The sequence below is a fragment of the Rhizophagus irregularis genome, chromosome 11 (genome assembly GCF_026210795.1).
Source record: "Rhizophagus irregularis chromosome 11, complete sequence".
NCBI classification, from domain to species: Eukaryota; Fungi; Glomeromycota; class Glomeromycetes; order Glomerales; family Glomeraceae; genus Rhizophagus; species Rhizophagus irregularis.
Genome location: NC_089439.1, coordinates 3,179,534 through 3,751,827, shown reverse-complemented (window position 1 = coordinate 3,751,827; position 572,294 = coordinate 3,179,534). Strand labels below are relative to the sequence as shown.

General features: G+C 28.1%; 110 protein-coding genes across 111 annotated transcripts; 47 read left to right on the top strand and 63 right to left on the bottom strand.

The window, feature by feature from the left end:
* Positions 1-40,540: 40,540 nt before the first annotated feature.
* Positions 40,541-42,448, bottom strand: OCT59_003283 (uncharacterized protein). The gene has a single exon (XM_066145520.1). The coding sequence runs from the start codon at positions 42,310-42,312 to the stop codon at positions 40,852-40,854; it is 1,461 nt and encodes a 486-aa protein (XP_065996237.1). The 5' UTR covers positions 42,313-42,448; the 3' UTR covers positions 40,541-40,851.
* An 8,213-nt stretch (positions 42,449-50,661) lies between these two features.
* Positions 50,662-51,879, bottom strand: OCT59_003282 (uncharacterized protein; the record flags this gene model as incomplete). Its single annotated transcript, XM_066145519.1, has 1 exon — positions 50,662-51,879. The coding sequence occupies one exon, from the start codon at positions 51,877-51,879 to the stop codon at positions 50,662-50,664; it is 1,218 nt and encodes a 405-aa protein (XP_065996236.1).
* A 1,493-nt stretch (positions 51,880-53,372) lies between these two features.
* OCT59_003281 (uncharacterized protein) lies at positions 53,373-53,597 on the bottom strand (the record flags this gene model as incomplete). The annotated part of the gene is made up of 1 exon (XM_066145518.1): positions 53,373-53,597. One exon carries the CDS (start codon positions 53,595-53,597, stop codon positions 53,373-53,375), a length of 225 nt encoding a protein of 74 aa, XP_065996235.1.
* A 2,516-nt stretch (positions 53,598-56,113) lies between these two features.
* OCT59_003280 (uncharacterized protein) lies at positions 56,114-56,837 on the bottom strand (the record flags this gene model as incomplete). The annotated part of the gene is made up of 3 exons (XM_066145517.1): positions 56,114-56,369; positions 56,450-56,642; positions 56,711-56,837. 3 exons carry the CDS (start codon positions 56,835-56,837, stop codon positions 56,114-56,116), a joined length of 576 nt encoding a protein of 191 aa, XP_065996234.1.
* A 1,460-nt stretch (positions 56,838-58,297) lies between these two features.
* Positions 58,298-58,641, bottom strand: OCT59_003279 (uncharacterized protein; the record flags this gene model as incomplete). Its single annotated transcript, XM_066145516.1, has 2 exons — positions 58,298-58,384; positions 58,474-58,641. The coding sequence occupies 2 exons, from the start codon at positions 58,639-58,641 to the stop codon at positions 58,298-58,300; spliced, it is 255 nt and encodes an 84-aa protein (XP_065996233.1).
* An 830-nt stretch (positions 58,642-59,471) lies between these two features.
* On the bottom strand, positions 59,472-60,991 carry OCT59_003278 (uncharacterized protein; the record flags this gene model as incomplete). The annotated part of the gene is made up of 2 exons (XM_025331676.2): positions 59,472-60,660; positions 60,741-60,991. 2 exons carry the CDS (start codon positions 60,989-60,991, stop codon positions 59,472-59,474), a joined length of 1,440 nt encoding a protein of 479 aa, XP_025176096.1.
* A 738-nt stretch (positions 60,992-61,729) lies between these two features.
* On the bottom strand, positions 61,730-65,866 carry OCT59_003277 (uncharacterized protein; the record flags this gene model as incomplete). The annotated part of the gene is made up of 3 exons (XM_025331153.2): positions 61,730-64,636; positions 64,728-65,000; positions 65,546-65,866. 3 exons carry the CDS (start codon positions 65,864-65,866, stop codon positions 61,730-61,732), a joined length of 3,501 nt encoding a protein of 1,166 aa, XP_025176095.2.
* Positions 65,867-69,347: 3,481 nt separating this feature from the next.
* OCT59_003276 (uncharacterized protein) lies at positions 69,348-70,878 on the bottom strand (the record flags this gene model as incomplete). The annotated part of the gene is made up of 2 exons (XM_025332168.2): positions 69,348-70,539; positions 70,625-70,878. The coding sequence occupies 2 exons, from the start codon at positions 70,876-70,878 to the stop codon at positions 69,348-69,350; spliced, it is 1,446 nt and encodes a 481-aa protein (XP_025176094.2).
* Positions 70,879-74,182: 3,304 nt separating this feature from the next.
* On the top strand, positions 74,183-75,576 carry OCT59_003275 (uncharacterized protein; the record flags this gene model as incomplete). Its single annotated transcript, XM_066145515.1, has 8 exons — positions 74,183-74,250; positions 74,594-74,611; positions 74,689-74,701; positions 74,892-74,900; positions 74,974-74,998; positions 75,053-75,207; positions 75,389-75,417; positions 75,498-75,576. The coding sequence occupies 8 exons, from the start codon at positions 74,183-74,185 to the stop codon at positions 75,574-75,576; spliced, it is 396 nt and encodes a 131-aa protein (XP_065996232.1).
* Positions 75,577-75,825: 249 nt separating this feature from the next.
* On the top strand, positions 75,826-76,206 carry OCT59_003274 (uncharacterized protein; the record flags this gene model as incomplete). Its single annotated transcript, XM_066145514.1, has 2 exons — positions 75,826-75,848; positions 76,017-76,206. The coding sequence occupies 2 exons, from the start codon at positions 75,826-75,828 to the stop codon at positions 76,204-76,206; spliced, it is 213 nt and encodes a 70-aa protein (XP_065996231.1).
* Positions 76,207-80,435: 4,229 nt separating this feature from the next.
* Positions 80,436-80,856, top strand: OCT59_003273 (uncharacterized protein; the record flags this gene model as incomplete). Its single annotated transcript, XM_066145513.1, has 2 exons — positions 80,436-80,560; positions 80,760-80,856. The coding sequence occupies 2 exons, from the start codon at positions 80,436-80,438 to the stop codon at positions 80,854-80,856; spliced, it is 222 nt and encodes a 73-aa protein (XP_065996230.1).
* A 248-nt stretch (positions 80,857-81,104) lies between these two features.
* Positions 81,105-81,602, bottom strand: OCT59_003272 (uncharacterized protein; the record flags this gene model as incomplete). The annotated part of the gene is made up of 1 exon (XM_025326434.1): positions 81,105-81,602. One exon carries the CDS (start codon positions 81,600-81,602, stop codon positions 81,105-81,107), a length of 498 nt encoding a protein of 165 aa, XP_025176092.1.
* Positions 81,603-83,675: 2,073 nt separating this feature from the next.
* Positions 83,676-84,401, top strand: OCT59_003271 (uncharacterized protein; the record flags this gene model as incomplete). Its single annotated transcript, XM_025318447.2, has 3 exons — positions 83,676-83,708; positions 83,782-84,127; positions 84,361-84,401. The coding sequence occupies 3 exons, from the start codon at positions 83,676-83,678 to the stop codon at positions 84,399-84,401; spliced, it is 420 nt and encodes a 139-aa protein (XP_025176091.2).
* A 6,262-nt stretch (positions 84,402-90,663) lies between these two features.
* On the bottom strand, positions 90,664-91,485 carry OCT59_003270 (uncharacterized protein; the record flags this gene model as incomplete). The annotated part of the gene is made up of 1 exon (XM_025323292.1): positions 90,664-91,485. The coding sequence occupies one exon, from the start codon at positions 91,483-91,485 to the stop codon at positions 90,664-90,666; it is 822 nt and encodes a 273-aa protein (XP_025176089.1).
* A 7,138-nt stretch (positions 91,486-98,623) lies between these two features.
* OCT59_003269 (uncharacterized protein) lies at positions 98,624-99,357 on the top strand (the record flags this gene model as incomplete). The annotated part of the gene is made up of 5 exons (XM_066145512.1): positions 98,624-98,638; positions 98,870-98,900; positions 98,988-98,993; positions 99,055-99,080; positions 99,178-99,357. 5 exons carry the CDS (start codon positions 98,624-98,626, stop codon positions 99,355-99,357), a joined length of 258 nt encoding a protein of 85 aa, XP_065996229.1.
* Positions 99,358-109,926: 10,569 nt separating this feature from the next.
* Positions 109,927-111,089, top strand: OCT59_003268 (Histone H3-like centromeric protein hH3v). The gene is made up of 6 exons (XM_066145511.1): positions 109,927-110,042; positions 110,149-110,251; positions 110,326-110,450; positions 110,519-110,606; positions 110,714-110,717; positions 110,803-111,089. Exons 2-6 carry the CDS (start codon positions 110,182-110,184, stop codon positions 110,888-110,890), a joined length of 375 nt encoding a protein of 124 aa, XP_065996228.1. The 5' UTR covers positions 109,927-110,042; positions 110,149-110,181; the 3' UTR covers positions 110,891-111,089.
* Positions 111,090-111,420: 331 nt separating this feature from the next.
* OCT59_003267 (uncharacterized protein) lies at positions 111,421-113,808 on the bottom strand (the record flags this gene model as incomplete). The annotated part of the gene is made up of 11 exons (XM_025318444.2): positions 111,421-111,439; positions 111,534-111,676; positions 111,741-111,816; positions 111,892-112,094; positions 112,165-112,307; positions 112,377-112,422; positions 112,529-112,615; positions 112,678-112,920; positions 113,005-113,061; positions 113,135-113,255; positions 113,405-113,808. 11 exons carry the CDS (start codon positions 113,806-113,808, stop codon positions 111,421-111,423), a joined length of 1,542 nt encoding a protein of 513 aa, XP_025176087.2.
* A 1,561-nt stretch (positions 113,809-115,369) lies between these two features.
* On the bottom strand, positions 115,370-116,200 carry OCT59_003266 (uncharacterized protein; the record flags this gene model as incomplete). Of its 2 annotated transcripts, none has more annotated exons than XM_025311001.1 (1): positions 115,370-116,200. In XM_025311001.1, the coding sequence occupies one exon, from the start codon at positions 116,198-116,200 to the stop codon at positions 115,370-115,372; it is 831 nt and encodes a 276-aa protein (XP_025176086.1). The 2 variants fall into 2 exon arrangements, with proteins under 2 accessions (XP_025176086.1, XP_065996227.1); XM_066145510.1 differs by having other exon boundaries at positions 115,370-115,840.
* Positions 116,201-119,354: 3,154 nt separating this feature from the next.
* OCT59_003265 (uncharacterized protein) lies at positions 119,355-121,018 on the top strand (the record flags this gene model as incomplete). The annotated part of the gene is made up of 4 exons (XM_066145509.1): positions 119,355-119,910; positions 120,375-120,418; positions 120,491-120,562; positions 120,650-121,018. The coding sequence occupies 4 exons, from the start codon at positions 119,355-119,357 to the stop codon at positions 121,016-121,018; spliced, it is 1,041 nt and encodes a 346-aa protein (XP_065996226.1).
* Positions 121,019-124,382: 3,364 nt separating this feature from the next.
* OCT59_003264 (uncharacterized protein) lies at positions 124,383-125,180 on the bottom strand (the record flags this gene model as incomplete). The annotated part of the gene is made up of 2 exons (XM_025309368.2): positions 124,383-124,911; positions 124,975-125,180. 2 exons carry the CDS (start codon positions 125,178-125,180, stop codon positions 124,383-124,385), a joined length of 735 nt encoding a protein of 244 aa, XP_025176085.2.
* Positions 125,181-125,201: 21 nt separating this feature from the next.
* On the bottom strand, positions 125,202-126,584 carry OCT59_003263 (uncharacterized protein; the record flags this gene model as incomplete). Its single annotated transcript, XM_066145508.1, has 5 exons — positions 125,202-125,375; positions 125,460-125,589; positions 125,804-125,904; positions 125,977-126,435; positions 126,501-126,584. The coding sequence occupies 5 exons, from the start codon at positions 126,582-126,584 to the stop codon at positions 125,202-125,204; spliced, it is 948 nt and encodes a 315-aa protein (XP_065996225.1).
* A 5,370-nt stretch (positions 126,585-131,954) lies between these two features.
* OCT59_003262 (uncharacterized protein) lies at positions 131,955-133,029 on the bottom strand (the record flags this gene model as incomplete). Its single annotated transcript, XM_066145507.1, has 5 exons — positions 131,955-132,013; positions 132,081-132,359; positions 132,414-132,664; positions 132,739-132,790; positions 133,008-133,029. The coding sequence occupies 5 exons, from the start codon at positions 133,027-133,029 to the stop codon at positions 131,955-131,957; spliced, it is 663 nt and encodes a 220-aa protein (XP_065996224.1).
* A 6,087-nt stretch (positions 133,030-139,116) lies between these two features.
* Positions 139,117-140,245, bottom strand: OCT59_003261 (uncharacterized protein; the record flags this gene model as incomplete). The annotated part of the gene is made up of 2 exons (XM_066145505.1): positions 139,117-139,896; positions 139,988-140,245. The coding sequence occupies 2 exons, from the start codon at positions 140,243-140,245 to the stop codon at positions 139,117-139,119; spliced, it is 1,038 nt and encodes a 345-aa protein (XP_065996223.1).
* Positions 140,246-142,446: 2,201 nt separating this feature from the next.
* Positions 142,447-143,233, top strand: OCT59_003260 (uncharacterized protein; the record flags this gene model as incomplete). The annotated part of the gene is made up of 8 exons (XM_066145504.1): positions 142,447-142,449; positions 142,534-142,548; positions 142,668-142,699; positions 142,776-142,798; positions 142,877-142,909; positions 142,993-143,032; positions 143,105-143,147; positions 143,216-143,233. The coding sequence occupies 8 exons, from the start codon at positions 142,447-142,449 to the stop codon at positions 143,231-143,233; spliced, it is 207 nt and encodes a 68-aa protein (XP_065996222.1).
* Positions 143,234-143,906: 673 nt separating this feature from the next.
* On the bottom strand, positions 143,907-144,113 carry OCT59_003259 (uncharacterized protein; the record flags this gene model as incomplete). The annotated part of the gene is made up of 1 exon (XM_066145503.1): positions 143,907-144,113. One exon carries the CDS (start codon positions 144,111-144,113, stop codon positions 143,907-143,909), a length of 207 nt encoding a protein of 68 aa, XP_065996221.1.
* Positions 144,114-151,179: 7,066 nt separating this feature from the next.
* OCT59_003258 (uncharacterized protein) lies at positions 151,180-153,326 on the top strand (the record flags this gene model as incomplete). The annotated part of the gene is made up of 10 exons (XM_066145502.1): positions 151,180-151,225; positions 151,347-151,547; positions 151,614-151,696; positions 151,813-151,934; positions 152,036-152,180; positions 152,276-152,301; positions 152,468-152,514; positions 152,734-152,942; positions 153,018-153,161; positions 153,237-153,326. 10 exons carry the CDS (start codon positions 151,180-151,182, stop codon positions 153,324-153,326), a joined length of 1,113 nt encoding a protein of 370 aa, XP_065996220.1.
* Positions 153,327-160,677: 7,351 nt separating this feature from the next.
* OCT59_003257 (uncharacterized protein) lies at positions 160,678-162,694 on the top strand (the record flags this gene model as incomplete). The annotated part of the gene is made up of 10 exons (XM_066145501.1): positions 160,678-160,723; positions 160,998-161,028; positions 161,239-161,269; positions 161,361-161,393; positions 161,475-161,504; positions 161,580-161,610; positions 161,690-161,707; positions 161,884-161,914; positions 162,005-162,034; positions 162,658-162,694. The coding sequence occupies 10 exons, from the start codon at positions 160,678-160,680 to the stop codon at positions 162,692-162,694; spliced, it is 318 nt and encodes a 105-aa protein (XP_065996219.1).
* Positions 162,695-162,781: 87 nt separating this feature from the next.
* Positions 162,782-163,234, bottom strand: OCT59_003256 (uncharacterized protein; the record flags this gene model as incomplete). Its single annotated transcript, XM_066145500.1, has 1 exon — positions 162,782-163,234. The coding sequence occupies one exon, from the start codon at positions 163,232-163,234 to the stop codon at positions 162,782-162,784; it is 453 nt and encodes a 150-aa protein (XP_065996218.1).
* A 166-nt stretch (positions 163,235-163,400) lies between these two features.
* On the bottom strand, positions 163,401-164,656 carry OCT59_003255 (uncharacterized protein; the record flags this gene model as incomplete). The annotated part of the gene is made up of 5 exons (XM_066145499.1): positions 163,401-163,508; positions 163,589-163,660; positions 163,733-163,883; positions 163,953-164,265; positions 164,341-164,656. 5 exons carry the CDS (start codon positions 164,654-164,656, stop codon positions 163,401-163,403), a joined length of 960 nt encoding a protein of 319 aa, XP_065996217.1.
* Positions 164,657-164,706: 50 nt separating this feature from the next.
* Positions 164,707-165,108, bottom strand: OCT59_003254 (uncharacterized protein; the record flags this gene model as incomplete). The annotated part of the gene is made up of 1 exon (XM_066145498.1): positions 164,707-165,108. The coding sequence occupies one exon, from the start codon at positions 165,106-165,108 to the stop codon at positions 164,707-164,709; it is 402 nt and encodes a 133-aa protein (XP_065996216.1).
* A 487-nt stretch (positions 165,109-165,595) lies between these two features.
* Positions 165,596-167,345, bottom strand: OCT59_003253 (uncharacterized protein; the record flags this gene model as incomplete). The annotated part of the gene is made up of 6 exons (XM_066145497.1): positions 165,596-165,610; positions 165,677-165,819; positions 166,023-166,055; positions 166,258-166,288; positions 166,369-166,399; positions 167,257-167,345. 6 exons carry the CDS (start codon positions 167,343-167,345, stop codon positions 165,596-165,598), a joined length of 342 nt encoding a protein of 113 aa, XP_065996215.1.
* Positions 167,346-169,983: 2,638 nt separating this feature from the next.
* OCT59_003252 (uncharacterized protein) lies at positions 169,984-170,763 on the bottom strand (the record flags this gene model as incomplete). Its single annotated transcript, XM_066145496.1, has 4 exons — positions 169,984-170,123; positions 170,214-170,388; positions 170,497-170,636; positions 170,694-170,763. The coding sequence occupies 4 exons, from the start codon at positions 170,761-170,763 to the stop codon at positions 169,984-169,986; spliced, it is 525 nt and encodes a 174-aa protein (XP_065996214.1).
* A 4,745-nt stretch (positions 170,764-175,508) lies between these two features.
* Positions 175,509-176,303, top strand: OCT59_003251 (uncharacterized protein; the record flags this gene model as incomplete). Its single annotated transcript, XM_066145494.1, has 6 exons — positions 175,509-175,527; positions 175,624-175,654; positions 175,774-175,924; positions 175,976-176,029; positions 176,111-176,175; positions 176,243-176,303. The coding sequence occupies 6 exons, from the start codon at positions 175,509-175,511 to the stop codon at positions 176,301-176,303; spliced, it is 381 nt and encodes a 126-aa protein (XP_065996213.1).
* Positions 176,304-207,135: 30,832 nt separating this feature from the next.
* OCT59_003250 (uncharacterized protein) lies at positions 207,136-209,260 on the top strand (the record flags this gene model as incomplete). The annotated part of the gene is made up of 8 exons (XM_066145493.1): positions 207,136-207,140; positions 207,255-207,616; positions 207,698-207,721; positions 207,798-207,845; positions 207,931-208,064; positions 208,213-208,482; positions 208,581-208,852; positions 208,915-209,260. 8 exons carry the CDS (start codon positions 207,136-207,138, stop codon positions 209,258-209,260), a joined length of 1,461 nt encoding a protein of 486 aa, XP_065996212.1.
* Positions 209,261-211,832: 2,572 nt separating this feature from the next.
* OCT59_003249 (uncharacterized protein) lies at positions 211,833-212,264 on the bottom strand (the record flags this gene model as incomplete). The annotated part of the gene is made up of 1 exon (XM_066145492.1): positions 211,833-212,264. The coding sequence occupies one exon, from the start codon at positions 212,262-212,264 to the stop codon at positions 211,833-211,835; it is 432 nt and encodes a 143-aa protein (XP_065996211.1).
* A 2,503-nt stretch (positions 212,265-214,767) lies between these two features.
* Positions 214,768-216,890, top strand: OCT59_003248 (uncharacterized protein; the record flags this gene model as incomplete). Its single annotated transcript, XM_066145491.1, has 8 exons — positions 214,768-215,026; positions 215,163-215,243; positions 215,311-215,382; positions 215,470-215,649; positions 215,838-216,018; positions 216,088-216,239; positions 216,423-216,456; positions 216,566-216,890. The coding sequence occupies 8 exons, from the start codon at positions 214,768-214,770 to the stop codon at positions 216,888-216,890; spliced, it is 1,284 nt and encodes a 427-aa protein (XP_065996210.1).
* A 7,526-nt stretch (positions 216,891-224,416) lies between these two features.
* Positions 224,417-224,914, top strand: OCT59_003247 (uncharacterized protein; the record flags this gene model as incomplete). Its single annotated transcript, XM_025328961.1, has 2 exons — positions 224,417-224,446; positions 224,519-224,914. 2 exons carry the CDS (start codon positions 224,417-224,419, stop codon positions 224,912-224,914), a joined length of 426 nt encoding a protein of 141 aa, XP_025164529.1.
* Positions 224,915-232,002: 7,088 nt separating this feature from the next.
* Positions 232,003-232,843, bottom strand: OCT59_003246 (uncharacterized protein; the record flags this gene model as incomplete). Its single annotated transcript, XM_066145490.1, has 7 exons — positions 232,003-232,074; positions 232,156-232,185; positions 232,271-232,297; positions 232,486-232,515; positions 232,596-232,625; positions 232,706-232,745; positions 232,824-232,843. The coding sequence occupies 7 exons, from the start codon at positions 232,841-232,843 to the stop codon at positions 232,003-232,005; spliced, it is 249 nt and encodes an 82-aa protein (XP_065996209.1).
* Positions 232,844-233,647: 804 nt separating this feature from the next.
* OCT59_003245 (uncharacterized protein) lies at positions 233,648-234,831 on the top strand (the record flags this gene model as incomplete). The annotated part of the gene is made up of 2 exons (XM_066145489.1): positions 233,648-234,486; positions 234,567-234,831. 2 exons carry the CDS (start codon positions 233,648-233,650, stop codon positions 234,829-234,831), a joined length of 1,104 nt encoding a protein of 367 aa, XP_065996208.1.
* Positions 234,832-247,191: 12,360 nt separating this feature from the next.
* Positions 247,192-247,578, bottom strand: OCT59_003244 (uncharacterized protein; the record flags this gene model as incomplete). The annotated part of the gene is made up of 1 exon (XM_025329258.2): positions 247,192-247,578. One exon carries the CDS (start codon positions 247,576-247,578, stop codon positions 247,192-247,194), a length of 387 nt encoding a protein of 128 aa, XP_025174496.2.
* Positions 247,579-247,617: 39 nt separating this feature from the next.
* OCT59_003243 (uncharacterized protein) lies at positions 247,618-248,617 on the bottom strand (the record flags this gene model as incomplete). The annotated part of the gene is made up of 3 exons (XM_066145486.1): positions 247,618-247,751; positions 248,093-248,327; positions 248,393-248,617. 3 exons carry the CDS (start codon positions 248,615-248,617, stop codon positions 247,618-247,620), a joined length of 594 nt encoding a protein of 197 aa, XP_065996207.1.
* Positions 248,618-249,537: 920 nt separating this feature from the next.
* On the bottom strand, positions 249,538-250,341 carry OCT59_003242 (uncharacterized protein; the record flags this gene model as incomplete). The annotated part of the gene is made up of 2 exons (XM_066145485.1): positions 249,538-249,970; positions 250,049-250,341. The coding sequence occupies 2 exons, from the start codon at positions 250,339-250,341 to the stop codon at positions 249,538-249,540; spliced, it is 726 nt and encodes a 241-aa protein (XP_065996206.1).
* Positions 250,342-266,863: 16,522 nt separating this feature from the next.
* OCT59_003241 (uncharacterized protein) lies at positions 266,864-269,180 on the bottom strand (the record flags this gene model as incomplete). The annotated part of the gene is made up of 3 exons (XM_066145484.1): positions 266,864-266,912; positions 268,506-269,097; positions 269,168-269,180. 3 exons carry the CDS (start codon positions 269,178-269,180, stop codon positions 266,864-266,866), a joined length of 654 nt encoding a protein of 217 aa, XP_065996205.1.
* Positions 269,181-270,726: 1,546 nt separating this feature from the next.
* Positions 270,727-274,478, bottom strand: OCT59_003240 (uncharacterized protein; the record flags this gene model as incomplete). The annotated part of the gene is made up of 8 exons (XM_066145483.1): positions 270,727-271,103; positions 271,182-271,238; positions 271,304-271,667; positions 271,759-272,502; positions 272,652-273,038; positions 273,112-273,378; positions 273,485-273,918; positions 274,028-274,478. The coding sequence occupies 8 exons, from the start codon at positions 274,476-274,478 to the stop codon at positions 270,727-270,729; spliced, it is 3,081 nt and encodes a 1,026-aa protein (XP_065996204.1).
* Positions 274,479-280,128: 5,650 nt separating this feature from the next.
* Positions 280,129-280,884, bottom strand: OCT59_003239 (uncharacterized protein; the record flags this gene model as incomplete). The annotated part of the gene is made up of 1 exon (XM_025326779.1): positions 280,129-280,884. The coding sequence occupies one exon, from the start codon at positions 280,882-280,884 to the stop codon at positions 280,129-280,131; it is 756 nt and encodes a 251-aa protein (XP_025174492.1).
* Positions 280,885-285,095: 4,211 nt separating this feature from the next.
* Positions 285,096-287,335, bottom strand: OCT59_003238 (uncharacterized protein; the record flags this gene model as incomplete). The annotated part of the gene is made up of 4 exons (XM_025326778.2): positions 285,734-287,335; positions 285,593-285,660; positions 285,282-285,500; positions 285,096-285,188 (listed from the first exon to the last, which is right to left on the bottom strand). Exons 1-4 carry the CDS (start codon positions 287,325-287,327, stop codon positions 285,096-285,098), a joined length of 1,974 nt encoding a protein of 657 aa, XP_025174491.1. The 5' UTR covers positions 287,328-287,335.
* A 1,615-nt stretch (positions 287,336-288,950) lies between these two features.
* On the top strand, positions 288,951-291,374 carry OCT59_003237 (uncharacterized protein). Its single transcript, XM_025326777.2, has one exon. It carries the CDS (start codon positions 288,991-288,993, stop codon positions 291,223-291,225), a length of 2,235 nt encoding a protein of 744 aa, XP_025174490.1. The 5' UTR covers positions 288,951-288,990; the 3' UTR covers positions 291,226-291,374.
* Positions 291,375-293,171: 1,797 nt separating this feature from the next.
* On the top strand, positions 293,172-295,711 carry OCT59_003236 (uncharacterized protein). The gene is made up of 2 exons (XM_025323562.2): positions 293,172-293,925; positions 294,012-295,711. The coding sequence occupies exons 1-2, from the start codon at positions 293,196-293,198 to the stop codon at positions 295,316-295,318; spliced, it is 2,037 nt and encodes a 678-aa protein (XP_025174489.2). The 5' UTR covers positions 293,172-293,195; the 3' UTR covers positions 295,319-295,711.
* A 1,332-nt stretch (positions 295,712-297,043) lies between these two features.
* Positions 297,044-298,763, top strand: OCT59_003235 (uncharacterized protein; the record flags this gene model as incomplete). Its single annotated transcript, XM_066145482.1, has 1 exon — positions 297,044-298,763. One exon carries the CDS (start codon positions 297,044-297,046, stop codon positions 298,565-298,567), a length of 1,524 nt encoding a protein of 507 aa, XP_065996203.1. The 3' UTR covers positions 298,568-298,763.
* A 3,216-nt stretch (positions 298,764-301,979) lies between these two features.
* On the top strand, positions 301,980-303,410 carry OCT59_003234 (uncharacterized protein; the record flags this gene model as incomplete). The annotated part of the gene is made up of 1 exon (XM_066145481.1): positions 301,980-303,410. The coding sequence occupies one exon, from the start codon at positions 301,980-301,982 to the stop codon at positions 303,408-303,410; it is 1,431 nt and encodes a 476-aa protein (XP_065996202.1).
* Positions 303,411-304,782: 1,372 nt separating this feature from the next.
* OCT59_003233 (uncharacterized protein) lies at positions 304,783-306,668 on the top strand. Its single transcript, XM_025326776.2, has 2 exons — positions 304,783-305,045; positions 305,147-306,668. The coding sequence occupies exons 1-2, from the start codon at positions 304,792-304,794 to the stop codon at positions 306,354-306,356; spliced, it is 1,464 nt and encodes a 487-aa protein (XP_025174487.1). The 5' UTR covers positions 304,783-304,791; the 3' UTR covers positions 306,357-306,668.
* Positions 306,669-307,671: 1,003 nt separating this feature from the next.
* Positions 307,672-308,179, bottom strand: OCT59_003232 (uncharacterized protein; the record flags this gene model as incomplete). The annotated part of the gene is made up of 3 exons (XM_066145478.1): positions 307,672-307,859; positions 307,924-307,989; positions 308,050-308,179. The coding sequence occupies 3 exons, from the start codon at positions 308,177-308,179 to the stop codon at positions 307,672-307,674; spliced, it is 384 nt and encodes a 127-aa protein (XP_065996201.1).
* A 1,994-nt stretch (positions 308,180-310,173) lies between these two features.
* On the top strand, positions 310,174-310,380 carry OCT59_003231 (uncharacterized protein; the record flags this gene model as incomplete). The annotated part of the gene is made up of 1 exon (XM_025326775.2): positions 310,174-310,380. The coding sequence occupies one exon, from the start codon at positions 310,174-310,176 to the stop codon at positions 310,378-310,380; it is 207 nt and encodes a 68-aa protein (XP_025174486.2).
* A 9,971-nt stretch (positions 310,381-320,351) lies between these two features.
* Positions 320,352-320,576, top strand: OCT59_003230 (uncharacterized protein; the record flags this gene model as incomplete). Its single annotated transcript, XM_066145477.1, has 1 exon — positions 320,352-320,576. The coding sequence occupies one exon, from the start codon at positions 320,352-320,354 to the stop codon at positions 320,574-320,576; it is 225 nt and encodes a 74-aa protein (XP_065996200.1).
* Positions 320,577-323,481: 2,905 nt separating this feature from the next.
* On the top strand, positions 323,482-324,111 carry OCT59_003229 (uncharacterized protein; the record flags this gene model as incomplete). Its single annotated transcript, XM_025330529.2, has 2 exons — positions 323,482-323,544; positions 323,611-324,111. The coding sequence occupies 2 exons, from the start codon at positions 323,482-323,484 to the stop codon at positions 324,109-324,111; spliced, it is 564 nt and encodes a 187-aa protein (XP_025174485.1).
* A 2,059-nt stretch (positions 324,112-326,170) lies between these two features.
* On the bottom strand, positions 326,171-327,485 carry OCT59_003228 (uncharacterized protein; the record flags this gene model as incomplete). Its single annotated transcript, XM_066145476.1, has 1 exon — positions 326,171-327,485. Exon 1 carries the CDS (start codon positions 327,464-327,466, stop codon positions 326,171-326,173), a length of 1,296 nt encoding a protein of 431 aa, XP_065996199.1. The 5' UTR covers positions 327,467-327,485.
* A 1,220-nt stretch (positions 327,486-328,705) lies between these two features.
* Positions 328,706-329,977, bottom strand: OCT59_003227 (uncharacterized protein; the record flags this gene model as incomplete). Its single annotated transcript, XM_025323561.2, has 1 exon — positions 328,706-329,977. The coding sequence occupies one exon, from the start codon at positions 329,975-329,977 to the stop codon at positions 328,706-328,708; it is 1,272 nt and encodes a 423-aa protein (XP_025174484.2).
* A 644-nt stretch (positions 329,978-330,621) lies between these two features.
* Positions 330,622-330,910, bottom strand: OCT59_003226 (uncharacterized protein; the record flags this gene model as incomplete). Its single annotated transcript, XM_066145475.1, has 2 exons — positions 330,622-330,694; positions 330,780-330,910. 2 exons carry the CDS (start codon positions 330,908-330,910, stop codon positions 330,622-330,624), a joined length of 204 nt encoding a protein of 67 aa, XP_065996198.1.
* A 2,905-nt stretch (positions 330,911-333,815) lies between these two features.
* OCT59_003225 (uncharacterized protein) lies at positions 333,816-335,380 on the top strand. Its single transcript, XM_066145474.1, has one exon. It carries the CDS (start codon positions 333,845-333,847, stop codon positions 335,171-335,173), a length of 1,329 nt encoding a protein of 442 aa, XP_065996197.1. The 5' UTR covers positions 333,816-333,844; the 3' UTR covers positions 335,174-335,380.
* A 1,160-nt stretch (positions 335,381-336,540) lies between these two features.
* On the bottom strand, positions 336,541-338,418 carry OCT59_003224 (uncharacterized protein). Its single transcript, XM_025333205.2, has 2 exons — positions 338,143-338,418; positions 336,541-338,049 (listed from the first exon to the last, which is right to left on the bottom strand). Exons 1-2 carry the CDS (start codon positions 338,394-338,396, stop codon positions 336,912-336,914), a joined length of 1,392 nt encoding a protein of 463 aa, XP_025174482.2. The 5' UTR covers positions 338,397-338,418; the 3' UTR covers positions 336,541-336,911.
* A 4,493-nt stretch (positions 338,419-342,911) lies between these two features.
* OCT59_003223 (uncharacterized protein) lies at positions 342,912-343,410 on the top strand (the record flags this gene model as incomplete). The annotated part of the gene is made up of 2 exons (XM_066145473.1): positions 342,912-343,106; positions 343,294-343,410. 2 exons carry the CDS (start codon positions 342,912-342,914, stop codon positions 343,408-343,410), a joined length of 312 nt encoding a protein of 103 aa, XP_065996196.1.
* A 348-nt stretch (positions 343,411-343,758) lies between these two features.
* OCT59_003222 (uncharacterized protein) lies at positions 343,759-344,563 on the top strand (the record flags this gene model as incomplete). The annotated part of the gene is made up of 2 exons (XM_025326774.2): positions 343,759-343,923; positions 344,150-344,563. 2 exons carry the CDS (start codon positions 343,759-343,761, stop codon positions 344,561-344,563), a joined length of 579 nt encoding a protein of 192 aa, XP_025174481.2.
* A 681-nt stretch (positions 344,564-345,244) lies between these two features.
* OCT59_003221 (uncharacterized protein) lies at positions 345,245-346,083 on the top strand (the record flags this gene model as incomplete). Its single annotated transcript, XM_066145472.1, has 5 exons — positions 345,245-345,247; positions 345,324-345,378; positions 345,518-345,524; positions 345,604-345,669; positions 345,756-346,083. The coding sequence occupies 5 exons, from the start codon at positions 345,245-345,247 to the stop codon at positions 346,081-346,083; spliced, it is 459 nt and encodes a 152-aa protein (XP_065996195.1).
* Positions 346,084-349,787: 3,704 nt separating this feature from the next.
* OCT59_003220 (uncharacterized protein) lies at positions 349,788-350,012 on the top strand (the record flags this gene model as incomplete). The annotated part of the gene is made up of 1 exon (XM_066145471.1): positions 349,788-350,012. One exon carries the CDS (start codon positions 349,788-349,790, stop codon positions 350,010-350,012), a length of 225 nt encoding a protein of 74 aa, XP_065996194.1.
* A 637-nt stretch (positions 350,013-350,649) lies between these two features.
* On the bottom strand, positions 350,650-351,186 carry OCT59_003219 (uncharacterized protein; the record flags this gene model as incomplete). The annotated part of the gene is made up of 1 exon (XM_025319139.2): positions 350,650-351,186. The coding sequence occupies one exon, from the start codon at positions 351,184-351,186 to the stop codon at positions 350,650-350,652; it is 537 nt and encodes a 178-aa protein (XP_025174480.1).
* A 7,354-nt stretch (positions 351,187-358,540) lies between these two features.
* Positions 358,541-358,777, bottom strand: OCT59_003218 (uncharacterized protein; the record flags this gene model as incomplete). Its single annotated transcript, XM_066145470.1, has 1 exon — positions 358,541-358,777. The coding sequence occupies one exon, from the start codon at positions 358,775-358,777 to the stop codon at positions 358,541-358,543; it is 237 nt and encodes a 78-aa protein (XP_065996193.1).
* A 5,874-nt stretch (positions 358,778-364,651) lies between these two features.
* On the top strand, positions 364,652-365,977 carry OCT59_003217 (uncharacterized protein). Its single transcript, XM_066145469.1, has one exon. The coding sequence runs from the start codon at positions 364,669-364,671 to the stop codon at positions 365,860-365,862; it is 1,194 nt and encodes a 397-aa protein (XP_065996192.1). The 5' UTR covers positions 364,652-364,668; the 3' UTR covers positions 365,863-365,977.
* A 312-nt stretch (positions 365,978-366,289) lies between these two features.
* OCT59_003216 (uncharacterized protein) lies at positions 366,290-367,693 on the top strand (the record flags this gene model as incomplete). Its single annotated transcript, XM_025309415.2, has 1 exon — positions 366,290-367,693. The coding sequence occupies one exon, from the start codon at positions 366,290-366,292 to the stop codon at positions 367,691-367,693; it is 1,404 nt and encodes a 467-aa protein (XP_025174477.2).
* Positions 367,694-370,183: 2,490 nt separating this feature from the next.
* On the bottom strand, positions 370,184-371,425 carry OCT59_003215 (uncharacterized protein; the record flags this gene model as incomplete). The annotated part of the gene is made up of 1 exon (XM_066145468.1): positions 370,184-371,425. The coding sequence occupies one exon, from the start codon at positions 371,423-371,425 to the stop codon at positions 370,184-370,186; it is 1,242 nt and encodes a 413-aa protein (XP_065996191.1).
* Positions 371,426-372,719: 1,294 nt separating this feature from the next.
* OCT59_003214 (uncharacterized protein) lies at positions 372,720-375,137 on the bottom strand (the record flags this gene model as incomplete). Its single annotated transcript, XM_066145467.1, has 5 exons — positions 372,720-372,873; positions 372,947-373,198; positions 373,651-373,853; positions 373,933-374,597; positions 374,753-375,137. 5 exons carry the CDS (start codon positions 375,135-375,137, stop codon positions 372,720-372,722), a joined length of 1,659 nt encoding a protein of 552 aa, XP_065996190.1.
* A 2,918-nt stretch (positions 375,138-378,055) lies between these two features.
* On the bottom strand, positions 378,056-378,292 carry OCT59_003213 (uncharacterized protein; the record flags this gene model as incomplete). Its single annotated transcript, XM_066145466.1, has 1 exon — positions 378,056-378,292. The coding sequence occupies one exon, from the start codon at positions 378,290-378,292 to the stop codon at positions 378,056-378,058; it is 237 nt and encodes a 78-aa protein (XP_065996189.1).
* A 2,754-nt stretch (positions 378,293-381,046) lies between these two features.
* Positions 381,047-383,518, bottom strand: OCT59_003212 (uncharacterized protein; the record flags this gene model as incomplete). Its single annotated transcript, XM_066145465.1, has 7 exons — positions 381,047-381,084; positions 381,162-381,241; positions 381,345-381,390; positions 381,496-381,687; positions 381,847-382,085; positions 382,175-382,377; positions 382,451-383,518. The coding sequence occupies 7 exons, from the start codon at positions 383,516-383,518 to the stop codon at positions 381,047-381,049; spliced, it is 1,866 nt and encodes a 621-aa protein (XP_065996188.1).
* A 787-nt stretch (positions 383,519-384,305) lies between these two features.
* OCT59_003211 (uncharacterized protein) lies at positions 384,306-385,784 on the bottom strand (the record flags this gene model as incomplete). Its single annotated transcript, XM_025326772.1, has 2 exons — positions 384,306-385,449; positions 385,531-385,784. 2 exons carry the CDS (start codon positions 385,782-385,784, stop codon positions 384,306-384,308), a joined length of 1,398 nt encoding a protein of 465 aa, XP_025174474.1.
* A 710-nt stretch (positions 385,785-386,494) lies between these two features.
* On the top strand, positions 386,495-388,054 carry OCT59_003210 (uncharacterized protein; the record flags this gene model as incomplete). The annotated part of the gene is made up of 1 exon (XM_066145464.1): positions 386,495-388,054. One exon carries the CDS (start codon positions 386,495-386,497, stop codon positions 388,052-388,054), a length of 1,560 nt encoding a protein of 519 aa, XP_065996187.1.
* Positions 388,055-388,486: 432 nt separating this feature from the next.
* Positions 388,487-390,592, bottom strand: OCT59_003209 (uncharacterized protein). The gene is made up of 2 exons (XM_025319138.2): positions 390,351-390,592; positions 388,487-390,261 (listed from the first exon to the last, which is right to left on the bottom strand). Exons 1-2 carry the CDS (start codon positions 390,581-390,583, stop codon positions 388,902-388,904), a joined length of 1,593 nt encoding a protein of 530 aa, XP_025174472.1. The 5' UTR covers positions 390,584-390,592; the 3' UTR covers positions 388,487-388,901.
* A 2,739-nt stretch (positions 390,593-393,331) lies between these two features.
* On the top strand, positions 393,332-394,832 carry OCT59_003208 (uncharacterized protein; the record flags this gene model as incomplete). The annotated part of the gene is made up of 3 exons (XM_066145463.1): positions 393,332-393,585; positions 393,665-394,077; positions 394,621-394,832. 3 exons carry the CDS (start codon positions 393,332-393,334, stop codon positions 394,830-394,832), a joined length of 879 nt encoding a protein of 292 aa, XP_065996186.1.
* Positions 394,833-407,259: 12,427 nt separating this feature from the next.
* Positions 407,260-410,363, top strand: OCT59_003207 (uncharacterized protein). Its single transcript, XM_066145462.1, has 10 exons — positions 407,260-407,737; positions 407,828-407,941; positions 408,045-408,416; positions 408,498-408,581; positions 408,656-408,882; positions 408,949-409,044; positions 409,116-409,235; positions 409,309-409,797; positions 409,866-410,079; positions 410,167-410,363. The coding sequence occupies exons 1-10, from the start codon at positions 407,324-407,326 to the stop codon at positions 410,341-410,343; spliced, it is 2,307 nt and encodes a 768-aa protein (XP_065996185.1). The 5' UTR covers positions 407,260-407,323; the 3' UTR covers positions 410,344-410,363.
* Positions 410,364-415,411: 5,048 nt separating this feature from the next.
* Positions 415,412-417,759, top strand: OCT59_003206 (uncharacterized protein; the record flags this gene model as incomplete). Its single annotated transcript, XM_066145461.1, has 3 exons — positions 415,412-417,251; positions 417,462-417,610; positions 417,673-417,759. 3 exons carry the CDS (start codon positions 415,412-415,414, stop codon positions 417,757-417,759), a joined length of 2,076 nt encoding a protein of 691 aa, XP_065996184.1.
* A 1,957-nt stretch (positions 417,760-419,716) lies between these two features.
* Positions 419,717-421,509, top strand: OCT59_003205 (uncharacterized protein). The gene is made up of 2 exons (XM_066145460.1): positions 419,717-420,010; positions 420,094-421,509. Exons 1-2 carry the CDS (start codon positions 419,757-419,759, stop codon positions 421,274-421,276), a joined length of 1,437 nt encoding a protein of 478 aa, XP_065996183.1. The 5' UTR covers positions 419,717-419,756; the 3' UTR covers positions 421,277-421,509.
* Positions 421,510-424,099: 2,590 nt separating this feature from the next.
* Positions 424,100-424,300, bottom strand: OCT59_003204 (uncharacterized protein; the record flags this gene model as incomplete). The annotated part of the gene is made up of 1 exon (XM_066145459.1): positions 424,100-424,300. The coding sequence occupies one exon, from the start codon at positions 424,298-424,300 to the stop codon at positions 424,100-424,102; it is 201 nt and encodes a 66-aa protein (XP_065996182.1).
* Positions 424,301-425,203: 903 nt separating this feature from the next.
* On the top strand, positions 425,204-426,401 carry OCT59_003203 (uncharacterized protein). The gene is made up of 2 exons (XM_025332272.2): positions 425,204-425,497; positions 425,573-426,401. Exons 1-2 carry the CDS (start codon positions 425,244-425,246, stop codon positions 426,189-426,191), a joined length of 873 nt encoding a protein of 290 aa, XP_025174469.1. The 5' UTR covers positions 425,204-425,243; the 3' UTR covers positions 426,192-426,401.
* Positions 426,402-426,578: 177 nt separating this feature from the next.
* On the top strand, positions 426,579-428,523 carry OCT59_003202 (uncharacterized protein). The gene is made up of 2 exons (XM_025319136.2): positions 426,579-426,894; positions 427,010-428,523. The coding sequence occupies exons 1-2, from the start codon at positions 426,641-426,643 to the stop codon at positions 428,433-428,435; spliced, it is 1,680 nt and encodes a 559-aa protein (XP_025174468.1). The 5' UTR covers positions 426,579-426,640; the 3' UTR covers positions 428,436-428,523.
* A 469-nt stretch (positions 428,524-428,992) lies between these two features.
* Positions 428,993-430,918, bottom strand: OCT59_003201 (uncharacterized protein). The gene is made up of 3 exons (XM_025326771.2): positions 430,017-430,918; positions 429,385-429,880; positions 428,993-429,232 (listed from the first exon to the last, which is right to left on the bottom strand). The coding sequence occupies exons 1-3, from the start codon at positions 430,854-430,856 to the stop codon at positions 429,150-429,152; spliced, it is 1,419 nt and encodes a 472-aa protein (XP_025174467.1). The 5' UTR covers positions 430,857-430,918; the 3' UTR covers positions 428,993-429,149.
* Positions 430,919-431,735: 817 nt separating this feature from the next.
* Positions 431,736-433,625, top strand: OCT59_003200 (uncharacterized protein; the record flags this gene model as incomplete). Its single annotated transcript, XM_066145458.1, has 3 exons — positions 431,736-431,832; positions 431,977-431,998; positions 432,080-433,625. 3 exons carry the CDS (start codon positions 431,736-431,738, stop codon positions 433,623-433,625), a joined length of 1,665 nt encoding a protein of 554 aa, XP_065996181.1.
* Positions 433,626-434,610: 985 nt separating this feature from the next.
* On the bottom strand, positions 434,611-436,204 carry OCT59_003199 (uncharacterized protein). Its single transcript, XM_025319134.2, has 7 exons — positions 436,113-436,204; positions 435,819-436,036; positions 435,654-435,748; positions 435,319-435,574; positions 435,116-435,227; positions 434,946-435,034; positions 434,611-434,871 (listed from the first exon to the last, which is right to left on the bottom strand). The coding sequence occupies exons 1-7, from the start codon at positions 436,150-436,152 to the stop codon at positions 434,740-434,742; spliced, it is 942 nt and encodes a 313-aa protein (XP_025174465.1). The 5' UTR covers positions 436,153-436,204; the 3' UTR covers positions 434,611-434,739.
* Positions 436,205-436,671: 467 nt separating this feature from the next.
* On the bottom strand, positions 436,672-438,408 carry OCT59_003198 (uncharacterized protein; the record flags this gene model as incomplete). The annotated part of the gene is made up of 7 exons (XM_025311160.2): positions 436,672-437,169; positions 437,239-437,330; positions 437,405-437,516; positions 437,599-437,857; positions 437,925-438,019; positions 438,089-438,300; positions 438,369-438,408. The coding sequence occupies 7 exons, from the start codon at positions 438,406-438,408 to the stop codon at positions 437,035-437,037; spliced, it is 945 nt and encodes a 314-aa protein (XP_025174463.1). The 3' UTR covers positions 436,672-437,034.
* A 1,015-nt stretch (positions 438,409-439,423) lies between these two features.
* On the bottom strand, positions 439,424-440,941 carry OCT59_003197 (uncharacterized protein; the record flags this gene model as incomplete). Its single annotated transcript, XM_025319132.2, has 7 exons — positions 439,424-439,708; positions 439,778-439,869; positions 439,938-440,049; positions 440,132-440,393; positions 440,457-440,551; positions 440,628-440,839; positions 440,902-440,941. The coding sequence occupies 7 exons, from the start codon at positions 440,939-440,941 to the stop codon at positions 439,577-439,579; spliced, it is 945 nt and encodes a 314-aa protein (XP_025174462.1). The 3' UTR covers positions 439,424-439,576.
* A 5,339-nt stretch (positions 440,942-446,280) lies between these two features.
* Positions 446,281-447,844, bottom strand: OCT59_003196 (uncharacterized protein; the record flags this gene model as incomplete). The annotated part of the gene is made up of 7 exons (XM_025326770.2): positions 446,281-446,585; positions 446,662-446,753; positions 446,825-446,936; positions 447,013-447,268; positions 447,341-447,435; positions 447,520-447,731; positions 447,805-447,844. 7 exons carry the CDS (start codon positions 447,842-447,844, stop codon positions 446,454-446,456), a joined length of 939 nt encoding a protein of 312 aa, XP_025174461.1. The 3' UTR covers positions 446,281-446,453.
* Positions 447,845-449,008: 1,164 nt separating this feature from the next.
* On the bottom strand, positions 449,009-450,352 carry OCT59_003195 (uncharacterized protein; the record flags this gene model as incomplete). Its single annotated transcript, XM_025311159.1, has 7 exons — positions 449,009-449,143; positions 449,220-449,311; positions 449,379-449,490; positions 449,554-449,743; positions 449,873-449,967; positions 450,043-450,254; positions 450,313-450,352. The coding sequence occupies 7 exons, from the start codon at positions 450,350-450,352 to the stop codon at positions 449,009-449,011; spliced, it is 876 nt and encodes a 291-aa protein (XP_025174460.1).
* A 2,463-nt stretch (positions 450,353-452,815) lies between these two features.
* On the top strand, positions 452,816-453,805 carry OCT59_003194 (uncharacterized protein; the record flags this gene model as incomplete). Its single annotated transcript, XM_066145457.1, has 3 exons — positions 452,816-452,893; positions 453,214-453,412; positions 453,564-453,805. The coding sequence occupies 3 exons, from the start codon at positions 452,816-452,818 to the stop codon at positions 453,803-453,805; spliced, it is 519 nt and encodes a 172-aa protein (XP_065996180.1).
* A 1,587-nt stretch (positions 453,806-455,392) lies between these two features.
* On the bottom strand, positions 455,393-457,166 carry OCT59_003193 (uncharacterized protein; the record flags this gene model as incomplete). The annotated part of the gene is made up of 2 exons (XM_066145456.1): positions 455,393-457,014; positions 457,106-457,166. The coding sequence occupies 2 exons, from the start codon at positions 457,164-457,166 to the stop codon at positions 455,393-455,395; spliced, it is 1,683 nt and encodes a 560-aa protein (XP_065996179.1).
* Positions 457,167-457,223: 57 nt separating this feature from the next.
* Positions 457,224-458,223, top strand: OCT59_003192 (uncharacterized protein; the record flags this gene model as incomplete). The annotated part of the gene is made up of 7 exons (XM_066145455.1): positions 457,224-457,288; positions 457,361-457,446; positions 457,510-457,564; positions 457,655-457,662; positions 457,810-457,826; positions 457,909-458,004; positions 458,170-458,223. 7 exons carry the CDS (start codon positions 457,224-457,226, stop codon positions 458,221-458,223), a joined length of 381 nt encoding a protein of 126 aa, XP_065996178.1.
* A 1,192-nt stretch (positions 458,224-459,415) lies between these two features.
* On the bottom strand, positions 459,416-460,355 carry OCT59_003191 (uncharacterized protein; the record flags this gene model as incomplete). Its single annotated transcript, XM_025319131.2, has 4 exons — positions 459,416-459,721; positions 459,857-460,128; positions 460,200-460,213; positions 460,297-460,355. 4 exons carry the CDS (start codon positions 460,353-460,355, stop codon positions 459,416-459,418), a joined length of 651 nt encoding a protein of 216 aa, XP_025174457.2.
* Positions 460,356-461,801: 1,446 nt separating this feature from the next.
* Positions 461,802-462,768, bottom strand: OCT59_003190 (uncharacterized protein; the record flags this gene model as incomplete). The annotated part of the gene is made up of 3 exons (XM_066145454.1): positions 461,802-461,813; positions 461,909-462,464; positions 462,545-462,768. The coding sequence occupies 3 exons, from the start codon at positions 462,766-462,768 to the stop codon at positions 461,802-461,804; spliced, it is 792 nt and encodes a 263-aa protein (XP_065996177.1).
* A 5,619-nt stretch (positions 462,769-468,387) lies between these two features.
* Positions 468,388-470,878, top strand: OCT59_003189 (uncharacterized protein). The gene is made up of 5 exons (XM_025332271.2): positions 468,388-468,678; positions 468,757-468,829; positions 468,914-469,086; positions 469,174-469,525; positions 469,595-470,878. Exons 1-5 carry the CDS (start codon positions 468,448-468,450, stop codon positions 470,719-470,721), a joined length of 1,956 nt encoding a protein of 651 aa, XP_025174454.1. The 5' UTR covers positions 468,388-468,447; the 3' UTR covers positions 470,722-470,878.
* A 1,031-nt stretch (positions 470,879-471,909) lies between these two features.
* Positions 471,910-475,517, bottom strand: OCT59_003188 (uncharacterized protein; the record flags this gene model as incomplete). Its single annotated transcript, XM_025323560.2, has 5 exons — positions 471,910-474,178; positions 474,277-474,619; positions 474,703-474,884; positions 475,119-475,191; positions 475,269-475,517. 5 exons carry the CDS (start codon positions 475,515-475,517, stop codon positions 472,032-472,034), a joined length of 2,994 nt encoding a protein of 997 aa, XP_025174453.2. The 3' UTR covers positions 471,910-472,031.
* A 5,285-nt stretch (positions 475,518-480,802) lies between these two features.
* Positions 480,803-483,442, top strand: OCT59_003187 (uncharacterized protein; the record flags this gene model as incomplete). Its single annotated transcript, XM_066145453.1, has 10 exons — positions 480,803-480,833; positions 481,610-481,770; positions 482,633-482,664; positions 482,746-482,765; positions 482,844-482,877; positions 482,957-482,988; positions 483,068-483,100; positions 483,180-483,212; positions 483,292-483,324; positions 483,402-483,442. The coding sequence occupies 10 exons, from the start codon at positions 480,803-480,805 to the stop codon at positions 483,440-483,442; spliced, it is 450 nt and encodes a 149-aa protein (XP_065996176.1).
* A 12,357-nt stretch (positions 483,443-495,799) lies between these two features.
* OCT59_003186 (uncharacterized protein) lies at positions 495,800-497,056 on the bottom strand (the record flags this gene model as incomplete). The annotated part of the gene is made up of 4 exons (XM_066145452.1): positions 495,800-495,832; positions 495,906-496,472; positions 496,536-496,958; positions 497,024-497,056. 4 exons carry the CDS (start codon positions 497,054-497,056, stop codon positions 495,800-495,802), a joined length of 1,056 nt encoding a protein of 351 aa, XP_065996175.1.
* A 4,910-nt stretch (positions 497,057-501,966) lies between these two features.
* OCT59_003185 (uncharacterized protein) lies at positions 501,967-502,362 on the bottom strand (the record flags this gene model as incomplete). The annotated part of the gene is made up of 1 exon (XM_066145451.1): positions 501,967-502,362. One exon carries the CDS (start codon positions 502,360-502,362, stop codon positions 501,967-501,969), a length of 396 nt encoding a protein of 131 aa, XP_065996174.1.
* An 8,036-nt stretch (positions 502,363-510,398) lies between these two features.
* On the bottom strand, positions 510,399-510,638 carry OCT59_003184 (uncharacterized protein; the record flags this gene model as incomplete). The annotated part of the gene is made up of 1 exon (XM_066145450.1): positions 510,399-510,638. One exon carries the CDS (start codon positions 510,636-510,638, stop codon positions 510,399-510,401), a length of 240 nt encoding a protein of 79 aa, XP_065996173.1.
* Positions 510,639-519,114: 8,476 nt separating this feature from the next.
* Positions 519,115-522,987, top strand: OCT59_003183 (uncharacterized protein; the record flags this gene model as incomplete). The annotated part of the gene is made up of 9 exons (XM_066145449.1): positions 519,115-519,481; positions 519,572-519,601; positions 519,676-520,035; positions 520,126-520,155; positions 520,230-520,589; positions 520,678-520,707; positions 520,783-520,865; positions 520,936-522,733; positions 522,803-522,987. The coding sequence occupies 9 exons, from the start codon at positions 519,115-519,117 to the stop codon at positions 522,985-522,987; spliced, it is 3,243 nt and encodes a 1,080-aa protein (XP_065996172.1).
* A 1,391-nt stretch (positions 522,988-524,378) lies between these two features.
* Positions 524,379-526,810, bottom strand: OCT59_003182 (uncharacterized protein; the record flags this gene model as incomplete). Its single annotated transcript, XM_025325785.1, has 5 exons — positions 524,379-525,592; positions 525,684-526,032; positions 526,113-526,297; positions 526,410-526,482; positions 526,565-526,810. The coding sequence occupies 5 exons, from the start codon at positions 526,808-526,810 to the stop codon at positions 524,379-524,381; spliced, it is 2,067 nt and encodes a 688-aa protein (XP_025179461.1).
* A 655-nt stretch (positions 526,811-527,465) lies between these two features.
* OCT59_003181 (uncharacterized protein) lies at positions 527,466-528,822 on the top strand. The gene is made up of 2 exons (XM_025330327.2): positions 527,466-527,840; positions 527,904-528,822. The coding sequence occupies exons 1-2, from the start codon at positions 527,485-527,487 to the stop codon at positions 528,697-528,699; spliced, it is 1,152 nt and encodes a 383-aa protein (XP_025179462.1). The 5' UTR covers positions 527,466-527,484; the 3' UTR covers positions 528,700-528,822.
* Positions 528,823-529,828: 1,006 nt separating this feature from the next.
* On the top strand, positions 529,829-530,230 carry OCT59_003180 (uncharacterized protein; the record flags this gene model as incomplete). The annotated part of the gene is made up of 1 exon (XM_066145448.1): positions 529,829-530,230. One exon carries the CDS (start codon positions 529,829-529,831, stop codon positions 530,228-530,230), a length of 402 nt encoding a protein of 133 aa, XP_065996171.1.
* Positions 530,231-540,325: 10,095 nt separating this feature from the next.
* OCT59_003179 (uncharacterized protein) lies at positions 540,326-542,349 on the top strand (the record flags this gene model as incomplete). Its single annotated transcript, XM_025316867.2, has 8 exons — positions 540,326-540,918; positions 540,988-541,072; positions 541,140-541,153; positions 541,231-541,407; positions 541,490-541,646; positions 541,737-541,838; positions 541,907-541,970; positions 542,055-542,349. 8 exons carry the CDS (start codon positions 540,326-540,328, stop codon positions 542,246-542,248), a joined length of 1,386 nt encoding a protein of 461 aa, XP_025179463.1. The 3' UTR covers positions 542,249-542,349.
* A 2,048-nt stretch (positions 542,350-544,397) lies between these two features.
* OCT59_003178 (uncharacterized protein) lies at positions 544,398-545,999 on the bottom strand (the record flags this gene model as incomplete). The annotated part of the gene is made up of 3 exons (XM_025325786.2): positions 544,398-544,868; positions 544,946-545,622; positions 545,707-545,999. 3 exons carry the CDS (start codon positions 545,997-545,999, stop codon positions 544,714-544,716), a joined length of 1,125 nt encoding a protein of 374 aa, XP_025179464.1. The 3' UTR covers positions 544,398-544,713.
* An 876-nt stretch (positions 546,000-546,875) lies between these two features.
* OCT59_003177 (uncharacterized protein) lies at positions 546,876-548,590 on the bottom strand (the record flags this gene model as incomplete). The annotated part of the gene is made up of 3 exons (XM_066145447.1): positions 546,876-547,462; positions 547,545-548,236; positions 548,316-548,590. 3 exons carry the CDS (start codon positions 548,588-548,590, stop codon positions 546,876-546,878), a joined length of 1,554 nt encoding a protein of 517 aa, XP_065996170.1.
* Positions 548,591-549,397: 807 nt separating this feature from the next.
* Positions 549,398-551,022, bottom strand: OCT59_003176 (uncharacterized protein). The gene is made up of 2 exons (XM_025325787.2): positions 550,695-551,022; positions 549,398-550,607 (listed from the first exon to the last, which is right to left on the bottom strand). Exons 1-2 carry the CDS (start codon positions 550,961-550,963, stop codon positions 549,473-549,475), a joined length of 1,404 nt encoding a protein of 467 aa, XP_025179467.1. The 5' UTR covers positions 550,964-551,022; the 3' UTR covers positions 549,398-549,472.
* Positions 551,023-552,148: 1,126 nt separating this feature from the next.
* OCT59_003175 (uncharacterized protein) lies at positions 552,149-554,007 on the bottom strand (the record flags this gene model as incomplete). Its single annotated transcript, XM_066145446.1, has 2 exons — positions 553,677-554,007; positions 552,149-553,025 (listed from the first exon to the last, which is right to left on the bottom strand). Exons 1-2 carry the CDS (start codon positions 553,955-553,957, stop codon positions 552,149-552,151), a joined length of 1,158 nt encoding a protein of 385 aa, XP_065996169.1. The 5' UTR covers positions 553,958-554,007.
* A 15,786-nt stretch (positions 554,008-569,793) lies between these two features.
* Positions 569,794-571,305, top strand: OCT59_003174 (uncharacterized protein; the record flags this gene model as incomplete). The annotated part of the gene is made up of 1 exon (XM_025316869.2): positions 569,794-571,305. The coding sequence occupies one exon, from the start codon at positions 569,794-569,796 to the stop codon at positions 571,303-571,305; it is 1,512 nt and encodes a 503-aa protein (XP_025179469.2).
* Between the last annotated feature and the right edge of the window lie 989 nt (positions 571,306-572,294).

Here is a 572,294-nt window from a genome sequence, read left to right as displayed (position 1 = left end):
ACGGCAACGACGTCACATGGCCCATAGGGAGAGACTTGCAGAAATTAACATTGCATTGTGCCAAGAATGTCTCATGCCCAAGAATCCAAATGAGTTGTAATTATTTTATAAAAAAAGTTTAAATTTGGAATTTCTTATTATTTAGGTATAAAGAAACATTTTTGTTACACAAAATTCAATAGCAAACTTGCCCAAATTATGTTTTTACAAAATAATTTGGAATAATCACAAGTAATCACGAGTTTTAAAAAATGAGTTGAAAAGCGCAATAATATAATATTTCTTTAAATTGAAGATAATTTGTTAGAAAATAAATTTTCATTTCGTGAATTTGCTATGCACTTTGGATTCAATTTACTAATAAAAAGTAATACCGTAAGAATTGTGGAAAAAAAACACCCTTTTTACAATCACGTGATTAATAAAATGTGCTAGTAAATTGCCCCTAATAGTAATCTTAAATAACTTTTAATTGATGAATGTTTATGAAAATGGACACTTTATCGACAAATGTTTTATCGAAAGCCATTTTACCGACAATTCATTTTGCCGATATTTAAAGAAATAAAATAATAAATATGATACGCGATAATAAAAAAATTTGAGGTTACGTACTGCCCTGTAAAAAAAGTCAATTCGTAAATATGCTATAAATTGAAGAGGAACGTAAATAAATAAGTAGCTCTTGAGTAAAGAATGAAACGAACGTTGGAAATTTGACAAATTTTGTTATCCTAATAAAATATTGCGCATAGTAATAAATTTTACTTGGCATTTAAAAATTTAGTTATCAAATATTTAATAATTCTGCCCCGGACCAAGTTCATTCATTCGTTTAATGGTTCCCCACTTCTATTTTATATTATTTCGTCGACTTGGTCTTCTTTGTATGGTCAATTAATATGACATAGTTAAATCAAATAATCGAAACTTTCTTAGAAATATAGTAAATAAAGAATTTACGAATCTATCGCAATTAGCTCAGCAATTCTACCAATCATATTGCTTATTGCAAATACTTGTGCCGAGTAAGTATTGTAAACTATGTAAATGAAAAGCAAAATAAATAATACTAAATTTTAGATATCAACACTGACTGATCATATACAAATCCAGATTTCGATATTTTTTATGGCAAAAATTTGCTAAGATAATTACTCTACCTTTAATAATAGTTAATATCATACTATATTTATTAATAAGAATATGATCAGTGAAATTCGCTGAGTGTGAAAGTCAAAAGCAAGTAAAACAAGCGGTAAATTTCGATCACAATTTTATGATTACGATATGCATATTATTTTATCGTCCGGAGCGAACTCAGCGAAGGACAATTTACTGTGTCTAAAGCAGGCAAATCGCGTGATTATTTATAGTAAAAATTTTTTCGCTATGCGAAATCCTATTTATCACAGCCCTAATTATCACATGGTTGATTGACAAGCGATTGGAAAATGCTAAGGACCTTTTAGCTTCTTAATGTCGTAATTCCGGAAAAAAATCTCGTAATTCTTTTAATTTGCCCGCTTTGGATGATCCCTGCCTGTTATTTTACTTTCCTTTTTGAATTAAAATACCCCTGCTTATTTCTTTCTACATTTGTACAGTACATAGCACAATAATTTTACTCTGCCACAAGATAGAACGGACTTAAACATTTCCGTCTACCTAGTTAATACTGACGCGCAAAGAAATGAATCATGTTGAATATCATAATTTTTTCTCTAGGTGTGCATTCGATTCTAATTTCAATGTAAATTTAAAATTATTACTATATTGTGTGAATCTTAAATACATTCATTATTATATTATATGTAATCTTCATTTTGACATAATAAAAACATTATTTGATTCGTCATCGTTGAACGCAATAATTTCAATGAACTAATATAATATTCATTACGACAGTCCGTTCATTTTAAAATTATGTTAATGTACAGTACATTCACATAAGTAAGAAATTTTTATTAATTGTATTTTTGAAAATTTTCACTACTTTTCATTATCATAGTATTAATGAGAACATATTCCGGTCCTTCCAGCAGTACGGTAAATAAAAAGACGTTTCTCTATGGAAGTCGAGTTCACATACTAATATCATTGTATATGTCTTAACCTTTAAGAAATTTACAAATATTTACTTTAAATAAAAATATAAGAGCGCGGGTCTGTGTTAGATTATTATTATGTCTCCGTGATTTCCATAAAGATTAGATACGAATATAATACAGTCAAAGCTCGTTATAGTGAATCTCGTTATAGTGAACATTAAGTAAAATCGCGTTATAGTGACCTATTGATTTTTTTCTTTATAATTAATTTCTCTCGATATAGTGAATTTTCTTAATAAATCTCGTTATAGTGAAAAAAAGGGAAAAAATTACATAGTGGAACGGAAAGTTCACTATAATGAGCTTTGACTGTAATGAGTTATTAAATAATCGGATCTCACTAATTATTATCTATTCAAAATTTTTTTTCGTGACGCTTCTTTTAATGTATTTGAGTTTCAAAAAAAAGGAATATATGCTGTGATAGAGTCGCATGTTGATAATTACATATAGTTAAGAAAATAATAGCGCCGATTAAAACCTGAATATCTCAACAACTATAATCGCTAAGCAGCTGAAATTTTACTTTATAAAAAGTTCATAACATACTTTATTAAATATTAAATTTAATATTTGAGTTGGATTCATGCAGTCATTTGTTTTAAATTTCCGCGCATGTGATTACAAGTATTATTATATCTTTCGTATAAAAAAAAAGAAAAAGAAAAATTTTTAATTTTGTACATGATTAATATCCAACGCCAAAAAATGAATTCTGATGAAAGAGTACAATATTTTAACGATACAGGCATAAATTTCCAAATATAACAGACAAAACGGATAAATTCAAGTAACTTTATATTTAAATTTAATATACTATGAATGACAGTTTAAGATGAATGATAAAGTTGCTAATCGTACAAATTAATACGGCACCTCCTACGCAGTCGTGACTTTCAAAGCAGAATGTGCTTATAAAGAGAAGCTATTATTAATTGTGACTATAGAGAGATTTTCCTTCTAATTTTTACCATCCTAAAATTGGTGTTTTTAAATCTCAATTTATTTAATTATATAAATCGGTAAATTGCAGAAAAATAATAACCTGATTTAATAAGTAGTTTCGATTCCTTTTTATTTACTTTCGATATAATGATATCAAAAAATTATGGACAAAAAATTTGTGGAACGCCGCCATATGTTCAAAATATCTGTTTCGAAAATAATGCTTGCAATTTAAAAGAAAGAAACCCTCCAAAGATTTTGCTCTGATTGTGAAGAAACAAGCGATTCTGTCAAACTTTTATTTAGTAAAGTGAATAAAACAGAAGAATTAATTGACAATTTCCATAAAAAAAAAAATAAGATTAATCAATTTTCTATCTTCAATACAAAATTTACTTTAAACAATGTCCCTTGTGAATTAGAATACGATTTATCACAAATTTTCTTTAGAAAAATTACATAAATTGGTAATTTTTACAACTCAACATTGCAATAACAATAATAAATATCCGTCTTCTAATTTATCACAAACAAATTTTATGTATTAAGATTTATTAAGAAATTACTAAGATACTATGATCTAAAGTTTCGCAAGAATTAATTTATCCTTTATTGTAAAATTTATATCTTTATTAATATGTAAAGATCTTTAAAAATAATTCACAAAAGTTAACGTTTTTATATATTTAATAATTTGAATAATACTTCGCAAAATTTATAATGAATTATTATTAGTTAGAAAAATAAGGTTCAGCTTAAATAAAATATAATTTTTTATTCTGATTATAATTCAATAAATTATTTTTTTTAAAATATTTATGATATCGGGATAATGAGTGTCGGAATTTTGAATTTTACATCAGATTTATTCAGAATATCGTAATAAATCCATAATTTACAAAAAAAAGAAGCAATATTCGGCAGAAGACGAGTAACTGAACACGATACTTGTGAGTTTCTAGCATCACAAAAAAAGTAATAAAAGATTAAAAATCTAATTTTTTGACAAATTTCACCAGCCTTTTAAAAATTTCGAATAATGTTTGATTCTTAACATATACTCTTTGGAGAATTGTTCATTTAACGTGTAATTAGCTTTGCTGATAATTTTGTTCTTTATTCACATATTTATTAATGAATGGTAACACAAATAGGAATGCATATATTCTTCAGATTCAAAACTTGGTTGTGATAAATATAAATATATTTCACCAATAATAGCGTCGAAATTTTTTTTATTAAAGAAAAAAATCTACATTATAATAACCGGGTTTTAACTTCACTATAACTTTCTTGGATGACCACTTATCGTGAAGAAAAAAAATTACTTATTTTTTTCCTAGTTGATATAGTAGTTATTTAAATTATTGGTTCTTTTATAAATATTAGTGACTATATGGCGTTAATACTATCAAAGAGTAAAATAATAAGCAATAGAATCACGTGATACTCGCGAGTATGTAACACATATATATATATATGATTATATTCTAGAATATTACATATATTATATGCCAAATTGAATATTATTGGAAGATCAAATTTTAAAGATCAAATACGATATAAGATTATCGAAAAAAAAAGAATTTTTTTTTTCTCTGTTCCTTATTTTGCCATTTGCTCGAACAATATTTTTTTTTTGTTTTAAAAAAAACTTATTTTATTGACAATACAGAACATCATCATCGAACACAAATAAATCACATGATATGAGGTAAGAGTTTTTTCTCTTCCAAAATTATTTTTTTAATGGTTTATCCAAAAAGGAGTATGTAAGTCTTTTTTTCGCTTGCAAATATAATTTATTTTCATACAATTATTTATTTTAGCTGCACAAAATAGCAAAAGAGCGTAATGAATTACTTCGTAGTGCTTTTATGGTACATATAGGTACAATATCAACTAATTTTCTTAGATGAATCAGCCAAAGATGAACAAACAATTTCATGTGGCTCAGAAATTAACACAAGAGCTATAGTTTGTTCGTGGCAAACGTTACACACTTTTACCGGCCCTTTCTTTAGATGGTATTATTGCTGTGGATATTATCGAAGATGGTTGCGCAGAAGAAAAATTTAATCTCTCAGGTAGTGTTACGATTCGGATGGATTCGTCATTCGTTTAATCCGGTCCGTAAATAAATGGATGATTCGGATGACCATCCGGATGGATAAAATAGTACTAATCAAACGGATGGATCCGGATTTATATACAGAAATAGCAAATGACGAATCATTCGTATCTTCATCCGGATCCAATTCGAATGATTTCAAATCGGATAAATCCTTGGATTGACGAATTAATGGATCAACGGATCGCAACACTTTTATTTGCTAGCTTGTTATTAACAATAAAATAATTAAATTAATGCAAGATATTCTTCAGTTGTAGAAATAATAATATATGGTTTTGGTTTATAAATTATATAAAAAAAAGTCAAAAGTATAAAAAGTATAAAAAAAAGTTTAAGTCTGATTAATACATACACAATGAAAATTCACCCAATCACACCTTTTTGAAAAAAAGCTGTAAATATATTATTTCAAAGGAAGGATGTTTTTTATAAAACATATATCTTGAATATGTATGATAACATTTTTAAATAAAAGGATATTTCATATTATATTATGTTTTTTTAAAAAAAACATCTGGTTTGTTTCACCGACAATTACTTTACCAACAAACGTTTCAACGACAGGGGTCATTCCACTGACATCCACTTTGTCTATTTTTAAATAAAATATATTTTTTTTTTTGCTTTTTGTTCATGTATGATAGCTAAAAATAATAAAAATGCTAGCGATACATAAAGATTCGATATGATAATAATGAGTTATTAAATATATTTTTTGTGGTGCTTCTTTGGGTTTCAAAAAAAGGAATATATATATCCCGTGATAGAGCCACATATTGATAATCACATACAGCATTGGAAGATTGGAAGCTATTGGAATCTTCCAATTCTTGCATTTATTAAAACCTGAATAACTCAACACTAAATGACTGAAATTTTATTTTATGAAAAGTCATAACATACTTTATTAAATATTAAACTTTAATATTTGATTTATAGGCAGTTGAATTCACGCAGTTGGCGCAGCGCACATCATTTAAGCTTAAATTACATCATAATTCTGGCCAAAATTCGATTGTAATATCATGTGATACTTAATTTGTAATTCTGGCCGGTTTTATAAATTTGGCCTGAGCATTAAAATTCAAATGACAATGACTAAGTCATTCGAAGGTTATTCAGGTTATTTCAAAATAGCCAATGACCTGGTCGTTGGCCATCATCGAATGAAATGTCAAAGTAAAAATTTATGTAATATATGCGCAATATTTTAATAGGTTCTTATTTTGAGATTAGTAAGAGGTTGAAAGTTGAAATCCAATTTAGATTAACAATTTTTTTCTTTAAAAAAAGAAAATATGGAATAAATTCTCAAGTGCTATTTTACTTTTATAACCTTTAAGCTTATCCTTTTTTTTTAAAAAAAAAACTCTTCTTTCTTTTCTTCTTTTCTCTTTTTAAATAAAGGGCGCAGGCCTGTGTTAGGTTATTATGTCTCCGTAATTTTCATAAAGATTCGTAAGAGTAATCTCATTAATTATTACTTATTCAAATTTTTTTCGTGGCACTTCCTTTAATGTATTTGAGTTTCAAAAAAAGGAATATATACTGTGATATATAGAGTCACACCATACAATGTGTTAAGAAAATAATTACGCTGATTAAAGCTTGAATATCTCAACAACTATAATCGCAATTTTATTTTATAAAAAGTTCATGACATATTATATAATATTTGATTTATAGGCAATTGGATTCACGCAGTTGGCGTAGTGTACAACTAGCGTACTGTACATGCATCGTTAAATTTCCGTGCATTTGATTAAAAGTATTATTATATCTTTCTATAAAAAAAAAGAAAAAAATTATTTTATTTAAACACATTAAATCATAAGCAAATAGTAAATAAAAATGTGTTATAATATTTATTTATTCTATTATTCCATTTTTTATTTAAAATATTTTATGTTACAAGGCGTAACTATTTTCTTAAAACATTTTTGTATTATTATTTCCACTTTCCTCTAAATTTTGTTTCTCGAATTTTGCACTTTTCTCGCCCTATAAAAACGAAATGTTTTATATTCGTGCTCACGTGTAATAAATGCCTAAAAAGCACATGTAAAAACGAATTTAACACATTTCATTTTTATAGGATCGTTTTTAATTACCTAGAGGTATAAATGTATAATTATGTGTCTCAAAATTATTAATCATTATTTATAAATTATACGTTTTAACTACGCAAGTCAAATAATAATTTTTAGTAAATAGTAAGAAGAACAATAACTTTATTAAGTAAGAAAGGATAAAATTAAGGAAAACTGTGATAGGATTAAAAATTTTCCAATAAATTTTTATAAAAAAAAGAATTTCTAACGAGATTCTTTATTAAAAAAAAAAAAATTTCAAGACAAAATTCTCAATATTCTTATTTAAAAAAATTATTTTCAATAAAATAGAAGAAATAATGACATTAATAAATAGGAAGAAGAAATAACTTTAATAAATAGTAAGAAGAAATAATGATTTTAATAAATAGGAATAAGAAATAATCATGAAATTAATAAATATGAAGAAGAAATAATAATGATGACAATAATATTTTTATGGTATGATTTTTTAAGAAGAATAATATAAATTAATCAAAATTCACATTTTTCGAGACAAGCGCAATTGTTATAAGGTCCCCCACAACAACATTGTTTTGGGGACAGACAGTTTAATGCGTTACAAATCCCATTAGCAGGGAGAGCTAAAGCTCGAGTTGTTTTAAAATGCATAATGCAAAACATGAGAAGAGTGAGATAAATAAATGAAATTAAATGTCTCGGATTCATAGTTAGTAAATTTGCAATTATTATGGAGATGAATTGTTATTAAATTGATTGTACGGAAAGAATTAATAGTCTTGGAAAAATCATCGAGACCCCGTTTTATAATTAAATTTTGCCAAGCTTTAATTTTTCAAAATTGATTTTTTTTCTTTTTATTACGAAATTTTCATGCTGAATTTCTGCTTATCCGAAATTAAATGAAGCGAATTTGAATCTTTATTGGGTAAAATATCTGAGCATCTACCTTTTTGAATTTATAAATCATCATGAAAAAATGACTTTTTAAATTCGTGATTACTTGATGCTAGTAATGAATTCACACGGCAATGAAGTCAAATGGCCCATAGGGAGAGACTTGCAGAAATTAACATTGCATTGTGCCAAGAATGTCTCATGCCCAAGAATCCAAATAAATTGTAATTATTTTATAAAAAAAGAAATTTGGAATTTCTTATTATTTAGGTAAATTTGATTTATGAAGAAACATTTTTGTTACACAAAATTCAATAGCAAACTTAACCTAAATAATGGGAAATTCAAATTCAAACTGTTTTTTACAAAATAATTTAGAATAATCACAAGTAATCACGAGCTTTAAAAAATGATTTGAAAAGCGCAATAATATAATATTTCTTTAAATTGAAGATAATTTGTTAGGAGATAAAATTTCATTTCGTGAAATTTATTAATAAAAAGTAATACCGTAAAATTGTGCCCCTTTTTACAATCACGTGATTAATAAAATGTGCTTATTTTTAGTAAATTTCCCCTAGCATTTCATAATAATCTTTAAGTATTGAAAATGGATACAGTGAAGGGGTAAGGTCAATAGGTCTGATTATTTCACCAATAATTACTTTACCGACAAACGTTTCATCGACAGATATTTCATTGACAGTTCATTTTACCGATTTTAAATAAAATGACATTAAAATTACTAAAACAAACTATTTTTTTTTATACGAAAGATATAATTATATATATATATATACATATATTTTTTTTAAAAAAAAAATATTTAATAAAACAAGTTTGACAAACTTTATCAAGCAGGATTAAACATGATAATCGAACTTTTTACTAATATATATATATTCAATAATTTTTAAGACTGGCGTCAATCATTTGTCAGTCTCCCACCTTATAAAAACAAAATGGGGTAAATTTGTTATATTTGTACTCACGTGTAACAAATGTTTAAAAAAGCACCATTTTGTTTGATTTTTGCACCTTTTCCTATGTTTTCACCTGTTTCATCGTCATTTAGCGGCAATAATGGAGAAGATAACTACTTTAATGTGTGGAATTTCGGATTATAATTGTGGTATTTGTGGTATAGTGAAATTATTTTTTTGTAATAAGACATAAATCGGACAAAATGGTGCTTTTTAAACACAAATACAAATATAAAACGAATTTAACGCATTTCATTTTTATAGAGTTACCATTTTAATTTTTTTTGTGTCCCGATAAAGACTCTTTACACACCTATATACACTGTATATTTACTGCTTAACTTTGAGATCACTTCGATCACACTTTCTTTGGATTATTGAATAACGCTAAAATGATACTGTAAGTAAATCAATTTCAAAAATCAATAGCATTGCCCGGAGATTTATCCGATAAGGTAACTTTAAATCATTTAAAAAAAAAATTTAGAATATTGAAGATCAATGGCAAATGGGTCTGGTTAGCTCACCAACAATTACTTTACCAACAAACGTTTTACCGACAAACGTCTCGCTGACAGGCCTCACTGACAGGTCATCTCACATACACTTTTCTATTTAGTATTAATTTTTTTTTTCGAATATTTTTAATACCCTGTAAAAAATCTGATCCGTGTTTTATCTTTCCATGTTTTTTCCGTAAACGTATCATTCTCATGGAATTTATAGCCTTAAATCATGGAAATTTTCATCTCGATATCCGCCCTATAAAAACGAAATGTGTTAAATTTGTTGTTCATGTGTAATAAATGTCTAAAAAAGCACCATTTTGTTTAATTTTCGTTTTTTTGTAATAAGACATAAATCGGACAAAATGGTGCTTGTTTAGACATTTATTACACATGAACAACAAATTTAATACATTTCGTTATTATAAGGCCGTGAATGTATCATTTTCACGGAATCTTTACGGAAGACACGGAGAAATAATGGAAATATTCGGATAAAAATTTTTTATAGGGATAGTAATCTGCATAATTATACCTCTAGGTAATTAAAAACGAAAAGTGAAAAATTGAGGGACAAAATGTACTAGAGGAAGGTCGAAATAGTAATACAAAAGTGTTTTAATAAATATTAAAATGGAATAATGGATTTATTTATATATTTTGTCAATTTTCTTTAAAGAGTTTAATTAATATTAATTAAATGCTTTTAAAAAATTTGAATTAATTGATAACACTAAGTAAAAGAAATAGCATATAATAATAGAAAGTCCAACAATTGAACCAAATTTTATATACAAAATATATTGGTTTCATTAAGAAAACTATATTAAAATCACAAAAAATAAATTGATTGCATCGAAATTAAATATATTTCAAAGGAAGGATTTTTTTTATATAACATATATTTTGAATGTGTTATGTGTATGATAAGTTCATGGATTCAAAAACAAACATTTTTAAATATCTTAAAGAATATTTGATATTATATTATGTTTTTTTAAAAAAAACAATGGCGGTGAAATTCCAGCAGAGCGCCCATTATTCATATCATAAAGAGTCTGGTTGTTCACCGACAATTACTTACCAACAAACATTTCAACGACAGGGATATAATTCCATCGATGCCTATTTTTAAATAAATTTTCAAAAATAATAAAAATGGTTAAATGATATGCGATAATAAAAAAATTTGGGGCTATGTACTGTACATATTAAAATTACTAAAATTAGGACATTAAAAAAAGAGAAACAAATTTTTTAATTTTTTTTATACGAAAGAAACAATTATATATACTGTACATGTTTTTTTTTTAAAAAAAAGGAATAATTAAAAATAACCATACTATGTAGTGAGATGAAACGTTTGCGAAGTGAATGCGTCCCCTTTTTATTTACCGTGCTGGAAAGACCGGAGTATTTTTTCATTATGAAGGTTTCAAAATGTAATTAATAAAAATTATAAGTCAATTGTCTTATGTTTTTATTCAAGAAACTTTATTAAGAATATATAGTATTACATAATTTTAAAATTGAACCGGTTTGTAATGAATGTTATTTCTATGAGTAAAGATATTAATTATCAAATTAGTGCGACCCCTGTCTCTAAGGAAATCAGTATTCACAAATCTGGAAAATCCGGAATTTTCTTGGTTAACTATGTAGAGAATGGTCGATTATTAGCGATTTCCGAAGGAATTCATGCAGAAATTTCAATTATTTAAGTAGTTTTCCTATGAACAAGGATTAAAACTTTGCGTAACACTACCATATTTTCAAGAGAAACTACTTAAATAACTGAAAATTTCTTATGATTTCCTCTGGCAATCTCAATAATCGACCCTTCTTCACATAGTTATACAGGAAAAATCCGGATTTTCCAGATTTGTGAATACCGATTTCCTTAGAGGGGTGACTTACAGGGGGTCGCACTAATTTGAAAACGGCGATAATTAATGAAAAAGAGAAATTTATGGAATGCCTAAATAACATTAAAATTAGCTATTAATTAGTTAAAAAGTACTTTAATCAAATAAGTTTTAAAGTGTAAATAACTTATACAAGTATGATATTGAGAAAAGTTCCTTATTATATATTCCGATCTAAAATTAAAATTAACAATAAAAATTATAAGAACTCGATTACCTTGCCCATATTGTGATCAACATATTTTCACGATCGAATATACGATTGATTCCCGAGCGATCTTGAATTAAAATAACCTACATACCTATATCGGGTAAAATCTTCGGGCAATGCTAATTATAGTCCTATTTGTTCAGCCTAAGGTACATCTGTTAATGTTCCCGACGATTGATTTTGAAATTGATTTACTTACGCGATAGATACAAAAAGGTTCTCCCTTTTTGCACCTTATGATTTTTTCATAACTATAGTTCTTCCCGAAAATCAATTTCAAAAAACAACTCATTACTTTATATTAATTGCATTTAACTATGAATCCAAGACATTTAATTTCATTTATTTATTATTTGATCAAATTACATTATTCTTCTTAAAAATCATGTCATGTATTGATACATATATATTATAGTTATTATTATTTCCTCTTATTATTTAGCAAAAAAAAGTTCGATTTCTTTATAATTCATGTTAATTCGTATGTGTATAGCTTGGCTTGTGTAGCGTAAACGGTTAGCTATAGCATCCGGGTGTCATAAATTAAAGCTTCTGGAGGGGGATATAAATTTGCTTTATGATCGAAAGATCATTTTCCAATTTAGAAAGATCAATTTAAATTATAAATTTTATACTTTTCCCATTTATATAACTTAAACACGTCTTAAAGAATAAAGAAAATCTTAGCTTTTTTTGTTTTACATATTTTATTTTCTTAGCTTTTTTTAGTAGACTTTGATACAAATGAAATATGATTATGAAAATGAATTTAATTGAATATTAATATTAACAATTTTAATAAGGTGTATAATAATGATAATGTTTGTTTTCGTAATAAATTTTAAGTGTAATAGTATCCCCATATTAGGCGACGCAAAGTTATAAATTCGGTTTTCATATCCCGGCCGGGTTGGTATAATAATTATGATATAATTTAACCTAAAACTTTTAACATATGAAAATTATTATAGATCGGATAGCTAAATTTTATTGGTTAAAAATTTTTGAATTTAAAATAAAAATCCAGGCGGCCGGGTCAAAAATGACAAATTGTGATATGAAAACCGAATTTATAACTTTGCATCGCGTAAATATAAAGTATAACAATACAAATTAAGCGAAAATATTTTTACAGTCTTCATGCATAGTACCCGGTCTTACTTATACTTTAGGGTACTTTAGCCCCCAGTATAATTTGTACAAGCAAGCATCTTTCCCAGAAATAATCATGATTAATAATTTTGAGACATAATGAAGTTTGTCAAACTTGTAATTATTATTAATATAAAATAAATTTATAATCCTTTTGCATATACTCATTCCCATTTTAAATTAGCTAATTTTTGAAGTATGAAATTTTTTTTTTTTTCGAAAATTTTAATAGTATTATAATAAGCTGCGTAATTACATCTCTAGGTAACAAAATGATGTAGAGGAAGGTCGAAATAGTAGTAATACTAAAGTGTTTAAGAAATATTTGCGTATTGTAACATAAGATTTTTTAAATAAAAAATGGAATAATTGGATTTATTCGTTATTTATTTATTGTTTAATATATTTTAAAAAAAAAAATTTTTTATTGTATATTTTGTATATTTTGTTCAAAACTATAATTGATATTAATTAAAAGAATTAATTTGTACACAGTAAAAAAAAATTGGCATATAATAGAAAGTCCAAAATTGAACCAAATTCTTATATATAAAATATATTTTGATTTCATATTATTTTGGTTATTAGTCATTGAGAAAATCACAAAAAATAAATTCAATTTACATTATAATTTATGATGAAATTAAATATATTTCAAGGGAAGGATGTTTTTTATAATACATAAATTTTGAATCAATTTAGAACATGTATGATAAGTTTATGGATGAATTTATTTTATTTCTTCTCTACTAATGAGATAGTATGGTTTATACGAAGTTTATACTATTAAAATTTGGCAGAAACCTGTCCAATTTTCCATTGTGTATGCCAGATTTCAATGAAGTTTCCAGTTTTTGTGGAAATGTTATGTTATGCAAATTGGACAAGTTTCAATCACGTACACCAAGGTTTCCATAATGAAAACTATACCACTTCGACCAGTGAATCGTTTTTCTTTGGAACACGTGTGTTCGAATTTCGGAATTACATAGAAACCCATGATTTGTTATCATGCAGTTAAGTGATCGCCAATAAATCCCAACGATCTAGTATCAGATCGTGGTGTCGGACTATCTCGTGGAACTTTCGATGACAGGCTTTTTCGTAGTCTTTTCGAAGTCGTGACGTGCGTCATCGAAAATTAGCCGAAACAATTAATCTAATATATTTTTTTCGATTTACCGATTTCTTTATTTATTTTTTTTTTGTCACATTTATTTATTAAATAAAATTATGTAATAAATTCATTTTAATAAAAGCCGATTATATATTAGTAACAATTTTTACTTTTCTAATCCTAATAATTATAAAATATACTAATACAACGTATTGTATTTTAATATAGCGATTATGTAAAAAAGCGAAATTATTTCTCTTTAAATAATAAATTTGATTGTATCGATCTGGCGAAACTGATTAATAAATCAATTTAATCTGATTTAATATTAGACTTACATATATGATATAGACTTAAACTTTAATATACTTCTATAGCCAATCATATTTGGTTATAAATAACTATATAGATATTGTGTGGGAATGGAATGAGAAAAAAGAGTCCCCTATAAAAGCTATTATTTAGCTATTTAATATTAAATTATCAATATTAATACAATATTAATACGGCGTTATGCAAGAATAATTGCATATTAGCTTACTAAGAATGGTCAACAATATCCTCTTAGTTCTGTAACCTCATCTCTCTATATAAAGCGAAAACAGGAACGACCAGTTGAACTTCGAAGCATTCCTCCTGTAGTTAATCATGTAAACGTCATTAAAATTTAGCGTCAGAAAAATTTTTTACATAATTAAACGTGACTTCGACAAAAATGATGTCAAACTAATGATGCCATCTCCAAAAAATCTAATTGATTCCTCAGAAAATCATTTTGGTCGAGTTCAAATTTTTGCTGCGCCACGAAAGGACGACGGAAGTCAAAATATTCCCAAGAAACTGAGTCCAAAGAGCTAAGAACTAAAGTAAAGAAGAAGTACTGTCTTGCCACGCTTGTCTAATGTTTTCAGAATCTTGTTCGAACTACTAGCTAACAAAGGTAGTGAAGCTCTGGAACTTTTTGAGCAAGTACCTATTTTTTTTAGAAGCGAAACTTTGCGAGCCAAAAAATTTTTTTGTGACATAATAACTTCCCCTCAAGCTAGTATCAAAAAGAACCTAAAGGAATACATAAACAGTTGGTAATGTTTGTCCGGTGCTAAAAAATTTTTTCTTTTAACTTTTGGAACCTTCCATTATTTTTATCGTCCTGAAAATTTTTGGACTGAATGACCAGCGGAAAGAGTTCCTCGAATGATCGAATGACCATGAAACATTAACTAACAATTTTGTAGACACTTGCTCCGAGAACAGGAAGTATCAAGTATGTTTTTGAAACACCTTCAAAAACTTTCTTTTAAAAACGTTTTAATAACTTTAATTAATTTATTTATTTAGTAGGGAAATGGCTTCTACAGGAATCCCAAGTTTCGAACAATTTCAACTTCTTTAAAAAAATGAATATTATTCATAGAGTTAATAAGACATTTTACATTTATAGATTAATTTATATTAATAGAATATAACTTTATTTATAGATTAGAATAATAATAGATTTAACATAACTTTATACTTATTTTTGTACGACCCAGTTAAATCAGATGTCGATCTATACGCGTCAACTTTATACATACGATTGACCTGAACTTATTGTAAAGATGTGAGACCATATCATGACCAAACCTTGGTTATAAGGTTTATGATATAATTTCGACTTGGTCACGATGCGGTTTCGATTTTAAAAGTTTCTGCAAAAGTAAATAAACAGGAATTTCCTAAATAACGTGCGAAGGTTTTCAAATAAATTATAGAATAGCGATAGCGGTATGTAAGTTAGTTAGTAAATTATTTTCGTCAATATAATTATTTTTTTAACTACATGAAAATTATTGACAAAAAGTAGACTGAAACTGAAGTGATGAATAATTTAATTGCAGATTTATACTATAAAATTTATAAATTCATATAATTTAAAAAAAATATATTGGAAAAATTGTACGAATCTAATAAATAATAGCTACAAATTTAAATATTTGAAAAATTGCACAATTTCTGTTTATTAAATGTAATAAATCTTACAATAATTGTACATTTGATTTTTTATAAAAAATACTGAATGAAAATTGGACAATAATTACAATTTAAAGTTTTCGAAAATAAAGAACAATTCATATTTCAAAAAAAAAACTCAGTATATTTAAGGGATTAATTTTTTGATATAACTTCATCAATTTAAGCCTCAAAAAGATGCTTGCTTGTATAATTTATACGTTTTAACTACACAAGCAAGCCAAGAAAGCAAGCCAAGAATAGTAAGAAGAAATAATAACATTAATAAATATGAAGAAGAAATATTCATCATGGTATGATTTTTTAAGAAGAATACTAATCAAAATCAAATCGATATGATATCTGGAAAATTAATTTTCGCATATACTAGTAGTACAAAAGCAAGTTGTGGAGCCTCCCATACAACAACATCTTTCGGGTAGCTTACATTTTCCATCACAATCATCAGCGAGAGTTGTTTTAATATTAATAGTACAAACTATGAGAAGAGTGAGATAAATAAATAAAATTAAATGTCTCGGATTCATGGTGAAATTGAGTTAAATGTGTAATTATTATGAAGAGATGTGAGAGATGTGTTGTTATTAAAATTGATTGTACGGGGAGAACTAATAGTTATGAAAAATCAAAAGGTGCAAAAGAGAGACCATTTTATATCTATCGCGTAGGTAAATCAATTTCACAATCAACCATTGGAACAACCATAATAAGACTGTCCGATGTTTACACAAATTAGCAATAGAAATTAAGTCGGTATCTGACCTTGCCCCTTACTGATACTTTTTTTTTATTATTATTACGAAGTTTCACGCCGATCTTAAATGGGTAAAAATATCCAATCCGGTAACCCTTCAAATTGAAGATAATTTATTAGAAGATAAAATTTTCATTTCGTGCACTTAATGATTAATCATATGAATCACGAAGATCGAAATAATATAATAAGTTGATCCCGTATTTCACATTCCGTAAAATTCACGGAATTAATAATCTTTATCCCTATAAAAATGAAATGTGCTTATATCACGGAAATTATCGAATTATTTACATTTTCCGTGAATGGATCCGAGTTTTTACAGAAATAACGGATAAAATTTTTTGTAGAGCGGGTTAAACTAAATTTTGCTAGTTCTGTACAGTAAATAGTCCTTCGCTAACGCTTCGGACACCCAAAGATTTTGCCGATAAGGTTACATTAATTCAGGAAACAACCATATAGTACATAAACAAAAATTTTTCGATCGTGAAAATATGTCGGACACAATAATGGGCAAGGTCAGGGTCTGGTTAATTTCACCGACAACTACTTCACCGACAATCTTTTCCATCGACAAACTCAGCCCTAATAAAAATGAAATGTGTTAAATTTGTGTTTATGTATAAAAAACGTCCAAAAAAGCACCATTTTGTCCGATTTATGTCTTATTACAAAAAAACAAAATTAAACAAAATGGTGCTTTTTAGATATTTTATTACACATGAGCACAAATATTAAACTAATTTAACTCATTTCGTTTTTATAGGGGCAGGTTTTTTTTTAAATAAATAAATAAATAAATATAATTGCACCTTTCTTATAATAAATTTATTTCTCTTTTTTAACGTTATCTAATTTAATATATGCAGTACATAGCCTCAAATTTTTTTGATTGTTTATATTTGTGCTCACGTGTAATAAATGCACCATTTTGTTTTTTTATAATAATAAGACATAAATCGGACACAATGGTGTTTTTTTAGACGTTTTTACACATGAACACAAATATAATTTATTTCTTTAAGAATCGGCAGTAATTGTTGGTGAAATTAACCAGACAAATTGGCCTGTGTCCACTTTCATAAAAATTCGATACGATCAGGGGTAACCCTATAAAAACGAAATGAGTTAAATTTGTTTAATATTTGTGCTCATGTGTAATAAAATATCTAAAAAAGCACCATTTGTTTAATTTTTGTTTTTTTTTGTAATAAGACATAAATCGGACAAAATGGTGCTTTTTTGGACACATTTCATTTTATAGGGTAAAGACTATTAATTCCGTGAATTTTACGGAATGTGAAATACGGGATCAACTTATTATATTTCGATCTTTCACATATGATTATTAATAAATGGAATCTAAAGTGCATAGCAAGTTCACGAAATGAAAATTTTATCATCTAATGAATTATCTTCAATTTAAAGGGTTACCGAATTGGATATTTTACCCATTTAAGATCGGCGTGAAACTTCGTAATAATAATAAAAAAAAAGTATCAGTAAGGGGTAAGGTCAGATACCGACTTAATTTCTATTGCTAATTTGTGTAACATCGGATAGTCTTATTATGGTTGTTCCAATGGTTGATTGTGAAATTGATTTACCTACGCGATAGATATAAAATGGTCTCTCTTTTGCACCTTTTGATTTTTCATAACTATTAGTTCTCCCCGTACAATCAATTTTAATAACAACACATCTCTCACATCTCTTCATAATAATTACACATTTAACTCAATTTCACCATGAATCCGAGACATTTAATTTTATTTATTTATCTCACTCTTCTCATATTTTGTACTATTAATATTAAAACAACTCTCGCTGATGATGGTTGTGAAGGAAAATGTAAGCTACCCGAAAAATGTTGTTGTTTAATAAAACCCAAAACTTGCTTTTGTACTACTGGTATATGCGAAGGTTAATTTTCCAGATATCATATCGATTTTGATTTTGATTAGTATTATTCTTAAAAAATCATACCATGATGAATATTTCTTCTTCATATTTATTAATGTTATTATTTCTTCTTACTATTCTTGGCTTGCTTTCTTGGCTGTTAAAACTGAACGTATAAATTATTACAAGCAAGCATCTTTTTGAGGCTTAAATTGATGAAGTTATATCAAAAAATTAATCTCTTAAATATACTGAGTTTTTTTTTTTTGAAATATGAATTGTTCTTTATTTTCGAAAACTTTAAATTGTAATCATTGTCCAATTTTCATTCAGTATTCGTGTAGTTGAATCAAATTTTATTTTTTTATAAAAAATCAAATGTACAATTATTGTAAGATTTGTTACATTTAATAAACAGAAATTGTACAATATAAATTTGCTGCTATTATTTATTAAATTCGTACAATTTTTTCAATATTTTTTAAAATTCATATGAAATTATAAATTTTGTAGTATAAATCTGTAATTAAATTATTCATCACTTTCAGTCTATTTGTCAATAATTTTCACGTAGTTAAAAAATAATTATATTGACGAAAATAATTTACTAACTTACATACCGCTATCGCTATTCTATAATTTATTTGAAACCTTCGCACGTTATTTAGGAAATTCCTGTTTAATTTAATTCCGAAATTCGAACATATGTATTCCACTGGTCGAAGTGGTATAGTTTCCACTATGGAAACCTTGGTGTACGTGACTGGTTCACATTACCGCCGACAATATATTATTTTGTAGAATTTTTCTAACTACCACCGGGGGTGATGATCACCGGTGACTGAAATTATGATGATCGACCAGCATTAAAAAAATATAGTGCCGGTAAAAATTGATAATTCTGGCCAACGGTGATGATCACCCCCAGTAAAGATCTATTTTAAAATAAAGTAATATTGAAATAATTATTTATTTAGGAAATAAAATTTGTGCGCACCCGCGCATGTGCGCACCCTCCATTTTTGGTAATTTTTATATAGTAAATTTGTCGATCATTAATTGTCACGTGATTTTAGTAAAATCCCGATTTTTTTAAATATTCATGCCGCAACTCTCACGTACATATTATAGAGCCTTAAAAATTTATTTACTATGCGTAATTTTGCCTATTCTACAACTTTACTTAATGAGCCATAAAGGGTTTAGAATGTCATTTTTGACTTTTATATATAATATATCCATGGGGGTGCGCACAAATTTTAAACCCTATTATTTATATATTCAATTAGCATTTTGAAATACTCTAGAATGCTTACAAAAAAAGCAAATTAAGAAAATTATTAAGAACAATTTTAAGTAAAAGTAAATTTTTTAAAAAATATTTTATTATATTAAACATAATTTATATATAATGATGTAATACCTGAAATTTTAAACATTTCTGCTTATCAAATATGTATAAAAATAAGAGTAAATAGTTTTTGATTTACATATTAATGACGTAATTTTTTGTAATTTAGTTATTGAAATTTTTTTTTGTAAATTCTTTTATATAAATATGTATTTTGATTTTCATAACTGAAGTGGCCGGGGTAGTGAAATAGTAATAAATACTGTAAGTGTTGATGGTAAAATGAGTGTTGGTAAAATGTGTCGGTAAAATGTACCTGTCGGTAAAGTGTACTTGTCGATAAAATGATTGTCGGTAATGTGAACGGGTCCCATATTTTATAAATAAATCCATTATTCCATTTTTTATTTAAAAAATCTTATGTTACAATACGCAAATATTTCTTAAAACACTTTTGTATTGCTACTATTTCGACCTTCCTCTACATCATTTTGTTTTTCGAGGTGTAATTACGCAGCTTACTATAATACTATTAAAATTTTCGAAAATTCATACTTCAAATTTAAAATGGGAATGAGTATATGCAAAAGGATTATATTAATAATAATTACAAGTTTGACAAACTTCATTATGTCTCAAAATTATTATCATCCCTATAAAAAATGTTTGTCTGATAGATATTCGGAATGGGGTCAATTTTCCGAACACTCGCACATTATTATACAATAATTGTTAACTGAAGATGCAGAAATTGAGAATTTTCAACCACATAAAAAATGTACAATATCATGATAATTGTCCAATAAATGTCAAGTAAATGTTCGGAACGGGGTCAATTTTCCGAACAAAAAACCGAACAGTGTTTGACCAATTTTTTTTATAGGGCATTATTTCTGAAAAGATGCTTGCTTGTACAAATTATAGTACCCCAAAGTATAAGTAAGACTGGCACTATGCATGAAGACCGTAAAAATATTTTCGCTTAATTTGTATTATTATACTTTGTATTTATGGGGATAAAATTTATTACGAAAACAAACATTATCATTATTAAACTCTAGTACTTGTTAAAATTGTTAGTATTAATATTCAATTAAATTCATTTTCATAATCATATTTCATTTGTATCAAAGTCTACTAAAAAAGCTAAGAAAATAAAATATGTAAAACAAAAAAAGCTAAGGTTTCTTTATTCTTTAAGACGTGTTTAGGTTATACAAATGGGAAAAGTATAAAATTTATAATTAAATTGTCTTTCTAAATTGGAAAATAACATTTCGATCATAAAGCAAATTTAGTCTTGTACCCAATACAAAGTATCCACCTCCAGAAGCTTTAATTTACAGTATATGACACCCGGATACTATAGCCAACCGTTTACGGTACACAAGCCAAACTATACACATGCGAATTAACATGAATTATAAAGAAATCAAATTTTTTTTTTCTAAATATGAGCCCTATAAAATGAAATGTGTTAAATTTGTGTTCATGTATAAAAAACGTCCATTTTGTCCGATTTATGTCTTATTACAAAAAAAAAACAAAAATTAAACAAAATGGTGCTTTTTTAGATATTTTATTACACATGAGCACAAATATTAAACAAATTTAACTCATTTCGTTTTTATAGGAAAGGTACTAGTCACAATTTTGAAAGCACAATAATATAAATTGAAATTTTCATTTCGTGAATTTGCTATGCACTTTGGATTCCATTTATTAATAATCATATGTGAAAGATCGAAATATAATAAGTTGATCCCGTATTTCACATTCCGTAAAATTCATGGAATTAATAATCTTTACCCACGGAAATAACTTTTTATTGATGATCGTATCGAATTTTTATGAATTCACCAACAATTATTGCAGATTTTTAAATTATTTTGCTCATCACACCCTTTAAAAATGAAATGTGTTAAATTTGTAAAAACATCTAAAAAAGCACCACACTAAAAATGGTAAATGATGTGCGATATTGATGCATATTTAACCATTTTACGGTATCGGGACATTTCGCCGAAAGTCATTTCGCCGAAAAATAATCTCTGGCCTGTTATTTATAATTCTGCATAATGTTGGCCCTATTTTTCGGCAAAACGTCCTTTTGGCGAAATGGCTTTCGGCGAAATGTACCGTAACCATATTTTACGCCATTATAATGTTATAATTAACATTTTAGAAAATAATTTTGTTGATCAATTAATTGATTTTGGAATGATCTAGCAAATAAGGTTATCTTGTCATTATCAAAATATGGGCATGATCTTCAATTTTTTTTCGAAAGTATTATAGAACAGTACAGTTTAGTACAGTACAAATGTCTAGGGGGCAAAATTGCACTTTCATGTTACGTTAAATTTAGCCATCAAATTATAGAGTTTTGTAGTGAAATTTAATTTCGTTGATCATTAATTTTTGTGATCAACATGACAACGGACTTTATTAATAAACTAGGGATTGATTTTTATTGTGAGTGACTTCATCGTCCAAATGTTTTCTTTATTTATAAGAATGTATAAATCAAATGGGTAGTTGATCATAAATTTGTGCTTAAAATATTAATTTTGTGAAAATTTTGTAAAATCATTTGATTCGTTAAATTGAATAACAAATTCATGATTTTCAAAATTTTAACATCTAGTTAAGCTTTTTACATAACAAATTAAATTTTAATGTTTATACATTATACGAAAAAATGGTTATTTATATAGTATTTATTTTTAAAGACTTTATTTTTTTAAATATGAATTATATATAATTAATTAAGAATTAAAGAATGTTATTTATAATTCAAGTTTGAAGTATTATTAATCAAGTGAAAAATGAATTTTATCTTACTAATTATTAATGTTATTTTAAATTTAATAATAAAAAAATCTAAATAAAATAAAAAAGGAGATTTGTTAATACCCTACAAAAATGAAATGTGCTAAATTTGTGTTCATGTATAAAAAACATCCAAAAAAACACCATTTTTGTCCAATTTATGTCTTATTACAAAAAAACAAAATTTAAACAAAATTTTTAGATATTTTATTACACATAAGCACAAATATTAAACAAATTTAACTCATTTTGTTTTTATAAGATACTTAAATTAAAAAAATACACAATAAACAATTATTATTTTATCTTTAAAGCTTATTTACTTGAAATTATTTACAATTTACACCATTTAGTTGTATTATAGATGAACTTATCATAAAGCAAGTATACACAGTTGAATTCAATTAATCGGTAATTTTTTTATCTTTGGAGTTAAATATAACAAAATTAATAAATAAGGGACCATTTTCCTCGGGTTTATTACAAGCAACTATTCCTTTTGTTATATAGTATCAGAAGGAATCCACAAATGTAATTGTACTTGCTTCAGTAATATATCCGATAGTTGAAATAAGAGATGGCATTTTTTTATTAAAATTTATTTGTTTTTTTTTTAAAAATAATTTTATTAGTTCTAAAAAAATATTATTATAAGGCTTATTTCCAAAAAAAAAAATTATAATTAATGTTATTATACCCATAGTCAAATCATAATAATTTTATTTATATTGTTACTGTAGTTACAAAAACTATTTTCATTTCAATCATTTACATAATCAGTTTTTTTTGTTATCATTATTTTTTACGTGAATTTTAATTAAGTTTTTTTTTTGTTAATTATTAGTAAAATCTTATAAAATGCTTTTATTATTATATTATTACTTATTGTTTATATAATTAACAATTATTTATAATCATTTTTATTTATATTTTTTTGTAGGGGTTTCGATCACGTGACAGATCTAATATTTTTGATTGTGCCAGATTGGCCACATAATTGCGTTATCGTTTTCAGTATAGGTTCATTTCCTCAGTTCTTTCGGTCTCAAGGTATTTTTCCTTCCGGTTCTGCAATTAAGGTTCACTTTACGTTTCGTTTCTTACTCATTTTTTTATTCTTTTTATTTTGTTTCTATTTCATATTTCGTTTTTCACTAATTTTATTAATTTTATTTCATTTTTTTTTAGATATTTAATTCTTTCAGTTCTACAATTAATAAAGGTATGTTTTTTTGTTTTTTCTATTTCGTTTCTATCTTATATTTCATTTCTTACTAACTTCATTTTTTTTTACTTTATGTTTTTATTTTTTACTTTGTTTCCTATCATTACCCAACCTCCTATCATCATTTTTTTATTTTTGTATTACTTCTCATTATTCCGTCTTTTTGTCTCCCATTATTTTTCTATTACATCTTTTCATTTTCCATTATCTCTTTCCTCTCTTGTTTACTTGCCATCATTTCTTTTTGTCTCTCATCACTCCTTTTCATCTCCCATCACTCCTCTTCATCTTCCCATCACTTCTTTTCATCTCTCGTCATGTCCTATTTCTCCTTTTTGTTTACTATCACTTCTCATTACTCTTTTTTACTCCCTTTCATCTTCCATTACTTTCCATTACTCCATTGTTATTTCATTTTTTATTAGCATCTTTCTCCTTGATCTTGTAATTTACTTATCTTTTTTATTTATTGTTATTGTTTTTTTTATTTGTATCACTTCATTAAAAATAAATACGGTAATTTTTTTCTTTAAAATCGTAAATGTGTGACTTAAATTTAATATTTGCAAATAAAATTTCATTAAATAAGATTATTTTGAATAAATATGTTTGCAAAAAAATATTTTTTAAAAATATCTTCGCAATAAAATTAACCGATCAAAAATTAGCTAAGTTAAAAAAAATCAGCCATCATAAATTTACTAATTTACTCTATATTATACATCATGTGACATATTTGAAAAAAAAACCCCAGGCGATGATTGCCCAGGCATCCCCTATTATTAATATATACTAATAATAAAATCAGTAATATTATTATATCATAGTCAAATTATAATAATTTATTACGTGGCACAATAACGGCCAATCATTTAACATCGACGGTCATAAATCTTCATATTGAATACTTCTTACCCAATAACTATATAATATCATTATTATGGGAGAATTAGAATTATTTTTTATTTGAGTTTCTATAGTTATTTTCATTGTAAAATCATTACGTAATCAGTTCTTCATTTGACTACTGCGGATCATTATTTTTTTTTTTGAATTATCAGATTTATCGTAAATTTTAATCATAATAATTATTTTATTTTTAAAAATCCTTTACTATCTATCATTCATAATTAACAATCATTTGACTATTTTTATTTTATTTTTTATTTTAGTAAAAAAAAAATGAAAATAAGATGCTTTTTTTCGTTAGGTCACTTTATTTTTTTTAAAAAATATATATTTAAATACAACCATAATTCTGATAAGACATAACTCTGACATAACTATTAAAGTACTAATTAAACAGTATAACAGAATAACTATTATAAACAGCATAATAAATAATAATAAATAATAATAATAACAGTTAAACAGTATAACAGTATAACTGTTAAACTATATAACTATTTTATAAAAATGGTTCAAATTTTTTAAAAAATCTTTCCTTTTTCAGAATTACGTCAATGATTTACAATACTTTTATTTCCTAATAAGTCAACTTATTTATATTAAATTAAATAATTTTTTTTCAATCAAAATGTATATATCGTTAAATAGTTAAAAAATATTACAAAAAAACTATATCTCTAGGTAAATTGAAGAACAAAATAATGTAGAGGAATGTCGAAATAGTAGCAATACAAAAGTGATTTAAGAAATATTTGCATATTGTAACATAAGATTTTTTAAATAAAAAATGGAAAACAGTTGGCTCTCGATATAATGAAATTGGTGGTTGACCAATCAGACCTTCGTTATAAAAAAATTCTTTAATAAAATATAGCAAATTTTGATATAATAATGGGAAAATCTATGAAACTTTGGCATATTATGATTTCTTATGTATGTACAGTCGCGTCGGAAAGTATCGCCCGATTCAAATTTTATAGTAAAACACATAAAAAATTGAAAATTTCAGGCTATATACATATTCAACTTTCTTTTAATAACCATTTCTAAATTTTATATCATTTTAAAGCCAATACCATATTCTTTGAAATATTGATGTTTGAATTTTGGGAAAGTTAAAATGCAAGAGCTATTTTATTTATAAGGTAAAAAAGTTTTTTTTTATATGTTTTAGATCCGAAAAATAAAATTTATATATAAAAATGAGCTGCATATATATTTATATTTCTTTTATTAATTATTTCTAAATTTTATATCACTATAAAGCCAATATAATATTCTTTAAAATAACAATATTTGAACCTTGGGAAGGTTAAAATGCAAGAGCTGTTTTAATCTTAAAACTCAGTATTCATTTTTATATGTAATTTACTATGTAATAGTGAATCGGGCGATACTTTCCGACGCGACTGTACAACATATATTACACAAAATATCATCATTGTATAGTATTTAAAAAAGTTCATTATAAAATGAAATTCGGTATAAAAAGAGTCATTTTATTATGTACAGTTTATAGACTTACTTTGTTAAACGGTATACAGTATTTAATTAGTAATATTCGTTATAGCAAATTTTTTTTTATGTTAAAATTGGTACAACACTAAAGATTCGTTATACCAAATAATTCGTTATATCAAAATTCGTTATAACGAGAGCCGACTGTAATGGATTTATTTATAAAATATATATTATAACACACATTATCTATTTATTGTTTAATATGTTTAAAAAAAAAATTTTTTATTGTATATTTTGTTAATTTTTTTTCAAAACTATAATTGAAATGCTTAAAATCTGAATTAATTGGTAACACAGTAAAAAAAAAAATTGGCATATAATAGAAAGTCCAAATTGAACCAAATTTTTATATATAAAATATATTTTGATTCATATTATTTTGGTTATTAGTCATTGAGAAAATCACAAAAAATAAATTCAATTTACATTATAATTTGATTGCACCGAAATTATCACCATTTTCAAATTAGTGCGAGTCACTCCCTAGGGAAATCGATTTCCAAAAATTTGCGAAAACCCAGAATTTTCTTGAATAACTATGTAGGAAAGGGTCAATCAATTATAAGCGATTTCCAGAGGAAATCTTGCGAAATTCTCAGTTATAAAGGTAATTTGCTTATAAAAAAGTGTTTACATTACACAAAGTTTTATCACTCACTTATAAGCAAACTATTTGAATAGTTAGCAATCAGACCTTTTCTACAAAGTTATTCAGAAAAATTCCGGGTTTTCCACATTTGCGAAAACTGATTTCCTTAGGGGTGACATGCAGGGGGTCGCACTAATTTGAAAACAGCGATAAATATATTTCAAGAGAAGGATGTTTTTTATAATACATAAAATTTTGAGTCAATTTAGAATATGTATGATAAGTTTATGGATGAATTTATTTATTAGTTCTTTTATTTCTTCTCTACTAATCACAGGTCGAAGAGATAGTATGGTTTACATGAAGTTTATACTATTAAAATTTGGCAAAAACCTGTCGTCCAATTTTCCATGGTGTATGCCAGATTTCAATGAAGTTTCCAGTTTTTGTGGAAATGTTATGGAAATGTTATGCAAATTGGACATGTTTCAATCACGTACACCAAGGTTTTCATAGTGGAATTCGACCAGTGAATTGTTTTTCTTTGGAACACATATGTTCGAATTTCGTAATTAAATAAACAGGAATTTCCTAAATAACGTGCAAAGGTTTTTCAAATAAATTATAGAAAAGCGATAGCGGTATGTAAGTTAGCTAGTAAATTATTTTCGTCAATATAATTATTTTTTAACTACGTGAAAATTATTGACAAAAAGTAGACTGAAGTGATGAATAATTTAATTACAGATTTATACTACAAAATTTATAAATTTCATATGAATTTTAAAAAATATTGAAAAAATTGTACGAATTTAAATTCTAATAAATGGTTTTTGGGGGGTGATCATCACCGTTGGCCAGTATTATCAATTTTTACCGGCACTATATTTTTTTAACGCTGGTCGATTGTCATAATTTCAGTCACCGGTGATCATTACCCCGGTGATAGTTAGAAAAATTCTTAATAAATAATACTGTAGCAACAAATTTAAATATTTGAAAAATTGTAATTTCTGTTTATTAAATGTAATAAATCTTACAATAATTGTACATTTGACTTTTTATAAAAAAATAAAATTTGATTCAACTACACGAATACTGAATGAAAATTGGACAATGATTACAATTTAAAGTTTCGAAAATATAGAACAATTCATATTTCAAAAAAAGAAAAAAAAATCAGTATATTTAAGAGATTAATTTTTTGATATAACTTCATCAATTTAAGCCTAAAAAGATGCTTGCTTGTATAATTTATACGTTTTAACTATACAAGCTTAGAATTATAAAAAAAAATCGAACTTTTTAATAAATAGTAAGAAGAAATAATAACATTATTAATAAATATGAAGAAGAAATATTCATCATTGCATGATTTTTTTTTTAAGAAGAATAAAGAATAATCAAAATCAAAATCGATATTGATATCTGGAAAATTAATCTTCGCATATAGAAGAACAAAAGCATCTTCTGGGGCCTCCCATACAACAACATGTTTCGGGTAGCTTACATTTTCCATCACAACCATCATCAGCGAGAGTTGTTTTAATATTAATAGTACAAACTATGAGAAGAGTGAGATAAATAAATAAAATTAAATGTCTCGGATTCATGGTGAAATTGAGTTAAATGTGTAATTATTATGAAGAGATGTGAGAGATGTGTTGTTATTAAAATTGATTGTACGAGAAGAACTAATAGTTATGAAAAAAAAGGTGCAAAAGAGAGACCATTTTATATCTATCGCGTAGGTAAATCAATTTCACAATCAACCATTGGAACAACCATAATAAGACTATCCGATGTTTACACAAATTAGCAATAGAAATTACCAGGACTCGGTCGGTATCTGACCTTGCCCCTTACTGATACTTTTTTTTCTTTTTTATTACGATTGTCATGTAAAATATCCAATTTTGTATTAATCCGGTAACCCTTCAAATTTTAAACTTTTTTTATAAAATAACTTAGATTACATGATTACAGAAGGGTACTAGTCACAATTTTGAAAAGCACAATAATATAAATTGAAGATAATTTATTAGAAGATAAAATTTTCATTTCGTGAATTTGCTATGTACTTTGGATTCCATTTATTAATAATCATCTCATGTGAATCACGAATTAAGAATTTGAAGATCGAAATATAATAACAGTTGATCCCGTATTTCACATTCCGTAAAATTCACGGAATTAATAATCTTTACCCACGAAAATAACTTTTTATTGATGATCGTATCGAATTTTTATGAAAATGGACACAGTAGTAAGGGGCAAGGTCAATTTGTCTGGTTAATTTCACCAGATTTTTAAAGAAATAAATTATTTTGCTCATCACACCCTTTAAAAATGAAATGTGTTAAATTTGGTTTATATTTGTGTTCATGTGTAAAAACGTCTAAAAAAAGCACCATTTTGTTTTTATAGGGCACACTAAAATTGTAAATGATGTGCGATAATAAAAAAAATTTGAGGCTATGTACTACATATATTAAATTAGACAACGTAAAAAGAGAAACAAATTATTATAAGAAAGGTGCAATTATATATATTTCTTCCCTATAAAAACGAAATGTGTTAAATTTGTTGTTCATGTGTAATAAATGTCTAAAAAAGCACCATTTTGTTTAATTTTCATTTTTTTGTAATAATACATAAATCGGACAAAATGGTGCTTGTTTAGACATTTATTACACATGAACAACAAATTTAATACATTTCGTTTTTATAGGGGCTGGTTAATTTCACCGACAATTACTTCACTTTCATCGACAGTTCATTTTGCCGATTTTTAAGGAAAATAAATTATTTTGCTCATCACACCCTATAAAAATGAAATATTTGTGTTCATGTGTAAAAAACGTCTAAAAAACACCATTTTTGTCCGAAACAAAATTTAAATAAAATGGTACTTTTTTAGACATTTATTACACGCGAGTACAAATATTAACCCATTTCGTTTTTATAGGGCACAGCTAAAAATGATAGTAAATGATATGCGATAATAAAAAAATTTGGGCTATGTACTGCATATATTTAATTAGATAACGTTAAAATATCAGTGAGATGACCTGAAGAAAAAAAGGTTGTCGGTGAAGTAATTGTGATTGTTGGTGAAATGATCGTAGGAATAATGATTGTCGGAAAGTGAAATTAACCAGGACCCTGACATATTTAAAATTTTTTTTTTTATGCATATGATTGATTCCTGAACTAACGTAACCTTATTGGACAAAATCTTTGGGTAGTGCTAATTTTATTCCTATTTGTTCAGATCAAGGTGAAATCTGCTACCCCATTAATGTAACCTTAATGGGTTACACCACGATTTCCCGACAACCCTTTTCCCGACATACCCTTTGCCCGACAACGATTACCCGACAAGACATATTCCCGAATGTATGTTTTACCGACATGACACATTCCCTAATGGACATTATACCGACAACACATATCCCGACAGAAATTTTCCCGACATATTGAAATGATTTACAAAAAGTAATTTATTAATAATGTATCATGTTGACACTATATACTATATAGTTAATGATATCAGGTGATCTTCATTTTAATAGTGATCAGTATTTCTTGTGATTGGTTGCTATGCTAATTGGCTATCCCGGAAAGGAAGGAGAAATTCATTAATTTGATTAGCTCTTATGCGCTAAGTATGGGGAGCATTTTTATATATATTGATATTGATATTGATATTGATATTGAATTAATAATGATATTGAATTGATATTGAATTGATATTGAGTTGAGTTGATATTGATATCAATATTACGAACAATAAAAAAAAAAATTTTTTTTGATCAGATCATGATCTGCGATATGATCCGAATTGGTTGATCAAACATCTGAGAGCTAACCATATATTAATATCAAGGAAATATTTATTATTCATATACATTGTTCAGGAGGCTAATTTTTGTGATTAATTATAATGGGAATAAAGCGGCTGAAATAATTTAAACGTTCTTAAATGAACCCGATCAAAAAATATATAAAAAAATATATATTATATATCCGAATTTTATTAAAATATATATATATATATATATATATGATATACCCGAATTTTATTAAATTTATTTATTAAAAAAATATTTATTAGTAAAAAAAAATTATAATTAAAAAACATAATACAAACTTAATTATTAAAAAACATTATATGAATTTAATTATTAAAAAAAAAATTATGTGAATTGATTTATTAAAATACAGTATATAATATATTACATAAATTAATTTATTAAAAAAAAATTATATATTAATCGTGTGAAATAAATTTTATTGAATAATTTTATTTTGGTTAGAAACGAAAAAAAAATTTTTAAAAAAATTATTTTAAGGCCAATTACTAGATTATTAAATCAAAACGTAAAAAACAATAAATTAAATTATTTTAGATGAAAAAAAAATAAATAAATTATTTATTTATTTTAAACGAAATTAAATTATATCTTACCAATACTTTTATTTCTGCCAATAAGTGTTAAAATTTATGCGTATATATCATACTCTTAGTAAGGGCCGGTCACCGGCCCTAGGGTATGACTCTAGTTAGTCATTGAGAAAATCACTCAATTTACATTATAATTGATTGCATCGAAATTAAATATATTTCAAGGGAAGGATGTTTTTTATAATACATAAAATTTTGAATCAATTTAGAATATGTATGATAAGTTTATGGATGAATTTATTTATTAGTTCTTTTATTCCTTCTCTACTAATCACAGGTCGAAGATATAGTATGATTTACATGAAGTTTATACTATCAGAAACCTGTCCAATTTTCCATGGTGTATGCCAGATTTCAATGAAGTTTCCATTTTTTGTGGAAGTGTTATGGAAATGTTATGCAAATTGGACAAGTTTCAATCACGTACACCAAGGTTTCCATAGTGGAAACTATACCACTTCGACCAGTGAATTGTTTTTCTTTGGAACACATGTGTTCGAATTTCGGAATCAAATAAACAGGAATTTCCTAAATAACGTGCGAAATTATAGAATAGCGATAGCGGTATATATGTAAGTTAGTTAGTAAATTATTTTCGTCAATATAATTATTTTTTAACTACGTGAAAATTATTTATTGACAAAAGTAGACTAAAAGTGATGAATAATTTAATTACAGATTTATATTACAAAATTCATAAATTTCATATGAAATTTAAAAAAAATATTGAAAAAATTGTACGAATTTAATAAATAATAGCTACAAATTGTAATTTCTGTTTATTAAATGTAATAAATCTTACAATAATTGTACATTTGATTTCAGTTTTTACAAAAAAATAAAATTTGATTCAACTACACGAATACTGAATGAAAATTGGACAATGATTACAATTTAAAGTTTTCGAAAATAAAGAACAATTCATATTTTTTTTTAAAAAAAAAAATCAGTATATTTAAGAGATTAATTTTTGATATAACTTCATCAATTTAAGCCTCAAAAAGACGCTTGCTTGTATAATTTATACGTCTTAACTACACAGGCAAGCCAAAAATAGTAAGAAGAAATAATAACATTAATAAATATGAAGAAGGAATATTCATTATGGAATGATTTTTTAAGAAGAATAATCAAAATCAAAATCGATATGATATCTAGAAACATCCACCAGTAGTACAAAAGCAAGTTTCGGGTTCTTTTATACAACAACATTTTAGGGGTAGCTTACATTTTCCATCACAACCATCATCAGCGAGAGTTGTTTTAATATTAATAGTACAAAATATGAGAAGAGTGAGATAAATAAATGAAATTAAATATCTCGGATTCATGATGAAATTGAGTTAAATGTGTAATTATTATGAGTGATGTGTTGTTATTAAAATTGATTGTACTGAGAGAACTAATAGTTATGAAAAAATCAAAAGGTGTAAAAGAGAGACCATTTTATATCTATCGCGTAGGTAAATCAATTTCACAATCAACCATTGGAATAATCATAATAAGACTGTCCGATGTTTACACAAATTAGCAATAGAAATTACCAGGACTCGGTCAGTATCTGACATTGCCCCTTACTGATACTTTTTTTTCTTTTTTATACAAAAGTTTCACGCTGAACTTCTGGTCTTCTGCCGATCCGAAAATTAAATGAGACGATTGTCGGGTAAAATATCCAATTTTGTATTAATACGGCTTCAAATTTAAAACTTTTTTATAAAATAATTTAGAATAATCACTTTTTCATGGGTTACTAGTCACAATTTTGAAAAGCACAATAATATAAATTGAAGATAATTTAACTTCGTGAATTTGCTATGCACTTTGAATTCCATTTACTAATAATCATCTTGTGAATCACAGAATTAAAGAATTTGAAGATCGAAATATAATAAGGAATTATCATTCCGTAAAATCCCGGAATTATTTACTTGCGGAAATAACTTTTTATTGATGCTCGTATCGAATTTTTATGAAAATGGACACAGCAATGGGTAAGGCCAATTGGTTTTGTTAATTTCACCAACAATTACTTCACCTTCATCGACAGTTCATTTTGCTGATTTTTAAGGAAAATAAATTATTTTGCTCATCATACCCTATAAAAATGAAATATTTGTGTTCATGTGTAAAAAACGTCTAAAAAGCACCATTTTTGTCCGAAACAAATTTAAATAAAATGGTGCTTTTTTAGACATTTATTACACGCGAGTACAAATATAAACACATTTCGTTTTTATAGGACACAGCTAAAAATGATAGTAAATGATATGCGATAATAAAAAAAAATTTGAAGCTATGTATAATGTACTGCATATATTTGCATATATTAAATTAGATAACGTTAAAATGTCAGTGAGATGACCTGAAGAAAAAAGATTGTCGGTTGAAATGATCGTCGGAGTAATGATCGTCGGAGTAATGATTGTCAGTGAAATGATCGTAGGAATAATGATTGTCAGAAAGTGAAATTAACCAGACCCTGACCTTGCCCATTACTGTGTCTGATATATTTTCACGAACAAAAAAATTTTTTTTTATGCATATGATTGATTCCTGAATTAACGTAACCTTATTGGACAAAATCTTTGGGTAGTGCTAATTTTATTCCTATTTGTTCAGCTCTAGGTGAATCTGTTACCCCGTTAATGGTTGTTTCTGACGATTGATTTTCAAACTTACGCGAAAGATATAAAAAGGTTCTCCCTTTGCACCTTATGATTTTATCATAACTATAGTTCTTCCCGACAATCAATTTCAAAAAACAACTCATTACTTTATAATGATTGCATATTTAACCCAATTTCACTATGATGAATCCGAGACATTTTAATTTCATGCATTTAGTTACTCTTTTCATGTTTGTACTATTATACATATTAAAACAGCTCTCGCTGGTTGTGAAAATTGCACACCATATCAAATGTGTTGTTGTATTGAACACAATATTTGCTATGATTGTGCTAATAAAAAATGCGAGTTAGGTGCCAAAAATGTAAAATTTTGATTACTTTATATATTTAATCCAGGTTCGATTTGATTAATTTACAATCAATACATGACATGATTTTTTAAGAAAAATAATATAGTTATTACTACCTATTACTATTTAGTAAAAAAAAGTTCGATTTCTTTATAATTCATGTTAACCCTGTATAGCTTGGCTAATGATTAATAATTTTAAAACTTAATAAACTTGTAATTATTGTTAATATCAAATAAATAATATTTTTCACATACACATCTCTATTTTAAATAAGCTAGTAGTTTTTTGAAGTATGAATTTTTTTTTTTCGAAAACTAGATTAAAATCACAAAAAAATCAAATCAATTTTACATTACAATTTATGTTGATTTTCTCAATATAAATGAAAGATTGCATCGAAATTAAATATATTTATTTAAAAGAAAAATGTTTTTTTTTTATAATAATACATATAATTTTGAATCAACTGAATCAACTTAGAATGTGTATGATAGTTAACGGATTCAAAAATAAAATTTTTAAATATTTTAAAGATACAGTATAACCACGTGAAATCACGTGACAGTCGTATATTTTCATATTACAATGGCTATAAAGAGTGTTGGAAATCCAGCAGATGATTATATTTATACGCACAGAGCGCACATTTATTCACCGATAATTCACCGACAAACATTTCGCCGAAAGTGACAGTTCATTTTACCTATTTTTAAAGAAAGTTAAATTATTTATTATATTTTTTTTTTGTTTTGTTCATGACAGCTAAAAATAATAAAAATGGTAAATGATATAAAAAAATTTTTTCTTTTTTTTTTATACGAAAGATATAATGATTACATGCGCGGAAATTTAAAACGATGTACGCTGCACCAAATATTAAATAATAAAGTACATGAATATCAACATGGGACTCTATCACGCCTTATTTGAAACTTAAATACATTACACGAAAAAATTTAAATAAATAATAATTAGTGAGGGATCTGATTATTTAATAACTCATTATTATACTCGTTATGAAAATTACGGAGACTTACTACTAACCCACGTACTTCTTATACTTTTATTTAAATAGTATTAAAAAAAAAGAAAGAATATTATGTGAACACGACTTCCACAGAATTTGAGAAACGTCGTACTACTGGAGGGTCGAAGTATTTTGTCATTAATATAATAATGAAAAGTAGTGAAAATTTTCAAAAATACAATTAATAAAATTTATTAGTATACTTGCCGTCGCCCGTCGGAATTAATTACGGCATATGAAGCTTATACCATAATATATTATCGCTGTAATACCGTAATTACTTAATATAAAATTACACAAAGTAAGTAAATATTTTTTTTTTGTTATACCGTAGATAAATTTGTAATCCGTAAATCTATAATGCTGGTCTCGATGATTTGTATGCCCTATAAAAACGAAATGTGTTAAATTTGTTGTTCATGTGTAATAAATGTCTAAAAAAGCACCATTTTGTTTAATTTTCGTTTTTTTGTAATAAGACATAAATCGGACAAAATGGTGCTTGTTTAGACATTTATTACACATGAACAACAAATTTAATACATTTCGTTTTTATAGGGATGGTACAATCCATATTTTGTGATGCCGTAATTTCAATTCGGCAAATTAAGAATGTATATTCGGACTGTCGTGAAATCGTAATGAATATTGTATTATTTAATTGAAATAAATGTTTAGATCATGGTTCAACTTCGATGATGAAAAATTAAATACCGTTTTTATTTTTTTTAGTATTTGATATTTGTAGCACGTTTTTTGTAACAAAATTTTTTTTTGTAACTGTATTATTATCTTATTTGTAATACGTAATTTACTTCGCCACAAAGATACTAGCTAGCATATTAAGCGACGGACTTAAATGTTTCCGTTTATCTGGCGTGACGCGTAAAAATTATATTGTGTGTGTAGAAGGAAATAGACGGGGGCAGTGATGAGTTTTGGACACAATTTTTAACTTTAAAAAAGGTTTTGGACATACAAGGTTTTGGACATAAGAGAATTGTCCAAATCCAAAACTTGTCCAAAACTTGTCCAAAACTGTCCAAAATTGTCCAATTGCCCCAATACTGGTCACAAGGGTATTGTAATATTGTAATTCAAAAGGGATTATAATGACTGAAAGGAAAATTGCATGGTGGGTTACCACAAATTGTCAGTAAATTGTCCGGATGATAAAATAATCTGCTTATTATAATCAGAAAATGGATTTGGACAGGGCCAGAATTGGCCAGAGTTTAATAACTAAATTTTAAATGCCAAAGTATAATTTACGCAATATTTTAGTTTTGGTAACAAAATTGCAAATTTCCAACGTTCGTTTCATTCTTTACTAATGAAACTTTTATTTATTTAAGTTCTTCAATTTTATGATATCTTATTTGAGATTAATAAGAGGTTGAAAGTTGAAACCCAATACAGATTAACGAATTTTTTCTTTAAAAAAAAAAAAATCATGGAATAAATTTTATAGTTTGTATGTCGATTCGAAAATTAATCTAATGTTATACAGTAACGCAACGTGTGTAACAAAATAATAACTTGTAAAGTTCATAGTATGATTTACCGTCTAAAAAGCAATTGTAGAATAAGGATAGTGAATATGTAAATTATACTAAGAAACGGAAACCGTTGTAAGTTCGGAGCGAAAAAAAAGATAAAACTCCGATTTGCGATTTCATTGGACGACGTCACGTGAGGGACAGAGAGAGAGAAACTCACGTGATCGATCATTTTTCATAATGCGTAGACATATATAGTCCTTCGCTTCGCTCCGGACAATTATAATGTACCTTTTCGTTCAATATTTTAATATATTTCATCTGGATGCATATAATGCAGGAGGTTCCTTAACGTACGCACGGTGGTGTCGTACCCTACCAGAGTTTAGGAGTTATGCACTTGCACGTGATATCGTTAAACTTTAACTCTGGCCAGTGCGTACGTTAATATCGTACACATGATGCAGATAAATTATGCGCTTATTTTTTTGTTGTAATTTAATAATCATAAAAACAAGTTTTAATGATGGTATATTTTTACAATTATTATTAATAGAATATGATTGATTATATTATTAAACTTTACATTCCTTTATGAACAATAATAATAATAATAATAATAAAGTTATAATTTAATAATCATAAAAAATCAATTTATTATCAAAAAAACATGATAATTGTTATAGTAGAATATTATATTATTTTATTATGAACGATAACAACAATAATAAGGTTTCAATTATAAAAAAATAATTTATTAATACGATTATTATTACAATCGTTATTGAAGTATGATTATATTAATATAAAATTCCTTTTTGAACAACAATAATAAATCAATTTATTAAAGTACTTTATTTTTTAAATATGAATTAATATATAAACTCCGTAAAAATTATATACCATATATAGAAAGTGTAATCCAAAAAAAAAAGGTTCATATTTTCAATGATTTTTTTTTTTTATAATACAACCAAAATTAGATCACAAGGATTCCCCCACATTTTTACATATTTGGGATTCTAAATTAATGTTTTTTTAAAAAAAAAGGTTATTCAATATACCCATTATTGAATATATTTTATTTATCTATGTATATACAAATATGGTCAAATTCAAAAAAAAAAAAAATTAATTATTATTGTTGAGCGAATTGTATACTGTATAATATAAACATATATATATATCATAAAGAATGAAGTTTCCTTTCCTGGGATTAGAAGTTTTAGTACAACCAATTTTTTATCTTATCTACTTGATTTGTAATTCATTGTTGTAAGACAAATGAACGATTTAATTGGCAAGAAAAAAAAGACGAATGATATCGTACGATTCAAATGTATATTATAATATAAACATTTGTGACTTATGAATTATACATGTATAACCGTCAACAATATCTTTTATGTATTATTGTCGAATTGAATTACTTTATTCGGTCCTTATTTTTTTTCTCTTTCTATGTTTTCGTTTTACAACATATTGTAAATTATTTTATTAAATTCTATAGTTGAAACTTTATCATCTTTTAAATTTTTGTGACAGAGTTAATTCAGTCGTAATTGGAGATTATTACTTATATTGGAATAGGTTTAGATTAAATAATATTGCCTATAACAAATTAGCGTAATATTTTTTAACTTTAATTATTAATATGTTGTATTATATAATTATTTTAAAAAGCTGAGAAATGAGAACAGTTTATAGTTGTACATAGTTGTACTTGAATAAATAATTTATTTGGTAAAGTTTTTTTTTTGTATGACGAATTTTTTAACCGGCATAAAAAGAAAAAATTTAAAGAAAATTTAAATTCACATGAATTGAGCAACAAATTTATCATTATCATAATAAGAAATCACAATAAGGTTTCTTTAATATATTCTCACATTAATTTTAAAATGGGGTACCTACTGTACGATAGTCTTAATTGGCAAGTAATATCTCTGAATAACTTGACAATTTTCCTGAATGACCTGACAATGACATTTTCGTTGGAGGCTTAATGATCATATAATAATTATGCATGTTGAGCCGGAATACTATATATATTATACTACATATTCTAGAATATAATATGCGTAAATATTCTAGTAGTATATGTAATATTCTAGAATATAATATATGTAGTATACTGGCATATAATATTCTAGAATATAATATATTATACTGGCATATAATATATGCCAAAATATTGCATGGTTGAATATCCATTCATTATTGGAAGATCAAATTTTAAAGATCGAAGATTCTAAAATACGATACAAGATTATCGAAAAATAAAAAAAAAATTTTTTTTTTCCTCAATAACCCTCAATAACATAATAATTGTAAAAAAAAAATTTTTTTTTTTCCTCAATAACATAATTGTATCAAAATAACGTCGAAAGAAAAAAAAGAAAAAAAGAAAATAAAAAAAAATTTTTTTTTTCTTTGTTCTCTTATTTTGCCATTTTCTTTCTTTTTTTGCTCGAAATAAATGATTTTTTTTTTTAAAAAAAAAAATTTATTTTATTGACAATACAGTTACATACAGTAAGTGTACGATACAGCCCACACACAAATAAATCATCACATGATATGAGGTGAGAGTTTTTTCTTTTCCTAAATTATTTTTTTAATGATTTATTCAAAAAAGGAGTATGTACGTTTTTTTTTTAGCCCATTTTTTTTTGAAAACGAGTATTGTTATGTTGCACAAAGAAAAAAAAAGAAGTAAACCGTTTTGCAATTAATTACGTATTTAAACATTATTGAAAATCTTTTTTTAAAAAAAAATATTTAAAATATTTACACTTTTATTAATTGATTGGATTATTTAATTTTGCATGTTTTTCGCGTGCTTATATTCCAAGAGAGAAATTTCTCATTAATGAAACATTGACGCCAACAAGCATCATTTTATTATTTATGAATATCATAATAAGATAGGTTGGAAAAAAAAAAAAGCCACTCCCAACTCACAGTTTATGCGGATCTGATTCGCAGAATTTCCCAAAAAAAAACAGAAAAGCTTTTTTATTTGGTCGTTACACGGTGTTTTAAAGAACAAGAAATTACCTTCCTAAATTAGTTAAATTAATTTAATTTACTTTTATTAGACTAACTGACTTTCAATTACTTTTTCACATGAACTTTATTTTCATTTTTATTAAAAAAAGTTGAACAAAAGTTACAAAAATCATCAAGTTTACCAAAAAATTAGAAAAAAACTTCCTAAAATATTTTTAAATAAACCTAAAAATGCCGTTTTGTTGGTTACACGCAACTTTATTATTATTATGACAATATGCTTACCCAACGTTACAACGTACCGAGTTTTTTTATGGAAAAAAAAAAAATAATTTTTTTGACCCATTCTATGTTAGGTGAGTAAAGGTTTTTTTTTTATTTTCTTTTAAAAAAAAAGTTCAAAAAAATAAAATAAAATATTAAATTATTAAGTTTAAAAAAGTTTTTATTAACAAAAATTATAATATATATATTATTATTTATTTAAAAGTTTATACGCTAAAATTATTAAGTACATTTTGTTTGAAAAATTATATACATTGCTAACTAATTATTAATTATATATATTATTATTATTAATTACGGTATTTAAAATGATTTTTTTAGAAAAAAAAATTCTAAAAGGTTTCTACAAAGTTTTTTATATTAAAATATTTTTTTATATATTAAAATGTTTCGTTCTTTTTTTTTTGTATCACAAAAAAAAAATATCACACATCAAAACTGTAATATTGGAAGATCTTGCTCATTCTTTCTGGCCCGGATTCAGCCACGTCTAACTTTCTTGGGTGAAATCTATCTGGTTTTGTTTCAAGTGTTTCCTTAAAGTAATACCATCTTCTATTATAAGTTTCATTGATCTTCCATCCGTTGATGGGTCCAAGTTTCTTTAGTAAAGATTCACTCATTTCAATAACTTGAAGTGAATGATCATTTTGTAGATCATTGAAAAGATTATTTGTCTCCAATACTGTTAGACATGACACCCCTGTAAGATCAATATATTGAATACTTGGCATCGCTTTTAAGAATTCATTAAGGTGAGAAATTGATGAAATATTTGCATGTGCAATTCCAAGATATTGTAAAGATGAGGTACAATTTTCTTGTATAGCGTATAAAACACGTGGTGTTATGTAAGATGATCCAATATCTAAATTTTTGAATATTTTTGCTGAAGGGGAATTTAATATAGTGATAAGATCATATTCACTAATGATCGTATCATAAACATTAAGAACTTCTAGTTGTTCACATTCAGCCACAAAATTTGCAATAGCTTCTGAAGAAATGTTTTTACATCTTGCAAGTAATAAATGTTTTAATGTTTTCTTAACATTAGTTTCAGTTGCAAGAAAATCAAGAGTTGAATCACTGATAGAACAACCACCTAGATCAAGGTGAGTAAGATTTGGTGAATGTGCAAGTAAAGTGAGGATGGTTGAATACTCGGGAATGATTGGACATTTATGAAGAGAAAGACGTTGAAGGTGTGGTAATACTGGAGTTTTAATTTTTTGAAATGAAATTCTTGTTTCATCATCATCATCATTCTCTTCATCATTAAAACGTCGAACAAGTTTAACCTGTCCCATAGCCTCTGCTAAGGATGCAAGAGCTGAACAGAATTGTTTGGATGATAATCCACAAAAATCCAAAGCTTTAATATTCTTACATTCAAATACGAGAACTTTTAAAACATCAAAAGTGACCGAGGATTCCAAAGTTTCAGATACGGAGAAAGCTTCCAACATTGTGCAAGATCTTAAGATGTTTATGAGAATTTGAGGAGTGACCACCTTTTGAATTGCAGAATCGCTTTTTTGTAATCCCATTGTAGAGAAACCTGAGAGATCTAAATGTTGAATCATTCGAGAACGTTGAGATTCACTAATAGTAGCTTTAGCGAATAAAGTAAAAGTATAAGGGAAAGAGAAAGAGACGGTATGGTATAATATGGGAGTGACATGTAGATTAAAAGTTTGATTGACTAAAGCGCAAGCAGCGAGGGTTTTCTTGTCATTTCTTAAATAAAAAAGGATAATACGAATAACTTCAGGAGGAATATAAGGAATAATTTTTACGATTGGTTTTTTGATGACAAGTTGTTTTTGAACAAGAGGTTGATAACTGAAAACTTGTTGAGGGGTAGGTAAGACTACACCAGACATTTCTTTTTTTTTAAAAAAAAAATTTATTTACTGTAGAGAATTATAGAGATTTTATTTAAAAAAAGGTTTTATGAATTTATTTTTTTTTTAATAAAAAAAATATATTTTTTTTTGTTCTGTACGAGAAAAGTGAGGTAGAGGGAAAGAAGGAGGAGGGCATTTATTTATATATAAAAAAAATTTTTTTTTTTTTTTTTTATTAGTAATTCAAAATTTACATTATACTAAATATACAATACATTTTACTGACTATTATTTTAATTACTGCGGATTCATTAATGTACATATATTACACATATATATTTAAGTTTAAAATATAAAATAACTATTCCATATAATTAATATTCCATATAATTAATACAAATACCCAAATTAAAAATTATCAGATTTTTTTTCACGAGATTTTAATTACATTAAGGAGGATTATTTTGAAGTAAAATACGGCCATTTACGTAAAAAGGCGATTGACGTGAGGGGTAAGGGAAATCATCAAACATTTTGAGTAATATTTATTTATGGGGTAACAAAGAAAATTTAGAATATATAAAAATATACATGATATATATGTACGTTATAATAAATATATATGTACGTATAATAAATATATATTTGTATATATATATACATATATATATATATATCAAATATGTTCTATATTATTTATTTATTTATTTATTTATTATTATTATTACTTATTAAATAATTATGAACCGGGTAAAGTAAGACAACAGTTAATTAAATACTAAAAAAGTGAGGCTTTATTCAAAATGACTATTTTTTATTTATGCCGAAAAAGAATTTTTTTTAGTATTGTTTAAAAAAAAAAATCAAAAAGAAAAATAATAAACAAACGAAAATTATATCCAAGAAATTCGGTAAAAATAAAATAAATGACATATTTTTGATTTTTTTATTACCTCCCTTTTGTTTATAATGATGACATTTTTTTGTAAGAAATCAATAAAATCTCAAATTTTCTCACACCCTAAATTTTTTTTCTCACTTCACTATTTTGGTTCTTTTACCTCAAAATAGGAAAAAAAGAAAATGATTTTTTTTTTATAACAATTATAATTATTTTGCGGCTTAGATTTTTATGAATGCTCGTTGATTTACAATAATTAACCAATTTTATTTTTCTCACGCCATGGTTACAAAAATGTTACAAAAATGTTACAAAAATATTTAAAAATATTTCAGATTTTAAATGTAAACATTGTTCTTTTTCCCACAATCAAATACTTCAAATTTTACTTTTATATTATCTTATCTGATTCTTTTATCCAATCAGGTACTGTATAAAGATCACTACACTCTAGATAACTCATTCATTCGATCAAGCTAAATCATTTTTATTTATCGTTGTACAAAAAAAAATTTTTTTTTTCTTTTTTGGTGCCAAAAAAAAAATAAATAAATAAATAAATAAAAAAGAATTTGATGAATACTGGTTTAGATTCCATGTAAATAAAAATATTTTTTTTTTATAAAAAAAAATTTTTTTTTCGGTTAAAAATATTTTTTTTTTTAAACTTAAATTAATAATAATTACGAATCAAGTTTGGTGGTGTGAGAAAATTTTGAATAAAAAAAAAATTTTTCCGATTTTTTCCACTCACCCCACTAAGTATACTTTCCTTTTAAATTCATTTTCATTCATGTATAGATCGAAAATTCTAAGATTCGCAAAAAAAAAAAAAAAAAAAAAAAATCTCGTATGACTTTAAATCTTTATTATTTACGATGACAGAAGTGTGAGCTTAATCCTATGTTTGGTAAAGTTTAGTAAAGTTTAGTAAAGTTTAATAAAGTTTAGTAAAGTTTACGTTAAAAAAAGATCCTTCTCTTTTTTAAGTTAGAACTACTCTTTTGATACTTTTTGATACTTTCTCATACTTTCTCAGCCTTTCTTGAATTTTTGTATTTGACTCGCTCAACATATTTTTGAAATTTATTTTATTAAAATATTTATCATGTTATATACTGTTAAAAATAGTGAATACATTACACTTAAAGTACAAAATATGAACACATAATAATAAATTAATAATTATATTGGCGGCAAATTCCGCATCAAATAATAATGCATTGTTAAAACAATACGTTGTAAAGATGGAATTGATAATTTTTTTTATGCAAGAAAATCAGCCATAATCAAGATCATCTGATTACATGTTTATTTATCACACAATTTTGGGAATATTTTATTTTATAAATAAATATTGTTTTACTTTTACATAAAATAAAATAAAATAAAATAAAATAAGAATTCAAGACCTCTGTAAGAAGAACGCCATACTAAATTTTGACCCCTTACAGAAAAGTAATCTAAAGTTGTCTTGATCATCTTGATCAGATCTAATGTGAAAATTATGGTACTATATCCATTTTTGGTGAATTTGAAATGCGGGGTAATAATTACTAATAAAGAAATTAGGATGTTTAATAATAACAAATTAATAGTATGATCACATTTTTTTTTTTGGGAGACACAATATTTTTTTTTTTTAATATATAACATGCTCTACTTCCGAAAAATTTCGATTTTCGGAAATGAATTTCCAAATTTTGTTACTCATACTATTTTAATCTGCTGGTTGTCATAAGAGAAGGACAAAAAAAAAAAAATATTTTTTTTATGAAAAAAAAAAATTAAAGAACGTTAACTTTTAGTTCGTAGTATATTATTATACGGTACATAAATAATACAATAGTTACCTTCGTTAAAAATTTCTAAAATATTCTAATTATTTCGCATTATTATATCATGCTAATGTAATACATGTAATAAATGATGAATCGTAAACAAAATAAAAGCCATAAAAAAAAAAATCTTTGAGCCAATTATTAACAAGGAAAAAAAAAATTTTCTTTTGGGGTGAGAACTTTTTTTTTTTTAACTATGAAATGATTCAATATTGAATAAAGTTAAATAAACGTAAATAACGTAAATTACTTGCATAATAATTTTAAAGTTATCATTTATTTATTGATTATTATACAGGATCATTTTTCATTGAATCCTTTCTTTCAATTATTAAAAAAAATAGTCACCTGAGTCACCTGAGTAACACTAATTAAGTCATTTCATAACAAAATATGGTAAATAGTTTCAATTTGTTTACTTTAAAAACCGAAATGTGCCACCGAAATGTTGTACAAAATACGCAAATCCAATCACTGATATGTACTATTTGTTTTGGTCCAAACAACTTCGCCTCAAATTAATAATATAAAAAGGTTAAGCCGATTGTCTTTGTTTATTCTACTCTAAAATTGGGATAATTAAAAAAAAATTTTTTTATTATTACGTTAATTATTTCGTAATTTACAGTAAAAATATTATTAGAGGATTCTGATTCTTTTTTTTTTTTTACGTTGTTGTTTATGTGTCTGGTGACTATATTCGCGGTAAAGTACTTATATGCAATAATAAAAAAGTAAATTAAAAAAAAATACATACAGGTATACTGTACTTCACTGTTGTTATTTTATCGGAGTTTCCTGTTTGTTACTTCTTTTTAAGAAGCATTGGCAATTAAATAATAGCATTTATGTTACTACATTAGCACTTTAGAAACATATGATCAATTATGATATGCTTATATAAAATTATTACGTTCTTCTTTCTCTAATAAAATTATATTACAATAAATGAAAAAGAAAATGCTTTCAAGTAAAAATCCACTAAATAAATTATTTTAATATATTATATTAAATTAAATACGTCATGTATTACATGGCAAAAAAATTTTGTGTCAGCCTAGATTAATCAAATCTTCGAAATTTTAAAAAAGGATAATTCTTTGAAAAAGTGAACGTGATAATGTAACAAAGAGATTTATCGTGCGTGACAAAGAACAAAGAGATTGATTTTAATGATGAATTCCCGAAATAAAAAAAAAATAAATGTTCGTAACGAATAATAATTAAAATAGAATGTAATCAAATATTTTATATAATAAATATATTTAATAATTATTGGATAGATCTTTTTTTTTTCGACTGATATCTCTATTCCCCTCATGAGTTATAGTAGTTCATATACTGCGGTGACCAATAGTATTAATGCTACTAATAATAATTTCAATATTGGATGTTATTTAAAAGTATCGGTCGTTTACCTTAACGTAATTGTCGCTTGTGGGAATGTAATTTTGGTTTATTAGGAAAGAAATAATTATTTAAAAATCAAAATATATTTCAAATTATTACTTTATTAAAATCTCGCATATTATCTAATTGACTGAAAAATAACTATTGTTAAGACTTAGTGAGAACTATGCGAATTTTATATATTAATCCCTTTTCACCTTTATTGACGTTAAAACTGATTGGTATCTTCGTTAAAAATATGAAATTTCGGTGTAAATAGTAAGTTGAAAATATTGAAATTTTGGTATAAATAATAAGTTGGAAATATGAAATTTGGTGTAAATAATAAATAATAAGTATTGAACTAATTATTATTGTTATATTCACTTCAATTTAGTTTTTTGAATGTTCGATATGTGCGTTCGTGAGTATGATATGTCTTCCCATTTGTATGTATTAAATGGTACTAAATACAGTATCCGTTAAGTCATAGTTCGGATGTAACCGTATTAATTATCGGATTAACCCGTTAAAAATCGGTTAATTTAACAACCGACCGTTTAATTAACGGCTAAATCGGTTAATTTAATTAACCGGTTTCTCTCCAATTCGAATAACATGTGCACAGTAGAAAATATGCAGCATACTCGACATCACCACTTAAGATTAAAAAAAAAAATACTTTCTTCTCTTCTCTCGTGATTTTTTCTATTATTGTAAATATTCTTTCTTACTTTACATTTTAAATCTTCTTTTTAGATTTTTTACCTTATAACTTCTGTTTAAAATATATTATTGTGTCAAATATATCAAATTATAATATTTCCTACAAGTCTAGTTAAAATCTCAAAAAGTATTTTCTCAAGGTGAGTATTTTGCAAGTTATATGACTCATAATATTCTTCCTTTACATAATTATTCTAATTTTTCATATTGTCTACAATGATCTCATTCTGAAGATCATGGAATATTGTAATTGAGTTGTGACAGTCGTGAACAGTTATTTATTAGTTTTATATCTATTTTTTTCTCAGTCTCATTGTTAAGTGGAGTACCTCTAACTTATGTTTATACTACCATTTTTCAGACCGGGAAAATATTGACCGTAATAATGAAATCACAACCGCTGAACATAAAACAAATCAATGTTCTATTGTATTAGTCACTTCTAATTATTAGATAAGCGTTGGGAATAGAAGCGCTTCGTGGCCACAGTATGTGAAAATCTGCTGTAGACGTTCTTCCATCAATATTATTTGCCGACGCTTGTACGATCTTTGGTGCATAGTTAAAGCTTCATCTACATTAACGGAGACTCAAATTTCCTTAAATCTGGTGGTAACTCTTCTGCTGCGTTACTAGAAATTGGTTTTCGTTCCTTGGATGTATTTCTGAACACAACGTAGAGTATATCATGACTAGTATTTGACGACCGTGTGATCCCAGTAACTCGTAGTAGGAATACTGAATACCTTTCATGGGTTCCGCAGCATGCTGGGCCGATAAAGTTTGTCCACTTCCTTAGAATTTTATTTCTAATATATTTTTTTATATTTTTTTTTTTATTTAGATGTTAAAGTAATTTAACCATAGATAAACGAGATTTAAAGATTGTCCTGTCCCGGTTATGCATTACGGTGTCCTGTCCAGAGTTATAAATAAAGTACTAAACGCGAGAGTTAATTGTAAATTTCATTATTCGTGGATCTATATCAATGAACTAAAATTTTTTTTCGAGGTTATACATTTTAGAATGGTAAAAATAATTTATGTTTAAAATTTAGATTATTTTAATCAGTTGCTACAGTTTATCATCAATTAATAAATTAATAAACTTACCCAGATATAAGACCATAATTTTTATATTAATTATTTTAAAGGGAAACCGCTGGATAAATAAATAAATTCAGGTGGCCAATATTTCTCTACAGTTTTGATTTCTGATCAACTCAAATTATGAACATGGACGATATTTTAAATCCAACTTTGCATTAATACATGACGTTTTAAACAGTAGATACTTAATTAAGTTGCCACAATATTTAGCAGTGTTGATGAATTTTACCAACACGTGCCATTTAACCATATCCCGTAGTGAGTTCGTAAACTCGGCTGTTAACTGTACTCATGTGCATTGGAAGATTGGAAGCTATTGGAAGGCTTGGAATTGGAAGAATTGGAAGATTCCAACGACATTAAATTTTTATTGGAAGCTTCCAATACACAAACATATATGTATTACTTATCTCCTGTCTAATTAGGAATAAGTAAAATTTTACTATTCCAATTAGCCAGGAGATAATTGATTTATCCCCTGCCATTTACACAATAGTAAGTGTTTTATAGTATATCGTGAGTAAAATATAGTATATTTTATTGTTGAATCTTATTTTTCTTTCGCTTGGTTTTTTTTTTTCATTTTAAAAGATTTAAAAAAATAAAAAGCTTCGGAACTATTACTATTAATAATATTGAGATTACAAATAAATTAAAAGAAAGTTGTTCTCAAATTACTCAAATTTTCAAATCAGTCCATTATAGTATAATCAATAGTTAATTTTTACCGCAAATTTCCTAGAAACGGATAAATAAATACATATAAAATTTGCTACCCAGTAGGTATAACTACATTTGCATAATCATGTAAATGGTGCCGATCAGGGGACAAATATACGTACTGTATACAGTCGGACCGATACTGTTTGTTTTGGGGAAAATCGGTATATCAAATTATCGTTACATAATACATATACCGTCATCAGTGAATCATAATGCGGGCCAAAATACAATTCTTGCCAGCATTATGCAACTTTAATATTATTAAAATATCATGTGATTTTGATGGAACCTTATGTTAACTCCGGCCATATTTATAGTGGTGGCCCGAATTAATACCAGTGTAACCTAAAGTATCGGTACATCTTACTATGTATTAATTATGAAGGGGCAAAGAAAAGTATCGGTACATGTTACATCGTGAAAAATATATATAATATCGGTCGGTACATAGGATATCGGTACATAGAGGTCTGACTTATATACTAAAACTAATATGCGTTGAAAATTACTGGAATATTGGAATCTTCCAATTCTTCCAATTCCAAGCCTTCCAATGCCAATAAAAAGTTATTGGAAGCTTCCAATGCACATCAATGCTCTTGTTAATTTATTTTCATTATATTTGAAATAATCGAAATAATCGTAAATTTTGCAATAATTTTAATATTCAAATTTTTGAATATCATACATATTAATTATTTGTCTTTCCAATGAATCAAAAAAAAAAGTTCTTGTATTAAAATTATTAAAATAAAATTTTCATTTTAACATATACTTCAGATCTATCAATGTTTTATATTATGTAGCATTTTGTAAAGCTCTTTTAATTTTTGAGTTTGATAATTTATTTTATAATTTCTTATGAAAAGATTCATCTAATAATTCATTTTAAAAAGTTTGATTTATTCTTGGAAAAAAATTGATATATCACTATGATGATAAATATGATCATATCGATATTTCTTTCACTTATTTTTCTTGGGGCAAGAATCTTTCAGAATTAATATAAAGATAATACACTATAATGTTTATACTATCTTAACATAAAATTTTTTTTTTATTTAACTTACTCGATCGTGCCTACTTCGATCAGATGATCACAATTTACTGAGTCTTTGCCAGATAATCGGTGAAATACGTATTTGATAAACAAGGTACTATTCTGAAAGAGAACATTTAAGACTCATATGCTGAAACAAGAATGTGTCGTGGTATCAGGAATAATGTTGTCGAAAAAAAAACCAAAAAAATCGAAACTCCGAAAATAGTTATGCCACAATCATAAAATCCGAAACCTCCGAAATTTCCGTAACTTCCGTAAAACCTCCGTAATCGAAAAAGGAATTGATTGGCTGTTTGTAATGTGCAAAAAAAATTTGACATTCATTATTTATTCTGTAAAAGAGTTTCAGATAGTCATTATATTATTTAAAATTGTGATTAGTAAATTAACAATGATAAATTATTTGTTTCAAGTCATAAAGCCAAATCTTATGAATATTTTAGTGCAAGCCAGCATTACATAAATAGTGGCGTCATGTGACTAAACTTGCAAGAAATCACGACATTACTAAAATATAAAGTACAAGTTATGTAAAATATGTAAATTTTATTTTTTGGTATGTAAAAATTTTTGATCGTACAAACATAACACCTAAATTTTATGTAATACAAGTTTTTATATGATTTTTTTTTTTATTTAACGTAATGTTTCGTTAACATAATGTTTGCACGTACTATTCCATTATCCGAAGATTTTTTATACCAATAAATTGCTATTTTAGTATCTATGCTAGTTCCTATACCATAATGATAACAGTAACCTAAATGAAATTGACCTAAAGCACATCCACTCTTGGCAGATTTAGAATACCATTTAAATGCTTTCTTATGATCTTTATCTACTCCAATTCCTGTTTCATAACAATGTCCCAAACTTTTCTGAGCCAAAGAATATCTATTATTAGCAGATTTGTAATACCATTCAAATGCTTTATTATGATCATACGTTACTCCTCTTCCATAACAGTAACAATTACCTAAATGATATTGACCTAAAGCACATCCACTATTAGCAGATTTAGAATACCATTCAAATGCTTCATTATAATCTTGTGTTATTCCTTTTCCATGATAATAGCAATCCCCTAAATTAGTTTGTCCCAAAATACATCCATTATTAGCCGATTTAAAATACCATTCGAATGCTTTATTATAATCTTTACCAGTCCCAATTCCTTTCTCATAAAAAACACCCAACCTATTTTGTCCTAAAGCATTCCCATTATTAGCAGATTTAAAATAATATTCAAATGCTTTATTATAATTTTTTGTTACCCCTCGACCATGTTCATAACAGTAACCTATATTATATTGAGCCATTGAATCACCTTTTATAGCAGATTTTAAATATTTATTTAAGTTACGTGTATTTATTTTATTTAATATAACATCTTTATAATAAAACCATGTTAAAAGATATTTCCCAATATTAATGTTAATGTTTTGTAATATGATAAATTCATTATCATTTTCTTCCAATAAATTTAAATTTTTAGATTTTATATTATTAATAGCTAATGAATATAAATCAAATGCCATATTTTTATCAATATCACAACTGATACCATTTTGATAAAAATATCCAATAATACTTGAAAACCATAATTCATTTTCTTTATGATTTTTCATTAATTCTAAAATTGTTTCAGTATCTTTATCAATATTTTTCATCCATTCATTTAAAGTTTCTTCAAAAGTATTAAGATCATTCATATTAATAATATTTTGATAAAAATCTTTTGAAAATTCTTTTAAAAAATTTTCTTCATCATTAATATTATCATTGGAAATATCCGATGTAATATTGATGATTTTTTTATTCAAATTTAATTTTGACCAAGAATTTGACATTTATGAATGATTAATGATTTTTAAGATAAAATTATTTTTTTTTTTCTTTTCTTTTTTTTTTAAAATTTTTTTTTTTAAAAAAAGAAAAAATTGGTTTAAATTGGTTTTAAATATTCGAAGAAAAATCAAATTAGAAAAATTTTATTTATATTTATATAAATAATAATAATAATAATAATAAATAGTAATAATATTTAATAAATTAAATGAATTATTATTGTTAATAAAGTCCGAAACTAGTTTTTTTTTTTTTGATTTTAAAAAGTTTTCTGAAACTGGTTATTTTTGAAACTAGTTTCGAAACTTTATATAACAAAGAGGTTGTCACTAATCTAATTAAGGTAAAAGGAGACGCCGTATCATGTGCGCAGTTCCGCAGATGTTGATCTTCTTTCATATAATATACATATTAATACATACATGTGATCATCTTTAAAAAAACATTTTATATGAAAGCAAATTGAAATTACTCTTTTTAGAATTCATATAATTAAATATTAATACTGTCATACTGTATATATATTTTTTACATCATTATATAGGTTGATAGAATTTTAATTGTAATCATGGAAAACGATTACCTAAAAAAGAATTGATTACTTTGTAAAAAATAGAATATTGTGCGGTGTAATAAACATATTGTATTTATTTCGGACCATCAATTTTTGACGAACAGATAATCTTAATAGCCTAACTAACGATTCCTTTTATCGGATGGCGGGAAGGGAGATACTATCGATCAAAGACCGATATTCTACCCAATTGAATAATTCCAATTTATTGTTACGCTCTCAAGTTCTAAACCCAAATTCTGATTCGGGACAACTTAACCATTGTTCTGGTTTACAATAATTTGTAAAGTTGGGACACTTGGAACTATAATACCCGCAGTCAGAAAATTGGGACAATAGTTAATTTATGCCAAATGTCTTGACCAAAAATTGTTTCACGGGAACTGTGGATTTCACGACTGCACCGTGAAAATCATGTCTCGTCTTGCAATGATAACTATTATCTTAATCCGTTTTTTTTCTTTAAAGACGGCTCCTGTGACTTTGACTTTAGCCAGGCGCCAATACTATGTTGTTAGCAGTTTTGGCAGATTCGCCACTACTAGAAAATTTAGCGCTGGGCAAAGCTCATAGGGAAGTTGCTATAATATCTAATTATAGTTTATCTGTTAATGAAATAGTTGAAAAGGAAAAATCTTTTAAAAAAAAATGTATTAAAAAAAACAAATTTATATATACTAGTAATTTATTGTAAATTTGCATTCAATACATTATTTTTTAATTTACATATACAGTAATTTATTATTAAAAAATCATATTGTTAAAGGTAACTAATCAAATATTAAAAAATATTGATATTCTAATATTTTATTAGATCACTCCAGAGTCCAGACTTCAGATGTGATAATTGCTTCTTTCGCTAATCGTTACCTAATCCTAGTTCATCCTAGTTTAAAAAAATGATAATTACTACAGTTAAATTCATATTATTAATGATAGTTTGTGCTGAATCTCTTGCATCAATATCAGTGTTGACATCAGTTGCAGTAGCAGCACTGTCTTTGTCGCCAGCGCTGATGTCTTTGTTTGCGCTACTGCTGATCTTCTACTATATTCGTCGTATGCACCAGAACCATTTTGTGATTTTGAATAAGAGTAATCCAAATCTTCGCTCGGATCTCCGCTCAAAAGTTGTGGAATCGACATTACAGGTGGCGGGTGCAATAATGTCTAAAAATCAAGATATATAATATAATGCAAGTTAGACTATTTGCTTTCATATACCTCTTGTGAAACTTATACTAGTTCCTTCGCGAATACAGTGTTGACTTACGCCCGAGTTGAAATATGGCAAGGATTATGGTCCTTGATGTGTGAAAATTTTGAAAGTTAAATATCTTTATCTAAACTATTACACAAAGATCAAGTATAGCTTTTAATTGTGATCGATTTTATAAGGAAGATTTTTGTAACTATCAATAATAAAAAGAACCGAAAAATTACGTTGTTTAAATAAGATTAAAAAAAATTTTTACATATATACGAGCTGCGCAAAGAAAAGCTTTAAAAACTTATTTGGCGGGTCGGAGTCTCTGTAAATCCCCAGTTGCCAGTACTACAAGGTGGAATAGGCTGATGTTGTATAGGCACAGAGTGTGGCAATGATGAAAAATAATCAGAACTACTTGAAGGCTGAGAATGATATGAAAAAGGAATTGTTGTGTATAGTGTTGTGTATTGTGTTATGCTGGTTGTTCTTCGGAGGAATTCAGTAAAGTGTTTAAATTGAACGAAGAAGAACGTGTAGAAGTAGGCGGTAATAAAGGTGGCTGACCTTGAGGTTGTTGACCTGAAGAGTGTGAACGATTTCTTAGGTAATTATATGAACTCATAATTATTTTGAGAAAAGTCAACGTTTTCTTGAATTTATCGTTGAAATTCTCAGATACGGTAAAGAATTTCGGCTAAAATGTTAAGTTGATAGTATGTTTTTATAATAAAAGATTATAAACACAACATTGAATATTATTTGTATCACAAATAAATAATGAATGTAAAAGAGATTCCGATTTGCTAAAGACTACCACTTACTAATAGATAGACGTATTAACGAGCGAGCAGTTTATATCACGTGAGCAGGAAATCGCGTTTTATCTTTTATGAAGTTATTTTATTCGAATCATAAGGAAATGATAAGTAAAACTTTAGCTTTTAATCAAATATAATAATTTAATTATTTCTACACGTTGAATTTTCTTTGCGGTACTAGATAAGTAATCTTAAATTAGTGTGCATTAGAACAATTCCATGTTCATCGGCTGCTTTAATAACGGATACGTGTTTAAATGATGGGGCAGCAGGAAATTTAAGGACGGTTTTCTGTTCTTTTGCTATTGATAAATCAATAAATAGATAGTTTTATATTGGTTTTGGAATGATTTCAAAAGAACCACATTTGCTTTTAGAAAGAGCCACATTTGTTTCAGAAAGATTTCTATTGGTTTGGAAAGAGCTGAAAGACATTATATTCATCTTTTCTGGAAGTTTGCTTGAATTTTCCACCATTAATTGCGGTTCAACTATTAAAATGTTCTAAATTTATTATGATTTTTAAAAGATAGTTTAATCCCAAGAGTCAAACAATTTCTTAAGATTTTCAAGAACTATAGCTACTATATTTGTCTAACCTACATCATTAAAGTTAAAGTGTATCAGAATGTCAATTTTGTAGTATATGCAGTTGAATGAAATTGAATTAAATCCTAAATGTTTTCTCTTCTAATAAATTCTGCCAAAACAATTTGTTTTGATCAATGTTGTCTTATCAAGGTATTAAATTGAAATTATTTTTTTTATAAATTATTAGGATATGGAGTCATTGGTAAGCCACAAATAGGTCCATGCAGAATAATATGTAATATTTTTCTTCCATAATAAATAATGTAAAGGTACAATAGTTTTTGTAGTACCTTTACAGATAACACCTAAGCTAAGAATAATTTACCATATGGTGGTCGGATTAAAGTTTGGCTAAAGAATCTAAACCTTAACTTTGTAAATTTTTTAATAAGAGTTTAAGACATATGCCATTTCGTTACTTGGTTGTGCGTGGGTTTGAATTTCGGTTTTAAAGACTTCCTAAGTTCCGGCATCAATTTTCTTCGAACTTCTACATTGGTCGGACTCACGAAGGTTTCATCGTAATTCAGGTCTAATTCATGAGGGATAGTCTATGGTTTTGACAAGTTTTACCCTTTAGTCTTGCCAAGCCTTCAGGTTTCATACAGAAAACTTATGAATTAATAGTTCTATATTTGATATTTTCTCATTTTTTTCGCTTGCCCAACATTACTCACAGTCCAAGTTCTCTAAAATGGCATTTTTTACTGCCGTGGCACCAATACCCCTCACATCCGTCCTTCATTTTATGTAGAATTCAAATAAAATGAACCTGCAAAGAGAATTTATGAACTTTACAGTTCTTTCCATCTTTGCACTGAATTTATATATATATAATAATAAATTGTCAATAGTATGAGTATATTCTATTTCAAAGGGCGCAATTTTTTTCATTTTCATAGGGTACAATTAACTGGATATTGGTAATAAATGTTCTTGCAATCTTGGTGGCAATGTCTAGATTTTCTTGAATACATACTATCAAACCACAAAACTTACACTTCTATAGCTTGATATAAAACCCTTTTACATGTAAAAAAAAATCATAAAAAAGTTGGATCAGAATCAGTTATCATTTTATAAGCTTCAATATATCTCTCCATAGTTTTTGTAACTATATCATTAGGTAGTTCGATGCTAGTTTTTTTATCAAAATCAATACTTAATAAATAATTTCTTAAATATTGTTTATCAAAACTTTCTTGACTTTTGCCAACTTCATAATTCAAGGAAAGCCAAAATCTTGAGGAATCTGGAGTTAATACTTCATCAACAATATAAAGAATTCCTGTATCATCCCTTCCAAATTCAAATTCTGTGTCTGCGATAATTATTCCTTTACTCAATGCATATTTTTTTGCCTTTGTGTATAGTTTTACCGAAATTTCTGAAATTTGATCTGCATCTCAGGAACATGCTGACCAATTTCAGCTTTGGTACTAGGAGTATATAAAGCCTTCTCAAAACTTTGACCTTCTTTTAATCCTTCGGGTAAAGTAGTATCACAAACTGTCCCCTTCTTTTTATATTCAGACCATGCAGATCCGGTAATATATCCACGAACGATAGCTTCTACAGAAAAACTTTTAATTTTTAACAAGTAAATATCGATATTCAAGTTGATCCCGATATTTTTGTACTTTTTTCTGACATTTGATCAAATTCTGTAGTTATAATGTGGTTCGGCAATATATCCTTCAGATAATTAAACCAAAATACACTTATTTGTGTTAATAATTTTTCTTTTCCTGGAACTCCATTTTTCATAATAACGTCAAATGCGCTTATTCTATCTGTTGCTACAAATAACAAAGTATTATCGTCTATTCGGTACAAATCTCGAACCTTTCCACAAGTTATAAGTTCCAAGTCGGGACAAGAGCTTTTAGGTTAAGACATATTATAAAGAAGGTCGTTTGGTTCAAAGTGTGTCTTGCATTCTTGCATGGTATCAGTTGTTATGGTTATTGTTTATTTTCTATTAAAATCTGTGAGCAACTTATAAATATTGCTTGTATAGCTTTGTAATTTATTTTTAACTTTTTTTGGATCTTCTAGTTGTGTTATCATGTTGGCTATAACGACATCAAAAAGTGAAAAAAGTGAAAAAAAAAATGATAGCAAAAAAGAAAAAGAATCAAGATATATTTATATATTATTGATTTAATGAAGTCAAGATCGTAAGTGATCATACTATAGTCATATGGGCTGATTTTATAATTGTTTATATTTATAGTTCCTTAGTTCCTTAAAAAGGTATTATTGCTTTATATATTTTACTATTGTATTATATTTATATTTTACTATTTTACTATTTCAGATTTTATTTTATTTTTATTTTGTTTTTCTTTAGTACTTCCTGTTTCTGTTTCTTCTTCCGTGGAGAAGGATATTCTGCATATTACTGTATTTTTGAAACTTTTAACGTACTGTACACGAATGAGGATAGTACAATACATCAGACTACGATATCATAAGTAATAAATACTAATTTAGAAAATAACAAAAATATGATATGAAAGATGAGATTGGAAAAATTAATTAAAAAAATTATGATGTGAAAAACAATGAGTTCAAAAGTAATGAGTTACAATTTGATATAAAATGTTGCGAAGGGATACAACGTTCTACAGAAAGTTGATGCCACAGTTTTACATATATATATGATAATGAACGCGTAAATAAAAAAGTTTTTCGCTATTTAAAATGTACACTCTTTCTAATGTATTATTTGTACTATAATTGCTTATTAAAAATTATATTATTTCTTAACGTTAAACAATAAAAATAGTCTTATGGCGCAATATTCATTTTATGACGATATGTATTAATCGGGAATAATTCAATATCATACTTCCTATAAATCATAGATATTAACCATTTTAATTCTGTCATTGACAATTTTCTTCCCGGTCACATTCTATTCCACCTCCCACATAATAAAAAAATCTTTAGAATGTTTTTTTCAAATAAATATTTATCGCTTTGTAAAATATATCAGAATCAAATTTTTCGGGATCAGTCCAACAATCATCACGCATCATTAATGCGGATGTAAGTATTTGAAATTGAGTTCCTTTTGGCCAATGATATCTTCCAACTTTATCATCTTCAATATTTAAACGACCTACTATAAAAACTACAGGTATATAACGAAGTACTGTACCTCTTTGATAACTATATCGTAGTATTTTAATTCTTAGATATTTTAAATACCATAAGTTTAGTTAAATAACTGAATCCAATTCTTGTCGTAATTTTGTTTCAAGATTTTGTTCGAGATAATATATGACAAAACAGAGCATATTCGTCGTCTATAATTTTAATAAGATATTTAAATTAGAGATAAAATTTTCGAAAAATTGAATAATTTTGAAAAAAGTAAGATTTTTTTTTTACTTACAATACCAAACATCGAGTAAATTTCCGCAAATCTCATTGGTCTTATCGGTACTCGTCGTAGATCCACAAAATCCGTGTAGGATATATGGAATTCCACATATTTCTGAATTAATTCATGTGGAATTACATGGACCGATCTACCTAAAATTTCATGATGAAATTTATTCATGTTTACAACGTGATCCACTCATATTTATTTCGTCATATTTTTTATATACGGATAATAAACAATCATTTTGATGTCCATTACCAAATAATTGAATTGGGAATGAACTAGGTAAAGGATTTGGTCGAGTGAAATATTTATAATAATATCGGGTTATATAGATAAAATAGAAAATATATCGGAACTTTGAAATGATGAGTGGATAGCATTGTTAGAAAATAAAGTAAGGATGTTCGCCACCTAATCTGAACTACTAGGAAGTGCGTATATATGCAGTATATACTAAATTTGAAACAACCCTTGTCCCTTGATCGTTTTAAAAATAGCGTGATTGCCATAATACAATGAATTAGGGATGACGATCGTAAGTTAGTAAGTTAAGGGGATGAAACTAGATCATCTAATAAAATTTAGTTCCGTTTTTATGAGCATCTCATTAGAATGTAAAGCGAAAAATAAAGTTTGATAATAGCAAAGTTTAAGGTACGGATTTGTAAAATTGACCTGTACGGAAATTGCCTCTCTCCGCGGAAGGTTCACTAATAGAAATATTACGTATTCGGGATCCTTGCGTAATTCATGAGAAAGTTTATTTTAAAAAAATAATTTACTTCTTGTCTAATAAACCAAAATTATTTTTTAATTTATTTTTCAATCCGAAAATATAGTCTAGCTTCTTTTGTTAAATAAATCTTTATGAATTATTTCATTACATTCATCACAGAATGATTTATTAATATGATTGAATCAACTACTAATATTGCTGTTGCAAAAATATTTAAAATATTACAAAAATGAAAAAGAAATATTTTTGTCTCAGCTAAATATAGTTATTACCTTTTTATGATTTGAAATATTTCATAATCTTCTATGGAAAATCTTGTATCATCACAATCTCTTATCTTTTTTTCATAATGAATTTTTTGACAGGAAATCACATCATAATCTTTAGATTCATCTTTAGAATTACAAATTACAAGATCATTACCAAAAATTGGACCAAATCTTTTGTTATGTTGTAATGCACTTGCTGTATTTTGCACATAACTAATACCTACATCTTTAAAATTATCCCGGTTTTTAAAAGAAAATATAAAACAATCTCTCATCTTAGTATAAATAATATCAGAAGTAGTAAACCATGTTGTAGGATTATAACCACCAAGGATCTCTTCTGTTTCTTTTACTTTAATAAACGCAATAGTAGCGGGTCTACCATCGCATAATTTATGAAACATTTTAGGGGTAAACCCATCTCGGCTTCCTCTTAATAATAATGGAAATTTATACGGTAAATATAATTCCCTTAAGTGAGCAAACTTATTATTATCTGCCTTATCAATCCATCTTGAAATAACTGAGATAATATTTAAATTAACAATTTTTGAATCAATAATCTCATCGTCTTTAACAGTTCTAGGAAGTGAAATGTTATCAGATGGTTCACTGTCAGGATTTAAATGAGAATTTAATAAATCTTCATAGAGTTGTTTTTTTAGTAGTTTCTTATAAGGACGAACTTTTTGTAAGAATTCTTTAGATGATAAACTAAAAAATCTAATTAAAGGTAAATAATGTTGCAAAGTATTTTCCATTGTTTTAAAATCATCATCTGACCAATTATTAGGGTCTGAAATAAGAGTTGGATTTTGCGAAAGACCCCATTTTAATAGATGTTCCCAAACTTTGACTTCTCTCATTTGTAAATAATCTTTTTTAATAAGTTGAACTAAAGATTTTTCGGGAAGTGAAGTAAAATCAAGTGACTTAAATATTTTCTCTGGAGATTTGGCCATTAAATCTGTACAAAATTGTTGGAGTCCTAATAAATAATTTGACTGAAAACTTGTTCGATGAATAAATTCAAAATGTTGTTCTATCCAATCAGATTTATTTTTAATCAAATAATTTTGTAAATAATCAACTATTTCTTGAAGAAGTAATTCATCTGCTGCTACCATTACTTTAACAATATTTGAAGTATCTTGCTCGTTTAACAAAAGAATGCCGCCATAAATATACCTATATTATAAAAGATTTTTTAAAACATTATTGAATAAAAGATGATGGTTTATTTAATTTATTATTTAAATTTAACTTACTTTAAAATAATTTGAAAGATTTCTGGCAGTATATTTGATAATTTAATATGAGCCAAAACATCATTATTCTTTTTGTTAGGTACCAAAGTTCGTCGTAAATATGTAGAACGGCAACACAAAATGTTCCTATGTGCACGAAAGATTTTTACATTGGGATCTTCTCCAACTTCAATTGTGGTATCATAATATACATCATCTTCTAATAATTCAATATAGTTTTGGCTTAATTTTGGAAGAAATTGGGTTGTCATATTAATAATTTTAAAAAAGGGGAAGTAACACTTTTGTAAAATATATAGTTAAAATATTGATGTAGATCTTTCCAAATATTAGGAGAAATAATCAAAAATAATCACACGTGATTATTATGAAATAGCGTACGTAGAATATAGCGTCAAAAATAAACTTAATAAAATAAAATTGTTCTTTTCCCAGATTGGCTCACAACCAACGGGCGTGCAACAGCTCAAATTATAATTTTAAGCTTATAATAAATGGTTTTGGTACGAAATCTCGAAAATCATTTGAATGATATAATGAGAGTTTGGATTATCGAGAGATTTTGGATTGTCGCAAGTGGCTGTCGAGATTTTGATCGGATACCATAATAAATACAACGAAAAAATAATGCCGGATTTACCCTATTATGAAGGATAACCATTTTGGCCAATTTATTTACATTTCTTCCTGTTGATCACGCGCAATGATCTTTCTCAATGTAAGGAGTAACGATAATAAAATAACATTATTTTTTTTTTATTTTTTATTTTTATTAAGCGATCCATGGAATAGAACAAATAAACAAATATATAAGTTTTACAATATTAGCAATAGGTATTTGACGAATACTAGTTTCTATATAAGCCTTACCAAAGTTTGAGACCTATTACAATAACAATGAATAAAAATCAAACTTTTAAATTGCCTTATCAACTTCGCTCAAAACCTGTCTAATATGTCAAAAGGGTAATCTCCTTTTTTATATAATCTTAGACTTTTCTTTCGATAGAATGTACAGTAGGATGCATCTGTAATCCTATTATTTCTGGATTCAAATTTACTGGATTCATCCGTCTAAAAATAAGTATTCTAATGCTAGCATGAATCAATATATATACACCGAATGCAAAAGGAATTAGCCAAAATAAGGGACTAAGCGTATAACTTGTATTAAATGCAACATTAAATGGTTCAATATACACAATGCACATGCCTAATCCTGCACCAAAAAATATTCCAATAAAATTACGAGGATTTGAGAACATAAATTTACCAAATGGAAACCGGTGTCGAGCTTTACAAGCAAATAAATTGAAGATTTGTTGAATCATGATAGATAAATATACAATAGATTGTGCTTCGTAATAAGCTCGAAGTTGCTGATCCTTAGTAATTTCTTGATTATGAATACTTATATAAGTTTCTGCATTATCTGTAAAATAATGTTTTTGGGGTACTTCTTGTTGCATTATTCGTGTATCATATGGGGTAATGCCATGATGATTCAAAACTACAAAATATGCGACCAATGCGCCAATAGCTTCTATAACACCAATTTCTAAATATGACCAGGAGAGAAGATTTCCATCAACTAATAATTCTTCATCAGTACTTTCAAATAATTCAGCCCAAAAACTTGCTGTAAAAGGTTTTTTAATATTGTGCAAGAAAATTGAAAGCTTTGAAGGAGGTATGAGTCGACCCTCTGAATCCCTAACGGTTGGAGTACGATTAAGAGCAATACGACGTACACGTTCTATTGAACTAGCAGTAACAGGCTTTCTAGGAGGTACCTTCATAAGACCTTTCTTGCTTTCAGGTTTATCCCAAGCGAATGTAAGAGCTATAAATAATTCAAATCCTAAATCAGTTACTAAGATAAGGATTGGTGTTAACGGTAATGGAATGGGTACTACAACGAATAATAATGAAACAACAACTTCTGGAGTTGAATGAGAAATAGTGTATTGAATAGACTTTCTAAGATTTGAAAATATGAGGCGACCTTCTTCAATACCCTTTACTGTAGAAGCAAAATTATCATCCATTAAGATCATGGCAGCCGCTTCCTTAGAAACATCAGATCCAGATTGATTCATAGCAATACCTAAATCGGCTTTTTTCAAAGCGGGAGAATCATTTACACCATCACCAGTCACGCCAACGATATGACCTAAGGATTGTGCACGTTTAACAATTTCAAGTTTATGTGAAGGAGAAGTACGTGCAAAAATAATTTCATCTTTAGAAAAGACGGTATCCCAATCATTTTCACTTAAAGAATCTATTTGTTCACCATGAACTACAATAGCATTATATTCACTTTCATGAATTGACTCAATAGGTCGACCAGTTTTTTTAGCAATAAGCGGTTTGGTATCTGATATCATTAAATTAATTTTTCGACCAATTGACTCGGCGGTCAAAGGGTGATCACCAGTCACCATCATTACTCTAATACCAGCACGACGACAACTTCCAATAGCTTCACGAACACCATGTTTTGGAGGATCTTCTAGTGAACATAATCCAACAAAACAATAATCTCCAGTCGGGTAATTTTTATCTTCTTTTTTAAATTCATAATTTTCAGGATATTTATCACTTGGTAACAATAATCTTGCAAAAGCCAAAACTCGATGTCCTTTTGAAGCCATAAACTCATATACTTCATCATAATTTTTTTGATGTTCGTCAGTTAAAGGAATTGCATCGTTATCTGATAATATCGTAGAACAAAGTCTAAGAACTCGTTCTGGTGCTCCTTTAATATATAAAGTTAAATCTCCCTTTTCATGTCTCTTTTTATGAATTGTTAATGCCCATTTTGTTTCAGAATTGAAAGGAATTTCAAAAACTTTTGGATATGAATTAATAAGTCCATCATAATCATCCACATTTTGATGGGCAAATCTTATTAACCCAGTTTCAGTAGCATCACCAAGAATTGCACGTTCATTAAATGGAACATCAGTACGATCAAATTTAGCACGGGAACATAAAAAAGATATATGAATAATTTCCTGAATACCGGGCACACTTGGATCAAAAGGAGTATTTTCGGATTGTACACTTTGAAATGCGGAATAAATATTTAAGGAAGTCCAAATATAAGTTACAGTCATTTGATTTCGAGTTAAAGTTCCAGTTTTATCTGTAGCCAAAAGGGTAATTGCTCCAAGTGTTTCGACACCCTGAAGATCCTTGACAAGAACATTTTGTGCCGCCATCCTTTTTGCTGCTATTGTTAAAAGTATAGTAACAGTAGCTGGCAATCCTTCGGGCACCCATGCAACAAGTACAGAAATGGCGAAAGCCACGTTGGCAGTAAGATTATTTGGCATAATCTTCATACCAATTCCGAAAAAAATAATACCACATAAAATGGCAATAGTAGCTATAATTTTTACGAATTTATCAATTTCTACTGCTAAAGGTGACTTATTCTTTTCTTCCCCTGCAGTAAGACCAGCAATTTGACCCAATACAGTATTATCTCCAGTTCTGATAACGATACCAAAGCCTTCGCCTGATACTACTAATGTACCATTAAAGCAAATATTAGTAGCTTCTAATGGGTTGCTATAAGTATTAGTTTTCAATCTTTCTTGTGGTTCTGATTCGCCAGTAAGAGAAGAATTATCTACTTTCATATCAGTTGCGGAGAATACAAATAAATCTGCGGGAACTTTATCTCCCATCTTTATAAAAACTATATCACCAAGAACTAAAGTAGATGCTTGGATTTGTAAGAGTTTACCTTCTCTAATAACATAACATTGTTGTGGGATCATATTTAAAAATGACTCTAAAATTGCAGCCGACTTTTGTAATTGATAAAATTCAATAAATGCGTTCAAAAAAGCCACTCCAAGGAAAATAGCACCAAGGTAAGTCTGAAAATAAAGAAAAGAGAAGATTGTTACTATTTATACAAATCCTTTTGATAATTAAAATTTTTTTTAAAAATATAAATAAATAACTAACATTGGGTTGATTATTAGCTGGATCAATAGCAAATAAAATATACATCAGAATACCAGCAAGAATTAATAATATGTTGAATAAAGTCATTAAACATTCCAAATATTTTAATATGGGATGTTTCCTTTTAGGAGGTGTGAGTATATTTGGACCATTTTCTTCCAATAACTTTTCAGCTTGATTCACATTCAACCCTTTAGATTCTGATGGTTTAGAAGGATTAATATCAACATGATATCGTTCGGCGACTTCTTCGGGGTTAAGTAAATGTTCATCCTATATTATTGAAAAATAAATGAAACGATTAAATGATAAGAATTAAACGAAAAGAATTAAATGATACGAATTAGAATTAAATGGTAAGAATTAAATGATAAGAATTATATGATAAGAATTATAAGAATTATATGATAAGAATTATAAGAATTATATGATAAGAATTATAAGAATTATATGATAAGAATTATAAGAATTATAAGAATTATATGATAAGAATTATAAGAATTATATGATAAGAATTATAAGAATTATAAGAATTATATGATAAGAATTATAAGAATTATATTATAAGATTATACTGTATGATAAGAAATTATATGATAAGAATTAAATGATTATCGCAATAGTGTAGTAGGACATATGTTGACAATCATCTGGTAATCACCTGATAACCATGGTAATCATGTAATCTTTTTATATCACTAATTATTTTGAAAAACGGCGATGATAAGAATTATATGATAATAATTAAATGATATGAATGATAAGGAATAATTGATAAGATGATAAGAACGAATCAAAACAAAAAGATGAATATTTACAATGTCTACACTTTTCTTGTTAGGATCGCTTCCTTTGGTTTCTTTCGTAGCAGGTGGAGTTCTTGTAGCAGATTCTACACCAGATGAATTTGCCTCGGATTTAAAATGGTCTGGTTTTGGTTGTTCATTGAATTGAATCATTGATTGCGATGAAATTTCACTAATCTCATTATTAGATTTTTCTAAAATTTCAGAATTATCTTTTTTAGAATTATCTGAAAATTGAGAATTATCATTTGTATGAGTTGTTAAAGTTATCTTAGTTATCACTTCCTGATGAACGGTAGGTTCTGAAGTTGAGTTTCCTGATTCGCCTGACATGATATAGTTGATGTTATTATTATAAGAGAAAACCAAAAAGGTTACTTAAGAAAAAAAATTTTCATATATTTCTTTTTATTAAAACGCGAGGGAGAACTGAAGGCGTTTGGACTCCCAAAAAGTAGGAAGGAAGAATGATTTATATAAAATTTGACATATAGGTGTAATAATTAATATAATGACGAATTGAATCGTATCAATTATGTACCTTATCTATACTTAACGCGATATGGATAAAAATGTACAATATTCGATGTAAGCTAATCGATCGATTGCATTTGAAATTTCAGATAAATTTCTTGATTGAGCGTAAAGATTGGCAAAAAAAAACTTGGCCCAACATATTGATCATAGCCCGACATATTGATCTTAGTCCGGCATATTAATGAATGGGAAAACTTTTGGCTATCAAGTTAGGTAAAAAAAAAAAAATCGATAAAAATTATTTTTCGTACAAAAAAAAAATCGTAATTTTTTATTTATTCCTCCTCTTAATTATTAAGTAAAAAAAAAGTATATATATATATATATAATTCGATTAGTCGATTTAAATGTATATAAAAAATTTAATTTTATAGGAGAGAAAAAGTTCAAAAGGGTGTTTATGTAATGAATATATACAATAGAGCTGGATTATCCTATTATCCTAAACTGTATCCGGTTAATTTTAAAAACGGATATCCGGATTTAAATTATAATCCTATGGATAATCCGGTTTATCTAGATTTAGAATGATCACAAGTGAACGACAGTGCTGTGCAAAATTCAAACATTAAGTACGTCATATTTATTCGGATATCCCGAATTCAAAATTTCTCTAACGAATTATCCTAAATTATTCATAGTGAAAAGCTCTAATATACAAAGGTTTAATTGTTTTTTTTTTAATCATAAAGAATTTAAACTATTACTCATAAGTTTGTTAAACCAAAATTTCTTAATTTTTTTTTCATAAACATGCGGTAATTTTTTTTCGTTATTTTGTTTAAAAAAAAAAGAAAATTACAAAGAAAAAAATAATATAATATAAAGTTCGAGAGGTGAATGAAATTTAATAACGAATTAAAAGAGTAAAATAAAAATTAAAAATGGTCTTTTTAAAAAACGAAGATCGGATCAAAAATTAAAAATCGAATGAAAATCCAAATGAAACGAATAATAAAAGGAATATTTTTTTTAAAAATATTAAAAGAAATGAAAAAAAGAAGAAAAATAAAGAGACTTTAAAATTTTCATTATAATGAAATAAGTTAGCCCAAAAAAAAGTTGAATCACCTGTTTTAAATACTATACCATCATTACGACTAAATAAATAGGTTTCCACTATTCACACCAACAATTCTTCCATGAAAAAGAAGGTGTAAGTGACGACCTGAAGATTAGCATTAACAATGTCTCGGTTGATGATGATCCATTTCATACATCAATTCTTCCAGGTAACAAGCATACAAGGCAGTCTTTAGATCTAAATTCCACCCTTGGGTTTAGTAAATCTCCAAACCATACCACAGAGATCATGAGTAAAATTTTTTCTATATATAATTATGGTATTGGGAGTCTTCGAATTTTGAATTTGTGATGATATACCATTTGAAGGTGAGGATGTAGCTGTTATTATATTTGATATTATAGGATGGTAACGGTGAAATGGAGAAAAAATGTGTATGAAGCACAATTTGCGTAATAAAAATAAATAAATAATATAATATAATATAAATAAAATAAACAAATAAAAGTCATCTTATAAAGTAATTGTAATTTACCAGTTCCAACAATCATATAATCTTCAGTCCATAAAGCTCCAGCATTATCATGACCACTACGCTAATTGCATTTCTTGTTGTGCAGCATACTTAGCTAGATCAATTTTACTAGCGACACCGCTCAAACTATCCTATTCTTAACCAAGATAATGAAGTAGTAGGTCTGATAACTACTGACGATGAAACTCTTCGTTTCCTAATAACTTTCCGCCTTCAGTAAATACAACTGAAAAAATTTGTTGCTAACGCAGCGACTTTCCATAATGTTGGAGAAACAAAAACATTGATCGTTCGGATTTGATGATGTGCTTCTTACATTATCATACCAAGAAACTGAACGAATTTGATTAAATAATTAAATAATAGGTTCATGGTGTATACACATTATAAAGAAATAAATAATACACAAATTATTAAATAAAAATTGAAAATGTGCATTTTATATTGTATTTTTAAATTGTACTTACACTAACGCTTTGTCTTTTATTGCTTGGTTTACTAATAACTTTTGATAGATTTACTAGCAAAAGTGCCATTGGACTGTGAATATTAAAATAGAAGGGAGGTAAACGACCTTCAAGAAGATAGAGTTAAATTATACTGTAGATGTACGTGATGAGCTTACTGTTGCGGACATTTTCAGGTTAGCATTACTGTCTTCAATTCGATTTAATTATTTCGTTGTTTTGTTTAAATTTATTGAATATATGTGCCCAAATTATTGAAGATTAAAAATTAAATTTAAATTTTCTGATAATAAAATGTTATATTAATTTTATAAATATTAGGAAGAATGAATTTTCGGTTAAAAAGAGAACATAATTCATTGAATGAAGTGATTTTTTGCCAGTTTAAATTCAAATTATTCTTCTCGTCCCTTCTTACCGATTCAAAATCTTTTTTTTTTAAACTTGTTGATAATAATATAATTATTTTGTTCGTGCCATTTGTACTAAGTCTCTTTGTATTCAATATGATCATTTTATGATTGTCTTGTTTTTTATCTCAATAAAAAAGATAAGTGTCCCTTTAGTAATGACCAATTTAGAATAAAAATTATCACTATAATTAGAATAATTCTTGGACACATTCTTAAGAACGTAGTGATCATACGAAATTTCTTAGTAGTTCAATTCTGATCGTTCGGGGGTTTTGAATTGATAATTATTGGCTGATGAAATTGTGTATCATTTTGATCACTTTTTTTTAACGTGTCTGGTGTCTAATGAAGTTTTAATACGCGCTCTCAAAAAGTTTAATATACCTTTATGGTATTGCTTATTTGCTATTTTTTAAAAAGAAAAATACGAAAAATAAGGTGACAAGGTTAACCGTTCAATAAGCCGATCAAGTACTCAATTTTGATTTTGATCACATGATAGGATTGGTTAATAGATTTTCGATCAAAAAACCCGAACTAGTATCAACCTGAAATAACATTCTTTATAAAAATCAAAAATATCTTTATTTCATGTCAAAAAAACTTTAATCAGGTACCGTATATTGCGGGTCACAGTAACCCATGCATAGTACCCTCCCCTCTTTTATCTGAAAAAAAATTCTGTTTTATATTGATTTTATTATTTAAAGAATATAATTTTTACGAAGATATTATACATAAATATTTTTCAGCATTCCTATTCATAATATACCCGTGGACCGTGGTACTATATACGGTATATATTGTCTATTTTTTAGAATATCCATATCATCAATTTCTATACTCGTCTCTTTATGATTTGATATACTTCATAATCTTCTATAGAAAATCTAGTCTCAGCATCTCTTATCTTTTTTTCATAATGACATTCATTACAGTAATCCGTATCATAATCCATATCCTCATTGGAATTATATGTAATTAAATCAGAAGAACCAAAACATGGTCCATATTTAACGTGATAATTTAATGCGTAATCTATATTTTTTACGTTACTAATAATTGGATCTTTAAAATTATTCTTATTTTTAAAAGAAAATATAAAACTATCTTTAGTTTTACCATAAGTAAGATCAGAAGATGATAACCATATTATAGGATTATAACCACCAAGAATTTCTTCCGTTTCTTTTACTTTAATAAATGTTACAGTAATAGATTTACCATCACATAGTGTATGAAATTTTTTGGGAGTAAAACCATCTCGGCTTCCTCTTAATAATAATTGAAATTTATAAGGTAAATATAATTCTCTTATATGAGCAAATTTATTATTATCTACTTTATCAATCCACCTCGAAATAATTGAGACAATATTTAAATTAACAATTTCCGAATCAATAATTTCATCATTCTTAACAATTCTAGGAAGTGAAATACTGTCAGATGGTTCATTATCAGGATCTAAATGAGAATTTAATAAATCTTCATAGAGTTGTTGATTTAATAATTTCTTATAAGGACGAACTTTTTGTAAGAATTCTTTGGATGATAAATTAAAAAATCTAATTAAAGGTAAACAATGTTGTAAGGTATTTTCCATTGTTTTGAAATCATTATCTGACCAAGTATTAGGATCTAAAATGAGAGATTTATTTTGTGCAAGACCCCATTTTAATACATATTCCCAAACTTCAATTTCTTTCATCTGTAAATCATCTCTTTTAATAAGTTGAGTTAAAGATTTTTCGGATAATGAAGTGAAATTGAGTGATGTAAAATATCTATCTGGACATTTAGCCATTAAATCTGTACAAAATTGTTGAAGTTCTAATAAATAATTTGATTGAAAACTTGTTTGATGAATAAGCTCAAAATTTTGTTCCATCCACTCGAATTTATTTTCAATCAAATATCTTTGTAAATAATCAACTATTTCTTGAAGCAATAGATCATCAGCCGCTTTCATTATTTTAATAATGTTTGAAGTGTCCTGTTCTTCTAATGAAAGAATCCCACCATAAATATACCTGACAATATAAAAGATTTTTTTTTTAAATAAAGATATTGAAATAAAAGGTTATGAATTATTATTATTTTATTAAATTAACTTACTTTAAAATAATTTGAAATATTTCCGCCGATATATTCGGTAATTTAATATTAGATAATACATTGTCACTATCTTTTTTATTGGAGGTCAAAATTCGCCGTAAATATGGGGAACGACAACACATAATATTCATATGTACCCGAAAGATTTTTACATTGGGGTCTTCACCAACTTCAATTGTAACATCACTGTATATATCACCATCCAATAATTTAACATAATTTTGACTTAATTTTGAGAGAAATTGGGTTGACATACTTTATAACTTTTAAAAAGAAGAGTTCTATATGCCAGCAATATATATACAGTATAATGATGCACTGTAGATCTTTCCAAATAAAAAAATTAAAGTTTTTACTACGGCGTTCATTTTAGAAAGCAAACGGATACAGTAAAATAAGAAGTTTGAAAATTACATTGTTCTACAGTAACAAATATCTTAGCTGCCACAGCTTTAAAAATGTAAAGTACTCGGGCAATGCAATAAAAATTTTAATCTACTTATAAAAAAATTTTTGTAATTCTCGTTAATTCTCTATACGAAGTATTTATAAAAAATTGAATTTTATAAAAAAATGAATTATTATTATATTAATTCGTGTCAAAATGAATTTATAAATGTTGACTGTTAAGGAATATTTCAGTTTAGGCCATACAGATTTAAATGGGTAAAATCAAACGACAATAATCAAATAATCACGTTGAATGATTATAATCTTTGGTTTATTAAAATGAATGATTTATTCCTACTTAAATAATAATAATACGAGTGCGAGTCTAAGCTCTAAATTTTCATCTATTAACTACTATTTTTAACTCGAGATTTTATTTACTTTTCTCAATTCGTTCTGATATAATAATGACTTCCAACTTACAAAGCTTCTATATTTGTTTTTTTTTTCACTAGAGAAACCTAAAAGATTATTGTAAGAATGGAGCGCGTCTCAGATTAGTCAGATATTATTCAGATTAATTTACTAAATCAAGAAATCTATATTCGTTCATTATTGAATCGTGGAGAAAAAATTTATAAATCACATTGTTGAAGTGATATGAAGAAAATTAATTTTATAAAGTGGAATTCTTTGATTTTGTTTTTATACAAATGCCCAAAATATATAATAAAAATAAATTCGCCATCTGTATTTCTATACTTGTCTCTTTATGATTTGATATACTTCATAATCTTCTATAGAAAATCTGGTCTCAGTATCTCTTATCTTTTTTTCATAATGACATTCATTACAGTAATTCGTATCATAATCTCTATCTTCGTTGGAATTATATGTAATTAAATCTGAAGAACCAAAACATGGTCCATAATTGGCGTGATAATTTAATGCGTAATCTATATTTTTTACGTTACTAATAATTGGATCTTTAAAATTATTCTTATTTTTAAAAGAAAATATAAAACTATCTTTAGTTTTACCATAAGTAAGATCAGATGATGATACCCATTTTATGGGATTATAACCACCAAGAATTTCTTCGGTTTCTTTTACTTTAATAAATGCTACAGTAATAGATTTACCATCACAGAGTGTATGGAATGTTTTGGGAGAAAATCCATCACTGCTTCCTCTTAATAATAATTGAAATTTATAAGGTAAATATAATTCTCTTAAATGAGCGAAATTATTATTATCTATTTTATCAATCCACCTCGAAATAGTTGAGACAATATTTAAATTAACAATTTCCGAATCAATAATTTCATCATTTTTAACAGTTCTAGGAAGTAAAATGTTGTCAGATGGTTTACCATCAGGATTTAAATGAGAATTTAATAAATCTTCGTAGAGTTGTTTTTCTAGTAGTTTCTTATAAGGACGAACTTTTTGTAAAAATTCTTTAGATGATAAACTAAAAAATCTAATAAAAGGTAAACAATTTTGTAAAATATTTTTCAATGTTTGAAAATCATCATCTGACCATTTATTAGGAGTATTAGGATCTGGATCAAGTGTTTGATTTTGTGCGAGTCCCCAATTTAATAAATGTTCCCAAATTTCAATTTCTTTCATTTGTAAATCATCTCTTTTAATGAGTTGAACTAAAGGTTTTTCAGGAAGTGAAGTGAAATCGAATGACTTAAATATTTTTTCCGGAGATTTCTCCATAAAATCTAGACAAAATTGTTGAAGTTCTAATAAATGATTTGATTGAAAGCTTGTTCGATAAATAAGTTCAAAATGTTGTTCCATCCATTCAGACTCATTTTCGATAAAATGTTTTTGTAAATAATCAACTAATTCTTGAAGAAGCAGCTTTTCTGCAGTTATCAAGACTTCAAAATTTTCAAAAGTATCTTGATTATCTAACGAAAGTATGCCTCCATAAATATACCTGCATTGTGGAAGGAAATTTGAAACTAAGTTAATTAAAATTTTTTTAAAAAAAATCAAAAAAAACTCATTAAATTATAAACAACTTTACTTTAAAATAATTTGAAATATTTCCGGTGATGTATTTGGTAATTTAACATGAGTCAAACCGTTATCATTATTCTTTTTACTGGGTGTCAAAATTTGTCGTAAATATGGTGAACGGTAATATAAAATATTCATATGCGCACGAAAGAATTTTACATCAGGATCTTCACCAATTTCAATTGTAATATCATAATATTCATCGTCAATCAATAATTCAAGATAGTTTTGACTTAGTTTTGAAAGAAATATTGACATATTTTAAGTTAGAGTACAATTTGAATGGGAGGAAAAAAAAAAGTATTTATTTGTTTATTATGTAACAATAATTATTACATAAATAGTTAGATCAATATATAGATACGTTGCGTAGACAGTATAATGCAATATTATAAATTGAATATTTAAGATTAATACTTTGATAATAAAAAATAAATTATTATTAATATGCACGTTATGCTTTTTCAATAATTTCACGATATATTACAATAATAAAAAAGAATTTAAGATAATAATTTCAGATTTTACTTAATTATGAGAGATAACTCTTACGCAGAGGTAGAAAAAGAGAATGGAAATCATGTGCAACAAAAACTATTGCAGAAAACGTGACAGGAAGAATACAAATCAATGGATTTGCAATTGTCCATTAATATTCAAACATTTGGTGGAAATGATTGATGGTGGAGAAAATGTTTCTGATAGTAATAATGATGTGAAGAAGATCAGAGTCTCAAATTCGAAAGCTTCAACATTTTATGAAACATCTTGAAGAGGAGTATGAAGCATGTAATTATCGACATGTCAAAGTACTTTTTGGATAGATCAGAAAAATGATGGATGATATTTGATAATGCACAAAAGAAAAATATGCTGACTGTTACCTACGGCTACGGCCTCTATCTTTTTTCTGACGTTTATCATCAACCGATAGATACATACTGCGTAATAGCCAAACATGTACACCATACGAGGATGATATTACTCAAGTTTAAATACCGAGGAGGCGAAATAGAACCTGGTGCTGTGTGACGTAAATGACATGCAAGCACGTGAAAAGTCACACGGTCAGGTCCGTGCGACGGAAAAAAAATCGAAAGAAAAAAAATACGCGTTTTCTTATCTATTATGCACATTCCTGTTTTCTTCGCATCAGAAGGTGATTCAGCTACAATGACTACAATGACGAATATTTTGTAATTTGCGTAATGATAATTAAAAATATTAGCAATCATAGCATGAAACTACTGAAACGTCCTGCTATTAGGTTTTGCGTAATTAGTAAAATATATTTTGTGTATATATATTGAGATTTTTCTCCTCCATATTTTTAAAATCCCACCATGTCTTTAAAAGTTTTCTCTTCACCATATTTTTAAACTCTCGATCTTTAAACTCCATCTTTAAATCTCGTCATGGTAAAAATAATTATTGTATAAAAGTGTCTATTCCAACATGATGCCGTCATCGAAAACCTTCGAAATTTTTCTTTTATCTTTTACTTTATTTAAAATGTTGTAATAACGTTCTATTTTTTAGATCTCGGGCTCTTCGAAGGTAACAACTTCAAAATAAATTTTTTTTTTTATTTTTACCGAACGTTATACTAACGTTCATTTTTTCTTTTATTTTAGGTCCTGGATTAACGTAAAAAAAAACAATTTTCTTTTTAGAAATTTTTTTGAGATCAATCTTAATTGAAAACCAGTCGGTAGAAGAGTTGCAGGAAATCGTCATGCTTTGTTGACAAAATTACACTCGGAAAGTCCTGAATTCCCGTCCAAAGTATAGGACTATCACATGAGTTTCTTGGTAATCCCTTCGATAACCATATTAGTATCATTGGGTAAGAACTAAGAACATGAATAATTTACGCTTTTTTATTTCTTATTACTTATTATATATATTATTGTAACTAGTTGAAGCCGTGGAACTTATGCATGAGTTATATGAATTAGATAATAAACACGCGAATTTTTTAGAATATTGATTGAATAGAAGAAAAAGGCAAGAATAATAAATTGGATTTACGGCCTTCTGGTATCCTTCCCTATTCGGTTTTCTCCGAAGGAAGTTCCAGCTCGAGTATTGTAAGTGGTAATTCCAATATTACAGCAGGAAAATCGCTTGCCTTATACTCTTTACAAAAATATGTATCCTCATTTCCACATGGATCATAAAATCCCTCACGCACATCCGCACATCTCTGTTTTTTACCACAAATATCCCGAGAAAAAATTTCATTATCTATTGGAATTACGCCTTTACGGATAACATAGAAGTTCTTTAGATATCTTCCAGCCTAATTAAGTTTCCAAGTGTTGAATCTAAAAGGTCCTTAATATTTTCTTTAATATCAAGAGGTAATGACTCCTGTGGTAAACTTATTGGCAATTATTGACAATTTTAAATTTTGCATTATTGATTTTACTCCTAAACTCAGGAATTCTCTTCCTCTAAACACCCGTTTGGTATGCAGCAAAAAGCGTACCCCTAAAGTCTATGTAGAACAAAGGGAATGAGGGTTAGTCGCTGAAATATAAAAGAAATACTTGTTGTCGGATGAAACCGGATAGGGAAGGATACCAGATTATCGTTTCCATTTCCTTCGAAGAAACCGAATAGACTTTAGGAGCTTTTGTAAAATGCAAAAATGATTTAGCAACGATCACGTCCTTCCCTAAAAGATGATAGCGTGAATAAAAGTAGTGTAATTCAACCAACTTATAATGACTATGAAGGGAAACTAAACACAAAATAAGAGAAGAACAATGGGAACAATGTCTGTTAGAAGGTACACTCAAAAATAGAAGATCCAACCAAACAAAAGAACTGAAAAATAAGTCGGAGGAGCGAACAAAAGAGTAAACAGAACTTGCAAGGGTGACCGTGGTAATTACAATATTAATGGAAAATTTTATGGAGTTGATTCCGCTATAGTCTTAATTAATAACTCTAATAGGAAACACTACATACGTCCAAAAGATTTCGCTATAACTGGAAGTGTGTTTAAAGATAATGGCCTTGAGCTTATTATCAAAGACATCAATCTATTTCATACTTCAAAGTATGTAATTAAAGTTAGACGCCCAACTGGATTACCAAAGGAAGCATTGATAATTTACAAACATCCATTTTTGATGGAAATTTAAATATCTATGAATAACAATCATCAATATTGGTAAAGTTTTTATAAAAGAGATTGAAATAGAAGGAAGGATTTATTTCCATCTGTACGGTTGGGGCAAATATTATTATTGGGAGGAACGTATGGTTTGATCAAAAGAAAAGATCAGCCATGGCACACTCATTGTAAACACTTTTAATTATTTTTATGGTGTAGCATCTCTAATAAATGCCGTGTTGGATGTTCTCGAGGCACCTATTTATAGTGACAAAAAGAGGGTGTTTTCAGTAATAAGAGAATTATGATATAATGCAAAAATATTAATGTTATAATTATATGATCCCCTTATCCTTATCTTTACCTAACCATATCGCAATTTTTCTACTGATAATAAATTTGGTAATCAAAAATCATAGTCTCAGTTGATGCGTTATTGAAATATTTTCAAAAAAATTTTCAGATAATTTTTTTTTTTTGTTTCTCCACTCTCTAATAGCATCACGGATAAATGATAGGGCAAAAAGCGTATCTGATAATTTATTCTATGAATTATTTATTATATGAATGAAGATAAAAAAATTGTTGATAAAGCCCCTTGAAGAAAAAATGGATATAAAATATATCTATGATGGATAATGAAACACTTATGTAACAGGTAATACGATATTAGGCATTTACAGTATACAAACATATACAAATAATTAATCATGTAATTAATTATGTTGATCGTACAGTATTGCACTATTCAAATCAGAATCATCTTTATATATCTTTTTTATGTTAATAAACCATTTCTTATATCAATTATAAATTTCGTAATAAGATTCAGTTATGTTTACATTATAAATTATAATGAATCCTAAATTACTTGAAAATTTTTAAAATCGGACTAATCAAACTAAGGCTGCTCCAAGCCAATTCTTTGTTTAACATAACATAGGAGCTCCAATCTGGGGGGGGGGGGAGGGCACAAAAATAATACATAAAATACAATACATGACCAGAATTACCATTAATATTGGCCAAAATTTTGACCAAAAGAGTAAGCAAAAATTTTGGATGATAATTCTGGCCAAGACTTAAAGATTTGTATAATTCCGGCCTAAATTACATGTATTTTTTTTACATAAAAAATCCAAAAACAGGGGGGAAGGGGTTATGTTAAACGAAAAATTGAATTGGTGTGGCCTAAGGCAGATAGCTACTAACAAATAATATTTTCTGGCATAAAAATTACAAAATTTAGCCAATGTCATGATTCTGGCCAGTATTATGAAGTTACCGCTGATCATAACAGTCTGCTATGTTCATTGTTAACAAATAAATCTTTTATTATAACGTTGTGCTCTTTTTCAAAATTATTATGATTATGGCTAATGCATTTTGTATTTTTTTTAATGTATAATTCTTTGAATTGCATATTTGAAGACGCCATCAATATTTGGGTCTCCAATATTACTAGATTTTTTTTTACTCAATATGATACCAGTTTTGTGTTTGCTTAAAAGTATTTGCAGCAGCAGCAGCAGCAAAAACATTAGCAACTGCAGATTTCAAGCAATATTAACCGAAAATTTATATGATATACAATAATTTATTAATGGAATTATTGGATTATCAAATATGTTCATACTCCTAATCCTATGGGCTCTAATCATTCTTATTACCTTACTATCTATATATCAGAATTTTTACACAAAAATACAATTTTAACCAATTGGTCTGAGTATACATTTATTACGATAAGTGCAATTGCGTACAACATCCCTGTACACCAAGATAATATGGCATATGGCATAAACCCTATATACTAAAGCCAATATTAATATAATTTCTTTTATTTTAAGTGACTGATCATTTTTACTAAACCTATTTTTTCTTCTGCACTGACACCTTCTTGCATTTTTTCTTCTGAATGAAAGTATCAACTGTGCTTTGCGCTTGGTCATTATCTATAGCCTTTTCGTTCTCCATATACACAAATGGTTGCCATAAAATGCAAGCTGAATGATTTGAATTTATATATATTTTGGGCTTTGGGTATCTCTCCATTGAATTGATATTTTAATTAATTTTACATGATGATGTTTTATAACTTCTTGTAGTTAAAATCATATCAAAATTAATATGGCATGTCAGTACCTGCAATATCAGTAGTTTTGGCAAGCAGTAACTTCCTTTTCCTTTGTCAGCTCAAAAAAATAGATAATCCTTACTAGATTACAGTATACTAACGCCAAATTTTAAACATGGTAGAGTGTGATATTTCATCTATGGTATGAAGTCTAGTAGGTAAAAGTAACGGCTACATTATGTGATTATAATTTCACCCTCTTGGATACATTAACTGAATGACCTAAGTCCATAAGTGCATCATTACGATCATATTTCAAGCAGGTTCTTGGTTTTGACTATCATCAACTATTTCAACATAATTTGGTACTTAAAGATTAGGTGCTCTTCTTGATAACCCCAAAACCATCATTCTTACTTCATCTTCTAGTTCTTGTTGACTTCTAATATCTTGCTTGTTATCATTTAAAATGGTCCATTTGATTTCTGACCGTTTTAAAATAAAAATTGGTTTATGCTTAAGGACTTTTCTTAAAAATTTTAATTTCTAATACACATCTTACATATTGCTGTAACATCTAACATTCACAATTTTCTCCAAATCATCTAAATCTTGATTCACAGCAACTTCACACATCATCCGTACATGTTACACTCAACGTATGACCATCTGGTTTCACCTATATGAATATATCTACCTTTTGTTCTAATCTGCTGATTAATATCTCACTTTCCAAAAAAAGTGACACCATTGCCTTTTTGCCTTTTTTTTTAAAAAAAATGATGGAAAAATATTGATTGTCTTGTGTTCTTTTCTATTTAAACAGTTCATCAGATTCTTTCTCGTATCTTCCAGGTTTTTTGTTTTCATTATTTTTTGCCGCTTTGACAGCTGCTCAATATTCGTTTGCCTATGAATTGTCTTTGGCAGACAGATTCTCGAATATCTGTCGAGACTTTCACGTAATTCATCGTTCTCATTTGCGAACAATTAAAAAACGTTAATAAAAAATGTTTTCGCAACATTTTCTATTAAAATAAATTAAAAAATGTTGCAAAATATCTTTTTTATTAAATTACTTAATAAAAAATATTTTCACACCATTTTTTGTTAAAATAATTAAAAACGTTTGCGAAAACCATTTTTTTTAATAAAAAAACGGTTTTGCAATGTTTTCTATCATTTAATGATTGTTTTCTACTTTTCAAACCCTAGAGGAATTAGTAAAGAATAAAAAGGGTAAACCTCAAAGGTAAGAAAACTTCAAATATGTTTTGAAAAAGAAATCAAACAAAATCGAAGAAAAGGAATTTGAAATTTTTAAATTGTTATAATTGATGATAAGGAGCAATTATTTTCATTTAGTAAATATTTAAATGTCGTATTGGAGATCTATTTATATTATTCATGTGAAAAAAAACTTATTTATGAGTAATTTCTCCGTATATATAAAATTTATCAACTAAAAAATTTATGTGAAAAATGATATTGTAAATGGGTAAGAATTCCACCAGTTGCTTGTAATCCAAAATTAGTCATCTATTCGAAAATCTATTTTAGTCTTTAGAGTTTAGATTTAACACATACATAATACTCAACAATAATACATGTAACAAGGGATTCATTGATCAAATTATTATACAAACAAATCAATTATTAAGAAAAATGGATTTAGTTTAAGGATTAGAGATTAGAATTAGGATAATGATTAGAACTGATTAGGATTATTGATTAGAATTGGAATTTAGGATTATAAGATGGTGACGAATTGTGACCCACTTTATGGTCATACCCGGAAAATAAATTTTTTTTATTTTATTTTTTTAAAAATTTTTATTATAATTTGTCGAAATTAGGGAATTGAGTCGACTAATTCAAAATCGATCATGGTCGATCAAGTCAAGTGACTCGACTAATGATTTTGTGTATCGAGTACTCGAAAAATTAAAATCGATCAACATATAATCGAATAAATTTGAAACACGTAAAATCGATTATATAATACTTGAATAAAATCAATCGATTAAAATATTAATCATGCTTTAATGATAAATTGGTTAAATAAACATGATAAAATCTTAAAATAGCAACTTTGCTAATTTTTCTTTGTAACAAGTAAGAAAGTTTCTTTCTTTTACACTCTCTGCTTATAGTATTAATAAACTCTTTTAACGTAAATAATGCCTCCAAAACGTGCAAGTAGTTCCACTGAATCTTTACACACATCAAAACGTTTGGCAAGTGATATTACAGATGAACAAGAACCACAAATTATACCAAAAACTGCAAATAAAACCAGTTGGGTGTGGGTTTACTTTGTAGAGAAAACAGACGGGCGTGTATTATTAATATATATTATAAATATATAATGCGAAAGTATAAAACTGCATAAATTTATATAATCTATTATATTTATTTTTATTAATTTTTAATTTATTAATAAATACTAATTATTTATGACATTTAATCGATTAATTGTTCGATTAATTGTTCGATTTTATTAGATCAAGTGTACTTAATCGAACTTTAATCAATTACAGCTTGTTAGTCGATTTTGGTCGATCTTGCCTAAAAAATTTTAACCAATTAATCGAACAATGATTTTGGGTGTTGACTCAATTCCCTAGTCGAAATACATTTCAATATAACTATACTAATTTACTAAAACCTATTTCTATATCTATATGCTTTATTTTCTTATCTAATCTATCTAGTACGGTTGTTTCGCACATTTTGTTTTCCTTTTTCTTCGTTGCTGAATAGCTTGCATTTACCGATCTTGCGTCGATTTCTTGTTATTTAGCTTCGCATTCGTCTTCTTCACCTACTCTCCTATCGTCCCGGTTCCTTCAACAATTTCCTCCTCTTTTACTTTCTCTCAACTCATTAATCACCTCCAATTTATAAAAAACTTTAGAATTTTTTGGAATAAAAACTAGAAAATCGGAGTTTTCCAGAAAATTTTTTATGGGCAGGATCGTATAATCATCAATCTTTGTTGATTGGATTGACGGTGTTTCTTCGTACGAGAGACCTTGTCTAAATTTATTATCCGCATCCACAACTACTTCCTTGTTAGGTAGCATGACTTGTAAACTTTGATCTTTGTTCACTGAAGATTCAGCCGGTTCATATTTTTGATATAGCATGAAATTTATTAAAATCCTTTTTTCGTGGTGAACGATCCAAACACCTTTACTGCCGTTATCTTTTATTGATTCCGTTATCTTAAATTTTTCACTTTTAAAATAATCATAAAAATATCTAATTTTTATTGCCAAAGAAGATATCGTACCGATCTTTACAATTTTCCCTTCTGATAGATCTTTTAAATCAATGCAGCCCATTTGAATTTTTCTCGAATTACTGATAATTTTATATCAGTAGGGAACCATCGAAATTATAAATTTGATCATTAATCTTTATCGGCATTATGATCACGGACTCTCTTCTTTCACCACGTGATTTTCTGCTTTGATACCCGGAAAATAAGTCCGCTAATCCGTTACCAAATTTTTTTTTTTGTTTATTGTTTATTACATGATGATGCAATAATCAGAAATAAATTTTTATATTTAGCAAGAAGAACTAAGCCTCTTGATATCATTGATATGGACTTGAAGGAGAAAACATCAAGATTACGAAATAAATAAACTAAGCCCGTTGTTACCCTTTGAGCCACGCAATTAAAATATTTCATGTACTCAAACTTGTAGATTTAACGTTAAATGTTTATGTTTAGTCGTCATAAATTCAAAATAAAACTATTGCTTTAACTCTTGAAAGAATAATTTTAAAACAAATTTTCTAGGAGACTTGACTCATGTCTGATCAACACTGTGGCACCATTCATTCCACGACTCCAAAAACTTTAAAATTCAATGTTTAAAAAATGATTAAAATAATTAAGAACTTGATATTTGTAATACTGTACGTCAATTATTGTACTAATATAAAGTGAATCTTCATGTGATATCACGATGATATTTTTTTTCTGTACATAAGATTTGTCGTCGCAAAAAAAGTAAATTAAATATTAATTATTATGGTTATTCTTTTCTTAATGATGTTTAACTCTTAAACCTATAATGACGAATAAAATAAGTTATATATCCGATAAAATTGTTGATAAATCCCAAATTTATAAAAAGTCTCGGCTGATTTCCTTTTATAAAAACTTGATTAATAAATTTAGCCAATTTTCGAAAATCATGCAATTATAAAGTTAAAATGATTTTCGGAAAAGTTTAACCCCTTACTGGATAAAATTTAAACGGTAAATTTAAACGTATAAATATTTAACCGATAAAGCAATTTTTAATATAAATATCAATCCCAATAAGAAAATATAATAATAATAATAAAAAAGAAACATAGCTGATAATATGTCTTTTCATAAAATTTTTAGTGGTCTTGGAATTAATGACTTCCTTTCATTTATAGGTGTCTTATTAATTATCTATATAACTCAATATTATTACAAATATTTTACTCGTGTTAATCCTTTACCTGGTCCATTGCCATTCCCATTCGTTGGAAATCTGCCTCAATTTATGTTGTATAAAGTAAGCACCAGAGAATTCTTCGGTGCTTATCAAAAGAAGTATGGTGACTTATATGAAGTTTATTTGGGAGCACGACGTATAATTCTAAGTCGAGCAGAAGATACTGATAAACTTTTAATGCCTTCAACAAAAAGTCATTATATGACGAGACTTCCCTATATGCAAGGATTAGAGGAAATTGGAATGATGGGAAAGGGACTTATTTTAAATCATAACTTAAAATCATGGAGATTTAATCGTCAATTTTTTACACAAGCAATCTTATCACCAAAATTCTCTCAGGAAGCTATTGTTATGACAAATAAAATGTTCCTTGAAATGGAAGATTATTGGGATAGATTGTATCTTAAAGAAGAAGTTATTAAGAAAAACAAAAATGTGCTCGATGTCGCTTCGTGGTTAAGTCGATTTACCAATGATGTGATTGTCGCGTTGACAACGGGTGAAAGATCTTATACAATGGCAGGTTATTTTAATGACCAGGGTGAAGAAAAGACTGATCATCCACCAGCAATAGTAGAAGACTCGGAAAGATTTGTTAAATCATTACGTAGTCATTTTGATAGTCTTATAATGTTTATGTTCGTAAATCCTTTCATTCGACATTACATTCCATTTTTTAAAGGTAAATCAGATGAATCGCTTCGAAACGCCAAATTTCTTTATGATAAAGTAGATTCAATTATTAAGAGACGCAGAGAAAAAATTGAAAATACACCATTAGATAAACCTTTACCGCATGATATGTTGACCTCGGTGATAACCGCGAATACACCACGTGATATTAATTATACTAAAACCGTTGGTGGTGAATCTATGGATAGACCTATGACTGATCTTGAAATTCGTCACATCATGTTCGACACATTTATTGGTGGAACTGATACGGTAAGTTATAAATTTTTAAATATTATTTTATTTTATTTTAATTTTGGAAATTAATATGTTTATATAAATATAGACCGCAAATTTGATTTCATTCATTGTCTATTATCTTGCACATTATCCGGATGTAAAAAGAAAAGTGGTAGAGGAAATTGATAGAGTATTCCAAGATGATAAAACTCGTCCAATTACTGAAAAAGATCTCAATCAATTCAAATACATTGATGCTGTTATAAAAGAAGTTGATCGCGTTTTTCCAGTTTCAAATATGTTGCAAAGATATGGTACAGCACCCGATGAAATAGCAGGGTATAAATGGCCAAGTGGTACAATGTTTCAAGTGAATGCTATTTCTATTCATAAAAGTAAAGATTATTGGGAAGATCCTGAAACGTTTAATCCTGATAGATGGATGGTTGAAGGTTTTGAGCCAAAGAAAAATTCTTTTATCATGTTTGGTGGAGGATTAAGAGTCTGCCCAGGAAGAAAGTTAGCAATGATTGAATTGGTTGCTTTAATGGCTTTAATATATAGAAAATATGATTTTGACCTTGTAAACATGGAAGCTCCTTTACAAGTTAAATCAGGCATTATATCTGCTTGTACTCAGTTATTAGTTAAAGTTAAATCAAGAAATTAAGATTGCTTGATACAGTCCCTGGCGAAAGTAATGGTGGTGAGAATACCACTTCTTAATTTGGTCATAATGCTATTACTATCCCGATTAGATCATTACTTGTTATACCAAATTGAACAGTGGAGTGATCATTTAAAAAAGTAATAAAAAAAAAGTATTTCAAATAATGACATTATTTTTGTTTTGTTACCCAAAATGGTTTCCATTACCACTAAATTTATTTATAAAGCTGCTAACTTTTACTTGAAACAAAGTTTTAGGTAATTTCTAATTAAACTGAAAATTTTTTGCATTTCCGTAAGCAATTCACCCTCCTCTTTAAAACATGGCAAAATTCTATATATTTGTTATTCTAAATGTTGCACTAAAGCTATTTCTTAAAAAAATACAAAGTGATGATCATTTTATGTATTTTAATTTTCATTGGGAATACATGCATTCTTGACTAACCAAATAATTTTCTAGATTATTGATGAGTTTTTTATTATAATAAATATATAAAATGACAATTCCCATAATGTTTGACATAGTTTATCTATATAAGGGTCAGGTGGCGAAAATTTTTTTTACTATGAGCTGTGCGCAGAGACTTTTATATGAGTAGCACGCATAATTGACACCTGATATTGAAAATCCTGCAAAAATACGCAAATAAAATTTCAGACATAAGTTATATTCACTGTACAGTACGTTAACCGCATTGTAATATTTAGTATTAATTGAAAGAAATTTCCAAGGGTTAAAAGTGAAATTTTAGAAAAATATTATTGAAAAAATGGTAAATTAGAATAAATTCTATTTTTTCACATTAGTATTTGGTTTTATAAATAATATAGAAGTCATGATAAAATAATAATAAGATAGCCAAATTTAGGGCAAAAATACACAAACTAATTTTTTACATATAAAAATTTCGATAAAAAAATACGCAATCTTGATGACCTAACTATAGATGAAAAATTCTTAGATTGTACGCAAATCAAAACTTTTACGCATCTGTGTACCCTACCCCTGTATATATATTTATCTTCCAATTAGAGCGCCGAACGAATCAAGTCAAATCAGGTTAAAAGGCAACTCGTACTCGACTTGGAAAATTGAGCCGATATAAAATTTTACGATCTGACCCGACTCAAATTTACCATAAAAATATCTAGTTATTTTTATGGGATCTCCCAAAAATCCCGACAACCATAATATCGACAATCTATAACCCGACACCAAAATCCCGATAAATGCAAATCTCGGTTGAATTAAAATCCTGACAGTCACACAGCAAAAATCCTGACTGAATTTTTAATGCAATTGTTTCTAATTTTAAAAGATTAATGATTTAGTAATATACTGTACTTAGTCCTTTTAGTTAAAATAAAAAAATTTTTCCTTTTAATTTCATTAATAATATAGTAACGTTAGTTAATTTGCATTAATATTAAAAAAATTCGCAACAATTGCATTGGTATTGATAAAATTTACAAATATTTAATCAAATAATTCAAATTATATTTTTAATTATATTGGATAAATTAAGACTCGGTACTGCGCCGCTGTATTTTTAAAATTATTTGTTTATTTAGAAATTTATAAAATTTATATAATTATTTTTTTTTTTGAAAAAAAAAACTTTGAGTTCTGTGACTATCGGGATTTTGTTTCAACCGGGATTTGGGTTTATCGGGATTTCGGTGTCGGAATTGTAGACTGTCGATATTATGGTTGTCGGGAATTTGCGGTAAACTCATTTTTATTTGAATCACTTTGCCAAAGAAGATATCGTACCGATCTTTCATTTTCATTACATTTTCCCTTCTGATAGATTTTTTAAATCAATGCAGCCCATTTGAATTTTTCTCGAATTTCTGATAATTTTATATATCGGCATTATGGCCACGGACCCTCTTTCTTCTTTCTCCACGTGAATTTCTGCTTTGATACCCGGAAAATAAGTCCGCTACCAAATTTTTTTTTTTTTTGAGGTTTATTGTTTATTACATGATGATACAATAATCAGAAATAAATTTTTATATTTAGCAAAATAAATCAAAGGTAAGAAACATCGAAGTTATGAAATAACTAAGCCTATTGATATCGGGCTTGATGAGATTATATGGACTTACATCGAGCTAAGCCCGTTGTACCCTTTGAGCCACCGCAACTAAAATATTTCAGGTATTCAAACTTAACGTTAAATGTTTATGTTTAGTCGTCATAAATCAAAATTTCGTCATAAATTCATAATAAAATTATTGTTTTAACTCTTGAAAGAATAATTTAAAAAAAATTGTCTAGGATACATACATTATATCTTTTTTGTTCTTTAACAAAAGAATTGCCTCATGTCTGATCAACACTGTGGTACCATTCATTCCAAAACATAATGATAATCGGATTATATTACTTTGATGATTTCGAATATCGAGAATTAATATAGTTTATGATTTTAAAATTCAATGTTTAAAAAATGTTTAAAATAATTAAGAACTTGATATTTGTAATACTGTACGTCAATTCTTGTACTATATATAAAATGCTGGCTCGCATGTAAATCTAATCATCATGTGATATCACGATGTTATTTTTTTTCTGTACATAAGATTAATTATTATAATAATTATTTTCAAAGTGCCATTTCAGGCGTTAAAAATACAGTATATTACGTAGCAAGAATAAAAATATTAGTCATATTACAACTTTTGTTCTACAATTGGGATCGTTTAATATTAATAAGAGAATTTCGAAATTCTTCGTTTTTTCATTCACATGATTGCCAATCAGTTTGTGATTATTAATTCGGGTAATTTATTAAAATTGTTCTTTAATTAATCCATATACTATTCTGAATAATCAAACTTTAATAATATGGTAATTCTTTTCTTAATGACGTCTAACTCTTAAAAAAAACCTATATAAGCATCTGATGACGAATAAAATAAATTATATACCCGATAAAATTGATGATAAATCAAATTTTTTTCATTTGTAATGCCCAAATTTATATAAAAAAGTCTTGGCTGATTTCCTTTTATAAAAGCTTGATTAGCCAATTTTCGAAAATCATGCATTATCAAGTTTAATGATTTTCGGAAAAGTTTTAACCCCTTACCGGTAATAAACGGATAAATTTAAACGGTAAATTTAACGGATAAATTTAAACCGAATATTTAACCGATAAATCAATTTTTAATATAAATATCATACAATCCCCCATCAAAAAAAATATCATAAAAACAATATAAAGAAAAACAAATAAATAAGAAATATAATAATAAAAAAAAAAAAGAAACATAGCTGATAACATGTCTTTACATAAAATTTTTAGTGGTCTTGGAATTAATGACTACCTTTCATTTATAGGTGTCTTATTAATTATCTATGTAACTCATTATTATTACAAATATTTTACTCGTGTTAATCCTTTACCTGGTCCATTGCCATTCCCATTCGTTGGAAATCTGCCTCAATTTATATTGTATAAAGCAAACGCCAGAGAATTCTTCGATGCTTATCAAAAGAAATATGGTGACTTATATGAAGTTCATTTGGGAGCACGACGTATAATTCTAAGTCGAGCAGAAGATATTGATAAACTTTTAATGCCTTCAACAAAAAGTCATTATATGACGAGACTTCCCTATATGCAAGGATTAGAAGAAATTGGAATGATGGGAAAGGGACTTATTTTAAATCATAACTTAAAATCATGGAGATTTAATCGTCAATTTTTTACACAAGCAATCTTATCACCAAAATTCTCTCAGGAAGCTATTGTTATGACAAATAAATTGTTCCTTGAAATGGAAGATTATTGGGATAGATTGTATCTCAAAGAAGAAGTTATTAAGAAAAACAAAAATGTGCTCGATTTCGCTTCGTGGTTAAGTCGATTTACCAATGATGTGATTGTCGCGTTGACAACGGGTGAAAGATCTTATACAATGGCAGGTTATTTTAATGACCAGGGTGAAGAAAAGACTGATCATCCACCAGCAATAGTAGAAGACTCGGAAAGATTTGTTCAATCATTCCGTAGTCATATTAATAATATTGTAATGTTTATATTCGTAAATCCTTTCATTCGACATTACATTCCATTTTTTAAAGGTAGATCAGATGAATCGCTTCGAAACGTCAAATTTCTTTATGATAAAGTAGATTCAATTATTAAGAGACGCAGAGAAGAAATTGAAAATACACCATTAGATAAACCTTTACCGCATGATATGTTGACCTCGGTGATAACCGCGAATACACCACGTGATATTAATTATACTAAAACTGTTGGTGGTGAATCTATGGATAGACCTATGACTGATCTTGAAATTCGTCATATCATGTTCGACGCATTTATTGGTGGAACTGATACGGTAAGTTATAAATTTTTAAATATTATTTTATTTTATTTTATTTTTTTTAATTTTGGAAATTAATATGTTTATATAAATATAGACCGCAAATATGATTTCATTCATTGTCTATTATCTTGCACATTATCCGGATGTAAAAAGAAAAGTGGTAGAGGAAATTGATAGAGTATTCCAAGATGATAAAACTCGTCCAATTACTGAAAAAGATCTCCATCAATTCAAATACATTGACGCTGTTATAAAAGAAGTTGATCGCGTTTTTCCAGTTTCAAATATGTTGCAAAGATATGGTGCAGAACCCGATGAAATAGCAGGGTATAAATGGCCAAGGGGTACAATGTTTCAAGTAAATGCTGTTTCTATTCATAAAAATAAAAATTATTGGGAAGATCCTGAAACGTTTAATCCTGATAGATGGATGGTTGAAGGTTTTGAGCCAAAGAAATATTCTTTTATCATGTTTGGTGGAGGATTAAGAGTCTGTCCAGGAAGAAAGCTAGCAATGATTGAATTGGTTGCTTTAACGGCTTTAATATATAGAAAATATGATTTTGACCTTGTAGACATGGAAGCTCCTTTACAAGTTAGATCAGGCATTATATCTGCTTGTACTCAGTTATTAGTTAAAGTTAAATCAAGAAATTAAGATTTCTTGATATGTTATATTAATTCTTATATACAAACATGATTTATTTATTTTTTTTTTTATGTAATTTTCTTACTCGAATTTAATTAAATAAAGTATATTTTCTTATTGAAAATTCAAAAAGCGTGTGTAAATAAAAATTAAAATGACCAGTTGAGATGACGGAAAATATGTGTCATTGGGGAGAATCATGAGGGAGTTCAGTGAGAAAAATCCCTTAGTTGGGATATTGGGATAGATAGTATATTGGAAGTTTAGGTTTATAATTAAGTTGAAATATTTATGCTTTACCAGCAACTAATAGTGAATAGATAAGTTTTTTTATTAATTTTCTTAAGGTCTTCATTTTAAAACAATAGCTCTGTTCAATTCCGGTCGGTTGCATTTTTCGAACGGTTTGTCTGATTTTTGTGTAACACGAGATATCCAATCCTTTGAACCCATAAAACTTATTGAATATACTTAAGGTATTTATTTTTTATGTATTAAAAAAATAAATTCCATTTTCCTTTATTACGATTACTACTGGGATTTTTGCATTTTTGAAATAAAATCATATTACAATAATAAAAATAATAAAACAAAAAAAAATTAATTGAAAATGGTCTATCGAAATAAATGCACATAAAGGTTAAAAAAATAAATATAGATAATTAATTAATATAATATCGATACTATTAACTCCATTTTCGTTCTTTAATTGTACAAATACCATGTACATTATCAGTGCTTATATAAAATTTCCTAAATAGTAACACAATCCTTTTCTTGCATGCCCAAATAATAAAAAAAAAGTAAGTATCTATAATAATAACGATGATAACAACGATGATTGGATGATTAGTGTAGTTATTTTGAATGAAGAATTAGGAATTGTGTATACAAATAAAAGTACCATGAATATCGAAATTAAGTTACTTGCAAATTTTAAATAGGAAATAAATATTGTTATTAAATAATAGGGGCATAATATTATGCTTCGAACAATAGAAACAGGTGAACTACATAAATTCTAAGATTGATATTATTTCTTTTATAAAATGACTTTATTTCCCATTAATATATGTTGATCACGATCATTTTCGGACTCGAGCCGTTTTGGTTAAAACCGGTGCAACCGGTTTGGTTACCTGATTCCTTAGTCATGTATATTATAACGATTATACAATGTTAATAAAAATTTAAAAAAAAACAATAAAGAAATACTTTTTTTTATTTATATTTCATTGTGTATAATTCATTATTTGTATAGAATAAATCATTATAATAGATTAGGCGTTAAAAAAGAAACTATTGAGAAAATAGATACTCCTAACTAATCAAAAATTTAGTAAAAGGAGTTGCGGTGGTATCATTCCTTCCCAAATCATGCAAATCCCAATTTTCCTCAATGGTCTTTGCTATCGAAAAATGTGTGTAATAGGTATCATCATTGTGATTTACATTCGGTTGGACTGGAGTGCCCAGAAGACTGCTAAAAATTTGATTCGGTTCTCCTTTTGACTCGGATTCATCAAAAGTAATAAAGAACAATGTGTTGGTAGTAAAAGCCGGATCTTGAAGTTTTGGTTCAAACCAACCTTTAAACCATGTCATTGCAAACGTGAGGTTGGTATCATGAGCATCATTGTCCTGATTTGGTGTGTAATAAGCAAATTGTGGTACACTATTCGTACTTATATCCATATCAAGCTGGCTAGCATTGACTATTTTCGCACAACGTACAGGGTCATCGTGTATGTTCACCATTGAAATAAATGGATTATGCTTACGTGCGTAAGAGTCATTGCTTGGACCAAATGAATACTGATAACAGTTGCCAGGGTAGTTTTCCATGTAAGCTTTCCAAGAAATTCCTTTATCTTCAAGAAGGTCGACTAAATTCTTGCCGGTCACATTGTAATCGGCATCATCTAATATTCCAAGTGTCGAACCATATATTTGAGCTATGTAATTAGGTTCAGATGGATGTTCAACGGCGAAAAAATTAGAAAGAAGAATGCCATCCTGACGATTTGTCAAGTCCGATAGGTAAGGATCATTCACTGCCGTTACGTAATCGGTGTTTTCAAAAATTATTAGAAAGAAACGATCAAAATATTTTCCTTTTACAATTTTGCCAGCCGTTCTCATACAAAAAATAATAAAAGTAACTGCTAATAGGGTGATAATATTAAAATATTTCATTTTCATTAATTTATTTTCTTTTAATGCTAAAAAGCGTGTGCAATAAATAGTGAGAAAGAAAGAGTGTTTTAAATATACACGACAAACCAAGCAGACTATCGAATTAGGTTTGAGTGACACGTAAATTTTATTCTAATTTTTAATTATTTTATTGAGGTTTGCCTTATGAACAATTATTATTAATTCCGAACTAAATTCAGTTGGATTCTAGATTACAGAAAATTAATCGACTAGATAAAAAAGGTTTTACTTCTTGGCATTCTATTAATAGAATATACAGGGTTTCACCTGATTTTGATGATCTGAATTTCAAAGTCGTAGCATAAACCAATAATATTATATAAGCTGCAGCACGTTTTTAAATATTAAAACCAATTTAACCTAATTTAGTGTAATAATAGAATGACATGACCGGACTTTATTCTATTTAATAACAACAAGAAGAATCAATCAGCAAAGGATTTATAAATAAAAAAAAAAAAAAATTACCGACGTTGGCACCTAGAAATGACAAATATACCTGTAAGTCACTACGAAATTTTTTATAACAAGTGTTCAATTTCGAACCCGAAGAGCATAAAAATGCTACGAAATATGATAAATTGTTACACATGATTTTATGCGCATAAATTTTACGGAAAAACATCAATTTGATTTCAGCGATTACCCATATAGATCATCCTATTCGTCAAGCAATAGGTGAGGAAAAGGTCAAGAAAAATATGAAGGTTCCTCTGTAATAAGAAGCTCCGAGGTTACTTAACGGATAAGCTTCTTAAGGCTAATATTATTAACGTGAATTTTGCCTCAAAGAAATAGTTTTGAAGAAATTTTTTCAAGTTCATCGACATTGTCGTCACTTCTGTTCAAATTATTATTTTATAAGAAAATTGTATTTTTAATAAAATAGAAAAAATTACATGGAAATCGAGATATTACCCTATATATAGGACGCTTTATTCCATCAAGAAAATAACAGATAGTGTACAAATAAATATCAATAATGGTTAATTTTCGTTTCGGAATGAATTAATTGATCGATTATTACATGTATCTGAATATTAAAAATTAATTTTAAAATCCCATAATCCTATATCATGATTCTTGTTTACAACTCGATTATCTTTTTTGTAACGTTCATCTTTGTTATTATTCCAGTTTAGAAACTGACTTCTAGATGAAATAAAGTATTTCTATCATAATGTACATGTTACGTTCGTCTGTTCGTCTGGATTAAAAAAAAATACTAAATTTATTAATTAAAAAATCAAACTTGCTTTACAACCAAGTTATTTATCGATTCATGAATATTTTTAAAACAAATTTATTCGGAATTTCATCTTCGAAAAAAAATACTATTTTTCGAATGTCATACATATGGACCATTTATAATTTTGATTTTAGGCCATAGATGAACTAATTAGTCTATGGTTATTTGAGGAGGTCCGAAAGTAGTAGCTTTATTGCACTTTGAGGTAAGTACACGGGCCATGAATATCTTGTGAAATGATCACGTGTGGAAAATGTATTGTCATTCTCAAACCAATCAATTTAAAAACAATTAAAAAATCATTGTTTAATAACAATAATATTAAGATGAATTTACTGTAAAATCGAATATAAGCACCCGATATATAGGGCGTTTTCTAGGAAAATGAGTGTCTAAGACCAATTAGACAATGGAATTTCATTGTTTATTTGGTAATTTTCCTAGCATACGCCCTATATATTTTACTCGAAAATATATATTTTACCCGAAAATGTATAATTTACCCGAAAATATATAATTTATCCGAAAATGTATAATTTACCCGAATGTATTTTACCCGTAAATAGCGCCCTTCCGAAAGAATTTGTAAAAAAATAAATTTTAATATGATATTATCATATTACAGAATTACAAAATGAAATATAAAATTCATCTAGTATCATCATCAATACGCGCTTCAATGACACGAAAAAACTACGCTAAAATCGGTATTCCGGTTAATGTCAAACTCGCTTACCGGCGTACGTAAGTCAAATCATTGCAAATTCTTCTACAAGACCTTGTCGGCAATAGCCCCATTTCCGCTCCTCATGCTGAGCAACTATGTTGTGTTTTTAACATACCTGTTTTCTATAACTAATACAGAAAGTTTAGTTTTAATTTTTGCACCATTTTTCTAATTCGTGTTCTACAATATAAGAATCTGATGAAAAATTTTTATAATTTGAATTTATTTTGTCCCAATAGTAATATAATATTTTGGGATAAAGGACTTCCTTTAGTTTTTGTAGTTTTTCCTGATCAACCAAGGCAAATTTTCAGTATAAGTTGCATTTCAATTTGATGCATAAATGATAAATTGACGACAACTGATGCACAATAAATATAAATTAGGCTATTGCGATAATAATGTCATAAGCGTGACAGAAATCTTGTTAATGAAATTCGATTTTTATTATTTTTTATTTCAAATTCAGATTAAATGTAACCTAGGATAAATATGATAAATCAAATGAATTTCGATTTATATTCTAAGATAGCTTAGTTATACAATAATCTAATTTCTTTTTATTAGCGATAAAATGAATTCTCATTTACAGTATATTTATCTTTATTTCGACCTAAAATAAAAATTTCAAAAAAAAGGCCTAAAATGCTGAGTTATAAAGAATTGACTTCTGATTCACCTTAGACTAGATTCGAACTAGCCAATTAGAAATATGCTTCCTAGTAGGATAAAAACTTGTTTGCTCGTAATCTTGATAATAAATTACATTATTTTACGTTGTGGCTTCAAAGATCCAGTAACAAAATGTGCTCGAAACCACATTGGAATGCTTGCAGACGGATACGATCCTGACAGATAATACAAATAATGAGGATTGAGGATATTCGCTTCTTTGAAATATTTTAGTTAAAAACAAAATCTGTACTAAAATCATCATATTTGAGAAATAACAACCAAATAGCGCTGAATATAGTTGTTACTCGTCCTCAATTTGCAATAGAAAAGTGGCATTTTACGGTACTTAAAATGGAATCTTACATTACAATAAGACACCTACCACTTCTCCCCTTATTATTATCACAATCACCTTTAGTTATTTACAGTAGTGGACCTCTAGGTCTATTAAAATTATAAATAAACGTGTATCATTTTATTATTTACTAGAAAATAAAACCCGTTATAATGTATTTCCGAAGAGAGCAAGAGAGCTAAATTTTCTGATAAAACAAGTGGTAATGCTACTACACATTTTATATCCAAATGAATAGATTCGCAAATCTTCATTAATCGGTGTAAAATAGCAAAATTTTTGATTAAAGAAAACGTTCATATAATTTCATATTTTCATTAGAATTGAAATTTAAGCTAACAAACAAATAATTATATCAATAAATTAATAATATGTCATAAACTTTTATAAGTAATGTGTTAGTTTGCGAATTTTATTACCTTTAGCTGGCATTTATTTAGCGAACGTCAAGTCGTCAAGTCCTTTTAAGTAACGTGATGATCACCTTATTAACGCACGTGATACAAAACTCCAACAACATGATTGGTCAATTACGCGTAAGGGCAATTATTAATTTTAAGCGTTCCAGCGAGGCAAAGTCCTTTACAGGCAGAAGATCTGATAGAGGTTAAAATATGTAGTCTAAAATCAAACCGAGATCTCGGTAGGTCATAAATATAAATCATTTCCCAATTTACATTCTTTTCTCTATAAAATATTACCCAGTTACAATTAACGGATTTTAAATGCAATAATTCAAATTTTACCTGTATAATGTTTTAATTGAATAATATTAAATACAGGACACTACAACTTGAATATCATTTAACGAAATTAGCGCCAAAAAATTATGAAACACTTGCGGATCAAAATTAAATTACTATCTGCTTTTGTGTGTATCATTACTATATAAAGTGTAATCATCTGTGTAAGGAAAATTACTTGTTTTTGTAGTTAATTTGAGTTAACTTCTGATATATCGAATTGATATATAATTATTATAATTTGCAAAAATGAATAAATCAAAGAAAATAGCAATATTATTTTTAAAAATTCCAGGTCAGCTCGAATTAGGATCGAAATTAGGTTTACGTAAATATTTTTATCAGTCGATTTGTATACTTCAGGTCGGATTCGAATTCGAGCACTATTAGTGGATTAAATTAAGTGCTTTTTGGTAGGACAGCTTCCAATATAGAATCTTATATCCAAAAAAGTTGGTGCGACTAATTTTTGAGCATCATTTCCTATAATGCTCGATGTTCTATTTGGCTCCGTAGTGACCCAAACTCAACCATATCCTAAATACGATTCTATGCCCAAACCTATGTTTCAAATCTAACAAACAAAGTTAGAGCATTTGCCTATTTAAGTTGAACATTGAGTTTCAGATTGAATTTGTTCCAAATTGGGATTTGGGAACATGATCGAGTTGGTTACTCAAACTTGGGTTCATTACGTAATTGCTAACAAACTTTATAAATAACGAACATTTTTATCTTTAATTTCACGTGAAATGCTAACATGCCCCAATATTTGAATAATACACTCCTTAAAAACATTATTTATCTTACTTAATTCGTTAAATGATCAACAAAGTATACCTGAAAATGTTGGCGTAAAAGTGTTATTGTTGCCGATTTTTAGAAAAAATCAGGTGATTGCCTTGATTCTTTTATTTAACCTTCTCAATATCATTCGTATTTTTCTCGTTTTTTTTTCTTTCTTTTTTTTTTTTAAAAAAAAAAAGAAAGAAAGAGAAAATATCAAAAAATCATTCATATTATTTAGATGTAAAGAAGTTCGCGCGCGTGCAACCTCCTTAAAATATATAACCTTAGAGGGATATTAATGAAAACCATATTTTATTTACTTTATTAATAAATTGGTGTATCATTATATCTTCCTAAAAATAAAGACATTATTCAAATGAAGCGGATTTAATCAAATAATCTTTATATTTGTATTGGTTATAAGGATTGGGCTTATTCGAAGATTAGATATTCATACGAGTATGAGAATGAAATATCAAAGTCTCTTGAGAAGGCCCGGAAGATTTTATCGCGCTTTTTGGTATTTGCTAAATATTTATCGAACTGAAATTTGATTCCTTCACTACGTGTCATGATGAAACACCTCTAGACAACTGGAAAGAAATGAAACTTGAATTTTTGTTAGACCGGAAGGTTTAGACTTATGGTGTTTACCGACAAACACTTGACAATTAACAATTCTGGCGCAGCTGATTATAACTCGAAACCAACCTTCAAATTTCGATTACAAACAAATTATCTGGATTCACCAAAATGTTTTCTACTTCTCCGTACAGCCTTTAAGATTGCTTCTATTTCGCCTCCCCAACATTACCTATATTATTTATAGTATCTATTGTTCCATTCAATCGAGGATATTTATTCAAAATTGCTTCAAAAAAGTTCGAACTTAAGCTCTTCTTCAAGTTGCCATCTGAAACATGGCGATGAATTATAAAGAGAAAGTGTATTGATCTATCGCGTACTGGATTACAAGAACATTTGTATTTTTGTGTACATTCTCCATCACTTGATAAGGATGTATTCCACGGGTTTGCTTAAATGATATTAATTAAAATGTTATTTGAAATTATGATTAGAATGTCACCAATTTCGAAATTTTAGTTTTCATCTTACTCATTCGATACAATACTGAAAGTAACTATTGTATAGAATATCATGTAATCACTGAAATAAAACTTGTAGGTTGAAAGTCATGGTGGGTTTGTTTATATGATGTGTAATAGAAAATAAAAAAAAAAGATAATCTCGTAATTTAATTCTCAATATTGTGTTACAATAAATATATATTTTCTTTACAATTAATAACTATATAATATATATATATTGATCTTTTTACTTTTCATTAACAAATAATAATATATATACTCAGGAAAAAATACGTTGTGCTAATGTTTTTATTATGAATCTACGTTCAAGTTCATCAATGTTTCACATTCAAGGCACAGGATTTATTCTTCTACACTTTCTGGGACCGATGGTTCCTAGGAAATTCAAAACATTAGAAAATTTGTATCATAGAAAGTAAAAACAATAACAGTAGCTTACTCGTGAGTTTGCATCAGCAGAGCTTCAGCTTGAAGCCCCATCACAACCTTTCGCAAATCATTGTTAGTTATCCATATGATTTTACTACGTACATTAATTAGTACGGTGACATTTTTATTTTCCTTGATTATACGTAATATTATTAGCTAAACAAAGCAATCGGTTCAATGAGTTGTGACCTTCACTGCCAGTGGTTTCTAATTGTTCTAATTGTTCTTTAAAAGTCATAGTTAAAGCTCTTATTTCAATATCCTCATTTATTCTCATTATCAAATCGTTGATTTATATATCTCGAGTGATCATATATTCTTGATGGTGTGTCAATTAGACTCTAAATCCAAACAAACGAGAAATAACAAATCGTTGGTCATATAATAATAATTCTTATCAGGTTGATTGGCCCTTCAGATCTCTTTGTTATTTCCCATTTATTCTGTCATTTAATAACCAATCTTATATTTGCTAATAAATATTAAAGTTCCACCCGAATCGCGATTCCTTTACTTTAAATTTTAAGCACAATTTCACTTTCATATAATAGAAATTTGGCTCGTTCATTCTAAGACAACATCTCCATAACATCAAAATGTGATTAGTTTCAGCGAATTCCAGCAGAACTTTTTCCTTCTTATGTTTACCCTTCACTTTTACTATCTCTTGTATTTCCAGTGAGTGTTGACGAATCCGTGTCGGACGTGACGTATTTTCTACAAATCAGGTATTATCATCTATCTGACCTAAGAATTATGCAATTTATTTGTTTTTTTATAATATTAAGAAAAGGAGTAGTGAAAGAATTTCCTTTGGTTTTCGGAAAATACGAAATTGAACGCAAATGAACTAACAAATCCGTCAGCAGGGATGAGTCTAAGAAAAGAATCAGAATAGATTGGTTTGGAAAGATGATTTATATAATTAAAATACATGGGATTTACAGTATATTTCCAAATAAGCTGTAAATGGTTCTAGATTAAATCATGAGTATGGCTCACGTAATATAGTATTAGTTTAGTATGATTTTCTGTTTTAATTTCTAAATTTTATTTGAATTTATTCGCTGAGTAGGAAATATCTTTGACTATTTGTTAACTTTTTTCGTTAATTTCAGAATCTTCTACCTTTGTAACGGACATTTCATATTTTTTATATAATAAACCTTCAATAACAGATTCCAATGAGAACAATATAGAGAAGGTTAACTACAGCGGTTTTTTTACAATAAGATCACGTGGATAAACTCAAATAATTTTTTTGGTAACACGCATTTCATTACAATCTTTATACTTTCTTTCTAGGATTACATTTTTAATTTCCACTAAGCAGCTATACATAAATTACTAGTTGTATGTAGGCTTGTAGCACAGATCCAATCTTTGAACGATAATATCCTCCAGATAATTTCGAACAGATAATCCCAGGATTGGCGCATATACAGTAAGTACATAATTTTTTTTTTTCACTTCAAAAATAATTCAAATAATTCAAATAATCGCTTGTTTTATTCTTGGATTTCTTTTATTTACAATTAAAGTTCCAGACCATTCTATCAAAAGCAGATCTGATTATCTGCCAAAAATCCGGTTTTGGAAATCTGATGGAACCTTATTTATGGATGTGCTTTTCCATTTGCGCTATGAAGACATTTTTTCTTTTTTTTTTTGTATGTATAAAGAGTGAGACGCTCACGTTAGCGGACGAAGTTAAAAAGTAAAATACGACCGAATTTGTGAAAAAGTCAAAATATTTTGCTACTCTAGTTTTTTTAATTTATAATTGGATGATTCATTATTATATTTTTATTTCGAAATTAACAAAATTTCACGATATTTGATACTATAGTCTTAATGGATAAATAATTAATTAGCAAAAACAATTGTACCTAGATAATCTCTAGATCTATAAAAATGTTTTAGTGATTAAAGTCAAATAAAAAATTATTCGCAATGAAAAGATTAATGACTGGAATTTCTCAAGATGACCAAACAAGTTATAGGAGATTAAAGGAAAATATTGAGGTCATTCTCTTCTTAAAGATTAAGAAAGACTTGAGTGAAATGTTGCGCATATACGAAGTAGACAATGGTATGGATAAAATCCGTTATTTAAACTTCAAGCCACAAAAATTCTAGAAACAACATTATAAGCATTGCTTGGATCAGACTAAAAAACTATGGAATATTACAACCTGACGGTTTATAGGCTACGCGTACAATCAATATCGGATTTCAGCATGAGACCAATGCGAAATATTTGGCGATGAGAACTCAGTCTGAATTAATTATGTGATCAAGGTACGTGAATTATTCTTGACAAAAAACTGTTCCCTCAGGAAACTATCAAGATCATGACATTGTACTAACACTATACTACTTATTTCATGAAATCGAGAATTTTATTTGCATCACAAAGTTAAGATAGAGAGGAAATAATCTGGGATTCGCTCAGAATATAATTTAACTTGAGAACTTGTACGAACGAATAAGAAGAGGCGAAAATAAGGCAATGAAGATTAGTGTATCTATAGTATATCGTTCCACAGGACGTGACTGGAATTTTTTGTTTTACCTGCCTGGTGATATGTACAGTGCTGACAAAAAGTAATCGGAATTGCAAAAAATGCAACAAATGAGAAACCAGTGATTGAAATTGCTTCAAATTTTACAGATTTGTTGCCGAATGGGTTAATATTAAGTGTATAAAATTTCAGCTTTTTATCTTATTTCCTTGTCTCACAATCGATTTTTGTTTTCAAAAAAAAACCATAAAAAAATTGAAAATTTCAATAAAGATTTAATATTGCTCTTAACCATTAACAATCAAAATTATAATAAAAAATAATAAACATAAAAATATATCTTTAATTGATTTATTAAAAAATTCAGCTGTTGCTTAATTAGTTTTTCTATAAATTGACATTAATGTTGACTCAAAAATCTAAAATAAATAAATTTTAGGTTTAATTGATATTTTTCATATTATTAAACTAAAACTAAAAAGACTTTATTATAATCCTTTATAATTATTATAATTTAAACTTAATTTTGAATTTTATTTTTTTTACTAAAATTAAGATTAGGGCTATAATATAGTAAAGAAATTTTGATCTTCAATTTTCTTAACAAATAAAAAAGTATCAAATTTTTTTTAATAAAATTAACTACAATTTAAATACTGTATCAGAATTTCAGATTTTTTTATAGTTAAATATTTACAATTTTATTTTTTTTGACAAAAAAATAGGATAAAAGACTGATAATTTATATATATAATAGTAATCATTAGTTTTTTTGAAATTCTGATTACTTTTTACCAGTAGAAGTAATTAACTTTTACCATTAATTTCATAGATGGAAGAATCCAAAGTTTGTATAAAAATATGAAATAAATTTGGAATCATTGGAACCAATCAATAATTAAGTATAATTGGTTCAATTAAATTTATTATTTTACTTCAAAAACAATTTTTTCTTATATTTTTTTGTATTATTTAAAGATTATTTTAAAATATACTAACAGTCAATGGAAATGTCACACTTGTTATAATTACTAATAAATTATGATTTTTAATTTTTTTAATTGCAGATCCGCCTAAAATCGGCACTGCGTTACTAATAAAATTCGGGGTTAAATTTGCCGATTTTGTGCTAGAACACAAACTTCAAAAAAGGATATCTCATAAATGACATATTGACTATAAAAAAAAATCATATGATATACTGAAAAAATACTTGAAAAAAACGAATTTGCAAAAAAAAGTTATACATTTGTATGCAAAATAATGAGTTTACTATGTGCGCGCATCAGATTTACACCTTAAAATATACGAAATTTCAATATTTCATTTTACTATATTGCATTATTTACATTAAAACCCTATAATTTTTAGCTTCTAAAGTTGTTTTTAAAAGCTTTTTTGAAATATTTTTATTATTAAAAACAAGTGAAAGTTAAAGAAAACCAGTTACAGAAATATAATTATAAAATTTTTTGGCAAATATGACTTGTCATAAAATGAAAGAAAATATTGTATTTATGATATTTCTGTTTGTAAAATGGTTGAAACTTATTTTGCGCGTGAGATGCAAAAAATGCTTTTTTTTATTATCACTATTATCCCCGAATTTTATTAGTAACGTAGTGCCGATTTTAGGCAGATTGGCAATTAAATAAAATAATTTTTCTTTAATTACATATTATAAAATTTAATATATTTTTGTTCTTTGAGTTTTATTTTATTTATTTAAATATTTTTTTTTTTTAATACAATACTTATATAAAAAATTTATATTAAACTAACTTTTATAACTTCAACTTCCTGATTGAACTTATTAGTAATAGATAAGTATTACTTTTAAATGCATAAATATATGTAATTTTTTATGAAACTTATTGAATAAAAAGCAAGTTTCTTAATAAAATTTATGATTTTTGCAAAATTAACTAATATTAAACTTATAAAATTTATATAAACAATTGCTATTTTTTTGTATAAATAAAATTTTAACTGTAAATTACATGTTATAATAAAGTAAAATTTTATATATTTGTAATATTTATTAAATTTTATAATTTGACTAATTTTGAAAGTTGTTAATAGTAAAAGTATTTCAATAATCATTCAATATTAATACAATTTAATATATAATTATTTAAAAAGGTTATAAATAGTATAAAAATTTTTAGTAAATATTATTTTGTAAAATATTTCAAAATTTCAATTAGTATTTATATATTAACTAAATGATCTGCATTTTATGTAATAATAATTTATTTAATATTTCTATATAATTAATATATTCATACTATTTTATAACCTTTTTAAATGATTATATATTAAATTATATTAATATTGAATGATTATTGAAATACTTTTACTATTAACAACAACTTTTCAAAATTAATTAAATTAGTTAAATTATAATTTTACTTTATTATAATATGTAATTTATTTGCAGTTAAAATTTTGTTTATACAAAAAAATTAGTAATTATTTATATAAATTTTTATAAGTTTAATATTAGCTAATTTTTGCAAAAATCATAAATTTTAGATTACCATAAATTTTATTAAGAAACTTGCTTTTTACTCAATAATTAATCTGATTTTTCATAAAAAACTATATATATATTTATGCATTTAAAAGTAATTTATTACTAATAAGTTTAATTAAAAAGCTGAAGTTATAAAAGTTAGTTTAATATAAATTTTTATATAAGCATTATATTAATAAAATAAAGTTCAAAAACCATTATTGCAAAGAGTTTCATTGCATTAGTATGCAAATTAACTATTTGTGAACTTTTATAGTAAAACTATTTCATAAAATTCTTTTTTTAAGATCTATTTTAATATTAAGAAAGCCAAAGCTTTATAAGGAAATGAAATGTGTTATGAACTGTAATAAGAAGGAAAATTGTAATTACTTATTTAAATACCAGGTCTATAAATTGACTTGCCAAAAAATTTTGGAGATTACAACTGAAGAATCTATAATTATATATTTAAAACAAAAGTAAACTAAATGTCAAGGTAAAGATTTTATTAGAAATGTATTACAAGATATATTAGGAGTTACAGCAAAATCAGAAAAATTCCAAAAGTTCTAACACTTGGCATTGGAAGTAAAAGTTGAAACTTTCTTAATAACAAATTACAAAAAGATTTTAAAAGATCTTTTACTGAGGTACAGATGCTTATGACCAATATCTTAATTCAGTTCATTTTAGCATTTAAATAATTAGTATGGAAACCAAGATGTAATAAACAAGTTATTTTATGGAAAAAGAGAAAGGTATTACTCAAACAGATAAAATTACTTCAGAATCCAAAATAAAGGACAATTTAAATCAACTTTCAGATAAAGCAAAAAATATACAAACAAGAAAAGTAAATTGAATACAAAAGTCAATTTCTTTGGTAAAGAAATCAATAAATAGTGCTCCAAACAAGTTGAGTCAAGTTAATTATTAAACAAAATTATACTCAACTCAGAAAAATCAGTCAAAATTATAATATTTTTAGACTTAACTTGACTTGATTCATAAAAAACATCAACTCAAATCAATTTGATTTGACTCAATTATACACAAGTGAAAAAACATTGAAAAAATGTTTTTTATAATAATTTTTTAATTATTTTAAAAATTTTTAATTTTACAGATAAAAAACGGTTTTGTAACATTTTTTAACAGTATTAATAAAAATATTGCGAAATGTTTTTACTTATATATAAAAATGTTCTTTGCAACGTTTTTTAACTCCATTAACAAAAAATGTTGTGAAATATTTTATTTACTCATAAAATATGTTTTTTATAATATTTTTTTATCTTCATTAACAAAAATGTTGCAAAACATTTTTTATTTAATGAATTAACAAAAAAACATTTTTTATTTAATGAATTAACAAAAAAACATTTTTTCGCTTGTAAATTAACAAAAAAATATTTTTCACAATATTTTTTTAACTGTAATAAAAAATATTACAAAATGTTTTTATTTAATAAATTAACAAAAAAAATATTTTTTCACGTTTTTTAACTCTATTAATAAAAAATATTGCAAAATGTTTTTTACTTGTAAATTAACAAAAAAAATAAATGTTTTTTGCAATGTTTTTTAATTGTATAATAAAAAACCATTGTAAAAAACATTTTTATTTACATTTTTATTGTAAAAATATTAAAATCTGAAATAATATTGTGGATTTTATTCAAACCAGATTAATCTGAGTCAAGTTGAATATTAATTTAAATTTGGAATTAACTCAAATCGGAATTGACTTATAACTCAAATCATCATTACGTGATAGAAAGATTTTTAAATTGAACTTAACTTGATTTAACTTGACTTGCAAATTAATTTAAGTTGACTTGATTCGTTCAGAACACTATCAATGAATACCTTTATAAAAAAATACATATGTAAGAATTGGATTCTAATAAAAAAGAAGTTTAATAAGATTATATTATATATAAGCAAAAAATTATTGGATTAATAGTTTAAAAAAAAAATAATTTTAATTTTTTATTCTCATTTAATTTTATTCTTATTTATAATATTATTTATAATTTTATTTTACTTTTATTTTTCTTTTTAGTTTAGTTTTAGTTTATAGTATGTTATTTTGATTTAATGTTTAGTTTATAATATTTTATTTTAGTTTAATTTTTAGTTTATAGTATTTTATTTTGATTTACTTTTACTGTTTAATTTTATTCTTAATTTATTTGTGATATAATATTTAATATTTAATCAGACTAGCCAGAAGCTAGAAGTATTATTTATAGAATAGTTGTGATTATTATGTAGTCCAAATATATTTTAATAAAATGGTATATGATTCAACATTTAAAAAAATAAAATAAAATAAAATAAAAATCAAAGAACAAAATATATTAAATTTTATAATACATAATTAAAGAAAAATTATTTTATATAAAAAATTAAAAATCATAATTTATTAGTAATTATGATAAGTGTGATATTTCTACTAACTGCTAATTATTATAATGTATTGCTAAATATTATTGCTGGTAATTATTATTTTATTAAAATTAGAGTAAAATTTTAGATAAAATTTAAAATATTACATTAATATTTGCTAATGCTGTTGCAATAAAAATCACTTGCAGTAAGATTTAACAATATCTATTATTATATTATAAATTATTATAGGTTTTATTTTAAAGTTAAAAAAAATATATAAAATTGTTTTTTTAATAAAAATAAGTAAAAACAGAAAATAGGACTTTTTTAAATAATTTATTATTAAAAAAATAAATTTTAAAATTTGTTAAATAAAAATAACTGATAAAATTTTATTTATTTTAATATTATTATATTATAAACTTTTAAAATTAAAATGATCAATAAAAAATATGAAAATAATAGTATAATTCTAAGTATATCTTATGAGTAAAACTCTAATTGGTCTGGTTTTAATTTGGTAATTCAGACCAAAGATTAGGATTGGTCTAGTTTAGGTTGATGCTTTAACTTGAACTAAAATATTTAGTCTAATTTAATCTGGTCCTGAATTATAAATCTAATTTAAACTGAATTAAACAGATTGAGACTAGACTGAACTGAATAATAGTTTTTACAATAGCTTTGTATTGAAACCATTGTAATTGTTTAATTATTAAATAAAAAAATGTTGCAAAATGTTTTTTTTTAAAAAAAAAATGTTTTTACAATATTTCTATAAAAGTAATTTTAATGCTCACCCCAGGTAAAAATTACCTGATCATATGATTTTTAAAATTTATACATGTAAAGTAAAACTGATTTTTTTAATAAATTATATTAACTAAAATTACCAATAAATTAAAAATTTTCCTCTTTACTTTATTAAAGCATTATAAAATTTGATAGCTAAAATGTTGACCAAAATGGTGAAATTATATTTTTAGCAAGAAAAATTCAAAAATTAGTACCATTATGAAAAATATGGATATCTTTGCAAACATAATATTTACACTCATGAAAATTAAAATTTAAGTATTTCCATCTTGCTGAACAATTTACTTAATAAAGAAAGTCAATTTCATTTGAGCAAAGTAGTGAAATTATGCTCTGAATTTAATAAACAAAAAATAAAAAATTCAAAAATTATTGCCATTATGTAAACACGAATATCTCTACAAGTATTATACTTATGCTCATAAAATTTAAGATATAAGTAGTTTTGATATCAGTAAACAACTTTCACTTAATTAAGAAAGTCGATTTTATTTGACTAAAGTAGTAAAATTATGCTCTGAAATTAACAAACCAAAAAACAAAAAATTCAAAAATTATTATTATTATAAAAAATATGAATATTTTCACAAATATTATACTTATGCTTATTATATTTAAGATATAAGTAGTTTTGATATCGCTAAACAACTTTCACTTAATAAAGAAAGTTGATTTCATTTAACTAAAATGACGAAATTACGCTCTGAAGTTAGAAAATATAACACAAAAAAAAATTAGAAATAAATATACTACAAATTGTATAAAATACCTATAGCTTCACAAGATATAAGTAACAAAACTGAGTTAAAGTGTTTAATATGTGTTAATAACAAAGCTTTTAGAATTTTTTTTAAAAAAGAAATTTTTTTTTTTATAATCATAACGTGATAAATAAATAAATAAAAAATTGTGAAATGTAACACAAATCAAATGGAATGAATTTTACCTGAAGTGATTAAAATTAAAAAATAACCTAGGGTGAATTTTAAATTAATTCTTTCTATAATTAATTTAATGAAAAAATATTGCAAAATATTTTTTTAAAGTAATTTAATTAAAAAATATTTTTGCAATATTTTTTATTATAGAATTGGACTAAACTGAATTAAATAACTGGTTTGGTCTAATCTAATTCTAGATTATCTTTTAATATAATCCAGATCAGACTGAAATAAAGTAATTTTTTTGATCTGGTCTTAGATTACTCTTCAACCTGGACCAATCCAGACCACTTAAAACTTTACATATAAGTAACTAAGTTTAGTTTATCGTAATTATAAATGGTTTTATATAGTAAAATATTTTTTATTTAATATTAAATTTATTAGTATATATAGGATTTTATATCAGGTGAATTTACAAATTAATAAAAAAATTTTTTGATTTACTTTTATATTAAAACAAAAAAAACTTAATATAAAAATCCATTTTAACTCATTTAATATAGTCAACAATTCATTTAACTTATAGTAGATCATTTTATAAGTTGTATAAATAGTTATAACAAAAAGTTTTTTTTATTTTTAAGCTTGTTTTTCTATTTTTATTATTATTTTTTTTAATAAAATCTTATTCTAACTTCTTTTTTCTTCTGTAGTTTTTTATTTATAAAGATATTTTTAAAAATAAATATTAAAAGAAACTAAAATTGACTTTTTAATACTTTTTTTACTTTTCTATAGTAAAGGATTGTTTAAATAATTTTTAATTAGGATAGCTTAGCATTAGCATATGATATTATAAATGAATAAAATCTACTAATATAAAAACTCTGCTTACTTATAAAATAAGTTACCAGAAACCTAAAGTAAAATTTATAATTGAGAATTTTTAAAGATTCTACTATATATAGATAGTAAATTACACTTAAAAGGGAAATATTATACTAAGTTGTTATAATTTTTTTTCTTTTTAAATCAATTAATAACTAATAGGATCGCTGGTAAAATTACTAGTAAATTTGAAATTTTTCCCAGAGACCTCTATTAGAAGTAAACAAGATCTTCTCATATGTAATAAAGTAAAATATAAAACTTAATAAATAATATTGATAATATTATAAAGTAATTATTAGACTATAAGGTCTAATACATTTTTTTAGATATAACTGAATGATTTGCTAATAAATAAATTTTAAACCTTAATTCTGTAAATTTAAATCCTTAAATCATTTCTATTATAAGATCTTATATATTTTCTTGTGCATTTCAGAAATGATGACATTATATCCTTGTTTTCATGAAAAATAGATATACAGCTCACATAAGTAACAACACCTTTTAGATACTGCTATAAACACCCTTTTTTATTTTTCTGGTCTATTATCCTGGCCAATATATGTTCATTTCTGCATTTAAAGATATATGTCGCTTAATGCCATTGTCATCTAGTTGAAGCTATTGTGTGGTTGGATCAGTATATATGTCTCTTATTCTTTTATCTGTGAAAGGTTTTCCAAACATTTATTCATGAAATGTTTATACTCATCATCATTGATAAATCTTTTGATAATATTTTTCCACAAAAATGTGGGTTAATTCTACAATTCAAAATTTAACATAGTAATAATGTTTTTTTTTACCATAATTATATCTATTGTAAGTTTATCAAATCTATACTTAATTTTAGTATAACAGTATTCCTTTATTCGTTGGCTAGAGCCTTCTTAAAAACATCATCTTTCGAGAGAGTTGAAGAATAAGAAAAAGAATGTAAAGTAAAGTGTGTATTGATGAAAGTATCAACTTTTGCTATTGATAAAGCAAGTAATGAAAACATTAGCATGAGAAAGAGAGACAGATTTTCCAACTTGCGCCAAGAGATGAAGTAGTTGCAGTAAGTTGGATGCTTCACCTGATGGCTTTAAAATTTACCTTTCTAAAAACTCTCTTTAGCGTACAGATGATATTGCATATATTGGCAAGATCGAGAAATACCTAAAAATATATATCTAAAATGCTCCTAACTTCAGATAACAACTTCAAGATCGAATCTCTGGAATATTTACTAGAAAATCTCGACCAAACAAGATAAAACAATATACAGATTCTGACAGCTCTGCGAATAGTATGGATTTTGATAATTCTCTGTTGATTATAATCAAGAAGCCGTCGCTCTTGAATATTTTTAATGAGATTGACATATAACAAGTCTATTTGAGAATTTAACATGTAAAGAAGAAAAAAAAAATGCTTAACGTTGTAATTACAGGAACAAGGAAATAAGTATGCATAGAAGTTCAAAGCGATTATCTTATAAATGAATTTTATTTATCAATGTAAAGAACTGGCTAAATTAAATGAAAAATATTGGAGCAGCAGACGTTTAAAGGGTCGAGCCCTAACTCAGATTCTTTCCAGCTTCTGTTATTTAATGGCTTCTTGTTTTATATTTGAAGCTAAGCCTAACCGAATATATAAAAATGAACAGTCTTTTTTTTATTGTCCATAAAGCTTGCGAAAGAGCACTACAATTCAGAGGATGATCTCATGGACATCTACTTTTAATACCTAATCTTTAATTTTTTAGTACTTTCAACAACAGATGATACTTTTTTTTTTATTAGAAATATTTTCATAACAACTTGTTTGTCGTTAGAAATTCAAACGAAAATTAAATGGTAATTTGTTGATAATCTTTTTATATATTATTGTCAGTAAACGAAAACTGCGGAAATACTGCGAGATTATCTGATTATTCTGATTTCCAAAAAAGTCAAATCACATTTTTTTCAAATTCATAAAATTTCGTGTCTTAAAGTTCATATTACTCTTTTTAATTACTAACGTATGGATATCAAACATACATGATATTTGTACCTTTTCTGAATTACTGAATTGTGAAGTAAATAAAATAATTATATAGGGATATTATGCATTTTTACATAAACACTTTTGTCTATAGAAATTTTTAAATATAAATTTGAATTTAATGAGGACTATGTTTCTCCACAATAGTAATTTTAATTAAGAATTGTTCCTCAAATCTCCAGTAGAAATATTAATTAATCAATAACAATCACATCACTAAAAAAAAATGTAACACATACCTTCTAAATTTCTTAAATTCACCCTCTCTTTACCAAGAATTACTTTTGAGTTTTAACTTTCAACAGAAGTAACGGTGTAAACTTCGATTCGGGTATTCATTCCAAGTATGTTGTATTTTCTTGAAATTTTTTTCCTATATACATAAAAAAGATTAAGCTAAGCTTATATAACATGAAGACATGAACTCACAAAGACCTTCTACTTCTTCAGGATCAGGATCAGGATCCGCTGCTGTTGTAAGTAATGAATCTTAAAAGAATAGTCAAACGCAAATTAGCCACTTCAAAGAAAGTACTTGCCAATCGAACAAGACGTAAGACCCTCTTATGTTTTTATGAAATTAAATTTATTTAAACTCTAACATATTGAGTTCTTCCGAATATGTAGCTGGTGATCCGATAAGGCCTATTAAACCGAGAAGATATAGACCAGGAACAATTGCTTTACGTGAGATTAAACGTTATCAAAAGACTACTAACCTATTGATCCGTAAATTGCCCTTTTCTCGTGTGGTAATTATTAAATTTGACTTATTTATAATTGGGAATTTGAATGAGATTTACCAATATTGTTTATACAGGTACGGGAAATAGCTTTAGAAATTTTAGGACCGAGAACTGATATCGGGTTTAGATGGCAATCCGCTGCGATATTGGCTCTTCAAGAAGGTATACATAAACTATAATTGCATATTTATTTCTTATTTTGATTTGATCTTTCATTATTTCCTATTAATCAAAAGCTACTGAAGCTTATCTGGTCCATTTATTTGAAGACGCGTATGTGTATTTACATTTAGTAAAAAAAATTGTTGTTTTTCAATCTAAATCTTTAGATAATTTTTCTTTTTTTTCACCCATGTAGTAATTTATGTGCAATTCACGCGAAAAGAGTTACAATAATGCAAAAAGATATTCAATTGGCGAGGAGAATTCGTGGGGTTTTTGGATAAAAAGGCTTAATGATTGCCTATTGTTTTCTGGTAATACATGCGGATGCAATTTGTTTCTCTTTTAATTTTTCTTCCAATATAAGGTCCGTTTAATTTGGCTATTTGGCGTAGCTAAATGAATATATTATAGTTAGAAGTGTTACAGTATGTAGAAATAAATTTCAGCATTATATAATTAGAAATAAACGGAACACTTGTTAAAAAGAAAATAATCTTGGATCAAAATAAATTTCAAATCCATTAAACACATTTTATTTTTTCTTATTTTTAATTTTTTGTTTTTTTTTTTAAAAAAAAAGGAACTATAAGATTTCATATAGATTAGATTTCATATCCTTAAATTAAAGACTAAATAATGTCTATTCTAGACAATGTCAATGTTTCTATATAAATACCTTTTTTTTGTTCGTTTAATAAGGATAGGGTAATGAAAAAAAAAAAATCAGATCAAAATATATAATAATAATAATTATTATTTTTATTAATCTAATGATTCTTAAAAAAGATTTCCATGAAATTATCCTGTATCTTTAATTATTTTTCGTGTATCTATAAAATTTAATCAAGTTGATATCATTCATCACATAAATTATCCAAAAAAAAAAAAAAATTTTTAAAATAACCTTTCCTTCCTTGTACTTACCTACAATACTGTGATCCACAATAACAATCAAACTCATCACTTTCTATTTTATAATCTAACGTAAGTTCAGAAAATGCTTTAATGTCTCTTTGTGCAAAGAAAGCTATTCTTTGCCATCTCTTATCCTTATTCTCTACAAAAAACTATAAAGTGTAAAATTAATAAGTAAAATACATTAAGGTAATAATTTAATTTTAAATAACTTACGGGGATAGTTATCAAATTAGCATTACATGAATGATTAAGGAATCGGCTTATTCCACACCAATAATTAGAATCCAAACTAAAACGATCAAAAAAAAAAAAAAATTATGTTATTCAGAGTATAGATATCAAATAGTTAAAAGATGACCCTTACGAAAGTACTTTTCTCCTTTCTTTTTTATCGAAATCATAATCCAAATCAAAATAACTCATTGTATCCAATTTATCGTAACAAACAGCTCTTAATGATGCTATTCTTGCATCAATAACTTCTCCAACATGTTCCATAACGAATTCACCTTCCTTAATAAATTGTAATGATCGAACTCCCCATCCTTTTTCTTTAGTTTTAAAGATCTGGCACACAAAAATTAAAGCAACGCTAAATAAAATTACATAAAGATATAATGGTAATTATTAATCTTACCTGAAATTTCTTCGGTAACTTTTTACTCCTTTGTATAACACGATTTGGACAAGTCATATCACAGTTACATCGAGAATTACATTCGTAAATTGCTCCTATATCTGACCGCGACAGCCTATCGTTATCAAATGGAAATCCTTCATCTAAAGAAGTAATTTAGCTAAAAGTTGAAAAAAATTCTGTACAACATGGAGATTAGATTTTTGTAATACCTTGTGAGTCATCATCAATTAACATGCATTGACACACCGACGTTTTCTAAAGAATTTAATTTTTTTAAAAAAAATTGTAAAAATTTTTTTTATAATTAAAATTTGAAGGTATCTTGAAATTTAAATCGAAAATTCAACCTGTAATTATGTACCTGGCAATTGTCAGCACAAGCACATGCGAAATTTTCCAAGAGGTTTGGTGGTTTCACATTCGGGTGAACTATATTTTCTTTGATAAACTTAAATATAAAGAATAAATTAGACAAAAAAAAATTTTTTTTTAAATCAAAAACATATTAACCTCAAGTTGTGGGATCATATCATCATCCATAATATTCATAATATCATAAGGACATTTTAGTTTTGGTGGTTGAATGCTTGGATCCCATAATTCAGCAAATCTTTCATCAACTGCTCTGAATGACTTTAATTCGTCCAATTTATTCTTTACTATCATTGTTGAATTAAGGATAGGTTTGTTAATTATTACTTCAACACAATTTTTTTTTTCATCCTCTGGATCCAAGTTCATTACAATTTTACTCTATTTATAAATTAATAGGGAGAAAGAAAAGGTTAAAAGGATAAAACCAATCAAAATAAAATATACATTACAATTTTAATTTACCTTAATTTCTTCCCAAAGAGGATAAACTTGATTAGGGTGTCTAAATATAATTGCACTCTATTATTAAGAATCAATTTAAGGTTAATAATATATTTAAAACAGATATTTATTTAATTAAAATAGTTCTTACAATAGCTTGAATTAATTCCCAAGAAAAGCTAATTTCTTTAAAAGAAGCACTGTGAATTTCTGAAATGTATGATTGTATTAATAATTTTTCATCTTCATTAATATTTGTTATTAAACCTTTCCTAAAAATATTATTACATTATTAAAATAAAAAGGAAAAAGGAAATGATAAAAGAAAGGAATAGAATGAAAAAATAAATAAAAATCTTAAAGAGATAAAAAAAATTGAACTATTTAAATTAATTTTTTAAAGGTTAGAAACACTCTAAACCTTATTTTATTCCGGTGATTAATCCATTTATTTGATATAAAATCATTATTTAATTTTTCATTTAAGTCTTTAGATAAGTGAACAATAAGTTCCAAAACTTTTACCCAAAGATAAATTTGGCGTGGTGTAAAATAATCTTTAGAACATTTTTTAAACTGGTTCGTATTATTATTTTGATCTAATAAGCTTGTGTTACGTTGTTCATTTTTGGTATAGTCTATTAAAGCAGCTGTAACCTTATCATTTCCATCATTATTATTGGCTATATTAGATGATGATGATGCAATAGAATTATTATTATAAATCCCAAAATGAGTTTGAGTTTGAATTTTATTAATAATAATATGTTTTGGATATGGTTCTAATCTATAATCTTTTTTGGATTTATTACTTCTTTCATTCATTTTTATATAAAAAAAGTTGCCAATCCTTCTGTTAAAAAAAAATTGGAAAAGTTTTTGTTTTATTGAGGGGCTGGGTAATTTTATATGTGTTTACTTGTGTAACGTTGAGCCGGTTTAGGAAATCAAGTAATGACGCGTCTGGTTACACAAAATCGATCTGTAATTACGTTTTTATTACACTAATAGTGATATCACATGATTCGTGTAACAGCGTTTTTCACACTCAGACAACACTTTAACTAAAAGATTTAGAAATGCTTGAATTTTACTATATCACAATGTTTAAAACAATATATATTACATTTTTTAATATTTGAATCATTGTAGTTTATTATAATGATTTAATTTGATTGTTTACTTAAATTTTAATTTTTGAAATATTAAAAACAAACTATTTAACCAATTTTTAATATATATATATATATATTGAAAAAATATTATTATCAATTTAATTTAAAAAAAAATATGGTTTTATTTTAAAATAATTATATATTTAAAAATAATTATATAAAAATAATTATATATTTAAAAACAATAATTGTATATCTTATTTATTCATATAATTATTAAATGTTTTTTTTGTACAATTTTAAAAAAAATTTTCATAGTTCAAGATTTGTAATTACAAGTTATACATAAAATATTATAATTCATGACTAATTATTATACTAAAATGACCTTATATTGTGTAACTATTACATAAGCAATTAAACATCTACAAAAAATAAAATTTAATTTTTTTTGCAAGCACAAGTTTATGATCATATTTATTAAAATTAATGTTAAGAAGAAAACCTCAGGACAATAAGGTAATACAAAGTATTGCAATATTATCAAATCTTTTTTTTTTCAAAATTACAAATTTAATTATAAGCGTATAATATCACGTGATATATAGTCACGTGAATCTAATTGATATAATTCTAAAAAAAAAATTTGTTATTGAATACGACCTTATTTTTCTACAGCAAAAATAAATATAAATAGCTATATATCATTTAATACAATGTATGGAAGATCTTATGTTTAATGGTTCATAATTATTAATACTAAAATTCCATATTAGTTAAGGGTTTCGATAATTTTAAAAAACTCGGAAAATAATGAAAGAATTATTCCTTGTATCCTTAACTTTTAGAAGAATAGAAGAATACCTCCACGTATAAATAATGATCTATGGATTTTCTTATCCGGATCATCCTTTCAGATTAACTCCGGATCACGGGATTGAACCTTGGTAATTCAATCAACATATCACAAATTTTAACGCACCAATAACAATTTTTTTTCAAATAAGAAATTGATAATATGCATAGTTCGTATGGTCATCAAGCATAAACAAGTTTTATTTTTTTCGGTTATTATATTTATTAATAAAGAAATATATGTTACTAATTAAAATTATAAAAGCAAGTTTGTACGGATTGTCAGTTTCAAGAAGACATTTTACGCTGTAAAAATTAAGAGGATAAATATAAATCACTTAATCTTTTATTAATTTAAAAATATAAAAACAAAGAAATGACATACAAAAAATATATAAACTATTTATACATAACTATTAATTATCTAATTCAATAAAAATGTACATTTTATCGTCATTCTGAAATAATGGTTCATAAGTTAAAATTCGTTCAGGATAATTTTCTTTAATATTTAGATAATTATAATAATTTTCAAATGATAATTGTTGTTTACACATATCCATCAATAATGAAGGTTTTAAAAGTGTTGTCGCTGGAAATTTCTTACTAATATATTCCCTTAAACTAATAGTTCTACCGTTGTGATGAACTCCTATTTTATGAAACTTACAAATAAATTCTTGTAATTTACTATGATAATCGAACCAACATTCATATAATTTTAATCGTGTCTCTTTAGATAGAAGTTTAAATTGTGGATCAGAAGAATATTTTTGATAATCATCTAAAATTAATTTAGATGATTCTTTATAAATATCTGGAAATGAATATTTTTCCGCTAATTTAATCGCTAAAAGAGTGTTAGATTGAAATTCTTTTGATAACATGTCTTTACAACATTGTTTAATTTTTTCTATTTCAAATTTGTCCGAAATTCGTAAGAAATCCGAAATATTATCCCAGGTTATCATAAAATGTTCTACTGGATAGAGAAATGATAACATTCCTTCGATCAATTCAGGAGTTTCTCCATCTACATATATTTCAAGCGATGGGGAAATTAAGTAATGTTTAATGATTTTCACATTTTCGTTAGTTGAAGGTTTTGATGTTTCAGATGATTCAATTAAATCTTTAAATAATTTGGAAGATAGCGAAAGAATTAATTTATGAACACGAAATGTTTTATCTTTAGATCTTAGGAGAATATCTCCTTCATTTACATAATCTTGTTGCTTTACAATCATAACGGATTATAAGATATGGGGGGAAAAATGCATGTATATCAAAATCTTCAAATTTTACGCTCTTAAATAAATATCCTCTAGGCCTGCTAATGTTTTTCATATTTAGTAAGAAACAATAGCATTTGATGTACATGTTTTTAGTAAACAATTACCTTTGGCCAGATAACGGACATAAAATTTTCCAGTGTATACAGCACCTATCCATATAAGTAGGTATCTTATCGAATCTAGCCAAATTTTTAATTAACCAGAAAACAAAGACATCACGTGACAACGAGACAAATCCCCACTAAATGGGAATCACGGTTTTCTAAAAATAAATAAATAAATAAACTAAAAAATGATTAATAAAATATATGTAATATTAAGATTATCATCCTCTGGAAATGATTTGCACATATTAAATATGTTAAATTGTAAATTTAGTAATTAGTTTGTGATAAAATTTATATTATTTGCCAAATACCAAAAAAATCATTAAGTTGAATGTAATTTAACTTATATATAATATATAACCTATATGAAAAATAACTTATATGATATGATCTTAAAAACTATTTTATATATAATATTACTTCATACTCAATACTTTACTTATGTTTATTGTTATTCTTCTAAGATGATGATAATAGTGATAAAGAAAATGATAGTAAGGATGGGTCCGCAAATGATTTTCAAATTCCGCAATATTGCAGATTTTGGAGTTGAATTGCGGTTAGTAGCCCACAATTCCGCAATTCTAATTGCTGCCCATAACTGTCAGTTTCGTACATTTATAAAAATGCCAGAACTATGGGTTCCGGTGTTTTCTTTTAATTTTTTTTTACATAAAAATGCCGGAACTATGGGTTCCGGCATTTTCTTTTGATTTTTTTCACATAAAAACGCCAGAACTATGGTTCCGGCATTTTCTTTTGATTTTTTTCATATAAAAACGCCGGTACTATGGTTCCAGCATTTTCTTTTGATTTTTTTCACATAAAAACGCCGGTACTATAGTTCCAGCGTTTTCTTTTGATTTTTTACATAAAAACGCCAGAACTATGGTTCCAGCGTTTTCTTTTAATTTTTTTCACATAAAAACGCTGGTAATATGGTTCTGGCGTTTTCTTTTAATTTTTTTCACATAAAAACGCTGGTACTATAGTTCTGGCGTTTTCTTTTGATTTTTTTTACATAAAAACGCCGGAACCATTTCCGGTGTTTTCTTTAATTTTTTTTACATAAAAACGCCAGAACTATAGTTCCGGCATTTTCTTTTGATTTTTTTTTACATAAAAACACCAGAACTATGGTTCTGGCATTTTTTTTTGATTTTTTTTATGTAAAAATGCTAGAACTATAGGTTCTGGCATTTTTTTAAATTATTTTTTATATAAAAATGCTGGGACAATAGGTTCTGGCATTTTTAAAAATTTTTTTTTATATAAAAATGCCAGAACTATGAATCTCGACATTTTTATAAATTTTTTATATAAAAATGCTGGAACTATAGGTTCTGGCATTTTTTTTGACTTTTTTTTATTAAAAATGCCAGAACTATTGGTTCTGGCATTTCAATTTTTATTTTTTTTTATATAAAAATGCTGGAACTATTGATTTTGGCATTTTTTTTTTAATTTTTATAAAAATGCCAGAACTATTATTTCTGGCATTTTTTTTTATTTTTTTATTAAAATTGCCGGAACTATTAGTTCCAGCATTTTTTTTTGCAGTTATAATAAGAGAAAATGCCGTTTCTGGCAGTTTTTCCAAATTACTGATCCATTTTTTTCTAAAAAATAAAATCATTTTTTTTAAATTTTGTTAATGAAAAATAATTGTTTTTTTTATGATTAATAATAAGAGGAAATATATTTTTTAGTAGTTAAATTAAAAAATTATATTTTATTAAAAAAAAATTAGTTTTTTTTGCGGACATTCTGCAAATCTGCAACTATTTCGCAATCCTGCAAATATTTTGCAATTGAATTGCGGTACTTTGAATATTTGCAGATTTGTGGAATATTTGCGAAATTACGGATAATTGCAGATTTGCGGATCTGCAGATTTTAGATTTAAAAATTCGCAATGTTTCACAATACCGTAAATCACAATTATTCCGCAATTACATATTTGCAGCACCATCCTTAAATAATAGTGATTGTGAATCGGAAGATAGTGAATTAGAATATTATGAAAGAAATGAAGATCAAAATATAATTTAAGATTGGGAATAAACTAGTATAATAATTTTGCGCAGATTTTATAAATAGATTTTTGAATTTAGAATAATTAGAAATAAATTTTTTACCATGCAAAGATTAAATTTCAATATAATAAAATAAATACTAAATATGATAAATTTTTATATGTACTCAGGTCTTATATAAATTACACGTGATTAAAATTGAATAGTACCCGAATATTAACATAGGCCAAAATTTTTATATCTAATAAAGTACCCGGGTCTTTTAAAGTAGGGATATGCTCAAAGGGAAATACTTTGGGCAGTGCTATACAGTAAAGTTAAAGATTTACAAATAGGAAAAGTAGATCAATTACAAAAATCAGTCTCTTTGGTAAAGAAATCTATGGACACCTTTGTAAGGAAATACATATGTGAGGATTGGATTCCAATAAAAAGAAAGTTGATAAGATTATGTTATACATGAGCAAAAAATTATTGGATTAATAGGATACAAAAATAATATTTTTATTCTTTTCTCAATTATATTTATTTTTATTTATAATTTTAGACATATAATTTATTAATTATTGTTAATTTTAATTTTAATTTTATTTTTGTTTTTGTTTTTGTTTTTCTTTTAATATTTTATTTTTGTTTATACTTTTAGATTATAGTACAGTCTGACCTTGATATAACGAACCCATGATATAACGAACTCTTGACTTACCGAACATTTTTTCAAGAACCAGGTTCATAATATTTAAAAAAATTTCGATATACCGAATATCATATAAAATTTTATATAATGTATACCGAATTTTTATTGAGTAACCGTTTATAATAAAACATAATAAAAAAAATTTCGATTTATCGAACTGATCACGTGATTAGTAAAATCGGTGTTACAAAATCACAAAATCGGCACGTCAGTAGATTATAATTAAACAATTTGATCAATTGTTCGGATTTTTTTTTTACCGCGCTATGAAGCAAAAAAGAAAAAATGTAAATAATGAAGCAACGTTAAAAAAAAGAAAAGTTCTAACCTTTGGAGAAAAGAAAGAATTATGTTTGCTTCATCAAGAAAATCCATCATTATCACAGGAAGAAATAGGGAAAAAATTCGGTGTAAAAAAAAATACAGTTTGTGACATTTTAAAAAATAAAGACAAATGGTTAAATATGGAACTTAATAGTTTTAACACAGCTAAACAAAAAGAAAAATCACCAAAATTTCCTGAACTAGAAGAAGCTTTGGCAATTTGGATCTCAAATGCTATATCAGCTAATAAAACTATAACGGGAGAAATTATTACAACCAAAGCTGCTGATTTTGCGAAATTAATGAATATTGAAGGTTTTATTGGGTCAGCAGGATGGTTGAATAATTTTAAAAAAAGGCACAATATTAAGCAATATAATAAACATGGTGAGGCTCAAAGTGGACCAAGTGAAGAAGAATTATCCAAAGAAAGAGAAAAGTTACAGGAATTAATTAGTAACTTTGATCTTGAAGACGTGTTTAACTGTGATGAAACTGGTAAAATTTTTATATAACTTAAATTTTAAAGAATAATTATGATAAATATAATTTTAAATTATAAAAATATTTTATTTAATTAGGATTGTATTGGGAGTTAGAACCTTCTAAAACGTTATCTACTGGTCCTCTTTCCGGAACAAAAAAATCGAAAAACAGAGTTACACTTTTATTAACATTTAATGCAACTGGTTCTATTAAACTTCCAGCACTTTTCATTCATAAGCATCAAACGCCAAGAGATTTAAAAGGAATTGATAAATCAAAGCTCCCTGTGGATTATTATTGGAATAAAAGTGCCTGGATGCAAACGTCTATTTGGAATAAATATTTAGAACTTTTAAATCAAAGAATGAAAAGGCGAAATAGAAAGATCCTTCTCTACAATGCACCAGTTCATTCTGTTAGTAATCCGGAGTTATTGACAAATATTACAATCCATTATTTGCCTCCCAATACTACAGCGCATCTGCAACCTGCTGACGCTGGCATTATTAATTCATTCAAGGTTTGTATATTATTTATTATAAATTAGATTATAAAATTAATAGCACATATTCTAATAATTTATTAATCTTAGGCACAATATCGTAAAAGACTCATAAAAGATAGAATTGAGGCTTATGATAATGAAATGGAGTTAAATATACCAGTTCCTAAATTGAAGATAAGTGACTCTATTTCACTTTGTGCAAAAGCTTGGGAAGCTGTAACAAGTGAAACTATTCGTAATTGTTAGTCAAAAACTGGAATTTTGCCGATTTCGCCTTCACCTTCACCTTCACCTTCACCTTCACCTTCACCTTCACCTTTACCTTCACCTTCCGATGAAGAACAAAATGATGATGGCCTGAATGAAATAGAAGAGATCCAAAAATTATTGGATCAATATAGTAATTTTATTTCTGGTGGATTAATGAGTGCCAGGGAATTTATCTTAATTGATGATGATAATAATTATGGGGGAGAAGAAATTACAGATGAAGAAATTGTAAATATGGTAAAACCAAATGAAACAGATCTTGAAGAAGAAGAATTAATTCTACAACCCAAAATATCCACTTCAGAAGCATTAGCATCATTGGACAAAGTATTATCTTTTCGATAATCCACCTGATACTTTTATTATGGAGCTTCAATAACAGAAATATATTATATAATCTTAAAAAACAAATTATTCGTTTCAATAAAAATAGTAGAGTTCAATCGGTATTAGACAGTTGGTTAAACATATGATGGATCGTGCGTGACTTAATATTATAATTAATTGATAATATAATTTTTTTTTTGAACATTTATTAGTAATATAATATGAACATTTTACATTTTATTAGTAATATAATATGAAACATTTACATTTTATTAGTAATATAATATGAAACATTTACATTTTATTAGTAATATAATTTTTTGGACATTTTATATCAATGTATTTTTTTTACATAATAAAGTTCAACAATCTTTATACCGTGAATATTATATGAAAAATCACATGATTTTCGATATACCGAACTTTTTATTGTTTACCTATAGAGTTCAGTATATAAAAAAAATTTGATTTACCGAACACCTTCCATATACCGAACTTTTATCCCTGAACCGGAAGTTCAGTATATCGAGGTTTAACTGTATATTATTTTGCTATACTTTTTGGTTACTTTTATTCTTAATTTTAATTTTATTGGTAATATAATATCTAATGTTTGATCAGACTGACCTGGAGTTGGAAGTATCATTCATAAAATATTTGTGATTATTATGTAGTCCAAATATATTCTAATAAGAAAAAATGTATTTGTAACAGCCTGTTACATATCTTATTTGTAACATCCTTTTTTTATTTTTTTTTAATAATAAATTTAATATGTGTTTCACAAATAAAATTTTTATATGCAAAATTTAATTTGGAAAACTTTTACTTAATGTATTTAAGACAGTTTCATAGACAAAATTTTAAGTTATAAGCAGTTTCTTGAAATTTTTTAAAAAATTCTTTTGTCTTAGTTACACGACTGATCTTTTGTTTTTGTTTACATTACGCCTGATCTTAAATTTTAATTGGATAAAATTGGGGTTGTTACAAATAAGATGCGTAACAGGCTGTTACAATTAGATTTATCCTTCTAATAAAATAGTACATGATTCAACATTTAAAAAAAAAAAAAAAAAATTATATAAATAAATTAGTAATTAATGCAATAAATTATTAATTTGTATTATTGTGAAAATTTTGCATAAATTTTTGTGTAGATTTTTATTGAAAAAATTGCTAATATATTTGAAAAGTTTATTTTTTTATTAAAATTAAAAAAATTTGTTATATAATTATTACCTTTAAAATACCTATATAAATAAATATATTATAATTGTATTATATAATCATATTATATTACAATCAGTTCTTGATATAATAAAATAAATGTTTAGGTTAATCAGGTCTTTATTATGAGAAAATTTATTAATACTATAATAAATTTATTCAGTATAGCAGAAAATTTTGGTATAATGCAGTAAAATAGAGAAAAATTAAAATATTTATAAAACATCATTGCTTATAAAGGTAAAGAAAACTTTGAAACATCAATTATCCATCTTTTGATAAAATGAATTAAAGTAGTAAATTGATTATCTGAAAAAAATTCCATAAAACCAGCATCAAATTGCCCTTTATATTAAAATTTATTTCGCAAAAATCTTTGTTATATTTAAAAAAAAAATTTATTATAAAGAAATTCATAATAAAAGAGATCACTTACATTTATGAATTTATAAGTGGAATAATATTTTTTATATGATTAAATGTATATTACATTAAAGATTTATTATATTGTGAGATTCGTTATATTAAAATTTGCTATAAAAAAGAATGATTGTATTATTTGTATATACATAAAGTTTTTACTTGAAATCCTAGAATCTTTCTTTTTCTTATTTTGTCTAAACTGAAACTTGTAATTTTAGTTGAAATGTTCACTTAATTTATCTTTTTTGTTTTCTCAATTACACAGTTATTTAATATATTCTTTATATAACTGTGATTATAAACGGTTCTTTTTAATATAAGGTTTTTGAGGATAGGTGTGATAGTGACTATAGATAGATTGTGACTATATAAGATAGTTTTTAATAATAAAGTGTTTTGAACATTTAACTGGTGTGACTATATAGTAGAATGTGACTATAGCAGAAGTGACTATAGAGAGAGTTGACTGTAGTTATAGGATAAGTAACATAGCATCATGTTGGACCAGTTACTAGTAGAAATAGTTGAACGCATTGTTGCAAAAATCCCAGATACTGTCCTTATTGCAGCGAGAAGTAGATAAGTTAAAAGGCATAAGGGGAGTGCCCTTTCCGTCGAAAAGCATATAAGAGATGGAAAAATTATGCCACTACAATTGGGAATATATACTGGGAAATCCAAGCTATTGGAAAGCAGTTTGAAAAAAGGGATATTGACTGGATAGGACTCTGAACATCACATATATAACTCATAACTGATCTGCATGAATTTAGCACTTTTTGCTCCTGCTAAAATAGACCTAATTTTCTAAAAATCAAATTATCACATTTTAAATTTATACTAATTTGCTAAAACTCAAAATATGAGTGTAACTTTTTAGCAAATTGGCCTAAATTTCAAAAAAAAATCACATTTTTTGCAATTATCTTGGCATTCAGTGATCTAATTTATGCAAACTTTTTTGTTTTGTAGCTCTCATCGAGCTCTACAAATTAAAAAAAATCTGCATAAATCGAATCACTGGATGCCAAGATAATCACAAAAAACTGAAAATAAAAAAATGTTGCAAAACTAATCGGACGGGTTTTGGCCTGCATTATGCTTAAATTTGGCCGGAATTATACTTAATTTTGGCCAAAATATAACCTGGACCCCAAAACTAATATTTTTAAAAATATTATCAATAAAAGTTAAAAAAAAGGATAAGTTAACTTCAAAAAAAAGTACCAATTTGCTCAAATATAAAATATGACTTTGTAAAATCAACACAATTTGCTAAAACTCATAATTATGACTATTAATTAATTTTCAATCAATTTGCTCTATCTAAAATTATGAGTTTAATCTAATTTTGATTGAATTTGCTAAAACTCAAATGTAAGTTATATATATGATGTCTGGGGTTCTGTTAAAAGGATCATTTGCTGGAACTCCTACACTTAAGGGTAGGGTCTTTTTGTTGATATTTAGTTGACTCAGTGATCGACAAACTGATGATCATGTAACCCATTTAAAAATAGAACTAATTAGAGTTACCAATAGAAAATAATTATTTTTTTTATAAAAAATTTAACGTTTCGATAAAAAATAATTATTAATTTAAATAAAATATTTATAATTTTGCTTTACGAAAATTTTGTTCTTTATTATTTTATATACAAATTCCAATTTTTTGCTAAAATCAAATCTTCGGCATTTTCATTAACTCCTTCTATTCTACATATATAAGTCAATATTGAGGAATCTGAACATAACCGTCGTAGTTCAATAAATTGGTATATAATTTCTCGGTAATTAACCAATCAAGCAGGTACATACCAACTTTTTGTGGCCGTAACCTAGTTTGAATTCGAGCTTCTGAATATAAAGATAATTTATTCAAATTTTTTTGGTTGACATTGTTATTTTTGTTATTATAGAAAACATTGATTATGTCTTCTCGTGTAATATAATGCATGTTATTTTGGGGGTCTCTTATATGCTGTAATAAAAGCATAACTATTTGTATCATTCGCACAGCTTCAGACTGTGCATCATATATTGAAGGTGTATCCTTTTCTTGGCGCAAACAATTATCACAAATCATACATTGTAAAATTGGAGGATCATATAACCATTGGAACGATTGGTATGTAAGTTGCTGACGGCATTCATAAATGGAATCTGCATACAATGCCATTAACATAATTTTTCTCTTTTTTATATTTAGGGTCACGTTGGTATCTGATAAATGATGCATTTCCTCATGATTTGACAAACTAATATTTTTTTAGTATTATGATACACAATTATTAATTTATCTATTATCTGGATTTACTTACTTTTCCTGTCCTCCACCAATAATTGCTAATAAAGTACGGATGTCTTCACGTGAATAGAACATTATGGCTTTTGATCCTTGACCTAAACAACCAGCACGTCCAATTTCTTGTACATATTGTTCATTTGATAAAGGTAAAGTGGTATGTATTATTAAAGTAATATCGGATACATTTATTCCCATTCCAAATGCAGATGTTGCTGACATTATTTTAATTATTCCATTTTTTCATGCATTAGAGGTAGCAGTTTGTTCTGAACTAGACATCTTTCCATGATACATAGCTACAATAGAAGGGTCAAATGCTTTTCGCAATTCATCAGTAATATCAATACAATGTTGAATGGTAGCAGAAAATATAATTACTCGTCCTTCATGATTATCTAAAAGATTAAACACTGCCTGGTAAAGTTTTTTTTTCCCTATTGGTTTTGGTTGAACTTCCAATGCAATATCCTAACGATGAATTATAGGACTTCTAATAACTTTCATGTTTGGTCTTTTTAAGACTGTCTCAATTTTAGCTGCATCTTCAGGTGAACATGTAGCTGTTAATGCAAGTAAAGGAACAGAGGGAAAATCTTGTTTGATACATTTTAGCTGATGCCATGAATCTCTATTATAAAATAATGGTGATTATATATTTATGATTTAAAATAATAAATGTAACATTTTTTAACATTTTTTACTTACTGAAATCCTTCATAACCAATAATGCAATGGGTTTCATCAATTACGAACTGTAGACCTCAGATATATTTTGTAGCATATTCTGAAACTTTAGATTTTTGACGTATTTTTCTGGGGTTATGAATAAAATCCAAATCAACCCTGAAGCAATTTCAGAAACAATTTTTTCTTGTACTTGTGGTGATTGTTCTGATGATACATATAGCATAGCAGCTGGTATGCCAAATTTAACCATTTCACGCTAATATATTATTAAAAAATAATTTAGTAATATCTATTTGTTGTAAAGTATATAGTATTATATTGTTATTACTACTTGATTATCCATCAGCGACTTTTGAGGTGTAAAAACTACTGTTAATGCTTGAGAAAGTATACTTGCTGCTGCATAGATTAAACTTTTTCCTCTGCCAGTTCTTAGTATAGTCAAAGTATTTTGTTCAGATAAAAATGATTCTATACTTTCGCATTGAAGTTCTCTATATCTTTCAAATCCAAAAAATTGAACAATAGACGATATAGCTAATTCTCTACATGAAGATGAACTTGATGCTTGTTGATTTCGTAATTTTGGTAAAGAACTTGGCAAATTATTTTTCAGCAAAAACCCACATAAGTTACATAAACCACTTGAATATTTTTTGGCGAAAGATTGATACCCAATACATTTCAAACATGAAGTTTTAAACGACGGAACTAAATTGGCAAATGATGGTATAAATTTGCTTTTGTTTATTTCTTTATAAACTTGTCGTCCGTATGGAACTAAATCCTAGAAAAATTGAAAGTATATATCAAATAATTTTAAATTATAAATAATTGATAATAATATTTTACCTGTGTAAAATCAAAAGTTTCTAAATTTTTTTTTTGATTAATAATTTTTTCTGCTTTTGTTTGGTTTCTTTTTTCAATTGCCATTATATTACTTTTTCTTTTTTGATCTCAGTGTTTCCATATTTTCAATAAATTGTTTTCATCTTGCAGAGAAAATTGTGGCAAATCTTCTGCTTTACGAAGTTGGCGTTAAAGATCTACAAAACCATTGTTGTTATGAATAACAGAAAGTGCATGACGTGCTTTGAATGACTTGGGATAATCAGTTTTTTTTTCTGTATAATTTAATTTTAAACGATTAAAAGCTTCATTATAACTAGTACGTATAGTAGTTATTAAACTTTGATCATCTTTCAATTTGGTAATCCTTTTGAGAAACTCCACTAAACGTAAACATTGGTCTTTATTTACATCAACTAAATTGGGGGTTGGTAGTATAAGATCTGGATTTTCAACAATCCAACACACTTCAGGCCAGCATTTTTCATGGTCACCTCGCAAATGTTATACTATTCCAACAGTATGCATTCATGCTAATTCAGCGTCTGTTGGAGTTGATATATCTGGATTGTTAGCTCTACTAGCTGTAGCATAAACACATCGTGTATAGTATTTCATTATTTGCTGTTCAAGATGCTTCCAATTTCGATCAGATGCTATAAAAAAAATAGTAAATACTTGTTTCATATTATTAAAGTTTAACAAATGAAGTTTTCAACTAATTACCTATTTTTGATCGTACTAACTTGGCTTTATGTTTTAAGTCAGCAAAGATTTGATTTACAATATTTAATAAACCCAAAGTTTTATTCGTAGTGAGATCTCCATCAACTCCAACATTTAGTTTTATATTATATTTTTCGATTACACAGGTTGAAGGGGCACAATTGTCCAAAATTCAAAAAATGCAAATTTCCCATTTTCCTGGAAAATGGTGGAAAATTGTGGAAAATGCTACATTACGCTGAGCAATTTTTTGGAATAGCATTATTACAACATTGTCTGATTTAGCAAATCTTATGAAATTTTGGGAAAATGCTACATTACACCTCAAATGTAACATTTCGTAATATTGTTATGACATTGTTATAACATTGTCATTAAAATCAAATTTTGCTTTTTTTCTGTCAAATGTTCCAATTTTCTTGCAAATGGTGCATTTTTATGAAAATGCTGCATTTTATCTCCAATGTGACATCATTGTAACAACATTTCATAAAATTGTTGTAACATTGTCAATTAAAATCAAATTTTGTCAAATATTCCAATTTTCTGGCAAATGGTGTATTTTTTATGAAAATTCTATATTTTCTGTCAAATGTTGCATATTTTTAGCAAATTTTATATTTTTTTGGTCAAATGTTTCACTTTTGTCAGAATATTAAAATGTTACATTTTTTTTTTGAAAATGCTCAATAATATGGCATTACACTGGAAAATGTAGCATTTCACCAAATTACACTAAAAAGTATTTCAATTATCACATTTTTTGGAAAATTCCACATTACATTAAATTATACTAAAAAATGTAGCATTATACTAAATTATGCGGCATTGCACTAAAAAATACCACAATTACACTAGACAATGTAGCATTACACTAAAAAGTACTACAATTATTATATTTTTTAGAAAATTTCGCGTTATACTGGAAAATGTAACATTATGCTAGAAAATGTGGAATTGCACTAAAAAATACCACAATTACACTGGATAATGTAGCATTACACTAAAAAGTACTACAATTATCATATTTTTTAAAAACATTTCACGTTATACTGGAAAATGTAACATTATGCTAGAAAATGCGGAATTGCACTAAAAAATGCAGAATTGCACTAAAAAACGTGGAATTGCACTAAAAAACACAAAAAAATACTACAATTACACAGGATAACGTAGCATTACACTTAATTACATTAAAATTGTTAAGATAATTTTTATTTATTTGTAAATTACAGACATTATTAAATTTATAATAATCAACACGATGTGTTGTGATGTAATTTAATACTAAACCTTACTACTGAAGACTCCCTCTTTTTGTCACTATAAACAGGCGGAGGGAGCAGCAATGGCTCTCCCCCTATAGGTACTTTATGGCCTCTACCTGTTTACAGAGGAGGGGCTTTTCGTAAAGTATTAGTTAATAAATATATATATATGTATATATAAGCATATATATACATCTATTTAAAATTATTAAAATAAAAAAAGAAAAATTTCGGGGCAGGGAAAGCCCCTATTTATATAAAATTATATATCACGTGCATCACGTGATATTACTTAATAATTACCACAGCTTCAGCTGCGGTATAACCAAAATAAAAATTAAGCTTTTTTTAGCAAAAGCTTAATTTTTTTTTTCTCACGGCCTTTACCTCTTCTTTCTTTCACCCTTCCCCTTCTCTCTTTTTCTCACCTTCCCCTTCCCTCTTTCTTTTACCTTCCCTTTTCTTCTTTCTCTCACCTTCCCCTTCCCTCTTTCTTTTATCCTTCCCCTTCCCTCTTTTTTTCTCTCGCCTTCCCCTTCCCTCTTTCTTTTACCTTCACCTTCCCTCTTTCTCTCCTCTTCTCCCCTTCCTCTTCCTCCGCCCTTCCCCCTTCCCTTTTTTCTCCCACTCCTTCCCCATTCCCTTTCTCCTTCCCAGAACCGTCTTTCAGAAAAACAATGGTAAGTTTTGAAGCGAAATGCTTCGAAACTTTTTAAATTTAAATTTTTTTTTAATTCTTTGTTGTAAGGAAACATTTCTAACGTTTCCTTTCTTTCTTTTTTGTAGGATTTTCGATGTTTTGACTTTGGGAAACAAACTGAAATTATGGTAAGTTTCGAAGCGTTTCGCTTTGAAACTTTAAAATAAATTTTTTTTTTTACTTTTTATAAGGATCGTTTTTTTAACGATCCTTTATTTTTTTTTAGGTCTTTCGGTATTTTTGACTTAGGAAACAAGGAAACGAAAATGGTAAGTTTCGAAGCATTCGTTTCGAAACTTTTTTTTTAAAAAATTTTTTTTTAATTCTTTTTTGTAAGGAAACGTTTCTAACGTTTCCTATTTTTCTTTTGTGTAGGTCTTCAACTTCGGAAAGTGAAATGGTAAGTTTCGTGTTCGAAACTTACTTTTTTTTTAATTCCTTTTAGGAAACGTTTCTAACGTTTCCTTTCTTCTTTTTGTAGGAATGCCAGACGAAATTATGACCCGGACTTTGGGAGGAAGGTAATATTTTCTTTTTTTAAAATTTTTTTTTTTATTAAAAGAAACGTTAACTAACATTTCTTTCCTTCTTTTTGTAAGTTCTGGACGTTTGGATGAAACAAACTGGTGAGTTTCGCAATGAATCGTTGCAAAACTTAATTTATTAATTTTTTTTATTAAAAGAAACGTTAACTAACGTTTCTTTCTTTTTTTTGTAGGTTCTGAACATTTGAAACTCGAAATGAACTGGTAAGTTTTGCAACAATTGTTGCGAAACTTAATTTTAATTATGTTTTTTTTTAAAGAAAAGATACTAACGTACGTTTCTTTTACTTTTTGTAGGTTCCGGACATTTGGATGATAGAAATCAAAACGAACCGGTGAGTTTCGCAATATTGTATTGCGAAACTTATTTTTTTAATTATTTTTTTTTAAAGAAACGATACTAAATGTTTCTTTCTTTTAATATTTGTAGGTTCCATACGTTAGAATGATGGAAATGACCGGTAAGTTTCGCAATGTTACATTGCGAAACTTATTTTTTATTCTTTTTTTTTAAAAGAAACATTACCCAACGTTTCTTTTTACTTTTTGTAGGTTCCGGACGTTAGAATGATGGAAACGACTGGTAAGTTTCACAATGTTACATTGCGAAACTTAATTTTTATTCTTTTTTTTAAAAAGAAACATTACCTAACGTTTCTTTTTTACTTTTTGTAGGTTCCAGACGTTAAAATGATGGAAACGACTGGTAAGTTTCGCAATGTTATATTGCGAAACTTAATTTTTATTCTTTTTTTTTAAAAGAAACATTACCTAACGTTTTTTTTTTACTTTTTGTAGGTTCCGGACGTTAGAATGATGGAAACGACTGGTAAGTTTCGCAATGTTACATTGCGAAACTTAATTTTTATTCTTTTTTTTTTAAAAGAAACATTATTTAACGTTTCTTTTTTACTTTTTATAGATTCTGAACGTTAGAATGATGGAAACGACCGGTAAGTTTCACAATGTTACATTGTGAAACTTAATTTTTTATTTTTTTTATTAAAAGAAACGTTAACTAACATTTCTTTTTTACTTTCTTTTTTGTAGGTTTTCACCAGCTTCTACTTTGGCATCGGACATTAGATACATAAATGAATTAGAGGTGCAGATTACCCATGGATCATTGGATACCTGATGAATATAGATTAATATAGATTCTCATCATTAAATAATAATTGTGCATTTGTTAATAAATAATATTGTAATAAATTATGTAAAATTATTAAATCAATGTTTTAAATTGTCATAACGTTTACACTAAATTGTTTAAAATTATTACTAAATTTCACTCAATTGTCCGAAATTATTGCAAAATTTCACTCAATTGTCCAAAATTATTGCAAAATTTCACTAAATTGTCTCCGAAAATGTTGCATTTATACCATTTACACTCAATTGTCCAAAATCGGTAAAATATTTTCACTCAATTGTCCGAAATTATCCTAAATTTCATTAAATTTAGCTAACATTTACCAAAAAAATGCTACAATTTTCCACACGTTTGCACAATATTGCTGAAAAATTCACCTAAATTTTCAACAATTTACATAACATTACTAAAAATTTAACAAAATTCACCACAATTTGCACTTCGTTTACACAACATTTCTAAAAATTTAACTAAATTCACCACAATTTGCACTTCATTTACATAACATTACTAAAAATTTAACTAAATTCACCACAATTTGCATTACGTTTACATAAAATTACTAAAAATTTAACAAAATTCACCACAATTTGCACTTCGTTTGCATAGCATTACTAAAAATTTGCCTAAAATTCACCACAATTTACATTACGTTTGCATAAAATTACTAAAAATTTAACTAAATTCACCACAATTTGCACTTCATTTGCATATCATTACTAAAGATTTGCCTAAAATTTCCCCCAATTTAATGATAATTTACTGAAAAATTTCTCAACATTTGAATTAGGAATTCTGTAGGAATTCCGTCATTTTGACAAAATTTGCCAAATTGTAAGTCCTCCATTATCCCAAAATTGTAACACAATTTACCCCAATTTACTGGGATAATTCTCAATTTGCCAGAAAAATTCCAGGCAAATTTTACGACAATGGCATCTGTTTGACCTGTTTTATAGTAGTAATTTTCTCAACAATGGCAATTAATATTGCATGTTCCATTTGTTGTGAACTTTTATCATAATTGCCTTTTTGGATTATTACTGCATTCCCTTTCTGATTCTAATATTCTCGTTTTTTTTCTACAACATGAAAAGCTAATATAGGCCGATGTTCATATTCTGTAAAGTATCTAATTCCATTATATGTGATATATAAATAAATAATTCAAAAAAAATTAACACGAACCTTCTAATTCACCATTAAAAATAAATTCACCACTAGCTTGAACATGACTCCATGTACAATCAAATGATACTTCTAAAAGATCTTGACCTTTATTTTGCAAATAATCACATACCTCTCTCAAAGTATTATTTGCACTAAGATCAGCTGCTTGATACAAATTTTCAAAGTATTCCTCTTGCTTATTATAATATTGTTGATGGCCATTTTGTTTTGTAATTCCTAGAAAAGCTAATATTGAACATAATTCTTCTCTATTTACTCCACCAATTAGACCAGCACCTGTTATACACTTGGAAAAATCTTGACCATTTTACTCATTATAATATTCCATACTATTGGAACATGATCGGCACTTTACATCAACTTGAACTCCTAATCCATTTGTCTTGATTTTAAATTTTTGATTACTACTATTTGTATCATAACATATAATGCATGGTTGATTAGAAATTAATTGTAAAAATACGTCAGTGCTAATGAGGATTGTAGAACCTAATTTTGATTTTTGAATAAGATTTTGTATTATACTATTGGTATCAGATTCATTAGTGTCAGAAGTTATGTTATCTTCTTCTAGTTTGTCTCTAAAAAAAATTTAAACCATAAAAATAATTAATAATTTATTAAAACAATAAATAATAAGATTTTTATACTATACTCTGATGATTCAGAATCTGATTTCAATTGGTTATTCAATTTATGAATTGTATCTAATGATTTACGTAATCATTTTTTAGTTACTTTTAATTCATTTCATATTTCATTAATTTGGTTTTGTGATTCTACCAATTTTACACCCATAGCTTGTATTATTTGTGATCTTTGCCATCCATTTGCTGATATAGGTAATCCATCTTTAATTATTCTCCCGTTATTTAGGTCATCAAAGTATAAATCCTGTTGTATTTCTTGGGACTTTCTTTTTACCTGTTTTAGAAGTTTGTCTCATTTTTTCTCTGCATGATAGAACTCCCCATCCATTTGAAATAATGTTAGATTATTGTGTGAAATAAACCCTCGTAATGATTGAACATTTGATTTACAAGTGAAACCTAATAAGAAAGTAATAGAAATTGTACCAGTATATTTAATATCTGGAGTATTAGTAATATATTTTCGTAAATTATTAAGATCATATGCAATTTGTGTTTGTCGAATATATATTAGTAAAACTTGAATCAGAAGCATAATCAGTCCATCTGTATAATATTTTATTTTGTTCAGTAGACCATTCCAAATTAAATTTGAAGAACGTTTCTCCCAATTTAGTGTAAATACAATAACCTGGGATAAATGGAATGAAAACTTTTTGTTCAAGATCACCATCCATTTCAGCTACTTTTGTCATCAAATATACGTTATTCTTATTTTTTATCTGGCAATAAAGTATGTTGTGGTAAATATTGCCAGTTTCTATCATTTTCACGAATAAAAATAGTGCGTCCTGGTCTAGAATATCTTTGACGTTGGTTATTATCATTTAAAAGATATTCCATCCAACTTTCTCTAACCTAAAGAACATAAGTAAGATAAGTCTAAAAATAGAATGTGTACTAAAAATAGAACATATATATTTTTCAAGTTATGTTAAAACAGCTCCTAATAAACATTAAATTTTTTAGTCTTACCATCCTTAGTTGAATAAGTCAAAGTTATAGAGTATTGATCTAAGTAAAATATTGTAAAGTATGGCGACTTGATAGTTTGAACCACTTGAGTTATAACGAGTAATGAGCAATCTTTTAAAGTAATGAGCAAGTCACAAGTTAAAGTTATTCTTTTTAAAAATATTTATATTTAATATGAAAAGTGAAAAAAGAAGTTTAAAGTATATAAAAGTGTCCTTTTACAATATTGTGAAAGATTTTTTTTCAAAATACGATCATTTATTTTTTTTTTTACTTGTCACATTTCTTCTGATTATCGCAAACCTAAGACAAAAAAATTTTGGCTATGATCGACACTATGTTACATATGTGTAACCATATGATCAAAAGACCCTACCCTTAATCATTCAAAAAACCAGAGAGCTGTTCTCTTGTAAGACCAGTTGTGATAAGATAAGTCGATCCCTAAACCAAACCTCTTTGTAGCCTGTAGGAAAGTATTCCGCTTTTCATAGATCCTTTGATATATTTCCTCAAGTGTTTCATATATTCCAGTTTTACGATTCTTCTCGATAGGGATGAAGGAGTAACTATCAGAGTTCTTACCTTTCTGAAACTGTCCAACTGTATTAAAGAGACTTAACTGTCTTACCATTGTATATTGTTACTATATTATTAACCCCATCTTCACGATAAACAAAGGGAGACTTTTGTTATCTATCTAATTTACTAGGGTGGAGTCTTCCGGGATTCAGTGTAAGAGAGTAGTGGCCTTCAGACAAGATGAGAGTTGCGCATCTGTCAGATTTGCTCTTGGAAATTTGAGTGGAATCCCCTACAATATTAAGTGCAAGGCTTCCTGCAAGTTGTTCAACCTTATTCATATATGAGACTGAAACTGAAGCATCACGATTGAGACCTAATGCCTTTTTGATATACTCGGGCTTCTTTATAGTCTCAGGTATTTTAGAGAATGTACCATAGATATGCTTCAGGCATTCATACAGGCAATCATTTAGCTCCCCATTGCATCCTCCTGCAGTCGGTAGAGCATCTCTCACATAAATTATGAATTATTCAAAGTAATCAGGGTCTGCGTCGTCTGGTAGTTGTGCTTCATCATAATGGTCTAACAGTGAGAAGAGACTTACCAGTTCATTTCCTGATGTCTACCCACCAGGTTTTCAGTTTTTATAGGAAAGCAGAATCTGAAATTTATGAGTTAGATACTGGGATTGAAGTCGCTGTTCAAGTCTAGCAATAGCTCCTCTAGAAAATCTTGCGCCTGAATACTGTAGTTCTTTGATATCTGATCTTGTAGGTAAAGCACGAACAATCTCTGAATAAACCATTTAATGTATTTATGAATTGTGTTCAGTTGTAATATAGGTTTTTTATATAAAAAATATAAGATAACTAAGAGGTATTAAAAGGAGTCAATTTTGCTACATATATGATCAAGATCTTCTTCATTCCAGTCTACATATTTATTGGCAGCTTCCCACTGATGTTCCATATCAGTCTTTGGATGCTCCTCTGGGATCTCTTGTGCTTTACCCTTATCCTTTTGGTCTATCTTCATAGTTTCATAACCAGAAGGGGTAGGGATAATCTTGGCATCATGATCCTCTTTGTATGCTCTTATTATATCTGCAAGTTCTTTACGACTGGGTAGGACCCCGGAAAATACTTATATAGGTAAGGTCCCAAAAATATTTTTTATTAGTAGCTCTAAGCACAGGTTTTACTATGATCGCTAAGCATTGTTGATATCTAACCTTAAAAATTATATAAAAATAAGCAAATCAATCTTCTAACCTAATTAAATTTTTATTATAACACATATAATTTATAAAATATATTTATTAATTAATATATTTTATTAAATCCAATTTTAAATATGTTGTGAAGCTAAACTAAATATAATATACAAGTAGATTAACAATATTCAATTAATAAAGTTAATAAACAGTAAGAGAAAAATTTGAAATTAATACTATTACAAAAAATGTAAATATCTCCATAAGTATTATACTTACACCCATAAAAATTAATATGTAGATAGTTTCGACCTTGCTGAACAATTTTCAATTAATTTAGAAAGTTGATTTCATTTGACCAAAGGGGTGTAATTACGCTCTGAAGTTGTAAACGGAGAAATGAAAAATTCGGAAGTTAGTACCGTTATGAAAAATGCACTTTTCTCCATAAGTATTATACCCACACTCATGAAAATTAATATATAAGTAGTTTCGACCTTGCTAAACAACTTTCAATTAATTTAGAAAGTCGATTTCATTTGACCGAAGTGGTGTAATTACACTCTGAAGTTGTAAACGAAAAAGTGAAAAATTTAAAAGTTATTACCGTTATAAAAAATATGCTTTTCTATATAAATATCATACTTAGCCTTATGAAAATTAAAATACAAGTAGATTTAACTTGCTGAATAAGCATAAAAGATAATTTGATATAACCAAAGTGGTGAGTAGTGAAATTATATTTTAAAGTAAAACATATTTACAGTAATTTTATATAACAAAATAAACATGTATAATATAGTAATTTTATATTAAAAATAATACACTGAGTTTAATAAAAATTAAAAAGATACTATTGAAAGATAATTAATAAAACATTGAAAAAAAAAAACTGAAATTCCATCAAAAAAAAATTTTTGTTTATGTATTTATATAAAATCGTGAAATGTAGTACAAAATTAATACTTACCGTTAGTGAAAATAAATAAAAATTAATTATACAGTGGCGGCCAAATGTTATGCATCACCTGAAAAAAAAATTAAAAATTTAGATATCTCATGATCTAAAAGTGATTGATGGCCAAAACTTAGGATTCTAGAATTAGAAAATTTAGGCTACCTATATGCAAAATTTAGTGTTAATTGATTGGCTAATTTATTAGTTATATGGCATTTAATCAAAAAGCTCTGATGCATTTCTTTTGATCGTTATGAAATTCTTGAAAAAACTAAAATTTTACAAGAGTTATTGATATTTTTTATGGTAAATTAAATGACAAATTAGGTAATAAACAGCTTAAATTACTAAATAGGGTAAAAAAAAGTCAATAATTTTTAATTAATTTATTTAGATAATGTATTTGATAATTACTACAGGACCCCAGATATCTCCAAAACAGGTCATAAGTCACACTTTCGGCAGATTGGCCCATTTTTCAGGGGCTCAAAAAATCGTTTTTTGTAAATATCTTGGCATCCAGTGGTACAATTTTGATGAATATTTTTTAAATTGTAGAGCTAAATGAGGGCTACAAAATAAAAAAAAGTTCATTAAAATTGAATTACTGGATGCTGAGATATTTACAAAAAACGATTTTTTGAGTTTCAGCAAAAAGGGGTGTTTTTGGCCAAAAGTCCATTATGACCTTTATATTAGATATCCGGGGTCCTATTACTACTATATTAATAAATATACAATTATAAAATTAATAGCAATATTATTATAAATATCCTAAAAAAAAAGTTTTTATTAATTTTCTTAATAGAAGGGATTATTTCAAAAAAAAAAATTTCGTGCGATCATATTCATAAATATGAAATGTGATTTGGTAATGATCATCATTTTACATAAATTCTATATATAGAAATAATATTTCATCATTATCTCAGCATCTAGCGATTACAGAAGGATCATATATGACTCATCAGAATCGTCTCATCAAGGCGAATCTAATGGTAGTAGGTACATATTTCTAGGTACGATAGGTGTGGAGTTATTCACTAAACTGTCAAAAAATTGGCATTTCTTTATTTGATGTTTACTGTATTGCAGGAAGTTTTGGCATATAAATTCGCATCAAGTAATCACAGAAAGATGAAACACAGCTCATCAGGATCATCTCATAAAAGCGAATCCAATGGCGGTAATTTCATATCTTTAAGTGCGATGAGTGAGAAATTAGACATCAAAACGTACTGCAGCACAGTAAACACCAAATAAAGAAATGCCAATTTTTTGACAGTTTAGTGAATAACTCCACACCTATCGTACCTAGAAATATGTGGCTACCACCCTTGATGAGATGATTCTGATGAGCCATATTTTATCCTTCTGTGATCGCTAGATGCTGAGATAATAGGCCAGTTCATAATTGTTCGATCGGCTTTTTTGGTCATGTTACACTAATCTCATGATCAAAGTTCAATTTTGAGTTGGTTTGATTGATAAACATAAGGCAACCAATAGTTATGGCTTTGTTTATTTTTGTCAGTATTTTTGTCTACTCGACCAAAACGACCTACGTTTTTGGTGGTTCACGTTGAGCGGTCAGTTGATCATTTTACAGTTAAATTTATTGGTCTGAATTTTTAGTGCAACTGACCAAATATCCCGTTCAATCAATTATGAACTGGCTTAATGATGAAATATTATTTCTATATATAGAATTTATGTAAAATGATGATCATTACCAAATCACATTTCATATTTACGAATAAGATCGCACAAAATTTTTTTTTTTTGAAATAATTTCTTCCATTAAGAAAATGAATAAAAACTTTTTTTTTAGGATATTTATAATAATATTGCTATTAATTTTATAATATATTTATTAACATAGTAGTAATTATCAAATATATTATCTAAATAAATTAATTAAGAATTATTGACTTTTTTTTAACCTATTTAGTAATTTAAGCTGTTTATTACCTAATTTGTCATTTAATTTACCATAAAAAATATCAATAACTCGTAAAATTTTAGATTTTTCAAGAATTTCATAACGATCAAAAGAAATGCATCAGAGCTTTTTGATTAAATGCCATATTGCCATGTAACTAATAAATTAGCCAATCAATTAACACTAAATTTTGCATATAGGTAGCCTGAATTTTTTAATTTTAGAATTCTAAGTTTTAGCCATCAATCACTTTTAGATCATGAGATATCTAAATTTTTAATTTTTTTTTCAGGTGATGCATAACATTTGGCTGCCACTGTAAATTCAATATATAATAATTTAAAAAGTTCTATAAATATGAAAAATAAGCAACTAGAAACTCTTAGTATTTTAAAATAATACCAAAAATATGCAATTTAATTATCTTACATAGTATAAAATTTTCTCAAAATTAAGCATTATAAAATTCTTACATCATAAAATTTTTCTATGCCGGTAACGGACTCAGTACTTACATATATAAGCATTTTCCAGGCCCTGACTGGGTGCTTTAGGTAAGTCCCCATTATTCGGTCCAGTCCTTGAAACGATTTACTACTTCCCTAAGGTAGTACTGGTACTCATTCTCAACATGTGCTGTGGGACATTCCTCTATCTCAAACACAAGTATATCCCAATCATACTCGTCTGATGTGTTTTGGTACTTAGCCCATAATTCCTTACTTGTATTGTAAAAATCATTGAAGACCTGGTCCTTTGAATTCTTAACCTATGACTTATGATCCCATCGGCGTCTTTCTTGCCAAACCCAGTGTACTTGAGTACCTTCCTTTAGTTCAGGATTCAAGTCAATTTCTGGTTCTGTGTCAGGTTCTGGGATAGATTGCTCTTTAGGAATTAGTTCTGGATCAGATTTAGTGACAGATGTAGGAGATTTGGGTTGTTGTTCATGAGCTGGGTTCGTGATTATAGGATCTGAGTCAGATAGCAAGTCATCTAAGATGTCATAGTCATCAACAGCTTCAAGTGCAGGTTCCTCAGCAGGCAGCCCATCTTCTTGTTCAGGTTCCTTGTCAGATAAATAACAGTCTGAGAAACTGTCTATAATTTCATCAGTGTCTGACTCTATGGGAGCTGGAGATTCCTCAGAAATATGGTTTTTATCAATGATAGGTGCGGGTTTTACCTTCAAATAATCAGGTTTAGATGGTACTGGTGGAGGAGTCTTTTTAGCAACTGATTGCTCTTCGATAACAGGTGCGGATTTTTCCTCAGCAGATTTCTCCTGTACTTGTGACTTATTAGCTGGATTATATATATTTACCAAGAAATTCTCCAAGGCTTTAAGGTCAGATGCGAATTTCTTAGGAGTCTCTATATCAATTCCCTCTATATTGATTTCATCTGTTTCATGTATCCAGTTTTTGCTGAGGTATTTCTTGTAAAGATCCTCTCTGGATATACTATATACTCGAGTTAACTTTTTATTTACATAAGTCTGATTACTATTTATACTCAACTTATTTAATAGGATTCTAGAAGCGTTTATCTTTAATAAGAGTGAAATGCAATGAATTTCACAGTATAAAGCATATACCCTATAAAAATCTTGTACAGGTAAGTTGATTATATGATTTTACTATGAGGTATGTGTCCTTTATGAATTGAAATAGAGGTGGGAGAGTCGATATGATGTGATCCTGCTTAGATGTTATCATAGATAGTGGATTCCCATTGAAGTCTGGATAAGCATCTGCAATGGCTCTTAAGTATGCATAGAACGCCTCACTAACACCCGGATATTTCATTGTATTACCAAGTTTTTTGAAATATTCCAGGTCTTTCTTGCGGGATGGTGATACATCCAAGAAAACTGTGCGTCTATCATCATTTTCCATTCTGAGAGCATTTTCATTGGTGAGGACAATGGTGAATATAAAGTTTTTGTAATATGTTGGCGTCTTATATTTTTCATGGATTTCCATTATATCGCCTGTTACCTTATCCTTCAACGATCGATACAGATTATTCCACTAGCTTTCACTGGTCAAATGATGAAATATCGGGTAATAACGTATTGGTCAAATATCAGGAAATAATCAGAAACCCGATATGGCATGATAGGCAATATTAAACATTTACAAGTATCGGTAATCCGAAATGTTTAATAATATTTTATGAAAAAAATCTGATTTTTTAAAGACATATCATTAAAATATCAGAAAATTTTATTATACCTATCAGTAGTCTGATAGGTCATTGGAATAATTTACGGCATGTAATTATTTCTATTCCCACAAAAATCTTCGATCTTTTTTTTAATTGATAAACTTTTTTTTTTACACTTTAAAGTTAATTTTTTTTTAACTTTTTTCTTACAATACTTTAAATAAATAAATTTTTATCACACCTTTTGAAGAACCAAATATTTAACTCGAAATCAAATTTCTAACTTCTGGCAAGCTCGTCCAACGTTCGGAATATAATCTGCAACATGCAGAAACGGATTAAAAAGTTTCACTTTAGTAGTCTCCGGACTTCTTTTCTTTTGAAGGAAACGCCGGACTCTTGGAGACTTTAAGGAAGCCGAAGACATATACCGGTATCTAAATTAGTTCCAGTCTTCCGGAGTAAGCAAAAAATTTTTTTTATTTGTTTTAATGAACGTTAGCACTAATATTCTTTTTTATTTTTTAGGTCCAGAACGCCGAAGGTATAGGTTCGGAATTCGACATTTCGAAGGTATACTTCTTCGAAATAATTTATTTTTTTATTTTTTCGACTAGCGAAACGTTTATTAACGCTTCGTTTTTTTTGCTTTTTTAGGTTCGGCTGGGCAGCTCCTTGGAGACGGAACTTGATATTTCGAAGGTATACTTCGAGTATACTTCGAAATAATTATTTTTTTGTTTTTTCGACTAACGAAACGTTTATTAACGTTTCGTTTCTTTTTTCTTTTAGGTTCGGCTTCTTTGGGCGGCTTCTTGGCTTCTTGGACGGACGGAAATCAATAAGACATTTTGAAGGTATATATACTTCAAAATGTCTTTCTTTTTGGGTTTTTTTTTTCAACGAAACGTTTATTAACGCTTCGTTTTTTTTGCTTTTTTAGGTTCGACTTCTTTGGGCGGCTCCTTACTCGACATTTCGAAGGTATACTTGAAGTATACTTCGAAATATATTTTTTTTTTGTTTTTTTTCAACGAAACGTTTATTAACGTTTCGTTTTTTTTTCTTTTTAAGTTCGGTTTCTTTTGGGCGGCTCCTTAGACGGACGAAATTAAATTCGACATTTCGAAGATATACTTCAAGTATACTTCGAAATATCTTTTTTCATTTTTCAACGAAACGAACGGTAAGTTTCGCAACGCGTTGCGAAACTTACAATTTTTTTTTCTTTGAGAGTTTGAGAAACGTTATTCTGACGTTTCTCTCTTTTTTTTTGTAGGTTCAAGTGGGGAGCTTCGAAATGGCAAACCTCGAATGGTAAGTTTCACAACGCGAAACTTATTTTTTATTTATTTTTTTTGTAAGAAACGTTATATTAACGTTTCTCTCTTTTTTTTGTAGGTTCAAGTATTTCGGCCTTGTGAAATTCGAAATGACGGTGAGTTTCGTGACGTTTAGTTACGTTACGAAACTTAAAAAAATTTTTTCTTTGAGAAACGTTATATTAACGTTTCTCTCTTTTTTGTAGGTTCAAGTGTTCGGCTCGGTGTTTCGAAACGGTAAGTTTAAACGTTGCGAAACAATCTTTTTTTTTTATTCTTTTTTTTGTAAGAAACGTTATATTAACGTTTCTTCTTTTTTTTGTAGATACTCTCTGGATATTGGATTTCGGTTAGGTTTCGAAGTTTCGTTTTGAAACTTCGATTCTTTTTTTTTATTTTTTTTTTTAAAGAAACGTTACTAATGTTTCTTTATTTATTTTTGTAGGTCCCTTCGACTTTTATACCGGACTGGGATGCTAAGGCCTAAGAGAGGGTAAGTTTCAAACTTTCAATATTTTTTTTATTTTTCAAAGAACGTTTCTAACGTTCTTATTATTTTTTTTTTGTAGAATCTGTAGGCTCCGCCGCTCTGGTACTCTAAGGTCGAAATGGTAAGTTTCGTAACGAAAATCGTTACGAAACTTTATTTTTTTATTAAGAAACGTTTTAACGTTTCTTTTTCTTTTTTTTTGTAGGATTTGTTGAGCTCGGTATTTAAATTCGGTAAGTTTTTTTGTCGAAACTAAATATTTTTTTTCAATAAATCGGATTTAGATATATGGGGGCTGTTAAAGAAACGTATCAACATTCTTTTTTTCAATTTTTTTAGGTTACCGGACTCCTAGGAACTTGGAAGTCTCGGTATAATATATGGGTGGCGTATGACGTTTGATTGTGTTAAAGAAACGTACTAACGTTTCTTTTTTCATTTTCTTAGGTTACCGGACTTGGAAGAATCCGGTAAAATATATGGGAGGAGTGTATGGCATTAATTGTATTAAAGAAACGTATTAACGTTTCTTTTTTTCATTTTTTTAGGTTACCGGACTCCTAGGAATTTGGAAGAACCCGGTAAAGTATATGGGGAAGTGTATAGCGTTGGTGTTTAATTATGTTAAAGAAACGTATTAACGTTTCTTTTTTTGTTTTTTTAGATTACCGGACTCCTAGGAATTTGGGAGAACCTGGACTTAGGTATATGGGATAATGCGGTGTATGGTGTTTAATTGTTTTAAAGAAACGTACTAACGTTTCTTTCTTTTTTAGTAGGAACGCCAGACAAGATTACGAACTGGACTTTGGACGAAAGGTAAATAGAAGGGTTTTTCTATTTTTTTTTGTAACATTTTTAACGTTACTTTTTTCGTTTTCTTGTAGGTAATTCGCTCAAGATGAAATTGACACAAGGTACCAGAACTTATTTTTTTTAATATTTTTTCGTTAAGAACGTTTACTAAACGTTCTTTTTTTTTTATAGAGAACGAAATAATATTTCACTCACAATTTTACCAAGTCAAAATCAACCTAATCCACCACAATCTAATATCCATCTTCTGCTTAATTCGTTTGGTATTAGTAGGCAATAGTTCGGAAGAGTTGGCATAAAAACTTTGGGAAAAATAGTTGTTTGTTGGAATCGAACCAACTGGAATAATATTCCAAACCATTAACAACATAATGTAGATAGATAGAATAGGATAAATTAACGAATATAATTTTTAAAAATATAATAATAAAATAAATATATATATATGTTATTATGTTAAATAAATAAATAAATGAATAATATATAGTATATATAAATGAATAAATAATAAGTTTCGGGTTTCGATGTAGCAAATATACATCTAATATTATAAATAGTTCGGAGAAATATCGGATTGCTGAAATTCTCCCGATATTCATATAGCACTTTACCGTTATGTTCTAACCTGAAAGTCACATGACTTATACCTGATCTGCGCCGAGAACCGGTCACAAATCGGGTGGATCGATCAGCTGCCATTCAGGTTAAAATCGAAAACATATAATAGGGCTATCGGGTATATGAAATTTACCCGGTAGCCCTTCATTCGACCAGTGTTTTTTCTGTGGACATTTCCTCGAGAAGAAGAAGAACCTTAACCTGTAACTGCCTATTAAAACTTCCAAGAATTGTCTGAGAATCGCTAATCTTATAAACGAGTTGAGTACCTAAGACGCTACGTTGAATGAAATCTGTTGTAATACTCTTACCCCAACCCTGTCCGGATTTCAAGTAGAAAATCGAGTACATTTTCCTTCTAGCAGATACACCGGCTAACCACTTGATGATATACTCAGTGAGATTCCAATCACCCGAACACCAGATATCCTGAACATGAGAGAAGATATTTAACCACCTGATGGATTATAGACTCAAAGGTGAAAATTGGACGCAGGATATGGAGAAATCCTGGGAAGATATTGAGATAAAGTTGGCCATCTAGCTTAAAGATATAGGATTTTTGAGAGTCACAGGTAACTACACATACAGTACTACACTGGTCAAAATCTATGCTATCGGGTATATATCGGGCACCTATATATCGGTAATAAATCGGATATATATCGGGCAGTTACATATATCGGGTACACATCGGGTACCAAATATATCACCGATACATACTGGTCAAAATCTATGCTATCAATTATATATCAGGCATCTATATATCGGTGAAAAGTGAAATGTTTCGGCATAGTATGTCATATATATGACCTACAGTACGGTATAGGTATGCCCCGAAATTCATCAGAAAATTGGGATTGAATCTGTTCAATCCGATAATTTTTTTATTATTATACCGAATTTTTTTTTTCGGATTTTAATTCAAGCCATAATATATTCATTAGTTTATAGTTTATTATATAGTAATATGAAATTATTTATTAATTTGAACCAAAATAAAATTATTATGTTTGTTTAAAGTAAACCCACCCCACACACTACCCATATCCCAATAAAAAAGAAACATTAGTATGTTTCTTCAAAGTAAATTCTGAAACTCCCTACACATTTACCCAATATCCCAAATAATCCAGGAAGCCAAAATCTACAAAAAAGAATAAAAAAAGAAACGTTAGTACATTTCTTCAAAGTAAATTCCAAAAGAACCCACCCTCACACACTTATCCAATATCCCAAATAATCCAAGAATCCGAAATCTACAATTGTAAAGAATAAAAAAAGAAACGTTAGTACGTTTCTTCAAAGTAAATTCCAAAAAAACCCACCGTCACACACTTACAAAGAACCCGGGAAGACAAAATCTACAAAAAAGAATAAAAAAAGAAATGTTAGTACGTTTCTTCAAAATAAATTCTGAAAAAACCCACCCCCACACACTTACAAAGAACCTGGAAAGACGAAATCTACAAAAAAAGAATAAAAGAAACGTTAGTACGTTTCTTCAAAGTAAATTCCGAAAGAATTCCCACACATTTACCCAATATCCCAAATAATCCAAGAAGCCGAAATCTACAATAAAGAATAAAAAAAAAAACGTTAGTACGTTTCTTCAAAGTAAATTTCGAAAACACCCACCCCACACACTTACAAAAAACCTGAGAAGACAAAATCTACAAAAAAGAATAAAAAAAGAAACGTTAGTACGTTTCTTCAAAGTAAATTCCAAAAAAACCCACCCCATACACTTACCCAATATCCCAAATAATCCAAGAAGCCAAAGTCTACAAAAAAGAATAAAGAGAAACGTTAGAAAAATAAATAAATAAATAAAAACAAAAAAGAAACGAAATCCCCTCCTCCTAACTTACCTTCAAGCCGAAATCCAGTTCCAGGAAGGTGTTCCCTTAGAAAAACGAACGTCCTAAGCCATTTAAGCCGAATTCTGAAGGGGAAGACCGAAGGAGAATAAAAAATATTTTTTTTTAAAAAAAAATAAAAAAAAATAGGATTTGACCAGATTATCTGATCAATCCGGTCAATCTAGTCATCTGTGTAATATCCGATCTAGGATTGCTTGCCGAAACTAGGGTTTTGCAAAATCACGTGAAGTTTTGGTTAGAATCCAATCATTTATTGATCATTGATAATCTAATAAAAATCAATACTTAAAAAAAAAATATTTCATTTTTTATTTTTTTTTTGTAGGTCGGACACAGGTCGAAAAGTGAAAAATCAGGCATCAATCAGGCACCAATCGGTCACCAATCAGGTACCTGATTGGTGACCGATTGGTACCTGATAGGCATTTTTGCCAAATACCGTCACCAATCAGGCAGTTTGCTAACTTTTAATCCAGTGATCAGAAAAAGATCAAATATAGCTCATTGGAATCGTCTCAACAAGACGAATCTAATGGTAGTAAAATCGCATCTCTAGGATTAATAGTTAATAAAAAATTAAATAAAATATAAATGATACATTTTCATTTTTATATTTTACTTAATTTCTCATCAAGTATTAATCCTAGAAATGCGATTTTACTACCATTAGATTTGTCTTGTTGAGACAATTCCAATGAGCTATATTTCATCTTTTTCTGATCACTGGATCAAAGGTTAGCAAACTGCCTGATTGGTGACGGTATTTGGCAAAAATGCCAATCAGGCACCAATCAGTCACCAATCAGTCACCAATTAGCTACCTGATTGGTGACCGATTGGTGCCTGATTTTTCACTTTTCAACCTGTGGGACTCCTATTTTTTGTAGAACGCCGGACCTTGAAGACCAGGACGAACCGTCGAACCAATAAAGGTAATGTGGGAGAAGGAGACTGGGGTTATGTGTTTTACTGTAATTAAGAAACGTTTTTAACGTTTCTTTCTTTTTTTTTGTAGAACTAGGACACCAGACTCTTGGAAATGAACCCGGACTTGGATAATGTAAGGAATGGGAAGAGGGGAAAATGTTTTTTTAATATTATGTAAAGAAACATACTTACGTTTCTTTCTTTATTTTTTTGTAGGGCTAGGACGCCGGACTCTTGAAAACGAATCTGGACTTGGATAATGTTAGGAATAGGGGAGGGGAATTGGTTTTTGAATATTAAAGAAACGTACTAACGTTTCTTTCTTTGTTTTTTTGTAGGACTAGGACACCAGACTCTTAGAAGGCGGACTTACACTTGATGTAAGTTGGGTGGGTGTAGTGTGTCATGTATGTTAAATAAGAAACGTTTCTAATGTTTCTTTCTTTTTTTTGTAGGAAAGCTGGACGAAATTACGAACCAGACTTTTGAGTGAAGGTATTAATGGGAGAGAAATTTACTTCTTTTAGTAACATTACTAACGTTACATTTTTTTCTTTTATTGTAGGAACGCCAGACGAATTATACAAACCGGACTTTAGTGAAAGGTAAATGGGGAAGGAGGAGTTTCACGTTTATTTTTTTTCCTTAGTAACATTACTTTTTTTTTTCTTTTGTAGGTTCTTGGAGTTTCTAAATAAATATTTATTATTTGATATTACGAAAAATCAGTGATTTACCATGTTGACTGGTATGCATGATAGGTAGTACTCCGAAAAACAGGGCGGATATGCATTATATCACAATGTCGATCACTTGCCGATCATGATATAAGTGATATCACGTTAAATTTGAAGCTTTATTCCAAGCAATAAATGTTCTGACAATTTATGTTAAATTATTTTATTTAATAGTTTCATTTATCAATAAATTAATATAAAAGTATTGTGGCAAAATAAGGTGTGTTTCCAAAGTTAGATTTTACGTCAAATTTTCAATAATTAATATATATGCTATATATATGCCGATCATCTGCTAACGTGACTTTGAAGCTTCGGGCGAAGCCACAGATCTTCGGGCGAAACTTGAAACTTTTACAGTATATTATTTAGGTATTCAAGAATCAATGGCTAAAATAAACCTGGATAATTTTTGATAACCCAAAAGTTATCATTAAATAAATGTTTACAATTATTGTAAAATTAATATATGTCTGATATTTGACAAAATCTTTATGAATTATTTTAAGAACTAATTTATTAACAATAAATAAAATAAAGTAAATAAAATCGAAATTTTATACATTATTATGTAGAATTTGTGAAAAAACTAATTCAACGGTATTTTTTAATGTGATAATATTGGACAAGTGATCGGCAAAATGATCGGCAATATCGTGATAATATGGGGATGTCCGCCCTGTTGCTCCGAAACGAGTCAAGTTGACTCGCGAGTCGAGTCGAGTTGAAAATTACAATCAAATCAAATCGATTCGAGTCGAGTCAAGTCAAGTTAAGCCGAATTAAACATAATTCCGGCCAAATTTATGGAATTTCCTTTTTTGGAAATTATGTTACACAAAATCCGAGACGAAAAATTTTTGAAAATTACAAAAATGGAATTTTGTGGAATGGCTATCGCCAAAAAAAGGAAATGATCAGCATAGCCGAATTAAAATCACGTGATTTAATTCGACTCGACTCAATTCGGTTTGACGGGCCAACTTGACTCGAATCGAGTCGAGTTTATATTTTTATAATTTTAACTTGACTCGACTCGACTCGATTTAACTCAGCCGAATCGAGTTTACATATAACTCGACTCGACTCGACGGTGCTCTTTAATTGATAGGTGACAAATAGGCTACCGATAAGTACCCGATTTGTGACTAATTGGTATATTTAAGTAGGGTTTTGTATTATTTAAAGCGATAAAGAGTTTAACTTGCAGTGTAATTCTAGTATAAATAGTATAAATGCATTTTTTTTATTAATTATAATAATCCGGTTAAAATCTATGGCCCAATCAGAATTTGTTATTGTAATTAGGCGATTGATCACATGATTTCGGTATTTATATTTCGCACTTTGTTTATTTTTTTTTCTTTCGTAAAAGCCCTTTCTCTTAAACTTTTTATTTAAAACAAACTTTTTACTTAGTTATTATGAAATAATATTAATATATTTTTTTTTTATTTTTATATTTAGAAATAAACATAAAGGTATATTTTCATTATGCTTGTTTTTTTCTTTTTATATATACATTTTCTATTGACGTTCTAATACTTTTTTTCTTTTCTCTCACTAATGTTTTCTACCACTTAACATTTTCTATTAATATTAAATACTACTAACATGTTTTTATTAACATTCTCCTATTAACATTTTCTATTTTACTAACTTTTCTTTCTTTTTACTAACATTTTTACTAATATTTTCTATATTTACCACTAACGTTTTTATTAACATTTCTATTTTATTTTCTCCTATTAATTAATATACTTACTAATATTTTCACTGATATTTCTTTTAAATAATAAACAGATATAACAAAACAAGCAAAGAGGTAATTTTATTATCATTGCTACTTTCAGTAAAACTTAACATATTACATAGTATAATTATGTTCAACTTTATTTGATTTTACGTAGCAGATAGTGTAAGATTTGTATTATTGCTTTTATGTAAATAAATTTATAAATTTTAATAAAATTGAATTTCATTTAGCCCAAATTAAAATAAAAAAAAAGAGATATAAATCTATTAGTTTTAATATGAAATTGTCAAACGTATACAATAAAAATATATATTACCAATATTTTACATATTTTACTACCCGATATATGTGTGTTAAATGTATGATATCTATAATATATATTACTGATATTTTACTACCCGATATGTGTGTGTTAAATGTATGATATCTATAAGATATGTCACTGATATTTTACTACCCGATATGTGTGTGTTAAATGTATGATATCTATAAGATATGTCACTGATATTTGACTACCCGATATATGTAAGATGTGTATATGATATTTACATGATGTGTCACCGATTTTCTACATTTATACTACACATATCAGGTACCCGATATGTGTAGTATTGTTAAATATCATACATATATATTACATATATTATACACATATCAGGTATCTGATATGTACCCAATAGCACCAATTTTGACTAGTGCTATATTCAATCATAAACCATTTGTTGATATTGAATTTGACCTTTTGTGAGGAACCTTGTTCAGATTGTTTGTAAAAAACTTTGGTAATTGGACGGATAAGTTTACTAATATTTTTATCAGGGATATGTTCGAGATTCTTGATTTCTGACTGCTACATAAAGACTTCATGTGGGTTAGAGCAGAGGATAAAGTAACTGCAAAGATAACGTTTAGCTTGATCAAGGACACTCATACTTTTAGCAGCGTTAATGAGCCATTTAAGCTTATCGATACTGAAGGCCTTCTTTTGTTCACCAAATTTGGGAATAACTTGAGCTTGAGTGCTAGTTTGGGCAGTCATTTTTTTGTTTTATCAAATCGAGTACTAATTTATAGTTACCTAATCTTTAATTGCCGAATATTTTTTCCAAAAATCTGCACTCCTACCTGGTTACCCTCCTGTAGTCCTGTAGTCCTGCGGTCCTGCGGTCATGTGGTCCTCTGATCTTACCCAGTTATCTTCTAGGAGTAAAAAAAAACTATAAACCACAAACCTTTACGACTGCTCTAAATCTTCCCTTCCCCTTTTTCAATCCACATATATCTGAAATCCAAACCGCTCAAGAGCTTGTTTTACTATAATTTGCTCTTTTCTAGCTTCCGTTATCTCTTTACAAGCCTTATCATATGCCTTCCATTCAAGTTCACAAAGTTCACGATTTCCAATACCCTCCTCCTCATATGATCGACCAAGAGCATCTCCCGCTTTTTATTTCTTTTCTACTGCCCTGTCGTATACCTTCTCTACTTCTTTATACCACTTTCAGAGTACTTGTTCAGCTTTAGCTCTTCAGATTGGATTGACTTCTAAAAGATGTGGTCTGAAATTGTTACTTGGAATGTGTTCCAGAATGTGGCCTACAAATTCAGAGATTTTTAACAGGTTTTGCTTTCTGCATTGCTCAAGAAGTATCCCCCTATTGATAGTTAGTATAAGATCAGAGACTGTGCAGCCGAAGATTGTTGCAAGCTTTTCTGCTGTATACATGTTGCCTATCCTTATATATTACTTATGGTTTACTTATTGTTCAATTACTATTTTTTCTGACGGGCAGGACAGAGTTAGTCTTACTGGTTTTACAGACCTTCTAGGAGCTACCTGCTAACCTACCTGTTAATCTACCTGGTTTGTTATCTCACTACTTCTGACAGATGATTAGACTGAATCCTAATCATATGACAGATTTATAACAGTATGATAGATCTAGGGGGTAAAATCAAAAATATTTCTGGAGATTATCCTCTTCCAATATTTCTGAAACATCTGTCATATCTGTTATATCTGTCATACCCCTCTGATTCTCTCTTATTTTCCTCTCTTTTCCCTTATTTTATCCTTTTTTAGTATATTATTATATAACAGATGGAAGTGACAGATGGTGACAGATATGGGGATGCCTGAGCCCTATAGGGGCCAAGTAGGTACTGTGAGGCCGTGAGGCTGAGGTGGGTGGAGCCTGTGACACACACATCTAGCTCAACGACTTACAATATAACATGCTAGACTAAATAATTCACTCTTGACGTGATTTCCCGTACAAAGCAGTTCAGCACATAACTATAGCCACAGTTACAACAGAGCAAATTCAACAATACGCTAGATCAACTACTACTAAGATCTCAGAGAAATTCTTTGATGAAAAAGAAAAATTACCCAATGATGGATCTGAGGATGATGGAATCCATGTTGATAGTAGAGAATTCCCCAATTCTAGCCTATTAGGTAGAAATGATACGAAAGATGGTAATTTATTCAAACTCGTCTATGCATTACATATTTAATTTTTTTCTCTGTGACTCAGAATAATAGTCTTAGAAACAATCATAAATGCTAAGAATCCGCTTTTTATATCTGAACACGATTCTAACGATGCAACTGTTAATCAGGACGAAGTATGATTTTTTTAGTTATCAAGTTCAGACTAAATGTGGTAGCCCTATTATTTATGTCAAACAGTTAAGTAATATTCAATTTTGAAATCAATTACTAATATCTCTCTCCTCTATAGCTAGTACCATTAAAGAATACTCACAAGCGGTTATTTTCTGAGATTGGTGATGACTTGCCTTCATCCCATATAATGTCGGTAATGGAAAAATATCATGCAAAATCAACAATGTCAAAATACGAGTAAGCTTTGTTCTTGATAATAGATCCACTACAGATTACGTTTATTGAATAGTTTTAAATCTTACTATTTTTGTGAAGTCTTATGCACAGCCTTATTTTAGATCTCACTCCTTGTTCACAGATAGAAAAAAAGTTCAAACCCAAGTTTTGGGTGGAGCTTATAGCAGACCGACCACGCACCTGCAGTTAATGCCATATATTACGAAGAAATTAGATCAATTTGTGATCATCTATTTGGGCCTCTTGGTGAGAAATTAAGAAGCAAGGTGACTAAGTAAAGTGCATTTGAAAAATTCAAGCAGTATTGACCACAAATATTGACACATTTATGTTTTTGATAGAAGCTTCATGGATCCATGATAAATGGGTAAAAATAAGGGATTTAAAAGTACCAGAATATAATGAAGGTTTTTCATACAATGAAGAAGACTGAAAGAAGATCCTGTATTGGGTTGAACATGCTATTGGGACATTGTAAATCTCTTTTGCCAAGTTTAGCTTTCATTAAATGCATGATTTACCATCTTTTTTAGTCTAGATGCTTTTGAATCTGAATATAACCTAATTCAACAAAATGATTGTGAGGAAAGAGAGTAGTTTGAAGAATATGTCATTCCTATTTTTCAGGGTGCCCTAAAATTGAACAGTTTTTGTCGTGTTCCTTAGTAAGTTTCAATTTTTCTCATTACTTCCATTTCCTAGACTCAAATATCTAACTTTTAGGGGAGAAATTACAGTAGTCGCCAGTTGCTGAAGACGAAATGAAAACAAAAAGATATTAAAAGAATGTCTTGAACAGGTTATCTAGCGGATTTATTATGCAAAATTGATCAACAAGAAGTGGTTTGTGAACTAGCATGTGGTGGCCCACATAAATATGACCTTACAAAGTGGACGTCTGACAAATATCAGCTACCAAGAATGCTTAAGGATACATTGGATGATATATTAGAGAAATTTAGAGGTGTAAGTAGAGATTCATCAAATCTTTATACTATCGGAATTCAAGTGAGATAAGTCTTAAGTTCCTTTGTCAATATACAATTGGTCTTCATGGGAATACTGAATTTTTGTTTTGATTAGCTATACATGATAGAGATTCGAATATACATGATGGAAAAGCGTGATATATACCGATTTCATCTCCTGAAGTCGTTTAAACTTCTTCTATTATATTCATCTTATGATAAGCTACGTCTTACACTTTCTTGGGCATGGAATATAAGAGTAAGCCTTATTTTTTGCATTGTTTTAACTCTCCTAGTGGATCACTGTCACTTACTAAAAGGCATTTTCGTTCAGGGACTTGTGAAAGAACTGTCACTAAAATTGGATGATAGCACGATTGTTTCCTCTAAAACTTCTGAATGCCCTTTCAAAAAAGAAACTTAATCTTATCTATTGAATAGCCTTTCTCAGTAAAGTACCTAATAGTTAGGGGGAATTTTTTAGGCTTTCCTCCTAGACATTCTACTAATTTATCTAATCCCATTCCCATATGCTGAAAGCTATCAAGAAATCAGAGCTGGCTAACATCTATGGCTTTGTACTTTCCTATATTCTCTGGGATGCAATTTAGCTTATCAGCTGTGAACTTGCTCACAACTTTTATAATTGAATGAAAGTCATATCCCCAGAAATTATGACAGATAAGGGGTACTTTAGTTTTCAAAGAGCCTATCCACAACTTTTTATTACAAGTATCATGGGCTGGACCTCAATAGTTTCCATTTATATAGTCATAATCTTTTACTTTCGATTAAGTGCACTTAAAGCTTCTCGGTATCTTTTCTACGCTTCTTTCTTTTCAGGATGTTCCTTTTCCATACATGATTCCCATTATTTGATTTCTAATAAATTATGCTTTACTTTTTCAAGTTTTTGTACTACCTCTGGTGCTGGTTTTAAGAAAGGTCACTTACAAATCCAGCATTCAGTCACTTCATTATACACCTTCAAGTCTCCTGGTGCCATTATCATTTCAGCCGGTGCAGATAAATCTTCTTAGATAGCTAAGAGTTTCTCTTTGATTTTGAGGACAAATCTTTCTAGCGCATCAGGTCCTCTATATAAATCGTGACTTACAATTTCATAGTTAAGTAAACTATTTATACGAATACAATCAACTCCCTCTATAATCACTCCCGTTATAGTCACATTCTACTATATAGTCACACCAGTTGAATGTTCAAAACACTTTATTATTAAAATCTATCCTATATAGTCACAATCTATCTATAGTCACTATCACACCTATTCTCAAAAATCTTATATTAAAAAGAACCGTTTATAATCACAGTTATATAAAGAATATATTAAATAACTTGGCATCTAATAATCGTACAAAGATGTATCATAGCTTGTTAGAATCGTCTCACTGAGACGAATCGAATGGTGGTAGTTTTATCCTTTTCGGATCACTGGCTGACGAGTTATTCAACAAAATGTTAAACATCGGCATTATAATATTTCTTGATTTACGTTTACTGCGCCATTTAACATTTTGCTAGATTTCTCGGTACCTAGTGATTGTAAAAAGACGATTTATAGCTCGTTGGAATCGCCTCATCGAGATGAATCGAATGGTGGTAAGCTCATCTCTCTGTGATCAATATTGACGGAGTTATTACTTAAAAACCATTTAATATTTTTTAATTTCGGAAATTGATCTAGTGATTGGATTTCAATGTATTTTATACCATTAGATTCGTCTCATCAAGACGAATCGAATGGTAGTATGATCATCTTTCTAGGATCAATATTGGCAGAGTTATTACACAAAAACCATTAATATTTTTTTAATTTCGGAAATTAATCTAGTGATTGGATTTTGACGTATTTTATACCATTAGAACCGTCTCATTAAGACGAATCGAATGGCGGTAAGATCATCTCTTTACGATTAATATTGGTTAAGGTACGATACAATAAAGTTTTAAGTATAATTCTGGCTAAAATTATGTTAATTTTGGGCCGGAATTATGATATACAAATATAAGAAATTTTTTATATAGTCACATCTCTTTATAATCACCAAATATGGACTGTCCCAAATGTGTGACTATAAAGAGAGTTGACTGTAATCACATAGCAATAACCACATGGCTTATGCATTTGTAGCCTTTTTGTATGGATTAACTTTGTTTTCTCTTCTGGAGTCAGCTTTTCGGTTAGCATTTCAAGATCCCAGATTATTCAATATGGATTTGGTTGCATGCATTTATGATTATAGAAAGCTTTGACACTTCTATTCTTCACCAGCATTTGTGGTCGTTGGGGGCATTATTTAGACCCTTGCATTTTGGTAAATGTTTATTATATCTTATCTCTGAAGAGTATACATGAAGACAATATCGGCAGATGTATTTTCATCCTTTATGCTTACTATGATTGTACACTAACTTGTGAAGATCTTTAATAATACAGTAGTGGTTTTTATCTTCTTTCATAATTACTAAAAGATTTACAGGCCTATATTTATCTCCCCTTCTCTCTATCTGAAACATAATGAAAGTCTAGACATTTGTTCTGGTTATGCCACTTATAGACACATAGGCTGGTATCAGGATTACTTTGCTGAAACTTGGAGTTTACAATCGATATTGATTAGATATCGCAATGATATCATTATGATATCATTACGATATTTTGATAAAAAATAAATTCAACATCGTTAAGTTAGTCGTAACTGTATTTATTCGACATTAATTAGTTCGATATCTCTGCGATATCGCTGCGATCATTATGCGATGTAAATATTATCATGTAACCACATTGTAGTGATGTTGTATTAACATTGAATTAATATTACAAAAATATTTGACATTTATTTGATATCGTAACTATGTCATAGTAATATTGTATTAATATTGAATTAATATTACAAAATATTTGACATTTTATTTGATATCGTAACCACATCATATTAATACTATCGAATTAATATTGAACATTGAATTAATATTACAAAATATTTAACATTTTATTTGATATCGTAACCACATCGTAGTAATATCATATTAACATCGAATTAATATTGCAAAAATATTTTACATTTATTTGATATCGTAGCCATATCGTAATAATGTCATATTAACATTGAATTAATATTACAATTTTATTTGATATTGTATATTAAATAATATCATATTAATATCGAATTAATCTTGCAAAAATCGGGGGTTTAACCCTGTACCTCCAGGTACTAAACAAAGCCTAAAAATTCCGTTTTTTGCGAATATCTCACGATCTACCAGTCCAATTTGAATGATCTTTTTTTTATTTTGAAGAACTCAATAAGAGCTATCAAAAACAAAAAAAAGATGGCTCAAATCTGATCACTAGATCACGAGATAATTGTAAAATATCCCCCCGGGTACTATACAATTTTATGAAATTTTTCAAGGGGGTACTATGCATAGGAGTACTATGGCCCGCGATATATGTTAATATCGTAACTACATCATAATGATATTATATTAACCCCGAATTAACATCACAAAAATATTTTTATTGTAATATATGTTTATTATTTATTATACATTAATAATAATAATTTTATTAGTAGATTATTATGGGTGATTAGAGTACGTTTCTTTTCTTCCTTTTTTTTTTATTCTTTTCTTCTCTTTTTTATTCTTTCTTTTCGTATGTGAATGGATGGATACATTATTTTCAATTTTAAAATATATATATATATACTATAAAAAAAACAATCATAATTAATAAAATGTACTCTTTGTAAAATATATTTAAAATTTAATACATAACCTTGGGATAATAGTTAGAGCAGGTAATTCTGGGATTTTGTAAAGAATAATAAAAATGATAATATTTTTAAGTTAGTTCTTTCTTTAAATTTTTTTTGAAAGTATTTTGTTTCTTAAAATCATAATATTGTAAAAAAATGCTGGTTGCTACGATTAACGAACAATGACAAATTGTCAGACTACCCCCCTCTTCCCCCCTCCCCCTCCCCGGACAAAGTAATTGGAAGGCAGAAAATGCCATAAATATCCAGCCCTATTTTACAACATTTTCTTCCAGGTTAAAGCAAATATTATAAAAGAAATTGCAAATATATTTAATAAGCAATAGATACATGGCCGTTGAAAAATATATTCACATTTATACTACAGTCTAACAAAAAAAGACTCAAACCATAACATATTATTGTAAAAAAATATATGAAAAATATGCGTATATCCTATTTTCACACCTTGCTTAACAGCTCCACTATTTATTTAAAAGCAGCTTTTCTCTCTTTTGTATGTAGATAGGTGGGTACATTTTTCCTTTCTTTTATTCTTTTCTTTCGTATGTGAATGGTGGGTACATTTTCTTTTCTTTATTCTTGCTTTTATTCTTGCTTTTCGTATGTGGGTGTCTTACTATATTAAATATATAAACTAAAGTGTTCCAAAGTATTGTTAATATTGTAAAAAGATAATTAAAGTATACTTTAAAAAGAAAAAAGAAGAGACGAACTAAAATACCATAAAGTGTTAATATAAAAGACAAGAGAAAAGCGTATTTTTGAAAATAAACAAAAAAAATCATTAATAAACGCAAATTTTAGCTATTTTTAGATATCACATGCATGTAATTAAAGTGATTTTAATTGGTTAATTTTAATTTATTATTACATTATGCATATGATTTTATTGGTTAATTTTAACCAAAATTTTATATGATACAAATTAAAATAATTATTTTATTATCATATTTATTTGGATTTTATTTCTATTTGCAATAACTTTTTAGCTGATCAGACTTTCGCAATTCTTAATTCTTTATGTGAATCAATGGTTCTTTTAGTTAAAGCACATTGAGACTTTTATCCTTTAATTCCACTATTACTTTGGCTTCATAGTTCTGAGCCAATAGAACATTTTTTTGGTATTGCACGTCAAATTAATTCAGATTTTGACTTTGTAGAATTAATTTAAATAGTTCCAAAAATCTCACAACACACAAAGGCTTTAAGAAATGAAAAGTTGAATTTTAATAAAGAAAAATCTGTAAGAGAAGGTCATTTCAGTTTTTTTAAATAATTTACAATTTTATATTATTTTGTTTATTTACATTATTATTTATTTGATTTATTTACATTATTATTTATTTTGTTTATAGGTTATCAATTCGAATGTAACTCTTAAACTCTGATTCTATTGATGATAATTCTTTAGAAATGCTTCGCTTATGGCCTGATGATAATCAAATTCTACAAATCTTAAATAATTCTTATCAACTTGCTCGTGAATTAGCAGAATTTCTTCAAATGCTTCAACCAGTAGAATTGCCTATTGTAATTAATGAGCCAAAAGTAGTAATTATTTTTGATGATAGATATCATAATTCATAATGAAGAATCACTAAGCATTAATCGTAGATATGAGCATGAAATAAAAAGTGAAACATCTGAAGGTGACGAATCAGATATTCCAGCTGTGTTAAACGAAGTATCTGTAATTATGAAACATGGTTCTGCAGAAATATTTGATAGTGATTATTCCGATCTAATATTTAATGAGGGACAGTTCCAACTTAAAAGAATTAATGAAAAACCAAATAACTTATCAATTATCAATGGTGGAGATAGTGGTAAGTTTTATTTTATTTACTTATTCATATTATATTATATATAATTATTAATTATAATTTTTTGTAGTTAATAATAAATACCAATTTCTTTTGGATGATAATCTGAACTTTGAAAGTTTAATTCTTCAAAGGTCTCATCATGAAGCTTATTGTTCAAAACCTTTAGAATGAAAAATAAAAAAATCAATATCTTTAGGTTTAAATTCATCAAATTCTATTATGCCAAATAAAGCCAGTAATTTAGTCTCTTTTTTTTCAAAAAATGAAGATCCTAATCAATATTTTGTAACTCAAAGAGAAAAATGATGGAAGGAAAATAGAAATAGTATTTCATTAACTCCTACTCAGTTGCATATTGAGGAATTAGAAAAGTTAAGAAACAAATAGAAGTCAAATAAAAAAAGATTCCAGCAATCTTTAATCGAAAGTAAGTTATTAAGTTATATATATTGATTTGTTATTGATTTTAAAAGGATTTAATATTAATAATTCTATAGTTCCAGATATAGAGAATGCTAATGTTTCAAGAGATGTACCATTAATTAAAGGAAACTATGTATTTGTTAAATATAGAAATCAAATGTGTATTGGCCAGATTATAGCTATTTATTATGAAGCTTATTCAAATCATTGTTTTGCCAATGAACCAATAACAACGTTAGATGATATTTCATATATTTCATTACATGTTTACATCCCTATTCATCTTGATCTTTTTAGTGATATAGTTCAAGAGGGTTGTTATATTTTAACGCATCATTTAGCATTTAATATTTTTTATCATATTTTACCGTCTGGCATTTTAATTGAAGGGAATATCTTAAAATTATTGGGTAATAAAAAAAAATATTATTTTGAATATTTCGGAAGAAAAGATATTATTGAGAAAATCTTATAAAATTATTAATGTAATATGTTTTATTTTTGTTTTAAATTTGATTAATAAAATTTATTGATTTTTAAAGATAAAGCTAATTAATTATAAAAATTTGAAAATAAAAAAATGGAAAATTTTATTAGGTTAGAATATTAAATTGCTTATTTTCGTATGATTTTTGAGGTTAGATATCAACAATGCTTAGCAATTATAGTAAAAACCTTTGCTTAGAGCTATTAGTAAAAAATATTTTTGGGACCTTACCTATATAAGGATTTTTCAGGGTCCTAATACAGATCAGATCAGATTTTTTTTGGAACACTAATTTTACCTTATTAGAAATTGATAACTTTTAAACTAATTCATTTTTTAATCAGCAAAAAATAAACAATATATTAGTTTCCTATTATTGATAAATAAAATTCTAATATATCATTAGTTTGTTAAAAGGTATCAGTAAATCATTAAATGGTTTGATAGTATAAAATTTTGTAATATTTATTATTATAATTTATAATTCATTAACGTGTATAATTCATATAAAAAATTAATTAATGGTATTTTACTTATTTAACAATTTACTGCTGAATTTATTTATTATTTATAAATATATATATAATTGAAATTAATTTTAAATATGTATTTTTCTATTAATTAGTATTATTGATACTATATATATTTTTTACCTATCATAAAAGAACCTTTAACAAATCAATCTAATATACTATACAGTCGACTCTGGTTATAACGAACTTGTTTGTACCGAAACCTCGCTATATCAAATCATAATTTCCAGAACCGATTTTTTATAAATAATTTCACTGGATATAATGAACTTTTATAATAAAACACTATATAACGCATCCGAACTAAACTTAACCAGCCCCTATATATCAGCTATATAATAACTTTATACTTTTTATAATGAACGGTCATGTGACTATATAGTAGTCCAGGCCAATTTTATAATGCTGGCCAGAATTACTAGTAATTTTTTCGAAAATTTATGTTAAAAGAAATTATAATTTTGGCCAGCATTACAAATTTGGCCTAAATTACCTATAAAGAAAACTAGTTCGGTATATTATATAACGAATTCACTATATCTGCCAACTTGACCTATGAACGGAAAGTTCGTTATATCCAGAGTTGACTGTATATTGGAATAATACAATCTCTGCTATATTCAAAAAATTCCTTTTTCCATAGTTCAATATTACAAGATTCAACTTTATCATTAATCCTACAGTAGAATCTAGTATTATGGTCATTTGCTGGAGTGAGTCTATAGTTCCGAATAGGTCATCAGGTGGGGCAAGAATGCTAAGGGGAAAAGGGACCAAATCGACATTTTATACATTTTGAGATAAATGCGATTTTGTGATTTCTGACGTAAATTCCAAATATTCGGATCACAAGACAAAAACCAGTTTATTACAAGACGAAATCCAGTTTTTATATCTGATCATTTGATGAGTTATTTATTTATACACAGTTTTAAAATAAATACTGGTAACCGCATCTTTATTTTAAAATCTGAATAAAAAAAATATATTCTAATGCTTTCTTTTCTTTCTTTTTAGGTTCTTCGGCTTTCTTGGTTCTGCGGTCAAGGTATTTTCATTATTTTTCGTTTATTTGTTTCTTTGTTGCTCCATTTCGTTTCTAATGCTTTCTTTTTTTTCTTTTCAGGTTCTCCGGCTCTTTTCGGTTCTGTGGTCATTGGTCAACATATTTTCATTTTTTTTCGGTTGTTTTATTTCTTCGTTTCTCCCTTTCGTTTTAATTTTGTTTCTAATAATGCTTTCTTTTCTTTCTTTTTAGGTTCTTCGGCTCTCTCGGGTTTGCGATCAAAGTATTTTCTTTTTTTTTATTTGTTTGTTTCTTTGTTGCTCTATTTGTTTACTTTTGTTCCTAAACTAATGCTTTCTTTTTTTTCATTTTAGGGTTCTTCGGCTCTTTTCGGTTCTGCAGTTAAGGTATTTTCATTTTTTTTCGTTCTTCATTTCTCTATTTCGTTTTAATTTTATTTCTAATGCTTTCTTTTTTTTTCTTTTAAGGTTCTTCGACTCTTTTTTGGTTCAGTCAAGGTATTTTCATTTTTTCGTTTGTTTCTCTATTTCGTTTTAATTATATCTCTAATGCTTTCTTTTCTTTCTTTTTAGGTTCTTCGGCTCTCTCAGTTCTGCGGTCAAGGTATTTTTATTATTTTTCGTTTGTTTGTTTCTTCGTTGCTCCATTTTGTTTCTAATGCTTTCTTTTTTTTTCTTTTTAGGTTCTTCGGCTCTGATGGGTATTATCAAGTACACACGATGGTTGCAATGAGATATTAATCAAAAATCGATTATATGTTGTTTCCCTACTAATATAATCTCATTTCGACTTTCGGCCACAAAATTTATCGTATGTCTTTTTTTTCATTTTGCTTCTTGCATTTTGTTTCCTACTAACTTTATTTCGTTTTTTTAGGTCCTTTGGCTCTTTCGGTTTTGCAATTAAGGTATGTCCAGCACTACATGGCCGTTTCTTCTTATTTTTTTATTTCATTCTTATATTTCGTTTCTTACATTTTGTATTTCGTTCTTTTTAGGTCTTTCGGTTCTTCTCTGCAACTACTAAGGTATGTTTTTTATTTTTTTTTGTTTTCGTTTATTTATTACATGTAATTTCCGTTCCCTACTAACTTTATTTCTTCTTTTATTTTATGGGTTTGGTTTTCACTTGGTCACCTGTTACTTTCGTATTTTTTTTGTTTCCACTTTGTTTTTTCCGTTCCTTTCTTTTTTTTTCGTTCCCATTTCGTCTTTTTCATTCCTTTACACTACTCTTCGTTCCTTCCATTTTTATTCCATTCCCACTTCATCTTTTTCGTTCCTTTACACTACCTTTCGTTATTTTCATTTTTTTTTCCATTCCCACTTCATCTTTTTCATTTCTTTACACTACCCTTTGTTCCTTTCATTTTTTTATTCCCCCTTTACTACATTTCGTCCCCTTCATTCTTTTCATTTTTTTTTTCATTCCCACTTGTTCTTTTTCGTTCCTTTCATTTCTTTCACTCCCCCTTTGCTCCATTTTGTTCCTCCTTCGCTCCCCCTTCGTTTCTTTCATTCCCTTTCACTCTCCCTATTTTTTTCATTCACCCTCATTCTTTTTTCCTTTTTCATTCACTTATTCTCTTTTATTTATCGTTGCGACTCATTTTTTTTATAATTCCTATCAAAAAATTTAAAAAATTTACAGGGGATTTATATGCAAATTACGAAGTGAGAAATATTGAATTTTATTTAATAAATTAATCATGAGTGAAATCACCCTTAGGTGATTTCACCCTGAATGCAAATTAGCAACAGTCTTAAATATCTATCTAATTTTCAGATTTGTCTTTACTAGGTTTTGGTATAAGTGGTTTTGAACAATATTGATCTTTTTTATCTGGATGAGTAACATGTTCACGGATTTGCTCATATAAGTACCATTGTCGTTCTGCAGATAATTTCTTTGGTAACAATATATTTGGAAAACTAATTAAAGGAGTTATATTTTTTTTAAGAATTGAAATTTCTATTTTTTCTCCATCAACTTTTGTTTGAACATTTACTATTCCATTTTTTTCATTTGAAATTTCAAAATGATGCTGCTGAAGGATTTGTGGTATTTTAGTAAATTCTTTATTTAAAAATTCAGTCCATTTATAAAAAAGAACTTTTTGATTTCCACCTAAACCATAAATTGTTTGTGCTGTATTAAATCCTCCAGTAGTAGAATTATGAACTACTTCTACCATATCAGAAAGATCTTGAACTTCTGAAACTCGCATTTTTAATTTAATTAATCCAAAAAATCCATCTGGAGAAAACTTTGTATGACAGCTACCTAAATGCAGTATTTAATCCGATCATGTAAACCATTCATTACTCTCCATGTTAAATATTGAATCATGGCATTATTTTTGTTTTGACCTGAACAATTATCAGCATGAACGATTAGGTATTTTTCTCAAGACCATGGATTTTAAAATAATGATGGACCAAAGAAATTACAGCATCTGCACCTTTTCCCACATTTTCATTTTCTTGTATTAAATAATTTTTCTATAAAATATATTATTAATTTTATTATTAATTAATTTAATTTTATATATTTTTTTTTAGTTTATATAATTAAACTATACCTGTTGGGGAAAGGCTTCTTCACAAATTCCAAAAATAGAAACTTTCCATGGTGATTTAAAGTAAATTGATCCCTAAAAATATTAATAATATTAATATATAATAAAAATGCTAAGTTTTTAATTATTTAATATTTAAACTTTTACCTCTTGTTGTGAGGAGTAGGGAAGGTGAACACCTTCAGCAAAATCCCATGAAATATGATTTTCAAATTCTAAAGAATTTGAAACTCCAGGACGTATTATTAATTCTTTATCAATTTTTGTTAATTGATCTTTAGAATTTTTTATACAGTTTCTTAAATAAATATAAAATATAAATTAATATACAAAATTGTAAAGAATTTATTATTAATAAGTTACTAACCTATAATAATCTCTTTCTTGATTAGCCCATGTAATATGTTCATGCCATTCTTTTACTTTATCATCCTTTTCATCTTGATTCCAAAATTGTGTATTGAACCTCATATTTTTACAATGAAAACACAAATCACTTCTAGGAGATAAAAATTTAATTTCTGGAATATATTTTTTCCAAACTCTTAAAAAGGTCCAACGACTTATATAATGTTCAGAATCAATTTCTAAACTTGATTCATACAGTCGATATAATCCTATATAACTATCACTAACTGGAAGAAAAATTATAGCCATTGTATCATCACGAAAACTACGTCCTATAAAATTAAATAACTTATTAATATATTTATTAAGTAAAATAAGTTATTTGATTAAAAATCAATAAATTATACCTGGAGAAGGTAATCCATGAATATTGGCATAATTAATAATAAAAGTAAGTATATGTAAAATTGTTTCAAATGTTAAAGCATGACTACTTTTTCTTCTTTTATTTCCATGTAATATAGGTTTAAACCCATTTATTTGATAATGACTTCGAATCATCTTCCATTTTTTTATACTTAGTGAATAAATATGAAGAAAAGCTGTTTCACAAATTTCAATTTCATCAAAAATATATTTAATAGTTAAATATTTTTTTTCAGTTTTACTATGATGGGTTTGATCTGAACGTTTCATAGCGTGGAGTAATCCTAATAAAAACATATTTAACTCAGATTTTGGAAGTAATTTTATTGTTTGAAAAGAAAGAAGAGCTATTCGTGATGATTGATTTTGGTTGTATAACATTTTTTATTACAACAGTCAGAATGAAGAATAAGCTTAAATGCCTTTTCATCCTGTTCATTTAAAAGCTTTTCCATTTTACTTTGCTCTTTTTGTTCATCATCATCATCAACATCCATTATATCATATAATTTTTGAAATTTTTCTTTTTGAGCTGAAGTTAAAATTTCATTTCCTTCATCTTCTGATAATTCATCTACGGAATATGCATCACTTTCATCAGGAATTGGAGTGGATTCCAGTTTGTCATTAATTTCTAATTCACCATTATTTTGATATAATGCTTTAAGTTGTTCAAATTCTTTAGATAATGAATTTATTGAATGGGCTTCTATAATTGTAGGATAAAATATTTCGTGAGTGGACTCCATTAGTAAGAAGGATAAGAAGAATGAAAAAAAAAATTAATGCAAATTCTATTTATTTAAATAAAATACCTCCAAAAAAAAAGATTTATTGTATAAAAACATTAAATATACAGGATTGGTAACATAATACAACACTTAAATTGATGAGATGTCAACGCCATTAGCCATATATAGTCTTATGAAAATGATAAGATAACGATGATAACGATAGATAACGATATATAACAAATAAATTTCCCAAAATTTGCAACATAATACCAAAAAAAGATTTTAGACTAATACAGAAATTTCATTATTTTCGTTGAAAATTCACATTACAAATTTCCCGTAGTGCAAAATACCAAAAAAATTATCATTTTTGTTAAAATAATACACTACACCTGATGATAATAAGGCTAATAATGATAATAAACCGAATTATGAATAATAATAACAAAAACCAATGTTGGCAAAATAAAACGAACTGTAAATGAAATGAAATGAAAAATAATTAGATATGAAGAACCTAAAATATAAAGCAGAGACAAAATAAATAAAATGGAACAAATAAACGAAAAAAAAATGAAAATACCTTGACTGCAGAATCAAAAGAGCCGGAAGAACCTAAAAAGAAAGAAAAGAAAGCATTAGAAACAAAATTAAACCGAAATGGAGAACTAAAACAAAAAAATGAAATAAATACTTTGACTGCAGAATCGAAAAAAGCCGAAGAACCTAAAAAGAAAAAAAAGAAAGCATTAGTTTAGAACAAAAGTAAACAAAATAGAGCGGCTAAACAAACAAATAAAAAAAAGAAAATACTTTGATCGCAAACCCGAGAAAGAGCGAAGAACCTAAAAAGAAAAGAAAGCATTAGAAACAAAATTAAAATGAAATGGAGAAACGAAGAAACAAACAAACGAAAAAAATGAAAATACCTTCGACTGCAGAACCGAAAAGAGCCGAAGAACCTAAAAAGAAAAAAAGAAAGCATTAGTTTAGGAACAAAGTAAAACAAAATAGAAGAACGAAAAAACAAACAAATGAAAAAAAGAAAATACTTTGATCAAAACCAAAGAGAGCCAAGAACTCCTAAAAAGAAAGAAAAGAAAGCATTATTAAAACGAAATGGAGCAACGAAGAAACAAACAAATGAAAAAAAAAGGAAAATACCTTGATCACAAACTCGAGAGAGCCGAAGAACCTAAAAAGAAAGAAAAGAAAGCATTATTAAAACGAAATGGAACAACAAAGAAATAAACAAACGAAAAAAAAGGAAAATACCTTGATCGCAAACCCGGGAGAGCTGAAGAACCTAAAATAAAAGAAAAGAAGCATTAGAATAAATAAAACGAAATGGGAAACAAGCAAATGAATATACCTTGACCCGTTGACCACTTAGTTTAGTTTCCAGTTGGTTTCAATTATCTACTAAGGAGCAATTATCGAAGGAGCATTTATAATTAAAAATCCCAATAAAGTAGTTATGGAAAAACTCTACTATTTGGGCTTGTCAGAGGTCTTTATTGGGAGGGAGTTTTAGTGATGTTTAAAATTATTTATAGGAATTAGTAAAAGACATCGGTGGCGTTAAGCGCACTGGGAGGGGAGCGAAACGGCATTGGCTTTATGCAGGCGCGTTCGTTAGTTTAGTTGGGCTACTTAGTCAAATAGTATCGTGCGATGTAGACATAAATACGTTAATATTTCATATAGCGTGCTCTTTATTTTTTTGCTGTGTTTATTGTTTTATCATGTATTTTAGATAGATACTTTATTTAACGTATATCGAGTCCGGTGCTTGACGTGTAAAGGTTGTATTGCGAGGCGCGAATTCCTTATTAATAAAAAAAATCGTACACTGAGTCCGGTGCTGACAAAAACTTTTAATTGGTTGTAAAATTTGGTCCTTTTCTCAGCATTCATAAATGTTGTAGTACTGTTTTGGAAGTGATCTGCAAAATTGATTGACATTTGCATCTCCTTATTTAAAAACAACTAAACCTGAGATATAGGGTAACAAAGTGTTACAAGGCCGTAGCGCAACATTTTATTATGCTAATGACCCTTCGATATTAAGTAAAAATGTTTCTTAGATAAATCTTTATCCATTTGTAATAAAAAATAAATTTTCACTGAAATGTCAATTTGGTCCCTTTTCCCAGCACTCACCCCATATTATCATCACTTAAAATTTCATCTTCACAATCATTTTCCACATCACTTATTTTGTCAACATTAAACAAATCATCGTCATCCATTTTTTTATCATCGTCACTTTTCCATTCTTCAGCACTGCTAACATTATCATTTTTAATTTTTTTGATTTAGAAACTGGTTTAAAATAATTTAGGATTGACTGAACTCCTTGCTTAGCCAAACATCCTTTACCGTTAACATGAATATTTAAAAAAGTTTCATCATAGCGACAATCCAGTTTGATAACTTTGCCATAACGACAAATAACTTTTTCATTCAAATAATATGAGCACAATATGGATGTTTTACAAGTCTTTTTTTACTATATTTCCAAGGTAGCGGCATTTTTCAAGAAAAATGTATACCAATTTTTTTTTTCTGATCCATTTTTTATTTTTACAGAAAAGCAACAGACTAAACTAAAAAAGTATGTGACCCATTAATTATAAGACAATAATCATAAAATTAGAGTATTGTAGTGAACTTGTATAAACAAACCCTCTTTCATAAACAAAATCCTCTATTTGTAAACAAATCCCCTATTTGATCTATAATTTTTGAAAAGTGTGTGAAATTTTTTTAGATAAATGTTTATTTTGCTTTGCTTTATATATACATATATATTTATTTATTTATATAATATTTTATACAAAATAAAATCTAACTTGCTTTAAAAATCATTATTATTATACAAACAAATTTCTATAATTACCAATTGGCTATACAAATTCAAACACATGACTTATCAGAAAATTACATAGTAAGTCTATATAAAATCGGATCCCAGTATTATATATAATGTTCGGGATCCTGGTATAGTTATGCTCCATAGAAGTAATGTAGATACTGCAAGATCTTGAAATTAAGGTAAAGACATGTAGTAACTATACATTCAGCCTGATAATATGGCTTTGAATTCAGGTTTTTGAAAAATAAAGAGAAGAAAAGGACTGGAATGGATATTTAAAAAAATCTAACATTTCTTTTTTTTGGAATTTCAAAATTTAAATAATCTAATAATGTAATAAAATACTTTAATAAAATGAAAAAAAATAAAAAAATGTGATTTAAGAAAATTCTTATTATGATCATCACTAAATAAAAAAATCAGCCAATTAGCTACATCAGTTCCATTGACCTCTATCGGCTTAGCTTCTTTAAGTTAAATCAAACTGCAACTTAAATTTTTTCAAGTTAAACTAAACTGATCAATTTAAATCTTGAAGTCAAACTAAATTGACCTTATCAGTCCAGTTCAGTTTAATCCAGTCCAACTTGAACTTAACAATACTAGTTTTAACATTAATTATTATATAATTTAGGTATGTACAATAATTTATTAGTATTATTAAAAATTACAAATAAAAATATTTAATAAACTAAATTACAAAAAATTATGTATTATAAGATTATAAAATGTAAATTTTTTAGAGAATTACAGTATATCTAATAAAATTATAAAAAACCAAAATAAAATTACAATAAGTTATATATTATAATGTTATAAAATATAAAATTTATAGAGAATTATGCCTAATAAAATTACAAAAATTTATGCATTATAATGTTACAAAATGTAAAATTTTTAAAGAATTATGCCTTATAATTTTACAAAAAAACTAAAAAATATAAATATTCAAAATATTACATTTAATAAGATTACAAAATATTATAGTTTGCAAAATTACATAATATTACAGTTTGCAAAATTATAAAAAATTATATTTTGCAAATCTATATAAAATTACATTTTATAAAATTATAAAAATATTATAATATATAAATCTTTATAGGCCTTATAAGTTTATATAAATCTACAATATAAAAGAATTTTAGAGATTACACCATATTTAGTGAATTAATTGGATTTCAGTAAAAGTAAAAAAGAGTTGATAATAAACTATTTCTTTTATCAAAATATTTGTAAGTAAGTTTAGATCTTTGTGAATAAATGATATTACAACAATATAATAAGTTTTGCAATAAAGTTGCAAAACTTAATTTTTATTCTTTTTGTAAATTATAGTTTCTTTGCTGTATTAAATACTAATAAATCTTAAAATTGTAACTTTGATATTTTTTTTTTCTCTTTATAAATTTTGAACTTATAGGTAAATTGAAAAATGAAAGTAATAAGTTTTGCAAGTTTTGCAAAATATTTGTTAATTAAAAGTATTACTAATATTTTTTTTATTTATTTTTTAAATTTCAGGTTTAGAATATATTAATGTACTTGAAATATAAATTTTACAATAGAATATTACAGTATAAAACACTTTTTTTATTTCTATTAATTGGAAATGCTAAACTAATATTTCTTACTATTTCTTTTATAAGTTTTAGCTTTAGATTTGACTTTAAATTTTTGTAAAGTTATAATATATTTTAAAATATTTTTTTAAAACAATTATTAATGTTTTTTGTCTTCTTTGTAAATTCTAACCTTGATTATCAGTAAATGAACTTTGAATAGTAAGTTTTAATTTTAAACTTACTTTTTTTTACTTTATTTTTACTATTAAAGACATTTTTAACTTATTTTATCCCATGTTTACTAATGGTTACCTGTGATTTTTCATAGTGATATTTTTATAATCATGAAAATATTAATATTAAATGCAGATCATTTTAATATTTTATTATTACTGCGGAATTAATTATTATTATTTATGTTACAAATAAAAAAGATGATTTTGTATTTCAAAGTTTAAAAGTTACATTATTAAAATGACAATTATTAAAAATAGGAAATTTTTTATCATCATCAAAGGAAAATTCAACAGGTGTGTCAGCAATATTAGTATTTGTTGAATCATCAAGAATTGAAGATCTTGATGGTTCTATAGCATGAATTAAAGTGTTCATAGCAGCAAGATATTGCTTTTCATTTACTTCTTTATATGCACGAATACCTTAAACACTTTTGTGACCTATTACTTCCATTATAGCATCCTTTGGTACATCAGCATCCTGAAGAATCTGCGCAACAGTTTTGCAACCAGAATGATTTGTTAGAATGCCAGGCAGAAGATCTACTTTTACTGATTTTCCAATATCTTTCATAAAATTTCCTACTCTATTAACTCCACAATGAGTTTTCTTGTACTAAATATAAATACCACTTTCACATCAAAGTGTGTTAACTTATAAGTAAAAATTTTTAGGAGCACCACTGGGTCATTTTGAAAGATACTTATTAATATCTGTAATTACTTCTGAATTTGAAGGAAGATGAATATCCTGTACTGAACTCCTTTCAATTCCACGTTGATTATTTTTACTGCGATACTGGCAAAAAATTAAACTACCATCAGGTGGAGAATGAAATTGATCAACATAAAGGCCATGATATTCTTTACCTCAACATGCAAAATTAATTGCAATTCAAAAAAATACATGGTATAAAAGACCCTCAGGAGTGCTTGGATTAAGAAATTCATCAGCAAGAATTTCTTGAACTTGTTGTGCAGATAATGCCATTAATCCTTCTTTTTTATCAAACCTGTTTTTTTGCAGATATTTCATTTTGCCATTTAATACAGTCCATAAATCTGGAAATTCATATTTGTCATGTAAGTTAATTCTATGAATTAGAGAAATTTTTACTAAATGACGATTAATAGCATCAACAGCTTGTTTTATTGATTTTGGTCAGAATTATTCTTTTTTGACATTTGAGCAGACTTGCTTTTCAATTAGTTTGAAATCTGTAATCTGTTCAAGTGATATAATATATTTGTATTCTTTATGAAATTCTTCAAACTGAATAATCCAATTTCAAGTTGACTTTTCAGTATTTGGAACTTAAATTTCTTCTAACGATAAAAATCAAGTTTTTCTTTAAGAGATAAAGTTGGATTTGAAGTATTTTGGGAATAGAATCAACCTGAGCCGGAGTAGAAGCTGTGACTTTTAAATTTTTTGCACTAGTAAATACAGGTCTAAAAATTTGGAGTTCTTGCAGCTTTTTCTTGTGTTTTTGAAGCATTTTAATAATGAATAAATTTTTAAGAGCAAGTTTAGACGTAACTTACTTTTTAAATAAAATAAACTTTTTATAATAAAAATGTAATAAAATAAGCTTTTTATAATTATTTTTATCACAGGACGTTAGTCTCCAGGGGATAAAACAGTTATTTCATGGGAATATCCATGAAATAACTATTACTTATTTTATTTTATTTTGTAGATTTTTTAATAGGATATCAATTAGAAATGTTAAAATCTAGTTAGATACTATTCCTATAAAAAATTTTTGTCAAATACATTCCAATTTTTTTTTGAATTTATTAAAAATACTTTGATTATACTGATAACATTCTGATTATATTTTAAGTTAAAATTTAGAAGTTTTAAAAGTATTAGGAAATACTCAGAAAAAATTTTGAAGATATTCTGATTTTGTATTCAAATTGAAAATATTCTAATTATATTCTGATTATTTAAAATATTTTTATTAACAATATATTTCAATAAGGTGTAACCTTCTCTATTAATGATAAATATTTGGTTTTAAAACAATTTACCCTATATTTGACCTTAATTAGTAATGATAATCATTAGCAATTAGACTTCTAAATTAATTAATTTACACTTTTTTTTTTAACTTTTTAAACTCTTCTTCATTTTTTTTCTCTTCCCTTCATCCTTCCTTTTATCCTTTCTTTTTCTTTGTCTTTTCTCTACCATTCCTTTTTTTTTCTTTTTCCTTTTCCACCTCATATTTTCTGTTGAAAAAAAATCCTAAATAAAACTTTTTAGGCCATTTTTTCGGTCTCCTTAAATGCGAAATTTTGATAAGTTTTTCAAAATTTTTTTTATTTTATTTCAACAAATTTTACTAGCAGTTTATCTTTTTTCTTTTTAATTATTAATTTAATAAATGTTTTATTAATATTTCATCTTTTCTTTTTTTTTAATGGACTAGCCTTAAACATATGAAAATTTGGCATGAAATCATTAATCTTTAAATAGCAGGAAGAGTTTTTAAATGTGTAAGAATCTGGCAAGCCATTTTGGACATTAGTAAAGTATTTTAACAAAGAATATTTCATTTTTTTTCTTTTGTTCTTTGAAGTATCTAAACATGTAGGATTGTAAAAAAATTCAGTAAGTGGATATTTTTCCTTTGAATTAATTCTATTTTAAAATGAAATAATTGCTTTATTTTTAGATAACTACTGATTTCAAAACGCTGGAATCATAGTAAATTTTTGGAATTTTTCAAAAACTAATTTAAAAAAATGTTTATTATTGCAATACTTTATTATTTCTATTTTGTAAAGATCTGGTCAAACTTTGATTCTGAATCTTAAGTAAGTTTTTAAAAAAAGTCTGAAACTTTAATAAAAAACATTAGTATGACATATTTATTTCTTTTTTATAGATCTTGGCATTTTATTTTTAATCTATAAGCAAAACCTAATAAGTTTTCTAAGCTGAAACCCTTTAAAAAAAATTAAGAAGCTTTTATCCAAGATATCAATCCATCTCTTAAATGCGAAAAATCACACCACCTAATAAAAACTCAAGAAAGTGGTATCACTACCTATTCTAATTTCTAAGAACATCACCTGATATACCAATATCTCCAAAAATGGATGAAAATACTTTGCTAATATTCAATTTCTGAATCACTTTCACATACTGATATTGCTATTTCATCCACATTTATTTCTGAATGATCATCAAGTATAATTCTTACTAAAATAAAAACTAATGATACCTAATTATCTTTGTGAGAAAGAAAAAGAAGGTCAACTAAAATGAATAATGTGCAAATTCAGAAAAAGTAACCAAAACAACTAAGGTTATACAACACTTGTAAGAAAGCTAGGAAAAATGATGGAGAACCTTATTAATAAAGAGGGTTCTATTAATGTATCAATTTATTTACGTATTATTGAAAACTACATAGTTCACATTTTATAGATAATATCCTGCAAATATAATTGAAGTGTATTTTGATTGCATTCAATAAAATTTACTGAATACTTTCAGATAATATCTGTGCAAATCATCTGATAATATTCCATTTAAATTCATAAATTTACTGAGTATAATTTGAGTGTTTTTGGGTAATAACATAAAGTATTGTTCTGAAAAATGATCACTTTTTGGAATGGAATCATAATAGTAAAAATCAGAACATTTTCAGAATACAAAAACCAGATAAAATTCAGAATATTTTTGTAAAAAATTTTTTATAGGCATAATAGATTTATATAATTTTAGTATAGAATTTAGTATAGATTTAGCAAAAATTTCAAATGTATTTTATTGATATAATAAAACTGAATAACATTTAACAATAAAGTAATTTAATATTATTTAACAATAATAATATAATGTTATTTAATACAATAAATAATCTTATGTTATTTTATTATAAGATAATAGTCATTAGTGATGATAGTTGTAATTTAATTATATCATTAATAATCAATGTTCAATTATTATTGATGTATATCACATTTTATAAATAATGTGATATATATCGATAAAATGATATATATTGCTATATATCACCTGTAAAAATTTTCTGATGTAGTTATCATTAGATTCATAAAATCATTTTGATGGGAAAAAATATTTCCTTTTTTAGAAATTTGCATGTAATAAATCCGAGGTTGTTACAGATGAAACGTGTAATAGGATGTTACAGATACATTTTTCCTAAAAATAAATAATAATTTGTGTAAATCAATAAAAATATTTATTATTTTATTTCTCTGATTTAAATTTGAGAAGTATATAAGAAATAAAATCTTTGCTGTAAAGAATCTCATTAAAACAGATTTCACGCTCAAATTTCCATTCCTAACATTTCGCGAGCTTTAGTTAACATCATGATAGCATCTGTCCCTTTATATACATCATAAATTGTTTCCCAAAAAAGTTTTTCCTCTTCTTCCTCGGTTAAATGATCTTTTGGTGCTGCAGGCAAATTATCAGTGTTATTAGGATCATAATTGGCAAGGTTTTCCTCTATCCTTTTCTCCGCCATGTTTGAAATAGCAATTAACCCTTCATGTAATAATTTCAAACCTTCTTCTCTCTGGTCATAACTTATATAAAAAGGGTACTTTGTATCCGGGCTACTTTTCTTAGAAGTATTGGTGACATCATTATTAACGCTTTCTTTGATGAGAACATCACGATAGGATAATTTTGCAGTATGGCTTGTTGGGGAGACTTTGACTTTTCCATCAATAAGAAAGTTAGCTTCATCTCTATCAACTTTTTCTTTCACAAGGACATCGACTTCATCTTTGGAAAGAAAATATGTTAAGGTAACTATGCTAAATTTTAAATAAAGGAAAGAATTATGATAACAATACCTGAATTCAATTCTTCTATTTCATCATCACTTGTAAAGTCCGTAAAACTATCTTTATGGTTGTTGATCAAGTGTTGGCCTAGTGCAACAGGAGTATCAAATCGGGTATTACAAACTGAACACTAAATATTAAAGAAAAAAGTTAATATGGTCGTTCTAGTACCTACAAAGCAAGCAATGTAACGGATAAAATAGTTTTTTGAATCAACCTTAAATGGTCTTTGTTGAATGTGCTTACGTAAATGTTCTGTAAGATACAAGATACAATATAATTTCTACAGTATCGGCGCCAAAAAATACTTGCAAATTTTTTATACCTTCTAACATGATAATACTATTATGAGATTTCTTGCAATCTTTCCACGGACATATGTAAATATGATTTCCCGGAAGAGATTTGTTGCAAGAATTAATGTCGTGTTTAGCGACGTGTTTTCTGAGTTCCTTCACGGTTTTAAAGTACTGTGGTTTGGACGAGAATCTAACCATTTGCAGAAAAATGGCATTGAATGTGTACTTTCAGACATGGTAGCGTGGTTGGTGTTGCCAGTTTGCATAATTAAGTGCATAATTAACTTCACGTAATTATATCCAAGGATCTCTATAAAATCACCCTTATAAAAAGAGGTTGATTATAAGTAGTTGTACAACGTCTTAAACAATAAAAATTCGGTAACCACCTTGGTGTTTAATATATTCTCCGGTTCATCAATTTTTTTTATCATATTGTTAAACTTATCCGTCTTTAAATTATATAAATTATCATTTGATCGGTTTTTAATTTGAACATTATATGTTATTCGTCAACAAATAATAGAAATCAATTAGTTTAAAAATAATTGAAGATATAGACTCCGAAGTGAAGAAGAGCTTTAAATGAAGAACGATGCTTATGATGAGATTAGGTTTAAAAAAATTTTAAGAATGCTTCTAAGAAATTTTAAATTGTTGGTTAATTTAATTAAAACCATTCAATTTTTCAAAACAACAATCACCTGTAGAACTTCAACTCGCAGTATTAATAAGATTAAGGTCAAGAAATGATATATTTTCAATTTGTTCTAATTTTAGAATAGCAGTAATTCTGTTTTGCAAATGAGTTATAAAAGCTATTATTTCTCATAAAATAAATGGCCAAGTGGTCAAGTTAGGGAATTTGTTCATGAAGGATTTAAAGCAATTGGAGGTATTGAAGATATTATTGGGTCAATAGATGGGACTCATTTCATTTTACGAAATGCTCCAACAAAGGACAAGAAGTTTATTCTACCAGGAAGAAAGGATATGCTTTGCATTGTTAGAGTATAGTCGATAATAGAGGCATTTCTTAGATTATGATGTTGGTTGGCCTAGTTTGAAATAAGTGTTGGCGAAAAAATTATTGAAGTCTGGACGAGACAAATTAAGGTATGAATGAGATATATTTTTTTTGGCTGTAGCTGTGCATCAACCCAGAGCTTGCAAACTAATGACTATTTTTTCGTATAGATTTCTGAAGACCTTACTAACATCACGGAATGCAAACAACATAATTTTCGATCAACTTTATTAAGGTTATGCTATTCACATTTTGTGACACTTCATATCTTGTATAACTGACTACCATTTTATTCTATCCAGAATATCGGCTATTAGGACTAAGGAGATTAATTCATTTTTTTTCAATATCAAAAACGAGTAGAAAGATTAGAGCAGATAAAAAAAAACTTGGCTATGTAAATATTATGTGCTGTATTTAAGATATATCTACATGTTGGAATTTAACGTATTATGCTTGGGATCTTTTCTTTTTAAAGATGCTATTATCCAACTTAAAGCAGATTTATGTATATCAACTGATCAGAAAAGTAAGAAAAATGGCAATAGATTGAAAAAAATCTTACTTTCTGATGAAAAATGGAGTCTGTTAGATCAACTTATTGATATATTAATGCCATTTGAGAAAGCAACTTGTGAATTTTCTGGCAATATATATGTAACTTTAAGCCAAACCATTCCAACTATTATTAAGGCAAGAATTTTTGATTTAACTTCTGAAGTACCATAAAATATTGATGAGTTTTTGGATGAAGATACTGTATTTAACTCTGAAATTGTAGAAACATGACCTATTGATTTTGATCATAATTAAGTTATAAGTAATATTGCAAAGAAAGTATTTCAATTAAGAATTTATTAAATACAACAGGTGTTTTGGAGAAAGTAAAGCAAAATATATATAATGCACTAATTTACTACTGGAATATTCCAAACAATCTTAATTTAATGGCAGCTTTATTTAGGAATAGATGGTTAGATCAGACCTGATCTGGTCTTGATTCTAAGACCTATAAGTCTTATTGAATGGATTTGTGGATTAGGTTCTGTTAGGACCAGTTCTGAACCTAATCCCAGGACCTAATTCTGAATTAAGTTATTTATATGGGGAAACCTGCTGCACAAGTATTACACAAATTTCCAAAAAAGGAAATTTTTAGAGTGTGTCATTAATTCTGGCTGAAATTATTCTTTTTGTATTAAATCTTACAATTAATCTAAAATTAGTGTTAATTTCAATCAAAATGATATCAAATCTGTGACATTACATAGTAATTGTAACACTTCACAAGTCGCTGTAATGACACGTTATTGTAAAACTTATTTGTTACCTTTATTTGTCACTTGTTACATGTGTATTATCTTTAATTAATTTTCATACTATTCTCACAGTATAATACTTTGCTTACTTTATTTACTTCGTTTTTTCTTTACAAGTTTTTTTTTTTATCTTTTACAAATTGAAGTATTATTATTATTGAGATGGATGTATTTGAATTGAATATTTAAGAATCCATTATTACATTTATGACACCTCATGAAAGTATGTAAGTTCTTTATTTATGTACTTTGAGTAGGTATAATATCATTTTTTATTCTGGAACATATAAACTCAGAAGAGAAATCAGAAAAAGTACACCAGGATGATGCTAATATAAGTATATTGTGTTTCTTATGATATACCTAATTTATTTTGCAATATTCATACATTTATTTTTTTATATAGAACAGGTTGAGCTGAATGATACAGTATCTTAAAACCTAGAAAGTGAAGGTATAATTATTAATTTTTTTCATGTAAAGATATAACAATCGGCTAAAAGCAATAACAAACAATATCACTTTACCTTAAAAATTCAACTACAACAAATCTTTCTATAGGTGATACCTTTAAGTCGTAGGAAGATGTAAACAGAATTATGGAAGCCTATGGCAAAAGATATGGATTTATGATTATAAAGAAACGATTAGCTCAGTGTGAGAATAGGAATATTAAACATCATAACTTTAGATGTGAATTTGGCAGCCGTTATCATTCATAAAAACAAGTTGATATTAATAGACATCGAGATTGTAAATCAAAACGCCAGCAATGTCCATGGAATGCAAATTTCAATTGCCCTCAAAACTTTCAAGTCGTATCTTTTACTACTTTCAATAATTTGCACAACTATGCGTTATTTCCTACTGATCCTGAATATTATTCATCAAAATACTGTTGCATTTCTAATGATGTTCTTAAAGAAGTCCAATTTCTTACTGAACATGGAAATTTACTGATTACCACTCAACAAAAGTTATTGAAGGCAAAATTTCTGACTATATCTATTCTCAACTGTGATCTCTCTAATGCGATATAAAAATATAAAGTTAAACCAGATGTAATCCATGATACATCTCATTTACTAAAAATACTAATTGAGCAAAACCCTGCCTACTATTAAAATAGGTCACTCTATGGCCTAAGGTAAGGTTTATATATAAAACACTTTAAAGATCCTACTATAAAAAGAAATTTTATATTATATTGTTATGATTTTTTTCCTTTTTAGTTAATTAACCAATAGAATTTAAGCAAATCCTAAGGTAAGGTTTCATATGAAAGTAAAATTTCTACTGGTAGCATATCTTAGTAGTAGATGGAATCCTAATTAAGCATAAGTCAAACGATCTCAGATAGTTCATTGATTTTCAGCTTAATCAAAATAAGAGACTTACTCAGGACCCCGAAGAATACATATAATACTGGGATCCAATTTTGTATAAACTTACTATGTAATTTCTTAATAAGTCATATGTTTGAAATTGTATAACCAAATAGCAGTTACGCAAAAAGTCAGATTTTTATTTGTATAACAATAATGATTTTTACAATAAGTAAGATTTTCATTTTGTATAACGGATATTAGAATTTTTTTTATATACGTTTAAAATTTTTTAGTTTTTTTTTATTTTTTGTTTAAGAAATTTTTAAGATATTTTTTAAAAAAGAGTTTTTTTATTTGTTTTAAAAAACACTTGAAATATTTTTTAATAGAAATTGTTTTTTGTTTAAGAAGTTTTTAAAGGTTCGTTTTAAGACATTTTTTTAATAAAAATGAAGAAATTTTTTTAAAATTCATTTACAAAATTAAAAAAAAATACATTTTATTACATATCTCGGCATCTAGTGATCATAGAGAAATGAAACACAGCTTATTGGATTCGCCTCAATACAACGAGTCGAATGGTGGTAGTTTCATATTTCTAGGCGCGATAGATGCCGAGTTATGTGATAAAATGTAAAAATGCACAGTAGACGAAAATACAAAGTGCCGATGTGTGGTATAGCTCAACATCTATCACACCTAGAAACACGAAACTACTACCATTCGATTCGTCTTGTCAAGACGAATCCAACGAGCTGTGTTTCATCTTTTTACGATCACTGGGTGGTGAGATATATAACAAAATGTATTTTCTTTTATTTTGTAATATACACCCAAATTTTTGCATAAAACTTACTATATTATACATATTGGGCATCAATATCTATAAGGTATTTAAAATTTTAACATGCAATTTTGTTTAAAAATTTTATTTAAGTTATTTTTTAATAATTTTTTTTAAAAAAAATTTTTAAGTATTTGTTAGAATTTTTAATAATATTTATTAAAATTTTCAATAAAATTTATTTGAAATTTTTCTTTAAAAATTTTTTTTTATATAAACTCAGATTTATAATTGTATAATTTATAATAAAATTTGAACTTATGTGATGATTTTGTATAAAGCTTCTAATAAAATTAGGTGTATAAAGTTATATTAAAATTTTGGATCTGGATCTGAGTTGTATATGTATTCTTCGGGGTCCTACTTACTCAGCCTTTTTAAATGTCTCCAGCCTAAATTACTATTTGGTTAGAGTATTATGATGTTATTTTAAATGATAATACCATTAAGACCAACTGTTATCAAATGTCATTATTACTTTTCCTTATTATTGATAACAATACTAAATCATGATTTGTAATTTAGGCTAGAGAATGGAATTGATTTTAGCAAAATTGAATTAATCGAAAATTGAATCTAAATCAATTAATCAAAAATCAAATTAAAAAATCGAATCTTTTATTATGGCGCAGTAATTCAATTTTTTTTAGCTTTTAATATTTTTTTAAATTAATTAATTTTTTTTTTATTATTTTTACATAAATTAATTTATTTTTCTTTAGTTATTGCATAATAAATTACATATTAATTGAATATAAAATTAAATATGACATTACTAAATCTCACCACAGGTGATTCTCATCGCTTAATTTCAGCCAGAATTATAATTTGGCCAGAGTTAACTGTATAACCTAATAAAGTTTTAACTTTTTTAGTTAATGATTAAAAGTGGTCTAAATGACCTAAAAGTGGTCAAATATTATCATCAACTATTTTAGTTGATGGTTAAAAGTGATCTAAATGACCCTAAAAGTAGTCAAATATCCATCAATTAAATATACCATATGGGCCGATCCTTAGAATCTAATTTTTTTACACAAAAATAATTTTATTAAAGCAAATATAAATTATCATTTATATAAGAATAATAAATTTATACTAGATAATGCAAAAAAAACTAATTAATTATATAATTTTTAATTTTTTTTTAATATAAGATATCATTAAAATTTAAAAGATCAAATATAACTCTCATGACAAAATCATTGATAATTCTTCATAGAAATAAGCTATACAAATAAATTTACATTCATTTGAAAGAGAAAATCGAGATCTATCTAATGAATCTAAAATCAAGTGAATTGAATCACTAGTTGTTCAGTAATCACATTCAGTATATTTATTGAATTTTATCTAAATTTGATCATTAATTACTTCACATGTAGTGATTCAATTTGAATGATCTTTGCTCCCTAAGGTGATGCCAACTTTTATCTTTAAAATAAATTTAAAATAATTCGTTTAATATATGTAGATGTTTAGAAATCATCAATTATATTATTAATATAAAATTTTATAAGTTTGATAAAATCTGATATAAAAAAATTTATTAAATACCTGTAGATGCAAGCTACACGAATGAAATTATATTCATTTGAAAGAGAAAATTGAGGTCTATCTAATAAGCCTAAAATCGAATGAATTGAATCACTGGATTGTGAATAATTACGTCTAATATATTTATTTTTAATTTTTAAATTTGATTTGACTTTGATCGTTAATTACGCCTCATCCGGTGATCCAATTTTCCTGATCTTTGATTCTTACGATAGAGCAAATTCTCAGCTTTCAAATGAATGTAAAATGATGACGTTAGCATATCTCCAGGAATAATAATGCACGATTTTGTCACCTGCATAAAGTCCGATCTGAAAATTTTATTTCTTACCAAAAAATGCTTTCATAAGAGAATCCCAAATTCTTTTACTTTATTTAAAAGATTTTATTTGCCATTTAAGGATTTTAATAGAATAAATCTAATAAAATAATTTTAAAATATAAAAAACAAATATATAATTAGTTATTTTGAAAAAAAAGAATATCTTATTATTCATTTTACAACTATTTTACATCATAATTATTTTTTATTTGCATGTATTTTTTACAAAGAAAAAACAATAAATTAAAGCTAAAAATTATGAAAAAATATATCTTATCTATGTATATAAAATATTAAGTTTTTTCTTTTACTTACCACTTAAAAATAACTGCTATATTTGCTTATAAACTTTTTTGTCATATTTAATAAAAGTGAATAGAAAAATAATGGAAAAGTGATGGGCAGTGATGGGGAAAAAGAAGTGGTTATTACCGTTATTTTTGAATATTGATTAAAAAAATTTTTTTTATTTTTTATTAAATCTGAGTTACGTAAATATGTAACACATATTTAATTTAGATTTGTGTAATGTTAATCTTACTAAAATATTAAATTTTTATAAAAATCTTAATTTAGACTAATTCCAAAAATCGGCACATATGCTAAACTTACAATTTTTAAGGTTATTTAGATCACTTTTAACAGTAGTAACTCTCTCCTGAATTTTTCAAAAACGAAATTTTCGACGAAAAATATTTTTTATTATTTTTAAAAAATAATACAAACTACTAATAAAATTTTATATTTTATATATTCCCAACTCGAAGCCCTCTACTATGTCTGGTAACTATGCCAAGAGAGGCCGTGGAAGTCATAACCCTAACAGTAGGAAAGCTTCCCGTCAAGAACGAAAAAATAATAACTCCGATAACTCAAGCTCCGATGGTGAAAACACTGTCCAGCAGAAACGTAATCGTACGATTACCGAAAATTCTATGGAAGAAGACTACGTTGCCGATGACCAGACGGCTGACGTTGGAGTAGATGGATTTTCCTCTTCTCCTCAACAAAATATCTCTGGCGAAAATACTTTGACCTCCTCCCCGAAAAAATCTGCTGCGCCAACTGCGCCCAGTCACGTCGCGTCTTCTGGAAATGTGGACGCGTCCATGCATGCACCTTTAAACAAAGACTTGCAACAACCCCTAAGCAGCGTCGCCCAATTTGGATACCAATGGTGCTCCAGATGACGATCATACTTCAGATCCAGTGGTGACCCTCGCCATAACCAGAGAAGATTTTCAGGCTGCGGCTGCACCGAATGCTGCCCCTGAATGCTCCCTAAGAAATTCCCTACCAACAAGCCCTTATTGAGGCTGTTAATAATCTTTTTTTAGAAACTTACGAGTCGTTTACTGGAAAAGCACGTATGACTGGTTCTGGTGAAGCCAAACGCCTCGTTATCCACTTCCATACAGCTGAAGCACGCGATCTGTGCGTTGGTTCCACCCATCCCGAGTTCTCCCCCGACTTAATCTTTCATGCATACGACCCCTCGCCAACTCCGATCCAACGAAGATCTCCGGGCTATCCAAGTTACCGATATCCCTTTCTTCATTAAAAAAGACAACCTCATGGCTTATTTTAAGAAATTTGGTAATATCACCTCTTGCCGCCTTTTCTCCAGGCCTAATGCCAAAGTTCAGCAAGCCCCGCATTGTTTATGATCACGCCGATTCTATTGCTCGTTTTACCGACCAATGGGCTGTGTACTGTTTCTCCACCTGCCTCAGAATTACTCCATGTTCTTATTCTGTGGATGCAAGGCTGCGCGCCGTCAATACGTTGCACCACCCTCACCCAACTTCCCCCCAATGTTAAGGATATCAATTTGGCTCCCTTACTTTTTTTTTTTTTTTTTTTTTTTTTTTTTTTTTCGTAAGCTTGGCGCTAAAGCTGTCAATGTGCCGCTTTCTCTAAACTCTTACAAGCCCAAAAGATGGGCTTATGTCACAGTCAATTCCCAAGAAACCATGGATGCTGCTATGGAACAGACTGTCGGCTTCCAAGGCAAAAGTGCTTTTCTGGTCCTCCCCAGATAATACTGGCTTTGTCTTAGATGGCGGCAAATTAGGTTGTCTTCCGAGAATTTTCTTACATACAAGCGAGCAATTAGAAGTCGCCTTCCTTGTACCTTGTGCAAAAAGCTTAAAGAACGATTTAATGTTAATCAACCTCATCGCTCCAATTCTAATGCTGCCAATGCACGTTCTCGCTCTCGATCTCGCTCCAAATCTAAAGATCGATCCGCTTCCAATTCTGGACGAGCCAACAACGTTTCCCACGACCGCACTAATAATGATAATAATCATAACAAACCCCCTCCCAGTACCTCTCATCGTGCCCGCCATAATAGCAAAGAACGATCGGTCTCCTTTTCTTCCTCCTCTCGTTCTAAAGCACGTCCCTTACCTCGACAAACTCCTAACTCTGCATTATCTCCCTGATGACGCTAATAACATTTTAAACCTTTTGCGAGAATTACAATGTGAAGTTGCCAACTTTCACAAACGCATCTCCGCTCTTGAACTTGCTGACCAACGGATGGACTCGTATTGAATCGCACCTTGGCCTCCGATCCACTTCCCCTCTGCCCATGAACCTGAACCGGACCTCCATGCAAGAAGATGCCCGTAACTGCATGTTCCGCTTAATATTCAGTCTTCCGCTAAATCTTCACTGCCCCCCAAAAGCATTTTAACGCGACCTTCGCCTACATTCACTATTATTCCCGACACATCACTTCCTTCTTCTCACCTTTCTCCAAATGCTCCTCCTTTTACCCCTATCTCCTCCACGCAAGAAGAAATTAATGATCTCAAAAATAGTAGAGTCGTTATTGAAAGTAAATTGGACCAACTTACTGGTCATATCAAACAATTCATTAGCTCCATTGGTGGTGCTCCCCTAGAACAAGCTGATTCAGCTTCTTCTATTTAATTTTCTTCTTCAAATCTTATCTTCCCGACTGTTTTTATCATTGTGTTTTAATGTCGAACAATAATTTTAATTATGACACCTTTGTACGAAACCCTCCCAACCCCAATAATGTTACTGAACTTTTTTCACATGAATCATTATTTTCTTCTCCCAAGTAACACTTCTCCTATCCCCAATTCATTTAATATCTCCTCTTTTAATGTCAATGGCCTTAAAATGCATGGTCAGACTAAATTAGAAGAGATTTCTACCTTCTTTTCTCTAAAACATATTTCCTTTGGTGGTATTGTTGATACTCATATCCACCCTAAACAAATGAAGTTTTTATCCAAACGACTTTCTAATTATACTGTGTTTTCTTCGAATTTGGATACTTCTAAACAAATTCTCTCTTCTGGTGGTGTTTCCCTATTTATAGAAAATTCTCTTGCATCACATGTACAAGACTTTAAATCCCATTCTTCACGACTGCTTTCTGTTGATTTATATTTCAAAGGCAATGTTAAATTGCGTATATTTGTTATTTATATCCCTCCCCCACCTGCTGAAAGTGTTCTGCGCACTGACACTATTGATTTGCTTATTCAACAACTTATCCTTACTAAACAAGCTGGTTTTTATCATGCTGTTTGTGGCGATTTTAATATGCATTTAGATAAATATTATCCTATTTATTTTAATCAACCTCAAATTGCTTCAAAACATATACACCGATTACTTTTTCATCTCCTTTCCCATGGATATGAAGATTTTACACCCATTAATCTTTCCGATTCTTTAGGTACCTTTCAACGCAATGACCACATTACTCGTGTTGATTATGTATGGTCCTGCCCTCTTCTCAAAGGATTTGCTCTTACTGCTTGTATTTTTAATGCTCAAGACATCTGCACATCTGATCACAACCCTGTCATCACATATTATGATATGTCTTTACTTTTTGCCTCTACCAAATTGGCTCGCGCTCGTCAACTTAAGCGCCAAACCCGTCGCATTTTCAAATTTGATTCTGTAACTGATACTCAATGGACGGAATTTGCTGACAAAGCTGATGCCTTATGTGATGTTTCACCATCAACCTTTTCCTCCTGGCATATCAATCAGATGTGCGAATACCTTCAATCGCGAATCCTTAAATCCGCCAACGCTACTTTACCTTCTTCTACTGTTGGCAATAATTATACTCCTAAGGTTCCTAAAGATCTGGAAATTTTAACTCAAAATTATCGGTTTTTAAATCGCCTAATGCATTCGATACGTCTATTGCGCAAATATCCTTTAACTTATTCTGCTGCTCATGAACATAAGTGGTCTATACATTTGCATCGACTTCAGAACATTCTTCAATTATATAAGAAAATTTTTACTTTCATTCCTACTCTGCCCTTTTCTCTTTCATCATGTCGACAAGATAATTTCAAGTCACTTCTTGATGATTTATCCAATATTTCAAAATCCTTACGGGGATTTCATTTACTACAAGAAAAAGAATTCCAAGACTCCTCCATCCGTGTTCACTTGGACGATAGGAATAATAATTTTGAAACTGACCTTTCCTCCTTTATTGATTCAGCGCTTTCGCACCCGTCGCCGTATCACTTTGGACCGCGTCTTCATCGACCATCCTTCTCAACCTCAGTTGTTGACTGCTCCTAAGGACATAGATGATGCTGTTGTTAACCATTTCCAAAACTTTGTACCTATAAAGTCCACTCCTCCTGTATCTATCGATACACTACCTGATAGATGGTCTTCTGCCTATCAACCTATGGATGATGTGTCCTCCTCCATCTATGATTCTTTAATGAATCCCCTACCCTGATGAATGGTTATCCACCGTTTCTTCCACTCCTAACGGTAAAGCCTCTGGTCCTTCCATGATTACTTATGAAATGCTCAAACATCTCGGATCTCGTACCTCGGCTTTACTTCTCATTTTGATTCAAGCATGTCTTTCCAAAGCTGATATTCCTGATTTATGGCGACAAGCAATGGTTTTTCCTATCCCCAAACCTCACGAATGGAAGTGTCAATTAAAAAATACTCGCCCTATTACCCTACTTGAAGTGATTAGGAAATCTCTTGTCAAACTTTTTTATAATCGCCTTTCTACCATTATGGCTTCGCATGATGTTCTTAAAGGTGGTAACTTCGCTGGTCTTCCTGGAGGTTCTTGCCGCGACCCTATTATTACTTTAGAATCTATTATCCATGATGCTGATATCAACAAAAACCCACTTTGGATTCTTTCCCAAGATATTTCTAAAGCTTTTGATTCTGTTGATTTAACGATGTTACGTTTCGCTTTAGAACGTATACGTCTTCCAGCCTCCGCTGTTATGTTTATTCTTTCACTTTTTATGAAACGCACTAATCGCGTTTTCACTGCTCATGGATCTACGCCTGCCTATAGGGTTCGCATTGGTATTGACCAAGGCGAAGTTATTTCTCCTCTTTTATGGGTCATTTATATTGATCCCTTACTTACTATTCTGAAGAATGAGATGATGGACCCTTATGTTCTTTCTACACCGTCTTTAATTGATTCTTCAAGTCCTTCTCTTGATTTGAAGATTAATAATTTAGTATTTATGGATGACTCTACTCTTATTTCCTCGTCAAAAGCTGGCATGGAATTTATGTTATCCATTACTGAAGAATTTTATCAGATCAATAACACTTCTGCCAATCATAACAAATATGTGTTAATCACTAATTCGTTGCCTTTGACTCCGAATTCCACTTTATCCCCTATCACTTTTAATTTGGATTTATCCTTTTTAAATAGTGTTCCTTCCATTACTATTACCCCAATTTCCATGACAACTTCTTTTCGTTTTTTAGGTGTTTGGTTTAACATTAAGAGCTCCCGTGATTTTGTCAAGAAGCAACTCAAACGCGAATGCTGCTCCTTTGCTGCGACCATCCGACCTGCAAAGCTCTCTTCCAAACAAGTTGCGTATTTACATAATGCCGTCCTTATACCGAAACTTGAATATCGGATGCAAGTTACTCACTTATCTGAATCTGATTGTCACCTAATAACGAGAAGTATACGATCTGTCGTAAAGCATAAAGCAAACTTTTCTCGTTCTTTACCTAATTCCATTTTATTTTTGTCTCATGCCTTGGGCTTGATTAATTTGTTTGCTCATCAACGACAATGTCATATTACTAATTTATTTTTAATGGCTAACTCTTCTTCTGTTTTTATTCAATCTCTTTTTATTTATAGATTGAGTTTAATTCAATATAATTTTTTGATTCCTATTTCTCCCCTTTTAATTAAAGATTGGTCTATATGGTCTTCTCTATTTTCTTTCAAAAAAGATTATATCGCATGCACTATTGCTCTCTTGTCTTCTACTCCTTTTCGGTTGCTTCACACTCAATTATCGAAGCTTCCAAATTTATCCTTGATAGATGGATGCGTTCCTTTATTTGAATGCATGACGCCTATAGCCTTTAAAGCTTATTTTCCCATCCTGCGTAAACGACAACTGTTTTATTTATCTCAGCTTGTTACTCCTCAAGGAACTCATTTAATTTCCTGGAAGGCTTACTATGATAATTTGGTTGGACGACGTGGCCCTGGCCGTATCCCTTATTGGTATAAAGATATCCAACAAGCTACCACTGTTCCTGACTCCAATAATCGTTTGCTGGATCAGTTTATTACTCTGCATACGAATGCTTCTTCATTTTATGAATTGGAACCTTGTCTATCCTCTCCTCCCACTACAAAAAATTGGATTGTCACGTTAGACGATCTTGGTTCTCCCATCTTCGGCAAACAACTTTTGGTCCAAACAAGTCGTGGTACTTGTTCCATTGTCCATTGGGTCTCTCCTGATTGTGAATCTTCGCCTGGAGATCTTATTCGACTTTCTCCTTGCCCTGGCTGCGCTGCCCATATTCCCCTACCTCCTTCCAAAAAACGGAATGCTGATTTAACCCTATGTACAACTACGGTCTCTCTACGCCATTCGCTTATTTTGCCCACTACCAATGAACGAATTAGACGTACTACCTCTGAAGTGACTTCACCTTTTACCTCTGGCGATATAGAAGATGGTCCGTCTTTATTATAGTAGATTGGATTTTGATTCCGATTCTTATTCTGCAGATACCGCTATAGCCCCTAATACTCCTGTCACTATTGAATCCTCGGCTGCTGCTGTCTTTGCAAATTCCCCGCTGGTCGTTTCCTCGGATTCGCGTTATACCTTTTTCACTGATGGGTCTCTTATTAATTTAGGCACTCCCGATGTCTCTATGGGCTGGTCTTGGATGCAAATAGTCCCTGATGCAGGTTTTCCTAACTCTATCGCCACTTATGCTCACGGCCTCATACGTGATAATCCCTCTTCTTCTCGTGCTGAGGCTGCTGCTATTTATGCAGTTTTAACTATTTCTCCACGTGACTCAGAAGTTACTATTTATACTGACTCGCAAACTGCCATTGATGGTCTCCGAAGTTGTTTTTCCTCTATTTATTCAAATAGTCGTTTGTACTATAAAACTACAAATTTTGAACTTTGGGTTATTATCGAGCGAACCATCCTCTCAAAAAATTTGACTGTCCTTCCCGTCAAAGTTAAAGCTCATTCTGGCAATTACTTAAACGATTTTGCTGACTCCTTGGCCAATACTGCTCATACCGCGTCAACCAGTATTTTGATCTCTGGAATGGACCTGGCCTCTGCCCATGATTTTGTCTTAATTTATGACAATGATGTTGTTTGTGAATTTAATCCACGACACCTCCTAAAACAATATTATCAAACGCAGTTAATGCGCGATTTGTTAAATTTAACGCGATTTCACTTTATTACTTTATTATCAATTAATATAGATTATATTGTTGACTGGGAACTTACTTGGTTCACCTTAAATTTTAAGCCCTCTCATGATGCATCTTTTACTCCTGAGCACGCTTCAAGACACCTAACCTTTAAATTCAAACTTTTCTTGGATGATTTGCCTACACTGGAAAAGCTTAAACGGACCCGACCAGACTTATACATGGACGAATTAACTTGCCGTTCTTGTATCGACCGCATGGAAGACCTGATGCACCTTTTTATGTGCAAAAGACGACGTCTGCCTATGCAGCAAATTCTCCAATCTTATCAAAATCATTTGATTTCCAAACTTCTGGAAGCGAGTAATTTGGTTGATACTGATCCTACTCCATTTATAGCTAAACTTACTTCTCTTTCGTGCTGGTCCTTTTCTTCTACAAATTGGTCCTCCTTCGCCCTTATCCGTGGTTGCTTACCCAAACTTTTCATCGACTTATTTGTTGATTTATCCATTCCGAGAACTTCTGCGATTAAAGTTATCGCTGCTATTCATAACAATTTTGTCCAGAAATTCAGAAGACGAATCTGGAATCCGCGTTCTTATGAGAAAAGTAGATGGGAAAATGCGATGAACATTACCTATAAGTTGAAAACTACTCCGAAGCCATCCAATCTGCCTTTGTCGATGTACATACCTTACTCATCTTTACCACCTCCGACCCTACACGATTCACGTGACTCCGGAACCGATTGGTTGAAGAACTCGATGAAATATGGTTTGCCTTGGTTTAATCACTTTTCGGGTTTTATGGGTCGTCTAACGGTGCTACTTAATAACAGCTTTTGCAGGATGGAGTGTCGATTTTTATAGTGGGCGCGCTATTCGTTATTTTGTTAGCATAGTTGCTTCTACTTTGGTTGGAATATATCAAGGGGGAAGATCTGGGGAAATTTAGTGTAATGCGATTTTTCTTTTTTTAGATTAATTTTTTACTTTATTTTTTCTTAGGAGACTATATAGCTTTGTTTTTAGTTAGTTTTATTTTTATATCTTTCTTTTTATTTTTGTAAATTGTTAAAGTTCGAATAAATTTAATAAAGATAAAGGCTACTATGCCACGTTTGCCTAGATCACTTTTAACCATTATGAAATAGATTTTAGTAATTTATATAACTTTATATATATATATATAATTAACTTCAATTAAATTATAATTCTGGCTGAAATTAAGCACCAGCGGTTAGATTTAGCAACGTTGTCACCCCCGTCTGCCACCCGGCGGTAAACAAAGTTCCCTGCTTTAATGTATATTCGTTCTCCACGAAACATTAATATTCTTGCTTGGTTTAGTTTTATTGCTACTTAACTTTCAAATTGCGATAGCTCTCGCCACGATATTTCATCCATTATCTTCCTTCAAAATACGATAGTTCTCTTTACAAAAGTTTATATTTTATTCATTTCATAATTCTTGTTATGACATTAAATTCACCATGAATTTGTCCAATTAAAATTAATTAAGCGAACATTACAATAAAGTTTAGGGCGAACCTATTACCTTTAAAATAACATTACGCTCTACTAACAATTAATTAAACAAAATTACTTTTTCATCATAAGAAAATAGTAACAAAAACAATCGAAACAATTTATTTTCATATCAAAGGGTATTTTATTTATTCTTCATAAAATTCACAATTAACTAATTTACTTAAAGTTTTACATCGTATCTAACGACTGTGGAATTCACTTCCCATTCCGCTCCTATTTAAACCAACTTTCTTATTCTTTCTTTTCCTACTTCTTATTTCTTTCTAATATTTTATATGTTATCTTTTATGCGCTATCTTATATGCTATTTTATATGTTATCTTTTCTAATATGTTATACTATTTTAATATGCTATCTTTTCTTTAAAATAATCTTTCGCATATTATGTTGTAAAGACATAATCCATCTTTTGTGGCCGTGCTATCTTTTCTTTAAAATAAAATAATCTTTCAAATATTATATTGTAAAGATCCATCTTTTGTGGCTGTGCTATCTTTTCTTTAAAATAAAGTAATCTTTCAAATATTATATTGTAAAGATCCATCTTTTGTGGCTGTGCTATCTTTTCTTTAAAATAAAATAATCTTTCAAATATTATATCGTAAAGATCCATCTTTTGTGGCTGTGCTATCTTTTCTACTGCGTCTCGTCAGCTATTCTTCTACTGCGGCTGCAGTTCATCAATATTTTACATGTTCCTATTTTTTTTGTTCCTTTAATTCGCTATCCTTCCTTTTTATATGATTTACCATTTGTGGCTTATGATTACTCCTCCTAATTGTTCCTATTGTTGAACTTGATAAACTGGTTGCTAAGCCACATCGATCAACTCCCCACTTGATCTATTGGTTCTCCGTTAATCATTTAATAAACATTACATCATGTAGATCATTCCTTCTCCTAAAAGTTTATCCTTTCCGGTTAATTTTATCCCATCATGTGACTTTCTATCGTTTGATCTTTTATTCCATATTATTCCTCCATATTATACAATTACTCCAGTATCTATGGCTACAGTTTGCCCCCCACCTAAAATTTGAGTCCCATCAAATTCGAACTATTACTTCAAAATTTGTCCTATCAATATATTCTTTCAGTAATTCACCATTTACTGGTGTTTTCAATATCTTCCCTTCCATAGTTTTAATTCTGTATGATCCTTTAGAAATTATCTCATGTACATAATAAGGTCCTTTCCATTTTTCTTCTAACTTTCCAGACCATTGTTTCTCTTTTGCTGCATCATAATATAGTACTTTATCTCCGATTTGTAATTTCTGCTTTATTCTATTCTTTTTATCATGGTACGATTTTTGTTTTTCCTGAGATTTCCTGACATTTTCTTTAGCTTGATTCCTAATGTTTGGTAATCCTTCGATCAACCCATTAACTCTCTCTGCCATGGTAATTTTCTTATCTTCTAAATCTAATAACGTCTTCATTTGTCTCCCATATATTAAATATCCTGGTTCCATTTTCGTTGAATCATTCCTTTTAGTTCGATACGCGAACAATACTCCTGGTACTTTCAAATCCCAATCTTCGATATTACTTAGCTTTGCTAATGATTCACATAATGTCTTGTTAAATCTTTCAATTAACCCATTAGTTTTTGGATGATAAGGCGTCGAAAAGTTATGTTTTATCTGAAATTCCTCCATTAATGATTTCACTAATTTATTATTGAAATGACTTCCTCTATCACTCAATATCTTCTTTGGACATCCATGCCTACATATTATATCTTCATAAATAAATCTTGCAATTTCCTTAGCATCTGCTGTTTCCAATGCCTTTGCTTCAGGCCATTTTGTAAAATAATCCATCGCTGTAACTATATATCTATTATTTCTCTTTGTTGCTGGTAATGGTCCCACTACATCAATCCCAATTTGATAAAATGGTTCTATAACTTTGATTACATTCAGTTCATGTTTTCCTATTGGTTTTCCTCTTCTCTGACAATTATTACATGATTTGACATAAGCTTCCACATCTTTTCTCATCCCTTTCCAATAATACCCATCCTTGATCCTATTATACGTTGCATCTATTCCAAAGTGTCCTGATAATTCATGATCATGAGCTATGTACATTAATCCTTCAAATTCGTATTTTCTTATCACTCTTAGTCTTTTCTCATCTTTTATTTTGTAAATTAATCCTCCTATAATTTCATATTCCCGTTCGTCATTGATATTCCTCGCTATCCTATTATATTCTTCCTCTTCCATGTCTATGTTGTAATTCTAAAAGCTAAAGTGTTGTAAAAGGTTGAAATGTTATAAAGGGTTGAAGTGTTGTAAAAATTAAGGTGTTGTAAAAATTAAGGTGTTGTAAAAATTAAGGTGTTGTAAAAAATAAAGCGTCGTGATAACTGTTCCATATATTTTTAATTTTTATCTCTTGATTTACTTTTGATCCTTGGTATTTCTATCCTCCTTATATATTTTTCATTCCCTATAATCAATTTAGATCGTACCCATCCTAATCCTTTTTCTATTGGTCTTCCTTCTATTATCATATTGTTTCCATCTTCCATAATTAATTTCACCTTTTTCTCTTTTAGTCTTATTATAATGTGTACATCTACTAGTATGAAGTCTTCTTCTTCTTCAATCCTTAAATGGATAATTGTTTCGTTCTCTTCTTCTTTTATAGTCACTTTCCATATCTTATCGACCTTTACTCGATAGGTAAGAAACCAATTCATATAACAATCTCCTAATACCATTTTGGAAATATAATTTTAAGCTCTTTGGTGTTTTTCTATCTCCTTATATACTTTTCTCCAACTACTATCGTCATTCCTAACTTCAATTTGACTGTATCTTTTGGTATCTTCGTATACATCCTGGTTTTCTTTAAACATTTTAACCATGTCCAAATATTCATTTTTCTTTAATGTTGGGTATGACGATTTCTCCAATTTCTTCGTTTCTCTTCCAATATAATTTTCCCAACATACATCACCATCTTTTTCCAAAAATATCACTATTGATTCATCTATTGTTCCTTTTAATCTGAATATTTCTTTTTCCATCTCATGGTTCCCATGTGGAGTAATTAATCCTCTGTTGAAACTTTTCGTCTTCTGATAATAATATTCGCAATATGGCGATTTGTCTAGAATTATTATATCTGTATCTTCATCATATTCTAACATTCTTCTGTTTATTTGTTCTACTACTTCCTTTCTAAATTTCCATTCTGTTTCTAATTTTGATTCGTGAAATTCACCTTTGTCTTTTCTTCTCCTTTTGAATGTATTAAATCTTACTTTTAATCCTTGCTTTTCCCACTCTTTAATCAAATTTTGTACTATACTTGTTTTTCCTAATCCATCCACTCCGTCGATTATAATAATTTGTGGCTTATTTTCTCTTCCCAATTTCTTTAATAATTCTTTTTCTGTCCTTTCCTCCAAATTCAAAAGTATTGCTTCTTTATCGGTAAAATATTTTTCATCATCCCATCTCCCTTTAAATCTTTTAGCATTATACCACTTATTCCTAAATTTGATATATCTCAATTTCCCCTTATTACTTTCTATTTTTGTTATTTCTTGATTCTCGTTCCTTTCTGTTTCTTTTTCTTTAAATCTCAGTCTTGATAATCCATCTGCATTTTTGATTTTCTTTCCACTTCTATGTACTATTTTAAAATCAAATTGTTGTAATTTCATTACCCATCTTGCTCTCCTTCCTGTTTGTTCCTTTCCATCTGTTAATCCTTTTAATGCTGCGTGATCTGTTATCACTATAAATTTCCTTCCTACTAAATATTTCTGAAAATGTTGTATTCCCCAAAATACCGCTAAGCATTCCAATTCTGTTGGTGGATAATTCTTCTCTGCTCCAACTGTACTCCTACTTGCGTAAGCTATTACAACCTCTCTATTTTCTTCATTCATTTGAGCTAACACTGCTCCTAATCCTATCTTAGATCCATCAGTTATCAATATAAATTCTCTGCTGAAATCCGGATATACTAAAATTGGATTTTCTGTCAATTTTGTCCTTAATACGTCAAATGCTTCTTGTTGTTCTTCTTTCCATTCAAACTTTTCATTCTTTCTTGTTAAGTTAAGCAAAGGTTTTGCTATCTTCGAAAAACCTTTTATAAATCTCCTATAATATGAACATAATCCTAAAAATGATCTTACTTCTGTGACAGTTTTCGGCCTCCTCATATTTTCTATCTTCTCAACTTTCTCTTTATCCGGTCGCAATCCATCTCTTCCTACTATATGCCCTAAGAAATTTATATTTCTCAATCCAAACTGACATTTCTTCAATTTCACAATCATATTATTCTCTCTCAATTTACTCAATACTTTATCTACATGCTCTATATGTTTCTCAAAATCTTCTGAATAAATCATTATATCATCTAAATACACTGTAACAAATTCTCCTATATATTCTTTTAATATTTTATCCATTAATCTCTGAAATGTTCCTGGTGCATTCTTCAATCCAAATGGCATAACATTGTATTCATATAATCCTTGTGAACAAATGAACGCTGTTTTCTCTTTATCTTCTTCTGCCATTTCTACTTGATGATATCCTGCTGCTAAGTCCAAACTTGTGAACCAACTTCCCTTTCTAAATTTTTCTAACAATTCGTCTATCCGGGGTAAAGGATATTCATCTGACTTTGTCACATTATTCAGCTTTCTATAATCTATACAAAATCTATAATTTCCAGTTTTCTTTCCTGCTAACGTTACTGGAGATGCCCAATTACTCCATGATTCTCTTATCTTCCCCATCTTCAACAATTGTTCAATTTCTTTCTTTATAAACTTTCCTTTTTCATCAGTTTCTTTATATCTCTTTTGTGCTATTGGTCCTTGATTTTCTTCAATTATTATTTCATGTTTAACTGTATTTATCCTTCCCAGTTTCTCTTCGTCATATTCGAATATATCTTCATATTCCCTTATCAATTTTTTAAATGCTATTCTCTCCTCATCGCTCATTTCTCCCAGATGTGTTTTCTTTTCAAATTTTTCTTCTTTGCTCTCATTTAGCATCTTTACCGTCTCTCCTTCATTCAGAAAGCCAAGACCATTCATTTTTCCTCATCCCTCTTTTCTCTATCAGTTTTTACAATCGATAACAACTCTTCTTTTTCCATCTCCTCATATTCATCTTCACTCTCTGACTCTTCACTAGAATTGCCATCTATATCATCTATATTCTTTGGATCTCCATTAAATTCACCCCTATTCCCTGACTCCTCAAATTCAACATTTTTCTTTCCTCTAAAATCAATTGGTATTTCATATATTCCATTATCCCATTCTATTGTTAACAGACCTTCTTTCATATTTATTATCCCATATCTTAATAAATCAGTTCCTAATATTAAATCTTTTCTTCTCGAGTCGATTACTTCGAACTCCAAAGGTATTTCTAAATTTTCGTCAATTTCTATTCTAATTTCCACTCTTCCTAATGAAGCTATGTTATTTCCATCTGCTATTGTTAATACGACATTACTTTCCTTCGTTATTGGTATATTTAATTCTTTTCTCAGTTCATTCGTTATTACTGAAGGTCCTGCTCCTGTATCAACTAATGCTCTAATCATTTTTCCTTCAATTATTATATTACATCTTGTTGCTTGTGATTTTTCTTCTTTCTGATTAATATTCTTCAATTCCCCCGAGTGTAGTCAATATCTCAAACCATTTAATAATTTCTTCCTTACTTCTGGTCTTTCATTCATCATTTGTCCCCAATTAATTGGTACGCTTGAATTTACAAATTGCTCAAATGGATCAAAATCTCCAACATTTGGTATATTTCGATTTAACTTCACTTTCTCGTTTGTACATTCTCTAGCAAAATGTCCTTGTTGTCCACAATTGTGACACCTATTATTATTCTTTCTAGTTTCATATCCTTTCTGTAATTGTTCTTTTGTAAAACCCCTCTTATTATTCTCCTGTGCTTTTTGCTGTTGTCCTTGCCATTGTACATTTCTTCTTCTATCTCTTTCATCGTTCATAACCTTGTCTTTATTTCTTTCACTCTTTCTAGGTGGTACTGGGAACATATCATATCTCTCCTCATCTTCATAGTTATTCGCTTCGTATCCATCGAATCCATTATTATAGTTATCATATCCACCACCCTCATTATATCCATCATATTCATTATTATATTCCATATTATACACATTATATCCTTCACCATAATATTCTTCATCAAGGTAATTAACTTGATTATTTTGGCTATATGACCCTTTATTATTTCCTCCATATGATCTTCTTTGACCTTCCCTACAAACTCTAGAAGTATGTCCTTTTCTTCCACATGTATAGCAAGTCATTCTATCCCAGTTCATATTATTTCTTTGGACATTATTATTTCCAATCGGTCTCCTATCATTCCTATTCCTTTGCATTACATACGCTTCATTTCTTTGCATTACATGTGCTTCCAACCTTTTTATTCCATCAATTAACTCATCCCATTCCTCACTTTTAACTTCTTTTTTTTGTAATTCTTTCGCAATTGGATTCATTCCTTTGTATTCATTTGTCTCTTCTTTCAAAATTTCTTCCATGTTTTTCTCTTGTCCTACTCGTTTCATATCTAACCCCGTTGTTTTTATTAACAACTCATCCTTCGCTTCCTCTTCTCTTTTTGCTTCGTTAACTGCATCATTCAGATTCGTCGGATTGCTTCTCCTAACATGATAACCTAGCATAGCATCTAACCCTTGAATAAAATAATTCACTTGATATAAATCATCTAACGCATGACCTCTAGTTGCAACTCTTAATATTGACCTAAATCTTCTAGTATATTCCTCAACACTTTCATTTGTTCCCTGTCTAATTCTTGTTAATTCTAACATCTTTCTTCTTTGAACATCATTCCTAGTAAATCTGTCGATTAATCTTCTTTTTAAATTCCTGTCCTCATTATGGTCACACCAATTCACTAAATTAGCTGCTACCCTTTCTTTTTCCTCATTATACCATTGTAATGCAATTCCTCTTAAACAAGTTATAGCTATGTTCGCCTTATTTTGTCTACATACACCTCCTCCAACATTTCCTTCTGGTCGTCCACTTACTGTAAATGCTATCTCAAATTGTCTAATCCAATCATTAATATCTTCATCCTCTTTTCCACTAAAAGTTGGCATACCTACTATTCCCCCCATTCCTGCAGTCTGAATCCTATCCGCCAAAGTCTGTCCTGCTCCTAACGCATTATCTAATGCATTTGGTGCCAATCCCATAGCATTCTCCATTATTCTTCTTATTTGTGCTTCATTTGCCATATTTACTATATTCTCTTGAAATAATTCTTGTAAATTGTAATCAGATATTTCACTTTCTGTGTCAGAATTTTTAAAATTTAATGAACTATTCGAATCTGAATTTTGATTCAGACCAAAACCTCCTGTATTTATAACATTTTCGATTTCATTTTCAGATTCTTCTTCTTCAAAATCTTCATCACTTCCGTCCCATATTTCATCCGGACTTAATATTTCTCCAATCTTTTCTGAATTATCCGTATTGTCTTCTTCTGATTCTTCATTATCACTCTTTTCACCACTTTCTTCACTATCCATTACTCCTGCTTGTTCTTTCAACAACTTATCTAACTTTTTCTTCAATTCTTTTTCCGACTCATTCTTATTTTCTTGAAAGATTTCAATGAATTCTTTATCTAAAATTTCTCCATCTGTATATCCCATACTAGTTAATCTTAACAATTCTTCTTCAGTTATCATTGTTCCAATATCTTCAAAAATCTTTTGCAATCTTTTTACCCGATCATCAATTTCATCAATATCTTCTTCCTCACAATCTTTGCATATAGTTCCTTCTAATCTAAACATATCATTCATCCATCTTATTTCGCATCTTTCGCACCAGGTTGTGTTCTCATTTAACCATTTGTGCACCTCTTTTCTTAACTCTCTATCTTCTAATTCTATTATCCCCATATACCTTTCTATGAATCCTTCTGTTACTATTATTCGATTATTAACTCCAAAATTTTTTATTCTTTGAATTTCCGATACATCTATTTCGTATCCTAATTTTTCTAAGTTGTTTTTTAGTTCTATTAATTCATCTTGTTCATCTTCCCGTATTTCCCGATTACATTCTTCACATCTGCCGTCCTCTTCCGATATCACATAATCTAATTTCTGTTTATTGCATCTACCACATATTTTTGTACTCAAATCTATCCACTCCTTTATGTCTTCAGACTTATCAAATTTCCCCTCCTGAAAAATATAATATCTTATAAAATCATATGTCAACAGTACTCCCGTCTCTATCTTTTCTTTTATTCCAAATTTCATTATTTCTCTGATGAATTCTTCTTTTGGATTTACCATCAGTTGTCTTAATCCTGTCCTTATTTCACTTAACTTCCACGTTTTATCTTCTACTATTATTTCTATTTCTTCTTCAGAATCATACATTTCATTATCTTCTTCTTGCTTTATCTCCACTAACTTGAATTTTTGTGTTCTTTCCATTGTTTCTTTTAAATCTGTTACAACCCATTCTATTACACCATCATCTATTCTCAATATGATAGGATTTCTTGTATATATATCTTCGCTATCTTTAAATGTCATACTATCCATTAGTTTTCTTACAGTATCTTCTTGCAAATTTTCTCCCTCAGATAACATCTTCTCGAACCATTCTGGTGAATCATTTTCATGATATGTATGTATTTGTTTACCTTCATATTTGTCATTCCACCAGTACCTAAATCTTTCAAATCTAAGATATAAACTCGTGTTAAAATTCTTTTTCATTTCGTAACTTTCTAAACTATCTTCGCTTTCTGAATCTTCTGGTTCTTTTATAAAGCCCCTAGTATCTATAAATATTCTTATTATCTTTTGTACCATATTCCTGCGATATTCGTGAACATTTTCTATGTCTATATTCCCATATTCCATATTGGACATTAATTCTTTTACTTTCTCCTCATTCGTAGCTATTCCTTCTTCTTCATAAAGTAATTCCCTGAATGTCTTTATTGCTCCCATCTTTACCCGTAATGGTTTAACTTCTTTCGATGTGATCTTGTACCATTGCCAAAATTTTTCAAACCTTCTTTCAACATCCCAATCTTCCAAAATATATTTGTGTTCTATTAATTCAGGATTCCCAATTAATCTATCAAATACTTCATTCTCTAAATCTCCTTCAATACAATCTCTTACAATTACTAATATAATTGTTCGTAATCCTTTCTCTTTCATTTTTGGTTGTATTCTATATCTTATTGACTCTGTTATTCTATCCATTATGTCTCTACATTTTCCCTTGTGTATTGTATCTTCTCTTTCTGAATTATCCATACTTAATAAATCTATTACTCCCTTGATCGTTACATTATTATATATTATTATTGTATCTTCGAACTTAAATAATGCATCCCAAAATTTCTTGAATACCATTGGTTCATTTTCTATCGGATGACATAATTCACAATTTAAACATTCATCTAATTCTCCCGCTCTTAACTCATGTTCTTCTTTATGTGTCCTATATTCACTTTCCCATTGATGGTACCATTCCATCGTATACTCCAATTAAATTATTATAAATATTCATCCAGAATTCAAATTGAAATTCCGCTCTCTTATATATCATTTTTATCGCTTCTATTTTGATCTTCTAACCATCCTTCACTATATCGTCCTTTTCTATTACATATATTGAATGTATAATCTTTCTTTCATTAAGAATATTCATTTAACAACTTATTCTTCTAAATCTTTTACTTATTCATAATATTCTCATGTTGATCTTTCAATCTTTAAATCCCCTTTTTTGATTTTCACAAGTTTCTTCCGCTATTTTTATCTTTCATAATTTCATGTATATATTTTACTGCGCCATTAATTCAAAAATTATTCTAAGTCCACAATCTCCTCAGACCGCGGAGGTTTTTACTGCGCATTCTAAAAATTTCAAAAATTTTCTAAGTTTTTACTGCGCCTCAAAATTTCCTTTTATCACCGAAATTTATAATTTTCGCATTTCACGAACTTCAAAATTCTCATAACTTCTAAAGTTCGTGAATTTTTTAGTTCTTTTTCATTATATATGTAATCTTTACATCCAAATATTTAATATTACGCAAAATATCTTCTTTGTTTAATCTTGTACTAACTCTTATCATAACCATTATATCGACACACAACATATTATACTTTATGCGACACACGCATCTACACTTATGCGACACACGCATTTATACTTATGCGACACACGCATTTATACTTATTTAACGGTGTTTCTTCTTATTTATTATCTTTTACAATTCAATAACCTATACTCGGCTTGCCTTTACCTTCCCAATGAAGTATAGTAGTTTCGAGGTTTGCTATTCATCTTATCCCATAATACTTATCTTCTTTTCATGAGTTCAGTTGCGCATTTCCCTCAATGCTTCCAGTTTCATCTGAAGAAATTTTACTCACGATGGTTTCTCTTTTTGCCTTGTAAATTCAGTTACGCATTCTCAAAATGCTTTCAGTAGGGAGATGTTCCACTCACGTCTGAGTCCAATTATTTCGATTCCCATCCGAAGAAGTTATATTTACAGCCGGTGTTTTTGTAATAGGTTCCCACGTAACCCTTGTGTTTTAAATAGGTTCCCACGCAACCCTTGTGTTTTGGTAACAGGTTCCCACGCAACCCTTGAGTTTATAGTTTACCCGTCAACTTTTCGTTACAACATTGTATCCCCAGGAACTTCTGGCATCTGCAAAATACAATGGTGCCCCTCCCAGAATACAACATCTTACGAGGGCTTCCTTAATTTCTTGGTTTTACAATTATTAGCGCGAAAACTTTAAAGACGACAACTTTTGTGACTTACTACAATACTTTTCCGGATATTCTTGTAACAAATCTATTACTTTGAAACGAGTTCATTATATTCCATCATATCACCGCATCCTTCTTTTTATAATTCCTAAGGTAGGTGTATAATATCGCTATTTCGCCCGTTCCCATTTTAAAGTTTTTCAGGTACTTACAACCTTTTCCCCAATATTATATTTTAATTCTAATACCTCTTTTTCTGAGTTCAGATTCTTTGGAATACCACGTCGGTACCATGATCGGAACGATCCTTCCCTTCGCGAGTGATCAATTCACTTAGTTGTTAACCGTTTCTTTCTTAATACCGCATAGGTACTTGACTATAAGAAGATAGTCAAAATGTCGACGCAAAGTCAACATTTCCTTTCTCGGAGCATGCACCAAATTGTCACCCCCGTCTGCCACCCGGCGGTAAACAAAGTTCCCTGCTTTAATGTATATTCGTTCTCCACGAAACATTAATATTCTTGCTTGGTTTAGTTTTATTGCTACTTAACTTTCAAATTGCGATAGCTCTCGCCACGATATTTCATCCATTATCTTCCTTCAAAATACGATAGTTCTCTTTACAAAAGTTTATATTTTATTCATTTCATAATTCTTGTTATGACATTAAATTCACCATGAATTTGTCCAATTAAAATTAATTAAGCGAACATTACAATAAAGTTTAGGGCGAACCTATTACCTTTAAAATAACATTACGCTCTACTAACAATTAATTAAACAAAATTACTTTTTCATCATAAGAAAATAGTAACAAAAACAATCGAAACAATTTATTTTCATATCAAAGGGTATTTTATTTATTCTTCATAAAATTCACAATTAACTAATTTACTTAAAGTTTTACATCGTATCTAACGACTGTGGAATTCACTTCCCATTCCGCTCCTATTTAAACCAACTTTCTTATTCTTTCTTTTCCTACTTCTTATTTCTTTCTAATATTTTATATGTTATCTTTTATGCGCTATCTTATATGCTATTTTATATGTTATCTTTTCTAATATGTTATACTATTTTAATATGCTATCTTTTCTTTAAAATAATCTTTCGCATATTATGTTGTAAAGACATAATCCATCTTTTGTGGCCGTGCTATCTTTTCTTTAAAATAAAATAATCTTTCAAATATTATATTGTAAAGATCCATCTTTTGTGGCTGTGCTATCTTTTCTTTAAAATAAAGTAATCTTTCAAATATTATATTGTAAAGATCCATCTTTTGTGGCTGTGCTATCTTTTCTTTAAAATAAAATAATCTTTCAAATATTATATCGTAAAGATCCATCTTTTGTGGCTGTGCTATCTTTTCTACTGCGTCTCGTCAGCTATTCTTCTACTGCGGCTGCAGTTCATCAATATTTTACATGTTCCTATTTTTTTTGTTCCTTTAATTCGCTATCCTTCCTTTTTATATGATTTACCATTTGTGGCTTATGATTACTCCTCCTAATTGTTCCTATTGTTGAACTTGATAAACTGGTTGCTAAGCCACATCGATCAACTCCCCACTTGATCTATTGGTTCTCCGTTAATCATTTAATAAACATTACATCATGTAGATCATTCCTTCTCCTAAAAGTTTATCCTTTCCGGTTAATTTTATCCCATCATGTGACTTTCTATCGTTTGATCTTTTATTCCATATTATTCCTCCATATTATACGATTACTCCAGTATCTATGGCTACAACGTCTAAACAAAATTACTGTAAAAAAAAATAGATTTTTGCCTAGTAAAATTGTTGCAGCACAAATTTAATCACAAATGATGATTATTTTTTTTTGATATATAAAATCAATTAGAATTGATTTAATTAGAATTGAAAATTAAATCTTAGAATCGAATCTCAAGATTTAATTAATTGTAATTAATTGATTCTTAAATCGATTCTTATTTTGACACTGGTAAAAAAATGGTCTATCCTACACATATCCTACACATATCTTACATATATCAGGTACTCAAAATGTAGAAAATCATACACAAATAATACACATATCATATACATATCGTGTACTTATATATATAGTATACCTATCAGGTACCTGATATATGTATGATATATATATTAGTACCCGATATGTGTATGATATGTGTATTATTTGTGTATGATTTTCTACATTTTAAGTACCCAATATGTGTAAGATATGTGTAGGATAAATCATTTTTTTACCAGTGTGAGAATCAATTTCAATCCCTAACTCAAACCCTTATATTTAACGAATCATACAGGTCAAATGTAAGGGTATTGGTATACTATGTATTAGGCAAATATTAGGACAGATCAGAAAATTGATATTTGCTGAATAGGTCTTAAACATATAAAGTAAGAATCAACATACCCATTTTCATATGATATTCTATTATATAATACCGATATGTGTAATAAAAAATCAGGCTTTTTGCAGAAACATATCAGTTAATCGATAAGTTTTATAAAAGTTTTTGATATATATATAACCTATTAAAGACCTATCAAAGTATCTGATAAATCCTCTAATTTCGTTATTAAATATAATTCTGATTTATTACGTACTTAAATAATTGATCATTGTCATATGCATATTTTATAACAATAACATTTTCAGTCATAATAAATTAGTATATTTTGTGAAATAATTAAAGTACAGTCAACTCTCACAGGTCGAATGAAAAAAAATCGGATTTTGACCCTTTTAAAATAGTTTTGCCGATATTAGCATATATATGCCGATTTTTCGCGTATTTATGTATAGATTTGCCCATTTATGCCGATTTTAATAAAATCCGATACATCAGTCAGAAATGCCAATTTTTAATGCAGCCGATTTTTCTTTATTAATATTAAATTCGGATGTTATTATTATTATATAGTATTGTACGCTTTTCACATCGGAGGTTTGATATACAAATCGGAATTTGCTCCTTTAAATATAGCATGCCAATTTAGTATAGCTTTCGATGAAATCCGATAATTCAGTCGGAAATATCAATTTTTAATGACCGATCTTTGTTAAATAAAACTGATATTAAATTCGGATGTTGTTATTATTATATAGTATTGTTCGCTTTTCATATCGCAGGTCTGATGTACAAATCGGAATTCGCTCCTTTAAATATAGCTATGCCAATTTCAGTATAGCTTTCGATGAAATCTGATAATTCAGTCGGAAATACCAATTTTTAATGACCGATCTTTGTTAAATAAAACCGATATTAAATTCGGATGTTGTTATTATTATATAGTATTGTTCGCTTTTCATATCGCAGGTCTGATGTACAAATCGGAATTCGCTCCTTTAAATATAGCCATGCCAATTTCAGTATAGCTTTCGATGAAATCCGATAATTCAGTCGGAAATACCAATTTTTAATGACCGATCTTTGTTAAATAAAACCGATATTAAATTCGGATGTTGTTATTATTATATAGTATTGTTCGCTTTTCATATCGCAGGTCTGATGTACAAATCAGAATTCGCTCCTTTAAATATAGCCATGCCGATTACAGCATATCTTTGCCGATTTAAAGTATAATACTGTCGCGGTAATACTGCAGACTTAATAATTTTAATATATATATATATACACTAATGTACCGACTTCATAACAATGAAAATTCGGATAGAGAAGAAAAAAAGGAAGCATTGGAAAATAAGCGAATTAAACCTTCACGATATACTTAAAGATAATAAACTTATGGACTAGTGGAAAATTAATTAAGCTCTTAACTTAACAAATGGAAATATACTTATACCATATAAGAAAAAGAGAACATAATTATTTAAAAAAAAATTATTTTGATTTTTTTTTTATTATTATTATTATTATCAGGTAAGTTGGAGCGCGAACGTAATAAGTTTCTCGGATTTTTTAGAGCTTCGATTTTCCGCTGAAATTAACAAAAGATATGTTAATGAAATAATATGAAATAATAGGACAAAGATATTTTTAAGTAATAAGGAAGATACTTACATCGTAATTTGCGTATTTGCCGGTGAAGAGTAGAAATTGATTCTACTTCATGGTTCTCCAGCTCCTCAACCCTATCTTCTGTCGTACCCAGTGCATTAATAGTCTTTTGGTGAGCATTTTGGAGCTCTTGTAGTGCATTAGTAGTCCTTCAATGAGCATTTTGGAGCTCTTGTATCTTGGTTTGCGAAGCATCTAATGCTTTTTTCGTTGCTTTTAACTCCGCAAGGCATGTTCCCAGGCCTCTGTTATAACAATCGACATTCACTGAGCAATAAAAAAAAATACATATATATAAAAATAATGGGTGGTTAGCAAAAGCTAAGTGAATAAGTCGATAGTCCTTGGAAGCATTCTTCAGGATTGTTCCATTTAAGAACCGAGACTGCCCTGGAGGTACAAGACCTCGTCTCTTCAGGTGACCCATCTAAGAACCGGACAGCTCTGGGAGTATAAAACTCCATCTACAGGCGACTCCATTAGAGAAATACAACCATGAACCTTGCGTACGATACCCACTTTTCAAAAATTTTACGGTCATCATACGCTTCGCTTTGAGCGTCTTAAAACGCTCCTTAGATTTTTTCTGCGAGGTTGTGGAACGGCGAGAACCCATAATGGCGTTAATAAAATATAATTGATGAAAAGACAAAAATTATTGAGCGAAAGTAAAGGCATGGAATGATGAAAAGTAGACTTTATATAATAAAAATACGCGTCCTGAAAAACGCGAACAAGCTGATGAAAATACACGTGAATTTTAGAATAATTATTTTTAGAATAAGGAGAATAGCAACTTTAAATTAGTAATATATTATTTTGAGATTTGAGCCGATTTTTAATAACGTTATTCAAATTTATAGAAAATTCATTTTATTAAAATGTTATTTTTTTATTTAAAGGAATAACTGCCATATAATTTTTTATTTTTCTCACTTCAACATTAAATTACATGTAATAATACATTATATATTGGTATTATACTATCTCTATCCATAATTCTATATTACATGATTTTATGTCGTTATATACTTGACAATAAAATCTTATCTTGAGAATCATGAATCGGTTTATACCATTTAACTAGTGCAAGTAATTATTTAAATAAGACCTGTCCCTTAAGGTCTATAGGTCCGGAATGTCTAAAAATTTGCAAATCACATGAATTTTCACTCTGGACCCACAATGGTTAGTATTTACGAGTGATAGTTTAGCCGTTTCCAAACTGATACATACGCCCAATTGCAACAATCATGATTAAAAAAAATACTTTTGTCAATTGATTGGTTACTATAAAATCGCCTTATATTGTTCGACATTCCAATTGTCAAAAACGGCAATAATCGTAGTATAATTATTTGTTAATATTTCACGTGAACAAACAAATCAATAATTATTTATATAAAACTTTCTCCATCCCTTTATCGAATTTTAGAACGATGGTTGATTGATTGTTTTGCTAAGTAAATTTCATTTTACGATTTTTAATAGTGATATATACATGATAATTAATTAAGTGATATCGATGGTATCAATTTTTAGTTTAATTTTAATAGTGATATACACATGATAATTAATTTAGTGATATCGATGATATTAATTTAATTAAGTGATATCGATGATATTAATTTTTAATTAAGAGATAACGATTATGATATTATTTTAATGATGTAAGTAATGGTTAAATAGGTGACTTTTCACCTTTCTTTTCGGTTCAATCTTGTTTCTTTACATTATTAAAATGAAAAAAAAAATAAATTGACGCTTATTCCTATTTCACGTAGCGAATCACATCCTCGTTCTCCTTCTCAGGGTCGCTCTCAGCAATATCATCAATCTCCTTCCTCTCACTCCCATCGACGTCGACGTCGACATCATTCTCGTTCTCTCTCCCCCTCTCCTCCTCTCACTCTCGTCGACGTCGACGTTCGACATCATTCTCGTTCTCGACACCATTATGATTCTCTCTCCTCCTCCTCCCTCCTCTCACTCGCCGACGTCGACGTCGACATCATTCTCGTTCTTGACACCATTATCATTCTCTCTCCTCCTCCCTCCCTCTCACTCTCGTCAACGTTGACATCATTATCATTCTCGTTCTTCCAATTCTCATTCTCAACAATCCTCTCTCCCTCTAGGGGAGATCGTTAACAAAAAGTATTATTATTTATATTTTTATTGAAATTATATTTAATATGACCTGTACTAATTACTTGTAAAATAATAGGAAATTTGCCGGATTTATCGGAAGGTGGTTATATATATATATTATTATCAAATCAATTAAAAATATAATAAATTTATAATATTTTATTAACTTCTGATAGGTGGACAACAGCAACATCATCAAGAAGAGCAATCTTCGCAATCTTTAGGTGAGGACCCATTCATATCATCGCTTCATCAACTTCGCGCTTTTTTGCATAACTGTTTTTCCTATTATAAAATTATTAAATCAAGAAATTCAAGAACTAAAAAGCGCAGTATCACAATTGTCTAGTCGACTGGAGGCTTTGACAGGCAGTAACTCCAGCCATTCTAGTGATAAGACGATCGCGAGTATAACAACAAGTGTTAATCGAAGTCTATCACCCGTAATAAGCAGAAATAAAGGAAAAAAACTATCACCAATGACCTCAGTTTTTAAAAAACTTTTTAAAAAACACTTGTAGTAGTTACACCTCTATTATAAAATATTTATCTTTTATAATCTTTAATCATATTCATTATTATTTTAAATAGGATGAAGTTGTTCAAATCATTAATAATTTAGGTTCCAGAATTTCGTTTGATGTTTCACAAACGTTTAGTGACCAGAAGAAATCAATAAACAAAAAACTTTTACCAGCGGTAAAAGCGGCAATGAATCCATCGATTGAAGTATACGATACCGAGATTGTTAATGTAATCAAACAGCTTCATAAGTCTCGCCGAGATATCTGGAAAATAACCCAGGATGGCAAATTAGATACGCACAGTAGACGTCAATATATGACTTCTCGGCGAGACCAAGTACGAAATTTAATAAAATGCAAAATTTGTCAATTATTTCTAATTGTCTATGCAATCAATTAACATTATTAATTAACTATTAATTAACTTTTTAACAGAAAATGACGCGACGTAAACGCGGTTTACAACACATGATTAACACAAAAGACAAGGTTTTAAATGACTGCAAACCTCAAGAAATTACCTGGGACGAGTACATGAAAGATTGTGAAAAAATTGTAGTGATCTCGGAACTTCATTCCGATGAGTCGGTATCAGAAGATGAAAATCTTGCCAACAATGAAAAAAATCTAGAGAAAAGACCAGAACGTTTAGATAAATCGAATTCTGTAATCAAAATACATGAAAAAAAATGGAAATCTACGAGTATGTAAAGTTATTTCTTTATCAATATAACATTTATAAATAATATTTTTTTTTTAATTAGATTAGGAGAATTCTAAGTAGGGCGGATGAAATCGGGGAGAGTATTGGAACTGGTCTAATCCGTATGCGTCATCATTTAGATAATGTCATCGATAATAAAAGTAGACCGACAGAAATAATGCCAGACTGGTGGATTTCTTCCACCTGGGCGCCAGTTAGCGAAGACAGCGAAGACAGCGAAGACAGCAATGAAAGTCATAATGAAGGTAGCGATAATAATGATGACAATAATAATAATGATGACAATAATGATGAGGATGACAATAATAACAATAGTGGCAATAATAATAACAACGAATTCGATGACAACAACAACAACAACAACAATAATAACCCTTTAGTAGTTTTATAAATATAATATATGTAACAATAATATAATAATAATATAATAAAAATATGATATATCCTTTAATAAAAAAAATTAGTTATAATTTAATCAAATACAAATGTTATATAATTCAAATTCGTCATTCCGATTTACATATAAACAATTTTATATAAGATTCATTTGTTTTTTAAAATGAAATTTTTTTATTTAAAGGAATCACGGCCATATATTCTTTTATCTTTCTCGTTCCAATATTAAAATCACATTTTATAAATTTTCCTAATATATGATGTACCGGTATAATACTATCTCGACTCATATCATAAAACCCATTTGTCCATAATTCTATATTACATGATTTTATGTCATCGTCTACTTGACAAAAATATCTTGTCCTATGATCTTGGGCCGGCCTGTACCATTTAACTAGTGCTAGCGAATGAGTTAATGATGATGAATTTTTTAAATAAATAGTATGTTCAAAATAAAATTGAACTTGACCGGGGTATGTGTCTATAGTTCCATCTTCCTGCTCAAAACGAGCTAATATGTATGATGATTTCTCATGACGAGCTGCCTGAATGGAACCAAATATATCTGCCCCAATTCTTATTCTACCGTATTGTATAATTTTGGAAATTACAACAATATCGTTATTTGGACCCGTTATAGAATAAATGGGGACGAAATGTTCTTCATACAAACTATTATAAAACTCAACCAGTAAGTCCAAGACACGGTTTGGGAGAAATGTTTCTTGGCGCAGTTTCATTAGCAACCCGGGAAAACGTTCTGTTCCATAAGCCGATTCATTTTCGATAAGTGAAAGCCTCAGAAAATTTTGATACTCATCACTTGTAAAATCGTCAAGTGCAGCCAAGCTTCCTGCAGATTTTCTAGGCTTTATAATGTCCAAAGTGGTGTTTAATATATTGCTATCGCAATTTGTGAGGTAATAGTTTAAAAAGGAACTTTCAACCATTATTTTTAATAGCTCTGGTTTAATATTACGTTTGCTATTTTTATACGATCCTATGTTCTTAAGAAATAAATTGGTCAATCTGTATAAATTAAAAAAAACAATACGATTTTCAAATCGGCGAAATTAATATATCATACCTAGAATTCCGTTCATTCGTTCGAAGCTAAAACACCAAAATGAGGATAAAGGTCCATAATCTAAAGCGCATTCACATATGTGAAGGCATAAATGAAGATTTGGGCTTATTTTTTTTTGTCCGTATTTTTTTTCAATTAATTTATTCATTTCGAGTAGTTTTGTAAATGCTTCGTTTAGATCACTTTTTTGTAGTTCCCGATTTGTTAAAATTTTACAGGAACGTACGAAATAAGCAAGAATTTTTCGATCGATCTCTCCCAAAAGATTCCATGTGATAGGTATTGCAAAAATTAGAACAAACGTCTTCCACATGTCCGCCGTAAAATTTGAAAAGCCGTCGCCAGTGGCTATTCTAACGGGACGGCGACCGAGGTCACTTGGAAATTTTATCAAGTCGGCTCGCTCTTGCATTATTTTGAGCTTTTCATTATTTAATATACCTTCGTCGATCCAGAGCTTCATTACAATCCACTTTGCTACCCCGAGAAAGAGGCAGTGCATGGGATCAACTACGCAAAAGCGCACAGAATTAAAATAAGGTAATTGGTATACTTCCGACCAACGAACATGATACTGTGAGACATGAGCCTTACGCGATTCTTCGGTTGCACATTTCTTCCATTCACGTGCCTTCTCCCTTATTAAATTAATATCTCTCTCAACAAACCAGTCGTCAATGTCTTCAAACCCACCAAAATTGGGTTGATTATTTACCAAGTTTGCTGATTTATAGCATCGATAACATGCGATTCGAGCTGATATAAAACCACATAATTTTCGAGTCGCAGGAACGTCACTAGCACAACCTATTATCACGCCACGGATAAAACGACCGTTGTTATATTCGTAAGTTTTTATATGATACCCTTCCCATAACCGATTCAGCTGATTTATGATGGGGTATAAGTAATTGTTGATTTCATGTTTCTTTGGCTCTTTAGGACTGGGTATAACTGCTAGTGTGAGAATATTGTAGGGCTTGAAACGTTCGTTCGTTCGGGGTAAGTTACAAATAACGGCATATATTACACCGACAGAATATTGGGAATTTATATAGGGTTGAAACCAATCCATGTTTAGCATTAATCCGATATGAGTTTCGGCGTATTCTTTTTGGAAGAATGGTTCTCCTTTGCCATCTTCAAAACTCATCCAAATCCTCCCATCATAAATGTCAAATAAGGCTTCAGTTTCGTTTTCCCTTTCTGCCCACTTTCGACATGTCACCTCAAAATCTTTGCGACCGAAAAATAGGGTTAGTTGGCGCCTAATGTTAACTAATGGAAATGTCATTATCGGACGGATAATTGGATTATTTCCACCATCTTTATTACTGTCTATTTTTTTGACTAGAGGGTTATTACATTTTTGTCGAAATCTTTCTATGCGTTATGATTCGGGTAGTTTATAAAACTACATGTTGGTACTTCGGTTGTGTTTGATATTTCATTTATGTCATACAATTTGCGACATTTATTACATGCGGCATATTTGATAATATTCGTTGATATTCCCAATATTTTTTTGGCTACGTACAGGGAGGGAAGGAAAAGATGAAAATTTATTTTCATCTACCGTTAAAAGAAAAAACCTTAGAAATTTAAATAAAGAATCTATTGAAACATTAGGAAGCTTATATCTTTGTTGATATTGTAATATCCATAAGATAATCCAGGTATAATTATCATTGTTGATATTAGGAAGTTTTGGTTCACCATCGTCAAAATCTTTTGACGCAAAATTGACTTCTTCCTCATCATCATCTTCAAAATCTTCAGAGTCTCTATATTCTTCATCGCTTTCAAAATCTCCAAAATTACCGTCTTCGTCATCATCTTCAAAATCGCTAGAAACACCATCTTCGTCATCATCTTCAAAACTTTCAGAATCTCTATTTTCGTTCGTCATAGTCTTCAAAATCTCTATCTTGATCATCATTCATATCTCTTCCATTATCCGGTAATAAATTTTCAAGAACGTGATCAGATATTTTCCCTTTCTTTGTGAATTTATGTTTTGCCGATTCACGTATGCAGGTATCATCTCGAGTAAAGGTTCGCATTCCATTGCATTATTATCGTCAGTATATTGTCCAACATCAGAAGGCCCAGCCTCGATAATCATCACCAAAATTATTAGATGGATTAGCATTAGAAGGCTCAGCTTCGATAATTGTTACTAAAATTATTATTCGCATAAGATATATTATATTTTAACCCTACGTTTAGTTTTCGTTCTTAGGTCCACTAACTTGCCATTACATTCTTTACAAAAGCAGTATACTTTAGTTCTTATTCTTGTTCTATTAGATTTGGCAACAGCTCGAGGGTTAGACATTTTTTTATCTAGAAAATTTTTTTGAAAATTTTTTTTTATATAGGAAATTTTTTTGAAAAATTTTTTTATCTAGGAAATTTTTTGAGATCCTGAATTAATATTAAAAGTTAATTTCTGATTCACAAAAAGCCGCTAGATACTTATTAAAGCGAAACAATCAGCCACATTTTTTTAATTTGTATTAATTATAATATTACAAATATTTACTCAAAATCTTTCGGGATTTTAACCAATTTATATATATATGATTGGAAAATACCACCCTGACAGGCACTTTTGCGCCTCTCCCACCCCCTAAAATATAGCATAATGAATGTTATTAGCCATTTTTAGCAATAATACATGCTTTATTCATCGAATTATAAATTCCGAGATTAGCCAGAAAGATTATTTTCGCAAAAATGGGCAAACCATCGTTGAATTCTCGCAAATCCTCGCGAAATCGCAAAAAAAAATAGAAGAGAGCGAATGCTAAAGGAATTAAAGGGGTAGGATAAGGAAGTTGCCGATTTGCAAGTCCAGTTGCTGGACTTTAAAAAAGTTGTGTACGATTCGGGAGAGAAATTACTTAATAAGTTGGAGAAAAGTTCCCGTGAAAACAATAATTTGGTGGAGTGGTTAAAAATATACGACGAAAAAATAAAAGACTATGAAAAAGAAATTTATGATTTAAATTTACGATTATATTTTTCGCAACAACATCAACAAACGCAGCCGCAACAACAATCGCAACAACAATCGCAACAACAATCGCAATCACCTACATTTAGCAGCTTATCAGAATACTTCAAATTTCACAAGTCACGATTAATCAATTATATTTCATTTTTTCATTTTTTAATTTGAAAATTCCTTTATATTTTGTAAATATGATGTTTTTTTTTGGCTATTAAACCAGCTTCTTTTTTCATAATATAAGATAAGATAATATTAATACCTTTAAAATCGATTTAAAATGTCATAAATTTTGTATAAATCTAATAGTAATTAATCATCATACTGCATGTAACAAGTATCTCAACGAACGATTTGTCCATCAGCGCCGAATGATCGCGATAAACTTGCATCTATCATTTTAGTAGTAATACATATGAACTATAATTTAAACAAAAAGTCAGTCTAGTATGGGGATCATCCTCCCTATCGACATGGGGTTTAACATCTCCCCGTAGATGTTATTCATGTACGCAGGCAGAATGGAACTCAGAACTTTATTACATCAACGATGTTATTAGCTGGTTAAATTTATGCGCCTGTTTTTTTAATCAAGTTTCATAAAGAATGAAAAAAAAATTTTGGCGATTTTGTATGTTATCTAGTTGAAAGATTTTATATTATTTTTTATTAAAAATTAATTGATTGAGTTATTTTTAATCAAAATATCAAAATCACGTATAAAAGTATAAAAAGTTATTCTTTTATTGCCCAATAAGTACTAATTTTCTGCCTTGGGCGCAGTTTGTTACTACACGTGACTGGATGACGCATAAGTGTCACGCGCCAGATGCATAAATCCTACAAAATCGGAGGTGCCGATCATGATATATTTGTGTATGTTTACCACGCTTTCTTCGACGATATTTATATCGCTTTTTTTCGTTCACATCACAGTTCGAAATATTTCCTCTCTCTTTTCGTTCACATCACAGTTCGAAAATATTTCCTCTCTCTTTTCGTTCACATCACAGTTTCGAAAATATTTTCTATCGCTTTTTGCGTTCACATCACGGTTTCAAAAATATTTCCTATTGCTTTTTCGTCACGTATCGCTATTTCGTCACGTCACAGATTTCCTACCGGAAAAACAAACTTCCGTAAGTAATTAATTTAATTAAGTTTAATGATATTAATTGATTATTAATATATTTAATTGATGGATGGCGATGTAGTATAAATTTATTGATATGTGATAACGAAGTTAATAATTTATTTTATGTTTATTTTGATTAGGCAATTACGCGTTAAATGATAGGATGATTCAAAATATGTATATAAAGTGCCTTTTTATCTCTTGTCCGATCTTTAATAATAAATACCATAATGAAAAGATTTAAATTTTTACAAATTTCTCGGGATGCATAGGAACCTCAATACTAGATCTCAACAAAAAGAATCAGATTCCCGTTCTCACTCACATCGTTCTCATCAACGATCCCACTCACGTCGTTCTCACTCACGTCGTTCACATCGTCGTTCTCATTCACGTCGTTCCCATTATCGTTCCCAACCTCGTAGTCATAGTCATTCCCAATCTCGTAGTCGTAGTTATTCCCAATCTCGTAGTCGTAGTCGTTCCCAATCTCGTAGTCGTAGTCGTAATCATTCCCAATCTCGTAAGTCACCGATTACGACAACAACATATCTCTCCATCCCATTCTAGTTCCCCTATCCGTTCACGTCGACATCATCGATCACATAAATCACAATCTAGATCCCACAGTTCTAACCATCATCGATCCTATTATGAAGTATCTGATTCTAATGATCAATTTACCACTCTCTCATCCAAAGATTCATCACCACAAAATAGAGGGAGATCATTAACAAAAAGTAATATTATTTAAATTAGTCTTAATTACATTTCAAAACATATACCGATTTAACATAATTATTATAGGAACACTTACAAATCAATCTTCGATATTGCAAAATCAACCTTCCTCTTCAATTACTCCGGCTCTAAATAGCGGTATTATTTCCCTCACGCTCCTATTCTGACTTACATGTAAAAAAAAAATTTTCAAAATGAATTATATTAAATACTGACTTATAATAGGTGGCGTTGAAAACCAAGAAATTCAAGAATTAAGAAATGTAATCTTAAATCTCACACAACGCTTAAATAACCAAACCGAAAAAAATGCTAGTCATGAAGAACCTTTAGTTAATCGTCCCAATAGAAGCTTATCGCCTATTCTTATTAGAGAACAGAAACGTGAGCTGCCACTCATGTCAAGTAATTATAAGTAAGACATTTCACGTAAATATACATTTTTATTAAAATTTATCTTTATTAAATTAAATATTTGATCATTTAATGACTGTTTTATTAAATAGGATGAAGTAGTCCATATTCTCAATAATCTTAATCAGTCGCTTCAATTCGACCTATCAAAGACGTACAGTGAACAAAAAAAACAATAGAAAGAAAACTTTTGCCAGCAGTAAAATCGGCCATGAATCCTTCTATTGTAGCATATGATATAGAGATAGTAAGAATCATAAAACAATTGCATAAATCTCGCCGAGAGATTTGGAAACTGCAAAAAGAGGTAAAATGCCGGAACATACCAAAAGACAACACACGATATCCAGAAGGGATCAGGTATAAAATTCATTATTTAATAATAAAAACATATACAATTAATTAATTTTTTAATTTACTCTTCAATAGAAGATGTCCCCGGCACAGAAGAGGATTGCAGCACATGATATCGACACGAGACAAACTTTTGACTGAATGCCAACCTCGTAACTTAAAATGGGAAGAATTTATCAAAGATTGTATAAAGGCGACTAATACTTCGACATACACTCGGACGAATGGTCCACAGAAGACGAGGAATTAGCAAACAAAGAACGCAGTAAAAATACAAGATCAGGTCGATTAATTAACAATAATTCAGTAATAAAGATTTACGACAAGCGGCGGTCGTCGGGAGTATGCGAAGTCGTGATGTTATTAATGAATATAACATTTATGCTTAATAAATTATAAATTTTTATTAGATTCAAAAAATTCTACATCGATCGGAAGAAATTGGTATTAGCATCGGATCTGGTTTAAGTCGTCCACGTTACCGCTCAGATGAAAATTTTGATAAAAAAAGCAAACCAAAGGAGAACATTCCCAGTTAGTGGATTTCGTCAAGCTGGGTTGCACAAGAATCCGACGAAGATGGTGATGAAGAGGATAATAGTGACGACGATAACAATGACGATAACAATGACGACAATAACGACAAAGATAAAAACAATGCTAGTAACGATAAAAACGACAATAACGTTAACAATGATAATAACGATAAGAATGATGACGATAAGAATGATGACGATAAGAAAACTGATAATAATGATTATATTTTTATCGATGACAGCGATGAAAAGGATGATCCATTTCAACTAGTGGTTCCAAAAGAAATTATTAGGAGATCAACTACTAAAAAATGTTCTCTTTTAAAAAGTGAAAGAAAATAGTAAGATGATTATAGCACATAGTAATAATAAATATAGCAAGAATATAATAATAAATATATCATAAACTGCAAAATAAAAAAACGTATATTACAATGTGTTCATATAAATTAAAATCGGTCAATAATAGAAAAAAACGGGTAATGATGAATTACGAAAAAATCAAAAAAATAGAAAGATTCTGGCTTACTCGAAATAAAAACAGGCATAGATTATTTTAAGTATTGCTCTTACTGATCTATGAATCGGCATTTCTATTCAAATCTATTTGTGATCGAAATAAAAACAGGCATATGTTATTTTAAGTATTGTTCTTACTGATCTATGAATCGGCATTCCTTTTCAAAACTATTTGAGATCGAAATAAAAACAGGCAGCTATTTTGTTATTTTGATTGTTACTGATCTATTGAATCGGCATTCCTTTTCAAATCTATTTGTGATCGAAATAAAAACAGGCATATGTTATTTTAAGTATTGCTCTTACCGATCTATGAATCGGCATTCCTTTTCAAATCTATTTGTGATCGAAATAAAAACAGGCATATGTTATTTTAAGTATTGTTCTTACTGATCTATATATCGGCATTTCTATTTGTGAGAATGGCATGATTATCGCAGTCCGATTTTGGATGATTACTGCATGAATCTGCATGGTAGTGTTAGTCTGTTGTGCCAATTTATAAATCGGCACTTATTTTTTGAAAAATTATTATACGAATCGGTACAATAGGCAGTCCGATTTGGGAGATTATTGAAGAATCGGCAGGTAATATAAAATGTTTGTTGTTCTGATTTAAAAATCGGCACTTCTATATGTTATGAATCAGCATGTTTATTTTCATGCCGGCAGTCTGATTGTGATGATATTTTGTAAATTTATTTACAAGTCGGCAGTCCGATTATTATTTGAATCGGCATGATGGTTTAAAATGCGGCATTCCTATTTTTTGTCATTAAAAAGAGGAATTTCTATTTTTAGCAATTCGCGCCATAAAATCGGCTGAATAAAGCCACGAATCGGACAAATACAGCCAAAAATCGGCAGTCCGATATTTGACCGATTTTTACTTATTTGACGTGTGTCTCCATAATTGCACTCTCCATAATTGTACACCCTTCGTAATTGCACCCTTTGATTCGTTCACAACTTTGGGACTTAATGCTAATTGCACACCCTCCGTACTCTACACGTGCAATGATTTTTTAGTACGATTATATTGTCCTATTCTCCATAAATGCACGCACATGACTTTCTGAACCTTCCAAACTTATATAATAACGCGCAGTGCGCGCAGTACGTGCAGTACGCGCAGTTTGATTAACATTTCGCATTCTCACTATGCCTAAAAAAAACATTTCTTTATCAGATATTCAGAAATATGAGCTTTGTCTTTATGCTCGTGATAACAAGAAAACTCGAACTCAGTATGTGGACTGGGTTGAACAAAAGTGGAATCAGAGTTAATGAATCTACAATTACAAGAACCTTGCAAAGTAAAGAGAAACGACTTACCACAGAACTTGCAAATCCAGAAGTAAAACGTCATAAACCTGTTGCTGTCCCGGAACTTGAACTTGCCCTAAAAGAATTTGTTTTATGTTATCAGCATAAAACAATTTTAAGTGATGCTATATTAATTGAGAAGGCTAAATTACTAGCCAATGAACTAGAAGTTCCTCAAGAAACATTACAAGTTAAACATTTTTTTTTAATAATTTATATTTAATAATTTATTATAATGTTTGTTTGATCACTATTTTATTATTTATTTATAGTTTTCCAACGGATGGCTCCAAAAATTTAAGGAGCGTAACAGTATTCGTCAAGTAAAGCTTCATGGAGAGGCAAATTCTGCTGATGAAAATGCTATTGCTGAAGCTCTACCTTTATTACAAAATAAATGTGCAGAATATCCTCCTGATCGTATTTACAATATGGATGAGACAGGGCTTTTTTATCGGTAGGTATTTAATATTTATATGTTATATTTGTAATCTCTTCTCATTATTAATAACTAATACATATTCTTTTAGGTTAGAACCAGACTGAACATTAGCTACAAAGCGGCTTTCTGGACGTAAAAAAAGTAAGGAACGGCTATCAGTTGCTTTATGTGCAAATGCTGATGGATCACATAAGCTGCCTCCTTTAATAATTGGTAAATATGCAAATCCGTGATGCTTTAAAAATGTTAATATTGGCAATTTGCCAATGTCCTATCGGAATAATGCTAAAGCTTGGATGTTAGCAACCATTTTTCAAAAGTGGCTTCAGGAATTTGATTATCAAGTTGGCATAAAACATGATAAATAGCGTGTTTTGCTGCTTCTTGATAATTGTACAAGCCATAAAATAAATAATTTAGTTCTTGAAAATATTGAAATTTATTTTTTGCCACCTAATACGACTTCAAAACTTCAACAAGCATTATCGGCATCACCTAAGGTTGCTTGCCGAAACCTAGGAGTTTAGGCAAGATGGCGTTTCGCCAAAAAGCGAAATTCTGCCGAAACTATATTAAAGTTATATTAAAAAACTGGCGAAACTTTGGAGAAAGGTGAAACTGCCGAAACTTATTATAAATGCCGAAACTGCCGAAACTCTGCCGAAACTATAATAAATCTATAGTAAAATTTTGATGAAACTAATCGTAGGATTTTGAAGAGATTTAGACAAGCAACCTTAGCATCACCACATACATCCGGTAAGTTGGGTTTTTTCAAATCTACTATATTGCAAATTTAATATACATATTTTATTTTAGATAGATATTAGAACAAGTTGAAGCAGGCCAGCTTATACAGGATTTAAAAATGAATGTTTTGCAAGCAATTCAATATATTATTCAAGATTGGAATGAAGTTACGGCTGATACTATCAAAAATTGTTGGAATCATGTCAAAATCCTTTCAGATGCTATTCCTAGAGATAATGACGAAAATGATGATTCAAATATTGACAGTGAACTTAATAGAGCAATTGAAGCTCTTCATTTATCCGACATGATGCAAGTGAAAGAATTTCTAACTATTCCTGAAGAAGATGTAATATATGAATTTCTTAATATTTCAGAATTCGAAGATATGTTTAAAAGTGGGACTACAGATCATCCAGATGAAGTAGATGATAGTTCTGAAATGGAAATCATTCATATCAATGAAGCATTACGAAGCTTGAAAACTGTAAATTTGTTTTTACTTCAACAAGAAAATGCAGGTGAACAGATAAAATTAGCGGGTAAAATTGAGAAATTTATTAGAAAAAGGAAATTCAATTCAATGCAGCAGACTACTATAGATCAATATTTCGTATAAATGTTTTAATTTTATAATGATAATAGTTTTAATTTTGTAGTTTTTAGTAATAATTCATAATAAATAAATGTGACGTTACAACTTTATATAAAAATCACGTGATATATGTAATTCTATAATTGCACACCCTCTCTAATTGCACGCTTACGCTCAGTCCCGAGGGTGTGCAATTATGGAGGTTTGACTGTATTTTTTTTTGCAAAATACATAGAATACTAAAGTAAGCAGTACATATTATAATAAAAGTATTTTTGCAAAACAATAAATATTTAAATGTAAAATTTTCTATTTATTGAAATAATTGACATATATTTTTTTCAATTTTTTTTTGGTCCTACTTTAAGACTTTCTGAAACAAATTGACATAAAATATTATGTATAAAAATTATACAATCTCTTCCCATTTTAAAAAATTCTGATTTCCACAACTCAATATTACAAGATTTATCATCATCATTTATTTTACAATGAAATCTTATCTTTTGGTTTTCTGTTAGCTTATACCATCTTATAAAAGCTAAATAATATGTCTTAAAATCTCCTGGTAATCAAATGGTATGTTCAAAGAAAAATTGGATCTGCCCAGAATATACGTCAGTAGTATTATCACTTAAAATAAAATGAGCTAAAATCTTAGTTAATCTTGCATACCGAAAAGAAAATGTTAAACCAAATATCTCAGTTCCAATTTTTAATCGACTAAATTAATTAACTTTTGGAAGAACAGGAATAGATTCATCTGAAGTATTGTGAAGTTGCAATAGTATCACAAAATCTTTATTGTATATATTATGATAAAAATCTGCTAATAAAAGCAAAATATCTTGCTGTAAATATGCATCTTTATTTAACGGACCTAATAAAGAATCTGTGAATGGTTCATTGCTGAAAGCTGCACCTTCTTTTAGTATATTTGCTGATAATAAGCGAAATGTTTAATAATCTTCATTAGAATAATCATCATATATAGAAAAACTTCTAACTGAATCTTTAAACTTTAATATTTCAAGACTCTTCTGAAAGTAAGAATGACGCCGCAAATAGACAATTGCGGAATAATTGCAATTTGCGGTATTGCGAAACATTGCGGATTTTGAAGTCTAAATATCTGCAAATCCGCAATTTGCAATTGTTTGCAATTTTGCAAATATTCCGCAATTCCGCAAATAATCTAAAGTATCGCAATTCAATTGCGGTACAATTGCAGTACTTTACAAAATTGCAGAACATTTGCAGATTTGCGGATTTGCCAATAATAGTCCACCAGTCTGACACAGATTATCAGATGAATTGCATAGTACAAATCATCTGATGATTTCTTTTTCTTTTTTATTGAAGTTTCCAGACAAAAATTATGACTGAACTTTTTAAAATGGAGTCATGTAGATAAGGAGAAACCGAACAGCAAGTTGTTTTTTTTAATAAATTTATTTTTTTTTTGATTTTGTAGAGTTGCCGGACGAAAAGTATGGCTGGACTTTTAAAATTGAGGTAAGAGAAGGACCGGGAAGGATTTTTGTTATTTTTTTTTTAATTTATTTTTTTTTCATTTTTTCAAGATAAGGGAAGACCGGGAAGGGTTTTTGTTATTTTTTTTAATAACTAATTTATTTTTTTTTGTTTTTGTTGAGTTGCCGGAAGAAAAGTATGACTGGACTTTTGAAATTAAGGTAAGGAAGGACCGGGAAGGGTTTTTGTTGCTTTTTTTTTTTAATATTTTCAAACTAATTTATTTTTTTTTCATTTTTGTAGAGTTGCCAAACGAAAAGCATGACCAAACTTCTGGAATTGAGGTAAGGGAGGACTGGGAAGGAATTTTGTTACTTTTTTTTAATAATTTTCACTAATTTATTTTTTTTTTCATTTTTGTAAAGTTGCCAGACGAAAAGTATGACCAGAATTCTGGATTGAGATAAGGGAGGACCAGAAAATTTTCATTATTTTTTTTTGATAAATTTAATTAATTTATTTTTTTTTCTTTTCGTAAGGTTTTAATAATTAGACATGACCAGAATTTTGAAATTGAGGTAAGGGAGAACCGAAGGAAAAGATGTTTATTGCTAATTTTCTTTAAAAAGAAATGTCACTAACATTTCTTTTCTTTTTATAGGGTTGCTGGATGAAAATATATATAGCGAGGAGACTTATTTTAAAAATGGACAAAATTGTCCAGAATTTTTTCTGAGAAACGGCACAGTTATGCAATTTAGAAAAATATCAGTCTATATTTAAGACGAATGATAAACAAATAAATAAATAAATAAATAAATTTATTATATTGATTTAAAAAACATTTTTATTTATTTATCGTTATAAACATTTAAAAAATAATTTATTATTTAAAAATATTAGCCAATCAGAATTGTGGAATTGCGGATTACTAACTGCAATTTGACTCCAAAATCTGCAATATTGCGGATTTGAAAAATCATTTGAGGGCCCATCCTTATCTGAAGGTATTGATTTTAATCAGTATGAGACGTCAATTTATCGAGAATGGTATTATTTTGTACAATTTTTATAAGTTCTTGTTCAATATTTCGCTGACTATTATGAAATGATCCTAAAATTATATTTAAAATATTATTAGTAAATTCTAGTAGATTCATCAATCAGCATTATCAAGTTACCTAACAAGCCATTTATTCGTTCTATTGGGTAATACCAATATGCATATAAGGGTCTATAATCTAATGAACACTTACATAAATGCATGCATAAATACAAATTGGAAGTTATTTTTTTAGGTCTGTAAGTTTTTTCAATTTTCTTAACCATTGCTATTAAATGCTAGTGAGCTTCTATAAGATTGTTTTTTGATACTATTCTGCATACCAAAATATGACAAGCGTGGATAAAGTTTGCCAGAATTTTTCGGTCAGACTCTTTCAAAAGGTTCCAAGTAATAGATGTTGTATATATTAATATGAATGTTTTCTATTGGCCAGCAAAAAACCCAGAAAAGCTTTTTCTTGTCGATATTTTGTTTAGAAATCTACTAATATCTGCTGATACCTGAATTTGATTAACTCTCTTTTGCATTAACAAAAGATTCTGTAATGTTAATTTTCCTTCTTCAATTCATAGTCTCATCACGATCTATTTAGCAATGTCTAAAAAAAAACAATGCATAGGATCTATAACTAAAAAATGTACTGGATTGAAGTAAGGTAAACGATGAATTTCAGACTATTGTACTAAAGTTTTAGATACATGTTTCTGGCATTGATCATTTGTTTTGCAATCTTTCTATGCTAAAACATTATTTTAATTTCTTCAGCATTTTTTTCTACAAACCAGTCATCTATATTATCCATTTCTTTAAAATTTGGTTGATTTCTTTTATCAAAACTGGCATATTTAAGGCATCGGCGGCATGCAATTCTTACAGATATATATTCACAAAACTTTCTTACGGCAGGTATGTCACAAGAATAGCATATAATCGCACTTCTAATTTTTTTTCCATTAGAGGATTCAAAAGTTTTCAATAAATCTATAATACGCTATAGTTCAATTAATTGTTCAGCCAGATAATGATTCAAATAATATAATATCAGTTCTTTTAAACCTGGAATCAGTGCTAATGTTATTATATTAGAAGGTTTAAACCTTTCATTTCAGGGCAAATTGCAAATAGTAGCATAAATTGCACCAGTACTATATTGAAAATTTTTAAAGGGTTAAAACCAGTCTATACTGAGCATCAATCCAAGCACTGGTCAAAATTGATGTTATCGGACACATATCATCTACCTGATATGTGCCTGATATGTATGAGATATATGTGTAATATTTAACAATACTACACATATCAGGTACCCGATATGTGTAGTACAAATGTAAAAATTCGGACACATATATTATACATATCAGATACATACACTGGTCAAAATTGATGCTATCAGATACTTAATAGTTATTCGGCATGAAGTGCCGAATAACTGTTATATTGGGTAAATCAAATTTGATTGGTTGATCTGGGCTCCGCAGGAGCTCGAGATCAACTGAACAAATTTGATTCCCAATATAATAAGCTACCTTTAGGTAGCGTTAGTTATTCGACTCAAAGTGCCGAATAAGTGATTTATCCGGTATCACGTGATTTATACGTAACATTTAAGCTTTTTTTTTGCCATTTTTAGACTTTTTCTTCTTGATAAACTTTTTTTTTTATTAAATAAACATTTTAATCGTCTCTTGACTCTTCTAATGGAAAATATTAATTTTAATAACGACAATGTGAGTTTTATATTTAAATTATTATTGTTATTAATATTTTCAAAATTAATAATATCTGATATAATATTTTAGTCATATTTCAAACCAACGGCTGAAGAGCTTGCAAAAGTTCAACAAAGCTGCGTACCATTAAATACAACTAGGTGTACTGAAAAATGGGTCAATATTTTGAATTCTTGGCAAAATCATCAAAATGTTGGTTATATGTATACACTTGAATCACTTTCTTCTAATGAACAAATTGAAAAGGAAATGTGTGAATTTTTATATGGTGTTAGAACAAAGAAAGGTGATAAATATTCAAGAGCATCACTTAAAAATGCAGTTGCTTCAATAAGTCGTCACCTTAAAAATTCAATACTATATTGGAACTATAATCTTTTAGACAAGAACAGTTTTCCAAAACTTTATGCTACACTCGATGGCAGAAATGAAGAGACTAGGAATAGGCGCTGCAAAACTACATGAAGGTTTGACGAATGAGGAAGTAAAGCATATCTTATAACATGATTCCATGTCTTCCAATAAACCTGAAGGATTGCTTAGAAGGGTTTTCTTGTGGATCTGTCTGCTGGGATGTCCACGAGGTGGTGAACATTACAAACTACTAATTGATCAATTTGAAGACACAGAAAAGGGATTCATTTTTAAAAAATTCCAACAAAAAAATGATCAAGGAGGATTAGAAGGAAATCAGCATACTTTTGAAATACTATTTCCATCAGATATTGCCGATAAAGTTGAACCTAATGCAGATATTCGTAAGTATATTTCAATGAGGCCTCCAAATTGTACTACCAAGGAATTTTACTTAGGAATTTCGAATGCATCAGGTAAATTGAGATTTATTGATATTTGTAATTAATTTTTAAATGAATTTTAATTTATCTTTTAATTTTTATTTGTTTTTAAAATTTCTATAAAGGACAATGGTATCTTAATCGGGCACTTGGTGAAAAACGGATTAGAGGAATGTTTCGGAAAATTTGTTTAGTATGTGATATTGATATATCTGGAAGAAATATCTCTAATTATTTAGGTCGAAATACGGCAATTCAATCAATATTTGATGCTGGTAATGAAGAAATTGAAGCTATGGCTATTTCAGGACATAATTCATCAGCTGGTGTACGAAATTACCTTAAAGTGACAAAGGAGAAAAAAAGAAATATCCTTAACTCAGTCGTACAAAGGTTGACAGAATCTAATACTTTGTAACAAAGATGAAGTATTAGAAGATAAAGAGGTATTTTACATTTTTGTTATTTAAAATTTTACATATTAACAAAAATATTACATATTAACATTTGATCTAAATTACAGTTGCCCAAATCTAATACTATTAATAAAAATGAAGCATCAAAAGATAAAGAGGTTTTTTACATTTTTAATACATATGGGCTGATCCTTGGAATCTAATTTTTTTACACAAAAATAATTTTATTAAAGCAAATATAAATTATCATTTATATAAGAATAATAAATTTATACTAGATAATGCAAAAAAAACTAATTAATTATATAATTTTTAATTTTTTTTTAATATAAGATATCATTAAAATTTAAAAGATCAAATATAACTCTCATGACAAAATCATTGATAATTCTTCGTAGAAATAAGCTATACAAATAAATTTACATTCATTTGAAAGAGAAAATCGAGATCTATCTAATGAATCTAAAATCAAGTGAATTGAATTACTAGTTGTTCAGTAATCACGTTCAGTATATTTATTGAATTTTATCTAAATTTGATCATTAATTACTTCACATGTAGTGATTCAATTTGAATGATCTTTGCTCCCTAAGGTGATGCCAACTTTTATCTTGAAAATAAATTTAAAATAATTCGTTTAATATATGTAGATGTTTAGGAATCATCAATTATATTATTAATATAAAATTTTATAAGTTTGATAAAATCTGATATAAAAAAATTTATTAAATACCTGTAGATGCAAGCTACACGAATGAAATTATATTCATTTGAAAGAGAAAATTGAGGTCTATCTAATAAGCCTAAAATCAAATAAATTGAATCACTGGATTGTGAATAATTACGTCTAATATATTTATTTTTAATTTTTAAATTTGATTTGACTTTGATCGTTAATTACGCCTCATCCAGTGATCCAATTTTCCTGATCTTTGATTCTTACGATAGGGCAAATTCTCAGCTTTCAAATGAATGTAAAATGATGACGTTAGCATATCTCCAGGAATAATAATGCACGATTTTGTCACCTGCATAAAGTCCGATCTGAAAATTTTATTTCTTACCAAAAAATGCTTTCATAAGAGAATCCCAAATTCTTTTACTTTATTTAAAAGATTTTATTTGCCATTTAAGGATTTTAGTAGAATAAATCTAATAAAATAATTTTAAAAGATAAAAAACAAATATATAATTAGTTATTTTGAAAAAAAAGAATATCTTATTATTCATTTTACAACTATTTTACATCATAATTATTTTTTATTTGCATGTATTTTTTACAAAGAAAAAACAATAAATTAAAGCTAAAAATTATGAAAAAATATGTCTTATCTATGTATATAAAATATTAAGTTTTTTCTTTTACTTACCACTTAAAAATAACTGCTATATTTGCTTATAAACTTTTTTGTCATATTTAATAAAAGTGAATAGAAAAATGATGGAAAAGTGATGGGCAGTGATGGGGAAAAAGAAGTGGTTATTACCATTATTTTTGAATATTGATTAAAAAAATTTTTATTAAATCTGAGTTACGTAAATATGTAACACATATTTAATTTAGATTTGTGTAATGTTAATCTTACTAAAATATTAAATTTTTATAAAAATCTTAATTTAGACTAATTCCAAAAATCGGCACATATGATATAGAATTTTATATAATAACAAAAGTTTTATATGTTAACACCTAATCTGATTTATAGTCACCTAATAGTGGTTTTAGCAAGGCCTCACAATTATTGAACAAGAAAATAAAAGGCCATTGCAAGAATTTTCTCTTTCCGAATCAAATACGTCAAGCAAAAAGAAGAAGAGAAAAACAATTATCATAAATAAAAATTATTATAAAAACTGTTCTATTTATAATTAATTATTTGTAATGGTTTTAATTGCAATTTCTCAATAATATAAATAATGCCTGATACAAATGGCTGATACACGATTTTAATGCCTGATACACGTTTTATTATATTCATCGTTAATTATAAAAAAACCAGAAAAAATCACGGAATACCGGATAAATATCAGGTACCTATATATCAGTGACTAATCAGATACATATCGGACATTTATTACATATCAGGTACCCAATATGTAACATATCAAATATGCCTAAAAATTGGATTCCCGATATCTAAACGATTAGGGCAGTGACATTTATTACGTAATATCTATTTACTATAAGCCCATACTCCCCCACCCCCATGTAATATGAAAAATCTTACGTTACACTTATATGTTATATGACCTTTAAATACCCTCCCACCCCCTAAAATATTACGTAATAAATGTCACTGCCCTTAGTCACTGATATGTAACACTGAATCAATCTTACACATACACTGGTCGAAATCAAAACTTTCGGTCATGTGACAAATCGGCTGATCTGTCACACATTTCGGCCAAATTTCGTAAATTATTAAAAATCGGCCAAATTTCGACATATATGATTTATGGTCGATTTATTAATTTTGTTAATCAAACGTTACGCATTACGCATTACGCGTATTAAAAGTTTAAAAAAGGATCATCTTATACATCCTTTTTTAAACTTTTAATAATTTTTTTCTTCCCTCCCTTTCCTTTCCTTCGTTCCCCTTCCCTCCCCGTTTCCCCTTCTTTCCCTTTTCCTTCCTTCCCCTTCCCCTTCCCCCTTTCACTTTTTTTACTTTTTTTTTATAGGTTCAGCTTTCGGGTGGGCTTCCAAAGTATAGAAACTCCAAAGATTCGTAAGTATGAATTCTTTGGAGTTTATTTTATTTTTTTTTAATATGAACGGTTACTAACCGTTCTTTTTTTACTTTTTTTTTAGGTTCGGCCGTTCGGGTAGGCTTCCGAAGTATGGAAAAACCAAGTTTTGTAAATACAAAACTTGGTTTATTTTTTTTTTATTTTTTTAATTTAATTTAATATGAACGGTTACTAACCGTTCTTTTTTTTACTTTTTTTTTAGGTTCAGCCGTTCGGGTGGGCTTCCGAAGTATGGAAAAACCAAGTTTCATAAGTACGAAACTTGGTTATTTTTTTTTTTGTTTATTTTTAATATTATGAACGGTTATTAATAACCGTTCTTTACTTTTTTTTAAGATCGGATGTTCTGAAGAACGGGAAAATTCCAAGATTCGTAAGAATCTTAGATTTTTTTTATTTCTTTTAAAAAAAAATATTACAAACGGTTACTAATAACCGTTCTTTTATTTTTTATAGGTTCGGGTGTGCTTCCATGTTCCGAAGAACGGGATAATTCCAAGATTCGTAAAAATCTTGGATTTTTTTTTTATTTTTTTTAAAAAAAAATATTACGAACGGTTACTAATAACCGTTTTTTTATTTTTTATAGGTTCGGATGTGCTTCCGTGTTCTAAAGAACGGGAAAATTCCAAGATTCATAAGAATCTTGGATTTTTTTTTATTTTTTTTAAAAAAAATGTTACGAACGGTTACTAATAACCGTTCTTTTATTTTTTATAGGTTCAGGTGGGCTTCCGTGTTCCGAAGAATGGGAAAATTCCAAAGATTCGTAAGAATCTTGGATTTTTTTTTTTATTTTTTTAAAAAAATATTACGAACGGTTACTAATAACCGTTCTTTTCTATTTTTTAGGATCTGGTAGGCTTCCGAAGAACGGAAAACTAAGAAACTAAGATTCGTAAGTAAGTACGAATCTTGGTTTAATTTTTTTTGTTTTTTTTTTTAATATATGAACGGTTTACTAATAACCGTTCTTTTCTTTTTTTAGAATTGGGTGGGCTTCCGAAGAACGAAAACCCAAAGATTCGTAAGAATCTTTAATTTATTTATTTATTTATTATTATTACGAATAGTTTACTAACCATTTTTTCTTTTTTTTTATAGGATCAGGTGGGCTTCCGAAAAATGAAAACCCAAAGATAAAGATTCGTAAGTACGAATCTTTACTTTATAATTTTTTTTTGTTTTTTCTTTATTACGAACGGTTACTAATAACCGTTTTTTTCTTTATTTTTTAGGTGCGGTGGGCTCCGGGAACGAACGAAAACCCAAAGATAAAGATTCGTAAGTAATATACTTACGAATCTTTTTTTTTTAATGTTATGGAACGGTTACTAACCGTTCTTTTGATTTTTTTTTTATAGGTTCAGGTGGATTCCGTCTTTCCAAGGAACGGAAAAAACTAAAGATTCGGTATGAATCTTTATTTTTTTATTTTTGTTTATTATTACGAACGGTTTCTAACCGTTCTTTTTCTTTTTTTTTAGGTCGGTGTCTTTCGAAGAATGGAAAAAACCAAGATTAGTACGAATCTTGGTTTTATTTTATTTTTTTTTATAATATTAACGAACGGTTACTGATAAACCGTTCTTATTTTATTTTTTTAGATTCAGTGGGCTTTCGAAGAACAACGGAAAACCAAGATTCGTAAGTAAGTACGAATCTTGGTTCTTTTTTTATTTTTTATTTTTATTTTTTATTACTACGAATGGTTTACTAATAACCGTTCTTTTCTTTTTGTAGGTTTTGGGATCTTTAGAAAAGTGGAACCAAGATTCGTACTTACGAATCTTGGTTTATTTTTTATTTTTTTTTAATATTATTATGAACGGTTATTAATAACCGCTCTTTTTTTCTTTTTTATAGGTTTGGTGTCTCGGGTGGGTTCTGATAAACAGAAAAAAACCAAAGATTCGTAAGTAGAATCTTGGGTTTTTTTGCTTTTTTTTAATATTATGGAACGGTTACTAACCGTTCTTTTCTTTTTTTTTATAGTTTCGGTGGGTTTCCAAAAGATCAAGATTTGTAAGTATATATGAATACATGAATTATGTGATTGTGGAATTGTAGATTAGTAATACTTATTTGTAATATGCATTTATAAATAAAGTTGTGATTTATTGTGAATATTAAATAAAATGAGTTGTGGCTGAATATTAGTAAATAAATTTAGTACAAATTTGCAACATAAATTAAGTAACATTCGGAAAACTATTCACCAAAATTTGCTATCTGAAATTGTTCCGAATGTTAATTGAATTTTGGCCGAAATTTCAAGCCGAACTTTAGGTGAGTGGCAGCGAACTGCAGCCAAAAAATCAGCTAAAGTTCGACCAGCATTAGACCATAAATTAGCCTAAAATTGGCTGGTTGAATTTTGGCCGATTTGGACTATTTTGACCAGTGATATCGGGTACCGATATGTAAAATATTTATTTATTGTATTTGTATTATATAATCCAAAGAGAAGGACCTCAGACATCACATATAAGGTTGCTTGTCTAAACCTCTTCAAAATCCTACGATTAGTTTCGTCAAAATTTTACTATAGATTTATTATAGTTTTAGTGAAGTTTCGGCAGTTTCGGCATTTATAATAAGTTTTGGCAGTTTCGCCTTTCTCCAAAGTTTCACCAGTTTTTTAATATAACTTTAATATAATTTCGGCAGAATTTCACTTTTCGGCAAAATGCCATCTTGCATAAACCCCTAGGTTTCGGCAAGCAACCTTAATCACATATATAATTCATAACTGATCTGTATGAATTTAAGTACTTTTTGCTCCTGCTAAAATAGACCTAATTTGCTAAAAATCAAATTATCACATTTCAAATCTATACTAATTTGCTAAAACTCAAAATATGAGTTAATAATCTTTTTTTTTATCTATATAATTAAAAAAATTTGTAACGTTAAGATTACCTGTATAAATAATTATACAGTTGTGTCACCCCCTTTGTTTACGCCATTTTCTTTGTTTCATCATCGCTATTTTGTTCACGTTTTTTACTACTTTCACGTTTTTTTTTTAATAAACCTGATTAGTTGAGTTTTGTTTGTATACAGTCACCCCTCTCTACAGCGAACCTCGATATAGCGAATAACATGATATAACGGATCATACAGTGTGGTACCGATTTTAAATATGAAAAAAACCTTGATATAACGAAGTTTACTATTTATTTACCATATAACGTAGTACGAAGTAAAGTGTGTGAATTTCTTATATAAAAATGCCTTTCGATATAACGGATTTTTTTTATAATGAATTTTTTTCAGTTATAACGAAGAATTTCTTTATAATTAAATGTAATTATTAATAAATATTGATGCATTATGACATTAAATATCACCCCTGTGTTTTATATTTAAATTATGGATCAGGATTGTATCGGGATCGTATCGGGATTAATAATTCTGGCTATTTTATTTAATATTTAGGCAGAATTACATTAATTTACATTAATTCAGTTGTATTAGGATTCGATGTGAATTGTTATTAATTTATATTTATCACAGGGGTAAGGACACTCCTAGTTAAATTAATATATCATTAATAATTTATTTATTATATAGTCAGTTATTGTTAAACAGCATTCCTACAAAAAAAAGGAATTATAATAAACATTTTTATATAGAACACTTCAGGAAGCATTCCCTATAATAAAAAAATAAAAAAAGAACATTAGTAAATGTTCTTAAACGAAATTAAAAGAAAAAATTGAGTTGTCCCACTTACTTCTTGTCTCAAGCGTTCATTTCGAAGTCCCTACAATAAAAAAAAATAAAAAAGAATATTAGTAAATGTTCTTAAACGAAATTAAAAGAAAAAATTGAGTTGTCCCCTTACTTACTTGTCTCAAGCGTCCATTTCGAAGTCCCTACAATAAAAAAAATAAAAGAACATTAGTAAATGTTCTTAAACGAAATTAAAAGAAAAAATTGAGTTGTCCCACACTTCGTAACATCAAGCGTCCATTTCGAAGTCCCTACAATAAAAAAAATAAAAAAGAACATTAGTAAATGTTCTTAAACGAAATTAATAAAAAAAATCGAGTTCCCCACTTACTTCTTGTCTCAAGCGTCTATTTCGAAGTCCCTACAATAAAAAAAATAAAAAAGAACATTAGTAAATGTTTTTAAACGAAATTAATAAAAAAAATCGAGTTCCCCACTTACTTCTTGTCTCAAGCGTCCATTTCGAAGTCCCTACAATAAAAAAAATAAAAAAGAACATTAGTAAATGTTCTTAAATGAAATTAATAAAAAAAATCGAGTTCCCCACTTACTTCTTGTTTCAAGCGTCCATTTCGAAGTCCAGGAAGTTCCCTATAATAAAAAAATAAAAAAAGAACATTAGTAAATGTTTTTAAACGAAATTAATATAAAAAACCCCCCAGTTCCCACTTACTTCTCATTCTAGGCATCTATTTTGAAGTTTAGAAAGCACCCCTATAAAAAAAAGATTAAAAAAAATGTTAAATTATCGGTAATCAGATCAACAAGTCACATGATCTGTATAACCGATATTCCTATACCGAAGAATTCATTATACAATACCGAATAATTCGTTATAGTGTTAACGAAGTTGCTTATAACGAAGCCCTGATCAGCTGGAACCTAGGGTTCGTTATATCGAGAGAGGATTGTATATATTAATTTTGTATTAATTCGTGTTGCTTTTGTAAAAAATAAACGTTCCTTTTGTAAAAAATAAACATTTTAAAAGTGATTTTTTATTTTATTTTATTTTTTTTATTTCTAGAAAATTAGTTAACATTATCTGTTCCTTAAACATATTTTAAGTAATAACGTTGGTAAATTAATTATTGCTTATTTATAAGTGTATAACATTGTATAAATTGTTGATTTACCGTTTTTGTAGTTAATGATTATTTTAATGTTTTTCAAATCAAGTTTAATTTTATTATAATAAAGTTGTTTAAAAAAATGAATTTTTTGAATAAATTTTAATTTGATTATAATAAAGTTGTTTGAAAAAAACTACTTTTTTCCAATGTAATCCGAAAAAAAATATTGCTTTAATTATCTTTTTTATTTGTACCATGCTAATCCTTCGTTTTGTTGTATTCTTCCCCATGCCGTTGTGCTGATACCCTGATTTCCTTTTTCTTCACGTGTTCATATGTTAATTTATGCACGTTGCCCAATTTGCACGATGTTATCTTATATTTTGTCCTTGACGCTAATCTTTCTTTGACTGCTCCAATATGTCTTCTACAAGCGAGACTCCTGTATCACATAAAAGAAGACTGCAAAGAGAGAGAGTTGAATGTCACCAACAAAGGAGATTTGATGGAGGGCGTTTTGATCTGGAAATCATCGATCAAACGTGTTTACATTGTGGCACGAGATTTTGGTTGTGTAAGAAGAATCGGAACAGCAGCCTATCTTCTCCTAGGTTTGCTATGTGTTGTGCGGGTGGCAAGGTCCATTTACCTCCTGTGCTTGATCCTCCTCCTTATCTACTTGATTTATATACTTCCTTCCATTCGGAAGCAATAAGTTTTCAAAAAAATATCAGAGCTTACAACGGAATTTTGGCATGCTCTTCTTTTGGTGCTAATATTGACGAAAGCTTTCAAGGTCAAGGTGTATCGAATTTTAAAATCCATGGCCGAATTTATCATCGCATAGGATCTTTGATGCTGGATGAAGGACAGAAACCGGTATTTGCTCAGCTCTATATCTATGACAGCGATCATGAAAATAACAATCGGCTTCGCATTATGCGTGATCTGAATGCCAAAATATTGCAGAATTTGCAGAATATGTTGGATACTTACAACCCATATATCCAGAATTTTCGCCAAGTGAGAGATTTGCTTCAAAATGATGCTGATTCAGCTGATATTTCGATGCGGATTTATTGTGATCGATTGAATGATGCCTGCCGCTATAATGGTCCCGCTGCTTCTGATGTTGCTGCGATTATGGTTGGTGATGGTTATGAAGTTAAACCTTCTAATCGGGATATTATTCTTAACTTCCGTGATGGGACTTTACAAAGAATATCCGATTGCATCCTTTCTATGATCCTCTTCAATACGTGCTGCTGTTCCCAAACGGTGATGATGGATGGCATCTTGATATACCGCTTACAGATAATCCTCAATTAAATACTTAAAGAGATATGGTGACTCCTATGCAATTCTATTCTTACAGGTTACAGATTAGACCCAGTAATTGGTTGCAATGTGCTAGCCATTTGTATCAGCAGTATATTGTAGACCAGTATTCAAAAATAGAACAGCATCGTTTGAATTATCTCAGATTTAATCAATCATCCCTTCGCTTGGATTTGTATAAAGGAGTTGCCGATGCCATACATGCAGATGACAGAGATGCTGATGATAGAGATGCTGGACACGTTGGACAAAATATTGGACGTTGAATAATTCTTTCTTCATCGTTTATTGGTGATCCGCGTCAGATGTACCAACTATATCAAGATGCTATGGCCATCGTGAGTCACTTTGAAAAGCCTGACCTTTTTGTCACCTTCACATGTAATCCCAAGTGGCAAGAGGTTACAAGAAAATTGTTGTTACATCAAACTGCCATGGATAGACCTGACTTGACGGCACGTGTTTTTCATATAAAACTACGAGAATTGTTAAAGGATTTATGTGAAAAACACTGCCTCGGTAAAGTTGCCGCATTTGTTTACGTGATCAAATTTCAGAAACGCGGTTTACCGCATGCTCATATTTTTCTGATTCTTTCGCAAGATTCAAAGCTTCATTCTGCGGATGATTATGATTCAATTGTTTCTGCAGAAATCCCTGATCCTAATGTTCACCCTCTTGCTTACGAGACCGTTATATCATCTATGATGCATGGTCCGTGTGGTATACTTAATCCTTCAGCTCCGTGTATGAAAGATGGGTTCTGCCAGAAGCATTATCCAAAATCTTTTCAATCCTCCACACAGGACAATTGTGATGGATATCCTCTTTACCATAGGCGTGATAATGGTTCTTTTGTTGAAGTTAGGCGTGGCGTCCGTTTAGATAATCGATGGGTGGTTCCTCATAATGTTGAATTGGTAGAAAAATATGACGCCCATATCAATGTTGAAATCTGTAATTCAGTTTTGGCTATTAAATACCTGTATAAATACATATACAAAGGTCACGATCGAGCTACTGTTGCGCTCTCATAACCTGACAGTGCTACCGACTTGCGTCCACCTGATAAAGAGCCCGTTGACAAGATAAAGATGTATCTTGACGTGAGGTACATTTTGTCTTTAGAGGCGATTTGAAGAATTTTTCATTACAGGATGCATGGCCGTTCTCCAAATGTTCAAAGGTTGGCGATTCATCTTCCTGAGAAGCAGTTTATTACTTTCCATAATGATGATAATTTGCATCAAGTTATAGATCGTGCTGACTCTCATGTAACTACCTTAGTTGCTTGGTTTAAAGAAAATGCTGATAATCCCGCTGCTCATAATTACAAATATGTTGACTTTCCACTTTATTATACTTGGAATTTGTCTGATCATAAGTGAAATATACGAAAAACAGCTACGCGTGCGATTGGGAGACTGTATATGGTGCAACCTTCGGAAGGTAAACGTTACTATTTGCGAATGTTGCTTACTCATGTAAGAGGTGCTTCCAGTTTTGATGACTTGAGGACAGTTGAAGGTCATGTATGTGCAAGTTTTAAGGAAGCCTGTATTCGTTTAGGCCTTCTTCAAGATGATACCGAATGGGATGTCTGTTTGAGAGAAGCATGTTTGTTATATAAGAATGGGTTAACAATTACGTCTTTTTTTTGCGACCATTCTTATCTTTTGTCAGCCCGCTGCATCTGAAATTCTGTGGAATAATCATAAACTTGCTCTTTGTGAAGACATTTTATATCAGAATCGTGATCTTTATAGTGATATAAATGATGCAGTTAAACAGGAAGCCTTGAGACAATTGGAATCTTACTTGCAGTTGAATGCAAAATCACTAAACGATTTTCCTGATATACCTCTTTTTTTGGGAGGCTTTGGATTTCTTAATGGTCCTGATGCGTTAAACCAACTGATTCGAGAAGAAATGTCTTATGATATTACACTATTGCAAACTGCATTAAATCAAAATGTTCCTTTGCTGAATAAAGACCAGCGAGCTATTTATTATGCTGTTTTGTCTTCTATTCATGATACGTGTACCTGCTTCTTTGTTGATGGTCCTGGTGGTACCGGTAAGACTTTTTTGTATAATACCTTGCTGGCAACTGTTAGATCCTGTGGAGAAATCGCTTTAGCTGTAGCTTCTTTGGGTATTTCAGCACTTTTAATTGATGGTGGAAGAACTGCCCATTCACGCTTTAGAATTCCTCTGAAATTACATGAACTTTCAACCTGCAACATTTTCCGTAGAAGTAGAGAAGCCCGTTTAATTAATGCAGCTAAGCTTTTCATCTGGGATGAAGCTCCAATGCTATATAAGTTCGCCTTTGAAGCTGTGGATAGGACTTTACGTGATATTACTTGCGTTGATAAGCCTTTTGGTGAAAAGGTTTTTGTATTTGGAGGTGATTTTAGGCAGGTTTTACCAGTTATACCATGTTCCCTTAGAGCTGAAGTTGTCTCATCATGCTTGACTCGCTCTTTTTTATGGAAACACTTGAGAGTAATGAAATTAACTATTAATATGAGACTTCGTCAAGATCTTGATCCACAGGAGACCATAAAGCAAAAGAAATTTGCCGAATTTCTTTTGGATATTGGAGATGGTAATTATTACATTGTTCCTGGTACAGAAGATAGTATAAACTTACCTTTTGATTTGGTGATGGCTAAAGGAGGTTTACCAGCACTTATCAATTTTGTTTATTCACGCTTGATTGAGAATTATGAAAATGTGGATTATATGGTCAGAAAAGCAATCTTGATGCCCAAAAATGTTGATGTTGAAAAGATTTCTGAGCTGGTGTTAGATCAATTACCTAGTGATTTAATAATCTATCCCAGTGCTGACTCTGTAGATTTATCTGATGAAGGCAATACATCCCAACCTCAAGTATATTCACCTGAGTTTTTAAGATCCTTAAAAATTCCTAATGTTCCTCCTGGTGAATTGAAGTTGAAGGTGGGAGCGCCTATTATCTTATTACGAAACTTAGCTCCATCTCAAGGTCTGTGTAATGGAACTAGGCTGATCTGTCGAGCTCTTTAGAACAAAGTAATTGAGGCCGAAATTATCTCTGGCTCTCATGTTGGCAGCCGTGTTTTTATCCCTCGAATGACACTAAGCCCTTCTGACAGCAACTTACCTTTTATTCTGAAACGACGTCAGTTTTCCATTCGTGTGGCTTTTTCTCTAACTATTAACAAAGCTCAGGGTCAAACATTAAGTCGTGTTGGTCTTTATTTGCCACAACCAGTTTTTTCTCATGGCCAACTGTATGTTGCATTGTCGAGAATCACTTCATATCAGAACATTAAGGTTCATATAGATAACAGTAGTGTGAAATCTCAGAAAGGTCAGACTCAGAATGTGGTTTATAAGGAAGTGTTTGCTTAAGAATTGTATGTCTTTTTGTATAATATTAGAATTTTATAATAACAATTTTATTACCTTTTACGAAAATTTTCACTGAGAAAATTTATTGTGTAAAAAGTGACCCTATGTACGAAATTGTACAAGTTAATAAGTTAATAATCGATTTTTTTTTCTCTTTTTTCGGATTTTGATTATCTTTGTCATGTGTATGTATGAAGATTATCATTGTCATGTGTATACATTGAATTCAAATTTTAAGATTTTCATTATCACGTTTTTATTGTTTCAATTTATTGTTGTTGCACCACCGACCTGAAAAACCCGATGCGAAGCAGCGGGCTACAGCTAGTTATCAATAAAAAAATAAATGATTAATATAAATTAAACTGCCAATTTTTATAATTAAAATATGTAGATTATAGATAAAATAATAATTAATAAAAATAATAAATTAAATAAATAATTATTAAAAAATAAAATGTTGCGAAACTAAACGGATGGTTTTTGGCCCACATTATGCTTAATTTTGGCCAAAATATGACCGGACCCTGAAACTAATATTTTTAAAAATATTATTTATAAAGTTAAAAACAAAGGATAAGTTAAATTTAAAAAAAAGTACCAATTTGCTCAAATATAAAATATGACTTTGTAAAATCAATACAATTTGCTAAAACTCATAATTATGACTATTAATTAATTTTCAATCAATTTGCTCTTTCTAAAATTATGAGTTTAACCTAATTTTAATTGAATTTGCTAAAACTCAAATGTGAGTTATATATGTGATGTCCGGGGTCCTCAAAGAGGTATATTAAAATTATTACTAAAAAAAGTATTTTAATATTAAAGATAATCATTTATTCATATAAAACCCCTTATTTTCAATTTTTTTTTATTTTTTCTGATATCACGAATAACTGACGAAAATATTAAAAATATACATATTTTATTTTAAAATTAATTGGATTGAATGTTCAAATTAATCTTACATACAACTTTATTTTAATCAATTCGTATAAATGCCAATTGATAAGAATAACCTAATAAAAGTATTTAATCATAATATTATTATTTTTATGTTTTTTACCTTTTTTTTGCTTTTTTTGTTTTTTTTATTTTTTGTTTTTTTATTTTCATATTCATCGTTATGATATTCGTCACTTTCTTCATCTTGATCAGTATTATAATCATATGTTGGAATTTCATTTGTTGAATGATTAAATCTTTTAAGAGCCTCGTTGGTCAAACACCAATTTGGTGTATCCACTGGAGGCATACTTGTTGTTGTTTTACATCTTTGAACTCTTTTAATTTTTAGAATTCGAGGTTTTTTCGTCAGTTTTTCAACGGTCAGATCAATCCGATCATGTAATAAATGCTGAAGCTTTAATAAATAATTACTATTAATAAATAAAATAAATAAAATAAAAAAAATAATCATAAATATATAGTACATACTGCAGAAGAACACCACCATGTTTCATATATATGAATTGACATTGTCTTTTCTTTAACAGCAGATTCTTCACCAATTATATCATTTTCTTCATCAGAATTGGTTTCCTTCCACTCCTCTAAATGATAATCAGATTCCTTAAGAATTCATACAAGCTCTTTCTCCGGGTATCTATGAATGTATTTATCATTATTTTCTATTAAATAGTTTGCCGCTTGAGCTCTTCTTTTTTTTTTCTAATAATAATAAATAATTATAAAATTAAATAAAATTAACTAAATTTCCACTTCATATTAATAAAATGGTTACTAACGTCTATAGTTCTTGAATTCTTCTTTAATCTCCTCCTATCCATTTTCACTTTGTCGTCTCCTTGCTTCTTTATATTGCTTACATGGCGGCGTGAACGTCAATGTCCATGTAACATCTTTAAGATATCACTGTTTGAAACATTATATTTTTTGTTGACTAACTTATAAAGCGGTGGAAGAGGACCCCGAACAATATATATATAGGTCAGATAAAAAATTCAAAATTTACTAAGGTCAATAAGCAAATATTTTTCATGTCTGCTAAGCAAACTTTTATCTAACCCATAAATTTTTTACACTGCTAAGCAATTTATTTTATGACATATATATATTTATATATAATTTTTTTTATAAAATATGTATATAAAAAAAACTAAAAAAACAAAAATTTTTGAAATAAAGTATGGATAAAGCTATTATTATTTTTTTGTAATATTACAACTTATAAATGTTTCTTATTAATATTTCGTATATCTGTTCTGTGACTTCAGGGCGTAATTTAGGCACTTTAGTCAAAGGAAACATCCAAAACCTTCTTAAGTAAAGTTGTTCAGCAGGTTCGAATCTACTTACATATAAATTTTTATCACGATTGAATAAATATTTATGGATTTATTCATGTTTTTTGTAACGCCACCAATACGCGGAATTTTTATTTTTAAAATTTACTGTAAAATTTGTTAAAAAAAATATTTTTAAAAAATTTTCTAAGTAAAAATGAAATAACTTTTACTGATTATTACAAAAATTATAGTGTAAAATTATAAAAAAACAGAAAAACGCTTATTTTTCTTGCTCTCATTTTTAATATATATTTTTTTACTGTTACACGGACGTGTATATGATTTATAATTTTAATGTTACGCGGACACGTATTTGTTTTATCAAAAACACCTTACACAATCACGTCTAAAAATGATTCCTGTATTACGTATACAATTAACTTATTCTTTGTATTAAAAATAGTAAATTTTTTTTACACAAACATGTTTATAACTTTGTTTACATATTTTATTAAATTTTTTTAATGTGAAAAATGTAAATATATATTATATTATATATATACAGTCGACCCCCTTTATAATCACCTCCTATATAATCACTCCCCTTATTTAAGCACATTTTATTTAGTCCCAAATTTTTTATATAAGAAACACCTCTTTTATAGTCACAGTATTAGTTATAAGCATAATCACATTTATTATCGGTCCCGTACTATAGTAAACATAAGAGAATTTCCCCATTTATAATCACATCATAACACGTGATAAGATAGGTTGTACAATTGCAATAATATATAATATACATGACGCGAATTGCATAATTTGCGCAGTTCGCGCAGTCTTGTTTACTTGTTTAACATTTCACTATTTATTATAATGCCGCCTATTCGTTTGGAAAAAATAACAAGAACCGTACTGCTATTAGTATTGATATAAAAAAGGAGATTTGTGAATATATGGTGGCAAATCCCAACGTAAATCAAGCTACTGTTGCTTCTTTTTTTAATACAAAATATGCTGGCTTAGATATTCAAAGAACAACTATTAATAAAATATGGAAAGATCGGGAAAAGTGGCTAGCAGTTCTTTCTAACTCACAGACTGCGCATACATTTCGGTAACGGCCTGTTCAATATCCAGAACTTGACAAAGCTATGCAAATGTGGGCTTCACAAGCAGTAGCTAGTGGAATTCCTTTAACAGATGGAATATTACAACAAAAAGGAATAGAATTTGCTGAAAATTTAAATATTCATGACCAATTAAAGTGTGCCAATGGTTGGGTGTATAGATTTAAATTGCGTAATGGTCTTCAAAAAGTTAATTTTTCAGGAGAAGCTAATAGTGCTCCAATTGAAAGTCTTCCAGCAGAACGTGTGCGTTTACGTGCACTTTTAGCCAAATATGATGCAGAAGACATTTATAATGCAGATGAAACAGGTCTTTTTTTTCGAATGGAGCCAAATCAAACACTTAGTACTGGTGCAGTTGCAGGACGCAAAAAAGTAAGAAAATTATTTTATAATATGATTGGTTTGTTTTATTTTAGTGTTAATGTGCGCATTGCGCATACAAAAATTTTTTAAATTTCAACACATAATTTAATATTAAATTTATTTTATTTTATAGGATAAAAGCCGAGTTTTCATTCTTTTTTGTGCTAATGCTACAGGTTCGCATAAACTACGTCCTCTTGTAATTGGAAAGTCACTCAATCCCCGATGCTTCAAAAATTTCAACAAATCAGCTCTTCCTGTTATATATCGAGCTAATTCAAAGGCTTGGATGAGATCTGATATTTTTGTTGAATGGTTAAGACATCTTGACAATTATTTTCGCACATTGGATCGAAAGATTTTACTTCTCATTGATAATGCAGGTTCCCATTTTAATACAATAAGACTCGAGGAAAATGATGATGATGAAACAACAAATACTGGCAAAAATAATTCTGATAGTGAGCAAGAATCAAATCAAAATCAAAATAAAAAAAAAATCAAAAAAAAAATGGTAAAAATAAAAAAATGATACCTAATCTCACTAATATTAAACTCATTTATCTACCACCAAATACAACTGCACACCTTCAACCCATGGATGCAGGGATTATTCATAGTTTTAAAGCCAAGTACAAGAAGGAATTTTGTAAACATATCATTCGTCAATTTGATTCTGGAATAGATCATATAGAGTAAGTATAGAAAGTGCTTTGTTTTTAATTAAATAAGATACACTATTTATTACTTTTAATATTAATAATTATACTTAGAAACAAGTTAAATCTTAAAGAAGCAATTGATTACATTGCTGAAGGGTGGAATAACGTTACCCAGAAGACAATTCGGAATTGTTAGATCAAAACAGGTATACTTCCAACTTATGATGACGATAATGATGGTGATATAGATGAGGATGATCTTGAATCAGATTTAGATGGTGATGATATTGAAGATTTTCTTGATAATTTGCCAAATTCTGATGATATTATAGAATACTTTCAGATGCTTGATCACGAAATTCCAACTGAAGAAAATCTTACTGACGAAGAGATTGTTAATTTAGTACAATTCGAAAAAGAAGGAGGAAATTTAAATGATGATGATGATGATGAGGATGATGAAATACCTTTGGTATCGGTAAAAAAGGCAGTCAGTGGGTTAAAATTGTTTATTAATTATTTTGAACAGCAAGATAATTCCGAATTTAATATTGACGATTTGCGTGTTTTCAGAAAATATTTATGAATTGCTAGAACTCAGGAGTTTAATTCGAAAGGGCAAAGTACACTTGATATGTTTTTTAAAAAATAATAATATAATATCTATGGATTTTATTAGTTTTAGTAACATTTATAACATTTATAACATTTATAATATAATTTTGTAGTATTTTATCATAATAATATAGTATTTTATCGTAATAATAAATAGGTTTTTGGATGTAATTAGGAATAATAAAATATATCTATGTAACTAATACAAATAATTTAAGTTCGTGTGTAAAATTTACAAAATTCCGAAGGAAATGGATGGATAGGATGGATGAAAATTTTTTTTGCAATCAATTATCACGTGTTAGTGCTGCAATCAACATTACAGTACGATTTTATATATAATCACACAAAACTAAAAATTTATATATACGTGAATATATAATTTATAAGCACACCCCTCTATAATCACACAATTTAATGGTCCCGAGGGGTGTGATTATAGAGGGGGTTGACTGTATATTAAAAAAATCTATCCTGCTACACAAATATATATTTGACTATTAATAATTTAATACTCTGCTACGCATAATTATATCTGACTATTTAAAAATTATGGTATCAAATAAGCAATAATAAATCTCACATAGGAAAAATTTTTATATGTTGGTTAAGCAAACTCAAAACCTACCTTTATATATATTGTTCGGGGTCCTGGTGGAAGTAATTTTGTAATGATAGTTTCTTTCTGCTCAAGCCACGTACGTTCATTATCGATCTCATATATATTCTTTAATTCAGAATCTACCCAGATAAAGACTTCTTTCTATAAATAATAAATAAACATAAATATTTGGGAAAATTCAATAACAGATAATAAAAACATACTTACTTTAATTGTTCAATACATGTTTTGATTCAAATGAATAGCATTGTCTGACAAAGACGAAGATGAATAGGTAGAAGATGATGAGGAAGATGAGGAGCTAGATTCTTGATCACTATCCATCATTGCCTACTTTGATTGCTTTGATTGAGAAAAGGAATTTGTGAAAAAAGATTTGTGTGCAAATTTATAGATTTCGAAGTTGTTAAAATTTGACTACACAAATGAATAACGCAAGATATGTGAACTTGATTTTGAAGAACTGCACGTGAATCTGATCTAAAAGAATAATTAAATGTTTATTTTATTTTACCAAAAACGTGAAACTGATTTTGAAATAGGAATTAAACGTGAAACTAATCTTAATCTTAAGGAATAATTGAACGTGTATCTGATTCTAAAAGAAAGGTTGAACACAAAATTGAAGAATTGAACGTGAACTTGTTCCTGATCCTAAAAAAGTAATTGAAGAACCTGATTTTGGAAAAATTGAATTGATAATTTTTTTGAAAATTTTTTAATAAGCATACTTCATTTAAGTAATTGTAACCTTAACTTTCTTAGCTATTTCATAAAATACAAAATGAATAATAAAAAAAGTAAAATTGAAACTTTTAACTCTGTGTCTGATTTAGTAAAACACAAAAAAAGTAAAATTGAAACCTCTACCTCTGTTTCTGATTTAGTAAAATCCAGAAAAAGTAAAATTGAAACTTCTGCCTCCGTGTTTGATTTAATAAAATTCAAAAAAACTAAAATTGAAATCTCTACCTTTGTATCTGATTTAATAAAATCTAAAACAGCCAATTCAATAAAATCAAAAAAACCAAAAATGGCTGATTTAATGAAACCCAGAAAAAGGTATTTGTATCCATGCCACTATATTCGTTGTGACGGCGCAGAGATTGATTTTCGCACTCAAGAAAATCATACAAATGATGAAAGTTTGTGGAACTCAAAGGATACTAGGAAAAATCAGGAAGATACTATTAGTCTATTACAGCAAGAAAACAAAAAAGATTAATCATTATTTAAGATGTAAACTTTACAAAAAAGCGAAAAAGGGCATCAAGTTCTAATCTTGATTCTTCCCAATATAATAGTGGCTTTAATCCTTTCAATGAAGATACTCAACCAAATAATAATGAAAACATACATACATTATTTTCATCATCACCATTATTGCCAAATCCTTCTTATTTTCATGTTCTAGCACCTAATGAAAATAAGGATAATGATGAATATATATATTACAATGAAGAAGAAGAAAATGATGATGATGAGGATGACGGTGATGAGGATGACAGTGATGAGAATGACGGTGATGAAAATGACGGTGATAAGGATGATGGCGATGAGAATAATGGTGCTGAAAATAATGGTGGTGAAGATGAAGGCGATTATAATGAAGAAGAAAATGATGATGATGATGATGGAGATGATGAGGAGGAGGAGGAGGATATAGAAGAATTTTTTTCATCTCCTAAAATTGGTAATGATGAAGTATTTGTGATAAAAAGTTTAAATGACTCCATAGAAACTGAAATTATTCTATGGGTATTTAAATTTCAATAAAGATTTAGACTTCCAGATATAGCACTTGAAGTATTAATAAAATTCTTACATATTGTATTTACTCATTTAGATAAATCACAATTTAAAAATTTTCCAGCATCCTTATATCTTGCAAAAAAAATGTTAAATATCTTTCAACTAAAAATGCAGTTAGCTTTATGCAACAATTGTCATAAATTGTATAATATTAGAAATATTATTGAATATAAAGAAGAAGGAAAAGCTGCTATTGCAAATTGCCTACATAAAGAATTCCCAAATAATCCAGTACCTAGTCGTTGTAATAAATGCAACAATCCACTTTCTATTCTTAAAAAAAGAAAGGGTGAAATAATTGCTATACCTCGTATGATTTACCCTAAACCAAATATTCGTCAGCAATTAAGTATGTTATACATATGCTGGAATTATCAGGAATTCAAAGAGGAGGGGTTAATACCTATTCAGATATTTATGATAGTAAGGTATAGAAAACTTTCCCATTTAATGGTGATACCTTCTTTACACCAGAAACTGCGACAATACATCTGGGCCTTTTCTTTAATCTTGATTGATTTCAACCTTTCACCTATACTCAACACAGTGCTGGTGCTATTTATTATGCATCTATTTGTAATCTTTTGAGAACAAAAGGAATAAACCTGAAAATATTATATACATCAGGAAATTTTTTAAGATGCAGAACTGTGAAGATTTGTAAAATTAGCAAATTTCTGCATTTTTTTTGTGAATTTATGCAGAAGTCTGCGATTTTGCAGATTTCTGCTTTTATTTTTTACAAAGTTATGCAATAATCTGCAATTTTGCAAGTTTTCAATTTTTTATGTATGAATTTCTGCAGTAATCTGCGATTTTGCAGATTTCTGCTTTTTTTTATGTGAAGTCTGCAATTTTGCAGATTTTTGCTTTTTTTTCATTAAAATATCAGTTCGATCTGCAATTTCATCATTGATTTAATATTTAAACTTTAATTAACTCTAATTTGATTTAATACCTAAATGATTTTTTCTACAATACTCTTTAAAAAAAAAAACTTTACAAAACTTTAAAAAAATAATTTTTTCTACAACACTTATTACTAAAGAAAAAAATTTTGTGAAATAATTTTTTCTACAACACCTTTTAGGAAATAATCTGTTAAAGATTCCAAAGAAAAAATATTTCTATTATTTTTTAAGCTTCGAAGCTTATCAGAAAAATTTTTTGCAAGGTTCGGAGTCTTTAAGGCAAATTTGTCCAACATTCGGCACATAATCTGCAACATGCAGGAAAATCAGAACTAAAAAAGGAGTCGTATTCCTTTTTTTTCTTCTTTGAAAAAAAAAATTTTTTTTAATGAATGTTAGTTAACGTTCAGTTCATAAGTCAAGAAAAGTTCTTATTGTCACTTTTAATTTGGAGGTATATCACCTCTGAAACTTTAATTTTTTTTAGAGAAAAAAAAATTTTTTTATATATTACAGGTTCCAGATGGAACCTATTGATGGTTTCGAAACTTAATTTTTTTTTTTTTTAAAAAAAAATAATTTTTTCATATTAGGCCAAATAAATAAAATAGTTAGTTTCTTATCCCCGTGCGGGTCATGTGAATGTCGTGTAATGAAAAAAAAATTTATTTTTTTTAGTCATATAACACCGGCTGGATGTAAAATATTGTCTTAGAAAAAAATTTTTATATATATTTATTATTAATATATTAATATGCTAATGGTAATAAAATTTATTATTTACGATATCACTAAATTGCTATTATAATTATATAATATATCTCAGCATTTTTCCCTTTCCGTATATGATATCATCAATCTTTTCTCACTTTTTTCCCTTTTCTTTTGCTCTGAAGTCTCTGAGATTGAGTACTATCTGAAAAATTTAATCCTTTACCTGTTTTAATCGATACGTTTAGATCTGTGGTGTACGCTTCACAGTAAGAATATTGTTTTTCAGGTACAGGCGTAATATATTCAGATGAACCACAGTTAAAACATACAGGTAGAAAATTAGCTGAATAATAAGCCTTTTCCATTTCATCATAACACTCTAGCGAAGCATTTACAAATACTTTTGATAAAATATTTTTTAACTCTTGATTCATATCATTTCGCTTAGTGCATATGTCTCTGTCTTCTACTTGGATAGGGCTTTCATCTCTTTCTGTCTCTTCCTCTTCCTCTTCTGCTGATTCCATATCAGACAAAATGTTATCACAATCTAACTCTTCTCTATGTCATTTTCGAGATGATTCTTCTAAAGAATCATCCTCCAATTCCATTTTAAAACCATTATCATTTTGAGAAAAGGTGGTACCACATGTATAACATACTGTATCAAGGTGTGCCATTAAAATTTTCTTTTCATCTTCTGTAATTTTTTTTGAAGCATATAAACATCTTGATTTATTACAATCTATACATGTTACAGTCATGCCTACATTTTTTGCTCTTTGTATACATGCTGCCCAAATTATTTTGGGATGCCATAATTATAATTTGGGATGCCATAATTCATTCGGTTTATATATAATTTACTATGTAAAGTGCCAAAATAATTTGGGATGCCATAATTGAATTTGGGATTTCACTTATAATTACAGCAATCCAAAATAATTTGGGTGGCATGTATAGCTCTTTGTGCATTTCCTGTCCATGGCATTTGCTTATCACGCCTTTGTTTTTTTTTATATTTGTCTAATTTTGCTTTACGTGCCTGTATGGATGGACAATATGATTCACTGGTATCCATATGATAAACATCACTAAAGTTTTTATAATGTTCATTATTTGCTGGAACTGGATCAGGCAAATGGTCTAATGTATTAAAAATATCTTGTGAACTTCTAATTGGTAAACAAATCTCACAGTCATCTTTGCCACATTTTTTTATTGAAAAAAAATAGGAATGCGAATGACAACAGTGGTTAAAGAAATTACTAATTGGCTGTATATAAAATATAAAAGTAAATAAATTAAATTCGTATATTAATTACAATTTTTATACTTAACATTATTTTTTATATTTGCCCAATTTCTATCATCTTTAGTTAATGTAGGATCTAATTGAAGCATTGAATTCCACAATATATCTATATCCAACTCTGATGCATCTTCAAAGATTTTAAAATTTTCATCCTTTAATTGCAATTGTTCAAATACATCATTTAATAAAGTAATCATAGGATTCAAGTTTTGTTTGAGACCTTCTTTTAGACTGGGAGTTTTTTCTGCCATCTTTCTAATATCATTCATGCTATTACATTTTAACATGATTTCTTCTAACTCCACATCCATTTCTTAACGCATAAGACTAACACATTGTAATCCTAAATTTAAAATAGACATAATTCTTTCCACTGGATTTTTCCAGGAATGGCCAGGTGGTGTGCGTACAGCTACTAAGTAATTTAAATCTAATGCTAAAAATAAACTAATTAATGCTAATTGTGTTTTAATAAACTTTACTTGATGGTCTGGACCACCATCCGTATATAAAAATAACAGATAAGGTTTATTTGTTTTAGCTACTATTTCATAGAGTTCCGTAGCATGTCTAGCTGCATTTGATGGTTCAAATACTGGATCTTTTAAGTCCACATAAACCTTACCACAATAAAATAATTCATCAATCAATTGTGGTATTTTGGCATGCATTATGACACTTGGTATGAGTCCACATTTCGTAAAATCATGGTCAGCAACAGCAAATGTTGCTCCATTAGCTACAATTACTGATTTTCCTGTTCTACAGCAGCTACAGGGTAACCTGGTTCTCCAACTTTGCAACGATGTTTATCATCCATAAAAATTAAATTGGAATATTCTCTATATCTGACTGCCATTTCTCTTTCATATCGGAATAATGCTGATGCATAATGAAAATCAGGATGGTCAACTCGCAACTGGCGTGCTTGAACCATATATTTAATATTTAGCCTTCCCGTATAATACTCAGATACCTTTACAGTTTCATTATTAGGACCAAATTGCATTCGTAACCATTGTTTTGATGGAACTGAAGTATTAGGTGGACAAATTTTTGTAACTTGAGCAATCAAATCTCGTACTGATATTGCATGTGATAAATGTACCACTGTTCCATGCCACCTATCATCAACTGCCACATGTTCTTCAAGATATTTTTCAACATATTTTCAAAACTCAGCATAGCGTTCAGGTCTACCTTTGTTTAAGTTACGCAAATCAACTATTACCTTGTCATCTCCATTAATAAGTAATTGTTTTAGCATTATTTGTTTTTCTGTCATATTAGTAGCTAAGCTGGAATTACCAGTTAAATCTTGATATAAAGCGCGTGCCTGATGATATTTGGTTGGCATATCCAAAATTAAGTCGGCTTTGTGTTGGAATTGTTTACGCATAAATTGTATATGATAAGTTGGCATTTCACTTTTTAAGCAGTTACAAATTGTATAGGATTTGTTCATTATTTCTTCATTATTTAGACTTTCATCAACACGCCACAGGAAACATGCGTTAAATGCATTATTACCAGATGAATAACGAAAAATACCAAATTTTTGACACATATTTTCAGGTAAGTTGTGAATAAACGTGTATTTTTTGCTAAGTAATATATTTTTATTTAGTAATTTAATTTATAGCATAAACAATAATTTTTAAATTCATTTTCACACTATTTACCTTGGTTCTGAAGGTACAAACGGTTCAACATCCATCACTTCCCAGCAAGGTATAGTAGACAACTTATTATTTAAACTTGCATATTTTTGTCTATTATAAGAGTTAGAATTAAATTGAATTCTGTCATAAACTTTCACACTAATTAAATCATCTATTGATCTAACTGGAATTGATAGATTATGATTCTCACTCATTTTGATATCTTGTTCTTTTAAATATGTGGAATATTCATTCAAACATTTCGAAAATCTTTCTATTACAGGATAAATTGAAGTAAATTGGAAATTATCCATCTATGGCGTATTCAAATGTCCAAAAAGTAAATTTGCATGTCGATTTAAACAATCATAATTAAACTTTGGCCTAGCATTTTTATAGTTTGATGGATCTGATCTATTAAAAAATTCTTCAAATTCTTTAGAGGGATATATTGACCTTCCTTTTAATTTTTCAACACCACACATATCTACATACCATATAGAATTCCATAAATAATTTATAAAAGATTTTCCTGTTGATTCTGCAGCAAGTTTTCCTTTCTAACCTCCACCATTATTTTTTATCTATGCAACCAAGTCCTGGCGCAATAAATCCTTTTTGTTTGGCTTTTTTGGTAATTTGAAGGAAGGCAAAGCTAGTTGAGTAGAATTAGAAATAAGCACTTTAAATGCATTGTTTTCTCTTTGTATAGAAGATGGTTGATAGTCTTCTGGAATTTGTAACTCAAATAAAATAAAATTCCCAAAAGTCTGTAAAATTTCATTAAGCTCACATTGAATATTAACATCAACAAACTCCCTTTTTATCGAATTTCCTACTTTTGCTTTTAATAAAAAATCATGATAATCTTTATTTATTGATAAAAACTTCCTGATGAGATTTGTCCAGAAGCCAATGAACGAAAAAAATCATACAATGAAGGATTTTCAATAACAAGATGTATCTGCCATCTAAGTATTTCTTTTCTACTACTTAATGTAACTTTTACACTTACAGAAGGCATTTTTTAAATTTTATTTTAACTTTCAATAGACAAGAAAAAAGGAAAGACTAAACTATTACCATTAGAAATTTAGCAGCTTTAGCTAAAAAAAAGATTATTTCAACATCTAATCGTAATTAAAGGGTGGGAAAAAAGTTTTTTATTTGTAATAACTTTTTTTCTCAGGTCACCGGGTGGAAAAAAATTTCATTTTTTTAATAAATTTTTTATCTGGGTCGCTGGGTGAATAAAAAATTATAAAATTTTGAGCCTGGGTCACCAGGTGGGGGAAAAATTTATTCACAGAGCTAACCAATCATCTTTCAGAAATTGGATAAATTTTTTTTTAAAATAAATTTTTTTTCCAGGCAGCCGTGTCAAATTTTATTATTTATTTTTATAAGAAACTAACTATTTTATTTATTTGGCCTTATAAGGTTCTGGATGGAATCTATCGATGATTTAGTTTGGAATTCAGAGGTATGCTTACCTCCAAATTTTAATTTATTTTTAAAAAAAAAAATTTTTTTTTTATATCATATAGGTTCTGGATGGAACCTATTGATGATTTTAAAATTCGGAGGTATATTAACTTCTGAATCTTTAATTTATTTTAAAAAAAAAATAATAATTTTTATTATATTATATAGGTTCCAGATAGAACCTATCGATGATTTTGAAATTCGGATGTATGCTTTACTTCCAAATCTTTAATTTATTTTTTTTAAAAAAACAATATATATTATAGATTCCAAATGGAACCTATTGATGATTTTAAAATTCGGAGGTATGTTAACTTCTGAATCTTAATAAATAATTTTTTTTATTTAATAAACGCCACTAATGTTCGTTTTTCATATTTTTAAGTCCTGGAAGCTAAAGTACAGCTCTGGACTTCATTTCGAATTTTTTTAATTTATATTTTTAATTTAACGAACAGTAGTAAATGTTCATTTTTTTTATATTTTAACTTCATTTAACGAACGTCGCTAAACGTTCGTTTTTATATTTTATTTAGGTCCTGGACACCAAATAATGGCTCCAGACTCTAATTTCGAAGGTAAACTTTACCTTCAAATTATTTTTTTAATTTTATTTCAACAAACATTACTAAATGTTCATTTTTATATTTTATAGGTCCTGGATGCCAATGAATGGCTCCAGACATTAATTTCGAATGTAAAACCTTTACTTTTGAATTATTTTTTTTATATTATTATTTAACAAACGTTACTTACGTTCATTTTTTTATTTTTTTTTAGGTCCTGGCTGGACGCCAAAGAATGGTTTTGGACGTTAGTTTTGAAGGTAAAACATTACCTTCAAATTTTTTATATTTATATTTAACAAACATTACACAGGTCGAAAAGTGAAAAATCAGGCATCAATCAGTCACCAATCAGGCAGTTTGCTAACTTTTAATCCAGTGATCAGAAAAAAATGAAATATAGCTTATTGGAATCGTCTCAGCAAGACGAATCTAATGGTTGTAAAATCGCATTTCTAGGATTAATACTGGTCAAAAACCAATATATCGGGTAGCAGATATGTATCAGATATGTACCCGATATGTGTAGTATTAATGCTGAAAATCGGGTACCCGATATGTGTAAAATATATGTAAATATATATATCATATACATATCGGGTACCGATATATATATAATATGTATATGATATGTAGACGATATATATATTTACACATATCTTACACATATCGGGTACCTGATTTTCTGCATTAATATTACACATATCGGGTACATATCTGATATATATCTGCTACCCGATATATTGGTTTTTGACTAGTAGTGAACTCTCTCCTGAATTTTTCAAAAACGAAAATTTCCGACGATAATAATTTTTTATTATTTTTAAAAAATAATACAAGCTACTAATAAAATTTTATATTTTATATATTCCCAACTCAAAGCCCTCTACTATGTCTGGTAACTATGCCAAGAGAGGCCGTGGAAGTCATAACCCTAACAGTAGGAAAGCTTCCCGTCAAGAACGAAAAAATAATAATAACTCTGATAACTCAAGCTCCGATGGTGAAAATACTGTCCAGCAGAAACGTAATCGTACGATTACTGAAGATTCTATGGAAGAAGACTACGTTGCCGATGACCAGACAGCTGACGTTGGAGTAGATGGACCTTCCTCTTCTCCTCAACAAAATATCTCTGGCGAAAATACTTTGACCTCCTTCCCGAAAAAATCTGCTGCGCCAACTGCACCAAGTCACGTCGCGTCTTCTGGAAATGTAGACGCGTCCATGCATGCACCTTCAAACAAAGACTTGCAACAACCCCCTAACGCATCACCCAATTTTGATACCAATGGTGTTCCAGATGACGATCATACTTCAGATCCAGTGGTGACCTTCGCCATAACCAGAGATGATTTTCAGGCTGCGGCTGCGCCGAATGCTGCCCCTGAATCTCTTAAGAAGTTCCCTACCAATAAAGCCCTTATTGAGGCTGTTAATAACCTTTTTTTAGAAACTTACGAGTCATTTACTGGAAAAGCGCGTATGACTGGTTCTGGTGAAGCCAAACGCCTCGTTATCCACTTCCATACCGCTGAAGCACGCGATTTGTGCGTTGGTTCCACTCATTCTGAGTTCCCTGACTTAATCTTTCATGCACATGACCCTCGCCAACTCCGATCCAATGAAGATTTCCGGGCCATCCAAGTTACCGATATTCCTTTTTTCATTAAAAAGGACAACTTGTTGGCTTATTTTAAAAAATTTGGTAATATCACCTCTTGCCGCCTCTTCTCCAGGCCCAATGCCAAAGTCCAGCAAGCCCGTATTGTATATGATCACACTGATTCAATTGCTCATTTTACCGATCAATGGGCTGTATACTGTTTTTCCACCTGCCTCAGAATCACCCCATGTTTCTATACTGTAGATCAAAAGGCTGCGCGCTGTCAATACGTCGCACTCTCACTCAGCTTCCCCCTAATGTTTAAGGATATCAACTTGGCTCCTCTTACTCGTAATCTTGGCGCCAAAGCTGTTAATGTGCCACTTTCTCTGAATTCTTACAAACCCAAAAGATGGGCTTATGTCACCTTCAACTCCCAAGAAACCATGGATGCTGCTATGGAACAAACTATTAGCTTCCAAGGCCATGTACTTTTCTGGTCCTCCCCAGATAATACTAATAAACTTTGTCACAGATGTGGCAAATTAGGTTGCGCCCCGAATTTCTGCCCATTTAAACAAACTAGAGGCAGAAGTCGCACTTGCGACCCTGTTGCAAAACTCAAAGAACGTTTTAATGTCAATCAATCTCGCCGCTCCAATTCAAAGACTGCTAATGCACGTTCTCGCTCCCGATCTCGCTCCAAATCTAAAGATCGATCTGCTTCCAATTCTGGACGTGATAACAACATTTCCCATGACCGCACTAATAATGATAAAAATCATAACAAACCCGCTCCCAATATCTCCCAACGTGCCCGCCATAATAGCAAAGAACGATCAGTCTCCTTTTCTTCCTCCTCTCGTTCTACAGCACGTCCCCCGCCCCGACAAACTCCTAACTCTGCATTATCTCCTGATGATGCTAATAACATTCTAAACCTTTTGCGTGAATTACAATGTGAAGTAGCCAACTTTCACAAACGCATCTCCGCTCTTGAACTTGCTGATCAATAGATGTCTCGTATTGAATCACACCTTGGCCTCGATCCACTTCCTTCGCCTAATGAGCTTGAACCGGATCTCATGCAAGAAGATACCCCTGTTACTCATGTTCCGCTTAATATTCAGTCTTCCACTAAATCTTCTTTGCCCCCCAAAAGTATTTTAATGCGACCTTCGCCTATAATCACTATTGTTCCTAACACGTCGCTCCCTCCTTCTCACCTTTCCCCAAATGCTCCTCCTTTTACCCCTCTCTCCTCCACGCAAGAAGAAATTAACGATCTCAAAAATAGTAGAGTCGTTATTGAAAGTAAATTGGACCAACTCACTGGTCATATCAAACAATTCATTGGCTCCCTTGGTGGTGCTCCCCTGGAACAAGCTGATTCAGCTTCTTCTGTTTAATTTTCTTCTTAAAATTTTAACTCCCCGACTGTTTTTATCATTGTGTTTTAATGTCGGACAATAATTTTAATTATGACACCTTTGTACGAAACCCTCCCAACCCCGATAATGTTACGGAAATTTTTTTACATGAATTGTTATTTTCTTCCTCTAGTAACACTTCTCCTATCCCCAATTCATTCAATATTTCCTCCTTTAATGTTAACGGCCTTAAAATGCATGGTCAGACTAAATTAGATGAAATTTCTACTTTCTTTTCCTTGAAACATATTTCTTTTGGTGGTATCGTTGATACTCATCTTCACCCTAAACAAATGAAGTTTTTATCCAAGCGCATTTCTAATTATACTGTGTTCTCTTCTAATTTAGATACTTCTAAACAAATTCTTTCCTCTGGTGGTGTTTCTCTTTTTATAGAAAATTCTCTTGCTTCACATGTACAAGATTTTCAATCCCATTCTTCACGTTTGCTTTCTGTTGACTTATATTTTAAAGGCAATATTAAATTGCGTATATTCGTTATTTATATTCCTCCCCCTGCTGAAAGTGTTTTGCGCACTGACACTATTGATTTGCTTATTCAACAACTTACCCTTACTAAACAAGCTGGTTTTTACCATGCTGTTTGTGGCGATTTTAATATGCATTAGATAAATACTATCCTATTTACTTTAATCAACCTCAAATTGCTTCAAAACATATTCACCGATTATTTTTTCATCTCCTTTCTCATGGATATGAAGACTATACTCCTATTAATCTTTCCAACTCCTTAGGTACCTTTCATCGCAATGACCAAATTACTCGCGTTGATTATGTATGGTCTTGCCCTCTCCTCAAAAGATATGCCCTTACTGCTTGCATTTTTAATGCTCAAGACATTTGCACATCTGATCATAACCCTATCATCACATACTATGATATGTCTTTACTTTTTGCCTCTACCAAATTGGCTCGCACTCGACAACTTAAGCGTCAAACCTGTCGCGTCTTCAAATTTGATTCTGTAACTGATATTCAATGGACGGAATTCGCTAACAAAACTGATGCTTTATGTGATGTTTCACCTTCAACCTTTTCCTTCTTGCATATCAACCAAATGTGCGAATATCTTCAATCATGAATCCTTAAAGCTGGCAACGCTACTTTACCTTCTTCTATAGTTGGCAACAATTATACTCCTAAGGTCCCTAAAGATCTGGAAATTTTAACTCAACATTATCGGTTTTTAAATCGCCTGATGCATTCGCTACGTATATTGCGCAAACATCCTTCAACTTATTCTGTTGCCCATGAACATAAGTGGTCTACTCATTTAATTAGACTTCAAAACATTTTACAATTATATAAGAATGTATTTACTTTCATTCCTATTTTGCCCTCTTCTCTTTCATCATGTCGACAAGATAACTTCAAATTACTTCTTGATGATTTATCTACTATATCAAAATCCTTACGTGGACTTCAGTTGCTTCAAGAAAAAGAATTTCAAGATTCCTCCATCCGTGCCCATTTGGATGATAGAAATAATAATTTTGAAACTGACCTTTCCTCCTTTATTGATTTAGCGCTTTCTCGCACCCGTCGCTGTATTACTTTGGACCGTATCTTTATCGACCATCCCACTCACCCTCAGTTGTTAACTGATTCTAAGAACATAGATGATGCGGTTATTAACCATTTCCAAAACTTTGTACCTATAAAGTCCACTCCGCTGGTGTCTTTTGATACACTACCGGCTAAATGGTCCGCTGCCTACCAGCCTATGGATGATGTGTCCTCCTCCATCTATGATTCTTTAATGAATCCCCCTACCCTTGATGAATGGTTATCCACCGTTTCTTCCACTCCTAACGGTAAAGCCTCTGGTCCTTCCATGATTATCTATGAAATGCTTAAACATCTTGGTACCCGCACCTCGGCTTTGCTACTTATTTTAATTCAAGCATGCCTTTCCAAAGCTGATATTCCCGATTTATGGTGACAAGCAATGGTTTTTCCCATCCCCAAACCTCACGAATGGAAATGTCAATTAAAAAATACTCGTCCTATTACTTTACTCGAAGTGATTAGAAAATCCCTTGTCAAACTTTTTTATAATCGCCTTTCTACTATTATGGCTTCACATGATGTCCTTAAAGGTGGTAACTTCGCTGGTCTTCCCGGTGGTTCTTGCCGTGACCCTATCATTACTCTAGAATCTATTATCCATGATGCTGATATTAATAAAAATCCACTTTGGATTCTTTCCCAAGATATTTCTAAGGCTTTTGACTCGGTCGATCTGACTATGTTACGTTTTGCTCTAGAACGTATCCGCCTTCCAGCTTCCGCTGTTAAGTTTATCCTTTCACTTTCACGAAACGCACCAATCGCGTTTTCACTGCTCATGGATCTACGCCTGCTTATAGGGTTCGCATTGGTATTGACCAAGGCGAAGTTATCTCTCCTCTTTTATGGGTTATTTATATTGATCCCTTACTTACTGTTTTGAAGAATGAAATGATGGACCCTTATGTTCTTTTTACACCGTCTTTAATTAATTCTCCAACTCCTTCTCCTGATTTGAAGATTAATAATTTAGTTTTTATGGATGACTCTACTCTTATTTCCTCGTCAAAAGCTGGCATGGAATTTATGTTATCCATTACTGAAGAATTTTATCAGATCAACAACACTTCTGCCAATCACAACAAATATGTGTTAATTACTAATTCGTTGCCTATGACTTCGAATTCCACTTTATCTCCTATTACTTTTAATTTGGATTTATCCTCTTTAAATAGTGTTCCTTCTATTACTATCACCCCAATTTCCATGACAACTTCTTTTCGTTTTTTAGGTGTCTGGTTTAACATTAAGAGTTTCCGTGATTTTGTCAGAAAGCAACTTAAACGCGAATGCTGCTCCTTTGCTGCGACCATCCGACCGGCAAAGCTCACTCCCAAACAAGTTGTGTATTTACATAATGCTGTTCTTATACCGAAACTCGAATACCGGATGCAAGTTACTCACTTGTCTGAATCTGACTGCCACCTAATAACGAGAAGTATACGATCTGTTGTGAAGCATAAAGCAAATTTTTCTCGTTCTTTACCCAATCCCATTTTATTTTTGTCTCAAGCCTTGGGCTTAATTAATTTGTTTGCTCATCAATGTCAATGTCATATTACCAATTTATTTTTAATGGCTAATTCTTCTTCTTCTTTTATTCAATCTCTTTTTATTTATAGATTGTGTTTAATTCAATATAATTTTTTGATTCCTATTTCTCCTCTTTTAATTAAGGATTGGTCTATATGGTCTTCTTTATTTTCTTTTAAGAAAGATTATATCGCTTGCACTATTGCTCTCTTAACTTCTACTCCTTTTCGTTTGCTTCATACTCAACTTTCGAAGCTTCCGAACCTATCCTTGTTAGATGGACGCGTTCCTTTATTTGAATGCATGACACCTAAGGCCTTTAAAGCCTATTTCCCTATTTTGCGAAAATGACAACTGTTTTATCTATCTCAGCTTGTTACTCCCCAAGGATCTCATTTAATTTCCTGGAAGGCTTACTATGACAATTTAGTTGGACGACGTGGTCCCGGCCGTATCCCTTTTTGGTACAAAGATATTCAACAAGTTACCACTGTTCCTGACTCCAATAATCGTCTGCTGGATCGTTTTGTTATTACACATACGAATGACTCTTCATTTTATGAATTGGCTTCTTGCCTATCCTCTCCTCCCACTACAAAAAATTGGATTGTCATGTTGGACGATCATAATTCTCCCATCTTTGGCAAACAACTTTTGGTCCAAGCAAGTCGTGGTACTTGTTCTATTGTTCACTGGATTTCTCCTGAATGTGAATCTTCGCCTGGTGATCTTATTAGACTTTCTCCTTGCCCTGGTTGCGCTGCTCATACTCCTTTGCCTCCTTCCAAAAAACGGAATGCTGATTTAACCCTTTGTACGTCCACAATCTCTCTACAACATTCGCTTATTCTGCCCACTACCAATCAGCGAATTAGACGTACTACTTCTGAAGTGACTTCCCCTCTTACTTGGGCTGATATAGAAGATGGTGTCTTTATTATAGTAGATTGGATTTTGATTTTGATTCCCCTTCTACAGATACCGTCATAGCCCCTGCCACTCCTGTCACTATTGAATCCTCAGCTGCTGCTGTTTTTGCAAATTCCCCGTTGGTCATGTCTTTGGACTCGCGTTACATCTTTTTCACTGATGGATCTCTTACCAATTTAGGCGCTCCTGATGTTTCTATGGGCTGGTCCTGGATGCAAATTGTTCCTGATGCAGGTTTTCCTAACTCCATTGCCACTTATGCTCACGGCCTTATTCGAGATAATCCTTCTTCTTCACGAGCTGAAGCTGCAGCTATTTACGCAGTTTTAACCATCTCTCCTCGTGACTCAGAAGTTACTATTTATACTGACTCGCAAACTGCCATTGACGGCCTTCGAAGTTGTTCTTCCTATGTGTACTCGAATAGCCGCCTTTACTACAAAACAACAAATTTTGAACTTTGGGCTATCATTGAACGAACTATCCTTTCCAAGAATTTGACAGTTTTTCCTGTCAAAGTCAAAGCTCACTCTGGCAATTATTTAAACGATTTTGCTGATTCCTTGGCCAACACTGCTCATACTGCGTCATCCAGTATTTTGATTTCTGGCATAGACCTTGCTTCTGCCCATGATTTTGTCTTAATTTATGACAATGATGTCGTTTGTGAATCTAATCTGTGACACCTTCTCAAACAATATTATCAAACGCAGTTAATGCGTGATTTGTTAAATCTAACGCGATTTCGTTTTACCTATTTATTATCATCTAATATAGATTATATTGTCGACTGGGAACTTACTTGGTTCACTTTGAATTTCAAGCCTTCTCATGATGCATCTTTTACTCCTGAGCACGCTTCAAGACACCTAACCTTTAAATTCAAACTTTTCTTGGATGATTTGCCTACATTGGAAAAGCTTAAACGGATCCGACCAGACTTATACATAGACAAATTAACTTGCCGTTCTTGTATCGACCGCATGGAAGACCTCATGCACCTTTTTATGTACAAAAGACATCGTCTACCTATGCAACAAATTCTTCAATCTTATCAAAATCACTTAATTTCTAAACTTTTGGAAGCCGGTAAATCGGCTGACATTGATCCTACTCCACTTATTGCTAAACTTACTTCTCTACGCTCGTACCTTAATTCTTTACCAAATTGGTCCTCCTATGCCCTTGTCCGTGGTTGTTTACCCAAACTTTTTATTGACTTATTTGTCAATTTATCTATTCCGAGAACCTCTGCGATTAAGGTTATCGCTGCTATTCATAACAATTTTGTTCAGAAATTCAGAAGACGAATTTGGAATCTGCGTTCTTATGAGAAATGTAGATGGGAAAACGCGATGAACATTACCTATAAGTTGAAAACTACCCTGAAGCCATCTAATTTGCCTCATACCTTACTCATCTTTACCACCTCCGACCCTACATGATTCACGTGACTCTGGAACCGATTGGTTGAAGAACTCGATGAAATATGGTTTGCCTTGATTTAATCACTTTTCAGGTTTTATGGGTCGTCTAACGGTGCTACTTAATAACAGCTTTTGCAGGATGGAGTGTCAATTTTTATAGTGGGCGCGCTATTCGTTATTTTGTTAGCATAGTTGCTTCTACTTTGGTTGGAATATATCAAGGGGGAAGATCTGGGGAAATTTAGTGTAATGCGATTTTTCTTTTTTTTAGATTAATTTTTTACTTTATTTTTTCTTAGGAGACTATATAGCTTTGTTTTTAGTTAGTTTTATTTTTTAATTTTCTTTTTAATTTCTTGTAAACTGTAAAGTTCGAATAAATTTAATAAAGATAAAGGCTACTATGCCATGTTTGCCTGGTTTTTGACTAGTGTAAGTAAAGTTGTTCAACAGGTTTGAATCTACTTATATATAAATTTTATCATGATTGAATAGATATTTATGGATTTATTCATGTTTTTTGTAACGCTACCAATACGCGGAATTTTTATTTTTAAAATTTACTGTAAAATTTGTTAAAAAAAATATTTTTAAAAAATTTTCTAAGTAAAAATGAAATAACTTTTATTGATTATTACAAAAATTATAGTGTAAAATTATAAAAAAACAGAAAAACACTTATTTTTCCCTTCCCACCCACCTGTTGCTCTTATTTTAAATATATATTTTTTAAATGTTACATGGACGCGTATATGATTTATGATTTTAATGTTACGTGGACGCGTATTTGTTTTATTAAAAACACGTTACATGATCACGTCTAAAAATGTTCTCTGTATTACGTATACAATTAACTTATTCTTTGTATTAAAAATAGTAAATTTTTTTTATATAAACATGTTTATAACTTTGTTTACATATTTTATTAGATTTTTTTAATGTGAAAATGTAAATATATATTATATTATATATATATACAGTGTGTTGCAAAAAAAACCGGAATAAAGTAAACGGCCATAACTTCACATTGAGAATATAAAAACATAGTAAATTTTTTTTTATTTAAGAGCTAGAAACCAGCTCTTTCTATTAATATAATTTAATAGGAGATTCGTTCTCCATTATTTTCGATAATTAGCTCGCAACGTCGTTTCATTGAACCGGCGAGATTCTTTATCACGGTATCCGGAATTGCCGACCATTCCTCTGCCATAAAACTCTCCAATTCATTGAGATTTTTTGGCATTCGGCGCTTCACATTCCCCTTAACAATAGCCCATAAATTTTCTATCAGATTTAAGTCAGGACTATTTGAGGGCCAATCCATGACTTCCGGGACATTGTTTTGGAGGAATTCTTTAGCAAGACGGCTAGTATGCTTCGGGTCATTGTCTTGCTGGAGCCGCCAATCATCACCGAGCATTGCATCAATCTCCGGAATATGATTTTCAAGGATCTCAACATAAAATTCGGCATTCATTATTCGACGGAAGCAAAACAAACTTGTTTTGCCCGTTACGCAAAATCCGCCCCATGTAAAAATCTTTGTTCTGTCTTTTGGCATGGGGCGTATTGGCTGAATTTTCTTATGCCAACGCTTCACAGTGTTCCAGAAGAGTTGGAAGGCCATTTCATCCGAAAAAAGTGTTGTGTTCCAATTATCATTAATGTGCTGCTGCGCCCATTCGATACGTTTTTGCTTATGCGCAGCAGTAAGCATTGGGGTCGCCCTTGGAAGTGATTTTTTATAGCCATGGACAGTTAAGTGCCTTGAAACTGTCGAGTGGGATACTTCAAGGCCCATTTGGCCCAATTTTTTGGCCAAAGTCCTCGTTGGAACTGATGTATCTCTTCGGATACTTTGTCCGAGGGACCTGGAAAATTTGCCGGTAATTTTCCTTGGGCGACCACTTCCCTTTTTTCGGTTTACTATGTTATCCTCTTTTAACTTTTTAATATTATCATATATAGTGGAGAGTGGGATGCGTGTAATCTTGTGTATTTCAGTCCCTTTACGCATACCCTCACTCCACAATTGTAAAATTGTTTGTCGCTGCCTTTCTTTCTTTGAAACTGTCATTTTGTGGCGCAGTAGCTCGGAAAAACATAAATATATTATTTACGAATTAGGTCGGGATTTATGGTTATGATCGTCATGTCGATTTTCCATTTTAGATTTTCCAAATCGGATACAAATTGGGTACGTAAGTCTGATTTATGTCATGTGAATAAAATTCCAGTTTTTTTTGCAACACACTGTATTAAAAAATTCTATCCTGCTACTCAAATATATATCTGACTATTAATAATTTAATGCTCTACTACGATAATTATATCTGACTATTTTTTTTTTTTTTAATGATTTATATATGCTTTATTGATATTAAGTTTATATACCATACAAACAAATTATCATGAGCTATATCCACCCAGCAGGATGCAATCATCAAAATATAGATAATAAAAGAAAAATGATAGTTGATACTATACCAATTAATTTGAACTACAAGATTTGAGGTTTTTTTTTTTTTCCTTTCAAAATTAATGAATTTAAGTTCAGAGTAAAATTAATTATGTTGTTATTAGATCTATTATAACATTGTTAATAATATTTTTTGTTTTCTTATATGCCCAGCTATACCACCAGTTATTACTAATTAGTAAACTCATCTGATCTTGAGCTTTTTTTTCCACTCTATAACACTTTGATATAATGTGATTTTCATTTAATGAATTTTCAGACTGCACTGAATCCAACTCAATTGAAATATCATCAAGTACTGCAATTTGATCTTCCTGTAAATCTGAATAATTGTTCTTCTTTAAAGTTTGTTTATCCTGTTTTAAGTGTTTAACCTGTTGGTGAGAGGATTTGAAGTAACGATCCATATTTTCAGATTCATTTAATTTTTCTTTTCTTCCAATATTTCTAGTCTTTTCCCATGCAATAGTAGCATTACATCTTGGTATCCAAATTAGTTCTTTAAAGTGAATAATAAAGGAGTCCAAAAGTGAAGCCAAGAATAAAATGTTTTTTGATTCTGAGAATCCAAATGTTTGTTTTGAAATTTTGGAAATATTGGTGTTAATTTTAGCTTCCAAGGCCAATGAGCTAAAATCAATAAATTTTTTGTTATCATGTTGTAATCCTAGTATCTGGTTTAATTTCTCACTTATGGCTTTAGGTGTGTTTTCTGGTATGTTACTCCATTTTTGAATTATAGGAATCACATCATCTTGCATTCTACTTTTAATTATAGGCCATAGATCCTTATTGGCATCACATTCAATAAAATGATATCTGTATTCTTCTTTATTAGCATTGCACCTGGGACAAACAAAATCTTTGTATATATTTGGTTTTCGCTGTAACAGGATAGTACCTATAGGAAGAAGTTTAGCAAATAGTTTAATAATAAAAATTAAATGCCAGTGTTTTTTAACTGAAATACAATTAAACCCTTTATATCTATGAATTAAATTCCATGTTATATTCCAGGCAATTGGTATTTCATGTCCATTGGTTTTTAACATTGACCATTCTGCTGCCACTCTAGCATTCATTAGAGTTTTGATAAATTTCCTTAAATTGTACTCTATTGGGATCTGTTTGAAAATTGGAAAAAATCTAACTGTCCTACTACTATAGCTAAACCTATTGTTAAAGTAGCAGCTGTTGTTACTTGTATTTTTAGCTAATTCATCTACCATTTCATTCATAACATCTCCACTATGTTTCTTAACTTTCACTAATTCTAGATCCATCTTTTTTTCTTGTAAAAGAATATCTATCTTGAGTAAGATTAAAGAATTAGTCTGTTTTAGTAGTTTCCTGCCTGATTTATTATGTTGATTATTGATCATGTAGATGGCGCTTTGACTGTCTGTATAGATCCTGATTTTTGCATTTATAGGACCTGTGAGTAATGCCAGAAAAATGGCCACTAATTCTGCACGTGTAGATGAGGGCCATAATGATAAATTTGTTTAGGTTGACAAAGCAGGTTCATTATTAACACAAAACGCTGCACCCATATTTGTGTACACTAGATTAGGGTTTTGTTTGCCCACTGATGTAGGGATACTTGGCATGAGCGAACCATCTGTGTAATATTCTACCTCTGTTCTCTCTGCTAGTATATTTCTAATATCTATTAGTTGAGCTTTTAGGTTATCATCATCTATCCATCTGTGAATCCATATGTCTTGAACCAATGGTAAACTAATTATAGGATTTAGGGCCGCTGTTGGTACCATATCATCAGGTATCATGGTGTTAGATCGATGAGTTGATGACAACCATTCACTAGGAAAACTCCAACCGCGCATATTAGAACTTTTTTCTAATATTGCCACCTTGCAATAGTAAGCCGGTATGGATCGTCCCGTGTCCTGCCATCCTATGATTCTGTTATTATTGTATCCCAGTCGATAATTCACTAAAATTTCCTGTTCATGTCAGAGTATTTTGTTAACTTTGGCTATTGACCATACGTCTGAATTAGCCAAAGGTTCCCGAACATAGACAACTTGTTTACGGCGTGCGTCTGGTGTGATATCCATTAAAAAGGCCCAATGGTTAACTTTAGCAAGCTCCAAATCATCATTTACCGTTAAATTATCTATTCTGGATGTGCACAAATGGGTCACATCACGATACCATCTGGCTACTCTTCCTTGTACTGGGAGTAATACTAATTTACGATATTGTTTCCATGTCATAAGATGTGTACCCCTGATAAATAATTGATCAATATAGAATATTGGGTAATGTGGGCTTTGGTTTATCTGATATATGTATTTTGTAAGTTGATATTGTTTAAAGAACTTTAATATCGGCTCTTTCCCCCTAATACACTCCAGATTGATCTATTAATCGGGTCTATCGCCATTGTCATGTCGAGGGTCTTAGCTATTACCAATGCATTAAATAAGACGTTTTTCCAGACTTGAGGCTTTATCCAAGGCATTACTTGAAGATCGCAGTCAAAAATCAGATCTGTGATGAGTGATTTAAGCTGCGCGTCTCTGAGTCTAATCTGTGTTGATGTCGCTGCGTATGAATCACTATTCAATCTAATCGTTAAGTCTGTTATGGTATTGATGCAGTGGAGTTTCCATGGATGATCCATACCGAGACATCCCTCATGAAATAATAATGACGAAGGTGTGTTCTTAGGTAATTTCAATCAATTTTTTACCACCTTCATTACCGGAGCAAATATGTGATTCCAATCACGCTCGATAATGTCCATAATTTGAGCTGTATATATTAGTCTAGGTATTAATACTCTATTGATTAGGTAAATGCATTGACCAGCTGAAACGAATTTCCTACGGACTATAGTACAAAAATCGTTGACTATCATAGATAGGCGTTGCATCCATCATCGTCTGCTCGGTTTATTGGAGAACCAGACTCTGAGATACCTTATTTCCTCATTTGTGGCTTGAATTATAGAACGATCACGACCTAGTTCAATATTTTGTTCGTGCCGTTCCACAGTTGGGTTGATGATTATCAATTCTGACTTCTTAGCGTTGATATCAATATCATTAATTATATAGAATTCATTTGCTATATCTACTATATTTTGCATTCTAAATCTTGATGATTCTAAGAATATCGTATCATCCATATATGCACATACGAGGACCTGAAGCCTGTATTGCGTCCATGTGATAGGGTCATTAATATCATTCGGCCAGGTAACCTTCATTTCATATCCGCTGTCTTTGATTTGCTGTATTCTTATCAACAGCAGATCATAAAAAATTCGCCACAATAGTGGGGAAAGTGCGTCGCCCTGATCAATTCCGTCATTTCCGGTGAACCCATCACGTAGTCCATACGCTGTGGCTACTTTAAGGTGTCTGTGTTTGAAGAGGGCTATAATCCATTCAACCAATGATGCTGGGATGTCAATACGAAGCATGGCTCATTTTAAAACCTCTAATCCCACTGAGTCAAACGTCTTTTTCATATCCTGTGTGAGGACCCATAGTTCTTTACTGTTTTCCCTGGCCATAGGCCAGTGTTGGGCAATTGGACAAATTCACGTTTTGGACATTTGTCCAAAACCCTGTCCAAAACATGTCCAAAACCAAAACCCATTTCTGAATGGACAGGTTTTGGACAATCACGTGATTTTAATTAATTAATTTTATCGAAATATTAATTTTAATCAATATGAAAACTAAAATTGTTTTATTATCTGTTATGTTTATTTTAATTAGAACAAAATTGAGTTACTTTATTATAAAAAATTTCAATTAAACTCTGAAGATAAAGAAATAAACTCAGGTTTTTCCAATTCTCTAATAAAAATATCACGTAAATCCCACTTTGCATTAATATCAACAGCAGGATGTGTATATGAACTCAATAGATCATTATTGATAAGTTCACCATTATTTATACCAGTAAAAGATTGTGTTTCTTCTAAAGCCAATAATTCCTACCATTCTTCCAATCTTTCTTGCCAATCTTCCTCAGTAGTTATATAACCAGTCTCATCCTGAAGATCTTCAAGCATTTCTTGAACATTAGCTTGTGATTCTTCATTTTCATTATTGATTTCTTGATTATTTTGTTTAATAATTAGTAATAATTGTAATTTTTTAGATTCACATTTTCGCTTCTTTTCATTTTCAGTTTGATGGATATCAGCACGAAGTTGAGCCATAGCTACAACTTTTTCATACTAAAATAAGTTAATAAAATTTAAATGTATGTTATAATTAAATTTATAAAATAATGAATACAATATGTTAAAATATATACCTTTAATTTATTTCTTCGTGGAGTATGCAAAAATCCCATTGATGAAAATAATCTTTCAACAGAAGCTGAGTTCACACAAATACTAAAAATTTTTGTAGCAATAAGACCTAATTCCTTATACAATGTAGAACAATAATACCAGTATGCTAAGATATCATTTTCAAATTGTTCAAATGTATCATTATTAAAAGGTGATTTTTTAATTCGATAAGATTCAAATTCAAAAAGTAGTTTTGTTGGCTTTTGAGATGTCCATGCCTGATAATAATAGCAAAGCCAGTCTCCCATCACTACAAAATTAATTGATTCTAAATCAGGATTAAACTTATCAAGCCTATATTTAGGATGAAGAATCAATGCAAGTAGCAACAATGGCTGCTCCCAATCCTTCCAACGTTTTTTAAGATGTGAAATCATGCCCTCAGCCAAAGATCGATCTCCATTTTCTTCCCAAAATTTAATAAAATATCCAAAAGCTAGAGCAACATCAAATAGCCGAGCTTTATCTGCCTGTAATTTGTCAAGTGCTCCACAATAAGGTTTCATCAATGTTGCAAGTTGCGAAATTTGTGACCAAAAAGAATCATTCATAATTATTTGGCAGATATTAGTTGGAAGGTATAATTCAGTAGATCTTGAAGAAGTTGCTTCAAGAGGTTCGTATCGTGTAGCTAAGTTCTTTTTAAAAAAAATACCAATTAATATATTAATTTTCAATATTCAAAAACAATAAAATTTACTTACTCTTAGTGCTTGCTTAGTTCGAATTAAACTTTTATAACATTCATAATAAGAATTCCATCGTGTATCCCCAGGTTTGATTATTGCATAACGTTTATTATAAAGTTCTAGTTGTATTTTTCTTAATTTCCCAATAAAATATGCATTATTCGGTTGAGTAAAGTAAAGAAATAGTTTAACAGCATCAGCTGATGCTTTTGCCAAAGTACTGGATTCTTTAAAAATTTCGCCAACAGCCAGATTACATTGATGTGCAAAACACGGCAAAAAGACATATTCAGGGTATTTAAGACGAAGTTGCCGTCTATATAATAAAATATATAAGAATAAGTATCATATTTATTAATTATTATAAAATTATTAATTAATAATTAAAAAATTCTTACCGTGCCGAAGCATATGCAGCAGCACTATCACTTACGATTGCAGCTATTTTAATTGATTTTTCTTTTAATTCCCCGATAATTTGTTCAATGTGTGGTATAATATCAATTGCACGCTCTCTTTGACCACTTATATCAACTGCTTTCCACACTAATGTCTCACCAGAAGGCAGTACAATCATAACACCAAATAATTCTTGATTTATGATGTTTTTCCACCCATCAAATGAAAGGGTAATACCAGCTTTTTCGTGTATTTGATTTAACTTTTCCTGACGTAAATTTTCAATATTTTCAATAGCCTGATCTAAAATTGGACCAGCTAATTGTTTTCGATCTGGTAATTTCAATTTTGGATTTAACCAATTAAAAAATCCAAGAGTTGAAGGATTATTAACCCAATGAAAAGCCCAACCATTAGCTACTGTCATTCTAATTAAAAAATTGTAAAATGTAGGTATTTCAGATTTAGAAATATTTCGTACAGAATGTTTAGTTAGCGTTGACTGTACTTTTTTACTAGAAAAACTTGATTGACTACTTGATGATGCATGTGTAAAATTTGTGCGAAAACTTGAAATAGATGTAGCGTCATCTATTAAAAATAAATTTATTAGTATTTTTCTTAAGAAGAAAAAGAATTTCTTAAAAAATTTAAGATTTACCATCAAGACGCATTCGTTTACTTGAAAAAAGTTCATCTTCACTATCACTATCTTTCAGTATCTCCTCAGCTTCTTCAATATTTAATTAAAAAATATTCACAGTTTTTCAAATGTTTTTTGATTCTTTCTTTTCTATTTATAATACTTTTAGCATTTTCTTTTAAAACTTCTGCACATGCTGTACATACACATTGCCGGTCTTTGTCACCTGGATTTATTTTATTTAATATCTTCTTACTGTAAATATAAACTTGCTAAATATATATAAAAAAAAGATTATCTTGTATTTAACGATCGGCAAAATCTGTTCAAAACTAGTTTAGGACAGTTTTGGACAGTCCAAAATTAGTTTAGGACAATCCTAAATTAAATTTGGACAGTCCAAAACTCATAGACTTTTGGACAGTTTTGGACAGTTTTGGACATGTCCAAAACTGTCCAAAACTGTCCAATCGAAAAAAGCATTTGGACATGTCCAAAACCCAACACTGCCATAGGCACAAGTCCAGTTTGTAGTGTCAAGTTTCCGAACTTGACCATGAAGAGGATTAATTCCTCAGGCAATTGTAAGATGATTCTGTAATTTATACCAGACAACCCCGCAGCCAACTCTTTATTTAATTCTTTAACGGTATTATTCCATTCTGCCATAGTGATCTTTTCTATTGTAGATTCCATCACTTCTTTGAATTTACCTACGGGTTCATAAATTTGTCGCCAAATTGGTGTCATTGTATCCAGCAGTGTGTTTCTTTTCCTAAACATGTTCGCGAAATCATTGTCCACTGCTTTCTTAACTTCTCTCAGTTCTGTAGCTAGTCTTTTAGTCGAAATTCCTGTTTCCTCATTTACTAACACTTTATCTATAACTATATTAGTAAGAGTGTTTCTATCTAATATGCTGGATAGCCATGTTGTTTGATAATCTCATGTAATTTCTACTCTCTTGTCTATTCTATCTTTAATAGACTTCGTTTCTGCTAATTTGTATTTTTTGTAATCTGCTCTCAGGCGGTAATTCACTTTTGTTTTAAGAGTATCAAACCACTCTTCCGAAAATATGCCATGCGTGGTTATGTTACACTTGTAATTGTCCTCAGTCGATGTAACATAGTCTTGATTATATTTAGCAGTTTTACTTGTCCATCTGGATTTGGCATTTTCGGTTGTGATCATTTGTCAGTTTCCATAGTAATAGTTATGTAATAGCTTAAGTAATTTATTTGTATGTCGTTCTGGTCTCGATTTTTTCTTGTTATAACATTTAATTGCTAATTCGCCGATCAATCGGAGCAGATTTATATGATAAATTTGGGGCGATCATCATATAAATAATCTCTAATGCGCAGTATTCACGTGACATATATTGCACAAAATATTATATAATTGAAAAAAAAAAGGTTTGACGAAACGATAAATTGAATCTGAAAGTTTTAATTTATTCGTTTGTAAGTCTCTTACGTTTTCTATTTAAAAACTTTTATATGGCGGAAACGGAGATTTGAGTATGTTAAAATAAAGTGAAATTCAAAATTTTATTAATTTTTATTACAGAATTATTATCTTTTCTGCCGCTTATGACTACTTTTATTATTACTATCTTCTTTTTCAAGTCTTTTATTAGTTTCACTTATTACTCTTTGCTCTGCTGATTCTTTGCGCAAGCTTGCCGAATATCTTGTTATCCATCCTTCAATTGTTTTTATTTCTGGCACCTCGTCATTTTGAATTTCACCTTCTTCTGCTAATTTTTTTAGCTCTGTAACCATATCTTTTGCAGACATTCGATCTGTTTTATTCACATTCCCTGCCAAAAAAAACCCTTCCAAATAAGCTTTTACGGTTATTGTTATACGCTTTCCACTACCCCGTTGACCATATTTCTGGTTACTCTTGAGCGCCCATCCTTTTTCTAACTGAAATTTATCACTTATATCTACAAAAATGGACGTTCCAGCGATAATTCTAAACTATATTTTGTGTGAAAAAATGTAGCGCAACGTACTGTACCTACCTAGAGAACAGGCTTGATCATTACTTTCAGTTTCCAAAGTATTTCTATTTACTTTATCTGTAAAAAAAAATCATTTATCATTTATAACCTTTGAACTAAAATATTCATCATTTATGACATACCTTTAATTCGAATTATAGGAAAACTCCATGGTAAAACTGGTTTGGTATGAGTAGAAATATCGGGAGTTGGCTTGTGCAAAGGTTCTTTGATTAACTTTGAGACATCAGTTGGAGAATAACGTAACCATTCACCTATTTGCGGTAAGGTCTGAGCTTGAATATAACCGATGAATGAACCTTCATTTGGCCATTCAAAATATGATAATTTGGTAATGCCAGATATAGTTTTAACAGGCACATGATTTCGTTTTGGTTCCAGATGAGCAACGGAAGTTCCGCCCAGATTCTTTATAGCGTCCTCTATTTTCTCACCATTATCTAAGTTATACCCAACTCTTACATATCTCTTGATGGAATGAGCTATCTAAAAAGGGAATAATTACACACAGTTATTATAATAGTTTGTGGTACGAATTCAATATTTTCATCCGTCAACAAATGAAATCATAACTTACCTGTGCGTGATGTGAATCAACACTAGATTTCGCCTCTCCAGGTTCAAAAAAGTGCCATCCACGGACATCGATGTTGTACCATTGATTCCAATTTGCAACAATGGCCATTAATTCCGAATTGTGATAATGGCCACCATTATCAGAGAAAATTTTGATCCACTTAGGTTTTGGATCTAACGTTTCGAAAACAGCATCAAAGGATGATGCCGTAAACCAAGCATCTTGTTTGGTATCGGTAGACCAGTGATCAAATGCTTGTACGTCTAGTTGCAAGGCATCACGTTTTGTAAACACCAAAATTGTATGAAGTGTCCACCCACGTTTTCCAAAGAACTGCTCCTTAGTTTCACGAGCACTTTTTGGTAAGATTCTCATTTTGTAATCACATACTAAGATTGCGCCATCATCGTCAAGCTCTGAAAGCTTTGCTTTAAATTGATTGTTTAAATAAACTTTTCTTGCTTGGTGAGCTAGAAAATAATAAATTTTATTTCGTGATTCTTCAATTGTAGGTTGAAAATCTTCTGGAAGTACCACAGTTAAATGGTCAATAAGCACGAACAGTTGATCACACATGGCACAACGAGACTTATGTTCTTGAATACATTCTCCAAACGCGTATAATAAGCAGTGGTTAATTATATCAGTATGTGATACTGTGCCATCTTCATTTACAATAAGCTCATTTTCGAAGCCTCGTCTTAGATGGTGGCGTAATTCCTCAAGTTTATTTACCAATGTATTCTTGAAATTTTTGTGATTTAAAAAAATTTAATTAGAGTATATGTTTTTTAAAAAATTATTTTTTCAATTTTTTTTATAATAAACTCATTAAACAAAAATTTTTATTCTAGTTGTTATACCCGTGATTCCTTTTTTACATGTAGTCGTACCAAATTAATTAACGTATCAAACACTTCGTAACAGTATTCATTACATATATTACATAATCCACCCAAGTCTTTTCGATAAACATAACGACCACTAGATAAGCGTGCCATAAAAGAAGTCCTCTTTATTCCATCAGGATAAGCTGCTTCGAATTTTTGCCAAAGGGTTTCTTTACTATCTTTTAGATATAGTAACGGCAGGCTGGTTTTTGGATCAACACGATAAGAACTCATTGTGACATTATCTTTATCAGAAAAAAAGCTCTCGAATTCTTTGTCTTTTATTTCAGAAATATAGTTTCGTGTTACAACCGGTTTAATTTTTGCAGGACATCCTGGACCATTTACGCGACTATATTTCTTTGCAGTACTAATTAAATCATTAGAAATCTAAAAGAAATTGCAGTAAGTTTATTTTATTTATGAAAAAAAATGAAATAACAACATTATATTCGAAATTTACCTGCAATTTTTTTTGTATTTCTCTAAATCCAAAAGTTTCTGTAATAATAGAAAGAATCCGTTGCTTTCCATCCAGTCCGCATTTATTAACTCCAATCGCTTCTTTAAAACAATTCCAGAATTTATCGATTATTACTTTCAATTGATTGTTTTTTTCTATAAACTCAGGTTCATTTTTATAAACACCATTTAATAAACCCTTGTCAAACAAGTATAGAAGTGCAGCGTGATCACTACTGGGATCAACAGCACAAGTCCAAAATTCAGGCTATAGTGAAAAGTAAATTTTTATTAGTAAAAATCCACACGATCAACTTGTTTTTAATCAAATTTGAATTTTGTAAAGATACAATTGATTAATTTGAAAAACTTACCTTAGACTCTTCCTTTTTATAGGGCGTTATATTTGTACAGCCTACGCTTTTCATCATCTTTCTCCAAGCGCGTAATTCCCGATCAGTAAATTCATAGTTTGGTGGATATAGTGGTTTAAGATGCGTCATAAATTCTATAATACTTGACTCTTGCTCTTTCCACTCAATAAAAAACTTATGCCAATTAAGATCAGCAATAGTTCTACGTTTTAGATGCTGTTCGAATGCTTGGGTTATTATTTCAATATTATCCCATTCATTCACGCTACATATTGGTAATTTTTCATAATTTTTCAAAACATTGATCGTAATGGGATGCTCGATTCCAAATAAAACATTGCCATTATAATTTTTCAGTATTCCCGTTTTCTTCCAAACTTCAGTTGGTGAAATATCAATGTAATATGCGATTCTTTCTTTCTTTTGAAATACCTCTATACAATAATTTTTACTTTCAATTTTTTGTAAAAAAAGACTTTGCTTTTCCTTGTATTTGTACATAAAACTTGATTGATACCCAACCATATTTTTTTTTTGAATCACCAAATTTTATAACTAAAATAGAAAGTTTGTCGACCATTATTTTGAAAGGAAAAAACAAAACATCGGATAATAGTTCTTGAATAATAGTTTCGTTATCAAACCCTAAAATGGAAGGTCCTGGATATCGTGTTTTGTTATTGAAAAGGTTGTTGTAGGTTTTATTTATAGCTTCTGAAGCAGATAGATAAACTTTTGCAGCTACGTCAGATTCACAGACATAACCTGGTTTAATACCATCTTCTGCACTAACAATACGAACAATAAATTTGGTTTTATTAAGTTCTGACTGGACTCTCATGTTTAGCCTTAGCGGTATACATATTTGTTTCTCTTCATTGGGCATTTTTTTATCAATAAAAGTCCACCAGTTTACCGCATATATGCCATAATGAAGTCTTGAAACTAGACTACCACTAGCAAGAAGTTGTATTGTTAGTTTTGTGGAAGACATAAAAAGTTAATTAGTAAAGAAACGGAGATTTGAAAAAATTTTATTTTTGCTATGTTTTATTAACCCCGCGATTTATTATTAAATTTTGATCACATGCTCCGATCGTTACACGGATCACGAATTAAAGGTTTTATGGTACCTAATGTCTTTTCTAGGGAGCTCTGTATCCGCTGCATATACTATAATACTATTGAGTTTGTCCCAATATCTATCTATATCTTCTTGGGAATACTCCTTGAAGTTGGCTCTATCCTCAAGTAAATCTTGATCAAGAGAGTTTAGTTGATTTTTTATATTAAGCCGAAAGTTATCCCACCTTTCCATTTCGATGTTGTCACAATCATACATAACTCTGGAGTGGGTATTACCTGTAGGTAATTTGTCATATACTGTGTTTTTCCTATTGTTTCGTATAAGGTCAGAGGTGTCCATAGTTAATGTGATTATATTGTGATCACTATGTGTGATAAACGTTGAGGGAGTAATTGAAAAATTCACTAATTTATTGCTATGGGTTTCTGATACCCAAATTTGGTCTATTCTCGTGCTAACACTTTCTTTGTGATAAGTGTTGCCTTGCGCTTCTTCATCAAGTTTCCTATATGAATTTATAAGGCCCAATGTTTCTAGATCATTAAAAAATTTGGGTCTGGAAATGTATTGTGGTGGAGTACGATCGATAAGGCCGTTTGTAATTAAATTAAAGTCTCCCATTAATATATGTATTATATTATTTGATTTTTTATATATAGTTTCATCGCGCATTTCTCTTTTAAGTTGTTCCAGAGTCTTGGGGAGGATTGTTTTGTTTTGTGGTGCCGCGTAAACAATCCAGATACAAAATAGGACATTTCTAAATAAAAAGTATACTGAGAGCAAATATGGTGAATGGATTTTGTGTCATTGATAATATTTATTCCATTTCCTTGAACATATTAACGCCACTCCTGATCCCTTATATTTGTCGCACTGTTTACTAGACCAATAAATATAAAATTGCTCTTTAAAGTTGTCAGGAGTTTTGAAAACACCGTTCTTTTGGTTTAGATTAGTTTCGTTTAAGGCCATAATGTCTACTTGATTTTCTTGCATCCAATTTAGTATTCCGTAAAGTTTTGCATTGTCACCTGCCAGTCCGTTGATGTTGTGGGTTCCAATGTGAAATGTAAGGTATAACGCGTCTAAATCCATTTGTTGTTTCTCAAATCGTATATGTTGACTAAGCAAAAAACTATCAATATTTTCTGAATTTACTTTGTTATTGTTATTGTAGTTGTTATTCTGTACTCTAATGTTCGACATGAGTGTAGAATTGTATGTTTTCATTATATCTGACTATTTAAAAAATTATGTTATCAAATAAGCAATAATAAATCTTACATAGGAAAAATTTTTATATGTTGGTTAAGCAAACTCAAAACCTACCTTTATATATATTGTTTGGGGTCCTTCCTATTCGCAATATTTTTTCAGCTGAGATTGTAGGAGGTCATGTTTTAATTACATATCAATGTTCAAAAAATGTTCTATAATATTTAGATACATAGGATATACAGATATTTGACAATACTCTTCAATTATTAGATAAAGCAAAAACTTGCTACAATTTTTTTAAAAAAGAAGAAATAATTCGTATAATTACACAAAACTAATGTAATTATTAAATATTAAATAAAAATTTGATTTCACATAAACTCAAATCTGAAATTGTATATTTTATAGTAAAATTTAAACTTATATGCCGATTTGTATAAAGCTTTTAATAAAACTACGTGTATAAAGTTATATTAAAAAATCTGAATCTAGATCTGAGTTTTATATATAATGTTCGGGATCCTGCTATACCCTTATATCTGTTACAATTTGGGACAACATCTGAAATATATATATAATCAAAAACAGAAAACAAAGAAAAAGAAAGTAAAAATAAATGTAATCAGAGGTTGTTCTGAATGTAACAGATATGGCAGATATTTCAGAAATATTTGAGAAAACATACCTTCCAGAAAAACTTTTATTTTTACCTTTTAAATCTGCCATATCTGGAATATTTAAAATTTTTTTAGAATTTAATCTAATTATTTGTTTGAGCTGATGAGATAATAAACTGAGTTAGCAGGTAAGTTTTACATTCCTAATTAGTGAGTAGATTACCTTTTTGTATGTACAAGTAAGATCTTTAGGCTGAGTAAAAGTAAGTGAATGAAAAAAGTAAGTGAATGAGCAATCATAAGAAGTACATGAGTAAATGACTGAAGTGAATAAGCAGGAGTAATTAAAGCTCTACATGAGCCAGCTTGAGCCGAGCCAAGGGCTAGCTCAGCTTGGCTTAGCTTGGTTTGTTCCAAAAGCTCACAAACTGGCTCATTTTCAAAATCATATAAAATTTATTATAACTAAAATTTCAAAATGTGATAACTTCGCCAATATTGCTCCAAATTTAATGATTTTACTACCATTAGATTCGTCTCATCAAGAGGAATCGAATGGTAGTAAATTTATTAAATTTGGAGTAATATTGGTGAAGTTATCACGTTTTGAAACTTTAGTTTTAATTTTTAATAAATAGAGTTAGGCTAACATCAAGCCTAAGGTTGCTTGTCTAAACCTCTTCAAAATCTTACGATTAGTTTCGTCAAAATTTTACTATAGATTTATTATAGTTTCGGCAGAATTTTGGCAGTTTCGGCATTTATAATAAGTTTCGGCAGTTTCGCCTTTCTCCAAAGTTTCACCAGTTTTTTAATATAACTTTAATATAGTTTTGGCAGAATTTCGCTTTTTGGCGAAACGCCATCTTGCCTAAACCCCTAGGTTTCGGCAAGCAACCTTAATCAAGCCAAACTATAACTGCAACTTGGTTTGGCTTGGCTTAGCTCAGCTTAAAAGCTCACAAGCTGGCTCGGCTCATGTAGAGCACTAGGAGTAATCCACATTTCTAATATACTCTCAAATATACTAGCTTTAACATACACTAATCAAAATCAAAAATCAGATATATACAGGTCAAAAAGACATCATTGTAACTTAATTACACATTATAATTGAAGAATTAGATAAATTATAAAATATTATAAAATTTAGAATCATAATAAATTGATAAATTTACTAAATTATTATTAAATTGTCATTTGATTATTTAAAAATTGGTCCAATTATCTAAAATTATTAAAACCATTGTCATTAAATTGTTGCTCAATTATTATAAAAATGCTACATTTAGGGGTGTGCCAGAAATCAGCTGATTTTTCAATTAGTAGCCACCCCTACCTGATTGAAATCTGATTGGCTAAAAAAATTATTACTATTAAATATTAAATATTATATATAATAATTAGTATTATATAATTATCTTGGCTTCTAGTGATTCAATTTAAACAAACTTTTTTTGTTTTTTTGTTTTATAAAACTAGATTTATAGAACTAAATGAGTGCTATAAATTAAAAAAAAAGTTTATTAAAATTGGATCACTAGAAGTCAAGATAATTGCATTATAATAATTATTATAATGTAAATACAGCTTCTAGTGATTCAATTTTTTTTTGTTTTGTAAAGCTAGATTTGTAGAGCTAAATAAGAGCTATAAATTAAAAAAAAGTTTATTAAAATTGGATCACTAGAAGTCAAGATAATTGCATTATAATAACTATATAAAAATAATTAAATTATTTACATTTACTGTATATTTAGATATATAAATGTCACATGATATATATAGACCTGATCTGAAGCTGACTCCTCCACCCTTTCAAATTAGCTGATTTCTGGCGCATTCCTTAGTAAAAATTATAAAAAACTAGAAAATGGCATTTTATTTCTTAGATATTTTATTTCTTCAAAATATATTTGCTATTATTTTTTCAAATATTTTAAAGACTAGATTAGAATTAAATGATAAAATTTATTATAGAATAAATTTTTATTTGCAATAATAACTATTATTATTAGAAATGATAAATATTATTTACTTATTAATTATTACTTAATACTATTATTAATTTGCTATTTAATACTATAATAGAATCCTGAACAATACTGATACAACTTACATTTGATAGGCTAACAGTCATATTTTATTTATTATTTATGTGTACTCAAAACATATAGAAGATAACAAACATAAGAAATAACAAAAATGAAATAGTCGCACAAAAAAGTACATATAGAAAAGAAAACTAAACTATGAGTTCCTAATTCGTATACCTCAACTTTAAATCTTCAAGAAGCAAAATTTCAGGTCAACTACCCAGTTCCAAAAAATATCTCAACCCTATTCCTATGACTAAGGTTGCTAGAGAAACTAGGGGGTTTTGGCAAGTTGGTGAAATGCCGAAATAGCGAAATATTGCTGAAACTATATGAAAGTCTTATTAAAAAATTAGCAAAACTCTAGAGAAAAGCGAAACCCGATGAAACTTATTATAAATGCCGAAACTGCCGAAACCTTACCAAAACTATAATAAAACTATAGTAAAATCTTGGATAAAGCTCTAATCAGGTCGGTCCTAATCCGACAACCCAGACCGAAAATTCAGATTGGTACGGTCTGGGTTGATGCTTCAACCCGGACCAAAATATTTGGTCCGGTCCAGTCCGGTTTCAGATTATAAATCTAACCCGGACTGAAAAAACGGGTTGGAACCGGACCGGACTGATAAATATTTTCGCAATGGTTTATATTAAAACCGTTGCGATTATTTAATTATTAAATAAAAAAACATTGCGTAATGTTTTTTTTAACATATTATTATAAAAAAAATGTTTGCGCAATGTTTTTCTAATTAATTTAAAGAAAAAACGTTGCGCAACATTATTCTTAGTATATTTAATTAGAAAAAACGTTTGCGCAACATTTTTCTAATTAATTTAAAGAAAAAATGTTGCGCAACGTTTTTTCTTAGTATATTTAATTAGAAAAAATGTTTCCGCAACGTTTTTCTAATTAATTTAAAGAAAAAATGTTGCGCAATGTTTTTTCTTAGTATATTTAATTAGAAAAAACGTTTGCGCAATGTTTTTCTAATTAATTTAAAGAAAAAACGTTGCGAAACGTTTTTTCTTAGTATATTTAATTAGAAAAAACGTTGCAAAACGTTTTTTCTTAGTATATTTAATTAGAAAAAATGTTTGCGCAACGTTTTTCTAATTAATTAAAAGAAAAAACGTTGTGAAACATTTTTCTAATTAATTAAAAGAAAAAACGTTGCGAAACGTTTTTTCTAAGTATATTTAATTAGAAAAAACGTTTGCGCAACGTTTTTTTATTATAGGACCGGACCGGACTGGACCAAAATAACTGGTCCAGTCCGGTCTGGTCCTGAATTCTCCTTTTAATATAAACCAGACCGGACCGAAATGAACTAATTTTTCGGTCCGGTCCTGGGCTACTCTCCAACCTGGACCAACCCGGACCATTTAGAGCTTTAATCTTGGAGAAACTAATCGTAAAATTTTGGAGAGGTTTAGACAGGCAACCTTACCTAGAACTAAAACCACAATTCAGACGAGAACTGTTCAACTACTTTAATAATTCTAGCGGATAACAAAACTCTGAACTGGCTGGGATTACAAGATTGTAGATAGGAAAGAAGCACATCGGCTAAAGAAGAGTAACGCATTTTAGCTATAAGAAATTGTTGAAAAAGGAAATTATAAATACATAAAAGAAAATAATGCAGAAATTCCAATAATCTGTAAACGAACAGCAAAAATTTCAAATAAACACGCAAAGCGAGTAATTTGATCATAAATGAAAGGTTGAAGACAAAAAACTCTATTGTAGAATTTAAAGTTCGCTGTCAATAAAAGTGGAATAACCAAAAATACTTCAAGACCTGAAAAATGTGCAAAAATCTTCCAAAACATCTGACGTCCATGAACAACCCTTAAGTCAAGGAAGGAGGCAGAGGCAGAAAGAAAGGGATAGACAATGGTACATATATAAACTGGAATAAAGGAAAAATAAACTGTACAGAAGAATAATTCTATCCATTCAGTCTCATGATAAGTAAACGTTTCTTCATCAAAAGAAAGAAAAAGAGATTCATCATCCAAATCAACCAATTCATCATCAGAGTTGGAAAGAAAAGTTAAAGTTGTGTTATACATAACATTCAAAGGACAAGAAGAAATAGGAAAACCTGTAAATCCATCGATATCATAATAATAATCATCCGGTGAAGGAAGAACTTGATTACGAGAAAACATATCCAATGTTAAACGAGTTCCATTATCAGAGCTCAGATCAGAAGAGGAATAGGAAAGATCATCATAATCAGGGAAACTAAGATCGGCAGGAAGGGAACTCTCAAACAGTTCATCAATAGGAGAATCTACAGATAGGCTAATTTGTGAAACTGGATAATCAATTGTCGATCTTTCACAGAGAGCAAACTGAATATCCATTTTTTCAGCATAAACCTCAGAAATAAAATTCTGAGTAGGTAACGATAAAGTATTTCAAAAAGGAGTGTTAATAATAGGCTCATAACGAGCTTTATGAAATAAAAGATATTTTCTGACGTTGTAACCCTAGATATCGAAATAATCACGTGAACAGAGGAATAATTATCCGAAGGCTGAATGAAATACCGAATGGAATATGGATAAACATTTAACTGATGAAAGAATATTTAACTGAAATAATTAGAAATACATTATTATAGTTGTACAATAGTTAGTTATTTATAATAATATTTATTTATAATTCAGTTATTTATAATTATTTATATTATTAGATTAGTTATTAGTAGTCTAGCATAAATAGATTATTATTTCGTTGGGAGGACTTTGATAGTTTAATTGATGGAATGAGAAAATTATGGATCATATAAATTATGATGGAATGGGAAAATTATAAATGATAAATTAAAAGGGAATCAGACAAATCAATTGTTGGGGAAATAATTCATGGATACAGATTTATAATGAAAATGTTAAGTTGGGGAATGTATAATGGAATAACAAGTAAATTGTTGGGGAATGTTAAGTTTTAGATAGATGATCAAGAGATAAGAAAAGATATTCAAGATAAGAAAAGTTATTTAAGATCGAGATTTTGGACTTAAGTGAAAAAAAGGAGTTTCGACTTGAAATTGAAAATAATATTGGGAACTTAGGAAAATATAATGATAATTAATAATGGTATTAGTTGTTAATATAGAGTTACTAATATGGCTTCATATTAGAAAACGTTTAATAATTAATAAATTGACCTTTTAAAATTAAAATTATTAAAAACAAAATAATGAAGTTATGATAACACTAAGGGAAATTATCGAAGTTTGAAATTTTGAATAAATTAAAATGATAATATCTAAAACCAAGCACGGATACATATATATTTATAAATGTTAAGATTTCGTCTATCGGTACGTGGCAGGTGCCGGTGACAACGTAAGAAAAGTCACGAGAATATTGCACTTAAAGAGAAATAAGCCAGAGGATAAGGTAAGGGTCGTTCTCATCATCGTTAGAATTTTCTTCGTGTAAACCTTTGTCGAGACGCATAATCACTCAATATTACCAAACTATAAAGTAATAAACAAAAGTATATAATAAAGGAAAGTTGTCTCAGGTAACCGCCAAGAAACTCTATTTATTTTGAAAATTAGTTATTATTAAACCCCTAAAGGGAGAAACGGAAAAAAAGTTATAAAGATCTTCACAACTTACATTTGAGGATATATTATTATACTCTGGAAAGAATAGTCATCCTAAGAAGGATCCCATCACACATGTCACAACACCCCATCAGTGGTCAGCACCATATAGGATACTGACATCGGCAGGGGCTGTATAGCATGTCCTAAAACCATCTTGGGCCAAGACCCAACCTTATGTGACCTTTCCTACTAACCATTCACCCACTGTAAGGTAGCCTCTAGCCAGTATATTTATTCACGAGTTTCCCAGCTAATGGTATAGTGGTGGCTTTTGTGATATCGAATAACCATGTCAGAAGCTCTTATATATACTCTGCATCTTATCTTAAGATACCATTTCAATTTCTACTAGGCTACTGTGATTACTATCGCTGATGGTACAGTTGTGAACTTCAGTAGTAGTTGTGAAGGTTCTTCAACAACAACTTACATTTGAGTTTGTGTAGAGTTTATATTAAAATTTTTCAAAAGTTGCATATTATAGGGGTATTTTCAAAATTTCATTATCCTATATACCCCTATTTTTAATATAACTAGTGATTCGATTCTAATAAAATTTAAATCATTGGATTTATTTTGATGAGAGAATTCTAATGATAGTAAAATTGCATTTTTAACTTCAATATTGATAGAGCTATATTATAAAATGTATTTTTATTTTGATATTTAAAGTTTACTTGTGAGTTATATTAGTATTATTTTATATAGGCCTATTTGTCTACCTTTAATTAAAATATTAATTTTATTACATTTTTATTATACAAAATACTATATAATATACAGTAAATTGGAAATGAATATTAAAAAATTTTTATTTAATGTTATTATACTATAATTTGGTAAATATTTCTTTTAAATTAATGTAATTCTTAGCACTTACTATATATATTAAAAATTTGTATCTCAACTTAAAATGTAAATATTTCCAGATCCAGTGATCCAATTGGCAAGCTTTTTTTTCGTTCATATAGACCAGATCAAAGGCTTTCCAAAGAGCCTAAATTTATAAAAAATGGATCAGTGAATCCCAAGATATTTGCATTTAAGTATGTTAAAAAGTTTGTACTTCAACTTTAAATGTAAATATCTCCGGATCTAATGATTCAATCAGCAAGCTCTTTTTTTGCCTATAAAGTCCAGAACAAGGGCTTTGCAACGAGCCTAAAATTATAGAAAACGGGATCAGTAAATCTTGATATATTTGCATTTAAAGATGGTAATACAAACTCTGACATAAAATAATTATTTTTATTGTTTGAAAATATCTATTATGATACCATCTTTTATATGATATTTTTATTATACTTTTATAAACATTTATAGCTACTAAGGCTATATAAATTTTTATTTTACTTTATATTTTATTAAAATATACTTACTTTTTAATAATATATGTTAAAAATTCCATATATATGAGAAATGGGTTTTTTATTAGTAAAATGGGTTTTTTTACAGCTCTTTTACATTTAATAATTTAAGTTTCGCAAATGTAAATTTTTGTTCAACTTATTATTTAGTCAAGTGATTATCAATCAGATGATTTTTTGGTATTACAAAACAATTTTGAGTAACAAAAATTGTGAAAATTAATCAAAACTCTTTTTAATGCAGAGTAAACAAATCAGCCCATATGTAGGATTTTACTATAATTATATATAATATTCCTTACTTTTATAAGTTTATAATCTATTATATTACTAATTTACAATTATTATTCTTTATTGATAAATTTCTTTGATATTAAAATCTATTATCTTTCTTCTAATTTCTTTTTTAATTCACCTCTATTAATTTTTTTATCATTACTTATTGTTATTGCTATTTTCATTATTATTATCCAGTTTATTATTCAGATTATATATTATCTATAAATTCATCTAATATACTTAAATTTTGAATGTACTGTATTTTGTGAGTCACAGTTCGTCTATGCACAGTACCTTACAAAAAAGAACTCCCATTTTCTACTGATTTTATTATTTAAAATAATTTAATAAATACTTAGATATTATGCCGGTATGATAAATACCCAATTATTATATAAGTTTAATACATATCTACTAATAATAAAAACTCACACAATGGTGGGGTATAAGGTCAAAACCTTTGAAATCTGTATCATACCTGGGGTACTGTGGTTCCCATTATACAGTAATACATTTAAAGTAGTTTTAATTAATACTATTACTTGATTATTTGAAATAGCACAACTTATCAGTTGTATTTTACTCTTATGATTTTTCAATGATTTCATCATCATCAAATTCTACTAATATATCATTAACAATAGCATTTATTTCATTATTATTTAATTTCACTAATCCCCTTTTCATACTTTTTTATATGATCATTAATAAGATAATTTTATTATTAACTTTTAAATGTTTAACTTCAAGCCAAAGCTGCCTTTATTTATTATACATGAAAAAATTCTTGTTTACAAGTCACTGAATTTGGATAAATAGAAAATAGGCACAATATAAGATTTTGAAGATAAGTTATATTTATTTACCAAGAGATTAGATCATCAAATCCGTTATTATAAGGTTGGTTGAAAGATTTTTGCTTTAAGTTCTATTATTTTCATCAACTGATCAAAAACCAGGATGTAAAAAAATGTTAACAAATAATTATAATCATTGAATTCTTCAATTCTAATAAATCATTCGTACTTGTAAACTTTGCGTTTAAGACTGTAATTATATTAATCTGGAATGTGATCTTTGAAAATGAATTTAATAATTCTAGTTTTAATGATGAAAGAATAAAGAATAAATGAATGTATTGATATCATTATTATTGGGTTTAGCAAACACTATTGAATTTTATTTTTACTATAGAAACTTAAAATTCCTGGAATTATTACTTATATATGATGAATTTATTTAGTAAATAAGAATTATAAAATACAATAATAATAAACGAAATTTAAATAAAAAAAAAATGGATTCTTTAAGAATCATACAATTGCTTAGCGTCTTCATCGGTATAACCTAATAGATATAAAACATACTTTAAGCTCTTTTGATTAATTCTTGCTCGTGCCTAAATGCATTCAGGAGAGAAAGATAAGTAAATTAATACAATTAATACAGCAATTCTTTGAAGATATTTTCTTCGAAATGTTCAAGTAATTACCTTTTCTTGTACTCTTGGTTTAGCATTAAAAGCAATCCCCAAACCAGCTTTAGCCAACATTAATAGATCATTAGCACCATCACCTACAGCAATAACTTGATCCAGTGTAACGTTTTCAGCCTGAGCGATAACCTCAAGTAATTCAGCTTTACGTTCAGCATCAACTATAGGTCCAACAGTTTCACCGGTAAGTGTTAATCCGTCTGATGAAACTTTGAGCTTAATTAAAAATGGTGTTAATACGTGATCGAAAATTTATATTTTTTTTTTTAAAAAAAAAATTTTTACGCGTAATAATAAATTCAACTCACTTGATTTGCGAAAGCGTAATCTAATCCAAGTTCATTTTTAACATACTTTGCTAAAGGAATAAAACCACCTAGAAGAAAAATTTGAAAAATATCCTAAGTTTTGGATTGAAATAACTACGTCAAAGAAAATTTAATGCTTACCTGAGATTACGGCCAGTTTAAAACCAATTTTCTTCAGCGCTTTGCAGAGGAAATGAGCACCATCAGTGAAAGTTAAATTCTCTTTAATAGTTTGTAATACTTCTACAGGAGTTCCTTTAAGAAGAGAAACACGACGTCTAAGAGATTCTTTAAAATCTATTTCACCATTCATAGCCAATTCGGTTATGCTAGCAACTTCTTTAACAACACCAGCATGTCTAGCAATTTCATCAATAACTTCTTGTTGAATAAGAGTAGAATCCATATCAAATACTACTAATCTTTTATGTTCTCTGAAAACATCATAAGGTTGTAAAGCAACATCAGTACCATGAGAAGTACTGAGAGTGAATAATTCTTGTCTTAATCGTTCAAAATCTGTATTGTTTGGTACTGATAATTTATAATCAGCACAAGATAATTTTCCTTCGTTCAATCTTTGCATTTTTTCTACAGAAATTTTTCCTTTTAATAAAAATTTTGTCCAATCATTTAAAAATTGTGGAGATAAGCCCTTTTGATTTAATACAGTAGCGGCATATTTTATACGATTTTCATAAGGAGCATCTTCAATTGGTAAAATTCGATCACCATCATGAACATCAAATGTTAAAGTACCATCCCATTTTCTAGACGCTTCAGCTAAATCTTTAAATAAATCTATATCATCAGATCTTAATGCAATTAATACACCAAAAGTAACATCATGATATAATCTGGATAACATAAAATCTTCAATTACACAATCATGTTTAGCCATACATTCCAAAACACATCCTATAATATCAGTACCATGTGGACCAGTAATTGAAGCGATAACTTTTTGATGAGGTAATAAATCTAATGGTGGAAACAAATTTTTTTTTGTAGTTGTTGGTGAAGTGGTAGATTGAGGAATTTTTGATAAAAGTGCAGGTAAAGTTGTCATCCCTAATGAAGAAGAAGATGATTTTGACGAAGAAATTGTCGTAGAATTATTTTCTAATTTGGTTTCATTATTAATAATCGTTGATGTCGTTGATGCGATTGGAGAAAACTCTTGTACAACTTTTTTCATTAAAGATTTTTTTAAAATTAAGAGTGAGTCTGATTTTGTTAGAGTAAGTGAAGCAATTCTATAAAGGTAAGCTTCACCAATGTTTAATCCTGAATGTTTATCATTCTTTTTTAATATCTTTACTAAACCCGTATAATTTAAAAAAACAAATCTTTCTAATATAATAATAGATTCTAACATTTTACTTGCTTCATTTTCATCAAGAGTATCTACATTCTGTTCTTCACTTTTCTTTATTAGTGAATTGGATTCTTTAACGAAAAAATCCGAAACTTTTTGTATTTCATTATCCAATTTTACTAAAAATTCCGTAACTTTAATTTGTAAAGCTGATAATCTCGAAGAAACCAATTCAATAAAATGTAATTCGTTCGAATTAGTTGGTTTCCATGTCATTTGACTTAAATTTAATTTTAATGAATTTGGTATTATGTTGGTTTTAATATATGATTTTAATGAATCATAATCTATAGAATGTTCCCTCCATTCTACAGGAAATTTTTCTTTGCGTTCTCGCAAATATTTTCCAAATTTCATTTTTGAGTGAAGAAGTGATGATGAAAAAAAGGAAAAATGGATTTAAATTATTTTTGTAGATCGTTTTTCGGTTAAAAAATTTTTCAACAAATCATATGAAACAAGCTTGATTATCATAATTTCATTGGTTAAAAATACGTAATACGTTTCGCAAATTATCAGTTATTTGGAAAATAACCGATATTTGTGTGCCAGTATGGGTTAATCTTTGGCCAACTTTCCTTGATAGACAGGTCATTGTATGATTGATAAAAATCTAATCTATAAAGAGTCATCATTTGTCTTCATCAACGTGTCGGAATGTGTACGCGTGCACATTGTGCATGATATAATTATAGGCTACAAATAAATTTTTAAGTATATGTATAGTAAAAATTGTTATATCTTAACAAATTTTTTTGTTTTTTGTTTCTGTTGACAGGTGCTTTAATATTATACCCTATAAAATTAAGAAATGCATTTATGCTAAATATACAGTGAATTTGTCTTCCGACAAAACTTTATTTTTTTTCATGATTTATAATTTATGTGTGACTTTACGTAGTATAAATTATGTGTATTTTAAATAGATAATCCGCAAAAAGTCTATGCTGCTATGTGTTTCTTAATTAAATTTGAGGCCGAAAGTGTGCGGAATGATGCTTGACGGAACTAGGCGATTTTTTTTGTAAATCCTGCTTTAGATGGTTCGGTTGTTTTAACAGCATTCAATTCCTTTCATATCCTCTCGATGTTTTCTTTTTAATACAAGCTAAAAACAACACAAAAATATTTGATTTAAAAATATTCTATTTTTATTATAAAAAATTGTACAATATTGTACATAAATATATGAATACAATCCGGAGGACTATACTAATCATTAGTCAGTAAGGAAAGAAATTAGGAAAATAAATAAATTTTTTTTTTGCTCCTAATAACCTTACGCCGCAGATTTGTGATCCAATGGTTAACTTTTAAGTATTACGCATTAGACAATCGATAAGGTTGGATTGACATGCAGAATTTATTCACGATCACATGATATTACAAACGCCTTCGAAAACATTATCTGACCCTTGTGGAATAATAAATCCTGTACATTATTACATTATTCGCTCGATATTTTACCCCATCCAATAGTTATATTATAATCATTTTTCCTTTAATATTTTTAAAAACATTTAAAATTTTTAAAAGTGTATAAATAAATGTTATGTATTAAAAAAATAAGGGACAATGAATTAATCATTAATATTATTTTACTAATGTTTTTTAGCTTAAAACAAAAAAAAATATTTCTTATTGTGCTACTACAGTAACACACACACATTAAGGGGTAAGTATACGTTTCATTTCATTAAGATATGGAGTCCTCCTTGTTTTCCTTCTCTGTCATTTGTAAAGTTTATTATTAATAACCGTAATTGTATCCAAATAAAGAAATTTTATCAAAAAATTATATAATAAGTTGTTACTTTTGGCAGATGATTAACAAATTAGCAAAAATAATTCCGAAGGTTTCCATTCAGGCAAGTCACAGCTTTGCCTAATTCTAAATTGGGTAATTATGCAACAAAATAAAAATCACCCCATTTACATGTGGCTCACTTTAGTATTTTTCTTTTTTTTTCAACAATTTTGACCATAATTTTTTCAAATATTAAATTTATAGTTGAATAAAATGGACGAAGCATTTCAAAGAATGTTCCTTCAAATGATGTTTAATCAACAACCTCCTAGAAGAAGCAGGCAAGAGATAATTTCTAAACACAAAAAAGCTTTAAAAGATGTGATTGAAACAAGAAACAATAGTTTTACCTTTCAAACAACTCAAGGTGGACCCGCTATCAGAGGAGGGACTAGACATTCTAAAAATATCCCACTTAAACCAAGGAATCGAATCTCGATTAATGACATGCAAATTGATAATGTACATACTGGTCGTTTCTTATTGTGTCGCGTAATTGAAAAATGTTACAAACTTACAGCCCTTTCAACTATTGTTGAAGATCCTGAAGGTGATGTTGAACGTCTTTCTTTGTATAACTGGGTCCCACAATCTGCAGGACTTATTTCTGTTGATCAAGCTTCCAGATATTTGACGGTTGGAACTATTTTAATTGTGAAGAATCCTTTTTATAAAACCGCTGCGGATATTTTACCCATGATTCGGTCAGACGATCCTTCAGAAATTATAATGGTTAATCATAATAGTGAGTTGCTTAAAGATATCAGATGGACCACTGATCAAATACAAGAATTACTAGTTGAACCAGAAGAACAAAAAATATTTAAATCTGAGGATTTTCAACGTCGTGGAAATGAAAATTTCAAGGAAAGAAATTATAAGCTTGCAATTGATGAGTATTCACGTGGAATCGATTTGGAACCTAATAATGTTATCTTGCTCACAAATAGAGCTCAATCATATTTAAGATTGTGCCTATTTGCAAAGGCTCTCGATGATTCAGTGCTTGCCTTAGAACATAATTCGGATCATCAAAAAGCAAAATTTTGTAAGGGCAAAGCGCTTTGTGGTCTTAAAAGATATCAAGAAGCGATTTTAATTTTCCAAGAATTGTTGAAAACAGACGATGCCCTAAATAAAAATTCATTCGAGGAAGCTATAAAACGTGCTCGAATGTTGGAGTTAGAGAGTAAGGGTATTTATGATTACATCAGCATCATTGAAGAGTTTAAGAAAAATGTCCAAGTACAAAGTGACGGAAAGTGGATTTGCCCAAATGGACCGAGATTAGACCACGCGGATTATATTTCAGACAAAATTGAAGTTCGTCCGATTAAAAATAAAGGCAGAGGATGGGTTGCGAAACAAGATATTCCGTCTCATTCTCTATTAATGGTCAGCAAAGCATTTCACGTCGTGTATGAAAATGAGGTTCCACCAGGACTTAGTTTTAATTGGGTTAATAGAAGTATTAATACACCGGCCCAATCAGAGTTAATCACATTTATAACTCAAAAAATTACGGCAGATCCAAATCTTGGACGAGAACTTTATAAACTTTACGCTGGTTCCAATTATCGATCTGAAAATGAACTTGAAGATCAAGAAGCCCTATCCGTGAATGTAGATAGGATTGAAAATATAGTAAAATATAATGCTTTTAATCCTGATGATTTGTGGAGTTTATCGAAAAAGCCAGAAAGTAGTAAAGGGGCTGGCCTTTGGATTTTACCATCATATTTTAATCACACGTGCCTCGACTTTAATACTGATAGAATTTTTTGGGGAGATTTAATGTTCGTTCGAACTATCTGTCCGATTAAAAAAGGTGAGGAATTAACATTTAGCTACGTTGACCCGATGTTAGCCGGTGAAGAAAGATTGAGGTCACTTAAATCATTCGGCATCACTTGCCAATGCCGCCTTTGTAAGATTGATCGAGCCGAATCACCACAAATCACTCAGAAATGGAAACAACTTGATGAGAAATTCAATCAAACTATAAAACCCAGAGCATCAAAAATGTTGAAAGGTTCCAGAGCTGATCCTTCCCTCATTCATGAATTGGAAAAATTAGTTTCCGATCTTAACGAACTTCGATACAATAACCCATCCCTTAATTTTCATTTTTTCGATCCAAAATCAGTACTTGCTTTTGCCTATGGGAAAAACGGTGACTCACGCAAGTCCCTTAACATTATGCATGAATTGTATGACCTTGTAAGACCATATAATTTGTTGCATTATTCAAATAAATGTGCTTTTCAGATGGCACATCGACACGCTGAATTGGGGCAAACTAAAAAAGCACAAAAGTGGTATAATAGCGCATTGAGACAGTTAGTTGAGCCGGTTAGGGGTAAATATAAGGAGGATGAAACTAATTGGAAAGAAGAGGCATTGCGTATTGCTAAAATATTGGAACCTGAACTTATTATATTAATTTAGTATTTTATCTAAAAGTAATATGTACGTTAAATCATATCAGAATAGTTAGTTTGTATCTTCTCAGCATAGCTTTTCTTTTCTTCAAGCAAACTTAAAATAAAATTTTACATATTTATCAGTGTTATTTACTGTTGATTATGTTCCTAACTAAATAACGAGAAACTGGGAATTTAATAGCGTATATATTTATATCTTCACTCTGATCGGTGTAACTTTTTCGAAGTATTTTACTCAGCCGCTTTATCGTTATGAATAGGTATAGTAGTAATATCCAAGATTATCATTGTCCTTTTTTTTTCAAGAACTATCATATTGATTCATTGATTTAGTCTATTTCAACACATTAAATTCACCAATCCCAATCACTTATGCTGACATACGCCTCGCTTTACAAATATATTCTAATGGTGGTGTATTTGTAAGTTAATATCGATATTACTTATTCAAGCACCAAGATAACTTGAAATATTATTATTTTTTTTTTTTTATAAGTTGGTACAATTGTTATTAGTCAAATCCAGAAAAAATCGAGATGTAAGTTATATTGACGATGCGAAAGCATGGAGCGGTTCGTTCGGTTCGGAAAAAATTAAATAAAGGAAAATAATTAAAGTTTCAAATCTTTGGGCAAAATCAAATTCACATTATGAGAAGGCCTCATATAAATGTTTAGCTAACATACTTAAAATTTAGATTCACATTTTTTTTTCACTCAAAATTTATAATTTTGCACATAATGTATGATATAACGACAATAACCTAAATGACTAAATATATTTTGGCTTAAAGTAACATTTTTTTATTAAATACTTTATTTTTTGTATCACTCGACAGCTCGCCAATAAACTCCTAATATTATCATTTTTTAATATGAATTGATTTTTATCAATTATCTTTTACGTAATTGTTGCGGGTAATTTCATATTAAAAAATTTATTGTCCAATTATCTAGATAACTTTATCTGCACAATATTCGGATATTTAATTTGAGTAATAACGAAATTGAATTCAGCTCAACAAATGTATATTCTGCATCTATAATTTTCGTTAGATAATCCGTTAACACATTAAATACGTAAATTTGATTTTGTTTATCGACTACTTAGTAGAAATATGGGATTATTGGCTCTGTACTATATATATGGAAGGGGTTTTATTTTAAATTTGGATAATTTGGATTTAATAGGAACGTTAAATTAAACAATTAAGTTGATTAAAATTTTGCTTCAATCAATCAATTTTTGGTCTGCTGTTACGCAAAAAAGGGACAAATTATGTCAGATGCTTGGGTAACATTTTAACCTTCTTATACATACTGCGCTGAATTCCATCTCCAATAATATTTTTGAATTTGAAAGAACTATTAGAACTATTATGACAAGAACATGCAATGTAGTATCTATTGCATATAATAAGAAGATAAGTAAACATAAATTCTCGTTTATTAGTATCAATTACTAAGAATTGGTTATGTTGTAACATATTTTAAAGAATAAATATAATATATTATAATTAATTCTTTTTGCATCTAAAAGTTAGTTTATAATTATATTAAATTGATTAGAAGTTCTCTATGAATCACTGTCGCAGCACCTCACACAATTTCGTTTCTTATTTTATACCGATTCGCAAACAAAGAAAAAATTTTTATCATCTGAATTCTGAATTTAAAATTTACTAATTATAAACCGTACAATAAAAATGTGTGACAAAAAATCAATTTCTTGGTTTTAAATCGTCGATTATTACTCGTGAAATGTTTACATGAGTACATGAGGTAACAAACAATTCGGCCGATCAAATATGGGTTTTTACGCCTTCTAAATGTTCGTACATAGAAATAACGAATAAGAAATAAATATAAAATGATCTGCTGGCAGTACTATTGTTACCTAATATTTTTCTTTTTTTCTATTAATAAGACTAAGAAAACTCTTCAAAACTTTATCAAAAAAAAAACTCATTAAAATATGTCAAATTCTAAAACAAAAATTATTAAAAATGATGAAAATTTTTTAAAGGATTTTTCAAAAGATTTTTATCTAAGATTAATTGATATAGAAGATTTAAATACTTATGAAGTTACTTTGATCGAATTTATAAATAATATCGATGAAAATGTAAAAAAAATTTTGGAATTAATGCAAAATCATAAAGAAAATGAATTTTGGTTTTCTAGTATTATTGGATTTTTTTATCAATGTGGTATAGGTTGTATTATTGATAAAAATAAGGCGTTAGAATTTTATTTATTATCTGTTAATAATAAGTTTGAAAAAGAATTTATAAATCAAAATTTTATAAATATATTAAAAGAAAATAATAATGAATTTGATATTTTGAAAGATATTAACGTTAATATTGGAAAATATTTATTATCATTATTCTATTACAAAGATATTATTTTAAATAAAATTGACACAATCAACTTGAGTGAATTTATTGTTGAATATTTAAGATCTGCTAAAAAAGGGGATCTAATAGCTCAATATAATTTAGGAAATTGTTATCAATATGGTCATGGAGTAGCGCAAGATTATAAGAAAGCATTTAAATGGTATTCTTATTCAGCTAATAATGGACATGCTAAAAGTCAAAATAAATTAGGAGAACTCTATTATCATGGAAGAGGAATATACCAAGATTTTAAGAAAGCGTTTGAATGGTATTCTAAATCAGCTAATAACGGATGTGCTGAAGGTCAGTATAACTTTTTTATGTTAATTTGATTCTAAAAATTATGATAAATTATATTTTAAATTAGCTAATAATGGGTATAACTTTAGGTCAAAATAATTTAGGAAAGTGCTATTGTCATGGAACAGGAATAAAGCAAGATTATAAGAAAGCATTTAAATGGTATTCTAAATCAGCTAACAATGGATTTGTTGAAGGTCAAACTAATTTGGGAAAGTGTTATTACCATGGAAGGGGAATAAAAAAAGATTATAAGAAAGCATTCAAATGGTATTCTAAATCAGCTAATAAAGGATGTGCTAAAGGTCAATATAATTTGGGTCTTTGTTATGAGAACGGAATTGGAACTGATAAAGATAAAAAGAAGGCATTTGAGTGGTATTTAAAATCAGCTAATAATGGGTATGCTTTGTGTCAAAATAATTTAGGGAATTGTTACTATTATGGGAAAGGGGTAGCACAAGATTATAAGGAAGCATTTAAATGGTATTTAAAATCAGCTAATAATGAAAGTGCTAGAGGCCAAAATAATTTGGGAGATTGCTATTATCATGGAAGAGGAATAGCACAAGATTATAAAGAAGCATTTGAATGGTATTTAAAATCTGCAACATCAGGAAATATAATAGCTAAAAATAATTTAGGAAATTGTTATCAATACGGTCGAGGAGTAGCTCAAGATTATAATAAAGCATTTAAATGTTATTTTGAATCAGCTAATAATGGAGATGTAGAAGGCCAAAATAATTTAGGGGATTGTTATTATTATGGAAGAGGAGTAATACGCGATTATAATAAAGCATTTGAATGGTATTTAAAATCTGCAACATCAGGAAACATAGTGGCAAAAGGTAATTTAGGAAATTGTTATCAATACGGTCAGGGAACAGCTCAAGATTATAAAAAAGCATTTGAATATTATTTTGAATCAGCTAATAATGGGTATGCCAAAGCTCAATACAATTTAGGTTTTTGTTATGAGAAGGGAATTGGAACAGTTAAAGATAAGAGGAGAGCATTCGAATGGTATAATAAATCAGCTAATAATGGAAGTTCTTTAGGTCAAAATTATTTAGGAAATTGTTACTATTATGGAAGAGGGATAACTCAAGATTATAATAAGGCGTTTGAATGGTACTCTAAATCAGCTAATAATGGATGTGCAGGGGGACAAAACAATTTAGGTAATTGTTATCAGAATGAAATTGGAACATGTAAAGATTATAAGAAAGCTTTTGAATGGTATTCTATATCAGCTAAAAATGGAAGTCCTAAAGGTCAATATAATTTAGGTTTTTGTTACGAGAATGGACTTGGAACATGCAAAGATAAAAAGAAAGCACTTAAATGGTATTTGAAATCTGGAACTAGAAATGGTACAATTGAAAAAAAATAGCATGGGACAATCGAGACATATTACGATAAATCAGACAATAATATTATGCAGTATAAACATTAAATTAAAAGAAGAAATTAAAAATATGTCAATTAGAGAAACGGGTAGCGTATATTCTATTTTAGTAAGAAAAGGACATTTTTGAATATGCCATGCAAGTTTTAGTTAGATTATTCCACTAGAATTTTGATTTGTTAGTTGTTAGTAAATTTTGTATTTATTTAACTTGATAAAAAAAATCGCGCTATTATACATAATATATCATGTAATAGCCAGTATGTTTTATATTTATAAGCTAAAGAAATTACAAAATTGTGGTTTTTTAGATTAATAATAAATTTTTTGGGGTTGATTTATTTGGTTTACTATTATTGTAAGTGACCTTTTTCTTTATTTCAAGATCCGTTTAAAATGTCTTTTTAAGAATTCAATAAATTAAGAATAAATGATCATAAGTTTTCAGTTTTAATAATTAATATAAACATAAATATACGCCGTTAAATTAATTAATAGATAATTTTTTTTTTATTAATGTTTCAACATTAGTTTGATTTAATATAATTTACTCCAAAGGATTTAATTTAAAAGGTGAAATTTGTTTTCATGTTAATTAATTTCTTAAATATAATTGATTAAAATAACGACGGAATGCCAATTCTTATTTACGTTATTACAGTAAATTTTATGATTGGATACCTAAAAATCGTCAAAAGATACTTTAGTTAAGTTTAAATTATGTTAATTAAGATAAAATCGCACAAAAAAATTAACATGCTGCATAGTTAGCTTAGTATAATTAACGGATTTGTTCGTTTCTATAGTAGATATGACTATTAAGATTTATTCCTTGACTAAGGTTTCTAATTTTTGTTAATTAAAAAACATAAGAACATACTACATAAGTTTTAGATCACGAGCGCGGAAATCGCCCATTGATTTTGGCTGTTGAACCGGGTCCGATTGATCAACTCTGGAATCTTTTTGATTTGTAATCATCATTTTGCCCATTTTTCAAATGACATTTGTGTAAAATCGATGTCATTTAATATTATTTGATATCATTTTAGTGTCATTTGACAACACTGATTATTGTCATTATATTTTAATTCTACGTCGGATCCAATGGGAACCTGGGCGAAAATTAGAATAGCCCACGAGCGCTTCGGTTAAGATTCCCTATATAGAAATCAATATAAATTTTCCATAATAGTTTAATTATTTAATATCAATTTTAAATTATTACTCAAGTTGCTTAATCCTGTGTAGATCTTTTAATGCTGTGCTATAAGATCTGCGGTAAAATCACAATAATCAATAATTTTGTTATTATGCATAATATGAGAACTAACCAAAATAATACAATGTTCGGAAAATGATCAGGTCATTTGATCAGATTTTCATTGAAAAAAAAAAAAATTCAAGTATAATGTATACCAGAATTATAGTATTGACATCGAATCATTTGAATCATTTGTCATTTGATAAGATATTATTTGTCATTTGTCGTTTGAATCATTTGTCTAATATCTCTAATATCCGATATGCATATTATGTCGCCGCGCAGTATTGTGTGGATTCACAATTGTAAGATGTACGACAAATGGCGTTTTTTTTTGTTTATCCTATTTTGTTTATCTTATTTTGGCTAGCATCGACTTACCGTAGTAATTTTTATAAGTGAATATTTTTAAAAAATTTTTTATTTTAATTAAAGATACGACAGCTATGACCGTTACGAATAAATCCGAAAATGAAAAATATGATGAAGATTTCTTAAAAAAGTTTTCAAGAGATTTTTGTCGAAAAATTATAGAATTAATTGATACAACTAATTTAAATATATTGGAAAATATTTTAAAAAAATGGATAGATAATATCGATAAGAATACCGAAAACATTTTAGAATCAATGCAAAAACATAAAGAAAATGAATTATTATTTTCTAGTATTATTGGATTTTTTTATCAACATGGTATTGGTTGTATTATTGATAAAAATAAAGCGTTAGAATTATATTTAATAAGTGTTAATAATAATAATATTATTATTAAAATCAATGAAAATTTTAAAGAATCTTTTATAAAATTAAATATTATTAATGAATTTGAAATATCATCACAAAATATTAATGTTATTATTGGAAAATTTTTATTATCATTATTTTATTATAAGGATATTATTTTAGATGAAAGAAATTTTAATAATTATTTATCATCTGCTAGAAAAGGTGATTTAGTTGCTCAATATAATTTAGGAAAATATTATTATAGTGGGAAAGAAATAACACAAGATTACAATAAAGCATTTTTATGGTTTTCTAAATCTGCTAATGATGGATATGTTAAAAGTCAACTTAGTTTAGGAAAATGTTATTATTTTGGAAGAGGAACAGAACAAGATTATAAAAAAGCAATTGAATGGTATTCTAAATCTGCTATTAATGAATATGCTAAAGGTCAATATAATTTAGGACTTTGTTATGATAGTGGAATTGGAACGGATAAAGATAAAGTGAAAGCATTTGAATGGTATTCTAAATCTGCCAGTAATGGATATGCTAAAGGTCAAAATGAGTTAGGGCGTTGTTATGAATTTGGTAAAGGAGTGGAAAAAGATTTTAATAAAGCATTTGAATGGTATTCTAAATCGGCCAATAACGAATGTGCTAAAGCTCAAAATAATTTAGGTGATTGCTATTACTATGGAAAAGGAGTAATGCAAGATTACAAAATGGCATTTGAATGGTTTTCTAAATCAGCTGATAATGGATGTGCTGAAGGTCAAGATTCTTTAGGATATTGCTATAAACATAGTAAAGGGGTGGAAAAAAATTATGAAAAAGCATTTATATGGCATTCTAAATCAGCTAGAAATGGGTATGGCAAGGGTCAAAATAATTTAGGAGACTGTTATTATTATGGGAGAGGAATAGCACAAGATTATGAGAAAGCACTTAAATGGTATTCTAAATCAGCTGATAATGGATATGCTAAAGGTCAAAATAATCTAGGATATTGTTATAAACATGGTAAAGGAGTAACGAAGGATTATAGTAAAGCATTCGAATGGTATTATAAATCAGCTATTAATGAATGTGCTAAAGGTCAATATCATTTAGGTTATTGTTATCATTATGGTATAGGAACTAGCATAAATATTGAAGAAGCAATTATTTGGTATAAAAAAGCTTCAAAGTGTGGAATAGTACGTGCTAGTGAAGAACTAAAAAAGATTCAATTTATAGAATAATATGTGCATATTAATAAAACTAGTATATTTATATAAACATTAGATAAATAGATTGATTTATATTAATTATAAACAATAAACAATATATTATATCATTTTTTTAAGAGATAATCATAATTAAACATTAAAATTATTATTTCATTTCATAATTATAGTATATTAGACTAATAAATTATAACCAAATTTATACCAGTAGGTAACAAAAAGTAATAAGAAAATAATATATTACATATCGAGTATTTATGATATTAATTAATTGATAATTATTTATATTTATACATTTATAATAATAAAATAATTGGTTTATTTCAAAAAATTGAATCTAAATGTAGCAATTTTTATACTTCATTACCGGGTATCTTGCAAATTTTGGGTCGATTGACGCTCGCCTGAGTGGGTTGTTTAAAGGACAAATTTATCCTGAACCGGGGTCCAGGTTCTTTATCCTAGAACCCCCTTATATAAATTAGTTTTTTCTTACAGTAATCGTCACTGGCGTCACGTGATTAATACAGTGGATAAGAACCCTGAATCCCGGTCTATTTAATTATTTTCACGCTAGGTGTTAATTGGTGAACCACATATAAGTAGTCTAACTAGTGTCTAACTACTACTTATAGCAATTTTGTAATACGATTATCTACAATTATTCCTTTTTAGTCCAGCCAGCTGATCAAACAAGCACGTATTTATTAACACGGTTATTTTTGCCAGTTATAGATTTTTGCAATCCACAATAATATAAATTACAGTACTTGGTTAACATACTTCCGGATTTTTTTTTAACCATCTTACTGTGTAAGAGAAGAAAAATAATTAAGATTTTCCAAACCCAAAGCTTCAAATTTATACAAGAGACGGAAGAAAAAGACGAAATTTTTTTTTGTTTTGAATTCCGTCCTTACTTTAAATTATTATCAATTGTTTTTTTTCAGTCAAGACAATGTTTTCCTTCAAGGTAATTTATATTAAAAAATTAATTACCTGTTACTAAAAGAAACGATTATTTAATCCAATTTTTTTCAATAACATTTTTTTTCTCTTATTAGAATATCCAAAGAATCTCAAAGAAAGTCAATGTGCCAAAGATGAACGTGATTAACGCGAAGAAATTGCCGGGAGAAAAAAAGTCCGTGTACCAAAAGAAGTCGCTGGGAGAAAAGAAAAGCGTGTCAAAAAAGAAGTTGCCGGGAGAAAAGAAAGTCCGTGTGTCAAAGATGAACATGATTAATGCGAAAGAAATTGCCGGGAGAAAAAAAAGGCAGTGTGTCAAAATGAACGCGATTAACCGAAATTGCTGGAATCTAAAGAGTAAAGAAAATAGCACAAACAGCACCAGTGTTATTTTATAAGCGCAGAGCACATTATTCATCTACATTCAATCATATGCGCGGAAATTTAAAAAGATGTACGCTGCGCAAATTGCGCGGATCCAATTTCCATCACTGAATTTATTTATTATTTTTATTTATAGCGCTCAACAAAATTTGGCATGAAAGGGTTAAAATCAATACAAAAAATTTGAAACATAGAGTCAATAATGTGTGCTAATGTTGATGATCCCATAGAAACAACAAAGTCGCCGTCAAAAATACAAACCTCTCAAAATGCGCGCGCAGAAGCCTGAGGCTGAAGTAATAATTATCAGTAGTGGCGATGATGCCACTACTGATAAAATGGAGTTTTTTCTCTTTTTTTTTCTTGTTTTTAGAAATATTAAATAAAATTGTTTTTTTTTTTCACGCGAATTGTGTGAAAGTCAATTATGGTTCGAAATTTTATTTATAATGGGAGTGCTAAAACACCGCATCGTCATTTAAGAATTCTATAATTGATTTAAAAAAATACGCTCAGTCTATCGCGATGATTTTGACTATATAGGTTTGCGAATGAACTAAATCAAAAATAACAATCGCATTATTTTTACCATATTACAGAATTTTGCAATCCGCAATAAACTATTAATTACCTATAAAACATTTACAGACTATCATTCAGCCTTTGCTTTCCGGCATTCAGCGTATAAAAATGTATAGAAACAGAATGGGCGACCTTCATCAAGGTTTAATAGGAAGTTAGTATGAATATGAATTATTTCGCAACTAATTAATAGATTCTTGGATAAGTGAGTTAAAAAGAAAGTTTTATTTTATTACAAGAATAAATATTTGACATTCTTTTCTTTAATCAACAGAGAATCCAACAGAAAGGTCATTCTGGCAAAAATTGTGCGACATGATTATACCACGTGTTGACAGTCTCCTTATTGAAAATATATTTTTAACATTCCGCGAAAGAGACAACTAGGGTATTTAACGTACGTTTAATATATTATCGGGTTTGTTGGATTATTGAAATCTGACAGTAATTTTAAAATTCAATTACAAAGGGTTCTTTTCATTTATTGGTGTATCCATAATAAAGACGTTGCATTTAAGACCTCGATATACTGATATTCGATAACGGCAAAATTATAGGATATCTGATATAACGATATTTTTAAAAGATTTTCATATGGAATTCGACATATCGGTATATCGGAGGTTGGTTAATAATACTCTCATTTTTTGTATTTACATCTCAGCCAAATTTTTCTCTTAGGGCGTAATACATCTTGACTAAAATAGTGTAGGGAGAGCCAATTACTCTTCATGGTCGATTTACTAATTTCTTTAGAGTAGGCTGTGGTTTCCAATTAGGTTTTTGTTCAGTTTGTTCGCTTTTCTTTTTTGTAGTTTTTTTTTTTCGGTCGTTTTTCCCCTTACTCCTTTCCATCGGGAAACTTTCTTCGGTTCAGATCTGCGGCGATCTGCGATTTTAGTAGTGTACTGTGCGCATGTACAAAAACGGCCATTCAATTCTTTTTTTAGGTTACGAAGGTTACGAGTTATGAAAATTTCGGAGTTTCGGAGTTTCAATGATCGTAGCGACGGAAATTCCTTTCCATGGTTATTACCTTTAAACATTTATAAATTTTTTTGAATTAAGATAAAAGCTTAAGGTGATTGTTTTTAGAATTAGGAAATTTACTTTAAATTAACTTGGATCATTATTGGCTACCTGCAGGTCTTGCGGCCGAATGTTGTTAGCCACAAATTTACTATGCCTTTAGCTTCTGATTAGAAATTTCGGATTTTCAAATGAAGTTTAATTTGGCAAGATTAATATAATATGATATTATTTTAGTGATATTTTTAAATAATTTATTTTATTCATTGTTTCGGACTATGCTTAAAATAAATAAGGGATCTACATTTTGGCGCTCCTCATTATTTACTTTTATTTGGTTATCATTTTACGCAGAATAATTAGGTAATATTACAATCATTATTTTACTATTTAATAGTATTTATTTCCTGTAATTTTTTATTTTTTTATTTTTTTATTTTTTTTTCAAAAAAATATATCGAATATGATAGCTACAATTATATCAAATTATGATGAAAATTTCTTAAAAGAATTTTTAAAAGATTTTTATCGAAAATTAATTAAAATTATTGATACAAATAATCTTATTACACTTGAAAATACTTTAATTGAATGGATAAAAAATATTGATAATAAGGATACAAAAATAATTTTGGAATCAATGCAAAATCATAAAGATAATGAATTATTATTTTCTAGTATTATTGGATTTTTTTATCAACATGGTATTGGTTGTATTGTTGATAAGAATAAATCATTAGATTTTTACATATTAACCATTAATAATAATAATAAAATTGAAGAGGAATATTTAAATCAAAATTTTACAAAATTATTATTAGAAGAAAAAAATGATATTAATAATATATTTAATATATTAAAATCTATTAATATTATTATTGGAAAATTTTTATTATCATTATTTTATTATAAAGATATTATTTTACATGATAGAAATATAAGTAGTTTTATAACTAATTGTTTAAAATCTGCTAGAAAGGGAAATTCGATAGCTCAATATAATTTAGGATATTATTATCAATACGGAGAAGGTATAACACAAGATTATAAGAAATCATTTGAATGGTATACGAAATCAGCTAATAGTGGACATACTGGAAGTCAAAATAATTTAGGGGATTGTTATTATTATGGAAATGGAATAAAACAAGATTATGATAAGGCATTTGAATGGTATACTAAATCAGCTAACAGTGGACATATTAAAGGACAATATAGTTTAGGAAAATGTTATTATTATGGAAGAGGAATAATACAAGATTATAAGAAAGCATTTGAATGGTATTCTAAATCTGCTAATAATGGATGTGCTAAAAGTCAAAATTATTTGGGAGAGTGTTATTATTTTGGAAGAGGAATAGAACAAAATTATGAGAAAGCATTTAAATGGTATTTTGAATCTGCTGGTAATGGATGCATTGAAAGTCAAAATTATGTAGGAGAGTGTTATTATTATGGAAATGGAATAGAACAAGATTTTAATAAAGCATTTGAATGGTATTCTAAATCGGCTAATAATGGTTATGCTAAAGGTCAAAATAATTTAGGTTATTGTTATAAACATGGTATAGGAGCGACAAAAGATTATAATAAAGCATTTGAATGGTATTATAAATCGGCTAAAAATGGATACGCTAAAGGTCAAGATCGGGTGGGTTATTGTTATAAACAAGGTAAAGGCGTGGAAAAGGATTATAATAAAGCATTTGAATGGTTTTTCAAATCAGCTAATAACGGATATGCTAAAAGTCAATATCATTTAGGTTACTGTTATCATTATGGTATGGGAACTAGCGTAAATATTGAAGAAGCAGTTGTATGGTATAAAAAAGCTTCAGATAATGGAATATTACGTGCGAATAAAATGTTAAATAAAATTTCTTCAATTAATTAAATTAGTAAGTTTATATTATTTATGTATATATTAGATATAATAATAAAATTATGATTAATATAATAAAAATAGCTTTTTTAACGCTGCAAATATTAGGTCGTATATATTGAAGTTTCAGTATTTTAAGGGCAAATTTACTGTTTTGTATCTAAAGATTAATTTTCCATTATAGCAATAATTTAAAACATTATAGCGCTCCTTTTTATTTAAAAAATATGTATTTACGCTATATTGAAATATCTTTGTTAGTTATATTATACGGGCTAGCCAGTATTATATATTTATATACTGACTCGTTACTAAATTTAATATTAATATTATCGTATTTGACCGTTATTAAGCACCCTTTTTATTTAAAGTGTCTGTAGGCTGGTTCCATTTCCTAGTATTAGTGATTCAGGATTATGTTGATTTTAACAATATAAATTTTATTTGATATAAAAAACTGAATACATTTAGAATCTAAATTAAAGCATATGAGAAAAAAAAATCGGGTGCTAGTGCCAGATAATTACTTTGATTAATTTTAATATTTTTTTACATGAACAAATGCTTTCCACCATGGTTTGACATAAAAAAATGATTTTCATGATCCAAATTTAATTTAAATGATATACATGTTACACTGGAATTTACATCTGGAGTTTCATCATTTAAGATAGAGCATATGATAAGTATAAGGGTAATATAGAAAAAAACATCTCTTCTAACTCTTCGCTTCCTTTTTCTTTTATCTGTTATTTTATTCGTTAATTTGTGAAAGGTAAAATACAAACAAATCTATCATGTAAATCACTATTTCAGACGATTACGTGATTCTTTGATTAGATATACGGTAAATGTAATGAAAAGATAGAAAAATAAATTCTTTCTTATTAATGTATTTTTGGTATGTATCAATATTATCATTAATAAACTGATTGTGGTGCGGACGGTTCCAAAGAATTTGTTTTAAAAAAGAAAAAAAGAAAATAAATAAAGGTTATTACGACATCATTTATTACCAAAAAAAATAGGACCAGTTAATTGTTAGGGAGTACAAAATCCTGCATAATGAGGATTATGATTTCTTTATTTCACATTGTTGATGTTCAATAAATAAAGTAATCAATCATTTTCATTCATAATGAATCTCATTGACTATATATGTAAACCTATTTCCAGTATTTTATTGATTATCTGACTTAATTGGTTAAAAGCAGAGATAAAATCCGATAATTCCGATAATTCCTAATTCTTACGTCTTGTTTAAGCAGTAAATATTTTGGTCATTAAATTATATTTGGATGTGGCTGAAAAACCAGTTACACACTCAGATATTCAGATACCAATAAAAATCGATCATTTTTTTTATTTTCAAATTTTAAATTTCAAATTTATTATGGCTCCACTTTTTGCAAATTCTTTATTGCAAGATATTGCTCGATTATTCACCGAACCTGATGATTATGATGTGTTACTTGAAGTTGGTGGAAGAAACGATAAAAAAACTTTTAAAGCTCATTCTTTAATTTTGAAAACTCGTTCTCCTTATTTTAAGGCTGCTTTATCTTCTAATTGGGTGAAAAAAGAAAATGATAAAATTATTTTTGCAAAGCCTAACATTACTCCAATAGTTTTCAAGAAAATTTTAAAGTAAGTTTATGAGTTAATTTAAAAGTTTTTTTTAATAAACAAATATTTTGATGATAAATTAATATTTTATCTTATTTATTTTATTTTCAAAAAAAAAAAAGATTTATTTATACGGGAGAATTTTCTTTGATGGACGATAATAGTCGAGATTTATTCACTGATTTTTTGATTGCTGCCGATGAACTTATTCTACCGGAATTAACAAAATACATAGAAGAATATATAATTACTTACGAAAGAGATTGGATTCAAGAAAATCTTGCTAATATATTTATTTTAACTTCATATAAATATGAAAATTTTACCAGACTTTGGAAACATTTTTGTGAATTATTAGCTCAACAACCAAACAAAATTTTTACTTCCCCAAGTTTTGTTTCGTTAGATAAATCAATATTACTTGAATTTATTAAACGCGAAGATTTAAATATTAATGAAATTGAAATTTGGAAAAATTTAATAAAATGGGCTCATGGTCAATCACCTGAAATTGATCAAAAGGATTTTAATAGATTGGAGGATCGATTAAAAGATTTTATTCCATATATAAGATTTTTTAATATTACAAAGGAAGATTACATTTCGGAAGTTCAACCGTGTGAGAAAATTCTTCCCGATAATTTAAGAAATGAATTAAAGAAATTCTTTAAATCTGTTGATATTTCTCCTCCACAATTTTATTCTCTTTCACCAAGAGTTCCTATTCTTCAATCTGTACCTGATTCTGTTGTAGTCAATAACAAACATTTGGCCCTTTTATCAAGTTGGATCGATTCAATGGATAATGATGAAAGTAATTATAATCTTTTAAATGATAATTATAAATTTAATCTGTTACTTCGCGGAAGTCGTGATGGATTTAAAGTTAAAGAATTTCATGAACTTTGTGTTAATAAGGGACCTACTTTAGTGATTATTAAAGTTAAAGGTACAAATCAAATCATTGGTGGCTATAATCCTAATTCTTGGAAATCAAATAATTCTTGGGATAAATCAGATGCTTCCTTTATCTTTTCTTTGGGTGATGGGAAAAATCTTAAAGATATTATTTTAAGTAGAGTTGAATATGGTGGAATTCCGGTTTACAATTCAAGTAATTCTTTATTAGGATTTCAAGATCTAAATTGGTTTGAGGGAAGATATAAAAACAATTATTTTCAAAAAGAAATTATGAAAGGACGATCGAGCGTTTGTAAGTTTACTGTTGAAGAATATGAAGTTTTCCAAGTTATAAAAAATGAAACAGATCATGAGTCGCGTTTTAATTTCATGGAGAATATGAAGGTTATATGGGAGATAAAAGAAGAATAACAGTGCATTATATTATTAACATATTTTTCAAATTAATTCGTTAAAGTTTCAATTTATTTTGCACCACTATAAAATTAGTTGACCATTGGTTGTAATTTATGGAAGGGCTTGATTGAATTTTTATTAAAAAAGTAAAAAAAATGATCAGCATAAAATATTAATTTCCCCCCAAGAAAAATGGAAACTTTATTTTTTAAAAAAAAATATTAATCTGGATGTTACGCGAAAGCGATTTAATAATTAATATAATTCATTACTTACTAATTATTAATATAAATAAAAGTTTTTATCACATAAATTTAACTACCTAAATTAAGAAAATAAAAATCATTTTTACAATTATTTGGCCGTACATTTTACCGACAATCATTTTAACCGACATATCGGCGGATTGCGTAATCACATGTTAGCCGAACATACTATAATAAACTTATTATAGTCAAATGACATGTGATTACTTAAATCCGACGTTACTTCTATTTTGTAATGGAATAAAAAAAAAAAAAACTATTTTGTAATGGAATTATTTTTTTTTCATGGGAAAATCTTGCCAAGCATATGACAATTGCCATGAAAAATCACAATCCAACAAATTAAAAATTGTAAGTGTCAATCATTTTTATCAAATGTTTCACCAATAAATTTTGATCATTAACTAATTTTTAATATTTCAAATGTATTGTTTCGTACGCGGCCATTTCTTCTCTCTTTTCTCCGTGTTCGGATGATACCTCATTTGTTTATTATTTTTTTTTTCTAATAGATCTCTGTTTGTATTTTTATTCCTTATATATGTTGAAAACTCAACTGCTGGGATTGAATGTAATCCTAATAGCAATAACACAATTAGTTCGTGTATGTTAATTTCAAACTATTCCTATTATCCTATTATTATTGTTCACAACTTTTTGGGTATAATAAAAAAAAATAAAAAATGGATATTTTTTTTTTAATAGCTTGCGCTTCTAATGTTACAAATGTCAAATGGTTACCGGATTCGTAGGAACTAGAAATCACGGTTGTTGGTCCTTCGAGTGATTTGCCTGTAGAAGCCCACTGACAGAAACAGCGGTTATAGATATTTAAAGGATCCTAAATTGTCAATGACCAGCATTGTAAAGATGATGGTCTACTCCATTCACATCTGCACTAAGAGTGCACTAAATATAAATAAGGGGGGATATAGTTAATATTTTGAATTATCGTGCTCCGCTGTATGATGTTGATGATTTGTAATTTAATTATTTTTTATGCGTAAGTTTAATAATTACAATAAACTATATTTAAGCTATAAACAATACATGTGTTATAATTATTAATTATGGCTATTAGGATTATTATTGAAAATAATAACAGAATTGATAAAAACTTTATCAGCTGTTAATTTCGAAACTAATTCTTCCAAATTTTGACTTTTATTTTCTTGAATTTCATTTAAATCTTTTAATGGCCTTCTTGTAACTTTAATATTACTGTTTGCCGAATTAATAACTTCACGATTATCTAGAAAAAGTTCAATTTTGTTAAATTGATTATCAAAAAATAGAATAAAATTTTAGAATATTACCATTAAGCAATGATTTTGCAACAACGAAATTGTCTGTTGATAAAGTTGATTGTTCCATTGATTCTTCTATAGAAGAAAATTAGAATGCAGGTCATTTATTAATGATTAAAAATTTCAAATTTTTACCTGATCGAATATTATTTTTATTAAAACCAAATGCTTCAACAAGGTTAAAAGCATTATTTCGTTGAATTTCAGTTTCTGGACGCTCATATCTAGCAAGCCCTTGCTCAGACTTATGTCGTGTACTTGCCATACATTCAGAATTTGAAAATCCTCATCGCTTTAATATTTGTACTAGCGTTTTCCGACCTGAATGGTTACTAATTTTGCGATCATCCACGTTAATTCCGGTTAAGGTAACAATTTTTTTCATAAAGGATTTAATTTCTTTTTCAGACACATGTTGCTTATGATACCATTGTCCATTAAATTCAACTGTATAATATGAAATAAAAAATAATAAAAATTTTGACATTAGATTTGTCAAAAAAAAAAAAAAATTTTAATATTTACCTTCACTAATATTGCATGGCTTTAAATAAAAATGTGGATCAGCTTGGGTTGGACGTTTGGTAAAATAATTTTCATACATTTCAATGATACTAGGTATTTCGGGAATATATAACTTATCACCTTGAGATTCAATATTATTGGCACCGCGTTGATTAGTTTTTGATTTGTAAATGATAACATCAAATCCACCATATTTGTCTTTTCTTCGTATAAAATTTTGAAGCTGCAAATTGAAATGTTCTCCTCCCCTTAACCCTAAAAAAATAGCATTAAAAAAAAAGATCCTATATAATAAACTGGCAGGATCATTGCCAGACATTGCTGGATGATCAAGAATCTGAAGAAGATCATCTTCAGTAAATCCATCAGCACCGTTACGCTCCCCACGACCTTGACTCACAAGACTCTTAACTTTACCATTCAAAATCTGCCATAATTTGTAATATTGATCTTTATCCATAATGTTGATAGGTTTTGAAAGGACAGACTTATTATTCAAATGTCTATTTATTGCAAACATGCAACTATTAACTGAAGAAACATGATATTCAGAACCATCTTTTTTTCTCATTGCATGAACAAATCTACAAAGCTGATCCTCTAATTCTTCTTTTGTATCAACTTCCTCAATCAATCCTTGATAATTAACATCTGTTCTAAATTTTTCCAAAGCTCGTATCCAATTTGAAGTTGAATAATCAGTATTTTTACATCGGCTACTATCAATAAGATTGCGAAGCTCATCATCAGTAGGCTTTTTATAAGTAAAGTTCACCTTTAATTTCTTACAAGGTCGTTTATCTTTGTTATCTTGCATCTTTAAAATATTAATAGAAAGGTTTTGTGTAAAAAAGAGAGTCAGAAATGGAGAGAAATGAAATTGGATAAAGAAAAAAATGATAAAAGCTTAATTTATGAGTTTAATTCGAGTTTAATAAAAGTTTAAATAAAACATCATAATGTCACACGATAATATCATTATTGTGCTTGCGTTGATAAATATACAATTATTAACCAATGCTGCATTCTGATTGGACAGATTTGGCCACTACGTGGCCAAATCCTTACCAATCATCTGCTAGCATTGGTTAATAATTGTAATATTAATCGCTACAAGCACTATAATTTATAATTATATATTGAGGTTGTACTCCGGGTTCAGCTGCTGCTCCTCCTCATGCAAAGTATTGTCTTTTTATGAATCACGACTAGTTGAGCTTTATAATTACAATTTCTAAAGAAAAAAAATAAAAATATATATTAAATTATTATAACATACCATAATAAGTTTATTAAACGAATTTTTGTATAGTAAAATACTATATATCGGTCGATGTGCATGTCACAAAATTAGAGGGCAAATTTTTTGTACTATGATATCATAATTTAAATTTCATACATAGCATAGTCTTTAGGTATATAGTATATATGTAAAGTTCTAAACTAGCTAAAGTTTTCTTTTTTGTTTAAAATTACCGATCTTTAAATCATAATTTTGGCCCAAATTTTCTTAACTCTGGTCAAATTTATAGTGCCGGCCTAAAATTTAATAAATACGCTAACTTCATTTTAAAATAAATCTTTTGTACTACAAAATCTGAGTACATTTCCCAATAGATGAGATCAAAAACTATCATTTTCAAGTATTTTTAATTTTATACTTTTTGTCAAAGAAAAGAATCACAGGTACTCAAAACCACCTAAATTCTGTAATAAAACTTTTACAATTTCAATATGAATAGCTTTTCAAAGCCTATAGAAGATCATAATATTTTATTTGAGCAATTTTTAGGTGATAACAATTCAGAAGTAGAGCTAGAATATGATGAAACACTTTTAGAACAATTGATAAACCAAAATTCAATATTATTAGATGCTGAAAACATTGAATCAAATAAACAATCTAATATTTTCACATTGAAAATTTTTATGGGTACATGAAACTGTTCAAAATGAAGAAATAAATGAATATAATTCAAGTAGTGATGATGAAATTGATGATGATAATGAGCAAAATTTAAAAAATGAATCTGAATCGCATGAAAATAAAATATACATTATGGATGAAACATCAACTTCACTTTCACTATGTGCTATTGTTGACATAATTGATGGAAAATTACAAACATGCAGTAGTAAAAGATACATTTTTTAATTAATAGGAACTTGGCAAATTAATACAAGTATTGTGGCTAAATTTTTGGATGGAAAGGTTAATTTAGGGGTGTATATGTCACAGTTTAATTATGATCAAAAAAAATTATATGGGTCATATTAAACAAATAAGAAAAATGGAAAAAAGTATAATACATCAAAGAAGGTGTTTTTTTTGTAAGAAAAATTATTACTTTTTTAATCATGAAATGAATTGCTGCCAACATTCTTGGAACATCTTTAACAGAAATATACAAGTAACTTGCAATGGACAATTCAGTTGTAATGCACTTGAAGTATGTCTGAATATATCAAATTTAGTTAAAAAGGAATTTTCAGATCCTTAATATATATATTGCAGCTGTTTTGAAATCAATGGAAGGCATATTTATCAAAAAAATGGATCAGAAAAATCCAAATTCAATTGTGAAAATGATGGATTGCATGATGAAGATTCTGATAAAATACTTGTAGTATTAGCGAATTGGCTACTTCTTGTTGTAAAAAATGAAAGTAAAAATAGAAAAGAAATTATTCTTATATATGATATATTAAATCCTGCATTACACTTTTTTCAAAACTAAATATAATATTATCCAAAAGTACAAAAAAAAATATTGATATAGAATCTATTTGTAATTTTGAAGAAATTTGTAAGCTATTAATATTTTTCACCTCTACAATATCATCTATTAATACAGTATATACAGGATTAACAAATTATATTTAATTACCTACTCTTTTTATACTTTTTTTTAAAAATAAATAAAATTTCAAATACTTTAGAATTGCTTATTTCAGATAAATAATGGCCTGATATAGGAAATAAATTGGCAAAAGGAGTTTGGAAATCAAGAGAAGAATTGAATAAACAAAAAGCTGAAATTCAAAATCTAACATTTCTTGAAAATTACTATTTAGCTTTTCCATCATATTTAACTGAATTTTTGGAAATCTATATGAAGATATTTTAAAAAAAATATTAGAGATATTAAATAAAAAGTCTAAATCTCGAAATAATCCATTAAAACAATTTGATAAATTGCAATTAATAAAAATAGTAACTTTTTTTGTTTCAGTATTAATTGGAATTTTATTTTCATACTTGCAAATTTAATTTACTCAAGTACTTTTAAGTCTTAGTAGAAAACCAAAACTTAATCAATAATTCTGGTATTTTTTTCTACTTTGCAAATAAATAGACATACAGATGGTCAAGAAAAAAAATTAGAATGAAATTCATGATAAATTCATATCAACGGTTTGATAAGAGTGAAAATTTGGAATTAGATGTTATAGATAACATAAATTTTAAGGAAGCAACTTTTAGATATGAAAACATATTTGATACAATATATACAGTATCACACAGGTCAAAAAGTGAAAAATCAGGCACCAATTGGTGACTGATTGATGCCTGATTTTTCACTTTTCGACCTGTGTCAGTACACATGCTATACTCAAAATAGTTTTTTAACACTAAATATTTTTTAATTTATATGAAAATAAGAATAATGAAAACTAAAATAGTTTTCCATTTGAGTTATTTGGTATGAATCAAATGATAAATAATACTTTAAATATTTTTGATTCTGTTTTAGATAACTTACTCAATATTTAAATTAACTCTCAAGGCATTGCAATATATCAGACAAATTTTAATATAACCATTATATATGATGAAATCTTGAATTAGAGATGCTGAGCAAAACTGAAATATTTAATCATTTGACGAAATTGAAATAGTTTAGACATTTAAAATTAAAAGACAAAATGCTAAAATTTAATATTCCATGGTATTTCTATAGATTTTTCATAAATTTCCATGGATTTTTAATTATAATAATTACTTAAAAAAATAAATTTTTATTAAAATATAATATTTTTTAAAAAGAATTTATAAAACTATTATAAATATAATTAATTTTATATATTTTTATAATAAAACTATAATTTTATATAATTTTTTTTTTTTTTTAAATGTTGAATCATATACCATTTTATTAGAATATATTTGGACTACATAATAATCACAAATATTTTATGAATGATACTTCCAGCTCCAGGCCAGTCTGATCAACCATTAGATATTATATTACCAATAAAATTAAAATTACCGTTGGCCACTGCATAAAGTACCCTGGGTCTTAATCAAGAACTCGGTTTTTTAAATTGATTAGTACCCATGGGTACTTTGTGAGGAACCGGGTACTATTTGTGGGGGGATATTATATAAGGGGGATATTATATAAGGGTTATTATATAACGGGCCGCTTACGTTATACTGCGGTATTGTGATCACAAATTTTGTAATATAAATAAATCAATCAAATCAAACGATTAATAAAATTTATTTCATCTATTTCGTTGTTCCGAACATATATTTATTTCTAAAAAATATAAAAATAAAATTTTTTTGAAACAAATATGGCATTTCGTCAAAATCAAAAATTTAGAAATTGGCTATAAGAAACGAGAAAATTTTCCAGAGTAGATGTCAATACTTCTTTTTTGAGTTATCATCCGTGATGTTCATGATACCCTCCTTGATAAAGCAGATCCTATTACCCCCTATTTACCTACTTCGAACCTTGAAAAAAAACGCGAAATTTTTGAAATATCATTTACTTTTAGTCTCTTATATAGTATCCTAAAAATGCCAAAGGGAAATTTTGGTGCACGACGAGCAATAAATACACAAAAAAAGCGTCGACAATGGAATGCTCGCGAAAAGTTGATGGTTGTGTTCTATCATGAAAATGGACATAGTATTCGGGCAACTGCAAATAAGTATGGGATTGAACCAAAACAGGTTCGCGACTGGAAAAATAAAAAAACTAACTTGATGTGTGCGGCTCCATATGTTCAAAAACTTAATATTGGTGCACGACCAAAATATCCACAACTTGAAGAGGAACTTTTGGAGTGGGTTCGTGACCTAAGAAGACAATTAAAAACTGTAACCAGATATATGATCGGTGCAAAAGCTCGAAGTTTGGCTCATAAACAAGAATACCGTTCCCAGTATCCTGATATTCATAAATGTCAATTTTCACATAAGTGGGTGGATGGATTTATGTCCCGTCATTCGTTGGTAAACCGCCGATGCACTACAGTTGCACAAAGATTACCTGAGGAATATAACGAACAACAACAAAATTTTTTATCATACCTTCTTTATCTACGAACTGAGCATAACTATCCTTTAAATTTGATTGGCAACATGGATGAAACCCCTATGGCATTCAATTTGCCAAGTCAAACAACCATTGAAGAACGTGGAAAATGAACAGTCTCAATCCTTACAACAGGCCATGAACGTACCCATTTTACAGTAACCCTTGCTTGCCTTGCAGATGGCACTAAGCTTCCTCCACTAATCATTTTTAAGTTAGTTAAAGTACCACGAGAGCAGTTTCCAGATGGTATATATGTTCATGCAAATCCAACTGGCTGGATGGATGAGAAAGAAATGATTTGGTGGGTGGAAAATGTGTGGCGACGAAGGGCTAATTTAGGTTCAAATCCACGTTCACTTCTCGTTCTTGATTCATTTACTGCTCATAGGACAGATCCTGTAAAACGTCGTTTTAAAGAGAAAAATACAGATATGGCTGTAATTCCGGGTGGTTTAACCTCACGTTTACAACCATTAGATGTGTCCTTGAATAAAGCATTTAAAGCAAAGGTTGTTAGATATTATGAATTTAAAATAAATATTATCTGCGAATATTAATAAATTTTTTTTATTTTATTTTTATAGGTTCGTCATGTTTATAACAAATGGATGGACGAGGCTATAAAAGAATACACACCTTCAGGCAAGATTAAACGTCCATCATACTCATTAGTAGCATCCTGGGTTAAAGAAGCATGGGATAATATTGATCCTATAATGATACGACGGTCCTTCAAGTGCTGTGGAATCTCCACGGAGGTAGATGGTTCTGAAGACAAATATATTTTTGATTTTGAGAGAGTATCAGGTAAAAAAGGTGCACAAGTAATCAACATTGACGAAGAAGAGGGAGAAAATGATGAAAGTGATGAAGAAAGTGGTGGAGAAAGTAGTGAAGAAAGTGGTGAAGAAAGTGGTAAAGAAAGTGGTGAAAAAAGCGGTGAAGAAAGTGGTGAGGAAAGTGGTGAGGAAAGTGAAAATAATTCAGAAAGTGGATATTATGATAATGAAGAGGGAAATTATGTAAACATTTGGGACTAGTTGAAGGAAATATCAGATAAAACAAATAAACTTTAGAAGTACTTGTATTTCAATATACCCGTGTATAAAGTTGTAACAAAAAATTATTTTTGAAATAAAGATAAAAAAATTACAAAACACGATTTTTGCATTTATATAAAGAGATCCGATGTTACCGTACAGAACATGAGTAGCTATTTTTAAGGGATCGTGTAACTAACGTTAACTAAACTAAGGTGTATCACGAGAGCATTTTAACTCCTTATAGTATTAAAGCAAACATTACAACTTTCCTTATTTTACAAATCATCGATATAATCGATATAGCACTGGCCTTAATCAATTTTAACAACATTTGACTTTGAAAAGTACCCGGGTACTATACATGGACAGATCACAAAGGGTGGTGAATAATACCCGGGTCTTAATCACGGGGGGTATTATTTTTGGGGGATACTTTATGCAGTGGCCAACGGTAAGAATAAAAGTAACCAAAAAGCATAGCAAAATAATATACCATAATTTAAAAGTATAAACAAAAATAAAACATTAAAAGAAAAACAAAAACAAAATTAAAAATAAAAATAAAATTAACAATAATTAATAAATTATATGTCTAAAATTATAAATAAAAATAAATATAAATAAGAAAAGAATAAAAATATTATTTTTGTATCTATTAATCCAATAATTTTTTGCTCATGTATAACGTAATCTTATCAACTTTCTTTTTTATTGAAATCCAATCCTCACATATGTATTTCCTTACAAAGGTGTCCATAGATTTCTTTACCAAAGAGACTGATTTTTGTAATCGATCTACTTTTCCCATTTGTAAATAATTTTATATAACTAGGAAAACGGAAACCGTTGAGGGTCCGTCGCTTAATACGTTTACATACATATATAAATAGTTACACAAAATGTGTTGCTAAAAATAAAGCGTTACAAAAAATGTGATACAAACATAAAAGGAAATAAGCAGGGGCTAAATTATAGTGACGTAGATGGAAGGAAGGAAAAATACATGGGTTAAACTGGTACTGCAAATTTATCTAGTTCCGTACAATAAATAGTCCTTCGCTACGCTCCGGACAATTAAAATTAAAATTAAAAATTATTATTATATAGTTTAATCAATAATGAAACTGATACTAGTTGATGATGAAATTGAAATTTTTGGCAAAAAAAGTTTAGGTAGATATTACTATTTTAAATCATATTAAATATGGATGTAAAGTAAAACCTCCAAATGTAGTTATTTTAGAATCTGGTGGAGTTCTAAATTTTGACAAGGGTATATTTGAATCTTTAAAAATATACAAAAAAGATTTTGAATTAACATCAGAATAGTATTTGGATGTAATTGCTGATGAAGCAATATTTTGAAAAATAATTAAATTAACAAATCAATGGCCTTACCTGCATCCTATTCTTGAATAATAATACATATTCAAAGATATGTGCAGTGTTTTGATTGTTCTTTTTTCAAGTTATAGCATTTTTAATCTTGCAAATTCACTTGAAGTTAAATTTTTGGAAAAATTGGAATCTGTTATTAATTATAGATTCACTGTTCGTATTCTTGAATTAATATAAACTGAAGTATCTTAGCAATACGAATCTACATTAAAAAAAATATTAGTAAGCATGAAATTTGAGAAAATGCAAATTTGGCGTTTCAAATCTGGTACCTTTACTATTAATAGGCCAGAATATTCAAAGTTCATCATATTGGCATTTGAGTTGGAAATTATGATTTACAAAAAAATGCTTTAATTGCAATTGATGGTTTATTTGCTTCAGCAGCTAAAACTCAGTATACTAGTTCTATATGTCATTTTCTTAGTATTTTGGAAAAGTTTCCTAAATTAGAAGATAAATTGTGTTATGCAGCTTCTATTAAAATAAATAATAATGAAAAGTGAAAAGAACATTTTTTTGCTTATGACGAAGCTCTGGAGATTTTTGGTGTAAAATTTATAAAACAAAATATAATAGGAAATATAGTCAATATAAAAAATTTAAAAATGCAAATAAAATCAGTACAAATAGAACGTAATAGAATTGAAATCTTATTATCTGAATATTTTAATAATCCAACAGTATCTACCTGAAATTATGCAATAAATCAAAAATATGATGCAATGTGAAATTTAATCAAAATTCTCCTCCAAAAATTTGACTAAACAAATGAATTATTTTTAAATAGTAATATGGAAAAATATTTACCAGCTTTTTCTGAGTCATATAAAGAAAAAGAGCCCATCACTTTTAAAGTCAGACCTGATCCAAAATTAATTATCAAGTCTATCTTAAAGCATTTCATATACTTGAAATTCTGAAATAGTTTCAGAAGAATTAATAATTATAATTTTGCATCACCTCAACTGTGAAGTTCATTATGCCCTATTTGCAATGGAAAATATGGAAATTATGAATTACATGAAAAAATCTTTTAATCAGAGATTTTAAGATATCAATTAGAAATGAAAGAAATATTTTTATGATTTTTTATTTTTTGCAAAAGCTAATTCTTCAGGAATAAAAAATCATGTTGAAGTAAATCTCATCTGTCATGATACTCATATTCTAAATCAAAGGTCTCATCTGCCTTCCGTTTCTTCTTAAATTTATTTGCATATTTTGATTAGTTGTTATTTTGAAACTAATGAAAATTAGATATGCTCCACTTTTGATAGAAAACATCTGGATTTTGATTTAGAATTCAATTCTAACACCTCATTAAGTGAAATTTTAGGTGGTTTGATTTCATCATATTTTTATTTCTTTACTTAATTTACCATTTACTATGTCTTTTTCTGCAAATATTTTATATCTATCCACTTGATGTTTACCTCCCTTATCTATCTTGAACTTTAAATTTAAACATATTAGTTCTAATTAACATGTTTAAACAATTTCTTAAATTAATAATAATAAATTAATACCTTTTGGCATTCATACTTCCCTTTTCATAATTTCTTGTAGTGAGGAAGGAGAAACTTTAGGAAGTTCAAGATATAGGTGGAGTACTTACCTGAAATGTAGATGGTACAATTGCTTAACTGGTATGGTTTGAGAAGCAAATGGTGCATTTTCTTTGAACAAGATCTGTATTGAAATAAAAATACTTAACCAAAACCCACATCATTTTTTGAATAAAGCAAATAATTTAAGCTATTCAAATAAAAATTAAAAATTATACAATCAGTTGCATGTAACAACTAGTGATATTATAAACATTTGTAGTATTAATTAATTAAGCATTTACAATTTGTGTTTAGCTAAAAGTAAAAAAACAAATCTTTAGATCAAATGAGAAATATATAAAATGATGACTTTTGAACACTCTAAACCAATATTAACATATTAACTGTGATTAAAAAGAACTCAACAATGTCCAGAATCACTGCAACTGCAATTTTTACAATTATTGATGTTATAATATAATAACAATATTTTTTATTATAAGTAAATCCATTTAAATTCAATTTTATCACCATTATTATAATCTTGAACACATAATAAAAACAATTCATAGTAAGGCCAAGTAAATAAATTTATTCGTTTCTCATGATCAAGCGGATCATGTAAATAAATGTTACGAAAAGATAAAAAAATTTATTTTATTTGGTCATGTGATTTTGGGTTTAACCAATTATAATCATAAAAAAATAATTTTTTTTTCCACCCAGCCACTTGGGCAAAAAATTTATTAAATTAACCAATCATCTTCTAAGAATCGGTTAAATTTTTTTTGAAAATAAATTTTTTTTTCTGGGTGGCAGGATCAAATTTAGCAATTTTTTTTCATGAAAAATAAATAATTTTATTTCTTTAGCCTAATTGATAAGGCTTTTATAAATACATCCATTGTTAAGTAGTATGCTAGAATAGTGATCGCAAGAGTAATTAATTCATAGATTGATAGCATTACAAATTTCCACTAAACTTCCTATTAAAAAATAGAAATTGATGAAAAAACTTGTCAGTATAAGTTTGAAGTTTAAGTCTATTAATATCAATATATTAATAAAGCAGAAATAGCATACTGATTTTTTCTCTTATCTAAGATTGATTTTAAGAAATCAATTTTTAATGGATTTGTGTGGTAGCACATTCTCTGACTGGTAGTAAGAGGACCCCGAATAATACTAATATAACTCACAAGTAAACTTTAAATACCAAAGTAAAAATACATTTTATGACATAACTCTGTCAATATTGAAGCTAGGAATTCGATTTTACTATCATTAGAATCCTCTCATCGAGACGAATCTAATGATATAAATTTATTAAAATCAAATCACTGGTTATGTTAAAAACAGGGGTCTGTAGGATAACTAAATTTTGAAAATACCCCTGTATTAAATACGTAACTTTGAAAAATTTTAATATAAACTCTACACAACCTTTGTATCAGTATTGTTCGGGATCCTGTAGTAAGACTATCGAGTACTTTTTGGAGTCCAGGTAAAAGTAATGCTAAATAACAGTAAGGGTAGCTATTAATAAATTTGAAAAACTACTGAACATCTCTTATACAACTTAAAGATAACATATAGTAAAATGCATTTTTAGTAATAACTCAGTCAATATTGATACTAAAAATGCGATTTATTATCATTAGATTTGTCTTATCAAGATGAATCCAATAAGCCTAAATTTGTTAAAATCTAATCACCAGATCACTTAAAAATAAAGGTATGTATGATAAGAAAATTTGAAAATACTTAAAATACGCAATTCTAGCTGGAATTAATATATAAACTCTATGCAAATTCTAATGTGAGTTGTGTGAGAGATATTCAGGGTTTTCTTATATTACTGATATTTAGAGCAAGTATAGCAATAGGAGCAGGTATATTAACAGGAGCAACAGAAGTAGACAAATTACCAATATTTATTTTGGTTTTATTAACTTTATTTGAGAGAAATTAAAAATGATGTGTCAGTATTTCATCTTTTTATAAGTATATATTTTATATTACATGTAAAGTTGCTTGCCAAAAATAAATAGGCTATTGTCGAAATGGTAAAAATAATTTTGACATTTTGACATGATGAAATGATGAAATTATTTTATTATTAAAATTGACCAAAATGCAAATGACAAAATAGAAAAATAATTTTGACAATTTTGACATAACGAAATTCATTAATTTTAATAAGCATTATCACAATAATGACATTTATAAATAACTGTTATACAATATAATAAACTCAGTAGATCAATGAATTAATAATATTATAAAAATCATAATAAGGTCAAGAAATTGAATTTTTATTAACAAATTCCTTGATTTTTCGTATTTTTTTTGATCATTTCATATCTTGAGAAGAAAAATTCCATTATCTTGGCAAATGCATTTTTTTTGCCAATCACAATTAACAATATCTTTAATTTTTTAACATCTTCATATGAATGATAATGGCTTCTCATCAAAGAATATACATTTATTTTAAAATTTGCAAATTTTTTCTAAATTCTAACTCTTTTGTAAGATCATCTATAGTCCATTTTGATAAAGCAAGCTGAAACAAAAATAAAAATGCAATGCGAAATGTTATCAATTGGTATTTTGACTTTTGGAAAGCTTTATATTTGCGATATAAGGAGTTAAAATCCAGCTATGGTAAAGATAGAGCAAAAGTTCTCATTAAAAAAGAAGTTAAGAAACAAATTCCTGAAACAAAATTTTCTGATAAAGCTTTGCAAAAGAGAAGGAGAAGGCTGAGAAAGTTTATAAGTTTTTTAATAGTATCAGCAAAATTAAAATAAAACAAATTAGGTTTTTTTTCACGAGATTTATTTTAAATTTATCTAATAATAATGTCAACTATGTTATTGCTGAAATCTTAAGAGCAGAACAAAGAGATCCCAAAAAGACCAGATAAATATTACTGCATCACATTTAAAGTTGCCTGCCAAAACTCTACAGGTGCCAAAATAGTTTCGACATGTCAAAATTGTCAAAACTTAAAAATATTACATTTCACGTAATAACTCAGTATCCAATGATCGTAAAAAGATGCACCATAGCTTGTTGGAATCGTCTCATAACTATGAGTCGAATGGTGGTTAAATGACTTAGATTATCTTTCTACGATCACTGGATGCTGAGATATTGAGCGAAACATCAAAAATCAGCATTTTGTATTTTGCAATATTGCGCTGTTTAACATTTCACTTAATAACTCGGTATCCAACGATTGTAAAAAGATGCACCATAGCTCGTTGGAATCGTCTCGTAACGACGAGTCGGATGGTGGTTAAATCATCTTTTTACGATCAAACAGCGCAGTATTGCAAAATACAAAATGCCAATTTTTGACGTTTCGCTCAATAACTCAGCATCCAATGATCGTAGTAAGATGCACTATAGCTCGTTGGAATCTTCTCATAATGACAAGTTGAATGGTAGTTAGATCGTCTTTCTACAATCACTGGATGCTGAGATATTTGGTGAAATGTCAAAAATTAGCATTTTGTATTTTGCGATACTGCGCTGTTTGACGTTTCACCTATTATCTCGGCATTCAGCGATTGTAGAAAGATTATTTAACTACCATTTGACTCTTTATTACAAGATGATTCCAACGAGCTATGGTGCATCTTTCTACAATCGTTGGATGCTGAGTTATTAAGTGAAATGTTAAACGGCACAGTATTGCAAAATATAAAATGCCGATTTTTGACATTTCACTCAATATCTTGGCATCTAGTGATCATAAAAAGATGATCTAACCACCATTCAACTCGTCGTTATGAGACGATTCCAATGAGCTATGGTGCATCTTTCTACAATTATTGGATGCTGAGTTATTACGTGAAACATAATGTTTTTAGGTTTTAACAATTTCGACATGTCAAAACTATTTCAGCATTTTGACAAATCAGAGAGCCAATGTCAAAATGTCGAAATAGTTTCAACAATTTCAACATGCCAAAACTTCCTAATTTCGGCAGGCAACTTTAATCATATTACTACGAAATTAGTGGACATATGTACCCAGAATTTTCATTTTTATGTAGTTAAGTATAAATAATAATAAAAGTTTTACTTATATTGGATCTTTCTTCTTTTTTTTAATTCATGTATATCTGATGTTATTGTAGATTGTATAAATTTGAAACATGATATTCATTAGTATATATTATTAAATTAGGACCTGAATAATACTAATATAACTTATAAGTAAACTTTAAGTACCAAAGTAAAAATACATTTTATGATATAACTCTGTTAATATTAAAGCTAGAAATTTGATTTTACTACAGTATGGTACTTCTATAATAGGTACCCCTTATATCTTGTAATCTAATGATCAGAATTTTATAAAATTTTAAAATTAGATAGCTTTTAAAAAGATAAATACATTAAGTAAATAAAAAAATTTTCTCAATTTTTTTTACTGACATAATACAAAATCATATGATTTAAAATAAATTTAATTGGCTAATGCAATACTTAATGTTAATTAGAATTATACATAATTTTTTATATATAATTTATTATTCATTATAATTATTTAAAGTAATTTGATTAAATATATCATTAGGAACTTTTCTATAGGATTTATATTTTTTTTAGTAAGTTTTCCTGTAATTCCTTTTTGAGAAATAAACATAATATAATTTGTAATAAATAAAAACTACCAAAATTTTTTTTAAATTTTTTTTCAAAATTTTTTTAACAAAGCATAGGTAAGTTTATAAGCTAAAATAATTTATTTGAATAAGCACTATCAAATGATTGTTTTTTTTATGTTACACAAAAATCATTTATTCTCAAATTTTTCCCATCATAATAAATTACCCAAACTTCAAACTTATGTAACACTAGCAAAATTTATTATTTTTTAATCTAACCTGATAAGTTTAAAAGCTTTTGATATGCTTTATTAAAATTATCAGTTAGAATTTTAAAATATTATTTTTTGCTAATGTGACATCTTTTTGAAAATGGCACATTATGACTATAAAATTGGGTTACTGCACTGTATCATTAGAATCCTCTTACTCATCAGACGAATCTAATGATATAAATTTTATTAAAATTGAGTGTTAAAAATAAGGGTATGTAGGATAACAAAATTTTGAAATACCCCTGTAATACGTAACTTTTGAAAATTTTAACATAAACTCTATGTAAACTCAAATGTGAGTTGTATTAGTATTGTTCAGGGTCTTACTAAATTCTGCTAAAAATACTATAAACTAGTAAATCACTATAAATTGCTATAAATCGTTTAATATGTTAGGATCTCATATTACCAGCTAAAGGTACTCAGGGCAAGAGATTTCTAGTAAAATATTTATCTTGTTTCTGTATGCTAAACAAAATAATTTACTACCATCTATAAACTATCTTAATCAGCCAGTGTTAAAATTAGAAGATGGAATGGAAATCACAATTGTTTAAAAGGAATTTTCTGAGAATATTCTTAGTATTTTCTTGAAATCTAGGCTTCAGCAAATTTTTTGGCTAATTTTAGATGGAAAGTTTTGCTGGAAACAAATGGAATACCTAAATTTTCAGGAAAATATGGAATTTCTGGACTTCCTGGAATATTTTTTTTCTGGAAATTTTCCAAGACTATATACTTACCCTATTCAAATACATGGCTAGCCAACTGCATTTCAATGATCATTATAAGAGTTTGCTTGACCAATTACCCCATTCATGAAAAAAGATGTATTGTTACGCCTTACAAACCACAAAAATAAACCATTATCTGAGGAGCAGGTTAGGGTATCCATAGGAGTTGCTTACTAGGGAGGTTAATAGATACTTTAATAAAAAAATTGCCAGAAGATTAAGATTGAAGCAAATGTGATCCTCCTGGAGGGTTCTGCCACTTTATCCCGGCTGGATGGATTTGAGAAACAGTTAGAAGAACGTGAGCTTCGTATACAGCAATGGGAGAATAATATTAAGAAAACCATTGAGGCTCAGGTTGCTGAGGAACACAAATGTCTAAAAGATGAATATGATGCTCTTATGGCTCGCAAAGAGAGTGAATTTAATAATCGTATGGTAGATATGAAGCAGAAAATATATTCATTTAAGCATCAGCTAGAAGACCAGCATAAATCTCACTCTGCCAACTTGAAGAGGCAATACAAATCTCAGATTACAACTTTAGAAAAATCTATAGTCATAAAAGATAAGGAGATTGGCAAGTTGTCTGCTACTATCTCCCAACTTAAAAATGATAAGAAGGATATAAAAAAGTCAGTTGAGCGCAAGTATAAGTATTTGGAGGATGTTATCTTCGCTTACTATTTATATTGTGTGGTAAATTCCTCATAGAATAACGGTGACTTGTTTTGGAATAATCAAGCTTTTGATTATCATCTGAAAAAGTGCGGGTCATGACTCATGAGTCATGTAGGACGCGTCTGTATTACATCATATCTGGATTCACCCGCCGATCATATCATGAACATTCCAGAAGAAGTGAATACAGGCTCCTTGTGGCCAGACCATAGACCCTCAGAATTTTATTGACTAGCGGTACGAAGTGAAAATTGAAAATTGAATGTTTACATAATTATTTAATTATTTATAAACGTGTCATTTAATCCCGATTAATGATTAATCAGATTAATCAGTCAGCCATAAGCTACACAAGACACGTTTTAGATAATTTTCTTTTAATATTCACAAATTTTTATGTGCAAGATTTATTAACAACTATTTTTGTAATTCATAAATTAATTGGAAAATTTAAAGCTGCAAATAGTAACTGTATAATCTAATAGATGAGAATTTTAAAATATTATTTTATTTTAACTCTTAGTTCTCAAAGCGTTTTTTATTATTACCGTAATAGTAATTTTCACGCATGATTATTTAGACGATTTAACAATTTCTCTAGTTCTCTATGATAAATAAATAATATCGACATGTATTCATTTCTATAATAAATATAATATAATCTTGACCCATAATATCTTCATTCTTTAAAATGATCATTTTTTTCATTCCAATCCTTCGAGAGATCTTTCCTATGATGCTGATGATTATAATGTTATTATTCAAGTCGGGGAGAATAACAATGCAAAAGAATTTCGTGTACATTGATTAATTTTACAAAGGTGCTCTTTCATCTTGTTTATTAAATAAAACATAAATATTTGTTAAAGATTTTAAAAGCGCTATTTATAAAATGATAAGTTTTTAATGAAATATATTATATATACCGCACACTCGGCGCACAGTGCTGCATACAATACCCCCAGCAATAGTATTATATAGTAAGTGAGATAGTGTTAGAGTTTCAACCCGCGGATTGACGGATAGGCGCATTTTCAGCAATTATACACGGATTTAGTAATCAATGAAGGCAAGGATTTATTTTTTTGAGATATCCTTAGACTACTTACTATATCACTATATATATATACAGATACATTATATAGTCAAAATATAGAAAAGAGAGAAATTCGCAGATTGAAAATCCATCCGATGAATGAAAAATTCAACCCGAATCAAAATTTCTCTTTTTATTATAAACAAAATCCCTAAATTTAATATATTGTGTATTTGGATATAGTCTTATTCTATCTCAAAAAATCCTTTTCTTTATTGATTAAATTCTTATATAATTGCCGAAAATGTGTTTATCCGTCAATCTACCTATTGGAACTCTAGATACTGTATCGTCTTTTATAGCAGATTTTTAAAGATACCACATAGGTTACTAAATTCATTTCCATCTATAATAATGTCTTTATAATAAATGAATAATATTTTGTAATAAATTAATTTCATTATCATCTTTTTAATGATTGTAAGTGTTTCATTATTAACGGCATGAAATTTGACCAAATAGTACTACTTAAAATCATAATTCACACCCTTTAATAATTTACATAAATTATAAAATTATTTTGGCAACTACAATATTATTAATTCATTCATTTTTAAAATATTTTCAAACGTAATAAGATAATTATCTACCCGTCTATTGTATAGTACTGACCAATAGACTTCGGCGTACCCATTATAATATACCGGCATACCGTCATATGACATGTGGTTAAAAATCTTAAATTCTGGTAGAATTAGGCTAATTCTGGCCAATTTTGCTATTTTCTATACAAAATACTCGGGTATACTGTAATTCAATTATTAAATAGGCAATAGGTATATTGATTTATACCCGGGCATTTTAGTCAGTGCTAACGATATTTCAATAATTGTTTTATAAAAAATTCTTTTTAAGAAATTGTCATCGTGTTTAATATTTGTATTATCAAAATTGCAACATTGCAATTGTAATTGAAATTTAAATTTTATAATTTAAAATCCCTTTTTTTTACTAGTATATATTATAACGTCAGTATAATTAAATGTTGTTATTTGATCAAAATTTTAGTATTTTATTTAACTCATTAGTTGCATCTTTAATTCCCTTATCTAAGGCCTTATTGTACAAAATAATTGCTTCCTCAATATTTATGCTAGTTCCAATACCATAATGATAGCATTTTCCTAAATTATAATATCCTTTTGGATCTCCGTTATTTGATGCTTTTAAATACCATTCAAATGCTTTATTATAATTTTTATCTGTTCCAAATCCTTTCTCATAACAATAACCCAAAGCATTTTGACCTAAAGAACATCCATCATTAGCTGATCTGGAAAACCATTTAAATGCTTTTTCATAATTTTGAATGAATCCACAACCATAAAGATAACAACATCCTAAATTATTTTTTGCTATTGAATCACCTTTTCCAGCAGATTTTACATACCATTCAATTGCTTTTTTATAATCTTGACTTACTCCGTTACCATAATAATAACAACTTCCTAAACCGCGTTGACCAATAGCACATCCTTTTTCAGCCGATTTAGTATACCATTCAAATGCTTTTTTATAATCTTTATTAGTTCCGAATCCTTTCTCATAACAAAAGCCTAAATTATTTTGACCTTCAGCACATCCATTTTCAGCTGATTTAGAATACCATTCAAATGCTTTTTTATAATCTTTATTAGTTCCAAATCCTCTCTCATAACATAATCCTAAATTATTTTGTCCTGAACAAAATCCATTATTAGCTGATTTATAATACAATATAAATGCTTTATTATAATCCTTAGCTACTCCTTTACCATATTGATAGCAATAACCTAAATTATATTGAGCTATTGGATCACCTTTTCTAGCAAATTCCGAATATTCTAACTTACTCAAATTTATTTTATCTAAAATAATATCTTTATAATAAAACAATGATAATAAATATTTTCCAATATTAACATTAATATTTTGTAATATATTATCAAATTCTTCTTCTAACAAATGTAAGTTTATAATGATGGTTTCTTTATTATTATTATTATTATTATTATTACTAACAGCTAATAAATACAATTCTAATGCCTTATTTTTATCAATTATACAATCAATACCATATTGATAAAAAAATCCAATAATACTGGAAAACCATAATTTACTTTCTTTATGATTTTGCATTAACTCCAAAATTGTTTTGGTATCATCATTTTTATCAATCATATTATTTATCCATTTAATTAAAGTATTTTCAAATGTAATATTATAATCATCTATTTCAGTAATTTTTTGATAAAAATTTCTTAAAAATTTTTTTAAGAAATCATCATCGTCTTTGACATTTGTAATCGACATTTTTAATTTTTTGAAAGAGAATATATGAAACTTTCAAATAATTATGTATTTATATAGAAATCGAAATTGATGTTTAGGTACGTCATTTCATGTACAGTGTAGATCTTTTACAACTTTTACGACTAATATAATGATTCTGTGATGTAGCAAAATATTATTATAACATTGTAAATTAGGTTAAAATCAACTATAATTATTACTATTAAAAGTAAAATGCGTACCAAAAGCTGTTATTAATAACTTTTTATTTTAGGAATGTAAGGTGAATGAATATATATAATCATAAATCATAATCAAAATATAGTTAGAATGATAAAAAATATAAGGAATGAAAAATAATTTACCCATATCCAGTAGTTTATTATTAATATTATTTATATTTATTTTTTTTAAAAAAATATATATATATTATTAATGTTGAAGAATTATTGTAATGAACGTGGATTGCCCATTTTATCTTGGTATCTGGACTTTTCACCGAAGTCCGTTTCACCGAAGCAAATTTCGGTGAAGGGATGTTTCACCGAAGTGCCATTTCACCGAAGGGACATTTCGCCGAAGATATAAAATTTTCAATTTTCCTTTTCTTTTTATGAGACAACGGACAACCGAATTATTTATACATTACAAGTTGCATATTTTAATTACAGTAAAGGAAAATTAATTTTATTTGACAATTTCATCGTACTCAACAATTTCCAAGACATTTTTATTTTCTTTGTATTAATTAAGGAATGTCTTTCGATAAAATAAACGATTCGGGGAAAAGGATTCAGCGAAATGTCTATTCGACAAAACGCCCATTCGTCTGCGAAATGGGTTTCGGCAAAATAGACTTCGGTGAAACGTACCGTAACCTTTTATCTTTAAGTAAAACTTCCTAATACTTGTATTACTTGGTGTTTAAATAATTTTATTAACAGTTAAGAATATTAATTTGTTATATAATTATATGTAAAAATTTCTATTTCTTTTATTAAAAAATAAGAAAATTTTCAATTTAATACAGTAAATACAATTATAGTGCCTTATTTTTATCAATAATATAACCATAATGCCATATTACCATAAGTCACTTTATGATTTTGTATCAACTCTAAAATTATTTTGAATATTCTTTCTTTATCCATTCGAAGATAGTCAATAATTTTTTGATAAAATTTCTCTAAAAAATTGTTTAGGAAAACTTTAAGTTTTCAATACCATATTCACTTATTAGAGACCAGCTGCATATTGATATTAATTTATTTTACTTAACAAAATTTTATTCAACTCTTTATTTGCATTCTCAAATCCATTATCTAAAGCTTTTTTGTACCAAATAATTGCTTCTTTAACATTTATATTAGTTCCTACACCATAATGATAACATTTTCCCAATCTATATTGACTAGGATTAAATCCTTCATTAGCTGATTTAAAATACCATTCAAATGCTTTATTATAATTTACATCTGTTATAATTCCATGATAATAACAATTTCCTAAATTATATTGACCTTCAGCACACCCATCATTAGCTGATTCAGAATATAAATCAAATGCTTTATTAATATCTTTTGTTACTCCTATACCATATCTGTAACAAACACCCAAGTTATTTTTACCCAAAGCGCACCCATTATTAGCAGCTTTAAAAAACCATTCAACTGCTTTATCATAATCTTTTTTTACTCCTATACCATTTTTATAACAAAAACCTAAACTATTTTGACCTAAAGCGCATCCATTATTAGCAGATTTCAAATACAATTCAAATGCTTTATTATAATCTTTTGTTATTCCTCTTCCATAATAATAACAATTTCCTAAATTTTTTTGACCTTCAGCACATTCATAATTAGCAGATTTGGAATACCATTCAAATGCTTTATTATAATCTTTATTACAACCAAATCCTTTCTCATATAATTCTCCTAAATTATTTTGACCCAAAGCATAACCATTATTAGCTGATTTAGAATACCATAATAATGCTTTATTATAATCTTTAATAACTCCATTACCATGTTGATAACAAGAACCTAAATTATATTGAGCTATTGGATCACCTTTTCTAGCAGATTCCGAACATTCTAATTTATTCAAATTAATTTTATCTAAAATAATATCTTTATAATAAAACATTGATAATAAATATTTTCCAATATTAACATTAATATTTTGTAATATATTATCATCAAATTCGTCTTCTAATGAACATAAATTTGTAAAATTTTGATATATGATATTATTCTCTTTATTATTAATAGCTAATAAATAAAATTCTAATGCCTTATTTTTATCAATAATACAACCAATTCCATATTGATAAAAAAATCCAATAATACTAGAAAACCATAATTTACTTTCTTTATGATTTTGCATCAATTTTAAAATTAAGTTAGTATTCTTATCAATATTCTTTATCCATTCGATTAAAATATTTTCAAATGTAAAAGGATAATTATTTGTGTCAATGATTTTTTGATAAAAATCTTTTAAAAAATCTTTTAAAGAAATTATCGTCATTTTTGATATTTGTAGTTGACATTGGAAAAATAAAATATGAAATTTTGTTTCAAATATTTAACAACCGGAATATTTAATATAAAAGTATACCGTACACTTTTTCACGTGCGTATGTTGTACGGTATATTTTACTCATGTGACTTCAGCATTATTCAATTATGTCCAGCATTAAATTATGGTGTAGTTAGCCGAAAAATAATTAGCCGCAACGTGATCCGGACCCGGCTCAAGCGTAGATCGTCGTGGAATTCCAGGGGATTTTCTGTGATTAAACCGGGTCCGGATGATCGGCAATCAGAAATTCGGCTCCGTTTTTCGGCTAGCTACACCATTATCAGCATTAAGACAGTGTTAATATTCCGCAGATCTGCGATTACACAATAATAATCGTTAAGTGAAATCGACAAAATCAATATGTAATAAAAAGATAAAAATTCAAAATTGATTTTTATTTAAATAAATAATAATAAGTTGAATTATAATAATATACGAGATAAATAAAATAAAAAATAAGGTAATTTTTTCTAATTTACTATACAAATATTTTTTTTTTTTAGTTGTGACAGACAATCAAGATGCATGATAGAGGGTCACAGTCATCAATAATTTGAAATTTTTTTTTGAGTATCCTGCTCAATCTTTAATTATTTACGACCACCTCCTGGCTTGTTCGCAGTTCGACCGCCTCCACAACCTCTTCGACAACGTTTGACCAATCTTAATTATATAAAAAAAAAATTATTTTATTAGAAAACTAAAATTCAGAAATTTATTATTAATTAATTTTTAAAATGTGACTTACTTTCTGGATGAATCATTTCGTTTAATAATTTCATTATTTGAATTTAACGAATTAATTTGTGAACTATTTACCATGGAAATTAAACATAAGGATAGGAATAAAGCGATGAAAGTAAAAGTAGATAATTTCATTGTTTATTATTATGAGGATTTAATAAAATAATATTTTATTTTTTTTTCTAATCAAGAGTGAAAGGAATAGAAGGAATATTTATATCAATTGGAAAACCTGTAAAAAAATTTTTGATGATAAGGATCCATTCACATCTTTTATTTATTGTAATACACAAATTCTTTGTTTCGCTGTATTATAAATATGTCATAAAGGTTCACTACATTTTTATTTATTTAAAAAAGGTTTTAGTTCAAATCTAAGAATCATGAGTACTCTTATAAAATAAGGTTTATTCGTTTGATATGGCGAAATCAGGTCGTACCAATAGCGATTAAATAATTTAAAATAATTTATATATCAAATAATATTTCACATATTTCATACCATTGTTTATCATCAAACTCGATTATTTACGCGTTTTTTAAGTATTACCATAAACATTCTATATGACTAGACTATTTCCAAAATGGTATAGTCAAACCTATAAATAAAAAAATTATACTATTAAAAATTTCTAAACTTAGTATTGGTCGCTGTTGATCAACATTTTTCTTCCCGAGATAAATATAAAAAAAGTAAGTGTAAAAATTCTAAATCGACAAATTTGTAATTATCTTTTAAGATAGATAAAATAAACTTAGCTTTTATGCAAAAATTACGAAAATCATGTAGGAAAAAAAAAATGCCGAGCCCGTAACTTCCCGAAGTTTGTCTTTCAAAAATGTGTTTTGTAGATTTTCTATATATTTATTCTTTAATTTTTTTTTTCTTTCCTTATGTTTCAATTCAGCCTTTTACTTGTTTAAATTTGGACTCATTATGATTTATGATTTCCTTTAAAATCATTTATAAAATATTGGGAAATAATTGACGAATACAAGATAATACCCGGATGTATTCCGGGTACTTTCTGTATTTTCTGGACAACACCCGAAAAAAAAAAATTTTTTTTACGGGGCTTCATTTTCTACAAAAAAATCTCCATTAGGCGATTCATAATTACTATCATTCAACAAATGCGGGCACAGTGCAAGCAGTTGTGAAATAAGCGATATACAGTACATAATTCGGACCAACGAACATTTCTATTTATTTAAGCTTTCGGTCGGCAAAAAAATTGCTATATTAAGCAAATTATAATAAAGGTTGGTGAAATGTTGCAAATCAATGAATAATCATGTGGTTAGTTACTCAAGGTTTCAATTAAATATATTTATTATATTCAAAATTACCTCACTTGGTTGTTAGAGGTCCCTGAATTTTTGTGCGGGTGTGCTCTAATGAATTAATTTGACATCATATATCGTAATGAATGATGTCATTGATGTAACAATTTTTTTCTGTAATACTTTATCTTAATCTATAAAACGCACGCGATTGTATACAAGTCAGTTTGTCTTTCAACGTAAAAAATTCTATTAAATTGTGGATGTACCCTCCTACCTAGGAAAATTGGTTAGACAATAATTTTATATACATTTGACGCACCTCTTTACCTGGAAGAATTGGTTAGACTTATTGAAGTTATTCCAAAAATGCGCTCATGTGATTTAATGCGTTTATATGTTCACAAGGATTATTTGAGTATAATGTTATGCCATTTGGATTAATGAATGCACAAAGAACATTTCCAATAAGAAAATTTTACAATTGTGCCACATAGGTTTTTTTTTAGGAATGCTGCTTCCTTTTAGTTGACTTAAGACGAAATCGGAAGATACTGAGGTTGATATACAGTAAATAAATACTCACAAACTTGAAAACGACGAACGTAAAATTAACGAATTGTCCATGAAAAAAATTTCACTATGCAGACGTCAAACTATTAAGAAGATCCCTAGCGACATTATTAAAGACATTAAATGAATTGATTTTATTTCACAGTCAAGTTGATAACTATTATAAAAGACTTCAGCTGTATTAACATATAGAGAGTAAACGAGTGTTCATACTGAAAAAAATCCATATCTACAAGTAATAATATGGCATAGTAACAGAAACAGAAAACGTAAAGTAACTAATTAATAACGCTATCATTATTATACTCATTCATAATTTATATTATCGTTTACCCATTCAGTCTAACCAATTTTTTATTGTGATATATTAGAACCCTGATCCTCAGTTTCATCAAAGGTTTCCCTTTTTTTTGTACATGTTGTGTGTTAATAGAGTTTCAATAAATTTATTCCGAACTTGCTTCTTTGGTACTAACTGAGGGAAATCGATTCCGTTTTGAGTTAGTAATCTTTATTTCACTCAAGAATATGTATGATATATCTTGTTATTTTTTTCTTTACTAACTCACTCCTACACGTTCTTTTACCTTTGAATTCTTGTAATTCACGATCGCGCCGCACTCACAATCATTTAGGTCAATAAATATGCAATATTCTACGTCGAAAGAAAGAATTTTGATGAGAAGAAATACGAAAGAAGACACAGAGAAATTAATTTCTCAAATAAAATTAGGAGATTGATATTAATATGGACACAAAAGATTTATACTGAAGCATCTAATTATTTGATGTATGAATCATTTTTTGGATATATAAAACCTATTTTTATCTTAAAGACTGTTAATATATTCTCATTTGGTTACTTAATTATTACAAATCCTATTAAATTATTGACCTAGATTTCCTTTTTTTTTTTTAAGGAGAGAAGTGTAGAGGTTGAGTTAATATAGAAATTCAAGGAATTTAATTGTTGAAATTCTTAGTAAAAAAATGTCATGGGAATCTATGGGCGGTTTTATTTATAGAAAATACACTAACCAAATTAAGGAAACAATATTATTAATATTATTAATATACAATATAAATTAATATAAATGATATAAATGAAATATAACAACGAGTGTAGATCCTGTAATTATTTTTTTGAACTATAAGTACTCAAGTGGCTTGGAGGGGGGGAGGAGTGGGCTTTGAAACATTTTTTTTGTAAAAATGCAATATTCTCTTTCAAATTTTTTAGAAGAAAAAGTTATTCAAACGATTAATAATAATAATTCCAAAAGTAATGAAATTATCTTAAAAAATTTTTCATTAGATTTTTATCGAAAAATTCTTGACGCAACAACAAATGATCTTAATACATTTGAAAAAACTTTAATCGAATGGATAAAAAATTTTGATAATAACGAAAAGATTTTGAAATTAATGCAAAATCATAAAGAAAATGATTATTTATTTTCTAGTATTATCGGATTTTTTTATCAACATAATATAAGTTGTGATATTAATGATAAAAATAAGGCATTGGAATTATATTTATTGGCTGCTAATAATAAAGTACCTTTAAATCAAGATTTTACAAATTTATTTGAAGATAATAATGAAGATTTTAAAATATTGAAAAATATTAATTCTATTATTGGAAAATATTTATTATCATTATTTTATTATAAGGATATCATTTTATATAAAGAAAAATTAGATAAATACTTAAAATTTGCTAAAAAAGGTGATCCAATGGCTCAATATAATTTAGGTTATTGTTATCAACATGGTAGAGGAGTAATTAAAGATTATAATAAAGCATTTGAATGGTATTCAAAATCAGCAAATAATGGATATGCTTTAGGACAAAATAATTTGGGTCTCTGTTATAGAAATGGATTTGGAACTGATAAAGATTATAAAAAAGCATTTGAATGGTATACAAAATCAGCAAATAATGGATGTGCTGAAGGTCAAAATAATTTAGGTTTTTGTTATGAGAAAGGATTTGGAACTGATAAAAATTATGATAAAGCATTTGAATGGTATACAAAATCTGCTGAAAATGGGTGTGCTATTGGTCAACGTGGTTTAGGAAGTTGTTATTATTATGGTAATGGAGTAAGCCAAGATTATAAAAAAGCCATTGATTGGTATTTAAAATCTGCTGAAAAAGGTGATTCAATAGCAAAAAATAATTTAGGTTGTTGTTATCTTTTTGGTCAAGGTGTTACTCAAAGTTATAAAAAAGCATTTCAATGGTATTCCAAATCAGCTAATGATGGTTGTGCTTTGGGTCAACATGCTTTGGGTTTTTGTCATGAGAAAGGTTTTGGTGTAGATAAAGATTATAATAAAGCATTTGAGTGGTATTTAAAAGCATCAAATAGTGGAAATCCAAAAGGACATTATAATTTAGGAAAATGTTATCATTATGGTATAGGAACTAGTGTAAATAATAAAGAAGCGATCATTTGTTATAGAAAAGCATTAGATAATGGAATAGATCATGCCAGTATCGAGTTAAATAAAATTTCATCAAGCAATTATAATTAGCATATTTAGCATATTTGTGTTTGTAGTAATGTACTCAATAATTATTCATTATTATAAATTATGATTGTCAAAAATTATTATATTAATTTCTATTATTTCTTTTTCAGAGGCCAGTTTATATATTTGTCTGACGCTCCTATTAAAATTTGATTAAAGAATCGGTTAAATACTAGATATTAATAAAATTTTTTAAACACGTCAAATTTCAATGCGTATAATGCATATATATAAATAATTCCAATTAAAATATACTCTATACTATTTTTTTTTTATCTAATTTCCTTAATTAATAAAACTTTAAGATCAAATATAATTGATCCTTAATGCTGCGGCACGAGATTACGCGTCATCAAATAAGTTGTAAGGACGATCATTTTCCATACGTATATAAATGCAAAAAAAATTTTTTTTTTTTTTCATCCGTCTTCGATTTTTATTAAATAATTCAAGAAAAAAAAAGCTATTGGAGTACTATACAAAATGTATTTTATAAGGAATTAAATGGTTTTATTTGAGTATTGAAACTGTGTAATGGCGCAAAAGGTTCGATTTAATTCTTTTTTTTTTCGTTAATTACAATAACTGCTTCTATTATTCTCTTCATTGAAGCTGATTATGCAAATCAAATTTATAGGTAAATTCTTCTTGGAATTTATTATTTTATAAAATGTAAACAATATGATGTTAATTAACAAAAGATGGGAATCTCTCTGAGAAAAATTCGTCATTGAAGAAAATTTTTGTTCCTGATATGTTCAACTTCTATTTATAATCAAACAACTTCATATCAAGGAAATTCACTAAAATGCTCGTTTTTGTTTATTTTTAAATTGGTAGCGGATAATCAGCAAATGTAATGAATTATGATCGAAACGTGAGAGAGAGAAAATCGCTTCAATAATGAAAATGTGGAATATTTTAAAATCATTCATGGTAACCATTTTATTTATTCTGTTTTTGAGTAAAAGAAAAAATAATTTAATGATTAATAATTCTTGTACGTTACATTTAGGATTTTTGACGAGCAGAACCAAATAACAACATATATCGAGAAGCGATTTTTTTATGAAATTTAGCGTAGAAGATTACGTTCTTTCTTACTTGGTAAGGGACAATTATTTTTTATTAATATTCTTTCCTTCTCGATGATGAACAAAATTTTATTCAAGCTCAACAATCAGAAATTATTCATGTTGACTACTACTACTTCTTATACTTCTGATGGTTTTAACTATTTATTTAATTTATTTTATTTTTATTTATTTTTTTTTTTAATTAATTTTGTTTTTTTTTTATACATTTTATACAGTAATTTTATGATTTTGGAGGCTTTAATATGCTATTCTGCTTTAAAGTAAATTTTTTTTATAATCAGCTTTGATTATTTATTTTTTTTTTATTATTAATCTTGTATTTTAAAAAAAAATGGCATATAACATTGAAATTAATAAAAATAATTATATTTTTGAGTTTAATGATGATATTTTTTTTAATAATAACTCCAAATTTTCATTTTCATTTTCATTTTTATAAGGACGTTAGCTTTTCCTTAAAGTAATAGATGGAATAGATGGTTAGGAGATACTACTCAACGAGAGAAGTTGTTCTTGATCTCATTAAATTTCTTAATTTGTTCACACATTTTTATAGAGATAGAATAAAAATTTTAATAAATATATTTATTTATATTATTTTATTTTTTTTTTAATAATGATAATAAATAAATATTTAAAATAAATTATTTATTTTTAACTACTCTGAATACTTCAAAATCCTCCATATTGAAAGTAGTTGTATCAAGAATTCTTTTTTCATAATATGATTTATTACAAGCTCCAACAAAAAATGCTAAATCATCATTACCAAAACTAACGCCATTGTTACTTAAATCTTTAATCGCATATGATGAGTATGCTTGTTGTACTCGACTCAATATATAAGAATTTTTTTTCATATTAAGAGAGAATATAAAAGATTCTGGAGTAGCTTGCCAATGATTTAACAACCTCCATGATAATGGATTATACCCTCCAATAATTTGATCTGATCCTCTTAATTTAATTATAATCAAAGTTGGACCTTTATTACCACATAAATTACGAAACGTTTTCATATCCATTCCATCACGACTACCACAAAGTAAAAGTTGAAATTCATAAGAAACACCTAATTTACGTTCATATGCATCATCATTACGATCTATCCAATTTGCTAAGAGATCTGCTTGTTGAAATTTAATAATAATAGAATTATCCAATTTTTGACTTCTTTTTGATAACGCATCTGTTGGTAAATTACTATCTTTTACAATATGAAATTTAATAAGTTGATTAATAAGATCTTTTGAAAGAATTTTTTTTATTGGCCAAATCTTTTCATGAAAATCATTCCCAGTTATATGAAAAATTCGAATATGTGGTAATATTTCATCCAATCTATTTTTCAATTCATTTAAATCTTTACGAGTTAATTCTAATAAATTTGAATTTATTTGAGGTTCTTGTGAAATACCCCATTTAATTATATTGTTCCAAATTTCAATTTCTTCTAATTCAAGTTCATCCCTTTTAATAATTGAAATTAATGTAGATTTATCCATTGAAATAAAATCTTGAGATTCAAAAAATAATTCAGGTCTTCCACAAATTAATTCTTCACAATATTCCCTAAAAATTTTAAATCCATCATAAGTTGTCGCAGTCTTATAAACTTGTATAAGATTTTGATGAACCCAATTAAACTTATTATTAATAATGTATGATTGAACATTTTCAACTAAATCCGTGAGCGCTAATTCATCAGCTGCGATAAGTAATTCAAGAATTAATTCTTGATTATTTTCTTCTTCAATTGAATACGTTCCAGTATAAAAATATCTATATAATATATATATATATATATATATATAAAATATATTTAATAAAATTATTATACAAAATTAATATTATTGATTAAAAATTATAACTTACTTTAAAAGAATTTTAAAAACTTTTGGTTTAATATTCGGTTTATTGAAAATAATAATATTATCTTTTCTCTTAATCCAATCCTTAAATAATGCAGCACGAAAATAATTTGATCTTGCACGTAAAATAACTGAATGAGCTTTAAAAATTTCTACATCATCACCTTCACCCACGGTAATATTAACATCAAAATCATCCGAATTCTCGTAAAGTTGAGAAATATCTTTTAATAATACATTGATTAAATCACTCATCATTATTTTCCTTTTTTCTTTCAACGAAGAAAAACTTTTTAAAAGAAAAGATATTTATTTATTATTAAATGTATTTTAATAATATATGAAGTACAACGTACCTTAGAATTGAATGGAGAAACAAAGACTTCTTTGTAAGTTCATTGTATACGCCATATGACAAATTAGGTCCTGATAAATTTTTTGCGTCACAAATAGATTATCATCTTTTCTAATGAATTTAATGAGTTTATTTGATTACTAAATATGTTTCTTACTCAAAAAATCAATGATAAAAAAATCCTTGTACACAGAAAAAAATTTTTTTTTACGTTAGATAAGAATGGCAACATTTTTCCTTTTATAAATATATATAAAGAATTGCCATTTTCTTATTTGTATCACATATTATGCGGTGCGGTCACATGAAACTGATGAAAGAAATTAAAAAAAAAAGATATAAGCGTATCCATTCAATAAATAAAATGTCCTCCATATGCCGCAATGCGCCGATGCGCCATATTCTATTTGAAACATTCACTGCCTGCTTTTTCACAAGGGTTAAAAATTAAAAAGATGTATTTTTTATGTAATTTTATTTAACAAGAAATCTAATCCATCCTTATGTTTATTCTAATTGCATTTATTTATTGTGATTTAGATTATCAGATGAATGATATCAGCGGTTCTTGACGGGAAAATTTTATTGCTATTAATTTAGTATGCGTATAATTGTTTACTTTTTACAGTAAATTTATTTCCTATTATGATTGTTATTGAGAAATATAATTACTCATATGATAAAAAATATTTGTGCGAAAAAAAAATATTTCTCGTGCGAAAATAAAATTACTCATGATATATAACACAAAAGTATCCGACCACCCTAAAAAGCATGAAGCATTAAAAACTATTTAGAAGTGATTTTTTACTTTAAATAGTAATACAATTCTGTATAAACATTTAATTTAAAAAATGTGAAAATTTTTATCTTTTTAACTAGAAGTTTTACAAGTAAAATAAACCAAAATTAGATTCTTAGTTGTTGAGAAACATGCCTCTGATTAAAATTCAGTGTATAAAATTTGCGATCTCTCAACTTTTGCTGAATTTTTAACATTTATTCCGTTCTGGTTAAAAAGTCAAAATTTTTTTCATCATAAAAATTAAATATTTTTGCAGTATTTTACTATCAATTAAGTGAAAAATCACTTCTAAATAGTTTTTTACTACTCAAATTTTAGAATTGAAATTTTATCAAAACCTCCATTTTTTTAAAAGTTTTAGGGTGGTCGGATACTTTTGGCCGGGGAGTGTACATGTATATATAATACAAATACATCTCGAAAAAAAAGTCTCCATTTTGTTTGCTATTATTTTCTTTTTTTAAACCTTTTCAGGCATATTTACTTTGCTTTTCCTAAATATATTGCCCACAGAAAATATATTACCCATATATTATTACCCACAGAAAAATCATATTATAGAAAAATATGAGCAAGAAAATTTCTTTCTCTCTCCTTTGGAACCAGTACTTTTTTCTATCACCAGTGATCCTTGAATGTGTATCATTGAATACATTAAAGCTGGGAAAGAAAGGTGAACCTCTGTGGCTTTGACAATGACTATCTTTTTGTCATGACTTAGTCAGTTATCCGATAAGGAAACCAAATGATGTGAATCATATGTAAATATCAGGAAAATATTTCCTGAAAAATTTTTTTCATGAAATTTTCCGCAGTAAAATTTTCTTTATTGAAATAAATTTTTAAGATACAAACTTCATATAAATAAAGCTAATACATCTTCAAAGAAATGAAAGTTCATGCTTTTTTAGAGAGTTTTCATAATATTCTACCTGAAACCATACAACCAACATACTAAAGTAGTTAATGATGGCACAAGTAAATTGGAGGATAATACTCACGCTCGTTCAAATTCTAATGCCCAAGAACGGTCCATGAGCTCAGCACGTCGATGATCCAAATACATTATTAATACGAAAAAAGAATACGATTATTCTTTTACGTAATCGTATGATTCCCAAATACAGTAATTTCTGATATTCCATAAATCAAGAGAACCAATTATTTACAAATATCCCAGAAAAAATACACTTAATAATCAAATGAGATCCCCTGCAGCAAAAAGATCCAAAAAGAAAAAATTGAATACAGGTCTTGCTTGTGTTGGAAAAATCTTGTTGTATGATGTACATGCCTCATGGAAGCTAAAGAAAATTTTCAATTAATGAATGTTAAGATACAGATGAAATATTACGTTATGCATATCAAAATTGAATTATCTCTTTTTGTCTGATTCAATTCCAAGGAATGATTGGACGGATAATAGTATCCCTACACAATGGTTCCTGCAAGTTGGACGATACGAGGAAAAAAAAAAGATCATTTATAAACAGATATTAATATGTTTCCCCTAACCATGCAAAGATTCATCAGAGTCTTCTTTAAGAAAGAGGATATGTAAGGAATCTGCATGATCAGAGTAGGTATCAAGGAATTACCAATAATTACTAGAAGAGTGGAGACTCCTCAAATAGCGGAAAATTGGTCAAGAGTAGAAACAAAAAAGATCATGTTACTTTGTAATTAGTTGTTAGGCCGTCCTTTCCCTTTTTTCATATTTATTCAGTATATTTAATTTCATTTTCTCTTTTCTTTTTCAAAAGGATTTGTATTTTTGCTAATTCTATTTTGTGTAGATGTTTTACAGGTTTAGTTGGTAGAATTTGTGTTTACCAACTTGGTTTAGATTTTTCTCCGTTTGATTCTTTGACAAGAGGGTGAGCCTATAGCTTAATGCTAAAAACAGCAGAGCAATTTTTCTGTTGGTTTTGAACTATGGTGGGATCTCAAATGTATTTTAGGTTAGATACTAAATTTCTTATGTGGTTATATAAAGCTTTGACATCATCTTAAAAATATAAATAAAAAAATAAAATATGAAATCAATATTAGTACAAAAGGTAGTATTCCTTTTGAAATGACTGATTTATTTAATTAACAAATGCGTAAAATTTTCATTAAACAATATTTGGAATAGTTTAATTTTTTGTATCTGTACCGACTATACCTCATCATGGCGGATTTATGAAATACTCAAAATTTGTCCGTCATGTCAAATTAAATAAATATTTGGCAGTATTTATTTAGTCCCAAATTTATTAGTGAACAGTCAAAAATGGGCTCTAAAAAATTTTTTTGTACCCCAAATCTTGCGTTAAACCAATTAATAATATCTTATCTGTTATAGTATTGTTTGTTTAAAAATTTTTACCTAATTAGCCAAGAAAACTCTTTCTAGCTTAAAAGAAGGTGAATTGACGAAAAACCCAAAAGAAATCGTCGGCAAAGTATGTTAGATGAAGTATTGTAATTTCAGTTCAAGTATCACTACATTTGGGTAAAGAATATCTACAGATTATTATACGGAGATACGGCTCACAAAGGGAAAAACACTTCTGTGATAAATGCACACAAACATTTCCTTGCAAGGAAAGACTTGAAACCCATCGGAGTTGGTGTTACAGGATGGACAATACACCGCAAAAAGTTACACTTCCAAAGACTAAAGGCTAATGGAGTACGCCCCTTGTGTAATTAAAGTAGATTTTGAGTCCAAACATAAAAAAACTGATGAGAAGTATGGAGGGTCTATGTGAAAAATTTCAGAACAAAAAGCAATGAGTTATACAATTCATTGGATGGATACGGGAAAAATCTGGGGCCATGGACCTAATGCTACAGAGGAATTCGTAAAAAGAATGGATATAGAAGTAAACGAATTAACAAAATATTTGCAAATTCTGTTATGGCAAATAAAACTAGAAATGATGATCTCAACAAATTCAATAATGCAAAGGATATAAAAGACCGACAAATAAAACCATGGAGAACACCTATACAGTAGTTATACATAATTTCCGAGGCTATGATTCGTACTCAGTCAATCAGCCTTCGCACAGTCATTGCAGAAACTTTTGAACGATACAAGTCAATGAGAGTTGGCCAGTTAAAATACATTGACTCATTTCAGTTTATGAATCATGGCTTAGCCACTTTAGGAGAGAATATAGGTGCATGCAGTAAAAAATTAACGGCAATCACTATTTTTGAATAGATAAAAATCGGTGTATGGGCTATCTAGAAAAATATAAAATAACAATGAAGCACTACATGGATAAAGGAATTCCGATAGAAATGATTGTTTTACTTCTCAGAAAAGGTATTTCCCATATGAGTATATCGATTCACACGAAAAATTCAAAGAAACGTCAATACCACCAATCGAAAAATTTCTTGGAGTTCTTAAAAGAAAGATAACACAGAAAGACTATAAACATGCAGAAAAAGTATTGAATGAATTCAAATGCAAAAATCTGGAGGAGTACCATGATTTGTATTTAAAACCGATGTGCTCTTGCTTGGAATTAGATCCAAGCCATTACGTATCTGCAGCATCCCTAAACTGGGATGCGATGTTAAAATACACAGAAGTGAAAATCGAACTTTTACAGATATGGAGATGCATGACTTTGCAGAAAAAGCGAGACGTGGTGGAATTACAATGGCATGTAGGCGTTACTTTAGGGCCAATAACCCAAAATGCAAAAACTTTTACATGCGCAGTCCAAAAACATGGCTGTCATACGTTGATGCAAATAATCTTTATGGATGGGCAATGAGTCAATATCTGCCAATCGGAGGTAATATAGTAATGAGTTTCTTAAAGATCCAGGGAATAACAAAAAAGTGCTCGATACTATCCTAAAGAAACGGAATGATGCATCACGAGGTTATTATGTGCAACTTGAATGCCATTTCCCCTCACAAACGCATAACTATTTGCAGGATCTACCTCCAACGGTTGAAAATATTAAGGTAAAACGTGAACAATTTAGTCCGAAGCAGGAGATATACTTAGAAAGGATGGGGAAAAAAATTATGTATCTGTAGAAAAGTTAATAACGCATCTTGGACCTAGAGATGAATATGTCCTCCATTATAGCGAACTATAATATTATGTAAAACTTGGAATGGTAGGTAGTAGACGAAGTACGGAAAGTCCTCTCATTCGATTCCCTGGTTAGAACCAGCCGTATCATTCATGGATTATTTATATAGGCAATAAGGTGTATTTATTTTTATTACAAAAAATTTAAATGATAAGTATACAATGCAGGTATTGTATAACGTGATTGAGATAGAAAATAACAGTTTAATTTCAAAAGGTATTATTATATGGAAAGATATTGAGAAAGCGCAAATAAAAATAATAGACAGTGCACTCCGTGCTCGTTAAAAGAATATGTTGGCTATGTGAAGAAATTGCGAAAAGAAACGAATACATAAGAACTATCGCCATAATGTTATTTCCGAATGAGGACTCATACAGAAAACGAATAATCAGATACAGAGAATGGTATGTGAATAAAATAGAACTTCTTGAAAACGTTGAAAACTTATACAATCTCTACTATGAATTGTCTAAAGAAGAGCAGATTACTGAAGAAGATATTGGCAATATTAGAGTATTAGAGATAATCTTCTTAGTGACATGTTGACTGAGATAAAATTTCATATCAAGGTGAAATAAATGTTCCGTCCAATTTACAGTAAAACATTATTTTTTATTCATTTTATCTATAGACCGGTTCGAAAGATTTATACAATGGTATTTGTAAAAACACTAGTAGAGGGGAAATATGTAGTCGCTGCACTTGTTGATACAGCTTCCCACTTTATATTATAAACAAGGAATTGTTTGACAAACTGAAAACAAATCACGGGAGAAGACGTGTATCTATGCTTATTAAAAGATATAACAAAGACGCAATCGGAGAAGAAAAATATTGTAGATTATTATCGTTAAATCATAAATCATCCAAATACCCATTAGTTTTAGGTCAATCGTGGTTGACAGTCCACGAAGCAATCATTAATCTATGTCGTAGCGAAATTTCATTGTATGGAATGAGCATTCCGTTTATAGATGAGGAAGAACTTTATTCTGATAAGGATCTTTATTATGAATTTCGGGAGTTGCTTACTAAAAAGTATTTCAGAGGAGGAAATGATCATAAGCTGCACGATAGTTTATCCGAATCTTCCGAATCTTCTGTTTCTTCCGTTTCTTCTGTTATTTGTGATATTCCAAGAAAAAACAAGTGAATAACGCAAAGAATAAACGGAGAATAAAGAATAAATCTTGAAGGGCACATGACACTCTTAACAATTGTTTGTAGTGTCATACTTGAAGAGTAGCCAATGGCTATGATTTCCGGGGACCGCACGGTCTCGGAAATTTCGATGTTAGTAAATAAATGATCACACGGCAGGGTCTGTGCAACAGCTGAATTTTTCACATATACCCTCACTTGGTATTTTTTATTCTTGTCCTCATGTACGTCAGTTTGCACCAATAAAATTTCACAAAAAATAGTATAAAACTCGAAAATGGCTACGTTTCCCGTCACGACGTCACGTTACTCTGTCTCGTCAAAGGAAATACACTCGTAAACGCTTTCCCTGTTCATATAGATAAAAATAGTCTATTGGTGACCTCAAGGAAGCTGCTATGAAGGCAAAAAAGGCACCAGAGTTCGACAATTTTCCTGCAGACAGTCTCAAGCTATGGAAGGTGGCGATCACGTCGATCCCTTGAGTAATATCTCACTCGAGGAGAATGAAGAGCTGTCGGCAATAAATGATATTTGAGACTACTTGTCTGAGAAACCGCCTAAGAAGAATATTCATGTCATAGTCCATCCTTGTCGACTGCTGCTTCGAGCCGTGAACAGGAATTGCTTGACCAACTCGCTTCGTTGCAGGCATTGCTTAACAAGTCTGTCCATGGTACGTATTTTTTCCTTGCCTGAGGTAAACGAAATTCAGGTTATGGTTTTTCACTGACCCGGTTGTTGCTTTACAGCATTCGACGTTGTCGTTAGCCCGAAACGAACGAGGAGCTTCAAGTGGAGTGGACAGTGAATATCGAACACGCGACCCTCGATGGCCTCAAAAGAACACATACGTGGAGTGCACAAGACACCAGCACTTGAAAACGATGGACCGAAACTTGTCATGTTAAATGACAGTGGAAAATTCTCTCCTCGAAACGATCAGGGCCTTCGTGAGATGCTTCACATATTTGTATCAAAGAACAATCTCAAGTTTACCATGTTATTGAACGCCCTCAAAACCATTTTCAGACTGGTCGTTCCGAAGGTGTGTCAGCTTTATGATCTTGGCGAATCAGACGATCCCTCATTATCAGTGTTCCCGCCTTTCGCTTGCTAGTATAAAGAACTGAAAGAGGATTCTTCCAAGGTAATACTTAACAATCTTTGTAACTGAACTGAAGGCCCGTCTTAAGTCCATTCCAATTAGCGGGAACGAAGCATCGAAATCACAATATGTCTGCTCCTATCGATTTCGCAATAGACTTACTCCAAACCGCAAAAACTGTCGGTGTGACAGAGGTAAAGGACGAAGATCTTTTTAAGGGTATTGCTCAGAATGCCGTTCAACTCGAATCCGCTTTATCAAACCGTAAAAGGTACTTTATGGAATGCTCGCTTGACGACCAAGATAGACTAAAATTCAAACTATCCGAACCGGGGGTCGTTGTATACAAAGACGAGAGTATGGTAAATATGGTTAAGTTCTCGGTCATATTGCATGGTTATTAGAGGAGGTACAAAAACCGGACTCAGATTCTCGAAGTGGAGAGTAATAAAAAAGCATAGGAGTTGTGGCTACAAGCTATGTGAAGATGTATTTTCTGGTACAACAAAACTATGCCAGACTGCTAGGACACGAGGAATTCTCTGGCCAATAAGATAACACATCCCGAGATGCAGTAAGTCCCATGGTACTGTCGTCCACGTGAGTTTAATAGATTTTAAATATGTTTAAGCGCCTCTCACTAAGGTCATCGAGCAGTCTTGCGGAAAAATCAGATACTATAGATAAGTCTTAGCATAGAAATTTCAGCGGGGCGCTCGTTAAAATCATGTATTACGGGCAAAGTCCTGATCCTGTATTTTATTTTTCGCATTTATTACGGTCAGCGTCCGATATGTATTTATTTTTTTATCTCTGTATTAATAAAGCAAGTCTTTACATTCACAATATAATATTAGTAAATAATTCCATCGTGGAAAAAGTATTACTGATTATGTCATCAGAGCTCGAATTATTGAGATAGCGTATCACTGAGCTTGAGGCAGAATGCTCAGAATTTGGAAGAATCATCTAAGAAAAATCGTAAATTCCAGATCTGATGCATCCAGATAGCTGAGAAAATTCTTAATGAGGAATCTATGATCGAATATCGCGCTCTTTTTTTGAATGGATTAGAACTTGATGCCTTCTTCCAAAGATACCGAATTGCATTTGAGGATTCATAGCACTAGCTGGTATAAAGATGTCTAAAAACTCATTAATCGTGATCGGCAAAAAAGGTAAAAAAAAGTTGCATTTGTGGAATTTTCTTATTGAGGTATGGTATGACGAAAAACCGGAAATCGTTGTTCCTAATAGGATACAAAAAATTAAGGAGTTTGTTTGTCTAGCATCCAAAAGTTTCGATCTCCTATAATCAATGATCTTATAATATGTAATTCATATATTTAATTTTTTCGCATATTCTACGTTCAAAATAACGGCCACTATCCTAACGAACCCAGAACAAAATATTTATGTGAAAAACACGAAATCTTACTCAATATACGGGTGGGCATAGTCCGTAGCCAATAATCATGTATATTAGTTCGTTATGTATCACGATCATCAAGGCGAGTCATGTGCATCAATAAAGAATTCGGCCGAAAAGAGTATCGAGAATATCGAGAATATTTTTCGAGGTGTAACTTGATAAATAAATGCGCATTAATGTTAAATATCATGTAGTTCACTTGTGGGGAATATTATTTACATAATCTGTGTAGAAGAGATATAGATAGAAGAAAATTTTGTAGAGAAACAAGTTGGTTGTAAAAATTTATAAGAAACCTGAGAAGGCAAAGAAATAACTTGATGCTGGGAGAATGACAGCATCACATGTTTCGTTTACTCTCTTATTGTATTTATTAATAAAGTTTACCAAAGTTTGCGGTGAGTGAATTATTTTACAAACTGCATTATATGTTTTTTTATTGTAATAATAAAGTTAGCATCATGCTGATCAAAATACACAAAGAAATTTCTCACTTTTTATTTACAGTTTTACAACCAACCCAAATATTACTAAAAACTAATAAGCATTAAAAATTAGATTTTTAGAACTTTTATATGGTATATAAAAAGTTAACTAAGATCGTAATAGTACAGCCTGATCTACAATATACTCAATGGTACCAGCGCTATGCTACCTGTATATCGGGCATTCATTATTACATTAATCATCCACTGAAGTTTATTTCATAATCATCTTCACACATAAAATGAACTATCCAAATATGTTTGCAGATAATTGTTCAGCATACCTAAGAACCCTTTCAAAGTGTTCACTGAGGCCCTCTTTCGTTGCAGTGGCAAGAAGCTCGAGAACAATTTTTTGACGAACCGTTGTAATTACTATATCGCTGTATGAGTGCTTATTTTTTCCGCCATCACGATTTTCTATTATATGCCATTGTCCAGTGACCTCGTGACCATAATTGGAACTTCAGGGAAAGACACATATAAATCAGAAATAACTCGTCGTCGCATCAGCTCATCCATAAAAGCAGATGGCATTCTGTATATATTATCATCTTTGCCAACTACTGTTAGAACTCCTCCGCTGTAAGGAAATCTGCTTTTTTTTTTCTTCGGAATTATTGATTTGCACAGAACCGAGAAATCCTACGAATGAATATCGGAGAAAGTCTATAGAATAATGGACAACGAGAAAGCATATTTAATATTATTAACAAAAATTGTGAGACACTTACCGGTAATGGTAGTTGCGATGGCAGCAACGATGTGGATGTTATCCGTAAGTTTACGATCAATTTCAAAATATCTTTCAAAATGGTGTTCCATGATTTCTTGCTTACTTTTATCGACGTCAACTCCCCAAAGATTCAATACGTCAAAATTATTTAATTTTCTTTCATGTGAGATAAACTTCACGACGTGTCCAACTTTTACATTACCAAATGGAATTCTATTACCACCAATGTCGAAGAATATATCATCGCCTTCTTTGTAATAGTCAACCTGGAACACGACACCATTATCTAGACGTAAAGTCAGCCATTTCTGTTATATTTCTTTAAAGATAAAAAAGATATTTTAGTTTTTAGAGAAAAGATATTTTAGGTTTGAGAGAAAGGATATTCTAGAAAAAGAGGTTTTGAGAAACTAAAGAACCGTTGAGGGTATATATATACCTTTCGTGACTATAGACTTATTAATAAAGCGCAGTAACTCTGTGATGTAAGATTTTTCACGTCACTCCGGTCCCAAGTTGTCGTACTATTTCTACGTTATGAACTCGTTAAAAAGAAACTGACCTATCGCAGTTTGAAAGAAGTGTTATTATTGAGGTCCGGACAAGATACTTCGCAATTAAGGTATGAATGAATTATATTTTTTCGGTTAGATTTTCACGGTCAGTTATTTCTTTTTCTCGTTCAGAAAGAGTCTGTTCGAATAAACTTACCTGTTAAGAGTATCAGTTCCACCTGGGATCGTATGTTTTCAGTCGTTGACGATCCTTTTTCTTTGTATGCATATAATTGAATCAATTCAACAGTTTTTCATCAAAACTTCAAATTAAGATATAATACAACGTTTGTTTCTTTGTATTATTTAGTATGTCTATTTTATAAGAGTAGATAACGATTTTTCTTCTGGAATAATAGGATGACATCATCAAAAAAATTAAGAAATTGCGTTTAATCTTATTTGAAACATATTATAACATATAGTTCATTTGTATTGTACTGTATATAACGCACTTTAGGATGAATACTATTCGCTGTCCTATTGATAGTAGATATATTTCCGAGTTGTGAGACGTCGCCATATATCATTTTAATAGAATGTGGAAGCTAGTTAAGTTGAGCTGCATAGTATGAGTGAAAAGATAGTGATTACGAGTTCTGTATATAACCTATATATCAGAAAAAAAAAAATCTTAGAATTCATAGAATTCTACGTATTCCAAGAATCAGAATTCTTCATATTCGGTAATGTTCTAAAAAATGTGTTTAACAAATAGTTAGATTTTTTACGTTATCGATTAATTATGAGAATACAGAATGTTGGAAATTCGTAAAATTCGTGGAAAAAATATTTAACTATATATACAACAATGGTCACTTTAGAAAAAGACACGCTAACGAAGGTTTTCACTCATGGGCTACACGTGTTCATGAACGGTTAAAATTTTATAACAGAGGAAATGATCAACGTGTGTATCAATATAGAAAAATTAGAGATAGACGTGCGAGGACTTCTAACACCTTTGACATCAAATGGCGAAATCGAAACGTTTAACATTGAGATTGGAGAAATAAAAAAGTCCGATAGTACAGATATGGTGACTAAAGGATATCGCCAGTTATGGTTACGTTTAGCAGTCATTGGTTATGCTCAAAGTATTATTGATCCAAAAACTAAAGTGTAATTTGATAGGTAATTTATATACACCAAAAACTAGTAAGATCTTTAATTCTCAATATGATGATGGGTTTGACTTTATGAAGAAACAAAGATTACAACTATTTTTACCCATCCATTTTATTACGCTGTTGATGTGTAACTGTTATTTAAGCAATAAAAAATTATTATTTGATTCCATAAAGATCACTGAAGCTATTACACATGGCGATGTATTTGATCGATACTCTGTGAGCTGATATTTTTCTCAATCAGTGCCTTAACAGTTATATAATACCATCAATGAATGTACAATCCACTATTAATCTTTTAGAATTTCTCAAACTACCTCATCTTTCCATATAGTATTTATACGCAACATTTTTTAAGATCTTGGATCGGAAGATACTTAAGGTTAAATGGTATTAGTTCAGGCGTAAGCTGATCAAGTAAATTAGCTGTATGCGTTAGAAGAATTTTCAATCGGAAAAGTTAATACATGAATTTAACTGAGTAATCCACTGCTTACAGGCTAGTGGTGCATGTGGCTCAGCAAAATCCTTTCGAGCTTGCTCCGGAACAGATAGCAAATTTATGCGCATCATTTAACATTTAGATGATGAATTCGATAGAATTTAATTTTATTATTTCTCTTTATAATATTTCTATATATTTAGAAATAACAAACGTTTTGCGATAAAGAAAACAATGGCTGATGCTAGTCCAGCTCCTGTAGGAGCAATCCCACTCCAGTTACCGGAAGCCATAGCAAGGATTATATGCGACCCTATGATATGGAAAGTTACCAAAAGGTACATCATCATTGACCAGAGAAGAGTAAACTTATTTCTTTCTTTTCCTTCCAATATAAAAGCTCCATGTTTTTTTCTTATATTTAAGCATATCACGCACGTAATTACAAGTGCTAATAATGCCACTAAATATATTCCCCATATCCATTGAGTAACAGCTTTTTCTGTCTTCATCAATTTAATACTTAATGCTGTAATACCTATCCAACCAAGCAAAGACAGCGGAAGCGTTATGTAAATACCACAATCTCTATAAGCGGGATCTCTTGAATTCGTTTGAATACAACAACAGTTACAAGTTTCAGACTCCGTCCTAATCCTGGTGCTGTAACCATTACTTTCATATGTATTTTTATATTCTACTACACTTATAATACCATCATTCAACATTTTGAAGCTCTATGGAGTTAATTGTCCAAGCGCAATAAGTGTCACCATCCATTCTCCTCGACAACGGACACACGTATAGATAGCTGGTACTATCGTCATAATGGATAACAATATTCCAAAACACATATTTTGTGATTTATATTGTTTATTCCACATCCATGGTGAGAACAATGGATAATTGAAATATGCTAAAGAAATGCACAAATAAGACAGAACCCAGCATATTATCCCAAAGATTCCATACGGCAACCCATAGCAGGAGGCTTGATGTGCTAGTTCGTCAGAGAAATCTAATAAAGGGGTTTCAATATTGTTTCTGAAAATTTAAATATCACAGCTTTAATTGACCAAGCTTACCAGGAATGCTCATTGTTCATAATCAACGAGTAACGAGAAGGAAATATTATAAAGGTTGATTATGATTATATTTATATTGGTTAAGGTTACATTCATGTATTTTGGTTAATGGTTACCCTCTTATGTGATACGTTGTTTTTGCATATATTTTAATACTTTTTTTAGACAAACCCAACTTGGTCATCCGACGGATAATCACATTTTAACAATTACAATAAAAGGTACGGTATTCTTTTTTTTTTTGAGATACATATTTCTATGCATAATTTAATAATTTTAAATCTTCCTTTTAAAGGTGAAAAAAAAAGAGAAATTAGAAACGGATTAAAATATCATCCGACGGATGAAAAATTCAATCCGATCAAGGCTACACTTATTTTTTTACGTCCAATTAATAAAATAATGTATAGTAGAATCACCCCATAATAATTTAAGAAATCTTCCAAAAATTAATGAAAAGAGATTGGTCATCCGTCGGATGACGGACCTTAACTCTAACGCAATTTATTTATATGTTGTATAATGTGTTTATGTACGCCGACCTGCAGAATCTATTTTTGCTAATTATTGTACTAGGCCAGGACGGAATTATTATCTTTTTTGTAGTCACGTGTTAGGAATTACGACAGTAATGTTGTGTAATAAATCATTTTATTTACGGTTCTAAAACAAAATTGTTTATGGTACAACGAAATTTTATCAATGGCTACGAAAAGTCTCATTATTTGTGCAATAAAAAAAAAATGTTACGAAACATACAATAAATCACAACTTTGTAAGAAAGTTGTCACAATGTTACAATATGAAATAAACTAGACAATGTTAAAAGTACCATAATCTCATTTTCGTACTCCGTTGACAACAAATAAAGTATTCAACAATTATGAATAAACTCGTAACAATAATAAACATATTGGTTTACAAACAAGTCTCTAGTGTTGATAATCGGTTTGTTTAATACAAAAAATAATTTGCGCAACAAACATCTGATTGATAATCAACTGTTCCGGCTCAATTATCACTGTTCGATCGAGCTTAATTGTGGATCCAATCGAAAATCTCACAGAATTAAATTCTCATTGGAAGAATTACCTACTGTTGAACACGTGAAACGACGTCGTCCTGACTTATATGATGGATAGAATTGTTCTTCATGCAAAAATGGTCCTGAAACTTTCAATCATATTTGGGTTTGACCTCAACACCAAGCTATTATTGTATTATTGCTACCGTAATTTTCAATCAAAAAAAAGAGATTCAATATTTTGGTGATTTACCTAATTTCTCGTCACGTAATCTTGGTCATCCCACATTATGGATCTGCGATAATCAATTAATTTTTATTGAATTTATTAAAGGAATAGTACCCTTTCATTCTTTAATCATATTAAAAAATAATACAAACTTTGTCCGTTTTTATTAACAACATTTATATGGATATCGACAAAGAAATTTGCGAACGCATGATGGTGGATGAATTACATGCAGAAATTAACAAAAAATCGAAACGACAAAAATATACTTCTACTTCTTGATTACCTACTAATCCTATTTCGAATTTGGAGGGATTAGTTACAAATTATTCTTCAAATTTTCAGTTCGTGATTAACTCTGTCATAGTGTTCCTTTTGAGACCAATTCTGTGGTTTAATACATTCAGTTGGCAGTAGTATGGGTAAATTCCTCATGACAAGGTTGGGTTTGTCTGTCTGGGTAGTTTACTATGGTAGATAGGGGAGACAGTAGTTCTTTTTCTTTTGTATTTGTTTGTATCAATGGTTTTGTACTGTTTACTTTTATACTTTAATAAATTGACTTACAATCTTAGCGCAAAAAAAAAAAAATGTGTGAGCAAATTATCTGTTATTATTGTGGTGAATCAGTAAATCATGAGACCAGAGAAAATAATTCACATTGGCATGAACTAATGTGTTCGTTTACTTCGAATTTCATTCGCAAGGTTGAAACAATCGAAAAAATCCAAAAATACTACTTCCTTGGATTTACAGACCAGGTGGATTATTAATGAACAACATTGGAATTATTGAAAAGCATTTACATTAATAGGTATTAACGGGATGAAAATATTTAACGATCAAATAAATACAATGTTCTGTTAAAGTCCCGTGAAAAGACTATGAACTGAGGTCACCCGGAGGGCACAAACTCCTCACGTAATATTGGTATTTTTTATATAGGCATTCGAATATAAAAAAAATCATGTGCGCGTGATAAATTGACACACCGATCATTTTTTGTAAAGATTATTTTGTCAAATAACCGGATAACTAATAAAAACGAAAGTGGATATAGCTAAATGAGTAGTGGACGTTGCTGAACTTAGTATATATGAATAGTTTAAGAATGAATAAAAGCGTGGTTGATCGGCAAGACGCTCAGGGAAGAGCTATTCCGCACAGCAAAGCATCATATATGTATTAATCCTCTAAAGAATATATTTCTTAGTTGATCTTCGCTGTATTTGACGACCTCATTACATCTCCTTAGCAACGAATAGTAATCTGCCACCGATTCATTGCTCTGCTCCAACAGATATTATATTCTGTATATTGAATTGATTGTCTTGCTCATGGTTTGCGCTACGAATTATTTAAGTGAAATAAAAAATATTTAATTGATAGTTTCACACGTTAGGAGACTGTGAACAACATTGCAATTTGTTTATGTTAATAGGAATTAACAGATGAAAAATTAAGCAGTGATCAACGAGCACATTAAACGTAACACAAAATTTTTTTATTTCGTTATCGCAACACATATAAAACGATAAAACACACAAATGAGTAGTGGACGTTTAAAGGGAGTAATAAAGTATGAAGAGAAATTCAGGCATAGCCTGGGCTCCGCCTATACTACTGCCGGTCTCGCTAAGCGAGAATAGCAGTTCTTCCCATTACTCATTATTGCGAACCCATATACTAATCTTGTCTAATGTATGTTTTTTTTCTGAGAATTATTCTTATGATAAAAATTTTTCCCAGTTTGCTCATAAATCTTCCCTATACCGCACTTATTACAATTGCTATCCTATTGCATACTTAAAATTGAGCGAATTCTTTTTAAAATGATCATACATCATTTTGTCGTGTTTATATATCTTTTTACATAGAACAAGCTAACTGAGTTTAAAAAGATGATATCAAATGTACAGTACGTTGAAGAGAAGACTCAGAAACAATAGATTATTAATAAACTATTCGGTGATTGTTGAGATGACCTCGTAACTTTTGTGGTGTTGCGAATGTTTGTCCACAGCGTTCACATGTCCTGTTTCCTTTTGCCATTGTTTCCTGTCTTTAGCATAGTCTCGTGTATAAATTACCTTATATAATTTTTTCTTTAGATTAATTATATGCCTCATATAAGTAAACATCGTTATAGATGCTTGGAGGATATTCCTGCCCATATATTTTCATTTCTGGTAAGGTATGCGGCAAACCATGTATTCGTTTTGAAGGTTACCACATCCATTTTAATAAGAAGAAACGTTATCCTTGCACTGATTGTTGCAAACTTACTGCTTCTGTTTCTAGCCGTTGTCAGAAACATATTAGAGGCTATTATGTCGCTCAATATTATTCAGAGGTTACGCAATAAAGCAAGATTAGCAGGAACTGACTATTGATTGAATAGTTTATACTATGTTTTTAACTAATTTATACTATACATTGATCTAGTGATTGGAATCGAAAATCGAATCTTTTCAAGATTTTTCTTATAGACGACCAACCTGACTTTGAATCAGTTTCTAATTTCAGCAAAAATAATCAGCACTTGGCCGGCATGAAAAATTACTTTGGAGTCAGGTTAACTTACATGTAAAAAATTGCTGAGAATCGATTCTCGAGAATCGATTTTACTATGTTTTGTCGATTTTCGATTAATCGATTCCAATCCCTACATTGATCGCCTCTTTGAGAGTATGTGGCAACCGGGTATTTTTAGTTAGGCATTTGGTTAGACAGTAGAACGTATCACACATTCTACTGAGAATGGAGTTTCATAAAGTTCAGTTGAAGACTGCTCGAAGAGCACAATTTCCCAGTAGAAGGGGGAGGTATTTTGGTTTGGATTTTGGTTATATTTATGGTTACTTCGTGTGCTCTGCTCACGTTTTATTATCCTGAAAATATCACATTCTTAGAGAATAGCATTTCAATCAAAAAAATCGAGCATCATGTATATTTTTTGGTTAATATTTTTCGGTTAGGTTTTGCGGTTAGGCTTATTGGTTACTTTGTGACCTCTGTTCACGATTTATTAACTCGAAAATAATACTTTCTTAGGGAACAGATTTATATCATAAAAATCTCGCTTTGTGTATAGGGATGGCAACGGTCGGTCATGACCGGTCAAGAACCTTTGACCGACCGACCGACCGTTTGACCGACCGTTTGACCGATCATTTTTTTTATATTTTCGCAGCGTTTTTATTAAGGTAATTGAAAAAACGTTGCGAAAACGTTTTATTTTAATTAAATTATTAATAAAAACGTTTTTGCAACGTTTTTTGTTAAAATAATTAAAAACGTTTGTGAAAAACGTTTTTTTTTAATTAAATTATTAATAAAAAACGTTTTCGCGACGTTTTTTATTAAAAAAATTTGGTCGGTCAAACGGTCGGTCAAACGGTCAGTCAAACGGTCGGTCAGAAGTCTTGATCGACCGATATCGGTCACGGTCATGACCGGTCATAATCCGTGACCGTTGCCATCCCTATTTGTGTATAAGTTTTTTTGGTTAGATTATTGGCCCGAACATAACACATTCTTATTTATTAGAGAACAGTAATTCAATCATAAAAAAATCATGCATCATGTATAATCTTCGGTTTAGGATTTGGGTTATGGATTTCGTTAGATCTTGGTTAGAATCGGTTAGAGGACATTGAAAGATCTAACACAAGGACTAATGTGGATAACATGTAACGTGAACAATATAGTAGACTAATATGCGCAATATGAAGGACCCATACGGAGGACTAACATACCGAAGTTATATAGAAAAAATTTTATCCCTCATGTTAAATTGGGGAGATAAAAATAATCGGACCCCGAAATTAAAATATCGGACCTCCAATGTTGAAGTTGGGGTAAAAGAAAAGATTACTCACCATATTAAATTGGGGTGAAAAAAAAAATGGTCCCCCAAAGTTAAAGAAGTGACTGAAGAATTCAAAGAATTTCTTTCTTTTATTTCATTTTTAAATGTAAAGAAGTAAGTATTAATCTCTATAAATCTTGTAAATATTTTGTATTTGTTTAATTTATATTGGTATAGAAAATTAACAAATGAAACTCTAAATTGGGATGAAATGTATCAAAAAGAGATAACATTTATTAACTTTGTTATATTGAGCATAAAAAAGACCTTTGCCACTTTTGTTAAGCTTTCCTTTTCTCTTAGATTAGATTTTTATTGGGCTTTTATTTTTGTTTAAAGTTGGAGTAGACTAATGACTATATTTACAGTACTTTGCATGAGCTATGGACTTATGTACTACACAAGTTCTGCAAATCCATAATAGAGCTATTTTTTCTTCTCTTCTATCAAGCCATCTCTATAATCTTAGAGATGTGATTTATTTTTTCTTTATTGGAATTTCATCAGGTTAAATTAATTATTTGGCTAATTTGACCAGGTGCCTACCCTATAAAAACGAAATGTATTAAATTTGTTGTTCATATGTAATAAATGTCTAAACAAGCACCATTTTGTCCGATTTATGTCTTATTACAAAAAAACGAAAATTAAACAAAATGGTGCTTTTTTAGACATTTATTACACATGAACAACAAATTTAACACATTTCGTTTTTATAGGGCTAGTAATTATTAATCATTAGTTTCAGCTTGCATATAGCTTTGTATCCTTCATTAAATACAAAATCTATCAGTAGCAATTTTCTGCTGACATCAGTATATTTGAATTTTATGTAAGATGCAACTCTTACCCATTAAATAACAAATATTCTTATATAAATAAATTAGCAATTCATGACTAGATGACTAAATGCTTTTGAAGATACTACTCATCACACTTAAAGTAAATCTTAATTCTTATTACTAACAAGTCATTTGTTTTAAACCCTCATTAGCTGAACTAATTATCTTTTTTTTTATACTCTGTCAGAAAATTACAATCCATTTTGATTTAATTCCATACAATAAATTTGAACACTGAATGATAATTGGATCTGCAAGTTATTTTATAAGTACTATAATATTCTATTTTCATCAATCAAATATTAAAAAGACCACATAAATGATCTTCAATAATGGATTTGAAATCAATCTGCGCCTAAGTCACATGTTTGTGACACATTAATTTTTTATTGAGGCTGCGCAGATTGAGATCATAGATCCGAGATTCTGCAATAAATATTCATTTATTAATTTATTAACTAGCTTTTTTTTCAATTTTGTGGAACACATCACATCAGATTCTACAAAGTTTTTAATTTATTTTTGTGTTATATATGTTATACAAAGACTTGTTTACACTTTGTAAGCAACAATAATAATTTCATTTATATAATTATATTTCAAAATTCTATTCACAGTGTATTTATTAAAATCAAAAAAAGGAAATCACTAAAGGCTTGTTAACCAAGTTTGTATTCATAATAAGATATTATAAATTACGGGGTTTTGAGGGGACCCATTAGAAATTATTTTACTATTTTTGTAATAAACATGGTAAGATGAAGGAATAAAAAATAACCGAGTTTTGACAATAGTAACATTTATAGTTCATGCCTTTAAAGTAGAAGAAAAAAATAAACAAGAAGCTTATAGAAGTCTAGAAAGTACAAACTAATCTATAAAGAAAATATCTCATATTAAAATTTAAATAAACTTAGAAAATTTTAAAAACATATTTTGGTAATAATTAATAATAAATGAGGATAAATACAATATAATTAAATGAAAGCATGCGCGAAATTAGCATTAAAGAAATATATCTAAAATAATTTTTAAGTAAATTGGCTTCCATTAAAAAATTGATCCAATTGTGGATTATTTGTAATAATTTGTTGTGGAAGACGCATCAGTGTTTCTTCAATGCTGATAAGAGAATACCTTCTATATATTCTATTTCTTCGTCTTCTTCTGAGTAGTTGATCGTATCCTCTTTTTCTTAGAGGTTTTTCGAGTATTTCACTATTATCAGTGATATTAATAGGACTGCTGTTTTGACTTGATGAAGCCATTTGTGTAAATATTTTTAAAAATGAAAGTGAGAAATCTATTATACTTATGATACGAAATTTCCTTTTTTTAACCACGTTTATACGTTCTTATATATTTAAAAGAGAATGAAAATTTGTTGTAGTATTATTGCGGCGGACACACCCGCTGTATCATAACACCAACCTTAACTATTACATCCAATCTTTTTTAACAGGATGCCTACGGTGTGAACCGTAATGCATACATCGTAAGACTTAATTCCTATTATAGTGTTAAACATTGTCGATATTTGATACTAATTCAAATGAAGTATAAATCTCTAAGATGAATTCGAGATTATTAGTATCAATGAAGATGCATATAATAAATTTAAAGAATTATAAAAATTTTTCCACTTTCACAAACAGCTTAGTGCAAATTACCTATGATTCTGTTAAAAATGACGAAATAAAAAGGCATTTATATTGGTGCTGATTAATAAACCATGTGTAAAGCCCCTTAATAATCTTAAGTCAGACATAACTAATGAATGATGTAATTTGTTATGATAACATTTGGTCCTATGATATAATATAACTAAAAAAGTTTTAATATAAACCGTTTATGTGATCTTAATTATTTTTTCAATATAAAACACATATTTTCGAAAAGAGTTATCCATATTAAGTGTTATCCGCATGAGCTATCCAAATGAAGTGTTATCCGCGTGAGCTATCCAATTTAAGTGTTATCCAAAAGTAATTTAATCTTAAAAAGATTCACTGAGCATTATCAATGAATTCAATAGATTATTTATAATGTGCAATGTTAATAGTTCTTTATTGAGAAAGGCCTGCGTCATTTATAAAATGACAAATCTTGTAATGCTATTGTAACGTGAAAGTATTTATCGATTCAAACCTTAAATTTATCGCACAAATATAATTAATAGGTTGTAGTTTACATAATTTGATATGATATGGTTGTCGATCATAATAAATTTCGGATTTTTTTTTTCCTCAAGGAAATATTTCAAAAAAAAAACAATAATATTTAATAGATGAAATAACAAATCTTAGAAATGGGTTCTTATTTATTTATAATTAATCCGTTATCATTAATTTTTATTATCTTTCTTTTGATCCTACATGAATTAAAATCTTCATTAGATCTACATTCCAAATTAATTATTCAAATTTCCATAAAGAGTTAGTGTAAATCGGGCATTCCCACTTGCCCAGTTTTGATGAAAATTTCTTTAAGGACTTTATGGGTAAATTTTATACATATGGTAATCTCTATGTACTAAAAAAAATAAGTTTTTTATACTCAAATGAAAGTGGGAGGTATTCTTTTGAATGTATGTAACATAAATTGCATACATTGAGATTTTCTAAAATCTGATAATTATTAAAAATGTATTGATCCGATTCGTGGCGATCATTTCATTAACCGCTTTGTGGACATATTTTTCCACGAATTTATGTTTGATTGCCTTGATTATTTAATTGCTTAATAAAGAAAAATAGAGAAGAAAAAAGGCTTTTTTCTTATCGCAGATCCAAGTCCCACATTAAAATGTGTGATAATTCTCCGGCAATTTTCTATGATAATTTAACCTTCCCTTTAGATATTAGCTACAATATGAGATTATTTGTTTCTTTATGCTAACAAAATAAGTTAACCCACAAAATTCATGTGTTTCAAATATGAATGGCTTTTCTATGTATAATGGAATCTCTGCATTCTTGTGCCACTGTTTCTTTACTATATATTGTGTCAATAAAAAAAGTTAGTATCTCGTTTATCGTTTTTTCTTATTTACCTTTTTGAACAGTTAAAATGGCTTCCAAGTTTCTTTTTTCCAATTTTTCTTCATTTTTTTTCCATTTTGTCTGCTTGCGATTATAATGCCATGCATATACCCTAAAAGCTGAGACAAAACCAATACTGTGGTGACAATTATTTGGTAGGTGGCTCATGCCTCTGCAATCTGCATGCTGTTACGATTTCATTTACATTTTTTTGACTTCTTTCAGGATGTAACAGAAGAGATATTGTTTTTGAATGTGGTCCTTCTTGTAATACCTCGAATTTTGTCCTTGAGGCTCTTTGTAAACAATGTGGTGACTTTATCACCTCAAATCCACAACCCTACTATAAAAGGTATAATTAGTTAATTTACTTAATATTTATTAAACCCAATGTCGTCAGATTTTCTTGTATATTAAAGATTCATATACAGTAAATTAAATCATTTTTGACACATATTACTTTGTCTCCGGAATATGAAATGAGAAAGCGGGATAAATTGAAGTAACTTTATAGCACTCTTATCATGTAAAATATTATATTTTATTATGTCTCTCACATATTTACGAGATAGTATATTTGCATGGGTTATCATTATGGGTATGCTAATAACTTTTTTTTATTTTCGTCCTTAGTATCCTAATAATTACAACAGTACCATGAACATGATCTACCATTCGTAATGCATGCGCACCATGATTTACATTCCACTCGCATTATTTGAGCGTTATATCAGGTCGCATTTTAATCATAATTAATCGAGTTTACCAAGGCAATGACAGTCAGTATCATACTCAAGAAGAACTATAAAGGTTAAATTTCATTTGTTAAATTTTTACTTTTTTTCATTAAATGACGTATTTATTAAGTATTATAAATTTTAAAAATCTGTTATTAATGGGTTAGAACTTGATGTATTTGCCTTTTACAACATAATTAGTAATTATATTAATTATATATGCAAATGAATTTCGCTAATTTTTTCCATATTTAACTAGTGATCAGTGAGATACATATCTTTGCATCTTTGTATTTTACATATAGGTCTGAAATTTATAGTAGGTTTGAAGTTTATACTAGAACTTCACCTCCCGGTATACTCATTTGGGCCCATCACCATCCAGATGATGATGAGGGATTAATGATTTGACACCGGCTGCCCACCACCGATATTGCAATTGGCGTAGAATCAGTGGAGCTACCCTTTATCCATCGCTATAAGTTAGTGAGCTTCGTATATTTTGGTTAATACCCCAGGACGCATTCAACTCACCGACAATTACTTTACTATCGATAATCATCATTTCACCGATGACTGTTCGCCGACAAACGTCTCACCGACATATACAGTAATATTTAAATATTACAAAATAAAATTAAATTAAATTTTTTTTAAAAAAAAGGCAAGTATGTATTATTTATCTTTCGTATAAAAAAATTTTTCTTTTTCTAATATTCTCTAATTTAGTAAAATTAATATGTACTGTACATAGCCTCAAATTTGTTATTTTTAGCTGTCCCATGATGAGCAAAAGGCAAAAAAACAAAATAATTTAATTTTCTTTTAAAATAGGCAAAATGAACGTCGGTGAAATGACTTTCAGTGGAATGTTATTGACCTGTCACTGAAACGTTTGTCGGTGAAGCGATTTTTCGGTGAAGTAATTGTCGGTGAAATAAACCAGATTCAAGAGCCCTGGGTTCCGCCGGTTTATAGCTTAGCCGCCTTAGCGGCCTCAACACTTTGGAAGAAGCTGAATCACATTGGGTACCTAAGTCTGACCGGGTTACTATAGCCGAAGCTGAGTTCCCCCTTCTGTGTCAGTTAGATAGGTAGTGGCATTAACACAGCAATGCCCAGCTACCCCAACACAGCAGTTGGATATCTCCATCAATAATTTGACTCCCGTTTAGCTTAAGGAGTGAGTGACTACCAAGACAGGATCGGAGGGATCAAGGGTATGTGCAGGACCATCCTTTTAGGTGTTTTATATATATGTGAAAGAGTTTTTATTAGAAAAACTAACAATTCTTATGGTTTATACTAACATTTAAGAGTGTGCTCCGCCATTTGTACATTATTCTGTTACAAAACATGTAATATAGCAGAAATGGCTAGGAGATTTCTGTTATAATAATAAGTAATACGTATTTTAAATAATTTGCAAGTGAAATTATAAATCATATATATTAGAAAATGCTTAATAGATACCAATATACCATAAAACAAATAACTAGATAACTAATTTGAAATCTTGTATTTTGTAATAACTCTTAACAGACTCCGCGCAACAAAAAATAATTTAAACGTTCAAGACAGATATTTTTCATTCATATTAATGATATTAATGGGTCACAAGATGGTTGAATAATCACGTGAATCAGAGAACCAATTGCCACAATCTATATGCATCTTTTCGGGGCCGGAATTACGGTAATGCTAGTCAGTAAATTGTGATCGTAATTTTTTTATATTAAAAGTAGGGATGGTAAAAAACATGGTTTAAAACAATTTTGGCGGTTTAAAACATGGTTTAAACGTTTTAAAACATTAAGCACTTTACTAGCATTTACTATGTAATACAAATTTGCAATAAAAATTTAAGCATTTTATTATATATAATATATATTAATTTTAAATCTTTTACATTTCATCAAATGATCTTTTAATAGATCAATTAAATCAATAATTTCATTTCCACAATAATTACACTTTTGATGAGGTGTTTTTCGACCACGTCCATCAACTTCTGTAACTTTTTTAAAGTGCTTACGGACGTCTTCTGATGGTGGTCTTCCACGAGAAATAATTTTAAAAAAGCTATTTTGCAAAGAGATCCTTAAAATACAAAAAAAAGGTTGTTTATTGATTAAAATAAAAACACACGTTTTAAAACATGTTTTAAATCACGTGCCACCTAGTTAAAAGGCAATCCATTTTTCTACACGATCGTTTTGGCCATTTCTACGCAAGACTCCGTTATTTAATATATTGAATGATTGTAACATTAATTCTCCTTTTAATATTTCTTATTTTGATTGAATATAAGAACAATTCTCCTAATTATCTACTCTAATTTCTCAAAATTTCCGGCTATTCTCTTCATAATTCTTACAATTCCAACTTTCATATTTGGATTTTCTTTTTTACAGTCCATTTTAAAATAAATTTTTTGTTCATAACAAAGTAGTTTACATTCATGAAAATACGAAAAATCAAAATTGTCATATTTAGTTATACACTTATTATACACAAAAGGGAAGGATATAGCCCGTATAGGGCCTATCCCTGAATTTTGCTCATATCCGGCATGTTACGTCATTTATTACCGGAAATCATTTTTTTCAAACATAAGCACGTATAAAAGAAGAAAAGAAAACAATATTATGAAATAATTTATGAATAAATTTCCCATTTTACTTTCCGGTTTTATCCCATAGGATCATTATGTACATGTTGAACCAATATTTATATCGTGCTAAGTATAGCGTGTTTATAATATTAAACGGAAACCGTTATCAAGTCCGAAGCGCAGTTATCATTGCACAACATCACGTGCCGGACGGACAACAGGACATTTGTGAAACGAGAATACCTCCATTGTATATAAAGTATGGTGCTAAAAATTGGTATGTATGGTTAGTATGGTACTATTAAAATTTTATACTTTTATATTAATCACAATGATACAACGATAATGAGTATGATATGATCCTCGTTGTATGTACGGTATGGTCGAATATCAGTTATACTGTATAGAGATCTGAAGTGGCACGTGCCACATCATACCATTATAGTGGAATCAGATGACGTATACGAAGTATTTTCTTAAGAGATTAACCCGACCCGATTTGATTTTGATTATGTAGTAATATGCGACTTGTGATCAAAATTCATAAAGGATCTGCCAGATTTAATATATGTAAAATAAAATGCTAAATGAAAAAGTTGAATATAATATATACTAGACTTAATTCAAACGGAGACCCGATTTGTTGTGAAAAAAGATCATCGTTTGTTGTTAGATGCACGACGTCATATTCATGTGATACGGGCATATGGCGTTAAATATCCCGATTGTAACATTGTAAACTTAAACTTCAATATTCTCCCGTTAAGATGTCAGCTACAAGTATTAAAAGTGATGAGAATTTCTTAAAAGAATTTTTAAGAGGTTTTTATCAAAAAATTATTGATATAGATGATTATCATATTACATTTGAAAATACTTTGAGCGAATGGATAAAGAATATTACTAAGGATACCAAAACAATTCTAGAGTTAATGCAAAATCATGAAAAGTGTGAATTGTGGTTTTCCGGTATTCTTGGATTTTTTTATCAATGCGGTATTAGTTGTGATCATGTTGATAAAACTAAGGCATTGGAATTGTATTTACTAGCTGTAAGTAATAAAGAAGCTTTATGTCAAAAATCAACTACAAACTTACATTTGTTGGAAGAAAATAATGATAAATGTGATATGTTACAAAACATTAATATTATGATTGGAAAATATTTATTATCATTATTTTATTATAATGATATTATTTTAGATAAAATAAATTTGAGTAAGTTAGAATATTCAGAATCTGCTAGAAAAGGTAATCCAATAGCTCAATATAATTTAGGGTATTGTTATCAATATGGTAAAAGAGTAGCTAAAGATTATAATAAAGCATTTATATGGTATTCTAAATCAGCTAATAATGATTATGCATTGGGACAAAATAATTTAGGAGAATGTTATGAGAAAGGAATTGGTACTGATAAAGATTTTGAAAAAGCATTTGAATGGTATTCCAAATCAGCTGAAAATGGGAGTGCTGAAGGTCAAAAGAATTTAGGAAATTGTTATTATTACGGAAGAGGAGTAACAAAAGATTATAATAAAGCATTCGAATTGTATTCCAAATCAGCTAATAGTGGATATGCTTTAGGTCAAAATAATTTGGCTCGTTGTTATGAGATTGGAATTGGAATAGATAAAGATCTTAATAAAGCATTTGAATTATATTTTAAATCAGCTAATTGTAAATGTGCTATAGGTCAATATAATTTAGGTGTTTGCTATGAGAATGGAATTGGAACTAATAAAGATAATAGTGAAGCATTTAAATGGTATTTTAAATCAGCAAATGAAGGATATAGTCTTGGTCAATATAGATTAGGTATTTGTTATAATTATGGTATAGGTACTAGCATAAATATTAAAGAAGCAGCTATTTGGTATAAAAAAGCCTCAGACAATGGATGCAAGGATGCAAATAATGAGCTAAATAAAACTAGTAAACTTGTAGCATGGGTTTATTAAGGATTTAATAATTCCAATCAAATTAATAAATTAAATTGTAATTTATATTGTGTAATTTTTCGTCATATTTTACGTCGTAATATAAATATATATATTTATCCCACGGTTCCTAGTTAAAATTTGTGCTTTTTTTTCTTGATATTCTCACGGGTGGTGTTTATTTAAAAAGATGGGTAAAAAGTCTATCAATATTGGAATAAAAAGTCTAACATTATTAGTCAAAATAAGTATATTAAAGGGCTTTATGGTATGGATACCGTGAGTTATTTCACGGAGTCACTGGAATATCATGATTTTCACGGCGCAGCCGTGAAAATCATTGATATCCGTGAAATAACAACAAATTCACGTGATAGTCGTGACACGGTGGCACGGAGTATTTTAGCCGATTGTAAAACTTAAATTTCATGTTCTTTGTTAATTAAAAATGTCAGTTGCAAGTATTAAAAGTGATGAAAATTTCTTAAAAGAATTTTTAAGAGATTTTTATCAAAAAATTATCGTCATATGTGATTATCTTGTTACATTTGAAAATACTTTAAACGAGTGGATAAAGAATATTGGTAAGGATACCAAAACAATCTTAGAGTTAATGCAAAATCATGAAAAATGTGAATTATGGTTTTCCGGTATTCTTGGATTTTTTTACCAATGTGGTATTGGTTGTGATCATGTTGATAAAACTAAGGCATTGGAATTGTATTCACTGGCTGTAAGTAATAAAGAAACTTTATATCAAAAATTTACTACAAATTTACATTTGTTGGAAGAAAATAATGAAGAATGTTGTGATACGCTACAAATCTTCAATTTTATTATTGGAAAATATTTATTATCATTACTTTATTATAAAGATATTATTTTAGACAAAATAAACTTAAGTAAATTAGAATATTCAGAATCTGCTAGAAAAGGTGATCCAATAGCTCAATATAATTTAGGATATTGTTATCAATATGGTAAAAGAGTAGCTAAGGATTATAATAAAGCATTTATATGGTATTCTAAATCAGCTAATAATGATTATGCATTGGGACAAAATAATTTAGGAGAATGTTATGAGAAAGGAATTGGTACTGATAAAGATTATGAGAAAGCATTTGAATGGTATTTCAAATCAGCTGAAAATGGGAGTGCTGAAGGTCAAAAGAATTTAGGAAATTGTTATTATTACGAAAGAGGAGTAACAAAAGATTATGAGGAAGCATTTAAATTATATTCCAAATCAGCTAATGATGGGTGTGCTGAAGGTCAAAAGAATTTAGGAAATTGCTATTATTATGGAAGAGGAATAACACAAGATTACGAGAAGGCATTTGAATTGTATTCTAAATCATCTGAAAATGGAAATGCTTTAGCTCAGCATAATTTAGGTTGTTGCTACATACATGGTAATGGAGTGGTAAAAGATTATAATAAAGCAATTGAGTTGTATTCTAAGTCAGCTAATAATGGATGTAGTGAAGGTCAATGTAGTTTAGCATATTGTTATGAATGTGGCGAAGGGGTTGAGAAAGATTATTACAAAGCGTTTGAATGGTATTCTAAAGCAGCCAACAATGGATGTAGTATAAGTCAATGTAGTTTGGGAAATTTCTATTATGATGGACTTGGAACAGATAAAGATGATAATAAAGCATTTGAATGGTATTTTAAATCAGCAAATGAAGGATACAATATTGGGCAATATAGACTAGGTATTTGTTATCATTATGGTATAGGTACTAGCATAAATATTGAAGAAGCAGTTATTTGGTATAAAAGGGCCTCAGATAATGGATATATGAATGCAAATATTGAGCTAGATAAAATCAATGAATTAGTGGCATAAGTTTATTACATTATTGTTTAAAATTTTTTCACGAATGATACATGCAATTTTTCATTCCTGTAAAATAGTTTATATTTTTGTGCTAACGTGAATTAATAAATGCATCGTTATCTAGTAACTATTGATGTAAAATCATAGATATAACAAATTGTGATTTAACAATATTTTTAGAAAGGACCATAAGGTACAGCTATGAGTTTGCGAACAACAAGCCAAAAAAAAGCTCATGTAAGTCTTTTCTTTTTATAAACGCATGATTAATTATTTATTAAATCATCTTCGGTTTCTTATCCGAGACCTTTTTATACCAACTCAATATATATTTACTGTATATTAGCATGATCATAGTATTCATTCAAATAATTTACTCATTAGCTGATTTGAAAAGCCATTCAAATGCTTTTTTATAATTTTTCGCAATTCTATTATTATATTGACCTTCAGCACACTTATTAGTTAATCATCTAGTATTGTTATTTAGTATATTTGTTCCAATTCCACATTCAATAATAAAAAATTAAATTATAGTTATAAACTTATGATTTTCAGTTAATAGTTTTAGAATGTTATATAAATAAATACTTTGTTAGCGTATTTTATTACTGATATTATATTCTTTGTTCACTTACATAAATTATCTTCAATCAACATTTCGATATACCTAGCCGACATTGAACGTAAAAACAGTAAATACACCATAGATAAGGATGGCCGATCCGTTCATATAAGATTTTAAATACTCAAGTTCGCATCACATGATCGATTTCATATGATAAATTTAAACGTGATCGAATTTTGCTTGATCAAGCTGAGTTTTATTTGATCAAATCATCGATCAATATTTAAATGTACCGTTCTAGTATTTACGCGCGGCATCAGTGTGACGAAAGAAAAATACGGACCTTGTAAATTGATTCTGACATTTGCTTTGTGTGTTGTATTTAGTAGTTTGCGTCTTCCGTCTTCCATGAGAATTGCGTAGACTTCTAATTAATTTTGCGTGAAAAAAATGGTAGTAAATAATAAAATAAAATAAAATAGATCAGCTCACCAGAATAAAACTAAATTAGAATGATATAGATTATATCCACAATATTAAAATAATCTAATTATTGTATTTAAAATATGTGTTATTTAAATATTTCATTATATACAATATTTTTGGTTTGATAGTTCTCTTGTGCATTTGTAATATAAGAATTTTAATATACTGATTTGATACAACTCTTGATAAAGTAACATATAGCTGATTATGTATTCAATAGGGGAATATTTTTATGTAATATACTTGGTAATTGTGTGTTATTGTATATGTTCTATGTAAGCACTGGACATTTTTCACGTATGTTATTGATCACTTTATAATAGTAATACACAAATTTTGGTCACTTTATAATTAGTAATATACAAAATTTTGATCACTTTATTATAAAATAATAAATAAGATACGCGATAAAGATCTCAGTTGCTTACGTCATACATATCCAATAACTTTATTATCAGTCACGTTTATTCGGCCACATGATAGAGTAGCATCCTAGTGTAAATCAGTTGTCATCTACAACATGACCGATAACAATTACATATTATATGATGATTTCTCTTCTTGAAAGTATTTCTTCTTTATATTTAGTTCTTATTTATCAAAAAATTTATTATAGATTTAATTACAAAATTATTAATATTGTTATGTATCTATATAATTAAAACATTCTCACTAAAAAAAAAAAATTCGTTGATATCAAAAAAAAAAATTTTTCACACAAACTATTAGTCGGGAAATAATATTATCTTAATAAACAAAAAAAAGTTCTCACTAAATCGAAAAAAACAATCTCAATAAACAAAAAAAAGTTCTCACTAAAAAAAAATTTCAAATTTTCATGCGAAATAGATCGGACGCAAGAATATCACCCTTTTCAATGTTACACATTTCAAATTATTTATACAGGGTAATCTAAATATGACAAATTTTTTAGTTTAGATAGATTAATGTCATTAAATATTTTGTCACCTGTTCATGCAATTATTGCCTTAGTTAAAATGCACTGTTATAATTTATTTAGCCATAACATTACAAATTAGAAATAATAATGCATTTTGGATAATTAAAACTTATTTATTACACATAAACACCAATATAAAAAATTTATTTTACAGGGAAAGATAAAATACAATTACGTACATTATCAAATTTATTAAATTATTTGGGAAATTTTTAGACCTATATAATTAATATAAAAAAAAATTATGCCAGAATTACCATAAAATTTTTGTATCTATCTAGTGACGCTCAAAGAGGATACTATATATATATGCAGTGCTAGACGATAATTTATTGATATATTTTAGTTCAGTAAATTAATTCCATTATCTGAGACTTTTTTATACTATATAATCACTTCTTCAATATAATTTGCAAAATACCTCATTTAAATGCTCCATTAATGTCTTATTGGTTCCAATTACATTCTCATAGCAATAATTAAATTATATTATTGGCATATTCGCATATAATTCAAGTGCTTTATTAAAATCTTTTTCTGTTCCAATTCCGTACTTATAACAATAAGCTAAATTATTTTGAGCCAAAGCACATCCATTATTGGCTGATTTGGAATATAACTCAAATGCTTTATTAAAATCTTTTTCTGTTCCAATTCCGTTCTCATAACAATAAGCTAAATTATTTTGAGCCAAAGCACATCCATTATTAGCTGATCTAGAATACCATTTAAATGCTTCATAGTAATTTTTTTCTATTCCTTTACCATATTGATAACAATATCCCAAATTACATTGACCTAAACTATACCCATTTTCAGCCGATTTAAAATACAACTCAAATGCTTTTTTATCATTTTTTATTACTAGTACTCCTCTTCCATAATAATAACAATTTCCTAAATTATTTTGAGCCAAAGCACATCCATTATTAGCTGATCTAGAATACCATTTAAATGCTTTATTGTAATTTTTTCTTACTCCTTTACCATATTGATAACAATATCCTAAATTATATTGACCTAAATTGTATCCATTTTTAGCCGATTTGAAATACAACTCAAATGCTTTTTTATAATCTATTGTTATCCCTCTTCCATAAAAATAAAAATTTCCTAAATTATTTTGACCTTCAGCACACCCATTATTGGCTGATTTAGTGTACCATTTAAATGCTTCGTTGTAATCTATCGCTATTCCTTTACCATATTGGTAGCAATATCCTAAATTATACTGAGCAATCGAATCACCTTTTCTAGCAGATTCAAAATACTTTACTCTATCATCTAATATAATATCTTTATAATAAAACAATGATAATAAACATTTTCCGATAATAACATTAATGTATTGTAATGTATCATAAAATTCATCATTATTTCCATTTAATAAATTTGAATTTATACATTTTTGTTTTAAAGAGTTCTCATTATTAACAGCTAATAAATACAATTCTAGTGCTTTATTTCTATCAATAATACAATCAATACCATGTTGATAAAAAAATCCAATGATACTAGTAAAATAAGAATTTTCTTTATGATACTGCATTAATTTTAAAATTGTTTTATTCTTGCTAATGTTTTTTATCCAATCGCATAAATTATTTTCAAATGTATTATGAAAATCTTTTATTTCTAAAATTTTATGATAAAAATCTCTCACAAACTCTTTTAATAAATTTTCATCACTCTTAGAAATATTGATAATTGACGAATAATGTGACATTTTAATAATTTTAATAAATTTGAAATTTGAATTTGAATTTTGCAAAAATTTTCTGTATAAGCTTTACTTATATATATATAGAAAAGAATGAATGAATTTAAATTTGTCTTAGCAATGACAAACGCCGTATCTGTTATTAACTTCATTCAACCAAATGATTTACCCTGTACGTAAGTAAATTATAGTTAAGAGAAACTTCTGCAAGCTACATTTCTATATTGAAAATGATTTATTTTTAAGCATAGAAAAATATATAAGAAATAAATCCAAATTTAGCTTCTTTACAATGAAAAAGAGCCCGGTGTAATAGGAATATTTATAGTCGACGAAGAAATTTATATATCATATTAAGAAGTAAACAATCAATTTGGGCTTTATAAAGAAAACAGCCGTATCCATTATATAAATTATTTCAACCAAATGACTTAATTAGAACGTAAAAATTTGTCCAACGAAATAAGAAATATTTATAGTAAACTTTCTTTATAAACAAACTTTTATTATTATCTTTGTTTTTACTTAGGCATAGAAAATATGTAAGAAAAAATCAGTCTAAAATCGGCTTAACAATGAAAGGGAATACTCAGCATGTAAAAAATTCCATCTTCGCGAGTACAGCGAAATAGGAAATATCTATGGTTGCTTTATTTAAATATATACAGAAAAGGATCAATCCAAATTTGACTTCATAATGAAGCGCCATATCACGTGATTGCCGTACCACATTGAATTACCCATAGGTATTTTGATGAGATACATAGCCAAAATTAACCTAATTCTACCGGAACTGATTAACATTTTTAATCCGTATATTGTATCTATTGTATCCGGGTCTTTTGGCGTGAGAGTAATTTTATTTTAAAACTTTTTCACTATGAAAAATAGGGGAGTACGATTTTACGTCTGATTAGAATCATCAACGCAGCATTATGCTACTTACTAAATACACATAATGACTTACTGTAGATAGTCCGAAATGTACAATGCCTAAAATTACATTATACTGCCTTTTCAAAAATGTTTTATATTCCATATTTTAAGATATAAATATTGTAATGATACTACCAAAAAATTAAAAATAATGAAGTATTTTATTCACAATTATACTTAAATATACAAATACAATAATGATATATAAAATATAATGAATAATCGTTATAGTAAATATAAAATTTATTCGCTTGTTTTGCTTTATTGACTTTTATTAATTTTAATGCACTTTCCTGAATAAATTTAAGTAAACCAAAAGATTAACGTGTATGAATATAAAGTAATGAAACAATATACAATATATTTACAAATACTTACTACCATTATCATGAATTTCAACATTTGATTCTTCAATTTTACGTTTTCTTGAAATAATTAATCTATTAGTATTAATTGCATTTTGGTTATGAGTCGTTGATGGATTTTGGATTGTAAAATTTAAACTTGGACTAGATGAACTGAATAATATAAAATCGGATTAATATATAATTTATTTTAATACTGCTTTGCTTATCAAACTTATTTATGTACCTTGGGGTATTATTAATGTCAAATTCATAAGCTTTTGTAATGTATTCTTGTAATGACCTACTTGTATATATAGCTTCTGAATGGCGTTCTACAGTAAAGTGAGGACCGAGCTTCTTTGAATTTATTAACTCTCTTCTTTTTATTTCAGCCTTATTAAATTGCTCAATATTTTTATTTCTAAAATACCAACTACCAAGAATTTTACGAATTTTTTTCATAGTTGGTCTTTCTTGAGGATCAGAGCTCCAACAACTATTCATTAGATTAGCAAAACACTCTGGTGTATCTTCTGTAATTGCAGGTCGTATACCATCAATAATTTGATAAACAAGTGCGTAATCATGTCCAATATTATCAAAAGGTTTGCAACCTGTTGTAAGTTCCCACATAATCATACCCATACTATATACATCAGATTTTTTAGAAAATGTAGCAGTAGTTTTAAATATTTCCGGTGCAATATATGGTATTACTCCATATATTTCATTATTCAATAAAATATTTTCAGGATGTGATAATCCTAAATCTGCAATTTTCCATTGATATCTTAATTCTGAACTGTTTAAATCAAGTAGTATATTACCACTGTGAATATCTCTATGAATAAAATTTGATTTGTGGATACTTTCGAGACTGAAATAAAAAAGAATTATCAATTTAATATTTATTACAAATATAAATTATTACATTTAAATTATAAATACCCTTCTGAAATTTGCCATAAAATATACAATTTTTCTTTATTCCATGTTAGATCTGTAAAATTATTTTTTAAATAATTATGTAAATCTCCCCCTGATGCATATTTCATCACTAACATATAATCCTCTGAGTCAGGGACTTTTGTAAAGCCATAAGATCTAATGAGGTGATGTTTATATCTATAACAATAATAATTTGATTTCACCTATAAATTTTAAAAAAAGTTTTAATAAAATATTAAGTTAAAAATAATTTAAAAAACAGGATAAATTAATACCTCATACCTCATTTATAAAATGTTTACTGATAACAAATTTCTTAAATCTTTTTACAGCAACAGTTTCATTTTTATTTCTAGAATTGCCTAAATCATTTATTGGACCATTTTCCCAAGTTGCTCGATATATAATACTAAAGCCTCCACTTGTTATTTCTTTTAAATTTTTTATTTGAGAATATGGTATCCACTCCATCATTGGCTCTGGTTGAATATTCTTATATTTTTCACGAACCAATTCATAAATATCCAATGGGTTACCAATCTTTTTTACATGATCAGTAAGTTCAGCTAATTGTAAATTATTATAAAAGTTAGATCTTAGACCATATAGAAAATGGTCTAAATCATCATTTCCACTGCTGGTATATATATTTGAAATGTCAACAGTATTTGATAATATTCTTTTACATTTTTTACATTGAGATTGATCTGTAAAGCCGAAAATAATATTTGTAGTTAAGCAATATCTACATCCAATATAGATTATATAACATTGTACACAATATTTTTGACAAGGTGATTTATATACTAATCTTAATCCACAAGCTATACAACTGGTATTAGCATCCCACCATGGTAAATAAAGAATTGGGATAGATTCAATCCATCCAAAAGAAATTTGATAACAATCTGGACATACTTGTAAAGTATTTTGACTATCATTATAAACTAATTCATATCGGCTGATCAGAAAAGCCTCCCATAATTTTATATGCTAAATGACAATAAGTAACCCATCAGTTATATAATGAACCCATCAACTGAGCTTAAATATTAATTGGCTTGATTTTTCCAATCAGCCGATATGTTTCCACATAATTTACAATATTTTTCACAATCAGAAAGTTCACCGGTATGATAATGACCAAAACATATTTGCTTAAATAATGAAATTCTTGAACAATTTACACACCATTCCTGAATATTTTGTGTAAATAATTCTTTGTTCCTATGTTGATCACACTCAGAATTCATACGTATAGTTGCATCTAAGTATGAATCATTAGTATCATTAATATAGCGTGTTAAACATTTCTTGCAATATCTTTGGTGACCAATAAGAGTATGAGTGTATTTATCGTTACAATTAAAACAATTCTGATTACATCCGATGCAAGTAATAAATAGAATTGGTATAGGACTAGTTTTTAATTTTGGTGTAGGATCAAAAGAATTTGAATTTTCCTCATTTGCATTTATAAGTGCCATTTTATCACGTTAAGCTAAAAAAAAAAATGAAAAGATTATAAACTTTCAATATATTTATAAATTTTGGTTAAATACTTATATATACTGTATATGACATTAAAGTTTACATTGTCATAATTGTCATACGTTTTATTCAGGAGTATTGCAGCGACATCTATTAATCTTTTTTTTTTAAAGAGATTTCGCCATTAATCGTTATTGTCGATACCCTAAATTTATATGTTGTGAAGAGTTTCACCAAATTCCTCCCCTCTTGATAAGAACATTGACGTACAGATGTTGCACGAATAACCATCGAGCAATAGTTAATTAATAGTTCTTCGGCACTGCGGAGCCCGGATCAACCAATCAAATTTGATTTACCTAATATAACAAGCTACCTTTCTTATTCGGCTCGAAGTTCCGAATAAGTGTAACCATCAAACTTTTTTAAACTTTACTTGATACACAATTTAAGAATCTTCGAACATTCTAAAGCAAAAAATATGTTATAAAACAAATATTATTACTTTCAAAAATAAAACACTAATAAAACCCCTTTTCTGATCTGAAACTATGAGGGGTTATGAACGCACTGTATACTAAAAAACACGCCGCGAAAAATACACCTGAATATTTACTCTTATTTACTGTTAGTTTATTAGTAATAAATTATTTTTAAATTCTTTTTTTTTTTGTATTCATGAAGATATTAAGTGTTGGGGTAAAGTGTTGGGGTAAAGTGTCAGGATTTTGAATCTGTGGAAAATCATTATCCCGAAATTTATTATCTCTCGATATAATGCGTGTAATTATGCAATAAAATAATTTTGATATCATATATGTTTCTTTATAATGTGAATTAGTAAATTTAAGTTCGTTACTTTTATATCAGTAGTATATAAAAAAATTTTTACATTTGTTATTGTATTCAATTCCGTCCCGTAATACTTTGATTCAATCCGTAATACACGGCCTGCAATGCTTTAATATTTTGTTAATAAATAAATAATTCAAAAAATTATAATTTACTAAATTCGAGGAGTTATGAGCACGACGTGACAAAATAAATTCTGATTGGCTAATTCCGGATATATTTTTGAAAAATGATGTAGATATTATGATATTATGATATAAATTTAATTCAGTTCGAGAATTTATATGTGATCAATAAATAAATATTCAAAAATTTTTAGATCGATGATAGCGGTAAGAATTTCATGGTGCAAAATTTTGAATTAGTAATGAGCAAATTAATTTGTAATTAATCGACATATGTATAATGACGAATATGCGTTTTTATTTACGTGTTATAAATTGGCAAGATCATCAATCACATGACAATATCAAAATATCAGTATTAAATCAATCAAAATTTAATTAACCGGAAATGGATTAGCCATAAAAATCTTCATGGATTGGCCATCAGAACTGAGATGCGAGCAGCAAAAATATCATTCTTGATAGATATGCAGGAGAATCTTGATATGCATAATATATTTTACAGTAAAGTCTATCAAGAATAATACCTCATGTCTATCAAGAATGATACTTTTGCCTGAGAGCAGTTAATCCCGCACCCGTGGTGTAACCGGACTTTACTATTTTTAGTAACAGAAACCCGTCCCAACCCGTCCAAGGTGTGGCAAATAATGTGTGACAAATAGAGATCAGACTGCAAAAAAATTTCAAGTCGCTGAGATAAATATAAACAACGCGTTCCTCACGGTCACGTGACACGTGACAATAAACATCACCTCGGGTGCGGGATTATAGATCCAGAAAGGAGCCACCACTGGTGCGGCCGTGCGGGATTATAGATCCAGAAGAGCCACCACGGGTTCGGGATTATACATTTATTACGTAATATCCATTTATTATACCCACCCCCTTAAATATTACGTAATAAATGTCACTGCCGCAAATGTATCGTTCTTATACGATCAGGTGCTATGTTCTTATACGACGTATATGTCACATAATATAGGTCGTATAAGATAGTATGTCGTACACGTATAAGAACGATACATTTGCGTCACTGCCCTAACAAATATTAAATATTATTACGCGCGCGATTGCGATTAATTTTTTTGCATTATTAAGATTATTTATATTTAGCTTTCTGACATTATAACCCATATTGGTTCATATTGTTTAAATCTGGGAAAAACTCAAATAAATGATCATTTTTCTGGTTTTTATTCCAAAAACTAACAACCTTGTAAAAAACGTTGATCCGTATTTTATCGTTTCATGTTTTTTTTGTGAATGTATCATTTTCATGGGTATTTATGGCCTTAAATCATGGAAATTTTAATCTTGCTAACACGGATATCTGTGAATGTATCATATTTTCATGAAATTTTTACGGAAACCACGGAGAAATAATGGAAAATATTCTGATAAAAATTTTTTATAGGGCAATACTTTATAGGATTTATATATTCATATCTGAAATATGCTTAAATAATCGAAAATTTAACACTTTAAATTAATTTTTATTGAAAGAAGAGTATAATAATTATCATAATTTACAAATGATTATAATAATAGCAACAATATTTATTCATATACAGTCGACCCCCTCTATAGGCACACCCCTTGGGACCAAAAAAATATGATGTGATTATAAAAATACTAATACTATAAAAGAGGGTGTTTTTTTTAATAAATTTATTAGTAACTTGGGGCTAACGTAAATGTGCTTATAAAGGAGGGTGTGATTATATCTGAGTGTGCCTATAGAGGGGATCGACTGTATATTTGTTCTATGATAAATATCTAATCTAAATTCTATAAATTTATATTTTTAACAGCCATACAAGAGTCGTACAAGTCGGATTACGTAATTCTGAAATATTTATTGATTATAATTATTAAAAATATTATTAAGACAAATATAAAAATAAAAATATGTTTGTTTTATTTAAAACAGTGCATTACCAAAATGAGGAGCCGTTAAAGAATTGATCAACCAGCTGATTGTTTACACCCTGTTGACGTGGAAAATTTACGATTCGGTTCAATGTATCTTCCTGACTAGTATCAGATACATTTAATTGAATATTTCTTCGATGATATACTCCATTTGTGTTCCTTTGTCTGTAGCCATTTCGTCTTATTCTTCGCATCGGACCATAATTATTAATTACTACAGTTGGATTTGAAGAAGACATCGTGTATACTTTTTTTATTTTTATTTTTAAAAAAATGATACTTTGTGATATAAAAACAAAAAAAAAAAATTACAACTCGACGTATTTATATATCGTAAACAAAATTCAATTTTAATTTAAAAAATTGATCTGATTGTCCATGAATGCTGGGGTCTGTGTGAAGATACATAATCTGTGTGGCTGAAAGAACATTATTGTGTAAAGCATTTACTCCGAATATTTAATAATTAAGCAGGATACCTATTTAATAATCTAAACGATATGCCCTTTATATGTGATTTTCCTCCTAAAAGGAGTGCATACTTGACAAGGTTTGAACCAATTATTAAATGTTATCAGTCATCAAAAAAAAATTTTTTAATACATAGAATTAAGATTTTATGATTATCTTTAGGATTTTTTTTATTTACATCTGGGGCAATCAAAAGTGATCATAATTATATGTATATATATGGATAACTATAGAGTGAGCTGATTATAATATGTTCTACAAACTCCCTTACATTTCTATTTACTATTTATTTATTTTAACTCTTTATAATCATGACTTTACCCCTTGCATCATCCTGCTAGAACAGACCATATTTTTTACCTATTAATAGTATTTTAATTTTTTATAGCGCTGAGCACGTGATATGCGTTCATTGTAAGAAATTACATAATAAATGACCTATTGTTCTTGCAGATCGTGCGCGACAACAATATACGATATTATTCTATCCGAAATTGCTCCATTTGACTATAGATCTTTTACACAAAAATTTATAATACGAAAATCAATAAATAATTATAAACGGAATTGAGCATGATAGCAATCCATGTATGGTTTAATATATTAAAGTATAAATCTCCAAATAGAATCAATCAGCGAGACGCGATTCCTTGACACAATGGTATTAATAAAATGAAAGAAATAAAGAAAGAAGATTTCTTTCTGGTAAGTAAATAAAGAAACAGGGGTTTAAATAAACGTAACTTTATTAGATAAACAGTTCGTCATTCTGTTCATTATGTTTCCTTTCCCCTTGAGAAGGCGTACTTTCGTATGCGAAATTTACAGTCAACTCTTTTATATATGCACTCCCTATCATAGACATGCATTTGAAAAATATAATGCATCTACGAAGAGGATTAATTTGAAAATATAGAATATATTTTTAGCGATGCATCATTAGTGGGTGTTAATTGTATAATCAAAAATTAATTTAGCCAGCGAGATATCAAATAATTAATTATAAATGAATTTTTGGACATGATAATTAATCAAGGCTCAAGAATAAAAAAATATATATATATATTTTTTTTTTATATCGGATATAATTCGACAAAAAATTTTTGTGATTACGGCTAAATTTATTTTCATGCAAATTAAAATAATACAATTTGATACCCTTCTAGTGGTTCTCTTTTTTTAGGTACCGTATTCCAAATATGATAATTTATTCATTCTCCTGAACCTTACTAATAATTGCTGGAATAAACACAAAGAAATATCAACTGAAATTATTCCAAATGTGATAATTAATAGTAGTACAATATTTTATAAACATAAATTCATCAATCATATAACACAGAACTATATATTAATTTATTAATGAACAACTTATTTTAAATTATAGTAAAGTTATAACTATTAAAATTAAAGAATTGGCTTGAGTGTATTGATAAAATCATTGATGGAATGGAAGGAATGCTGATAACAATATAGTCATCATAATAAGATTACTAAGAAACTTTAAAAAATTGATTGTGTAAAATTACACGGATATTTTCGGAGCATATTAATTGTTCGAAAATAGAATGAAATTTTGTTCATCAGTACATGTGAACGATAAATAATTTCCGAATATATCATATTCAATTAAATAATCAAACTTAATTTTGGCGAATTGAATGATTATTAGATAATTTTGATTTATCGCCTATCTTGATTTTTTGCCTTATACCTTTTATGGTAGATGAATCAAATAAATCTGCACGTATTCAGGGATTATTTTCATGTTCTGGTTTATATAAGCCTTTTATTGACCTTATTGTACCGATTTTTTTTTTCTTAAGTTATGCCCATTTAAAGTACTTGCACATGAATTTTGGTACGCACAAAGAACTTTCTAATTATCCTTATTTGTGCTAATTTTTATTATAGGACCGTTTAAATACGGTTAAATTTTTTATTTCTTCAAATTTTATACACTGCATTCATTGTTATTAAGGAGAATGTCGATCCTTGTGATTACGAACTAGAACTTTTAGACCCTAATTGTTTTTTTTAAAGTTCGGTCATTCATGTCAGCAGACCGAGTAAAAGAAATAACCCAGATTCTACTCCAAATTCCGTCCAGAATTAAAAAAGAGTAAAAATGTAAATCATACTTGGAGACTCCTTAACTAGACGACATTTTTTGGTAAAAAAGGTGAAGCAAGTTATTCAGAATACCAAATTTTTTTTATAAATTTACAATATTTTGCAGTGTTCATTTTTTTTTATATATAAATAGAATAATAATAAAAAAAAGAAAAGAAAAATTCTAACTAAAAATTTTAAATATATATACAAACTATACAAACTAGAGGTGCAAACTTTACCGACGTAACTGCCGTAACGAAGTTACGTCAATAACGTCACTGTAAATGCTCACATAGAAGCTACGTCACGAGTTACAATCTTTCATTGAAACTTAATGAGTGACGTAGCTAAAAAAAGAAAAAGTCTGCACCCCTAATACAAACGAAAATAATAATAATTTTTTTATTTTATAGACTTGAATTACGATTAATTTTAATGTGTTTTCCTAATTAAGATGAAAAATCAATATATTAATAAAATTAATAAATAATAAACAAACATATACAAAATATAAATACTTACCACTATTATCATGATTTTCAACATCTGCTGATTCTTCAATTTTACGTTTTCTTGAAGTAATTATATTCGAAGTAATCGGCCTGTTAGTATGAATTGTAAACTCGGTGATGAGTAATTGATTGGCTTTGAATTGTAGGGCTTAAACTTGGAGCAAACGAACTGAATATTATAAATCACAAATACCTTGGAATATTATTAATGTCAAGCTCATAAGCTTTTGTAATGTATCCTAATAAAAAATTATATAAATCAATTTATTTATTAATAAATAATAACTCATCTACATAAAAAAAAAAGAAATCAACGTTTATTAATCGTTATTTGCCTATTGTACCTTGTAATGACCTACTTGTATATATAGCTTCTGAATGACGGTTTTCAATAAATTTAGGACCAAGTTTCTTTGATTTTATTAACTCTGTTCTTTTTAATTCAGCCTCATTAAATTGCCCAATATTTCTATTTCTAAAATACCAACTACCAAGAATTTCACGAACTTCTTTAATAGAAGGTCTTTTTTTAGGATCTGCGTCCCAACAACGTTTCATTAGATTAGCATAACACTCTGGTGTATCTTCTGTAATTGCAGGTCTTATACCATCAATAATTTGATAAATAAGTGCGTGATCATGTCCAATATTAGCAAAAGGTTTACAACCTGTTGTAAGTTCCCACATAATCATACCCATACTATAAACGTCGGATTCTTTAGAAAATGCAAAACCTTGAAATATTTCCGGCGCAATGTATGGTATTACTCCGTATATTTCATTATTCAATAAGATAGTATTTGCAGGCTGTGATAATCCTAAATCTCCAATTTTCCATCGATATCTTGCAGCCACTGACATATTTGAGTCAAATAATATGTTATTACTATGAATGTCTCGATGTATAAAGTTTGAATTGTGAATATTTTCAAGGCTAATATATAAATAAGTTAATAAGTTAGTACTCGTTGCAATCATTAATAATAATAATATATATATATATATTTAAAATATAGTAAATACCCTTCCGAAATTTGCCATAAAATATACAGTTTTTCTTTATTCCATGTAATATCTGTAAAATTATTTTTCAAATAAAAATCTAAGTCCCCTCCTGATGCATACTTCATTACCAACATATAAGTTTCGGATATAGGATCTTTTGTAAATCCATAATGCCTAATAAGATGATGTTTAAATTTATAGCAGTAACGGCTTGATTTTATCTATAAATTTAATAAAAAAAAAAAATAAATTTACAAAATCACGTGACTGTGACACAGACTGATAATTATATACCTCATTTAAAAAATGGTCACTGTCTTCAAATCCTTTTATAGCAACAATCTCATTTTCTTTTCTGGAAGAAATTCGATCTCTCATTGGACCATCCTCCCAAATTGCTCGATATACGGTACCAAATCCTCCTCTTGCTATTTCTACTTTATCTTTAATTTGAGAATACGGTATCCATTCCATCATCGGTTCGGGTTGAACAATAACATATTTATCACGTATCAACTTATAAATATCCAATAACTTGCCTTCCTTTTTTATCTGATCAATAATCTTATCTAACTCTAAATTGTTATAAAATTCAAATCTTAGATCATATAAAAAACGGTCTAATTCACTATTTCCGCTGCTAGTGCATGTGAAATCAATGGTGTTAAATAATATCCTATCGCATTTTTTACATGTAGACTGATCTGTAAAACCAAAAATAATGTTGGTAGTTAAACAATATCTACATCCAATGTAATTTACATAGCAATGCCCGCAATACTTTTGACTTTGTGATGACGTGGATTTTAGTTTTAAATCACAAGCTATGCAATTAGGGTGATCATCCCACCATGATAAATAAAGAATTGGAATGGGTCTTTTAATCAGAGTTGATTCTATCCATCCAGAGGAAATTAAATAGCAATTTGAACACATTTCTAATTTATTTTGGTTATTGTTATGAATGTATTTATTACATAAAGTGCACCATTTTTCACATTCGGAAAACTTGCCGGTACAATAATCGCCAAAGCATATTTGTTTGAACAATGAAATCTCCGAACAATATTTGCACCATTCTTGAATATTTGATACAAGTGATTCCTTATTCCCGTTTTCGCTACATTCTGAGTTCATGCGTATAATTACATCCAAGTATGAAGTATTAAATGGCTTATCAGCTATATCGTCGATGTAACGTGATAAACATTTTTTGCAATATTTTTGGGCGCCAACGAGAGTTTGAACGTATTTATCTCCACAATGAAAACAATTTTGATCATTCCAATTATTAGTAATAAACAAAATTGGTATAGGAGTAGGATTTAAATTAGGTGTTGGATCATTACTAATATTCTCCATTATGTTGAGTTAAAAAAAAAAAACTTACGGATTTTTGACGTTATTTATAATTTACGGTTAAAAGCAGTTGTTTATAATTTATGGCGTTATTGTCTTATGCCGTGATAATACCTTATGACGTTATACCACTTTTATGGCGTTAACAATCTTTAAAAGATTTAGATGAGATGGCGTTTTGTTGATAAGACAATACTCACAATAGAATTCTAAAATAACATTCCAACTAGGTTGCTAGAATTTTGCACATGTTCCAGAAATTGCTGCCTGGAAGTACTTTATCGAAAGATAATATCGCCATCTAAATATTGTAATGATAATTTGTATTAACATAATAAAAAGATTCTGGTTTATTTTTTAATCGGTCGTTTATTCTACTTTGTTGGTTGATTTGATAGTTTAGTTGAAAGAAGCTCAAGTTAAAGAATTTGGCTCTTATTAGACAGTAATCATAATTACTAACTCCTACGTTTATACTAAAACAATATCAATTTTATAATTTATAAATTTCGTAAATTAAAAAAAAAAAGAAACAAAGAAAATTCATCAATAATTTTGTAATTAAATATTTGCTTAAAATGGTTTATTAATGAAATCGTGATACATAAAAATCGATTGATTTTCAGGAATGGGGAATGGGGGTACTTTCAGGGATAGACAAATATGGTTAGTACCGCTGCATTAATTCATTCATAGGTACGACAATAACAATCCCATTGATTTATACACAAATTTGGTTAATCAGATTTTAACTAAAAATAAATTTTTATTTTCAAAATGAAATTTACAATTAGGTAGATATTTTCAAAGAGATTTTAAATATTTCATAATCCTCAATGAAAAATAAATTTTTACATTGAATTCTTTTTTCATAATATTTATGATTATAAATTCCATTTGGTAAAAATTGTAAATCTCCAAACCCAATCGCATTAACAAAATTTTTAATCGCAAAATTTTGATATTTAATTCTACTCAATATATAAGAATCAGAATCTAATTTAGAATTATCAAAAGAAAATATAAAAGAATTATTAACAGGTATCCAATCATAATCCGATGAATTCCAAGATTTTGGATTATATCCTCCGACCACAATATCCGACCCTTCTAATTTTATTACAATCAATGTTGAAGTCTTAAAATAACACATGTTACAAAATGTGTGTAAATTCATTCCATCCAAACCACCACGATGTATAAGTTCCAAATTATAATTATTTAGAATATTACGTTCAATTTTATCATCATTATTATATATCCAGTTCAATATAATATTTGTTTGTTTTAAACTAATTATATCGGAATTTAAATTTTTTGACGTCCTTCTTGATAATGAATCAACTATTAACGTATCATCCTTTGTACAAAGATGATATTCGACCAATTTAACTATTAAATCATTCGAAAATAATTTTCTTAATGGCCAAATCACATTATAAAATTCATCGCTGGTAAGTGTAAATAATCTGATATGCTTTAATAATTCATGTAATCTATATTGTAACTCCTCATAATCTTCCTGTGTTAATTCTGATATTTTTGAATTAATTTGAGGCCTTTGCTTCATTCCCCATTTAATCACATAATTAAAAATTTCAATTTCTTTATACGCAAGTTCTTTCTTTATAACGATATTTAATAAAGTTTCGTCTATTAAATGAAAATCATTCGATTCAAACATTAATTCAGGACTTTTGCAAATTAATTCTTCACAATATTCTTGAATGACTCCAAACCCCTCGTATTTGATGGAAGCATTATAAATCTTTACATAGTTTTGTTGTACCAATTTAACTTTGTTACGAATAATATATTTCTTAATAGGCTCAAGTAATTCAACAAGGCATAACTCATCGGCGGCATCGAGGAAGTCAATCATGTAAATTTGATTGTTTGCATCTTCGAGAGAATACTTCCCAGTATAATAATACCTAATGGTAACGATAATGTTCGATTAATGTTCCATATATACAATTATTTATAAAAAATATATATATATATTTTTCACTTACTCTAAAAGTATACTGAAGACTTGTGGCTTAATATTTGGTTTCTTAAAAACAATAACATTATTCTCTTTTTTGGTCCATTCATTGTAAAATGCCGCTTGAAAATATTTCGATCTCGTTCCTAAAACAATTGAATGAGCAGTGAATGTTTCTACGTTATCATCTTCTCCAACAATTATTTTAACGTCATGACTATTTGGATTATTACGAAGTCGAGAAATATCCTCTAAAAATTTGTTTCTTAAATTATTTGACATTACCCTTTTCAAAGAAATAAATTTATAATTTAAAAAAAAAAAAATTAGAATACTTTGAATCACAAGTCGGAGTTACCTTCCTGGACTGTATCATTTATTTGCATATAAATATGCGGGTAAAATTAGTCACACGAGAAGGATCAAGAAGGTAAATTTTTGTTTCTCCGAAACCTCAATTTTTAAACAGGTTCTAATTCTTGTTTTGTGTTCACCTACAACCATATGGATTATTACGCCAAAATAAACAAATACTAGTTTTACTAAAAATATATCTGTTCATGTGATCTCCTTTTTTCTGGGGTGGTCCGTAAGTCCGTTCCTACTTCCTAAAAATTTTATATTGTTTCTTATATGAATATATTTCATGCTAGTTTTTTTTTCAGTGTGCATGAATGATTATTAATTATGTAATTATTTGTATTAAACTAAATTAAGAAACTACTCTTTAACTCTTTATGGTATAAAGAATTTTGATTTCAAGAATCACGTGCAATTACTTGGATTCTAGTCGGTACTCGGTATGCTCTCGAAGCAATTCTTTTCCATATTAAGTTTCAGTTCTCGGGCGGGGATCGGTAAATTTCGTGACTTTGTGCTATTTCAGTTAGCTCTTTTGATTGGCCAATTTAAATTGATGGTATGACAAAAAAAAAAATAATTTATAAGCAAAACTCTCAGATTTTCATCTTTCTACCTTCGTTACCTTAGTTATGACCCCTCAATTAAATTTTGATTGTCTGACTCGAATATTTAAGTTTATAATTGAAGAAGATGATGATTCATCATTATTATATTCTCCTTCTCTGGTGAATAAACTTTGGTGTCAAGCTGCTATTCCATTTTTATGGAGTAATCCATGGAAGTTTAACAGTAATAGGAATAATTTACAATGGAAACGTAACATACTTATTAAAACTTATCTTTCATGTTTATATCAAGAATCAAGAGAAATTTTAATTAATAAAGATTTTTTTAAAGAATTATTCTTAATTTTAAGTGACCATTCATCATCTCAAGAAACGATAAAAACTAACAAGAATGGTAAAACTTTACTTATTAATAATATCCAAAATCGTCCGACGTTTGTTTATCCTGAATTCTTACGTCATTTGAAGTTGAATTCTTTGGTCTATGCCGTCAAATTTTGGTCTAAATCCAATCTTTCAGAATCTAATATTCAAACAGTTTATAAAAATACTCTCATAGAGATGATAAATTATCTTTTCAACAAATCAACCTGTTTATTCACGTTAGATATTAGATATTGTGATGGTGAGAATTTCCAAAGTTTACAAATTCTTGCAAATTTTTTGGAAACTTCTAATGGAAACATTAAAAGTCTTTTGGGACTTAAAACTTTTGAATATAATCCTGGAACAATACCAGAATTAGATCGAATTTTTAAATCACTCTCAATAACAAGTCATAAAATTAAAAGAATACCTATTTATCCTGATATTGTGATTGATAATTTAACGAATCTTATCAAAGTTCAAAAAAATATATCAGAAGTTATAGTAACGAATGGTTCTTACGATCCTTACGATTGGGAAGAAAGTGATGTTATAAGTATAATTATTGAAAGAGCAAATTCAATCACTCATTTAACATTAGAAGATATTTATTTTCCACTTTCTTTTCTTTCATTATTTGTAAATTTGAAAGAATTATTTTTAAAATCAATTCATTTTAATGAACATTGGAATCCATTATCTGAAATTTTTTTACCAAATTTACAAATGTTTCATTTTGAACCAAAAAATTCTGATATGAAATTAATTTCTAAATTTATATATAATAATCCTTATGAATTATTACAAATAAAAATAAAATGTGAAAAGATTGAAAATTCTTTTTTAACAAAAGATTTATTTATAACGATGACAAATTATTGTCAAAATCTTACAATTTATGAAGGTCCAATTATTTCAAATGCAACGAAAGAATTAAAAGAATTTTTAATATCTTGTAAAAATTTATTAATCTTACATTTATATTCAATCAATAATAATTTAAATTATGAAAATTTTGACAATTTATTAAATGAAATTTCACAGATAATTCCAACAAAGTTAAATACTTTAATAATTAGTGGAAGGTGGACAATTACTTCAAATTCTTTAGAAAATTTTTTAAAAAGTAGAGAATCTTTATCTTCAAAAAAGATCAATTTTTATTGGGGTTCTCTGGTAAATTATGAAGGAAAATTTAGAAACATCTGTAGTAAATATCGAAAGAAAGGAATTGTTGATAAGTACGGAGATTTTTAATTATAATCATTACACTTCATCTTCTTAAGCAATAAAAAAAAAAATTCTTATTATAACATTTGATACAACATTTGATATTTGATTACATTCATATAATTATAATTTTTTTCTTCGCTGAAAAAAATTTCTAGCCGAATTGGTTGAATTGGGCGGCACTACAAACTTCTCATACAGGACGAGCATCAGTGGCATTTCAAGAATATCCACGCTTCGCTCATCCTTAAAGCGATATTAAGTGTTACAAATTCTTGAGGAATATCTATAGGAATATTTCGTAGTTACGAAGATTCTTTTCATTAGATTAAAAGAATTTCAAATTAGCTTATAAGAATTTCTCAATAACGTATGATCCTATTGATATGGGTAAGATAGAAAATGAATTAGTATTATTATTATTCAAAACCTCAGATTTAAATACAAAATAATTCTCGTGGATTTAATTCTACTGAATTTATTTCGAGGCAAAAAGCCTAAAAAAAGTCTTATAATCAATAAATATAGGTTACGAAAAAATTGATAATTTATATAAATAAATGATTTTTTTTTTGTTCCTAACATTTTCTGTTACGCCATGTTCTGCTAAAAGTTTCTTTCCATCCGCACCAGTGACTTATTGACCATTTTGCTAATAACTTCTAATCTACCATATAAGATAGTATCGATAGTCTTAGCTTATTAATTATGGACAAAGAAATTCTAAAAATGTTAATACTATAAGAAAGGTAATTCACCTAATATGTGAGAAGGACTATAGATCTGGGGCAAGATTATGATCAGTGGAGAGTCATCAAGAAGTATAATATGAAGATTTCTAAATTTGTATAAAAAGATTCCAAATTCAAAGTTATTAAAATACACTAAATACTTCATAATCCTCTATAATAAATGAATTTGTGTCAATTATCTTTTTTTTGTAATAACGATGATTATAATTTCCGTCAGGGAAAAATTGCAAATCTCCAAATCCAATTTTCCAGTCGAAAACAATTGCACGACTAACGTTTTTAACTCGACTTAAAATGTACGAATCCATTTCAAGTTTATCGAAAGAAAATATGAAGGAATTACTAGTATATAACCAATTTAACCACACATCATCGTCAAAATCATCATCACCATAAACAAAGCCATCATAACCACCATCATCACCATCGTCACCATCATCACCATCATCACCATCATCACCATCGTCACCATCGTCACCATCGTTATCATCGTTATCATCATCGTCATCGTCTTCATTGTCATCATCGTCACCATTATTGTAAACAAAATCAATGTTGGAATCGATATCAGTTAAATCAACGTCGAGATAATAATCATCATCATAATAGCTCCAATGCCTTGGATTATACCCGCCAATTATTTTATCTGATCCTCGTAGTTTGATTACAACAAGGGTATTACTTTGTTCACAACATATGGACTCAAAATGATTCATATCCATTCCATCACGGCTACCACGAAGTAAAAGTTCATAATTGTAAGTAGTACCTAATTTATGTGCAAATTTATTATCGTTCCTATCGATCCAATTTGCGATAATGTTTGCTTGTCTATAATTAATTATATTAGAATCATTTAACATTTTTGGTATTCTTTTTGATAATGAACCTGTTGGTGGAGGTATCCTCGAAGGAAGATTATAATTAACTAATTTATTTAATATATTATCCGGTAAGAGATCTTTTAATGGCCAAATCTTATTCCAAAAATCATCACTAGACATTGTAAAAAATCTAATGTGTTCTAATATTCCATGCAATCTATTTTTTAGTTCCTCATAATCATCTTGTGTTAAATCTGATATTTTTGAATTAATTTGAGGTTTTTGCTCCATTCCCCATTTGATAACGTAATTCCAAATTTCAATTTCTCCAAGCGCAAGCTCATCTTTCTTTATAATCGAAATCAGTAAGGATTTATCAATCAAATTAAAATTATGTGATTCAAAAATTAATTCGACATTTTTACTAATCAATTCGTCACAATATTTTCGAATAAATTCTAACCCTACATTTTTGAAAGCTAAGTTATAAACCTGCATAAAATTATTTTGTATCCAACTAACTTTACTATAGATAATATTCTCTTGAATATGTTCAACTAATTCAAATATTCCTAATTCATCGGCAGCAATAAGGAGATCAATAATATATTTTTCGTTGTTTTCTTCATCAAGTGAATAATCTCCAGTATAAAAATACCTACAAAAAAAAAATATATATATATATATATTATATATATTGAATTTATTATAAATTAAAAAAGAAAATATTTTTTTCGTAAAACTTACTTTAATATAATTTTAAAAGCATGTGGGTTAATATTTGGAATGATAACATTTTTAGTCCATTTCTTTAATATTGTACTAAAATAATTTGACCTCACTCTTAAAATAACCGAATGAGCATTAAATTTCTCAATATTATTACCTTTTCCTACAATTATTTTAACGTCATAATTATTCGAATTATTGAAGAGTTTTGAAATATCTTGTATTAATAGTTTAGAATTGTCTATTGACATAATAATAATGATTTTTTAGGGAAAGACCCCCAGACCATGAAATTTATACCAATGATTGAAGTAACCCCCGAAAAATATAAGATCGGCAAGATTATAAACATCTTTTTCAGGCCGGAATTACGATCATTTCGAAAAAACCGGCACTATTTAATAAAGGAAAGATTTACATAAATATTTTGACGCAAAGCTCAAATGTGACTTTTTTTGTGTGTTTTTTCAGGGTCTTATTGTTAGCCTTTTTTTAGAAGTTCATTTACGTAATCTTAACTTCGCTTCCCCAACATTTATAAAATTAGTCTTTATTGATGCACTTTTTGTGATGGTGCATTCCGCCCAATAAAATTAACAGTAAAATAATTAGTCCGAAGTGTAACGAAGGACTATATAAGGGGATACAAATAATCCGGATGTCCGTCCGGCACGTGTCGTTGTATAACAATAAAACCTTAACCGCTTCTTAGTTTGTATTACAGAGTTATTACGCGACATAATTAAAAATGTATTATGCATTCGTTGACATTAATTTAGACTTGGCTTTCGGTACACTTTTTCCTCTGATTTTGAATCTATAATTGAAGTACTTTTTATTTGAAGATTCGGCCCATAAACAATTCAGTTTACGTATCAATACCAAAAAAAACGTGATACAATTGTAGTGAATGAAATCAATGAATAGATATACTCGGACAAATTATGTAAAATAAGTTGCGTTTTTTATATGATTTAAAAATTATGCATTAACATATAGTTGTGACAGACTTTTGAACCTTATGTAGTTACGTCATTTTTTTCAACGTCCCGTCAGTAGCGTCACATTGTCGTATGACGCCATAAATGACTTTTGCCATATGGATTTTTTTAGACTTTTAGACTTTACATAAACTTTTGACGTAATTACTTTTAAATTTTTTAGGCTTTATATAATAAACTTTTGGTGTAACTACTTTTAAACTTAATATACTTAATATAATAAATATAATAATATAAACTTTTTATTTTTTATTTTTTTTTTATTTGAAAACTGCTTTTAAGTTTCGAAATTCAACATATCGCCATATTCTACTACTACAGTATAATTTACAAATCCAATCTTTCAGGATGGAGAAAATGGATTGCGTGAAGAAACTAAATATACCTAATACTAATAAAGAAATCAATAAAAATATGGAATTTAATCCTATTGACATAGTTGATGATGTTTTGAATACTAGATTAGGATTAGAGTAAATTGTTTATATGCTATCATTATGATTTTATATCCTTCGTTTATATACTAGTAATAGTAAAATTGCATATAGAAAAATGTTAAATAATGCTGTTAATTAAAAGAAGCAGTAATTGTTATTATTTTAATTATATATAAATAATAAAAAATATGTTAATTTATTTAATATTTTTATTTGTTTTAATTATTTAATTATTTTTTTAATTACGTCATACGTCAACTGTATGAAGTTACGTCCATGATGTTACGTCACTTGAGACCATCAAAAGTTTGCACCACTAAATATGCTATCGTATGACTATCGGGATTTTGTTTCAACCGGGATTTGGGTTTATAAGGATCTTGGTTCAGGATTGTAGACTGTCAATATTATGGCAGTGTTGGCACATTGGCCATTTGGCCGGGGTTGGCCGTTGGCCGTTTGGCGGTTTGGCCGTGGCCAAAATGGCCAAAAAAGTTTTGGCCGCGGCCAAATGCCAACAAGGTACTAATACCTATCTAGTTATTTCTTTGGCCGTTTAGCATTTGGCCGGGGTTGGCCGTTTGGCCGTAGCCAAAATGGCCAAAAAAATCTTGGCCGCGGCCAAATGCCAACACTGATTATGGGTTGTCGGTAAACCTACGTGATATATATTTTCAAACACGATGAAAATTTCTTATCAAGGGATTACAGCAGCTGAAATCATTTTAGACGAATGAATAAATTATATTATTAAAAAGTATTAAAGTACCAACTACTGAATAATTAACGTTAAGGAAATTGATACCTGTTTCATATTTTTCATTAATATAATATCGATTGTTACGTTGATAATAAAAAAAATTTACAAATTTGTATTTATTGTAAGAAAATTATAATAAATTTAATGAATTTGATTCGTTACTTAATTATTAAGCATAAATATTATGATTGGGAAATATTACTATTATTATAAAGACATTAATGAAGTCTAAATTTGAATGTTATCCAATCAGCTAAATGAATTTACAACGTTAGTATAATTTTTTGTAATAGAATTCACTCCATAAGACATTTATATAGTATTCTGCTCTAAATACATTAGGGCTTCTATTTAAACGTTGGCAATAGCCAATCATTTCTAATATTTTTATTACAAAATAATAAATATTTCCAATGGCAACCCTTATAAATATTATTGGTTACATGTCCTAAATTTTTCGGAATAAAGCTAGAAAAATTATCATTTATCGGAGACTCGGAGTTTGTCCCAGAAAATTTTTATAGGGTAAATGATCGCATTACATTTATTTCTGCGCCATAAATATGAATATTTATCTGATGTACTGTACTACTATTTTTCTACAGTATCTTGCATGATAGGATGAAGTTGCAAATCAATTAAATTAATTAAATTAAAATAAATTATTGTTTATTGTCTATCATTTGTTATCTTCACAAATCGGAGAATTCTCCGAAAGTCTAAATTTGTGCATATATAAGTTTTAAAAGAATTTTATATTATATTTTGAATTTTATATTATATTTTGATTTTTTTTCAAAAATGGCTACGCAATTTTTACCTCACTTGTCGCAAGACTTTACAAAGCTTTTAGAAAGTAAAAAAAAACATGATGTTATAATTAAAGTTGATAAAAGTAATAATGAGAAAACATTTTGCGCGCATTCAATTATTCTTGAAACGAGATCCGTTTATTTTGAAAACGTCTTTTCTAATAAACAATTTAGAAAAGAAAATAATATTTTTATTTTAGAATTTCCTGATCTTTCCTCTGATATATTCGATATTTTAATCAGGTAATACACGAAATAATTCAATCATACATATTAATTAAATTATTTATACACAATTAGTAATAAATATCTTTTTGATTAGATATATCTACGGCGGTATTATTAATCTTGATAATAAGAAAGCTTCTGATATTTTGAACCTTTTAACAGCTTGTGGAAGATTCAAGCTTAAAGAATTATATGATTACGTTCAACAAGATCTAATTGAACACCATCCCGATTGGCTCTTTCAAAATCTTTTTTTAGTTCAAAAAATCAGTTTTAAAAATTCTGATTTCACCAAATTACAAAATTATTGGACAACAACTATTTGCGAGCAACCTGAAATTCTATTCAATGCTACCGATTTTACATCTGTAGATAAAGAGGCATTATTGTCGATTTGTAAAGAAGAAAATTCGTGCATGGAAGAAAATGAATTGTGGGATCATATCATTCGTTGGGGTAAAGCTCAAAACACTGAATTATCAGAAGAAATTAATAACTGGACACCAAGTGACTTTAATGCTTTAAAGAAATCTTTAGAAGATTTTATACCTTATATTAGATTTTATGATTTCTCATCTGATGATTTTTGTTTCAAAATAACGCCTTATAGCGGAATTTTTCCCAATGATTTGTATCAGGATCTTTTAAAATATAATTTAGTATCGGATTGGCAACCAAAATTCAATAATCTTATATCAAGAAAAGCAATTTTAAATATTCCTAATATAACTATTGATTCTAAATTAATCAATGGTGAACAGGCGGCATTGATTTCCTCATGGATTCAAGGAAATAATGAAAGCGAAATATCAAATAAATTTAGAAAAATCTATTATGAATTTAAATTACTTACACGTGGAAGTCGAGATGGATTTACAGGATCAATATTTCATAAAATGTGCGATAACAAAGGTCCCACAATTACAGTTATAAAATTAAAAGATGAAACGTCAATTCTTGGAGGTTACAATCCAATTAATTGGGATATTAATAAAGGTGAAAAATATGAAAAAATTACAGATAGTTTTATCTTCAATGTTGATAATAAAGAAATAATTTTATCTAGAATTCAAAATTATGACAATGCAATAAATCAATATGGTGGTGGTCCAAATTTTAATGATTTACAATTAACTTGGACTTTTAATGTAGATAATGGTGCTACATATAACAAAAAAGCATATAATAAAAAAATACATAATGAAGGAAGTTTTATCGTTAGTGAGTATGAAGTTTTTGGTATAACAAGAAAACGGCAGTAAATCTCGTTTATATTATCAATAATATTAATATTTATTAAATAATAATTATTTCATGGATTCATAATAATACAGCATATACAAAATAATATTCTTAATAAATAATGAAAATTATTTTCATACTTAACATTTTAGCCAACAAATTATAGCAAGAAATCTTAAATTTTTTTTCGCCAACACTTGTATTTCAATATTATATTACCACTTTCATTAGTAAAATTCATGTTATAAAAATTCATCATCATCATCCAGGTAACACTTTCACTACTTCACAACTATACATGGGGGCGAATTAGGTTCAAGTCATGCCAACTCAGTGTTGGCCAGTGACCCAAATGACCTCAAATGACTCAAATAACTGGTCACGTGTCATTTGGGTCATTTCAACATTAAAATGACAAATGACCTAGTCATTTAAAAATTACATCATAATTCTGGCCAGAACTATTCGTACAATTTCACTATTTCATGGATAAAATTTTCACATGATATTATAAGTTCATAATTCTGGCCGGCATCATTAACTTGGCCTGAATTATAAAGCATTAATTTTAAATGACTCAAATGACAAATGACCCAAATGACTAGGCCATTCGAAGGTCATTCAGGGGGTCATCTCAAAATGGGCAAATGACCTAGTCATTTGCCATCACTGTGCCAACTAGCCCAGTCGCACTGGCAATTTTGCACAGTCACGTGATCGATTTTTAATTTAGGGATATCCATAAATTTTTGCTAGAATTTGGTAAAATATGTTGCTTATTTTTAAAATAAGTAACTAATTTGTTTGTTATATTTTCAATAAATTCATCATTTTAAGTAATCATTGTATATATGTGCTGCATGTACATATTTACAAACATCACATAAAGGTCCATTCCAAATATAATCTAGACATAAAGGGCATTCTCCTGTACATAACTATATTTACAATATAGTAGTTAGGTTGAATTCCACCAGCTTCCTGAATTGCTTTTTCTACCAGTTTATTTATCATTGGAGAAAGCTTATTCATTGTTTCCTCAGTAAATTCCACTATTTGATCATTATAAGGTGAAATAAACACATCAGAATCCTTTGATCATTTAACATAATAATAATTATTATAGTTGGTAGATTCAACTATATTCATTAAAAAACAAAGCCTTCCTTTATTTAATCTTTTTTGTTGATCAGATGTTAAAATAACTGGTAGATTTTGCTAAAATTTTTTTTTAAAAAATATAAATAAGTAAAAATACAATTTAATAAAAAGAAGTATTTAAAATTACCTGTTCAATTGATTGTGCATTAAATAATGTTACAAATCCAGCCTTAAAGTTATTTAGCCCACTATTTTCTGTTAAATTATCTTATGATAATTTAATTCCATACAATCTTTCAAGAAACTTAAAACAGGTTGTTTTTCTGAATAATTAGATTCAATTGTACAATGTATTCTTTCTGTAAAATTGTTTGTTATCTATGGTACTGAATTATTTGAATAGTTGTATAAACTCCTTTTAGCATCAATAAAATTTAGCTTCTATTTATCACATATCCAATTATTTTTACACTATTAATTATTAGATCCTTTTTATTATTTTTGATAGTATATAATCACAAAAAAGCAAAAACATATTATGTGAAATATTATCTGATCAACATTACCCAATAATTTTAAAAGCTATCACAATAGGATATTTAATAAAACAAAATTCTAAATTATTATTAAATTTAAAAAAAAATAAGAAAAATTACCTAAATCATTGAGGACTTTACTATCAAACTCAATTTTTTTGACATTATTTTACAACCATTATACTATACATATAATTAGGATGTGAATATAAACATGTATATTACTATATATGTTAATATGGATTTTATAGGATTAGAATTGCAATATTAATATAATATATATTATAAAAGAATAATTGTCAAGCATTATACAATTACTTTTTTTACTCTTTCATTTAACATATAAATTAATATAAATCAAACATATTGCATAAATATTATGCTAAATATATTGAAATTCATTACATATAAATTTACTATATAAATAAAAATATGCATTACATCAAGTATGTTAAAAAAATAAAACATATCCTTTATCAGCATAATACAATACCTTTTTTTGTACTGTTAATATTAAAAAAAAATGAAATAATTTTTTTATCTACATGATCTATATGTACAACGCTTTCGAATTGCTCTTGACATGTTAATTTGATTAGAAGAGTCAAATTTGGAATTATCAGACCATTAATCAGATAATCTAATTCCTTTACTTGTTGTAAAGTGTAATAATTATCTATATTTGGATTGTTTGAATAGGATATTTCATATTTTAAATGTAGCAAAAATGCTTCTTTTAAAAACTTCTTTTTAAAGGGGTTAATAATCATTAAAATTTCAAATAATTCTTCTTGCTTGATAATGGCTAATTGTGTAAAGAATATATTTTTGAAAAAATCATTTGTAATATATAAGGATATTTCGTCATCACTTGGTACTGAATTAATATTAAAAAAATACATTTTAAATTACTTACTGATCATTCTTGGATATTTATTTACAACTAAAAAAAGCTTACCTATTGATTTTTATTATATACTTCTCAGCATAGAAACTAAGATTACTATTAAAGCGAGATTGGTGTTATGCCATATATTCTAAATCACGTTCTTTTAGAAATTTAATAGTTTCTGTATTTTTTCCTTGTTTAGATAGTAAAATTTTGGCAATGTCAGTAACTACATCTGAACCAGAATTCTGATTTCACATAAACATTACTTCATTTCATCACACATATCAGAGATATGTTCACTGGTAATCTATATTAAATTAAATATCAATATCAAATAATATTTACAAGAAAGAAATTCATCAAATAAAATCTTACCCAATAACTTCTTTATTATTGAATTGATGTTCTCTTGTTAATCCTATTGTTGGAGTTTCAGATGAAAGATGACAATCCTTATTTTTCTGCTATAAAATATCTTCTCATCATTATTATAATGTTTGCCATTTTTATTTAATTATACTTGTTGATCATTAATATTTTCTTGAATGGTTTTAAATTTATTTGTTTGCATTTAATTATTAATAATAATTTTTTGAAATCTAGTTTTTTTATTGATTTTATTTTTGGTAATTAAATCTCTATGCAATATTTTTAGATGTTCATCTTCATGATTACTATTCAAATTATAATAATTCTTAGGAAATTGATTAATAGTTGGTGTTAGCTAGTTTAATATAAGAACTAGGCACATGTGTTAAATGAATGTGTTGAATTATTGGTGAATAATATTCAAATAAGTTGTTAAATGTTTATTATTATACCAATATTCTCTAACTGACATTATCTATTCTGATTTCTGATCAGGAGTTCAGGACTGTAACATGAGTAATACATTTCATTCAGCTATAAAATGTACAGAAAAATTCTACAAAGAAAATAAACAATTCACCACTTCATACAAAAACAACATCATCAAGAAGTTTATAAACCCAGCAAAAGCATTATCATTTTTTTTGATTTCACTGTTAATAACCTCTACATATTGCTACATATTGATCCATTTTTGTAGAACAAGCATAAGAAGATACCATGACCTATTTGATCAATATACCTTTAGGGGTTATGTTACTTAATTCTTATGTTATTAATATAAGAGTTGCACTTAAACACAATCTGATATGATAGATTTTCTAATAATAATTGTTAGTTGAACATTATCAATTAAATAAACATGAATTCTTCTATATTCTTAGAATCCATTTTTCAAAGAATTGAAGATCGATAATTGAGATAAAGTAGTACAGTCAACTCCCTCTATAGTCACTCCCGTTATAGTCACATTCTACTATATAGTCACACCAGTTGAATGTTCAAAACACTTTATTATTAAAATCTATCCTATATAGTCACAATCTATCTATAGTCACTATCACACCTATCCTCAAAAATCTTATATTAAAAATAACCGTTTATAATCACAGTTATATAAAGAATATATTAAATAACTTGGCATCTAATAATCGTACAAAGATGTATCATAGCTTGTTAGAATCGTCTCACTGAGACAAATCGAATGGTGGTAGTTTTATCCTTTTCTGATCACTGGCTGACGAGTTATTCAACAAAATGTTAAACATCGGCATTATAATATTTCTTGATTTACGTTTACTGCGCCATTTAACATTTTGCTAGATTTCTCGGTACCTAGTGATTGTAAAAAGACGATTTATAGCTCGTTGGAATCGCCTCATCGAGACGAATCGAATGGTGGTAAGCTCATCTCTCTGTGATCAATATTGACGGAGTTATTACTTAAAAACCATTTAATATTTTTTAATTTCGGAAATTGATCTAGTGATTGGATTTCGATGTATCTTATACCATTAGATTCGTCTCATCAAGACGAATCGAATGGTAGTAAGATCGTCTTTCTAGGATCAATATTGGCAGAGTTATTACACAAAAACCATTAATATTTTTTTAATTTCGGAAATTAATCTAGTGGTTGGATTTCGACATATTTTATACCATTAGAACCGTCTCATCAAGACGAATCGAATGGCGGTAAGATCATCACTCTACGATTAATATTGGCGAAGTTACGATACAATAAAGTTTTAAGTATAATTCTGGCTAAAATTATGTTAATTTTTGGCCGGAATTATGATATACAAATATAAGAAATTTTTTATATAGTCACATCTCTTTATAATCACCAAATATGGACTGTCCCAAATGTGTGACTATAAAGAGAGTTGACTGTATTCTACCCAAATAAAAGAACACTATTAATCAAAATAAGAAAGATAAAAAAATCTGTTAATTCAGATTCAGTAAAGAAGAGATACTGCCAACTCTTAATTCACTTAGTATTTCTCTGATTTGGAATAATACTTAATTTCTAATCCCTTTAATTTTTCTCTCTGTCTACGTTAAGAGTTGATCAACTATTCCAGTTGTACCGGTAAAATTTTGCATACAGGATTACATTAGGACCTGCAAAACTTCTAATATGGCTATCACAAAATACGTATTCGAGGCTATAATTAATTTTCAAAAATGATACCGCCAAATTAATTAGTAAAAGTCACGTGTTGGTTCGCAACAATAAGAATTTTTTTGTGAAAATCTTTCCTTTCTTGGCCCTATTACTATATTTGAAATGTAAAATATGCGAAGAAACAGCAAAACAACCAATCATATTATGGTTCGCACTCCTATTTTTTTTTGATTTTTTGGCGGTAACCTTTATATATAGTTTTCCAGGTCCTATTACATTATGGCATTATGTACTAATATGTGAAAATAAATAGTGATGAATAAGGTGTGATGAATAAGATTTTGCTTACTCAAAAAAAACTGTCCCTCAGATAAATATAAACAGTGAAACTCAGATGGGGTGTGATAATGTGATGAATAAAAATTAGGGATGGATTTATAATAGAAATACTTGCGAAGCATACCAGAAAATAATCTGATTATATAATTTATAAGGTATGCATTAAAAAATTTAATTGTTAATAATTATTTATATTATTTATACTTATTTTTATAATTTATATGTTTAGAAAATTTAATTTTTAATTATATTGAACATTCTACTTTAAATTATATAAATGATCCTTTTGATCAGATGGCTTAAATATTCATACATCAAGTAATTATGGTACTTTATCAAAACTTTCAACTAAACCAAGGAAAAGAAATCCATTACAAATGCAATTATCAAACATATTATCAAATCTTTCATCTAATTTGCTATTAAATTCATCATCACTACCATTTTCTGCGTAAAAAAGACAAACTAAAAGAATAAGACAAAATTTGCAAAAAAATAATGTAATAAATAAAGAATAATTAATAATTTTAATTGTTATTTAAATTTATTGTATTTATTATCTATTAGAATTTTTATAATAACTGAAAGAAAATATATAAATACCAACTAATAATACTCAATTTATTTTATCAAGTCCAAAAAAACTTAAACTTACTAAATATATTGAATATAATTTTGATGAATTTGATGAATTAGAGTCACTAGAAAATGAATTAAATATTGATCAAAGTAAGTATTATATTTTAAAATATTTAATTTAAATGAAACTTAATATTACTTGTCCTTTTTGTAATGAAATTTTACCTGATCCAATATCTGATCAGATGAAATTAGCATTAGATAGAATAAATAATAAACAAGGTATTTGGAATTATTATGTATTAAAAAATTAACAATTCAATGATAATTATTAATTAAATGTTTTATAGGAAAAATTTCAGAATTAGATTGAATGGATTTTTGCTTTATTCACTTTACAGAATTATCAATCATTCCAAATAATATTGCAAACAAATAATTAATTTTAATGAGTTATTCCATCATATTAATAGATTTAAAGATGATCTTACAGAAATCATTAATGGTAATACTTATAGTTATTATTTTAGTTTTACAAAACAAGTAAATCAAAAAGTTGGACATAAGAAGGCTACAACACTGAATATTTATTACCAGAACTGATTTTCTTTACTAAAAGTATAATAAAAAAACATTTTTTTAGTATAAAAACGGTTTTTTTTAAAGAAAATTTCAAAAAATTCAAAACTTTACCTAGAATATTGGTATTCACACCAGAACTGATTTCCTATAAAAAAAATATAAAAAAAATCATTTTTTAGCTAAAAATGTTTTTTTAAGTAAGTTCAAAAATCTATCAAAACATTACCTGAGGAAACGGTAGAACTGATTCCCTATAAAAGAAAATAAAAAAAAATGTTAATATAACATTTTTTTAAATAGTTTCAAATTTTTTTTTGAAACTAACTAATGGGATTCAATATTCAAGTCAGAATACTATTATTATTATTTGATTCCTTATAATTACTATCATAACCTTCATCATAATTTTCATCAAGTTCATCAACATTGCAAACTTCATCTTAACCACTGTAAACGGCCAAATATCAAGTACGAAAAGAAGATAAAATTCAACCACCAAATGTAATTATCAAGTATTAAGAACGAACGAATTAATCGTGGATTGGCGTGGATGGATAAATAATTAGCCGAAAAGGATAAACATTTAAGAAGAGTAATGATCTACATGATGTAATATTTATTGAATGATTGACAAAGAACCAATAGGATAAATAGAGTCGATCATTTGCGGCTTAGCGATCTTTAACAATGAGAACGACAAGAAAGAATAATTATAAGCCACAAAAGGTAGATTATGAGCGAAACACATAAAGTGGATTAAAAGAATATATAAAATAATGTCGGAAAGATTGGAGAACACAAAATAATATAGAAGATAATATGAAAAGATGGCGTAAAGATGGAATATAAAAGATAACATATTAAAAAGAACATATATAAAAGATAACACAGCCACAAAAGATGAATTATATCTTTACGACATAATATTTGAAAGATTATTTTAAAGAAAAGATAGCACAGCCATAAAAGATGGGTTATAAATTATTTCTTTACGATGTAATATTTGAATAATAGAAAAGATAATATATAAAATAATATATAAGATAGCATATTAAAAGATAGCGTATTTAAAATATAGATAGTATATTAGAAAGATAGTTCAAAGATAATATGTAAAGAACATAAAAGATAGTATATAGATAGAATAGAAAGTAGCATAAAAATTGTATATATAGAGAACGGAATTCAAAGTAATTCCACAGTTCGCATCCACAGAACTCAATAAAATATAAGTTTCATTTAATTATTTGTTAATGAAGTTTAATGTTAATTAAAGGTAATAGGTTCGCCCTAAACTTTAATTAATGTTCGCTTAATTAATTTTAATTAAAAAATGGAAATTTTAAGAAGAATTAAATATATGTTTTGAAAAGTAATGTTCCGTAGCGAAAGCTATCGTAGTTTGAAATTAAAGGTAAAAGTGGATATAATTTGAGGAAAATTTAGAGAAGTTAATTTTTATTTTATATTGTTTGATGTTTTATATTACTAACGCTATTTATTTTGTGAACCAAGAATGTTGTTGTATATTGTTCGCTGATGTTGTTGTTCGTTAATTATGTTTTGATCACGTGTTTGTTCGTTTGATTGCTCGTTCGTTCGTTTGTTTGTTCGCTCATTCGTTCGTTCGACCATGAGAATGCCCGTTCGATGTGGCAACCTTGTAAATTGATGACAGGGGGAATTGGGGGATCTCACCACTTTGTTTATTTTTTTTCATATTAACTATATTATCAATATTAAATTATCTTCACTTCTATCTCTGGCAGTAGAAATTCTGCAATATTTAAAAGACCTTTAAATTATAGAAATATCTACATCTCTCCATGATTTTTCACCTATTAAGTTACAGTAGTATAGGATAACTATTTGATTTTTCCAGTAGGTGTGAATGTATGATTTCAGAATTCATCCATGTATTGTAATACTGATGCAAATTTACTTTAAACTTTTATTAATAGCTACATCCAATGGTTATAATTTACATATAAGATTATCAGGAATAATAGCAAGATTTATTTGTTTTTTTTAAATCTATTTTGAATTAATAAGATGTTCACGAAAAGAATCTAAGACCAATAAGGACCTTAAATTATCAAGCTTATTTTTTTGAGTCCACACATTTTCAATCTACCAGAACATTTCTTCTTCATTACACTATTTTTTTTCATTTACACATATATAAACTCCTTGAGGAAAAGTTCTCATGACATTTTTTTAAGTTTGAAGATACAAATTAATGGTAATTTTATACTATTAGCCATATAGGCTAATATAACAGTAAAATTTATTTTTTCATGATTAGTAGTTTTTATATTAACAATTGAAGTACTTCAATGATCCAAAGTAGTTGAATATAGTAAATCAAATGCAACAGGCATCTCATTCATATTGCCTATGTATTTCAGTGAATAATCAGCTAAATTCATCTGTATAAAATAAAACTTAAGAAATTTTATTATTTTTCTATAAGATTATCAGAAAGATGTTATGCAATATATGTTCTTTTTCTTGTTACAAGATTATATTGTTTATAAATCCTTCTAATCATGCTTCTGAAAATTTAAATTGAGCAATAATTGGATACATATCTACTCATTTTTTTTCTTTAGCAATTAATTTTGTTTTTCTGATTACCATATTTCATGTATTAAACAGCTTTTGTATTTTTACGCAAATCTGATACCCATTTAAAAAGAAACTTTTCAAGTTCTGAAAATGCAGTATCTTTAATACTACATTTTTAAGTTGAGATTTTTAATTCATCTAATAATAGATTTGTTTTAGTTTTATATCAAACCTTCTTGCCACTAAACATTTACTTTCACACTATTTATTATAATCAATTTTTCATGAGCACACCATTGTCTTCTACTTTTTTCTATTACTTGTAGCCTTTTATTTTTACCTCAATGAATAATCATATTATATTAAAAGAACTAAATAAGTAAACAAAAAAAAATTTTTCTTTGTTTAAAAACGTGTACTGGATATAAGTTTACATAATTAATAAACACGTGAATTTAAAAAAATAGATTATCTTAATTTCTAAATCTGCATCAATTCCTAAATTGGAAATATTCATTCATCAAAAAGCCTAATTCAGTTAAATACTATTTATAAAAAATTTTTTATTTGTATCCCTCTCTTAAACTATTATATCCTCTAATAGTTAGATTATCTAAAAATCTTTCTAGTTAAAATCATTACAAAGAAATTAAGGAAAAAAATTAAGATAAGAAATAATCATTTAAGTTGATACTTTTTTCAGATCATTGCAATGCAAATGCTGTAAAAAGTTTGATAATTCAGTTAGATTTACTTAAAAATCTTTCTAACTAAAATCATTATAAAGAAATTAAGAAAAGAAGTTCAGATAAGAAACAATCATCAAGTTAATATCTTTTTCAGATCATTATAATGCAAATGCTATAAAAGGTTTGAGGATTCAGTTAGATTTACTTAAAAATTTTTTTAGTTAAAATCATTACAAAGAAGAGATTAAGATAAGAAATAATCATCAAGTTGATATTTTTCTTAAATTGTTGTAATGTAAATGCTGTAAAAAGCTTGAGGATTCAGTTAAATATATCAAAAAGTTTTCTTAACTACCTTGCAATAAATTGAGTAAAAAGCAACTAATAATACTATTCTATGATTCAGCTAAAAATTTGATACTGGAAGTTTCTTAGTTTCAGTTCACTAACTGTTTATTGAATTAGTTTGAAATTATTTACCTTTTTCATTTTAATTAGGTTTCTAACTGTGCTAATTTCTTCCTCTAATGCATTTTCATTTAATAAAATGGAATTAAGGTATAAATAAAATTTTTTATGAATGCTGTTCATCTAACAGTAATCAAAGATCAACTGTCAAAGTCGACTAATGACCAATTCTTTAGTTCTTACTTTTGAAAGTATTGTTTAGAAATAGTTGTTTACAAAGTTTATAATATTTTTTTTTTTTGTGAATGGAGAAAGAGTGGATATTTATATTAAAAACTTATGTTATTTACTTTGAAACATGAAAATTTGTATCACATATAACCTTTTTAGCATAAACAACTTGAAATTTTGCTAAGCCATTGATTTTACATGTTATTTATTAACTCTATTAACTCAGTTATAAACGTAAAAAATGTATCATATATAACCATCAACTTGGAATTTGAATTTTGCTAAGTTAACTTAGCTATAATGAAAAAATTATTATATGATGTTATCCATTAGCTTACCAACTTAATTATAAGCTTGTGTTCCTGCTTAGCAAGTTACTGCGCTTTATTTGTTGTGAGTAGATCAATCACACAAAGTCACATTATACGCAAAGACACATTAGTCAAATATATCTCAATATAATTATTTTAAACATGTACTTTTTGTTCAAATATCTGCTTTCTTAATTTCTAACTACTAAATTTCTAAAAAAAAATATTACTAGTACTTAGGCCTTCAAAAATTTATATTTACAGTAATTGAAAGTTAATTATATTAATATGTGTATTATTATTTATTTTGTCATTTGACAATACTGTCTACAAATATATCAGTAAAAAAATAAATATCAACAATTCAAGACTTCTGTCTATAATCCCATTATTCTTTATAATTTTAAGAAGTTTTCTGGCTTCATCTTAATGATTATAAAGTTAAGGTGGTTGACTGTTATTTATACTTTATAGTACCTACCATAGAATATTAAATAAGTATTATTAACTTTTTCAAATATTTATTAATCATTTATCTTTTCAAACCATTTTTTTTATTAACACTTTCAAGTATTACTTTTGAGTTTTCCAAAATTTTTTGATTGATTATAAAATCCAATCATTGTCTTTGTTTTTAATAATGATATTTTATTTGAAATTTGTAAATTAACATTATTTTTAGGTAACTAGTTTAATAATTTCTATAATTCTACAATATTCACAGTATATTATAACTAGCTAAACATTAATATTAACAATTTTCAAGAGAACTTTTACAATAAACAAGATTTCAATTAATATATTTACTGCGTAATGATTTTTACTTTCTTGTAAGAGATTCGTTAGCAAGAATAATTTCTTTTTTAAATTTATGTCTTTTTCTAAATTATTTTAAGTGATGACCTTTAATAATACATATACATTTTGAAGTCCAATTTATTTATTCTGAATGGTAGCCGTAATATGATACTTATAATCCGAAACTACGATTTTATTAGTATCAATAACTATTAAGGTTACGTCACTAAATTGAATACATGTGACTCAGATTGTGATCTTGTGATCTTACCAAGTGTGTACAAACAATCTTTAAAATTAAAGATGGCACAACGCTTACCAGAATTAGTTTAAATCTGGCAAAACTTTTTTTATCAAAGAAAAAATTATTTTTTTTTTTAAAAAAAAAATAAAATATGACGATTTTTTATCGTAAATATTTTTTTATAATATACATTATACAATTTTCTATTTATTTTAAATTTAAAAAAATATTTTGATTATCGGCTGATTGCCTTTTTGTTTACATCATGATTTGTAATTTTGGTAAGCTTTATCGTGATCATTTCCATTTTTATTATGATTCTTTGTTCACGATAGACAGAAAAAATATGGTATGATACACAAGATATTCTTAACATAAATCATATTGCCAACAAAACTTTTTTTTTATTTATTTATTTTTTTTTCATAAAACCGAAATAACAAATAGCAGCTTATATTAATAGTTTTAAGCTTTTAATATTGTCAAAATGTTACCTATTTTAAATGTTCCTTATTTATAAAACAAAAACATTTTTTAAAATGGCCGAGATTGACGAATATCATTTGACAATTTCGTTTCACAAAATTTAATCTTAAAAATGTGGAAGAAAATACACTAACAAATCGTGTTAACTGCATGCAAAAGGATTTTCACAAGAACAATAAATTAGATTACATATTTTTTTTTTTATTTTGTTTTTTCTTTCCCTTCTATAACTCGTAATTATTTTTCTATGACAAACCGTAATAAGAAAAAGAACCGTCGTAAAAAAGCGGAAAATCGACAAGTGGAGAGCAATAGTAAAGAAGTGGATGACAGTAATAAAGATTCTGTATCAAACAATAGTAAAGAAGTGGATGTAGATTCTGTATCAAGCAATAGTAAAGAAGTGGATGTAGATTCTGTATCAAACAATAGTAAAGAAGTGGATGTTAATAATAAAGATTCTGTATCAAAAAATAGTAAAGAAGTTGATGACAATTATAAAGATTCTGTACCAAAAAAGGAAGATATCAAAGTATTCTATGAAGAAGATGAAGTCGAATGGAAGCAATTGAATCATAAATCGACTCCATTGAGTTTAATAAAAGAGAAGATTGATGATGATCAATTTGCTCCAGTCAGTATACCCGACATGGTTTGGATGGTAAAAAAAATTTTTTTATTAACCTTCTTTATTTTCTTTTTTTTTGATTATAATTATCAACGTTTTAAAAGACTATAAAAAATTTTGAAGATCCCTCCACATTGTAATATTTCCCCAAGTGAACTTTTCGGTGAAAAAGAAATGTATTTAAAACGCATCGCAATATTGACTGATTCTCAAATTGAATTTAATAAAAGTAAAAATGTAAGTAATGCATGCTTTTTTTTCATAATGTAATATTTATTTTCTTTATTTTCATTATTGATTAATCGGTTTGAATATATTATTTCGTTTAAATCGATTTTAGCGTATCGAAATGTGGGGAGGAGATGAGAATTTTGATAATCTCAAAGAAGCTGCCAGGCAATTTGAAGATATTGCTAACACTGTGTTAGAACGAAAAAAACGTGGAAGAAATAAGACTTGGGATGACTGGGAAAAAGCTGAAAGGGCTCCTCTTACTAAGAAGGAAGAAAAAAAGTTGGAACGTAGAAAAAAAAGAGAAGAGGAAGAAAATAAGTATAAAGAAATGACGAATGATCCTCACCCTTTCTACGGCTTCTTTGTTATTCCTGATAGCGACATTCCTATTGAACAATTTATTGGAAAGAATGGATATATGTTGGATCCTGTGCGAATCAAGTTTAAATGCCATATTTGGCATGAACCTAAACACTCTGTAAGTAGTATTATAGAGATAAATAATTTAAATAACGTAATAATAATTTTTATTACTTCATTTTTTTTAAATTTTTTGTAGTATATAAAAGTTGTTGGAAAAAATGACGAATCTGTTGAAGAAGCTTCACTACGAGTAAGAGGCTTATTTGTAAAAGTTTTTGCGGTATGAAATAGTTTTTAAATGAAATAATAAAAAGATCGAATCTATTTTAATTGTAATCTTTTTTTTTTTCTTAGTATAAATCTATTCCACCAAGGGGTTGGGTATTTCATATGTTAGAACCACCGAATAAGCCACACAAAGTAAGAATAGCGGATCCACCATCTTGGTTTATAAAACCATACGACGTATTAGATTTCAAACTTCTTGAGCCAGTTTTTGAAGGAGATAAGATTCCGATTGTTGGTAAAGAAGATGCTTCAAAGGAATTAGATCAAAGTTTTGATCCTGCTATTTTACAAGGGTAAGTTTTTAATATTACGTTTTAGATTTTTATGATAATAAAATATTAATTTTGTTAAATATTTAGGATTCGTGAGTCTAATTCAAAAAATATCGAGGATGCTTTTGTTAAAGCTCTTCAACATATTCATTTACTTGATGAAGTAATAAAAATAAGAATTAGGTATAGCATTTAAGGAAAAGCTGTTTATTATTTATTTAAATATTAATTCACAAGTTTTACATCATATTCAGGATTGGTCACGTGTGTTTGACACGTTTTCCTCAGCGTAAGGACTCTAACCCATTGTGGGCTATCGATAAATTTGAAAAGGTCCTAAAAAATCCTCGCATATTATCTAAATTTGCTACATGGTGAGAAATAATATGTGAATTATTAATTTGCTTTATATCAAAGTTTAAATTTTTTTCCTTCTCTTTCTTTTAGTCTCGCCACCAAAGATGAACAATTAGATAAATTATTTGATGATCTCATATTCCGTTCCAAAGCTTGGGAAAAATCAAATGAATCTAGGAAAGATGAAAAGGAAACTCGAGAATTGGACTATTCCACATGTTGTCAAGAATTAGATGGTTCCCCATTTCGTGAATTTAAAATTTACGCAATTCGTAAAATCCCTGACAGTGAAAATGAATCATGGCCCTGCTCATTTGACGTCAAAGTTGAGAGATACGAGAATGAAAAAGGGAAAATCGATAGGTCAAGTAATTCTAGCAAAAGAACTGATAGAACACACGATAAAAATGATAAAATTGGATTATGGGATGCTGTTTTAAATGAAAAAGATATTTTGGACATAAGCATGGCATGTTTAGATAGTAGTTATTCATGGAAAATACTTATCCAAACGGCAAGAAGACTTTCAAACGATAAAATCGGGGCACAGGGGAATTTTGTTTATAAATTAAGAATTTGGTAATTATAATAATAAATTAATTAATATTCTTATTAAAAGGAAAGCTAATTAATTTACAAAATAATAGTCCAAAAGGTCGTTTGGTTTATTCGAACACTAAAGAAATAAATGTTCTTTCAGTATGTGAAAAAACGAAATGGAAATATTGGTGGCTTAAAGATTATATTATAGAAATAACCAAGTATGAATATTGGAATTTATCAGAACATCAGGACTCACCCCCAGGAATTGACATTCCACTTAGCAAAGAACCATCACCCATTGTTACTTATGGAATCACTGTAAGCAAATATTATTATTTTTTTTTGAATTATCATTAATTTCATTTTTAATAAATTAACAATTAATAATCATATTACTGTATATAGTTATATAACAAGTCTTGGGATGAAGTTTCTTTTAATAGTAATTTGGAGCCTGGCGAAGTTCCTGAATGGTATCCTCATGAAATCGTAGATGAAGAGAAAACGGGTGGTATAAATTCTTTGATGAAAGATATAAATAATTTTATAGAAATAATTCAAAAAAATGTAAAGATTTATTAAATATACAATAAATTATAATATACCAGCATTTAAGTCAGTTATTAAACTAAATGATGAATGAAGCGAAGGACTAGACATGGTAGGATGAGTCTATAGATTATTGGTTCTGTCAGTAAATAAGAAAGCACCCATGATATATTCTATTTTATTTTATTTCACAGAAAAATACATTATCAGTAAGAACTACAGGAAATCATATATATTCTCATCTTTAAAAACAAAACACATTAAAGTACTATCCAGGATTACTCCGTTAAATTAATTAAAAGATATTCGCTTTTCCTTAAGGCTTACACATAAATTCTCGCACTAACCGGGTCTGGATATCTCTATTCTCATAAGTAATTGAATCGAAAAAAAAAATATTTTGTAATATTTCTAATTTCGTATATTTCGTAAACTTGTAAAATTACGTATATTAATAAATTTTCGATATCTAATAATTCAACGAAAAGAACACTTTAACTGGAATAAGCTTAACTACGAAAATTAATTATTCTGGGCCTTTGTAATTATAAATAAAGCCAATTTTAAAAAAATTATGATTAGCAAAAGAACATATTATAATTAACAGTTAAATTTTTTTTTTGTGGTAAAACGTAATACTTTATTAATTATTTCATACCATCCGATGAAATGGTAACGTTTTTCATGTACTACTAACTATTAAATATTACATAAACCAAAACCCACTTTCTCTTTTTGTCATTAACTAGTTTTTCCGATTTTCTAAATTTTCTTAAACGGGCTCACCATACAAATATACTACACTAGAACCGAATACGTATTATGTGAATTCTCTTTAATCACGCGTTGAAATTTTCTCTGTCCTCTCTATCTTCGTTGAATCATTTTTACCATCTTTATGACCATCAACCTCCTTATCTTTTTGTTAAAGTCGATTAATGAAAGACACATTCATTGTATTGACTTCTTTTACGAATTTTTCTTCCTTCCTCGACTCGTTAATTATTTCAACTACTTCTTCCATCTTCGTATAATCAGCTAGATTTTTTGCCGAGGCAACCAGTTTTTCTTCGTCCAAGAGATCTTATTAACCATATATTATAATTAAATCACTAGTATATAAATAAAATAGATAAATCTGGATAATAAGAAAATGAATAAATACCCAGTATTTACATTTATCCTTAGGTGTCACTTTCTTGGCGTACGGAAAATTGTAGGATTAAGAGAATATATAATTGATAATATTGATATAGTCTCTTTGATTACTGTCGGAGCATATTATAATTAAATCGCTAGTATATAAATTAAAACAGATCTTTTGTTCGCCATCCTTTACTTCCTCCACTTATTTTTAATTTGAGAAGCCAGATCCAGACCATCATAGCATGATAAAGATGTGAGGACTCGCGTTCCTACTAGATAACTTACCCAACTAACGTTCCAAACCTGTCCTTTTATACTACGCAACCGTTACTTCATACGCGTGCGCTTTGTTAGCAAACTATTACAAGTCAAAAAAACAGAAGTTTCAAGAAGAAACACTGTAAAAGATGGTGAGATCTTTTGTTCGCCACCCTTTACTTCCTCTTCGTCAGATACAGTATATCAAATTACAACCTTTAGCGGTTGTAATATTAAAACGTAAGCTGTAAATTGGCTGTAAATACTACACTATTATGGTTAGCTAAAAGATGGTAATTCTAATTTACAAACATTAAATTTACTTGACTTTTGGACTAACAACTATTTACGGAGACCAACACTAACTTCCTCCCCTCTTTGATTGTTGGTGCCGTATGAAGTAACTCCTGGGGAAGGTTGCGTAGCATAAAAGGACAGGTTTGGAACATTAGTTGGGTAAGTTGTTAGAGCAATGTAAAAAAACAAGGACGACCCCAGACGTTACCATAGTGATGAGGAATTAAAGGAATCTTTTACAGTGTTTCTTCTTGAAACCTCAGTTTCTTTTGTTTGTTTGACTTGTAATACTTTGCTAACACGGCGTACGCGTATGAAGTAACGCCTGGGCCCTGGGGAAGGTTGCGTAGATAAAAGGACAGTCTGTTTACTGATCCTTTTATAAAAAAAAAATATGCGGAAAGCAAGTGTAAAACGCGAAACGCGTTAATTAAAAAAATAAAACGGAATCATGGGTGATCACGTGATACATCCAATCAATTTCGTTACAATATTTCATATTTTACTATACAAAAATTCGTTTAATAAACTCAGTTATAATAATTTAATATATATTTTTTTACTTGAGCAATTGAAATTATAAAGCACAACTAGTCGTGATTCATAAAAAAACAATACTTTGCATGAGGAGGAGCAGCAGCTGAACACCTCAATATATAATTCAAAATATTAACTGTATCCCCCCTTATTTATATTTAGTGCAGATGTGAATGGAGTAGACCATCATCTTTACAATGCTGGTCATTGACAATTTAGGATCCTTTAAATATCTACAACCGCTGTTTCTGTCAGTGGGCTTCTACAGGCAAATCATTCGAAGGACCAACAACCGTGATTTCTAGTTCCTACGAATCCGGTAACCATTTGACATTTGTAACATTAGAAGCGCAAGCTATTAAAAAAAAAAATATCCATTTTTTATTTTTTTTTATTATCCCAAAAAGTTGTGAACAATAATAATAGGATAATAGGAATAGTTTGAAATTAACATACACGAACTAATTGTGTTATTGCTATTAGGATTACATTCAATCCCAGCAGGATGATACCCTTGAGTTTTCAACATATATAAGGAATTAAAATACAGAGATCTATTAGAAAAAAAAAAAATAATAAACAAATGAGGCATCATCCGAACACGGAGAAAAGAGATAGCGTACGAAATAATACAATTTCCTTTATACAAATTAAATTGCGGTTCATTTAGATCAAATACCTGATACATTAAGTAAAATAGTAACTTTCTATATTATGCATTGTGTTATACAATAATAAATAGTATTTCATATTTTGAAATATTAAATACCAATTTTAATTCGTAAATCATCATTGGATTGTAGGAATCTGAATTTTCTTGGCAATTGTCATATGCTTGGCAAGATTTTCCCATGGAAAAAAAATAATTCCATTTAGTAAATATATTGTTCGGTAATATCAAATAAAATAAAATACACCGTTTGTTCACGTGATATGATATCAACACGTGATTATATATGCACCAATTCACCAATAAAATAAACCACCTACAGTACATATTGATAGTGAGCGAGTAAACATCACAATACCGTTCAGACCGAAAAAAATAATTAAAATACGATTGGCTTTCGCGTATCGATCTGAGATGAAAATGGTTATTATTAAAGACATAAAAAAGAGCAAAGTATTACAGTTCGTAATTTAAATAGAGGGCATTACATTGTGTTGCATCAATTTTTAATCGACATGATGCCAAAGATCTCAAAGTTCTTATCATGCTCTATGGCAGATAAAGCCACTTTATAAAATAAGTAAATTTTCAATAAAATTAGCAGAAATTTGAACCCCAAAATTGAGTGATCGGATTGGTCTAGAATTGAACAGGGCTATTGATTGGTAAAAATAGTCACTTCGCGTTTCATTTCATCCAACCATTCTAATCTGTCATCCAATAATAATATTATTATCGATTTGACGTGCAATTTTTATAATAAACTCCCACTACTATTTGATAACTTTATTATTATACTAACTGAATAAAGTAACAATTATGTTAAATCTGCATGAACTTAATTATATGATTTTTTTAAATTCAATTTACGATAAATCCTACATCTTGATTAACTATGTTATACATTACAACCATCTTGAATAAAAGTTATCAAAGAAATAATTTATACTTGTAATTCCAAATTTTTTAAAGAGAGTTTAAAATTGGACAAGGTTGTCATGTTCGCTTTTATTATATGATCCATAACGTTATAAAGTTTGAATCTAATATCAGGTTTTTTTAATTAATAATTTCTGTAACATAAACTACTTCATTAATATATATTACTGTATAACGTTAACAAAAAGTACATCTTACGCCAAAAGAGAACTACGTGTACGAATAAAATAGGGTAAATGAATAGCGCAACGAGCCAGAGCGATGATACAGTATGTATCAGGCAACTTGTTAAGAGTTAATTTAATAAATACAGTAAAATATATTAAATTTTTTTCGTGTTCTCTTATGGTTTTCCTATCTTAACAAATATGTCATATTTTTTAATATGTTATATAATAACCTTTCGTCCTCGTTTTCTCTTTTATTTAGATAAAATTTGTATGGAGCCTCGAATACATTGCAGTAAGCTCTAACCTGAAGTGGTGTAGACTGGGAGCTAGACGGCCAATGCATTACCCCCTTTTGGGGAAGGTTAGAGTTGGATATAGGGTGGTACCAACTATGTTATACCAACCTATATCACTTTCGAACAGTGTTGTTAAATTGCCATGTCATTTGCCCATTTTTCAAATGACATTTGTCATTTCTCATACATTTTCATAGTAAAATCGATGTCATTTAATATCATTTGATGTCATTTCAGTGTCATTTGACAACACTGCTAGTTTCGAAAGTTATAAATGTGTATTACTAATTGAACGAGTCTTATTACTCTTATAACTCTGTAATTATGTATCTGTTTCAGCAGTTTACCTGCCTTTCTTGAAATAAAATCTTTTATTTAGATAATTAATAAAGTTATATAGAGCCTTAATTGATTTTTTTGTTGATTCGAAATTAATATTAATGACCATTGGAACGCAACAATTCAATACTATGTCTCACAACGGTAGTCCATTTTTAGATTATGATTGTAAATCGTAAATTTGGCCACAAACTCATAAGCACAGTAAGCACAGTAAAAATTTGTACACTGAGTAACATCTATAATGAACAATCAAACCCCGTGTGTTACTCCATTCTTGTTATTTTCTTTCTAAATCAGTTGGAAGTTTGAAATACGAATAATGTTGTCTAACTGAACTACCGGAGTTGAATGCGTCTTTTGTTGACCTTAATTTAGCCAATATTTCATTCATATTTATAAAGCATAATTTTCCCAGATTATTATTATTCATACTTTTGCTCACTACAATGTCATCAAATTCTCAATTAACTTTCTTGGACGTTAAAGAATTTTCAAAAGATTTTTATCAAAATATTCTTAAAATCATTGAAACAAATGATTTTAATACGTTTGAAAATAATTTAATCGAATGGATAAATAGTTTTATCAAGGATACTAAAATGATTTTGGAATCAATGCAAAATCATGAAGAATATGAATTTTGGTTTTCAAGTATAATTGGTTTCTTTTATCAACATGGTATAGGTTGTAATGTTGATAAAAATAAAGCATTAGAATTTTATTTATTAATAGTTAATAATAATCATCGTAATGATGATGATGATGATTATAACGATGACAACAATAATGATGATGAAAGTTTAAATTTATTAAAAGAAAATGATGAATTTATTATTTTAAAAAATATTAATTATAATATTGGAAAATATTTATTATCAACTTTTTATTATAAAGATATTATTTTGGATGATATACATTTTAGAAACGCGCCTGATTTTATAATTAAATATTTAAAACTTGCTAGAAGAGATGATTCAACGGCTCAATGTAATTTAGGTCATTGTTATGAATATGGTGAAGGAGTAACAAAAGATTTTAATAAAGCATTTGAATGGTATACTAAATCAGCTAATAATAGAAATGCTTTAGGTCAACATAATTTAGGAAATTGTCATTATTATGGAAGAGGAACAACATTAGATTTTAAGAAAGCATTTGGATGGTATGCTAAATCGGCTATTAATGGAAATGCTGAAAGTCAATATAATGTAGGAGAATTCTTTTACTATGGAAAAGGATTAAAACAAAGTTATAAAAAAGCATATGGATGGTATTTTAAATCAGCTAATAATGGACATGCTTTAGGTCAATATAAATTAGGAAATTGCCATGAAAATGGTGAAGGTACTGAACAAGATTATAATATGGCATTTGAATGGTATTCTAAATCAGCTAATAATGGAAATACTGAAGGTCAAAATAATTTGGGTTATTGTTATAGAGATGGTAAAGGTGTAGAACAAGATTACAAGAAAGCATTTGAATGGTTTGAACAATCTGCTAATAATGGATGTGCTAAAGGTCAAAATAATTTAGGAGAATGCTATTATTATGGAATTGGAATAGAACAAGATTATGAGAAAGCATTTGAATGGTATTCTAAATCTGCAAATAATGGAGATGCTAAAGGACAAAATAATATGGGTCATTGTTATGAGTATGGTGAAGGAGTAGCACAAAATTTTAATAAAGCATTTGAATTGTATTCTAAATCAGCAGCCAGTAATGAATGTGCTGAAGGTCAAAGTAATTTAGGAAATTGTTATTATTATGGAAAGGGAATAAACCAAGATTACAAAAAAGCAGTTGAATGGTATTCTAAATCAGCTAATAATGGATGTGCTGAAGGTCAATATTCTTTAGGTACTTGTTATACACATGGTAAAGGAGTTAAAAAAAAATATGAAACAGCATTTCTATGGTTCTCTAAATCAGCTATGAGTGGATATTCCAAAAGTCAATATCATTTAGCAGATTGTTATTATTATGGAAGAGGAGTATTACGAGATTATATAAAAGCATTTAAATATTATTATGAATTAGCTAATAATGGACATGCTTTAAGTCAAAATAAATTAGGTGCTTGTTATGAACATGGTAAAGGAGTGAAACAAGATTATAATATGGCATTTGAATGGTATTCTAAATCAGCTAATAATGGGTGTGTTGAAGGTCAAAATAATTTAGCACTTTGTTATGAAAATGGAATTGGAATAGATAAAGATTATGGTAAAGCATTTGAATTGTATTCTAAAGCAACTAATAATGGATATATTTTTGCCCGAAGTAATTTAGGTCGTTGTTACGAGAAAGGGTTCGGAACCGATAAAAATTATATGCGAGCATTTGAATTATATAATAAGTCAGCTAATGAAGGATGTTCTAAAGGTCAAAATGATTTAGGGAATTGTTATTTTTATGGAAAGGGAATAACAAAAGATTATAAAAAAGCATTTGAATTATATAAAAAATCAGCCAATAATGGGTTTGCTTTAGGCCAAAATAATTTAGGTGTTTGTTATGAGAAAGGATTTGGAACTCGTAAAGATTACCACGAAGCGTTTAAATGGTATTCCAAATCAGCTAATAATGAATGTGATGAAGGTAAAAAAAATTTAAAATGCCTACTATTATGGTATCATAAAGTAAGTATATAAATTAGTATTCTTTTAAAAAAAATATACGTTTGTAGATATTTTTTGTTTAGATAAATATTCTTGTAAAGTTAGCAACTATTTTACATTCTTGTATAGTATTCCTAGTGCTTCCTTGCTTGTCTATATCCCCAGAATAATAGTTTTTAGCGTGAATTGCAAAATGTTTAAGATTTATAATTTATTGTAACCATAGAGAGTGTTTTCTTCTTTATATAAATGAATTGTATTTAACTGTATGTTATTTAAATTTATTATATATATATATATTGTAATATATAAATAATGAATATTATTTAGTTACATTTGTATTTAATTTCCTTCAATTTCTAATCTCTAATCGAAGCAATAAGATTACGAGATACGAGACTATTTTTCTTAATAAGCCGAATTAGAGGACAAACTAATTTATCATAAGTGTTTAAAATTATTTTAATAGTCGCCCAAAATATTAATTTCCGCTCTTTAAACACAACAAACATTATTAATATTTAACGAATGCTTACACATAAATTGATTTTTTTTACGTTAGAAATCTCAAATGATACACACGCGAATACGCATTTTATAAAGAAAACGTATTTGTTATTAAATATATTCAATACTAGTAATTAACTTTTAATTATTAAAGGGATTTAGGGATTTGAAAATATAATGCCGATTATCACCCAAGTAAATTACTCCACCGGTATAAAAAAAAGTATAAAAAAGTATAAAATTCATTGGTGCACACGTCATACACAATGAGATAAGCCTGTTATTCCATGAATATCTAATAAATACTCCATACTGTACATACTGTATACACCGATGCTTCCCTCCCTCCCCAGAATATTTCAGTTATTCATTGATACATGTCATGGCTTGGCATCAGTTTATAAAAGATTTGCCGTTGCATTTTATGATAATCTTTTACTGTTGTTGCGGCAATAATATGCCAAATAAGTATTAGTATATAATTCATATATATTTACACGTGCAATTTAAATCTAATTTGTAATTCTATTAACTTCCAAAACAATACATTCTCTAAGCAGAGAAACCCGCTATAATGGTCCATATATATATTTTAATATTATCGGTCCTGATCATAATAAATAACCTTTAAATTATTTTTAAATATAGTAATTTTTTTTTTATTAAACGAACAAACAAATGAGCAATAAAGAGATAATTCATGTGATCATAGAATATCAGAAGTTTCTTACTTACCCTTTACTGTTATAGTGATTTAAAGTTCTATATCCGGCATACATGATGCTACCTGTTTTGTTCATATTTGTATATATTATGAAATATATTATGTCATATTGTCATATAAGGCGTGCGGACATGTCCGCTATTGGATGAGGTTACCCAATAACTAATTGGGAACCAAATTTATATGATCTTGTACCAAGGTAAACACATATTTGCAAAGAATCAAATTAATAAAGACCAAATTCGCTGGGAATTTAACCTCTTTATATATAAAGCATCATCGTTTACATATAAAAACTAATTAAAATAAAGAAATGAGAAAAATCGTACTTTTGTGTGTAAACTATACAAAAACAAAGTAAGTAATAGTATTTCCAGAAAGTAAATTGTATTAGATTATCATAAAAACATTTGGAAACATATGACAAAATGAATTTTTTCAATAATGACTAATAAGAATTAATAAGATATTGACTTCTATATAAATGTAAATAACAACCTAATTTGTTCAATTATCCAAAGAAATTCTTATTGGAAATTTGAAACAATACATCGCCCTTAGATCACAACCAATTTTGGTAATTTATTCCCATACATTAAATTACCATAAGGTAATTTTCCGTGGCACATTATTCTAACCAAAAATTTCCTATTCATTTATAGGTTCTCTGTTGTACTATTCTATAAGCTTAGCCAATTTTACTTTCGGCTGGAAATAAGTCTATCTTTTTTAATAAAAACAAAAGATTTTTTATTTATTTATGGTTTTATGGTTGCAATCGTGTATCCCATGAAAATAGCAGGCGTATTAAAACTTGAACAGAACAAGATTTATGTAAACTTTAAATTCATTCTCCGTTAAAAAAGAATTTTCTCTCTCCTGAAATTTTTTTTTTTAAAAAAAAAAAAAAAGTGAAAAATAAAAAGAAAAAAAAAAATGACCACACAATTTTTACCATATTTGTCGCAAGACATGACTAAACTTTTGGATAATAAAAAGAATTATGATCTTATAATTAATGTTGATAAAGAGAACAATAAAAAAGAATTTTGTGTGCATTCAATTATTCTTGAAACGAGATCTTCTTATTTTGAACATGCTTTTTCTAATGGATTTGCAAAGAAAGAAAATAATACTTATATTTTGGATTTTCCCGATATATCTGTTAATGCGTTCAATATTCTAATTAGGTAAATACAAAATTAAGTAATTTTAAAAAATTTTTTTTTTGATATCGTTAAAATTGAGGCAAAAAAAAAAAATTTTTTTTTAGGTATGCTTATGGTGGTGTCATTAATCTTGATAATAGAGAGGCTTCAGATATTATGAATCTTTTAATTGCTTGTGAAAAATTCAAACTTAAAGAATTATATGATTATATTCAAGATTATCTTATCATACATCATCAAACTTGGCTTTTTCAAAATCTTCTTTTAATTCAACAAATCGGTTTTAAACATCCTGAATTTATTAAATTACAAAATTATTGGACAGAAACAATTTGTGAACAACCAGAAATTTTATTCAATTCTACCGATTTTATATCTGTTGATAAAAAAGCGTTATTATCTCTTTATAAAAATGAAATTTTATGCATGGAAGAAAATGAATTATGGGATTATATTATTCTTTGGGGGAAAGCTCAAAATCCTGAATTACCTGAAAAAATTTCTAATTGGACAGCAAATGAATTTAATATTTTAAAGAAAACTATCGATGAATTTATACCTCATATTAGATTTTATGAAATTCCTTCTGATGATTTTTGTTTCAATATTATGCCTTATGGTTCAATGATTTGTAATGATTTATATCAAGATCTTTCCCGATATCATTTGGTATCAAATTGGCAACCAAAATTTAATAGTCTTAAATCAAGAAGAATAAATTTAAATCTTTCTAATATACCTATCGATTCTAAACTGATTAACGGTGAACAAGCAGCATTGATTTCTTCTTGGATTCAAGGAAATAATGAAAGCAAAATATCAAAAAAATATAGTAAGGCTAATCTTGAATTTCAATTACTTGCTCGTGGAAGTCGTGATGGATTTACGGGTGCATCATTTCATAAAATGTGTGATAACAAAGGTCCCACAATTACAATTATAAAATTAAAGGGTGAACCTTCAATTCTTGGAGGTTATAATCCTATTAATTGGGAAATTAATAAACATGGGAATTATGAAAAAACTTCAGATAGTTTTATTTTTAGTTTAGATAAAGAAATAACTTTGTCTCGAGTTCAAAATTATGATAATGCTATATTTCAAAATAAAAATGGTCCTAATTTTAATGATTTAACGTTACGGGGAACTTTTAATTCAACGAATGGTGTTTATTATGCTAAATATATTTATGATCAAAAGATACATGCTAAAGGATATTTTATTGCAGATGAATATGAAGTTTTCAGTATTATTACAAGGAAGAAGAAAATAATTAAATCATTGTAGGGAGAATAAATATATATATTTTTTTAGTATTTTAGATTAGTTAATTTTGTATAAATAAATATATATATATATTAAAAAAATAAATAAATAAAACGTTTATATTTATTGCAACAAAGACGCACTTAATTATGACTTAACTAGTTACATCACATAAGTTTTGCATCTCCAATCCTCTAATCGCTACCAATTTAGGAAAAAAAAAATGTACTTAAATATAAAAATTTAACGCTAAAAAAAAAAAACTTTTTCTACTTTTTGTTCTTTCTTTCTTTCTTTAAAATAAATAAATAAATAAATAAATAAAATTAATTAATTAATTAAATAACGTCCACATAATTTTTTGTCTCGATCGTCGCTATTAAAGAGAAGGTAAATAGTATTTATGATTTATGATTTTATAATTTTATAATCAATTTATAAAGAAAACAATAATTATAACTTTGTGTATATTCAAATTATTCTTGAAGTGAAGTCCTCTTGCTTTGCAAATGTTTTCTCTAATGGATTAGTAATGAAAGAAAATAAATTTTTATCTTGGATTTTCCTGATACATTGCTGTTAATATATCAAAATTTTAATTAGGTAATATATTATTTAAATTTTTAACATAGAAAATTTATTTATATTAATGCAAGTTTCGTTTTATCTAGATATATTTATGGTGTGGTATCATCGATCTTGATTATGTAGAAGCTGCAGACATTTAATGTATGTGTACATATATGAGAATTAGACAATTAAACAACTCTTGCTTAAAGGATTTAACGTTCAAGAACATCATCATATTAGACATCATCAATCTTGAATCTTTCGAAATTTTGCCTTTAATTCAATCATTCAGTTTTAAATACTTTGAAATCACCACATTACAAAATTATTAGACAACCATCATTCTATCATTTATAAGGAGCCTGAATCTTTTTTTTTTTTTTAGGATTGCTAATTCAGTCGGAAAGTTGGCTGAAGGGTTCAGGAAGCTAGCTCAACACATTTAAAGTTTGGATGCGGTTAAATCCAAGCGAAGCACCAACAATCACCTAACAGGCAGGCCCAACCGGCCGACCCACTATCATTATAACCTAACATTAAGGGTCACTTAAACAGGAGCCTGAATCTTTATTTAATGTTACTATTTTATATTCGTTGGGCAATTGATCACGTGATAGAATAAGAATTCGTTAGGGTAAAGCTCAAAATTCCGAAAAAAGAACTAATCGGACAACAAATAACTATACTAGATGATTAATTGCCTCACAATCTGAAGATTCTTGTTACAAGATTATGCCTTACGATGTAATTCTTTTAACGATTTATAATTTGGAAACCAAAATTTAAAAATCGAAAAGCAAATTAAAACTTCTTTCTAATACTACTTTTGATTACAATTATTTTCCTCTCGGATCAAGGATATAAGTCTTATCATTTTAATTAGATTAACATTAATTTGGGACTTAGAAATTATGAATAAATTTTGGATAGAGTTTATTTTAAGACAAAGAATACATCAATATTAGGGTCAAAATTTTAGCAAATGTAGCACGTGATACAATGTACCATCTAATTCTACCTGGTCATACTATGATCGCTTCGATATCATACAACTGAACATTTTGTCAAATGAATTCGAAGAACAGAATTAATACGACCCAATCTCGAAAGGATATATTGATTATATTCTGTATGTAGACATTGGAAACTTATATGCAATTTTATCGATCGGGAATTATTGACGGAATGATGTGTGGAGCATCTGGAACAGTTATTTTGTATAATATTAACTTCAAAGTAACAGGTACGCATCACTTGTTCAAAATACTCGCATTCATGATTTTTTACTAATTATCCCTTGTCATATGTAGAAAAGTTCAGACTACAAGTCTCATAAACTTGTTATAGGCGTAAGCTGTAATTCTTGGGTAACAGACATTCTGTGAATGTATAATATAACAATACAATAAAATGAATTTATTATAGGAGTCTCGCAAGATTTTTTGCATTAAAATACTTATATATATTAATTTTCTTGTTCACCACGAGTCATATCTGTATTGATATAGCTAAACAGTCTCTTTAACATAAAATAAAATAAAAAATATCCATATCTCCTGGTATTGAGAAAATTTTATTATTCTCTTATTTAATTAATTATTCAAAAATAATGTATGATAATAATTATTATTGTTTAGGGTTCTGCTATTCATTACTATATTACTCACAGTGTTGTTAAATTGCCATGTCATTTGCCCATTTTTCAAATGACATTTATCATTTCTCATACTTTTTCATAGTAAAATTGATGTCATTTAATATCATTTGATGTCATTTCAATGTCATTTCAGTGTCATTTGACAACACTGCTCGTATATAGTGGCAAATAATTATTTATCACCATATCCTTTGAGTTTAATCAACTAATCCATTAAACCATTATATTTAAGTATTACTATATATTTACAAATAGATATTTCCAATTATTTATTGATATTCTTTAATCTTTAATTAATTTCATTTACTAGATTCATTCTTTTATATCTGTACTATATAATTTTAATTTAAATCTCGACTTTTAGCAGATTTCATTATATAATTATTTTTTAAATAAAAGGTTATGTATGCAATATTACTATTATTAGCTATGATGAGAACTCAGAACTTGGTGTGCCTTAGATACCTCTCTGCTTTAAGAATTTTCTTTGCGGTTCCAGTCATCTTCGTCAAGATAATAATAAAGTTTAATAATTTGTGTGCGAAACTCTGATTTTAATTCGTTAGAACATTTAATTATCGGATCTAAAATTCTTTCTTTGTCAATATCATCATCAATTATACAGGAAGATCCTGCCAAATTGCAGGAATTTGAAAACTTCCATATTCCTGAAGACAATATGATTTTTGATGCATTGTACACCAAAATAAAGATACCTCAGTGCGATGGCCAAATGCACCAAAGCTCGCTAGATCTTTATTATCCAATATTCCATCTCTAAGATGAAGAATAATTCTCTGATTGAGTACATCCCTCATGGTCCTGAACCTTGATCCTGTTGTTTCGCTTCTTGTTTCGCTTGTTTCGCTTGTTGTTTCACACGTCCGGAACCGGCAGATTTTAAACAGGAAATTTAAACAACTTGAAAGTAAAGGAGCACCCTTTACGGATTATACTGTACAATACTTTCTATGACTCAATAACCTCGATACTTACATTCCAATCATTAAGAACATTAGCTGCTTTTTCGTGCAAAGAAGGATGGTGAGTTTTTGCGTTATTAAATTTTATAAGGTTCTTCTTTAATTTTACGAAGAATTTTCCTTAGGTTTTGAAATCATATTCTTTTTTATAATATTATTGCTCAGTTGACGTCACTAAAAAAAATCCATGATCTGCTAGTAATTCAATAGACTTTCGGAAGGAGTTTAATAAGAAGTACTTAAATAAAAAACAGTACTAGGCAAAGTTCATCACTGATGTTATTATTACTGCGTAAATTGTTTTATTTACAGTATATGAAAGAGTTTAAAGAGTTAGAGAGTTTGCGAAGTACGTGTCTGACTTTATATATTTATACCAACGAGCAATAAGCAACACACAGTAGGCCCGTTCAATTCTGTTTTGGGTTAATACTTATGAAATTTTTAAAAACCTGAACAATCATAATTGATCAATTTGAATAACAATAGACATCGGATCAAAAACATTGAGTGATCTCCTCCAGTATCACCATGATTTTTTAGCATGTGATTTTTCTATATATGGCTGGTGATAATTTTCAATTTGGGCTTGGGTTTTGTCTATATAAATGTTATCCGATATGAGGCGATACTCGAATACTTTTTTGGTAAAGTTACTTAGACGGTTATCTTTACTAAATTAAGAATCAAAAGCTTTTTTAAAACTAACATACTAACGTTTAATAATTTTTTTCCTGGTTTTCTTTTATTTTTTTTTTTAAAAAAAAAAGAAAAAAAAATGTCTACACATTTTTTACATAACTCATCGCAAGATTTAATAAAACTTTTAGAAAGTAAACGAAACTATGATTTTATAATTAATATTGATAAAGAAGACAACAAAAGAGAATTTTATGCACATTCAATTATTCTTGAAGTGAGGTCCTCTTATTTCGAAGACGTTCTCTCTAATGGATTAGTAAGAAAAGAAAATAATATCTTTATTGTGGATTTTCCTGATATATCTGTTAATGCGTTCAAAATTCTAATTAGGTAATAAATTATTTAAAATTTAACACGGAGAAATTTATTCTATAATCATAATAATGCAAATTTTATTTTATTTAGATATATTTATGGTGGTACCATCTATCTTGATCATGTAGAAGCTGCAGATGTTTTGAATCTTTTATTTGCTTGCGAAAAACTCAAGCTTTATGAATTATATGATTATGTTCAAGATTCTTTTATTAAACATCATGAATCTTGGATCTTCCAAAATTTTGTTTTAATTCAACAACTCAGTTCCAAATATTCTGATTTCACCAAATTACAAAATTATTTGACAACGGCTGTTTGTGAACAGCCTGAAATTTTATTTGGTGCTAATAATTTTACATCTATAGGTAAAGAAGCATTATTATCCATTTGTAAAGATGAAAATTTGTGCATAGAAGAAAATGAATTATGGGATCATATCATTCGTTGGGGTAAAGCTCAAAACGCTGAATTACATGAAGAAATTAATAACTGGACAAATAATGATTTTGATATTCTAAAAAAATCTTTAGAAGATTTTCTACCTCTTATAAGATTTTATGAAATTTCATCTGAAGATTTTTGTTTTAAAATTATGCCTTATAGTTTAATTCTCTCTAATGAATTATTTCAAGATCTTTCAAAATTTCATTTAGTATCAAATTGGAAACCAAAATTTAATAATCTTGTACCAAGAAAAGTAAATTAAAATCTTTCTAATGTTACTATTGATTACGTTTATTTTCTTGAATTTAAAAAAAACAGAAAACAAAGAATAGATTTAAAAAAAATGTATTATTGCCGTGATGATGGATTTGCAGGTGTAGCGTCCATAAAATATTCATAGAACTTATTATGAGATTAAGTGATTAACATAACAATTAATAAAAAAATTTTTTTTTGTACTAAGATTATGGTAAAAATTTCAGCAAATGTAACACATCATGCAAAAACCACTGATCTAAAAAGAATTTGGCTAAGTTTTTATCTAAATAAATACAATCCGATATGGGGCGATACTCGGATAAGCTGGTCATCACTTCTAAATTGAGAATCTAAACTTAAATAAAACAAGGCAAAAATTCCCAGTTCTAACGCTTAAATTTTTTTTTCCCCGATTTTTTTTTTCTCCTCAAAAAACAAAATAATTAAAAAAAAATGTCCACCCAATTTTTACCTTACCTATCGCGAGACCTGACAAAACTTTTAGAGAATAAAAAGAATTATGATTTTATAATTAATGTTGATGATGAAAATAATAAGAAAGAATTTTGTGTACACTCAATTATTCTTGAAGCGAGGTCGTCATATTTTAGGAATTCTCTTTTAAATGGATTTACAAAGAAAGAAAATAATATATATATTTTGGATTTACCTGATATCTCTGTTAATGTTTTCAATATTGTAATTAGGTAATGCAAAAAAAAAAATAAAAAAATCTTGAAATAAATTAAATGTTTTGCTCTTATATGCAATGACGCAATGATTGTTTGATTGTTTGATTTTTCTTTTTTTTTTAACTTGCAGATATATTTATGGTGGCACCATCGATCTTGATCGTAAAGAGGCTTTAGATATTTTGAACCTTTTAGTTGTTTGCGAAAATTTTAAACTCAAAGAATTATATGATTATATTCAAGATTATCTTATAAAGCATCATCAAGATTGGATCTTTCAGAATTTTGTGTTAACTCAACAAGTCAGTTTTACATACTCTGAATTTACCAAATTACAAGATTATTGGACAGCAATCGTTGTTGAACAACCAGAAATTTTATTTAATGCTACTGACTTTACATCTGTAGATAAAGATGCATTATTGTCCCTTTATAAAAATGGAGATATATGTGTGAAAGAAAGTGAATTATGGGATCATATTATTTGTTGGGGTAAGGCCCAAAATACCAAGTTGTTAGGAGAGATTTCTGATTGGACAACGAATGAATTTAATATTTTAAAGAGAATTATCGAAGATTTTATACCTCATATTAGGTTTTATGAAATTTCATCCGAAGATTTTTGTTATAAAATTATGCCTTACTGTGGTGTACTTTCGAATGAATTATATCAAGATCTTTCAAAATATCATTTAGTACCAAATTGGCAACCAATATTTAATAACCTTTCACCGAGGAAAAAAGATTTAAGTGCCTCGAATTCTCCGATTATTACAAATGTTGTAAAGAAACCTAATATGATCAATCTTCCCAATCCTCCCCCTCCCAATTCTCCTAAGTCACCTAATACTTTTAATTCCTCTATTACATCTAATACCCTCAATTCACCCAATTCACCCAATTCACCCAATACTCTTAATTCTCCTAGTTCCCCTAATTCTCCTAGTTCTCCTAATTCGTATAGTTCGCAGAGTTCTAACAAATTTTCTAATTCATTCAATGTTTATAGTGTTAATCATCTTTCTAATTCTCCAATTGAATCTAAACTGATCAATAGTGAACAAGCAGCATTGATTTCTTCTTGGATTCAAGGAAATAATGATACCGAGATATCAAATAAATGGAAGGTTTATGGATTTAAATTACTCATTCGTGGAAGTCGAGATGGATTTACGAGTGCGTCATTTCACAAAATGTGTGATAACAAAGGTCCCACAATTACAATTATAAAATTGAAAGGTGAAAGTACCATTATTGGAGGATATAATCCTATTAACTGGGATATTAATAAACATGGAAATTATGAAAATACCTCAGATAGTTTTATTTTTAGTTTAGATAAAGAAATAATTTTATCCAGAGTTTCAAAATATGATACTGCGATATTTCAATCTAGTCGTGGGATAAGTTTTAGAGACCTACAACTTATCGATTATTTTAGTGCTGAAAAAGGAATATATTTTACCCATAATTCATATAGTAAAAAAATACATGATATTGGATACTCTAGTGCCGAAGAATATGAAATTTTTAGTATAATTTTATATTCCCCATAGATGAGTAATCAAGATTAACAACATATAAATACAAATTTAATATGTTTTTTTTCAGACTTAAATAAAAATATTTTCAACTTTAATCATCAAATAATTTTTTTTCAGTTTTATTTTTTTAATTGTCATTAAAAAAAATACGTATGGGATTGGCAAGTGATAAGTAGTGCTACGACTGCTACGTGCTTTTTCATTGTGTATAATGTCAGGTAAAAAGTGAAAGTGACTAGATTGTAAAAATTTAATTCTTTTGTTAATCTGATCTCGTATCGGATTAACGGCAAAATTTATGATTTTTATAATCTAATATGAAAAAGAATTTAAATTTAAAATTAATTCAATTTAAGTAGCGTATCGATATTAAATCATGATTGCGAAGACGATTTCGGGATCAAAGAATCTAACTTGAGAAAAAATGTATTTATTTACAGTAGTTATATACGTCGGAGCTGAACCATATTTTTTAAAAAATTTTCATGTACATATATATTGTTCCTAATCATGATTTAAAAAAGTTAATTCGTCGTATTTCTTTAAAGGTTAAACTAATTATTTTCTTGTAAATTACGCTAGCTTATATCATTAAATTTATTATTAGTGATATAAGAATTATAAGAATACAATCATTTTTTAAATGGATAATAAAAAAAAATACCATACAATAATAATAATAATAAATAATCTATAACTTTCTAACTACAGTATAAACTAGACTCGCTATGATTGAGTTTTCAAAGATTTCTTAATCTCTTTCATGTAAGAGGTGTAACGATGATGTTTAACCGCATCAACTTGTAATCCTATGTATTCAAAAAAAAAAAAAAAATCTTTTCGTTAATAAAAACATTCATTCACATTTAAGATATTTTAATCTCATCCATAACAATGTTTCGCTCTCCGCCCCTTCTCCCACCTCTCTCACGGGTTAATCTCATTTTGTAAAAATACTTACCACTTATCATAGACTCATGATAAATCCTAACATTTTCCAACCCAGGATTTTCTAAAGCGACGATAGCATGTTGTTGTACACCCCAAAGTACAAGTTCACTTTTAGCTTCATCTTCAATATTAACTTCATTTGTAACACAAACAAATAATTTTAAATGATTAAATTGCATTTGAGTTATGACAGAAAACATTTTTTGTTTACTATCGTCATCAACAATTGGATTAAACCAACATTGAATTAATTTCATTTTTCTTAATTGAGTGAAATTGGATAAAAGATGCCAAGCATCAGAAGTATCAAATGCAATACTATCAAAAATTAAATGTTGAATTGACGATGAATATTTTGGTGATAAAAGCGGTAATATGTACTTCGTTTCACCAGAAACGAGTTTCAATTTACGTAAATGGGATGTGGATTGTAAAATTCGTGATAGATTTGAATAATGATTATCTAATGGATATTCCACCTTTATCGAAAGAGAGGTTAAGTTCGACTATTAAGAAGGAGATAGAGGGGAAAAGAAAAGAAAAAGATTAATAAAATACGTTAATAACTCAAATTTTGTTACAACTCATCATCGCTAAGAAAAGAGAAAGAGAGAGAGAAAATCCCTTCTTTTGATTACTTACAAAATCTTTCCAAATGTTTAACATATCAGGATACTCCGGAATTCTCATTTCAAGTATATCCAATTTTTGAATTTGTTTAAAACAATTAATGAATTGACCTTTGAAAAAACATCTATTAAAATCATTCTCAACGTAAACATTTTTGAAACCAACGTTTCTGGCGACAAACATTTGTAATAAACATTCAATAATTTGCTCCACAAATGTTCTTCTTTCAGATTTACTCCATGCATCAGAATTGGAAGTATCATTATTAATACTTAATGAACTGTTTGATCTATCCTTCAACGATATACTATTAAGCGTTCCGGACGAGCTAGAAGTTGTGATGCTCGAAGAATTAAGTTCACTAGTATTTGAACTACTGATTTCTTCACCGTTTTGATAAGTAATTTTGAACCAATTCCATGCAGAATTAATCAACCCCTTTGTATGTAAATGTTTAATATAATTAGGATAATTAAAAAAAGGACGTCTTCTAAATAATGGAGGAAGGCTTATAAATCTAGGTCCAATATATCCCTTCATTGTTAAATAAAACTGTTGACATTCTTCTTTTGTTAAACAACATAATAATGTAGTAACCAATTCTCCCGCCTTATCATTTGAAGGAGAGTCATCACTAATAAATTGAAAAGGATCCCTCCAAAGAAGTGGTAAAGCTGATTCACACCATTGTTTATTTACCAACGTACAAGCAAATAATGTGTCGGCTATCTTGATATCTTCTGTTCGTGAATAAATAAAAAATTGCTCGAATATCTTCGTTAAAATATCAAAGTTCAATGATGCATTATTCATTGAAAGAAAATTTTCTTTTTTTAATGATGGTGAAGACATGGTTACGAAGAGAGAAATTATTTTTTATTATTTTTTTTTTTTTCGAGAGAAGAAAAAAAAACCGAAAATAGAAATGAAAAATTTGGCGTTTATTTAAATAAAAAAAAAAAGATCCCGAGTACAAATTTTATTGATTTACACTAAACAGTAAAATTATAATAGCATGAACTATGGACAATCAATTCTTTTTCGATTTGTTTGTTGTACGGTTTTAAAATAAACAATTTCGACTTTTTTACAAAGAAATTGACTTTAAAGAGAATTAAAGTTTATTATTAATGACGTAACTAATATAACTATTAAGCTCTTAGAAAGTGCGTGGGTTGAAGCTGATGTTTATTTTTTCTCAGCCTAATTACTTAAATCAATGGAACAAAATTTTGGGGAAAAAGAAATTTCCATTTGCCGTTAAACTAAGTCAAAAAAGTATTAGAAAAATGTAGTATTGTAGATTCGTAGTGCAAGTACATCAAAATTAATAATTCTAAAGGAGGAAATTTTTTAAATTAATACTAATTTATAAATTTTTAAAAAAGGCTTTTTGATAGTTGTCATGTGTTATTGATCGCATGTTATAAATCTTGATTTTTTTTAATAAAATGTCAAAATCATTTAAAATCATTTAATATTACGCATATTAAATGCTTTTGGGCGTCATAGCCATTATTTACGCATGAAACACATGATTATAAAACCTGCATAAAATATTCTTGATTTGAATACAATTTACAACTAAAAAAGAAACTTGTTAGTAAACCAGTTAATCAAATCATATGATATATGGTATATAAATTTGGTTTTTCATTTGAATATTTCTCACATTTCATTTCTTTCTTTCTTTCTTGATTATATTTAATCAATTTTTTTTCTCAAATTATAATGGATTTAACGAAAGGATTATTAAGAGATATTTGTAAATTATATTATGAATCTGATGATTATAATGTTTGTATTACGGTCGGTGGAGAAGATGAAGGTATCGAAACAGAAACTTTCAAGGCACATTCAGTAATACTTCGTTCAAGATCCAAATATTTTCAAAACGTACTTTCTAATAAGAATGATGAAGTAAAAAAAGATGGTGAATTCTTTTTATTAAAAAAACCAAACATTTATCCAGATGTATTTCGATTAATACTCAAGTAAGTATCGTATGCATAGTAGTACAGTATACGCCTCATCTAAAGATTTGTATTAAATCATCTCTATCCAAAAAAAAAAAGATATATTTATACCGGGACTTGTAATTTAAAGGAACCAGATATGCAAGATATGTATGTACCATTGTTATTAGCGGCCGGCGAATTGTCTCTTTTAGATTTAGTGAAATATATTCAACTACACATCATAGCCAACGAACAATCATGGTTACACGAGAATATTATTCACGTATTTCACATTGTCACTCACTCCACAACATTTTCATTACTAGCCAATCATTGTAGTGAATTAATTTGCGAGATTCCTTCATTATTATTCAATACTCCATCTTTTACAAGATTGGAAAAACTTTCACTGTTAACGATAATTAAACGAGATAATTTATGTTTAGATGAAATTGATATATGGAATTATTTATTACATTGGGCGATTAATCAATACCCTTTACTTAATTCCTGTACTGATATTTCTGATGCTTCTTCATGGACGAAAAAAGATTTTATTGAACTGGAAAATATATTAAAAGATTTTCTTCCTTTTATCAGATTTTTTCAAATACCTGGCGATCAATTATATGAATTTGTATGGCCATTCAAGAAGATTTTACCCAAACAACTTAAATCTCAATTAATTAAATTTCACATGATACCAAATTCAGAATTACCATCATGTGATAGTAATTTTAATTTATCATTACGTGTTCCAAAATATAAGATTGATTCTTTATACATTTCAGCAAGGCATGCTGGTATATTGAGATCGTGGATGAATAAAGGTTCTAAGAGCGAGATAAAGAAGAAGGATGTAGTTGAGTTTAAATTATTATTGAGAGGGAGCAAAGATGGTATGGACGTAAAAACATTTCATAAGTTATGTGATAACAAGGGTCCTACTCTAGTATTGATTAAAATACTTGAAAATAATCATGATGATGGAGATGAATCAAATGATAATAGTAATCATATTATTAATAAAAGACATACTATTGGAGATGTTTCTGAAAATTTGAAAAATAATAAAAGTGATAACTTTAAGGTTAGGAGATTTAGTACTAGTAATATCATTAATAATACTACTATTACAAGTGGTGATACTTCTATTGTGATTGGAGGATACAATCCTTTAGATTGGAGTTCATCGGATACATATAAACAAACGAATGATTCATTTATATTCTCATTCACAAATCCACTTATATGTGACTCTAACGAATACATTCTAAGTAGAGTACAAAATTCTCAATACGCTATTCGTGATATGTCTTGCAAATATAATAATCTTGGTTTTGGTCATGATCTTTGGTGGTTTAGTGGTAGTTGTACTCAACAATATTACGGAAAACGAATCTTACCTATTACCTATGCTGGTACTTTTGTTATGGAAGACTATGAAGTATTTCAAGTAATTTATTCCAATGGGAAAAGTAAAGAAAATTTTGAAGAAGAAATTTTAGAAGAAAGTGAAAGTGTTAGTGGAGGCGAAGTGAAAGGTGAAATGAAAAGTGCTGCCAATGAATCGAATGTTTCTAATGAGAGAGATGGTAGTATATTAAATATAGGTAGTGATGATAAAAGCGATGATAGTTTTGGCGAGATCATTATATTATAGTAATATGCAGTAATATGCATGTATTTAACAATTTTAAATGTAATGAACTTTTTTAAATAAAATTATTATGATTTATGATTTAACACCTAATCATGAAATTAAAATATTTCAACATAAAACTGTTCCACCAAACCAATAATAAATGATATTCACGTTCAGTTGTTCAGCACACGTTATAAATATATAATCGTAAGTATCACTTAATTAGTTTCAATTCTTAAAATCTTTTTCCACTGTACAATACAAAAATATTTATCTTTAAATTTATATTTACTAGAATTTTTAGGTATTTGTTGTTTACTTAAATTCGTGAAAATACTTTAAAGTTTTGATGAGTCATTTTATAATTTTTATAATTTAGACTAATTTAATTAATTATTTTAATTATCATTTTGTACAAACTCAACTGATTATACTCATCAAATTATTTTTTATTATATGTTCACTTAGAATCTTGAATGAGCGAACTTTAATTGTGCTTTCATAAATAATTTAGAGAACTTTTTCACAGTAATATCTTCTTATAGCACCAATTCCAATCGGATTAATTTGATTGAATCTGGAATTTACTGCATATTTCGGGAATTCTACAGTATTTAGCGTTAAAATCTTCTTTAATTTTTATAGCATTACTATTAAAGAATTTGTTCATGAGGTGCGTTCGGTTAAAATAATTCTTTTTGTGATTTATTCAAGGTTAAGAATTTTGATCAAGGTGTAAATCATTAATAAAGATTCATTTTTCCTAAATTATTATAGCATTTTTAGAACGAAGGAATTTTCATAATGATTGGTAATTTCTTTATCCTTTATTTAATTATTGATTGTATTATTGTAAGGATTCGTTTATATTGAATAATGTGCTAAATGTTTTTATTGTTTAACAGCACTCTGGCACGTACAAATTTTGAATTATTGATGGGGACTAGTACAATATAAAAAAAAACGCTCATAGTCATCGATAAATAAAAGTTGTAAACACTTAGGTGAAATTCAAGCGAGATGAGAGATATTATAATATATCGATCATTGATTTTATTTAGATTTCTTAAGAAAGAATAATACAAGAGATATACAATACAAGAGATAGTAACAATATATAATGATTTCTACCCTAAGCCTTTGAGTATTTTTCAAGTGCATATTGCTCAAAGGATCTAATTTTTGGGTGTAATTTCTTAGCTATAGAAATATCTTTAACTTCATCATCTTTTCCAAATAGTCCGTATTCTAAAAACCATTTATGCTAATAAAAGAAAATGTTCTATTAATAAAAGAATGAGAAAGAAATTTTATTATACCATTTATTATTTTATTTACCATTTGTTTTAATTCATCATTGTCAATGCCTGGAAATTCTTTTACATCATCATCGGTCAAAGTTCTTAATTTATGAGTTTTTCCCGTAACTAAATTAAGAATAAAAATAATTGAGTTTGCCAATTTTCCTTTAAATAAATTTACAGTATTATATAATAATTTGTATTTACCTTTGGTTAATACATCAACCACATATTTTAAAGAAACATTATCGGCGGCAACAGGAACTTTTTTACCGTTCCATTTAGCTGGCCCTTCCTCAATAATTTTTGCAACAATCGGCTAGGAGAAAAAAAAATATTTTTTTAACCCCAAAGAATCTTTTTTAAACAACTCATTCAACTCATTATAAATATTATAAATAAACACGTACACCTGTGTCACTATCGACATCGATCATAGGAATTGTATCATTCTCTGTTATATAAGGAAAAACAAGTACAGCTTCATTATCCTTCTCGATAATAGGTGAGAAAACTCCTATGTTTTGGTAGTAGTAACTGAGATAGACAAATGTTGTATTTGGAATTCCTAATGATCTGATGTATCGTTCCACTCGATTTTTACCATGAAAGTGAACAATATCGGGATATTTTCCGTCAGATTCAATGATAGTGTCAGGAAGAGAACTATGTATGTAATAATATTTATGTGTAAATTTCGATATTGAAATAAAAAGTGCATGTAGAATTTATACATTATATTTACCTGTAGATTAACCAGTTAAGTCCTACTTCTTTAGCGGCATCGGCAATCAATTTACCTTGTCTTTCTTCTTCATCAGGTTTTGCACCAACGATTGTCTAAATTTACGTAAAATTATTAAAATTAATTTTCTTATGATAATGACTAATAACAAATTAAATGACTTACTGGATCCCAGAAATTAGTAACAATCCAAGCAATATCAGCACCGCTTAAAGCGTTAATAATTTCCTCCTTGTTAGAAGAGAAATCACATTTAACTATTTCATCAACTCCTTTAGCTTTTAATGCTTTTGCTTTATCGGAATTTGGGTTACGAGTTAATGCTCGAATTTTGTAATGTCCTGTAGCAAGAAGTGAATTAACAACGGATCCACCCTGAGCACCTAATTTTTGGAAGGGTTAGCAAGTTAGCGATTGAAAACGTTAAACCATATGATTTATTTACGATTGACGATTTACCAGTAGCTCCGCTAACAACGACTAAAGGTTTTTGAGACATTGTTAAGAAATAGAATATTTTGTACTTTTATTTTTACTTTTAATTTATTTTGCACTTTTTAATCAATTTCTTCCGTCCTATATTTATAAGTAATTTTTCTTATATTATTAATCAATTTAATTCTTCTAAACATTATTAGACTGAACTTGTTATTATTATTATTAATCGAAAAATATTAGAAAAGGATTAACCAAATTAACCAAATATTTAAACTTTTTTAGTATTTATACTTACAAAATTAAATAACTTATTTTAGAATAATAAGAATAAATGTAGATCCTAAAATTATTAGTCATCATTATAAGCACGCAATTCTTTAAACTTGTCGTTATATTTTCGAGATAAATAAAAGATCTAGATATAATATATAGTAAAAAATTTTTCCATTGACAGTTAGCATGACAGCATAAAATGCACGAATTGTGCAAATTTGATGAATTATGGCAAAATTTGATGAATTATAACCAATTAAAAATGAACCCGATTGAATTGTCTATTGATCTTTTTTTTAAGGTTTATTTGCCGAAAAATCTTTTTTGGGCCGAAATAATAATTAGAGCACTTTATTATTTGTTTGTTAGCTATGCCATTATCATTTCAATAATTATCATTATCCATTTCAATAATTATCATTATTTTTTCAATAATATGATTGGTGTAACATATGACGCAATAGTATCTCAGATAAGAAATGCTTATTTTTTGTATAATAAACGCCAGACCTTTCATCATCATTACGTATAAAAAGAGTATTTGTAATGGATGATATTATTGATTATTAATTATAAAATTTTTTTCCAATTTTTTCTTAAGCATCATTATAACAAAAAAAAAAAGTCAGTTTATTCGTTGATTTGCAAAATAGCGCAGCAAATTTTACATTTAATCTGATTTTCCATAAGTTTCAAGTATATATTGCTCGAAGGTTTTAATGTTTGGATGTAGCTTCTTAGCAATAGTAATATCTTGAAGTTCATTATCTTTTCCTATAGCTCCAAATTCTTTTTCATATTTAAACTACAAAATCAAATATTTTATTATTAAAAAGAATGAGAAAGAATTCATTATATTTATTTGTTTATTTACCATTTGTTTGAGTGATTTGTTGTTTAAAGTTGGAAAATCTTTGGCGATATCTTCATCGTTAAGAGTTCTTACTTTATGAGTTTTTCCGGTAACTAGATTAAGAAAAATAATTATCATTATAAATTTTTAAAAATTTAAAATATTAATAAAAATATTTGTGTTTTACCTTTGGTCAATACATCAGTAATCTGTTTAATAGTAACATTCTCACTAGCAATAGGAACTTTTTTACCATTCCATTTAGTAGGCCCTTCTTCAATTATTTTTGCAATAATTGGCTAGAAAAAAAAATTTTTTAAGATTGATCCTTCTTTTTTAACAATAAATAAATAATATAAATAAATAAATAATAATACGCACACCAGTATCCCTGACATCGATCAAAAGAAGCTGATCATTTTCTTCGAAATAAGGAATAACAAGATCAATCTCACCATTTTCATTCGAAATAAGGGGTAAGAAAAAAGTTCCAATATTTTGGCTATAGAAACTGAGATACGCAAAAGTCACGTTTGGAATTCCTAATTTCCTGATGTATTGTTCTACATGATTTTTACCGGTAAAATGGGTGACATCGGGATATTTTCCACCAGATTCAGTAGTAGAATCAGGAAGAGAACTAGTAGAATTATTATATTTAGGATAATTTGACGAAGGTACGTGTAGTAATTATACAGTATATTTACCTGTATATTAACCAGTTGAGTCCTTTTTCTTTAGCGATATCTGCAATCATTTTACCTTGTCTTTCTTCTTCACCAGGATCTTTACCAATGATTGACTAAATTTTCATAACATTATTTTAATATTGCCAAATAATACTAAATGTATACGTACATATTATACTTACAGGATCCAAGAAATTAGTAACAATCCAAGCAATATCAGCACCGCTTAAGGCATTCTCAACTTCTTCCCTAACAGATAAATCGCATTTAAATACTTCAGCTCCTTTGGATTCCAACGCTTTTGCTTTGTCGGAATTTGGGTTACGAGTTAATGCTCGAATTTTGTAAAGTCCTGTAGCAAGAAGTGAATTAACAACGGATCCACCTTGAGCACCTGATTCGGAAGGGTTGAGGTTAAACACTAATTTTACGTAATATACAATCAACGTCGTGAACACTGACCAGTAGCTCCGCTTACAATAATTAAAGGTTTTTGGGACATTGTTTTTTTAGAATAAATTATTTTCGTTATATGTCGTATTTAAATTCTTTAATTAATAATATTAGTAATCATAAATGAATTAATTATGGTAAGATCTTACTTTAAGTAATGTCATTTTCGCAGATCATTTCTCAGGTTAGGAAGGTTGAATAGAATATATATGGCAAAAATTTCTGGTGGCCGGATTTCATTGTCCGGAAACATTACTAAAATGTCTGGTGGGCTTATCATCATCGGTTACGATCGATACATACGACAAAATATAAAAAAAAAATATCATAAAAAAGTATCATAACGAAATCTTAAAAATCATCTAGAAAATAATAATAATAATAATTTTTTTCAAAAAAATAACTGACGCGATAACATTTTTTTTACGACTTAAGTAAACTTATGCAACGTATATCCTAAAAATTTTAAATAAATGTAATTAATACTAAATTACCAAATAATATACATTTTTGGCTATAATTTAATTGTACATATATTTGAACAAATAAATTTATTCATTACATTTGTAATATATAATAAAAAAATATGGTCGTTATATATACAGTATATATAAAAGAACAGATTATATTACCAATAATAAATGAAAGAGTTGATTGAAATTTTCTAATTTAAATTTTAACCAGATTACAAGCTAACTTAAATCATTATTATGACTTATCATATACTGGTGGCCAAGAAAGCCATTGATCGGCCAAGGCCCAATAGCCGAAATTTGATAGCCAAATTTGATTGTCATTTTGACACGGCCAAGAACTGTTTTAGCCACCAAACTAGCCAACTCGCCAAGCATGTCATTGGTCATTTAGAATATAAATTTTCTTTCTTAAATAAAAAATACTTGCTTTATTTAGTAATAAAATGCCACGTAACTTTTGAGAAATTAAGTTATATATTAACAAGTGAATTATATATTTAGCCGGAAAATACATTAAAATTTGACTGTTTGATTGCCCCTATCTTTCGAATTGAGAAATTGTATGGACATGTCACATGTTGTGTTTACACTCGCAAATTTATTGGCCGACTTTGGAAAAATTTATTTAAATTTCAAATAATACAATAAACAATACAATAGATAATAAAAATGGCTAAATAACAAAATAATTGATAATACAATAGAATTGATAATATAATTGATGATACAACATTTGTTAATTTAAGCTTTACCAAAAGTTTCAACTGCATATTGCTCGAATGTTTTAATTTTTGGATGTAGTTTCTTAGCAACCGAGATATCTTTAAGTTCTTCGTCTGGTCCAAAGGAATAGTATTCTTTAAACCATTTGAACTATAAATTAAATATTTTATTAATAAAAGAATTAGAAAGAATTTAACGTATATTTATCTGTTTATTTACCATTTCTTTGAATGATGGGATGTCAAGGAATGGAAAATCTCTGGCGATATCTTCGTCGTTTATGGTTCTCAATTTATGAGTTTTTCCAGTAACTAGATTAATAATAAAGAGTTACTATTATTGTTTAAAATATATATATAAATATAATTATATTATTTACCTTTGGTCAATACATCAGTAATATGTTTAAAAGTAACATTTTCGGCGGCAACGGGAACTTTTCTACCGTTCCATTTAGCAGGTCCTTCCTCAATAACTTTCGCAACAATTGGCTAAAAGAAAAAAAACAATTATCTTTATAACATTGAACTGTCTTTTTAAAAATAATAATAATTAAGATTAATAAACACGTACACCAGCATCATTTACAACATCGACCAAAAGAATGCTATCATTTTCTTCCACATAAGGAATAACAATTTCAATTTCACCCTTATCATTCGGAATAAAAGGTACAATTTCAGTCGCAAAATTTTGGTTGTAGAAACAGACATAGATAAATGTCACGTTTGGAATCCCTAATTTCCTAATGTATTGTTCTACGCGATTTTTACCGTCAAATTCGATAATATTAGAGTATTTCCCACCAGATCCAGTAGTAGTATCAGGAAGGGAACTATATAATATATTTATTTAATATAAAATATTTCAAATTTCGATATATGCATAATATATTTACCTGTAGAATAACCAGTTAAGTCCTACTTCTTTAGCGACATCGGCGATCATTTTACCAATTCTTTCTTCTTCTTGAGGATTTTCACCGGAAATCGACTGAAGTTTACATAATTTATTAAATCTCTTATCATTATATATACATATATATATTTCTATATATTATATCACTTACTGGATCCAAGAAATTAGTAACAATCCAAGCAATATCAGCGCCGCTCAAGGCATTTTTAACATTTTCTTTAACAGATAAATCGCATTTGAATACTTCAGCTCCTTTGGATGCTAAAGCTTTCGCTTTATCCGAATCTGTTTTACGAGTTAATGCTCGAACTCTGTAAAGCCCTGTATCGAGAAGTGCATTGGCAACGGATCCGCCTTGAGAACCTGTAATGAGTTTAACGTGAGTATAAAAGTGAGTTCACGTAATACACATTTAGAGTATTTACCAGTAGCTCCGGCTACGACGATTAAAGGTTTTTGAGACATTATTAAAAAAAGTTGTTTTCAGTGGTTATGTTGTTGCCATTTTTCAAAAAATTTCGACCTATATATATAGGATACGTAAATTAAAATTTTACGCCATTTCTTGTATTATTAATTTTCCAAATCTTATTTTCTCAATGGTTTCTCCCGAAATATATCCATATTTGTTACAAAAATGCACAAAAACTTTTAAGTTTTCGTTCCCATGCTCAATTATTATTATTAATCAAAATAATTTTCACCTGATTTGATTTTATCAATCAATATTTTTTTGTCCTAATTCTATAATTTGTGTACAAAAATATGTACATATATATACGTTTCTTTCAAAAATTCCGTTTTTTATTTTTTATTTTTAATTATTAATCATTTTTCGCCCGGCATTTTGTATCTTTGTGTACAAAAATATGTACATATATGTGCGCGTTAATAAATTTTTTTCGTTCCCATAGTTCCCATATGACTATATTAAATTTTCAATTTTGTCGCTCAATTTCCCTAATTCCGTAATTTGTGTACAAAAAATTTTCCATATATATAAATTCTTATACGTGTTCATTTTTTTTCTACATTATTAATCAATTTTCTTGGCCTTATTTTCTCAATCATTTTTCCCTCAAGAATTTTCTATGCGTGTACAAAAAAATATATATACATATTGTAATCTTCACTTGTTCGATTATAATGTGATTGTTTATTTATTAGGTGGATAAATTAAGTAAAGATTAAGATCGTTATTTTTTTTTCAAAAAAAAAAATCTAGAACTTTTTTGATTACGCAAATTTCTTTCTTCCATCATTTTTTTTACTAATTGAATTGCAAACGTCAGCTTTCTTTGAAAGGTCGCTCGGTAAATTTTTACCGAGAGTTAAACAAACAAATGTGTGACATATTGTAAGAGATTCATTATATAAAAGCATACAGGTAACAGTATTATATATGGTTAACATGATTATATTGATCGAATTACGTATATTAACTTTATATTAACTTTATATTACAGTAAAGGAACGTAATCATGCAAACGTAATAACAAGGTACAATAAAATTTAAGTTCAATTATATTAACGCAATTATTTATTATAAAGAAAAGTAACATATGACACAAAAAATTGGATTCGTAAGCCTGTACGTGTAATTGAGAATTTAGAAAGAAGAAATTCCTGGAAGGAATAATCGAACATTTGCTCTAGAAATTTAGATCTTGAAAAACAATGAGAATCAATATTACGCAAGCTCCATCTATTGTCAATTGCTGCCTTAAATTGTCATCTTGTAGTAATAATTGATGCAGGGAAGTTCATTTTATTGATTGGAAAGGTAAGGGACTGATACACTAATTTAAATCGTACAACATGACATTCTGAAACTACAAAAAGTGCGATTCAATTCTAATTTTTTTAAAGATTAACAAATATAAAAAGTTCAAATATTAAAGTAATTCATTTATATCTAGTTCTCTTCAGTTAGCAATTGATGTACAAGAAAGAATACCTTTTACTTATTAGCATGTACTGTCCTATTCAATTACTCTTATAGGCGTATAAATAAATAATAATACAGTATAAATTATGTGAGCCTTTACATTACGTAATAGGAGTAATAATTATTCTAGCCGTCCGAATGTAATAATAATAATACTAAAAATAATTTTATAGATCTTTAAATATTATATTAATCAATCCCATTCTTTGGGGTGAAAATAAAAATAGTGAGCCATACTTATTATCTTCTCACTACCACGTTTAATAATAGAATTGTACCAAAAATAGCTTTAAATGATTTAAGTGATTGATTGATTGATTTTTATTTTGTAAAAATCATCTCATCTGCAGTATATTTTTATGGCATCTACAATATATTTTTATGTATTATTTTATATATTCATTATTCAGATCTTCCCGTTAATAAAAACATTTCACCGACATCATTTATCTTCCAAATTTCCTCACAAATTCTCTTTGACTGAATTTTACTTTTCATGAAAGTGTAGAGAGATAATCTATCTTTAATAAAACGCATACAGTATACACAAAAAAAATCTTTTTTTATATATTCATCTCTTATTTCGAAAAAGACTAGGGATATCAGTCATTTTAAACTCACAGGTTGAGAAGATTCGAAGGAATTGATATTCTGCTATCTAAAGACTTCTTCATGCATATTGTTCGCAAGTTTTTAACAATTGAAATATTTAAACTTTATTTATCCTTTCTCAAATGTTCAGATTCTTTAGCTTAATTAAAAAAAGAATGAATTTTTTATTAATAAAAGAACGAGAAGGTATTTATTACATTTACAGTATTTTTTTATTATTTGTTTGAATGATTCGCCGTTTTGAGATAGTAATTCCATAAGGTATACGTATACTAGTATTATTGTCAACATCAATCATAATAAGAATCTGATCATTTATGAATAATAGGTACTTGAGTTCAAAACTATGTTATTTTCTAATGTTATAAAGTAATTGTTCTATACAATTTTCGCCAGATAATTCGATATCAAGTTATTCCATATGATTTAGTAGTAGAATCGGAGAGGGAGCTTCTGTGTAAGGTTTTATTTAGATGTAGGAATTTTCGAATTCATCATCAGATCTGCAGATCAGCTCGTAACGTGGAACTGAATGATTTAAATGTGGTTTATCTGTCAAGGAAAATATTATGAATCTTTAAGCGGTGATGATATTGCCTTGACTGCATTATTTCTAAGTAAAAATTTATATTTTAACTTCAATATATAATTTATGCAAATTTATTTGGTTATTATTGATAAAGAACCCAATGAAGAAAGAAGGTTAAGTAAAATAACTGCTGATGTCGTTAATAAGGGAGCATTAACTCGTTAACTGATTGATTAATGACTGTAACGTCCAGTTGGTAACGGATCCTAATTCGGGCTAACGTTATCGTTCGAAACGTATCTCATATACTGTAGCTCCGCTTGATCTTAAAATTTTCTTATCGGATCTGCATTTGTTTAATTATGATGCATGTTTGAAGTGTCACGAAAAGTGTATCTAGAAACTTTCCATAGAGGTGATTTGATTGACGCATTAATTTAAACCTTAAATCACATGATTTTATTTACCGATCGGAATAAACGAATAATAGCTTTATTCTATGATAGAAAATAAGAAATTTGATGGACGCGTGTCGTTTCTCTAAAATCATTAAGGAAGAAGAATATGGTAAAGTCTTCGAAACGGTCATCGAAAAATGATAGCAAAGAAGGTTCTGCTAAGAGAGAATCCACCTCAGAATCCTAAGAACTAGACGATCGTAAAGGTAGTTTCGGTGACAAGAATAAAATTCTGACGAAAGTTTTAAAATTTGACAATGAAATAGTTGTTATAAGAAGCTAAGAGCCATACGAAGGATCCAACTCAGAATCCTAAGAAACTAGGCGATCATAAAGGTAAAAATGGTTTCGGTGGCAAGAATAAAATTCTGACGAAAGTTTTAAAATTTGACAATGAAATAGTTATAAGAAGCTAAGAGCAATACGAAGAATCCACCTCAGAATCCTAAGAAACTAGGCGATCATAAAGGTAAAGATGATTTCAATAACAAGAATAAATTTTCTGACGAAAGTTTTAAAATTTGACAATGAAATAGTTGTTATAAGTAGTAGTATTTCTGAAAGATTTTTATAGGTTAAGGTTAATAAAATTTGTCAGTAAGTTAGCATATTGAAGAAAAGTATAATAAAAAGCTCTTTTTTAATGTTATTTAAAAAAAAAAAAGTAAATACAAAGAAGTTAATATCACTTTGACTAGTATCAGATAATTTTTTTTCTTTCTGATATTTACTTTTTCTTGAAGAATTTTTTTAGGTATATTTCCCTTCCTTCGTTGTTGTTTTTCCTTATGCTAGTAATTGCTATTGTTGGACCTTTGGGTCGGTGTCAAGTTCTTTAGTTAGGTATTTATTATTTAGTTTACTTGGCTCCTAGAGTGTGACGGACTATCATCATCGAATATTTTACTTTATCGTATAGATTATTGCACTATTCCTAGATTTATCTTTGAATCTTCCTTTGAATTTTAATTTGAATTATTTATCTTTATTTTTATCATATTTATTTTATTTTATTTATTTTTATTGACTAAACGAAATAGTACAGTGTCAGAAGGTACAACACATTCAATTCCATCCACGACTTAACTGCCTACTGCTTACAACAAAAACTACAGAAGTTTAAAAATAAAAATATAATATTTCATGGACCAAGTCACATCGATAGACAGTTCATACCTATTCACTTGGAACGATGTTAAATCAACACTATCTCAAGGATCGCCGCCATTTTCCTACCCGCAGTTTCAAACCAGTCAATCAATTGACGTTCGGGTTACAAATTCAATTACAACATTAAAACGATAACAACACCTCACTCCACTCAAACGAACGCATACTATTATCCCTTGTCCAGTACGCAACCTACTGTACGACATCATATTACAACATAGACCTTCAGTTAGATTTAATCATAGGTTACTCCTTCTTAATTACAAATTTACGATTGATATTGGAAACGATAAGTTTATTAAATTTGACTTTTTAGTCCGAGCCTTGGAAACAGTATGTACTACATAAATATGATCACCCCGTATCTGGTAACGTAAATTTATCTTGTAATTATTTCGCTCCTCCGGCCTTTTTAAATGAAGAAACAAGAATTGGAAATAGCCTGTAGAATTCACTGATTACGGCAGTAAATAATTCTGTATCCGTGAGTAAAGATGTAAAGATATATGCTGGAATTTTTTTTTTAAAAAAAAAGGGTAAGTATTTAATACCGGTTTATTACACACAAAATTTTTCTTTTTTAGAAGTAGTTCTTGCGGGAGGGGCTTTTTCTTGAAAGTAACCGTTAAGAAACGATATTAACTTCATTTTTTTATCTTTTAGATATTTGGCTGTAAAATTACGGCCTTACGGCGTTTACGATTTTGGCATTTATTACGGCCGGCACGTGCCGTAACGGTAAAAATAATTCCGACGATATCATTACAAACAAAAGAAACCTTATCACGCAGAAAAATTCAAAGTTAATAAACACAATAATAATTCTTCTCAGAAACCGATCAAAACAGTTTTCTTGCGAAATCACTAAGTCTTTCGGACAATCCTTTGACTCGATTAAATGGGCTTCATCAAACATCCTCCTGGAAATTCATACATTCAGTACAGATAGAATTTACGGTTTACTTAGTACATCTTATGTACTCTTCAAGTTTAAAAATAATAAAATTATTTAAAATTTAAGATATAATTTTTTACATTTTTAAAGTAATTTAAAAGCTGAAATTACTGTAAAATCTCAGCGATAATATTGTTCATAAACTATGTAATAATAAAGCTTTATTAAAATATTAAAATTTATTGAATATGAAAAGTTATTGTGACAATTTAAACAATTAACAATAAATGATATGTTTCTTTTCTCAAATATATAAAATTTTCAAATTATTGCACATTGACATGCAAAATGTCTCACTTTTTATTTTATGCTTTTCCGTAAGTTTCAAGTGCATATTGCTCGAAGGTTTTAATGTTTGGAAGTAGTTTCTTGGCAATAGAAATATCTTTAACTTCATTGTCCATTCCAAAAAGCCCAAACTCTTTTTCAAATTTGAACTACAAGACAAAAAAGAATGAATATTTTATTAATAAAGAACGAGGAAGAATTCACACCATTTTTTTTTTTGTTTACCATTTGTTTTATTTGTTCATTGTTATTATTTGGGATTTTTTCGGCGACACCTTCGTCATCCAGAGTTTTTATCTTATATGTTTTTCCCGTAACTAGATTAGAAAATAATTTGAGCTTGCTAATTCTCTTTAAATAATATTTATAAATTATTTATATGATTTACCTTTGGTCAATACGTCGGCAATGTGTTTCATAGTAACATATTCGGCAGCAACAGGAACTTTTTTACCGTTCCATTTAGTTAGTCCTTCCTCAATAATTTTCGCAATGATAGGCTAGGAAAAAAAAAAAATTTTAAGATCGATTCTTTTTTAAAAAAAATTTAAGATCAATAAATAAATAAACACATACACCAGTATCGCTGTCGACATCGATCACGGGAAGCTGATCATTTTCTTCCAAATAAGGGAGAGCAATTTCAATTTCGCCATTCTCGTTCGGAATCAAAGGTATATGAGTTCCCAAGTTTTGATTATAGAAGCCAAGATAGACAAATGTTGAATTGATTCCTAATGTTCTAATGTATTGTTCAACGTGATTTTTACCAGCAAATTGGATAACGTCAGGATATTTTCCACCAGAATCAGCAGTACTATCGGGGAGAGAACTATCATAATACTTAAATATATTGCTTTTCGAATTTAATAAGAAATAAAAGATCATAAAGTATTATGTTTACCTGTAAATTAACCAGTTTACTCCTTCTTCTTTAGCGATATCAGCAAATAATTTACCTAGTCTTTCTTCTTCACCAAGACCCGTATCAAGTAATGACTAATTTTTAAATGTTCCATTATAAATTATTAACTTGATACGAAAATAATATAAACACATATTTATTAAACATATTCTTATTACTTTATCAAAGAAACTAGTAACCAACCAAGCGATATCAGCACCGCTTAAAGCACTCTTAATATCTTCTTTAACGGTTATATCAAATTTAACTACCTCGGCTCCTTTAGATGCCAATGCTTTCGCTTTATCTGAATTCGTGTTACGAGTTAATGCCCGAACTTTGTAACGTCCCGTATCGAGGAGTGAATTAGCAATAGATCCACCTTGAGCACCTAAATTTAAAGATTAACGTTAGTCGATCGAAACATTGAGCCCACATGATTTATTACTCATAAAGTCATCTACCAGTAGCTCCGCTAACGACGACTAAAGGTTTTTGAACCATTCTTGAAAAGGATTATTTTTTAAGTAGATGATATTTCGCCCCCTATTTATAATTTTTTGTTATTATTATTATTAATCAATTTATTGTATACAAATAGATTAGATTCTCTATGAAAATAAGCTACCTGTATTTGTCTAGTCATGTGGAAGATTTGATGATAAGTTTTACGCCTTTACCATATTGTTAATTTGTAATCAAATATACTGTATTATCCCCTGATCGACGCGATTATGCAAATAAAAGTTTATCCGTTCTATGGTAGATTTGCAGTAGAGTAGAAATTAATAATCATTTTTATTTACAGACTAGTAATTCTGAAGCTTTTTACACATTTTTTAAATAGAAAAACAAAAAAAACCAAGCGAAAGAAAAAATATAAATACAGATGCCGAAATTCTAGAGTCTCGAAATTTTTATGTGTAAATTATTATTTGTTCATTTAGACTTTATCCGAAACCATTGTCAAAATAAGCGATTAATTTTGTGGAACGTCTTAATAATTATGCGGATTTGCGTAATCCATCTGAATATATTAACTGTTAATGGAAACCCCAGTTCTCTAATAAATTGACTGTTCGGCTGACAAATCCTCCAATAGTAGTTAATATATGACTTAAAAGACCTGGCCAGCATTGAAAACTAGTTGATTAAATAATAGTTTCCAGACCGCTGACCCGCCTGACCGCATCAGCAACCAATTTATCTAAGGGTACAAATTTGTGATCAGTCAGAACGATCCCGTTTTTCACAAAAAAGGTACACGTACATTAAAATTCCCTTAGCGAATACACGCCTTTTCGTCGTCTTATTAAACGAACAATGGCTATTTATTATGACGGAATTGTCAATCGACATTTTTTTTTTCTGTAAAATATTTAACATTTATTGAAAGCACAATCAGTAATTTAAGAATAGAATTCTTTTTTCTCAAACACTTGAATTTATTTTATTAATCTTTATTTCGTAACCAATTATTAACTGGAAGAAAGTTACCAACTTTAATCTTTCTTGAAATTCTTTACCGTACATATATTTATTATACATATGATAATTATCTGTTTATAAATGCTTATTGGTGTAATCAGGTACTAATAATTTTATTTCCGGTAAAAGAATATAAACTAACAATAAAAGGAAGTTCTATTTATAATATATTTAACATTTTTATTTTGCTTTTCCGAAAGTTTCAAGTGCATATTGCTCAAAGGTTTTAATGTTTGGATGAAGTTTCTTGGTAATAGAAATATCTCGAAGTTCACCACTCTTTCCAAAAACTCCAAATTCTTTAATAAATTTAAACTATAAAACAAAAAAAAATTAATATTTTATTTTTAAAAAAAAAGAAAACGAAAAAATTTTTCATTGTTTTTTTTACCATTTGCTTCATTTGTTCATTGTTTACATATGCATCTAATTTTGCGATATCATCATCGCCCATAGTTTTTAATTTATGTTTTTTTCCGGTAACTATATTAAAAAAACAAATAATTGAGCCTGTCTATTTTCTTTACAGTATTTATGTTTAGTTATTTACCTTTGGTCAATATATCAACGATTTGTTTCATGGTAAGGAACTCAGCAGCAACAGGAACTCTTTTACCGTTCCATTTATCTGGGCCTTCCTCAATAATTTTTGCAACAATAGGCTAGAAAAAAATATAATTTTAACTAAAGTTGAAGTATATTAAGTTCAATTAATAAACACGTACTCCAGTATCGCCATCGACATCGATCATGGGAAGCTGATCATTTTCTTCAAGATAAGAAATAGCAAGTTCAACTTCATCATTTTCATTCGGAATCAAAATCGTATTAGCTCCAATATTTTGGTTGTAAAAGCCAAGATAGGCAAATGTCATATTCGGAATTCCTGATGTTCTAATGTATTGTTCTACATGACTTTTACCAGTAAATTGGATAACATTCAACAGTAGAATCAACAATAGAACTGTGAAACATTTTTTGTTAAGATATAAAACTTTCAAATTTTTACACAGAAACAAAGAATTTAGAAAGTTATTTATTCACCTATAGATTAACCAATTAACACCTTCCTCCTTAGCGATATCGGAAATCATTTTACCTTGCCTTTCTTCTTCATTAACATCTTTACCATAAATTGACTAAATTAAACATAAGTATTATTAGAAAATTTATCATTATAATATATATCATATAATATTTTAATTATTATTTACTGGATCCCAGAAATTAGTAACAATCCAAGCAATATCAGCACCACTCAAAGCATTCTTAACATCCTCCCTGATAGATAAATTACATTTAAATACTTCAGCTCCCTTAGATGCCAATGCTTTCGCTTTATCTGAATCCGGGTTACGAGTTAATGCTCGAACTCTGTAATTTCCCGTAGCCAGAAGTGAGTTAGCAACGGATCCACCTTGAGCACCTTTAATTGTTAATTGATCGTAATGTTTAATTTACGTTCGATATAAATAAACATTCACCAGTTGCTCCGCTTACAACTATTAAAGGTTTTTGAGACATTATTCAAAAGTGTTCAAAAGATTCTCTTTGTTATCTTGATTTTAAAAAGGATGATTTTCGACTGTATTTATGTATTTTTCCTTATATATTTATATTAATCAAATTTGTTTTTTCTCGAACATTTTTTAGAACATATAGCAATTTATAAATATAGCAAAAATGATCGCTATAAAAGTAGGCTACTTCAGCCACATGAAAAATTAGTAATAAGTTTCCATATTGCAATGGAATAGCAAATTGACGACATTTTTATTAATCTTAAGAAAAGCTTAAACTTTAAACCTGACGTTAAACCTTAAATATTAGTGACGTCAACAGATTATTAATACATCATTGTGGTAATGAGTATATAGAGTCGATCAGTTCGAATCACGATCATCAAATTTTTTCTTTTTATAGTGAGCTAATGGGAAAATTTGTGTATGAAAATTTATATAATTTTGGAATTATAAATGGTTAACCACCAACGTGTCCAACTTCAAATAAAGAACCGTTAATAGCTCGCCACACCTAATTCCCAAAGTCATATAAGCCAATTTTGATTTGTAATCTTATTGATAATTCTAAATGTGAACTGCTATACAAGGATACTCTATAATTTAATAAACTTATAGAAATTCTTGCCAGTATAAACTCTTGACGCTACAATCCCTAATAATAATGCAAAATATTAAATACAAATTCTGAAATCTATGTTCTGCTACATGTTATATAGGAACGAGACATCTTCAACAGGGACTAACCTATTTGATAGACTTTGTCAATATTTTGCCTTATTCTTCAACAAATTAAGAGCGTACGATTTTTGATAAAAAGTATATTATGATACATTTGCCACCAAACGGTGGGATACGTTATTGACTTTAGATCGTAATATGTACAGTATCTCTGCTTCTAGATTTAACAAGGATGCGTTCCTATATTACTACTTTCAAACTGGACGTTTAACATATTTTTTTATAAGGCAATCCATCACAGCCCCGCAAGTAATTGAAATTCATAACAATTATTACCTTGAATCTTCTTTTTGATGCAATGATTAATGAATTTGGGTTCTTAATTTGGTACTAAAACGATATTACGCAAGATCTTGAATAATAAAGGAAAAATCTCATAGTAAAAATATGAAGTTTCCATATATTATAATCATTCGTTGTTCCAATTAATTATTTCTGTAATTTGAAGTTTTATTCAATGTGTTATAATATGATCCCATCTTTATGCATAACTTATCTTAATAAAAAATAGACAATGTATTTCATTATCAATAGATGTAAAATGACTAAAATCCGTAGCGTTAAAAAAAGTTTTAGTTTTTCACGAAAAGTTGTTATTTAGTAATTTACTGTCTTAAATGCCAGTATGTGATGAAAAAGAGAGTCCTCCCCACATTGTGGCAATACACTCATATGAGTTGATACATTTAAAGGTAAATCTTGTATTGCAGGTTCTCTGTTAATTATTGTAGTGATCCAAAGAACTAAAATACTATATAACGTGTTGCAGAATTTGGTTTCGATCATATAATTACCATCAGGGTTAACTGAAGTAATCTTTTTAGATTGTTATGGCCATATTTTTCTGAGATAATGAAAATCTTTTGCCACTTGTAAATTCTCCTAAAGGAGCGCATAAATACTTGTTTAAAGGAAGATTATGTGGGATGGTTTGTATATAAGGGGATTAAGTACTTGATATATCTCATGTGTATAATGTACTGTATCTTTGTACACATTTTCTTCCAGATATTTACATTATTAGTGCTTGAACTTTGAAGAAATGTAAGAATCATTAATATGATTAAAAGTAGCGTTAATGAATAATTAGTATAAATAAACTACGAAGATTTAATTTTATTCTGCAATATGTATTATATATTTTGATTTATGTCAAACTAATAAATATTCCTTTGAAATATTTTCTTGGCGGTAAAAGTGATTAGCCTTCGACATGGAAGAAACCGATATGTGAAGTCATCTTATTCTTTGGGTAATGCTCAACCGAAAATACTGGATCACTATTGAAGCAAATGATTTTATACCTAAGATTTTATGAAATTTCATACTGTGGATCTTCGTTATCGGCATATCCTTTCATTAGATCATAGATGACAATCATTTTTGCTCATATTCGAAATTTCGAATATCTGCGTGTGCCGAATACGATTAAATTTATCAACATACCAGGTAATTAGACACTCCGTTATTCGATATTGAACGATTGTTGATATGCACTGCGTGGTACAATAACAGCCAATAATTCAACATCCACCTCCATATGTACCATATACAAAATTTATTGCTGACGAATTAGCTTTGTATTATTTTTAACTATAATGATTGAATCATTGATTATCATTACTAAATTTATTTATAAACCTGAATAAAACAAGTTGAACGATATATAAAAACGAATTTTCCTGATAAAAACAAAAATAAAAACGGATTATCCTGCAAAAAAAAAATGGTTACGCAATTTTTACCTTACTTGTCACAAGATTTGACAGAACTTAATAAAAAGAACTATGATTTTATAATTAAAGTTGGTAATAACGATAACGGAAAAGAATTTTGCGCACATTCGATTATTCTTGAAACAAGATCAACTTACTTTGAAGATGCTCTTTCTAATGGAAAGGCAAGAAAAGTGAATAACAATTTTATTTTGGATATTCCTGATATTTCCGTTAACTTGTTCAATATTTTAATTAGGTAATAAAAATTTAAATATGATATTATTAACATAATTAAATATTGAACAAAATTTATTTATTTATAATTTAGTTACATTTATGGTGGTACCATTAATATTGATCATAAAGAGGCTGCAGATATTTTGAACCTTTTAATGGTTGTGAAAAGCTCAAGCTTAAAGAATTGTACGATTATATTCAAGATTACCTTATCGAACATCGTCAAACTTGGCTCTTTCAAAATTTATTTTTAATTCAACAAGTCAGTTTTAAATACTCTGATTTCACCAAATTACAAAATTATTGGACAACAACTATTTGCGAGCAATCTGAAATTCTATTCAATGCTACCAATTTTACATCTGTAGGTAAAGAAGGATTATTGTCGATTTGTAAAAATAAAAATGGTGTATGGAAGAAAATGAATTGTGGGATCATATCATTCATTGGGGCAAAGCTCAAAAGACTGAATTACTAAAGAAATTAATAACTGGACAACAAATGATTTTAATATTCTAGAGAAAACTATAGATGATTTTATACCTAATGTTAGATTTTATGATATCTCATCCGATAATTTTTATCATAAAATCATGCCTTATAGTGTAATTCTTCCAAAAGATTTATATCAAGATCTTTCAATATACCATTTATTATCAAATTGGCAACCAAAATTTAATAATCTTAGACCAAGAGAAAACAATATAACTATTGATTCTAAACTGATAAATGACGAACAAGCAGAATTGATTTCTTCTTGAATTCAAGGAAATAATGAAAACAAAGTTATAAATAGATTCAAAAAATTTTATTATGAATTTCAATCGCTCATCCGTGGTAGCCGGAATATGAAGTTTTTAGTGTAATCAAAAAAAGAATAGTTTTTTTTTCGTCCAATCTGTATTAGGGTTAAATAGATTTTTATTAAATCTTCATTTGAAAAATTTGTTCATGTCTAAAATTTTTTTAAATTTGGATCTGATTGAGGCGTCAATTATATTAAAATTTCCGTATTACTTTTTGAATATAAATAATATAAATGATAATGATTACAATTAACGTTAAGGAATTTTACATATATTCAATGATTCAATTATACTTATTCGCTTTTACTTACTGTATTATGAAAGAAATTGTCTTTGCAAGTCCTTAATTAATATTTGAGTGACTCTCTTTCAATAGGAAAATCGGATAAAAAGTCAAAAATCATCATCAATCTTATTAAACTATAAAAAAAATGATTTTAGTAAAATATGAATAAGAAATCCTCATTAATCCCTTCTGCAATATTGCAATCGTTAACCGGACATTTTAAAGATATTATTTAAGACAACCCACAGTGAAAAATCCTTGTTAGTTACTGAAATGAGATATAAAGGTCGTTTATTTAAACCAAATTTTTGCTTTTTTTTATAACAAATTTTTTTGCGTTAGCGGAACTAGTTACGTAGAAATTCATACTTCATCGTACATATGTATAAAAAAAAAATGACGTGCGAACATTCGCAGAGACGAGTAATTTGTGTTGATAAGTTCTGTACTGAGCACCTTATATATCTATTATCGAAAATCTATTAACCAATCCTATCATGTGATCAAAATCAAAATTGAGTACTTCTGATCGGCTTATTGAACGGTCACCCTATTTTTCGTACAATAAAATATTTTTCTTTTTTAAAAAGCAATACCATAAAGGTATATTAAACTTTTTGAGGGCGCGTATTAAAACTTCACTAATCACTAGACACCAGACACGTTAAAAAAAAGTGATCAAAATGATACCACAATTTTGTTGTTCGGAAAGTTCGGGTCATTTGATCAGGTCACACAATTTCATCAGCCAATAATTATCAATTCAAACCCGATCAAAATCGGCCTATTGATATATATAATGAACTATCGTATAAACATTAAATATTGGTTACACAAAATCTGTAATAACTTTGACGTGTCAGTTGTGTCACTCGTGTCAGTCTGTTTGCACAAAAGATCTTTTTCTTCTTTTTCCGTTAAAAAATTTTAAAACAATTTTATTTATTTATTTATTTTATAGATAGCAAGGAGAATTACAATGAAAGTCACAAAACTATTCTATCGAATTAAAAGGAAAAACATTATAAACTTCATCCAAACCCAAGGGAAGGACCTAAGACTCTCGGGGCGGATCCTCACTAGAGAAAAAAGAAACTGACTAGCGTTCCGACCAAACCTAATCAGGACAACAAATTAGAAAAAGCGAACAGGAGAAAAAAAAGGGAGTTTCAGCTTAATCATATGTCCGTTAAAACAATTTTATTATTTTTCCGTTAAAAAATTTTATTTTATTAAAATGTATGAAGGTACGCGTGCTAATGTGCTAAAAGGGAGATTTTTGATAATCCCTTCGTTGAAGATTTTTGATACTCCCTTTTTGGAGGTTTTGATACTCCCTTCGTTGGAGGTTTTTGATACTCCCTTTGTTGGAGATTTTTTGATACTCCCTTCGTTGGAGATTTTTGATACTCCCTTCGTGGAGATTTTCGATACTCCCTTCGTGGAGATTTTTTGATACTCCCTTTGTTGGAGATTTTTTGATACTCCCTTCGTTGGAGATTTTTGATACTCCCTTCGTGGAGATTTTCGATACTCCCTTCATGGAGATTTTTTGATACTCCCTTCGTGGAGATTTTTTGATACTCCCTTCGTGGAGATTTTTGATACTTCCGAGATTTTGATACTCCCTTCGTGGAGATTTTTTGATTCTCCCTTCGTTGGAGATTTTGATACTCCCTTCGTGGAGATTTTTTGATTCTCCCTTCGTTGGAGATTTTGATACTCCCTTCGTGGAGATTTTTTGATACTCCCTTCGTGGAGATTTTTTGATACTCCCTTCGTTGGAGATTTTTAATACTCCCTTCGTGGAGATTTTCGATACTCCCTTCGTGGAGATTTTTGATACTTCCGAGATTTTGATACTCCCTTCGTTGGAGATTTTTTGATACTCCCTTCGTTGGAGATTTTTTGATACTCCCTTCGTGGAGATTTTCGATACTCCCTTCGTGGAGATTTTTTGATACTTCCGAGATTTTGATACTCCCTTCGTTGGAGATTTTTTGATACTCCCTTCGTTGGAGATTTTTTGATACTCCCTTCGTTGGAGATTTTTTGATACTCCCTTCGTGGAGATTTTCGATACTCCCTTCGTGGAGATTTTTGATACTTCCGAGATTTTGATACTCCCTTCGTTGGAGATTTTTTGATACTCCCTTCGTTGGAGATTTTTTGATACTCCCTTCGTGGAGATTTTTGATACTCCCTTCATGGAGATTTTTTGATACTTCCGAGATTTTGATACTCCCTTCGTGGAGATTTTTTGATACTCCCTTCGTTGGAGATTTTTTGATACTCCCTTCGTTGGAGATTTTTTGATACTCCCTTCGTGGAGATTTTCGATACTCCCTTCGTGGAGATTTTTGATACTTCCGAGATTTTGATACTCCCTTCGTGGAGATTTTTTGATACTCCCTTCGTGGAGATTTTTTGATACTCCCTTCGTGGAGATTTTCGATACTCCCTTCGTGGAGATTTTTGATACTTCCGAGATTTTGATACTCCCTTCGTGGAGATTTTTTGATACTCCCTTCGTGGAGATTTTTTGATACTCCCTTCGTGGAGATTTTTTGATACTCCCTTCGTGGAGATTTTCGATACTCCCTTCGTGGAGATTTTTGATACTTCCGAGATTTTGATACTCCCTTTGTGGAGATTTTTTGATACTCCCTTCGTGGAGATTTTTTAATACTCTCTTCGTGGAGATTTTCGATACTCCCTTCGTGGAGATTTTTGATACTCCCTTCGTGGAGATTTTCGATACTCCCTTCGTGGAGATTTTTGATACTTCCGAGATTTTGATACTCCCTTCGTGGAGATTTTTTGATACTCCCTTCGTGGAGATTTTCGATACTCCCTTCGTGGAGATTTTTGATACTCCCTTTGTTGGAGATTTTGATACTCTCTTCGTGGAGATTTTTGATACTCCTTTCATGGAGCTTTTTGATTTATTTATCTTAGTACCGTATCACCTGAAGATTTACGTAACCATTTTATTATATACAGTAAATTTTGCGTACTAACTACTAACATTTTCTTTTTTTTTTTCTTTTTTTTTTAAAAGTAGGCGTTGTAAGAATTCCGAAACCCATGGAAAAATGGTTAAGAAATGAGGGATTTGAGTTTTTGCACGTCGCAAAAAGATTACGTAAAAGGTAAATAAATTTAAAACTTTATTTAGATAAAATAAAATTGACCTTACAAAATTAACATTTTCAATAAATTAGTATCAGATTCATCCATCATTATATGAAAGAGAATTTATCAATAAAGTCAAAGAACAAGAGTTTAAAATCACCGTTGCTGAAGAAAAGTAAAGTATAATTAACATTGTTTTATCATTGTTGCGATTTTAAAAATTAAATTTTATTGACAGGGAGGCAATACGAAAAAAGTATGAAAAACATAAACATACGGAGTGTATACTTTTGGTATGGAAAGAAAAAAATACATTGGACTTAAACTAATACAAATATGATATCTACAACAAAATATATACTTTTATTTTTGGTAATGGGAAGCGAGGATAGTAATAAAAAAAATATAGGGAAGTATATGTAAGTTTAGTATCGAGAACAAGAAGTATACAATAATCGAAAGCGAGGGGGATGAAGTTAGAGAACAATCAAATATAATCATTCGACTAAAGATATCAACAAGAATTTTTTGAAGTTAGTGATTTATGGATCTAAGGTTGGTGAAAATTTCTGGCTTTTAACCCCGAAGGGTGATGTGATGTATCTATGTAGACAATAGTAATATTTATGTTATGTAGCTCCTAGGAACCCTTCGGAACGTTTCTTTGAATTATGGAGAAGGAAAGCGGATCACAGAAATCAATGACAAGTATTCGAATATAGAAGATGGTCATGTAATATATCTTTTTTTAGTTTCACTTTTATAATATTCAATAGTGTATCGGACGTAGAACAAATTTTGTATTAAAATTAAGAAAAATTTAATTCATAAAAATTTTTAATTTTTTTAAAATAATGAACGTCAATTCTACTGTAATTTTTGTTCATCAAATCTGTAGGGAATTCATAAAACGAAAATATTTAAAATATTTTATAAAAACATAAAATACTGATCCGTCATCGACTCTGATTCTTCATTCCCACGCTGCAAAATAACGACGAAAAGCTTTTCGGGTAATGTAAGGTTAATCTTAAATTTACCAAATGGTAAATTGTTCGTGATAAAAACGCCTTCGATTGAAGGAATCTCACCTTCAATTTTATAGTATTGTTTCAAAACTAAATAATTTGTTTCTAATCCAGGGAGTTGCAAGTATTATTTTAAATCTATTTCTAAAAAACACAATTTTCAACATCATATTCTCCTAACCCAAGAAGTTATTAGGAGTTATAATTTTTTAGAACAGTCCTATTGGAACGTTTTGACTTTCATAGGAAATACCATCTCGAACACGAGGCACACAAGAAAGTTAACGAAGAAGTATGTCAACAGCTTCCTAGCACGATTTCAGATAATGTCCTCAGAAAAAAACTGAAATGGCCAAATGGAGATGGAAGAGAGCAAAATCGATAATCAATTTTGAGCTACTAAATAATCAATCGCGAAGAGTAAGAAGAAATTACTTTTCGCAAGCAATTAATAGGCCCAAAATACTATAACCTCCCCAATCAAAATAAATGGCGCCATGAATACATCTAAAATTAATAGAAATTCGTTTTAATATATATGTTAAATTTTAATTTATATTACCTAATTAAATTTCTGAAAGAATTAACGGGAAATATCAGAAAGATCCAAAGAAATTGGTCATTAATTTTTCTTGCTAATCCATTAGAAAGCGGATCTTGTTTCAAAAATAATTGACCGTGAGCAAAATTCTTTTTCGCAATGTTAGTTATAAAATCTTAATTCTAAAAGTTTTGTCTTGTGACAATTAAGGTAAAATTGCGTGCCCATTAAAATATAATTTTTACATCCATCCATAAAAATTATATTGTGTTGGCTGAAAAATAATATATAATTTTCTTTTTCTCTAAACAACAAGACAACCAGAAATGGTTTATTGATCTTTGTTTACGATCTTATTTACAAAAACTACGAAAAGAAATCTAGTTACACTAGAACTTTATAAAAAAAAATTCACATTTTCATGTATTTCTTGATCATACGCCTTTTTAACGTAATGCATACAAATTTGTTGTTGAAAGCTCCCAAAAACATTAACTCATTAAAATTTTGGACCATCCACATTTTGGTATATAGCCTTATTATAATCTTGAACTCTAGATAAATTATTTCTTTACCTATACTAAAAAGAAAACTCTTAAAGTTTTCCTAGCTAATGTTTCATTTTGCAATCTCATAATTGTAATTGTAGGGTATTCTTTATCACACACTGTATGAAATATTTCTCTATTAAATCCATCACGACTCTCACGAGTAAGCAATCGAAATTCATAATAAATTTGTTTTCTTTGTTCCTTGAATCCAGGAACAAATGAGCATTGCTTGCTCATTATTGAATCAATACGTAAGATTATTAAATTTGGTTGTCGATTTGCTACTAAATGATATTTTAAAATGTCTTGATACAAATCATTAGAAGGAACCTTACTAAAAGTTTTCAGGTGAAATGTCATAAAATTAATATAAGTAAAAAGTCATCTATAGTTTTCTTTAAAATATCAAAATTATTTGATGTCCAGTTTTAATTTCTTTTGGTGATTCGGTATTTTGAGCTTTACCCAACGGATAATATGATCCCATAATTCATATTCTTCAATATATAAATTTTCATTTCTATAAAGAGATAATAAAACTTCTTTGCCAATAGATGTAAAATCAGTAGCTTCAAATATAATAATTTCAGGTTGTATACAAACGGTCGCTATCCAATAATCTTGTAATATGGTAAATTCCGAATATTTAAAATTTACTTGTTGAGTTAAAACAAAATTTTGAAAAAGCCAAGTTTGATGATGTTCGATAAGATAATATTGAACATAATCACACAGTTCTTCGATTTTTCGCAAGCAATTAAAAGGTTCAAAATAACCGCGGCCCTTTCGTGATGAATATTGATAGTACCATCATAAATATATCTAAATTAAAATAAAATAAAGATGTCTTAATTTTAAATATATTTACGTTAAAAATGTTAACATGTATTTTAATTGTATATTACCTTACTAGTAGTATATTGAACACGTTAACAGAGGTATCTGGAAAATTCAAAATAAACATATTCTTTTTTTTACCAATCCATTAAAAAGAATACCTTCAAAATAAGCGGATCTTGCTTCAAGAATAATTGAGTGTAGATAAAATTTTTTTTTTCATTTTTTTATTGTCTAAAAGTTTTATCAAAGTCTTTCGACAAGAGAGGTAAACCATTGTGAAAACTTTCATTGCCTGAAAAATCCTGTCAAGACTTGATGTGCGCTATCCGAAAAACGAGCTCTAGGAATATTACCAGAGCGAAAATTTTCAATATATGAAAGTCCTGTTAATTCTTGACATAGTAACCCGATAACCGATGTGAACGAAAGCGAACATTATCATCTAAGAAAATTTCCGCCAAGTTTCGCAACGAAATAGGAGAACGAGATGAATTAAACATGCCCCCGAAAAAAAGGAGAAAAAAAAAATGTGTAAATTTTCACGTTAAATTGGGATTATATATAGCGAGATTTGACCTAACTTGTTTAATGTGTCGCGATTATTGATGTATGCCTGATTGGGTAACAAATCTTACCACTACGTTTGTTGTTTGAACATGATGAAGTATGATCATGTCCCACGCTATTTTATATGTACTAAGCCTGAGTAGTATATAGAAACCTTTTATTAATATCTAATAATTTCATGCTACATGTAATTGTAAAATATTTCATTATGAAAAATAAAAAAAAAAAGATTTACCCGATTTTCTGTTGAAAGATATTTTTTTCAGAAGTTTGGAAGTGTATCATCTTTATTAAGAAAATTTAATAATTTCTTTAATCTTTTTCATAAAATGAATAAAATGAAATAATGATGTCTAAAATGCTTTCGTATAGTTTTGCTGGACGTTCAATTGACGCTTAGTTTGAAAATCTAAAATCTATATCCATATAAAATGAATATTTTGGCTAAATTGGATTTATCTATTTTAATTTATTATAAATAATTGTATAAGATAAAATACATGTTTTATAATAATTCAAAAGGGCTAAAATCTAAGAATAATTTGTCTTTCTAATTACTTGAAAAACTTCGTAATCTTCTAAAAGAAATTTACTAGTTTCAAGAATTTTTTTTTTATAGCTAGAACATATACATTCACCTTTAAACCAAAGAAGGTCTCTATATCCGAATCCAAGATTGTGATTAAAATTATCATGTATCGCAGTACTTTGATCTCTTACACGACTTAAGATATCATTTCTAAAAGATCCATTTTTAAATGAAAAAATAAAACTTTTATTTGTGACTTTCCAAAATCCCGAAGAACTCCAACTAGATGGATTATACCCGCCAATGATGTCGTGGGAATCTTTTATCTTAATTACGACCAATGTAGGTCCTTTTTCGTCACAATTTTCATGAAATTCATCGACGCTCATTCCATCATCTATGCCACGATGTAAAAGTTTAAAAGAAAATATCGGTAATAATGAAATATTAATGTTATTTTTTCTCGCTATCCAATCAGTAATTATCCTAAGGTGTTCAATAGAGACAATACGCGAATTAACTCTATAAGATCTTGGATTTCTAATGTTTAATGTGTTATAAGGGAGTCTTGCACCATTTACCCTGTAAAATTCTTCCAATTTATCAACAATAAAAGGTGGTAATATTCTTCTATAAGGACAAACGTATGCACGGTATTCGTCACCAGTAATCCCAAAGAATTTGACTTTTGAAATTAAATCGTAACAACGACGTTGTAATTCTCCAAAATCATGATTAGAATAATTTGAAGGTCCGAAATTGAGCCGTGGTCTTTGTGCAGTCCCCCATTTAATTATATTGTCCCAAATTTCAATTTCATCGATGTTAATATCATTACGTTCGAGGAATTTTAAGAAAACATTAATATCCAAAGAGTTGAAATATGATGAATTAAATAATAATAAAGGTTGAAACGCGATGATTTCACCATAAAAATTCGAAAGTTTGGTAAAATTGCATCGTACTGACTCAATATACATTCTTATAATATTATTTTCTGCCCAATCTTCCTCATTATTAATTATATAATTTTGAGCATAATCGATTAAATATGTAAGTTCCAGCTCGTTCGAAGCTATAAGAACTTGATACATATCAATATCTTCCTCTATATTACATTCGCCCGTATAAATATACCTATAAATATGTTTGTTTGTTTGTTTGTTTGTTTAAATAAATATCATAATTATAAACGGAATTATGAATAATACACTTACTTTAGAATAAATTCAAAAGCTTCAGGTGAAAAATTTTCTAAATAATATTCGGACGTTATTACCTTTTTCTTTTTAAAATAGGGACATCTTGCTCTTAAAATTACGGAATGAGCACTAAAACTTTTAAAGTTTTCCCCTTTTCCAACATTAATAACGATATCAAAATCATCAGGTTTCTCATAAATTTGACGAAAATCACTTAATAAAATTTTGATAGAATCCATAGTTAGCTGGGGTGAGAAAAATACTTTTAATCATTTTTATATTGCTTTTTTTTTTTTTTTGACTTAATTATTTCTTTTTTTCAACTAATTATTGTTTCCAAAAGTAGTTGCTGATTAACCCTTTCAATTTCGGATAACGTTCATTCTGAATTTGGTTGAATGGCGTTAAATTGTGTGCTTTTGTTTTTAAGATTTAGAAATTATAAAACTAAAAATTGATCAACAGGGGGTAAAATTTTATTTTCGGTTAAGGTTAAACCGTATTTATAACAGATTAATATTCCCAATGATGTTTTATCGGATAGGATGATTTCTAAATCTCCGGTTTAACCCTTTATTCTATTGTACATTTGTATTGTACAACCATCGGAAAGAATTTTTACCGAAAGACGACCAAATTTAGTATGTTGTGGTGTCCGATACTATCACAATGTCGCTAAATAAAGCATAGATTCGCCTTTTTAAGATACAAAAACCCACTTGAATGTTACAATTAAATCCGGATTGAATCCGGATTCCATACGGAATTATACTGATAATTTCCGGTTATAACTCTGGCCAAATTTAAGTGCTCCAAATTAATAAAATTAGATTACAAAAAAGAATGTTCCATAAAAAATAAGGAAATATGATTGAATTACATCACGTTAGAACCTGATGTTCCACCTGATTTTACAAGTATTAATATTTTGAATAAATCCGGTATAATATAAAAAATAGAAATGATTTGATCGTGAAATATATATATTTCTTTTTTGTTTTTGTTAATATAGTACTTACAAAATCAAATTTATATTTATTATTGGTTTGATAAAAGTATAGCGGAATCTCTTGGATCAAATTTGTTTTATTAAATTTATACATCCCAACTTATTATTGGAATTTTCAGGCTGGACGTCCTCGTACTTATCGTTTTGCGACGAAAATATGGACATTCATTATTATTAAGAATCCAAATTACATGAATCGTTACCTGCTGACAAAAATCACAAAATCAAGATTGTAGCTTGTAATTCAAAGAAGCCTGGTGAAACTCTGGTGAAACTGAAAACAAAAATTAAAAAATATGTTTTGTTTTTAATTTATCTTCTACTACCTTTTTTTTAGATAATTTTTTTTTTAATTATTTGGTGGGAAATCCTTTTAACAATATATTTGTAAGATGATAATTATTATAAATATATATATTATTCAATTCTATTATCGCATTATTAATAAGAGCCAATTAATTTGCTTTGTTCCAAAATTATATTTTCCGTCTTTATTTATTTTATGAAAACTTTAATATATGAAAAAAAAAATCAACAAATGTATAAATTATTATCTATTATTAAAATTTACCTTTATCATAACCACCTTCAGTATAAAAGTTATTTAATCTTTGAACAACATTTTAACCGTTCATCATATTGTTTAACTTTTTCACAATTTTTCAAAAAAATCTTTACGATAAGGACAAGCTTTCATTGCCAACTTGATTGATCCAAAAAAAAAGAATTTTTTTTTTTAATATATACAAAAATATGTATGTATGCAAAAAAAAATAAAAATGATAAAACATACTGCAAATATAGGTCGGACGACCATTCCATGAAATGGTTTCAAAGTAACACTATAAAAGAAACTGAAAGTTCATCATTTCCATCATTAATAGAACGTCCTAATGCTACTGAAGTAAATTCCAATCCTCTATATTTATATGAAATTTATTAAGTAATATGACATTTATGAGTAGGATCAGTAGCAGGACGTTTCTTTTCACCTTGTTCGTCAATCACCAGCTTTTCGAGAGTATGACTCTTTGTTGGGTCAGCATCATAACATTTCCTAATTTTCTATATAAAGAAAATTAATGAAAAAGATTAAAACATTAAAAACCATCAAACCGATTAAACCCGATTAAAACTATTAAAATGATTAAAACGTACCTCAATGTTTCCATTCATATCATTTTGAACAACATTAAATACCTTTGAACCAAGCAAATCTAAAAAGAAAAAAGGGTAGAATAAAATTTCTATACATTCTAAAGGAAGAAATAGATCAATTTTACAAGTCCATCGGTTGCTTTGAGAAATGACAGATTCACCCGTTTCACCGACACCTAAATGTCACATACATATCACGTGATAATTATACGTTAAACATCACGCCAAGTACTGTCATGTGACAATCACAGGGGTGAAAAAAATGTGTCGGTGAAACGTCTGTCGGTGAAATGAACGGTTCCCCGAGAAACGGTATGGTTTCAATACACCTTTGAAGATTATCAAAATAAGTAGCCTTTTTTTTTTTCAAAAAAAAAAAAATGGAGAAATAATAAAATAAATAAAAAAGTCTATATTTTTTAATTACGTATGTTATATATAAATAATGTGTGTGTATAAATTGCGATAAAAGAGAAAAGTATGAATGGATTTTATTTCTATATATTGCCTAAAAAAAAAATTTTATAAGCATTATAAGATTGTAATCATCCAATAATAAAAATATTGCAGTATAAATGATATATGGGAAAGCAAGGCAAATCTTGCATTGCTGGATTTTCAATCTGGGAGATGTTCAGGTCAATTATCCCTACGAAAAGTATTTATACTTAAATATACTTAAAATAAGGAATAAAGTAATTTATTTAATAATTGTTTATTTTATATTAAAATTATTTAATTATTATGCAGCTGGTATAATAACAATTAGTTGTATCCAATAATATGTAATTTCAACCAAACGCGTCCTTTAACTTTTTCATGTTATTTAATATATGAGAAATATCAATAATAATTATGCTATTAAAAAAATACGATCCTATTTGGCTGTAGGATAACAATGAATTAGCATATTGATCGCATAACAGCTGTAACATCACGTCATAGTAGTAAAATTACTGTAATATCGATAGCAAATAATCGCGTAAAAAATGCCTCGTATATATATATATATAAGACCCATTCGGGCTTTTTTTTTCTGCAGTGCAGTTTTATTACTGCTATCATCATTTTTTTAGTTTAACACCTGGAGGAGTAGAGAGCGAAGTTTACACAAGTGAGAATATTTACTTGTTTTCATCATAAAACAAATTATGATTACATTAACTGTAGGAGTCTGCCAAAGATTATTAAAAGAAAGAAAATCAAGAAATGCTCTGCAGTTTCATTATCATGCATTTAACGTTATGCGTTATGTACTTTTATTACTGTTAGTACCGTCAACTTTAATAACTTACTAGGCCACATGATCTTGGAATCCTCTTTCAATTAGGCGTGTTTTTTATTGGGTAACTTCTAAGCAAGTTAAGGAACGGATGATAATTCAATTGGGTCGGGAAGTTCCTTTTTGACTTAAAGAGAAACGTCCTAACTTTAAGACAGTACCTTCCTTACTATTAAATAAAAAATTTAGCACATTTTTCTTTTCGTAATAGGTAAATACAGAATGTTTATCAACATACAAACATTCTGTCAAGAAAATAAATTGTAAGGTGGGTTTCTTCTTTTGATCTGTTTCTTTTCTTTCTCCTATGCATTTAAAAGATTAAGAGAACAGATAAGTTTTTTTTAATCTTAACCTGGTAGCATAGCTGTGCTTTGTCTAGTTCGATTCTAGCCTAGCTTTCCTTTATTGGTATTTCAGAATCAGCTCCATATTTCGTATAAGAAAAATTATACAATGAAGAAGAGAGAGTTGGATACTCTTATGTAATTCCTTCCTTTTAACGGAAAAAAATTGCTACCTCGTTGAGTTCCGATATATGATTTAAACGACGGATTAAGGCAACAGCTGATTTAATTGCAAAAAAGGGGCATCTAAAATTTTACGAAAAGTTGAGAATGCTTCGATCTGTCAATAAATGTTTATGAAAACATAAATCTTAGATAGAATGTTGATTATTTTCTTTAAAGGTTATATTTCTATTTATTAATTTTTTATATGTTCTTTTGTTGAATTGAACCTAATTTAATATATTCGGCAAAATGAATCACAAATTCCGAAAAATGAATTAATCTCCATCAAGAATTCACTTAAAATTCGACGGGTATTAAATAAACTGAATATCATGCAGAAGAATATTGATATGTTACTATTTGTTTTTACTAATATGCCAATAGAATGCTATTATTATAGTTAAATATTACGTAACACTCTCCATGACTAAAGGAGAATTTTTTAATCTCATTTTTAGATAAGTACTATAAATAGCTTATGCTACATAATGAGGAGTAATTCAAGACTAAAATTTTATATTATATAATTGAGTAAATAAAATTGATCATTGTTTTGGGATCACAAGCAATTTAATCAAACAAATTATATTTTTAATACAAAAAAAAGATATTTTCAAGTAGATCGATTTTTATGACTTTAACAAATAGAGACTCAAATTTTCTTCCCTTATCCTTTAAAAAAAAAAGCGCTATATCACCGAATTAATTACTAAAAATCATACTTTTCCAATATCGGTATAGCTATGGCTGCACTTAATAAACATTTATGAATAAATGTTTATGTAGATTACTATAATAATCATATGAAAGTGAGTATGATGTAAGACAATCAAACATTTCTATATACGTAAAATGCCCATAAATATGCGTTAAATTATAATGCGGCGTTTCGTTAATTCTTTTAAATATATAAAAATTTTTCTCAAATTTCTTTATATTGAAAATTATGAATATGTGGATTGATCGGATCGAAGAAGTTATTTCTAAAAATTATTTATTACGAATACAAAATTTTCAAAGCGTCAAAGAAATTGATTCTGATACATAGAATTGGAGAATTTTATCGTGAAAATTGAAAATTTTCTATCATTTTTTAATTTTAATACAATTACTATGTTATGAAATAAGAATTTGGTAATGGAACAATAAAAAAACGAAAAGTTAAAATTATTTGAAATGAAATTGAAAATAAGCTTAAATTATACGTAATAGAACTTGACTTCTGAAGTAAGGTTAAGCACTTTAACAGAATTTAGTAAATTAGAGAAATAGGGAAAGGTTTGATAGTGACATTAAATTTCTTTTAAATTTTTTCTTTTTTTATTTTGTTAGGTCAATTTTAGTTAATATAAATGGTCAAAATAAAAAACTATATTTTAATGTGTTTAAGAAACACTGACGCACAAATACAAATCTATCATGTACACAATAATTTCAGCCCACATTATGGATAATTTTGGCCCAAATATAAATAACAGATTTCTGATCGATCATGATTGGCTCGATCAACAATTTGTAAATTACACAATATTTTATTATTAACAATTTCTCACAAATGATACACAGCAAACAGGTATTAAGAGATAAAAGGAATAATGAAATTTGATTGAATTGTGAAAATTAATTCTCATTTGGTTTTAATAATACCAGATTAGGTATGTATTACGTGACTTCAATATAATAAAAGGGAAATTCATTATAAATCGCCATCAAAATCGATGTAATGTTCTGGGAAAATTTTTCATTAACATTATATTTGAAATTCATTGAATATCGTAAAAATGACTATAAATATACAGTATAATTTCACACGAAATTTGATGATTAAGATTATAATCACGTGATAGCTACTTTTTTGCTTTTTTTGTATATTTCGTTGAGGGCGTATTTTACTTTCGTCAAGAAACGTAAATTTATAAATACCTTAATTTCTCTGTTATTTTTTATAACATTCACAATGTCTGATAATATCGAAGATTCAAACGAGTGGATTGATTGGATTGAAAAATCCATTTCTAAAAAATATATTAAATATTATGAATACGATCATTTTTATAATATTAAAGAGATTGGTTCCGATAGTATTGGAAAATTTTATCGTGCAAATTGGAAAAATTCTAATAAATATTTTGTATTAAGATCATTTTTTAATTTTAATGATACAATCACTAAAGAATTAGTTCACGAGGTAATTAATTATATATATTAAATTATTTGTATATTATCAGTTATGCGTTACTCACTTAAAAGTTAAAACTCTATTTAGCTTAAACTTCATCGGGTAGTTGGATTTCATGAAAATATTCTTCACGTTTATGGTGTTACAACTTACGATGAAGGTAAGAATAATTTAATTTATATTATAGGTAAAATTATTTTTTAAATTATTAAAAAAAAAACTTATGATTTATTCTATTAATTAGATCGAAATGATCAATACTTGTTTGTACTGGAATACGCTGACGGTGGTACTCTCCAGAACTATTTAAAAGAAAATTTTCTCGATCTTACTTGGAGTGATAAATTAAACTTGGCACTTCAACTGTCCTATGCTGTATCATGTTTACACGATGAGGAAATTATACACCTGGATTTAGTACGTTATATATTATATACACTATGAAAATAGTTACACAACCAATTTTAAAATTTAATTAATTTAATTTAATTTAATTTAATTTAGCACTCCAAAAATATAATGGTTCATCAAAATATCGTCAAATTGGCTGATCTTGGATTGACAAAAAGAATCGAGGAAGGGTTTAAGCTTCAATCAAAATTATTTGGAATAATTCCTTACGTTGATCCAAAAAGATTTAGTAGACAAAAGAATAATAATAAAACACGATACCCATTAAACAAAAAAAGTGACGTTTACAGTATCGGTATGCTCCTGTGGGAAATTTCTAGCGGACAACCACCTTTTTATACTGACGATGAACTGTATGACATTGATTTAGCCGTAGAAATTTCACAAGGTTTAAGAGAAAAGGTTGTTCCAAATACCCCCTCAGATTATTCTAATTTATATACCGGTAAATAATATTATTATTAAATTATTATAATGTTAATTAACCACACTAATTTATTAAAATATCATTTAGAGTGTTGGAATAGTGAACCAGTTTTTCGTCCAACAATGAAAAAAGTAGTTGAAAGACTAAAATTAATGATATCAACTAATCAACCGGCAAGCCACCCATGCTATGGAACGCGAGTAGAAACAAATGGCCAACAGAGTAATGACAGTTTCCTTCAACCACCAAGCGAACAACAGTCAAGCACTATAAATTTATTTGATAAAAAATTCGACATAATTGTTGATGAAATCATTAATCTTATATCTGAAAATCTAAATAAAGGAAAAGCGGGAAAGTTAATAATAAAACGTGTTTTAGACTATCTAGATAATCATGATACTAATGAAGTTTATGAATGGCTGTTATTGAACCAGAATAATATAAAATCTATTTTTTTACTTGGTTATTTTTATTATTATGGAATTATTATTACAAGCGTAAATTATGAAAAAGCATTCAACTTATTCATTATTTCATCAGAAAAAAACCATTTATTATCACAACATTATGTTGGAATATGTTATGAATTTGGAAATGGAACTATGAAAAATGAAAGTATGGCTTTCGAGTATTATAAAAAAATAGCAAATCAGGATTGTATTGTAGCAGAGTTTAAAGTTGGTTATTTTTATGATAAAGGAATAGGAACTGAAAGAGATGAAAAGCAAGCTGTTTATTGGTATAAAAAGGCTGCGAGTAATGGACATTTCGTAGCTATGCATAATCTTGGTCTTTGTTATAAAAATGAAAAAGGTGTTGAAAGAAATTATAATAAAGCTATTAGATTATTTAAAAAATCAGCTGAAGGGAAAGATACAGATGGAATGACAATGTTAGGTTATTGTTATAGTAATGGAATTGGAACTGATATTAATAAACAAAAGGCGTTTAAATTATATCAAAAAGCTGCTAATTTAGGAAATATTATAGCACAATATAATCTTGCGATCATATATGAAGATGTTAAAGATATTGATCAGGCGATTTATTGGTTTGAAAAGTCTGCAAATCAAGGAAATCAAAAAGCACAAAATAAGTTAGAAAGTCTATTAAATACTAAGAATGTAAGAAGTAATAATAAAGTATCTACTAAGAATGTAAGAAGTAAAGAAAAAGTATCTACATGGCTAGAAATTGAATATTCAGATTAAGATACTAATGTATATAATTTTACGTATATTAATTTCATTAAAACATTAAATAATAGTATTTTCAATTACCTTATCGTTTAATAGTACGTAGTAGGTTGTAGGACTTTGTAATTAACATAAATGATGAGGATATAATAAACTTTATTTATTAATTGACAATTAATATATTGATATAGAATTTTAATTTTATTGAAAATATACTACCAAAATATTGCAACTATTTACAATATATAGGATAAATATTATAAGCGCAAAAATGGCGCAGTCACGAATTTTAGACATCGTTTAGATGCACAATATAAAAGTAGGCCTACGATAAGGAATTCAACAATAAATATTTATGTGTGTATGTATGTATATTTTCCAAAATCATAAATACTTACATCAATCATTACACCAATAGCAACTCATCTAACAAAAGAATAAGAATAAAGTTCTTTGTGCATAGGATTTACACTTTCACAATCTTTCTTAAATTAATCCAAATACAATAATCTCAATAATATTAAGCGTTGAATAAGCTTCTAAGCTAAAGAGAAATAATGTTGTGACCATAAAATGCAGTCAAAGCTACGAATATATACAATGCACCAACGAATTCCCTGTAAGTAGGTAATCGTGCTAATTTTTTTAAAAAAATTTATCAGTTTTCAGAGCCATTAAGTTCATTTCAGATTTCAATGTCACAGTATTTATTGATAACTTACGTCTATTAATTATAAAAAAATACCAAATAAACATCCATCCTGTAACGATGAAAGATTCAACTCGAAGATACTAAAAAATATTAGAATTAGGGTTTTAGTTTTGAAATAATTGCATGATACCTTACGTTTAACTCTAATTTGTTTAATTTCGATTATTTCGATTTGAAAGAATCAATTGATGAATAAATATATACAAACATATGTACTAGTATAAGTGTATAACTCTCACGCTTCTAAGTAACCATATGTACTGAATGTATGTAGAGAGTCCAAGAATGTTAACTTCTAAGCCTTATAACAATGACAACAACACATGCAGCAAAACTTGATAATAAATCATGTGAGATTAAATTTTTTGAAATGTGACTTAAAATGACAGCAGTCTAGTAACTTCTGGAATGTACGGACTTAAAAATGTATTGTTTATACAATTACGTCAATTACGTCATGAAATTTAGTGTTCTTGTTACCTTTTATGTTTCAGAAAAAAAAATAATATTTAAAAACGTGAAATTTTTTATTCATTTTACTTTTATTGTACTATAAAATGATGAATACTGATACATATATTTTGACTAATACGTGCTCTTAAATACTCAAATATTACAAACATTTAAGGTTATATTTAGCTATATCATTTCCTAAATCTGCGGCTTTTTGATAATGCTCAATAGCTTTTTGCTTATCAATTTTGGTTCCAATTCCATTATTATAACAATATCCCAACATTGTAATTCCTTCTGAATATCCCTTTTCTGCTGCTTCTTTGAATAATTCAAATGCTTTATTGTAATTTTTTTCAACCCCCTCTCCATCCTTATACATAAGAGCAAGATTATGTTGTGCTGTTTTATTTCCTAAATTTGTAGCTTTTTGATATAATTCAAATGCTTTTTCCTTATCAATGTTTGTTCCAATTCCTTTATCATAACAATATCCCAACATTGTAATTCCGTCTAAATATTCTCTTTCGGCTGATTTTTTAAATAATTCAAATGCTTTATTATCATCTTTTTCAACGCCATTACCATCTTTGTACATAAGGGCAAGATTATGTTGTGCTATAGCATTATTTTCTAAATTTGCTGCTTTATGATATAAATCAAAGGCTTTTTGCTCGTCAATTTCTGTTCCAATTCCATTATTATAACAATATCCTAACATTGTAATTCCATCTGGATATCCTTTTTCAGCTGATTGTTTAAACAATTCAAATGCTTTATTATAATCTTTTTCAACACTTTCTCCATCTTTATAAATACAAGCAAGATTATGTTGGGCTATACTATTTCCTAAATTTGCGGCTTTTTGATATAATTCAATTGCTTTTTCCTTATCAATTTTGGTACCAATTCCATTATCATAACAATATCCTAACATCGTTATTCCATCCACATTCTCCTCTTCATCAGATGACTTTTTGAATAATTCAAAAGCTTTATTATAATCATTTTCAACACCTTTTCCATCTTTATACATATGACCAAGATTATGTTGAGCTGTACTATTTCCTAAAAATGCAGCTTTTTGATATAATTCAAATGCTTTTTTCTTATCACTATTAGTTCCAATTCCATTACTATAACAATATCCTAACATTACTATTCCATCTATATTTCCTCCATCAGCTGAGTGTTTAAACAATTCAAAAGTTTTATTATCATCTTTTTCAGTACCTTTTTTATTCTTGTAATAAAGACCTAGATTATATGCAGCAATAAAATGTCCAATATCTGCAGCTTTTTCATACCAATGAATAGCTCGTTCTTCATCTTTTTCAATTCCTATTCCTTTATCATAAAAATAACCAACTTTAAATTCTCCTAATGCGTAAAGTTTGTTAGCTATTTTTTCATAATATTCAAAAGCTAGCTTTTCATTTTTTATTGTTGTTCCATTACCAAATTCATAACATATTCCAACATAGTATTGTGCTAAAATATGATTCTGTTTTGATGCATCAATAAATAAACTAAATGCCTTTTCATAATTTTCTTTTGTTGTAAAAATTCCATAATAATTAAAATATCCAAGTAAAAATATAGAATTTGAATTATTTTGATTATTTAAAAGCAAATCATAAATTATTTGTGAATTTATATTATTATTATCAAGATATTTTATAACAATTTGTTTCACTACAAATTCTTCCTTTCCTTCATTTAGATTTTCTAAAATAAGATCAATTATTGTGTTAATGATAATTTCGAATAAATAATATTGTGATAATAAATTATTTTTTTCTAATGATTTAACAAATGAACTATAAGCCTTTTCATAATTTATATCTTCTATAATAATACCATAATAATCAAAATATCCAAGTAAAAAAATAGAATTTGAACTATTTTGATTATTTAAAAGCAAATCATAAGTTACTTTTAAATTTATATTATTGTTATCAAGATAATCAATGACAATTTCTTTCACCTCTTTTCCTTCTTTTCCTTCATTTAGATTTTTTGAAATAAGATTAACAATTTCGTCAACAATTATACTAAACTTCTCTTTCAATATAGCTAAAGATTCAATTATTTCATTTGCACTTATCTCAATATTTTGAATAACTTGAGATAATCCTCCATATAATAAATCATTAACATTTGAAGGGATTTTAATATTATTATTCATTTTTGAATCAATTGTTTGATAATTATTTGTCGATGAATTATTTTCTAAAATCATTGAACTTAAACTCTTGACAACTTTACTCATAATTGGACGTTCATCTGGTTCGGGTTTCCAACATTCTAAATTATTAAGAATATATAAATTAATAAAATAATACTATAAATATAAATTAATAATACTATAAATTTCAACATTAAAATTTTATATCAATATTTACCAGTATAAAGATTAGAATAACCAAGAGGGGTATCTTGTATAATTTCTTCTCTAAGATTATTTTTTGAAATTTCTTCGTCTAAATTAGAAGAATTAGAAACATAAGTTTGAAAAGGAGGTCGACCACTAGATATTTCCCATAAAATCACGCCGACGCTGTAAACATCACTTTTTTCTTTTAATTGATATTTTTTTTTCTTTTTTTTTCGTTTGATATACTTTTTCGGATCAACATAAGCTATTATTTCACGAGGTATTTCAGATGATTTTGATTCAATTCTTTTTGACATTCCAAGGTCAGCCAACTTGATGATATTTTGATGTACGAATACATTACTGGAACGCTATATAATAAAATTATTAGATAATCATTATTCGTATTAAAAAAAATATTATTATTATTTAGTAATAAAAATAAATGGATTACCAAATCACCATGAACAATTTTAATTCCTTCTTCATGCAAATATGATACGGCATTGGCCAATTGAAACGCTAGGTTGAATTTATCATTCCAAGTGAGGTTATGAAAATTTTTCTTTAAATAATCCTGGAGGGTACCACCATCGGCATCATCCATTACTAACATATATCGGTCAATTTGATTTTCTATTTGAGAAAAAAATTTAGTTAATAAATTATGTGTAAGGTAAATTAAACAACTTTTGCAGTAAAGGCCATTACAATTTAGAATTTTATTCGATGTCACCTCCTATATTAGTTATAGTAATTACCATTTTTTTAACAAACATAATAAACTCTCCCCGTTTTTTAAGAAATTGAAATTAAATAAAAATTCCAAATTGTGACGGCCAAACATTACTAAAAAAAACATTATCATACCTTCATTAGAAGTTGTAACGCCATAAAATTGAATAAAATTTTCATGAAAATCAACCTCGTGATGAAGTTCAAGCTAGGTCAATAAAAAAAGAGTTTAGTTAGAAAACTCGAATATTATTATTAAAAAACAGGATACTATATTATAATTACCTCACGAACGATTTCTTTAACGGTCGTATCGTCGTAATTAGTAAATGATCTCAATATTAAATGTTTATAAGAATCTTTCCAATTTGCACGATAAAATTTTCCAATTTCGCCAGAACTAATTTCTTTAATATTATGGAAATTCTCGTATTCATAATATTTAATGTATTTTTTAGATATAGCTTCTTTAATCCAATTAATCCACTCATTTGTATTATTATTAATTGGTTCAATTTCGGTATTATCAGACATTATGAATTTTATTAAATAAAATAAATATTATTGAGTCGAGGTTAAATTTTATGCGGTTGAAAATTCAAAAAATTAAGGTTTATTTTAATATTTAATCATATGACCTTTATTTACTGCATACCAATACTGATGAAATAATCATTTTTTTTATATTTAAAGGACCTTGTGTAATGACTTTTAAATGTACAAAAAAAAGTTTGATCAACAGCAAGTCGACATTTATCTAGGGGATAGGTAAATATACGGGGGGGTCAACTCAAGGTTACACAGGCTGATCAATTACCGATTGAACTGAAGCCTTCATAAATTGGTTACACAAACGAAATTTCATATTAAAATTTCGCTTTTTTTTATTTTTTTCGACACGCACACATAAGAAAGTAGCCGATCTCAGAAGTTAAGTTTGTTCATATTAGCTTTATATAGACGAAGTTTTTTCATCCAAATTGGACCACTGGTTAATTTCTTTCGTATTTTTATATGTTTTATTACATGACAATAGGAAGTTAGAAATTACAAACTTTTTTTTTGAGATTTCAATAAAAAAATAATTTTTTTTTTTGCTTAAAACATTTAAAAATAGTGTTTTCTTCTTTCGTTGTGCATTATTTTCAAGTATTTAATAAACTTTTATATATTTTTGAGGTATTTAAAATAGCCGATCAAGTTTTTTGAAATATATAGAAGCGAAACCTTGACAAAAATTATATATTTGTGTAGTTTCGGATTTTGTCATTTTCGGGGGCTAATTTTTTTTTCATAGATCATATTGATTATCGGCCCATTTCTCGCTTTAAACATGGGGTATTTTTGAATTTTAATATAGTTACTTATAAAATTACTACAGGCTTCAGTTCTGGTCTTATGACCATGGCCTGTGTAACCTTGAGTTGGCCCCCCCGTATATTTACCTATCCCCTAGCATTTATACAAAAAAAAAATTCACGTGATTTTGGTTAAATTTGGGAATCTTGGCATTCGTATCGTACCCATTAGGCTGTTCAAATCTAACATAACCCTCCCCGGCAGTCCTCGCCAATTATTGGAGGGTTTTTTCAACATATAATTTAGGTTATAATTTGAAGAGATTTCCTAATTTAGGCCAAAGTGTTCACTTAATAAATTATAGCATTTAATTCGGGCCAAAATTAACAAATTTTTTTGTTAAATTCCTTCCCCCCTCTTGTTATGTTAACAATATATTGGATTTGTGTGGCCTTATCTTCCCAAATTCATGTGTTACAACTTTACAGCTAAAATCAGAGTAGTAGAATAATGGCACATTGTGCCCAGATGATTCCAGGAGGTATCAAAAAATTTTTTATATAGCGTAAACTCACTGTAAAGTTCACGCACAATCACGTGATAAATTCAGCAGAATCATTAAGTTTTCAATGTGTCAAAAGTGAAGTGTGTGAAAAATATTTGGAATTGTTTAAGAATAGACATTCTCCAGTTACAGCGAAGTATTCATATGAAGATGAACTCCACCTCTTTGCAGAAAATGATCAAGAATTATCAGAATTGCTTGCAAATTGAGGCAACAATCTGGACTATGGTTATGTTATTAGGCTATTCCAAGAGTATTATAAAAATATACTGGGCAGCTCCAATGGAAAAAAATGTTTGAATGTTTAGCACAAGTAATTGAAAGTTATAACATCTCAGGTAATGGTAGAGCAGTATTTCAGGAGTATGAATGTATGATGCACAAGCTGGAAAGTCTTTCATTCTCTGCATTGTAACTAGTCTTATATGTTATATACATGAACAAATTTGCCAGTAAAATTTGTTATATGGATATGTCTGCTTCATTCAAATCTCTAAATACTTCAATTACACTATTATATACAAGTTGCGCAGTTGGTGCACTTTTCCTTGGACTGTTTATTATCACTGGTCAAAATCAATGTTATTGGGTACATATCAGGTACCCAATATGTGTGCAATATATGTGATATATGTGTATGATATTTAACAATATTACATATATCAGGTGCCCGATAAGTGTAGTAGAAATGTAGAAAATCGGTAACATATATTGTAAACATCATGTACATATCTTATACATATCAGGTAGTCAAATATCAGTCACATATCATAGATTTATCAGATACCCGATATATTATAGTAAAATATCAGATAGATATCATACATTTATCAGATAGTGCCGATATACATGTCCGAAGTATACCTAATAGGCTTAATAGGCTAATAGCTATAATTTACTGATTTTATTATTGAACGTATATCAAAAATAATATTTATTTAATGCAATAATATGAATGCTAATAAATTTATAATTTAAATTCAATTATAATATTAATTTATTTATTTAATTGTTAATTAATTATAAATAAATAAAATTACAAAAAATCATATAAAAATTATTCTAGCTATATAAAAAATTAGAATTATGTGTATCAAATAATGTGTTCACTTATTTGCTGCATATTTTTATCTGTTTAAAAGAAAGAAATAGAAATAGTAAAGTATTTTAGTAATAAAGATATTAGTATGAATAATGTTAAACGAAATTGTTAAAGAAAAGGAATGGTATTAGAAAATGTTAGAGAAAAATAAAATGGATAGAAAATGTTAGTATGTTTAGTAGTATTAGTAGAAACAAACGTTAGATTAGAAAAAAGAAAGAGTGTTAAAAAAAATATTAATAATATAAATAAAAATTAGTAAAAAATATACCTTTATATTTATTCCAGTTTTATTCCACCTCTTTTTTCGAAGTTTGCTATTTAAAAAGAAAATAGATCTTGTTATTATATTTTTTTTAATAAAATAAAAAATAAATATTTAAGTTACCTTGATATGCGTTACTATTATATTCTTCTGAAAATACATTATACAGTTGACTCTGGTTATAACGAACCTATTTGTACCGAAATCTCGCTATACCGAATCATAATTTCCAGACCCAATTTTTTATAAATAATTTCACTGGATATAACGAACTTTTATAATAAAACACTATATAACGCATCCAAACCAAACTTAACCAGCCTATATATATCAGCTATATAATAACTTTATACTTTCTATAACGAACGATCATGTGACTATATGTAGTCCAGGCCAATTTTATAGTGCTGACCAGAATTACTAGTAATTTTTTCAAAAATTTATGTTAAAAGAAATTATAATTTTGGCCAGCATTACAAATTTGGCCTAAATTACCTATAAAGAAAACTAGTTCGGTATATTATATAACGAATTCACTATATACTGAACTAAACCTCCTGGAACAGAGGGTTCGTTATATCCAAAGTTGACTGTATCATCTTTTTCCTTGGGTTTACTGTATATCATAAACCAAATTAATCTTTGATTAAATTTTTTTAAAAAGAATGCTTAAATTACCTTGACATGTGTTGGTTTCAAATTCTTTTGATTTGGATTTTTTTTTCTTGAATTTGCAGATATAGGATTACCACCTTAATGCACAGTATCAAAAAATGTCCGCCCTTGATGTGAAAAGTACTTAGGAACCACCTCTTCTCCCGATTAATGAGACCCTAAGTCAGAGGAGGCTAGCCTATCGGGCAGAAGTACTCTACAATTTCATCCCTAGGTAGTCAAAAACCTTGGGTGTTCTAGACCACAGTGTACTACATGATTAGTCTATGGACATGTTGAGATTTGATAAGTGAGAAAAAAAATAACTCCAGCGCTAACATTTTGTAAAGAATAATAAAATAATATTTTTAAGTTAGTTTTTTCTTTATTAAATTTTTGAAAAAGTTTTGTTTCTTAAAATCATAATATTGTAAAAAAATGCTGATTGCTACAACTAGAGATGGTAAAGTCCTAGGATCTGGTCTGCAGATCTTTAGGTCTAAATTTTGGATCAGAAGCGGACCAAATCCTAAAAAGTCCTAGCCAATAAGGTTATAAGAGATCTATATGTTTAAATTATATATGTATAATTTGATTTTAAGTAATTATAAATTATAAAAAAGTGCACTGCAATATTGCAATAAAATTTTTATATTATTAAAATCATATAAAAAATGAGTTGCGATATTGCGATTCACATTTTTATATTAAAATCAATATAAAAAAGTGAATTGCGATACCACAACTCACTTTTTTTATATAAAATCAATATAAAAAAGTGAATCGTGATACCGCAACTCACTTTTTTTTATATAAAATCAATATAAAAAAGTGAATCATGATACTGCAACTCACTTTTTTTATATAAAATCAATATAAAAAAGTGAATCCTGATACTGCAACTCACTTTTTTTTATATTTAATTATTACTAAAATTCATAAAATCTATAAATAACTTAGTCAGGATCTGGTCTGCAGGTCTGTTCAATAGGACTTATAGGTTCCAGGACCAGAACCGGATCAGGACCAACCTAACCATTCTTAGCTACAACTGATGGACAACAACAAATTGTCAGGCTACCTCCGGACAAAGTAATTGAAAGGCAGAAAATGTCATAAAATATCCAGCCCTATTTCATAATATTTTCCTCCAGGCTAAAGCAAATATTACAAAAGAAATTGCAAATATATTTAACAAGCAATAGATATATGGCCGTTGAAAAATATATTCACACTTCATATTGTAATACCACAGTCTAACAAAAGAAAGACAAGAAATTGCAAATATATTTAACAAGCAATAGATACATGGCCATTGAAAAATATATTTACACTTATACTATAAAGAAAGACTCAAACCACAACATATTGTAAAGAAAAATATGAAAAATACAGTATATTCTATTTTCATACCTTGCTTAACAGCTCCACTATTTATTTTAAATCGGCTTTTCTCTTTTTTGTATGTGGGTAAATGGGCATATTATTTCCTTTCTTTTATTCTTTTCTTTTGAATGAGTTGGTGGGTACATTTTTTTTATTACTTTGTAAGTTTTAATAAGAAAAAGAATTGAAAATAAACAAAAAAACAATCACACAATTTTATCTATTTTTAGATATCACATGCATATAATCATAATGATCCTAATTGGTTAATATATATCAATAACAATGATGATTATTGGAAAATTAAGTTGATTTATAATATTATTGATGTAATTATTTATTGGACGAACTTATCAATGATTATTGAGAATTTTTTTTATTTATATATATAATTTTATATCATTTTTAATGTTTTTAAATATTACAGAATTAAGTTTTTTATTATTTTAAATAACATCGACGTGACATAAATAAAATTACGTTGGTAAATTTATATTTTAAAATAATCTGATTGAATAATCATACATGATATACATCCAATATCCAATATGAATAAATTTAGCTGCTACTTTGCATCGGGTATTAATAATTGATTAATAAGCTTATAATAGATACGGGCGATAGCTCGCAATTATAATTTATTTATACAGACTAAACGTTTTAATTATATAGATTCTAGATGGCATAATAATGAAGATTAAGGATTATCATTTAAAATATAATAAAAATAAGAAAAAATGTATTTGTAACAGCCTGTTACATATCTTATTTGTAACATCCTTTTTTTATTTTTTTTTTAATAATAAATTTAATATATGTTTCACAAATAAAATTTTTATATGCAAAATTTAATTTGGAAAACTTTTACTTAATGTATTTAAGACAGTTTCATGGACAAAATTTTAAGTTATAAGCAGTTTCTTGAAATTTTTTAAAAAATTCTTTTGTCTTAGTTACACGACTGATCTTTTGTTTTTGTTTACATTACGCCTGATCTTAAATTTTAATTGGATAAAATTAGGGGTTGTTACAAATAAGATGTGTAACAGGCTGTTACAATTAGATTTATTCTAAAAATAATAAACTAAAATAAAAGATTAAAAATGACGATTCCAGCATAAAGGGGGAAGAGGAAGGGTAAAGGGAAAACGGGGGGAAGGAAAGGGAGAATGAAAGGGAAGGGAAAGGGAGAAGAAAGGTAAAGGAGAAAATAAAAGCGAAGGCGAAGGGGAAGGGGAAAGGAAGGGAAACCGAAAGGAAGGAGGGTCTATTTTTCGCAAAATTCATGGAATAAGATTATAGTTTTACACATTAGTGATATATATCCATCTAATTATAAATTCATGATTAATTAGTATTTACCTTAATTCCTATTTCTTCTTCTTCTCCTCCGATCGCTGCTGCTGCTACTGCTGCTGCTGTTGCTGTTGCTGCTGCTGCTGCTGCTACAGCTTCGGGAATGATGCTAGCGTCATTCTCTATACCTATACGTCTGTTGATCCACTCTCAGCTGCAGGTATGCCCTGTATAACCTGTCTAAAATAAAAAAAAATGTAAATATAAATTTAACGAATCAGTAATATATACAAAGTATCATAATTAAGATTGAATTAATTACTAGTTTGCAGCCAGAATTCGTCGCTTAATTCATTAAAAAAGCGAATATCGTAATTGTTGGGAGAGTGGATCGGGTGACCATCAGGATTCCCTAAAATAAATAAAATTGGTTTTATGTGAATTGTTTGAGAATAAGGTTGCCTGCCTAAACTTCTCCAAAATTCTACGATTAGTTTCTCCAAGATTTACTATACAGTCTCCTCTCGATATAACGAACCCTGCGTTCTGGCTGATCAGGCCTTCGTTATAAGCAACTTTGTTAACACTATAACGAATTCTTCAGTGTAATATAGCGAATTCTTCGGTGTAACTATATTATACTGAATAATTCGTTTCAGTCATATGATTTATACCGATTTTACCACTGATCGACTGATCGTTGTGGATAATTTTTTTTTTAAAAAAAAAAGTTACTAGTAATAAACTGAATATAAATTCAGTTTAAAAAACTGAAAAAAAAATAGTTTTATTAATAATTATAATCAATTTTTCAGTTTTTCTTAAAAAAAAAGGGATTTGTTTATTTTTATAGGAAACGGACTTCTAGATTTTAGGGAAAAATGAAAAATGGTAAAGTTCTAAAGAGGAGTTTGGGTAAAGAAACGTTCTAATGTTTCTTTTTTCTTTATATTTGTAGGAAATGACTTGGGAACAGTCTTAAAGGACCTCAGGTAAGTTGAAATAAATGTTGAATGGAGGAAATTTGGGGAATTAACTTAAAAGAAATGTTCTAACGTTTCTTTCTTTATTCATTATTGCAGGAAACAACAGGTAACGGTCTTGAAAATCTCGGGTAAGTCGAATAGAGGGAGCAGAGCTTGAGGAATTAATTTAAGAAACGTTCTAACATTTCTTTTTTTCTTTATTTTTGTAGGAACGTCTTGGAGATCTCGGGTAAGTTGAAAGGAGAGAATTTGTAAAATTAATTAAAAAGAAACATTCTAACGTTTCTTTTTTTCTTTATTTTTGTAGGGAAAGACTTGGAAACGGTTTTGGAGGACCTTGAGTAAGTTGAATGGAGGGAATTTTTGTGATTTGACTTAAAGAAACGTTTTAACGTTTCTTTTTTTTCTTTATTTTCGTAGAGAACGACTTGGGAATGTCTTAGAGACCTTGGGTAAGTTGAAAGGAGAGAGTTTTTGTAAAATTAATTAAGAAGAAACATTCTAACGTTTCTTTTTTCTTTATTTTTGTAGGAAATAACTTGGGAACGGTATTGGAGACCTCGGGTAAGTTGAATGGAGGGAGTTTTTGTAAAATTAATTAAAAAGAAACATTCTAACGTTTCTTTTTTCTTTATTTTTGTAGGAAATAACTTGGGAACGGTATTGGAGACCTTGGGTAAGTTGAATGGAGGGAGTTTTTGTAAAATTAATTAAAAAGAAACATTCTAACATTTCTTTTTTCTTTATTTTTGTAGAAAATAACTTGGGAACAGTATTGGAGACCTCGGGTAAGTTGAATGGAGGGAGTTTTTGTAGATTGACTTAAAAAAACGTTCTAATATTTCTTTTTTCTTTATTTTTATAGGGAATAGCCTTAGAAAAGCTATGGTTGATGCAGTATTATGAATAAAGAATCAGTCAATGATATTTTCATCAGCAAATGATTTATTAAAGCGGGAATAAATATTTATTTCAAATGATTTTGCTGTAGCCGTCATTTTGCTTGATCAGAAAATACTTTTTAAAATTTTATTTTAGCTTGTTGATAATAAAAATTAATTATGTCAATGCAATTTAATACGTCACAGTGCAAATTCATTACGTCAGCATAAAATCAATATAATTATAAATTTTTATTAATAGAATTATTCGATTTAGGGCTCTGATCAGTTCGGTTCGGTTCAGTTTTTGCAAAAACTGATACCGAACTGAATTGATCAGTATCGGTAATTACTGAAAACTGAACCGATTTACCGAGTTTTTTTTAAAAAAACGTTTTGTTAAAATTAAGTAATTAATATAACCATTTGTTTATTGTCATTGAACGAAATATTTATTATTTACAGCAGTACATGTATAATTTTTTATTTCTAGTTTGTATAAATTCCGAAAGTCCCCTTCAGAAAAGCTAAAACCTACAAAATTTAAAAAAAAAAAACGTTAGTATGTTTCTTGAAGTTAATTTCAAAACTCTATTCCTATAAAACAAACTTACCGTCTGAAAAGAAAAGCTAAAACCTACAAAATTTAAAAAAAGAAACGTTAGTACGTTTCTTGAAGTCAAATTTAAAACTCAACTCCCAAAAAACAAACTTACCATCCAAAAGTCCTCTCCAGAAAAGCTAAAACCTACAAAATTTAAAAAAAAAGAAACGTTAGTACGTTTCTTGAAGTCAATTTCAAAACTTAACTCCCAAAAAACAAACTTACCATCCAAAAGTCCTCTCCAGAAAAGCTAAAACCTACAAAATTTAAAAAAAAAGAAACGTTAGTACGTTTCTTGAAGTCAATTTCAAAACTCAACTCCCAAAAAACAAACTTACCATCCAAAAGTCCTTTCCAGAAAAGCTAAAACCTACAAAATTTAAAAAAAAGAAACGTTAGTACATTTCTTGAAATCAATTTCAAAACTCAACTCCCAAAAAACAAACTTACCGTCCAAAAGTCCTCTCCGGAAAAGCTAAAACCTACAAAATTTAAAAAAAAAGAAATGTTAATACGTTTCTTGAAGTCAATTTCAAAACTCAACTCCCAAAAAACAAACTTACCGTCCAAAAGTTCTTTCCGGAAAAGCTAAAACCTACAAAATTTAAAAAAAAGAAACATTAGTACGTTTCTTGAAGTCAATTTCAAAACTCAACTCCCAAAAAACAAAATTACCATCCAAAAGTCCTCTCCGGAAAAGCTAAAACCTACAAAATTTAAAAAAAAAGAAACGTTAGTACGTTTCTTGAAGTCAATTTTAAAACTCAACTCCCAAAAAACAAACTTACCGTCCAAAAGTCCTCTTCGGAAAAGCTAAAACCTACAAAATTTAAAAAAAAGAAACGTTAGTACGTTTCTTGAAATCAATTTCAAAACTCAACTCCCAAAAAACAAACTTACCGTCCAAAAGTCCTTTTCAGAAAAGCTAAAACCTACAAAATTTAAAAAAAAGAAACATTAGTACGTTTCTTGAAGTCAATTTCAAAACTCAACTTCCAAAAAACAAACTTACCGTCCAAAAGTCCTCTCCAGAAAAGCTAAAACCTACAAAATTTAAAAAAAAAGAAACGTTAGTACGTTTCTTGAAATCAATTTCAAAACTCAACTCCCAAAAAACAAAATTACCGTCCAAAAAGGACCCCGGATATCTCCAAAACAGGTCATAAGTCACACTTTCGGCAGATTGGCCCATTTTTCAGGGGCTTAAAAAATCGTTTTTTGTAAATATCTCGGCATCCAGTAGTCCAATTTTGATGACCTTTTTTTTAAATTGTAGAGCTAAATGAGGGCTACAAAATAAAAAAAAGTTCATTAAAATTGAATTACTGGATGCTGAGATATTTACAAAAAACGATTTTTTGAGTTTCAGCAAAAAGGGGTGTTTTTGGCCAAAAGTCCATTATGACCTTTATATTAGATATCCGGGGTCCTGTCCAAAAGTCCTCTCCGGAAAAGCTAAAACTTATAAATTTAAAAAAAGAAATGTCAGTTCGTTTCTTGAAGTTTATTTCTAAAACTCCCTTATTGATAAACATCATCAGAATAAGGAACATACTGATGTTGTGAAATTTTCCCATTCGAAAGTTCCACTAAAATCTATATAGTACGACTAAAGTTAATCTCCTTTTCAGAAAAGGAGAAAGGGAGATGTCACACATGATACACAAAATAAAGTAAATTCCGCAGTTAGGTGTATATCCTTATACATTTTCTTGCAGTTTTATCCGTCTCACAACAACTTTATTTTCGAATATTGAACCCAGAATAAAATTGCATTAACGATATTCTTCGTAGGATAAGAAATATTGGACCAGTTAACGATATTCTTCATAGGATAAGAAATATGGGACCAGTCAGTGATGTGGTGGGACAACGTCCTCTGCAGTAACCGAAAAAACGAAAAAATACTTTTTTTCAAAATGAAAAAAAAACTTTATTTTCTTTTTTTTTTAAGAGAAACTTCGATCATGTAATATTTCATGACGTTAACCAATATAAATACAATACCGTACAATACCTAAAATAAAAATCGATAAATATTGTACGCAAATAAGCAAATAAACTAAACCATTAAATATATCGTTTAATATTGCATATCATGCCTGATATGTTATTACCCGATACTTCATCATTTGACCGGTGTAACTAATAAAAAACATTTTTTATTTCAAAAAATAACGTTGCGAAACAAACACAGTTTTGCAACGTTTGTTTAAAAAAACATCAACAATCCATTTTTTTTTATTAAATTGGTTATGAAAAAGCATTTTCGTAAGACTTTGATTGAATTGAATCAGGGTTAACAATTTTATTTGTCAAAATTAAAAGCTATCAACACACATTTTCCATACATTTTCAACATTGTGTTGTAAAGAAGTGAGGTTATCGTAAGAAATTATATCAATCATCTTCTTTTGATGTAAATTATTCATCCAAAGTTTTCCTGAGTATCCAATTCTTCTCCATCCAAATAACTAACTTCAAATAACAAAATTTAAATATGAAAAACTAATAAACCTAAATTTAATCTAAAACACCTGAACGAAACCAATGCTTCAGACACATAACTGTACGCACAGTTTCGGGTGCAAGACTTGCTTTATCATATGTTATTACGTCAGCTGCGCTGGAAAAAATACGTTCAGCAGGAGCACTCGTTGCTACCAAATAAAATATTTTTACATTAAAAAATATTATTGAATAATAAATAAAACAGATTAGTAATAAACCTAGAACCCCAAGGTAGTCCTTGGCCATATTCGATAAGTTAGAATATTCTTCCTCATGTCGCTATTAATTAAAAAATTGTTACAAATATTTAATTAAATAAATATCCTTTAAAATAATAAACTTACTTTCCACCAATTTAAAGTATCACACAGAGCTTGTGCTCGATTAGCATTAAGATAACGATCAAATTCACTTACAGATTCAATACGGCGCCATTTGGAAATATGTGAAACAAGATCTTCATCTGATGAATTATATTCTATATTAGTATTTTGAGTTTCTTGAGGTGCATATAACGTCATATAGAGTTCAGATACCTATTAAATTATTATATAGTATGTATAAAATAAAGAAAATTATAATATAATTTAAATAAAACAAATGAAACTCATACAGTTTTTTTTGTTCTATCAACCCATTGGGTTTCCCATTCATTATCTTTCATATATTCTACTTTAAGACGTGGATCTAAAACTATATACTATATTACAAACATTATTAAAATTAATTAAATTAAATTAACTTAATAATAACTTACTTAAAGAAACTGCATATAAAGTTGAATCAGTTTTATTGTAGTAAATTTTAAGCTTATTAATGGCATTAATTGCCGCTTCCTATTAAAAAAAAGGAATTTAATTACATTTAATATAAATATTAAATATAAATAAACTTACTTTTCCATTTTCAAATCTATTTGGAGTATCCCGGAAATCCTCTAATTTATTTAACAAAATATTGTATATAGGAATCACGTATGATAGTGTTGGGTATGCTTCCCCACAAATTTGCTTTGTTGCTTTAGCAAAATACTAAAAAATAAAAATTTTTAATAAAACTATAAAAATACATAATTATATATATAATATTAAAATTTAACCTTCAATAACTCTTCTATTTCTAATAAATTAATCCATTCATCTTCATTAATTGTAAAAGGACGAAGATTTGAATCACTGTTACTTAATATATTAAAAGGCTAAAAATAAAATTATAATTGTTTTTAATAAATTAATTAAAATAAAAATTAATAAAATAACAAACTTACTTCCTTAAGTTTTCTTGCCCTTACAAGTATATCATATGTAGAGTTACATCTAGTGCGAACATCTAGTATGACATTTAGATTTGGAACATTTGCAACTTTACATTGAGCTTTGAATTTATCTACTTGTTGGGATGATGCTTTTATTTTTTTAATAAGAGTACGAAGCTAAAAGGCAATACAATTTTTTAATAGATTTATTAATTAAATTTTAATAATAATAATATAATAAAATTATTTACCTTAACTATCAAACTACCAACTTCTTCATTTGATGATTCATCATTATCTGTGGCTTTAAGGGTAGTAAGGACTTGTTGCGCTACTAGATTGATTATATGGGCCAAGCAACGCACGTGCTTATCATCACTATCATAATAGATGTATCTTTGAGAAAGATCAGATTCAACAGCTTTGAGAAATGTAATATTGTTGCTGGCATTATCAGTCGTTACCCCAAGAATCTATATAAATTTTTTTTTTTAATTTTTATTAAAATTATCTTACTATTTATAAAAAAAACTAACCTTTGATTCAATATTAAAATTTTTTAAGCTTTTTAAAAAAGCATCTTTGATATTGGCACCTGAGTGCGGCCCTTCAAGTTTAATAAAATCTAAAAGGAAACTTTTTAATTTCCAATTTTCTGTAACCCAATGAGCTGTTATTCCTAAAAAAGAAAAATTATTCGATGAAGTCCATGCATCGATCGTAAAAGAAATTTTACTAGACGTATTCTACAAAAATTAAAATAATAATTAGTAAAATTCAAATAAAACTATTATTAAAAAACATTAATATATATAACCTGTAAAATAGAAGCAACTTTTTTTTGACTATCATTAAAAGATGTCATAATATAATTTTTGATCGTATCAGCAGATGGAATGAAGGCATCTTTATGTAAAAGAGAAATCATATTACGAAAATCTTCAGATTCAACATAAGTAAAAGGAAGGTCATTTTTTACAATCCATCGAATAATAAATTTTTTAAAAGTTTCTTTACTATATACCTAAATATGAATATTAATAAAATATATGAGTTTATAAATTAAAAATTAAAATATTCATATTTAATGCACAAAATTATAACCTATATGAATAAAAAGAAATGAACATTATACTTACAATTACTTCAGAATTATTAATAGATTCACGTATTGTAAGTTGTTTTTTTCCTTTTTCTTTCATTAATTTATGTTTACTTTTAATATGACTAGCCATTCCCAACGTACTTCCTTTATTGCAAGTAATTAAAATCTTACAATGCTTGCATTTTGCCTTCTTTACAGTTTCATCATATGTGAAGTGCTCCCACACCCAACTACGTTTCTTCGTATTAGTTTCTTCTTGTTTTACTTCACGCTCAATATTTTTTTCTATCTGCTGCTCCTCAGTTTCAGTATCATCAACTTGATTTTCTTCAGTCTCAGACTCAGCCTCTTCCTTATTCTTATACTCAGCCTCTTCCTCAGTCTCATACTCAGCCTCTTCCTCAGCCTCTTCCTCAGCAGCTTCTTCCTCAGTCTCATACTCAGCCTCTTCCTTAGCCTCTTCCTCAGCTGTTTCCTCAATGTCATTTTCTTCGAACTCAGAAGTCATTATTGTAATTAGTTATTATTATTATTATAGAGAAATTAGTATATAATTAATATTAGAAATGAAAAAAAATGAAAAAAATGTAAAAAAAGATTAAAATTGATAAGATCAATCTGCAAAAATTCGGTAATTAAATCAGAAATACTCAATTCCGTAATATTGCAGATTGCGCGATTTTGCAATCATGTGATTTGTGGCGAGAAGAGTTTTTGATAATATTGTTAAAAGAAAAGAAAAAACGTCGTACTTTGACGTTTTTTAATAAGAAAAAAAATTAATTAGTTAAAAAACGCCAAGTGCAACGTTTTTAAACTAAAAAATTAAAAAAAAATGTATTTTTTATTAAAAACGTCGCACTTTGACGTTTTTTTAATAAGTTAAAAAACACCAAGTGTGACGTTTTTAAACTAAAAAATCAAAAAAAAATTGTATTTTTTTATTAAAAATGTCGCGCTTTGACGTTTTTTAATAAAAAATAAATTAAATTAGTTATAAAACGTCACACTTTGACGTTTTTAAACTAAAAAATAAAAAAAAATAATTTTTTATTAAAAACGTCGCACTTTGACGTTTTTTTAATAAAAATAAATTAACTTAGTTAAAAAACGTCAAGTGCGACGTTTTTAAACTAAAAAATAAAAAAAAAATTTTTTATTAAAAACGTCGCACTTTGACGTTTTTTTAATAAATTAGTTAAAAAACGTCAAGTGCGTCGTTTTTTAACCAAAACATTTACTGAAACTGATCGGTAAAATCTACCAAACTGATCGGTAAAATTTACCAAACTGAACAGTAAAATCTACCGAACTGAACAGTAAAATCTACTGAACTGATCAGTAAAATTTACCGAAACTTACCAAAAGTTTCAGTTCGGTAAATCAGTTTGGTAAATCACAAAACCGATACCGAAACCGAAATTACCGAAACTGATCGGTAAATTTACTAAAAGGTTCGGTTCGGTAAATTAGAATACCGAAACCGTTTCGATACTGAAACCGATCAGTACAGTTCGGTAGTTACCGAAACCGATCGGAGCCCTAATTCGATTACATTAACAAAATTATCAAGATTGATTTGCTTTGTAGAACAAAAGCGTTCTCTCAAAGCTTCTTTTTTTAATTTTTTTATAAACTTAATATCCTCATCATTTGAACCATAATTTTTTTCCTGACATTGTAAATATAAGATCACTTTATCATAACATTCAATAACTTTGTTATGAGTTATTGTTGGTAAAGGTTCCTTCTCAATTTCTTCTTTTTCTTGGTTGTTAGGTTGAACTGCTTTTAAAATTTCATAATCAGAAATCATTTCCGTTGTTACCTCAGAATCGTCATAAAGAACAAATTCCTCAGCTGTGAAAGAATCTTTGAAACCAAGTTTATTTATTAAGACTTGAACTTCTTCCAACTCCCTTAGGCGTTCAAGTTCAAGTTGTATATCAGCATTGTTCTCATAAGCTTCACAGTTGCACTTGGCTCACCATATTCAGGTATAATACCTGCTTTTAGCCAACAATTTTTAATTGTATCATTCGTAATGTTATCCCACGCACATGCAATATATTTGATACATTTTTTAATGTTAATTTCATCAAGTTCAGTGCCATGTTCATTGAAATTATCAAAAGCTTTAACCCGATTACGCAAATACAACTTTCTATATTGTGCCTAAAATAAAAAAATAACATTAAATTTGAAATACTTACAGTAAACAAATAAAGTTTACTTCTTACTTTAAAACTATTGATGATTCCTTGATCATAGGGTTGAAGGTAAGATGTAGTATTTGGAGGAAGGTATTCAATGACAATATTTGTGAGAGTAGTATTTTCAGATAAAGCATGTGTTGGAGCATTGTCAACAAGTAGAAGTATGTGCCTATTTTGTACTCTCATATAAGAATCTAATTTTTTAAGATAATCGTTCCAGATAGATACCTGCATCCAACTTTTTTTATTCCAATAATAATTGACCAGGAGGGAATTTTTATTAATATTTTTGAGCACTCTGGGATTTTCATATTTATGTATAAATAGGGGGCGCAATTTTTCAGTTCCGGTTGAATTGCAGGTAAATAAAATAGTTACACAGTCTTTAGATTGCTTAGTTCCGGTCACAGGACCATTAGATATTGTACGATTTGGTTTCATTTTTCAGAAGAGACCCGTTTCATCACAATTAAAAATGTCTTTTGGGTCATAATCTCTTAATGTTTAACGAAGTTTTTCTCTCATTGAATCAAGATCTTGAATTGGTGCATTACCCCCTTCCCCATGAATATTGTACTGCTTAAGATTATGTCTCTTTTTAAAATTATCAAGCCACCCATTTGATGCTTTGAATTTTTCTTCATTACACAATAAGGCAAAATCTAATGCTTTTGTTGCCAGAATACTTTCAGTAAGAACAAGTCCAGCTTGAAGTGCTTTATCTATCCAAATAGTAAGTGCTTCTTCAATAATAGGAAACTGAATTTTTTTTCACATTTTAAATTGGCTTGATATGAATCATTATCTATTGCAAGCCATCAGTCTTTCTCTTTCAGAATATCACTCACCATTCCTTCACTAACATCATATTCTTTTGCTAAGTCCTTTTGTTTTAAAAAAGGAGTGGATATTTTCTTTAAGCAAATCTCTTTTTTTTGGGCTGATGTGAGTGATTTACGCTTTCTAGGAGTTTCTTTTGGCATATTATTGATATCAAAAGAGAGGAATAAATGAAAATAACAATAAGTACAGTATAAAAATCCGTTTTTATATAAATAATTATTACCATATTTAACAAAATAACAAGATGTAAATTATCTTATATAAAAAATTACAAAAAATTTACCAGTATTACTAAAGAATGTTCAATTAAAAATCGCAATAATTCTTTGTTATAATGAAAAAAAAATTTGTTGTAAAAAAATCCGTTATATCAAATAGTATGTTTATATAAGTAATTCACATACTTTACTTCGTACTATGTTATACAGTAAATAAATAGTAAACTTCGTTATATTAAGATTTTTTTTATATTTAAAATTGGTACTACACTGGATGATCTGTTATATCAAATTATTCGCTATATCAAGGTTCGTTGTAGAGAGGGGTGACTGTAGTTTTATTATAGTTTTGGCAAGGTTTTGGCAGTTTTGGCATTTATAATAAGTTTTGTCAGATTTCGCTTTTCTCCAGAGTTTCGCTAACTTTTTAATATGACTTTCATATAGTTTTGGCAAAGTTTCGCTATTTCGGCATTTCGCCAACTTGCCAAAACCCTCTAGTTTCTCCAGCAACCTTATTTGAGAAATTTAACATTAACCTCAAATATACAAACCATTGTTTATCCTAGTCAGATTTTCAAAACCTATTATTAATTAAATATATTAATAAAGTAATTACTAATATTCACAAATTAATTACAAATGGTAAAAGATTTACCTCTCTTCAACGCCCTCCATTTATTGCGATACTGATTTTGTGTCACAATAAAGTTGTAATTGTTGCTTATTCTCATCACTATTCTTGCCCATATTATTAAATGATCTCAGATCAAATGATCCTTGAAAACATCATGGTACAAGCGCCAGTATCTAATTAGTATAAATAAAGTTACCATTTTAACTTTCCATTTTTTTTTTATTGTAAGATTTATACAAATTTACCTAATTAATGCCCTGGTGGCATCGTACGGCCAGTTGGAAAGTACATTATTTATGTTGACGTTTAAAATATTAAGGTTGGCCATTTATTATAGATGAAAAATTGATTTATTCATCATGATATTGGACTAACTGAAACCTTATGTTTATTGAATAGCAATATTTAATAAGTATTAAAATTTTATATTTATTAAGCAATAAATGCTTAATAAATTAAATAAGTACTAAATTTTAATATTTATTAACCATTTAATTTTTTAAGCATTTTATTAGTATTTTAAGTAAATACTTAAATGCATTTTACCAACATACCTTATATTTAATAAGTGCTAATAATAAATATTAATAAATTACTTTGACTAACATCGTGATGTTATGATGAAAAATTGGGTTAAAAAGATAAAAAAAAAAATTCGATAATTGCCTTATTTATGTAAAAAAATATACCACTTTTTTGCGCATAATTATGATATAATTTGATTATAATTGTGATTATTTCTATTATTTCTGTATTACAAATCAGAAAATAATTTTGTATACTCTTAAAAAAATCAGTTTTAAAGTAATCAATTAAATTGATATGTTTGATTGATACAGGTATTACACAATTAAATGATACAAGTATTATATCATTAAATTCATTATACAGAAAACAATTTTAAGAACTATAATATATCTGGCGTAAATAAATTAAATATTCTCTTTGCAAAGTAAACGTCACGAGAAAAAAATTTATAAATTTATTAAATCAGTCTTTTTTTAAATTTATTTTTTTACAAATACAATTATAACTGACACCGACCGATTATCGGTGCAGTATGATACCAATGATTGTTATTTAATAATGTTAATGTATTTTATACATGATTTGTATACAATTAATTTTAATTGTAAAGTAATTGTAAAAATTTGTGTCTGCATAATTAAATATTAATCACGAATTAATCATCGGTAGATCTTTATTCTATATAAGGTTAATTTTGACTTTGTCTACAAGCAAAATTTAATTTGGTGTGATGATCAATTTTAATTATTATAAAAGGAAATTTTATTGTTATATTCTGTATGACCATATTACCTTTATTATCAAATGTAATACAATGAAATATTGACAAATATTTCCTTTTTTCTACGCACATATTTTTGAATTTTGTAGCTCTACATAGTATTCTATAAACAGCTATTATTGAGTCACAACCTTCCTGAAAGTATTCAGCTTGCCATAGTTCGGTATTTGATATCTCTGGTTCCATGAATCTCTGTTTAAAGTTTAAACCTAATATCAGAGGAAGGTGCACTTTTATACCACTTAATATATGCTAAAAGATGTTTTCTTGGTCCTTCAGGTAATCTAAATGTATGTTCAAAATAATATTGAACATTTTCTGGGTATATATCAACTGAGTCATCATTAGACACTTTCCATTTTGCAAGAATAGTTACATTTTTTTTTGATGACCCGAAATTATAGATCCAAATATTTCAGCACCAATTTGTAATCTTGCGTGTTGATCAATTACCAGGTCCATAAATCCTAATATTTCATTTTGTTCTTTTTCATATAATATAGAATACCATTTACATAGAAATCTACGCAATTCTAAAGGCATAATAACTTTGAAATACAAAGGATTAAGCATTTGACCTGGTGTAACCAACGATAATGGACAAGTTATAAAGAATAATAGAAAATTATAATGATCACATGATCGGATAAATATTTAACTGAAGGAAAATATTTAACTGAAATGATTTAGAAAAAATAATAGTTCAAAGTTATAGTTATTTATAGTTATATCTATTTATAATTATTTATTTTTAGAATAGTTTTATTTATAGTTTAGTTATTATTAGCTTAGTTATAATTAGTTTAGCAAGACTCAAAAATTAGATGGAATCAGATGGAAAGATGATAATTTATGAGTCATAATTATTCAAGTTGAGTCATAGATTGAAGATAATATTAGAATTGTAAATGGTACAAATAATTTAGTGAAACATGAAAAATTATAAATATCTGCAGAATTCCTACTGAATTTCACAGTCATCTTTTTGACTCAAAATAAAATAAAATGTTAATTATTAAAAGTTATCTTGATAAAATATGGGGAAGTTATTGCAGTTTAAAAGTTAAAAAGTAGTAAAATCTAAACCAAGCAATGTAATGAAAGAAGTAATAATGTGAAATAATGATTAATAAGAGATTAATAAGAAGTAATTTGTACGTGACGGATGGCAGACGTCATGACACCAGTAATTTTTCAGTGCCATATATTTTGGAAAACGTAGATGTATTATATCTCATGGACAAAAAGTGTTGTAACTCATCCCTTTCTGCTGTAAATGCCAAACTACCCACAGCTTTCTTTGGCATAATAAGACTAAGAGATTCTTTTAGAAGACTAGATGACCATTTATAAGTTAAATGATAATCTATTAAAGTATTCTTAAGAACGATTCGCATAAATTCAGGCTCTATTTGTCGATTACTATTAAGTTATGATCCTGAATAATAATAATAGATTTATTTGTATTCTTTATTTTTAAAAAATTTTTTTTTTTTTGCAAGGTAGTGCAATTTGTGAGTTTATTAATTATATATAAGAGTACAAAAGCATCTGTTATATAACTAATTTATTAAAACTCCAAACTAGTTCCCCATCCATAAGATTGCTCCTGTGCCCTACCATCACCTTATAAATTCACCTATATCCTTCTATAGTTGCTATTGAATTATATAGGATCACCATATTATAAGATTTCAGTATATGCTTCCACTATCCTCTAAACAAAGAAAAAAAAAAAGGGTTAAGTTATATTTATATACTTTTTTGTTATTATATACTTTCCAAAATACCCTATTTCCCTCTCTAATAAATTGGTTTATATATTGTCTTGCTTTTTCTAATACTATTAACCATTGTTCATTATGTTTTAATATTTTCCTCTTTTTCAAATCATATATGCCATCCTCTGTCTGTAAAGTTAGAATCCGTTTATATATAATACATTGATGTGCTAATGGTTTTTTTCTCAAGTTTTGTTTTTTTATACCCTTGGTATATTCCCATTCTGCTATTAACTTGCAACGTGGTTGCCAAATAATATTATAGAATTCATTGACAAAAACTTCTAGAAAAAGGGCTGCAATAGTTAATGCTATTCTTTTTGTCTTGACAATAATTTTGAGCTCCCTGTATTTTTCTTTTGGGAAGAAACTTCTTATCATTAAATAAATATGTGAAATGGGTAAATTAAGGTTAATATCAATAGTATGGGCAAAGAAGTTTTTGTTCCATGTAAGTAATTGTTGTATATCTTTCTGACTTAATTGAATATGTTTTTCTTGTGATAAGAAGTTCTTGATTGTTTGATTACATTTACACACAGTATTGTTAGCTATAGTTATCCATTTGTCACTTAGCTATTTGCAGTATATCATATGATCATCATCTTCATTTTCTTTAAGACACAACCTGCACTTTACATCTCCATATAAGTCATATCTTCTTTCTTTTATGATTTCTAAAGTTGTAAGCAAATAATTTAAAAGTTTTAAGTGTTTGATAAATCTGTCATTTATCGTTAATATTGTGCAATTAGATCCTATGTTTTTTTTAAATAATGTCCAGGTGACTTCTTCTTCTATTGTGTCAGTTGTGTCTGAAAATACTGATTTGTGTGTACGGTTGAGGGACCAAGCTGCATCCAATGTGGATTCACACAAATTATCTATGAATTTTCTGATGTGTCTGTCAACTCTTTTACCATCCCAATAAATGTCATATATTAGATCCTTTTGTTGTGAATCTTTAATTTTGATGCAAGTTACTTTCTTAGTATCATTTTTCGCTACTTTATCTGCTTCTTCATTGCCTTTGACTCCTAAATGACCTTTGACTTTTACTAACTTTAATTTTAAGCGTTTGCTATCAATAAGGTTAATTATGCAACTTATTATGCTGTAGTTGTTACATTTGCACCAAATTCGTGTTTTGTTTTTTCCATTTGTTAAATTTGTTCTTATGTAATTGATACTATCTATAGCAGCTTGTGAATCAGTAAGGATATTTGCAAGGTAATAGAAAAGAATTAGAAAACAACTATGAGGAATACTTACAAAATTAAATTGATCTACAATTAGTAAAATAATGGCGTAATCAAATGGACGAGATGATCAACAGATTAGATGATCGATAAGTCAGCTGATTAATTGAAAGAGTGATTTTGTTGGACAGAAAAATATGAGACGAAAAACCTAAAATAAATAGAGAGTACGTTCAAGTCAGAAGGAGACATCTGTTTCGCATTCCATTTTGGCATAACCGAGATATTCCTTGAAACCCTCAGACTTCTGACAATCTTATAAGCAGTATTATTAAAACTGTAGCGGGACATTCTCAGGCACCGAGCCAAACATATCATATTATACTTTAGGAACTATAAAAGTATACACGTATAATGTGCAGAGGTTTGGACTCTCCAAGTCCATCATAGAACCAGCCGTCTTTAGCGCTGCTTACCTAAGGAAAATTAAAATCACAGTATAAGGAGTTGAGATAAAATAGTATAGGAAAAATGGAGTTAAAAAAAAAATAAAAATAATAATGATAAAAATGAAAATAATGTAGAAAGAAAAAGAAGTGTGAATAAGTAGAATTTTATGGATATTTAAATGAAAGATAATATGCGTAAAATACGTAAAACGCATAAAAATGAATTATTTTGAGGACAAAGAATTTATCAAGATAAATGATAAAATTAAGAGATCAGACATGAGTATTACAATAGAAAAATTATGAAGAAAAATTGCGCAATATTAAGAAAATATAATTGGATAATAATAAAAATTAATTAGGAATAATAATATAAAACGTATGGTGATATGTGGAAAATTTCTGGAGTAAGAAGAATTATTTTAAAACAAGGGGAAAATATTTTAAATAGTAAAACGTGATAAATTAAGGGGCAAAAATAACAAATTAAGTTAATGGAATCTAAATATAGCGATCTACTAAAATTAGAGATCTATTTTTAGAAATGTTAATGAAAATGATCGACCAAAATTAGTCGCTAAATTTAAGATGAATAAAATATTGACAAGCCTAAAAGATGAGAGAATAATGGTAGAAAATCAAACAAATAAATTGAGAGAAGACATAGAATATTTTTATGAAACATTAGAAGAAGAAGGCTAAATGAATACGAAAATATAAAGATTAAATTAATGATAGGAAATGGAAAATTAACATATATAATAGGATGTTTTAGAATAGATACAACACTTTAATCCTTATAACACAAGTTGGAGAAATGTATATAAATAAGTTGAAAAGCTATTGGAAAAGTAAAATGACTACTGAAAATATTGGAAATTTGGAATAGGAATATATATTTATATTATAAGAATACAAGTTATCACTTCGTGTTATTTAAAGATAAAAATATAAGGTTTATTTTACATTTTGAAGAAGAAATAGAAGATATATTAATTAATGGAAGAAGATAAATATAATGAGATAATTAAAAATATAGATAATGAACAACATTATAGAATAAAAGATGGTTTGTTATATAGAATAAAAGATAATAAAGATTTAAGAGTAATAAGAAAATATGAGTTTGAAGGATTAATGTATATTGCACATGACCATAACACAGGTCAAAATGCCAAAAATCGGCAAAAAAAATGGCACGAAAAGCAGTGGCTATTCTTGGCTATTCTTGGCTGTTTTTGGCTATTTGCGAATTAACCTATACTACTATTTGTAAATAGTTTATATAAATTTGCGAATAGTTAGGACCCGGATATCTAATATAAAGGTCATAATGGACTTTTGCAAAAAGCCAAAAACACCCTTTTCGTTGAAACTCAAAAAATCGTTTTTTGTAAATATCTCAGCATCCAGTAATTCAATTTTAATGAACTTTTTTTTATTTTGTAGCCCTCATTTAGCTCTACAATTTAAAAAAAAGGTCATCAAAATTGGACCACTGGATGCCGAGATATTTACAAAAAACGATTTTTGTGCTGAAAAATGGGCCAATCTGCCGAAAGTGTGACTTATGACCTGTTTTGGAGATATCCGGGGTCCTGAATAGTTTATGCAATTCTAGCCATTTTTTTTGCCTATTTTTGGTCATTTGACGTGTGTGAATTGTCGGGACATTTTGGAATAGATGCAACACATGAAAGGGTTAAAGAGAAATATTATTGGAAAGGAATGAGACGAGATATAGAAATATACGTCAAGTCATGCGATAGTTGTCAAAGAAGAGGAAAACTGATTGAAAAACATGAATTAAATGTTAAGAACCATTTTATCAAATTGGAATAGATGTTGTGGGACCATTACCAATAACAGAAAGAAATAATAGATACATAGTTATGGCTATGGATTATTTTACGAAATGGCAGAAGCTAGAGCTTTAGAAACAGCAGATGCTAAAGAAATTGCAAGATTCATTTATGAAGAAATAATATGTAAACATGGATGTCCAAAGAAGATATTAAGTGATAGGGGAAGCCATTTTAATAATAAATTAGTAAAATTGTTGATGGAGAAATTTCAGATAAAATATAATTTTTCAACGTCTTATCACCCAAAAACGAATGGATTAATTGAAAGATTCAATAAAACATTATGTGAATTGTTGGCAAAATTGAGTAATGTGAAAGATTGGGATTTAAAGGTATCAGGAGTTTTATTTGCATACAGAACAAAAAAAAATGAATTGACAAAGTTAAAATCAGGATATTTAATATATGGAAAGGAAATGAAGACATTATTGAACTTGGAAGATGAAAATGTTACAATAACACAAAGAATTAATAGTCTAATTGAGGAATTACCAAGCATTAGAAATCAAGCTAAAGAAAATATTGAAAAATCTCAAGAGAAACAGAAGTTATATCATAATAAGAAGAATAAAATAAAGAAGAAATTCCAGATAGGAGATAAAGTATTATATTACGATGCAGCAAAAGAAAAACAGTGGTCTGGAAAATTAGAAGAAAAATGGAAAGGACCTTATTATATACACAAAAAAGTTTCTAAAGGATCTTATAGAATCAAGACTATGGAAGAAAGAATACAGAAAACACCAGTAAATGGAGAATTATTAAAGGAATATATCGATAGGTCGAATTTTGAAGTTATAATTAGAATTTGATGAGACTCAAATTTTTCTTGGGAGAGATAACTGTAACCCATGAAATCAAGATAATCACGTGATCAGATGAATAATGGACCGAACGGAACATGGATAAACATTTAGCCGATGGAAGAATATTTAACTGGGATAATTAGAGAACATGATGTTATAATTATATAATATTTATTTATAAGTATTTATTTATAGTTTAGTTATTTATAGTTATTTATATTTAGATTAGTTATATTTAGTTTAGTTATTATTAGTTTGGTTATAAATAGTTTAGCGTGACTCAAAGATTAGATGGAAATAGATAGAATCAGATGGAAAGATGATAATCTATGAGTCATAATTATTCAAGTTGAGTTATAGATTAAAGAAATGATTTTCTTAAAAAAATATAAATAGGAGTGGAATTCAGTAGGAATTCCGCAATCTCGATTTTGTATCTTGCCGATCGTATTAAAATAGAAAAGCTTGATTTGAAATGTATTTATATAATCAGCAAATCAATACCAAAGATGGGGGATCAGCATCTTAAAATGGAAATCACTCAAAAACTAACACCCATTCGGGTGATCATCAAATGTTATAACCTTACGATTTATGTCATAAGTGTATATATTATAACCTTATATGGGCGGCCCATGGGCAATAATTTAATGTCACATGACCCGATTTTTAATTCTGGCCTGATATGCGCAATTTTGGCATGTTAATTTTAGAACACATTACATGCGTTAATTACTGTATATGTTACTCAGATGTAACATGCGTTAATATTATCGCACGTTACTTTTATGTAATATGCACTAATTCAGACGCATGTTTCCCAATGTAACATGCGGTGATTCAGATGCATGTTATTCATCTGTAACATGCGAAAAATTAGCGCATATTATCCATCCGTAATATGCGGTGATTCAGACGCATGTTACTCATCCGTAACATACGATAATTCTAACGCATGTTAACATGCAATGATTCAGACACATATAACATGCACTAATTCAGACGCATATTTCCCAATGTAACATGCGGTAAATTAGGCGCATGTTATTCATCTGTACCATGCACTAATTTGGGTGCAAATCTTGACTCAAGATGAAATTAATATAAATAAAGAGTTATCATAATGGTTTCACTATGAACAATGATTAATAATTAATGATTCTAATATGAAAATATCAGTCCAGAATGAAATTAAAGTTATTATGTGAAATTTATCTAATATAAGGAGGAACTATTGCAGTTCATAAATCAAAATTATAATAAAGAAATGAAGCGTTATATATGAAAAAGGATATAACGAAAAAAATAAGAGAATAAGAAAAATCTAAACCAAGCGTAATAAAGTGAAAATAAGAAATTGTGTTTACTCACGGGTGGCAGACGTGGGTGACAGCATATGCCGACATGGTGGTTCGTACTATTATTTTCCGTTTATTATTATTAAAAACGTTATCCGACCAATTTAGCTCCATGCAGTAACCTAAAGCTTCATCTTCCTGTATTCTATGGAAGAGGAGATCGTAAAAAATTCTCCAGATCAATGAAGATATAACCTCCCCTTAGTCTATACCATCATATGCAGTGAAAGTATCAGTTACACTGTACGCTGTGATGATCTTGATCTTACAATTTTTGTAGATATTTATGATGAAGTTAATGGTAGATGGTGGCAATCTAATTCTCTCCAAAACTTTTTGCAAGGAAACCATTCCGACGCTGTCAAAGGCTTTTGCCATGTCTTGGGCCACTATTCATACTGTCTTATTCTTTTCACGAGCGTCTTCTAGAATACCATTAATTATTGAAAGTGATGCTGATGTAGATTCTCCTGGTAATCCTGCGTAATTTGGTCCTTTTAAAATTTTGTGTTTATTGAGAATATTTCCTAGGCATTTTGTGGTAATTTTGACCACACATTTACATAAGCACTCGATAAGTAGAATTGGTCTCGTCTCTGCTAGGTTGAAATCCCAATCATAAGTCTTGAGGATCAGATATAATTGAGAAATTTTCCATTTTATAGGTATGTTTTGTAACAAATAACATAGTCCTATGTATTGTCTGAATAGGTCATTGACTTTTGCACCAGCTTTCTTAATTAATTTATAGCTAATATTAGAGATGCCTGGTGCTGATTTATCGTTCATAGTTTCGAGCATCTCATACCACTCTTGTTCAGTCGGTATATCATTTAGGTGTTCGTAAATTTCTGGATTTATGTCTTTCCGCAGTTCATATATTTCTTTCCACTGTTCTGGGAGATTCTCGAATTTATGATTTTATGAGTGGAATAGGGATGAATATGCGTTAATCGCTTCTGCATGGACTTTCTCTTTAGAGTTCAGCAATATTTCTTCTTGGGTATCAGTAAGTATGCGTATTCTGTCCAAATTGATTTTCGAGTATGTTTCGTCTAGGATGCTATTAATCATTTTCCGTTGATCCTTGGTAATCATACTATTTATTTTCTCTATTCTTTTCTTTATTGATGCTTCTTTGATTGCCTTGTCCTTTATTTTAATTATTCTTCTGACTATTTTCAGCCAGTTTCTCATTTTACATTTCCATGTGTGCCAGTCCGTGTCTTCCGTTATTTCTGCTATGTTAGTTCTGTAATGTTGGTTAAATAATTTAATTCCTTTTGATGCGTTGCATAACTCTGCTCCTTCAATTTGTTTTTATATAATTTCCTCATTATACTTCTAATATATAATAGGTCCTTACGTTCTTTAGAAGGATTTTCGATTTTTTTATAATTCCTATTAAAGTTGGTTTTGACTCCGCCTATTTTCTTGTGTAGGATGTGTTTAAGCGCGGCCTGTTGTATGCAGTTATATATGATGTCCCATAATTTATTTAGTGTGTCCTTATTTTGTCCGTGATTCTTTATGTATCTAAAGGCTTTATGTTTCTCCAGAAGGCTATTAAGGTAATTTTCATATTCGTTCCACTGTTCATTTGTGGTGTTCTCATAGTCATATATAATACGTGTTGAGTCTTTTTCCGCTTTTCTATCTCCTTTGTTGTTGGTGACTATTATATTAGTGAACGAGATTTCTGCAAGTGTGATGTTGTGATCACTATCTGTAATGTCAATTGACTGGTATATATATATGACTCTTTTTTATGTTAGCTTCAAGTTTAGGATCCACCCATATGTAGTCAATTCTAGTTGATGTATTTTTGTTTCTCCATGTGAAGCATCTCTTTTTGGGATTTAGATTTCTGTATATGTCCGTAAAGAAGGCATTGTCTAACCATGTAATTATGTTTGAAGGTTTTTTTCTGAGTTTGGATGGGCCGCTATAATCTAGTGTTCTGTCCAAATATGAGTTAAGATCTCCTATCAAAATGTAATACCTGTTTTTTTTACTGTGATTAGTGAATTCTTTTTTAATATAGCTTGTTAATTCACTTTGTATTTTCGCGTCTGATGGTGGTATGTATATTACACCTACTATGAGCGTGCAATTCTTGAAGAGTAACCAAGCTTCTATATAGTATGCACCTATTCTACTGACTTTTCCAATGTGTTTTTTCTATTCTTATTAATCATTATGCAAACTCCTGACCCTTTTATCTTGTTGTCTTTGTTAGTCCAGAAAGAGGTATATTCTAGTGTTTGTTTGTTCCAAAATTTTCCGTGATTTCTATTTCTGTTTATTTTGCATATACCCATTATATCAGCTCCTTTGTTTGAACAGTATTCTATTAGTAAATTACTAAGTTTGGAATGATCAGAGTCTAAACCGTTAATATTGTATCTAAGGTTGCTTGCCGAAACCTAGGGGTTTAGGCAAGATGGCGTTTTGCCGAAAAGCGAAATTCTGCTGAAACTATATTAAAGTTATATTAAAAAACTGGTGAAACTTTGGAGAAATGCGAAACTGCTGAAACTTATTATAAATGCCGAAACTGCTGAAACTCTGCCGAAACTATAATAAATCTATAGTAAAATTTTGACGAAACTAATCGTAGGATTTTGAGGAGGTTTAGACAAGCAATCTTAATTGTATCCCATGAATATTAAATTGTATGTATTGTTGTTATATACATTTGCATTTTGTTGCGTATAGTTATTCTCTGTCTGCTGTGTACGCGTCATGTTTCTATCTTAAATGTTTTTTTGGAGAGTGTTGGGCCGTTGTTCGAAATCTCCCTCTTCTATTTCTACTTTACGTGTGGTTTCTGTTTCTTTGTTTATTGTTCTCAATGATAGGAGTTTTTGTTTAGACCAGCTAAACAAATTCTTTATTGTTTTGAATGGCATTGTTTTTCGATTTTCTTTATTTTAAAAAATATTAATATAACAACAAACATCTTACCAATATATCCATTAAGTCTCTCATATGGAAAAAGCCAAAAACTATATATGAAACCATAGTCATGGCAACAGTCAGGAATATGAAGTGCAAGGTGTATGTTGCTTGTTATAAATTCTGGCCCATATGTTCTTTCTATAAGGTGAGCCAACCTCTCTTGCGCTTCTCTCAGATCATCTTCTGTAATAAATCTTGCTACTAAAAAATTACATGCTCGAACAAAATGTCCTAAGATTTTTCTATCATTATTATCTAGCATATCCCATAGTATAGGCGTGGAATAAATCATAATAAAGGTTTTCCATTGATCAGCAGTTAAATTTGAAAAACCTTCATTTTCAATTGCAATCTTTGGGGGATTCTACCGATATCAGAAGGTAATTCAATATAATCCATTCTCTTTTGTGCAATTCGAAGTTGCTATATGCTTAACTTATTTTGATTAATGAAAATGGATTTGATTATCCATTTTGCTATACCTAGAAAAAGACAATGCATTGGATCCACTACGGCAAATCTTATGGGATTCATATATGGTAAGTGAAGCAACTCGCTCCACTTTACACTATGTTCTTTAAAATGTGTATCTCTGGAGGACTTCGAATTACATTGCAACCATTCATAAGCATATTGCCTATATAATGAAGGATTTATGGGATTTGTTACCAATTTATCATATTCTTGCATTCCTCTATAATGAGTTTTTTTATAAACTTCACTAATTCATAATATAGATGCAAAATATGTTAAAAGTGATGCAATGATTCGCATTTAAGTAGAGTCTGTTAAGTGACACAAATTAAAAGAGTTTAATGGTAAAAGGTGAAAACTCCCTGTTATTGTAAATGGAGGAAAAGAAAATTCAGATTCTCAAACTATTCCAAGTCAGAAAAAAAGGAAAACTAGTAAAAAAGAACACAATTTGAGCAAGAATGTTCTAAAAAACCAGCCCAATTGATTCTGTTTTATTTAAAGAAGTGGTATTTATAATATTTCAAAATTAAAAATTCACATATTTGTTATAATAATCTTTATTATATTACCAAATAAACTTTAAATTTACACTTAAAAATTTAAATTCACATATTTTATTCTTAAAATTTTCTTAAAAATTTAAAATTCACATTTATTAACTTTAAATTTTATTATATAATCTTTGTTGTATTACAAATAAACTTTATTCGTGTATTTATATATTTATTCTTAAAAATTTCTTAAAAATCAGTTTAAAAAATTTATATTTAGTTCAGAATTCTGATTGGTTAGCATTACAATTTGGAAATTTTAATTTTGGCTAAAATTAAATTCGTGTGGCACATGTGGCAGCCGCGCCACAGACCTGGCACACAAAAAAGTAATGCAAACGCAGTGGGGTGTGACAGTTGTGATGAATAAAATGCAGTCACGTGTCAGTCACTTTTTTTTCTCCATGGCTAGGGTTTTAGTTTGTTTGTATAAGCTTTTTATTTCATTTGTATTTACGTTAATATCAAATTTCTAATAAAGATGCCTAAGCAAAAATTTGGTAAGTAAAAAAAATCATAAAAAATTTCCATTCATCTGCTTTAATATATTTTTATCGATAGAATTAGTTGTTCCAAAAGAATTATCCATTAAAAGTATTCACTAACATTTTGTTCTGCAAAAAATATTAAAATTTTAACCAGTTCTATTATTTTACTCGTATTGTTTTTTTTGATTCTTCAAGCAATAAAATTACAACAAAAAACAATCATTACTGGTGTGCGAATTATTAATGTGTTAAGAAGTTCGGGAAAAAGTAAAGATGGAAAATTAGTTGTATGAGCTGATCACCAGCAGATAGTGAATGAATCATCATTATGATGAACCTTAAAAGGAACCAACTTTAAGGTTAAGTAATTCATTATCTTAATTGTGCGTGGCTATTCAGTTCATGAAATATTTTATAAATTACCCATCTGAAGCTTTTTTTGTCTATAATTAATAAAGAGGAAGAATAAATAGTCATATACTAAAAATAGTTGCATTATCAATTATTGTACAAATTGTGAAAATATATCAGTTATTGTATATTTGTAGACAGAATGGTTTTTATTTTGTACGAAGTTTGCACAATATTTGTTATTGTTCACTTATTGTACATATAAATGATCAAATTATCATACAATTTTTATAACCAATAATATACAATCGCAAAAATTTGTTTATTTTACAGACAAATAATGACTCCACAAACTGTTTTTATAGGGATCTACGTCGATATTCTGGATAAAATAAAATGGTCGTCAGTTTAGCATAGAAGAGTCAGAATAAATTAACAATATTGGCATTAGTAAAACTCACCGAAAGTATGTTCCTGGTCCTCGAAATTTCTGAACAAAAAAATAATTAGCTTTACAAGCTAACCGGCAAGAATACATCTCAATCCTTTTCCATGAATATGGTGAAAATTAAACGTTTCACCAATATCTTTTTCTATATATTTAAATAAATCTTCGAATAGATTTTGATAAGCTTGGGCAGTTTCAATATTTGTAAATATTCACACAAATGTTAAAGCTATAATGAATCACTCCCTTGCAATCACAGCCGAAAAAATATATCTCATTCATACCTTGATTGTGAAGTGTCTCGTCCGGACTTGCTCGGAGAAAATAGCGGGTCGGAATAAGAAAAAAAAGTTGTATACGTAAAATCTTACATCAAAGAAAACGCCTTAATTATAATTTAGTTATCGTTATGACATAATTTAAAATTAATTTATTGGCTACTAATTGTTGTTGTACAACCGAAGAAATTAGAGGTTGGAACCGGGTTTATTTATTTTATTTATTTTATTTTATGTGAAGTTGGCAAGGTATACAAAAAGATATGAACAATTATACAAAAGTTACTAATCTACATAGAACCTGTCATCCGGCAAGGCTATAACCAGGACGGACCCTTACTTCTAATTAAAAGAGAAACCAGACCAGCTCCCTACCACTACCGATAGGAAACAGTGAGCATCCGGGAAAAAGAAAAAATAGAAAAAATAAATGGATAAAATGGAACCGGGTTTATTTCCAAAAACCGGTTATATTATCTATATTATCTCCATAGCACGTGACTATAAATAAGTTCGGTTTTCAATCGAATAACCGGTTATATTTTCGGTTTCATATATTGGATTTATAACCGGTGTAAAACCTAAGCCCGTGATAAATCACGTTGCCACCTTAGGTATTAACAAAAATATCTCTTTATTAATAATATAAATAAATACAATAATATGCTTGGTTTAATAACATTGAATAATAAAATAAATAATTCATAACAAAATTCGTCCAATTTTCTCTGTCCTTCCCAAAAGGTGATCTTCACGCCTTTTTATGTTTGTTTTTGTGTAACTAAATTCATAATTTCGATTCATGGATTTAAATTATTAAAGTATTTCCATTGTTTTTAAAGTATTTCCATTATCTTAATTTTGTATCCATTTGATCATTATGAACTCCTGAATTATATTAACGTAGTGATCAACAAATTAATCACTTGACACCTCAGATCACTTGATTTGATTCAATTTAGTATCTTTCAGATCTTCATTTATCCTTAAATCTCGTGACTAATAGTTTAAGGTCATTACGGACCAATTATCCTTGATTCTCATGACTAATAGTTTAACGACTTTTCGGTCCAATTATTAATACAACTAAAAATAAATTACAATTTTATACACTAAGACTAAATATAATACTGCGCCTCACAATTAATAAATTTATTATGTATACTACGGCATTACAACTATCCCCCGCATGAAAATTTAATGCCCTCATTAAATTTATTCTAAGAATCGAACTCGTGTCTCGAAGTGGTAGGTGCGAATTATACTACTAAATCAAGCATGCGTTGTTACTTGACTTAGCTGCGTCCTGTGGCTGTTCCCGTGGTTTGTCATGTGTTCTTTTGAATTTCACAGTTTTCTTGTACCGGATTTCACTTAGGTCTTTCTTTGGAAATTTTCATTAATTTTTCCTACTTTTCCAAAATTATTTTTATGTCATGTGATTTTATTTCACATGATTATAAATTATCTTTATTTTTCTAAGTCCATTGATGATGGTTATCATTTACTCATCGGTGTATGGTAAGTCTTTAATAATTCTCCATTTACAGGTGTTTTCTTGATTACACCCTTAATATCTTTAATTTTGTAGGCTCCATTTGGTAGTATTTCATGAATGTAAAATGGTCCCAACCATTTTGATTCCAATTTTCCCGATAGTTGTTGTGCTTTGGCTTTATCATAGAGTAGTATTTTATCTCCAATTCCAAAGGTGTGTTCTTTGATTATTTTTCTGTCATGATACTCTTTTTGTTTTGTTTGAGATTTCAGTATTTGTTCTTTGGCTTCATGTCGGATTTTTGGTAGTTCTTCTAATAATCCAACTATTCTATCACTTAGGTTAATTTCTTTGATATTTTCATCCATTATTGTCCGTACATTTCTTCCGTATGTTAAATAAAATGGTCGAATTCTTGTTGAACTATGCTTTTTATTTCGGTAAGCAAATAATATGGGTGCTATCCTTTGATCCCAATCATCTTTGGTTGATAATTTTGCTAATGCTTGACCTAATGTTCGGTTGAATCTTTCAACAAGTCCATTTGTCTCTGGATGATAACTTGTAGAAAAATTCCATTTAATTTTGAATTTTTCCATTAATTCTTTAATCATTTCATTATTGAAATGACTTCCTCTATCACTCAATATTTTCATTGGACATCCATGTCTACAAATGATGTCTTCATAAATAAATTTTGATACTTCTTTGGCAGTTGCTTCCTTTACTGCTTTGGCTTCTGGCCATTTTGTAAAATAATCCATTGCTACTATGATGTATTTATTACCATTTGTTGTCGTGTTCAATGGTCCAACAAAGTCAATCCCGATTTGATACCATGGTTCTACTACTTTAATTGGGTGTAATTCATTTTTCCCTTGTGGTTTTCCTCTTCTTTGACATTCATCGCATGTCCTTACATATCTTTCAACATCATTCAGCATATTTTCCCAATAATATTTATCTTTTAAATTATCATAAGTACTTTTGATTCCCATATGTGCCGATAATTCATGACTGTGAGCTAAATATAGTGCTCCCATCTTTTCAAAGTCTTCTATTATTCTTATGTTTTTACCATTTTTCTCAATATGCTTTTTACCATCAGTTACTCTGATGTTATCCTTAATCTCAACATTTTTAACCTCTATTGGTGGTTTATCTCCATCTAATTCTATTATTTTATTATATACTCTTTCCCAATCTGTGTCATTATTTGATATTTTAATATTAGCATATTTTTCTCCTTCGTAAATATCTTGACATTCTTTAAATGATTTCACCATCTCCATATATCCTTCTTCATCTAATAATGGGTATGATGTTTTATGTCCTTGATCCTTTTTCGAATATTCTCTACCTTTGTAATTTTCCCAACATTTTTCATTTTCTAAAAATATCACTATTGATTCATCAATTATCCTTTTGTTCCTAAATACTTCCTTTTCTAATAGGTGGTTCTCATATCTTGTTATGTATCCTCTGTCGAATGATGGTGTTTGTTGATAAAAGTACTCACTATAGGGACTTTTATCTAATATTAACCAATCCTCATTATCATGTTCTTCCATTCTCCTGTTGATTTGTTCGACAACTTCCTTCCTGAATTCCCATTCTATACCTTTCTTTGGTATTTTATACTTATCATTGTCCTCTCTTCTCCTTTTAAAGGTGTTAAACCTCACACTTTGTCCTACTTTTTCAAATTCTTTTATAAGTTTATTTACAATGAATGTTTTTCCAGTACCATCAACTCCACATATGATTATTATTTTAGGTCCCATTTTTACATAATTCTGATAATTTTAACTTATTTACTCTACTTAATATTACCTCTATTTGTAATATTTCCTCTTGAGTTTCTAATATTAATGGTCTTTCTTTACTATCTTCAAAATTTTTGGTTTTGTATTTATAGTTATAATTTATCCTGTTTAATTTATTCGTTATACCTTCTAAGTTTTCGATTATATCCTTTATTTTATGATTTGTATTTCTTACCACTTGTTCCATTTTTATTTTTGAGAAGTAACTCTTTTACCCATCTATTTATATTATTCTTGATAAGGCATCTGCATTTTTATTTTCTTTTCCTGGTCTATGAGTTATTTCAAAATCATACTGTTCTAATTCCATGACCCATCTTGATCTCTTTCCTTTTGGTACTTTTGCAGTCATTAATCCCTTCAAAGCTGCATGGTCTGTTACTACCTCAAATTTTCTATTGATCAAGTATTTATGGAAATGTTGTATTCCCCATACAATTGCATAACATTCTTGTTCGGTTATTGGCCATCTTTGTTCTGTCCTGTTTAAACTTTTACTGGCATATTCTATTACATATTCTTGACCTTTATCATCTTTTTGAGCTAGCACTGCCCCTAATCCTATTCCTGAAGCATCTGTAATTAATATAAATTTCCTTAACCAATCTGGTTGTCTTAACACCGGTTCTTCGGTTAATTTCCTTTTTAATATTTCTAATGCTTCATGTTGTTTGATGCCCCATTCAAACTTTTCATCTTTTCTCAATAAAGATGTTATTGGTTTTACTATTTTTGAAAAATCTTTAATAAATTTTCTATAATACGTACATAACCCCAATATTGACCTTACACCCTTTATATTTATAGGTGCTGTTAATTTTTGTATCTTTTCAACCTTTCCTGGACTTGGTTTTAATCCATTTTTACCAACTACATGTCCTAAAAATTCTATTTCTGTCTTTCCAAATATACATTTCTTTAACTTTAGTATTAAACTGGCTTCCTTTAATTTTTCTAACACTAACTTTATGTGTTTTAGGTGGTCTTCAAAATTTTCCGAATATATCATTATATCATCAATGTATACTATCACAAATTCATTTAGGTACTCCTTTAACACTCTATCCATTAACCTTTGAAAACTTGCAGGCGCATTTGTTAACCCAAATGGCATGACATTATATTCATATAATCCTGCTGAGCATATGAATGCTGTTTTCTCAATATCTTCCTCAGCCATTTCTATCTGATTGAACCCTGATGCTAAATCTAGACTAGTAAACCATTTTCCTGAACTTATCCTTTCTAGTTGTTCATCAATCCTTGGTAATGGATATGCATCTGTTATTGTAACTTTATTTAATTTTCTATAGTCGATGCAAAATCTATAATTTCCCGACTTTTTCCCTGCTAGAGTCACTGGTGAAGACCATGGACTTCTAGATTCTCTAATTTTTCCCATTTTTAACATTTCTTCAACCTCTTTTCTGATGAATTTACCTTTTTCATCATTTTCTTTGTACCTCTTTTGGGCTATTGGTTCAGTACCCCCTTTTAATCTGATTTCATGTTTTACTAAGTTTGTCCTGTTATATTTTTCACCATCGTACTCAAATATATCCTTATATTTTTCTACTAATACCTTTAATTTACCTTTTTGTTCATTGGTTATGTCCCCTACTTTAAATTTTTCAGTAAATTTCTCATGGTCACTTTTGTGCTTCTTTATCGTCTCTTCAGTATCATTCTGACCAAGACTTATACTTTAAAATTTTCATCTTCCTGACCTTCATGGTCATCTTCATATATGTTATACAATTCATCCTGGTATAATTCCTCCAATATTTCCTCTTCATCAAATGTTTCTTCAAACCCTTTAATGGTCCTTTGTGTGTATTTTACTGGTATATCCATAGTTTCATCATTCATTCTAATTATTATTGTTTTATCTGTGTAATCTATATTTGCTTTGAACATATCTAATACTCCATTTCCTAACACAATTTCGTTTTTTCCTGAATCAATTACTTCAACCTTAATGGGTATTTCCTTATCCCCAAATTGTATGTATATTGTCGTGGTACCCCTAGATGCTAATTTATCCTCATTTATCATCACACATCTTACTGTACTCGGTTCCTCAATTTTTAGGTCCATTTCATCCATTATCTGACTAGTTATTACATTTACTGCTGCTCCTGTATCAAACATTACGTCCTTTAATTCTTGGTTTATTATTAATTTACCCCTTAATGCAGTTAAGTGTTCTGCTTCAATGTTGTTCATTGATTCTTGTAGTCAATCTGTTTGTGGATACCTTCTCATTCCTTCATAATATATTTTCCTTTGCTCTGGACTCATGTTTATAATTTGTGAAAAGGTTGCATTTGCTCTGGTATTTTTCATATCCTGTAATACGTTATATTTTGGTACATTTCTTTGAAATGCGCTTGTCCTATGAATACCTTCAACACGTTCATTTTTACATTCTGATGCATAGTGACCTTTTTGTCCACAATTTCCACATGTATTATTATTTCTTTTTGTTTCCTGAGCTTTTCTCAAACTCTCACTAGTAAATCCCCTTTTTGGTAATGCTGCTGCCTTATCCTGTTGACTGGCATATTTATCATTTCTTCTGCGTGCTTGTTCTCGGTCAATTTCCATATCTATATCTCGATCACTTGACCTATTTTTTATATTACTCCTTGTTTGTCTTGGAATATCATAAAAATCTTGATCAACATGGTTAAATACTACATCATTGTTTTGGTAATATGGGTCACCATAATTGTATTCTTGGTCATAATCATCTTGATAATCTTGGCCATCGTAATCGTATTGGTCATTGTAATCATTATAGTTATCAAATTCCATCGTATTAAATCCTCGATTATTATTTTGGTAATTTGGTTGTCTGTTATAATTATTTGATCTTCCATTGTAATTATTTGGTCCTTTATTATAATTTTGGTTGTTTGGTCTTCTATAGTTTGCTTGACCATTATTTACTCTACAATCCCTTGCATAGTGTCCTGGTTGTTGACATTTATAACATACTCGCATTGATTGTCCTTGTCTATTGTTATTTGGTGGTCTCCTTTGTCCACTAAGTTGGTTTGTCAATTTTACCTCTAATTTTTTAAACATCTCGGTAAGGTCATCCTCATAATTTTTCTCCAATGGTTTTTCAAATATATTCTTTGGCTTGTCATCTTGTATATCGATTCCTTTTCTTTGGGTACTAACTGATATACCACGTGTCTTTCTTATTAATTCATTAGTAGCTTCCTCCTCTCTTCTTGCTGTATTCACTGCATCATTTAAATTTGCTGGGTTTTGTCTTCTGACTTGATATCCCAATGTTGGTGTTAATCCTTCGATATAATTATCTACTTGTAATTCATCATCTAATGCATGGCCTCTGGTAGCTATCCTTAATATTTGTCTAAACCTTATCGTATATGCCTCAACATTTTCATTTACTCCTTGTGTTATTTTCCTTAATTCTAACATTTTCCTTTTTCTAACATCTTCCCTGGTAAATCTTTGTTTAATCCTATGTTTTAAATCATTATCATTATCGTTATCTTGCCAATTTACCAAATGACCATTGTTTGCTTCCTTCTTTTCATTATACCATTGTGCTGCTGCACCTTTCAAACAGGTAGCTGCCATTGCTGCTTGTCTAGCTCCATTTACTCCTGCTGCTTTTCCTATAGCAGTAAATGCTGTTTCAAATTGTCTTACCCAATCGTTTATGTCTTCTTCTTCCCTTCCATAAAATTGTGGCATACTAATTATTCCTCCAGCTACATTTCCTGCATCCTCAATTGCATTTGCTAATGGGTTGGCTGCGACTAATCCAGCCCAATTACCTCCTATATCATGTCCCGTTGCTGCTAGTAAAGCCGCTCTAAAATCTTCCCTTACTTCAGCTCTTGTTGCTCCCATAATTATTGGTACTATTGGTAGAATTGGTGGTATCGGTGGTGTTAAAGGTGTTTCAAATAAATTTTCTATATTATAATCAGATATTTCACTTTTATCCTCAGAGTTTGATTCTGAACTTTCACTTGAGTCAAAACCAGGTCTATTTATAATGTTTTCTTCATAAGGTTCTTCAAAATTTTCATTGTTATCGGTATCATTTGGATTTAAAATTTCTCCGTCTTTTCTAGATCCATCTGATTCTTTTTCAGATCCATCAGATTTTTCATTATCAGATTCATTTCCACTACTTTCACTATCCTCAATTCCAGCTTGCTGTTTTAGAAATTTATCTAATATTCGCCTTAAATTTTTCTCCATTTCATTTTTATTTCCTTGGAATATTTCAATAAATTCTTGATCCAATATTTCTCCATCAGTATATCCCATACTGATTAACCTCAATAACTCTCCATTAGTTATTCCTATTTTATTATCATCACATATTTGTTTTAATCTTTTAACCCTGATATCAATTTCATTTTCGTCATTTTCACAATCCCTACACTTGGTTTTTCCTTCGTCAAATTTATTGTTTATCCATCTTATTCCACATTCATCACAAAATGTGGTATTTTCATTTATCCATTCATATAATTTTATCCTTAATTCTTTGTCATTCGTATCAATTTCCTGGAGATATTTTTCCATAAATTCCGTTGTTAATATTATACTATTGCTTATCCTGAATTCTCTTATTCTCCCTATTTCTGACACATTTAATTCGTACCCTAGTTTTTCTAAGTCGTCCTTTAATTCTAATAATACTTCTTGTTCACAATTTTTACATTGTCCAATGTCTGCTATCATATCAGGTAACTTTCTATTCCTACAATTTCCACATATTAATGTTTCTTTTGTTAACCATTCATTTATTTCATCTTTTAATTTTTCATCACTTAGTCCCATTAATTCGAAAAATGTACCTAAAAAGTCCTCTGTTAATATCAATTCTATCCTTATCCTTAGGTCCCACATTCTTTGTATATCTTTGTCGGTGAACCTTCCACCCATTTCTTCAATTTTTCTTTTTAATGATTCCACTGTCCATTCGACATCATCCTCTATTTTTATTTCATAATGTATACTACCATCACTGTCCTCTAATTCATAACTTTCAGGACTATCACTTTCTGGGTCCTCAGGTTCCCTTGTAAATTGTTTGGTGTCAATAAATCTTTGTAACACTTTCTGTATCAATCTTTCCCAATCTTGTTGTTTTGGTTCTTCCTTTCCTAATGAGTTTCTGTAAACAATTGTATTCGTTAAATCAATTACTTTTCCTATATTTTCAGTTATGGTTTCTTCCATGTATAATAATTTCCTGAATATTACTATTGTTTCTGGTGTCGCATGGATTACTTCCACCCCAAATTCTAATATTGAACCGTACCATTCCCAAAATTTTTGAAATTTGTTTTCAACATCCCAATCTTCCAAAATATATCCATGTTCCATTATTTCTGGACATCCAATTAACCGGTCAAATACTTCATTTTCTAAATTTCCTTCAATACAATCCCTTACAATTACTACAATTATTATCCTTAAACCTTTTTCTTTCATTTTTGGTTGTTGTCTGTACCTTATTGATTCAATTATTCTATCTACTATATTCCTACATTTTCCTTTATGTATTGTATCCTCCCTTTCTCTATTGTCCATACTTAATAAATTCAATAATTCTTTATGTGTTACATTATTGTACATTAGTATTGTATCCTCAAATTTAAATAAAGCATCCCAAAATTTCTTGAATGCTGCTGATACTTCTCTTTCTATTGGATTACATATTTCACATGCTAAACATTCCTCTGGTTCTATCACTCCTAGGTCATGTTCTTGTTTATGGTTTATATATTCAGCGTTCCAAACATGGTACCATTCTATTTTTAATAAAATTCTCTAAAAATTTTCGCGTCTTTTACTTTTTATCCTTCTTTTATATTTTATTTGACCTATACTGGGCTTGCCTTTACCTCATTTGTTCATTACTGAGTATGGTAGTTTACAGGCTTGTACAAATAAATTTATATTTTTCCTTAAAATTCCCAACCTAAGGTTGGAGTGTGAATCCATATTTGATTTGTCCGATTATTTGTTGTATTTCCGGATTTGTCAATTTTATAATAGTCGTTACAAATGTTTCCTTTACTCTATATATCTTATCTTGACCAATTTCAGTAAAAAGTTTATATATTTTTATAGCTCCTTGCATCCTTTTCCTTAATGCTTCCTTTTTCTTTTGTTTTTCATCAGTACTTTCATTAACTATAAATTCCATCATTTCATCATATAATTCTTCTCTAGCTGTCTGGTCTGGCTTTGTTTGATTTATTCTTGCTTTAATTTCTCGTTCAAAAATTTGTCCAATATTGTACCATATTAAGATGTTTTTACCATTTGTATTTCCAAGACTGATGTATCTTTCTACTAATTTTTCAACATCATGAATTTCTACATTTTGTATTTCTGGTATCAATAGGTCTTCCACATTTACCGGTGTCAACAATTCATTTATAAATCTTTCCACTTTATTCTCACTTTTGGTCCTTTTCACATGTTCTCTATTATCACAGGTCAAACATCTCTTTTTTTTTTCTTGGGTGGTCTAACATCATAGATGGTCTTTAGACTGATGGCCTTATTATCTTCATTATAAATTTTTAATTTAATTCCTTTTCCTTTACACAAATATTTTTCTGAATCCTCTTTGGTTAAATTGATTTTGTATTCCATTTTATGGGTGAGAGATCGAATTCCTCACCTTTTTATAATTTTCCTTGAATATATTTGTCCAGCAAATATTATTTTTATTTTTGTTAACGTTAATCATGATTTTCTTGGGTACCCTCACACAGAATTGTTTTTGAAAGTTCACACAGAACTATTCTCAATTGATCACACAGAATACCTCAATTGAGTTCACACAGAAAAAGCTCACACAGAACTATTCTCAATTGATCACACAGAAAATCTCAATTGAGTTCACACAGAATTATTCTCAATTGATCACACAGAAAACCTCAATTGAGTTCACACAGAATTACCCTACCATCGTATTTATAGTGTCGGTTTTTGGGTACACTTTTCATCCTTAACTTAACCTCAATTATTTATAAAAATTATTTTTAATCCTTAATTCATGGAACTCATTTACAATATTCTATTAAAACCCCTTCTAACTTGATTAGCCTCGCATTTCCCTTGATAATCAATTACTACCATACATATTTGGTTCATATGTATGAAAATTATTATAATAATAATTTTTCATTGACTTATCAGCCGGTGGTCAAGTTAGATCAAAAATTTAATTTTTAACATTATCTCTTTATACGTTTATGATCATACTTACCCAAATTAATACCTTTTACCTTGGTAACCATTATTTTCACGTATCCTTTAAAATATTTAACTTTATTTTATTAAAATTTAACGTTAATACACCTTAAATTCTTTTTAACCAAGACTTAGAACTTTTACTTTTATAATTCCTTAACTTCGTTGATCCTTTATTTGTAACTTCTAATGATCACGTGGGGGTGATCATTTTCTTTTCTCAGAGATCCTGTACTTATAACCTGTAGTGATCATGTGAGGATGATCACTTTTCCTTTCTCGGAGCATGCACCACTTGTAAAACCTAAGCCCGTGATAAATCACGTTGCCACCTTAGGTATTAACAAAAATATCTCTTTATTAATAATATAAATAAATACAATAATATGCTTGGTTTAATAACATTGAATAATAAAATAAATAATTCATAACAAAATTCGTCCAATTTTCTCTGTCCTTCCCAAAAGGTGATCTTCACGCCTTTTTATGTTTGTTTTTGTGTAACTAAATTCATAATTTCGATTCATGGATTTAAATTATTAAAGTATTTCCATTGTTTTTAAAGTATTTCCATTATCTTAATTTTGTATCCATTTTGATCATCATGAACTCCTGAATTATATTAACGTAGTGATCAACAAATTAATCACTTGACACCTCAGATCACTTGATTTGATTCAATTTAGTATCTTTCAGATCTTCATTTATCCTTAAATCTCGTGACTAATAGTTTAAGGTCATTACGGACCAATTATCCTTGATTCTCATGACTAATAGTTTAACGACTTTTCGGTCCAATTATTAATACAACTAAAAATAAATTACAATTTTATACACTAAGACTAAATATAATACTGCGCCTCACAATTAATAAATTTATTATGTATACTACGGCATTACACCGGTTCCAACCTCTAATAAATACCTCGTGAATACAATCTGAGTAACAATAAAATCGTATGAATCATTCTATTTTGTGCCACAATTAAAAGTTTATAAAGATCATTTTATAATTAATCATGATGTAAAGTGTACTTTTTTTGAATTTCTTTTGTTTTACTAAAAAAATCTGATAATGATTAAGGAGCAAAAGATTTTAAGAAATTTCCAATTTCCTTGTGAATATTTTGAAATAATAATACATGTTATTAATAGACATGTCTCAATTGTATTAAGATCCCTTAAAATAATAATAATGAAATTTAAAGAAACAAATTAAATGCCTCGTGAATACAAACTGAGTAACGATAAAATCGTATGAATCATTTCTTATTTTGTGCCACAATTAAAAGTTTATAAAGATCATTTTATAATTAATCAGAAAATATCAATACCCTCAAAAACTCTTCCAAACTTCACATTACTTATCAATTTACAGAAATATCTTTAAAATGTTAGTGTCATTCAATTGTTCAGTTCTAAGCGACACGTTTAACCTTATTGACTCTTTCTTGGTTAACTTTAATAAAGAAAATGATGAAAACATAATTGCCAAGCTTGGTAATAATCATTACGACTTTAAAGATTTCAAAGTTGGTCACCTCAAGGATTATATCTGCGATAGGAGAAAAGTTGCTGATTCTGATAGACACGCAGTGAAACTTTGGAAAGTTGACGTCAAAGATGAAAGTGACATTAAAGAAAAACCTAAAGAAGATGAAATGAAACCTAGACTAATGTTTAAGGACTATTTTCAAGATGAATTAAATGGAGTTAAATTTACAATGTCTAATATCCATGTCATTGCCATCATCCCCAGTAAGTGTCTCCCCATGTTTTACCTCTCGAACAAGAAATTTGCAGTAACAAATATCGATTTGGTCTGATCTCTTTTTTTTCGCGTTAAAGCAGATCCCTCCCAGCAAGGCGTTACACAAAGTACGGTATCTCTAGTTAAATATCCTGTCTTGTTTTAGTCTTTGTATTCTAACTCGCCATCTTTAAAATGTTAGTGTCATTCAATTGTTCAGTTTTAAGCGACACGGTTAACCCTCTTGACTCTTTCTTGGTTAACTTTAATAAAGAAAATAATGAAAACATAATTGCCAAGCTTGGTAATAATCATTACGATTTTAAAGATTTCAAAGTTGGTCACCTCAAGGATTATATCTGCGATAGGAGAAAAGTTGCTGATTCTGATAGACACGCAGTGAAACTTTGGAAAGTTGACGTCAAAGATGAAAGTGACATTAAAGAAAAACCTAAAGAAGATGAAATGAAACCTCGACTAATGTTTAAGGACTATTTTCAAGATGAATTAAATGGAGTTAAATTTACAATGTCTAATATCCATGTCATTGCCATCATCCCCAGTAAGTGTCTCCCCATGTTTTACCTCTCGAACAAGAAATTTGCAGTAACAAATATCGATTTGGTCTGATCTCTTTTTTTTCGCGTTAAAGCAGATCCCTCCCAGCAAGGCGTTACACAAAGTACGGTATCTCTAGTTAAATATCCTGTCTTGTTTTAGTCTTTGTATTCTAACTCGCCATCTTTAAAATGTTAGTGTCATTCAATTGTTCAGTTCTAAGCGACACGGTTAACCCTCTTGACTCTTTCTTGGTTAACTTTAATAAAGAAAATAATGAAAACATAATTGCCAAGCTTGGTAATAATCATTACGACTTTAAAGATTTCAAAGTTGGTCACCTCAAGGATTATATCTGCGATAGGAGAAAAGTTGCTGATTCTGATAGACACGCAGTGAAACTTTGGAAAGTTGACGTCAAAGATGAAAGTGACATTAAAGAAAAACCTAAAGAAGATGAAATGAAACCTAGACTAATGTTTAAGGACTATTTTCAAGATGAATTAAATGGAGTTAAATTTACAATGTCTAATATCCATGTCATTGCCATCATCCCCAGTAAGTGTCTCCCCATGTTTTACCTCTCGAACAAGAAATTTGCAGTAACAAATATCGATTTGGTCTGATCTCTTTTTTCGCATTAAAGCAGATCCCTCCCAGCAAGGCGTTACACAAAGTACGGTATCTCTAGTTAAATATCCTGTGTTGTTTTAGTCTTTGTATTCTAACTCGCCATTATTGATACATATAGATGGGGTCAATTGGAATGACGTTAATTCGATTTACAACTGGATGATGACCTTGAAGCGTCCCCCTAAAACTGTAGTACCTAAAGTATGTTTTTGTTTAACTTGTTTTGTTTTTTTCTGTTTCTGGTTGCGCACTAATTTATATATTCTATCAGTTGGTGAGTACATCAGGTGCCGACTTTCCTCTACAAGGCCGGGAGGAGACAATGAAAATATTAATGGAAGGCAACGGAAGTCGAAATGGAATTTGCGAAAGATTTACAAAACGCAATGAAACAGACCGAAATATCCACCCTATCCCCATATTGGCTAATGGACCAGGTACTGGCAAGAGCCGATTCCTACAGGAGATTCCAACTTTATTACGTGAACAAGCTGAAAAATACACGAATGACGATGAACTCTTGAATATGATCAAAGACAGGATGTATTCCGTAAATGTTACCTTTGGCAACGGTACTCCTGCAAAACTGGATGATGTATTTTTTGGCGAAACATCAGTCGCATTGAGAATTCTTTACGAACATTTTATCTCCGGTGGAGCTTATGACTATGAAAAATTTGTGATGATGTGTGGCGAAAATTGTAAAATCAAAATTAGTGGTGCACTTGAGATTGTTCTCAAGGATGTTGACACTGATATTAACATAATTATCCTCGGCATTGATGAACTAAATAATCTTCACAGCTTGTACGATAGGGATTTATTTAAAAACAATCCACTTCGTTCAATTATTCATGCTGTCGGAGGATTAAATTGCCTTGGCAAAAATATATTTCATGTACCAATCTTGGCCGGAACAATCCAAGGTCCTCTTGAAGAAATACTCAAAGAATCAACTTATCGTTATTTACAACTACCACTTCGCCTTCTTCAAAGTCGGGAGGTACAGAACATTATTGAGTTTGTCTCTGAACGTTATTCTTTAGGAGATTATATCAACAGTGGTACTTTTCGTCGTTGTATTAGCGACTTTGGTGGGCAAGTTCGGGCTCTAGAAATTTTCTTTGAAGATTTGGTGAAGAAATTTGGGCGTGGAACAAATAATGTGGATTATGTACATTGTATTACAAATGTAAAGGAAGAACTTATGGATCGATACAAGTTTAAGCATTTTGCTTACACTGTAACTCCAGCAATTGCGCATGCCATCCTTAATATCCCTGTGTCTAAACATAATGTAGCTGATAAAGATGGGAGAGTATCCTATATTGACCTCTCATCAGAAGGTATTCTAAATTTGGAAAAAGTAGCCGACAGCGCTTCCTTTTATGTCCGCATGCCTTATATATGGATTGCCATATTAACATCATTTAACAAATCGTGTGAATTTTGGGAAGTTATGATTAAGCAAGATTCTCATGTTTTTTGGGAAAGCTTTGAATTTTTCAACGTGAAGTTTTGGACTTTACGGCTTACACTTCTTTCAATCTTAAATAAAGACGTAACAATAAAAGATCTCTTCAGGGGCGCGTATGGTTTTAATGAATTTGAGTTTTTAGAAAATCAAGAATATAAGTTTAAGCTCCTTGACGAAAGTTCTATAAAATATCAGGAACTTAAACATCGGTATCCTCATACATCACAGAATGAACACCTGTCACCTTGTACCGTATATAAGAATTGTAAAGGAGCTCCATTTGATATCTTTTTTTTCATTAATAATTGCCTTTTTGCGATCCAAGTAAAGTCTTCAGACGCCACAACTAATCAACCCCAGACTTTGAGCAAGAAAATAATACAAGATGAGTATGAGAAGACTGAAAAGGCATATAAGGAATTAAAGGCAAAAATTCCTGAACTTAAGGACTGGATGCTTTTCATATGCACAAACGGACCTAAGACTGAAGATGCTTTGGACTTATTACAATCAAATTGTCTTGTAGTATACAAAGCGAATTTTAAGGATTTTTATGGCTATACGTATTCTAGTCGTGCTGAATTTTCTGAAGGTACGAGTTAATGACTTGTGATTTAAGATATCTTACTGTTATGTAACCTTTTATTATTGTTTCATATAGCCAATGATAAATTGGACGCTAATACTGCTTCGGAGTATGAACTAAGAACCGTTGAAATGATGGAAGAAGAAACTGCGCATGAAATATGTAACAAAAGGCTATACAACGATGAAGATGATCTATATAGTAAAGTCAGTATGAATGAACAAGCAAAGAAAAGGATTAAGGTCGTAAAAAAAAATTAATAGTGGGAAGTTAATTTCTGCTTCAATCAACATTCTTGCATTTCTTTGCGTAATAATGGTGATAAAACAATTTCGTAGTTTTTAACTGTAACGATTTCATGTAACATATTTTTTAAAAGTCTGCAATATATGAAAACTTTATTTTTCAGAATAGAGTATACAGTATTTTACAAAGAAATAAATTATGTAATGCGAGTTCCTACGTCATGTTATTTCTTTGCTCCTACATTTATGGTAAATTTTTACGGCTATCGCCAATACTGCTAACTACGAGATTCATTCATTCGGGAAAATATTCACGATCAAAAATCACGTGCGCATTACAATTTGTAACTCCGAATAGATCTAGAATTTACTGAGATAACTTGTTATAATTAAAAAATTTGGCTGGCTTCGGTATACCAGATACTGTATACAGTATACTTGACCCGCTTCTTACAAATGATGAAGCATTAAATTCATTTCCTTTGATTATCCAATTCAAATGGTCACTATATTTATTCAAATTTATGCGCTCCGATCTTGTATTAAATATTTTATTATCAAATAATTTTTCTTAGAAATTTTAAATTTCTACAGATATGTAAATAAATTAAATTATATTTTCACTCCAAAGAAATTGATAATGTCAGAATTAAATAGTGATATTCTTTATTACGTCTTTTAAGAACTAAAAGACTTAATTAATACCAACTAAAATAATGAAAAAAATCATAAAAAATCTCTACATTCTTGTAAACTTTAGCCTGAACTGTTACACAAACAAGCAAAATAATATCCAAAATCACATACACATAAGAAAGCAGCCAATCTAGAAAGTTAGTGTCGTCCATATTAGCTATTTATAGACAGAGTTTTTTTAAAAATTACTTATTATTCATGTAGTAATATAAATAATTTAAAAAATTCGCATATTATTAATTATAGATTTAAAGATTAAGATGATTAAATCACGAAAAAGTAATAAATATATCGCGTCAGTTGTATCTGCAGTGTTGATCATATCTGGATGGGATGATTATTTATACTAGTTATTGTTATATTGTATATTTCAAGCAATTGTCCATTCAGGAATCAGGACATTGGGATTTAGGATTCAAGAAATTGGACTTCCGGAAATAAACAGTGATTCGGGACTAATTTCAGCAAAAGTCATTCAGGATATGGTCCGACAAGGTATTACCTGACAAATAAAGAATTAGTGCTAAGTCGCGCTTCTTTTATGTTTACAATATTGGTGTAATATTATTATATTATATTATGAAAATATGCCAACGATAAACCAGTAAGATATAATTTATTTTCAATAAATTTTATTAGAATTGCAAAAATATAAATAAAATCTCTCTCGTAAATAGTTAGAATACTTTATGGCTTTTTTCTCAAGTTTTTCATTCTAAATCTTCTAATTTACTTTGTGCTTTTTGATTTCCTTGTTCAGCAGATAATTTATACCAATGGATGGCTTGATTTATATCTTGCATATCTTCGTACCAAAGTGCAACATTATATTGAGCCACATCATTCCCTAAATATGCTGCTTTTTGATACAAATCAACCGCTTTTTGTTTATCAATTTCTGTTCCAATTCCATCATTATAACAGTATCCCAACATTACTATTCCATCCGTATTTTCTCTTTCAGCCGATTTTTTAAATAATTCAAATGCTTTATCATCATCTTTTTCAACACCATCCCCATTTATATACATGCGAGCAAGATTATGTTGTGCTATATTATTTCCTAAATTTGCAGCTTTTAAATATAATTCAAATGCTTTTTGTTTATTAATTTTTGTCCCAAATCCATTATCATAACAATATCCTAACATTGTTATTCCATCTGAATACTCTTTTTCAGCAGATTTTTTAAATAATTTGAAGGCTTCATAATAGTTTCTTTTAGCACTCTTTTCATCCAGATAATAAAGACCAAGATTATACATAGACATTAAGTGACCATTACTTTCAGCCTTTTTATACCAATAAACAGATTGTTTTTCATCTTTTTCAATACCTATTCCTTTACCATAAAAACAACCAATCTTAAATTCTCCTAATGTAAAATCTTGATCAACTGTTTTTTTATAATATTCAAAAGCCAAAGTTTCATTTTTTAAAGTTCCAATACCAAATTCATAACATCTTCCAACATAGTATTGTGCTAATGTATGATTATCTTTTGATGCAATAATAAATGATTTAAATGCTTCTTCATAATTTTCATTTTCTATAGTAATTCCATAATAATTAAAATATCCAAATAAGAAAATAGAATTTGAATTATTTTGAATATCCTTAAGTAAATCATAAATTATTTGTAAATTTATATTATAATAATTAAGATAATCAATAATAAGTTTTTTTACTATATCTGTATTTTTTCCTTCATTTAGGTTTTTAAGAATAAGATCAACCATTTCATCGATTATTTTGTTGAATTTTTCTTCTAATAAAATTAATGATTTAGTTGTTTCTTTTACATTTATTTTATCAAATTTTTGAATGATTTGAGATGGTTGATTTGAAACAAATATCATTAATTTTAATCTTTCAACCACTTGATTCATAGTTGGACGATTATCTGGTTCACTATTCCAACACTCTAAAAACGGAATATTAATATTTTTAAAAATGAGTTTTTTTAATAAATAATTAAAAAATAAAATTATTATATGAATTATAATTGAATTTACCAGTATATAGATTAACGTAATCGGAAGGTGTTTCCGGAACAATCTTTTCCCTTAGACCTTGTGAAATTTCTACAGCTAAATTGATATCATATGGATTGTCTTCGGAATAAAAAGGAGGTTTACCACTAGAGATCTCCCATAAAATCATTCCTACACTATAAACATTGCTCTTCTTATCTAACGACGGATTTACTTTATTATCAATACTTTTTCGTCTATCAAATCTTTTTGGATCAATATAAGGAATTATCCCTATTGATTGAAGTTTGGATATTTCTTCAATTCTTTTCGATAATCCAAAATCAGCAAATTTGATAACATTTCGACGAACCAAAATACTATTGGGGTGCTAACATTAAATAAATGAATAAATATAAATAAAATTATTTTTTATAATACAATAAATATAATTAATAAATGAATCGTTACCAAATCATGGTGTATAATTCCCTTATCATGTAAACATGATACGGCATAAGCCAATTGAAGTGCCAGGTTAAATTTATCATTCCAAGTGAGTTTAATCGAATTTCTCTTTAAATAGTTTTGTAGAGTACCACCATTAGCATATTCCATTACTAATAAATATGGTTTTAACTGATCATTCTGATTTTCTAATTAAAAACAAGAAAAAAAAAATTTTTTTTTTAATAAATAAAGTTTGTAAGAAATAAAATTACGAAAAGTACTAAAAGTAAAATTATTAAAATATTTATTATACTGTACCTTGAGTGATAGTTGTAACACCATAAAGACGAATAATATTATCATAAAAATCAACTTCACGATGAAGTTTAAACTAAAATAGAAATTTATATTAAATATACATATAAAAGAACGTAGGTTTATGCTTAGTACAATGTGTATTATATTATAATTACCTCACAAACAATCTCTTTAATAATTTTATTATTAAAATTATAAAATGATCTCAATACTAAGTGTTCACGAAAATTTTTCCAATTTGCACGATAGAATTTTCCAATTCCGTCGGAACCAATTTCTTTAATGTTCTTAAAATGTTTATATTCATAAAATTTAATATGTTTTTTTGAAATAGCTTCCTCAATCCAATTAATCCTCTCATTTGAATTATCTATAGCTTCAATTTCGGTACTATAAGACATGATGATTAATATTTTTGCGAGAATAAAACTTTTATTCTTTATTTAAATATTAAAAATAACGCAAATATAGCAAAGATATGTGATCTTCGAAAATAAACGATTCTTTAGTCCGATGTACAAAAATATGTAACACATCGGGTTTCTTCAAAAAAATCCTTTAGTCTGATGAACAAGAATATGTAACACATTGGTTTCCTCAAAAAAAATAAACGATTCCCCTTTATTCTGATGAACAAGAAAGAATAATGTAACACATCGGTTTCTTCAAAAATAAACGATTACCCTTTAATCTGATGAACAACACGTCGGTTTTTTCAAAAATAAACGAATCCCCCTTTAGTCTGATGAACAAGAATATGTAACACGTCGGTTAAAATTTTTTTATTTGGGCAAACGTGTACACAAAATTGATTAACTGTTAATCACACTTTTTAATCGTTAAATCTTAAGAAGTATTGAAGCGAAGCGCCATAATTTAAAAGCGGTTCTAAAGTGATTATTCTACGGTTAACGAATTCATTGTAATGCGGGCTGACAATCTAATCACATCATGTGATTTGTTTTGAGTAAATGAAAATACATATTAGTGCACGTCGAATAAATGAATATTTATAAGTGGCTGTGATCACCATGCACAAATTTTTTTCTTTCTTCTATCGTAAAAAAAAAGAAAAATGGCTAGCCCGGATGCTTGGGATTTTCCAAAAAACCCGGATATTTCGGATTTTCCAAATGACCTGGATGTTTCGGAATTTCCCAATGATACGTCTTTCAAAAAGAATGAAGTAAACTTTTTCAAATATCCTCAGGAAGTTGCTGATGATTTTGAAAATTTATTTAAAACTAAAGAAGGATATGACGTTATTTTCTACGTTGGTAAAGAATTAAAAGAAATGCATGCGCATTCACTTATTTTACGTGCTAGGTCACAATATTTCCGTACCGCAACAGATTGGAGCGTGAAAGAAAATGGAAAATTTATTTTTAAAAAACCCAATATTTCACCTCGATATTTTGAAATTATCTTAAGGTAATTCATATAAAATTATTTCTATTTATATAAAACGATATATTTATATATTGCTATATTTAGGTTTATTTATTGTGGTGAAGTCAATTTGACGAAACTACAGGGTCTTGACATACTAAACCTTTTGATTGCAATGGATGAATTTAACATTCCAACGTTAATAACTTGCGTTCAAAACTACTTGATTGAGCATCAATATAAATTTTTACAACAAAATCCTTCGGAAATTCTTGAAATGGTTTATCAACGTAAAAATTTTACGGATTTATGGAATTTTTGTCACAAAAAAATTTGTGAAAAACCAGAAATATTATTTAATTCTGATAAATTTACTAGTTTAAAAGCACCCTTATTAGAATTACTCTTAAAAAGGAATGATTTGTCATTAGATGAAATTGCTATATGGGATAGTTTGATTAAGTGGTGTTTGGCTCAGAATCCTTCTATTCAACGAGATGTTAAGAAATGGAATAAAGATGAAATCACGATTATGGAGAAAACTATTTATAGATTCATTCCTTTAATAAGATTTTATCATATATCATCGGAAGATTTTCTATTAAAAGTATACCCATATAAATTATTATTACCCGAAGATTTAATTAATAACATACTTACTTTTCATATGGCGCCAAATAAGCAATCAAACATGAATACACAACCACCTAGAAGTAAAACGGACGTAAGCGGAGAAAGCAGTGAAAGCAGTGAAGAAAGTTTATATAATTATCCTGTACCCCCTCCTAAACCAGAAAGCAGAGGAGTAAATTTATATTATAGGGATAAGAGTGATAAGAGGAAAAGTTTAAAGAACAGATTAAAAGATTTCTTTTTTAGTGAAGAACCAATCCAAGTTTGATTAACCAATATTAGCAAAATTAAGTCCACTGCTATATTTTTATGATTTGTATCTTTATTCTAAATTTTTATTTATTAAAATTTTTATGTACGTATGTGTATAAATTTATGCCTTTTTTTAATTAATTAATAACGTTCACCATTAAATTTTTTCTACCATTATCTTATGGTAGATTTTGAGCAATATTTATTAATAGCGTCTGATCACATACACCAAACTTGATACATAGCTACGAGAAAAAATTATAAGAACATTGAAAATTCAATAACAAGAAACAAATTAAAGTAAATTCTCTTACGATGTCATCCAAAGACTAGTATTATACTGATTCACCATTAATAACTCTAAAGAAACTCTCCTCATGCAGCGGATGGGGCCATACTGTTTACCATACTTTACCGATTTTATAACCTGAAACTGGAACTAAGTTTTCAAAAATATTATATCCAAATGAATCATAATTGTGAAAAAAAATGTTTTGTTACTTAGAAAGGCCATACAAAGTCTGTGGGTGTTGGATTTCGGATAATTATGATAATTATTGTTATGGAGAAATTAATTAAAATTTTTATTTCTCAAAAAAATTTATAATTTCCATTGACTATAATCTCATCTTTCGGCGTAAATTTACTATTACAATAATAGATTTTCACTCATAAAATTCTTTGCATAAATTATCGTTGCAGTAATAATTAAAATTTCTACCAATACACCAATCAAAATTTCACCCTGATTTTTGCTTTAAAACTTTCAGTTAGAATAATTCAATCCTGAAATTCTTCGGAGTGATAAATATTTGTTAAGCCATCGCATTACGACATCTTTGCGAAAATCATTTTGACCTTTAACGTTTACGCCATTTGCTTTCTCTGACGCTCTAGTTACATAATTTTTACATGACGTCATAGAGAATCGCCAGTAATAAGCCACTTTAATCAAAAACTCGTACATTTTTTTCTACAAAAGTGATTTTTTTTTCTGTCCCAAAAGAACTTTCCTGTAAGCTTTCTTGATTATTTTAATTACGCAAAATATTTTGTTTTTATTCCTTTACGATATCATATTTTCTTTCACGCGTCAACGTTTCTTTTATTAGCTAAAGAAAATCATTCTATTAAATCTATTTAAAATGGATAAAAAAAACACACAAACAAAACAACAAGCTACTGAAAACTCTACTTCAGATGCCAGACGTACCAGACATTCTACTCGAATTCAAGAACGCGCTATGGATGCTACTGCGGTTGTATCTCATAAAGCAACTATATCAGATGTTCCTAGGACTAGACGAGCTGTACGAAGTACTTCTACTTCTAATTCTTCTAAGAGGAAACATGAGGGAGTTAATGAAAAAGATAATACTGCTAATGCAACAAATACAAAACGGTCTAAAAAATTTAAAATTACTGCCTCTTCGAGCAATCTTATTCCTAAACAACCCTCTACTGCTATTGTTCAAGAAGCTTTAGTAGCTTCACTGGTCGTAATTCAGGATACAGTCCCTCGAGTTACTAAATATAATAAAATGTGAATGAAAACTACAATAACTACAATAACTATTGTAATGGCAGATGATTCATTTATTTGTAAAAATGACTCAAATGACACAATCAATAAAAGCCATGTTATTAGATTATCTAATGTTATATTCTTAAGCCTTGAATTATCAAACAATAGATAATATCCTTTTAAAGATTAAGTAGTAAGGAAGTACGGTAATATATCATAAGTAGCAAGGAAAGTAATTGCTTATTAATTATAGAAATAATGTTATGAATAATGTGAATCAAAGATGCAATCATTTAACAAAATTTATATAGGCAAAGTTTGATAAAACATGTGTAGCAAGAGATTTAAACTCTGATATTAAATATATTTTAATTTGTTGGCTAGACTTGCTAAGTGAAGATTGATTGTTGTTAAAATATCTTTGCATATATTCATGACAAATGTACGAAGTGAATAAAGTGATATACCTTTTTTTTTTTGAAAAAAAAAGACGGATTATAAATTAAGAAATCATATTTTATAGTTATAGTACCAGATATTTAAGAAAAAAAAAGAAATAACTAGTTTTCTATCAGATAACCTTAATATATTAAGCTGAAGTACCCATCGGGCCAATAAAATACAACCCACTTTTTTCTTATCAACAATAATAATAAAAGAATAATTAAAAGAATAAACACTAAAAAATATAAAAAATACAGCTAAAGATTGATAAATTGACAATATTAAACCAATGAACAACTTCTTGCATGAATATGCTTATAAAAATTATTCCAAACTTCTGTACCAATTTTCTTGGCTTCGGAAATATATTCTGCTTCCCATTCATTATCTTTATAATATTGCAACTTTAATCGAGGATCCATCACTATTTAGTAATTAAGTATAAAAATAAATATAACTTTTTAAAATTATGAATTATAAAAGCATCAGCTTCTGCACATATATTTTGCGAAATGTTTATCATTTACACATTGAAAATTATGATGAGCTTCCCATAGAAGTTTGTACATCATTGGAATTTCGTCTTTAAAAATATAAAATAACAACTTTTAATATTTCTAAAATGTATTGCTATAGACAAGGTGGTATTTCTTCTGGGAACATGTTGACCTATTGTTATTAGTCTTGTACCGGACGAAATCATCAACATTCACCAAAATGGGAACTTCTATATCCTTCTTGTCTATAATGGTGTACGTCATTTTTGATGAAAGTCTTGCAATTCTTGTTCTTTTGAATTAAAATGTGGTAAGATTGACATGAGCTTGCGTCTGCTATTAGCGTGAATCTTTTCACATATAGTTATAGCTTTCTGAAGCTCCTGACAATATTTCGTTTCTGCTACATTAAAATTGTTTTTTCTATTTCGATGCTCGGTAGGTAAACATTGGGAGCCATTTTTTGAAATGTTTTTAATGATATAAAATTCTTTTGTCATTCAATACACATAATTGAAATTTTATATTCTAAATATTTCATGCATTAAAGGATTTTCTAAATTAAATGCTATCATTAAATCATTCACTTGTCATTCTGTGTCACTGAACGAAACACTGATATTTAAGGAAAACTATTTTTCTTTTTTAACTTAATAATTTTTTTAGTCAGTTATACCTCATGACTCTCCTGATCTTTCTTCAAATTCTATTTATCAATTCTAATTCATAATACTGTTCATTTCCTTCACTTTTAATTAAATACCACCATCTAATTTATTCTGATAATAATATTGTAAGATAATCTCTTTCAGAGCAACTTGTAATTTAGGTTTTTATTATTCATATTAATTTACAGTATTTTGTAATGTCCAGAACATGTAAATTCAACTGAAATACAAATATATATATTACTATCAATATTTTTTTGCACATTCATCTCTTCATATAGTTTTTCTTCAAATCCATATGAGTTTAATGGTCACATGGATGAACAGAATAAAGCAATTTGGTTGCTTCTTTCTAGGATTGCAACAAATGAAAATGCCTAACATTGTTGTCAAATTTTTATAGTTACTGAATTATTCTGATTGTTTGTTGAAATTTTCATTAAATCCTTGTAAAAAGATGACTGTTTTTGAAAGTTAATTTTTTTGATCTATTCACTAGCATTTTGTAAGTTAGGTTCATTCAATTGAATTAAAATATTATAAGTCTAAAAATTAATCAAAAAATGCTCCATTCATCATTTGATAAATTGATTTTTAATATTTTTAATATTATTTCAAACATTACTGTTCAAAATATTCTTGAGCTTCCATTTTTTGTAATTTTTCAGTTTTAATACTTCATTACCAGCTTTTTCTATTATTTTATATAATTCTTCTTTTTCTATTGCACTACTTTTACTATATTATTTATGTTACGTCTTCCTTTAAAATACTTTCATTAAACATTTCTAATAATATCTCTCGTTAGTTCTTTACAATTTTTCCAGAAGTCATATGTTATTCCGCTATTATAAAAATAAAATATTCTTATTTTTCAATGATTCTCTCATACCATTATACTGTAGCATTGGTATGACTTATAATTAATATGTAATTAAGGTTTTCTATATCTACTACTATTTTTTAAATTTTCTTTTGCGTCTTTGAATCACATGTCTTTAGCAGTAAATTTTGGTGATTCATGGTTGGAATCATTGTGAATATGAGTCCAATATGTTTAAACAGCATTATTACTAGCATTTATAATCAGCTGCTCTTTATCTTTTGGAACTTTAAATAGACAGTTTAAAGTTTCTTAATCTTATGCTTATTCTGTAATATCACTTTCAGATCACTTCTTGGTGATAAAGATAGTTGAGAAAAAATTAGACCTTATTACAAAAGTCTAATATGTATTATAGATGTTTGTGTACAGTTGGCCTTTCTAATAATGGTTGGCAGTTTTTTGCTGCTCATTTTAATATGAACAACTCTCATCATAATGTATAATATTGTAAATTACTATACATTACTTGTCTGGAAACTAATTCTAAATAATTTCTCAAATCGTATATGCAATTTTTAGAGTATTATTAATTGTATTTTCAATAACAACTATTTTTTTTACTATATTTAGTTTGTACTATTTCTATATTTTATAAAAAGGTCGATTTCTTATAAAATTTAAGATTTGTGTCATCAAACCATTCAAGTTTCAAGCAGGTTTTGTAACATAAATAGCTATTAGCTTTCTGTTTTGATAATTTTTCAATCTGTAAATTCACTATATAATAATTCTAGGTTGTCTAAACTTTGCATTATTGGCCAATGAGCTTTTACCTTTTATTGGTAGTTTTGAGTCTAATTAAAATAATAATCATTTGAAATAATTTCTAAATAAATCTATAAAATTTGCATAGATATTATCTTTGTTAAATCTATAGTAAACGCAGTGATATAACTTTTTCGTTTTTGCCTTTGTAGATTATCTTCATAGAAAAAAGGACAGTAATCATCATCAGAGTCAACTTCATCACCATCCCAAACTTTGTTGTCGCCGTCATAATCCTCTTCATTAACGTTATTCACTAATATTCATACGGAATGAGGAGAAATTTTTAAGAAATTTAAGAAATTATATATTATAATAAAATTTAATAAATTTTAAATGAATTTAATTATTATTATTATTTAGGTCTTCAATTGTTGTATATATGTATATCTAAAATCTATTCTTCTTCTTGTTAATTTGTAATATACTAATAATGGATCGTAGTATATATACTAAAGTAGAGAAGGAGAAATTATTTCTCCTTGATCAATTCCTACTAAGAATAGGCTTTAAATCCACATTTGCTCTCCATCCTTGTAGCTGCAATCTATTGTGTGGATTTATATAAGAATCATTTCTGGCAGTGAGTAGTTCTGGCTATCCATTGCTACAAATATAATCATACAGATTTATTAATCATATTTTTGAAAATTGCTTTCAAGTAATCTGGTTTGCCTATGCTAAATGCCTAAGTTAAATCTTGCTCATTTGAGACTCTTGTGATTTGAATGGAAAGATAGTCCTTAACTAGTATGTATATAAGTGAGAGCTGCAGTTTCAGGATTAACTGCTGCCTTCTCTTTGCGCAATTCTAAGACTTTAACTTTTGAACAGAAATTAAATCTATCAATCCATCTGGAAGACAATCTACAGCTGTCAAGTTATTTTCTTGATAGTTGAAGTTCTTGTAGCAGCAAGTTTTTCTTGAGAGGTGATCATATTTTGGATCATTTACTCTTGATACAAATTATCTATCTAGGTATGTTTGCTATCACTAGAAATCCGAAATGATATTCAAAATAATTTGTATGTCTTCTTAAAAGATTATTAACATTTGTTTTTCACAGCTTTACCATATGGATAGAGTGTAAGAAAAGCTTTAACCATGTAACCTGATGTATGGAATAATTCGTTTATGGGGATGCCTTCAATCTCAAGCCGTAGTAATGGAGGATTGTTGACCAAATGTGTATAAACAAACCATCATACATCCAATAAATTATTATGTTTTTTTAGCTTTGAGATCAAAATAGTTTTCTTTCATTTACTATATACTATATTATGGCAGAAAATCTAACTCTATAATTTAATAAAAAGATCTCATCTCCATCCAAGAGCATTTCAGAAACCTTGCGTATGATACGGTGTATCTTTGACTTTTGAAGAGCCTTCAATGCTTGGAAACGAGCTTTTGATTTCTTTTGTGAAGTGGCAGAATGACGAGCAACTGAGTTTCGTTGATAATCATTTTTAAATAATTTTAACAGTATAAAATATATATTTGAAATTAATGCCCCAGTAAATCAGTAGGTGTGGATGTCTTAGTTAATTTATTCTATTTAATTTGTAATTTGAAAATGTAGAGTATAACTTCATTTGTATAAAATTTTTCAAGTATAATACACTGAAAAGCAATAAATAATCATGTTCATGATGTCTTTTAAATTAATTATGCCTACATGCATGAAAACATTAGTTCTCTTTGTGAAATGAATAATTTTGGATTGCTAATTGTTAATTTTCATTTTAGATTTGTCTATTTATTATTTTATGCAACTGAAATTGCAGGAATAAAAAAAATATTTTAATGAGATATATCTAAAAATTAAGTAAAAAAGGGAATAAAAAAAAGTTGCAAAAATCAAAATTGGGCTCCTTTTTATTATTACCCTGCGCCTCAAATGTTTTTTCATAAGTTTGATGGCGAAGTATAACTTCATAATTGATTATGGCGAAGCATATTTTATGGCGAAGTTTGATGGCGAAGCATAATTGGGCGAAGCCGAAGTACAATCAACAAATATTTTGTGGCATTTACATACTTAAGTATAAATGAAAAATCTTTTGTTCCTAATATGTCCGATAATCTTTCGCATAAGCAAAATTTCAATCAAAAACATTACATCATAACAACTTACATCATCAATATTATTTTGAATTTGGTATTATTTATTTTGCAGTGCAACAGGTATTATGTTTAATTGTTTATTTTTAATTATTATAATATTATTTGATATAGTAATAATGGTTATCAAATAATAGTATTTTAAAATTGCTCAGAAAAAAGTGTTCTGATTTGCCGAGCAGTGCCACGTTTTAAATGAGTGCATTTAATTTTGCGCTACTGGAAGTAAATCGCCAATGTGATTTAATGAGCATTTTCGGTGAAATTCTTTATTATGGAGAGATGTTTCTCATAAGCATTCAACATAGGATCATAGGAAGATTCAAATAATGGCGTGACTTTATTGATTGAATATAATCTAAGTATCATCCGTTCGGTTCCGTTGTTCCGTTATTAAGTTTGATTCGTTTCTTTTTAAATGTATTAAATAAATTATCGGGTGTTATTTATGAAATATCATAAAAGAAAAATCTCTTCTCTTATTGATTATAGTTATCGAAATGTGTCTATTTAATACAAATTTATTCTATTCCCTTACACCAAAAAAAAATTTGTTTTCACGTTGAAACCGTGTTAACATTTCGAGTTTTAATTTCAGCTAGTTGCACCAAGCACTAATAACGAAATTCAAATAAGTAGTCTTTGTTTTTAAAACATGCTAACTTGAAACAAGAGCTTTGATAAAATTCAAAAAAAAAATCAGCGGTATATCTTTATTGTTTCCAATGAAATGCATGTGCATGTCTGTCCACTAACCTTTTTTCAGTTGGTTTATTTATTTAATATGTAGTTAAAATTAATCATTTCTCTTAATAAAAACTAATTTTTCTACCAAGATAGCACAGTACAATGCGATTAGTAAACATTCTAATTCACCGAAGTGTGTTACAGACACAAAAATTTTGGTTTTGCGCGTTTAAAATACTGTAAATAACATATTCTATACTATAATGAACCTGGACATTATAATCTATTTGGGTACAATATATCTACTATCAAGTTGTACTGGAAGGCGCAGTGAAATTTTGGCCTGATCTTTTTGGGCGGAATATCGTGATTGGATTTATGGTTTTTAGTAACGACTAACGAGTTCTTTCCAGTGCTAAGAATTGGGTAGCTGGATGACGAGATATAGTGTCTCAAATTTCTGACAGAAAATATGGAATAATGGCGCTTTACAGTGTCAGTCACGTGATACCGCTATGGAGCATGCGATATATTTCTATTACTGTATATCTGAGACTCATTTATTACGACCTGGCAAATTAAAACTTCGACCAATACTTTACCAACGTTAGATATACTAAACCGCAACTTTCCCAAGATAATACTAGACTGTACTAAATGACTACTATGTGATAATGAAACTGAAATCAGCAATCACTTTTGGCGATGTCCAGTACTCTACTCAACTACTAAAGACGCGTTCCTTCACCTCGCTTGGATTCTACAAGCGACCCTTCAGAGAGAAGCTGATAAACTTTCTATCTGCGTTCCAGATACTATCAAACATTCAAAAACATTTAAATGGGCCTTCGAACAACAGCCTATAACAATGGAAGCTATCCTACTAATGAGATTATATGTAACTCACGACCTATTTAGTATCTTCACAGCTCACTTCAATACGCACAAAAGTATTTCAAGCATTTTATTACCTTTATTAAACCAAATTGTGGAAAACTCGATCCGTCAGATGGAAGGACTGGAAAAAGACGAATAATATAAACAACATTTCAAAGACTACAGGCCTTAATCGTTCAAACTCATCGCGGACTTTTCGCCAAACGCAACGCTCCAGAACAGCATTCGTTTACTGCAACCCGTATTTCGACTACAGAAATGATAAAAATAGTACAGATCTTTTATTTATTCTTTTTTCCTCTTCTAACTTTCTACATAGTGGACTAGCATCTCCAATTATACTAGTAGTCGCTCTATAGATTATAGACACGTACCCTTTTATGTATAGTCATCTACCACTTGTATATTGTACTTCTAAAAGATTAGCTATCACTTCCCACCGATTTATTATTTTTTAATTTTCTTTTTCTTTTAGGAGTTTTTATAAGTTTTTTGGTGTGTTTATCGGTCGGGATCCAGGATAGGTGGGACTAATCAAGTGAGGGTCCGCTCCCTTGGTTTCGCACCATGGTTTGGACGAAGTTTTATAATGGTGTCCGCTTATGTTTATTCGTCAGAATTGTGTAGTGACTTTCATTGTAATTCTCCTGCTTTACATAAAATAAATAAATAAATATCTGAGACTCATTTATGGTTAAATCAACGAGTATACTGAATTTTTGAAATGAAAAATTCGTTCAGGAACTAGGATGATTTTTTTGTTATTAGCTGTCACCAGTGTCACTAGTTACGTATAAGTACTGGTGAAAGAACTGGTGATATATTTGTTATGTTCCTTGAGAATTCTAGCTTTGATCGTGGTTGGAACATTAAACATATTTGAATCTTTGCTGAGAAAAAATATTGGCGATACTTATAGTAATACCTTTGTGTGCTTTCTTCATTGTTTTGAGTTGATTGATTATATTTCTTTATATCTATCACTAAGAAAAAATAAAATTCTATGAAAAAAAATTGTAATTCTTCACTAGTGAAGTAACTAAAGTACAGTTGCTTAAGCAACCACTCATAAATAAATAAAAAATAAAAAAAGTAAAAAGTTTAAAAACTGATGGTGATACGATTACACCTAACTGAAAAGCATTCAATGATTCTAAAATTGTATTATTACCTAGATTTTTCAAACTTTTTGCTTTACAAATACTTAATCCTTCATTGGTCATCAAGATCCTTCATCTACCTCAAAATTGCTCTGAGTCATAGCAGATAGTAATGTTCCATTTTTTGATGCTTTCTAGCTAAATATCGCAAGTACCATACTTACCATACTTGAAAAAGATTATTTACTTACCAATAATGGTATCGGTCATATGATTTACCGATTGATCATTTGATAATCTTTTATTAAAAAAAAAAAATTCTTTTTTTTAGGCTGTACTAGGCTACTATCGTTAACTTGATTATACTCATTATGCTTAGTAAATCTAAATCTGTATGAGTATAAAACTAATATCTTTTAATAAAATGCCTGTTCGAAATAAAGTCACATTACATTGAATTATTAAATATTATGATATAACTATTGTAGTTGGTGAAGATACTAACGTAAAAATATTTCATGCTCACATGAATATTTTGTTACCGTTCTCCATATTTACGATGCATTTAACTTTAGAGTACATAAGTAATTAAGTAATATAGGTATATTTATGATGGTATTCTATCGTTGAATACCTTTCCCTACGCTATCTACTTTAGAAGTGACTTGTGATTTTTACTATAAATACTCTGTCTTGCTTTTGACTCTATAAAATATTTTAACTACAGTAGCATCCGTCTTTCTTCTAACTAACATTCTATTTCATATAATTTCTGCTATTGATGTTAATGTTAGAGGCTTAGAGCTGGTCGTGGCATTCTTATTTCTTATTTACAGGATCACAAAACCATTTCCGTCTGCGTCACAGAGAATTAATTTTTCTTCATTAACCACATCTCAAGTGAATTGGTGGAATCTTAGTAATGCTTGGGTTTCTTTCTTTTAGATGAAATGAAAAATATTGTTCCAGATTAGTCTGATTCTTTGAATGAAAGGGTGTGTTTCTTTTACTTTGCAAAGGTAGAATAACTTGTTGTCAAGGGTACAAATTTTTGAACAAGAGAATTACTGGGTATGATTGTCTGGTAACCACTCCAGGCCCTCTATTTGGGTGTTCTATCTTTGTTGTTGGTAAAGGACTATCTATTCTAGTGTAGGAATAAATTATATACCTCTCTTTATCCTAAGTGAAATTTTGTACGCAAACAAATATAGGAAAACTATTTTCTATTTTAGTTATTTAAATAGATTAACACTTTTTATTTTGGTTTTAGTCTATCGTCAGCTTTAACTTTGTACGATTTTATCCAAAATTTCTATGATGTATTACCATTACTCCAAGTATTTCTTACCCTATTAGTCCCCACTAAAGTTATATGAATATCAATCAACTTGTGTTTTAATAGCATTTGAATGAATTTATTTTCTTTTTTCTTATTATTATCTGGCTCGTTAAACTCCCATTACTATTATATAAAGCGCTTTTTATCCTTTTTTTGATTTCTTGTCTTTTAACGCATCATCACATGGCATGTATACGTTAATTATTAATGTTTTTTTTTGTTCGCTGTCTTTTTTGAATATAATTTCCATTTTCGTGCAATATCCCGGATAATCATTTGAGCGGAACCCAACTAAAATTAAATTATAAATATGTATGCATGTAACTTTATTAATTATGAAAAAACAGAAAAAAACATTACAAGCATATGGTTCTTCATAGCGATAATATCCGAATTGTTACTTATCACGCACATAACTATTATAATTACCAATAAAATTTTAAACGAAAAATGTTAATTGTGACAAAGAGAAAAAAATACTATGTAATTATAGAAAATCAGATTGTATAAGAAACTGAAATTTTTTTTAAATTATTTAAAATTTTGGTAATTTCGGTAAATAATAATAATTTACCCAATACGAAATTAAACTTGTTAGAACTCAGGTATAATCGGTGATCGGCGAGAAACATTTACAAAAATGTTTACTAAAAAAAAAAATTTTTTTTTTTTTACTATCAATCATCTTTCTCAATTTTTTTTACCAATGACTTTATTAAATTTAATTCGCAATTTAAATAGATCATCCAATTTTAATCCTTTATTAACAAATTTTAAAAAACAGTCATTTAATTCATTTAATGATTCTAAAAAATTATTGACAACTTTAAGTGCAAGTCACATTTCAATTAAAGAAGCAATTGATACTCTTAGCGAATCTTCACCTAAAGAATATGATGTTTGTTTAGTATTTGTATCAAGAACTTATGAATTAAAAGATATTGAAATTATTCCTCAATATCTTTATTCAAAATTTAAACCAAAATTTTTAGGAGGATGCGTTGTTGATAAAATTTATAATAATAATAATAATAATAATACCAAAAATAATAATGGACATGGTATTTCACTATTATTGGGAAATTGGAAAAATTTTAGTGGATTTTGTACAAATATTAAAGGACCAAAACATCAATTTAAATCAAATTCTGTTGGTAGATGGAAAAGTCTTGATGATATTAAAAATGATAATGAATCATTTGATTTATTTGATATTAATAAATTTAAATCTATTTCAAGTGTTCCTAATGAATTTGATTTACCTGAAGAATTAAAAATTTTAAAAAATAAGAATATAAAGTAATTTTATTTTATTTTTTTATTTTTTTAAATAAATATTTTTCATTAAAATGAATTTTAATTATTTAGCCCGGACTTGATTTTCTTGGTTTCTGATTCCGAGCCATATCAATTCTTGGAAAGTTTGGATCATCATTTTCCTACAAGTAAAAAGGTTTGTCCTTTTTTCTAATCTTATTAGTTTATATTACCTTACTAACAATTTTTTTTTGTCAAGTTAGATTGGAATAATTGGGTAATTAAATTTCTTTAAAAAATCATAATATACTTTTTACAAAACTAATAAATTATTTTTAATATAATAAATATTAGGACATCAACTCCTTTCTTAACAGGTCAACCTTTTAGTTTATTTCATAATAATAATATATTTTCTAGAGGTACAATAGGAGTAGCATTAACAGCTGAATCACCAAATGAATTCAAAAATCAATTTCAAATTGAACATCCTTCATTAAGTACCATCGGAGATCCATTAAAAATTACAAGGTATTTTTATTTTAGAATTAAGAATTTTTTAAATCATTTTTTTTTTACCTAAAATATATGTATATATATTTTTTTATTCAAGTTGTCGTGGAAATATAATCCTGAAACTTGATGGAACAAATCCAACTAAATTGCTTCTTGATAAATTACAATTCGTTGATGATAAAAATTTTTTGTCAAAAGAAACTGAATTATATATCGGATTATATAATTCCGATAATAAAGAGAATCAATTGGATGTAATTTATTCATTTTTATTATGTATCTATTGTTTATATTACGCAAAAAAAATAAGAATTTATATTATATATTTTTTTTTATAATTATAGGAATCTACTTTAATAGTTTATAAAATATCAAGTGGAGATCCTGTAAAAGGAAATTTGGCCGTTGATACTATGATGGATCTTAAGGAAGGTCAATTCGTCAAGGTAAACAATCTTATAATAAGATATATATATATATTGAACAAATATTAATAAATCTTTATTTATTTCAGTTATTTTATAAAAAAAACGAACCTGATACAATCTTACTACAAAATAAATTAAAAGATCAAAATGGTAAAATAATTTTTTAAAAAATCCTTAAAAATATTTAAAATACGATTTTATTATTAAATAAATTCATTTATTTATTAATAATAGATGAAACACAAATTATATTAACAATGACAGACCAAGACACTATGGATTCAACATCTTTATTAAGGTTAAATAATAATAAAAATATTTTCGGGGCTACAAGTGAAAATGGAATTATAATTGGTAAAGGTAAGAATGAAAATACATGGGTTTGTAATGTACCTTATTCAACTGCTAGTTTATTACTTTCTAAATGAAAAAAAATAATATGAGATATTTACAAATTGGTATAAGAATTTTTTTCTTTAAAAAAATCTGAAATAAATGAAATTATATTTTATGATTTTGTAAAATTGACAAATATATTTTTTTCGGGATCTATTTTTGCGAAAAAAAAAAGTTTTATTAAGAAAAATTTCAAATGAGTACTTCCGCTGAAAATAAAGTTGTGAAAGATAACTGGAATCGGTTATAGTCGCGAAAATTTTACTCATAACTAAGGTTGACGCCTCAACTGTCTATATAATAAAACTTAGAGTTGCGGTTTAGGGTGTCCAGGATGGGTTGTCGCGATGAAAATCGTGAAAAATCGCGAATTGACGGTAATTTCAGCCAAAACTAACTTTATCATAATTCTAATCATTGAAATTATGATCACATCTCTAAATTATCCAATCAAATTTTATTGCGATCGCGATTTTGGCGTGAAAAAATGACCAAAATCGTGAAAAAATCATCCTGGACACCCTATTGCGTTGCGATTAGTAAGGCCTAGTTGCGGCGCCATCTTTACAGTCATAACTGAACTCATTAACGCTTATCATATCTGCAAAACTTGTTAGGCGCGAACTTGATTGTCATAAAGGATAGTTTTTTAGAAAATTTCGAAATTTTCTATAGAATTTGAGATTTTTTTTTTTAAAAAAAGCTGGAATAGTAGAATGTCTTAATATAAATGAATGAATTTCAGCCGTAATCAAGATATACAGTCAGACTTAAAACTCGATATAACGATAAAATTTTACTTCCTCACTATATGAGAGAACATATAATATCAGTATGATTTAATATAACGATATTTTTCAATGATTTTTATATGGGTCGAGTTTGGCTGTATCTTTTACAAGCAATAAATATATTTAAATTGTACATAACTACATATGAACAAATTCCGCTTTTTCAATTATGACGTTTATTATATCTGATTAAACTTTTCAGATTTAAATTTAGTAACAAATCAGCAACCTAATATTTATATATTCCATCTTTGTATTGTTACCTCTTTTTCAGAAATTATGAAGAGAAAAGCTTCAGTATTTGCACGCGGTATTGATTGCTATGCAATAACGCTTTGGCATTTTTTATGAGTGATTTTATCTTCACATGGAATTTGATAATCTAAAACAAAAAAAAACTTTTAGAAGTAAATAACTAATGTCATACGATAGTTTGAAGACAATTATGTTCATAAAAGAGTACACAATTGAGTAACAATAATAAATTCTCTCTTTCACCACAGTAATGATTCGTTATACATATATATATCGATTCAATTGAACTAGGAACCTTATTAAAATGGAGGAACTTTCGGTTAGTCAAGCACATGTAGAATTTCAAAAACAACAACAGCAAGTTGGTAGAAATTCTTGCTGAAAAATCCTTTGAAGTGAACAACGATTTAACTGAACGAGAAAAAGAGCCATGACCATTCCTAATGGTCAAGAAAAATCGCAAAATAATAGATACTCTTCGGGAAATTGCATACATTATCATCCTGAACATAACTTGTAAGGATATTGTCAAATTATATAGCTAATACAGTTTCTAGGTATCTAATAATTGGTATTTAAAAATAAAAATAGAAATTGTTTTATATTTCAAAAATTGCATTAATACAGTAAGGACATACAACTTGGTTCCAAGTTCCAACAACTAAATTTGATGAATTCAAATTACTATTACCCAATCAAAAAAAAAAATGTAATTAATTATACAATAATAAAACAGATTAAACTTTAAATAAACTACGTTTTTAATTTTCCGTAAAATGTTCAATATAGTTTACTTTAAAACTGAATATTTTGGCGCTTTACCCTGTGTAAATCTGGTCAAAATTACTTTCATTTGATTATCAGCTACATAAATCTGGCTAGAATTATGTTTTCTTATTTTATAATATAGACAAGAACAGGGATTGGACTAGTATTACAAATACAGGACTAAACTAAACCTAAACAAGTTATATTCCGACCCCACCATATGGGAGTCGTCTCGCCTAACTTAAGGTGTAACCACGCGAAAGAAATTGCCGAATTATGTATAAGTCTGGTCAGAATTAAGAATTATAAACTAAATGTATCACGTGATATAAAAACGGAAGTATCCCCAAATTTACAAGTTTTTTTTATATACATTAATAAATATTTTATTTGTGATAAAACAATTATATTATACATATTTATACATAATCGTATATACTGTATGGATATATAAGAATTATTCTTTTCTCTCAACTTGAAAAATTTCATAATCTTTAATTTTAAATCTATCATCATTCATAATTCTTTTATCATAAATGTTATACTTATACTCTCTGATAAATAATAATAAATCTTAACTAAATCCCACATCAAAACTACTATGGCAAAGTCTGGATTTTTTATTCTACCAAGAATATTTATCATCAATATTTCCATCAGGTTTGAATGAAAATATAAAACTTTTAGTCGTGATTATTATTGCTGTCTCCTAATTCATTTGATTCATTTCCGTCAATCCAACGTGATATACGTTTGATTTTCTGATTATTGATTATCTTAGAAACGGTTCTTATACGAGGTTGAACAACTACAGGAGGCTTTGCTAGAGTATTCTTTCCTAGTAAAATAAGGAAAAAATTAAAAGTTAATTATTAAAGAAATTAAGACGTAAAAAAAAGAGAAAAGAAATAATACGTTGTAATCCAGGTGGCTGTTTTCCCATACTATGACGTCGCTTGAGCCAATTTGGATTTTTTTCTTTCATTTCACGAGGTGGAAGTGCATCAGGAGGTGGTGAAGTCTTTTTCGTAAGATAATATTCTTCTAACTGTTCCACTAATTTTTCTGGTAATACATCTTTGTAAGGGCGAACACAAATATAATAATCCTCTGAAGTTATTGCAAAAAATCTAATATATGGAACAAAATCTCCTATTCGTTCTTTAAATTTAATTGTATCAGATGAATCCCACTTTTGAAGATCTCTATCAATAGGAGGTTCTTGTTCATGTACCCATGTAACTAAATAATACCATATTTCAAATTCTGGAAGTGATATATCATCACGTTTAATTAAATTTAATAAAATTGTCTTTTTTAAAGTATGAAATAAATCTGATATAAATATTAATTCTGGATCTTTTTCAATAATTCCTTCACAATAAGTTTGTAATTTTTTACGACTTTCATGGTTTAAAGTAGTTTGATATACTCCAATTAAATTGTTTTCGATCCAATAAGATTTGTTTTCAATAAAAAATTTTTGAAGATAATCGACCATATCAATAAGTTTTAAATTATCGGCGGCGATGAATAAATCAAACATGACATCATCATCTTCTTGTAATGAAAACTTCCCAGTATAAATATATCTAATAAGAAAAATAAATAAATAAATCTTAATTTTTAATTTCGAAATCATTGAAACAAACAAATGATCATTATAATTAACTCACTTTAGGCATGATGCGAATACGTTTGAATTAATATCAGAAACTTCTAAAGTCAATTTTTTACTAAACTTCACCATTTTTTTAGCGAGTTCATTATTTATAAGATTATGAAAATATTCAGATCTAAGTTTTAATATTACTGAATGAGCTTTAAAATTTTTTTGGTCAACTTTAATTATAACGTTATAATCATTATTATTATCCTTCTCAAGATTCTTGTAAAGGTTCTTTAAATCCCTTAATAAAGAAGGTTTTAAATCTATAATATCCACAATATCCACAATATCATCAGACATTTTTTTATAAATAAAAAAAACTAATAATAGATAATAGAAAGTTTGAAACAAACGATATTTTTTTTTTAGAAAAAAATTGGCTAGAAAAAAAATTTCAGAAAAAAAAAATTGACCAGGAAAAAGAAAGCATTAACATTCATTTTTTCACTATATTTATACTATTATTCGTGTTACGGCATATTTTTATTATTATTCCGGATTCATGAAAGATAATGAAATGTCTGATTTTGTATTAAAAGCTCATGCAATATAATCAAGAATAGAAAGAATAGAAATATATATAACATATTGTATAGTATGTGACGTAACTGACACATGTTCTAAGAGATGCCCATCATTTTTACCGTGTGATTTTTTTATATGCTTCGTTATGTGCCGTCTCAAAGCTAAATTTTGAGTTTTTGCTTCTGTCATTTAAAATGTTATTTGGGTTTCTTGAAAGTAATTTAATAAAGATAAGCGTTCCAGCCAATTTAGTTTTAAAACTTATAAATTCATCACGCACGAAAACTTTATCACGCACTTGTTTTAATTTTTAGATTAGAAAACAAATTTCGCCTCAGAACCTACCATTAATGCTGTTTTTTACCTCTTTTGTATTTATATTAACAAAATTCATAAATAGTGACTTCATTCGCGTTTTCAAATCATCGACCACTAATCCAAATCAGGTCTAATCTTCAGGAGTACACCTTCCACATAAACTTAGCATGTTTTTCCATGGATTTAACGGATTTGTAGAACATAAAATACAAAAAATATACGATTTTTTTTTATTTATATAATAACTTTGGCAATCGCCCTTAAATTTACAAATTATTAATATTAAATACGCGAATTCTAGAATTTAGAAATATAACTAAACGAATGTTAAACTTAGGCCGTCCTAATATTTCTTCTAATTTGAAAAACTTCAAATTCTTTAATTGTAAATGTACCACAATTCATAATTCTTCTTTGATAATGAACATGTTTATACTCTCCACTAAATAATGATAAATCTGAACCAAATGTCACATCAAAATTACTATCACCGTCAAAAATTGCAGCATTCGGATTGTGATTGTTTATTCTACTAAAATTAATATCATCAATTCCTTCCCTACTTTCAGATTTGAATGAAAATATAAAACTTTCAGTTGATCCAATCCATTCATTTGAACTAGTCCAAGAATGTGGATTATATCCACCAATAATATCATTTGTATTATCAATTCTTGCTAAAATTAGAGTTGGACCTTTATTATCACATAAATTATGAAATTTTATTTTTGTCATACTATCCCAGGTTCCCTTCGCTAATAAAAAGAAATCACTATTAATATCTCCTGATTCAACTCTATCAATCCAATGTGATATACGTTTCATTTGCCGGATATTAATTATACTAGAAATGGGTTTTATACGAATACTAGGTCGATTAACAACTATAGGAACCTTTGCTAGAATACGACTTGGACTTCCTAGTAAAATAAGGAAAATTTTAAAAATTATGACGGAAATTAATACGTGAAAAAAAAAAAAAGAAAAAGAAATAAATAATACGTTGTAATCTCGGTTCAGTAGGAGTAGTAGGTTCGGTAGGTGACCGCGTAGAATAAGTTGAAATGTTTCTTCTCAGTCTACGAGGTGTACGAGGTGGAAGCGCATTAGGAGGTGGAGTAGCCTCTTTCACAAGATAAAATTTTTCTAACTGTTCCACCAATTTCTGTGGTAATATATCTTTATAAGGACGAACACAACTATAATAATTATCTGAAGATATTGTAAAAAATCTAATATGTGGAATAAAATCTCTTATTCGTTCTTCAAAATCGATTATATTAGATGGACTCCAATTTTGAGTGTCTCTATTAATAGGAGGTTCTTGTTCATGTACCCAATTGGTTAAATGACGCCATATTTTAATTTCAGTAAGAAATTCATCATTACGTTTAATTAAATCCAATAAAATTGAACGTTTTAAAGTAGGAAATGAATCTGAAAGAAATATAAATTTAGGATCTCGGTCAATAATTTGTTTACAATGAACTTGTAATTCATTGAAACTTATACTATTTAAAGAAACTTGATAAACTCGAATTAAATTAATTTCGATCCATTTAGTTTTATTTTGAATAAAATAATTTTGAAGATAATCGACCATATCAATAAGTTTTAATGTTTCGGCCGCGATGAATAAATCAAATAAAAAATCATTATCTTCTTGTAATGAAAATTCCCCAGTATAAATATATCTAATAAAAATAAAATAAAATTAATTTTAAAATTTCGAAATTTTTTGATTATTAAATAAAATGATAAAAATTGACTCACTTTAAACATGATGCGAATACTTCTGAATTTATATCAGAAATTTCTAAAGTAATTCTTCTATTAAACATATTCGCCATTCTTCTAATCTCATTATTTATTAGATTACGAAAATATCCAGATCTAAGTTTTAATATTACTGAATGAGCTCTAAAACTTTTTTGTTCAACTTTAATTGTAACATTATAATCATTGTTATTATCTTTCTCAAGATTCTTGTAAAGTTTCTTTAAATCCTCTAATAAAGAAGGTTTTAAATCCACAATATCCATGGACATTTTTTTTTAATAAATAAATAAATAAATAAATAATAATAATAATAATAATAATAGATTGTTTCGTTAGAATGAATTATATTTTTTTTTTAAAATAAAAAAAAACCGACTAAAATATATATGACATCCGTTATTATTTATATTGTTTGATGATCGTGTTACACATGTTTCATTCCGGAGTTCGGAATTTATGAAAGAAAAAGCCTGATTTTGTAAAACTACTATTACTAAATTGACTCGTTCATTTGAAATTAATCTGTAAATCATGTTTTCACAACATAATCAAGAATAGAAATTTAAGAATTTAAAAATAAACGATGAGATAATCGAATAATAATAAGATTATACTTGATAATAAATAATAAATATAAAGTAAATTATATTATTTAAATCGCGTTGTAACTTCTAATCCAAATTCAGGTTTAATCTTCAAATGTATAATCATTCTATATGGAAACTTTCCATTTATCATACTATTTTGCGATTTTTTTGTAAATCCACGGATTTTTACGGAGATATTCGGGAAAAAATTATAACGATTTTACGATTTTTACGATTTTTTACGATTTTTTAATTTTTTTTAATTTTAATTTTAATTTTTTTTTTTATTTAACGTTAATAAATTTAATAAATTTGATAAATTTGATACAGAAATTTAATATGATTTTACGATTTTATGATTTAATTTTAATTTTTTTTTTATTTTTTTTTATTTAACGTTAATAAATTTAATAAATTTGATAAATTTGATACAAAAATTTAATACGATTTTACGATTTAATTTTTAATTTTTTTTTATTTTATTTTTTTTTATTTAACGTTAATAAATTTAATAAATTTAATAAATTTGATACAAATTTAATTAATATGACGCTCTTCAAACAATTAAATATTCTTATCAACCTGAAAAACTTCATAATCTGTAATTTTAAAAATTTCATAATCTAAAATCCTATTTTTATAATTTTTCTGATTATATTCTCCGCTAAATAATTGTAAATCAGAACTGAACCCAATATCATAACCATTATCACCATCCCAAATAGCAGCTGATGGATTCGTTATTCTACTAAGAATAATATCATTATTATTTTCATCCTTAGATTTGAATGAAAATATAAAACTCTCGGAAGTTACTATCCATTGATTTGAACTAGTCCATGGACTTGGATTATATCCACCAATAATATCATTTGTTTTATCAATTGTTGCTATAACTAGGGTTGGTCCTTTATTATCACATAATGAATGAAATGCTGCACGTCCCATACCATCCCTACTTCCCCTCGCTAATAATTTAAAATCAATTTTTGATTTTAATATATTATTCTCATTAAATTCATTATATCCATAAATCCAATGTAATATATGTTTAATTTGAATTTTATCTATTAATATAGTATCAACAAATTTACGTGGTGGAAGTGCATCATAAGGAGGTGGGGTTTTTTTTAAATAAAATACCTCTAATTTTTCTATCAAATTTTTTGGTAATATTTTTCTAAAAGTACGAACATCATCAGAATATTCATCTGAAGTAATACAAAAAAATCTTATATGTGGTATAAAATCTTTTCCACGACGTTCAAACTCTTTAAAATCTGAATCATTCCAATTATTAGTAACAACATTCATTGAAGGTTTTTGTCCAATAATCCATTTAACCAAACCACGCCATATTTTAATCTCTTTTATAGGTAAATCTTCCCATTTAATTATATTTATTAAATTTCTTTTCTCTAAAGTTGTTAGATTTTCTGATTCAAATAATAATATAGGTTCTTGTTTAATAAGATTTTCGCAATATGATGTTAAGATTTTAAAATTTTGAATTTTTAAAGAAGTTTGATAAATTCTAATTAAATTTTGTTCGATCCAAAAAGATTTTTTTTTAATAAGATAATTTTGAAGATAATCGACCATATCAATAAGACTTAAAATATTGGCTCCAATAACTAAATCAAAAATTGATTCATTATCATCATATTCTTTTAATGAAATATCTCCTGTATAAATATAACTAATAATAATAATAATAAAAAAAGATATCATTAATTAGAAAGAATAATTTTTTTTTAAAAAAAAGAATAAAAAAAAATTATCTCACTTTAAACATGTTTTAAATATATCTGGAGACATATTAGAAATTTCAATGGTAATATTTCTTCTAAATATTGATTGTAATCTATCATTTTCAATAAGATTACGAAGATATTCTGATCTTGCTTTTAATAAAAAAGAATGTGCTTTAAAATAATTTCTCTTAACTTTAAGTGTTACATCACAATCTTCATCATTATCAATTATTTCAATCCTCTTATAAAGACTTTCAATATCCCTAAATAAAGATGATGTTAGATCTACAGTCATTTCCATTCCTAATATGTTTTTAAATAATTTAAAATAATAATTTTCTTTTTTTTTTTTTGTTCTATAAAAAAAAAAAAAAAAAGGATAAATAAATAAATAAATAAATATTTATATTTATTTATTTACTTTATTATTTCTACATATATATAAATATTTAAAATAGAAAAATTCGTGTTAAATAGAATCTTCTATGCATAAATTGCTGAAATTGTTTGTTTTACAACACAATTTTTTTATTGTAGAGCCAATTAAACGGCAAGTACACTAACTTTTTATGGAATTAAATTTTACTATACCAATATACTTTTTTAGAACATATATATAAATAATATGTACAGATATATTCATAACAATAATTTTAATTTAGCATCCAATTAAAATCCTACAAATAAATAAAAAATTGAAACGTATAAAATAAAAAAGATATTTCGTTTATAACAATCATTATTCGTTATTAATAAGATTAATATTATAGTTCGCTGATATATTATTATCATTAATTTAATAATGTTTCAAATGTTTTTATTCCTTCAATTCAAACCATTTATTTACTCCAATGTTTTATCCCATGAAGTCCGACCCGTTTCAGGCTCAAGTTTATAAAAAAAAATTTCCCCAAGAATGAATCTTAAATTAAATTGAATTCATTATCATCTTGTATGACCTATGGGATCACGGGTTCTATCGAGATCGTAGGTTGGTCGATCCTATTATCAGACTTGTGCAAATTTTGCAACTCGACAAAAATTCCTGACAAAATCACGAATCATTAAAGTCGATCTATTTTGGTGTTACACTTTGTCATTCCGTGTCTTCTCGAACAGAATCTCTCGGTTTCGGTAATCATCAAATACCGATACCGATACTCTAGACGCCCTTTGCTAATTTTGACGTCCAGTGTCTTTTCTAAACGTACGGATAGAATCGATTCTAGAAAATTTATACACTTTTTAATCAAGATCTTTGATTAAATATCAAAATATTCAAATATCAAAATAACCAATTACCCAATTATTCAGTTACCCAATTATTCAGTTTACCAATTATTCAGTTTACCCAATTATTCAGTTTACCCAATTATTCAGTTTACCCAATTATTCAGTTTACTCAATTATTCAGTTTACCCAATCATTCAATTACCCAATCATTCAATTATTCAATTACCCAATTATCTATCCATTTACCACCAATTTAACCGATTCGATCATTTTTATTTACCCTTTTAACTAAGAAAACTTCATAATCTATCATCCTGAATTGATTTTCTTCCATAATTTTTTTTTCATAATTATTACGTTCATAAGTTCCCATAAATAATTGTAAATCCGAACTAAAACCTACATCATATTGATTATCACCATCAAAAATAGCAGCACAAGGATTTTTTATTCTACTAAGAATAATATCATCAATTCCTTCCCTATTACCATCAGATTTAAAAGAAAAAATAAAACTTTCAGTTGATTCAATCCATTTATTTGAACTGGTCCAAGGATTAGGATTATAACCACCAATAATATTTTTTGATTTTTCAACTTTTGCTACAATTACTGTTGGTCCTTTATTATCACATAAATAATGAAAAGTTTCTCTTGACATACCATCCCTACTACCCCTTAATAAAAGTTTAAGTATATGTGAATTATTATTAACCCTTTCACCACAAACTATAAAATTTTTTTTTTCATCAATCCAACGTACTATACGTTTAGCTTGATTTTTGTTAATTAAAACAGAACTAAAATCAGCAATATTAAGAATTGGAGAATTTTCTCTTTCTACGGAAAAAAAATCATGATATTTAATTTTAATATCATGATCACTAATATTTTTATGTTTACCTAAAGTATAAGGTGGGGCTTCAGGTGGGACAGGAGTAGGTGTTATATTATTTCTATCAAAAATATCTACAATCATACTATGACGAGGGGTATAATGTTGATTAATTCTATCACGCATCTGATGTTGCCTTTTAAGTATAGTTTCATGTCTAAATAATCTTCTTGGAGGTAAAGCATCAGGAGGCGGTACATTATTTGATAAAATATAAAAAGCTTTAATATCTTCTCTTAATTTTTTAGGTAAAATTTTTTTAAAAGGACGAACTTCTTCATAATATTGAGTTGCTGACATACTATAAAATCTAACAAATGGAATTAATTTATGTAATCTCTTTTCTAATTTATAAAATTCTTCATTTGACCATTTTTTAATATTTGATACTATTAAAGTAGGATCTTGTTCTAAACCCCATTTAAGTAAATATCTCCAAATATCAATCTCTTGTAATTCTAAATCATCACGTTTTAATAATTTAATTAAATCTGATTCTTTTAATAAAAAAAAATTATTTGATATAAATAATATTGTAGGTTCTTTTTCAATTAATTTCACACAATGATCTTGTATTATATCAAAATTCCTTTTTAATGATAATTGATAAATTTTAATTAAATTATTTCTTATCCAATTTGAATTAGTTTCAATAATAAAAATTTGTAAATGTTTGACTAAATCATTTAATTTTAATTCATCGGCTGCGAATATCAAGTCAAGTAAAAATTCTTGATTATTCTCATTATCATTAAATGAAAAATACCCTGTGTAAATATATCTAAAATAAAAAAGGAATGAATTTGTCATATTTTCCATTAAGCGTTCCAAAAAAAAAAAAAAATTACGAAAAAAAATATATATATATATTTTTTTTTTTGAATACCTTAAAATGATTTTAAAAGCATCCGCAGAAATTTGAGGTATTTCCAGATTAATATAATCCCCTCTTTCCCCCTTTTTAAAGAATTTGGATCCTTTTTTGTTAAAATAATCTGTTATAAGGTTTTTAAAATATTCTGACCTATTTTTTAATATTATTGAATGTGCATGAAAACTATTCATGTCAAGACCTTTACCAACTTTAAGAATAATGTTATAATCATCACAATTTTCAAAAAGTTTTCTAAGATCTCTCAATAATATATTTGTTAAATCTATATCCATTTTTTTTTTTTTTTAAAAAAAAATTGGAAAAGGAAAAATGATATAATGATAAAAAAAGAAAGAAAAAAGAAACAAAAAAAAAATTCATTATTATTTATTTATTTTGTCGTTACGTAATTGCATATCACTTTTTATATGTCTGTTAAAGGTAAATGATTCCAAATTTCCGCATGCGATCTGATAAGCTTGTTTGCAGAGTTTTTTCTATAATCATATCAATTGTATCACTAATTACTATAAAAATATTGATAGCAAAATCACGCATTCTTTTTTGTCGAAAAAAATAAAAAAAAAAAAGAATAATAATGAAATTCTTTTTGACTTTCAAAAGGTTTAAACCAATCATTTTATTTTATTTATTTTTATGGGAAAAAATGAATATTTGGAACTCGTTCTTAGAATAAATAACAATCAATAATGATAAACTGAAATCATGTGGCGCAGTGCTTTCGACTTCAATTCCTCATGAGGTAATCATAGACCTCCTTATTAAGACATTTCATTCATAAGGTTTTATTTTCTAAAAACCAAAGAATAATAGCCATTGAAACATGTGGTTACACAATGAAACCAAGCCATTCGAAGAACTGATTGATGTATAACTTGTCAGGAAATACAATACACGCGTAAAAGTAGATGTCTAATGAATAGTAGGAATAGTAGTAGTAATACACGCAAATTTAATATATATATATATATACATATTATCTTCCTTTTATACAAAGACCATTCAAATTTTATAATTTTTATAGAAAGATTTGTGAGTCATGGGAATTTTATATCCATGATAATAATTAATACAATTTTTTTCCAAAATATTTATTATTATTACTAGGTAGCGTATAGTGGTCAACTGATCTGCACAAATTTCGCCACACACAATGGTTTTAAATCTTACTTTACCATTCAAAGTATTATAATTAATTATCTATTTTTTAAAAAAATTTACTCCAAGATTAATAAAAAATTGTTTACAAAGTTTAGAAAGTTTAAAGATGCCAATTTATATGTTTAATGAGCCGAACATCAATAATTTAAGGATGTTCGATCTGATTGGACGAAAAATCTTGGTAGGTTCCACTTCCACACCTTTTTTTTTAGTATTTTCATTCTATAACGACATATATACTGTATATATATATATATCACAATAAAATTCTTTTCAATACAAAAAATTTTTTTTTGTTATACATAATACGAGAAATTTTTAATATAAGGGCTATAATAATTTTATTCATATAACTAAAAAAAAAATATTTATTTTCTTGGTATCATATAAGATTCATTTGGCTGATTTGCTGCTGTAAAAAGGGTAACAATAAAAATTGGCGACTGGTTTTTATAGGATTTTTGTTTCTAAGCATGTTGAGATATATGTTTCAACAATCCTAAAAACCAATTACCGTGTAGCACTGACTAAAATAACCTTTTCCCTCCTCTCAGTACTAGAAGAATTTAATATATGAAAATATTTTAAGTCTTTAGAATATGATGTTTTTTTTAGGAAATTATATTATGGATCAGCGATTAAACTGTAAGGCGAATATGAATCAATATATAAAGGGTTATTCAGACGGCCAATCTTCAAAAGTGAAAAACTAATATACATATCGCATCCTTCGCATACTTCTCCAAGTACTTTGATATTAGATGGTGGTGAGGTATGATAATGAACCATCATTATCATTTCCATCTCAATGAGGTATGAATTGATTATAATAACTAACACAAATGGTAACACTAACTGTTGAGCCTACTAATTCAAACATAGTGTATCTTTGTACAGAGTTGAAGCAGCCGTAGTGAAGCCCTGTATTATCACATTCACATGATGATACGCATTATCTGTTATAGGGATTTATAAACGTATTCGAACATGTTTTGTTCAATATTATCTAATAACGGAATTAATCATTAATCTGATAAATATCAAATGTTATCATTTTTGACTAATAAAGCATAAGGTACAGGTACGATACGTTTAATTATTTAATATACTAAATATATAATATATATAGTTTCACTAATAAAAAAAAATGAATAACGTCATGTAATTGATAGAAGGCCACCTTCCTCAACATGATACAACATGTTAGGCTGATCATGAACATGAAATAACGAATTCATATGATGCATGATTGTTAGCCCATTTATTCAACCTCTGACCAACATAAATTTTTCTCGGCTTCTCATTTATCTCTTTTTACCATTGCAACAGTTCTGATACTCAAAACCATTTAAACGAAAGGCTACAACTTCTAATTTTGGTAACTCCCTTTTTTTCTAATTAAGCAACCTCTATCCAAATTTCTATTTCTATCATTCAATTATAGTACGCCTATTAAGTCATCAGAAATTTGAATGTATGTTAAAGAAGTAGGAATACAGTATCAAAGTACAAACAAAAAACTCAAGAAAAAAGAGCTAAATCTGGTATTCTAAAGGAACATAACAAATTGGATGCATTTCTTGATAGAAGTCCAAACCGCAATTTTTAAAGAGTTCAGATTACGAAATTTAAATAATGTAATAGAGTGGAAGAAGTCAGATAAAATTAAGGAACGTTATAACAAATTATACGGTAAAATACTAATGCAATAGAAAAGATACTGGTGAGCTGTTTAAAATAACTGGGAATATTTAATTATATGAATAATTATTAAGAGAAAAACTCAAGCATTATTGCACCTATTACAATTAATGTTATTAAACGCAGATACAGACGTAAAATACTGAGGGGATACTTATCTATTATATACTTTTAACTATAGTTATATAATGATAATGGTCTTCCCAACCAACTCAGCACCGCAATGGCTAAAAAAACACAAAATTAAACAAAATATAGAAGAAATATTAGGTCTACTAAAGGAACTTTCATAAATGATCAATTCACTCATTCTGGAGCTTAGCTCAAATAAATGGAAGTCATAATGAAATTTTAATTAGTGCATAATGTTGGCAATATTATGGAATAACATAATTAATGTTAAAGTCAGAATTTACTAAAATAAAGCACATGCAATTAATATTTTCCATTACTTTAATAATGTCTTTTACATGTCAATACATAACAACACTTTAATAAAGCAATGCAAAAAGTTATTGGTATTTGAAGAAATGATGGAGAATTAAATTAATTATATAATTACATTCATACATATTGTATTTTTTTAAAATATAATAGTCAGTAAATGATCAAAGTTCAAAGGGAATGTTGCAATTGCTGCATGCCTGCATGTAAGTACATCCTGGACTAATTGCTTATAATTTAGAAATATTTTAAATCATGACTAAATAAAGAAAAGTAAAATACACATTAATCATATACATTTTCCATAATATTTTAAATAAAATTATCATTAGTCTGCTTCTCTAGTACTTACTGCATAAGTAAAACTTCCTGAAAATTTGCAATGTACACCATTTTTATAAACAAGTATTTGTATATAACCCATCCATTGCATTAATGGATTGTGACATCATAAAATAATTTCTAATATTGCTACATAATTCTTTTTGCTTTAAATCTAATAATATATTTAAAAACTGATTGTTTACAGATATTCAACTTACTTCAAATATTTGTTCTAATATTATACTTCTGTTCTATTTGCTAGCCACCATTCAAATGTTGCCAAATAAAATTATAACCTTTTCTATCTAAAAAAAAAATATTTTTAATATTATATTTATATATTAGAAAGAACTATTAAAAAGATACTAAAAAGTGGTATTAAAATAATGGTTATTCTTTTAGTCCTAATTCTTTATTTATTAAAAAAGCTTTATTTTATTATATATAATCCAATATATTTGAATGATCATTTTTATATTCTTCCATCAATAATAATGTTTAACCAATTAATGCAAATTTTATAATTTCTGGTCCTTATTGATTTCAACACATCAGTAATATTTTGGAAATTAGATTTTTCTTAATTAAATTTATAAGGATCTTCAAAGAATTTATCTTTACTTTTAAGAATTCTTGATAAAAATTTATCCTTAAAGATCTTTAAGGATTTTATAATCAATTTAAAAATTCTTAAGAATTTTTTTATTTATAAAGAATCTTTAAGGATTCTGATTTTCTAAAACATTACTGATACACTTAATTTTTAGCCATTATTATTATTTAAACTGTGGTATTTTCAGTATAATTTAATACTAATTAATGATTTTACAAAAATATTACTATCTTTTTTTTTTGTATTAATATTATTAAGAAGTATTTGTACTTTATATTATATTTTTTCTATTTTTTTAATAAATATTATTTGTTAATTTTAAAAATTAATAAAGCCAGAAAAAAATTTTTATTAATATTATCAATAAATTTAATATTAAAATAGTTTTATAATTATATATTTTCATATATTTTTTTGCAGTTCATTTAATTTTAATAAATCTATAAATGTATTATAATAAAAAAAAGAAAATTATTAATAAATTGTTTATAATTTTAAAAGAATTTGAAAAAATAAATTTATTTGATTATAAATTCTAAGGCAATTAAAATTATAATATATTTTATTTATAATATCTTTAATATCCAATAGTTATATAAGTAGTACAATACTACTATATATAAATAATACCACTCTATAATTTATACTATTTTATAATCTAAATAACATCATATATAATTTAAATGCCATCATATAATTTAATTGCTACTATATAATTTGAATATTACTATATAATCTAAATATAATTTAAATAATATAATTTAATTATCACTATATAATTTAATTTATATTCTAGATATCCTTTTAAATTTTTTTTGCTATTCATATTTTTTACTACCATAATTATAATCTAATTACCACTTAACATTTAATCTAACTACTACTATATGATTTAAATATCAGCATTTTCTTTTTAGTATTCTTAATCTATTTACATATTAAATTTTATATATATTGCAATAAACAGAAACATACAGATTTTACAAAGGAAGTTATTAATTCGTTAAAAGAAGTTAAATAGTTATATAACAAATACTGGGCAGATTATTTTAACGATAAGCAATCACAAATCTATATATATATACTGGAATACATATTGGTTTTATCTAAAAAATATGGTAAAAGAAACTGTACAACCTTTAATACTAATGATCAATTTATTCATTTTATTAAATACTTGAATAACTTTCTCTTTGCAATAGACAATTTATGCATAAGAAATAATACTTACAATCTAATCCTTTACCCATACTATAATAAAACGAATAAATTCTTATTACATTTGGTTATATATAAAAGGACTAAATGTAAATTCAATCTGATTAAATAAGAAATTACAGAAAAAATTGTCAAACATATTAAAAAATACTTAAAGAATTCTAATATTTTCTTTGTAACTTAAAAAAAACTATATTTAAATATAAAAATAATATTCTTTTATTCTGAAAACACATAATCATATCAAACTTACAAGAGGCCTTATTTCAAATACAATAATATCTTATATACAAAGATTTACCTTAAAAAAAACCTATCAAGGTGATAATAAAAAAGATTATTAGTTCATTTCACTTTCACAATGCATTTTACAAATACATTTAAAAAATATGTTATAATAAAATGATTTAAGTTAAAAAAAAAGCTAGTATCACTAAGAGATCAAAAATCATATGATTAGAAGAATAATTAACTAAAAAATAAATAATGTACTGAATAGAATAAGAATAACATTTAGCTGATGAATAAATAATTAACTGAAGAAAAAATATTTAACTGAAATAATTAAAGAATATAATAGTTTATAGTAACAGAACCTCGCTTACTTATAAGATAAGTCACCCCCAAGCAGGACCCTAGACATCTCTTATAGAACTCACAACTGACTTTTTGCCAAAAAAAACCTAATTTACTTTTTTTTTATTTTCCGTTTTTTGCGATTATCTTGGTATCCAGTGATCCGATTTATGCGAATTTTTTTTTATTTGTAGAGCTTGATGAGAGCTACAAAACAAAAAAAAGTTTGTACAAATTGGACCACTGGATGCCGAGATAATCGCAAAAAACTGATTTTTTTTTGTGAAATTTAGGTCAATCTGCAAAAAAGTTGCCATTTGCCACTGAGTTGTATATGTAATGTCTGGGATCCTCACTAAGCCTAAGGTAAAAATCATATATAAAATTCTTTGCAAATCCTACTATAAAAGGAAATTTTATGTTATATTATTATGATTTTTTTCCTTTTTAGCTAATTAACCAATAGAATTTAAGAAAAAAGTAAGGTAAAAACTATTAGTAAAGGGCTAATTTTCTACAGTGACCTTTATTATAAGTAAGCAGGGTCCTATAGTAACACAATAGTTATTTATAATAACATTTATTTATAGTTTATTTATATTTAGATTAGTTATTATTAGATTAGTTATAAATAGTTTATTGTAATATTATAAAATTATACAGCAAGCTACTATATTTTAAATGTCATAGCAATTAGTTAAATCTTAGATGTTATAGTAAAGGAATAAAATAGCAAAAAAAAATTAACCAATTAAATTTTGGGATACTTTTAATTTTGGGGTAGAAAATTGTTTAATAAAAAGAATAAGATTTCACTTTAGTCTGAAATTGAAAAATTTTAATAGTAATTTAGAAAATAAAAATGGAAATTAAAAGAAATATTAGTTGTTAATAAAGAATTATCAATATAATTTCATATTGAAAAGCATTTAATAATTAATATTTATTGGTAAAAGAAAGAAAAACTCTCACAATCTGAAATATTAATTTATAAGTTATAGTTTTTTCACTCCTTTTTATAGAATGTATTCAACATTATTATATGATTTTACGTTTATTATTTTAATTATATCAACTATTAAATAATCAAATAATTTAACAAATTTATATATATATTGCATCATATTTTATTATCACATCATTCTGTTTTACTCTCTTATACTTGAACATTTCTTTTGATAATATCCTGGTTTTTTGCATATCAAATATCTTTATTGTGACCTTAATATTATTCCACTATCATTAGTTTCTTGTATATTAACATAATTTAAAGTTTCATGCATTACCTTTTTTTTCTTACTATTTTAATACTACTTTTTATTTTTTTTTATAAGAAACTTTCTGAATTTTAGTAATATAAGGATCTGCTATTACATCAATTAGTTGTTATTGTAAAAAAAGTATATTATTATAATTTTCATTATATTTAATATTTTCTACTTTCATATTATTTTTTAAATCAACTATATATAATATTGCTATATCAAATGGTTTTACTGCTATAAGAACAGGTAAATTTTCAAGTATATTACTATTTAATTTTGTTAAAATATTATTTTTGTACCATCTAATAGAAATAATACTAATATGAAATCTTATTATCATATGGGCTGATTTGTTTACTCTGCATTAAAAAGAGTTATTAAATTGATCTTCACAATTTTTGTTACTCAAAATTATTTTGTAATACCAAAAAATCATCTGATTGATGATCACTTGATTAAATAATAAGTTGAACAAAAATTTACATTTGCGAAACTTAAATTATTAAATGTAAAAAAGCTGTGAAAAAACCCATTTCACTAATAAAAAACCCATTTCTCATATATATGGAATTTTTAACATATATTATTAAAAAGTAAGTATATTTTAATAAAATATAAAGTAAAATAAAATTTATATAGTCTTAGTAGCTATAAATGTTTATAAAAATATAATAAAAATATCATATAAAAGATGGTATTATAATAGATATTTTCAAACAATAAAAATAATTATTTTATATCGGAATTTGTATTACCATGTTTAAACACAAATATATCAAGATCCACTGATCCGTTTTTTATAATTTTAGGCTCGTTGGAAAGCTCTTGTTCTGGACTTTATAGGCGAAAAAAGAGCTCGCCGATTGAATCATTAGATTCGGAGATATTTACGTTTAAAGTTGAGGTACGAACTTTTTAACATGCTTAAATGCAAATATCTTGGGATCCACCAATTCATTTTTTATAAATTTAGGCTCTTTGGAAAGCCCTTGATCTGGTCTATATGAGCGAAAAAAGAGCTTGCCGATTGGATCATTGGATCTGGAGATATTTACGTTTAAAGTTAAGATACAAATTTTTAACATATATAGTAAGTGCTAAGAATTATATTAATTTAAAAGAAATATTTACCAAATTATAGTATAATAAAATTAAATGAAAATTTTTTAATACTCATCCCCAATTTACTGTATATTATATAGTATTTTGTATAATAAAAATGTAATAAAATCAATATTTTAATTAAAGGTAAACAAATCAGCCCATATGTATTAAAATAAAGCATAATTCTTCAAAAATGATGGCAAATTATTTCTTTTGTAATTATTTTCAAACAAGTACAAATATGTGATTTATCATTAAAAAAAATTCCTAAATTTTCTTTTTAAAAAATACCTTCTACTTGACAAATTTTTTCAAGTTTTAACAATATTTAATGTATTCATATCATTTAATATAACTTTAATATTACTTGTAGTTCATTTACTATATTTTCTATAAATTATCATCTAAAGTATCAAAAGATGAGTTTTATAATAAAAAATAATATTTTTTATTTATAAATGTTAATCAATACCAATAGTTTTATTTTTTAAAAAAATAATATATATATCAAATAAACAAAATATTAGCTGCTTTTTATAAGTAAATGATTGTAAAATTTGAAATTATTGTAAAAATAATATAAAAGGAGTTAAAAATTCAACAATAATTGTATCAACATCTAAAAAAAATTGAAAAAAAGATGTAAAAGTTCAATTATTATATATTACACTTTAACTATCTCCTGAATTTTCTTTTAAATCTTCTTTTGAATTTTTTTATGAAATTCCTTTTAAACTACCTTTTAAAGAATATTTTGAATTATCATCTAAACAGGTTTATTAATATAATCTTACTGTAGGAAATTATTTTGATGATTGGTAATCAGTTGATATATTTATGCATCAATATTATTTAAAAAGAAGGTTTAAATATCAAATTTATTGAAATAATAAAGATCTAAATGATTTTGCTATTATTTGACATAAATTATTTTATTATTTTTCAAATGGAAAATATAAATTTAAAAAAGTAATAACTGAAATCAGAAATTGCATTGTTTATATAGTATTATAAAAACAAATTGTGAATAAGGCTTCTCACAAGCCAGCTTGCAAGAAACTTTAATTGTGAGTGGCACTGCAATTTTTCATTTTTAAAAATGACAAATCAAGTAAAATATACATCATTAAAAGATATACATAATTATGAAATAAATTTTACTTAGTAGGTCCCATGATCACCCTTGCATTGACTACAGGGCCCTGGGCTAAGAAAACATATTCCACATATGTTTACCTATATAGCATAATAGATCATTCGACAGTTTACGCGTGAGGTATTTTAATAATATAACGAGCGGTTTATAAATTAATAATATTAATTTAATTAGGTAGTTTAGTAATTTTATTATATATTACTTTAATTATTTTAATAAATTTATAAATGTGCTGCGATTTAAAAAAAAAAAAATAAAAAATAAATTTTACTTAATTATCTTATCTGTTATATTATTGCTAGATATAAATATTATAATAATGAAATAATACAAGACTTGAAATTTTTTGAATTGTAAAGTTATATCTATTATACAATTAGAGATTCTTAAAAAAAATATCTAGAATATGTATTTCATAAACAAGATGTTTTAATGCTATTTATAATTTATGTCAAATTAATAAATATGAAAAATCTGACTCTATTATATTATTTCTTAATATCTTATTTGAAAAAATGATTCAAGATTCATATTGAAAAGTTGTTGTTCATCATACTAGTAATAAAATTATCTATCAGGTATATTTTGAATGTTTTTCAGTCAACAATAATTGTATAGGTGATTTTCTGACCCTATAAAAAGTATTTATATTTAAAATATAATTAAAAACTTTTTAAAATATATTTAAAATATACTTAAAATATATTTAATTTAAAAATTGCAAAATACTTATAATCGTTAGCTTAATTGTACTAGTACAGTACTAGTACAGTATAGTACAGTACTAAGTACTGTACTTGTACTTGAAAATTTAGTACAAATATAATTTTAGTACATACTATTAATAAATTTTATTGGTTAATTTTATAAATATAAACAATATTGATCATATGATATCTACCTAAAATGGTTAAATTATATCCTAAAAAGTAATAATTGTATTAGTACAGTATACTTAGTACTTGTACGAAATTTTTGCTAGTACAGTACGTACTAGAATTTTGCTAGTACAGGTGTACTACCACAACCCTGCTTATAATATACTTAAAATGTATTTAAAATTATCTTAAAATATATTTCTAATATATTTAATTTTTGCCCAAATACTTAAAATATACTTAAATTATATTTAAATTAAAATTTAAGTATATTATAGATATATTTTTTACATACTTAAAATATTCTTATAATATATTTCATAATATATTTTAAGTATATTTTAAGTATGTAAAAATATACTTATAATAATCTTATAATATACTTAAATTTTAATTTAAATATAATTTAAATATATTTTAAGTATATGGGCAAAAATTAAATATATTAGACATATATTTTAAGATAATTTTAAGTATATTTTAGATATATTAAAAATATATTATAAGTATTTTGCAATTTTTAAATTAAGTATATTTTAAATATATTTTAAGTATATTTTAAGTATAATACTTTTTATAGGGTGATATAGTATTAAATAATAATATTTGTAAAACTAACAAATATAATATGTACTTAAATGTATTTATAATAAAAGATAATTATAGAAAATTTCACAATATGGCAAAAGATATTTCAAGAAAAAAACTATCTATATTTGTAAAATTATAATTAAAATCTGATTTAACAATTGGCAAAAAATTTATAGTAAACTATCATTAAATAGTAATAATAAAAAGTTTAAAGTTTTAGAATATAGCAAAAAAAAAAGTGCATTTATTTTATATATATCTTTATTATAATTATTAGAATTCTTTATATTATTTATATATTTAAAGAAAATTATAAAAACAAAAAAGAAAAATAGTATTCTAAAACTAAAAGTTTGTTTATATATTATATAAATTAAAGTATAATTTACTAAAGAAAAATTTCACCATAAAATTTTAAAAAATTAATATAACACATGTAAATTAAGATGAAATTTACTATTAAATTACTGAAATTTGGTATTTTAATAAAAATTTTTATAAATTAAAGTAAAATTTACTATTGGTAAATTAATTTTAAATTAATCAATAGTGAATATAAAATAATCTTTATATTAAAATTACTATTACTATTAATTTTGTTATTTTCATATATAGTTAAAAAATATTTAATATTCAGAAATTTATAATAAAAAAAAGGCAATTTCTATTTGAACACAAGGTGTTTGAACCCAGGTCATATGATTATTGCCATTTTGACTAATAGAGTAATAGTATAAACTTCAAAATTAATAGATAAATGGATTTTTTCCTACTCTACAAGTTTACCTAAGGTATTAAAAGTGCTTTTGAATGTCAGTTTTGATTTTACCTATGAATAATTGATTTTGCCAATCACTCTTAAAAAAATTTGGAAAATAATCAGCAAAGACAGTTTTTAATATATAAGTTAAAAACGGCATTCAAAACTCTCTTTGATATCTTAAGAAGTCAAAATACATATATTATATAGAAAAGTAAAAGGGTGTGACATTGGTGTCATTATATTTCATATGATCTGTATTCAAACATCTTGTGTAAACTTTGAAATTTTCTAAAAAAAAAGTAATAAATTAATAATATAAGAAAAAAATAATTTGTATATGAAAAATTAGATAAAGATTTTTACCATTCATTCTTAATTTTTTATAATTATTCTAAACTCTAAAAATTAAATTAAAGTTTATTAAAAATATAAAAATCAATACTAATTTTAATTAAAAAATATGCATATATACTTTATTTTTATTAATTCTTTTAATTTTTTTAATAATTCTATATTTATAATTTTACTGATGTATAATTTTATTATTTACAGTTTTCTGTAAGTTTTTAAAATTACCCTTATAATAAAGACAGGGTCTTTGGCTAAAAAACTTATTATATATATTATGTTTACCTGTTTATTATAATAGATCTTTTAACAGTACATACATAAGGTATTTAATAATATAATGATCAGTTTATAAATTAATAATATTAGTATAATTAAGTAGTTTATTAATTTTATTATATATTATTTTAATTGTTTTAATAAATTTATAAATATATTGCAATTAAAAAAAGATTATACTTGTAATTTCAATTTTTATAAATATTAAAATATGATTATTAGTATACATATTAGTTTGAACAAAAAATTAGATATTTGAAAATCTCTAACATTATAATTAACTATCAAAAAATAATCTGTAATAAAAGTAGAATTAAGATGTAAATTATGATATTTTGTAAAAGCTAAATAAAAAATTGAATAAGAAGCAAAAGGAGGTCAAAATATCTAAAATTAATAAAGGTAAAGAAATTATATCAATGTTAAGAAGGCTGCATTAAGTGTATATACTTAGAAGCAAAAATTATTATGTTTTTTTTGTAATAAATAAAAAGTAGTATTCTTTATAAGCCATTTTAAGCCATTCAAATCTTGCTTAAAAAGATCCAAGTTTTACAAACCTTATTAAATCTTATTGATTAATTAATTATAATCTTAGCTAATAGAATTTGATAAAGACTTGTAAAGTTTGTCTTTTTAAATAAAGTTTGTTTAGCTTAAAATGACTTATAAAAAGTACTAGTAAAAAGATTTCATTATTAATTTTATATCCTTTATTTTAATTTTTTTTTTTTACTTTGAATTTTTTATTCTACTTCTTTTTTTTTCTCTTTATAAATTTTGTTTTATAGTATAATAAATCTTATAGAATACTCACTAGTGTGATTATCTTACTCTTTAAACTTAAATTTTCATTTAATAATATATATGTAAAGTTTCTGTCATAAAATAACAAGTAGAATTATTTGTAGTTTATTTAATTTGTAATTGCAAAATTGGACTGGCATTATAAATTTAGCCAGAGTTAAGAAAATTTAGGCCAGAAATATAATTTGAAAATTATTAATTTTAATCATTTGTATAACAATAATTAATTTTAAATTTTAGATACTTATATTATATACTTTAAATTGAATATACTGTAACAATAATTTGTATTGTAATATTATAATACAAAAAAATCCTGTATATTTTGTAATATTTTTGACTATTAGTTAATTATTTGTATCTAATACTAGTTTATAGCTTAACTAACTTAAATAATAAGAAAACTAATTAATTTCTTCTCATGTTACTTATTTCTTTAAATTTTTTACAAAAAAATATTTACTTGCTTCATTAAAATACTTGTTAAAGAAAAGGTAAATTTTTTTTTTATTTTCTTTTTTATAATTAATAATACATCTAAAGTCTTTTAAGTATAATTTATTTTTAACTAAAATGGTTTTTCTTTATTCAAAAATTTTACAAAGTTCCATTTCACTAACTTTTGTTTGAAAATAATCATAATACTTTGTAATTTAACATTATATTGCAAGATTATAAAACTTTTTTTTAAAGGATATAACATTATGTTAAGTAACTAATATCAATTTGTTGGATGTATATCAATTTGTTGGATGCAATAGTCACTATTTTGATGCTGATCATTTCTAAAAATGTATACTTACAAAATTTTAAATATATTTCTACAATCGGTAATAAATCCCTTTTACATTACAAATTATTATTTGTATCATCTAATTAAAGAAACAAGAGGTTTACTACTATTATTATTATTTATTCTTAATTAGAAATCATCGCTCAAAAAAAAAAAATAAATAAATAAAATAATTTATTCTCAATAAATAAAAGATTATTTAAATGTATTATGGATTTATAATAAAGTTAACAAATATGGATGTTATTATACACTGTGAAATTCGATATACCGGAACCTTGATATTAACGGAGTCTGGAACGGATTATCATAATCTATAATTAATATTACCCTCGATAGTCGATATAACGGATGGTTATATCGAATTTTATTGTGTATATATATTTGATTTTTTGAATTTTTATCATTACTAGTACAAGAAAATTTATTTTTATAAAAAAATTTTACAATATTACATGAAAGAAGGATGCATAATATAAAAAAGTTTCTCATCTCAACTTTCCAGATCAATTAAAATTAGTTTTTATTTTCCAACAAAAATCTTGATATTTATAATGTATATTTTAAAAAAGGCTTGTTAAAATATAAAAATCAACGTCGTCATTAGATTTATTACGGGAATGACACAACAACAAATCACAAATCATATAATATATTATCTTACATAATAATAGAAATTTCGGTCAAAGAACTCACTATTAGAAGTTATAAATCAGAATAATTAGGCTGAATTTTTTTCGTTGTTTAAATGTATCAGGAATGCCTGATCCCTGTTAGAAAAGGCTATAAATGTATCAGATATTAACTAAATTTCTAACCCTATAAATAAATCCAATAAAAGAAGGTATTTACTTACACATTACGATTAAAAAGGAATAAATTTAAATATTGTTTTTTTAAGAATAGTTTCAGATTTTGATTTTTTTCCTTTTTTTAACAGCGGTCTATTATATCTTATTTAGGGTTAAGCGTCAAACGTTAAAAGGGATGATCATAACATTGTACCTGACTGGTGGGTTCAGTTACCCTGACAGGAAAACAATATACTTTAATTAAACTCATGCAACCACCCTGAGTTAAGTATGACGTTGAAGCGAAGGTTATAATAAATGAAGCTTTATTAAGACTAAAAAAATTACAGCCGAATTTTCTGTTTTAGTTAATTTCGTTTCCTGATATATCGGGAAAGTAACACTATCGGAAATGAAAATTTAACTTTGAATTTCATATATGGAAAAGTGGCAGATATTACCTTTTAAAATCTCTCCCAAAAATTACATATATATTTATATTGTGAAATATTAAACCTTCCAATATCAATAGAGATGAGAGATGACTTCCAAAGTTACCTAAAATAAACTCAAAGAATATTAGTACCATTGCGCAAAAGTTAGAATTGTTTTTTACCGACTGTTACAACTTCGATTGTTTGTATATTTATTCGCACAACCTAAAACATTAATATAAACTAGTTTATATTATGTTTGGATTCACATAAAGAGAATGTTTACTGAGATAATTAAATAGAATTCTAGAAATTTTAACAATGAAATAATCCTTCTTTCCTCAAAAAAATGATTTTTTTTTTAAAAAAAAGTTTACTTAATAATAATAATAACAAAGCAAAAAATATAATAAGGAAATAACTCCTGCATATAATGATTTAATAATTTTTATTGAAGCAGCATTTAATGAATTATCATAAAAAAAAAAAACAAAATATCAAAATACAAATGATCACAGCAGATTAATTAAGTAACGAAATTTTGAACGAATGCTGTAAACCGTTATTGGTAATTTTGTAAAAATCAAATGTCGATCGCAATTTGAATTATATAAAATTATATAAAAGGTTAAAAAGTGACAACAGGGGCAAGTCGTAACAAACCTTTCCATATTTAGTTAGGAAAAAATTTTAATTCGTCTAAGTGTTTATTAAAAAAATTAATAACGGCTAATATAAACAAAATTTTTTGTGTAATATTGTTTTTTTTTTATTTAAATTGATCAAATATTTTTCGGATTCCTTCTTTTTATTGAAAAAAATTAGAATTAAGATTAGAAAAAGAGAAATAATTTTAAAAAAAATGGTTACTAAATATCCAATAAATGATATTCTTTCAATCACATCACAATCATCACAATCACAAAGAATAAGAAAATACGTTTACTCTTTAATAATATTTACTGTAATAATATTATACATATTCACTGATGAATTATCATCAATATTTACCGATATCATCCCATGTAACAAAGTTAATTCTGGAATTTGCTTAAAATCTAATGATATTAATAATATTGAAAATATAAATGAAACGAATACGGAAATAGATACTCCAATTTTAATAAAACCTGAACCTCTACCGGTAGAACCTGTAGATTCAGAAAGATTTTTTACCTATGTTCCACATTCTGGTTTACATAATCAAAGGATTGCTTTCGAAAATGCTATATATTTGGCTTGGTCTTTAAATCGTACGTTAATATTACCTCCATTATTATTAGGAAAACGTTTCGGTTATACGGATTATGATATAATGTTAAGTAGATTACTCCCATTAAAATCCGATAAATCAAATTTAGAACAAGATTGTGTTCTAGAAAAAAAAAATAAGCCAAGAAAATTTATTGAACATTGTATCGATTTTCATAATTCATATATGTTAACAACTTGGAATCAATTATTTGATCTATCATTCATTGAAAAACATGTTAGAATAATTTATAATCATCGAGTAAATATACCAAAATTAGTTCATGAACAATTAAAAATAGATGATGAAGAAAAAGATGTTTATTATGATAAACTTTATCCAGGTTATCATGCTTTCTTTGAATCTTCAATTCCATCTGAAAAAGTTGGACAAATCGCGGATGGAAGAATTCAAAAATATTATATTTTAAATCAATTTAAAAATAATTCACAAAAACTTTTAGTTTTTGCAAGTTTATTCGGTCCTGGTACTTTTGTAAGACAATCAGAGAAAAGTGAAGATTTTTTTCATGTAATACAAAAATCAATTCTTCCTAAAAATGAGATTATGTTAAATGTTGTAAAAAGAATTTCAGATAAAATGGGTGGAACTTTTAATTATTTATCATTTCATGGAAGAGCTGGTGATGGTCATTATAAACTTTTAGCAGATGAACGTATAGCGAATGTGATAAATAATCTTAGGAAAGATATGCCTGATTTTAACAAAATTAATATGAATCTTTACAATAATTTAACTGATTCAGAAAGACATGAATTATGTTTTAAGAACATTGAACTTTCTCCAAGAGCAAAAAAATTTTCTCGATTTACACGTATTTTTATTGCTAGTGATGTACCAAAATCTTCTCCTCCTTTACAAGTCATATTTCAAACATTTCCATGTGCTTACATGATGTCTGACTTTGAAGAGGAATTAGAACCTTTAAATCAAATAATTAATACTGTTGATAAACAAAATATGTATAAATTCATTTTACCTTTGGTAGATTTAATGGTTGGGTCGAACGCGAATAAACTTTATACGATGGGTAAAAGTACATTTGCAAGTTATATGAAAAGATATCATAATCATTTAGTAGATGAAAGTAAAAAACATTAGAAATTACATTTATTTTATTTTTATTTATTTTTATTTTTATTTATTTTTTATTTTTATTTTTATTTTTTTTTAATATTGTACAATAATAATGTGTGATTTTTTTCTATAAAATTAATAATTAATTAAATGCTTGCGTTGTTCAAAATTTATTTGGCATTTTTTTTTTTTTTTTTTTGTTATTCATGTTGTAACTCCACATTATTACGCTGCCGATACATAAATAAATGCAGGTGAATAATAAAACTCGATTCGAGGGACGGGATGCGGTGCATATCAGATATCCCGCATATCTTCATGTCAATAATATGTACATACGATTTTCTCGTGTCACTTTTAGCAAATATTATTGTCACAAATCATTTTCTTTTGATTTTATTAATTTTTAATTAATTTGTAATTGATAAAGGTTCCCATTATGTCAATCTCAATCCCGAACTCCGCCCGGATAAAAGTACTTGGGGACTTGTTATCTTTATACACTATCACTAAAAATTAAATGTAAAGATATTCCCGACGTGTTCAGTGACACAATTGAATTTCTCTTAATAATTTCCAAATTAGGGGGCCAAAAGTTTCTCTCGACCAGACTTCGAACGTTTAAATTGTTTTTGTGAATGGAATGAAATTCGGAAATTTGAATAAAAGGAACATTATGAAATTCAGGAAAGTTGAAGGAATCATACAACTCACTAATAATTACTTACCTGGAATTATTGCGGTAATGGTAAACTTAAAACGTTAGCATTTATTCATACTGAATAAAAGATGTTGTCTCAAAATAAGTCTATAACTACTCCAGAGTATCCCATCATTTAATAAATTCCTTTAAACTTATGTATTTAATCTATGTCATCAAATTCACCACTTAACTTTCTTATAATTGAATAGCAAACTGCATCCTTTGTTTGCTATTGTAAGTTTTTTACCGTGTTTTTTTATTTTTTTAATTAAAAATGTATCAAGTTTTCCGATAGTATATCAACAAGAGA

Excerpts from the sequence above, each read along its gene's own strand:
- OCT59_003283 (XM_066145520.1), bottom strand. The coding sequence starts at position 42,312 with ATGTCTGGTGTAGTCTTACCTACCCCTCAACAAGTTTTCAGTTATCAA.
- OCT59_003268 (XM_066145511.1), top strand. The coding sequence starts at position 110,182 with ATGAATCTTAAAAGAATAGTCAAACGCAAATTAGCCACTTCAAAGAAA. Across the intron at positions 110,252-110,325 it reads ACTTGCCAATCGAACAAGAC|CTGGTGATCCGATAAGGCCT; the intron begins GTAAGACCCTCT and ends CCGAATATGTAG. Across the intron at positions 110,451-110,518 it reads AATTGCCCTTTTCTCGTGTG|GTACGGGAAATAGCTTTAGA; the intron begins GTAATTATTAAA and ends TTGTTTATACAG.
- OCT59_003237 (XM_025326777.2), top strand. The coding sequence starts at position 288,991 with ATGGACGAAGCATTTCAAAGAATGTTCCTTCAAATGATGTTTAATCAA.
- OCT59_003236 (XM_025323562.2), top strand. The coding sequence starts at position 293,196 with ATGTCAAATTCTAAAACAAAAATTATTAAAAATGATGAAAATTTTTTA. Across the intron at positions 293,926-294,011 it reads TAATAACGGATGTGCTGAAG|GTCAAAATAATTTAGGAAAG; the intron begins GTCAGTATAACT and ends GTATAACTTTAG.
- OCT59_003233 (XM_025326776.2), top strand. The coding sequence starts at position 304,792 with ATGGCTCCACTTTTTGCAAATTCTTTATTGCAAGATATTGCTCGATTA. Across the intron at positions 305,046-305,146 it reads GTTTTCAAGAAAATTTTAAA|ATTTATTTATACGGGAGAAT; the intron begins GTAAGTTTATGA and ends AAAAAAAAAAAG.
- OCT59_003225 (XM_066145474.1), top strand. The coding sequence starts at position 333,845 with ATGCAATATTCTCTTTCAAATTTTTTAGAAGAAAAAGTTATTCAAACG.
- OCT59_003224 (XM_025333205.2), bottom strand. The coding sequence starts at position 338,396 with ATGATGAGTGATTTAATCAATGTATTATTAAAAGATATTTCTCAACTT. Across the intron at positions 338,050-338,142 it reads GTTTTTAAAATTCTTTTAAA|ATATTTTTATACTGGAACGT; the intron begins GTAAGTTATAAT and ends TATATTATATAG.
- OCT59_003217 (XM_066145469.1), top strand. The coding sequence starts at position 364,669 with ATGTCAGCTACAAGTATTAAAAGTGATGAGAATTTCTTAAAAGAATTT.
- OCT59_003209 (XM_025319138.2), bottom strand. The coding sequence starts at position 390,583 with ATGTCAATAGACAATTCTAAACTATTAATACAAGATATTTCAAAACTC. Across the intron at positions 390,262-390,350 it reads GCTTTTAAAATTATATTAAA|GTATTTTTATACTGGAGATT; the intron begins GTAAGTTTTACG and ends TTTTTTTTGTAG.
- OCT59_003207 (XM_066145462.1), top strand. The coding sequence starts at position 407,324 with ATGACAAACCGTAATAAGAAAAAGAACCGTCGTAAAAAAGCGGAAAAT. Across the intron at positions 408,417-408,497 it reads GGCATGAACCTAAACACTCT|TATATAAAAGTTGTTGGAAA; the intron begins GTAAGTAGTATT and ends AATTTTTTGTAG. Across the intron at positions 408,582-408,655 it reads TATTTGTAAAAGTTTTTGCG|TATAAATCTATTCCACCAAG; the intron begins GTATGAAATAGT and ends TTTTTTTCTTAG.
- OCT59_003205 (XM_066145460.1), top strand. The coding sequence starts at position 419,757 with ATGACCACACAATTTTTACCATATTTGTCGCAAGACATGACTAAACTT. Across the intron at positions 420,011-420,093 it reads GCGTTCAATATTCTAATTAG|GTATGCTTATGGTGGTGTCA; the intron begins GTAAATACAAAA and ends ATTTTTTTTTAG.
- OCT59_003203 (XM_025332272.2), top strand. The coding sequence starts at position 425,244 with ATGTCTACACATTTTTTACATAACTCATCGCAAGATTTAATAAAACTT. Across the intron at positions 425,498-425,572 it reads GCGTTCAAAATTCTAATTAG|ATATATTTATGGTGGTACCA; the intron begins GTAATAAATTAT and ends TATTTTATTTAG.
- OCT59_003202 (XM_025319136.2), top strand. The coding sequence starts at position 426,641 with ATGTCCACCCAATTTTTACCTTACCTATCGCGAGACCTGACAAAACTT. Across the intron at positions 426,895-427,009 it reads GTTTTCAATATTGTAATTAG|ATATATTTATGGTGGCACCA; the intron begins GTAATGCAAAAA and ends TTTAACTTGCAG.
- OCT59_003201 (XM_025326771.2), bottom strand. The coding sequence starts at position 430,856 with ATGTCTTCACCATCATTAAAAAAAGAAAATTTTCTTTCAATGAATAAT. Across the intron at positions 429,881-430,016 it reads TAAACATTTGGAAAGATTTT|TCGAACTTAACCTCTCTTTC; the intron begins GTAAGTAATCAA and ends CCTTCTTAATAG. Across the intron at positions 429,233-429,384 it reads TCATGAGTCTATGATAAGTG|GATTACAAGTTGATGCGGTT; the intron begins GTAAGTATTTTT and ends TTGAATACATAG.
- OCT59_003199 (XM_025319134.2), bottom strand. The coding sequence starts at position 436,152 with ATGTCTCAAAAACCTTTAGTCGTTGTTAGCGGAGCTACTG. Across the intron at positions 435,749-435,818 it reads TTACTAATTTCTGGGATCCA|ACAATCGTTGGTGCAAAACC; the intron begins GTAAGTCATTTA and ends ACGTAAATTTAG. Across the intron at positions 435,035-435,115 it reads GGTTGATGTATTAACCAAAG|TTACGGGAAAAACTCATAAA; the intron begins GTAAATACAAAT and ends TTCTTAATTTAG.
- OCT59_003189 (XM_025332271.2), top strand. The coding sequence starts at position 468,448 with ATGTCTGATAATATCGAAGATTCAAACGAGTGGATTGATTGGATTGAA. Across the intron at positions 468,679-468,756 it reads CTAAAGAATTAGTTCACGAG|CTTAAACTTCATCGGGTAGT; the intron begins GTAATTAATTAT and ends AACTCTATTTAG. Across the intron at positions 469,526-469,594 it reads TTATTCTAATTTATATACCG|AGTGTTGGAATAGTGAACCA; the intron begins GTAAATAATATT and ends AATATCATTTAG.
- OCT59_003181 (XM_025330327.2), top strand. The coding sequence starts at position 527,485 with ATGGCTAGCCCGGATGCTTGGGATTTTCCAAAAAACCCGGATATTTCG. Across the intron at positions 527,841-527,903 it reads TATTTTGAAATTATCTTAAG|GTTTATTTATTGTGGTGAAG; the intron begins GTAATTCATATA and ends TGCTATATTTAG.
- OCT59_003176 (XM_025325787.2), bottom strand. The coding sequence starts at position 550,963 with ATGGAAATGACTGTAGATCTAACATCATCTTTATTTAGGGATATTGAA. Across the intron at positions 550,608-550,694 it reads ATATTTAAAACATGTTTAAA|TTATATTTATACAGGAGATA; the intron begins GTGAGATAATTT and ends TATTATTATTAG.